This window comes from Epinephelus lanceolatus, chromosome 2 (genome assembly GCF_041903045.1).
Source record: "Epinephelus lanceolatus isolate andai-2023 chromosome 2, ASM4190304v1, whole genome shotgun sequence".
In the NCBI taxonomy this organism is placed as follows: domain Eukaryota; kingdom Metazoa; phylum Chordata; class Actinopteri; order Perciformes; family Serranidae; genus Epinephelus; species Epinephelus lanceolatus.
Window position 1 is genome coordinate 40,945,104 of NC_135735.1, and position 503,549 is coordinate 41,448,652.

Consider the following 503,549-nt stretch of genomic DNA (forward strand, 5'->3'; position numbering starts at 1 on the left):
TGACAAAAACAGACACATCGATACAAACAGTAATAAAAATGTATGATACCTATGATCTTTAAACTGCAGTTTTAATTGTTTGCCTGGAAACAGCAGTTAGAGGACTTGTGGGTAAACTGACCTCTACCCCTGAGATAACTTTAATTGTTGGTAGTGTCTTGTATAAAGCTACCTCAACAGTGCATCATGTTGTAGTATGTTTAGCTCATCGTCTGTTTGTTTCTGTTGTGAAACAAAAGGAGCCATCTGTTTGTGTGTGGCTGGTTTGGTCAGTTAGAATTAGGGTAAATTCCTGTTTGTGGAAGGGGTGGTTATTAATGTCATGAGAGGATTATTGATAACAATTAAACAGAGGCGATGCCAGGAGAGCAAGGGTGTTGCTGTGGCTGTAAACTAGGCCATGGCTGTCTTTGTCTGGGATATTTCTGCATCTGAAAGCCAGACGAAGGCTAATACGGAACATTTTTATTCCTAGCCTCGTTCAACATCTGTGTGGCAGAATCATTTTGTTTCCATCTGACTCATGAATGTTAGAACACGCTAAGAATTGCATACAGATTTTCTGTGTCCTGTGTCGTTTCCTCTTGGGCTTGTCAAGAACCATAATTAAAAATGGAAAGAATTAAGCTCATTAAAGAACTCATATCAGTTTGACCATATACCGCACAGTAAGTCAGTCCAGATGGAACCAACCTAGCTTGGTTCTGTCTGAGGTCTCTGCCTGTTATAAAGGAAAATTTTCCATGCCACCATCACCAAGTGCTCATGGGGAATTGTTTGGTCTCTGTAAATTAAAGACTGGTGCCTAGACCTGGTCTATATGGAAAGTGTCATGAGATAACTTTTGTTGTGACTTGGTGTTGTCAACAAAAAAACACTGAGGTGAATGGTAACTAATGTTTTCAACTAGTCTAAATGTTTTATAGCCTAATAAAGACATTCACATTTGTACAAATATGGGCTAATGCTCCTGTGCAGAGAACACTAATGCTTCACAGAAGAGGTTAAGACTGAAGATCAAAGTTCAAGTTGTAACTGTCTGACCATTCACTCTATTCAGGTCAGGTGTTGCACTTTCCCACAGCACTGATGGATGTCACAACCATGTGCAAACAAGTCTAGCTGGTTATGTTGGTGACCAGCTTACAGAGACCATCAACACAAGATTAGCTGCTTGTTATGTCTGACGGCGTTCAAATTGACATTGACATGATGGTCTGAAAAACTGTACATGAAGTGACAAAATAATTGCTGGTATCACTGCTTGCTTCTAAAGTCATTTAAGAGGTCTGGATTTTGGTTGCACAAAAATACTGCAACATTAGGTTTAATGTGTGCAGGAGCTTCTGTGCAGCCACACAAACAGAATGTAATTTTTAATAATGCTGTTAAGTATGTAAGTCTGATAAAATTACTACTATCATACTACAACAATGGAGTGACAGCAAATGAATTGTCAATATTTTTGACAACTGACTGGTTTAAGTAATTGGGGGAAATGCAAAACATTTGTTGTTTCAAGCTTTTGAACTGTGAGGATTTGTTAGATCACTGTTGTTGTACTAAACAATATCAGCCACTAGGTGGGGCTATAGGTTAAAGTTTAAGCATTAACATTGTCCATCATTTATTTTTCTGTCCTATTAATTCAGTGGGTGATCTGCTTTCCTTTACTTTTATTTTATGTTTGTTGTCTTCAAATAATTCAGTATAATTCCACCATACTGTAACCAGCACACATTATGTATTTGTCTGATAGGCTGACTCACTTTGTATGGCGCTTCTGTTGAATGGGGTGCTTCATTTCATGTTATCATTGTACTCCTAATCACATTTACACAGTCTTAATTTTAATAAATTATTAAGTAAATTATTTATCATTACGATAGCGTCCAGCTTCCTCTCCTCTCTCTGAAAATGTGACTGTATGTTTGTATCATTTACAGGCCCTCAGCGTGACTCTGCCAAAATGCTTGTTTCACTGATGGCAAAATTCCATTTAGGTGTGCCACAGACAATGCCAGTTCCTAGACCGACCACACCTAAATGAAATACAGCCATTATACAGGTTTGCTTTTTGTGTCACCATGTCTGCCAAGTCTGATTAAGAGAAATCTGTTGCTTCCCTGCCAGCCGTGGGACTTTCTCATGGCAGATATTGTGTTTGCAGGAAAAGTGTATGTCACTAGTAATCATGACTCTGTTCAATTTAAAGGTTAATTTAAAAGGGTTTAAACATTATTAGGCCAAAGTAGATTTCAGTTTTGTAATTCATGCTCCACACGCATGCACAAAAGGATGTCCATGTATGTATATGGTAATGTAAGTGCAAAGTGAAAGCCCACTATATGACTCATGTTTCACTATTCCACTGATCACAGGCTGCAATGCAGGTTACAAAATGCATAAAAATCTACCTTGCAAATGTGTTATGAGGAATGATAAATATCTTAAAGCGTCCCAGTAAGCAATGCCACTGCACCAGCATGCACAACACCAGGTCTCTGGAACGTTCACACCTACATGAAGAGAAGCCTTATAGATTAGCTTTTATTAATTATATACCTGTGCTTTTCCTGGTATGACATGTCTGCAGTGAAAAGGACCTACAAAGAGCTGATGTTGTGGTTTTGCAGCTCTTAATTTATTGGTAAATAAATTGGTATCAATATAGAGATTAGTTTTAAAGTGAACGCCACACTATCTCATATGGGGAAAAACATTGTTCCACTGACCTCTATGGGTCAAATGTATGGTAGATAGCCCATCTAATCACAGGAATAATAAATAGTTCACAACCAAAGGAACAGCATTAGATTCAGTTCCTGCAGTCTGCATATATACTTGGTTCCTAAATCAACTGGTTTCTTTTTGCACAAGTTTGCCTTCTGTCCTGCATCCAGCTATCACCTGGTCAACAGTGTTTTAAGACTTCTTGTACTTTGATTTATGCGTCCAGCTCAGTGTGAGTCTACATTTAAGTTTTGACAGAGCATATGTGCTCATATGACCATGGAAGCAACGATGAAAAAAAACAAGTTCCCTTTGACATTGCATGCAATGTCAAGAGGGCATGTCAAGTAAATGTCTGAACTTACTTAAGCTGCTTATATGAGTTAACCCAGCAGGCCCTGGCAGTTATGGCTGTAAAACCACTTTGAATGTCTTGCCTATAATCATAGAGCTTGAAAGGGGGGTTAAAAAGGGAGCATGTTTTTTATTTACAACACATTTTACAGTGTTTTGCCACTGAAAAAGGGCAGTCCACACTCTTCACCAGCACTGTTAACATGCTTTTAATATTTCAACCTGGAACCTGGAAAATTAAACTCACAATTAAAGGAATACTTTGAACAAATAATCCAAAAATGTAGAAAATTCTTGAAGTTAAAGAGGTCCACATTTAACAACAGCAACACTATATCCAAGCATCTGCTTGTAAACTCTCACACTTTTCGTGCAGCATAACCCCAGTCTCATCCATCCAGTTGTATGCTCAGTACTTTAAGAGCACATGCATTTTGACAGACATGCACCTGCAAGGTTTTTCTAAAAATACATGTTTTTGGAAGTACTGGGCATTCACCTTGATTAATGAGTCTTGGATCATACTGCACAACTCGTGTGAGAGTCTGTGAACAGATGTTTTAGTGTTGTCAAAATTGGACCCCTATAACTTCAATTCACCAAGAATTTTCTCAGTTTTTGGATTCTTTGTTCACCGTGGAGGCATGTGGGAAAAACAAAGTTTTCTCCCAGAATTCAATGTAACATCGGGTGAGTGATACACAAATGGTCATTTGGGTGTGAGGTGTTCCTTTAAAGATGTTGAATACTGACTGGAGTGCTCCGCTATCAGCACCATCATTACAAATATCTTACTGTCGGCCCTCAGAGACCCATATTAGTTAAACCATATAGAGGTCCCTGCCTGTTAAAGAGTGCAGTGAACTGAGGGTGCTTTGCCTTTCCGCTCATTTCTCTTCTCCTCACAACGAAGCACAAAGCCGATTGTAAGTGAACTGCTTCCCGGCTGCTTTTCAAAAGGCAGAGGGGGCACTGCAGTGAACAACGGGCACCGGCGTTCAACCCCCGGCCTGACAGGAAGTGCTAAGGGGTTGCTATGCTGCTCTGCTCCCCAACCGCAAGAACTCTGGGTTCCCTGTTAACAAATGATGTGTGGTGCGGGCAGTATGGCAAACCATTTGAGCAGGCACTCAAGAAGCTCTACAGTAAGAATAGATCAAGGCCAGGATGAAAGAGAGAATGAGAGAAAGTGATAGTTTATCCTTGGCTGCAAAGTGGTGTTGGTTTCATGGCCTCTTCTCCTTCCTTTGTGTCTTCATCCTTTTTTTGGTCCCTCTTTCCTCATTCTTCTATTTTGGTTTCCCTCCGCCACTACCTGTATCTGTCCCTCCTTTCCTGTCTCCTTGCTTCATCCTTTGCTAGTCTCTAGTCTCCCATATTCAACCCACTTTCCTTCCAACCACCTATCTCCCCTCCCATCACTGTTTTGTCATTTCCTCTTTCTCACCATTTCTGCTTCTGAAACTTGCTACATATTGATCGTTATGTCTAAATGCTGCACAAGAGATGATTCAGTAAATTACCAGCACCTCAGTATATCATATGATTAGACCATACCACAGTTGAGAAGAATATACATTAACCTTCCTACTCTATCTAACATCCACCTACAATTTAAACATATTAATATCACATCTGATTTTTTTCACAATTTTAAAACAGTAATTATAGACTTTGTTGCACCATGACAGAGATGGTTTAGTAGTTACTGAGCTCCCCTATATCGGTAAGACCATGTCTTGACGATATTAGTAGAATAACAGCAACTGAGATAGCTCCTGATTATAATTATTATTATGTTGTGCATCTTCTAAGTACTAATTTGTGCACTTAAGTAGTGTAAAGTTATGGTATGGGGATCGAGGTTGGCCGGTTTTGGCTGCTAGGTGCTCAGTCCGCTTTGTAATGTAGTACAAAATAAGTCAGAATTCTGGAGCACTTCATAGTGACGGATGGAAGCAAAATAAATCCAAACAAAGCTGAGGATCTACAGCCATGCTTGCAATGCTGTAAGGGCTGTTCTTGAGCTAAATGCTAACATGTGAGTCATACAAATTGCCAGTGCCTTTATTCATCAGCGTTGGAACGCTGCAGGTACATTTCACAAACCTAAAGGCATGACAGTGTCCAGCCAAGTTGGAATGTGTTGTAAGCATAATGATGTAATAAAGTGAATTCAAAGAAGCAATTTACAGTTTTATTACAGGTTTTTGGTATGGATACAGGCTGGCTGTCTTATCTTCCTTGCTTCCTTCACAGACAGAGTTTTCTCATTTATCTGTGTGAGAGCAGAAAGATAACAGCTTCTCACAGGAATAAAAGAGGATGCTTTTATTTCAGATCTCTGCACACCGAAGGTCAAACTGGCCTTCAAGCTGAGCAGCACACTTAAGTACACTTCATACTTCTGCGCCCACTTGTCAGCGCAGGTCTGCTTTGATCTGCATGGTGTAAATGTCGTCATCCACCCGTACCAGTACAGGTCCATGCAGACCTCTATGTGGACGTATGTGTGCAGCCCAAAATTTATGACCAAACAGATTGTATGCATAGCAAGCACACCAGCTGTGCACAAAATATAATCTCTTGTTCAAGGGATGCAAATTTTAAGCAGTTTCTTTAACTTTTCTTTAACTGATAGTGGGTCAGCTTAAAAAATAAATTATTGGTTGATCATCAATAATTTATGAAATACATCAACGTTTTTCCATTAGAAAACCATTTTAACCACTGACATGACTTGTGTTCATTGTAAAATTAGAGCAGGCTTCATTAGAAAATCTCTGTGTTGCTGTTTTCCTTTACTTTTTCCACAGACAACATTTACAAATAGTAAGCCCACAGAGGCTGTGTTATATCTGAGATTACAGTAAAGAGTAGAGTACACACCATGCACTAAACAAATGTCCTTCAAATGTAGACGAAAAAACTGCAGACCATCTTACAATGGGATCACTCCAGCCATGATAGAGCAATCTGTTATTTAAAGCAGATGTCGGCCAGGGGTGTAAAGAGGGGGAGCAAAAGGCCCCTTCCCTACTTTCTTCCCCCCTATTTCCCCTTAACGCTTGTACCACACTCATCTTTGAACTCAGCCTTCACTGTGATCTTGACAACACACCTCTACAGTTTCATGACTACATCTTGCACGGTTGGGCCATTATCCCATTTACAAAGTCTGTCCACAGACAGACAGACAGACAGACAGACAGACGTGCAGACATATAAACATCTGGCAAAGGACTCAAAATGGCTTCTGTGGTAGTTTCTGCTACAATGGTGTCACCAAGACCACATTTCGCCATGATGGAAACAATACCAGCCATCATGAAGCTGTCTCGGCTGGTAACAATTTCTTGGCTGCATTGAGACAGGTCTTTAAAACAGTACAGGCCTCTTCAGCCAAGTAGGATCCAGTCTCCTAACTGGGACACAAGGTTTATCAGATGGTGTCAAATATATCCAGGTCAATAGACAGCTCTCTTGTTTTGAGGTAAGAGAAAGCTTCTTACTGACACACAAATCTTTTGGTTCATCCTCCATTGCACTCTCCAAACCTCGCCTCTTCTTCCTCCCTCTCTCCCATTATTCTCCACTGATTTCTCCAACTCTTCTTCCTGTCCTCTAGCTCCTCTTCCCCCCCACTCCTCTTCCTCCGCCTGCGACTGTATTGGGATGCTGTGATGTATTTGTTTACAGCACAACTCCTCCCCTTATGCCACCACAGTATTTTGGCTATTTTCCCCTCCATCTCCTCCTTTTCCTCATCCCCTCCTGCCATCACACTGAAGCCAGTGTTTCAGCCTGCCTTCCTGTCGCCAACAAAGCATCTCCTCTCTTTGTTGGGGCCTCCTTTTGGAGGGGAGGCCGCCCTCCAAGTTAATTGTGCATTCGTTAGCATTCGCCTGCCGCAACTTAACAACTTCACTCCTTAAACTGTAGATGGAGTGGTGTGGTGTGAGTGTGTGTTTTCAGTATTTGTCATTCTTTTCTGTTTAAGGCTGCAGACACATTGCTAAATGCAACAGAAACGCTGATAACAATATCAATTTGCATATTAAATTTTACTGAAGAAACAATCTTAAACAGGTAGGATTCCTCACATTCACATATTGGATACTAGTGGCTGATGAGAATGTCAGTAGTTTTGCAGGTTATTTGGTAAGGGATCATCAAAGTTATTACAATGAATTCTACCAGGAACAATAATATGTGCCTCAAATGTTATCACTCCATTAAGCATCATAGGGGCCTATTACACCTATTGGTAGATTTAGAAGGCTGTTATCAGCCCATTCAATGGTCGTTACAAGTTTGTTAGGTTTCAGTTTCCTTAGGTTTAGGTGCCAAAACGACATGGTTAGGTTTCGAAAAGGTCACGGTTGGGCGCAAATAACGTAACGTAACCCCTCCTCTATATGAAAATTATGTATCTACAAATGTAACATGAGAGCGCATAGCATCAGTGTCGTTTCGTTCAACCTGCTGAGTGTAAGCAGCAAGTTCGCTACATGCCACGCGCTCTCTTAGATCTTCCAGAAATACATGAATAACCATGTTAAATGCGACAATCACATAAACACAAGCAAAACAGCCATCACTAACATACCTTTCAGTCTCTCTAGCCGAATCAGCTGCCTTGTCCACCGGCAGTTACTGCTCACTGCTGTGGGTGAGTGCTGTTAGCTGCTGAATGAGAGGCTATAGCCGCACTGGGGCAGTTGTTCCCTGGTTCAAAGGGTGTGTACTGTACAGATAGACTGTGTGCGTTACAGGGTTAGCTGCTAATGAGAATCTGTCGCCTTGGAGCAGCTGCGTTCTTTGGTTGAAAGGGTGTTTGCTATACTATAGACTGGCTTAGCTGCAAACCAAAGTCTGTGACTGCAAAGGGGCTCGTTCGTTAGTTTGGGGGATAGGGAGGAGGGGTTGGGAGTGTGCTTTGTGCTACTGATTTAGCTGCTAAAGAGAGTCAGTTGCTGCGTAGCGGGTCCTTCTTCGGCTCAGGATGTGTGTATGTTACTGTGATACTGGCTTAGCTGATGAGAGTGTCATTTTGTAGTGGCTTGATCTTCATATCAGCTCCTCCAGCAGATACGATTTACATTGAAAAACAGCACATAAAAGAAAATATGAGGACATAAATAGCATTAACATGTATAAGAATACAGTATGAGCATTAGTCATCAACAATCAAAGAATACAAATACATCAACACAATCAAGTACTATCAAATGAGTATATGAGTACCACCAACTGCGCTACATCCGCTGCCATGACAAGAGTTTATTAATCCAATAGTTGTTTTTAATCAAAACCACAAATGAGACCCTCATGGTGGCACTAGAGGAAAAGTCAGGGGTCACCAAATTTGATTTTCATCTCTGCTGTATCTGTATCTTAACAGTCTCTATAATCTGTTACCTCTCCTTCTATTTCTGATTTAACAAACAGTATGATATCAATGGGATGTCCTCCACCAACCGTCATCCCAAAGTATTACACCTGACAAGTCAGTTTTTCTACCTTTATCATGTGTATTGTTTTGACCATTGATCATCTCTATCTTCCTCTGCTTTGTCACCAGCTATATAGCTGCTGGGAAGGCAGGAGCAGGGAAGGAAGAAGAGTGAAGAGATTTCCAACTCACACACTCTCTCTCCAGGGAACTCAGAGGCAACTTGTTGCTATAAGACAGATTAAGGATTGTTATTTTAAACTGCAACACACCTTGTGACAGCAAGTCTACCAGAAAATATTTTATTTGTACAACTTAAACTTCAACAGCTTGGTGGCAGAAAATAAAGGCCACAGGTATTAAAAATCTAACTTACAGTAGCTGGATTGTTTGGATAATTAAACACCAGCAAAACCCGAGGGATAATCTCCTGAGCCAAGTTTAGAAAAACACCCAATAGATTGCTGGTCATGCAGGCTCATTGTTATGGTTTCCTTAAATCGACTATGAACCTATTTAAAATCTCCATCAGATTTTCCCTAATAGTGTATAGAAAAGAACTGATTATATCAAAGCTCTTTCATGTTTAACTTTCATTTAATTAAATTATTTGAATAGCATTGGTGGATTGTTGAAGAAAAATGAGAATGTCCCTGTAAAAATTAGGGGAATGGCACGGATCACAGTCCACCACATCGTCTTTTTTAATAGTGGAAGTGGCCATAGTAAGAAACGTTAAAATCTGACACATAGGGTCTTTAAAGAAAGTAATTGTTGAGGCTATAAAATGCAAGCCACATCTACCAGAAAACTTAGCTGATTGGTTAAACAAAAGTCAAGCTTTTTTTGCCAGTTAGAGAGGCAGAATAAAACATCACATTTGGCAAGAGAGTTTGATAACTCCACATGCTTTAGCTGTGAACTGACTGAGGCTGTGTCTTGACTGATTAAAAACAGCACTTTGGATGTTTTGTGTGTGCGTGTGAGTGTGTGTGTGTGTGTGTGTGTGTGTGTGTGCGTGTGTGTGTGCATGTGTGTGTGTGGCACAATTGCTTGTAGTGCCTAAAAACCACTGAGAATTAACAAACTTGTTATCAAGAGAGTGTCATGGAATAAATAAAGAATACCCATAAACAGTTACAGGTAGGAATAATGGCCAAAACTATGAAAATGAGACAAAAATGGTAAACAGGTTGGATAACAAATGTTTTTTTTACATTCTCAGCTTTCTTGATTGGCATGATTCATATATTACCCATAAACTGTATCAAATAATGGACGTATAGTTACCATGACATAACCCACTGGTTTGTGGACTTCCATTCCAAAGCCTTGAGTTCGGCATTTTGGCCATCACCATCGTGTTTTATCTAGAGCCAGAAACAGTGGTAGATGAAGAATTCAGATCTTCTATTTAAATCAATGTAGTGATGCAGTGCAAGTAAAAGTCCTGCAGTTAAATCTTTATTTAAGTAAAAGTACAAAAGTATTATCACCAAAATGTACTTACAGTACCATAAAAGTACTAAAAGTAAAGGTACTCTGCTTGCAGAATAATATATATCATATCATTGGATTATAATTATTGATGCATTAATATGTCATTACTTGAATGTCGCCACTAGTAATGGTGGTGGTCATTTTAATTAGTTTATATATTGCTGGGTAGCTTAATCTATATTATTACACTGTAATTTATTAGTTGATTATATTTTGTATTATTAATCAGAATCTGTAAAAATAATAAACGACTAATATAATTGTGGAGCAAAAGTACAATATTTGCCTCCAACAAGAAGAAGTAAAGAATGCCCAGAAATGCCCAACAGCACTCGCCCTAACTTTGTATGTGTATGTGTGTGTCCGTGTGCGCTGACATATAAAAAACCAAGGGGCTTTATTGAAAACCAACCCTAACCCTATCACCAATACACCGCAGGGGAAATAATTAATCATTCTGGGGTAATGTTTCATTCTCTCTGTCCCTCTGGCACATATATGCCTATTTGGCTAATTGGTATGAGTGTGAAGTTTTTCAACGGTCCTTCTGAGGAGGAGACCAGACGACCACCCCCGGCCTGCACACAAAGCAAGAGACTTGTCATGTGCTGCTGAATCCAAAAACACTACCCTACCATCCAGATTTGGTTGGGAGTCCAGGTAATTTTTTGTTAATTACTGAAGTCATTGTCAGCGTTTGAATAACTAATACATCATTTTCTAAACAGACTTCCTCACAGCAGGAGAAACACAGGTGCAGCTTACATTAACAATAGTTCTGTTCCATTTAGGTGTACCAGTAAGCCTTCCCAGTGAGCCAGCACAAACACCACCAAAATTGAATGCAGCTATTGTTAATATTCCTTGATTATACCTGCGCCCTTCCTTCTACCACATGTAAAACTATCTACCGTACAAAGGCTTATTGCACGATGAGGTCAGTAAACCCCGTCTTTTTATAAGAATCATAAAGGTGTAAAGAGTTTTATTTTAACAGATACAACAGCGTTTACGAGAGAATGAAGGAGATGTTGATTGAGCAGTTCACTCCGACCCAGTTCTGAAAAGAGATCAGAGGTGAGTCAAAACACCTGAGTGGGTGTGCAGGGCCTTTGTTAAGGTCTCCTCTAATTAAATGCTGTGAACTCTGTCCTTGCAAGTAGATGTGAACCACTGGCATACACGTGTTACAGCTGCCTTTTTCACAGAAGACATTTTGATTTGTCATACTAGAAAAAACACAGGTGTTACTAACATTAACAATGACTCTGCTCTATTTAAGTGTCCCAGTAAGTCATGGCAGTGTGACATTGAGCCAGCATACCAGGACCCTGAGATCAAAGTAGCTGAAAAGAATTCAGCCATTGTTCATGTTGCTGTTTACACCTGTGCTTATCCTACTTTGACATGTCAGAATGTCATCTGTGAAGAACGCCTCCAGATATGACTATGAGAATAAATTATCTTGTTCTCTTTTCTGTTCTTTCAGTTTCTGTTGCTGTTTCAAGCAAGCGACCTAAAAAGGCTACATGTAACTAATGATGACAAACTGATAAAAAAAGTATTATGTGTAGGGCAGATTGCTAGCCATCACTTGTTCACTAGGTGTGTTCATTTTCATTTGAGACTGCTTGTCTTCACACAAATATTGTTGATTGATTCTTGACAGCCAAATGAGAGCAAACAGTCATGTGTTTGTTCCCAGGTGTTGCGTCAATTTCAATTCAATCAATCAATTTTATTTACAAACCCAATATCACAAATCACAATTTGCCTCACAGGGCTTTACAGCATACAACATCCCTCTGTCCTTAGGACCCTCACAGCGGATAAGGAAAAACTCCCCAAAAAAAACCCTTTAATGGGGGCAAAAAATGGTAGAAACCTCAGGAAGAGCAACTGAGGAGGGATCCCTCTTCCAGGACAGACAGACGTGCAATAGATGTCGTACAGAACAGATCAACATAATACATTAACGATAATCTGTATGACACAATGAGACAGAAAGAGAGACATAGAGAGAGAGACAGAGACAGAGACAGAGAGAGATGCAGGACAGACGGTAATGACAGTAGCTTACAACAACGTTAATGAAAGTAATAATATTATAGTTATAGTTCTGGCTATTGTGGTACAATATGTTGAAAGTATATATTAATATCTGACAGTATACATATGTGACAATAACCATATGTACAGCCGAGTTAGCAAGATGCAGTAACACGACATGAGAGAGAGAGAGAGAGAGAGAGAGAGAGAGAGAGAGAGAGAGAGAGAGAGAGAGAGAGGGAGAAGGTGCCCGGTGTATTATAGGGGGTCCCCCTGGCAGACTAGGCCTAAGTCAGCCTAACTAGGGGCTGGTAGAAGGCAAGCCTGAGCCGGCCCTAACTATAAGCTTTATCAAAGAGTAAAGTCTTAAGTCTAGTCTTAAATGTGGAGACCGCAACAGGAAGATGATTCCACAGGAGAGGAGCCTGATAGGTGAAGGCTCTGGCTCCTGATCTACTTTTGCATGCCAGATTTCTGGCAAAGTTGAAGTGACAGACTGACTGAGGATGAATTCATGCTTCTCTGCTGACGCGTCTAACTCTTTCAGGCACCAAACAAAAAAAGACGTTCAAAAAACCCACTGACATAGACACACTCTATGTCCCTCAGTCTTTCCTTCAACAGTTGTTATCAAAATAATGTGCTTAACTAGGATGATGAGCATGGTTAACATTTTTCCTGCTACACATAAGCATGCCAGTATTGTCATTGTGTGCATGTTAGCATGACATTAGCATTCATCCATGCATTGCTGTGTTGACATACAGCCTCACAGAGCAGATAATGTGACTGTAAATTCATGGTCTTGTTTTTATCTAGTATTAAAATTACTCTAATCACTCTAATATTTATTTTTGTATTCATCACACGGCCTGCAAGTGACATTTGTGGTAACATCTGTCTTCAAGAGCATCTGACTGTTAACTAGCCTGATCTTAGAGTCTGGGTCTGCTGAGTGACAACAATGTGTAGAGCAGTGTTGTGTTGACACTCCTCCTCTTTCAAAAGAATGAGCAGAGGCTCATATTACAGTAGCCCAGAGGGAAAACACTCTCACCCGAATCCTGTCTGACTAACAATGACCAATTTCCAAGAAGGGGCAGCCTGAAATTGTTGTAATGTTTGCTTGTAAAGTTGGAGGAGTTTGCAAAAAAAGCAAGAAAATTAACACAATATATGGCTATTTGTTTGTTTGTTTGTTTTTTTAAAATCGTTTATTTAAAGTGGACCAAACAGCTTTATTATTTTATTCATTTATTAGACTATCTTTTGTTTTTAATTAGGCCAGTTGACACTTGTGGGTTTATCACAATATGGTAAAAATATATTCAAACTACACATTTAGGGTGTGCAGCATCAAACTGAGCTTGGTCATGAGGATACAGCATGTTTTCAGAGGTAAAAATCAAACAAGCCCACATTTATATTTTTATTTTGCTGGATGCTATCAAAATAAAGTAGAACATATACTGTAGGATTTTTAAAGGTTCTGTATGTAACTTTCCCAAAATCCTTGATTCTAGTGAGCCCTCTTTCCGAGGCTAAGTGAACTGCAGTCAGCATCCAGTTGCTCGCACACTGATGCACACACTCCAAAGCCATGCACAAGCAGCCAGAAATCAGCCAAAACAGTGACAAATACAAGACTGACCGTGACTGACCATCATCATGTTGATAGGGTCTGCAGTGTTTATCCATCCAAAAATGATTCGAATCATTGGGAAAATGCGCATTAAAAGAAATACGAATCCTGTGTGTTTCCATTAAATGTACGGACTTTGGCAGAACCAGAAGCAAAACAAGTCTCGCATTCTTCTTCTTCTATGTTTTCTGGCGGTTGGAAACCAGCTTGTAAATGCATTACCGCCTTCCCGACCCGGAGTGTGGATATCACCATGGAGAGAATCAACCAAAACCCGGCTAAAGCGAGCGTATTTTAGTTTGTGTGAATCAGGGGATTTTAATTCGAATTTTGGCGTTTCCATCATAATTTTCCGATGCGATACTTCTAGATGCGCATCTAAACAGGCTGATGGAAACATGGCTAATGACTCCATGATAATTTCTGTGCAACGTCATCAGTCAGTGCAATATGACATTAGAGAAAATTGATTTTTTGTGTTAGTCTGACTAAAACCAGACTTTTAAAATACATGTAAACATATTAATCCGACTGAATTCATACAAAATTGAATTTTTCAAAGTAAGGCTAACAAACACAGATAATGTGCATGGGAGTCGAATTCCTTCTGTATATAGTCAATGCGACCCCAATCTGGAAATCCATCTGTAAAAAAAAGAAAAAAAAAAAAGAATTTTTTTTTCCCTTTCCTCTACAATGTAAATTGCAGAATCTGTCTTGAGAGATTAATGCGACCCAAACTGGTTGAGGCCCTCGGCGCATACTCCACAGTTTCTGCCCCAGGCTTTCAACCATAAGTCGAAAGCATTAAATGTGTAACAAAAGAAGAAACTGGTAACAACATGGCAAAATCTACATCCAGAGCCATGCATTTTTTGGGAGGAGGAAATGTATAGAGCTGTAAAGTTTGCACCAGTTGTACCAGTTGTACTAGTTTACCTCTACCTAAGTGTAGCTAACTTGTTTGTTGAATGTCTGGTCTGTGACGTAATAGATCAGTGGGAAAAAAAAGTCCAGTACTAACAAGCTGAAAGGGAGCATATCGGGGACATATCGCCACCTATTGTAGCGGAGTCAGACATACTGCGGTCAATAAATTGTTTCCATTCCAGTGCTTGTATAGCTACTGGAACAAGGACAGTTGTCTAATTATGGTTATGTTTATTTTATTTAGAAAGGTATAAGGCTATAACCATAGCTTGACTTAACTGTGCCTGTAAACGTACTGACTGAGATGCACGCACAACTGGGGGGCAGAAAGCCGCACTCTTCACAGCATTTCTAGCAGAGCCAAGCTAAATATTGAGCAGTAAACTGCACCAAACACAGAAAAGATGGATGGATAAGATTTAATATTCTGAGGGGATCACACCCCCTGCTGGTCCCAGACCTAGCAAGCTAACGTTAGCTGTCACACACATCTCATGTCTTGTGCAGAATGTTTACGGTAGCTGCCAAAATTCTTTTAAATGCATCAGGTCATGAAGTAGTTTTATTGTGGACATTTTTACTTTGACATAGTGACACTAACATTGCAACCATGCTCCTGATATTGTCAGATTAGGAGAAGATATACAGGCTCAACAACCAACAAAACCAGAGGCTGGTACTACAAAGCTAGTTTGACAAAGCTAGCATATCTTTTGGTTATCTGGCTTCATTAACCCCATCATGAATCTGGTTATCAAGTAGTTCAGCCAACTCTGGGTTTTCCTACCCAGCCATGAGCTTGTTCATTTCAGAGAGGAGGGTTTTTTAATTATGAGCGACATTATCAGAACTACGAATGAAGTACTTCATACGTTAGAAAGCAAGAAAGCTAAGTTAGCCAGTTAGCTGTAACTAACCTCTGGTGTTTGTTGCTTCATAACGTTAGCTGATAAAGTAATTCGCAAATGGCAAGCTAACTAATTTACCAGCTAGATAAGCCCTGGAGACTGGATGAATTAGATGACGTTAACCATTCAAGACAGTATTATGCTGCGTTAACTAGCTAGCAATTTGTCCAAGTTATTAAGCAAGGTAAACTAAACATTGGCTAAACTGCTTATCAGAAAAAAAATGAGACAAACTAGCACTGCATCAAACCCCCAGGAACAGCCCTGGGCTCTGAAGCCAATTTAACATGGTAGTCAAAAGTGGAACTACATCGTCCGGTCCGTCGCATGATATGGGGCCCAATAAATTTTTCTGCCTAGACTTACACTGTGAAAGAGACTTATGTAAATCAGTGGATACATTTTTCTGAAGGTCAAAACTGCCACGAAATGACTCATTTTACTATCATGATTTGATCCAGTCAGTCTGAAAACATTTTGAAAGTCTTGTAGAGCTGCATGATTAACTTATTTTATCCCCATTCAAGGTAGTGGAGAGCTAAACCAGAATTTAGCTGTTTAGCTAGCAAAAGTTAGAGCTGCACTCAGCCATGCTCAGCTGCCATAAGGCTCTCGTGCGCTTGCTCGATGGGCCCCATAATGTGGAACATTCGGGTGATTTCATACTGTGGAATTAGAGCTTTTTTTGGCCTCATGTGCCACTGAGCAGCTTTCATAGGAAAGAACAGGCCCACTTCCAATGCTGTATCCAGGTCTCTTTCATTCCTGCCACCCATGGACCCTCCGCCTCACTCCCTGCTGCTAGGACCCTATTTACCCAGGAGAGGACAGCAGCTTGGACCTGCTATAGCCACTCAAATTCAGCCACCCCAAAAACCAGCCTGGGGACTAGTGGCCTGTGTGGCTTGGGTGTAATCCATGTAGCTACAGAGGTTTGCTGATCTGGACTCAGGGCTGCTGAGAGGGCAGTCCGGGGTCAGACCCCAGGTGCTCGGACCCTCAGTCTTGCACCGGCTGAATTCAAGTTGTTACAGGGCGCTAAGTGAAGGCCCATCTCTTCTAGGCTGCCACTGCAAAATAACTGAAACACAGCATGTGATGACCCATGTTGTGGTGGGTGACAGTCAGTGGTTGAGGTTAGCGGACTCCATTTCTTAGCCAACGTTAGCTAGTGTCACACACTGTTAGTGTTGTTGTACAGCTGAAGATATGCAAGGCACAGGTTTGCAAGACATCATACCAACTGCAGGTGTTTACTCTTATCCCAAAATCTTCACACACTTTTACATTAGTGACATTTGTTTAGAATATGTTTTCATATTTATCTTGTTCAGAAATACATTTAGTCAACAGAATGCAGCTGTACAACACCACAAGGGAAAAGTAGTAAATAAATCAAGAGCATCTGACTGTTAACTTAATTTTATACTCTGGGTCAACTGAGTGAAGACAGTGTGTAGAACAGTGTTGTATTAACCCTCCTGCACTTCCAAAGCTGACGCTCAAATTACAGCAGCCCCGAGGGAAAACCAAACTGACTCACCTGAATCCTGTCTGGCTATCAACAAGGAGGGTCGACCTGTTTGTTTGTAGGGCGTTGGAAACGTCCAAAAGCACGACAAATACAAAAAAGAATGGATTTGTATAGAAGTTTTAGTCTATTTTATTCATTTTGGACAGCTTGATTGTGTATTTATTCAGTCATCATCATTTTGTAATCTAGTCACACCTTTACATCAGCCCACCTGAGGCAAGGTGGTGCCTTCAGCGCTGAGTCGTGCGCATGCGCGTGTCCTCCTCATCACTAGGATATTATAAGGGCAGCCTGGGGAGCGGAGCGTGGTTCAGTCTATAGTATCTGGACCGGACCGAGGCGGGCAGGAAGCACACTCGCAAGGCGGAGGAGATGGAGGACAAAGAGAAAAAGAAGAAGGATAAAAACTCATCCAAGAGCGACAGAGTCACTCTGAAAAAAGAAATTGGACTTTTGAGCGCTTGCGCTATTATCATCGGTAAGTGTGTGACAGCTTTTGTCTTAAATCGTGTGTTCATGAAGAGCGGGGTCGATCCGGGAATCTGAGCTACGAGAGAAAACGTGTTTGAGCAGCCGGCTAGAAGAATTACTATTGTAACGTGGCGGGTGTGCAGTTGTACCTAGTTGTTAAAGTTACAATACCATGACACACAGCAGGAGACAGTAACAGAATGGGTCCGTTTTTATTGGGATCCTGATGTACAGTGAGGACACTGTAGGGAAATGAATGTGACTTGTCGTTTAGAGATTGTTTAACAGATATTGGCACAAACCGCCAAAATACGCACAGATAGAGTCGCTTTTACGCACGGATGCTCCACGTCTGATGTCTCGGTCCAGTTTTAGGTTTTGTATGGAAACTGTTGCATCAGTCGCGATGGTCTGAATATGGACATGCCTACGTGGCTGGATCTCTTCATGTTGAACTTGAAAGGCATGCAGAGGCAAAATACAGCCTCCATATGTTTCTGTGGGACTGTTGAGCATTAACACAGTTACACTGCCAGGATCAGGGGCTCCATTTCCCCTGTATTTAACTGAGTAAAGCAAGGCATTAATGTTGTTCAAACCAAAAAATGCACTCTTCCTGCACATTAGAGAAATGCAGCTTTAGAGAGAGAAGGTCTACATGTAGGAAGTTGCGTTGTTACAAACGGTTTCCTGTACATTACCATGTGCTGAGCAGTGATGGAGTGTTACAGAACCACCTCATGTGCAGTGGTAACTCAACAGGTTGCAGTGCTATAATAATCTGACAGTCATGCAGAGGGTTCCCCAAGCACCACATCCTGCTGATAACCAGCCTGTGGCCAGACTCATATCAAGCCTCTATGGGGGTGAAGGGAGGACAGGCTAATGACTTCATGGAAATGAATGTTGTAATGAGGTCATGACTTTATTTTTGTGTGACACATTGTGTTCTTGGATTTGGTTTATTAGAGATGATTTAACATACAGTACAGGCCAAAAGTTTGGACACACCTTCTCATTCAATGCGTTTTCTTTATTTTCATGACTATTTACATTGTAGATTCTCACTGAAGGCATCAAAACTATGAATGAACACATGTGGAGTTATGTACTTAACAAAAAAAGGTGAAATAACTGAAAACATGTTTTATATTCTAGTTTCTTCAAAATAGCCACCCTTTGCTCTGATTACTGCTTTGCACACTCTTGGCATTCTCTCCATGAGCTTCAAGAGGTAGTCACCTGAAATGGTTTCCACTTCACAGGTGTGCCTTATCAGGGTTAATTAGTGGAATTTCTTGCTTTATCAATGGGGTTGGGACCATCAGTTGTGTTGTGCAGAAGTCAGGTTAATACACAGCCGACAGCCCTATTGGACAACTGTTAAAATTAATATTATGGCAAGAACCAATCAGCTAACTAAAGAAAAACCAGTGGCCATCATTACTTTAAGAAATGAAGGTCAGTCAGTCTGGAAAATTGCAAAAACTTTAAATGTGTCCCCAAGTGGAGTCGCAAAAACCATCAAGCGCTACAACGAAACTGGCACACATGAGGACCGACCCAGGAAAGGAAGACCAAGAGTCACCTCTGCTTCTGAGGATAAGTTCATCCGAGTCACCAGCCTCAGAAATCGCAAGTTAACAGCAGCTCAGATCAGAGACCAGATGAATGCCACACAGAGTTCTAGCAGCAGACCCATCTCTAGAACAACTGTTAAGAGGAGACTGCGCCAATCAGGCCTTCATGGTCAAATAGCTGCTAGGAAACCACTGCTAAGGAGAGGCAACAAGCAGAAGAGATTTGTTTGGGCCAAGAAACACAAGGAATGGACATTAGACCAGTGGAAATCTGTGCTTTGGTCTGAGGAGTCCAAATTTGAGATCTTTGGTTCCAACCGCCGTGTCTTTGTGAGATGCAGAAAAGGTGAACGGATGGATTCCACATGCCTGGTTCCCACTGTGAAGCATGGAGAAGGAGGTGTGATGGTGTGGGAGTGTTTTGCTGGTGACACTGTTGGGGATTTATTCAAAATTGAAGGCACACTGAACCAGCATGGCTACCACAGCATCCTGCAGCGACATGCCATCCCATCCGGTTTGCGTTTAGTTGGACGATCATTTATTTTTCAACAGGACAATGACCCCAAACACACCTCCAGGCTGTGTAAGGGCTATTTGACCAAGAAGGAGAGTGATGGAGTGCTGCGGCAGATGACCTGGCCTCCACAGTCACCGGACCTGAACCCAATCCAGATGGTTTGGGGTGAGCTGGACCGCAGAGTGAAGGCAAAGGGGCCAACAAGTGCTAAACACCTCTGGGAACTCCTTCAAGACTGTTGGAAAACCATTTCAGGTGACTACCTCTTGAAGCTCATGGAGAGAATGCCAAGAGTGTGCAAAGCAGTAATCAGAGCAAAGGGTGGCTATTTTGAAGAAACTAGAATATAAAACATGTTTTCAGTTATTTCACCTTTTTTTGTTAAGTACATAACTCCACATGTGTTCATTCATAGTTTTGATGCCTTCAGTGAGAATCTACAATGTAAATAGTCATGAAAATAAAGAAAACGCATTGAATGAGAAGGTGTGTCCAAACTTTTGGCCTGTACTGTAACTATTTGTTATTGTACACTACAGATTGTTCTCTTGCATGTTTTAGAGTGCAGGCTAACACCTGTTTAGGGACTGAATTCAGCATTGTGCCATTTTCATTTCAGTTATTTTGCTTCCTCAAAACATTCTGGCTGGTTACTCAAAATATATATCCATATTCACTTTTTGGTCACATTATTATTTGAAGAATGAGCATGCAGGATGAAAGGACAGGACATATGGAATTTGGAGGACAGGATAAATGACAGAGTGTATGGGTTTGCCCTGAATCCTTACATTCCTCACTAATTGCTTTTAACTCTGAAGTTACAATTTAAGATCATCCTGGAGTACAGTATGCCTGTGGTTTTCCAGCTTTCATTTATCAGCCTCAGTGAATGACCTACTATATGTGTGGCTATACAACAGGGGTAGCAGAGTCATAAAACAGACGTTAACTGGCTGTCTTTGGTGCCAGCTACATGTCATAGGGCATGAGGAATGTGCCAGTGAAAACATACAGCACTGCCATGACTCCCATAACTCCCAAGTGTATGTCTGCCGGCGAGATCACCAAATGATAAGGTCCTACAGGACACCACGAGTAGGCGGACCCCTCATGGTAAAAGGGATTGCGGAATGAACCAAGATGACTGGAGGTTTTAGACAGATGTCAGACATTATAGCCTGTTTAACTGTAATTTCCACAGCAGTTTTTTTACAATGTAAATTACCCCCTGTGCCTGCAGCTCACAGATCCTTATGTTTTACAGTATAAATTTATGATATAAAAGTGGAAAAATGGAAAAGTATGTCACTGAGCAAACTAGTACGGACCACCCAGAACAAATAAGAGAGGCAATTTTATCATTAAAGCAACAAACTGGTGGAAAATGAAGAACAATCTGTGACGTGCGAAGAGTATTAAAAAAGGAAGTGCTGTTATCATTTTAAGAGCTTATCTTTACAACCACAGTCCCGCCTATGGCGCTTTGATAGAGACTGATATTGTCCCAGTTAATTCTTAATCTTTGGCTCGCCTGCCTCAAATTTTTGTTCATTTGGCAAGCAGTAGCTGCACAAATCCTTTGCTAAACTTTCAAAGTACACCCACAGTTCTGACTATGCTTTGCAGTATGTCAGAGAGCCTTAAGGGTTATACACTTGGTCTAATTTAATATTGCTGGTGTGAAATGAGTGCTCAGATCAGTCAGGTTGATACTGACCACTTGCCAAGTCTTTTCTGTGAAGCACAGATGGAGTGAAGCCTGTGCAGTCAGTACACACATACGACTTGAGTCATGCTACTACCCACCAGATACAGCCTACTCACTTATTCAACACCCCACTCCAGGGGGGGTGGACTATTGACTGCTGCCTATCTGCGTGCAACTACTACTGCTAACATGTAGGGCTAGAAAGTAAACCAGATTTATCAGGTGACAGATAATATTAATCTATGACCAAACTGAATATATCACATTTAAAAATGACAGTGACATCTAGGTTAATCAGTGTTCCCACATTTTACTAGCTCAGTCTCAATTCCAGCGAGCACCTGCACATTGTTTTCCCTCAGGACAAGTCTGTTAACGTCACTCTGTGTGTCGTGCTTGTCAATACTAGTGGGACAGATATGCCTGTTAGTACTGGTAGGACATATTTATGAAGAGAGAGAAAGACTGCATGACTGTCAGTACATTTTCCCACAGAAGCTTACAGATTGAAATTAGAGTGTTTTTTTTTTTGTTTCATACAGGAGGGTGTTCGGGGATTTCCTCAGTCTTTGCCATGATTTAAATAAATTGGAGGTTAATCTGAGGAGACATTTTCACAACAGCGCTCAGCTATAGTGCAGTGCGGGGAGGCTGAGAGGGTCAGTAGGACTCTGATTCACGCTTTCAGCCTGCAGTGCCAAACTTTATGACATAACAAACACAATGCAGGCATTATATAACGACTCTGCATCTCTCCACGGCCTCCACAATCAAATCTGACAGTGATAAATGCACCGTTCTGGCCTCTCTTTTCCCTTTGCATCATTAGGGAGCATTCAGAGCTGCTCTGACGGGGAAACTGCGATGGCGTGCCTCACTGGGTTTTCACAGTTAAAATGTTTACAGTGGAGTGGACAGAGTCATATTTTTTCCCAAAGTTCTCTAAAGAGAAGGAAAAACAAGGACAGCAGTGCAAAACATGCTTTGCTTGGACAGCTGCTGTTTGGTTACTTTCTTGTGCTTGTTAGTTCTAGTTTGTTTTTGTTTTTTCATTTCGTAGGGGGGTTATACTTGCCAGGCTGGATTTCAACTCATGACATGGTGGCGTATTAACATGTGCCTTAGCCATTTGAGCCACCAGGGACTTCTGTTTATCACTGTTTGTGGTGCAGCTGAGCCAGGACCTCAATGAGCCATGTTTCCACTACTCCATGAGGCCAAATCGGATTAACCAGTTCTTCTATCAGATATTAACTATTGTTGTGTCATTACATGTCTGGGACAGGTGTTGCCTCAATCTGCTCTGTTGTTTGCTATCGAAAATAAATGATACAAGCAGCCTAGCTAGTTAAACAAAAATAATTCTGCTGCAGCTGTACTGATGGGTTCCTTCCACAGCTAGGATTGCCCTCTGAAAGTCAGACATTTGAATCATCAGTCGGAGACCCCTCAGTCGACTGATTGCTGCAAGTCGAGCGGTCAGGTTTTTTTGGCCAGTCAGTGTGCATTGTAGTGGAGACCTTTTGGTCCCTGGATGTTGAACATTTCAGCGTAGTTAGCTTGTTTGGCAAATTCTGTGATTGTAACTGCCACACTGAACGCCCCACGAAACCCCATTCAAACTCTCAAACTTATGGAAAGAAAAGGACAGAATTGTTGAATATTGGTATTGAATAGCCAAATCTGATTCGACTGGCTTAATCCTGATTCGGGTACAGCCCTATCCACAACTGTTGCATATATGTCCAACACAGTCTTACAGAAATACGTGAAATACACACAACCTCTTGACAACACACAACTTGTTAGTTCAGAAAAGATGGTGGTTTTGGTTCAAATAACTACTGCTGATTGCATAACTAGGGTCACTTTTGGTTTCACACGGGACATGAACAATGGTCTCCTGGTTAAAAGTCCATGTTTTTTTGACCCATTCACCAAACCTCTTGCCTCCCCTATGCTGACTTTCCTCACTTTTTATACTTAGGTCCTGTATCCAACATGACAAAAGATCCCTGTTGACTTTTCTTTGAGATTGTTTTTGCTGCCAGCACATAATTTTAACACATTTCGTGCGAACCCCAACATACTGTTCATATCCATTTCACGTATTTCTAAGAGTTGGGGCTAATATTTCTTAGATCACTGTGCAGCTTTTTCCACTTTACCATTTGGGCTTTTTTCGCTGACGAAAATGTAGGCTACATTACAAAAGAAAAAAATCCAAAGCAGTGGACTTTAACCTTTTTTTTTTTACTAAAATTAGGACATTTATGCAGGTTGTTTAAATACAGAAAAACCTGCTAAAAATAGGCAACAGCTTTTCCCATTGCCAGTAGATGAGTATAATTTCCTGTTTTTTATCTGGTGTGTCATGTTTTACATTACGTACGCAATAGTAGGAAGCACCATGGAGTTCACCAAAAATGTTGTGGCGGCTATTTCTTTTTTCTTTGTTCTTTTTAATTTTTCAGTCTTTCTGACAAACATGGTGCTGACTAATTTGGAACAACTTCTGAGCACTGCTAGGATGGAGACAGATGGAATATATGACTGAGATGACAGAGTCCCAGAGGTTACCGGTGGTCATGCCAGAAAAGGGGAGAAAATTAGTGTGTGAAAATTAGTGGGGTGTCATGTTTCCATCACTGCTGATTGGAGCTGAAGCCGATAAAGACCTGTGGCTACTGAAGCGTCATTTCTCCTGGAAATGAATGCTGATTGTAACTTTACCCACTAAAGACAAAAGCCAGGTGTTAGTGGGTGTTAATGTTTATTGTTTTGTCCAGTGGGAATGGGGCTCTAGTGTATAACTGACAACACTGACAGACATGACGGTTTGTTAAAATTCAACTGCCCCTGTGATTTAAATGTAAAAACCTGATCACATGGCACTAGTTTTTATTATTAACCTGCATTTATATTTGTGCTGTCAGGCGACTAAACAAGCTTAAACAATGATTGATGGTTTCAGTGCAGCAGTCTAAGAATCATTAAATAATTAGACATAGATGTCTTTTTTTTTGTCTCTTTTTTTCTGGTCTGATTTACGAGATAATTCACTATTTAATAGTCATGCTATCATCTGACAGCAAAGAAAAAAATAAGTCAACACATCACTGAAGAGACAGAACAGAGCTTTGACCTGCTGAGACTATGTTGATGTCAAGGGCATAGGTTTGCGTATTGGCGGTAGGGACGTGTCCCTAACAATATTTTGCGAGGATAGAATTGTCACTACCAATATTTGGGTGAATTCATTTGCATTGTCTTCATTCTAACAGTTCTGTGCATGAAAATAGGGGGCAAATTGCATCTTGTATTGATCACTAAGGAACAGTGCATTATATTATTCAGTATGGGACGATCATGTATTTTGTCTGATCAAAAGAGCTGCACACTGTCGTTAAACTTTGTCTCCTTCAAAGAGAGCCCCACACAGTGTTCTGTGTCTGTCAGATGGTCTGAAGAGGATACTACCGTATCAGCAGAGCATAATGAGGCGTTATGATTCATTCTCATTCAATTACACAACTATTACAACTTTTTTCTCAAAATAGTATAAATGTATTCTCAACCTCTCAGGGAACACAGATATCTGGGATATGTTCTAAATGTGCAGAAAGTGTTGAACAAAAATAAACTAATGTCAACATGTGTGTTGAGTCTGCAGAGATAAGATTTAATGAGAAAAGCTGGTCTACAGGAGAATAAATATTTGAAAGCAATACACAATGCCTGAGAGCCTTGCTGCATTATATTCCATTACAGTCTGTTCTGAATTGTCACATATCGCCTGAACTTTGTCTTTTTCTTTACGTAAAAAAGGGACACATGAGCGGCTGTGGCTCGGGAGGTACAGTGGGGTCATCCACTAGTCGGAAGATCAGTGGCTCAATCCCCAGCTCCTCCAGCCACATGTCGAAGTATCCTTGGGCAAGATACTGAGCCCCAATTTGCTCCCAATGGCCATGAATGTCTAAAAACTGAGTAGCAGGTGGCACTTCGTACTGTAGCCTCAGCCACCAGTGTGTGACTGTGTTTGTGAATGGTGAATGTGACTCATGGTGTAAAAGTGTGTTGAGTGGTCGAAAGACTAGAAAGGCGCTATACAAGTGCAGGACCATTTACCATTTATCATAAATAAAGACATATACCTCCATAAACTGATGCCAAAACTTCCTCAGAAGTAGGAATTTAAGTGTTTTATGCTCAAAATTTGCATGAGGAGGTTCCCCGGATCCACCCCTCAACTGCCACCAGTGTTGAAATTAAACCTATGCCCTTGGCTGACATGTGCAGTTGTGAAGACATCTCCACATCCAACTACACTCATTTCCAAATGATGGCTACGACACCAAAGAGAGTGGAGACAAAGAGAATTTTGGGTCTTACTACCGTCCTTATACTTGCACTCTTTTTTTTTTCTTCTGTAATCCAAAATTTAGCATGAAATTTGCAATACCTACTGTTAGGGTGCTTTGACCTCTGACCCTGGACCTCTTGACTTGGTTGATACAAACCAACCAAACACTTCAAATACACAATGTAATAGTCCAAAAACTAAGCCAGATCAAAAACAGTTTCACAGCACACCAATAGACAGACACAATGTTAATGATGGAGGTGCAGTATTTTGTCATTTAATGACTCACAGGTCATTATATGAGACAACAGGCAGTTGAGACCTTCTCTGGTTGGACTGTTTAAACAAGGCTCTTGGGACTATTTGGCAGCTGTTTTGTTTTTTCTTTGTCAAACCAGGTTTTGTTTTCAGCCTTTGAGTTTGTTGTTTGTCAGCAGCTCATTCCTGCTGCTTTGCACTGTGCTCATATGGTGCACACTGCTGTTATTGGGATGGTGTTGTTGTGGAAGCATAGTGCTCACCCTCCAGTTCCCTCCGGTCAACACAGTTAGCTGTCAGTACTTTTGCCATTGTTTAACACGGCTTGCTCAGCAACCTCCATGTAGACAACTAGGTCCAGACAACTCCTGAGTGTCTCATGGAGAAACTGTAAATGTAATTTTAGGTCTATCTTACAAAAGAGGTTTTAATCCCAGTATGACTTCTGAGTTAATATACGTTGTTTGACAAGCCGCTGGCAAGTACCAATTGTAAATAACCTCCTTAATCTTTGTTTTTTTTTCTCTCAAGGTAACATCATTGGCTCTGGGATATTCATCTCACCTAAAGGAGTGTTGGAGCATGCAGGCTCAGTGGGGCTGTCACTCATCGTCTGGGTATGTGGAGGGGGGATCTGTGCCCTCGGGTCCATGTGCTATGCTGAACTGGGTGTCACCATCCCAAAGTCTGGAGGAGACTATTCATACGTGACGGAAATCTTTGGAGGGCTAGTTGGGTAAGTACTGTTGTTGTTTTTATCTGTTTATCCTTTTTTAAAACTCTGCTGTGTCTGAGCTACAACAGCAGTTTCTAATACAGCGAATTCTTATATCGACTGTGTTGGTCTCCAGCAGGCATACTCACTTGGTAAGGATTATACTGCAACAGTCCAGGATCTGTACACGAGGGTTGGTTTAGAAATACTGCCTGTCTGGAACCAATCACCTCTGAGAGTCTTGTGACTTTCATGATGTCATGTGACATGTCATCTGATCACAGAACAGTATTGTAAGACTGAGAAGGTCAAACATGTGTTGCAGTGTGAAGCGTGTGGAGGCATTAGTTAAGTTCTGTGTGGCTCGTTCATGTGAACATGATGAAAATAAAACAATGAAAAATCATATAAAATAAAGGTCAAAGCTCACAGTAAGATAAGGCATACTGTATTCTGGTTTCAGTGAGTTTCCACCTGCTAGTGCTTTTTTCACTGTCTCCTTCTCATGTCTGAGCACCAGTCTCTTGTAAGTGATGCCAATGCCTTGGAGCAAGTCACTACCAACCCCATCTGCTGCAGTAGAGCTGCATGGAAACCATCAGCAGAAAACTGTAGTTGAGCTGAGCAGCTCTTGGTATAAGAGAGACTGTGACATGAAAGACAGCAGGAGAGGGCTGTTTTACTCAAATATGAAAATCCTGTGTGTTTTGTCTCTTCGTCCTCTAGCTTCCTGTTGTTATGGAGTGCCGTCCTCATCATGTATCCAACCACGCTGGCTGTCATTGCTCTCACCTTCTCCAATTACGTCTTGCAGCCAGCCTTCCAGAACTGCCTGCCTCCTTACATCGCCACCAGACTCCTCGCCACCATCTGTATCTGTGAGTCACGCACACAGCCAAAAGCCTTCTGAAAGTCCAGTTGATTTTCAGTCATGATTCATGAGTTCTTCTTAGTCTATTTTTGGGTCTTTGCTGTGATGTTTCCAAACTGTGCCTCCCATAAATAATCTGTTAATCAGTGTATCCAAACTCTTAGGTCTGTGGCCTCTGATTTTCTATCGATGCGGCTTGGGTTTCTATAGGTAGGGCTTTTTTCTTTCTGATCAGCCAGGGTAACTACTGCTGCAAGTCTTAACCACACAGTTCCTCCACTGATCCCAGATAAACTGAAACATTAAGTCCTGTGCAGTGGAGCTTTCCAGGGCAAAGGCTGGACACTGGATACTTCTTTTCATTAAATTTAACGTCCGATGCCAGAGTCAGAATTTTAAGTAGCAAACCTTGGCAGGATTCCCTCCTTGTGAGGTTTCTGAAATGCAGTCAGTCATCTTGTGCCACATCAAAATAGCAGCACTCTCTGTAAACTACATGCAGCAATATATGTTAAATTCTTCAAAACACCCTTAGGTTTCATTTGAATTCTTCCATGTCAGGAAATTTTTGAAAGGAGAAGAGCTTTGCCACTGCAATGCACAGGGCATATACAGCCTGACAGCTAGGAATGTATGACCTTTCACTTCAGGAACACAGCAAACAGCAAATGTACAGGCACAACAAACAGTGTCAGAGATTATTTAATAACTCACTGATGTCTAAACAAAGATCAGTAAGGCTCTAATGAATTCTAAACTGTAAAGGGCAATCCACTTTATTTGGCCCAGACAGTACACGTAGTGACTCTGTTAGTATCTTCACATCTACATCATTGTTGTTAATGGGTAGGGCACTTTTGGTTGATATATGGGGAACTGCCCATTAGGTTCGACAGCCCATTGTTCCGACCATATTAAACTCATTGTTCTGAAGTCCGTTCTGAAATCATGATGATGCCTTGTGGTTAAGGTCTGGTTAGGTTTAGGCACAAAAACCACTTGGTTAGGGTCAGGAAAAGATCATGGTGTGGGTTAAAATGAAAAAGAAAGTGACAAACACATAAGCTGTGAGCCTGCTCTGCCTCAAGCCAGTCGCGGCCCACCATACGCCCGCCGCGAGCTGTTCAGCACCGCGGACAGTCGGACTAATGGGATGTCGAACCAATGACATGGACCCGATATATGTATGTTACATTTATATGGTACAGTTACATTTTGTGTGGTAGGACTTGAGTTTCAGCACACTGAAGAGCAAATAACCATGTCCTAAATAGCTGTCTTGCAGAAAAAGCTCAACATTTTTGGAAAAATCAGTACCATTTTTATGGTAACCCAGCTGTCCATCCAGGTAGCTCAACATAGCATAGTATTTTTGTGCACACCCTGCTCCAGTGCATGCACTACTTTTTCACATACTTGGAATGACATGAAAAATGATTAAACCAAAAAAGTTTTGAGGTGAGGAAGCTATAAATTACCATCAGTAGAAGAAAATAACACCTAGAATGACAGGTGTGGGTTTCCCTGTCTGAGGTCTTTCTCAACCCACATTAGAAAAATGTCTGTGAAACCATCATCAGACCTTGAGTTATGTGAGGGACCTATGACTTTAGTCATTGAGGCAAAGGAAGTGTTACTGATTTGCCGTACTTCTTCATATCATATAAATGAATGCCTAAAGTTATTTATTTTACAACCACTTGATATTACTTTTATTACAGAAGTCTGCTGCTAAATTTGGCATTATGTGTAACTGAACTCCAGTTTAATACATCAGCAGTTTAAAAAATGTGTAAACTACGTCGTTAAGGCAGACAAGCGGGGCAATAGTTGGAAAACAAATGGAGCTGTAATTAATACTGAAATTTGTTAGTCCTAAGAAATCATAAGTCATTTTTTAAAGGGGCAAATGTTCACCATAAGCTAGCTCTGGCTCCGTTAAATTTAACAATATGCTAACGGAGCAAGGCAAGCTAACTGCTATCGTGCTCAGGTTAAAAAGGAAAACAACAATGCTTTGAGACGGCTGTCAGAGATGGCAGAGGTATGATCACGTTACACTGTATGAGGTGGTGTGTTCCACGTTTTATTTCCCCGTCACTCTAGGAAAGAGGGTTAGTGTACGTTAGCTAACAATAACCTTTGGAAAATGCCAGTTCTGGTTCAGCACCGGAAGCAGCTCCTGTAATTCACACAAGGTATCATGGAGGCTAGGAGTAAGGTAGATACATACAGGATGTGGTTACGTATAGTATGGCCTGTTTGGGTATAAAGTGGTGAGTGAAATGTACTGCACATTTTGTATTTATTTTCTATTATATTATTAATATCATAATTTATGTTCATTACATGAAAGAGGACATGCATAAACACAGTTCTTGTAGGACCTCAGAGAGGACTTTGGAAACAGCAATATTTAGGATTTAAATGATAACCCAAAAACAACAACACAGATTTTTGATTGAATGTTGACTGATGAGTTCTTGTCAGAGGCTTTGCTCAGCCTCTCAAAACTGACAAGCTGGTTGTTGTTGTTGGCCAGGTTTGTCAGGTTGATTGGCTCAAGAAAGTTTGAGTAAACAGAGGAGGAGATGTGGATGACTTGTGGCTGATTTGACTGGAAAAAGTGCATTAGGCATCTTATAAATCAGTTTCAGAGGATCCCATTGGTGTATTGATACTGCGACTGGCTGCATTCCTGTTGGCTGCTTGCTGCCACCCAGGTCTTCTCTCTCTCTACCATCATAACATGTTGGTTCACAGTATCACACTTCAGTTGCTTTAGACATCCAAGTCATCTGACGGTGACAGTGACAGAGGTAAACGTCAGACCACCTTCCTTTCCTAGATTAACCCCATGAGCACCTGATCTTAGAGGAAAAGGTCAGAGCACATTGAAGAAATACTGAGTATTGAATGATGGTAGATTAAAAATAGGTGCTAGGAAAACAAACAACAAACAAGCAGTCCCTGTCCAGACGGACTGTCCATCCAGCAGGATAAACCTGAGCACTCAGTGACCAACATGTTGACCACTCACTGGTAACATGTTGGTCACCCAGTGACCAACATGTTAGCAGTGAGTGGTTAACTGGTGGGAATAGCTGTGTGAATGTAAAGCCATGGAAAAGAAAAATTACAAAGTAAAAAAAAAAAAACTCTGCAAACCAAGGCCAGCTACTTTGATCCCATGCCTTGAAGATATTTTGATACTGTGATAGTTCACAGTGTGCTGACGGCTGTCATTCTCATTTGATGATTCCTTATGAAGTGACGTGCTCTATTTTACAGCCTCTAATCTGAGCAGCGCCTTCCCTTGAAATGCTTTACAGTACAGCAATCTGTATTAAAATAGCCGGTGGCAAAAGCAGACTGTGCATGTATCTGGTCAACAAGCCAGCCAGTTTGGTCTTGTCTGAACTGGATGGAGAAACCGGGGAATGACGAGAGAGGGCTGTGCATCTGTGCCTGTGAGCGTGTGCACGTGTTGGACTGGAGTTAGCATTTACAGAGCACACCAGTGGATTGCCACTATTTTTGGCGACAGAATGCTACAACTGCAGTTAGGCCAGGGGCCCCCTCTGTGTGTGAGTGTTTTAATGTATTCTTCTTTTGAGTGTGGTACGAGTGTGTGTATGTGCGTGTGTGTCAGTATCAGTGTCAGACTATATAATGGTGCCAGCCTTTGTGGACGCCACTAATGAGAGGGTGTGGCTACGTCATTGTGCATTGTTTCACAGTGGTTACCGTGATGCTCCTGTCACTGAGCACCATGGAAACAGGAAATGGGCAGGACACCTTGCACATCAAGGAAGGGAGATCCCATTGGCCAGCTGACTTTCTGGATGGCCGTTTGATGTTCCTATTGGCTGCTTGACACTGTCTCTGTCCTCCTCTCTGGTCCTCAGTACAGATTATCATCTATCTGTAATCAGCAGTTATATAAGCGTCAATCCCTATGTCTGACACTTTATCAGCAACTTGTGAGCACGAAGAGTGACAACTCATAATAGATTGAGGATATTCATCTGAAGCCTACAAGAGTCTTGGATGAAAGAGAATTAATGAAACCAATTAATGGTTTGATAAGTATTTTCCCTACAGCTCCATCAGCCTCAAACACCAACAGCAGATGCGTGGAAGGACATATCACTCCTCTAAAACTGGTGGTTTAAATCTGTGATTTTCAGAGTAAGGTCTGTGGCACTCTGCCAGAGGGTCCCTTAAAAGTTTTCAGATTCATTAAGATAAAAAAATACATTTAGATTGTGTTATAAGATAATGAGACTTAACTCATATAAATTTACATCAAAAGTGTATATAACAAAGGTAAAGACAAAACAAGACAGAAAATTAAATAAAATTGAATTAAAATGTGGACAGGAGCAACGTCATCCTAGAAAGTGCACAGTCACAGTAGTTGGAGTGGCTCATAAATCCATCTATTTTTCTATTTTCTATTTATTTGTATATGTCTTCACACTGGCGAAAGCCATGGCCAGAGGCATTATCTTTTTGGGTTGTCCATACATATGTACGTCCCATTCTCGTGAGCATGATATCTCAAGAATACCCTCAGGGAATTTCTTCAAATGTGGCACAAATGTCCACTTGAGGCCCGTTTCCACTGAAGAAGTTCCTGGTACTATTTGGGGGGCAGGAACTACTACAGGAACGTCCTCTCGTTCGGCCCTCTCAACTGCCATGTCTCCACTGAGAGAGCGGAGTCGGAGGAAGGTTCCTGTAAAGTTACGGGCTGCCTCTGGATGTGACATAATCGTTGCGCGACCATTTTGACCGGAGCGACATAGGGACGCCGTTAGCCGATAGCGGTGTGTGTAATAACTCACTAAATGGCCCGTGAAAAAAATATTTTTTCCAGCGGATGTCTTAGTTACAACATGATTGAGCTAACTGGGGTAGGTTCATATCGTATCTGACAACGGGAGGCTTTTAACAGATGACGTCCTGATGTTAGCTTTGCTGCTGCTTTTAGCTGTCCCTGTCAGCTGATGCTTTCTAGACATCGTCATTTTCCAAAACTGAATAAATACCACACATAGCAACACAAAACTGCTTTGCTAGCTCAATCATGTTATAACTAAGATATCTGCTGGAAAGAATAATTTCTTCACGGGCCATTTATTGAGTTTTTTTTACATGGCGGCGAAAGCTATATGAACGAGCTAATCCTCGTCTGCTGAGTTTTTAAAATGCCTGCTATTTTGTTGCTTTCTGTTGACGTCACATCCCTCCTTGAGTATATCCAATCAGCAACAAGTAATCCCCAAGCCCCAGCCCGGAGTCTTTCGGGGCCGTTCTGAGTACCTACCCCGAGGTAGGGACTTGTTTAGCCCCCGTAAAAGTTCCGGAACTCTGTCCCTCGGGGGTGGTTCCTGCGGTGGAGACACACACCAACGGCCCCATCCCCGTAAAATTACCCTGAAGTTCCTGCGGTGGAAACGGGCCTTTGGACTCAACAATATACTGACTAGATTTTGGTAGTCATAGGTCAAAGGTCAAGGTCACTGAGAGCCAACAATATACTGTCTAGATTTTGGTAGTCAAAGGTCAAGGTCACTGAGAACTTGTCTGTCTCGTTCACATGAATGCGATATTTCAAAAACACCTTGAGGGAATTTTTTTTTTTTTTTTTTCAAATTTGGCACAAACGTCTACTTGGATTCAAGAATGAACTGATTATAATTTGGTCGAAGGTCAAAGATCAAGATCACTGTGACCTTACAAAACTTGTTTTTGGCCATAACTCAAGAATTCATGCACTACTTATGACAACATTTCACAAACAAGTTGATAACATTTTATATCTGAAAGGTCAAAGGTCAGCTTCACTGTGCCATCATAATGTTGTGCAAAAAAAACACTTATTATTATTCACCGTCATAACTCAGGACAGAGCTCAGACATTTGGTCGGCTACTGAATTAGTGACACTTATTATTGCCATCTACAGCTTTTACTGAGAGGAGAGGATGGGTTAGAGGACGGATCGCTATTTTCATTCAAAGGTCACACATTATTTTAGTCTTTGGCTTACACAGCTCTGTATACATTGAGTCACTTTGTAGTAGAGTTCATCATAAATGCACTTCTCATCAAGTTCAGGACCATAAACTGAACCACTGAGGGGAAAAACCTGTTAGGTTGCTCATAATCTGACCAAAGGAAATTAACAAATTGGATCTCAGTTTTAAATAACTTAAGGAAAGAAAAAGTGGAAGTATTGTCAGGGATAAATGCTAACATTTTCTAGCGTTTGGTGTACAGTATTTGTCTGAAGCACTCAGCGAGATCGACTGGATTAAATGTTGTTCTGCTCTGCTGAGTGTTACTGAGGTCCCTGTTATGTCAACTGAACTTTTCTTAGTGAAGGATTTATGATTGTGAATCAGCCAAGACATGTGTCCTCCCTCCTTCCTACCCTGCAGAGTGTACTGCATGAAAGGCACAGTTGACCCAGGTGTGTGTGTGAGTGTGTGTGTGTGTGTGTGTATGTGGGGGTGAAAACCAGACAGGTCCAGTTGGGGTTGGTAGTGTTCCTCTAAGAATAGGAGCACTGGGCAGCCAACAGGAGCACAGTCATGTGCCTAGCTCTCCCATTTCAGGCAGTTTACTTGTCACACCACTGTATTTTGTCAAATATTGATCACTTTTACTAGATAGAAATCCCCCTAGAAATCAAATGATATTTTTCTTTTGGAAACATTAAAGATACACCCTGATTCTCTCTTAGTTTTACTGAGGAGAAACAGCAATAGCAGAGTCTGTTGTTCATTCCAGCACAGCAGGGAGTCACTTGTCACCACTTGTGTGTGCCACATCAGTGTGGTGGTGCAGCAGCAGTAGAAACAGAAGGAGCAGTATGTTTCAGTCAATCAGATGTTGAATCCTGCCAACTGGTTATAATGGATAACTTTGACATACAGTACAGGCCAAAAGTTTGGACACACCTTCTCATTCAATGCGTTTTCTTTATTTTCATGACTATTTACATTGTAGATTCTCACTGAAGGCATCAAAACTATGAATGAACACATGTGGAGTTATGTACTTAACAAAAAAAGGTGAAATAACTGAAAACATGTTTTATATTCTAGTTTCTTCAAAATAGCCACCCTTTGCTCTGATTACTGCTTTGCACACTCTTGGCATTCTCTTGATGAGCTTCAAGAGGTAGTCACCTGAAATGGTTTTCCAACAGTCTTGAAGGAGTTCCCAGAGGTGTTTAGCACTTGTTGGCCCCTTTGCCTTCACTCTGCGGTCCAGCTCACCCCAAACCATCTGGATTGGGTTCAGGTCCGGTGACTGTGGAGGCCAGGTCATCTGCCGCAGCACTCCATCACTCTCCTTCTTGGTCAAATAGCCCTTACACAGCCTGGAGGTGTGTTTGGGGTCATTGTCCTGTTGAAAAATAAATGATCGTCCAACTAAACGCAAACCGGATGGGATGGCATGTCGCTGCAGGATGCTGTGGTAGCCATGCTGGTTCAGTGTGCCTTCAATTTTGAATAAATCCCCAACAGTGTCACCAGCAAAACACCCCCACACCATCACACCTCCTCCTCCATGCTTCACAGTGGGAACCAGGCATGTGGAATCCATCCGTTCACCTTTTCTGCGTCTCACAAAGACACAGCGGTTGGAACCAAAGATCTCAAATTTGGACTCATCAGACCAAAGCACAGATTTCCACTGGTCTAATGTCCATTCCTTGTGTTTCTTGGCCCAAACAAATCTCTTCTGCTTGTTGCCTCTCCTTAGCAGTGGTTTCCTAGCAGCTATTTGACCATGAAGGCCTGATTCGCGCAGTCTCCTCTTAACGGTTGTTCTAGAGATGGGTCTGCTGCTAGAACTCTGTGTGGCATTCATCTGGTCTCTGATCTGAGCTGCTGTTAACTTGCCATTTCTGAGGCTGGTGACTCGGATGAACTTATCCTCAGAAGCAGAGGTGACTCTTGGTCTTCCTTTCCTGGGTCGGTCCTCATGTGTGCCAGTTTCGTTGTAGCGCTTGATGGTTTTTGCGACTCCACTTGGGGACACATTTATAGTTTTTGCAATTTTCCGGACTGACTGACCTTCATTTCTTAAAGTAATGATGGCCACTCGTTTTTCTTTAGTTAGCTGATTGGTTCTTGCCATAATATGAATTTTAACAGTTGTCCAATAGGGCTGTCGGCTGTGTATTAACCTGACTTCTGCACAACACAACTGATGGTCCCAACCCCATTGATAAAGCAAGAAATTCCACTAATTAACCCTGATAAGGCACACCTGTGAAGTGGAAACCATTTCAGGTGACTACCTCTTGAAGCTCATGGAGAGAATGCCAAGAGTGTGCAAAGCAGTAATCAGAGCAAAGGGTGGCTATTTTGAAGAAACTAGAATATAAAACATGTTTTCAGTTATTTCACCTTTTTTTGTTAAGTACATAACTCCACATGTGTTCATTCATAGTTTTGATGCCTTCAGTGAGAATCTACAATGTAAATAGTCATGAAAATAAAGAAAACGCATTGAATGAGAAGGTGTGTCCAAACTTTTGGCCTGTAGTGTATGCCACAAAATATGCCTGAGAAATTACACCAGTGTTTAAATAAAAATACAAATTCATTCATTTCATTTCATTAGGAAAAAAAATGTTTAGAATTTTTACACTGAATTACCTTATGCTAAAAACTAAATGTTAACGCCTTTCAAAATCAGTTATAGGCCAAGTGTAGATACAAATGATTAAAGCAGTGCAGGCTAAGAATAAATACAGACATCATGCACAAATTACACTCAATGTGGTTGAGTGATTTCAATTTAATGATATCAGTTCCAGACTTCCACAGATTTACTGGCCATGCTGGAGTTGTTAGATTGAATGCAGCATGAAGCTACTTTAGAGTTGATTGGGGGATCATGGTTAGTCAGCAGACTACCAGCGACAAATGATCTACAGATGAACAAGTCACAAGGGTTCAAAGAAAAAGAAGAAAAATGAGTCTGAGGATAAAGAGATCTTCACATCATGCACACATTGGTCCTTCTCTCCCATCTCTGTTCTATTAAGAAAATAAAACATAAACGCTATCTGTTCACCTGTTATGAATAGAATCATTAGCCTAATGCATCAAATATGAACAGACGAAATAGTTGTCAGGGTCCCTTCTGCATTAATATGATCATATTTAAAACATTACATTTTTTTCTTATAATGACATTACATCTTGTCTGTTAAAGAGTGAATACAATGAAATGTAAATACACCATAGGAACAAGAAACGTACCAATAAAAACAAAGAATGTCATCATGAGAGCTACAGAGTAGAAACTAGAATTACTAAAATGTGGATGCTTCACAGATCTTCATGACAGTTTCAAGGTGGACACCCAAGATTAGTGTCACCAGTTCAGTGTCTGACCAAATGCCTCCCCTTCTGTCCTGAGTTTTTTTTTTTTTTTTTTTTTTTTTTTTTTTTTGCAGAACATGATGAGGTCACAATGAATCTGACCTTTGATCTTTCAGATATAAGATGTCATCATTTCATCCTTTGAGGCATTTGTGTACAATGATTTTGTTCAGTGAACATTAATTATACTGTACGTCTAGCTAGCGTCTAGAACGAAATTGTGTTTCCCTGGTCACAGTCTAAAACAAACAAAAGAACAAACAAATGATCTTGACCACCAAATTGGCCACCAAATTTTTGAGTCCCTTGAGTCCAAGTGGATGTTTGTACCAAATTTAAAGAAATTCCTTCCAGGCCTTCTTGAGATATTGCGTTCACGGGAATAAGACAACTGAAATATAATGCAGCATGTCTGTTCCTGCCATACAGGAAGGCTGGATTTAATTTTCCACTGTTGCAGCAACTGATTTTAATTCATGCCTGAGAGGAAAATTGCACAAATGAGCCAACAAATCAAAGGACTGTTAGTCCAACTAAGGTGTATTTGTTCAGTGTCTTCATGATGATTTTTTTCCCCTAAGGATGGATGAATGGAGATGAGAGGTAGAAGGTATGGTATAGGTGATTCATTTATTCATTCAAGAGTCTGTTATTTGCACTGTACATACGAGAGGGATTTTTGTGAAAAACAAACAAAAATAAACAAGAAAAAGAGTTTACTTCTGAATGGAAGCGAAATAAAGACAAATTAACAGCGATGGCTGGGTGCAGCCTCCCTTTATCTACCTCTACACTACATCACAGACTGCACTTTGTTGGTTGTCAGTGTGTCTCTGTGTGTATTTCATCCAGAGTTACTGCTGTAGATTTACTGTAGTCTGGAGGGATTCTGGTGTCAGATACCTTGCGGTGAACAGACAGGACTGCGGGGTTATTTCCAGTTCAGAGACTCCTGTGACCAGATCCTGGACCAAGAGGAGGCGTTCCTGAGGTTAAAGCCCCCTGATAAATCTGCACCAAGTTGGGATCAGAATCCATTAAGAGTAAAAGCAGTAATTACTTTAGTATTCTAGTGCTGAGGTCGCCTTCAATAGGAGCTGTGATGGCAGGACACAGATTTACCTGCGCTGTCGCATTCAAAGCCTGCTGGCACCTCCTTCCTGTCAAGGTTAACACAGAGGGAAGCAGGAGGAGGAGGTGGTGGTGGTAGTGGGGGGGGGGGGTTCACAGGAACACAGGAGCGGAAATGCATGCAACACCCTGAGGGTAACTGACTATAAAACACAGCGGTGTTGTAGGGGAGAGAAAGCTCTGCCCGGTGCCACCAAAACCTTCTGCCAAACATTCACACGTGTGTGTATGTGTGTGTGCCCGCGCCAGCGGAAGCAGTTTGTTCAGAATTCTGTGGTGGGAGGGGAACCTTGCCCTGGTGATGGATGACATGGTCGATAACACCCTTCACCCATATTTGCTCATGCGCACACTCACACACATACTTTTGTGCCACTCCTACAAGAGAGTGTGTTTGTGTATAAACACGAGGATTTAGCGACATTAAATTAAATAAATCGATGTAGGAAACGACAGGAGCAAAGATGCAGAAAAGAAAGATGGAGTGTCAATGTACACCCTGTCGCCTGAACCGCTTCATAGTCTCTAGCTCTCAATTTGATGTGCCACACTGTTCTGAGTGCACGTGAAACACAAGCAATGGTCAGTGAGTGGATGAAGGCTAAAGGCCTTCACATACTTTGCAAGAACAGAGAAATTTGTTCTCTCTCGAAAAGAATGATGTCTTTATTTTCTCACAGCCCTGGTTTGGGAGTTCTTGCAGCTTGTTCTCACCACATCATCTGGGAAGAACTTTTTCCTCGTGTGGTGTCCAAGAAATGTTGTGTGATTGGGCAGAAATTTGAAGTGGGCATGGTTGATGCGGAAAACCAAGACACTGTACTCGCCCTGCTCAACTCTGGTCATACTAAGTGGTCGAACATGCCATCTACGTTCACTCCTTTTTTCCACCTCCTCGGCAATGGCCAATAGTAACAAATCTTCCTCCTCCTCTGCTTCGAACATGTTGTTTTCCTCCTCCTCCTCCTCCGCCTCCTCCTCCTCCTCCATCAACTCAAAAACTGCCATCTCCGCCATTGTTGTTGTTCTGTCAGATTCCCCCAATGCTTAGCCCATGTGACGTATGCGGCATGGCCTATGAGGACTTCCCAGGAGTTCTGCACTGGAGTTTCTTGTGAAGTATGAAATGTCCTGGCCAGAACGAACTTTGTTCTTGTTCTTGCCACCTCGAGAAAAAGTATAAATTAGTATGAGTATGGAGTATGTACAGGGCTTAAGGTAGGGGGGCATACAAATTCTGCCACTGTTTCCTGTTGATATGGTACAGTACATCATTGAGAAGACAAATATAAAGTGTGTATATGCATATAGTGCAATGACAAACGTGCAATAATAGAAAAATATATTTAGGCTATTTATATTTATGTTTTATTGGACTACATGTGTGTCATTACTCTCTAAGTTTGTACCTTGTCTTGTTTTTTATTCTGTACCTGTTTTTATGCTTCCACTGCTGGTGATAGCCGTGGCCAGAGGCATTACGTTTTCAGGTTGTCCATCTGTACGACCGTATATCTCAAGAGCGCCTTGATGGAATTTCTTCAAATTTGGCACAAATGTCCTCTTGAACTCAAGGTTGAACTGACTACAATTTGGTGGTCAAAAGTCAAGGTCAGTATGACCTCACAAAACATGTTTTTGGCCACAATTCAAGAATTTGTATGCTAATTATGGCAAAATTTCACATAAATGCCTATTAGAATAAAATTATAAAGCCGTGACATTTTATATCCTTAAGGTCCAGAATCAGCTTCACTGTGGCATCATAATGTTCTTTTGTGGCCATTATTCAACACCAATACCTCAGGAACACATAGACAGACCAAGCGGCAAACTCCAAGGCTGAAAAATGAAGCCAATTGCAGAAGTGCCAAAAACTGCAGCTCATTGAATGGCCACTTGAGGCTGGCTCCAAAACAGAGTAAATCCACATACACTCTGGTGTTAAAATAGCCAACTTCACTGCAGAAATACACATTTACTGCCTGGTACAAAAACGTTTTTAGTCTCTATTGCTAATTTCCACAGTGGACAGGGGGGTTACATTTTGTCAAGGCCCAAAATTGAGCATATTTAAGGTCGGGGTTGCTTGAGTGACAGGCTGTCTCTGAGGTTTGTCACCATGTTGCTACAGTCTGGCTCAAAAAAATTGATGGTAACGGCCTTAATGCTAAAATCGGTGGCTGACATCACAGTAGCAGCGTCTCTTATTTTATTCAGTCTATGAGGGAGAGATTTGACCATACTGAATTGGTGACACCAATCTTGGGTGGCCATCTTGAAACTGTGGTGATTTCATAGCTCTTCTGTGCTGCTGGGTTTAAGATGTATGTAAAGCATCCATGTTTTAGACATGTAGCTTCTTTGCAGCAAGATTTGGAAGTACTGTCTACTGTCATGGCTACATATGACTCTGGACAGACATGGATGAGATCTGTAACTTGACTTTTTTTCACAGGTATACAACTGCAAGGTGGCAATTCTTGTTATAGCTTGTTGTTTGCACCTATGTCCATTTGTTCATTCTTTTGTTTTGCACCGTGACCAGGGAAACACAATTTTGTTCCTCTATGTACTGTTTATAGAACATAAACAGTATATACCTAGACGTACAGTATAATTAATGTTCACTGAACAAAGCCTTGTATGCATACACACACGGATCACTTTTAAATCAGGATTAATCAGAGAACTTTATCATCATGAGTACTTTCAGTTGGTTGTAGAAATGTTACATTTAGAAAGCCACGTGTTTTTAGACTGAGCTGACATAAGAAGAATCTTCTCTTCACAGTATTTCATGTTTATTATGCTGATACCTTGATGTGTAAACTAGAATTACCGCCTCACAGTTGAATGCCTCCATCCAACCAGTCAAGTTGCACATTACATCCATGTCTGTCCAGACTCATATGTGGCCATGACAGGAGACAATGCTTTGATAAAATCAGCACAGTTTCATGGTGAACACCCAAGATTAGTGTCACCAATTCAGCATCTGACCAAATGTCTCCCCTTCTGTTCCTGAGATATAGTGTTGAATAATACCCAAGAAGTGTTTTATTACAAAGCAGCTCAGGCAGCCTGACTCGAGTCTGCTGCTACCCTCATGATAACATATTCTTCTCACTGCAGCACATACCTTACATACCTAACTCTACCTAACACAGCATCCACCTACAGAATAGACTCTGCTGAGCTGAGCTTGATGTTTCCTTGTGGAAAGAGACGAGATCAGAGCCTAGACGGCAAACATTAATACTGTACATGCTCTATATTTATGCCTGAGTTGGCTGACTGAATTACAGTTATAGTACATTGTTTGTCAGACTCATGTGTGGTATGATGCGTACAGGATTGCACAACTTGAAACTTTAAAAAGAAAAGTACATCTACACAAAAGTCTTGTTTTCCCTCTCTGTCTTTCCCTCTCTGTACTGTCCACCCGACTCACACTTCCTACTGGGTCTACCTCTCACTTGCAAGCCTGCACTTGAGTTTGAGGGCAGCTGGAGAGCCACTTGCTCAAAGTGGCTCACTTGGAATGTGGCCAGCCCTTGTAATGGTGGCACTCACAAAAACACGTAAAACTGAGGGTCAGTGTGAAGGTCAATGGCTCGGGGAGTAAGGGCACACACACACAGTCAATGCCAGGAGGAAACGGGAAGTAGGAAGTGTTTTAATTCCATACACTGCTGTCTGTTTGTACCTCTGTGTGCTGACAAGAGGAATGTGGATTCATGGGGAGGGTGATTACGTACAGACCTTAAGCTTTAACCTAAATATGAAAGAGGCAGCAGAATACATACAGTCCAAGCATCCAGCTGGTGAATATCTATGCTGCTTTTCCATCAAGGTTATGATTTTATTTCCCAAGAGTATTTATTCCCTCTGATATTAGTGGAAGTCATTAATATACTGGGGAGGGATATTAATTCATTACACTGGGCTGTGTGAAACTCTGCATTTATGAGGCAAAGCCTGTCAGAAACATGACGCTTTTAAATCATTTTAAGTGTATTTGTGTGTTGTGTGTTTCCACAGTGTTCCTGACCTGGGTGAACTGCTCCAGTGTGCGCTGGGCAACAAGGATCCAGGATGTTTTCACTGTAGGAAAACTCCTCGCTTTGGTACTCATCATAGTGGTCGGACTCATCCAAATCTTTAGAGGTAAACATATACATATACTCTGTATATTTAGATCAATCACTGATTTTATCCTCAGTACGAAACAGAATAATTAAAATGACAAATACTGACAAAGCAAGGAAAAACTATTTAAAAAAAGAACAAGGCAAATTAAATATACCATCTACATTTTCAACAAAAGAAAAGGATAATGACAACTCATTTTTACGGTAATGTGTAAAATAACAGCAGGAGAGCTCACCGAGACAGAAAATGAGATATAACTTATGAAAAACAAACATCTTAAACAGATCGAACTATGATCATTTTAAACTCTGAGCAAGGCATAGCCTGAGTGGTGCTTATGAGAATATTTGAAATGAATTTGGGTGCAGAACGACACATTCAGATTGAAAAAAGCTAAACAAACAAAAAACAGTTAAAAGATAAATGAAGGAGTCAACTGTACAAACTGTGCTGGCAGAGAAGATGTCATGTTTTAAAATGATTATACTGTTGATTAACCTTTAAACACGTCTGTGTGGAACCATGAACCAACAGTATTTTGGTTTGATTGTTTCTAATAAGGTCATTTGGGAAGGAAGCTGCTGCCAGACTGTAAATTCTGTCACAGCAGATTATAATGTGTTGACACTGCTGACCCCTGGTGCACATAACTAGATATAACATGGACGTAGAAACAATAGTGAAAATTGAGGAAAAATACATTTAGAAAGTGACTTCACAGGTAAAAATAAGAAATAAAATTGTGACCAGTAAAAAACAATGAAGTTGTTTTCCAGTGAAAAGCATTAGGACGTCATTTAGTTCTTTAAACACTTTAAATATTTTAACTGTTAAAAAAATTTAACTATGGATTTTCTAATATGATCTTTTCCTCTCATCTTCTCCAGGTCACTATGACGCCCTGCGGCCCAGTGTGGCCTTTGAATTCAGCCAGGACCCCTCAGTGGGACAGATAGCGCTGGCCTTCCTTCAAGCCTCCTTTGCCTACAGCGGCTGGAATTTCCTCAACTATGTCACAGAGGAGGTCGTGGAGCCCCGAAAGTACGGCATGCACATGCACAGATAGTATTTCATATCTCTACATGTTTTCCTATAAACAATAGAAGACACACAATATTGATCTTAATGGTTACACTTGCACCTTTACAGTGGAATATAACATACAGCTCAGTCCCTTTGTTCAGAACTGCATTATAGAGTTATATTTTTACATAATGTGTGGACCAACATTTGATTGTTGGCCATTGCTTATATCATTATTTTTATTAGGAACCTGCCCCGTGCCATCTATATTTCCATCCCACTGGTGACCCTTGTCTACACTATGACCAACATTGCTTACTTCTCCTCCATGACCCCTGAGGAGTTGCTGGCCTCCAATGCTGTGGCAGTGGTGAGCATCTCTATTTCTCCATGATTGTGTGTTTCCTACAGCAACTAATTAGCCTGAGTGTCAGACTGAAGCTCCCAGAACCTTCAGTCTGACATGGCTTCCATTGAAGGCGATTTACAAGGGGGAGGGAATTTGATTTTTTCCCTAACCAATCAGTAGAGATCAACGACTCACCCAGAATCTGACGTCATTAGTATCCATGCCTCGGGGGTGCCGAAAACAAGCAAGCATTGCCCGTTTAAAATGTCTCCGTCGTCGTGCACGCCCAGCTGCATCGCCGTTAAATCCAGTTTAGCAGCTTCCTTAATTTGGTCCTCCATTAACGCGAGTAGTGGCGAAATACCTCGATAGCATCATTAATGTGGTCTGTAGGATCTGTAGCGGTCGCCATTGTTGCTATCCTCACCAGTTACCCACCGGCGTACAGCTTGACATCAGTGTGGTGCTTATTGGCTAATCGCTAGACCCCCGGCGTTCATTGGTCCGTCCAGCGTTTGGACGAGATAAATCGCAAATTCATTGAAGTATGCCAGACCAGAGATGCAAGCCTACTCAGTTGAGTGGGCGGGGTCTATGATCTGGAACCAGGCTAGCAACTAATAGGAGCTTATATACTGTTTAACGAGACAAAGGACTGAGTCTCAGTAGTCTTGAAACTGTAAGTCTGCTGAAGCTCAGAATCCTAACACGAGACAGACCTTAACCAACCAATTATTCAATCAGTCAACAAGATTAAAGTGTTTTTTTCATGATCTCTGAGGTGAAACTGGGAAACAGTCATGAGTTCAGTTTGAAACCAGTGTTCTTTAATCATCTTGAATTAAACGCTGTGTCCTAGGGTATTAAATTAAAAGGTTGTCATTATTAGAAGCTGTAAATAAAAAAATGACCTTAAGAGACTAAAAACAGCAGTTTCTGTCTTGTACATGCAAGCTTTATATATGTTGCCACACAGTCTGATAAACAAGAGCTATGCAAGGTGTTGCAAATTGCATCTTCCAATGAAATGAATCAATGAATGCATTGCTGTTCGGGACTAAATGAATAATGAATAAAAGTTAATAATGTGACCCATCACATGTTGTTCCAGACATTTGGGGAAAAGCTGCTGGGGATGTTTTCCTGGGTCATGCCGATCTCTGTAGCACTGTCCACCTTTGGAGGAATCAACGGATATCTGTTCACCTCCTCCAGGTAGAAAACATATCTTGCTTTGCTGCACACCACAAGCTGAAACTTCATTTTAATGTCCTTTTATGATTGGATAATATGTCATAAGAATAAGAACAATGGTGTCAAGAGTTACTTGTAACAAGTGTAGTAGACCTGAACATAAATGCAGACGCATAATGTCTGTCTCTATATTTGTAGGCTGTGTTTCTCAGGAGCCAGAGAGGGTCACCTGCCGTATCTGCTGGCAATGATCCACCTTAAGAACTGCACTCCAATCCCCGCCCTGCTGGTTTGCGTGAGTGCTCCTCTCATAGTTTTGTCTTCTTTGACTAGCTTCACAGGGATGCACAAACAAAGTGGTCATCCACAGAAATTATTTTTTAATATTAATATGAAGCAATTTGTCAATATTTTTAGCTGTTTTCATAGATTTGTGTCCCTTGACCTTATCTTCATCTCCCACAGTGCATTGCCACTATAGTCATCCTGTGCATTGGAGAGACACACAACCTGATCAACTATGTGTCCTTTATCAACTATCTGTCCTATGGTGTAACCATTGCTGGCCTCCTCTACCTCCGCAAGAAGAGACCCCACCTGGCCAGACCCATCAAGGTACAGAAACCTGAGAACCACACATTCACTGTGGGAACTCATTTTATTTCATGAATGGTCTTGGTGAACACATAACATAGCTCCCTGTTTGCTTTACATTACCTACCAGTGACCTCCGTGCCAAAACACTTTGGCTACTGCTCAAATATCAACTTTCCAGCTTATCATTTGAAACTGGGAAATGTTAGAAATATGAAAACTTTACAAAATAACAGCAGAACACAACGAGGAATTGAGGAAACTGGAAATGTCACAACAGTGTAAGCTAAAATGTTTATAGAGATTTTTTTAAAAGTTAGCCTATAAGTTATTGCAGTCAGAAAAAAATGAGGCCACAAAAACAAAGTGACAACAATTGCATATGTTCTCTATATTTTTCAAATGAGCGTTACGTACAGTAATTAAGCTATATAAATTACAGTACTACAGAGCTTGGGGCAGTTGTTGAATTATTAATAATTACTGAATTGGCAACGAACATGAAGCTTACCTTCACATTAATTTCATAATATTTAAAAAAAAAAATAGGTGTACGTGGAGGTTTTTTTGGCAGCATTTAATGTCATAGTTGATGCTAACAACTGACAAGGAAATCGTTAGCTTAATTTGGTTTCTCGTGAACTAGCTAGGAGACGTCACTGACAGGTGTTTCAGCTGTATCCAATAAACGTTGTTACAGCCCAGTATGTGTTTGGGGTAAGGGAAGCAACATAAAACCAAACAATGAAGTGAATATGGCAAGCTGCTGTTTATTCATACACAAAATAAACAATACAAGCTACGCTTTTGTAAAAAGCGGCACACAAAAAGAAAAACGCGCTCGCAGGCTCTGCAACACAACCCGGAAATCGGGCTTCACGAAAGGAGCCTCGGCGGTGAATTACATTTAAACAAACTCAGGGAAGGGCGGCGGGTGACGGCAAACCATAAAACAATTAAAACAAAACTCTGACCTATCACCAACAAAATAAATACCCCAACTAACTTAACTAACGGTGGTGGAAGGCCACCCAGAATAACAAAACATAAACAAATCTGTCTGTCTGCTCTATGACTTACCTCACAAACAAAACAACACTCAAACCGACACCCATAAAGCTAGTGTATTAACATCAAACAATCTACGTGTGAGTGTAAAGGATATGTGGCTAGGCTACAAAGCTAAATCCTAAAGCCCATAGATTCCCAAATACAACAACAACAACAACAACAACAACAACAACAACAACGAACAGATTATAGCCGCTGAACACACAAACGGAGCGAGGCGGACCGCTCAGGTTAAATCACAGCCGCCATTTCGCTTGACTTCGTGCAGCCTTTAAAGGTTCGGACGAGGGGCCGGTGACGCGATGATTGGCCGGAACCGATGACGACAGCGAGGGGGCCAGCCGACCAGCAAGCGAGGGAACACTGAACAGCAGCAAAGGAGAGTGGGCTGGAGGCGTGGTCCGCCGGGGATTCCCTCCAGAAGAGCAGACAATTAGACACACACGTAAATGATTGACAAGTGCTGGCCGAATAATTCCCAGAATGACATGCACAGCACATTAAACACAGAAAATAAATGTACTAAGGTCCGGAGACCGTAACAACGTTGATAATGTTTAACGTTACTGGCCAAACTAAACTAACTAATTAAACTTAGCAGTTGTTTGGAAATGTTCACTAATCTTGCTCTACTAGTCAGCAGCACCTGGCTCAAAAAGTAGCTGTTGCAACCTAGCTAACTACTAGCCGGTGCCTGTAACGATGTCACTGTGCATTTGAAGTTCTGTAGCTTCAAATGTTTTTTTGTTGTTGTTGTTGTCACAAATAAAAAGAAAGCACCACAGCTTCATTAGACTTCTTCTACTCATTACTAGTAGTAATACTTAATATTTTTAAGCTTCTCACTGTAGTTTAGCTGCGGTTTGTGTTGTCATGCTAACGTTACTTTAGCAGCCACATTGGGGAGATGTTAACAGGATAATTTATGGGACATAGAGTGCCCCAGGGATGATGTTTTTCGGTAGGCTGACGTGAAAGATAGCATTACACTGGTTCTCTCGTCAAAAAGCCATTGGATTTTGGATTATTGCTATAAATTTTGATTATTGAAGCCTAAATTCAATCGCCAGCTGTAAAAAGCTAACATAGGGCTGTAAACTAATGTTAACTATACTACGGACGCCTGACCTAATTTCACCACTATAACAAGACTGTAAAGCCATGTCGGCGTGATGATATGATATGTCTCATTTAGCCACTTGTTAGAAATTGTCTTTTTAAAGACACACAGAAGCTTCAAAGTTCATGAGCGGTGTATTAACTGAAATATTTTATGTTGTAGAACAAAATGTGAAAATCTCTTAAGCTTGTGTTAACCACAGACATTATTTCAGGCATCTAACCAAAAACCATTAAAAAAATCCATTGACTTGGAGCTGGGAGAACCAGGAGTGCAAAAAATGCTAGCTCATTTTCCAGTTTTAGGACTCATTCCTGGGGCACTCTTTTGGCTGGGGATGGGTATGAATCATATATGGGCGCCCCCTGGTGTTGGAAAGGTGAATTACATGATATGTGTTTGTCCTGAGGCCCTATGCTTGGATACAGTGTACTGTAATATGCTTGTTTCAGATGGAAGAAATTTAAAAATTCTCATCTCAAAGGATTAAATATAGCAGTTGCTGTACCATGGCAACAAAGGGAAGAGAAAGTCTTCAGGATTGTGTGTATTTTCATCCTGTGCAGGTAAGCTTGTTGATCCCCATCACCTACTTGATATTCTGGGCTGTGCTGCTGTGCTTCAGTCTGTACTCTGAACCAGTGGTTTGTGGTCTGGGAATGGTCATCATGCTGACTGGAGTCCCTGTATACTTTGTGGGTGTTCACTGGAAGGACAAACCCAAATGGGTCTACAGGGTAGTCGGTGAGTTGGTCCATGCCACTGTGCAGTACATATTCAATTTTTTTTTTAATGAATAGGTATGTTAGACATTCCTATAATTAAAACCCCTCCTGTTGTCTTTTTGCTTTGCAGAAAGAGTCACATACATGGGCCAGAAAGTGTGTTATGTGGTGTTTCCTCAGGAAGACCCTTCAGAGACTGAACCCCTCACTGCCTCCAAAGCCATTGACTGAGCAGTGCAGTCAAACCAGGAATTCCTTTTTTACATCAGCACCTGTACTTCCAGTTTTTGCATTACAGTTTTTTACATTGGTCAGTTTGTGGATGGTGAAGAGATGGTTTCGTCCATGCTCTTGCACAGGTGCTGCCTGAGTGGGGCTGCGATGAAGCTCCACAGTTAAAGATGCAGATGGTTACACTTAGGGCATTAGCATGTTAAACCCTAAAGCTGTTTTTATTTGTTGGGTGGTACTGTTCCTCCGTTCTCCTCACCAGTATACCAAGTTTCTTCTTTCATACCAATCTTTATCTCATCTTCTCTCCTCTACTCACTCAAACAACCTCCATCTGTCATCTTCTGCTTCACTTCCAAGATATTCTTCTTTTATGACTTAAACTAAATCCTTGAGCTAATGTGCCTTATGAAATCTATGTGTTGGTATAGTGTGTTGGTTTGTGCGGGTATTTTGATTGTGTGATAACTTTTTTGAGGTAAATATGCAAGCAGTTTCTGCATCCTAGCAATACTTCTCTATTACAGCTGCTACCCTCAGCTCCATTTTCACTAATTATTCACATGATGTTTACTGTTTATCAACTGGGGATGAGTATTTCTCTGTCTCTATCTGCCAAGCTACAGTATCCGGCCATTCTTTTAACTTTACACCCCCGTTCTGTTTTTATAATATCACTACTTTCTCCTGAGAGATACTCTTGGTGCCTTCATGTTATTACTGGAGAGATTATCTACACAGCACTCATCGTTCCCAGCAATATTTACAGCACAGGAGAAACAGGAGGATGATGGGAAGTTTGTGGCTGTCAGCTGGACAAATGGCCTCCTTGCTCAGAAATGAATAAGCTGCATCATTACAACACGTCGACAGGCTGTTTTACTTTTGAAATGTCCATATCTTTGGGAATGCCACTGTGAACTCTTTCAAGGTGCTTGACCTGCCAAGACAGTTATTAGATTTCAGATTTCTCACCTGATGTTATGATACAGTGCTTACCATTAACATGTTGGATAACATAACCAGAACCCATGTTGATGAATAGATGTTTACTTGTGCATGAGCCTGCTCCCACTTCCACAAAGACACATCATCACAACAATTACCACAGGCCCACTGACTTTCTAAAGATCGACTGACTTATTATGGTACTGTTGACATTCTATAGTTGAATTGACCTATGACCTTATGGACTTCCTGTGGTTCTTTTTACTCAAAATACTTATCTTGGTCACAATGACATACTAAGTTGCCCCCAAATTCTAATGGTCACAGCGATGTCTGTACTGGAGTTGTGATACCACCCGTGCTTCAGGTGGTATTGGTGTTTACATGTATTTAAATAATCTGTTATAGCACTTGTGTATGAGCTCTTTATGTTGTACATACAACAGGAACATATGAGAGTTTGGGCCAGAGGCCTTTTTAACATGATGTAAACCAGCAGGTTGGAACTTGAACTGAACATTCGGTCCTTTTCCAGGCCAGCCGATTTCCCCCTGCTTCAAATCCACTAGGAGACACACTTCAGACAACGTCTGCCGGCCACGTCCAGGCGCTGTTAGCTCAGTTGAGATCTGTAAATACTCTGTAAAGAAAAACAAACTGTTACAAGCGCCAGGGACTCTACAAAGATCACATTCCTCAGACATGTTGTGATACATTTGCATACTGTACAATTGATGGGTGCACCTATATGTTTTGTAAAAGAGTGTGAAGTTGTACAAGAATAACAATGTAATTACTTATTAAATATAGCAACTTCTAAAATGCATGTTTTTTTTTTCTTTTTTGATAATCCGAGTGGGTATTGTGTCAATAGCATACTCTGACTTTTTATCTAGCGCCATCATCAGGTTAGGTCTGCTGTACTTTGTGTTACATGCTAATTAGCAAAGCATGCTATCACATTATCATGGTAAACATGTCAGCTTTGCCACTGTGAGCATGTTAGCATTTTGACATTATTATGACAAATTAGCAATTAGCTAAAAAGTATTGCTGTGCCTGTACGTACGGCCTAAGAGATACAGTATAGAGGTGACTAATAACTCAGGGCGGGACAAGATGGAGAAAATAAGATATATTTTTACCAAATGCCTATATCGATATAACAATATTGTAGGGTAGATTTTTGTTAGGTAATCATGAGTAATGTGGATATAATGGCTAAATAATAGAACAGCTAGTCAAGTCTGGTAAGTTAAGAAAATTACATCACTTTACTGTAACGCAGCCTTTAAAACCAGGAAAAGACAACACTCAGGATATAACGATATCCAAGATGATATCTAGTCTCATATCACAATATTAATGTAATGTAGATGTACAGCCCAACCCTTTGATGACTACAAAACAAGCTCTGTCAACTTACTAACAAAATGTTATGAATAGATGTCAGGTAATAAACTACCAGTATTATGGTGGTAGTTGTACTGGCAGTAGTGTTTTGAGGCAAAAACAGAAATCATATTGAAAATATTTCACACACTGAAATAACTCAGTAAATGATAAAGAGCTTGAAGTTTATTAATTGCAGGCACAGGAAAACAATGACTAATAACCAGCAGAAGGCTGTACAGGGTTTTGATCAGCAAACCCCACAACGTCATGGTGGCATTTCTCTTTCAGCACAAAATATACAAATATAGTTCTCAAAATAAGAGAAGTGCTTTCATACAAACAGTTAACGCTGACGTCAGCCTTTGACAGGGAAGAAGCTTTAAAATCAAACAGCAAGGAGAGGGTAAGCCATTCTTAGAAAACCTGGTTCAGTAGCACTTTACTTTCCAGTGGCATGGATCCAGTGTATTTACCTGTGTGTTAACCCTTTGAAAAGTCCAGTTATTACTCAGCATATTGGAAAGGGTTTGATAAAGTGAATAAATGCAAAGGAGAAAAACTGACAAAACAGTTAAGAAGATCTTGACATGGCTTCTGCCAAAGCAGTAAAACCCAGAACAGAAACACTTGATCTTAGCTGACAGATAATAAAACATCACCTTAACCACATTAGCAGTCAATGTGTCAGTGCAGTCTGCAAAATATCAAAGCAATGAACTTCACCAAGACTTTCACAGATTTAAATAAACAGGTAAATACACTGAATTTATATAGTTACTTTTTCCTTAACTCCCCTGCCATAATAATCCCAGAGATTCCTGATGCAGTAGTGCATTTTAACTCCAGAGCAGTCGGTTGTATCAATCACATGTCATGTCATAAAGCTGTGTCCAGACACACAAACACATCCTATCTCTTCGAACATGTAAACCACAACTGTGGGCTGTGAAACTGTCCGTGATATTTACAACAGCAAGGAAAACCATTAAGGCAGTTTAACACACCTCTGTACATCACAAAGCAGGTAAGGAAATACATTCTGCAGATATGTGATTTTTCTTTCTAAACTAATAAACGTAAATCATTTAAGGACGGACAGGCTTTGAACTTAAATAACAAGGTACATGGGGGAAAAAGCACAAAATATATAAAGCTTGGAATGAGTAAACTGATGTGAAGTGGAATCAGAGCAAATTATTAGGCAGGAATTACTTGTGGAGACATCTCTAATGGCACATAACATGTAGCAGCCGTTCATGAGAAAACTTCTATAAGAAGGAAAAACAGCAGTAAAGACGATGCATTAAGTACAGAAACCTAACAAATCAACCAGCATCTGGCTTCTGCTCATTTCTCTTTCTGTTCAGTATTAATGTCCTGCAGTAAAAGAGGGAGAAATCCATTGATTTCAAGAAAAATGAAAGTGATACATTCTTCAGAGGTCCAACAGTTATTAGTAAAGGGTCACCAGGGTCACCTCAGAGAGACAAGCTTTACAAAAAACACCAGGCAATCAAGTTCAATCAAGTTCAGTGTTTGTCAAGGCAGAGAGAGAAATATAAAGTAGGACTCGTACAGGTCTCCGCTGAAGACTGAAAAATAGAGGCCTTTGATTTAACATCCTGTCGTAAAAATTCCACAGCATAGATATGAATTTCCAATGGAACAAACCAGCAGTCCAGGCGCCTGCAGTGACCAGTGTGCAGTCAGCAGTACTGCAGAGGTACAACTGCGATGAACAGGACTCAACAAGCAGTCGATATTCTGAAGTGAAACCTCTCTTCCGGACACTTCCTGGACATTCACATAAAATCTTCACTGCACTGAATGGAAATCAGAGCAGACACAGACACATGTCAAGTTCATTCAGGTGAGGAAAGGCTTCCTTTAGAGGACAGTTTGGGTTTGATTTGAGGAGGACGAGGAGCTGAGCAGAGTTATGGGCATTATACTTGGACGCACTGCCTCACTTTACATCCAAGTTTGGCTTTTTGAATCTGATGATATGTCAAGAGAAAAATGCTTAATTGAAAAACTAATTTCATACAACTTATGAAACATAAAGAAAAAGTTCTTCATGTTTAAAAGGGGTCACTGAAGTATCACTAAAGAGGAATAGCGCTGGAAACGTACAGTATATGTTGAATAAATACTGACAGAGGTTTAGCATGATTGAATGATTGAGTGATGCTGCACTGTTAAAGGAACAGTTCGACATTTTTGGGGCGATATGCTTATTTGCCTTTACCTAAGAGTTAGATGACAAGATTTTAACCACTCTCATATCACATATTCCTATAGGCAAGGCTGCAGCCAGCGACCAATTAGCATAGCTTAGCACAAAGATTGAAAACAACTGGAAAATGCTAGCCTGGCTCTACCTGAAGGTACAGAACCTGCTCACTCACTACCTTTAGACAAAGTCAGGCTGCTTTACCTTATCAGTCTTTGTGCTAAGCTAGGCTAAGCTAACTGATTGGTGGGCAGAGCCTTATATTTTATGGACGGTTCTGAGAGTGGCATTGATCTCCTCATCTAAAGGCCCAGACACACCAAACCGACATCAAAGAACTGGCGGTGACTGAAGCCAACTTTTGCATTGCCTCAAGTTGTCTGAATCTTGTCCAAAAATTTGCACTTGAATAAGCTGCAAAAACTACAGCCGATGGCCAACCAGCATGACGTTCTACGTTTGTGTGAAAGGAAATAACTCATCACACAAGCAGGAAGCGTTAGTCTGTATTTGTCATTCAAAAAGGGAAATCGGAGGACTGACAGGACTATTTCAAGATGCTAGTTAGCCAGTTAGCACATTAACAACACAACCCGATGTTAAAAAAATAACCAAAGCATATTACTGTGCCTTAGGGAACAGTGACACAAACAATGAACCATTTCTGCTTAGCCGTTTAGCCTGATGGCTAAAAAAAATATTTTGCCTAATATCTCGCCATCTTGACCTTAGTTGTTTGCTTTCCTCACTTTTATTTCTCTTCTCATGTGCTGAGCTGAACAACCAATCAGAGTGATCTCATTCATCAATGGGCTCCGCCATCTCCAATGCTGATTCAACATGCTGAATTGTCCAAAAAAGGCTGACTAGGGCCGACGAGGGCCAACAGTGAGAGACACACCACAAAAAGTAGGGCGACAGATGCTCACCGATGTCCCGACATTGATCAACAGCCGACCTTTGGCTTGGTGTGAGGGCCCTAACTCTCTACCAGAAAGCTAAAATTTATTGTATTTCCCAAAATGTCAAACTTTTGTGCATCAAATTTGTGTTTAAAAAGAAGGTCTGGTGATGTTTTATGTTTTCGTACTGATAGCAAATCCCATGAAAAAGGCCAAAACCAACAATGTATCAGTTCTGCTGACAAGTATTGTTTGTGTAGCCTGATATAGTTTATACCTCTGTGTTGTAGAGCTTCAGTGTTGTCTCAAAACTATTTAAAAAAAACCACATCAGTAGCCTCATTATCATGACCACACCCATCACACACACACACACACACACACACACATCGTCCTACTGCCGCAAATACTCACTAGAGCGCCACGTGTGTATTAATCCGCAGCTGAAAACAGCAATTGCCAACAATTGCACTACTTGCACTTACTCCTGTTTGAATAACGTTTCATGAAAACTCCATGTCATTTTAGGAAATTATTTTGTTTTTTTTAAAAGTTAAAGTATACACACAGACTGGTGAAGTCTGTATGCATTTGTTTTGGCCTTTTCATTTGATTTGGTAAAAACAAAAACATAAAATATCCCTATTGTTATCCTTCAATGCGACAGCCAACTGACTTTATAGAAGTCTCATACAATAATAAAAACACCACCTCCTACAGTAAAATAGGAATAAGTCAGATTATAGGATCATTAATCAGGTAAATTTATATTGGATCACTAAACAGGCTTTCATTGTTCACAGTATATAGCGGTGCATAATGGCTCTGGGTTAACGACACAAAGGCTGCTTTGGCGTAAGGACATGATGCCAATATTGTATTGGTACTGGTGGCCAGAATTGAGTTTGATTTTCTGGAACAGGCTCATGATGAGTTTGTGTCCAAACAGGTTAAAAAGGGGCATTTGTTTGCATTTAACTGTGGGAGTCAACATCAAGCTCCTGTTTGACAAAGAGATTTACTGTACAACACAGACCATAAGCACAACCAACGCTGGTTTTATTCATCTTAGCAAAACACTGCATGTGCATAATTTGGTGCATATGCAAATTTTTATGCACTCAAAGTGTTGAGTGGACATGAGCGAATTATATTACTTCTCTCACACCTCTGAATCTGGTTGGGACACATTCAAGGACACTTTAGCAGAGCGGATATTGCTGACGCCAGGTCTCAACAGAGTGAGGGGACGGAGAGTATTTTCCTAAAATGCTCTTCAGCATGGCGTTGTCTCCCTCCCTGAATCTCCTCCCTCATCACTGAGGGTCCTGCTGAACCTGCAGAGCTTGCTCTTGCCCTCTCTCCTCCTCTCATCCCTGCTTCTTATTTCCCTGCTTGGCACGTCCACAGTAAAGTGGCTGTTGCAGTCCTCTGCTTTCACAGAGGAGGACGAGGACTCAGAGGGCGTGGTCACCTCGAGCCCCTGGGAGTGAGGGTGGGTTGTGGGTGTCTGGGAGCTGCTGGAGAACACAGGAGGTGAGATAGGGGACAAGGGCCCCAAGGGGGAGTAACGTCTCAAGGAAACACCCTTTAGGTTGACAGCGAGCTCCAGAACTAGTTTCCTAGATGCCCTGGGGTGGCACGGGGGTACAGAGTCTTCCTGGGGAGTGAGAGGGGCTCCGCTATGGGCTGAGGACTCACTCTGAACAGGGGTGGAGGGCTCGGACTGTGGGGCCCTGCTGCTGTCCCTGCTGACAGGTGACAGTTCCTCCTCCTCTGGACTGTCCACTGACTGTGAAGAGAGAGGCGATGCAGGGCTCTCTGGTGTGCAGGGCTGTGAGTCCATGTTGGCTGAGCAGCAAGAGCCCGGCACTACATCAGCCTCATCACCGAGCCCAGCTCCAGACCTGGCCCTTGCCTGAGGCCCTTGCACACCCACAGTTCGGTAGTTGTGGAGCCCAAGTGTGATTTGTGTGGGTCCAGGGGAGTCAAGCAGGGGGGCATGACCTCTAGTTCGCCCTCCACTGCGGAACAGGCGACTCCACAGATGTCCCAGACGTCGACGAGAGGAGGAAGAGGAGGAGCGCCGAGTCGAGTGACGTCTGATCTGTCTGCGCATCGCCAGCCGCAGGTTCTGTAACACGGAGGCCTGGAGGAGGGGAAGGGCAAACAGAGAAGTAGAGACACAGAGAAACTATAACTCTGTTTCTATCTAACTGTCAAGTACAAACCAAGCAATAAACTCCAGGGCTGAAAAACAAGCAAGCGTCAAAAACTGCAGTTCCCTGACTGTCCACTTGAGGCTGGCTCTAAAAGCAAGTTAACCCCCCGTAAAGTGCCATGTTAAAATGCCCAAATTTACAACACAAATGAACATGTTTACAGCCTGGTGCAATGTGTCTTTAGCTAATTTTCCCATTCTTGACAACTGTACAGGGGCTGAATTTTTATATAACTCATCTGTATACATTTCATAAATGCTGTCCCCTACTAAGTTGCTACCGTAGCAACAACACTGATTAGGTCATGTAAACATGGCGTAACCCCAGTTTCTCAAAGTATATCAACGCATTTTCAGTTAAAGAAAGTTAACTGTAGGCCTACTGTTGTGGTCACCTTTTTCAGTGTTTGGTTGTACTAAAAGACCTTCTAAGGAGTTGAGTGTTCATTATTTCTGGTAAGTACATGTTTTAATGGTTTTAAGCCTGTTTTTCGACATCAAAAATTAGCATTAGCATTATCACAGTTAGCCACCGTTCTAACTAAGCTAGCAGCTACTGTTTGGGTTATTTCCACCCTCTTGCCCAAATATGGCACTAAAAATCCAAGATGGCGACCATTTTTTTATGCGGTCTATGGTACAAACAAGATATAATGCGTTAATGTGTGATCTTTAGATGTGCTGTAGGGCTGTGTATTGGCAAGAATCTGGCGATGTGATATGCACATCGGGCTCAATACAGGGCTCATGATTCAATATATTGCAATATATTGTGACTTTTAAATCTAATTTGTTGGGAAACTGTAAACACTAGCAGGGCACCCTTTATGATTCTGTCTGTTTCATAGGCTGGTGTTCTTTGTGTTTATGTTACTGACGCAACATTGGGGTGGAAGAGTCGAACAGCTGAAGACAGATTACAACACTAGACAATTACAAGAGATCCAGAGGTTGAGGGTTTAAACACAACACAAATGAACCACTGTCACAAACTTTTGTATATAAACTATTACTTACAAATTGATAAAAACAAAATGAAAACAAAATATTGCAAAACTCAAGTGTATTGATAGTTTTCAAACCCCTTATTTGCTGGTAGGCGGATTTTGTTTCCTCCACTCAGTGCCAGGCTATCTGTCTTCCTTTGCTTCCACACCTTATGTAAAGCTAAGCTAAATGGCTGCTGTAGCTTGATATTTACCATAAAGATATAAGAACTGAGTCAACATCTAACTCACGACAAGAAAGAAAACAAACTTATTTGTCAAAGTGTTAACTTTTCCTTTGTGTAAATAACACAATATTGGTTTTGCTCACACAGACATTACAGTGTTTACTGAAACAGAAATTGAATTCAAAGAGATACTGACTAATGTTGCCTGCGTCAGGATTGCACTGCTGCTCCTGGTTACCAAAATTGCAAAAAATTAGCTAGTCACACCAGTTATGCACAAATCCTGAGTTTGAAGGTCCAGGGTGCATTATTGTGTGTGAATGCAGTACCTGGGTGGGGTTGTACACTGGGAAATCCTCCACTGGAGGGATGAGCCCCTGGGCGATTAACTGACCATACGAAGGGGGTGCCTCTCTCTGGACAAACTCCGCCTCCATGCGAGTCATCTGAGTTTCAAAAGCTCTGTAAGGGGGAGATAAAGAGAGCAAGGTGAGCAGACAGACGGCAGGACAGAAGAAAAGAGAAAGAACTTAAGTGATGTAGTCAGAGAGTGAGTGAGTTTTAGGAGAACAGCATTAGTTCTGAAGAAACCTGTGGCCTCTGCACCATCAACAGCAATTAGATGCTGTAACAGTATCAATGTGCTCTTGGACCCACATGTCGGAGATATTATGGTGGTAGATTTATTCAGAAACAAAGCTTTGAATAATTCCAAGGGATGAAATAAACGAGTACACTACATGAGACAGTAGTGTAAGTGGGGGACCAGTAATACTGGATACAGAGACAGACAGAGGTGTCCCTACCTGTACTCTCTGCTTCTGAGGGAGTGGAGTTTGAGGGCACAGCCAAGGGCAATAACTAGCAGGAGACTGCAGACCAGACTGCCGATCAGGGCGGCCGTGATCACTTTCCTGGGCACCGCTGCCAGGCAGTCCCTCTCATCACTCCCATCTAAACAGTCCTCCTGGCCATCACACCGCCACGTCTCAAAAATGCACAGGTTCGTCCCACAGTGGAAGTTTCCAGGTTGGCAGTCATAACAGTTTTTCTCATCCGACCCATCCGGGCACCTCTTCTGGTTGTTGCAGCGCTCAGAGGCTGGGTAGCACACTCCAGTGCCACCCTCGCAGGGAAACTCACCCACTGGACACGTCGGGCAGGCCTCCTCGTCACGACCAGATGGACAGTGCCAGTAGCCGTCGCAATGCTGGCGTTCAGAGTAGCAGCCCTGATCGCTGCCACAGGGATGCTCGCCGGGAAAGCAGTAACCTTTGACCTGAGTGGGTGGAGGAGAAATACATCACCGTCTAGACACAGAGAGGACAACTTGTACTCTGCTTGATTGATGGCGTTCTCTGCAGAAACAGAACAGCTCCTCTATCTTCCAGCCATACTAATCAGAAAAGCGTTGATTCTAAATGTAGACAGAAATGGTGAAAAAAGGATGTTTCAAACATCCACTACTGACAGAGAGATGGAGAGGATGGAGAAGCATAAAGAAGAAGGTTTAAACTATAAGTCAGGAGAGACAGGTGGAGATGAATGAAGGGTTTAAATCTGAGGACAGTGGAACAAGTTTTCTGAAAAGTAGGATGCAGTATTCCCAGCTTGCAGTACCTGGTATGTGGCGTTGAAGCCATGTCCAGGGCTGTGAGGCTGAGCCATGTACAAAACACTCATCTGTCCCCGACTTGACTCCAACAGCGCAGGGCGCCGGTTGTTATGATATGACAACACCTGTAAGAGGTGCTCTGCACGCTGCAGCAGGCCATCGTAGACATGCAGCGAGTCTCCAGGTCCCAGCTGCAGGTCCAGCTGCAGCACGATGGGCTTGGGGTCCTGAGTATCCAGTGACCACGAACACCTCAGCTCTATGGCGGCGCTCCTGTTAGCCCGGAAAAAATCTGGGGAAGCAAAGGACCCATAGAAGTTCCCTAGATGTTTGCCACAGGTGGTGTCAGGGCAATTCAGCTCATCTGTGCCATCAGGACAGTCACGGGCTCCGTTGCAGCGCAGGGCAGCAGGTAGACAGCGGGTGGACTGAGCCTCAGTGCACGGGAGGGAGCCAAAGGGGCAGAGGCCAGGCCGGGCTTCAGTGGGAGGGGGGGAGCAGCTGCGTTCGTCTGTGGCATCGCCGCATTCATCCTGACCGTTGCACTTCCAGGAGCGAGGAAGACACTTTCCATTCCCACACAGGAATTCATCTGACTGACAGCTGCTCTGGCCCAGGTGACCTACAGAGGAGAGAAAATGACAGACTGCAACACAAACTGACATGCTTGCATTTAGCTGAGCGCAACAACACAATCAATAGTGATTTCCATTGTACACGATGTAATTAGTCTTTAGTGACATCCTTCCAAAACATATACAAACTGATGGATTTAATGTTCTTCAGCACAGTCTGGCAGCTAATCCCCACTTTTAATTTTAGTACTTTCTGTCCGACTTCATATAAATCCCGATCCAGTGTCCCAGCCCTCATAGTCATTTGCTGGGCCATACTGAAAGCTAAGACACATTTTGCTGTCATTTCTAGTCTAACTGAAAGTTCAGTGCTCTTTGAAAGGGTGTAGTTGCATTATTATGCTCTTCTCAGTATAAAATGGTGTTAAAATGACAATAATATTGTTTATTCCAGTTATTTCTGTGACAATATATCGTGTAATAAAAGTACTTATCGTGACAGGCCTAGCAAGCAGCCTAAGTAGAGCCAACAATGTCTAGTGATAATGTAACATATTTCTATACAAGCAATACAGGAATACAAAATACTGCCATAATGACACACAAGAGGGTATTAGTCAGTGTAGTAAATATCCTCCTTTGTCCTGCTTACCTCTGATGTAGGAGAGGCGAAACCCTTGTGCTTGCCCAGTACCGTTGGCCTGAGAGTGGAAATAGAGCCAAACGCGCCCCCTGGTAGAGATGAAGGGCGGAGGCAGCATGGAGCCACACAGCCTGGATTCCCCGTTCCTCGAAGGAGTCAGCAGGAGCCAGTCTCCCAAACAACTTCCTGACTCCGCCACATCAAAGTTCCGGAAGCTAGAGCAGAAGAAGGATGCTTTCAGATGCTTACTCCACAACAAAGGTCGTGTGTGTACTGTATGTGTGACAGGGTTCTACCTGATGGTGATGACCTCTCCTTGACCTCCCTGGATATGCCAGCTGCAGTTGGTTCCAGGCGGGTAGTTTAAAGGCCAGGAGGGGCTGTAGATCACACCCCTACGCTCTGTGTGGACCTCCACTCGCTCACTGCAGCCTGCTGGGTGACAAGGATGAGGAGATGGGAGCACACGCATTAGTGAGGCCAGTCTATGTTATCATTTAGTGGACGTTTACGTGTCGGAGTGGAATATGCTCAGAATGTATGGGCTGTTTGCTAGCTAATGTACGGATGGTATGCTAGGAAGTGTTCTCCTGAATTTAGCATGGAATTGCGAAAAGAAGACCATCCATAAAATGATCATTTTCATAACATTAAAAACTATCACAACTGACAGTGATATGGGCTACGTAACACTTGTATTACATTCTAGTTTTCCAGTTTCTAATAAATCTGACAGTAAAGACACACAGAGACAGTACAGTGTTTGACACTGATTGTACACCATAGATTTTAATAATAACTAGATACCAGACACCAAGATGGCACCTTTTTCATTCCAATGTAGGTGCTAATGTTAGCTTCTAGCTTCTGGGTTTTCTTCTGTGGTACGAGACCCACTGAATATGCGCAGTACGATCTGTCCAGCTGGCGAGTTTCCGCTTGACTCCCTAGACTTTATATTGTGATTACATCACAGATTTTTAAATCACTTTTCTTGGCTTTGGGAAAGTTTTACAAACATAAAACAACCATGGTAAATTAACCTTGTTTGCAGTTTGAGGTGTCAACAGTTTTACAGACGTCTCACTAGCCCCTTTTACACTGCCAGATTTTCAGCGAATGTTGGGCCATTTTGCCGGCAAGCTGCGAGTGTTTAGATACACAGAGCTGGATTGGCGAGTTGATCCGAGGTGCCCAATTTCCCGCTGTGTAGGGGTAAACATATTGGCAAAACCTTTTTGGTTTAAAAAGAACGAGGCGCCCTTCCACCACGGGAGGGGATGTTGATGACGCTGCACATGCGACCCACTGGCGGTGGACTAACAGGAAACAGCTGATAGCAGGAATGAGCAGCTAGTAGCAAGAGGGAAACGCAAATCTGAAAGACACTGTAAACATGAGCAACTGGGGAGACAGGAATTGCGCAGACTGACCAGCTGCGGCTTCCCTCGGAGCAAGGCACAAGTCATTAGTAAGTTAAGGAATGTGAAGACAAAGTTTCACGATGTGAACGACCACAACAGCAGGAGTGGCAGGGGACGGCTCGACTGGCTGTATTTCGATTTGTGTCAGAGCATTTGGGTGTCGAGCTCACGCCCCCCATTGCCCCGAAAAAGGCCCATTCTGTATTAACAAAAAAGGCAGGTGGCATTTCGCTGCACTCCCCGATTTTGTTTTTACACTGCCAATGCTGAACGAAGACTGATTGGGCTTTCCTGCAAATCTGCACAATTCCTATTTAAAAGGGGCTTTTTATTATGGTGGTCTTTGGGGAAAATGCTTTTTGGCCTGCAGGGGGATTTTTTTGCTGCAGTACTGAGAGTGGCCACTAGGAAAAATTGGCCGCCAGGCTGAGTGGCTATCCTGGGGACCTGGCTGTACCCACAGCAGTCATGCTATGGCTTCCACTGGGGTACAGCAACACCATAAACAACCCCCACACAGAACTGCAGTAACACTAACACCAGTAGTCATAATAATAATTTAAAGTCAAGGTCGCTGTGACCTTGTATCTGTCTCAGTCTTGTGAACACAATATCTCAAATTTGGCACAAACGTCCGCTTGGACTCAGCGATGAACTCAATAGATTTTGGTAGTCAAAGGTGAAAACACAAGGTCATTGTGACTTAACAAAACATGTTTTTGGCCATAACTCAAGAATTCATGTGCTAATCATTGCAAAAATGTTACATAAATGTCTAATAGGATAAAATGATGAAGTGATGATATTCTAGATCCAAAAGGTCAAAGGTCAACTTCTCTGTGACATCATAATGTTCTGCATAAAACACTTTTCTGGCCATTAATCAACACCATAACTCAGGAACAGATGGAGAGACATCTGGTCAGATACTGAATTGGTGACTCTAATCTTGGGCGCCCACGTTAAACCTGTGCTGATTGTATAGATCTTCTGTGCTGGCTGGTTGAAGATGTGTGTGAGCATCCATGTTTTAGAATTTGTAGCTGCTTTGCTGCATCATCCATATTTGAAGCATTGTCTTCAGCCATAACGACATATGAGTCTGGACAGACATGGATGTAAACTGCAGCTTGACTGGTTCACAGAGGCATGCAACCATGAAGTGGTAATTCTAGTTTAATTTATATTTTTCTATCAGTACACTGGGAGGCACTTTTTTAGCATGTTTAAATATTGAAGGAGGGGATTTGTCCCCTCCAGTACACATTATAATTACTGCCTTGCTCAAACTAGTGTATATAGAGCGTCTTATGTGGATGGTTTTCAGGTGCACTTTAATATATACTTGGTGGCGCGTGAGTAATTTCCAGCAGCACAATGGTGTATGAGGAAATGAGTCAAAATAAAAGACACCAGTGGGCAACAGTGTGGCCCACTGATGTGTTTTTAATAGTTTTTGGACAACAATGGAGCTCATATAAGGCTTTACTGTAGCTGCACGGAAAATACTTGTTACAAGAATTAATTCATTGTTGGTTTTGGTCTTTTCAAGGGATATGTTAACAGAAAGGGAAATACAGAACTCTGCATACATATCACACAGTATCTGTCAACGTGACCTTTCTCTTACCGAGCATTTTATGTAACCATGAGGCATCCTTATCATCTTGAATTCTTGAGAGGAAAACTACACTACCTTGCACGAGAGAGATATGGCCTTTATTCATGATGAACTGAGAATTATGCATGCTCAGCAGGAACCATACTGCTACTGCCAGAACACTGCACACACACTCCACTCACTCGCATTAGTACCTTGATTCAAACTCCTGAGCAGAATATATCATGACCTTAGCATGCCAGCACCAAGAACATTAACGCTTTAAAGGACGTTACCACATCGCTGCTGTATTATACAAACATGTGTACTGTTTAAATCGGTGCAAAAACCCTAAAACAATGCCTCGACAAGACAAATGACCTTAGTGCCTTTGAGGGAAGCTCTGTGCTGATCACATGGGGGCTAAAACAGAAGCAGCACCAAACTGGCAGCCAAGGCAACAACATCGCTGCTGCCATCGCACCATTGCTCCAGGGAACAACACACAGTGTGAGGTGGCAGAGGAGAGCAATAGGAATGACACAGACATCTACAGAGTGCAGGCAATGGGTGCTATTGTTTTGTAATAAATACAGGCATCAGGATCACAGTTAGATTTCTGAAGAGTTTGTGTTAAAACAAACAGTTAAACTGTGACGTAAATATAACATCAGTGGGATGGATTTCATTTTCCTTCTTATGCTGAGAACAAGAATATAAAGCTGCTCTTATTAATCATCTCATTACAGCTTAATGCCACAGTGGCCATGACACACGTGTAAGAAGAAGCTGTCTAACAAGCCTGTTAATTACGCAGACCCACAGAGACAGAGCATCAGCTGCACTGCTTAACAATGAGAGTCTGCTCACTTCTGCTGAGTGTGTGTGTTTGTTTCAGGCTTTATTGATGAATCAGTTAAGTCAGCAGAGTGAAAGAAGAGGGCGGGAGGAGGAATCATTTAGAGCTCAGTGATGGATATCGACTACGCAGACACAGCTACCTTAGCACACACACACACACACACACACACAAATACACAGACGTCAAACTGAACTGGACCGAGAAGTCTGTAAAGTAGAGCCGCACTATGTTGCTGTTTGGTGCGACGAGTTTCTGAGCACAGCTATGACTGTATTTCACAAATTATTATTTGTAATTGCTACTTCCTCTGCCTCCAAACTCAAAATCAAAGTTTGCCAAAGTAACCTGTTGGAGTTCAGCGGTGTTTAGTTTCATCTTTGTGATTAAATATAGCATCAGAGGTAAACAGGCTGGTATTGGTTTGTTGGCTGAACAAAATTCAACCATTTAACCATGGTCTGCTTTGCCACAGACCTGTCAAATGTTAAAAACTCTCATCACAGCAGCAAATATAATATATACTCTTTCTACCCATAGTTGCTCAAAGGACCAGAATGCGCTGCAGCTTTTTCCTTGACTGAAGTTTCTACATCTCGCTCTTATTATGGACTGTTTTACTCTTCCAGTAACCTAAAGCAATGAGTTACGCTGCCAACAAGTTCATGAAAATACTCAAAGGAGATTTAATATAAGTGAATCAGTTTTTCTGATTTCTCAAAAAGATTATTAATAAAAGTCTGCAGTAGAGGTATTCAGATCTTTTACTTAAGTAAAAGTAGGGCTGCAACCAATGATTATTTTCATTGTCGATGAATTTGTCGATTAGTTGTTTGGTCTATATTTCGTCACAATGATGTCCTCAAATGTCTTGTTTTCTCAACAAACCAAAGATATTGAGTTTACTTTTATACAGGAGTAAACAAACCAGAAATAGTCACATCTAAGAAGCTAGAGTCACAGAAGTTTTTTCTTTAAAAAATTCCTCAAACCGATAAATTGATTATTAAAGTATTTGCAATTAATCTAATAGTTGACAACTTATTGCAGTTCTACGTAAAAGTACCCATACAACAGCAACAACAACAACAACAACAACAACAACAACAACAACAAAACACTCCTTTCAAAGTAAAAGTCCTGAATTTAAAACCTTACTTAAGCAAAAGTGCATAACTAGGCTACCATAAGCAAAATGTACCCACAATATCAAAAATAAAAGTGCTCATGCAGAAAATGATCCTTGTGAGTAGTATATTTTTTAGGTAAAATCTTAAACCCCACAGAAACTAGTAAATATAGCTGTTAAATAAATATAGTGGACAAACAAGTAAAACATTCCGCTCTGAGACGAAGTGGCTAAAAAATATAAAATAACATCAACTAGAAAAACTTCAAACCTGAAATGAAGCAGAGTACACTGAGTAGGTGTTCCTCATTGCATCAGTTGGATAAAGTGTTGCAGTAATAATCCTTTCCAGTTTTTCATCTGTGTTGTTTTCAAAAACAATATTTAATCCCTTGAAGCTCTAGAAGAATGTCTACAAAATGAGTTTGAATTAAGAGTTTGCTTTGCTGTCACAGACACACAGGGTGTAGGGTATGCACATCCAAAATCCTGCAGATGCTGGATCAAAACTCAAACTGAAGAAGAATCAGTGATGTCTGACGAAGATCTCTGTCAGATCAAAATGCTGCACAGTAACAACTGCCTGGAGCTTTTAATGCATCGTGTGAATCTTGTGTGTGATTCTTCACTGACACAAACATGAGATGTTCTGCTATAGAGCCCTGCAGCTACACTGCTCTGTGTGTCAGAGACAGAGACTATACTTTGTGTATGAAAAGGTGCCAAAACAAGTACTGACACGTGTTTCGGATGGTGTGTGTTTGATGGGATGGTGTGTGTGGGTACCCACACACACACACACACACACACACACACACCTCTGAAATGTGAAACAGTTTGACCCCCGTTTGTCTGCTTGGCAGCCATCTGCTTTATCTTCATGCCAATAGAGTGCAGGATATGATAACAGAGGGGGTGGGGGTGGGGGGGGCTGACTGGCTGCAGAGAAGCAGTGATGTAATGCTGATAGCAGCATCACATTTGTGAAAGAGCATCCATGTTTCCACACTAACCCTGATCATTTACCCACCACAGATCGATACCCCCGCGGGTTTCTGCATAGCATGATAGCCTCAGATTCTCCCAACAATGAAAACACCTCAGTCTTCATCTGTCTCAACACTTTATCAGAGAGACACAGGACAGAGCAGAGCTAAATATCAGCCACAGCTACCCGGGTGTGAACATTAGGTTTATATGAGAGCTCTGCTGTGACAGTGATGTTAGAAGCTTTATAAACTACAAGACCTCAGATGATAATAAACAACCACCAACACATATAAAATCTACTCACTGGATGTTACTGCCTGTTTGAACATCCTGCACACAAACATGTCTCCATCAGGATGAACAGCACAGATAAATAAGTGCACAGCTGTCCATGTAAACATTAGAGCAGATGCATTGTTGTTCCTCACCTGCACAGAGCAGAGCCGAGTGGAACCACAGCAGTCCCAGCAGCAGCTCCCTCAGCACCATGGTCCGCCGGGGACTTCTGCTCTTATCTCGGACACTCTCTCCACGCTTTGTCGGACATCTGTGTCCTCCGGAGAAGCTCCCCGCATCTGTGTTCAGCTCCGACACACCGAAGGGTCCTCACCGTGGAGAAGCATTGTGTCCTTTGCAGCGGTGGCCAAGACACCAGAGTCAAGGTAGCCAAGGGAAACCACACTGTTTCCGGTCTACGTCTTCAAAATAAAAGCCATGTCTAATCATCAACCCTTAACCATGGTCTGCTTGTAACAACATTTTCAGGACGTACATGGATTAGGCTACTATTTACAAACCTTTATCCAAGTAATATGTCATTAACTAAACATCAGCAGTGTGTTATACTGTGTTATGCTCAGAAAAGGGCAATCTGCAGATGTGTTTATATCCTCTCTCCTCTCAAATGTTTGCAAAACATTCAATTAGAGTAGATGTCTGAATTTTCTAAAACTGAGCCAAAAAATATGTGATGTCAAAATTAATTATAAATATAAACCACAAAATAACGAGGCAAGTTTTTGTTGATCAGTGTAAATAAATAAAAGATTTAGATTTATTTATTCATAAGGAAAACACACAATAATCAACATTTTTGTAAATGTGACAGCGTTAGCCAGCTGGTTAGTTTTCAGCTGCAGTCCTTTGGCAAGATGCTTTGAAAACCAATAAAAGGATTAAAAAAGGAAATTTCACAGGACAAAGACAGCATAAAGACAGCATTAAGGGACAGAGCAGAGGCCATGCAAAGCAACAAGCAGCAGCAGAGCACCAGTACAATACAATAACACAACAACAAACAGCATGTTAGCACAAACAGACATGAAAGCAACATAAAGCACCAGCACACAGATTAGCATTACATTTAGACATACAGAGCAGCAATAGAAAGTAAAAATAGATTTTTAAAAAAAATCATTATGTACGGTCAAATGCACTAACACACAAGCAGTGCAACAGAAAGTTGGCTATGCTGTTAACAAAATAGAGAGTTGGCTGCTTGGCAGTGGGCAAGGGCATAAAGCAAGTTAGCAGCAGGTTAACCATAAATAACAATAGCAGTGTTACACTGAGCAATGTATTGTGTAAAACAAATGTTCACAGGTCTGATTGTCCAAAAAACAGGTCTTGAGCCTTTGTTTGAAGGTGTGATATGTGTTGCAGTTTCTTATCTCAGATGGGAGATCGTTATAGTTTAGAAGCTCTGACAGAAAAGTATAACTGGCTGAAGGAGCTGGACCTGGAAGTGCAGACCTGGTGGATCTGTTGTGGAGTTTTTCCTGTTATAACCTCACACTGCAATACCTGCACTGTCAACTCCCTGTGCGCTACCATCATAAGCATATCTACTGTCATAACAGCTCTCTGTGGTAGTTCTGGGGCTACATCATCATTTTACTCCTGTGTTTTTATTTTAATGCCTATATTTGTTATCCCTGTGTGTATCTGTGTTCATGTATGTGTTGTGTAATAAGATACAGGGTGCCTAAATTTCCCTCAGGATTTATAAAGTATCTATCTATCTATCTATCAATCTGAAAATGTCTTAGTAAAGGGAAGCTACACCCATTTTCTAAATTCATACATGTCTTTCCTATGGTCTAAAACAGTCCAAAAAATATTAGTTAACATGAACAACTCTCCCAAATCCAAAAGCAAGAGTGCTAAAACTCAAATCTGTGATGTCATAGGGTATAAAGTATGGAGCTGCTCCATGTAAAAAATGTTAGAGATGGCACTGAGATCACCCAGGAAAATGTGTATATAGGTACATTTTTGTTTCAGGACAGAGAACACTACAATAGGATAATGCTCATTTGGGTATAAAAAAGAAAAACCTTCGGTGGATGAATAAAATCAGTCTCCCATTTATTGTCTACGGAGCAGCTCCAGACTTTATACCCTATGACATCACAAGTTTGAGACTTACATCTCTAGTTTATAGCTTTTAGAGACAGTAGCTCATGTTCATAAATATTGATTGAACTTCCATGGACGAAGAATAAGATATTGTAATTCTTCATGTAGGTGGTGTTTCCCTTTCATTTTGGTTACCAACAATAGCTGGACAAGAACAGAAGGCTAAGACTGTGCTCAGCTGATGGCTGTACAGTTGTAAAAAATGCAATATCTTAGTTATAGTTAATTTGGTCCTCTAGCTTGATGTTAAAAAACCAAAAACCTACAGACTGCGGGTTATGCGGGTCTTATTTTGAAGAGAAAATTGTCTAACTTCCGGTCGATTGGTCGCCCTCTCTGTGTTCAGCTTGCTGCATCTAATAGGACAAAGTGGTCCTCGTTATTCATACGTCTTCTTCCATCCTCACACCCGGATTGACTGTAACAAACAGTTGGATATTAACTGTAGACATCGTCCTGAAGTATACATTACACCACGAACAGCGTTTGCTCGTTAAAATAAAGAGTACATCCAAGACACGGCTGGTTCATGATTTTCTTCACCCAGTCCCTCCATTGTGGTCTGACGGATTCTTGGTTCAGCAGGCCGTTTCAGTGCCGCCCCCATGTGGTCAGATGGGTGTATTACAATCTCCTCTGACAAAGTGAATATACAGTATAGTACATTTATATTAAATTTCTGCATTTTCACAGAAAACACTGGGACTGTTTCTAGAGAGAGAAAAAAGAAAGCAGCTATTTTATGTTCAGCTGTACATAACAGAGATATTACATCAGTGCTGAACAACAGTTGACAGGGTTTAGTGAAACTTTGTCCACTAGGGGGACAAAAGGCACCGCTGGGATTCGAACCCAGGATCTCCTGTTTACTAGACAGGCGCTTTAACCAACTAAGCCACGGCGCCGCTGTTTTAAACAGTGGAAATAGGCCTACATGAAGACACGACACACAACTATGATTTTTAATTGACGATATGGTTTTCTCAGGCTGGTACTCCTCGACAGATCAACATTGGCACAGGGCATAGGTGTGGAATAAGTTATGGACTCCTCTCTGAGCAGCCGAGTTGAATTATTAACATTCAAGTCAATATTATAAAAGGTTATTTCATTCAAGTTTAACAGGACTTTCACAATTGACAATTTTGTTTCAAAATGCTTTAATTTTATGACAATAGATTTCATAATACGATTTTTCATTAAGTGGTGTGGTCATCGGCCTTTCATCTCTCAGTAAGCAATACAAACATCATGTTGACATAGAAAAAGTAAACTTACATTAATCATTACAGAGACTTTGACTGCCATGGGGACATTGTGATTCTCTTCCTCTCGCTCTGACTTTTCAACACAAGCCATTACAGTGTATTGTTTGTCTGCAAGTCTTTGCAATTACTCAGACTGCAGCGAGGGTGGAGTGTGATCTCATTCATTTAACGGGCGAGTGACTGATGATGGAAACTTTGAATTGATCTAAAATGAGCATCAAGTCATTTTGGTCAGGTGGTATTTGCTGTCAACAGCTATTATTGAGAACAGCTGGCAATCAGCGCTGACGGTATCTGTGGATTAGCTGACACATAGTTTCTGGACTGGAACACTTGATTACTTTCCAGTGTAAAGTTTTGAGGCTCTGAGTCCCACAAAGCAAAGTCTGTGCATCCCTGTTGTGTTGGTGGTAGCACAAGTGTCAGCAGCGAAGATCTCATAACATCGAAGACCAATCTGCTCGGCTAGATACAAGCAGAGGTGGTTATATTTTTGTGATTATTAATGAGAACAAAGCAAGAACAAGGCACCACACACGGCACGTGATAATTCAACAATTTATTCAACAACTTCATAGACATTTCTTAAGAAGTGTGCTGCTTTATTTTGATGTTTGATAAGTGCGGGAACCAAAGCTTTTTACATGCACATGGTCTCAGCACGGACACAGGCTATACGTTTTTATCATTTCACTTGTCATTTTTTAAAAATCACACAGCTTTGAATACAGCAGCTGATGGAGCTACCAACAACCAGTTCAATGATATACACAATAACCAATTTTCTCTTTGAATTAAAATATAAAGAAGGGAAAAACAAGTAAAAACCTACAAAGAAAATAAAGCTGTAAAAATCAGACACAAACCCTACGAATGGCGCTGAGTGGATGAATCCATGAATACATGAGTCCAAGGATCTGCACGTCACATTGCTCAGCTGCTTTGTCTGTGTATGCACATTGGTTAGTTCTTAAATTAATTATTGTAAATACTATGAAAACAAAATGCAAGTCACACACTCAGCAAACAAGAAACATTCCTTTCTTCGACTGATCTGGAGTTCCCATGAGCGGAGGGGAATGGACTTTAACAGGGGTGACAGAGGAGTAGAGGGGTGAGGGGTTCACCTTGAACACCAGATCATAGTCCTACATGGCGTTCACTGGGGCATCCATTTCTTTAGATACATCTTAAATACATTATATGACTTCTACCTGAAGTTTAAAGTGTCTAAATCTGTTTCAGGTGCAGTGTAATAGGTCTTTGGCTGCCCCAGGGTCAGTTCTTAAGACACAGATCCAAATAATCCCAGCACACAAGTCAATAACATCAATCAACAATTCCAGTTGCCATGACTCAATATGTTTATTTGATCTGTGTCTGAGGAACTACCAAGCCTCGTCAGTCTGACCTACCTCCTTGTTTACTCTGTAACTCATACATTTTCTCCCCAAGTAGAACGTGGGTCATGTGTGTGTGTATGTGAGCAGGTATGGGACTACTGGTGGGCACACTGTACCCCCGGCCCATGGTGGCCGCCCTCTTCGTCGGAGCTGTCGTTGTAGGCCTCTCTGCGGCCGCCCGATGACGAGCTCTGGCTGACGTCGTAATCCTGCAGGTCCACCTCCTCTGTGTCTCCGGTGATGATGGGCGGCTCTGACCGCGAGGGCAGCATATCCTCCAGCTCCTACACATGGAAAATATTCATCACAACGCAGCTATAACAGACAGTCTCATGTTTCATAACCGCACAGTAGTGTCAAACTGTTGTTGGGCCAAGAGCGTAGAGCTACCGAGGGGATTCAGCTGCTACTGAGGACCAAAACTCGACTGTATTCAGAGTGCAACATCTTCAGGGAGAATATGAAGTGTTGCCATGTGAATACAAGCGCTAAATATGTAACCCAATTCTGACCAGAATAACTCTAATCCCTGAGTGGAATTACTGGTATGAATATAGTTGCAAATTCTTACTTGCTGAGGCCCAATCCTTCTCACTCAAATAAGGCATGTTTTCTTGCTTTAGTTGACCTACAGTGCAGCACAACTACATATACAGTACCAATCAATTTATGTCATTTGTCTAATAATAATAATAATAATAATAATTTGAAGTCCAACTGGAATTAATAACATCGTGTTGAAAATTAAAGGTTCTTTGTCCATGGTAAAAGAAGAGAATCCCTGTTCACTGTCCCATTACTTGCAATAAACTGTACTTATACACCTCTAAAAAAATATCTAATCTTATCCTCTTATCCATAAGCTATTTTCTCGGTTAAATCCAGTCTGAGGAATTTTAGCAAAACCTCAGTCCCGAGAGCCCATAGTGCATTTGTTTTGTTCTACTAACAGTCCCAAACCCAGACATGTGTCAACCATGTTTAAACCCTGACTCCAAGACTTGGACCATCATGGAAGTTTTCAGAAAACGTTAATATTTCGGCATTTTTTCACATCCATCGAAAAGCCTTCAGACCAAGAAGCACTAAAGACAATGTGGTGTTACCTATTGTACACATCCGCACACCGCAGAGAGGAATGGAGTGCACAGTATCATTTCATAACTCAGATAGCACTTCAGGTCGGATAGTAATATTGAGGTGGATGATGATGATGATGAGGGGGAGGATGTTGACCGCTCACAGTCAGAGAGACAGAAACAGAGCGGACACAGAGAGGGGGGACAGCTCAGCCCCTTCATGTAGCCACGTTGTCAAATGCAAGACACAGGGACAGTGGCAACAGCCAGGGATATACTCAACTCAACTCATAAGAATAAAAGTCGGTGTGCAAGGTTTCTGTGTGTAATGGGTTTGTCTGAGTCATGGATTAAAAAAAAGCATATGAAAAAAAATGGACTTTGTGTGCAAAGACCGTAAGAAAGCCAGAAATTATTCACATTTGAGAGGCTGAAACCACTTGATAATTGCAGTTTTTGCTTATAATCAACACTTAAATGATTAATAAAATAACTGCCTATTTATTTTCTGTCAGTCAACTAATTACTAATTCATAGTTGATATTTACTGGCCTCATGAAGGTGCATCTTGGGAGGAAAAGAGCTACGAAATGGGAAGCACAGCAAACACGTTTTCGTCGTTTTCTTTCTAGTTTCTCCTTGCTTGCATTACTTGTTTTTCAAACAAGTTGCTTAAAAAAGCCAGCAAAGAAGGATCCACTGGGGAAAGTGCACTTGTTAAACTAATAGTGGCCTGAGAGCTACTTTACTAAGATATTTTGGAAATTGTGGAGTAGTAGAAGTAGTGTGCTGCAGCTGTTTGAAAACCTTAAAAACCTAAACTTAAAGCATTGGTTATTGGGCTGAAGAATGGTTTGATCCTCTCTCTTCAATACCACTGCCAATAACACACCGTCTGTACCTCCTATTCAAAGCTACAATTATAAGAACAATTGTGTTTACATTGTGTCTATGTGCCACTGGCAGCTGTGATGCCTCCTACAAGGATTGAGGGCTGAAGAGCATTTCTGATCTCCAGCATTTCAACAATACTTTAAAAAGACCGCAGAGTGGTGAGATTTATTAGTTGTGTAATAAGGCTCACGGTGCACTTTTGAGGATTCCCCTGACACTAGTGCTAACTGTCTTTGTGATGATCAGCACACTGTATGTTCTCCCTTATTAAAATCTGAAAAGGAGTGTGAACGAAAAACCGAAACTCGACCCTAAATTTGTGTTTGTGATTTTATAGCTGCTGATGTTGCTAAATAACTCTGTAATTCTAACTTCTAAATTCTTAATCTGACACCTTAGGTCATGACAAATTCACATGGTCAATGTAATCAACACTGGTAGTATGAAGCAGTAGTTCTGGTCAACAGCCGTTCTGAGAGTTTGTATCTTCATTGTAATGTGCCATAGATTACCAGAAGATGACAGACAGCAAATAATTAAAGGAGAGACATGTCGTACCGCAAGTTTCTCGGGGCTGATCCAGTTGTTGTCTGGGAACTGGACATCAAACTTGACATACAGATCTCCCTTCTCAAAAGGGTTTCGGTATTGTGGCATGCCCTCTCCTCGCACCACCCTGACTGAGCCTGGAAAAGATGCAGCATGTTAAAAAACAAGGTTTATTCACAACAAGACTCTCTACACACCCCAATTTGTTCATGCAGCATACTTTATTATAGCCAATTCCACAACTCCCAAAGATGTGTAGTGTACAGGCATGTAAAGAAGCCTAAGGGTGTAGGAGGAACACGATAGACTAGTTTTTCCAGAGATTGCACCGAGGATGTGGATGATCCCACTCTTCCCTCATTTATCAAGCACTGTTGATGTGTCCTTGAACCACACACCAAAGTCACTGGAGCTCCCTCGTTTTTGTATTCAGCTCTCAGCGCTCTGCTCAGGATGCTATTACTCCACTTTATCTTTACATGGCAAATGTTTTCTTGCTCCCGTATAAATGTACTGACAGTTTATAGAGCTCCTTCAAATCATCTGCACAGTGCCATTAAATATTAACACTTGTCACAGGTGCAATAGGGGTGTAATGATCCATTGACCTGGATTGATCCTAATATTGTTTCATATCAGTCTCGGAATCGAATTGAAATCGTATTGTGACAGACTTTATATCAGCAAATATTGAATCATCGACTAGGAAATCTATACAACATTGTATCGTGATGAAACTAGTGATTTACACCCCTTATGTGCAAATAGCCACCAATCACTTCTTTGTAGTGATGCACAGAGACATTCTCTGCACAACTTTTAGGAAATACAGCCTGAAAGTTAGTCTGGATTGTGTTCAGGTGTGAGGGCATGTTAATGGAACCCATTCCTTTGTCCTGCAGCTAAATGACCACAGCCTTTTCCTTATTAATATACAATGTGTACATTTGATGGGTGAAATTTGTTAGACTGGAGAAGAGAAACAGATGAAGTATCAAGAGTGTTAACCTGGTTCAATGACTTTGCCAGCAGGGTACTTGACAACAATCTGTCTTCCGTCTAAGTGTTTCAGCATGAACTGGAAGCCGCACAGCGCCTCCACCAGCCCAAGCTTGTGGTTCATGAACAGGTCATTGCCATCTCGCTTGAATGTCTGAAAATATAGAGAAAGAGATTGTTAAAATATTGGTTGGTGAATGTTACTGTACAAACACCATGGCTCATTCTTCTTTTGTCAATGTCTTGAAAACATCCGTTGCATAGTTTTTTAGTTAGATGCAAAAATAATTAAATGACCCAATGACCACAGTCTTGACACAATCAACAGTCAGCAAACCCATAGCATTTGCTGGTGAATAGCAGTATACCAAGCACTAACTGTTGAATGTGAAAAAGCAACAGAATTAAACACTATCTGGATAGCTCATTACATTTGTGCAATTTACTCCAAGGAATCTTGATGTTCGTGTTAATTTAATTTTTTGCCAGCCAAAAATACTTCTTTGACTTATCTTAGGTTACTGAACACACAGAGAAGCAAATTAACCACCCCATTAACACAACAACTATTTGTTTGTTTGTTTCTACCTTATTTTCATGTATTAATCACAGGCGTGGCATGTCAGTTAATACCTGAAGTACCTGTCAGTGTTATCTGTGTTGCTATGGCCAACTGTAGCGACTCATTTTGCAAACACCATACACTAACATATTCTGACATCTGATCTGATAGATATCACCTGAAAGAAAGACCCAGAGGTATTGTTACAGCTCAGCCTGCTGTTCCAGTTAAACCAAACTCACTCTGTATTTTCAGACGCGACCTAACTTGTGCAAGCCGCCAGTTACTGCTGAGGAAACCCAATTAAGACCGGGAGGGACAGCCAGCTTAGTGTCAACCACTTATAATTAATCAGCTAAAACTTTAGTGGCAACTCCTGCTGTTATAGTGCAGAAGTGTTTTTCATTATTAGGCAGGATGTTAATAAGGCCCAAATCTGTGTTTTAGCATATCCAGATTGATTTTGTAAGTCTGGACCGCAAAAAAACACATGAAATAAAAATTTTTGCCAATCCGATCCAGACCACATTTGGTTTGAAATGCTACTCTAATTGGACTTCTACGCATGTGTCTCAGTCCGACGGCATATATCAGATTTCAAAATGTCTTTTCCACCACTCTTCACTGATCCCAAATGTCCTCCCACGCATTCTAAAACTAGCAAGCCACCTATAGTCATCAAAGTTCCCCTACATGTACAGTCAGTAACCTTACTTTGCAGATAATACCACACCTCTTGCTACACAGTGAAGCCCACCATGACTGCAGCACTGAACATCGCAATGTATACCAGCCCCCTCCGCCATGCAAATTTACTGCACGATTGTTTGAAAGACAAAATATGATGGACCTCAATTTTTTCATGCTTCTGTGTTGAAAAGCAACATCACCAGTGCAGCTAGATAATTAATGAGTTAATGATGCCTACTTTGTTTCCACAGCAACCCAAGCAGGTAAGATGGTGATGTCTGGATATCCATGAAAGAGGTTGTCATGGCCTAAGAGCCTGGTCGCCTGCAATTTTCTCAAGGAGCTGCTTTTCATGGATCCCTTAGAGTGGTAATGAAGGACGCAATACCACGGTCATGTGATGCCTACTGCAGGGTTTAGCCAAAAAAATTAATTAATTTAAAAATGCACTTCTGTGGCTCTGATGCAGCTGTTAGTCTCTGTTTGCAGACTAGTGTCTGGTCCAATAACAGCAAGAACATACCAAGAAATTCTCTGAATTTATGTCACATGTGAAATCAAGAGAACCTGGTTATTACAGGTTGGCAGGCATCCATTCAAGTAAGTCCATGTGCTAAGTTAATACGATGTACAACTCTGACAGCAAAGCAATGTCAAGACAATATGGTTCTAAGCACTCAGACAGTTGAGAGGTTTGAAGCACCACCAGCTGGACCTGACTGCTATGTGCTCACTGAACTCTGTAATCCTGTTGCAGAAATTGCATATCACTTATTTTCCTGTACAAGGAAAATGGAATTTATAATGGAACAGGTTCTACACTCTCTCACCACATATTTGAAAAACCAGTATGCATTCAGGCAATTCAACCCATGTAGGACTATGCATGACTTTTCGGTTAGCCCCAATGTATTGATATACAGCAATGCATTTGCCAGTAGTTGGCTGGTTCAGTATGTGATCATTCCCCTAAACACTGCAGGAAAAGAAACTATCAATTCATCCAGAGAGAGATGGAATACAGCCAAAACATAAGGCTGAAGGCAGGAAACCACAATGACAGGTCATCTATCTGCTGTACTGTCCTAGTCTAGCATACCTGAGAACACGTGTCTGCGCAGGCTGTGAAAACTAAGTGTTCTCCCATAACTGCTTCCAAATGTGTAACAACACAATATTTTACTAAACAAACGTACCCACACTCATCTTAATCATTTTTTTTATTTTATCAAGAGGCCAGGCATTCTTCACACACAAGTATTTTGACAGCTCTATTTGATTTAGGTGCAATTTTTCACAATGTGTCACACAAAACGCCAGATGCGTCCAATGCAGCTACATTGCACACGAGCAGTAGCAAAGGCAGGAGATCCCACCAATTAATGTTTTCCTAACCCAACTAAATCAAAGGCAGGCCATGAATGCATTTGATAAAACCGTCTTTCTAATGAGGATAAAAAACAATTAAAAACATTCAGCCAAAGTGCAATACATCAAAGTGGAAAAGCAAAGTGAAAGAACAACAACAGTTTACAACAGTTGTCAGAGAGCAAACAGAAACTATGGTATTTGGGATCTCAGTAAACTTTTTGAGTTTGGCTTTCACTATGATGCAGCAGTAAGATCTGTTGAGCTACTGTATATTCATTGATGATAATAAAGCTTTGACTAGTAAGGTTTTACACAAGGTCTGGATTTGCACATCTTTTGCTGCTTTTACAGTTTTACACAAAGCCAACTAGTTTAAACCAAAACTGACTTGGTAATCTCAATCCTACAGAAACATTAACGTTTTTGTAAATCTAAGATACTAATTTTTCTTTTTGTAAAAGTAGTCCATCAAGAAACATGATTAACCTATTCCAAGCAGTTCATAGAGATTTTTTACTGGATGTATAAAAAACAAACTCTACTCCTATACAGCTTCTTGAACAGCATATTAGTCACCTCTGCACCCACATGCCTGTGTCTGATGTAGCAGGTACCAAAATATATACGTGTTGCACACATGGTATATCTTTATGCATAAAGAGAATTTCACAGGAACAGTATAACAAAAAAAATTAACCTCAAAAGAATCCATCAGTAGGAAGTTGTGGCCAGGTGAGGGAAGTTGGCTTAGAACTGAGGTCACTTTTTTATAAGGAGGAAATAGTATCTGACATATAAAACTATGAACAGAGTCCTAAATACATTTACAAAAAAAGAGAAAAGATCACCCCTATGACAAAGAGTGCATATGGGAAATAGAGTTACAATACTAGGGAACTGTCCCACGTACCTCATGCTCCTTTTCCTGCAGGACAAGGACTATATCTCCAGGCTCGACGCCAGGTGCCTGGTCAGCCTCCCCTCCAAAGGTAATTTTCTGGCCGTGCTTCATGCCTTTGTCCACGTGGACCTCCAGAATCTTCACCTCCTTCACAACTTTCTTGCCCTCACATTTTTTACAGCGGTCTTTCTCACTGATAACTTCACCTGGAGTGGGTTAAAGGAGACAAGGAGAGGGATATGTGAAGGCGAAGTACCATAATACAGACCAAATGACTGATCACAGTTTAGATTATCGGCTCCTTACCTTCTCCATTACAATCAGTACACACAGACTGCATCTGTTGGACCATTCCAGGGGCCAGCTGTCTGATCATGATGCGCATGCCACGCCCCCTACATGTTGTACATTTTTGTACAGCGCCCGTCTTGCCTCCCTGCCTGCACACACACACACAATCAGAGATGGATTCATGATTAGAGACTTTGGAAACAAGACAAAATATCAACAAAGTAACATGCAGTGTGGATTTAAGCACTGTGTTTGTTTTACAACTTACCCATTACAAGTGCTACACAGTACATTCTTGCTAAGTTGTAGTTTAGTTGTTTTTCCATTGTAAACGTCCTCTAGTGACACCCTGTAGAAAAAGTTTCATGTTAAGATACAACAAAGAACCGATGGTATACCACATTGGCTTGTATTGAACACCAGAGACTTAAATCTTTTTCCCACCAAAATTAAAACGTGTATGCAGGATATTTTAAATACGGGAAAACTCACTAAAAATACCCTGTAGACTGCTTTCCCATTACCAAGCTTGGTCTTACTTGAGTGGATGGACCATGTCCTCTCCTCTCCTCCGACCTCCATTCCTGGAGCGACTACTCTGGCCACCCATGAATCCAAAAAGTCCACCGCCGAAGATGTGGGAGAAAATATCATCCATCCCAGGGCCACCCCCACCTCCTTCCCGCAAGCCTTGTTCTCCATAGCGATCATAAAGTTCCTTCTTTTCAGGGTTGGTCAGCACTTCATAGGCAAAACTGATTTCTTTGAACTATGTTTGGGGAGGACAGAAAACAACAACAAAAAATTGTAACAAGATGTAATTTCAACTGTCATAACAGTGGAGCCATTTTGACAGCAAATGAAAAGCTCAGGGCCTAGTGAAATTTCTATTAATCTTTCATCTCAGCTCTGGTGGGAACAACAATGACATCAGTCTAAGGCAAAGCATGCCTCAGGTTGCAGTATCCTTACATAAAGGTCATTCCACACCTAATCACATGCCCTGTCACTCAACATCCTATATAACCCTTAAAAAGTCCTAGAGTTAGAAACCAAAAAGACAAGAAAGTCTGTAAAATGAATACAAATTATCTGAATTTAAAAACTAAAATATTATCAGCACAAGAACAATCTGTGTATTTCACACCACCTAATTTGAGCCAGTCATTTCAAAAATGATTCAAGTTTGAAGCATTAACTTAGAATAGCCTTACACTATTAAATCTAAGACTTAAGATACTAAGACAGTTCAACAGGATGCCAAAGACTCCATTCAAAAAAGGTACTGCAGAGTTCAATCAACACCTCTCATTGACATTATCTCAACACAAACTCAACATCAGTTATGTGTCCGTAAAGGATGAACTAGGCACTTTATTTTCTTCAAAGCAAGTTTTTCCCTATTACAAAGACTGCCCTCAGGCTTAATTCTCTATAGCTGCCACATCCTTTTGCTAACAATGTGATCCCCTGCTGAGAAAATGGCATTCTGCCATATGGGAAGTGATGGAAGGGAGGCCCCTAGTTCTTAATGTTTCCACTGATTTTTCAAAAAATGCTACATTATAAGCTAATGACAATATCATGGAGCACTGTGGGAGGTATTTGGTGATGGGGCTGAGAAAATTCAATTGCATGTTCAAGAACAAATTGCAGTTGTAGAACTTAGTAAGACGGATTCAACATAATCAGAAAAGTAAAACTGAAATGGAAAGGTATTTTATACAACAGTAAAAGTACAGCAAATATCCACTGTTACAATAAAAACTTAGTTGTGTAGACGGTAACCTGGCCATCCCCCACTCACTCCAAATAGTGATTTATTTATTTATTTAAACCATACTGCACATCAATAACTATCTGTAACAACAAAAAAGACAGGCAAAAAGACAAACACTGATTGGGAAGTGACAAAGCTTTGGTTCCCCTCAAAAAGCCCCTTTTAAGCCCGATTTGTTGAGGCAGCAATAGTCGTAAATCAACATATTGTTCTTCTGATACATATTCTTGTTTGCTCCCCATTGTAATTTGAACAGAAACAAAATTTCCCATCCATAGTTACATCTGCCTATAATATAATACAAAAACTGTAAATGGACTGCATCTATATAATGTGTTTACACCTTACCAGACAAAGCCCTTTACAATGTACCTCTCATTTACACAATCATTCACTGATGGTGATGGAGCTGCCATGCAAGGTGTTGGCCAGCCCAGTGTCTTGCTCAAAGACACTTCAACGTGCTAACAGGAGGAGCTGGGGGCCAACCTTGTGAGTATGAGACCCTATCTATCTCTTGAGCCACAGCCACCCTTCAGTGAAAACCAGAGGTGACTGTCACAGATGCCTTACCTTGTCACCAGCATTTGGGTTCTTGTCAGGATGGTATTCTTTTGCCAATTTACGGTATGCCTATAAGTACACAGAAGAGGGAGTCTTTTTAGACATGTTTACTGGAATCACACACCGGCATGAGTCACTCTTATGACGGAACCTTATATACTGTTTACGCAATCTCACGTGTCCCCCTGACATACACCAGATGTTCCTGCCGGCAAAACACTACCTGTAACTGCATAAAGCACTTACATAAAGAAGTTTATACCCAACAGTTTAACTCTATGTCAGTTTCCTGTAATTACGACAGCGTTACTCACGACTTTTAACTACATTACACCCGTAACTTAATTACCATCTTGTCAAAAATGGCACTTCAAAATGTCTGACAATTTAATCACTAACGGTTGGATAAACGTAAAGATGCTAACTAGCACTTCTTGCTAACAGCAACCACAGGCGGCGTTAGGAGATACCGCCCTAGTTACCAAGCGTTACAAACGTTTGCCATCCCGTCTAATGTAGTTCAGTAAGATCTTAAACACTACATACTGGACACCAGCGTGTAACCTTTAAGTTAAACCTAGATTCGCTCACAAGGAAATGCTTAAAATGGCACACCATGTGTAATCGGCCAGCGTTAGCTGATGCTAGCCAAGGTTGGATCAGTTTAACTTCATTTTAGCATGTAACGTAAATGGCATAAACTGGTTGAAGGCGATAAAAATCACCCAGGCCCCACTGCGAGTGCCAAAAAAAGTTGTCCCTTCTTATTGTCAAACGTTAACAGTAGCGTTACTGTACGGTCAAACTGACGTTCCGTAATGGGAAGATCGATACTCGAGTCGGCTTCTTCTGATTAATTTGTCACACGACACAAATGTGTGCTTATCAGTCAGCTAACGTTAGCTGTTAGTAGTTTCAAGCCTTCGGGAAAATCAAACTTACGTTAGCTTACCTCTTTCTACAACCTTCGATGGGCTTAGCTAGCTAACTACATGACAAACACCTGAGCTAAAGCTAACGTGAGGTCAATCACTTGATTCGTAACGTCACAAGCTAGCTATATTAACTCAACCTCGCGTTTTATATAATTTCACCAACATGAACTGTCCTGTTTAAGACAATTGAAATTTTAGACTGACTGAAGCTAAAATTAAAAAATGACCTGTTCTCACAGAGCCCATAATCGTTAAACAATTCAGCCGCATCGTCACATGAGTATCCAGGCCGGTTAGCTTGTTAGCAGGCTAGCCCGTCTCACGGCTAACTAGCTAGCACCGCATAAAGACGCATTTCCTGATTGTAGCAATTTTAACCTTTTGAAACTCGAAACAGAAACGTGGTATAATTCCGTGGTTTGTTCAGCCGTTCTTGTTTAATTACCTTCTTCAGCTCATTTTCAGTTGCGGATGGAGACACTCCGAGAATGTCGTATAGTTTAGTATCTACAACAGTCGCCATGGTGTTGCTGTGGATGTTGCTTCAGCAGGGAGGTGGATGGACAAAGAGAAGGAGCCGGTGGAAAATGTTTTGCTCGCCTCGTGTCTCAGTTTCCGGAAAGTTACAGTAGACGCTCTGCGTGTCCGCTGCTGCCTCCAGGCTGCCGGTGTGCTAAATGACTGCTGATATCATCTACCACCACACAAACTGCAGCTCATGTCTTTAAATTATCATGAATAGAAAAAGTAATAAGCTAAATAAATAGTTCTAATGTATAGTCATCTGCCTGATAAAGTACATATCACATAATTTGACTGTAGTGAACTCAATTATTATTAACCATCCACATAACGTTTTTACTACTCTGTAAAATCAACCTGCCAAGGGACTACGGATGAAAATTAGCCTAGGGCTATAATCCGGCATATTTACATGCAAATGTTCATTAATGTGCACTGTCCCTTCAAACATAAATAAATAAATAATTAAATAAAATTAAACGTAAGATGTAGTGTGGGTTTGTTTTGTACATGTAGGTGTGGGGCCCTAAAGGGACTGTTCTTCACTTATCAGAGGAGGGGGGTAGCTGGGGTGTGACTTTATTTGTTACCCTCCCCAAAGTTACATTTTCTCTTGAGCCTCCCTGAGTAACTTGGGAAAATACAGTACATGACTCTCCATCCACCATAAATTAGTTGTTAGATTTTTAAAACTCTTTGATCTTTGATGTTTGAAAGTTAAAAGTTGAGGACAAAATCCTGGAGTTGAAAAAAGCCTTGGTTTTTCACGCTTGTCATGCATGCTGGTGAGTCAGCGGAAACAGCTTATTTTGGGCTAAATTTCAAATAAGATGTAGAATAAAGTAATTTTGATGAAATATAACTATTTTAAGCTTATATTTGGTTATGATGTTTCTGATGGAAGCGTTCATCCCACATAATGTTTTCATGGACTGTTGGAAATTTGAAAATCCAACAGTAATTGCTGTTTTTTTTTTCTTTCCCAGTTTCTGGCTATGGTAACTGTCTACTTACAGCGATTTTTAAAGAGAACATGCCCTCCAAAAGGGTTTAGAAGACATGTTCTCTTTAAAAATTGGTTGTAAAATAAATGCAAATTACAGCCATTTGAAGTTGTACTATTCTACTCTAAACCTAGTCTGAGTGGGCGGAAGTTCGCTGCATAGATCAGCCTCTCATTGGGCTGAACGAGCCACCCGCTGAAGTCCCGCCCTACCACCTTCGGTTGTGTAGCAGTTTTCAACTGTTTTCAACATGTCCTTTACTAACTTTTGCGGTGTTTGATCTTGCGGGGATGTAGCCATTTTTCTGCCATGGTTCGCGTCCTGTAGGTGTGTTGCAAGTGCACTGTTGCTGTGGCACCGCCCAGAACGATTGTGATTGGTTGAAAGAAGCACAAGCAGCTGGGGCGTTTTTTCCTCCAATCTCAAAGTGAGAGTCGGCCCAGCCAGACCTTTCTTTTCTTGAGAAAGGTCTGGTGAGCGAGACTACTCTAAGCCAAAATAAAAAACCTAAATCTCTCACCAGTGCTTAAAAAAAAAGTGACATGCATCCACCTTTTTGCACCTCACCGTTCCCTCTCATAAGTAACGAACAGTCCCTAAAGAGCTGTTTAATTTAGTAGGCTTATCCCTCAGTTTCTGTTTGTGCATCTGTGTTAAGTTTATATGATGTTTATGTTCTGTATTATTGCCCCCACTTATTATGAAATGCAGTGAGATATTTATTTTTGACAGCTGCATCCTCAGATAAATGTTATTGATCATCACACATTTGTTGTAACACTTAACATGTATGTTACAGAATACAGTAAGATGTATATTCATTAGCTTGACCAGATTAACACTTGTAGGTATTGAAAATATTTAGTCATACATAGTTATATTATTAGGCTTTAACTTGTCAAAACACTAGGCTTATTCACTATATCTGTCATTACATTCTGACACCTCAAAATGATACAATCAGTATTTACAATACTTTTACCATGACATATTATTGAGTCTCTAAATGAATATAAATTAAATTCAAACTGGTAATGACTGGCTCATAATAAATCAAGTTTAATATTTCTCCAGTTCCAACTTGTCCTAACTTTGTTAAGACGAGACAGACAAAACGAAGTTCTGAATGACATAATTTGAATTAGAAATGGTTCATTTAAAGATTTTTTACAAAGACGATTTTATATCTCAAGAGGAGTTTTGACACATCTTATATGTCGGATATTGTCATGTATCATTCTGACTAATGGGGAATTAATAATCTGTCTGGCTCATTCAAATGCTGCTGTACATATCACTGTTCATATTGTGTAGAGAAACAGTTCCTCATGTCCAGACTGTTGTTAAACTCTTCAGCAGGTTTACAACAGCAGATGTAAAGATGAGAACAGTCTGTCTACAGTTGGCTGCATGTTATTCTACTGCAGAACTTCTGAGTGATATTCATGTGTTTCTCCATGGTGTTAGAGCAACCCATGTGGGAGTATTGCTGTACAAATACCCAGCAAGGACAATGGTTTAATTTTGAGTATACCACATGGTATCTTATGATGAAATTGCAGCTAATCATGTGAATTGTGCAGATAAATAATGGCATAGTTCTAACAGGTATAAGTAGTTTTTGAGTAATGTGTAACCTTGTATATTCAAAAACCCAATTTCTTAATGCTCGGGTTACAATTATTCTAATTTCAAGTGATTTCTGACACTTTAACCAGTAGAATTTGATGCTCAGTAACATCTGATCAGATCCCAGCAGAAAATATTGCTGTATTAGTTATTATTATACATCGAGACCACCTTAAGCCTCCATTGGCTACATGCATCTGTGCCACAGACGACCCAGTCACCAGAGCCTGATGCATGTGGCAATGAGTATCTGAAGGTTAAATATTTTAAGTGTGCCTTAAGCATGAGACAGGACAAATGCATCATGACAGCAAAGGGTGAGTGGAGTGTGTGTGTGTGTGTGTGTGTGCGTGCGAGTGACAGACAAAAATCTGCCATCACGAGGAGCTGCGCTATCTTTATACATCTCTTCTCAATAATGATTGAAGCAGAGGTGTTCATCTTGCAACAATTGGACTTAATCAGCCTTAAATTTTAGATTCAGCCTGTAACTACATCTTAAGGTTCACACAATTCAGAAAATAATTCACGCTTAAAACATCTTTGCATGTAAATATCTTTCTCTGCAAAGTCAAACGCCTCTTTTATATCTGCGTTATGTGTGCCTTACCTTGCTGTGACATCTCCGGCCTATGGGTTGTGCCATCTGTCTTGGTTATAGTGAACAGAAAAGCTCACACGGGGAGGTGAGTAAGGTCTCATTTAATTCAACAGAATGAAATTATACAACCAGTGGTTAAATCATAAATGAGTCCCATATAGGCTACATGTCTGTCTCTTTAGGGAAACAGGTTGTGCTTGTTTTACACACTCAGTTCATGGGGGAATTGAGAAATTACATTTTCTCCTGGTAAGGGTGGGGTTTGGGAGTGGGATGGTTGCTATTTTGATTCAGTCCAGGTCTCACAATCATTTTATACTCCATAAATGATCACTCATAGCCTGAATGCCCATATCCTATAAAGCTCACAGAGCAGAAATAGACTTTGTTTTCTCTATTTCCTACCAAAATAAGACAGTCTCTTCATGTGCTCTTCCTGAGGAGAGACTGAGTGGAGCGTACCCTCTGTGTATGTGTGAGGTAACCATGAAAATTACAGAATTATTATAGTAATATCACATCATTAACATTTGTCATCGTCATCATTTTTCTGATCATCATCAACAGCAACTTAATCCTCATCATCATCAACACCATATGTCGTGGATAGGTCATCCTCGTAAAATCATCTGAGCAACATTTGAAAAAGATTAAAGAGTTAAAAGCCAAGCATCATCATGAGGCCGGATATATACTGGTTTTAACAGTACAGTACACTGACAAAAATAAAGACTCAAATTATTAGAAGACGCACTATATATCATATATCTGTGCATGGCAGGTGAATAAATGTAGAAACTCAGTCTCGGACATCTCTTCATCTTTTTCTCTCCTTGTCTCTGAGTGGTCACCTGATCTTCTAGGCTTCCAAACAGAATGAAGTCTGGGTCTGCATGCGAGAACCCGCTTCTCATATGTTTCTTATGAAAAGGAGAGATTAAATGAGTATCAGACTGGAGGAGAGACAAGGTGTCTCCACCTTCCCTTCATCCTACATCCTTCAGCACCCTGAAGAATAGATCCAACAGTTTCCTGTTTTTGACTCTTTTTGATCCTTTTTCTTGTCTGCCACTTCCCCAAACCTTCAGAAGAGACTCTGAGAGAAGATCCTTATGTGCAATACTTTTAATACTGCTTTGAAACAAAGGCAGAAGAGAGAGAGGAGTGATCAATTAAACATTATTGTGACTCTCCTGTCAGCTCTTCTTCCTTCTCTTCTTTCCATGAGTGAAATGCCGGCTCTTTCTGCATTTCCATTCTCCTTTCCTTCCCCCCTTCACCATCTAGAAGTCCATGGACATGGAGCGCTGTTGTGGGTCAACTATGGTGGTACTGTTACGAGCACTGTTGCCGCGGACACTCAGGGTCCCGCAGGCTCCTGCCATCCCACCACCGATACCTCCAGCGATGCCACTAGGCCCCGCCATGTTCACTCCTCCTGCCATACCCATTCCCCCACCCATTCCCCCTCCCATCGCCACTCCTCCAGTTATCCCCACTGCTCCTCCAATCCCCCCTCCTGCAATCCCTGATGCTCCTCCTCCTCCCATTGCTCCACCTGTGGCTCCTCCTCCTCCACCACGCCCATAGATCTCACATGGGATCTCCTCTGTGACGCGGTCCTCGATGACCTGCTGGTCGCAGTCGTGAGTCTGTGAATGCTGCTTGTAGCCATAGCAGCTCTTCTTGTAGCTGGACGTGGAGTTGAAAGTCTTCATGGGTGGTGGCTTGGAGAAGTCGTTGTGGTAGGACAGCTCCATGGAGCTCAGGGTGGTGCGGCTGTGCTTCATACTGCCACCGCCAGTAGCCACCGAGGCTTGTGAGCCGCAGTGGTGCTCGTGGACACAGCGGGACATGGTGGAGGAGCGCCGCAGCTTGTGGAAGCTGTCCAGCTCCTCAGACAGGTCAGCTAAATCTGACGATATCTCTTTGTCACGTAGAGAGAAGAGCTCGTAGTGGGGTGGGTCGAAGACCTCCTGGAAGCCTGCCTTGTTGAAAACACCGGGCCTGCGAGCTACAACCTTGAAAAGAAGAGGATCCATTCAGACAGTTCAACTTCAATGATTAGCAGGCCATGAGTTTTCATACTGATATGAGCATATATCAAGACAATAGTAAACAGAAAAACCCTTATTAGATTTGCAACTGAAACCCCATCTTCTCTGTTTCCTACTAGTAAAGGGGTCCAGCATAAAATGTTTTTTCCAAATTTCTGTAATTGTGTTTTTGTCTGGTTTTAGGTTTAAGTTTTAAATGGATGGGCTCAGCTAGAAAAAGAGACATTGAAAACTTCCAATCAGTGTAGCAACACTTGGGTCAGAATCTGATGACAGCTGGTGGATTGTTTCTTATGTTGCCAGACAACTGTCAAACACATCTGATCAACAAGAACACTTACAATACTTAAGATCTGAAATTTTTCAGGGGCTTTCAGGTGTAAAAAGGTGGTAAGAGGGTAAGGCATGAATTTTTTTCACCTATCTAAAACATGAAAAAAAAGAAGTCAGAAGTCATTTGTCATTTTACACTATGTCCAGTAGTGTCACAGAGTCAGAGACACACATTTCTTTACCGACAGAAGCCTCAACAGACAAGCTGTAAAAATGTTTTTCACAAACCCAAGTGAAAATAAATTTAACAGAAAGCAGTTTAAACCAAAAATAAAATCACATTGAAGCTTAACATCTCTCTTGATATACAGCACTGGATTTTATCTTTCTGCCCTGTCTCCAGAGCTTCGTGTCCCCCCCACCTGGTCTAGAGTCTCACCATCACTTTCAGTTACGTGTCTCTTCTTTTCTGGCTCAGTCTGCTTTCCTGCTGAACAAAAGGTCAGCCTCAAAGGATGAGTTACCTTTTTCCTTGGCTGCTTCATCTGAACCAGGATGGAGATGATAAGAAGAACCAGAACGATGCCTGATGAGACTCCAATTACAGTGCCATGGGTCTTAGTGATCTGATGAAAAAGCCCCTTCGATCTCTTCTCTGCAGTGGGAAAGGGTGATGAGAGAGGAAATAATAAAACACACACACACACACAAAAAACAAATGTACAGAAAGAAAATTAGAATATCAACCCTGAAAACCTGCAAAAATAAAACCTCATTAACCTTAATAACCTCATTTGGGAAAAGCTGGCAGAAAGAAGACAATTACCTTTGCAGTGGTTCTCATCCCATGGATAGACACAGTTCTGAACTCCATTGCACACCAGGGAGTTGTTAATACACATGTTGCTGTGGCAGAAAAATGTATTGGCTGAACATGGGGCTGCGGGCAAAAGACAATACACAGAGATGATAGAATTTAGAAAAAACAACTACAACAGGAAAACAGCTGTGTAACGGTGCTGAGTAAAAGATGACTGCACTGGAAAAGGACTGGAAGCTATTTTGACAGTAATAATGATAAAACAATAACAAAAACTGTAAAAATTGATAATTTGGATGTAGATATGTGTAGTCATGTAGCAAAAATATGTAATGTTCTTTTCTTTTATTTTTTTTAAACACTAGAGGTCTAATGGAGACCACAAGGCCATACATCATCATTTCCTGCAGACACAACATCAGGGGGTGATGAGGGGAGGAGATGGCAGCTTCACTGAACTGCAGCCTGTATGTCAGGGGAGTTTGAGAGGAGGGGGGAGGGTGGAAAAGTAGGAGCAGGCAGAGAGGAGAAATATGGAAAAAGATGAAAAGAAAAGCAGAGGGTGGGGTGGTGGTTGAAATGGCTTCATGTGGTGCAAATGGTCAGACAAGTGTCGTGAGACATCCCACATTAAAGTGACTGTTGGCGTATGAAGGCTTCGATGGCAGAGACGGAGATGACTGGTAATTGATGCTGGCTGCTGGGCTCAGGAGATCGATGCACTGCCAGTCAGAAGGAAGAGCTGCAAGGCTGAGGGAAGATGCAGATGTCTGGGTTTTGGTATAGACCATTTGGGGCTGCAGCAAAAGCTATGTGTGGTGTGGGGATAGAGATGGGTGAAGTGGAAGTCAGTTGAAAAGCAGTGGCATAACATTTCTTATGTGTCCTATAATGAGATTTTTTTCATCAGGCCTGAGGAATTGTGTAGCAGGCAGACACAAAATTTACGACTGATTATGTGTTGTGGTTGAGAGTTACTTTCCTGCTTTGATGTACTAGGTTGAACACAGATCTAACAGGTAAAAATGTATATCCACAAAGCTGTTGGCCATGTTTGTTGGCTGAAAAGAGTCTTGATTACACCTTGAATACAAAGTAAATTAGTCCTGGAGATAATACATGAGAACCAGATGCCTATCTGAAGTCCAACCCTTTAGGTTAGGTCTAACACATACAAAAAAATGTCCAAGACTAAAGACAAAATCTTTCTGAAATCATCCTCTGACTAAATGAAGAGCAGTAGAAGTAAAAGAGTAAAATGAATCTGTGTTGTCACATTTTCACTGTGTGCAACTATGGTAAGTGCATTTTGTGATCAAATGAAATCACAATTTTGCTATTTTGAGGTGTTAACAACAACAAAATGCTAATTTGAAATAAAAAAGCATAATCCTTTTTTTTTTTACTTTTGTTAACTCTCTTCTATTGAGTCAAGTCTGGCCAATCCTAAATCTAAACTTTACAAATTGGTCCCCCCAAAAAAAACTTTTAACAGGGAACAAAAAAGTGCAGAATTCTCAGAGGGAGCAGCAGAAGAAGGACATGCAACACCTGTCGTGTGTACAGAGTAGACAGTAATAATAACAGGAAAATTATAATATTAAAAATCAGGATGACAATATTTGGTGAATTGATTACAAACATGTACACAGAAAATGGATCCAGGGGTCACATTACAAAACATTCTGAGAATACTCAGATAGCTCCTAACTTAGCCTAAAATTTTATCAAGGAGCCTTTGCTTCAGAGCGATTTAGGAGAACTCTCAGAGTATCTTTGAGCAAGGAAGGGACAGAATCTTTAATTTAGTAAGGAGGTGTTGTTGACCCAGTTGCTAGGTATGATGCATTCATACAAAATGTGTGATTGATTGAGCCTGCAAGGTGTGGACACCCAGTGGAATCAAAATGAATTACATTACAGTATGAGGCTGAAAGTAATTGCATGATCACTCTCCTGATGGAAGGTTGTGACAGACCCAAGTCGTCTCCTCTGCACTGTTGCATTTTTCAAATTGCCAAATATCTTAGTGTTGTGATCACTTTAATTCCTGGTGTTATAACGTTATTATGTTGGGTGGAAGATGTGACTGAGATCAACCACAAACATTATTCCTGCATGATCTAATTTGTAGCATTTCATTAATTCACTGTCATTCAGCGTTTGGAGAATATTCCTCCTACCTCTTTGTCTTTCTGTATTTTCTCCTCTGCTTAAGAGACTCGTAAGCCTCTTAAAAGTCTTCTTCCCTGCTCCTGGCAGTTTTTCTCCTTAGGAGCTCTCCTACGGGCTAAGATGCTTTGTGAATAACTTTTATCTTTACCAGGATCAAGTCTTAACTATAAGGAGAAATTCTTAGAAAACGTCATAATTCTCAGAAGTTTCGATGGGAGCAATTCTTTGTACTAGGGAGCTTTATGAATACAGCCCCAGGATGTGATGCCAAAACAGGCAGGAACTGAGCCACACAATCTCATCTCTACCACAAAGACTGTGTAAAAAACAATAAGATATCTCACTATTGTCTTTATCAGTGTCAAAGAAAAAGCATTATGACAAGAAAATGCGTGTACAAACTATTCAACCTGTCTCATGGCTTGTGTCCTTTCCTGGACCCTTTGACAATGATTTTCCACCTCTCGATGTGCAGTCGCAGACACTCTCTCTGAGTCTTTATCACAGCTGAAACAGACTGTGGTCCACCCTGCCAGCTTCACCCACTGCTCAGAGGTCCACCATGATGAGAGCTCTGAGCCTCCACTTCCCTTTCCCTGTGTGCGTCCTCTGCCTCAGGGTTAAATCATTTTGACAAAGGGATATGTATATGTGTGTGTAAGGGTGTGTATGAACTAGTGTGTGTTAGAGTGTCCACCCCATCTATCTCCCAGTGAGCCTTCAGACGGGTTCGCTCCCCTGACACTGTGCTTGCTTCCAAACTCGTTATGTGTGTCCCGCCTTCAAAATGTAGCCTCTCACAGACTGTCAACAATGCTTCACCCTCCCTCCATACACACACACACACACACACACACACACACACACACACAAACATACACACACACAGACACAACTCATGTCTGAATGCATACACTATGTGCGCGTGGGTGTGAGTGTGTTAGGTAAAGTCTTAATATGTCTGGTTTACATGTCAGAGGGGGCTCTGCCGGAAGATTATAGCACATTAAGGATGATGGAGTGCGGAAGGCAAAACTCATCTTGTTCTCTGAGTGACAAAGATTAATGGTTCCCTCTGACCTCCAAGCAAACTTTGAGCCAGTCGCTGACTCTGACCAAATAAAGTTTGGGAGTTATTCAAGAGACTTCAGACTTCTCTGAGATGAACTGTGTGATCAGAATTAATGAGGATCCAAATGGTCTTAAGGACTCTCGGAGTAAAAAAAAAACCACCCTTGCTGAATTTAAAAGGCCATTAAGTTCTGACTGCAATGGTTATGGGTTTGCTGATGAAAACAACATTAGCATTCACCCAGGGTTTGGAGAGTGCGTAGGAGAATGTGGCAATTAATATCTCAGTCTATTCAGGCATTTAATGAAAATATTACGGTGTGCCAACAGAAAAACTGTTTCCTGCATGGCAATTTTTGCTACTTTGTGTGCAACCTTTAACAGCATCTGTTTGAAAGTTTCTTGTCCTTCAAAAATGATGAAGCTTAATGTATAATTACTTCCAGTAGATCCATTAACCCTACTCAGCTTTTCTTTTCACCAAAATAGATAAATTCCTATTTTCCTGTTGTAAGTGGCCTATAATTAGCACAGTATCATGCCGTGAAATGCATATCAGAAAATTATTTGATGCTTTCAGTTATTTAAAAATGCTGGAGTAAATAATTGGTTTTCTCATATCTATGCTCTAAACATGGCACAGTGTAATTAGCTTTCCACGCTGAAATGACACTTGACACAGTGTCTGTTAGTGACTACTGATGCAGACAGAATGCAGGACCTCATAAATCAACTGTTTTGTGTCTGTTTCTGTGTGTGGGTGGATAAAGTCGTGGCTGTTTTGGTAAAGTAATGACATACGGTGCTTTCAGTCCATAACAGAGAGTTACACAGTCAGAAGGGGCGAGGGAAACTGGGATGGAACTTTGTCTATTGGTGATCTCCACTCTTCTAAACACATTCAACCCAAAGTGCAACAAGGACATGGAATCAGATAAAACAGTCAATAAAACAGGATTTTCAATAAATGTAATTCACTGCAACCAGGAGAGGTCCTTGAGCACACAGTCATAAATGTGCACACAAAATATTAGGCTGATTGGTCCAGTAGTGTGTGAGATTAGTTGTGGACAAACAAATACACACACACACACACACACACACACACACACACACACACACACACACACACACACACGACCAAAAGCACAATCCCCTCCAGGCATATTGGTGGAACAAAGTAGAAAAACAGGGTCAAGGCTGAAGTATGATGTCAAGAAGACTTGTACTCACGGTCAACAAATGAAGTGAAGAGCATGCGGAATCGACTGAGTCGGCTCTTTTCATCAGCCCACATTCGCACGACTCCCACACCATTATCCAGCATCACATCATTGGCCACGGTGCTACAGAACTTGGCCTTGAGGTTCTCAATGGCGCTGCTGCCATCGTACACAGCCACAAAGTTCTTCTTGCACTCATTAGAGTGTTCCATCTGGTACTCCATGAAGCGCAGGTAGATCTGCAGATAGACAAAAGATGCAAATCAATGTGGAGGCGAATGAGCACCAGACCTCCACAGCAATACTTAGTTTCATCTCACAGCTGTCTTACCATAATCAGCAACTGAATTCTTAATGAAGGCAAATACATGAAAAAATATTACATTGCATTAAAGCAGTAAAGCAAAAATGCCCAGACACAGATAATAAATAGAAAAGATCAAGCATGTATCATTCATATATGAATAACTGGCTACTTAGAAAACGTCAGTCTTTGAAAATATGTGTTATGTTGCAGCCTGCTGTCCCCCTCACCCCCCTCTTTTCTCTCATGTGTCTCAATTCAGAGAATGCCTCTGGGACTAAAGGTCAGTGAGCTGAACCTGCATATCCTCCCCACATGAGAGAGTCTGGCCTCAAAGTGTTAAACTAGTGGTGTGCTCGGATGTTCCTCATAAAGTCAGAAGCTGTGGTCAAACAGCTAACAAAGCAGTAAATGCCAGTGGGAATGTCAGGTAAAATTTCATGATACTCAGGTTTACAGTGTGAGTGAACAGTTGGTGAACTTCTTACCTGTGATGATGACAACCCAAACACAACAGCCTGTTACTGTCTAATATGATATTCTTGGTTGGACTATCAAACAGCTGGCCAAAATACAGGAGAGTAGCTATGTTCCCAGGATCCCAGGATACCATGTTTTAATATTGTGGTAACACCCATTAACCCTCCTACTGTGTTCATGCCACTCTCTTGTCACTTTCTGTCCTGACAGTAGCTTTGGTTCACTCTGCATATCAATACATATGACGCGTTACATGAAGAGCCATAAAGAGTTAAAGAATTATGATTAAAAGTGATCAGAAAGAGTGTGTGTAAAGGTTTCGGACCACCTTTATTCATTCCTTAATTAGTTGCTATTCCCCCCCCCCAGTTAATTCATTCTTGTAATATATTCTATAATAGTTTTTTAATTTCTTGGGCTGCAATTAATTTTGGAACTGTTCTCTAAACAGAAAGAGTAACTATATTTAGATATAGATCTGTGCCAGTACAATGTCATCACTCTGAATCATGATTTAGTCCCCTTACCTCATCCATGTCTTATTAAGCAAATACAGAGCCAGGGAACATCTTTCTCAGTGAGCTGGAAAATGTAGGAATTACCCCCCAAAATACAACAGTGTGTCCTCCAAATTCAAGCAAAGAAAAAAACTCCTTCCTTTCTCACAGGTCCACGTAAAACATTAACAATAAGCCATTCCAGTCAGTGAGCATGTTCAATAGAACTCTGGAACTGGCTCACCTAAACCTACTGTGTTGTTATTAATGTTAGTAGTTACACCTCTGCTTTTCTCACCATCACAAGGTCTGCTGTAAAAAGGTCTATTCAAAATAACTTGAGTTTCTGCCTGAGTCATGTGTTTACACATACCTCTTTCTCAGCAGACATTTTGACTGTTCTTAGTATAGAAAAGGCACAGGTGGTACTAATAACATTAATGACAGCTCAGCTCTATTGTGTCCCAGTAAGTCGTGATGACAGTTTGACAGTGCACATTAACAAGACCCTGAAACTGACGCAGCTGAATGGAACCCGCCATTCGCCATCTTTCATTTTATTATTTAAACCTGTGCTTTTCCTGCTGTGACATGTAAAAGTGTCACCTGTTAAAAATGACAGAGCCTGTGGTTTGTCCACTTGTCCAGCCACCTGCTTCAACAGCAGCCTCTCATTTGCACATTAGTTAGCCTGAACATATCATAGTGTAACACTTCAACCTGCAAAGTTATTACAAAATAATGTCTTTAAATTGTTTGAATAAGTCAGCAGTAATTACATGATAACAGCTTGGCCACAGGGAGACAACTTAGATGAAACTTCGGCACATTTAGCACACACGCACCTGTAAACATGCAGCAGTTAAGTAGCTGCTCTTATACTGCTGCTGAGTGTGCTGCTCTGTTCCTTCTGCTTCGTTGGGCTAATATCTGACTAGGCAACTCAGTGCTGTTGCTAAATTCAGATCCTCTTCACCGCTGCCTCACACAGCACATGTAGAAATGAAAATGACCGTGGAGACTTATGTGTGTGTGAGAGAAGTTAGGTAGAGCATGTGTGTGAGCCATGCATGAATGTTTACTTGTGCATTTAATTTTACTTTGTAAACATATAAGTGTATAATGTGTTTGGGTAATTGCTTACAGTGCTCTATGTGACAGTATATTATGTAATTTGTGACTGCATGTGTACATCTGCAGTTTTATACCTAATTAGATGTGCATGAATTTTCTGTGTGTCAGTATATTGTGGCAAGTGAGTAGCATAGGAGCGTGCTGATGACTCATTTAGTCATGAGGGAGAAACAGAGCAGCAATGAATCAAGGCTAAGCAAATTATGGTTGTAATTTCAACAGGGTTTTGGATATCCACTCATAAATATCAGAACTTATGAGAACACAATTCTTGGCTTTCACTCTTGGCTTGAAAATGTGCTTATGAATCTCCAGGGCCATATTTTATAAATAAAATTTGCCTGCATTGCTTTTTTCCTATGCTGCCTCTCTGTGTATTTGCACTGCTCAAATACGCATTATGTATTAAATCAAGATCATAATACATACAAGACCACTGACAGATCTGCTCTCAGTGACAGAAGAACACAGCTGTATGCAGCTATATGCATTCATACAAAACATGTAAATCAGGAAAACCACTGACAACCAAATCCACTGCGTATGTTGATACTGGAATATTCCATTGAAACATACACTGACATTACATTTGCTATTACAGCAAGCAAGAAAAAAAAATAGAGAACACTCTCAAGGTGAAGTGCCAGAGCAAATCTACCAACAGAGAGGGGAACATGCTCAACAGAATGATAGTACATTGGGGGATTTTAGAGTTGACTCCAATGTACTATCATTCTGTTGAGCATGTTCAACAGAATGATAGTACATTGGGGGATTTTAGAGTTGACTCCACAACCCTTCAGAAGTTCTGAGTTGTTTCTGTTTATATTCAGAGCATCACCCCAATTCAACTGTGTTTACACTGCAAGACGTCATGGTAAATTTCTAAATGATTCCTCATCAGATTTCTTTTTTTGTCAACGACTATTCATATCTATTCTGGGATAAATTGCATGCGTCACCAGCCAGATGAGATTTTGTATTACTTGTAATGTGGTCCTGCTTAGTTTTTTTTTATTTAAAAAAGCAACTCCATGCCGTTTTTCACCATTTACACTGATTACAATAATTAGAAAACATTAGTGCTTTGACTGAAATAAACATTCAGCTTATCAAATGCAGTCAGAGGGATGTGCAGCAAAATAAGTCAGTGCCTTCAAGGGTAGTGAAATGGTAGGACATAACTCAGAGCAATGTTGCTGATGATTCAGATGTAAAATTTGCCTCTAATATTCTTCAGTCTTCCAGTGCAGCTAGTGTCTTAAACAAATATTCCAAAGAGATGAGATTAATAATACTTTGAATACTTCAATATGTTGTGAGATGTCAGGATGTTTACATATATAACTACTTTAAGTACATAAAGACGTGCATGTGGCAGATATTTTAAAATGGCTTTGAATACGATTCATTCAAACAGAAGCAGAGACTCAATGGTAGCTATTTTAAATCGTATAATTTTAAAGAAACCAAACGTGTTGAAAAATCCAATCAAAGCGATGCATCCCATGATTTCTGATGACTAATCTGGTCCCTTGTACTGACCTTGGACTGAGGAGGAGCTCTGATGGTCCAGATACAGTCCAGTGCATCACCTGGCTTCACTCTCTCTTCCTCCTCCACCTGACTGGAGCGAATAATCCCATCCCATCCGCCTATTTCAAACTGACAGTCTGTACAGAGACAGAGGAAATGTGCAGCAGAGGTAAGAAGAAAGGTAAAGAAAGAGAGAGGAAGGTAAAAGACAGGGAAGGTGAGAAAGGGGTCACATGGAGGCATGTGAGAGAAGCAAGACAGAGGGAAGAGTGGAGAAACAGAGAGGGAGAAGAAAGAACAGAAGATAAAGAGGAAGAGGGGTAGGATGAGAAGAAGATCGTGACAGACAGAAGGACAGATGAAGGATTTTATTTAAAGAAGTAAAGGATTTAAGGTGGAATTGAAGTGAGCACGGCGGATTAGGACAAAGGACAATAAGAGGGAACAAAGGCAGAAAGAGATGGAGGAGAGAGCAGGATAAAAGAGGTGTGCATTCCTTCATGTGTTTCAGTTTGTGCATGTGTGTGTCTGTACATCCTTTCACTTCATGTACAATTGTGTGCTTGTCAAGGTACATTTGCACGTTCAGCATTCACGTCAGAGGCAGAGATCGCCTCGGGTAAGCTTCTGAGCACCGAGGAGCTCTTCAAAAAGGATCGAACACAAATTGGCGAAATGCTGAAGAGCTTACCTGGGATGGGGTTTAGCAGTCCACCCACGTGCAGATGGAAATCAGGGTCTGAAATGATAAGATTTGGGAGGCACATTACTCTCAATCCACACAGCAGAAATGGGTAAGCAGAGAACACAAGATAAGATCCCATTAAGGCAGGCCAGATAAAGCAGAAAGGGGTCTGTTTGAAGCTAATATCTGTTGCCTGATGGGAGAAACTGATTTCTAGGTATATTGGGTTTAGATTCAGGAGGCTCTGATGTTGAGCGTGTCTGCTGTAGAGCAAGAAAAGTGAAGAGAGAAGGCTGTGATGTTGGATGGGCAACGTGTGGATGTCCAGCTAGCCTATGTTAAGTAATCTTTCATTGTTAATCAACACAAACAAGAAAAAATGTTTTAAAAAAGAATGTTTTTTCACAGTGAGATCACATTCTCTGAGGGTGCACTGTGGAATTGCATGAACTGCATATAGTTTGGGTGCCCTTACCTGCAATGAAGGTGTACTTAATGCGGAAGCCAAGGCCTTCCAGCTCCTCATCGCTGGTGAACTTGATCCACATGAAACGTCCTGTCGATGTAACCAGGCCTGGGTTCTTTCCCCCACAGAAGCGATCAATGAGCGGCGAGAACCCAAATGGCCCGTCACGGATTTCGATGTGATCGAAGCGGCACTCGAATGATGGCTCGATGTAGTAATTCTTATCAAAAGCCAGCTGAATCCTTTGTCTAGGCAGAGCTTTGGTGAAGGGAGTAGGGAGAGAAAGGAAACAAAAGGGGTAAATCCACAACAGGAATTAAATTAAATCTAGCTTTTGGGGGACAAAGGAAAATCTGGATGGTATTCTAAAGCACAAAGTAGAGTCAAATATGAGTTAATCTGGAGTTTGAAGTTGAGCACATCAACTGTTACTTCTAACCCCTCAGCCGACTGTGTGGAGTGCAAACTTTTTAGAAGTTGGCTAAGTCTGATTTGAAGGGTACTATAGGTAAGTAAAGCTCCCTTTCAGACATGAAATATGTAACATTGCTGGCCTTATCTATCTGTTAAAATCATGGCTTTTTGTCATTCAGACATAGCTGACTTTTACTATGTGTAAGTATTCCTTACAGCTATAATTAGACATGACAGGGCATTTATGGAAAAAGCCATAATGATAAAGGAATATTTGCTTATGAGGGAGTATGCACTGCTGAAGAAAAGCACTGAGTTAACAAGTATTAATATAAAGGAAGGAGAATGTTTTGTCTTTTCACAGGCTGTGACTAATGACCATTGTGAGCACAAGGGACACTTGCCCCACTTACATGTACTTCATATGTTCTGTGTGTTGGATAAACTGGATGAACCCAGTGAAGCACCTGTTCTGCTTTAAAGGGGAACACCACCTAATTCCAATATAATATTTCTATGGCCAGAAAAGTTCAACATTTGTGAACATGATCTGCTCTCTCTTAAAGCCAGAAACTGGAGAAGTGAGTCAAAAACTTGTGATGTAATCAAGAATAAAGTCTGGAGCTGCTCCATAGACGATGAATGGGAGCCTGCTTTTGTGGAGCCACAGGATATTTGTTTTCTTTTTTACCCAAATGCGCTTTATTCTATTGTAGTGTTCTCAGTCCTAAAACAGAAAATGTACCCATATACTCAGAGCATCCTCATGGGTACTCTCAGTGTCACCTAGAACATCTTTTCTAATTCATTGTCAGTGGAGCAGCTGCAGACTTTATACCTTATGACATCGCAAATTTGAGTTTTAGCACTCTAGCTTTTGGATTTGGGATAAAGATGTTCATGTTAACTAATATTTTTGGACTGCCTTAGACCATAGGAATAACATGTATGAATTTTAAAAATGGGCATTATTCCCTTTTAACTTCCGAGTAAGAATCTGCCTTGATGTTCCCTCAAAACAGCACAAATAACAATTACACATATTAACACAGATGTTAAACCTAATTAGATCACCCACACATGTTTATGCTTTGGTTTGTGCTTTCCAATTGTGGTTGACAGCATTTTAAGCACTGCATCTAGGAACTATGCATGCATAAAGTGTGAAAGAACAGAACATGCTAAACACTCACTCTCATTTTCTTTACAGATAACAAACACATATTCACACATACAAGCATGAATCACACAGCTGCATGCACAAAGCACACAGACATAGACACGGAAACAGAGACACAGTCTGACATGTGAGCATCGCTATCTCTGAGTCAGTGAATCCAGAACATTGCAACCACAGCATCAACTGTAGTTCACAAGTTCACCTGTCATGCAAATCCACAGTATGTCTATATACTGAATGGACAGAGCTCTCGAGCAACATTACCCCCCACATACACAGAGGAAGTATTCAACAAGGGCAATTCATGCCTGCCTTGGGAGATGAATCATACTAAATAAAGATGGTGAGGGTGGGAGGTGGGGCGCTGAATCATCTGTGGCATGGAGAAGGCAAGCATGCCTCATTAGAGAAAAAAGAGCCATGTCAAGGGCGGTACATGTGTATGGTACAGTGTGCAACTGAATTTGTGTCTCTCTTCTTGTCTTTGAATTTGAGCCTGAGCGTTCTCCCTCTCTGCTCGAATGAGCAGCTTGTATGCCTGCACTTCCTGCTATCTGTGTGTTCATTCCCTGGTGCGTTGAGTCTCATTCTCTCTATACGCACTGCCACACACATGACACAGCTTGATACAGAAAGACTACAGAAACTACAATCACTCCATCTATTGAGCTGATGAACTGGGGGACATGACATAATCAATGAGTCTCACTAACCACAAATTATGATTACAAAGCTATCTGATTAGCACTTGTGCCAAACACAAGCATCTCTCTGTTTCTATTCAAAGCAGAACACTAGAGCTTGAATATGAATATGACTAAAGCCATTCAAGAATATTATTACTATGGTTATTATAGATTATAATTTTACTGTACATACCATCTGTCATTGTCCATAAAAATCCTGCATGCTGCATGTACAGTATATAAACATGTATACATGCACATACCGTACCAAACGATCCAGTCCATGTATATCCTTTCAGTATTCATGTCTTTGCACTATTTGTATAGCTTACAACCTGCAGAACTTCACTTACATTCAATCAATCAATCAAACTTTATTTATATAGCGCCTTTCATACATCAAAAATGCAACCTCAAAGCGCATTGTGTATTGTATGTGTATTGTCAGTCATTGGTGCTTCCTATTTCTATACTGATATAAACACCTATTCTGTCACATACTTTGTACATAATAGTTATTATTTACCTTTGTTTGCCCAGCTTTATTGTCCTTGTACCTACATGTTATGCCTGTTTTTGTGTAAGTGCACAAAAGAAATGAAACAAACAAACAAGTCAACTTCCTTTAATGTGTACACACGCTTCACTGATAAAGGTGATTCTGAAGACCAAATAACATAAAATGATAGGTTCCATCTGTCTCTACTCAGGAGTGATGATGTACTACTGCACACACCAGTAGCCTGCCTGTGATAGAGCCTCAGCTTTTTCATCAACAATAGGTCTGGGCTTCACTTGTCCACAGGGGGAGCCCTTGAGCCATGTGAAAAGAAAAAATCTCTTCCCCACCACAGCAAGGAAAGTACCAGGCACACATCTCATGAAAGGCTGTACTTCAACTCAGTGGACAAACAGTTCATCAATTTAGTATGAAAACACATCAACTAACATCCCAGACCTTATCTCATATAGCGGCTAATGATGCTACTTCCATTATGCCTCCAGTGCGGCAGGCCACCAAATTACTGATGGATGTGATATTTCTGGTAAACACTAAAGTGTTGACAAGGACACTTGCAGTTCAGTGATATGCCACTGAAGGTAAGTTGCAGAGCAGATGTTCATGTTTTTAAATGTTCCATTCAATAGTGCAGTCTTCTGGCACACCCTGCCAATAGAGATGAACACAGCACTACTCTGATTAGGCCAAAAGTCAGGGGCTACCCACAATGCGCCACTCTCCATCATTTTCAAAGGGTTATATCTGTGGGGCGAAACAAACTCAGGATGTCTCATTCGAAAAATGTCAGGCTGACTGCCCGCCAGCGAAGGAACAGAAAATCAGATAGGGGCGAGGTTATATAAAACAATGTCAGTCAGACTAATGACATTCACTGAAGGAGGCAATATGCTGAAAGGCGGGAAACTGTGTCAGCTGTTCTGATGACAACAGCGACTGAGCACAAGATGAAGTGTTCCGATGGAAAAGGACCCTGCTTTACCTTCCAGGATATAAACACACTCCTTGTTGGGCGGGTAGGTGTTGGGGTAGTTTGGCGATGTGAACACCCCGCCATTGATGTTGCGGACCCACGTGCCACACTCGTTCTGGTTAGGGCTCTGGCCGCCATGATCGCTTGGGGAATCTTGAAGCAGAAAGGCAGAGAACAGACGAACAGATGGGTTATTGAGTCAGGGGATCAATGAGGGAACGATTGGAAGGCAGGGAGAGTGGAAGGATCGTTGGTGCGAGGAAAGGAAATAGCAGGCAGGGAATAAAGAGGGAGGAAAGGCAGGACAGAATTAAGAAAAGAACCATTTTGTCCTATGATACAAGACGAGATAATTCTGCTTATTTCAGACTAAAACAGTGCTGATGGATATCAGCGCAAGCTTACCTTTAGTCCTCTGTGCCAGAGCGAAACCCTCTTCTATTAGAAAGAAGAGTATCCACGCTGCAAAACAGAGATATGACACATTAGTGACATAATACTTAATTTATATCTGTGTTCTACAATGAAAACATGGAAACCCTTAAACACCCAGAGAACAAGTGCATGTGATAAGCTGCAGTATTAATTTACCCTGACCTTGATGAATAGCAAATAAAATATAGATCAATACAATTTTTTAAGTTAATCCCTGATTGGATTGTTAAATTTATAAGATGAATTGCTGAGAAAGGAAGAGGAGAGCTGTGAAGGAAAAGATAACCATGAAGTATATATCAGTGTAGACATGCTCTCATAATACTGGTGTAAGTTCAGGATATAATCACATCATTGTCAATACAAAGCTTTCATGAAAGGGCAATGCTTGGAAAATACCGCAGAGGCATTCAGTGATAAATCATCTTGTAAATGATGGCGCTACAAGGCTGCAGTTACTGAAGTGAACATTTTAACTTCAGACTGGGGATAGATGGGATGTCATACGCCTATATATATTATATGGTTCAGCTGTGTTAATGTAACCAGTGTTATTCATCCTCATTCTTCCACTGCTGTTTAAGAAGTAAATGCAAATGCATGTTCATCTCCATGACAATTTATGCATTTTTATCGGGGAAACAATTAACACTGAGGGCATACAAATTCAAATTTTTGTTAAAAGATAAATATAACAAGGCTATGACATAAAGATGACTTCCCCTTTCTTGGTCAGTAGCAGAGAACAGTAGAATAACTGTATTAATCATTAACAGTAATTAAAACTTTTTTACACTAATGAAAACGATAGTTTTTTGCAGTAGTGCACATGTTCAAAAGCCTCTGAGACTGTCACACATGCAAAAGGCAATAAAGTGCACGTTAACAAAACATGCTGCAAAAGAGGAGAGTGGCAAATGAGACAAGTGATGAGAAGACAGCAGTGTGAGGGAGTGAGAGGAGGTGGAGCTGTGGGGGCACTGCAGCGGTGTATTTGTCAATTCACTGTTGGAGAGAGGAGAGGGCGAGAAAGTTGTATCAGTAGTATGGATACTTAGGAAAATGAGTATTGACACCATTTCAGATACACAGAGTCGATAGTCCAGTACTTGTTACACTGAAACAAGTCTACGACTAATCATTATTTTCACTCTCGATTAAGCTGACTTTATTTTATTGGTTAATTAATTAATTGTTGTAGAAGTATGCTGATGCATACTGAGTAGGGTTAAAGTGTAGGGTCAGAGCGGTTTAAGGTAGCTTTGTTAACTTCAGCAGCAGCAATGATAAAATATTCTTGGATGAGCCATACAGTGTAATATAATAGTTGCTGTAAAATAATACATGTACAATGGTTACACCTGCAGAGACACTTGTAATATGTTAGTCACAACTGACACAATTACTACCTCTGGTACCTCTGGAGTTAGTCACACCATTAGAACAGCATCTGTGCCATGGGAAAAGGCTAGCAGTAATAATAGTTATGTCAGTAGTAGCAGGAGCAGCAAGTAGTAGTTCATTAAAGACAGTTTTAAACCATCAACTCTCATCCACTCCATGAGACTCTAACCTACTAATCTGCAGCCTCTAGGCACCAGGAACATAACGCATTAGCAGAAAAAACAGGATTACGGGCTGCGAGGCTTACAGCGCTGATGAGGAGAGAGTCATTTGGACAGAGGACGGCTACAGACAATAGGTGAAATATGTTTTATTACAATGATATCTGCACTGAGCGCGAGCATGTTACAGCTTCTGACACTGTCTTGCTCTGATAAGCCACTGTAGACCTGATCCCTACTGAGTTCATAATAGGTTGGCCCGCTCACATCGAATTAGAGAGCGGGCGTGAGCCTGGCACGTTGCATAATGGCACCCAGGAAGGAAGGATGGAAGAGGGAGATGGAGAGAGGAGGAAAGAGAGAGATGTAGGGGTGGGTGTTTGATGAAGAGGAGGAAGAGGAGTGCATGGTGAACCTCACCACACCAATGACCATGCATGTTTGAATGGACTGATTTTGATATGCAAAAACACACACACACACACACACACACACACATGGCCCCAAGGCTCCGGGCTCCTCATTACTTCTATCTCCATTATCTTGCATTAAAGAATTGTAGGTGGGAGTACAGAGAACAGACCACCCAAACTCAAGCACCACATAGCAGAGTGATGCTATAGGCTCTCATTGAGGCTTAAATATAAGCCAGTCATTAAATCTTATAGAAAGCAGGAACACGGAGCTATGATGTCTTCCTTTCAAATGCATTTGGTTGGAAATATTAACAAATCAAACTGTACAGGAAACATTGTTTTGGACAAAGGTTGTTGAGTTATAAACCAGCGAGCTGCCATGAGCTGCAGCGGCAAAAGTGTGTATCAAGCATATAAATATTTAAATTAACATATTAGGCAAAAATTGCATAATTTATGCAGGCGTTTATAACATCATTTGTATTGTTATAAATAAATCACATGCTAAATAGAGGCATTGTCACTTCAACACTAAGAGAACAACTTGTTAATGTGTATAAAAACGGATGATGAATGTTTCAAAGCAGAAACAAACACAAGTTTACAACGAATGTCATTCAATGGGCATCACTCTTTACTATCTGTTTTCCACTCCCTTGAAGTCCACTATAAAGAGGGTCAACATATACTGAAGGTTGGGTCATTCATGTGCAGCTATCTCTTAAAAAAAGCCCGACATTTGAAGGCACTGTAACATCCCACTGAGAGAAGTTTTGTCTGACCTCTGGACATTTTAAATAACGAGAGAGAAAAAAAATACCGCGGGTTGAACCCAGCGATTCTAGGTCATGTCATTTCATTTTTACATCACTTCTCACTTCGGCTTACAAGCCAAGTTAAGGCTGTAATCTGCTTTTACATTACAAAAAACAGAGGCCATCGCTGCCTTCTGTAACACAGGCCTAAAGATGGATTGGAAATAATATTAGAGCTGATAATGTGCGATTTGGCTGTAGGCTATCCTGTCCCACCAAGGAACCATGGCCTTAATTAGGCCTGTATGACGTCAATTACAAGGATGTACCACGCAGCTACAAATGGCTACCAGACAGTACACCTAAGTTAGCTAACACTTCAGGAGGCAAGGTAAGAGTACCAGTAACCTACAGCTACTGGGCTGGTAAAGCTTCAAATAAAGATGAAGTTATGTATCGTCATGTTCCCTTACAGTCAAAAAGAAGAATGACGCCATTGTGGTAGCCTCTCCAGCAGGTAGACTTAACCTGTGGCCACTTTACAGCTAATTATATTATATATAAAGCTATGAATTAAGCCATGTTGAATACACGTTAACATTTAACTCTGCCTTTGAACAGTAGCTAGTGGCCTACGACCACACCGTTTACAAATATTTACCTGTTCAATCACACAGCTCCGCACCGAGCCGCAGTAAACCGCCCGCACCAAAGCATCAGGAGCGCTTCACTGAACTCATCAAGAGGTGTTGCAGCCGTGTGCTGCGGCGCGTGCCTCAGGTGTTGATGGCGCGAGACAGTGGCTGGAGCGGGAGTCACTAGAGCAACAGCACGCGCACACACGACAACGGGCGTCAGCGTCTGGCTCTGAACTTGGGAGAGGAGAGCTTTACTCGCCATGGAGGGCGATTGTAGCACCATAGTTGTGAATAGTTTGGAGTAATACGAGCTGGGGACTATTTTATTTATAATAATAACTTAAAATGATGGCACCTACATTCCTAGGGACATTGTAGGCTATATGTGACAGACAAGATGTTTTAATGTCAGTGAGATACATGCAGACAGTCAAACTGTCCGCTTATTGGAGCAATGCTCCCTGATAGATTTCACATAGCATTTAACCTTTGCTGTCCGTTATAATTATGAATCACAATCAGATTGCACTCACGTAGGCTGTATGGAGAGAGGCACACCTCGCAGTGCCCAAACCGGCTGCTAAACCTCTGTTCCCTCTTTACATTACGCTCGGATGGTAAATGTGCATTACATTAAAAATAATGAATCATCTTAATTTGATGAAATATTAAAACCTACAAGGAGCATTAATGACACGTTTAGGAAACATTTGGTGTTTGCTGTTTTAATTTCTGTGCACACTGACCAGGCTCACACCAAACTCAGAAGAACCTGCGTGGCTTTTGCTGAATCTTAGAAAATGGGAAGCAGATCAACAGATGCTGGAACTTGCATAAAGCAGTCAGTGGTTAATGGCGATGTGTATAAGTGATATGGGCAATAAAACAATAAGATTTAAACAGTCACAGGAGGGCAAGTTGATGCACGAGACAAATAAACCAGACAGAAAGAGACGGTGTAGCAGAGAGCTGTGGAGAGATTGTGTGTCTGATTGCATTTTTTTTTTTACCTGTAATTTGCTTTAGCGATCTCATTTTAGAAGAAATGCATAACAATATGAGGTGGTTTTAATCTGTTCTGAAGCTGATGCATAGTGTTTTAGAATTTCATGCCACCCTAATTTCTGTGGAGGTGTTGAAATCTACCATCACCTGCAAATGAAACATCCACTGTGCTACACAATGAGAAAAGGTAACGAGGTAAATGCATTTTATCCGTGCTTAAAATAAACTGTCGATTCTTTCTGCCCAAGGCACTGGACCTTGACGCGCATCACGGATTCTCGGGCAGCTCGTATCCAACTCACCTCTGTGCATTTCCTCTCACGGTGTGATTCCAACCCAAAAGCACCTTTCTAAAAACGCCCTCCTATTCTGTCCATTTTAGGGCTCCACGGCGGCTCTTCACAAAATCCAACTTTTCTCTGTCAACCGTAAATCCATTACGCAGAGCCGCGCTCCAAGGAGGAAAGCAGCACCAAGCTCTTCTTCAGTGGGCGATCCCGCTGCGTTTGGCTGGAGGATGAACACACTGCTAAGAGCCTTTCAGCCAGGCATCATGAGGACAGCTTCCAGCGGGACTACAGTGGAGATGACATGTGAAGGGTTTGGATTGATCCAGGGAGGCTGACGCGCTCTAGGAGAGGTAGGTATCCAAAAGACGCATATGGATGGGTGATGGATGGAGAGAGAGAGAGAGAGAGAGATGGAGAGGGAGGGAGGGAGAGAGAGAGAGAGAGAGAGAGAGATGGAGAAAGAGTACGGAGGAGGAGAGTCCGTCTCTGTCTGTTCTCCGCCCGTGTCTGAACTAAGAAATGCTCCTGAACGAGGCTCATTTAAGCCGTGGGCGCTGCTTACATCAATGAGTGGCTTGTCATGAGCATCGTCAAGGTAGGCACAATGAAGAAAATAGGTTTCCGGTCGTGTCTTTCAAAATAAAACCACTGGCGAACTTGTTGCCACTAAGAAAATAAAATCTAACAAAAATAAATAAAATGTACCTGAACGTTGAGAACACGAATTATGGTCTGTTTTTTTTTTAAATAAACATGCCAGTTTCCCAAAATTATGAGAAGTTGTCATGGGTTCTTTTTTGCCGTTTTTTCTGAAATAACGCGATAATAATCTCTTAACTCAGGAAAAACGTAACGTAAATTTCAAATTCTTATCTCTTAAATAACAAAAAAACACCCAACTTTTCTCTTGATTCTGTGAAAAAAATGCGGTAATTCTAAAAAACAAGGCCTTTTCCTCAAATAAATGCACTACTACCCTTTTTTATGAACACTTGTCAGGGCTATAGGTTAATTATTAGGGGATGCATTATCTAAGTATGACTGGTTGGTAGTGCTGGGGAAAATGGTCAAGAAGCAAATAAAGAGATGTGTTTAATGTACAAAGGTAAAAGCTGAATATTCTTCATTGGAAAACAAAGAGTAGGCCTTTATGTGTGAGGTAAACACATGGTGCTTGATTATGTTAAAGGGAATATAAAAATCCATACAAATTACTTTTTGCCTGCATGGTTTTGAAATATTAGTAATGACTGTATTAATGACAACTCTTCGGGGCATCCCAACACTTTTCTGTCCATGCTTTTAATTTTGAGGCTGTCACCTTGTTTCCGGTTTTGTTCTGGCTCTCCTTGTAAAACTTAACACAGCATGTAGCGTGCACCACCTACTCCTTGCTCTCTCTCTCTGTCTCCCTCCCAGTGACACACACACACACACACACACACACACACACACACATATTGACTATCAGTACTGTTTGCATTAGTTGTGATCTGCTTAAAGGCTACCAAGCTTGAGACAATCTTACCCTCATTTGCCATGCAGGGAAGGTTTATTCTCTCCTTGCATTATTTAGCAGGGTGGCTCCTCAAGTGGGGTGCCGGGCCCAGAGGGGTGCTCAAAGAGGCCTCCAGGGGTCCTCAGGAAAATTAAAGGCAGTTTAATTTCACTGCTGCTTCAACTCACAACACATTCAGATAATGAGCACATGTAAAGATGATTATTTTCAGTGTAAATTTCCTCCTAGCTTCACAGCAACAAAATAAACAGCGGACGTTTCCTTAAATTATTTTCAGGGGAAGAATTCTTATAAGTGGTGAATAATTGGTTTGGGACCTAACGTCTATCTATTTATTTCACGAGCAGTTTAAAGCAGAATGCAACATTAAAAAGACATGAAGACTAATAATACACAAATTAAGCAACACAGAGTTGAATTTCGCAAGCACATCTTTATTCTCAACCTCGGTAAGTAAACACATTTAGTAGCTTGAACATTCATTTGCAAATCAAATTTACAAAACAAAATAAATTACACACGCCCAGAGTTAATCATGAGTTAAAAAGTGCAAACCCCTTGGAAAGGCATGAGCTCAGTTTTGTGAAATAAATACCTAAACACACCAAAGAGCTTGGCCGGATTAATTTTAAAAAGAAAACAAAAATTAAAACTACATATAGAAACAAGCTGGAGTAAACTGTGCCGTTATTCAGCGGTTCAAAATTAAAAGGTTATTAGACTATTTTGCTGAGCCAGTAGCATTCAAAATTTGCAGGATGCAACATAGAAACTCTTTTTTTTTTTTTTGGCACTCTCATGATGCACCGTGATACAATCAACTGGGAAAAAGATGAATTTGCACTCAGCCGGCCTGTAGGCAATTCATCATTTTTGGTGAGATTGGTAACAGAAAAATGATTCTCATGATGTTGCATGTGTCCGCTTTTGTTCACTTTGCACCAGCTCGTGCTACAGTTGCAAGACTGAGACTGATATCACAGAATACCATTCAGTTTCATTTCACAGGTGATAAAAGCTAAGGAATTTCTTTACTTTATCAGTCAAATAAAAAAGAGGTTATTCAGCCGGACGAAGACATTTGACAGTAACACACATGGATTTCAAGTAAAATGACACATTTAACACACGGAGTCAAAGGTGCTTCCCTTCCAGTGTAAAAACAAACAGCTTACGATATTGGAGTAACTTGTTGGTGATTCAACAGAAATCTGTGTCATTTTGTCAAAAATGATAACTCTCATAACACCACTGATGATCATGTAGCTGACTACAGCCACTCCAAAGAAATCCCTGCTTCAAACTTGTGAGTGATCTCCATTAGGATTTCTGTGTGTCTCCATGGCCTTGTTGCAGCTCCTGTACATCTATCACTGGAATGAATAAATGAAAAGGAACATAAATTTTTCACATCTGACTGAAGGACTGAAAAATATCAAAAAGAAACGTTTTAGGGCAAATGAGGATCCATTTATTGGCCCTTGAAATGAGACTGAGTGAAAGTGTGTGTGTGTGAAGGGGGAAGAAGGAGGGTAAGGAGGAGGAGCACAGGAAAGGATGTTTTCCCACGATGCAGTTTTCTTCCTTCACATGGCATCGAAATGGAAACGGTGGGCTTCCTGCCTCTTCTCTCGGTCGTCCGCTTTCTAAACAGACAAATAAACATAGAGCGAGATACATAGAGTTAAAGGTTTTTTGGTTTAACTTAATCTATCACAATCAGTAACATAATCCTTCGACGACTCCTGCAGTGATGGATACAGGGACATCAAACACAGTAGCTCCTAACTGGTACAACAGTATCCTCTTCAGAAGTTAGTTTACCTGCTTGATCTGTTGCACACTTAATAAGCAGCATCTTGCATTTCAGTAACATGACGTCTCTGCCTTTAATGTTGGATGACATTACCAGTTCTTGGGGGGAAACTTTAACAAATGAATGGGCTACATTTTTTCACAATCCCACTACAAGTCAAACAAAAACCAGCCAAACAGCTGGAAATAAGGAACATTAAAAGTAGGCTAATTATCAAGGACTGTGTATGTAAAGTTCACTTTACTTCCCACACACACAGACACACAGGCAGGTGTGATGGCTGCATGCGAGCTAAGCTGACAACAAGCTGACAGACAGACATGCAAGATGTCATTAAGACACCACTAGTCGTACAAGATACAATGCAATAAATAAAAAGCAGTAAAAAGAGACCAAACTTGGGCCAGCATTAGAAGCCAGCCTCAGTAATAGCTTTATGTCCACACACTCATATTTTCTTTATGGAGGACAGTGGTGAAAGAATGGTCACATATCGGTTGCTGCAATCATTCCTATTGTCCGTGAAGGCAGTAGGTGATGGAGCACAACAGCTACAGTCCTTGTTCTGTGTAAAAATGCATCTGAAAATCCACCTGTAGCTGATATGAGGCTCCTGCAGACTAAAACAAACCAAGTGGACTCCTTCCAACATTACAGTCTTTTTAGTACAATGTTCTCTTGTTGCCCCAGACAATAGGCGTTTTGGATTAAACAGTTCTGGGTACTCCCTGACAGGAACTGTCCACTGGAGAGCTCCCCCGAGAATTACATTCCTTCTAGGCTTTTTTTTCTGTTTGCATTTGCACCACTAATAGGAACACTGAAGTGATGCAAGCCAGTCAGTGGTTGGTATGGCAACATCACCTCTGTGTGACATACAGTAAAGCCGGTTGGTCCATCTGTCAGTTTTCTGCCATTTGATTGATTGTTCCTTGTTCTAATGGTGCGGACACAAAAAAAGTGGAGTTGTTTAAACTATGAAAAAGGTTCTCTAGGTCCGATAACGCCTAATGTTTCCTTGCTGAGCTGCAGTGGAGGGACAGTAACACATAGAGGAAATTTTGCACCAAGATCTTCACTTGATTTGACTGACTAACATTAGCTTTGCTGAACTTTTCATTTTTACACAGAGCGATGACTCAGTATTTTGTCCTTCATCTCTTACACTGGAATCACGGAGGGTCTTTTCACAACCTGTATGTACAGGAGGATCATCTGCAGTGACCAACAACTCTTTCTGCATACAGGCCCTGACACAACAAGCTGACTGTTGGCCGTTTGTCAAGGATGGGCAATAAGTAAGCATCTGCTGCCCTCGTCGGTGCGATGTATCCCGCACTATAGCCCCTCTTTGAGTCCGTCAGTGAATGAAATCACTCTGATTGAAAATTAAGCTCAGCACATGAGAAGAGAAATGGAAGTGAGGAAAGTAAACAAGAGCTAAAGTCAAGAAGGAGTGAGATCAAAATAAATTTGTTACGTGAGGTAAGATTATTTTTCTTTAGCCACTAAGCTCTTCAGCAGAAATGTTTATTGATGGTTTGTGTTATTGTTCACTTGTGCATGGTAAATATGCTCTGTTCTTTCAACACTGGATTTTGATGTTAATGTGCTAACTGGCTAAGTAGTGTCGAGACGGTCTTCTGGTTTCATTTTTGAATGAGGTTTATGGAAACCTCTGGCTGTAGTCTTTGCAGCATTGGGCCTTTGTCTCTGCTAGTTCTCTGAAGTCGGTTTGGTGTGTCTGGGGCTTGAGGGCACGTGAAGATTGTTTTAAGGAAAATTGCAAACCTATTTTTTAATGTTGTTGCTGGGCCAGGTGGAGCTCATTTTACAGACTATATATCCTTATTTTTGTCTATAACAACACGTCTTATAAGAGGTTAATATGTTTTGTAAGTAAAATCTTAATCTGCCAAATGACTTGTAACCATAGTTTTCAAACTTTCCTCGGAAGTGAGGTAGATGTAAAACCAGAGCATAAAATTAAATGTACAACTATCTGACAATTGTACTTAAAGGTCCAGTGTGTAAGATTTAGGGGGATTTAGTGGAATCAAGCAGTGAGGATTCCAGATTTTAACCATCTGAAATTGGTTAGATTGTCTTCAGTGTTCATTGTTCAGGAGGCTTTCCTGGGAGCCGAATTATCCGCAGATGTTTCCTCCTCTCCAAAACAAATGGACCAGATGATTAAAACCAGTAAAAAGATGGAATAAAGCAGTTTCATGTTACAAATCAGTGTTTCTCCTATGCTGTTTGGCCTGTCGGACATGGGCTGCTAACCTCCCACTTGTTAATGTGTGCTCACCTTTTTTCTCTGATAACTTTACATCCCGACGTTTAGGTGGTTTTTACCCGGAGTTAAATCATCCACAGATGTGTCCTCCTCTCCAAAACAAATGGACCCAGTGAGTTAAACCATTAAAAACAATGAATACAGCAGTTTCATATTAAAGACATTGCTGTTTTTCCAATGCTGCTCATCATGGAGCGGCTGCTAACTATGGTGGCTGACGTGAAAACATGAATGTCCCCTTTTTAGAGCCAGTATTTGGTTTGTCCGTTCTGGGCTACTGTAGAAATATGGCGGGGCAACATGGTGATCTCCATAGATGAGGACCTGCTCCCTACCCAGCAAGCAATAGTCGTGATTTAAACGTATTGGCTATATTTAGCTCCAATTTAGTCTAGCTACATGTAACCCAAATTTAGCCGATTTAATTTTGAAATTGATTAAATGTAATTTTCACCAATGCAGATGGCGTGCGGTATGATATTCAATCACGTATGGAGAGTCAACAGTAATTAAAATATGTCTATCTCCATTTTTTGGACATGGTCTCTACATAGCTGTATAATTGATGACGTCTACACTTTGACTATGGTTAGACGTCTACCAAATTTTCACTGACAGCCCAAATTCAGCCGTGATTTAGCCTAGACGTCAGGTCTTCATGTAGACGACTATTAGACGTTTTTTAAACCAAAAAAATGCTTGCTGGGTAGATATAAATGGCTCATTCTAAGGTATTGAATACTGGTGACTATACTCTAATAAAAACATACTTATTATATATATTTCTGCCAATATATCCCCCTAAATCCTACACACTGGACCCTTACATACAATATTTGAGTAATTTAAATTTCAAGCCTTCAGAAGGTTAGTGTGGCATACTCAAAAGATAGATTTTACATAAAATATCACTTAAAGGGTTAAATCTCGCAATAACTTTTAATTCCTTTATCCCATAATGACTCAGAAAAGATCGGACATCACTTGGCAGTAGACTGTAATGAGGTTTAATGGGGCCGAGGATTAAAGGAGTGAAGCGTGTCATACTGTTTTAGAGATCGCCATTTGACAGTAGTTGAGCACAAAAGAAAAAAAAAAGATCCCATATCATCTGGACTGGTGACAGTGCAGTCAATAATGCATTTAGATCTGTTATGTGAGACGGACGGGGAGAAAATGGGCATCAATTTTAAAACACCTGAATGAAACAATTCTTTTTTTCATTCCCTAAACACTTTGCCTAAATGTTGCAGTAGAACAGCTCATGTTTAAGTATAGAAACGACTGAACCCAGACTCAGGACATTAGAAAGACTTTTTGAGGAGACTGTCCCCTTTTAAAAGACAGCCAATGCTTCCCTGATGTTGACTAATTTGCTGCACCCCAAAAGATGGGCAGTAACACATTTAGTGCATTTTTTATCCCGTCAGTTCTGATTTGTAATAAAGCCTTCATCTATCTTCCAAGATACCAGCGCCTCATATTGATTGATGCTGTGCTTTTTTTTTTTTTTTTTTTTCATTTTTAGGGCAATATATTTTCTAAGGAGCAGATGGATTGATGTGATGTTCTTTCCTTTGGATATGCGAGCCACTGGGCTGTGCTGCTGTTGAAGCCTGGTCTAATTGACTATCCAGGGGATACCACCAAATTGTCATCCTGAGGCCTGATTCATCATTAAGCAGCAGAGCATTGATTTGTGTCCATCTAAAGGTTTTAATGACACACTGGTGCGTCAGTGTCTAAAAAGCAGGTGGAAAGCTACTGAGAGGTATGTTGTAGTCTCACTGGGCTCTGATGTCAACTAATTAAGTCTGGCCTACATGTCCTGCGTAAAGATGATGGATCTTAGGTGAGGACATTGATTACATTCTGCTTCATTACATGTTTTTCCCCATCTATTTTCCTTTCCAATTCATATTCATATGGGTATCTCTGTTTAATATCCCCTATTACCTCAGCTAATATTGCATTGCACAGACATTCACGAGAGTTGTGTTAAAGCCCTGTTAGCTTGTTAGGCAGGACAGCACGTCTTTGCCCCCTGTGCTTCTGCCCTCCACCTGACTTTGTTATTAGAAGACCAAATACCAGAGGCAGCAGCGCAAACACAGAGAAATGCCAAATGTCAATCAGCGGGCTCGCCCTGACCTTACTGGATGCCTCGCCGTAAAAGAGGTGAGAGAGGATGAGATATGAAAGACGATGTTGGCGACGGCTGTATGGGATTCACCCTCAATCATGATTCCCCGGATGGTGCAGAGGGTTACGCCACATTAGCCTGTCGGTCCTGATGCGTATCTTTTGGTTATTGAGGCTGGCCAGGTATTCCAAATTAAATCAAATGTGCTGTGTTTTCAAAAGCTGTCAGTTTGAGCAAAGTGCTACAATTCAGGGACACTAGAGGCCTGTTTGGAGACAAAACTGCTGCAGCACAGTTTTAGACTACCACTGTTCGACTGCTTAAATTAGGAATGGAAAAGTTTTGAGTCATGGTTAGAAATTGGTTAATAAGGTTAATAAAGTGTCAGCATATCACAAGTCTGTACCAAAGAGAAGAGCATCAGAATTTCACTACATGCTTAACTAAAAACATTGTTATTAAGATATAGTGTCCCACTAGTAAAATATGACTAGGTGAAACATTCTGATTGGATCACTGAGCTCAGGAGGAATGATTTAACTAATTCATCATTGTTTTTAAGGCATAAAAGTCATTAAACCCAGCTCAGAAAAAAGAGAGAAGCACTTTGGATGTTTGTTTTTTTTTTTTACTTCCGAAGTGCTTTTTTCCCCCAGGAATCATGAATAAGGATTTCTCAATTAAGTTCTTAAAACTGTATTTTATAAGTTCTCGAATATTTTCAATCCTTTATTTGTGTGCTTCCATAATGTATCTCACTGCTGGTTCTCTTTTTATCCTATACATAGATAGCACTTAATGGGGGGGGGGGGGGGGGGGTAAAGACCTCCCTTACAAGCCTGTGTGCCTCCCCCTGCACTTTGATGCACTGTAGATGGATTAAGTAGGATGTCACCATAGACTGTATAAATGATGGATGTAGCTTCAGTGAAGTCAACAATTGGTTTGTGGACTCCTCTTTCAAAGCCTTGAGTTCGGCATTCCAGTCATTGACATCGTGGTTTTTTGGAGACAGAAGGGACCATATTTGGACAAGAGGGTGGATCTGACTCTGGCTTCATTTTTCAGCCTCTGAGATTGCAGCTTGGATTTCGCCAATATCCATGGACACATTCCATGCCTCTGTACATGTTTATGTGATTGCCCTTAAACCACATGGCCACATAACAAACTCAGTTGGTTGTATTGCATGCATATGTACTATGTATGATAGGTCGCTTTATATATATTTTTTTCTAACAAAAGTTGGAGTTTGGACCTCTTCCTCTTCTAGGTTCATTTGAGGTGATGTGTGTAGAGAGTTACATGGAAGGATATTTTTCCAAAAAGCTCAAGGTTCATTGAATAAAAGTCCCATTCATATATGTGCACAGAGAATGAGAGCTGACTCACAGTTGGCAAACTTCCATGACTTGGATAGGCATGAGGCCCTCCTGGTTGAATCATGACAAGAAAATGAGGAATTCTCATTCTTTTATAAAAAGCCAAAAGCCTGTGTAGCTAAAATGTACAGAGCAAAGTCATTTGTAAAGTTGAAGGAGCGTTTCAGTTTGAAACATCTGAACACAACATGGAATTCTGTTGTGTGCACTTCTAACAGGAACAGAAGCAACACATTATGTTTTGTAGAAACCTGATAATACATTCAGCCGTTTAAAGTCAGCGTTAAATAAATGTATGTTCGGCAAAGGCAGCACATTTTTTCGTTGTGTGAATTGCACCAGCAAAGCATTCTGAAATATGCCTCTGACCAGCTTCTGCTCCACAGCAGCAGTGGTGACAGGGGCTCCTAAATGTTGAAAACGAAGTTGAAATCATTAATAGCCTTAAAGGGACAGTTCACTCTTAAATCAAAACTACACATTTCCCCCTTACCTTTAAGCTATTTATAAATCTAGATTGCTTTGCTGTGAGTTGCCAACTGCTGGAGATATCGGCCATAGAAATGCGTGCCTTTTCTTGAATATAATGGAACTAGACTGTACTCGAACTGAAGTGCTCAAAGCAGAAAAAGAAAAATGGAAAAATTCGGGGAAAAAACAGAAAAAACTTGTGAGCAGTTTCATGCAGGAACTATTTCTTTCTACTGGACTACACCCGCCCACCATATCAACACACAGAGGGAAGCGTGCATCTACTGCCAGCTCACCTAGCACCACTGAGCTAGCTAACATCAAAGCTCAGCTCAGCCGAGGAGAATGCTGTTAATGTTTCCATCTTGCACTGTCATGAGCAGAGTCTCTCTTCCACGAATAGGTCACCCTTCCTTCTGAAAATAATTCCTACATGAAACTGCTCACAATAAGGTCTGTGGGTTATCTTGAGTGACTGGGTCATGATTTCTGGAAAGAGACACTGTTCAAATGTATTTTATGGTGCTTTGAGCACCAAAAGCCAAGTAGCATCTAGATCCATTATATCTGAGAGAAGGCAGACATCTCTGCGGCCGATATCTCAAACACTCCAGCACTACAGGTAAGAGGAAAACTACATATTTTGATTTTGTAATGAAGATAGACCAACAGCATCATTAAATTATCCATTTGGCTCCTGTGTGTGTGTGTGTGTGTGTGTGTGTGTTTGAAGGACATTGAAGATAAAGCTAAAAGAATCATTTTAACTGGGTAATCAAAGTGGCAAAAATACTCCCAGAACCAGTGGCTCCTCGTGCTTTACATCTGTACTGGAGAAACAGTGAACAAGGCAGACATTTCTTGATTACTTTGACTGGTCAGCCTCAGCATATTACAGTGATCAAAGCCAAATACATTGCTTTTCTGTGGCTTCAAACCCATAATTCTGCCTGTGTGAGGACTTGATTTCATGTTAAATATACTGCCAGCCGCTGCAAGTGTGAGAACAGTTTTTCTAATGAACATTTTTCTCTTTCTTCCTCTCGCTCTCTTGTTCCTCAACCCTAACACGGCTCCGCATAGCCTTCACCACCTCCCTACACACACATTTGTCCTTCCATCCACCTGAGCCTGCTAGGTATATGAAGACGTTTGATTCAAGCACCAGCCATGTTTTTTTTTTTTTTTTTAATGCAGTGTCAGTTGAGATGAAGCTGATGCTCACGCCCACGTATCCCAAAAAGAGGGCAATTAGAGTGTGTCTGTGTGTGTAGCCATGCACACATGCCATCCTGTGTGTAGACAAACACACATACAGGCACACAATAAGCGCACACACTCGCACGGCAGATGGCTTGGAGAAGATGCCAGCAACTTACTGCACCGCTCAGCCCAGCAGACAGCATTACCACAGCGTGTAGATGAAAAAGGAAGCAATCCAAAGAATCTCCCCCAAAAAAGAAAATGTGCAAGGATGACTGTTAAATACTGTTTGTGTCTGTGTGTCCTTGACCATGCTATATCTGGTTACTTTTTGCTGTGACCGTACTGTGTGTATGTGTGTGTGAGTGACACAACAACTGGACCAGGAGAAAGCCCAAAACACACATGAAAACATGCATCAACTCCCTGGAGAGCGTATTTATGGCAATAACGAACAGCAGATCTGCCATGCTGAAAGGACAGAAGCAGGCAATTACAGCTGAATGTCCTTCCAGGTTGTGGCCCGGGGAGAGAGAGATAGCTAGATAGAGGAAGAGGAAGAGAGAGAAAAAGGGTGTGTATGTGTGTCTCAGTGGGAGGCTAGAGGACTACAGGACAGGGACAGTGAGACCCATCTGCTGCTGGTTGTGACCAATCTGCTCTCTCTCTCTAACACACACACACCCAGTCTAAAGCAGTAAATCACTGGGAAGAGGCCAGCGTTAACTACACCATTGTATGTGTGTGTGTGTGTGTGTGTGTGTGTGTGTGTGTCCTGACCTTCTCTTGCCAGTGGAGGATTCCAATAATGACGAGGATGAAGATGCACACTCCGATCAGTGCGATGGCCGTCAGCAACACGCTGTTGCTAGGAGTCAGGTACAACTTAGCGCTCCAACTAAAGAGACAAAGACAGACAAAAAACAGAGAGAATTTGCCATATGCTGTTTTATGTTTTATCTGACAGAAAAACAATGTAATTACCAAATGGCACACATTAGCAGGGATTGTGTCCTCATTAAGTTAAAATAAATAAATGAACATCTCTCTCACTTTCTTGTCACAGCTGAACAGAATGAAGCACTGCTCTCTTTTTGGTTTCCAAGAACATTTATGTATTTCCAGCAATCCAACCACTTTGATATATTAAATTCATCATCTCACAATCTGTTAGCTTAGACTGTATGTGAGAAGAATACCAAGGCACCTGTTTCTTTTTAGATCCCATCTCACTCATGGTGTGTATGTAGGTGTGTGTCTGTACTAGCAAGACCTGGCGAGGACATAAGTGTTATGTGGCTATATAGAGGAGTGTGTGTGTGTGTGTGTGTGTGTGTGTGTGTGTGTGTGTGTGTGTGTGTGTGTGTGTTAAACAGCCATCTGGAGCTCCTCCTGGGGTTTGAGCTACATGTGAACAACGTCATGATAACATGAGAGCTCATGCTGTGAGGTGTCTCTGTGTATAAGAGATTGTTTTGTACAGACAAACCACACAGACACTGTCTGTATTAAGTTGATGTAACAGTAAGTTGAATATGTTGTTAAGTGGCGTCAAGATGACGGGTAAACTGTTGAATGGTATCCTTAGCAACAAGCATCAATGGTGCTTACAGCAAATTACTCCGCTGTGAACAAGGAAAACTGGCATTTACAGTGTGAGGACTATCAGTGTTTATGTACCTGCGGGGCTTATTGTGGGGGAAGGGGATGACAATGAGCTGGGAGTTGGGAATGATGGCTGTCCACTCCTGCTTCCTTATTTCCTGAAAAGAAACAGAAAAAAAAACCATGAACTGGGTATGCACAAGGGCCGGGCGTTTAATTGAATTTTATTTGCAATTATGATAATGAAAACAAAATATTTCAGATAAAATAACTATTGAGCTGCAGTCTGTTTCCCAATAATGCTCTTGTTTTGTCTCGAGGTGTAAATCCAGCACACCCCTTGTGCATGGTGTTGCCAACTTAGCTACGTTCTCGCTAGAGTAAGTGACTTTTTAGAACCTCTTAGTGAGCCTTTTCTAGAAAGTGACTTGCGACAAATTTAGTGATTATTCAGACTATTTCGATTATTTCAGGCTGGGAAACCTTGGGTCCATCAATGTGGATGCCACTTGATGTGCTCCACCCACCCAAATATCAGTGAAGACCAAGTACACACCCTCATGGCAACAGCACTTCCCAATGGCAGTGGCATCCCAGCAGGACAATGCACCATGCCACACCTTAAAAACTGCTCAGGAATGGCCGGAGGTACATGACAAAGAGCCCCCCCAGAGGTACCTCCGATTCACGGTGAGGCATCCTTGGAGTTGGCTCTGACTTGTCAAGGCATGGACACAGGACCTCTGGGGGATGTCTTGTGGTTTCTGGCACTGGGGTGTTGGCGGCGGATCTTTTGAGTCCTGTAGGTTGCGAGGTGGGGTACTGGCAAGTCCCACAGACAATCAGATTGTGATCTGGGGAATTTAGAGGCCAGGTTGACACTTTGAGCTCCTTGTCACATTCCTCGGGCCATTCCTGAACAGTTTTTGTGGTGTGGCATGGTGCATTATTTTGCTGGGGAGGCATTGCCTTCAGAGAGTGCTGTAGCCATGAGTGGGATGGACTGTATCAGGTGGCATCCATGTGAATGTTAGGACCCAAGGTTTTCCCAGCCAAACACTGCATCCTAATGAGATGATCAATGTTATTCATATCATCTCTCTGTGGTTTTCTTGTCGTGGTTGATCGGTGTATATTATATTGTAATTCATTTTCATGCACACTGCCTAGAGTAATCACAGTCCATGGTTCTTCTGCCAACAGTTTAGGGTCTCTCCCTCTCCTCTTGCATCGTATTTATATTCATTAAGGTTCAAGGTTCACATTTAAGGTTCAAGAAAATATTTAAATTTCTTTGTTTCCAAAGTCATTGAGTTCAACATAATCATGATGTCAAAACTGACCAAACTAATCGTGATTATGTTTTTTGCATAACTGAGCAGCCCTTGTATGCACACATATGGTAATACATTATGTTAAAAATATAAGCAAGATTCCCATGGAGACACACACTTAGAATATGTGTTAAGTCCTCTGGGGCAGAATAATAGGGTCCCATGGTTTTCCTTAGCTACTGTGGCATGGCTATTTTAAGCTGTGCATTTAAGACACAGACAACCTGCTCCTTGAAATAAATGACTCCGACTGTGGGGAGCAACACAGTTTTTCTAGCGTGTGTATGACTGGGTGTGTACATCTGCATGTGTGATTAAGTATTTGTGTGGCTGTGTGTGAGAGAGTTCAGCCATCTGCAGAACAAGTCATAATCTCAGTCTCTGTTCTGCTAAAATATACATCGTCTTCTCTCGTCCTGTAACTCAGCTCGTCGTAGCAGCAGCAGCAGCAGCAGCAGCAGCAGCAGCAGCAGCACTGAGGTCTGCTTTGAAGATAGAATTCATGGGAGAAAAGTCGAACCACTGCCTGAGTGTTAGCACACAATAAAGTACATACGAACTCTGAGGTGACTTAAGGTGATTATTATCACGTTTTTTTCAAACTGTCCAGTGATGACTGACTGGATCTTTGGCAATAACAAGGATATTGAGGGAAATATAATCCAGTTGACTGTATGATTGTGTGTGACAGGAGAATATTGTGAGCAGCAAAGCAACCTTCAAACAAGATCTGAAGAAACAGGTTATAAGTAGTGAAAGACAACAGATTCTATGGCTAGAATGTGTCAAGTTCGGCAAAAGCCAAATTTAAAATCAAGATACGAGAACAGGAAGCTCTAAAACACAAAGTCATGCAACAGGGTTGTAGTACCGTACCTCACCATATTTTGACAAAAAAAATGTCACTTCCTGTTCAATTAATATTTGTTGCTTTGGTTTTGTCTCCTATGTCTTATTTCCCACTTACATAGATGAACGTACACTCATGATTTCTGGCTACTCACTTGTGTTCTCTGCTTCATCTGTCATATTAATGTTATACTGTACAAAACACAGTCATGACAGTGGAGAGGTGGTTTGAGAAGTTTCTGAAGACATATACTTATCTCCCACACTGTTACATTAAAGAACCTACACACCCACAGCTGACCCACAAAGGTGTTTTCACTTATGCTGTCTGATTAGATGACCGCCCCTCCAGATTGCATTGGTGTACACTGTGCATGATTGACAGCTGCCTCTGTCTCCCTTCATCCCGGCTTTACACCAAATGACTTTTCAAGCGATTTCACTACTGCAGACAAATTTCCAATGTTGGAATAAAATCATGACTTTCATCGAGGTTGGTGTGCGCTCCTGTAATCTCCATTGCTCAGTAAAAGGTGGTCATAAAAATCAGTCCTTTTTGTTGACAATCCAATAAAATCAAACATGTTTAAAAATGATCATACTTTTTTAGTCGCGGCTCACGCAAATACTGAAGTTCAATAATGTGAACATCATCAACAAACAATAGGTGCGCTCTTTCCAGCGCCAAACAAGAAGCAGCAAATTGGGTAGACAGTAAACATGGAGGGGACTCTGGGGAGGTGCAAGAACATGAACAAGTCTTGGTTCTCTTGGACTGGAAAAGGAGGAGAACCTGGTGGAGTTGTGGAGTGAACAACAGTTGCCGCATATCTGATCCACCAACCAGCACTTGTTTTAGTGAGAAATTTTAACTTTTGAAACAGTTTCCTACGTTCTCCTCCCACTAAAACAACATGGTTAACCAACAGAGGCTGGTATTAAGTTAAGGTGACTAAATAAAAAATGTAAAGTTCGTCCACAAATACAGTTAATGTTTAATGATTGTATTGATGCTGAATTCACAAGAATACTGTCGAAATATGATGCCTCTTATCTTGTGATCCTGGAGTAATGTGTTTTTGCTGACATGAAAGGAGTTGTTAATATGTTATATTTTTTTAAATGAGTTTGGTATGAAATTTTCCACCAAGAGCAGGATGGGAAATAATCTTAAAAGGAATTTAGTTGTAGACTTGCAGACAGTGTCCCTGCAAGATCCCCTGTCTTTGCAAAATCTTATAGTCTGTTAGTAAAATGTCTTTATGACAGTGCAAAATTTGAATAATATCAAGAATCACATGAAATTAAGGGAAAATCTTTAAAGACAGTTATATTATTCTTTATGTTTATATTTAGAAATCACTAGGACGTCATTGTTCAGCGGTGTATAATCAGACCCTTCACCCTGCATCCCTGAACAACCCTGTCACATAAATAGTTACAGTTTTCGCATGTCCTTTGGGAAGAGTTAAACATCAGAAGTGAAGTTGCAGTGATCTTTAAGACATTTGCTTGCAGCACTGTGTTTGACAGCAGTTTGACTTTGCACAAGTTCAAGTTTCATTTTTAGTAGTGTGCCGCCTTAAGGCTCAACACCCAATGATGGCATCTGACACAGACTGACATAGACTGTATTTAACTTTGCATACAAAGTACTTCTGGAAAAGCCCACTGTCATCGATACTCCCTGTTGCCTTTCTTCTTCACCTTCTTCTGAGTTGAATTCTTCCTTGTGACTTGATGTAGCCCCTGCTCAGGCTCAATGGGGGTGAAGAGTTCAGAGATATAAACAGGGGAGGGGGCATCATATAAATGATTTAAAAGCTGTAATCATGCTCGTAGCTGTGAGGAATTTCCAGTTCTACATTTGGCAAAATCTGAAAGTGCCACTGCTCTTTAATTGTAGCTCTCCGTTCTTCATCAATTGAGAGGAACCACATCTCGCAGCTATTTTGAATAAGCGTGCAACAACAGCATTGCTTTTTACATAACGAGCACATTCTCGCCGCCAGCCATTGTCGCTTAGCTCTTGGAAAGCGCTGCCGTCGGTGCGGCAACTGGCGGGGGAGCAGAGCTGGAGACAAGTCAGCCTCCACTACTGCTGCCTGGGAGCAGATCCGATCTGGCTGTTTGGAAGAGAAAAGTGTTCCCAAGTCTTCAGAGAGAAAGAGAGACACTCTGGTTCAAAGCCAGGGAAACTGGCACACTATGAGAGAGCGAGGGAGACAGACACAGAGATGGAGGGTGAGGGAGACAGAGAGAGAGAGAGAGTGAGAGTGACAAGTAGGGGACTGATTAGTGAAGTAAACCACTTTGAGCAGCAAAGGGAATCCCCTGGGTGGAAGATAAGTGAACAGGAGGAGAGAGACTCACAGAGAAATATGGGGAGGTGGGGGGGAGGGGATAAAAGAGAGGAATGATTGGACAGAAGATGGAAGATATCCAAGTAGATTTTACAAAACCTCTCCTTCTGTTAAACAGCAGGCAGAAACTCTCATTGTGGAGGAGAAAATTGTTAAGGGCACAGCAGGGGGGGGGGGATAGCGAGAGAATGGAAGCAGGACAGATATAAAGACTGACAGAAAGAAAACAAAAAACAAGAGAGGGATAGATAAAGAGAGTCCACAAATAGAAAGATCCAAACCTGCCGACTGAGCAGGGTGGTGTAGCGGTCAGGATTTCTCCTCTTTCCTAAAGAGCTTTCCAAAGCTTCTCCTCCTCATTACAGGTAGATTTGATGGAGTTACTCCACTCCCTAGTCCCCCTGGGTGAAAAATATCTACTCCGCATAATGGGCTGCATCTTTAGGCATTCATTAATTCACTCTGTAGAGAGAATGGGCGAGGAGGAGGGGAAAAAAGATCACATTTCTTTGCACAGGAAAAGGAGTGTGTGGAAAAGGGACAACAAAGCAGCTTGTTTGAGATGAGTGTTCTTGGTGCACTACAGCTTCTGAGTCGCGGATCGACCCATCTACAATTCTAATCAGCTGCTTGACGAAGATCTTGGTACCACACGGGAGGAGAAAAAAAGGGCCCTGTCTTGCCTAATATTGAGTGTGACAAGTGCAACGTGAGAGAGAGGGGGAGAGAGAGAGAAAGAGATGAGATGGATATGGAGATAGTGCAACTGAAGAACGCTGACATTTGAAGTAATGTAGTGTAGAAATGTGGCTGACGAATACATTAAAAACATAAACCTGATAAATTATTTACAATATCAGTTTAATGATGGCTTGTAGTATGACAGGCGGCACACACGGGCTGCATCCATAGAGTCATTCATACAGTACATCCTTTGCTCTCAGAGCTGTTAAATAGATGTTTAAATGGCAAAGCAAAGGTGGGGGCGTAGATTTTATTTCTGCTGAAGTGGGGAGGTCGCTGCACCTTTATCAATCCTGAGTGATGTCATCATTCATCCCATACATTATAAGTGGGGTGTGAAATCTATCTACTACAAAGAAACTGTTCATTCAACTCTTCAGTCTCAGCCATTTTACTGCCCAATGACGCCTCTGTAAACCAGTCAAGTTTCAATCACAGTTTACATCTATGTCTGTGAAAACATGGATGCTTTACCCACATCTTCCCCCAGCAGCACAGAGGATCCATACAATCAGTTTCAAGGTGGGCACCCAAGATTAGTGTCACCACTTATGTATCTGACCAAATGTCTCCCCTTCTGTTCCTGAGTTACGATGTTTAATAATGGCCAGAAAAGTGTTTTTGCATAACATTATGATGTAACAGTGAAGCTGACCTTTGACCTTTTGGATATAAAATATCATCACGACATCATTTTATCCTGTTACACATTTGTGTGAAATTTTGTCATAATTAGCACATGCATTCTTGAGTTGTGCCAAAAAAACATATTTTGTGAGGTCACAGTGACCTTGACCTTTGACCAGCAAATTCCAGTCAGTTCATTTTTGAGTCCTAGTGGACATTTGTGCCAAACTTAAGGGAATTCCCTCAAGGTGTTCTTTAAGGTATCGCATTCCAAAAAAAATGAGACAGATGCAAGGTCACAGTGACCTTGATGTATGACCACCAAAATCTAATCAGTTCATTGTTGAGTCCAAGTCGATGTTTGTGCCAAATTTAAAGAAATCCCCTCAAGGTGTTCTGGAGATATCATGTTCATGAGAATGGGACAAACAGATGGATGGACAACCCAAAAACGACGCCTCCAGTCACAGCTGTTGCTGGTGCGGAAGCATAAATATAAAATACTACTCACTTGTGTTTAAGAGAACTAACAGGATCCATAAAAACACAAGCGAATGAAACACTTCCAGGAGAAAATTGGAGAGAATGAAGAACTGTGTAGGTTTTAATTGTTTTTTTGTGTTAAGCTAATAACATATCGATCGTTTCAAAAGAATTCTGTGGACTACAGGATTCTCCCATACTCTTGTTCTGCACATTTGACCATTGATAGAAACATCGTTATCTTGTTAGCACATATTTTGTTGCATCAACTGCTGCTTAAATAAGAAAAAAACAAAAAAACAACAACCAAGCATTAAATGTTTTTGCAACAGTAGGGAGACAATGTTGTTCTTTTCAGCATTTCTAATTTGATAAGAAAATACATGGAGGGAAATCCCTCTTCTGCATCGTCACAAAATACCCTTCAAACAAGTCTCACAATCCTCAGAAGAAATGTGTTACATCTAGCCCACTGTGAAATAAAGCCTGAGCCGAAGGAGAAAAATAACTGTTTTACTCTACTTTTGACTTTGAAAGTGCTTGAATTATATTTACCCTAAATTAGCCCATCATTTGATATTTTTCTAGTTCTTAACACCATGATCCTGGGGCTATTTCCTCTCAATGCTCACTCTCTTTTTTTCCCTAGAATTATTGCATAGACATTAAATGTCTCAGCCACGCATGCCATTCATTGTTATATTCCAGACAAGTTAGGGTGCTCAAATGACTTAATTGGGCATGTGAGTGGTGTTGAACATATAAGATAGTTTGAAAAAAAAAGGATTTTGATGGAATTTTCACCCAGAGGGTTTAAGGGGTTTTTAAATCTTTGGTTGCTCAGCACACCTACCTCCTTTTCTCTATCTGCTGTAGGTCCTCGATGCACCTCTATAAATGCATTTCTCTCAGATATTCTGTGAGACTGCACAGCCTGTGGCTGTTCCTACAGGAGTGCTGTGAAGTGTCCAGGTAATATAACCATCTCATATTTCCTCACCGTCTCTCCAGGCTGCCGGGGGATGCCGACGAAAAGGTGGTCCAGGAAGTTGGCGCTGCGTCCGAGGCCCAGCACAGTGTAGGGCAACTGGAGGGAGAAGTGAGCCGACTGGCTCAGCTGACCAGCTGCAGAAAGGCAGAGAAAAGATGATTTTAAATGCCGAAAAAGCCTCATCTCAAAAGAGTATTAAGCCCCAGTGTTTTGTTTTTAAGACACATTTCATTCCTGTTACTAGTGGACAATTACGGTTGCCTCTGAGTTCCCCAGCAGGTCAAAGTTTTCATCTGACTACTGAAATATCTTTACATCTTTGGATTGGCACAGACTTGGGTGCACATATTCATGTTAACTATAACGATCCCTTCACTTTCATCTAACACCATCATCAAGTTAAGATAATGACAAAATCTTACTAATTTAACGATATTCCCAGCACACTCGCCAATACAAACATGCTATATATAGATGGTGACCACAGTAGACATACCAACCACACATCTACATCTGAACATGTTGGCATGCCAAGTGTAAAACTCAAGTGTAGCTCAAAGCATTGCTGTGCCTCAGTAAAGCCTCACAGACCTGCCAGTGTGGCTGTAGACTATCAGTCTTGTTTTGGACCAGTCAATACATTTGTATTTTGTATTGCACTTTAGCACAAAATGGATTGTTTTGACATTCTCGAAGACGCATTGCTTTGTGTACGGGTCAACATTTCCTGGCTGAGTGATGCCAATACTTTTTCATGCTTTTGGCAAGTTACTCTAGCAGTTTTCTGAGTAACTATTTTTGTTCTTTTTTTTCTCATCCTCAATTCATTTGGAAAAAAGCCTGTTGTAGCCTCCTGTGAATCATCCTTGATGGTCAACAGGGACACAAAACAAATTAATTTTTACCCATATTCCTGCTTGTGTCTGACCCCAGTCACTCTCTTGTACCTGGCCTTGCATATTTTTCACATGTAGGTTTAAAACAAAAATCATTTTAATTAATTTTCATAATGAACATGACTTATATCTCTGTCTCATAAATACTTTGTGTTTTGTGCCCCTTTTATACATTCTGTGACAAGGCAGTCCAAACGTTTTGCACTTTTTCATTCATGCTCAATACAACTGATTGAACTGTCAGCTGTGTGTGCAGACATAACCCCCATTTGCTTTAGTGATCTTATGATACTTAAGGTGCAATGGCCCTGCTTTTCCAAAGGAATTGTTAAGGTTTATATAATGTGAGCCACTCTAACCTAACCTATCCTGACCATGACTGTCAGTGATAAGAATAAAATGTAGAAGATAAGGTAATGAGAGGGATGAGGAAGAAACGCACAACGGGAGCCACCGAGCTTGGGGGACTGCAGCGTGAGACCTTGTGTTCTGTGTGTCTGTGTTCTGACATGGAGACGCATCATAAAAGATACAAATCAGAGTGAGACACCTGAGGCCAGTCCGACACCTCTTCCCGTCTCCTCACACAACCTTCCCCCTCTTCCTCCACCCTGTAATCTCTCCCTCCTTACTTACTATTCTCATCCAACCCTTAGTCTCTTGTTTCTCCTCTCCGCTCATGTCTCTCTCCTCTCCCCTGATACATCACTCCGTCTTGGCCTTACTCATTTCGCTTCCCCTTCTTCTCCTCCCTCCTGCTCGTCTCCCCTCTCTCTCCCCTTCAGCTGCTGTATCTCGCCCACGCCACCCAACTCTGCCAAGTGCAGCCGACATAAATCAACCTCTACGTGGTAAACAAAGAGAGGGAAAGAGAGAGAGAGAGAGAGAGAGAGAGAGAGAGAGAGAGAGAGAGAGAAAGCCTGGAGGCAGCCAGTGATCAGAACTAATGTGGATGGACTGCGTATTGCAGGCCGAGAGGAGCACAACAGCTTAGCTTCTCTCTTTAGTTTTTTTAATCCATGCCTAACCTCAGTTCAGTTAAAAAGAAAAAGATTTGTCCACCTAATTTTCAGTCATCTCAGGTGAACCTGGGTCAGGTCAGTCCAGGTCACTGCAGCTCAATATTTCTCTTCTGTACTTCTCTTTCATAATACACAAGTAACGCAGGCATTTTCACTTGGGAACATCACATATAGGGGTAAAAATTCATCAGCCAGTGGGTGAAAGTGAGAAATTTAAACAAGCAATGGCTGTTGTATAGACTGTATGTTACTGCAATAAAAGCTTGTCCATGATTCTGTAATGTACTACATGCTCTGGCCCCAGCCGGTCTGACCACTGAATAGACTCATCGACTTTTGCCACCTTCTACCCGAGAAAGCTTTTCATCAGTTGTCTCTCTTTATCTCTCGCTTGCTATCGCTCTACGTATTCTATTTTCCCAGCTTTTTTAGTGCAGGGTTGCTGGGTGTTGTGAAGAGGCAGCGTAATTGCCTTAATCGCACACCACAGAGAGCAAAAGAGAACGGGAGATGGACAGAAATATTGCCTGTTTCCAGGAAGAACAAAAAAACACAGAACACTGTCACTCGTAGTAGAATTCACTTATTCAATATGGACAAAAACAAATAGACATGGACGCATTTTAGCTAAAGACAGTCATGATGATGGCTCTTTAGCTGAAACACATCCGTGTCTATATGTTTTTGCCCATATTACATAAATGAATTCTACTATGAGTGCCAGTGTTCTGTCTGGTTTTGATGTTTGCCAGTACCATGCATGTTTTTAATATTGTCTTTTATTGGGAGTTTTGTGCATCACTATTTTTCATCACTGTTTCCAGGCAGAGCTGGGCACAGTTTCATGGACATTAACTTATTCAGGGTAGTAAAAAGCCCTGGCTTCTAACCATAGGTGTAGTAGTTAGGTAGGTAGTAGTTTTTTTCTCCAAATGACAAAAATAGAACATCTGCAGTTCCAGTAATCTGTTTTGACTATTTCTTTATTTGTGATGCATTTGCAAAGAAACATTACAAAGCCAACCTGTAAACTTAACCTTAACTTAACCTTGTGCTGCGTCCAAAACACCTGCAGGAAATAAAGGCTTGCTTGGTTATGTTTTCATGGTCTAGCCTATTAGATGAGACTTCTGCCAGCACTGGAACTTTTCCTCAGGATGGATGATTCAAATGTGACTTCACAGCATGTAAGTAAACGAAACCATTCAAAACCAAAATGTATTGCCTATATTGCTTGATGCCAAAATAATTATAACCCACTGCATCCTAGATGTTTGGCTGACTTAAGCATAATTTCTTATCCTGTTTAGGGTCTATCCCAGCTGACAATGGGCCAGCAGTGGGGTATGCCACATTATCACAGGGCTGGCTGACACACAGATACATTCACGCTCACATTCACACCTACAGACAATTTAGACTCACCAATTAACCAAACCTGCACGTCTTTGGACTTTGGGAGGAAGACAGAGATCCACACTGACATGGGGAGAACATGCAAACTCCACACATATCTATATAGACATACACAGAAGGGCCCCAGCTGGCCGGCAGGTTCAAACCCGGATGTGTTGCTGTGAGGCAACAGTTCTAACCACTGCACGGCCCTGCTGTCCCTGATTGGCTGACAGCGTAATTTTCCCAACATGATGAAACTATTCACAAAGTCTGTCTAACATTTGATCGTGTGATCAGTAATCGTTGGGTCATGTATGTTAACTTCCTACCACAGAGCGGTTACATAACTTTCAAAACTAGCCACAACTTAATGAAACATGTGCATGCATGCATGCGTGTCATAGGTGCACTTCAGTACTTAAACAAATAGTACCACATGCATGCTTCTAACATTTAAGAGGAATCCTGGGGTGTCTGACATTTACTCAGGTGTTTGTGTGTGTGTGTGTGTGTGTGTGTGTGTGAGCAAGTGTGTGTAGAATTGTACCAGATCAGTAAAGAGGAAAGCTGTGTTTCAGTGCTGTATGTGATGTTATACATAATTTTTAATTATGATCTAAAAAGATCACTGTAACAGAAGAAGAGTGAAAGGGGAGAGATATCAAAGCAGACTGACAACTATCTAAAATACCTTAACAACCACTGGATGGACTACTATGAAACATTTCCTCTAGCGCTTACATATACATTTTTAGTTTTCAATGAAATATCTCAACAACTTTTGGATGTACTGTTTTGAAATTTGGTGAACACATACCCAGAGGATGAATACTAACAACCATTCTGTATCTAACACACAAAATGTCTTTGGTTGTAACATAAATAACATTCCCATCAATACTTATTAGCAAATTTTAGCATGCTTAAACACTAAGTTAAGATTGCGGACATGGTAACCATTAAATCAGCATGTCAGCAATGATTATGTGAGCATGTTAACATGCTTATGTTAGCATCCATCTCAAAGCATTGTGCCACAGGACAGTTTCACAGAGCCGCCATGGCTGTAGACTTTTGTAAGATGTAAGCCTTTTTCCAAGGTGACTTGTAGCCTGATGAAGAAAAACAAAACTTACAAGAAGTGTGTGTATTTTAATATAATGTATGAACACACACACATCTTGCTGCTGAGAATCTGCGGGAGGTGACAAAAGTCATATCCTGGCCTGCGGCATGCGTAGCCTTACGTAATATATTCATTACTGAGGAGCAAACACACACATAACTGAACCGAGGAGGAAACTTCACAAAACTGAAAGCTGTGGAGGTCAAAACTTTTTATGGTTATTCAAGTCCAAGTTGGTTTTTCATATAGGCCTCACAAGTAGACCTTAATGAGTTTACATAGAACAATCCCACAACTATTTCCCCTTGCTATGCTTCCAGTTAAATAAGGTAAACAATGTATGTAAGAACATGAAACAGTCACAAGAAGCCCGACTAATGTAGGCTGTCATCCTACAACAACTGACCTCAGACCCTCACCATATGCAAAGAAACTATGAAGGAAAACCACCTACATCCTGATTAATGCTCTGGGTTTTTAGTTTTGCTGCTTATGCTGAGTAACTCCACAACAGCACCTGTCAGCTATGAACGCCCCTAATCCCTTCTTCTATTCTTGATTTTATTATGAACCATGAAGTGGCCCTTTTGGTAATACCATTCCTTGTTGTTGATATCCACCAATCAAATAACAGACAGACTGACGGGGCACTGACTGTCCCACAGAAGAAAGAGCAGGAGTGATACAGAGTGTTACTTTGAGATGGATCCAGCAGGGGAAGCCATTTTAAACCAGCCCACGGCCGCTTACTACTTCACACTGAACACCGTCCATCGGGTTGGACAGAACAGGATTTTTGAGGGGATTGGACCTTTAAGCCAGTCTTGGTTTGATGTTTTTTGATAGACTGCTGCTCTCTGTCTGTAGGCAAGAGGTGGATGGCTTGCACTCGGCCACTCAGCAGGGTGGAGTGTGTCTGTGTGTCTGATGGAGGATCAAGGAGGGTTACGTTGCAGGCAGGGAGCCTGGCTTAGCATCCACTGAGTGCTGTGTGTGTGTGTGTGTGAGTAGACTGGCTAGGAAATGTGGCCATGGCTGGAGCAAAGCCATTTCACAACATGGGAAGGCTGGCAAAGGGGTATTATGCAGAGCAGTGTATCAGAGTGTCCCTGTTTTGTGTTTGTCTGTGTAAAAGTGTGTGTTAGTGTGTTTTTGTCCTATCTCCCTGTGGCAGAGCCGGTGGAGGCCTTGGCAGGGAAATCCACCCTGTACACATGACTGACAACCGACAATCCATCTCTTAGAACACAAAGCGGATTCGAATTAGCACAAGCAGACGGCTTTTGGTGTGTGTGTTTGTGTGTGTGCATATCTCATTTTCACAAAGTTCTAAACACACACACACATTAAGGTGGGCACGATATGCATCACATTCAGTGAGTTAGTGTTCTAAAGCCTGGCCAACAATACTAACAAGGGAACACACACCCACACCCACACCCACACACACACACAGACACTCAGGACCTCACACACACATGAAAGTAAATACACAGATTCTAAAGGTTATAGCCCAATTTACACTGACAAAAAGGGGAAGAAAGAAAACTAAAATACACAGAAGGAAGTAGAAGAAACTGCTCTTCTCCATCTGAGTGATTCATTTATATATTCATCTATTTTTGGTATTTATGTCCCTCAAAAGCATTGCCCCAATCTCTAGTCTCCAGTGGACTGAACTTGGTCATTCATGTACCCATTCAAAACCTTCACTGCTGGAATACACCACAGATGACATGAGTTTGAAAAGTGCCCTAAATATATAAGTAATTATACTTCTGACAAAAGTTTCAATGCCAGTGAGAACAAACTACAAAGACCTTAGATTATAACAAAATGCAGCTAACTGCAAAGGTAAGTTGAATACAGTAGGTGAATTATTCTGATCCTAAATGATGTGTTTAACTAGCTCTGGACCATACAGACTGCATAAAAATAATCGTCATGGGGCGTCGGTGGCTTAGTGGTAGAGCAGGTGCCCCATGTACAAGGCTGTTGCCGCAGCGGCCCGGGTTCGACTCCAGCCTGTGGCCCTTTGCTGCATGTCTCTCCCTCTCTCTCTCCCCCTTCACACTTAACTATCCTATCAATTAAAGGCAACAAAATGCCCTAAAAAATATCTTAAAAAAAAAAAAATAAAATAAAATAAAATAAAAAAATCGTAGTGGCCACCATGACATCAACCAGTGGTTTGTGGAGTTGCCTCGAGTTTGGCATGTTGGCCATTGCCATCTTAGATTTTTGGTGGAGTTGACCTCCCCGTTACTACGTCTTCCTACTGGAAATCTTTACAATACTAAAAACAAGCTAATGTAACGTACATTTCTGCATCAGTAAATTTAATTATTATCCTTTTAAGGAACGAGGCCAGAGTCCATGCAAAAAGCTAGTCAGCCAATTAATGTACAGAGCATGCTAAAAGCAGGAACTGGGGAAGGGTGTACCTAACTAGTCAAAAGTTTCAGTCAACAATAACTGAGGTGATGGTGGAGAAGGTCATCATAATGTACCTTTTAACAGGTGGTGTGTGAGGTCATTAAATACATCACGACATGTGGATGGTGATGTCTTTTCAATATTTTACCAATTTGTTGTTCTGCCATTTTTTAAATGTCTGTCATCTCCTACAGTCATATCTTGCGTAAACTACACCTCACTACCCCTATGATCTGTGGTGATACTGCTTTGTCTGGGCGTATCGTAAAGCTTTTAGAAAACGTGCACGAATATGGCCAAAATGGATGCAGAGTGCGGATAGAGGACTCCATCTGTGTCCCTATATGTTTTCCAATGTTGAGCATAAATGAGCCCTTAGCACACTGACCAGCTACGCTCAAAAAGTGCTGGGTTGTTTCTGTAAACACACTCTTGGGTGGTTTTTATTTTGTGACAGTTATTATATTGCTACCGAACAAGGTTGCATAACTCTTTGCAGCCCGTTTAGAATTCTACAATTTTGTGTGTGGCGGTCTCCTGGTTTGTTCATTTAGCTGCTCGGTCCTCCATCTTACCTACTTCAGCAGATGTCTTTGATTCTTAAATCCATTGTTCCAAATAACATGATAGCAGCAAGTGCAGCGTTAACTAACAAATGGCGGCTGGCTCCTGTAGCTTCTTCACAATAAAAGCCACCTCATTGTAGCATGTACAGTAGCACATTGATAATTATATGATACCAAAATATGTAATGATAACCAAGAACTCAAAATTTTGCTTCATAAACACATAAATTAGTACCAAAAGTGAAGTAAGAGTGATGGCACTCAAACTTAGCTATCAGAGACAGTTAGTTAATATTAAATAACAGCATTTAACCTCAGGGCTGCTACAAGTGAGTTATTGGCTTGTGAGCAGTGACTCGACATTTGTACATGCACAAATTGGTTACAGAGGCATGGGTGTGTGTGTGTGTGTGTGTGTGTGTGTGTGTGTGCATATCTGTTAGTATGTTTTGTCTGTTTAAATTTAGGCTGGACATGGTGTCTGCGACCTATAATGGGAACTGAACTGAAACACTCAAAGACCTACCTACCTGTTACCTGTTACCTACCATGGCCAATGGACTCAATTAATCCTGTAATCCCAGCTTTATTACCACTACTTTTTGTCTGTGTATGATCTGTTCTGCCGTCATCCTTGGGTTCCTTGAAAGGTGCTTTAAAATTTTCAGTTATTATTAGTATTATTGTTATTATTTTAATTATTTATCCTCAAACTATCCTGCTGGTTTAGACAAACCAATGTATTATGAGAGGCCTGGCAAGTTTACAGATGAATGGAATATTGAGTTTAACAGAGCAATACATGAGCTTTGAGTGGCTTTAAACTCTTAATAAATAATAGCTACTGTTTGATTTTACTCTGTTGCTTATTTATTCAGTTAGTGGAAGAGATACACTTAAGATTTGAAGCTGAAGGTTGCAGGGGCTTTGAAGAATAATTTTGGTTTATTGCAGCCTACAAATTCCACAGTTTAGCAAGAGTGGGCCTCATTCAACAACTGCTCTTAAAAAGAAATTTCTTAAAACCCACTTATGCAGTTTTCAAGAAGATTCTGACATTCACCAATGTTTTTTATCTGGGATTTGCTCTTAGGTAAGAACAGAATCTACACACACTCATGAGCACTCTGCAGATTTTGAGCTGACATGTTTGAACAGAATAAATGGTTAATGGGTTTCCTTTAATTCTATAATATTATCTGATTTATATCACAACTATATTTTATAATTCATCCTATGTTTTAGTAAATATTTAGATTATTTCACAAAAAGATTATGGCCATTAATAATAAACACCACACTAACTCTTTGATTGACAGCAGTTATGTTAATGGGAACCACACAATCTAATAATTAGTGATTGATCACTCTAGAAAATATCCCTGGTGGATCGGGTGGGCGGGACAAAAAAGTGACAAAGAAGCATTCTGAGTAAGTTATTATATTAATGGCATAATTTACAGAAACATTGCATGAGTCCACCTTCACCTGCTCTCCCCCTCTGTCTGTCACTCTTCCCTTCTCTCTGTCTCTCTTATGACACACATATGTGTGGGTTGAACAGCACAGTAACGCTCATCCATGTCCTCAGTCGTTATACGTCATACAGTTTGCAGTTTGCGGTTCAGGCGGTTGATTTACATGTATTCTTAGCATCAAATAAATGTTTTGGTATTTTATAGTCACTCCTTACGCCACTATAACAACTGGAGTTTATTTTTTTACGTTTGGATTTCAGGTCCTCTACCCTCTTTAGACTTTCAGTTTCTCTCCACTTTCCTTCTTCTTGAGTCTCCCTGTGTGCACACAGCCCTGCAGTCTCATGTCCTTTTATGGGGATCTGCGGGGCTTTTACTAATTAGGATCAACTGGCATGTGATAAGAAAACAGGTGCAAACACTTCTGCCGTTTACACGTGAACACGTAAATCTGACATAGACTTTTTTAAAGGACTTCTCTTCGGGAACTAATGTAAGAGAAAACTTAGGAAGATATTGGTGAATGAGGCCCAATATCATAACTGCTATATTTTAGGGTAAAACTAAAACTGAGCACAACCAAAATATAACTGATACACCATTTTGCACAGGAAAATATTCCGTGCACACAGTCAGTACGGCAGGTCAAAGCTGAACCAAGGAAACGATAAAAGAGGGAAAGGACATGACCTCATTGACTGCATTTGATGAGCCAGATTTTGGTGCCACTTCTGTTGAGGTCAATGGGGTGGGCATGTCAAGTCACTCTATAACCCATCGTATCTTTGTTATTAACCTCTGACTGAAAAATCCCTCCACCAAATTAAAAAACACTCATTACATGATACTGACCGGCCTTTTTTTTCCTTCTAAATGTACACGTTTTTCTTGTTATTAGTCTCCAAACAGATCATGTTCTGCTCTGTCCAGCAGCTGCACATAGCTCGACTCAATGCCCCTGTTTAATCTAAGATAGCTAACGTTACATCATGAAGAAAGGGGGCAGGTCCAAACTATTATCGCTAACCAGACTGCAATAATAACCAGATCAGTTATTAATGGCTTGGATTATTATTCTGGCTGGACTTAATAACATGGCCTGTCTGTTAGGTAAATATCTGCCAAACTAGGACTAACAATCTAAGGAGGTCTAACAATCTAATGTTAGACCTCCTGAATATTATCAAATATTTTTAACAGTTTAAAGTTTGGTTAGCTATTGAAAAAAACTGTAACTGCTAACAGAAGGTACCATTTGCTATCTTGGATCCAACAGGTGTCTAACATGCAGCTGCTAGACACATCTGTGATCTGTTTGAAGACCAATAACAAAGAAAACAAAGTTGCACATTCAGATAAGAAAAATCAGTAAGCATCTCATAATGTGTGTTTTTACATTTGGTGGAAGCATTTTTCAGTTAAAAGTGAAACAACAAAGATATGATGGATTATAGTCTGATGGCAAAAGGAGGCTACAATGATAATATACTTCATCAGAGGGTAACATTTAAATAACTAACAAAAGATTAAATCCCACTGTGATGTGTGCATGGTGGGGTGGGGGGGTGTTAGGCATAATAGTGATGATACATTGTATAATCACTGCCTTGAAACATTTATGAATGGTCATTTAATTGACCAAAAATACAAATACTGATTTCAATATTATCATTATTTGAATCACCCACACAGCAGGCACCAGTGCAGCCATGATATCATAGAGTGTTTTTTAATGCTTTGATTTTTACTGTGCAAATTCAATAGCCAACAGAATGGAAGAACTGGCAACCCAAAATCTGAGCTCAGTAATATCTACAAGGGTGAGGTCAGGATCCTTTCCACAGTCATCGAGGCCCTTCAGCTTGAGAATCAGGACCTAAAATGCCACTGCAATGCTCTGATCTTAGCTGAGAGGAAGGACCAGGACTCCATGCTCCTGAAATGGAGGAACTGAAGAATGAGCTTCAGAGAGCTGAAGCCATCAACAGCCAGATGAGGAGAGAGAAGGTGGCCTGGGCCTTAACAGTGGAGAAACTTCTCCAACAGCTTGAGGAGGAAAATGACAGCATGCAGCTGAAAAATAGATGCTTGTCACTGAGCTCTCCCTGGCCAAAGAGCAACTCAAGACAGAAAAAGACTCGAAGATCCAGGTTGAGGCCGAAAAACTGGAGGCAGTCAACATTGCAGAGACTCTTTTCCAGGAACTGGAAGAAATCAGAGGGTCTCAGAGGAGCGTTCAGCTGAGAGCCGGCTGCTTTCAGCTGAGCTCAATTTAGAAAAAAACAGACTTAACCAGGAGATCCTGGAGCTGCAGCAAATGCTCCATAATGAACAGGACTTGAGGAACAAGGCAGAGACTGAATACCTTAAGGACTTTGAGATCAAGGAGACAGTTTGTGAAGAGATCAACCAACGGCTCCAGAAAAAGTAGGAACCAGTTGAAATCGGGGAGGCCCTTTTCCAAAGAGTGGAGGAGGCCCAAACAATTACAGAGAAGTTTTCTGCTGAAAGCCATACACTTAAGCTTACTTTACACTACATGGTTCAAGTGACCCAATTCCGATTTTTTCCTCTCAAGTGGCACAGATCGGATCTGCAACATGAACGCGTAAACAGGAAAAAAACGCATGATATCGGATATTGTCAGATCAGATTCAGGCCTCCTTCATATGTGGAAATATATCGGATATGAATCAGATGTCTGCCAATAGGTCTGTAATCTAAACAGACCGATCGGATATTTCCTGGCAATCCACGTCGTACGTCATGAATAATGGCTCATACCCTCGGCACACAGACACACAGACTGTGCTTCCTCATGCCAGCCAAACGTGTGTGCAACTGTGAGAAATAAATATGTGAGGTGTACACTGCTTTTCTATCTTTTTTTATTTTTTCTTTCTTTTTTCTGTCAGCAACATACACTCCTAACATAGGACGGGTTGTTTTTATTGAGTTAATTATTAAGCCATAGTGATGCGCGGATCGGCTCTGATAGCACCCGAATCAGCATGTACCTATCAATCATCCAGCTGCACCCGTCTGCAGCTGCACGGACATTCCCACCGCTCTGTGTAGGCTAAGTTACCTTTTAAATTATGTGGAGCAGCACCATCTTTCCAGGTGATTTATTCTTTAACGATGAACTTCAAATATTTAAAGTTAGTCCTTAAAATTGCTTTCAGTAAACATTTCCATGCGTGCAGTAATGTCACTGTAGCAAATACCATGGGACATTTACACAGTGGTCAAGAGTGCTGGACCAGAAGTGTCGCACAAAAAAAACAGAAGCTGGCTGCGCTCTGTTTTGCCTCCGTGTCTCTGTGAAAAATAAGGTGAATAGAACATGTAAACAGCAGTCAGGAAAAATCAGATATAGGCAACAAATCGGAATTGGGCATCAAGACATGGTAGTGTAAAGGTAGCCTTACTGACAAGCTGAAGGAGACAGAAAAGAAGCAGGAAGGTCTCGGTCAAGAAACCGTGGAGCTCACTGAGATGCTTCATGAAGAAAAGGCTTTGAGGGTCCAGGCAGAAAACTACCTACCCAAAGCTATTGAGATTGTGGTTGCTCTTGAAAAGAGAACTGAGTTGTATAGAAGGAGGTTCCCTGACAGGACGAGGAGTTCCTGCTGCAAAAGAAGGAGCTTTTCAAGTCATGTCAGAAGCACAGGGAGGAGACGAGATGCCACCTGAGCACCAATCAGCCCTATCTTAGAGAAAAGAATGTTGACTTTTGTGATATAAAAAAAATGACATGCAACTATGCAGTGGGTGTACAGTCTTGTTTTTTTCAAGAATCATATTATAATAAGTTTTTACCTAGCAAAATGAATACAGGCTGTTGGAGACAAACTACACACAATGTGATTGATCCACAGTGTTTTTATATCATACGTCTATGTATGCATGGTTTCATCACTGAAACCAGTTCATCATGCTTTTGTTTAAAAATTTACCTTTCTTTCTTCAAATGAACTCAGAAATTACAACGAAATCTACTCTGTTTCTCATTGAATTTGACTCACATCATAAAGTGGTTCATCGGTATGGTTCATCTGACGTCTTTTATTTTCATATTTAAACACTATCTCTGGATTGAACCAAAGACTGTAAAACACTAGACAAAGCCAATGTCACATCACGCACTGGATTGTGGACTCCCATTCTGAAGCCTTGAGTTTGGCATTTTGGTCGTCCACATAATGCTTTCTGGAGCCAGATGTGACCATATTTTAAGCCTGTCGTCTGAAGAGGACACGCCCTTAATTATGTGTAATATTAAGCCTCAAATGAATATAAATGGGTGAGTTGTATAATAATTCTGGCTCTCAAAGTTGTCATGAAAGGGAAAATTAGCTATAGAGACCAAAACCATTTTTGGTACCAGGCTGTAAACATACTTATTTCTGCTATTAAGTTGGTGTCTGTGGGGATTGACTGGGTCTTGGAGCCAGCCTCAAGTGGCCATTAGAGGAACTGCAGTTTATGGCACTTCCTCTTTGGCTTATATTTTCAGCCCCGCAGGCTGCCTCTTGGTCTGGACTGAGGTTCCAGAATCAAATCTAAGACTTTAGGACATAACATAGAGTAAAACATTACCTATAAACTTTTTATAAATTCAACATTTAATAGATTATAGGCTAATAGATAATAGATACTCTGCCTTTTCTTTTGGGTCTAAAGGCAGCCTGCATTGGTTCATAAGCCTCTACTCAATGTGTCTAATACACATGTGGATTAAGCCTTATAAACACTGAAAAGATCATACAGTGTATGCTTCATTTTCTTTGATACACACACTTAAATTCCTCTCTAAGGAAACACTAATTAGGAGGCAACAAATATTTCAGCAGTTGTGGTGCTGCAAGTGGCACTGACAGAGAGGCAAAAGCAACGCAACATTTTTTGAGGTTCAAACCGTGTTTATCTTTGCCACTTGTGAATGAAGAGAAGTTCTGTGTCATCGTCATTATGACATGGCAACATAAAAACTGGTCTGGAGTGATACACTATTATGTATACTCCACGTCCCCTTAAATGCTTTGAGTCAAGTTTGATTTTAAATAGTTTCTGACTCCTGCATGCTAGTTACTCAGCACCTGAGTACCGAACATTTGCATTCACACTTTAAATGATTTTAGATGTGGCAGTGTGGAATCTGGATTTTGGATATGTTTATTCAATTTTACCTGCAGTGGTGTATTGTGTTTGTTTTTTGCATGGCGAAAGTTATTTTGATTGTCCTCTAGTTATTGTTCCTCGCTTTTCTCTTAGCAGAATGCCAGATAGCAAGGACAATGACTACGATTTTGGGATACAAGCTCTGCCCCTAATGCTGAAACTTACAACCTTAACTTCCTTGTGGGCATAATAAAGCAAAATGAAAAAAAAAAAGTGAGAAACAGAGAGAAAAAGACAGACAGACACACAGAGGACATGGATGCCTCTGAGGGAGCTACAAGATGTTAATGTGTGTGTGTGTGTGTGTGTGTGTGTGTGTGTGTGTGTGTCCATCTGCCGAGGTCTTAGGACACATATCCTGATGAAAAACCTCGTCCTGTCTGGAAGTTTTACCACTTCTGGGCAGACATGCAGAGTGACAATGTGACATCTAACATCAGTCTGAAACTACGTGTGTGTGTGTGTGTGTGTGTGTGTGTGCGCATGGGCACAGAGGGGAATATGGATTTTCAGACAACCCCCCCCCCCCCCCCCCAAAAAAAAACAAAAATGAACAATAAACAATAAATGGGGAATCTAAACATAAAAATCTAAACATAAAACATATGTAACACAGATGACATGTGCAAATCCTAGCATCATGATCCCACAGAGAAAGGAAAAAGGGTCATAAACATAATTGGCTTTCAGCGCAGACACACATACACATACACACACACACACACACACACTCACTCTTTCTCTCTCTCTCTCTTTCTCACTCCCCAGGGCTTCAAAACCGAAAGCAAAAAACTGTTTTCAGAGAAATTCCTAGTGCCTGTCGCTATAGAAACCATTTGCTCCCCTGATGGCGATAAAAGGAGCAAATTGCAGAGATGGAGGGTGGAGCCATGAGGCATAGAATGAATACGCACACAGTCCACACACAGTCTGCCTCGCCTGGAGAGTCCCCTTCAGTGTCCATACAATGGTGTCAAGATCTGGACATTGATTTGTGAGGATAAATGTGTGTATATGTGTGTGTGTGACTGTGGTAATACGCTGAAGGACCCGGAGGGCTTTATAGTTGTTCTGTCCTTATCACCACCCAGCTTTGCACTGCTTCTCAAACACTACGGCACTGAAGCATGTTGACACTTGCGCCCAGACGCCGATGACTGAAATGATACTATGTGTGTGTGTGTGTGAGAGAGAGAGAGAACAGACCTAAAGACAGCCGTCATCACCCTAGTTTGACCTACTGAGAACAGATGGAAATAGAAGGTCCACTACAAATTCTGCAAGTCTACAAAGTGTCTATTCAATGATGTCAACCATCACTTTAGTTTTCACATATGTTTCAGAGATAAAAGACTAAAAAGCAATAGAAGACTAGAGCACTCGCAGACCTCCGCCAAGCAGCTCGGATTTCCCGCCATTTTATTATTTTATCCACTTTGCTTCAACCGATCACCACCAAAATTATCATCTCTTCCTTGTCCCATTATCAACCCTTCCTTAAAATTTCATCAAAATCCGTTCAGAACTTTTTGAGTTATTTTGCAGACAAACAGACAAACAGACCAATACAGGCGAAAACATAACCTCCTTAGCGGAGGTAATAACGAGAATCGGATGAGGAAGTCTGACAAATTATTATCATCATAGAACTTTTAGGGCCCGTTACACACCCACCATGTTTGGTCCAGACTAATGGACTGTTCAGTCTGATCCGAACCAAAATTACAGGTGTTAAACCTCTCCTGGACAAAAGAGCCAAACTTTGACGGAAAAAAAGGTGGTCTCAAACTGGATCAAACTGAACCATGATTTGTTTTGTTTCTGGTGTGAAAACATTTCATAGATGGTTTTGATTTTCAGACCAATTACAGATAGTTTTACTAGGCTATCGTTAAGTGATGAGTGCAGTGCCTAAGTGTGTGTGTTGTAGTGACAAACAGAGTGATGGTGGTTGTGCTCAGATGACTGCGATCGGTGCAGTGAAGTGGTAGTTAATGCAAAGTGAAGGTTTCAGTTTGTCTCTGAAGAACACAACATAACAAAATAAGTCACAGTAGCACTTGAGGAGAGGAGATGATTCAATAAAGAGTCAGGTGGAAAAACTCAAAAAATGTCTTTTTCAATTATTCTCCCAGAGGATGAGAGTGAGAGGATATGAGAGGATGGGAGAGCCCATCTACAAACAAATCAGTGTCAAATATTTGGAGATGCAGTTCTTGTAGGTGATGATGAAAGGATATAGATATGTCATGTATAGTTCTTTAGTGCACTTGCATAATTTGCAATGTGAAACCTATACTTAAAGGATTAAATGTAGACAATGTAAACAAATGGGAACCTTGGTTTAGACGTTCAGGTGTAAAAAGGTGTAACAGCATAATGAGCTGCACACTGTCTCATATAAGAGATGACCTCATCTTTGTGCATTTACAAGAATAGACGCATTTATAAATACTTCTATTCTGAGAAACTCTGGAGACAAGACACAACCCAGTGGAACCAACAGTACTAACCAAGTGAGTTTCAGCGCAGTGCAGTGTCATCTGGAATGACACCTGGCCACTGCAAGACTGGCAGAATGAATAGAAACTTGACAGTGTGCCAAAAAATATTCCCTCAGCTAGTGCTGGATGTATTTGCTTCTATAACTGCAGGTGCACTCAAGATTTTAAAACTTGCATTAGTGGTGGAAAGTTGGCTTCATGACATTAAGTTCATCTTGAGAGATTTTTAAATGCATTTAGAAAAGCCATTCATTTTCTCCATTACACTGGAAAACAGGTGCCTTTGCCTGTGTCCGCCCTGCTATTACAGATCTCTGCACTGGTTTATCAACAGTCAGCAAACAGGAGTAAAACTCTTCAGCTATGGTATAGCTGCTCTGTGAGGCTGTACCTAGACATAGTGATGCTTTGAGCCAAATGCTAATGCTAGCATGGCAATATGATCACACTGACAATGCTAATATGTTGATGCAACTGCTTATATGGATCAAACAGCTTGAGACGGAATCATTCCTATATAAATACTGTTTAAATCATTTGCTTATAGAAATCAAGCAGCCCGCTTACAATGTTTATTTTAGGACTTCTCATACACAACAACTGTAATTATGTAGGGTTTTTTTTTTTTTTTTCACTTTTATTTCCATTATAGTCTATTGTGTCTCACGGTAACCTGTCTGCTTCCAGCTGGCTACCTGAGGCTGGTGCTGCCTGCACACTGAAATCATTACGGGAAAAAGAGTCTTTGTTTCTCAATGAAAAATGTAATCTCCTCGAAGCTTATGACAAAATGCCAAAAATGAGACAAAGAGATGTAGCAGTGAAACTTGGTGTTCTTCAGGCTACATTACGTATTCTACTTCAACAACAAGAAAGAGTCATGGCTGCCAGTGAGAGAGACAGAAACTGTATGCACACGGGAAAAACACCTGTGGCTGAGGCTGCTCTCGGCTTGTGGATTGATGCCTGGTCACGTAAAAGAGCCATAATGTATTTTGAAACTGTTAATTAAATTCAGTAAAAAGCAAAGCTGTATTTTTATTACTTTATATTCATGTAATAAATATACAAATGTCAATTAGGTGGTAATCTGCCTGAGAAATTAAAAAAATTATAAAAAAAATTGCTTCCAATAATCATAAGCTTATGGCTATCAATTTGAACCGGACAGAGGTGATCACTGTAACAGTTTCCACTGTATTATGTTTTCCATATTCATCATCTTAGTTTCGTGTGTTAACATGCTGACTCTTGCTGATTAGAATTAAACACAGAGTACAGCTGAGCTAAGTACAAATGTCATCAGTTTTGCAGGTATTTGGTCATAAACCAAAGTATACAATAGAAAGCAGTGATACTCAACTTGCATTTCTCGGGGGCCACTTTTGCAAAATGACAGGGGGTCAGGGGCCAGTCAGCAGCCCCGCACATGTATGCAATGGCATTTCTAGGATTTGAGGACATTTGGGGCTTAGCCCGGACATTTGTCAGGGGACCCAGGCATTTTTTGATGAACAAGCTCTATTGTGGTGCTTTTTTAATGCACTCTGGCATCTTAAGATGCTTTCACACCACGTGCCATAACTAGCAGCCTCCACTTATTTCAATGAGGGAAAGGTAGCAGAGGGGAAGTGGTTTTAAATGCGGCAGTAGGGGTTTGAAGCAGTTGCCACCCACGTAGGTGGTTGTTAGGGTGGCTGCAGCACAGCAGTGTAAAGGCAGCTCAATGTGTATAAAGCACAAAAAAAACCCCAAATAATTTTTCCTGTGTATTAGAAAATGGTGTGTGTGTGTGTGTGTGTGTGGGGGGGGGGGGGGGGGGGGGGGGGAATCCAGCACCCTATCAGGGGCCAGATTTGGCCTGCGGGCTGTAAGTTAAACATCACTGCTATAGAGAATAAAATTTTTACCTCGATGAAAACACTAGATGAAAAGCCAGTGGATAACCAAAGTTGTCAAAATTCACGACATGAGTGTGTGTACCAGATGTCATGACAATCCATCTCGTTGTTGAGATAATTCAGTCCGGACCGAAGTGGTGGACCAGCAGACACAGACGTTACCATCTGAAGACAGTAAAGTTAAATACTTCGTCAAACCGATAATGGCAGCCTCTGTCAAAACTTGAGATACATGTCAGCTTCATTTGGTTAGCATTACTCTCTGTGATAGAGTACATATCATACAAACATTTCAATTATTGAAAGCAAAGGGTGTGTGGAGACCAACAGATCAACAACCGGGCCGACAACAATGGTGACAAATTAAAATGTAAACAGTCCCTTGACAGTTTATGGTATCTATGTACTGGCTGCAGAGAGGAGAGGTTACAGGGTTAGAGGAGGGGGAGAAAAGAGAGATGAAAGTCAGAGGGCTGGAAGAGGGATGCGGAGGAGAGAAATAGATGAGGGAAGAGAGGACGTGGGAGGGAGGCAAAGGAGTGAAAAACAGGGAAGAGAAAAAGCATGCTAAGCCCGATCAATAGTAATTCTCCATGTCTCTGTGGAGGGTTACCTCTCCACTCATTTTTTTTTCCTCTCCACACCAATATTTCCTTCTTCTCTACCCTCCTCTGTTCTGATCTCTGTGTGCTCTTCTCCTCCCATCTCCTATCTTTCTCTTTTGTTCCATCCTTATTTTCACTCCTCTCCCTCTCTCTCTGCAACTCTACTGTATGCTCTCAGCTCGGTCCTCTGCACCCTCTCATTTTCTCCCCTTCCAACCTTTTTCATTTCTCTCAACCACCTACTCTCCTATCTTGTCCCATCTCCCCATATTGTGAATTCTCCCTGTGTGTTTCAAGCCTATATTCCAAATGCTGTGCAATAAAATGGTTTGAGAATAGGGTAAAGCACACTGCTGAACGGACAAGGTCTTTGAGAACAGGGGTGTGCTGTGGCCATGGATCAGTATTATGTCAAACGCAATAGGCTGGCTATGTTTTACGACACTGCTTGAGGCATCAGCATGATGTAGCAAAAAGCAACATGAATGGCTTCGAGTGAATGCGCGGGTCAACACAACTCAGTACACACCGTTTGAATTTGCATCCAAGTTGTTTTGGATCTTCTAAATGTCTAAAAGGTTAAGATACGATAAATATGTTTGTGGACGAGTTGCAGTGGGTGAACATGTGATTTTTTAAAGGTTGTGCATGTACAATGAGTGTGTGAGCTGTGTGTGCGTGTGTGTGAGTGAGCCACTGCTAATCCCCTGAACTCATTAGCCTAATTGGACAGTCTGCAGAGAGCTCCACATTGATCTGGGCCTGTTATGATTCTCCTCCTTATGAGCACTCACTCTTTTCTGTTTCTGTCCTCCCTCTTTCTGTCACTTCTCTCTCAGATGTCCTCCCTCTCCTCTGTTCCTCCTGCGTGCATAATAATCTTTGGCACTATGGACACACTTGTCCCGTCTGGACACAGTAAACTACCCTTGTTACTGTTCTTTCCTTATGCCTGTTAGTGTTACAACATTAATTGTTTTATTTCCATTTGCAGCTCGGTGGCACAAACAGCCTGACAATCGCTGGATTTCCATCCAAGCATATTTATGGGAGTGATGCTGCGTCAAATAAAAAAACAAACTTAAATGGTATCTTCTGACAAACCACACTTCATTTCACAAGAGAAAAAGACTTATAAGCTTTAAGGAAATTCTGACAGAGCGTACGCACTGTTTTATCTCACTGCACAACAACTGACACATTTATGAGTGGCTTTCAATACATTCAAAAGTTGTAAAATAAGTGGACTCCACAACTTCTCAGAAAAACTGGAACATAAACAGATACATTTCTTTGTTGTCAGCTAGCATAAATGGCCGTATCAGTTAAAATATAAAACATTTAAACTGAACTGCACCAGCAGGCAGGTTTACTGGAGTTCAGTCAGCTGAGACACACAAATCCAATGCAATGTGTACAATAAAATATGTGGACAAATTGGAAATGCATGAAAAAAAGGTTTCCCAAATGACACTGTACAAAACATAAGCTAGTCAAATGGCAAACTTCCTGGGCAAATTTCCAATGAATGGATTGCAGCTGCTAACAGCACCATGAACTACACACCACTCACAACTGGTATCTGGCCTGTCTCAAGGTCCCAATTCACAAAAGATATTGTGCTAATGATATTACATCGCAAACACGCCCATAGAGTCTTGCAGCTCCAATTTGCCCTGCTTTTGTTGTGATTGACTGAAATAATCCATGTGGGAAAGTATAATGTTGCCTTTGTATCAAGTGGAAGAATAACGGCAGAGAGAAAGAAAAAACTGAAATTGTCAGACAGCGAGCTAAAGGTCCCGCCATATAAGGAGCAGAGGCATTCCTCAAAATTTCAGGCAAGGAATTTAAATGTGATAGAGAAGTGAAGCTGTAATTGGGATTTAACATTTAACAAGTTTTCAAAAGCACAAACTGTCAAAGACGATGGCGTGATTTGAAGTCACATCCTTTATAAATGCATTTCACTTACCACCAACTTTCTGAAGACACCAATACTTTCAATGTAACTGCGTGTGGCTGCTGGTTCTGATATATGTGAACTGACCCCCTTTTCTGCAGCCTGTTCAAGGTGGGAATGTTGCGCTGTTATTCCACCTCACTGTTTTGTATAAATGGTACAAACACGGAATGGGGAGACAGAGTTTTCTTGCCTTTATTCCGGCAGTGGAGGTAGTAACAAAGCCGAATCGATGTAGAAAGTGTGACACAGAGGGATGTAATGGGTGTATAGTTGTAACAACATGTTACAGTTTGTGTGCGACCCACTGCCAGGACATTTAAAAGGTAGCTACAAGTGGTGACAGGAGCAGCTAACTCAAAACAGAACAGCAATATAAAATATCTCCAAATTAGAAAGACCATGAGGTCCAGGAGCTCCTTACTGTCCAAGCAAAAGATGAACCACCACATAACAGGGATGGTAACTGATTGTTATTGTTTAGAAAGCGCTGCCGACCTGTATGTTATGTGTCACACTAGATAAAGATGCTGTCGTGCTACATGTCATAGTTGTCACAAAAGTTGCACAATTCTTTTGTGAATTCATCGTTCTATGTACCAAACTTCTGGTTCATAAAATAATAATTAATATTCACACTCTAGGTCTTTTGATGCCTTTAATGCCTCGCTAAACTGAAAGCAGAAAGATACCCAAAAGTATTTAAAAAAGTATGATGGTGTCTCTAGTTTTTGGATTTGTACCAACTTAGATGTGGATATACAGGATTGTGGAAGGTTTAACAAGTATTACACCGAGAATTATGTTATTACTCTGCTTTGTCGTCGCGCCTGATAGTGGCTTAGAGACCAGAAATTGTTTTCTCTTCTGTTACCTTTAAAATGAGGCTAATTTGTTTCTCTGTCCTGTGAGTCATAAGACAACCACATTAAAGGTTATAGCACACACTCTGCCATCAATCTGCCTGATAAAATCAAAGCAGTGGGACCACTTTCAACAGAAGGAAGTCAGCTTTACTCGCTGAGTCGATGACAACCGCTGAGAAATGAATCTGTAAATAAAGGGGGGGGGGGGGGGGATCAAATCAAAATCTTATATCTGTTGCAATGATTTGTTGACTCTAATCTTCATATTGACTGTCCCCCTGAAAGTTACATGTTCCTGAGTCACCTAAAGATAAATGGATGACCCTGTGTGACCTGAAGCCCAGTGGGAAACACAGTGCATTTTTTCTTGTGCAGTGTCTTTGAGTGTCCACATTGGGGGAGAGAGAGAGAAAGAGAGAGAGAGAGAGAAAGAGAGAGAGAGAGAGAGAGAGAGAGAGAGGAATAAATAGGTTGTTAATGAAGAACTTGCAACTATTCATCTCTGCCATCCCACCTGTCTTTCCCCCCTCTCTCTCCCTGTCTCAGCAGGAGTTACTTGATAATGAGGTGTGGTGTTGTCAGAATCACAGCCCATGCTCATCCATCCAACCTGCTTAGTAAGGGGCATGGCACACCACTGTCTGGTATGTACACACACACGCATATACACATATACGCACACATATGCATACACTCAAGGTCAAGAGACAGATGTCAGGGTATGCACGCGGGCACACATGCTGACACACGCGCAGAACACATGGACAAAAAGTACACACAGACTGGAGATCATGTGCGAGCTTAGAAAAGACACACACACACATTCTGGACACACACCTGCACAGGTACACACACTGCCCTGCACAAACCACACACATAGAAAGAGTTAGAGAAAAACCTTGTCAGTGTTGCTTTTGACCTTTTCATGTCAGATAAGAGGCTGGAATTATCACTGTAATATGGCTGAGTGTGCATGCAGTATGTACTGTCGGTACTGTATGTGTGTATGTGTTTTAGCAGTGAGTCTCTCAGGTGTCTCACCAAAATATGATTGCTCTACTTCTGCTCTCTCTCTCATCGTACCAGCTCCTGATGTCCTCTGACCCATTTCCCTCCTTTCTTTTTTTTTACAACTTTCTTTCTCTCCTTTCCCTCCTTCCCTCCCTTCTCTTGTTCTACAGTAACTCCATTCACACACTCTGCCTTCTTGGCCCTTGTCTCTATCTCTCAGCATATTATAATCTCTCCTTTCCTCTCCGTGCTCTCTCCCTTTCAGGAGGGTGAAGGGTAAGTGAAGATCGTTGGGCCCCAGTGGAGAGGCCCAGACATTGTGTGTGTCTATGTGTGTGTGTTTGTGCGCACCCCATCATTGCTCATCTCTGGCAGCTGCGCTGGCTGTTCCCCGAGCTACAAGCTACAGAATAAATACACTTTAAATCACCACACACACGCACACACACACACACACACACACAAGCAGCCTACTCCCTGGCAGCACTTTGCTGCTGTTAAATGAGGGGTCTGGGGAGTTGTGCCGGCAAAGCCTTTGGCTACTCTCACTCTCCTCCTCTCTCCGTGCACTCCAGTCAAACACACAGTGAAAAAATAAGCCATAGTTATGATGGGCAGGCTGTTATACGCCAGGATATTCTGATATTAAATAAATGGGATTCTGCTTACCGAGCATACCAAACCGGGAACATGAAGACACAGTCTTGGGAGACACTGGGAGAATTTTTCCAGAAAGAGCTGTACTGGCTGAGTGGACAAAATGTCAAGACTGTCTGCTCTTGCCATGAACTAGATAAAGAAATAGAATACCTTAATTGATAACTTCGTTTTCTCTGTGTGTGTGTGTGTGTAATCTTTTGAGTTACACGAAACATGATGCATGGGGTGAATCGAACCAGGGGCATCACGGTTAAATGGTGCGAGTCATGACCACTAGTATGTCACATCCTGCTCCAGTTCACCTCAGAATAACTGGGAGGGAACTTCCCTATGTTAGTGCCAAATATTGAATTTTGCCAATCACCAGTAATTTGGTTTCCAGAGTTACACGTCCACATTCACAGTTAGTTTGATTCATGTAATAACTATGTAGGTTCACCAGTACCAGCGACCCCTTTCACACTGTCATATTGTTTTCACATTGTGATTCGATACAAAAAGCCTCATGCAAAGGCATTGTCTTAAATTTCTCTTATATCTTCTCTTAATTATGTGTTAAGGCAAAAAATGAAACAAGTCAGCTGCAGATGCATCAAATGTTCATTACAATCCAAATTTGCTCTCACCCACATGTGCTGAATGATAAATCCTACTTGATCATAAGTCACCTATTAGCATCTGTAACATCCCCTAAACAATAGAGATGCCACCAAGTAAAAGCCGTAAGAAGAAGACTCAGCGTTGGTAAAATTGTTGAATAAAACTTAAACAATATAACGTGATTTTCCAGAGTGCCAGTGCAGTGCTACGGGAGGATCTAAAACTCAACAATGGTAAAACATTTGCTGTGTCAGCAGCAGTAGTGGAAGTATTCAGATCTTTTACTTTTGTAAAAATACTAATACGTGTTAAAAGTTCTGCATTGAAATGTTACTTAAGTGTAAGTATGTAAGCACAATCTGGAAAATGTCCTTAATTATTAACAGTAAAAAAAAACTCAATGCAGAAAAATTTAAATCAATTTAATAAATAAATAAATTAAAATTTGAGACTCATAAAATGTTTTTCTCATGAAAAATGACAAACAATTATCAAAACAGTTGCCAATTATTTTTCTAATCAATCGACTAATCGTTTCAGCTGCACTTGTATATATTCATATGGTGTGTTTGCAAACATCTTAATTTGTAAAGTAACTAAAGTTATCAAATAATTGTAGTGGAGTAAAAAGCACATAATTTCCCTCTGAGGTGTAGTGGAGAAGAAGTGAAGTAGCATGAGATTAAAATACTTGAGTAAAGTAAAAGTTCATTAAATTTGTACTTGAGAACAGCACTTGGGTCAAGGTGTACTTAGTTACCACTGGTCAGCAGAGGGATGCACAGCACCTACAATTACAGTGCTTGGGATCAATGCACCAAATATAGTAGTGAGTCTTTAGGCCACAAGCTACACTAAAACATATAATTCAATTTGATAATACAGTATCAATGCATTTTTTAAATATGTCTCAAATGTAAAACTTATGTTTTCCCCATGTTGAACATCAATTTCTCTTGGAAAGAGAGCTCTCAATCACTTGTAAAATGTTCTCTTGCTTTCTTTCCTAAAAGAGCAAAAATAAAAAAACAGGTGAATCCCTGAAATCAATGGGTACTATTAAAATAAGAACAAATCATGGATATGAATAAAAATAAGAGAAAATTTGTTTGTTTATTGCTTCCTGTATGAGGCCCATTGTCATAATAAAAACAGCAATTAACATGACTGGCCTGCACAAAGCCCTGACCGAAGCCACATCCAACATCTTTGGGATGAATTGGAACACTGTCTGCAAGGCTGTCGGCCAATTTCTGCCAACTGCTCTTGTGGCTGCAGCTTGGTTTAAAAAAAAATCTTGTTTAAAGCGTTCCCAGAAGAGTGAAGGCTGCATAGTTACACCCATGGTCTTATAGTTAGACAAGTTTAATGGTCAAGTGTCCACATACTTTTGGCCATCTAGGACTGCAGAGCCTTCAGTATTTGTTCACTATTTCTCTACATGTACATAAATAACTGCCTTTTCTAACTGCCAACGTTTTAGGTCATTTTTTTTTTTTTTTTTTTATAAATTCTTATAAATTTCAGACTGAAAATGAAAAACGGACCAACACCACTGAATCTTTTTCAGCATCTCACCTTAGTATGATTTTAAAACTGTCACTGCCTCCACATTCAGTGGGATTCTGTATCACTCTCCATCTTCTCTGCGGTGGGCGTGGGTGCAGGTGGTGATAGCTCCCCCCTCCCCCACTCTCCCAGCCTCTCCACTGTTGCTCTTTTTGCTCATTTGACTGCACATTTTAAACCAGCTGTGTGTGTGTGTGTGTGTGTGTGTGTGTGTGGGGGGGGGGGGGGAAGGGAGTGAAACTGTGAGTTATCTCACGCTTAAAGACGACTAAATACAGGACAGCTAGTGTTAACGGGGACCTAGAATGCTTTTCCTACATTTTCTGTAATTTCTGTGGGGTCACAGTATTAGACGTTCAAACTAAACGTAGCCAAAGTTTTGAATAATGAGATAAACATACGTATAAGTGATCCCTGTGAGCAAAAACCTCAAGCTTCAATATGCTCTGAATACTTTTTTTCTATTTTCGAGACAAGCCAACGTTCGCTTGTGATTAATTTCTTTAAATGGTCATCTGTTCCAGTCACGCTATTATAAGTGTTTACATTACATACACTGCTACATTAAGCGTCAGGGAAACATGTAATCTCAGTTGCAGATGTTGTCAATTTCTTCTTGATTTCATATAATTTTTCGTCTCGAAAACTTCTGCTTGTGAAGATTTTGGTTTGGACGTTTTTATTGGTGATTTTTCATAGTAGAAAGTGCAGCTATAGTCCGTTACAGTCATTTCCTGGCTGCAGAGGCAACAAGAGCACATATACGCTGACCAGTCAGAGGAGACTGGGCTTTTTTTTTTAGGAGGCAGGTTAATGAGACAGATTAAAATGGAGTGTCTCAGACAGACATTAAAACATACAAAAATGTTCAAGTAAAGACCCAACATAAAAATATGAACGTGAAAATGAGAATGATGGGTCCCCTGTAATATTTTGTCCACTCTGTGTTTTGGGCTTGGACACAGAACACGTAATTGAAAAGCCCGCAGCCATAGGAAGATTAGTTTCAGTAGTGTTTTGTCTCCAAGAGCTTATACCTGTCTAATCGTGGTGAAATAATAATGATGTTAGACTGTGATCTGTCTACTCTTTCTTTAAATATGTATATACTCCAACTGTGCCAACAGATAAATGAAACAGTGAAATCTGACAAAGTGGGATTACGCTACACACACACACACACACACACACACGGACTATATATATATCCCTGACCCCAGGCTGTCAGTGCATCTTGTCCTCATCCAGCTCTGTGTCCTTCCCACAATGTAACATCAACTAGGTTAACTGTGGCTAATACGGCACAGCATTGCTGTCCACAATGTCTCGGCCTATCTTCGTATGCATCTATCTCTCTCTACCTATGTATCCTTCCATCCTTATTAGACTGAAGTGGAAGAGTGGTGTATTAAGTGCAGGAATGTCTCATCCTGTGAAGATCCAGTGTCTCTACAGGTTAAAATATAGCAATCAATAAAGCTGAAGTCACAGGGCTTTCGATTGACATTAAGGAAATACTTGTCTTACAATGTGTGAGAGGGTGCACTGTGACCAAAACCTCCTACTGACAGCATAGTATCTTGTGTATTCCAGTACACAACACAGCCAGATGTTGACAGGACAGCTTAACAACAACAGAAGGGAGTAGCCCTTTGAGAATACATGAAGTGGAGCTGTCTGAGACTGAAAATTCATGATAAAACACTGACAAGTCAATGGGCAACATAAATTCACTTCCAAAACTCTTAATCACTCTGTCCTATCTAGTTCTGTGCACAGTCATCATCATCCGTTGTGAATGTTACTAAAAGAAGTAACAAATATGAGTGCCTAAGCGCTGCAAATGAAACTTTACACATCCACAAGTCGCAACTGTAACGAAAACACTGGTCCTTTCTGGAAAGATATGGACCTTGGACTTTAATGAGAAGCAAAAATGAGGAAGCTACAGCTTATTGGATGTTGCTTCACTGTGGAAGAAACTTCGGGGGGGAAAGGCCTCCAGTGTTTTACCAGCTTTCACAGTATTTTTCTATAATAGTCTTGCAGAATCTATGAGAAAATGGTATCCCATGGACAATGCCACTGCAGTAACTCCAGGCTGAATATTTGATTGATAGTGCAGAAGACTTGGATTCATCTTTTAAAAATGAATCTGAACAAGCAACAGTAGAATATCAATTTTCATGTAATAATCTAACATTTAGATTCATAGCAGCATTTTAGGAACTACAAATTGAAGTGAGACCTGCATTTATATGGGTATATAATTGCTTCAACATGAAGATATTATAAGTATGAACTACTGCCAACACACACACCAACACACACTTCGGATGCATCATGGAACAGGCATTACAGCCTTATCAAACTGATTAATTCTCCCCTCAGTTACAACAATCTCTGAGCATTTCTTTAGCTGCCCTTTCTGCTTCAGCCTTTGTCTTAGAGGCATAGAGGCTATTTTCTCTCTTTCTTTTTGATGAAAACAACCAAATAAAATCAATACGTCCCTCTTCTTCACATTCTATGTTTTCTTAAAATCCTCCAAAACAAACGCCGTGGTGCTGCGCCAGACTAAGGACAGCTGTCACTGGTTAAGTTATTAATAAATCTAAGGTGGCTGTATGAAAGCCCAGACGGTGACATTTTCTGGCTATTCTTTGTCACTGAAGTGGGTAGTTTGGCACAAGAAGTGAAAGCTTCCATGGAAAGACATTAAAAAGAGTCCTTACCTGAGGCGTTTTTCAGGTAGCCATTGGAGTCTGTTGTGGTGTACATGACATAGGGCCCTGGCTGGTTAACACCAAAAGGCTGCAAAAACACAAATACAAATTAAAGAAAAGTGAGATTTTGACATTTTGCAAGGATCCTTTCACATCAGTTTTCTGTCGGTGAGGGTGAAAGAGGAAAGGGAGCAACAAGCAGGGGAGGGGTAGAAGAGAAATACAGAAAGATGAGAGCGAGAGTGGGCAGGAAGACAGGCAGGCATGTTGTCACCACAGTAACCTTGAGCAGTTTTTTTTTGTTTGTTTTATTTTGACAAGGTGACATGTCTGACCTAGCTGGCTTGAATCTGACTGAGCGTAAATGAGTGTGACGGCTGCGTGTTTTTGCGCCTGTGTGGGCGGATTCAGAGAGGTTGTCTTATCTCTTCATTACCAAAGGATGACAACTAATGAAGAGATCTGTCGAGCCATCCTTCGTTCTACATCAGCTAATCATGAGCTTGTTACACACGTACACATGCACGCTGCAAGAGAGACTTGGCCCTTTATGCTGTGACACTCAGCAGTCGGGTGAGGACGGAATAGAAATGAGGTCAAAAAAGAGAGAGAGAGAAAGATGAGAAAGCCACAGAGGAGCAGATTAGTGGGCTCAAAGAAAGACGAAGAGGAAGAGGAAGAGAGGTGTGACTAAGAAGAAGAGGAGCAGGAGAGTGAAATGAAAAGATAGAGGGGGTGATGGATGGGAGAGGAGAAGAGTAGAAACAGCCGCAAGCTCCACTCGTCTACTGCATTCATCATACCTTTCAGTTAGACAACAAGCGGGTGGAAGAGTAGACAGACAGAAAACCAAAACAACTCTAATACCTGCACCCTCTTGTTGATGTCAAACCTAATGTGCTTTCCACTGGTGAAAGGTTACATAAGGAGAGATGCTATTGGCTGCTGTAGTTGTGTCACATTTCTCTGTCCACCTACACATGATCATTAGACATTAGCTCTTTGGGGGGAAATAAAAGAAACTAAAAGCTAACTGCTCCATAAATTGGTGGCTACATTTAAAAATGTATTTCACTGCTGGAATGATGCTCTTTTCATAAAACTGGCCTTCTATGCAGTAGAGAGACACAAATATTTCTAAAATTGGTACATTACCAGAGAAGACAGAGAAAAAGGGCTGTGGCATTCACTTTTGCTTAAGAGAAAGAAAACCTACTACTATCAGAATGTACTGCATTGGTGGGTGTGGGTGTAGTGATTCGAGCCTGGCTTTTTTGATACAGGAAACAGTTTAATGGCTGGCTGGTAACAAACAAATTACACTTAAATGGTAAGCTTAAATATGTTTCTGAAAACATTTGAGGTGAGAAATAGGCAATGCAGTAATGAAATCTTGGTTCATATTTGATCAGCAATGCTTAGTTTTATAGTTTGATCAGAGCTTGAGAGAGAAAGGGAGCGGGGAGGCTTTAACTCTCAATCCACTTCTCTTTGTGTCCGTGGTGGCCGGCATACGAAAACGAAGAAGTGCAATCTGCAGTTTGAAGAACAGCCCTTGAGCTGGTGACAATCTGGTGGATTTGAGCTGAGAGCTGAGCAAGGAGATCTGGGTGCTAGTAAGATGGAGGGAAGTTTACCATAGTTAATTTACACATACTACATAAAGTCATGACACAGAGCTGGTTGAAAATCTACAAAGTATCCCTCTAACTCCAAAAGAGCTCATTGTATGCTTTACATGCAAAACCTTATGTCACCTTTAAACCAAGACAATGATGCGAGTTGTGAGTCATCATGACTCTATCTGTATGAGTGACCCTGGGATACAGTTCAGAGGCTGTCTGGTTTTGGTGAACTGGCACTGCTACCAGGAACGAAAATTAACTCAAAGACACCAACATTTAAATGTCTTTTAACCCACTCCCCACAAAGACAGAGCAAAAGAGAAAGAAGAGCGAGACTGACAAATAGAAAGTGTGCATGTGTAGACTATTAAGAGTCAGGAAAAGTGCACAAGGACAGACAGAGAGATGAAACTGGTTATTAGCTCAGTGTAATTCTCAGGTTTATCAGTAAAATGTCTGAACTGCAATGCAGACAAGTCTTTGCTGACAGTAACAAGCAGGGGGGCAGCTGTCTCATGAATGGGTCCAATGCATGTCCAACAGACCTGTGACACATGCGCATCTGCTGTCTGAAAGAGGTCTTATTCTGCAATTTAACTAATAGCTACAGCCATCAGATAATGCTATAGAGTAGAACACTGTTTATGGTGCTTGGCTAATTTCAACTTTGGGTTGTTTATTCTTATGAGGGACCTAGTAGTGAGGCTGTGTCTCAACCAACATTAGCACTCTAAGAAAAACATTTCAAGGAGGCTGTGTTGAATAAAAGGAAAGGTGCTGACACAGAGCAATCCTACAAAAACAAAACAAACAAAAGATGCAGGGTCATCTGACAAAACAGTTGAACCTAGCTTTATTTTTGCAGCAATGCAAAAACATGCAAGGGCACATTCAATGAGGATCACTTTATAACCTGAATGGCATGTTTTTGCTGTTTACTTTGTGATTGTTGAGATGGAGGATAAAATAATTGCTGCTGTGGTTTATAAAATGAAAATGAAATGAAATGTTTTGGCATCTCTGATGAAGCCCTCAAACTTAAGATCTATTAATCAAACTGGCCTTCCTGGACTGCGTCTTCTCTCCAGAATCTGAAGCAACACGTACCCATCAGCAGTTTTATGCAAAGCTGTTTTCAGTCTGAACAGCTGGTGAGGTGGTGTAATTGCTTTGTCTGATCACAATTTCAACAGCCTTCAATCTGCTGATTTGATGTCTTTTAAAGGAGTAATTCAAAAGATCATCCTTTGCTGTTACCTCTGTTTCTGTGTATTTTTTGTCGTTGTTTGTTCTGAGTTTGTACATTTAAGTATCTGTATCTTTCAAACATGTATGGATACTGTTTTCTTGACCAAGCTTTTGTTAAAAAACAAATTCTAACATCACAAATGGAACTTAAGACCACGGAGGGAGCGCTTTGAAATGCCCTAGTGAACTTTGTTAAAGCTTTTCTAAATCAAACTGATAGGCACTGTCTGGCCTTGTCATGTGGACGTGAAGCCTTGGATACCTCATCAACTTCCCGAATGTGAGCAGATGGTAACAATACAAACAGATACTTGTTATAAAAGTATGAGTACAAACCCAGTCTCAGTAGAGGCCATTACTGTCAAAGTGTCCCTGAGAAAACAACAAGCAACCAACCCCAAAATATTTCTACAAGGACAGGAGCTGGAAAACAGATATACCTGGCATTTATTTGCCCTTGTATTAAAAAAAAATCTTACACTGATATTTTATTGGAAAATGCCAAGTAAAATGAATGGCATGAGATACAACACAGTAAATATGGCGACAGACTTGTATTATGAGGTCTGTTATTTGTTTCCATTGAGAAAAAGCAGAGGGATATGGACAGGTAGATATTATACGCCATTTATCGCATAAAAACAAAATTCATTTATTTTGTGCTTTCCTTTTTTGTACTTTTTTTGGCTGCACTATAGGCACTTTACATATAAAGAGGAGCTTGAACTGCCTTAGAGCTTAAAAAACACATCACCCATTCAAATCCCCTTCCCTAATTTCCTGAATATAAAGTTGACCCTCCCTATAGACGTAAAGTTTGGCCAGCAGTCAGGATATTCTAATCTCTCTCTTCCTGCTGAAAAAAAAAATGCTGAGTACAGACTCTGGAGGAAGATAAAGATGTATGCATGCATGGGAAGATAAGTGCAATAGGTACGAGACAGTACACCCAGACAAACACACCTGGTCAGACTGGTCAGTGGGCAGACAGATAAGAAACAGTTTTACTTTCTGATGCTGTCATTACAAAAGCAGAAAAACAAAGACAGATTTCTTACCTTGACATCGTCTGAGAGGCCGCTGAGCACTGAGGAAGACAGAAATGCCAGAGTTAGATCATGTTGCTCAGCATGTGTTACATGTCCAACAAACACACTTTGTTGCAGAACAAGCATCATCGGCGATGGTGCTGTTGCTGTACCCTAAGGGCCACCCTATCAACATGTATCAAGCGGGTCACAGTCGAAAAGAAAATAAACTTTTGTTACACAATGACTCAAGTTCGACTGTGAGCTGCGAGCTGAAATAAAAACAATCAAACTCGTATTAACTGTACTTAAGCGTTCCTCACGTTCACAGTATATTTCATGTAATTGAATGATCTTTTCTGTGTGCTAGTTGAATGTGGACAAGACAAACAACCAAAGAAAGGAGAGAGGGAGGCTTAGAAATAAATTGCCAATGATGAGAAACATAAAAAATAAATGTGCATGCTATTAACGTTGCGTGTGCACGTATATGTGCACGCTAAGGAAGCATTTCACTTATTTGTGTGTACAAGTGGAGTGAGGACAAAATCCGCTGAATTGCTAATCAGTCATTAGAGAAGTGACTTTATTAGCATACTAATGGGGTCCTGGGTCTAGGTTGCCTTGATTTGCCTGATGGAGTCATGCTGAAGCCCAATACTCTGTTAATAAGGTCTGCACCCAGCGCTGTACTAAACAGCAGCCAAACTCAATGCACCTATTCAAAGGGAACATCACAGTACCCCTGGCTCCATCATGCAGGCAGTGGGTGGATGAAGCCTCCATATTGGATTGTTCAGCACTAATTTGCAACAAAAATGTTAATCACAAACATTTACTGTACACATAGCCTCAATAACCCATCTGAACAAAAGTGAGCACTGTAATTATTTTGTGAAGGGTTTGCTGTTATATAAAGGCTCTTTATAATGGGTTGCTAGAATACAATATGTGGAGCTTCGGCAGGTGACAGGGGACCCTGATGTTACTCTGATATTCACAATAAACTGTGGAATGTCCCCTGTTGCATGATCTCCATTCATCCATTCATTCAATCACAATTCATTCTTGTCCGTAGCTCCAGATTCACTCATCACCGTGGTCTGTCTATTCATACTTCAACACTGTTTAGAATATTTATAGACCTGTGCAGCACACCATCAAGAATTAGTGAAAAATACCTACAGTGGCTTACATACAGCATCAACAGTGTTTTATGAAACACTTCTGGAGTGTTTTCTAACGGACAAATACGTTTCTGTTTCTACAAATGTGTCATTTCACAACATCTCAGAGATGCTTGTGTCAATACACAACCCACGCAAGTCCATTTGTTTATCCACTTGCACACCTGTGAAGTGAAGGGAGCCATTCACATCACACAAATCTCATCCTTCTCTACGTTGTTCACTTGTGAAGGATATCTACAATGGACAATTAAAACATTTGGATTAGCAAGGACAATAAAAGTAATAAATCAAATGAATGTTAGATAAGAACCTTCCTTTTCTTCCTGCGTACTTTTCATGTTGCACACTTGTTAATTATTTTTAGGATTTAGGATGCCTGTCTGCCGGCTCATTGGTCTGTCCACCACATATGTCCTGACTGATACCACAACAACTGTTTGATTAATTGCCATAAAATCTGGTCCTGTAAGGTTGAACCCCACTGACATTGGTGATAATTAGACCTCTTCTTTAGTATGACCATAAGGTTTACTTTTGTAGTTCTGGACACATTATCATTTAGGAATTTCGTACAGACGTTAATGTTGCCCCTATGGAATAATAACTTTAATGATCCCTTACTTTTCATCTGGCATCATCATCATGCCAAAAAGTTAAGTACAATACTTGACTGAGACCAAATAACTGCAAAAGTAAAGACACTCCCATCAGCATCAGCTGTACTTGTGCTAATTAGGGGTGTCCCCCATAATTAACATGGCAGAACCTGATTGATCAAGTCATGCCTATCATGTTTTCTTTTGCTCACTGATCAAACATTAGTTTCCATTTCCACACCTGAAAAAAGCGCTGAAACACCCAATTAAAACAATTTGTCGACTTATTTTATAACAAAGAGTATCCACCCAGCACTGTTTTTTGTGTGTGTAGGTGTGTTTGTAGGTGCAGCAGCAGTGCTGTCCACAGTACTGGAAGGGAGTAGAAGAGATCGATAGACAGACAGACAGAACACATCACTTAGTTTGGTTCCTGCTTGCTTTCTGTCACTGTAAACAGAACTTTCAACTTTCTCATAGGGAGAGAATGAGAGGGGCAATGCAGACAGTTGTTTCTACATGCCTCCCCAGCTGATTTTGACAAAGAACCGTTCATAAGTTTACAAGAGCATCACGTGCCTACTGCCTAATTTACACCCAAATAGGTTATATATCATGATTTATTTGGACAAACCACACAGTTCTATGTAAAATCAGACATTCAACACCGCTATATAGCCCAGATGGATTCATCCCTTCTTTTGGCTGTGGCTCAGAGGTAGAGCGGGTCATCCACCAATCAGAAGATCAGCGGTCTGATCCCCGGCTCCTCCAGTCTGCATGTTGAGGTATACTTGAGCAAGATACTGAACCCCGAATTGCTCCAGATGATGCTTCCATCGGTGTGTGAGTGTGTTTAAAAAAAAAACTGAGTAGCAGGTGGTAGCCTTGGCCACCAGTTTATGAATGTGTGTGTGAATGGGGGGATGTGAATCATAGTGTCAAAAGCGTTTTGAGTGGTCGGATGACTAGAAAGGCGCTATACAAATGCAGGTCCATTTACCATTTCGTAACAACAATTTCCCACAACTGCGATCATTGGCAAATAAGGCTCCTTAAACCTAACTAGGGATGCACCAAAATGAAAATTTGTGGCCGAAGCCGAATAAAATTAAACGCTTGGCCAAATACCGAATGCCGTTGTTTAGTTTTTCATTAGTTTTTGCAGATGAACCCCCTCCAGATTAGTGTTGTCACGGTACCAAAATTGGAACGTATCACGGTTCTGAGTAGTACCACGATACCACAGCGAAAATAAGGCAGATGTGTCTTTTGTCATTTATAAAAAGATAAATCACTTTTCTATAATACATCAATGATATTTCAATAGAATAAATTACTTACTGACTTATTCATACTTCAAAAACAGCATCAATAAGTGATTAACATAGGGGGGATCAAAATAAAATAAATAAATAAAATAAAAATCAACTAAAAATCAACCAGCTACTTCTGGGCAGTCATGACACCAAGAAGAGGAAATTATTGGACCTGGAGCCAGACTTCTCCGTCGCCGGTAAGCCGTTATCTTGCGCCGCGGAGCACTCTGGCCGCCGTATTTGACAGGAATACATTCCTGTCTGTGTCTGTGACCCCCGTTCAACCCACAACCGGCAGGATTCGCCTTTCGTTTCTGCTGCTGGTTGAAATCTGTACTCACACAGCGTGCTCCTGAATGACTTCTTTTGCTCGCACAAAACTATTTTTAGTCGCAAATGCGAGTAAAATGCTCGCACCGTAGAGCTCTGTGGAAAACAAATCACTGTAGCGTATATAAACAAATCTAACCTACAAGTAAAAATAAATCAATAATAACTTTCACTGCTTAAAGACACTCAATAGCTCAGCTAATACCTGAAATGTCACTGGAAAACAAACCACTGCAGCAGCATGTTGAGTGCCAGGTGGCCAGCGCGCGCCGTTATTGGACGGTGCATGGACACTCACCCTCTTGTGATTGGACTTTGAACTTATCCCACAGTAGTGGTACCTGAGGTACCGTAGTACTACGGTACTCCAACATTATGGTATCATATGTACGGTGTTGTTTTGGTACCATGGTCTACGGTTGGTACCAGTATACCCTGCAACACTACTCTAGATAGTTCAGTATTACATTCTTTGCAAACCACTTTTCTTCTATCACTCTCCAACACTTTGAAATATTGCCACACTGCCGACATTTTACTCAGTCCGTCACCGCACGCTGTTTGATTGTGTCATCAAAACACGCCGCTATTATTCGGCCTTGCTTTTCACTTACCGTATTTTTCCAAATACTAGCCCGGGCGTTTATTTCACAAAATCGATTTTGACCCCAGGTGTTTAAAAGAACCAGGGGCAATTTGCTCAAGGCTTTTATTTTTTTTTTTGCACCGACCTGCACCAGGCTGTTACTTGGTTACAGTTCCTGTCCAGTATGTTTTTAGTGCAAAAATACTGTATAATGTAGGGGTGAGTTTGTGTACAAAAATCTCTAAACATTTAGAGTTGGTCATTTTTTTCGTGTATATGTGTATACGGGTTTCACCGCTGGATGGTGCTATTGCATTATACCAGTAAAGTCCCAGTTATCTGAATACCAACCGAACGGGCCATTTAACCAACAGTTACAGGCCGCCACACTGAAATATTGCCATCCCGACAGTCCGCCATCCCAAATTCTGGTCCCTGAGTCCTGACAGTAAGCTATGGCGAGCCTGTAGAAGCTGTATTCCCCTTGCACGTCAGGGATTTTCACCGGGGACGCACGTGAGTAATTCAGGCTGACATTACCTTTTTTTCAGCGAACTCTTCTGGTAATTTTATTAAAAGGCATTACATATAGGTCCACAGTAACTTATTATTATTATTATTATTATTATTATTGGGTCTTATAAGAGTGAGCTACAATGAGTACCGGTCCATCAAATCACAGCATCCGCGGTGAGAGGACATGGAATTGTGTGCGCTTTTACGCACGCGGGTAAAGGCGATCACGGATATTTGATGTGGGAAAGATGTAGCCAGATGTATTACCTGTTTTAGATACATGGCTGTCTGTCCGTCCGTCTGTAGCACGAGTCATGTGCACCACTTCACCACCGACCCGTGCGTAAAAGCGCAAACAGTCCCTCAAGGAGGGACAGCCATGAGGCAATGAATGAGGAAATAATCGCCCGGGCGTTTAATCGGACCGGCGTTTAATACGCAAAACGGGGTCAAACCCCCGGCGGCTATTAGGTGCCTGGCGGCTATTTGCCACCGGGCGACTATTTGGAAATATACGGTATTCCACCGAATACCGAATGTGTGTTTTTTTGCAATATTCGGCCGAATATATTCGGTTACTGAATATTCGGTGCATCACTAAATCTAACTGTTATAGTCGACTATAAGGGGTCCCCCTTAGGGTAAATTGGCAAATGTTAACCTGCTAACACGATAAACTAACCTGGCAAACATCAACATGCTGAAAGCAATGTGCTCATGTGCAGCATCACTGTAGCACTGGATTATCCAAAGAAAGTGTGACCAGTGATGCCAATGTGGAATGCAAACGCAGTGATGGTCCGGGGTTAAGGACTGCATTGCATCATTTTCTTGTACTCTGAGCCCTGTACTTGGTAACCCTTCTGCCATCACTTTGTGTGAATAAACACGATGATTTTTTTTCTTTTAAAGCTTGGATTTAAAAAGAAATGGCGTATGTGTGGCAAGGGCAAATTTGTTTCTTTGAAGTTCACAAGCCTATTAATTATATGCCTGAAGCGGAATTCAAATGGAGCTCCCATCAAAGACAAACATGTGTTCCTTGACCCTGACTGACCACACTGCATTTATGCTGCTACTTAACCTTCTTGATAAACAGGTTTCAGTTTAATTTCATCAGGGAAAAACACTTTCATTTCTTATCAAGGCTCTTGTTGTTGAAATTTAACATTGCTTTTCAAAGCGTGTTCCAAAATCACTTAGGTATTCTAGAAAACTGTAAACAACAAGGCTACAAAATGTTTTCAAGTCAAGGATATCAAAACAGGCCTGCAGTGACCACAGATCATTGATCATCTAATGAGACTGTAAAAACTACAGTGATGGCTTTGTACTGTATATTTACTCACTGTGAGTATAATGTATGTGAGAGAGAAATCAGAAACTCTAAAATGACTGCAGTTAGTGCCCAAAGCCCAAGGCTGTTTCTGGCTGTTCGAGTACCCCAGAAGTTGAGTTAAACTGAATAAAACTAAAAAAAAAAAAAAAAAAAAATCACCAGGTTATTTTACTATTTATGAGATCAAAGCCTTTAGTACTGTCAGTGAAAGTCTGACCCTAATGCACCAAAGTGGTCAGACACAGCCCTGCATGTAATTATACTGCTCATCAACTCTGAGCAAACACCACATCAACACATCACAGACTTTGGGCTAAAGTCATCTATGAAGGACACAGATGATCAATACATCTAAGGGATGAGATTATTCATTGCTTGTTTGAATTTCATACTGTTTGGGGTCAGGCTACAGGCATCACTGTCACTGACACTGTAAATCAATAATGCAGAGGGATTAGACTGTCATTTGTCTGAAGTCAGCCTCATTTGGGGTAATAGGGAAAGAGAACATAGGACATAAAACATAAGACCCTAGCAGAGCAAAAACCTATAGCAAAATCAGCACAAACCCCAAACTATAGAACCTCATCCATTAAAGGCACGCTTCACTCATCCCCAAAGGACCATTAGTATATAAATTACTCACCCGCGTTATAGTGAATTTATTAAAGGGGAACTAACGTTTTTTTCAACCTGGGCCCTATTTTCCAATCAACTTTTATCTAAATGAGTGATAGGATGTTCAGTATTTGACATTACTCCAGTACGAAGCTAGGGCTGACTTGCCTGCAGCTTGTGAACGCACGCTGTATTAAATAATAGGGCACTCAGACCGCGTCAAACAACATCAAAATACGTCCACTAAAAGTGCATTTTTTTTCACACAGATAGGCTCGGATTGTTAGTATAATTATCCGACAATATAACAGAAAGGAGAAATGAACGTCTGTGTTTACCTTTAGCTGGAATTGGACATATTTGTTGTGGCACGTCAAAACACTTCCTCTGCCTGCTCCCTCTCTCTCTCCTCGTCCCTCTTCAATGAGCTCTGCATCTGTGTATGTCCGTGTACTCCGTGTGCAAATAAATACAAATTAATGCGGTCATCAAATTCAAATGGCTCATCCAGATCCAGTTGGTCAAAATCGGGTAAAAATTCAGCCATGACTACTCCAAACAGTTGTATTTGTAAGCTTGCTCCAGCAGTAACTTCCTGCAACAACTTGTGAGACCAACTGCTGTAAAACACCATAGACTGTATAGTAAAACACCAAAGAAGAAGAAGAATCTCGCGAGACGTGAGATTTCAGAGCCAGACTTTCAGTCTCTGAGTGAGTGTTTTGACTTGCCACAACAAACATGTCTGAATTTTTACCTGATTTTGACCAACTGGATCTGGATGAGCCATTTGAAATGACCGCCCGTATTTATTTGAACACGTAGTACACGGACGTACACGGAGGCAGAGCTCATTGAAACTGAAGAGTGGACGAGGAGAGAGAGGGAGCAGCAACAGGCAGAGGAACATGTCCGAATCCAGCTAAAGGTAAAGACAGACGTTCATTTCTCCTTTCTGTTATGTTGTTGGATAAATATACTAACAATCCGAGCCTATCTGTGTGGAAAAAATGCACTTTTAGTGGACGTATTTTGACGTTGTTTGACGCTGTCTGAGTGCCCTATTATTTAATATAGCGCATGTTCACGGGCTGCAGGCAGGTCAGCCCTAGCTTCGTACTGGAGAAAGGTCACATATTGAACATCCTATCACTCATTTAGACAAAGGTAATGTTAGTTACCCTTGTTTTTCTCGCATACCTTCGGTGAAAAAAGAATCCAAAAATTGAAAAAAATCTTGATACAGTAAAATCAGTCCACATTTAAAAACAGCAAAACTATACCAATACATTGATTAACAAAATCTCACAACTTGTGCAGTATAACTGAAGTCTCATTTATCCAGTGGTATGCTCAGTACTTCCCAGACTGTCCTTTCTGACGAACTCAACTCAACATGAAACTTCTATGCTTGCTTCAAAGCCAGACTCCATTGACAAAAACAGTAATTTTACCTCAACGAACACAGGAGCTGCTGGTCTACAGCTGCCTCAATCAGTAGTTTGTTTGTTTATTGTTTGACTTAACTGAATCCAAACTAAACCTTTAAAACACCAAAGTCACACAATAACACAAATAACTGATTAAGGCAGTGGTAGATCGGCAGCTCTGGTGTTTAGTGAGGTAAATTAACTGTTTCTGTCTGTTTTTAAAGAGAACTACTCCTTTGAGAGAGCCTATTTAGTGCATTACATTCTGTTCTCACAAATTAGAGAATACTCAATTTCACTTCCACAGTTTTTTTCTCTTGTACCTGTGTGGTTAACAGGTAAGCTAAAAAATATGACACAAGTAAAATTACACTACCACAGTCTCTACAGCCCTTGGTGGCCTGTGGGCAATAGCACAAACTGTGAACGTCTGTCATTGTTAATGTTAATCTGGCAGGAACTTTTATAATACATCTTGTGTAAGACTGATGTGAAATGTATCCCCAAATGGGAAAGAGAGAGAGATGTCAGTGTATGAAAGAACCATGAGGACCAAATAATGTCACGTAGCTTAAATATGAAAATACTGTACGTTTGAAATTGATTGTCAGGATACTCTCTTGGTGGGAAACAAGTGAGAAGTGGTGTTAAGTGTCAATTACACTGACATACTTCAGAGAAATTAATTTGAATGGCAATCTGTGATTAGGTGATTGAAAACAAAATGTCACATTTTAGAAACATTTTAATTTCCAGTGTGAATGTAATAAAGCTAAATCACACTTGGCACCCCATGGCAATAACACTGTCAGAGCGCCCTAGCCTCATGTCAAACTTTCTCTCTCCTTTTTATTTCCTGCCAAACGTTAAACACCCAATAAAGCCTGAGTCAAAACCAAAAAGGAGGCACTTTTAGTCTTAACACAGCCACTGAACTCTCTTAAATGCAAGGTATGTGTGTCAATGGAAAAAATAATAAATGTTATCAGTGAGAGGGGACACACACGCATGCTACATTAGGAATTCCATGACATGAACTCACTGATGCATAAAGAGAAGGAAGAGAGAAAAAGACAGACATAAACTGCATGAATGCAGAAGTCCTTCACAACTCAGTGGGCACGCCGTCGCTCCAGGAAGTGGATGAGTTGGGGTGGGCATTCGTGTGTGAGTGTGTGAGTGTGTGTGTAGGCAAGTCAGTAACTACACTCAAGAGAGAGGAGGAAACTCAAATCGAGTGTTTCTTCTGTGAGGCCGCTTTGTTCTCCATACTTCAATCCTTGGTTGACATGTAACAAGCACATAACAGCTCCTCCATGGCCAAAACAAGATCCCTGGAATAGCTTTCGCACATCCAGTGGGGAACTGATTTTGTCTCTTGCCAATATAGCAGTCCCCCACCCCCCCCTCACACACACACACACACACACACACACACACACACACACACACACACACACACACACACACACACACACGGTACAGCCCATACACCCTCTGTGGGACCAGGCTAGCCTATTTTCTAGTGTAATATTAAGACTGATGGCAGCCCCTTCACAGGACTAACCTAATAAAGTGGAGGATGAACTGCTCTGTGTAGTCTGTGTGGGACCGTATGTGTTTTTCCATCATTGTGACAATGAACCAGCCACTGAGCAGCATTTCTTGAGCAGTGGTTTTAGGTGTGTTACTGAAAAATGGCCAGTCTCTGTGAGCAAAATAACCCACGTGTGACTGTGGCCATGGAATAGAGAAAAATACTGACAGTATATTTATATGAAAAAATACATGAGAAAATATAAATTGCGTACACACAATGTTGCAACAAAAATAGGAAAGTAAAGGCAGTTATCTGGCCCTCCAGAAAGATCAGGAAGCTTGATCGCATTAGAGATTAGGGCTTTGATTTAGTTTCCAAACATCTAAAATGGACTCTAAGATTTACGATTTAGTTTAGTGGTAGAACTAGAGTTAAACCTAGTTTTAAGTCTGAAATAATAATAATAAATCACAGCAGTGATGGGTGGAAAATGTTTAATATCTCATAAAGGACACATCTATTTAATATCTCAAGGACATATCCTTTCCAGCACAGAGTTGATAGATATGCACATCAAGTGATTCATAAGCATTGAAACCCTTAGGTATGCACAGTGGGATTCTTGATCAAATATATAAATATATATGTATGTGTCAGGATGTTTTGACAGTTTTGTGCCGATTCACAAGCAGGGATTTTAAACTGGACAAATGAGGCCAGTTGCCATGGGAATCCAGCTGTGTGGTTCTCAAACACTGCTGAATACACAGGCAGAGCGCTGGCCTCCTGCTAAGAGACTAACATCCTCAGAGGAGTGATTAACTGGCCTGTGCGAGATTAACCAGTGCATCCCAATTAGCTACTTACTTCTAATCCAGCCAGTTTAAATAATGCACTGGCCATTCTCAAACTGTGTGGGAGAATACTTGTTTTCTAAAAAAAAAACAAACAAAAAAAAACCTAACAAACAACCAAGATGTTTCTGCAATGTCTCAGCATCTTGTTCTGAGGCAATTAAAGCAGATGTGGTCAGGATAAAACTCTGGATAACGTGGTGGACGCTTTTCCTGGTGAGGAGGAAATATCTGGTTAACAGAAGCACAGTTTACAGTGTGGGTTTTTTGGCTAGTTTAATGAAAAGCAAAAGTAAAGTTTCATGATCAAACGACAGCGGGATCAGTATGTTGGGCCTTGTTGAGTTTCAGTGACAGCTTGGTGACAGCTGCCATAACTCAGATTTAACAGATGAGACACGCTGATGGGTTTGGATGAAAATGCATCACTTAGTAATATACAGTAGTCTGCCATTATTGGGAAGGAGGGGGCTGTGCTCTTAATCCCTGCTGCCAGTTTGTGGTCTGGGACACTAAAAATCTGATCATTTCTCACCATTAAAATCTCATGGGCGTAGTATGCTTTAGTGTTATTACTGATACTAGCCAGACATGCTGTATACAAGTTTCAGAAATGTGGGAACAAGAGTTAATATTTCGTATATTCTGTAAAATAAATGTTTCCTGTTAAAGCCTGCCAAGTTTGAAATGAATTTACTTACATTTTAGGTGTTGACATCAAATATTAATGAGTTACTTTAAGCAATCACTGACATGCCCAAGCAATTATTTGACGTGTCTTTCTACTGAATAGCAGGCAAAAGCATGAAACCTGGCAGAAAATAAAACCTGAATTAGGTTTGTGCTTTCATCAGCTGGGTTGTAAATGCCTGCTTTTTTAATCACTATATCCCTATCGTGTTAAATATTTAAAGACTAATTTAGAAAACTAATCTAAATTTAAAATACTACCTAACTTCCGGTATTGTAGTTTATGTGAGAGTAGGATTTTTTTTACAGACACCCTAAAATTTCTATTTTGAAACTGAATGTTCTGAATTAAAAATGCACAGCCATGATGCAAACATTTCATACACATAACAAATCTAAACACTTACTTAAAGTTCTTCTTATGCCAGCTACAAACATTGCACCCTTATAGCAGGACCATGCACTTACAAAGTCAGCTGGTCCAGATTTGGTCCGTACTAAGTGGCAATAACAGTAACCAGTAACACTCTCTATCTCTCTCTTTCAGGATCTCTCTCCCTCTCACACACCTCACCACATGATAGTTTCCATTAAGGTCAAGGAAAAGTGTTAAGGAAAAGAAAAAGGGTGTATTTTTAACCATTTGACTGGAGCCCAGAGGTTTTGATAAGCTACTGAGTGTGGTCTGAACTGCATCACATGAGAAAGTGTTGATTTGTGAAAGACAAGATTGCTGGTGTCACTACACAGAACCATACATCATGCACTGTGCATGTGTAACTCAACAGAGATGAGAGCTAGCTTGATGGCTCACTCGTAAGCTTCCTCATGAAACTGTATGCAGTTTACATATTTTGTAATACCAGTATATCAGATATATGCATGTTGGGCCATTCAGAAGTTGCTTCTGAGCTGGGTGTGGCCCACGGGCAGCCAGCTGAATAGGTCTGCCTCATAATTTGCTACAGATATGGAGGTAATTTCATGGGAAATTAATTTCTGTAACTGCACTCAAAAGTTATTGCTTCTGTTTGTGTAATAATAGACGCTGAAATGTCATTTTCAGCATTATATTGTTTATAACCTCAGCTTCAGATCCCTACACTATCTAACATGTATGCCTGATGTGTGAGAGAGAGATTGGATTTATCTAGTTGGAGCCTCACCTGTAATTGCGTCGCCATTGCCACTCTATAAAAAGAAACTACAGGGAGCCATGGTAACCACATGCACACGTCACAACACAGTCCTGAGCTGTTGGGTCAGCTGACGTCACATACAGGCCCACACATACATCAAGAGCAAAATGCGATGAACAGACCTTGACGGGAAAACATGGCGTGCCATGTCAGCGCTAGTGGCTATGAGTGCGAGTCAACGAGAGTTAAGCAGACCCACGCTATACATGCAAACACACAAACACAACAATCTGACAACTGAGCAGCATTTGCTCCGAGATGCTCATCACTTCTCATTGTCCTCAGGCTGCTTTTGCTGACTCCAAGGCTGCTTACAGACATGCACAGGCACAACACAGCCCCTCTCCATACACACCATCAGACACAAACACTGTGAGTGACAGTGAGCTGACATCTGGTCTTAACATAGCAACTCCATAAATGACCACCTGCTAATGGCTTTGTTATCTGTGTTACAAGGATAATACACAGTATTGTTACTTATGGTGTGTACAGCATGTACTGCACAGATTCTACTTTTCTGTCTGGTAAATAAAAGCCTACGTAGCATTAGACAGTTGGATCTTACAATGAAAGCTTTGCAATAAAAAAAGGACATTTAATCATTACTTAACAAAATGTCTCCTGCAAAACTGCTCTCCTCATGTGTGCCTGACTGAAAACTAAAAAAAATATCCCTATCCGCCCTCATTAGACATACTTTAACGGCTATTGTCTTGTCTAGTCCAAGTGTAAGTAAGACAAGGCACTGCACCACTGTGGGGATTCAATTCCCTGAGGAAGCCCTGCCTGCTCAGCGCTCACTTTGGGTCACATCATTATAGCATTGTTGTATGCCCACTACCCCTGAACAGCTGGCAGTGGCTTCCACAGTTTTTCACTTTCGGATGAACGCTACAAATGCAATATGACCACCATGTTAATTATCTATATCAATTAGAATAAAGTTTAACATCCTCACAGAGGCTAGCTGTCTAGAGAGAACATGTTCTCTTCATCCAAAGTGGTGTTTGGCTGGCAGCACATTACAGCAAAATTACAGCAGTGCAATCTCTTTTTTTGTTCGATGATCAAATGTGCTTTCTCAAAACCTGCACAGGAAAATTGCACATCAGATATACTACATTTAAAAACAAACAACATAATCTAAATCCTAATTATCCAAGACTCAAACGGGAGAATGTCCCTCCTTTTTTTGAATATATGAATGACAAAAATGTTGTACACATAGAAGTTTGTGTACTTCTGACAACATGGTCAGTTTCCAGTCAGCTGTAGAAGACAGCTGACTGGCCTGCAGCTCTGGGTCATGAAGGCTAATGTTACAGACAGCACTTTCCCTCCACTTGTTGTGGCCTGCTACACTCAATGGGACTTTGCTTTAGTTAGAGGTATTGCCAATGGATGCACAGCAACATTATTTTGAGGAGATTTAATCAGCTTTCAGAGTCATTAATCAAATAATATAATTCAAAATTGGGTGCTCGTGGTTGTTTTCATCTTTGAATCCACTACCCATAATTTGCTAATTGGCCTGTCCTACTGCTTTTTCAATTCTCAGTGGATGAGGTCCACACTAATAATATTGAACTTGATAAAACTTAAAATTGATTTAGGTTGGCTTCTCTATCACAGTATTCTCCCAGCTGCTGCCTGTAAGATGGGTGGTAAAGTTTATAGCTTTTTTACACTTAAAACAATAGGGGTATGACAAGAGGGCATCTTTATGCCATACTGAAGTGTCATTATCCAAAAATCTACCAGCCATTGAGTAATTATTCTTACTTTTGGTCAAGACCTGCATAAACTAATGTGATTTGCAAAAAAGCACCTGGGTTGATGCCTTCCTGCTGTTTGGCTTTGGGCAAGAAGTGGTAACATCACAAATGTTTTAGAAGAGGGCCGAGAAGATACTGTACTAAAACAAGAAATATGAATTACTGCTCCATGTAGGTGATGAATAAATGTCTGTAACATGTCGTATAATGCGCTGTATAGCTTGCTTGTTGTCATATTTGCAGGCAGAGCAATGACGGCTTCAACTGTCAACATAAGCTGGTGCAGGATGCTATTTTGACAAACATGGGAGCGGGCGCTCCCACTCAGCCGTCTTTGTGTATTGCAGGAGACACTGGAAAAGTATTCACACCAATCTGAATATACAGCCTCCAGTCAAATCCTCCTCCGGACGACAGAGCCACACTGAATGACTTCATGTAAATCTCCTCGTTCTCATTTGAATGAAATGAAAAGAGGGAATAAAAGACAGCTCTGACTGACAGACTGAGAGAGGCGGAGAGGAAGCGGGAGGACAGGAAACGAGACATTTTCCGAAGAGAAACAAGAGAGGAGTGAAGGCAGGGTGAGGGCAGGAGGAGAGGTGAGAGCAAGATAAAAACAGGTGCTGGAGAGGGTTAGAGGGGAGGAAATGAGAGAGTCAGCAATGAGAAAAGATGGGAGAAAAGGAGAGGGGAAGGGAGGAAAGCAGAGGAGCGGAGGAAATGTGGAAGGAGGAAAGAAGAGAGCTGAATTCGGTAGAGGAGAAGAGATGAAAGGAGAGGTGAGGAGTGAAGAGAGGAGAAGGCAGTATGTGGGCCTGAGAAAAGCTCCCAGATGTTTCTCAATGCAGCTAATCTGCATCCTAATAAGTGAGCAGGAAACTAATCAACTCATACAGTTCTGCCTGCCACTCTCTCTCATCACCCCCCCCCCCCCACCAACACACACACACTTTGAGATGCTCATGCAGCGATACCCCGTCCCTCTCTCTTCCCCGTCACCCATCATTTTATCTTTCTTTCTAATTTGGGAGTTTATGATTTCTCCCATCTCCTCGCTCCTCAGCAGTAATAATCCATCCATCTGTCCACCCTGCAACCAATTTGTGCTTCATTGTGTCTTACAGCTAAAGTGGAACCACTTTGCTTTGTGTAAGACTTAACAGCTCCATGCATGTCCTCTCTATGTTCCTGGAAAACCCAAAATGCCACATGAATAAACAAAATATAAATGTAAACAAAATGTATATGTCTCTTCAATGATGGGGTTCAGTGATCGGGTCCAAAACGGACCGGGGAAAGACCAACCTACACATGAGCCAGAATTTTCAAAAGAGACTCAATTCTAATTCACACCCAGTCCAGACAGACCTGATGATAATTAGATCTGATCCCAATGTGGCTGACCCAAACAAACCCTAATGGAGAGTGATCGCCTGCACTGGCTGTATATTAACCGATTTGTATCTGTGTTCAAAAACAGTCGCAAAATATTTTCTCTGCAATTTAGAATTCAAACTCTGCTTATAAAAAAACAAACAAACAAACAAACAAAAAACACATTTTACTGCTGATGATTATGGCGCAACACATGATCACAGCTTATTTCGAGTTTGCTAGGACTCACTTACGTATTAGACACAACAGACTCAATACCTGCAACACTGCAGCAAGACCCAACGTGATCTGATTAGAATTAATATAATTTGTACTTGGCCTGGCTCAAGTTGTGGGAGGGGTCTTGGTTGCCGTTGTCACAATCACATGGTGGTCATTCACCCATCAGGAGCTGCCAAATATCAAGAGGGCTGATCTAATCTAACACGAGCCCGTCAGAGACAAAGGCTACAGAGGAGGGACGAAACACAAATGCAAGAACATTAGTGTCCTGCAGGATGGTTACGTCCAATGATTAATAACCTCAACAACTGATTTAAAACAAATGGTGACCTGCGAAAAGTCTTGAGTTGGTGATGCAACAGAGGATACCAGACACGGCTTCCACCACCCAGCTTGAATTAAGTGGCACTGCATGAGATGAGTCAAACTCATCTGGTGTGGTGTTGATTTAAGTGCACCGTTGTTGTTGCCAACAGCACTTAGCATACAGTATGCTGCTGCATGTCAGAAGCTGGAACAGCTGCAAGGTTAGCATTAGTAACCTTTAACAAGTATGAGTGTAAATTTACATGAAATTTACACTTCAAAACGTACCTTGGTTTAGCGATGATGCACTGGTACAGTACATCTTTTTTGTTTTTAAAGATTATTTTTTCTGTCTTTTTGCCTTTTATGTATAGGACAGAGTGAACTTGCAACCACTGCAGTGCCGGCACTATCCACTACGCTATCGATGCCCCCAGTACATCTTTTAAAACAGCAAAAACTAAGAAATGCAAAACACAAAATTTCCTGTATTCAATTCAAATACGAGTGTACAGCCATGCTAGCTCTGTGAGGCTGAACTTAAGCCAAATGCTCACTTCAGCATGGTAACATGCTAACAATGACAATGCTAGCAAATTGATGGCATTTATGTTTATTGTTTATCATGTCCACTGTGTTAAATGCTAACATTTGCTAACTATCACTAAACTGAAGATACTGCTGAGGTTGATGGGAATGTCATGAGTTTTGTGGCTATTTGGTCATAAACCAAAGTAACAAACAAAATGAAATGGACCAGATGGTGGTGCTAGATTAAAGGACAGGAAATCAAAGTTTTAACAAATTGTCTTCTGGGGACCATGAACGGGTACACCAAATTTCACAAAAATCCATCCAATAGTTGCTGAGCTACTTTAATAAAAGGCAAAGATGTCACCCTCATGATGGTGCTAGAGGTGAGATCAGAGGATCACCAAAGTCAGAGGGATGCATCCTCTGGGGAGCATGGTTGGCTAAAATTTCATGGCAATCCACTGAATAGTTTTTGAAATGTTTCAGTCTGGACCACAGTGGAGGCACAGGCCGGCATTGCCATCCCTATATATACAGTATGTATACTATATATACATTGTTTGTACATCTTTTGTTATTTTTACAGAATGGCATCCTAGCTGCCAATCTGTTGGTCTGCAGCTGTATTAAAAACCCTCTAGCCAGCTCCTAAATAATATATGCACCTATGGCAACAGAGGTACGAGTCTTGATGGAATGTGCTAGTGAGTGAACTATTGCATGTTGGATGCACGGGAGGAGGAGATGTCAGACCGGTACAGGTTCAGGTCATCTCAGTGTGAAAAGCCCAGCAAGAGTCCAGGCCTCTGGCAGGCTGAGAGGCAAGGCTGCTGTCCGGGGCCAGCCTGTGATGGATTTATCCCGGGAAGTCCGTGTGCATCATGGGATCTTACCTTTCACTCACAAACTGCACACACACACACCAAAGCAGACACAAAGTCAATCCATCAGCGGGTGTTGTTCAATAATGCTCTGGGGAGGGTTGAGGGATGTCATCTTGAGAAAATAGGATTCCATCTTACAGATCGGAGGACTGGATCAGGCTGTCTACACAGACACATCACTGGCTGACATAATGTGCCACGTCTGAATATGAAGTTCGCATACTCAGTCTCACTTATTACAGTGTAATGCTATCAGCCATGCTCTCAGAGACGCCTGAAAAGAATGGTAAATAAACAATTTGCCCTCAGGGGGGTTTCACGGGAGGTGCGAGACTATTAAGCTGCATTTGAGCTCCCGTTCACAGGGGAGAGGAATGAAATGTCGACAGGGTGTAACACTTGACAGATACATTTTTATTTTGGTTGCTTGTTGTTTGCTCGCTAGTCTGTCGTCTGCTAGACGTAGAAAACGCAACACTGAACATGTATGAAATATTCACAACCAAATGTGTAATAACTGAAGTCAAATAAAGAGGAGAAGTGGGGGAGCTGACAGTGTTTGCATCGGTCGGGGGGAAGACAGGCATTTTGGTGCGGGTGTATCAGTGTGTGTTTTGTTTGATGTGCTGCAGTGAGACAAGACATGGATAACGAAAAGAACAGCAGTGTTTAGAGAGGCAGCACAAAAGGAATTCATGTTACAGCAGGAGGAAGGGGGACGAGTCAAGGTCACACAAACATGCTGTACACACAGAGGCTGTCAGGCTAACTGAAAATACACAACTCTTCCTTTTACATTTTTTTCTCTCTTGACATACGAAATAATATCTAATATTTGTGGCATTTTCTGCCAAACACAGGCATTACTACTTCCCAATGTGTTCCACGGAGTTTATTGCTGTTGAGCCCCCTGCTCCTGGAGAAAATCTAGACTACAGTGAGCCTCTATGTATCAGAATCCACATAAACGAGATGGACTATATTTGGAATACAGATCTTATTGTCTATAGATAAGTAATATAATCTGGAGATGATCTGATCATTACTGTAAATGTGATTTAAGTTACTGTCTAAAAACTAAAGGCTCTGCACACCTCTGGTACACCTACAGAGGGGATTTTACAAATTATACCTTTATTACTTTTATTACATTAGTGACCTTATGAACATCTATGCATGCATGGATAGCTCTGCCCATTTTCAACTTGAGCAAAGGTATAATCAGTCATTAACTAAGAACACCTGTGATGGTGTGCAAGGCCTTAATCTTTTTAAACTAATAAGTCTCCACTGAGCCAATCTCAGTACCCATCGGCCATCGTCTGATGACAATGAAGCCTCTGAGGGCAATGGCCAATATTTCAGGAGATCCGGTGAACCCAGTGGATATCTGGGCCAAGACTTCATCTTCTGTGCTCCACTCATTGTTTACAGTTTGATTAGTAACTTGAAACAGGTCCAGACAACATTTCAGCTAATCTCTATAAACAGACACCTGCGTATGAATGCAGACAAATTAGAAAAAGCTAATAAAAACATAAATCGTCGTCAGATGATAGCCGATGGGTTCCGAGATTGTGTTGACCTAAAGCGAGCATTCAAACCAAATCTTCTGAGATGCAACTGGCAGGACACAGGACATCATGGGTGTCATTTAGCTCTTCTTTCTGTACGCTGGACACAATGGCATCAAGCTCAGTGGCTCTACCTTATCTCTGGCGAAAAAGTCTAACCTTGTCATGAAACTGCAGGTGCTCCTCCTGGAACTAACTTGAACAATGCAAAGTCGAGCCGGAAACTACTTGAAGTGGGCTAAAAGCAGTGCTATAATCAATAGACCAAACAGAGGATGTTCTTGTGTCAATTTTAGCAGCTCAGTATGACACAGCTAATCCTCGTCTAAGTCTCCAGTCTCATCATTAAAAGCAGTGTAGCATCATCCATCAAAGTTCAGCAAACAAAATCTTGGAATTACTAAATGCTACTAAAATTCACATGAAACATAGATATTGTGACTGATCAGGCTGCCAATCTCTTTTGCCAGTTTGACATTTATTTAAATATTTGTAACTTCCAAATATGACTTCATTTTACTGCTGATGATTATGGCGCAACACATGATCACAGCTTATTTCGAGTTTGCTAGGACTCACTTACGTATTAGACACAACAGACTCACTTCAGGTTTTTGTCATTTTGTTTTGTAGCCTATTATGAATCTATTTAGTTTAATTTACATCATTGTAACACTGTAGTATTGTGAGTATTTACTACAAACAGTTTGAGTTTCATGTTTTTGTTTAGCTGTTTAACAGAGATCCTGATGTGTTTTTAATAAACGAAGAGCATCATTACCATTCAGTGTATCTCAGGCAGTGCGTACAAGAAAGGTCGAATTTGTATGTATATGTAGTTCTTGGCAAAAAACTACATATACATACTGTAAGAATGTTAAGTGTGTATGCTAGCGTGTTTACAAGGGCACGGTGATGATTTATGTGTGTAAGTTGTAGCCCCTCCCTTCAATACAAGACAAAACAACAACTGTTCACCAACTGTTCTGAAACAGAGAGGGATGAACAACACTCTTTCTCCTACTAATGAGCAGAGTGGAGTGACAGATTAAACTGTGCAAAGGCCCACCCTAGAGTGGAACTATTTTTGCATTCCTCAAATGTCACTAGGTACTGACGCTGTACCAACATTTTGACTTCAAAAGACAGCGTCTTGATTTTTACTCAAACGCTGTTACAATAAAAGAAATAAAATCTATTACCGGTAACTGAAAGGAAAATGCAGTGAGCCAAAAATATAAAAACTATTTCTGAGCATCGCAAGCAAATACTGAAGCTACAGTTGCTTCTAGTCAGACATCATTTGTGAATATCAGGTTTAAAGTGTGACTGAAATACAGCGTATTGCACAAACGGTGGGTGCCATTCCTTCTGAATTAATGTTTAGTCATCTTCGTTGCACAGACAGAATAAAGGTTATTTTTCTGGCATTTCTGACACCTTCATCAGGCAGTCAAAAGTGGAAAGTGACAGGTTACATGAGGAGAGAGGAAGACGGCTGACATGCAATAAAGGTGCCAGTCTGGCTTCAAATCCAGGATTTCATGGTTACATGGTGTGTGCACCACAGGCATTTGTGTTCTGTAGCAACACAGGAAATCATTAATTCAATTACAAGTTTTACATTCAGCTTTGAACTTTACGACTAATGATGCTAGATTTCTATATTGAGAAAATCTGGTGTGAAATATGTAATAGTTTACAATCTCACACAGCCAAAAGTTAGAATAATTTGATCACTTTACAATAACATGGAACACAGAGATCAAACAAAAATCCAAGTGAAATATCAGACTGACTGCAAACAGAAAAAAGCTTAATAGTATCTGCCTCTTAAGGCTGGGGTTGGTAGTTTCTTTCCTGTGTCACAGAAGTCCTTGAAGAACTTCAAGCAAATTGTAATTTAGGTGGTGTGAAAGAAAACTAGACTTCTGCACCTCCTCTTGGCTTTGTTTACAGGCTTTAGAAATTCTAGGGTGTGACAGGAGACTTTGGTCAATCACAGGTCATTTCAGTGCCAATATCCGCAAAGTGTTTCACAGATGGAGAGACCATGTTAGCTAGAGCCTCAAATCACAGTGTGTCTCCCCTCACTCATCGCTGCTACAGACCACCTCCCTACAGGAGACAACTGCTACAGCAACTGGAATCTAGCCAGCGCAAACCCCTACTCCAGAGGACCGGACAGCCCAGACTCCATGTCGGATCAGCAAACTTTCTGTTGCTGCTGTTACACAGGTTACACCTAGTGGTGCTGCTGGCCACCAGCCTGTGGTGACACCTGGTGCTGGGGGGGGGGGGTTTGTGCTGGCTGAATTCAAGCTGCTACAGGTGCCGAAGAAAGGTCTGTGTCCCAAGCTGCTCTTTGCTCTCCCCTGGCAAAGCAGCCCACAGCAGCAAGGAGTGAGGCAGAGGGATGGTAGCAGTGGCAAGAGTAGAGCAAGAAGGGGCTGAGCAAATTTGCTGTGTGTAGCTCCACGATGAAATAGGACGAAATAAATCATTGTACAGGGAACACTAAGTTACTGTATGAAGCATGAGTGTATGCACATGGTTATCTGGTGGGAGGGGCTTATGGCAGAGAGGAAAAAGGGAAGAGCTGCAGGAGGAGGGTGTATTAAATTCTGCCGTGCCTTTTTCATATTTCTGCCTTCACCAGCTTTAACAAAATTTACATTACAATATGTAGTAATTCTACTGTAGCTTTTCCAACAAGTAAAACATTATCAACTTTAAATTGTAGTCCATTATTCTGATTCCACTCCTTGTGTCAGTGGCACAAACTAGACTGGGAGCTATGTGCCTTACTTTGCTGTATTTACAGTATATCATTGCTGTTTTCTCCACCAACTGAGTAGCTTGAGGCTAAAAAATCTTATTAATATGACAGATAATAGTCATGACCATCTGGTTTCTGGTTTGGGAAAAGAGCTGCTCATGTTCAATGATTCTAATTGGTCTGGGGTGGTTGTGGTAAAAAGTAAAAAAAAATACACAAAGCCATAAAATATCAAAATTTCAGTTGCATTTCGCTCTATGCAATTAAAAAAAAAGACAAAAAAAAATGGTGTCTTTCTCTTTCTTCATGTACCCCAACCAATAAACTGGTTTAGGCATGTGGAGAGGAGACGGAACAGAGCTCCTACTACTTGGAAAATCAGTCACTTACCCATCACTTTAACGAAGTAGGCATCAGCTTCAAAATTGTTCTTCAAAGCGTGGATGATCAAGTCATTTTTGCCCTCTGCCTGGCTTAGAACCAGCATGTCTAATATACCCTGCAAATGAAGACAGGCATATAGATAAGGGACAATGGGAGCATGGTGTGTGTGTCTTCTGATGTACATTTTTATCCCTCTAACATACTGGGTGACTGATCCAGCATTATCTTATCTCTATTCTTCCCCCTTTCTTCTCCTCACTACGTCTCTCTTCCCCATTTATAAATTCTCTCTCAAGTGAGTGAGAGAGTGAGAGACAAAGAGCGGGGAGAGCAGAGTTAAACAGACAGGCTGCATTAGCAGTAATAATTAATTCTGATAAGACAGGAACAAAGAGCAGATTGCAATACAGCTTCTGCACTCTTTGCAGTTGCACATTCTGAGTGGGAGTGGGAGTGTGTGTATTGTATGTATGTAACAAGTGTGTATGACAGTGTCTGTGTTTTGTAGTATGTATGCACCTCTGCAGGGGTGCATTATTTTTTAAAATGAACACGCCATTGTCATCACGGATAGAAATCCAGGTTGACATAAATGAAAAAAACTGTGTAAAAACAACAGCATATATAAGAGGTGTAAAAAGAAAAGAGATAAATATAATGCTTTGTCTAGTAAACACAAAGCTGGCAAAAATGGAGAAAATCAGGCTTGCACACAAGCCACTGTATGCACTTTAAATGGCATTACTGATTAGAAACAAGCACTAAAATGAACACGACATTGTTCTGTCCTCAGTCCAATTCTAGAATATTACTTCTGAGCATGAAAGGAAAAGCATAAACTTAAATCATTTTATTGACGTCAGTGGAGAAAAAAGCTTTACACATAATCCACTTTTCTGCATTAGAGAAATCAAATATTCTTGTGTGCTCTGTGAGATTTATTCATTTTCTTCTCCATTTGCCATCAAATTCTTTAATACTGTAGAAATTCTCAACAAGGGGATGTCACATTAGTACCATTTCAAACTATCTGATACCAGTATCATTGTAAATGCCAGTGCATTACTTAGACAGACAAAAGGGGACGGACAAAGGAGGTGGACATATAGAGGAGGAGATATGGAAGGAAAAAGAATAGGAGAAAGGATGGTGCCGTATGCTGTATGTCTGACCAAAACAAGCTCTGAACAACATTATTTCAAAACAAATTACTCACGTCCTCATAGATGTCAAAGAATGTTGCCATGATGGCATTTTGGATGGCTCCCAAATCTGACTGGTCCCAGTGGATGTGAAACATCCTTCCTACACTATGGCAACTGGGGTTGTTACAGGGCACGTTCTCCAACAGAAAGGCCCGCTGACCACTGGGAAGCAGAGAGATAGAGAGAGAAAGAAAGAAGGAGGGAAAATGCATGTTATCATTTGCATCTATCATTTGCATCTAAGATGGTGACAATGAAGCATCTTGATAAACAGAAAAGGAAAGTGGTTTGTGTCACCAGCAGATCAGTCTGACACTTTCTCGGCTGAATCATACCATCTGACTCTTAAAATCACCAAGACAACAAACACAGATGTGATGATATTTATAATGTGATAATAAACTCTGTGGTGACTCATCATGGACCATTTGTGATGCTGACCATGCTGACCTCTGCAAACTCCCCCCACCAGCTCCAACTTCATCTTGCTCTCAGTTGGACCAAAGAGTCTTAGCAGGACATTTCTCCATTAAGTCAGTTGCAGTGTTTTTGTTTCATATCACAATAATAGTATGTCTGAACTTATGCATTCAAACCTTTATTTAGAGGGACAGCACACCCCAAAATTAACAATACATATTTTCCTCTTACCTGTAGTGCTATTTATCAATCTGAATTGTTTGGTGTGAGTTTTTGAGCACTGGACATGTCAGCTGTAAGATGTCTGCCTTCTCCCCAGTATAATAGAACTACTGGGCTTGTGGTGCTCAATGCGCCAAAAAAAGGTAAACCTAAAAACTCAACAGCAATGTCTCTTTCCAGAAATCATGACCCGGTTACTCAAGATAATCCACAGACCTTGTTGTGAGAAGTTTTATGTAGGAACTATTTTCTTTCAACAACCGTACAATAGCCAACCATATCACCGGGGAATCAATAAAGACAAAAATCCTCATTTTCAATTATGCCCAGCAACACAGACATCAATCAATCAAAATCAAACCAAGACAGAACTACAATCTTACAAAACAACACTTGAAACAGTTACAGGTCTATAGTGGACAGTTGTTAGGTGAAATCCTCAAGTGGCTAGGTGATATACGAGTCTTCAGTTTTAGGTTGTTTTGCAAGAGATTCTATGAATCTGCTGCACTAATACTAAAAGCAGTCTTTCCAAAATCAGTCCTGGCACGAAGTGTATAAACCATCTTGTCACTGGAGCGAGTTAAAAGTGGACTAGGGTTCCAATGTAACATGGATATAATACATGATTATAATTCTCTGATCAGGCCTTTAAAGATACACAGATATCAATGATTATTGTGCCTCTCAGTCAGAGAAGGCCAACTGTCTTTATCATAGAGGATACAGTGATGAGTATTGTAGGTATTACCGGCGATAAACCTCAGGGCTCAGTGGTAAACACAATCTAAGGGCCTAAGTGTGGAGGCAGCAGCGTATCTGTAAATTACATCCCCATAATCCAAAATTTTGAGGGAAGTTGATTCAACAATCCTCTTCCCACAGATCAAAGGATATCTGGATTAATTTCTAAATGAAAGCCAATCTTTAGTTGTGATTTGCCAACAAGATTTCTGATGTGGTATTTAAATGTGAATTTGTCATCGAGTCCGATGCCAAGATACTTTATTCTGTAACTCTTTCAATACTTCATACATTGACAGTAGAGATAGGTAGATCACAGGAGTCAATGCTTTTGGATCCTGAGAAAACCATACATTTTGTTTTATTTGCATTAACCTATCTTAACATAAATAAGAACTTCCTGGAGAAAAGAAAGTTGCAGGTTTTCCACAACCAGTTGTACTGAATCAGCAAAACAATACACAATAGCGTCATCAGTATAAAGGTGGGCTTGACAACCATAAGCTGAGGGTCTGATGCCAAACATTATAGTGCTCTATTTGTCACAATAAATAGTGAGCTACAGCTTTGAAACACTGACTCTGACCATAACTCCTACTTACTTTGCCTTCAATGTACTGCTATCACTGCGAGGCAACACTTTTGTTGGAGCTACATTACGTAATAGATGTCATGTGATTTTGCCCTCTTAAATGTACAACTGTCAAACCATTATTAAAGAAGATTAACCTAGACCCCTCTACAACCCGTAATTATCAGCAATATGCAATCTATGATTCCTCAGCACAGTCATTGGGCAGACTGTCCGTAAGCTGTTGATTTACTACCTAGCTGACAATCACATAAATTAAATTTGTCAATCAGGGTTTGTGCGAGAGGCAGCACTGAAACAGCTCTTCTCAACATACAGCGATCAGTGATTCCAGAGTATATAGTGACTCTCTGGGGATTGGTTTCTACCTTTGACAGAGATTTGGTTATGGTCACAAATTCACCTTCTACAACTTCTTAAGATTTGAGATGGATTTTTTGTTTTCAAAATAAGAGCATGGGTGTTTAAAGAGAATGAGAGCTGCCTCAGGCTGGAGCCCCGAGCACCTGTGATAGTACAACAGCCACAGACGCTGCTCTCTAGCTCTGCTGCACATATGTTTACCACCAATTAGAAAAAATGACCTTGCTACACATACTGCAGAACTCTCAATCTCCCATGCACACATTTATAGCAAGAAACACAAATATGTACTTCTTGTCTACCAACAACTTACATCATTTTTATGTGTGATCATTTTCTGCCTGACTGGATATAGAGCAAACTTTGCTTTGCTGTGGCCACACCTTGTATTTGGCCTGTTTCTGCAGCTGTGGACAAGTAGCAAGTGAGTTACTAGGGCTGAAATAAAACCTAGCCTTCTGGGACTCAATCTAATTTTTTTCCCCCCACCTCTCTACCTGCACTTTGTGTGCTCAGTATTTGTCACCATCTCTCTTTGATTCTGGGGAGATTGTATCTCCCTCTTTCTCTATCTCTGCATCTTTCTGTCTTTGGAGATGGCTCCCTGTACCTGTTCTTAGATCTCTGTGGGAGTGGCGACAGGAAAAAAGGGCTCTAAAAATAGACCAATCATGAAAGCCTCCCTCTCTCAGGATTTTAGATGACTCCCTACCCCTTCACTCTATCCCAATGCAAGATTCTTGGGAGTGGGGGTGAAGGCAGACTACAAGCTAAGAGCCTGATGGGACATCTGTCGTCTAGGATGCTTTTAAAAACTTGAAAGACTGTGTGAAGCAGTGTTGGAAAAACATAAAATGTGCCACACTTGCAGAAAAAAAATTCTCTGTCACAATGTTAGAAAAGGATGGGCATTAGGCATAAAAAGAAAAAAATACTGCAATGTACAGACTGTGCTACTGGATAAAATGTTGACTGATTGCTGTCGTTAATATGATGCCGTGTTGAGTTTGCTTGGGGGATATGGACATTTGTGGGGAGTTTAAATTGAAAAGATGACAAACAGCATGACAGAGACAGATAAAGACAAATAAATGTGTTTTTTTGTCTTTACATGTCCCTACCGTACACTGTGCCAGCACAAGCTTATCTTTATTATCATGACTTCCACAAAAAGAGATAGAGACAAAAAGAGAACAGCATAAAAACAGCAAACTACAATGGAGATGCTGATAATGACAAGTCTCTTTCTCTCTCTCAACACACACACACACACACACACACACACACACACACAGTATGTACTATATAAAGTGCAGGCTGGCATCAACCTAGCAATCCAAGTGGTCAGATTGGTACTTGAAATGTGCTCTGTATGCCTCTCCAGCGCACTTAGCCTGGTGTAAAAAAAAGCGTGGAAAAATGGCTGAAGTACTGCAGTGAAGCAGTAGCAGAGTGCTGGTTAATTAGCTTTGTTGCTATTGTATTGTGTTATTGTAGTTTTTTCATAAAGTATCTAATGGCTGCTTTGATTGCTGTTTTTTAAACAGTATGTAAGCTCTGGTAATCAGGAGCTGGCACAGTTTGTCAGTTCAGCTGAATTCTGGCAGTGCGAGATGGTTTGTTGTAAGACCTTGTACTTCTCTGCATCAACCTCTGGGTTTTCATCAAAAATGTTCTTTATTCAAATGATGACGCATGGCAGTAAGAAAGCTTCACAAAGAAGGCAAAGTTCAATGAAACTTCTAAAATATTACACACTTTGACTTAGGATACTATTAATTCTAATAAACACAGCATAAACAGCAATGGAAATTCAAAAAGTGAAATAAGCATGACATTACTGGACTGACCAAAACTGGATATAAAACATATTTTTACCTGCCAGAATGCCATTCATTCTGTCTCTCCCATATACAGTACAAGTACTTGCCATGGTAGTCTAGCCTGTGCATTATAATCAATCTAATTTATATCCTCAGACAGCACCATACATTGCCATAAAAAGATCAACCTAAAACAACAATCAAGCCTCAAACGATTTTTCATTTGCTATGGGAAGCTGATTTATTATCTGCACTCAACTGAGGGGATTAAATTCACTTTTGAATTTTTGGTCCCAACATTTCAAACAGTCCCTTAAATTTTGTCTGACACTAAGCTGGAATCAGTAGCTGGCATTGCAATATAAAGAGTAAGTGCAATACTCTGGGTATAGTACAGGAATCACAAATGCTTATTTAGTACGCAAGGTCTGGATTTAGCTGCCAAAAAGACAAGCATCTGTATTTAAAACAGCGTAAAGTACAGGAAAGAGGAAGAACTTAATTAATTCCTAAAGCGGGCACATAATGCCTCAAGCACACAGATTAAAATAGCGTCAGTTCCAGTGACAGACATGCTGGTGTTTCAGGGTGTCTGCATCTTTATGTGTGCTGGGAGGAGGGTGTATGTGGGGCTGGGGGCTTGTGTTGGATTAACTGACTTTGGCTGTGATTATACATATACTAGCTGGAGGTTTGGTTTAAGGTCATTCTATGTAATCCATCAATACAGCATATGCACTAGACCCTTCCTCCCGTCTCATTAGGCTTAAAGTTAACAGCACAGCACCTTCAGAATTTGACCAGCTGTCACTAAGGACCTGCCACTGCAGCACCTATTGGTCAAGAGGCACTCCTAATGGTGAGCACTGATTGGCTCATCGGCAGATAATCAGGTCTCCAGCTGCAGGAAATTGTCGCAATTTTTCAGGGATAGCTAGTGTGTGTGTGCGTGTGTGTGTGAGTGAGTGAGTGTGTGTGTGTGTGTGCAGATAGAAATGTAGCCATTTCAAAGTTTCAGGCTGAACTTTAGGAGGCTTTTGATTGTTATTCACCAATGTGTGTGTGTGTCCTTTCTGAGATTTTTGTACTTCAAAAGAACCTCTCTTCAGCACTGCAGGGGAGGTGATGGTGGTGATGGTGGTGATGAACTCAAGGTCATCAGGTGGATCAGACACACACACACGCACACACTTACAGAGAAAGCAAACACAACTTCCCCCTTACATCTGTAAAATCTGTATCAATCTTGGAACCCATTGACTATCGGTCTAACAACGCTAAGCCTCTGGGGGCAACAGCCAGTATCAGGGGTTCTGGTGTAGCCAGTTGATATCTGGGCCAAGAGTAGCTCTTCCATGCGCTGCATATGAATGCAGATACATTTTGAAAAAGCTAATGAAGAGATAAATCATTATCAGATGATATTCAATGGGTTCCCAGATTGCATTTCGGACAATTAGTTCTGCCTCTCCACACGGACTGTTTAGGTGCCACTCAAGCGTGATTGGTCAATATTGCTCAGACTACAAACGGACACAAAACTCTTCTGATGACTTGCCCCAGTGCCTTCAGATTCTGCATACATACGGAGATATCTGTTTATAGAGACAAGTTTTGTATTGACTGCTGCAGGTTTGACAGCAAACCTACTGCTATTTTTTTAGTGCGTTTAAAAACACAAATCTATATCAACAACTATGATAAATCATCATAAAATGATGTCCTAAGCCAATCCTGAAGATCAGTACCAGTGCCTATCTGGACATATTTAATACATCATATTGGCTAAAATAAACCTGATCAAAAGCTGTTAGTTTTGTAAAGCTGCTCTCCTTAAGACAGTCCGACACTAACAACATCTCACTCGCATATGTAAGTGAGAATTAAGAGTGCTGTCAGTGTGAGAAACTATGCGGTCGCTCTAGTGTGAATGACTGACAATGGTAAAATACACAATACACAAACTGATTAAACTCAAGGCACTGACTAATCTGTTGTTAAATCTTTTATTCCTTCTCTTTCTTTCTTATGCACAAAAAAGCAATGGACCAAGGTTCAGGTAACAGCTATCTTATTATTACCTGGAGCTAACCAGCTAATCATATCAGCCGCTGCTGTTCCCTGAGTAGCTTTATGACTGGTAAAAATAAAACTACCCTCCATAACACCACAATACAATGGCATGGTTTTGTATTTCCAACAAAACCAAAAGAGTGAGGCATCTCCTCTCCAGCTAATTGTGTCACAGCAATTTCAGAAGTAGCATTCTCCCAGTGAAACTTTGCTTCATATATCAATATTTTACAGTTATCAACTTAATAGTTATGGTGTGACACATTTAGCTGGTGACAGCTGTTATTTGGTGTATGTATATGATATGTACATATCAGTCTAAACTAAGTGTACAGAGCATCTTTGATACAAAAATGACAATCTCTATTATCTCACTAGGCAACTGTGTCATTTAGCTTACATGTAAGTACTGGAGCAGACTTGGTATCAGCAGATACCCACAATCAAAGGACTGAGATTGGGATCAGGCAAAAAAAAGTATCTGATCTTGCTAAATAAGAAATGACTTAACAAACAAACCTCTAGATTAAATAATAAAAATTAAGATGGGGGCAGCAGTAGCTCAGTCCATAGGGACTTGGGTTGGGAACCGGAGGGTTGCCTGTTTGAGTCCCCGTCCAGACCAAAATATGGAGTGTGGACTGGTGGCTGGAGAGGTGCCAGTTCACCTCTTGGGCACTGCCGAGGTGCCCTTGAGCAAGACACTGAACCCCCCCAACCACTCGGGGCGCCTCACCAAGGGCAGCCCCCTCACTCTGACATCTCTCCAATTTGTGCATGTATAGGTCCTGTTTGTGCATGTGTGTGTCTTTCGGACCTGTGTGTAACATGCAAGAGTGAAAACATTGAATTTCTCCTCAGGGGGATTAATAAAGGAAATAAACTTAAACTTAAACTTGAATAACTGAGTAGTCTTCTAATCAAAATCTCTCATTAAACTTCATGCTGAACCATTATGTTTATTAGCCTACTGGTTGAACAAGTTCAAGCTCTCCATTTTGAGACAAGTTGAGAGCATGGTAGAAAGTTTAAGGCAACTCAAAATGTTTTCATTTTGTTTTGTGACAAATTCTCCTGCAATTACACAACAGTAAGTAAGGTTAGTTAACCTCGTAATTGTAACAATGTCAGCTTGAAAAACAAAATCTTGGATAAATAATATAATGAAAAACAACACTGAAATGTGACTTGCAAAAGTAACAGAAATGTGCACTTTCAGCCTGTGTCTGCAGCAATGTCAGCGTGTGTGTGTGTGGGTCTGAGGGTGTGTGCCTGGGGGCTTCGATTATTGTATGAACCCAGTGTCAGCACTGATGTGTGAATCTGTGTGTGTGTGCCTGCAGGGAGTCTTCCACTGTTCCTAGCTCTACTCGCCCGCTCTCTAATTGGCCTCCAGAGGGGCAGTCGGCTGGCAGAAGGCTGACCACTGATCACAACTATGACCGTTCTCACCCTGCGCCTCAGACGCTCTGAGAGGCCACTGTTACCTGCTCATCCTCACCCTTTCCCCTATCCATCCACTCATCTCCCCATCTAACTATTAATCTCCCTCAAGCTGAGAAGCTACACCTCCTTGTTGATGTCCCTCTTTTCCTCTTCTCTCTAATTTCCTCTTATCCCACACTGACTACCTGCTCTGCCTCCATCCACCAATAAGTTCAGTTTGAGTTCATTCAAATAACAGTTAAAATGCAAGTGCAATCATAATACATGATAGAGATGTGAAATGGAACACTCTGGTAAGCTATCTGAAGCTTGAGAACAGGCGCTCAATCACTTAGCATAAAGTATTTAAAATGTTTATCAACACATTGTCCAGATTTGAAAAAGTGCATGTATTATACAGTAACATTTACAACCTACAAAACACCCAAGACCCAAAGAGCTAACTACCCTGACCCTAACTACTAAATGGTGCCAAGACATTTATTTTATCAGTCGAAACACTGATTAAATAGGTACGATACTAAAAGACATATGGCAAGTGGAAATAGCAGTACAATTTAAATGGATTTAAGAGTAGAGTAATTAGTTAAGAAGTCTTCAGCCGTTTAGGTTATTCAGCTTTAACATATTTTAGTAATAACTGCTACCTTGAGCTAGGACACAGATAATGACATATGACTGCCATCTACTGGCCATAGTAATTACTACAGGATCAGGGGACAAAGTAAGAAAGGTGGGCGGGGCAAGTGGTGGATGGGTCAAACAAACACTGGACTCTTACCCAGGAGACCAGTGTTCACGCCCTGATTTCAACATTGACTTTTTTTTAGTAACAACGTGCCTAATGCTATAATTTGTGTAGCATGTTACGGTAGTGATGTATGTGATGTATCATATGTGACATATATCATGTGACATACATCACCTTAAATTAGTGACAAAAGTGCTCATTTACTGCCAAACTATGATTATTTTTCAAACCCAAACCATGCAGTTTGATGCTTGGTTGCAATTGTTTCATAACATTACAGACTGTGTTTAAATCTGTGATCGTTACAATGGTATTATACAGGGCCAGATCATATACTCTGAGGCATTTGAGGGAGTGTTGCCTTCTCCTGTAAAATTTCACAAGATAACTATCAAATGTATAACACTACAGTAGTTTATATGAGGTTAACATAAAAACTTGTATAAGGTAAAAACCTACACTTAACTTGAACCTCAAAGTCTCATAAATGATCGATATGTACCCCCATGAATTTGGTGCACTTCACATCTTATGTTATTACTTCACACTATTTTGATTTCTGTTGGAGGCAAAAATGAGATTTGTCTTGCTTATGTCTCATGATAATTTACTGCATTTAAACCATGCATCCACCTTAATCAGTTCCTCATTTGGATTATTTTGCAGATAATTTAGAAATATGTGACATAATACATTTTTATCACCAGAAAGTAATACCTAATAACTAGGGTTGGGAACGATTAACTGATACGACCGGATATCTGGTTTGACAAACGAGAGATACAGCTACGTCGGTAGCAGCCTCCTCAATTGATACAAATCAGCCACGAATCCTTAGATGAATCGATTGTAGAGTCATGGATTCGGGTATCGCGAGACTAGCAATTGGTTGACTGACTTTAACAGTTTGCATCTCGAAAACAACGCGAGAGCTGGCGGCATGCTCCGTAGCAGGCATTACTGACAATGATAATGGATGTAAACATCAGCGCCAGCTTGACCGGTGGAGCTGAGGAACAGAAGCTAATGCTGGTTGGATAAACCAGGGAGCAGCCAAGCCGCAGCAGAAACTAAAGGCGAATCCTGCCGGTTGTGGGTTGAACGCGGGGGTCACAGACACAGACAGAAATACGTATTCCTTTCAAATACGGCGGCGCATGATAACGGCTTACCGGCGACCGACAAGCCCGGCTCCAGGTCCAAGAAGTCTTCGTCGGTGTCATGACTGCCCAGAAATACCAGGCGAGCCCTGGCAGCACACAGGTATGTGACGTATCAGAGGAGAAATGAGCAGTTCACATTTCCACAAACCTCACCGCACTTTAGGGACTGTTCTTTACTTGTCAGGGGAGGAAGGTGGCTGGTTGATTATTTTATTTATTTATTTTATTTTGATCCCCCCTTATGTTAATCACTTATTCATGCTGTTTTTGAAGTATGAATAAGTCAATAAGTAATTTATTCCATTGAAATATCATTGATGTATTATAGAAAAGTGATTTATCTTTTTATAAATGACAAACAGAGTGTAGCAAACACAGAGAAATAGTCTGACATGCTGTCAGTGATAAGCTGCTAGTCATCACAGTCCATGATATCAACTAATAACAGATGTCAGATTCTGCCCCTACATTGCATGTTATTATTTTATTCTGCCTTATGTTTATATTGTACAGTGTTATAATAAACTTTATTCCAGACTCAAGTCCATATAAGATACATACAAAAACACAGACAATACCATAAAAACAACACAACAAGTAGGTTTAAAACACTTAAATTTTACTTAAAGTTCACTTCACTTAAAGTTTAAAACTTCTTCTCATTTTTATATTGATCCCATCCAACAAAATGATGTTCATTCAGCAAGTCTTTTTTGGTCCATGTCTAAAAATAAATACATTTGACATGTGATTTTGTTGTTGTTTGACTTTTTATTTTATTTCTGCCAGTGCCATACAGCAACAATGCTTGGGGATATGGTCTTTTACAAATTTGAAAATACTGTAAGAATGTCACTTTTATAGAATTGGCTACTTTATTTTATAACGTATGATTAATGTCTACATCAACAAATGTTAACCATAGAATCGTATTGAATCGTTCTGTATTAAAAATATATCGTTTCTGAATCTTATCGTAACCCGTGTATCTAGATACGTATCGAATCGTCTATCACAGAGAGATTCCCAACCCTACTAATAACTATGTAGAATGCAAGAGGACTTCAAAAATATTAACATACAGTATAGGGGGGAGAAGCCCTAAAATGGATCCCTGGGGAACCCCATATTTGATGATTTTTAAGATTAAGATTTGTGACTGTAGACATATCCATATTGTTGCCTCCTATACATATGACTTCTGAACCAACAGAGTGCTGTGCTTGTGACACCATAATGTTGAATTTGGCTTAGAGGAATTTAAAACTAAATAGTGTCAAATGCTTTTAGTAAATTAGGGAAAACTACAGCGCTGTAGTCATCTTCATTAATAGCATTATTGATTTTTACTTTTTTTTTTTTTGGATCAGATCACAAATTGCCATACAAGTCATGCTTTTTTCTAAAACCATATTGTGATGAGACAAGAATATTTGATTAATCTGAGTAATCACTAAAGCACTATTCGGATGGGATTAGTTTTACATGGGCACGTGGGGTAATGTCACTTTACCACAGGACGTCAGTAATATTAATGGCCAATTCGCATGGGATAAGAAATATCAGTAAAACTACCACAAGTGGGAGGGGTAAATCCATTCACGCACCGCCGTCCCCTCCTGCCGTCATGTGCGTATGATAGGACTGTCAAAAGCATCATGAAATTGAGGTTGAATATTTTCGAATTAATTTAGTAGAGTTCAAATAATATTAGAATTTATTATTATTAGTATTAGTAGGCCTATTAGTATTAGTATTATTTTATTTTATTTTTTTTTACAAAAAACCCCCACAAAAAATAAGATGCTTATTGCAATATGAACGTGACATTTGGATGAAAACACCCCTCCTGCCGTCACTGAAGTGCCAGGTATGATCAACTTCTGCCTCGCCATCTGAGCAATGTTTGGATACTTCAGTGCGTAGTTTTCCACCACAAGAGTGGTGGCTGGTCGGCTTGTAGTGGTGTCTCATTCTGGTAACGTTTCATCTCTTCTTCAAAAAGGGTAGGCAGGGAGGCAGCAGGTGCAACACTCTCCCTGTATGTCTCCCTGAACAGGTAACACATCGCGGACAGCGCAGTGGGTGGTGTCGGCGCAGCGGGCGTCAGCACCTCTCCCTCCGTCGCTGCGTCCCGAATGGGATTCGCCATGATATACAACATTATTGATAGTATCAATTAATTATTAATGATATTCTAATTATCAAATTTAGGTTCGGACTTATAAAAATATATATATATTCGAATATATTTCTAACTTCGATTTTTTTTTGACAGCCCTAACACTCATATTTACTGCTGGTGTATTCACACGGGATTAGTATTACCTGAGGTAATTGTCCGGGACCCTTTTACAGAAGGTAAAAGTCGCGGTAATCTTTACTGACATCGTGCAGTAATGATTACTGGCATGGCACATTTGGACGGGACTAAAATCTCTGGTAATTTTTACTTTACCCCAAGTACCTATGTAAAACTAATCCCGTCCGAATAGGGCTTAAGTCAGTTATACACAATTCTCTCCGATACTTTGGAGAGACTAGGCAATACTGATAAAGGTCTGTAGTTGTGTATATCATTTGTATCACCAGACTTGGTACAATTACAATTCACACTAATTTATCATTTCTGGTAAAGTCCCACACAGTAAAGACAGAGAGAGATTGATAGAGTAAACAAGAAGCTCCACGATTTCATTCACAATAGCTTTAAGAATTTTGCAACAGATTTCATCTTTGCCAGCTGTATGGGAGCTTCTCATATTCCTAATAATTTTCATTTCATTTCTGTCAGTTGGCGTCAAAAAGAATGAATTCAAATAATCGCCTTGAAGATATTGTCTGCCTTTGCTCCACATTTTCCTCCTTTTTGCCCACCAATCACAACACCAAGGACTCGGTTAAAATGCCTTCTAGCTGTGTGTTATTTTTATAAAGTGTGATGTGGGTGCATTTGATAAAGCTCTTTTCAGTTTTGATGATGGAAGCAACACAGCGGCAGACTCGTCTCTGTTTTCCTTGACAAAATGACCTACTGTCCCTCTTTTAACTCTCTCCTCTATCCTCCTACACCACTTCACAAACCCCACCGTCTTTTGATGATAATGTTTTTCAGGTTGGCCAGCCTTAGTCATGCACCATTTATTTGATTTAGTCAATTAGTCACCTATTAAAATTACTAGAATATTTGATCAAAATAACTAAAACTAAAAAGCTGACACTTCTGTCTTTCATTAATTGTTTCCTCGTATTCATATTATCATTAGGACACCATTTTCTAACTTTTTTCAGAAGAATGGAATTTAACTACAGAAAATAAGGTTTTAAAGGTAAAAGAGTTCAAAGGAAAGATCTGTTGCACTAGCTTTGTGTGAAGATATCCTGCCTCATGACAATCAGTTATGATTACTTGTCTTTTAGGACTTATATAAGGCTCGAGTCAGTACAGAAATTATAGTTCTTGTCAGTTTTAAATCACTGTAATCCACTCTTTAGTGCTTTTATAATTTCCACTCTCTCAGTTTCATTTATCATCTTGAGGAATTTTCATCTCTTCAACTGATGTACTCCTTCACCACTTAGGGAATGTAGAGATAAAATAAAGTTGGCTTCACCTTGATTTACTGTGTTTTGGATTGTCTTGTCAATTGTATGTTGCTTTGGACAAAAGGATCTGCGAAATTCACAAACTTACATTGCATTTAGCCAAGAAAAGTGTAAGCTGTACAGACTGTTTATTACATCCATAGCTCCAAACATTGCTTTAATGTGACCCCTAAATACAAACAAATTTCAACTTGTGACCCCTTGTAAGATGGTGCATGTCTGTGAGTTGTGAGTTCAAGTGAGAATGACTTTACTCTCAGAGATGGTTTAGCCATTTTACAAATATAGGTCAGTCATGACAAGTACTCAAACTGTACTTCTCAAACCAGTCACAGTCTGGGTTATTTTCTAAGACGTTATCTCATTTATCTGTCTTTGTCAAGTCTTGAAGCGGGTGTTGAGAACAGAAAGCCTGAGTTACTAACTGGGGGAGTGAAGTTTGACAGACATATAGGATCAAATTGTTTTAGAGCTTGACCCATTCTAGAGATAAAAAAGTCAGGATATCTCAACCTCTGCTTCTTCTATTTACCTTTCTTTTTTAAAATCTACCTCTTGCAAGTCTCCCAAGTTAAAATAAAGGAAACAGTTGCATTCTTTTAACAGTTCAATTGCGACCATTAAATTAGATTATTACCTAGGGTTGATGTAGAAGTTTTAAGGACATGAACATTCCCTGTCAATACACACACACAAACAAACACACACTCTCTACAGTTATCCCCCTGCTGGAATGACTCAGATTTAACAATTCACCAAACTATTGACAGATTGACAGTGAGAGAGACAGGCTGACAGGTACAGAAAGAGAAAAAGGAATGCGAACGAAAGGTGACTGAAGGGAGGTAGTGGGCAGGTCCACAGAGATGAAGTGACAGCGAGACAGCTATACATTGTCAAGGCCCTAAAACACTGTGGTTTCTCATTCTGCTGGCCACTGTGCTGACGAACACAGGCAGTGACTCGTGGCAACACACAATCAAAGTCAAAGTACATTCTTTGGTAGTGTCACTCCTCTACACGAGCCGCCTGCCACAACTCACACTTTCATCCTCCCCGTCTCTCCCTGGCTGTTTCCTCGCCTCTCACTCTGTTGTGTTACAAAGTCAGCTATCTTTTGAGCCTGTCCTTATTTGTCTTTTTGTTCACAAGATCACAAAACAACAACCTACAAATGAGTTTCTCAATGATGTAAAACAAGAATTTCATTAGAAAAGAAAATGCAAGAAAATGCAAGTATCACATCCATTCCCCTTCCATCACTTTCCTTAAGTGTCAAAAAAGACTAAAGAATTGCCACCAGTTGCAAATCCACATGTATTGTGATTCATATTAAGACTGGATTAGTGTTATTAGCTTGCCAATATACCCAGCTGGGAAGCAATAAAATCTTGCATAACTCTGAATACTTGGGTAGCTGAGTTTGTGGGTGGAAGTGAGAGACGGATCAATGCTAAAGCCTGGGTGTGAATTTGGGCACTGGGCTTGAAGTCCCCATCTGTCACTGCAGTACTGCAACCCCTGTGGCCCAAACACTGGCTTTGTTAATGTTTGCACAGGAATAATATCCCAAAATGACTGACTGAGCTTCTGATACAGTAACAGACAGCACATAAACACAACATTCAACTAAATTAAATCATGGGAATAAAATAAAAAAAGGAGACATGTTTTCAGCTCTGTCAGATTATGATGGATAATCCATCTTTTTGCTGGATGGCTCTGCTTTTAAGGAATCCAAGAAAAATGCACATTTAGTCACTGTTGTCAACTGTATATACACAGTGATACCAGACAGAGGACAAATGTGACACATGTAGAACTAAGTGATTCATCACCTAGGTCCACACTGAAATATCTCAATATTGGATGGATTTTCATGGAACTGTGTAAAGACATTCTTGACATTCAAGACATTCTCCTTGGTTAATGAATTATTACTTTAACAATTTCCCAACTTTTCTTCTTGTGCCACATCAACATTTTAATATGTAAACTGTTTTTTTTTTGTGACCAAATAGCAGCACAACTAATGTCATTCCCATTGACTTCAGATGCACTTAGTGTTTAGTCCAGTCACATAAGAGCAAATTCAGACAACCAACTTTTGCTTGCCGAAGCGATATTCATGTTGAATCAAAGCTCTATTGAGCCTTGTATTCCTTTAGCCCTTAGCAGTAATGATTTTATGAGCTTTTTTAATGACAAAATTCTAACTATTAGAGGCAAAATTCATGACCTCCTGTCCTCAGATAGTACCTATCTAACCTCAAACACAGCTGTAAGACCTAATATATATTTAGATTGCTTCTCCCCAATTTCTCTTCAAGAATTGACAGCAGTGATTTCTTCATCTAAATCATCAACGTGTCTCTTAGACCCCATCCCAACTAGGCTACTTAAGGAGGTCTTTCCTTTAGTTAACACTCATATATTAGATATGATCAATATATCCTTATTAACAGGCTATGTACCACAGTCTTTTAAGGTAGCTGTAATTAAACCTCTCCTAAAAAAGCCCACCCTGGATCCAGAGGTATTAGCCAACTATAGACCAATATCTAATCTTCCCTTTATGTCAAAGATCCTTGAGAAAGTAGTCGCAGACCAGCTGTGTGATTTTCTCCATGATAATAATTTATTTGAGGAATTTCAGTCAGGATTTAGAGTGCATCATAGCACTGAGACAGCACTAGTTAAAATTACAAATGACCTTCTGATTGCTTCAGACAAAGGACTTGTCTCTGTACTTGTTTTATTAGATCTTAGTGCGGCGTTTGACACAATTGACCATCAAATTCTACTGCAGAGACTGGATCACTTAATTGGCCTAAAAGGTTCTGCACTGAGCTGGTTTAAATCTTATTTATCTGATCGTTTTCAGTTTGTTGATGTTCATAATGAATCATCCTTACATACCAAAGTTTGTTTTGGAGTTCTGCAAGGTTCTGTGCTCGGACCAATCCTATTTACTCTATATATGCTTCCTTTAGGTAACATCATTAGAACAATTAGAACATCACTCTATAAATTTCCATTGTTATGCGGATGATACTCAGTTGTATTTATCGATGAAGCCAGAAGAAAGTAATCAATTAACTAAACTCCATAACTGCCTTAAAGACATAAAAACTTGGATGAGCACCAATTTCCTGATGTTAAATTCAGACAAAACTGAAGTTATTGTTCTTGGCCCCAAACAACTCAGAGACTCTTTATCTGATGACATAGTTTCTCTAGATGGCATTGCTCTGGCCTCTAGCACTACCGTAGGCAACCTCGGAGTAATATTTGATCAAGATTTGTCTTTTAATTCTCATTTAAAACAAACCTCACGGACCGCATTTTTTCAGCTGCGTAATATTAATACATACTTTCAACATATTGTACCACAGTAGCCAGAACTATAACTATAATATTATTACTTTCAATAATGTTGTTGTAAGCTACTGTTATTACCTGCATCTCTCTCTCTGTCTCTCTCTCTCTCTCTCTCTCTGTCTCATTGTGTCATGCGGATTACTGTTAATTTATTATGCTGATCTGTTCTGTACGACATCTATTGCACGTCTGTCTGTCCTGGAAGAGGGATCCCTCCTCAGTTGTTCTTCCTGAGGTTTCTACCGGTTTTTTTCCCCGTTAAAGGGGTTTTTTTGGGGAGTTTTTCCTTATCCGCTGCGAGGGTCATAAGGATAGAGGGATGTCGTATGCTGTAAAGCCCTGTGAGGCAAATTGTGATTTGTGATATTGGGCTTTATAAATAAAATTGATTGATTGATTGATTGATTGATTGAATGTGGGCAGTGGTCGATGTTACAGACACACAAAGCTAGCTTGCTGGCTAATTTTACCTAACTTGCTAAGGAATATAGCAATATATGACATTATTGGTGCATTTTCCATTTTCTTACACTCCATGCCCTTTTCCCATCTCAGTGCCAGCCAGGCAGCATCTCTCATGTGGGGCAGTTTTTTCATGGCCAGTATCATACAATATGGGTCTGTTAAACATGACAACAATCACTGTCTCCTACACACATATGCCCACCTCTTTACTACTGGTCAAGCATGCGACTGTACCAGTCAAGGCTTACCAAAACTGAACTCCACATGATGCAAAGATTTCAATTTGCTTTGCTTTCCGAGTGAAGGTTTTATTCACCCCGGTGCTTGCACTGAATAGAAGTGAACGGCAGGCAAACATTCAGCAGTGTTCATTTTGCTCATGTGTGACTATACACTAAACCTGCTAAAAATCTTCTTGTTAGCATTGTCATTGTAAGCATACAAAGCACCGCTCTGCCTCAATACAACCTCACAGTGAGATGTGTGTGGCTGTCGACTAAGCACTTTACTCCTCACAGATCACCTATCAATCAAACTTCTATACTGTGTGTGTAGGTGTTGCTTTGTTCTTTGTATATCACAGCTTAAGCTAACTAGCTGGTTAAATCCATTCTAAACAAAATGGAAAAAGTAAAACCACTTGGCTTTCTATGCAGCACAGGATTAATTCGCAGACCTATCAGAAATTGGGTGCTATTGAAAACATTACATAACCTGGATAGGTTGCATTACTACTGTGTCATATCAACCCATGACAGAGAATAGCAAACCAGAGATGTATTTATGTGCCCACACTGAAGATTATAACTTCAAAGAAAAAGATGTGCTTGCTGTTAAATGAAGCACACATACACACACCTCCGCAGATTTTGCTGCAATAGCACTGCCGCCTTCCACACTTGAATGTGACATAATGACATTCTTTAAAACTATTCATCAAATGGCAAACACCCTCTTTCATTATGCTATTACTGAATAGCTCCCTAGAAAGCTGCTTAATTTTCTTTGTTTAGGAAGTCATCTGAGGCCAAACTAGCCACCCACCAACAAAGCTGCACTTTGGAAAGAAAATATTGTGCAGGACTATCGTGCCAAATGCCTCATGCTACTCCGGTTTCCACCCTGGTATTAGCAATAAAACCGAGAGACAAACACAGCTAACCTGCTTCCAACATACAGAGAAGGATGGATTTTAAATGGCATTGCCTAGCAACAGACTGCTAAGCTCTTGGCAGCTGCTTGGTCGGGTTGCATACTGATAGATGGAGACACACAGACACACACACACACACACAGACACACAGAGACACACACACACACACGCACACACACACACACACACGCATATACACTGAGAGCAACACTAAAACTTAATGTGATGGAACTCATCCAGACATCAGAAAGGTGAAGAGCAGTGAGCTTTACATAACCAAGAACATTAATTGTTGCTCTGCTACACGTGAGTGGGCACAGAATGAGGTGTTGTCTTGACTTTAACTTCCGAGTTTATAACATTTTATCTGAATTCAGCACAGATGTAGACATTACAACAATGCCAAGTTTACTGCTATATTTCCACAACCAGATCTACAGTTCATTACAAAGATACTAAGAAGGAATTATAAAGTACTTAAGTTTTCTTTCGGTCAAGCTCACTGATGCAGACCACTGCTCATAAAACAGCACAAACATTCGTTTAATTCTAAGTACAAGTGTCTTACAAATGTTTATGACTATAGTTTTATTAGAGGTTGTTGATTTCAATAAATGGAAGTCTCAGAAATGTTATTAGGAAGTTCCCATCGAGGAATACAAGGCAAAGGCAACCCAGTGGTAGTGCAATACAGATTCACTGAGTCATGAATGACTGATGATAGCCATGCGCTTGCCATTGTTACGCACAATGACTTTGACCTTAAGGACATATAGCATAGTCTCTGCAATACTTTGTGTGGCATCTCTTCTGCAGCAATGTGCAAACTGTCTGTAACCATGTGCATGTGCTCTAGTCCATTTAGGAGTTGCCGATGCAATTCAGCAATGTACTGTGCTGTGGAAAAATTTAAATAACCAGAAAGCAACCTGGAGGGTTGACGCCAGACGAGGTGTATTGAGGAGGCGAACGTTTTAGCCGATGACCAGCAAAACTGTCGGCTGAGTGACAGCCATTGCAGGCAAAACTGTTCATCAGTGGCTCATTAACACTCATGAGTTGAGCTTACTACACACAGTGTTTGCAGTTGGTGAAAGATGGTGTCCTTAAAGCAGAATCAAATAACCAGCAGAGTAGTTAGTTTTTATTTTAGTTAAATGATCTAAATGATCTTGCTGAGAACATTCTGTTATTTTCAGATACATACTTAGCAGCTGGCTACTGTAGCTAGCCATTGTAGTTGTAGCATATAAATGGCTGACAGCTAGGAGACACAAATACCATTTGGAATCTGTCTGTTAAAATGTTAAGTTTATCATGTTAACTATGTTTACATGCTCACTCATATTCCCCTACTATATGGATTATGACAATATTCCAAAGTTGACAAGGGTCATGAAAACAGCATTTTCTGTTTGGATATTTCTGAGTTAGACCTTTTTCAGGTCAACCCAACAGGTTTTTGGATGTGTGCAAATATCACAACTCGGACCTTTTCAAGAAGGTGGTTGAGGGAATAAAAGATGGAGGCTGTGTTTGCACAATTGAACAAGTTTGCTACTGCTGGAAAACAAAAAAATATCATGATGCAAAGAAGCCGAACGGCCAAAAAAGCTTCAGCAGTTCACTTTTCTGTATTCTGACTTGATAAACGACATGTTAGGACACATAAATGGAGTATGCATGGCTGCATGTAAACGGGCATATTAATTTTCATTAGCTATGCAAGGAATATTGTGTTTTTCGGAATGAGTATTTTGTCCGTAAATGTAGTTACTTTTTAAGTTTATCATTTTAAAGCTTTGAAACCAGACCTGTGACAAAAGTCTGTGATGCTAGAGCTAGTGTAGAGTGTAGAGCTGTCAACAGTATAATTGGAAGTAAACTGTGAAATATCATTAAGCTTGCTTTTACACTGCCAGATGTGACTCACCACTGCTTTGTCATTATTACCATAAGTGGTCAACTTTTTTTTACAATCATAAAAATAGCAATATAAATCCCAGCCCAATTATTGGTGAGAAAGATTACAATTAGATATTTTGCCAAAAAAATATTCGGCTGTGTGTATCCACTCAACGGCATAGACAAAAGTGTTTAGTTTGAAACCTCCCTTGTACTGTACTGTACTCTGTGTATTTTGGTGAGAGAGGACACATACTGTAATGACAGAGGCAGAACATTAAGAGTGAGACAGATTGACAGACAGGCAGACAGACAGCCTAGTAGAACTTTTCTGAACAAACCTATCTCCTGCTGTAAAATACATGTTTATCGCATGACATGAGACGGACAGGAGAGATGAGGGCAGAGATGTTTGCTGTGATTTCACTGTGCAACAACCTCAAGCAGAGGTTAACTACATTATTCTGTTACTGTCAGACACTCACTGACCTACAGCCTGAGGAGCTCTACACATAAATGTGTGCTATGTTTGTGTGTGTTGTGCGGATGTGCTACATCTCCCGAAGGCTTTTCCAATCTAGGTGCTGATTCACACTCTTTTGCAAAGACACTCGTGACATCTGAAGGTGCCTCTTGATGGACAATTACATTTCCAGTCAGTGGTATCTGTAATAACCAGTAATAAATACTGAGGACATTGTGGTGTGCTGTCATGTAGTGGTGTGATATCAACAGAACAGAAATCACTTAAGTTCAGCTGTTTCCATCTGTGACCTCATTTTGTATTCCAGAAATAGCTCCCTCTCAACACATACTGCCACATGCATGGCTACACGTTACATGTACACTCTTGCTTACACACACACACACACACACACACACACACACACACACACGTGTGCAGAGCAGCCCAGTGGAGGATGGAGTGTGACATTTAGACCATTTCTCCTGCAATGGGGGGCTCTTATGAAGCTGGGGTGGACCATTTCGACATCAAACACTCACAGCCAGCAGGACGCTCTGTCTCCCTGAGGGCAGCGGATGAATGGAGAGTGTGTGTGTGTGTGTGTGTGTGTGTACCTTCCTGTGAATGTGAAGCTTACCTGAGTTAAGAGAGTGGCTGGGCTGCTGGCTGATCTGACAGACAACCATAGTGCCTATAGTGCCTATAGTGCCTATAAAAATAGTCAGGTAGTCTAACCACATCTGTGTAGCAGCATTTGATACAAGGAAACAACACTTTTGTCAGTGTCATCACAGCAGACAGCTGTAAAAAGCTGCGGGAACTTTGTTTTAGATCTACATCATTACATTACTAAATCTAATAAGGATGGGAAATAGGAAGTTCTGCAAGGGCACTTTCATACTATGCTGCCTTCTTTGAGGAGAAAGGGCACTGCCAAGACCACATTTTGTGTTGATATGGAAATCAAGCTGCTGTGTGCTTTGTTTACCTAATGATTAGTTGCAGTAGCTGCATGCAGTATCCCCTCAGCACTTCCTGGAAGACTTTGTACAAACCCAAAAATTCAGCTGAGGTGCTTCCACTCTGACTCTGTATGATGAGCACCAACTGCTAAAATTACTACTGCTACGGCTGAGAAAGCTAAACCATCCCATTTGTTTCACTGTTACAAATTAAAAGCCTACTTCTTATCATCTCTGTGATTGGCTAGCTCACAAACACAGTGCATGTCACATTACCTCATACAACTTATTTACATTTGACAGAGTATAAAAACCAGAAATATTGTCAAACTTCTTCTAAACTCAACTTGCATAAAAAATCAGCTTCTGAGTAAATGTAGGGTCCAATGGGGAATTTGCATTTGCAGAATTATGCTTCATTTTTATCTACAATGCCTAGTTTTAATGGTTGTTACTGACATTGAGTAGTTTGGAGAGGCAGCGGGTGAAATAACAGTATTTAGATCTTAATATTCACTTACTTGTCTAGTGTGTATCTGTCTGCATAAATAAAATTACTGAGTGGGTGTTTTCAGAATTAAAACTCCTTGTTCTGGGCTAAAATTATGTGAAACTTTGAGGAAAACTTGAAGTGTGCTTAATATGTAAGAGAGTACCCAGAGCTGCCCCTGACAAATCTAAATGCTTTGGAAATTCAAATAATCATGGGTTTGCCAAGTTGTTCATCTGTACTGGCATAATACAAACACAGTATGGACACAGGTCTTGCAATACAAGAATACGAAGCATCTTCACACACCTGTTGTTGAATTATTTACACTCCTGGTTTGTGTGCTCATAGCACTGTCAGTATCCTGTCCCAACTAAAAAAACATCTACTTTGTTACAGCAATAAAGAAAAGACAACATTAAGCTTTACAAAGGAGAAAATCGTACATTCTTCTCGAAACAGAAAAGCTGCAATGCACTGAACAACAGCAGAGGTGGAAGTTAGTGAAAGTCATCTCTCATGTTTACAGTGAGTTCTTCCCCACTGGAACCACATTAACTATGGGTTTCACTGTACTCTCAAAAAGTGGAAAGAAAGGAAAAGGAAAAGCAATTATGAGAGAAACACAAGAACACAGCCAAATTGCAGTAATACCTGAGGATTTTTAAGTATATAATCATTCTTCACAATTAAGACCGCAGTTGAATAAGTGGCCACCAAAACAGTAGGATGACTGATTCCTCCAAACAAAATCACTACAGGCAGATTACAGCAGTTCAGGACCTGAGGTTTTCATACATTAAGGGAGCTTACCTCCCTGTTTCCCTGTCTTCATGCAGCATCCTCCACAGACATTACACTATTTCACACACATTTGCCAACACATGTTGTCCCCATCTCTCTCTAGCAGGCATATACTATACAATCCTCTCATGCTCAGTCCCTTAGAGAGCCCTAAAACCTTAACAAGGGAGATTTAATTAATTTTCAAAGTAAACTGGTGAGCCAAGAAGGAGCCATTATCTTTATGTTGAATGGCGGCAGTTGTGTGTTCCCATGGAGAGAGCATTTTTGGTGGCATTCAGGAAAACATTATGGCTTTGATGTACAAAAATGAGGGAGAAAGAAAGAGTCTGATTGCTGTCCTTTGTGTTTCTGTGCTTACAAGGCGAGAGCAGGCACATGGTCAATATTTTCCGCAAAGCCTTCCATATTCTTGGTTACAAGACTTTTTCCACTGTGTCTCTGTATAGTATACATCAATCCTAGACATTAGGATCACATGTGTCCGTGTGTTTAAAAATAATATCATAGGAAGGTTTAAACAAAGAGCTTTTGCTGGGGCATTCTGTGTTTTTGGGCTCAATGTGTGACTTGATGTGGTATTTAACAGAGAAAAGTGTTTTCAGTTCAGCAGATACACAATACACCAGCAGTATACCTGTCATGAAAAAAGTCAAGTTCTATCACAATTAAACAGCAAAAGCGTCCGTCTAGAGCTGCAATTTTGCATGGAGATATCACAAGAGAAAGTAATATCAATTTCTCATCCAACATAGCCTCATATACTCAAACCAGAAACTCGATTTTCCTTATTGCGGTTGCCATCTCCAACAACAGTTAAGATCTGTCCTGTGTGCGTGTGTGTGTGTGTGTGTGCGCAATAGGTAGCGTCTAGCTCTAAAAGCCTAGAGGAGGTTTTAAAGCCTGATCGGTATTTTTTTCTCTGACATCAGCTGGTCAGAGCTAAAAGAGCAGAGGAAAGCAGTGCTGCCAACTGCTGCCCACGCCATGCTCTTCACGTTAATACAAACACCAAACAAAAACACTCCACATACCTCATTATTGGAGGAGAGTTTAACACTTCAGCAAATGAAACAACACAGCACATGGGGAGAAGTGACTCGTGTAAACATGTCCACACAGCGGCGCATATGAATACCCTTTGTATACTGACATGAGCAAACAGAAGATGCTGTAAATTGTTGTGGGCCTCACCACCTCCACACATGATGTGGGTGGTGAGGTGCATAAATTGCTAAAGAAAAAAAAAAAAAAAAAAAAGGATTTGTTCTAAAGCATATTCATTTTAGTGTCATTGTTAAGTGGTTACAGTGCCACAATGAACATTATGTTTATGTAAATTATTGTTGATCTCTGGAAAGACCCTACAGAGTCAATATCCTTTAATCTATCAAGACACTGTATTATTAAGAGCTTTGGTATATTATGATAGTATTTAAGCAGGTAGGAAAATGCGTGTATTTGTTTAATATATGTGAGGCAAAGTGTCCTAAAATCACCCCAAAGTCAGGTTTATGTTAGTGTTAATCAGCAGCAGAGGTGAAGCAGCTTTATCAGGAGATACTGCCTCTCTAACCTATTTAACATTTCTGCCACTTTTGGGGGAAAAGAATAATCAATCCTGGTCTAAACAGAAATATGTTTGTCTTGTTTTTGAACAGGTCTTTTTTCCAAATTTATTTGGGGAATTTACCAATCTGTTAACTTAAAGGAACAGTTCACCCCAGAATAAAAAAAGAAGTTCATACTCTTACCTGTAGTGCTACTGATCAATCTAGACTGTTTTGGTGTGAGCTGCAGAGTGCTGAAAGTATCAGCAGTAGAGATGTCTGCCTTCTCTCCAATTAAAATGTAACTAGATGGCACTCAGCTTGTGGTGCTAAAAGTGCCAAAATACAGACAGACCTTATTATGAGCAGATTCAGTTAAGAAATTTTTGATTTCGAATAAACTATGCCCCAAAACCATATCACAGCGCAGTAGGAAGCATGCATCTACTGCAGCTCAGCTAGCACCACTGAATTAGCTTACGTTACAGCTCAACCAAGGCCGCAGCATTAATGTTTACATCTTGCCTCTCATCCATGAGTAGATGCATGCTTCCTTTTGTGCAGTGATACGGTTGGTGGGTGTAGTTTGGTAGAAAGAAAATAGTTCCTATGTGAAACTGCACGACAAGGTTTGTACTCAAGTTACTGGGACATGATTTCTGGAGAGAGACACTGCTGTTGAGTTTTTCAAATGTATTTTTTGGTGCTTTGAGTACCACAAGCCGAGTGCCATCTAGTTCCATTTTATACGAGAGAAGGCAGACATCTCTATGGCTGATGTCTCTAACACTCGGTGACACACACCAAAACAATCTAGATTGATGAATAGCACTACAGGTGAGTGGGGAAAAATGGACCTTTGACCTTGGAGTGAACTGCCCCTTTAAGACTGGTTGCCATTACACACTGTAGATTGCATAAACCACATGAAAACAAAGACAGATAGGAAAACCGCCCCCTGTTAGTCTGGAAATTATTTGGGTCCATAAGTATTATCCAAATAAACCAGCTGCATGGTTTATATATACAGTATATGCAGCACATATAGTGATATGCATTTGTGCATTACATTGTCAGGCCTAGGCACTGTGGCAGTGATACACAAACAACTACATATGTGTTTCCATAGCTACATGAATGTCTGTGATAAACAGACTGAAAACACAATGAAGTTTCTAAAAATATCACAAATACTCAACTTCATCTATGGTCCATATGGGCAAAATATTCCCCACCCTTGGCAATCAAGATGGGTTTTTTTCTGGCAATATTAGAGTGGGAAAATATGTTACAAAAAACCTTCACTACAGCAAGTTATACATTATTGATTACTCTTAATTATTCAGCCCTCATGAGACAACAAGGCAGTCCTGGAAAATAAGTAAGACAAGCATTAAATCAATGAATTATTCGTTCCACAATGGAATTTGCAAGTGACAAAAATCTATTGTAGCTGCCAGGAAGCCTTCTGAATAAAAAATACAGATACATTTTATATCAGTATTCTAGCTGCTTGATTTATAGCCATGAGGAAACAACATATACAAATCCCAAGATTCTTAAACAGAGCAGTTCCAGCTGTGGTGAGATGACCGTCATGTCTCTGAAGAAGGGTGGGAGCTTGTCATTGCAATGCCATCTTTATGCTTACTGACTCGTACACCTTGAAAATTGTCAGTTTGATGGTTTCATATGGTGGGAGTGACAGAGGAATGAAATACTGCTCAGAGGCTGGTTGCCACATGCTGGTTATACCCTGAGGCAAAAGCAACAAATGCACCTTTTACAGGAAGAGAAAATTATTCTATTTAAACCTAAAAGTAAGGAAAATATATGTTGTATTTATTGTAAAGCAGAATGTGGTATGAAGAATATGTTTGCAGAGTCTCATTTACACTGACCATGAGTCTTTTTTTTTCACTGTGAGAGTAAATATGTTGCAGATTTCCTCTGAAATCAACAGTAGTCTCCATGGGCTCAACGTGTGCACGCAGACAAGAAGGGTGTTAAACCATCGTCTTTGTGTGAATGTGCCTGAGTGGGCAATGATGTATCTATGGCCCATTGTAATCTGTCGCTCTCATCTCACCCGTGGTCATCTGCTGAGGTTAAAAGTCACTGTGGATGATGACGGCTTTAAAAAGCCTTGGATCTGGTGTAGTGCTGATCTGGCTGAAAGGGAGGCTGCCTGGAAGGTGATCTGGCTGTTGTTTTCGATTGCTTGAGAAACACATGCTGATGTGCACATCACACACATGCACGCGCACATGTAATTATATTTGAGTCGCTTGAAGCAGATCGCACATTAAAGCTGACCCATGTGCCTTTTAATCAGTGTATGGATGCGTTATAGTGAAGTGGATAAAACATGATTACTGCTGAGGATAACACCATTCTATAAGGCCTGGTGGCTAACACATACAATCCTTAACCACACACATACATACACACACACACAAGCAGTGTGAGAGTGAACTGTGGTTGATGTTATTTCTCGACTGCACTGATGCAGCAGCAGGTGGTAAATTCTCTATAACTACAGTTATGCCATTGTAAGCTGTGACACTTGTTAAGGCATCTTACTGATAATTTGCATTCTGATGATGGTAACATGACAAGTATTGTTGAAGCTGCAGAAGTAAGTAGTAAAAAAGGAGGGAGTGATAAGTATGATGGGGGAAATCCAACTTCACTTTGCATGCTGTTGTACTTTGCTTGTCTACAAGACACTGTGCACTGCTGCAACATTTATCAAATAAAGAGTTTCGCAAAACACTTACTATGGATTTGTTGCTGCTACAGGTTAGCTGAAGGTGATGCAATGCCAAAATTACTTGCTTAGTAGCTGACACAAATCAAAAAGATGAAATGGTAAAAACACTGCATGCAAATATGGCATGTATCTCGTCATTGTAACCACAGAAATATTACTAAATGTGCCCCCTGGGCACAGGCCCAGGCACCCGAGGTGTCAGGCACCCTCTTGGCTTTTCCCTGCAAATTGTCGCTCAAATTAACATGCAGTGACTGGGGACAGACTCAAAATGACCACAAAGAGGCACAAAAAGATGCAAAGGAACTGCAAAGAGACAAAATATAAGTACAAGAACTGGCAAAACAACTACAAAGAGACACAAAATGACCCCTCATCCAAAAAAAAACCATTATCACACATGTAACTTGAACTTTTTATCCATCACTTTAGTGGTATTAGTAAATTAAAAACTTTCCATCAGTTTTTTTAAATGTTCAAATTAATTCCTCAATGAAATCCAACTCTGTATATTATAACTGATAAAAAGGACTACAAAATTGAAATCTATCTTAATAATTAATTCAGTATTGCTGTTACTGTACTTATTGTGCTGAGAGAATTCAGCCGGCCCACTCAGCTGCACTACAGCTATACATACAGACACCCGTTGTTAAATGCAAAAAAAAAAAAATAAATAAAAAAAAAATACTGCTGGGCAAAATTGTTTGTTGTGATATCATGCCATTAATATGAGTTGAAGTTGCACCTTGTTCTGTTCTATGACTCTCCATTGCTTGTGGGCTGCAACTCATCAGCCAGTGGAGACTAGAGGATGAGGAGATCATGTGGGTGATTCATATACGGTTTCTTTCTAAACAATCATTTCACAAATTGTTTTCTGTAATTCAGCAAAGCAGTAATGCTACTAATCCAATTATCCAAAATAAAAAAAAACTTATCCATTATTCATTTTATTTAAATCATAATGTTAATTGTAATGTGATGTAGCTGTAATGTCTTCTTGGGTAGCAATATCAATAACTATATAAAAATGGCTTGAATGGCAACAGCAATGCATGATGTTATTGTTAGACAATTAGAGGTAATTAAATGAATAGGGGTATGTTCAAAAGTAACTGCCATTCATGACCAAGAACACAATACTGGTATTTAGCAAAAATAATTGTGATTAAAACTGTTGCAGAAATGCAGCTTTCCAGGATGAAGATTTCAGGAGCTTTCTTGGTGTCAAATGTGTGTGTGTGCGTGTGTGTGTGTGTGTGTGTGTGTGTCTGTGTGTGAGACAAACTTCGACTTAGTACATGTCATAAGAAACTGTTTTACTTAGCACAAGCCAGTAGGGAAAATAGGCCTAGCAAAAAAGTACATGAATAGTCAGAAAGCTGTGCAGTCTGTGTCTTGCCTGGAGAGAGTTGAGAAACTGGATCATAAGTGGTATATGTTGTGCAGAGCCATGCTGTGTCATCTGCACCTAAAAGAACTACACTTCATCATCAGGCTTCCTGCAGAAAGTTTCTCACACTGATATAAGCAATAACAAAAAGGGAAGAGAAAAAAAAAACTCCCCTTCTTAAGTTTCATACCACTCTTCTTTTTCAGAGTCTGTATCTCTGTCTCTTTCATTGTGTCGCCTCTTGTCTCCTCAACATCCCAAATGCTTGCTTTTCTGCAAACACTGAAACACCTATAGGATCTCCTTTCAGCTGGGAACAAGAGCCTTGTATTCTTTGCTGTGATTTAACAATGTTCGTCTGAGTGAGTGTGTGTGTGTGCGAGACAGAGTGAGAGAGAGAGAGTCTGGAGGCACCGTCTGTCCTGTGACCTGGGTATAATGTGGACCCTGAGGAGTGTAGTTTTTAGGAGCTGCCGATGGACATTACACACTACGCAGACATGGAAACATCAACACACAAGGACACATATACAGGCCGACCCCTCATGTTATGGTATATATCACAATACAACCTGTAAATTCAATTAAAAAAAAGTTCAAATAACCATACCGTAATTGATCACATTTGATCATTTTCTTCATTTATTTGGAACTGCTGGAGTTAAAAACAAAAGACTCAAAAGAGTAAAACAAGAATTCTGCCCAAATCACGACACCTTGTTAGGCAGTTGGATCTGTGGAATCAAAAGGTAACGTGATAATCCAGCCCTGATTTGATACAAAACCTGCCCTGAACAGCTCCTGCCGCAGAAACTAGAGGTCGATCGATGTTGGATTTTTAAACACTGATTTAATAACGATCGTCTGGAACAGGAAAAAGCTGATAGCTGATTAAATGCCCAAACTGATAAACTGGTTGACCTCTAGTAGAGGCCCTACTACAATTTCTCTTGGTGGACATATGTCTATTGTCGCTTGGTATATACCATAATATTGCCCAACCTTAATCTATCCCCCTACTGTGACAGTAATGCAGACCTGTGTGTTTATTTGGTTACAAGAACAAGGTAATAACTTGATAGTTTATGTCAATGAGATAATCAGTGACTTCAAATAATTAAAAAAATGTTTGTTTTGCTACTGCCTATTTCTGACTCATAGCATTCAACAGTAAGTCAGCCCTCTCTGCAGTTACACTAAAACACTCAGTGATGTGTTAGACGGCAACAACAGCAAGTAGCTGGTATTAATGGTAGCAACAAACTCTACAGAAAATTAGACTTTAAATTTAATCAGTACTAAATCAGTACCAAATTCTAAGATGGAGCATCACTGACAGGTGGTGAAGACAAAAGGCTTCCAATTTACAATGTTACTGCTTTCCATTGTTCACCTATGGCTCGGAGTAGTGACAGAAAAGAATGGGTTTACAAAGCCAAAATAATTTCCCTTTGCAGTGTGTCTAGGCCACGATAAGGGATAGGGTGAACTCTGATTATTGGTATGGGAGGAGACCCTGGGCAGACCAAGAACACCCTGGAAGAATTTTGTGCCGCATGTGGTCTTTAAACGCTTTGGTAGCACCCAAGAAGAAAAGCTGGAGGTCATAGCTGTGAAGAGGGATGTCTGGACTAGGTGTAGTTTGCTGCCTCCACCCCCAGATTCAAATGACAAAAACTGAATGAATGGGCCAAAGAACAGTGTCACATCATCAAATACAGAAACTTCATAGACATACCATACCTCGTAAGGCTTGCTACAAATCGGGAGGTCTTATAAATAGAACAATAAGCCCAGCACGCTTAAACAAACAAACAAAAAAAAAAAAGCACTGAGAAGACAAATATTTCCTTGGAAGGTAATATAAGCAAATCAATGGTTTTGTCAAAGCCATACCTAAAAAACTTGAGCTATATCACAGAATGACCTCATGCATTCATAAACGACCTCCCATCTCTCTGTTTATTCCTTTTGCTTATTGTTCTATTCATTCCACTCGATTCCACTCGATTTCTCTCATCTTACACCCTCTACTCCTTCAGTGTTGCTATTTTGAACATATAAATCGGCATTCATTTTGCTAGGAGGAGGAGTGACACGGACTGGCAGGACTTTTATCTGAAAAGCAGCTATAAATAACCACTTGGATGGAAGAAGGAGTGGAGATGGAGAGGAAGGAGAGAATAAGAAAGAGAAGGATGGAGCGGGAGGGGGAGTTAAAATAGATCAGATGTGGGCTGTAGCAAATATTTGGTAAGCAGTGAGCATTGGTTAGAAGCGCAGAGTGCGGCTGAATCCAAAGCAGGGAGAGTAGACAGGATGCATTTGATAAAATGTCTGGGAAAAAACAAAAACAAGCACACCCCATCGCTCAAAGAGGACCCGTGAAACCTTGTGCCTTTACTCAAAAGAAGCAACGCAGATCAGAACTACTGTGACTTCACGCACTGACTTGAACACTACTAAATTCCATGCTGCCTGCGCACACACAGAGAACTTCCAAGTAAAACCACCGACACCAATTGGGGCACATTAGTGATGGTTCTTAAAGGTCTTGTTTTTAGAGGCTCAGGGATTCAAACCAGGAAAGATCCAAAGACTTCTCTAACCTTTAAACCATTCATCTTTCTTACCACCCTGCACTCTCTTCATCTCTTCATCCACACCCGGTCCCTCCTTTGTATGCTGATGATGTGCTTTTAAATGTTACTGCTTGGGTCAGATTGTATTGGAAGATCTGTAATAACGTCCACCGCCCAGTGCGGAATTACACTGTTCAGGCTTAAAATGAGAAGAAAATGGAGGAAGGGAGGGAAAAACAGAGAAGCCATAGCTTGTGTGATTAGAGCTGGTGAGACAGAAGTCATTCCTAGATGAGGGTGACTGCAAAGAGTTAAGCCCGACGGGATTTACTGGTGATTATATAGAGCCTAGACAAGAAAGTAGGGTTCACATGTACATGTGTGTGTAAGTCTTTTGAAGCTTTTACCCAACATCTTACTATTTCTGACACAAGCTTTCAAACACACATATACACACCCCTAGAACAATCAGTATGCACAGAAAATCACAGCCTTGACCCCTTCAGCTATCTTATCTTCATCTCTGAGGCCAGATAATCCACATAGGTTCTTCAGCACACACACATTGACAGCCTAGTGTCCATGGTGCTTTCGTCCTAGCACATGCCGTAGTGATTTTTAAAAAGACTGGCTTATCAGTCGCCATGTCCGTAAGATGAAGAACACACTCACCTTAGCTGTCTCTCCCAGTTCATGCTCTAGTAAACTGGATGGTAATCACTTCTTCACTACAATGTCATAGATTCCTATTACTCCATGCAAAATATTTCACAGCTCCATATCCTGCAGCAAGAGACTGTTTTGCACTGTAATAAATGTCATGGTGTCACTTTAATTTATGCCTAATTTATGCTTCATCTGATATCTTATGATTTATTAATGAGAAGATTTAATTATTCTAATTTTGGAAACTTCTGTACTTTGAAAATATTGCTATTGTGGGTACAAGGATTGGAGTTGTTCTTCAAAGATTGTAATGTTAAATGGGTAAAGACTGCAGAAACAATTTCTAAAGGTTAATAACCTAACCTCACACCCTCTTGCCCTCAGCACAGGAGCTCATCAGGGCTGTGCTCTCTCTCCCTGTTTATTCTCACTGTACACTACTCCACTCACTTTACATCCAAGGACAGTTCTGTGGAAAGACTTAAATACGCAGATGACACAACCATTACAGGCCTCATCTCCGATAATGATGAGACCAAGTACCGCAGTGAGGTGGCCCATGCTGTCACTTGGTACGCAATCGATGACCTCAAGCCTGACACAGCTAAAATCCAGGAACTCATTACTGACTTGAAGGTACCAAAACACTTAATCCACAGTGAAATGCACACAGTCTATATTCATAAAGTGTGCCTTTAAACAAACCGTCAGGACTTTAATGAAGTTGTGATGTCACAACTACAATATATAGACTGTTTCAAACTTGAAGCTAGTTGTGTTTTCTGTTTGTTCATGTCATGTGATTTTGTGGTTGTTTGCAATTGTGAAGCGACCTTGGTTTCTTGAAAGGCGCTATATAAAATTGATTTATTATTATTATTTTATTATTTTTGAAACATAAACATTTTAAATGGTCCCTTTGTATTTCCTGTTTGAATTTTTTGCAATGTATGCGAATGACATCAGCTGACAGGAAGTTGACAGGGACCCGAGGTGTTAGCAATGCAATTACAGAAAAACAGTCCATAAAGGTAGAAAGTGCAGCTACAGTGCCTTTACAGAGACGCAGAGTGTGCGGAACAGAAAGACCCGGAAAAACTGACCAATCAGAGTGGAGTAGGCTTTTTTGGGAGGTAGGCTTAAAGAGACTGGTGCTAGAACGGAGCGTTTCAGACAGAGGGCGAACACAGTTACATTCAGACAGACGGTATGAAAAAAAAAACAGTTTTTTGAACATTAAAGCATTTAAATATGCTCGGGTGGAAACCGAAAACACAAGCATGAACCTGAAAATGAGCACAATATGGGACCTTTAAATTCCATGGAACACAACCATTAGCAAACACCTGAAGTGACACTGAACTAAAACAAAAGCCCAGCAATGGCTGTACTTTCTCACACAGCCTCATAAAAAACAGATCAAGCAACAACTTCTCGCTGTGTTCTGTTCAGCCATCACTGAGTCCATCATCACATCCTCTATTTCAGTATTGTGGGACAGAACTCTAAAGCAAGCAAAGAAGATCATCTCCAACCCCTCACATCCTGCTCATCGCCTCTTCCAGCTCCTTCCCTCAGGGAGGTGCTACAGGTCACCGTCCATTAAGATAAAACGCTTCACAAACAGCTTGTTTCCCTTAGCCACAAGGACTCTGAAGTCCTCCCTCTAGCCACCTTCTCACATACCACTGACATGTATCACCATGACAAGGTGATGTTGTCCATTTATGTTTTTGTGCTGCAGACAATAACCTACTGTACCAAAAACCAATTCCACTGGCTTTGGATACACAATCTATCTATGTATTATATAAATCAAATTAGCCTATGTGGATCAGCATTAGCACATATATCCCAAATTAGTTGTATTTATTCAAATCATTATATTTCATTATCCCTGCTCTACTTTGTTTGATATTTCATATCAATGCGGCAATATTTTTTTTTCCCCAGCATGAGAACAATTCATTGCGAGCACAGTCATTTCACAGGAATTTAATGAGTAAATCCATCTATGTGGTGTCTTTGGAAAAAAAATAGTTTTGAAGCTGAACAGATTTACATAATCCATTTAAGTATGCATCTTGAGTTATTATTAGGTTCCAATCAATTTCACTTTGTGTTCCACTGGAATACTATAGTTAGTATAATCTCATCAAAATGTGGACTGTTACATGACATATTCGAATGTGGGTAACAAATGAAGTGAGTGTTCATAAGACTTAAGAGGGTATGGATTAGAATGAAATACATGATTCTCATGACAAGGATTTCCTGAGACCGCAGTAATAATAATACAAACGCCATTTACATATTTACATGTAAGTGTGTGCTACGTGTGCAACCCCTGGTCACAATGAATCAGTTTGCCTCTGCACTGATGGCTCATGAAGTGAGGCATAGTACTGAAATGATTATTTGGAATGGGGTTCAGGGACCTACTTGACAGTATTCCAAGGGATCCCCTGCCAAGCAAGGATTAGTTTAATTTCAGAAATATCTCATTCATTTAATAGACATTATCTTAAATAAGGTCCTGGAGGCACGACAACTTGCGCTTCCTTGTTTTGTGTATAATCCAAATTGAAATGATAATAACAAAAACATTATGTACATATCTCATCCAAACACACACACACACACACACACACAAGTATTTTTTCTCCAGATCACCACACCATCAAACATTTCTCCTACCTGCCGCTGGTGTTGCGGAGGACCACCAGGGCATCGGGGAAGCCATCCAGGTTGTAGTCCCCGAAGTGCAGGGCCAGGGGTTGGTTGGGATTCCCTGGCACAAAGCTCCAAACTGTCTCCTTCCACTTGAAATCCGACAGTACTGTCACCCACTGCAACAACATCCGAAACAAATTACACATCAGTCAGAATTTCAGATAAAAAACTGAACACAGTCATAATGAAAATAAGGGACAGGAGGAGGGTAAATAATTAGAAGAAACTGTAGATGAGCAGTACAAAAACTAAGTCCTTGTCATTTTTAATTTTAAATCATATTCTACTGAATTGTAAAACCTTTTTGTAAAAAGTAGTATCAATATTGTGAAAGCGAATGCAGTGAAAAAATGGTGCATTGCTCCATCAGTAAGCAGAAAAAGTCAGTTGAATAAATTACTTTTTTAGTAGATTTCAAGCAAACTGAATCAATTTGAAATTAAGGCCATTAAACAGTTATCTTGTGTTTCCACTTGATCATACTGTTTGCTACAGTGTTGTTTTCACACTGGCATAGTAATGCATGTTTTTTCCATCTGGTATGTCTGGGCAGGCAGACAAGTACTCCAAAATACAATAGATAATGAGCGTAATGTACACTGGTCTACATCTAGATTTGGTATTTCTTGTACTTCTTGTCAGGGGGTTGAGGAAGGGAGTGGACGCAAATAGGAAGCCAAAAGTGAATTTCGCAGATGAAGACTTGCAGGACGACAGTGCAGTTTGGGTGGAGCTAAAACCTTCAATATGTTTTCCAGATTTTTCCATGCCATGTCTATCTACCATTTTTTCAGATTTTTTTTGAGGGAGTCTATACATTGTTTTTTTTTTTTTTTTTTTTTTTTAGGAAAATCTTGCACAGTATACCTTGAATTTATGGCAATCTAAAAAAACCCCCAAACAATTTCAAACTAATAGCAAATGCATGCCTCTGTGGATGAGAGCAATGGTTCCGGGGACTGGCATTACCAACAATATCCCCAATAATCCTTTTAAGTGCAGTTAGAGCACTCAATTTAACTCCTCCCTTATTGTCTCAAGCCGGCTAGTTTCAGGAGCACTTTAACAACTAAAAATGTTCCAAAATGACTTTATGTGAAACATTTAACGCTTAAGTCAAATAATAATATGACTGAAGTTCATTCCTAATTTGCCCAACTAAAAGAAATCTCTAGCTGAATTAATCTAAAGTACCCTGAGTGCAAACTGAGACTGTGGCAATGCTTTTCACAAGTACTTTAAGAAATGCATTTACTTGAGAAGTAAAAAGCAAATCACATTATTTGCTAAAACTGACTTATGATTGAGTGCTCAAATCAATTTAGCAGCTCCTCTCCTTGGTGTGGGGATAATGTCCTGAAACAAAGTCTAGCAGAAAGAGAATCAACTTACCAAAATATGACTGAACTAAATGGAACTAAGCAAAAGATAATCAAAGAAACCAGAATAAATTTGATTTATATAATTAACAAAATTCATATGGTGAGAGCTGGGTTTTAGAATCAGGTGCTTTGTGTGTGTGCTCATAGCCTGCAGTCTTACCTTTAATGCCATTCTCTTTACACATCAGACACAGATACTGAAGAAGCCCTCCTACCATTTTAACCAAACACAAGTGAGACACCTTTCCCTCATCTTGACAATTCAATGCCAACGTAATAGGGCCCCCAAGGGGGACTTGCTGTAATACTGCTACTGACTGATTCATGTGGAAGGAAACAGTCAAACTAAAGAGGTACACATAGTAAACTGCATAACAACAAACAGCACGCCAGAGACAGCGATTTAAAAGGCCTTGCTGAGGCCATTATCACCTCTCACTTAATATGAATGCTATTTCACTTAGCAGCTGCATCAACACACTAGCATGGTTAAAGCCTTGACTCTCCATTTATGTCACAACATTGTTCTCTTTTTTCTGGATGCATTAGCATCCCTACTCATTTTCCAAACACTATCCATGAGTGGCAATTCATGAGTACCAAGTATCACTATTCAGACCATGAATTGTTTCTGACTGGTGCACCCAATTGACCAGATAATTTCAGTTTTTATTAGACTAATACTGTCTAATTATTTTTCCGGTCTTGCCACGTCTGGGATATGCACTTCATTGCTAGTTTATTGGGTACACACAGCTAAAGCTAATGCAGTCTAATGACAACTGCTCTGCAATAAATTCTATCCTTATGAAGGTTATTTGGTTCAATTCTTGTTAAAACTTTTTCATAGAGGTGTTGATTCAACTGAATGACCATTTTGGAGGCTGCATGTAGTTTGTGGTGGTGCTGAATTTTAATGCATTATAAAGAGAGGTGTTTCTATTAGTCTTCCCTCATTGATATAAAAGGGGTGGAGACAATAATGGAGATACCAGTCAGTATCACACAATACAGTTATACAGCATCACAAACTGCAGCATCCAAAATGACCATAGAGTTGAATCAACATTTCTCTGAAACAAAGAAAACAGAACATTAGAGCACATTTCCGACAAAGTACCTGCAAAATTCTTGCTGCCCTCGCTCAAACACAATTGCAATTTCCATAACCAAAAGGCTGTCTCTTATAGTATATGTATGTAAAATATTTCAACACTGTCTCAAGGGGAAGCAAATGTGGAAAACATAAATAAAGAAGAGGCTGTTATGAAAAATTCCTATGCCAATTAGAGCTCGATGGATTAAAGCAGTCAGGCAAGATACTGCAGGACAGAAATGTCATAGTTTGTTCACCCAATAGAGCTGCTAGGGGTGTGTATTCAACTGTAAAATATCCCACTTTGCATGCATCTTGGTCACAATTCTTGTCAGGGATCCATATCAAAATTGCTGTTTATGTGATAGGTTAATGTTAAAAAATATTTACTATTGACTATTAACTAATTTTTTCAGACTCCCAAATATCAATATCAGCATTGGCTTCAAAAATCCAATATCAGTCAGGCTATAATTCCTTCAATATTATCACAGTAACATTTAATTTGAAGAAATTTAGTTGATTTTCATTGCATACATGTGAAAAAGTATCAAACTCTAATGGAACTTTTCTTGTTGCTCTCTGGTTTTCTAGATATAAAGAAAAATACATTTTGAGACTCACAACTATGCCAAATGACCAGTTTATATTCCTTTGTGTGTGTGAGAGAGAGTTTGTGAGTGTGGATCCTAGAAAGGCGTGGGGCCAGATGCTGGAGGTTTAAACTATTCATGAATGTTAAACAGAGAGAGCAGGTGCAGGGGGGAGTCACCAGAGAGACACTCACACTCACCAGGACTGCCTCTAATTGCTCTTAATACGACCAGCATGTCTGAAAAAGACAACCAGGGCCTAATACCAATTAGTTTGAAATTTATCACACAAGCCGTGATGTCACTGATGTGAGTTTCCAACAAACCAGCTGTGCACACTATGTGAACACAGGTACTGATGTAGAGGTAACATTCTGTAGGGGTAGCAGGCAGCGGTAGCAGTGGGTGTAGGTCATGATAATGATGTGGATAAAGAATGGCAAGGAATAGGTGTCTTGTACAATTTCCATGGGGACTAGCATTGATTTCTTCACTCCAAAGCAATAATGATAAGGTAAGTAAGACTTATTCCAGCTTAAATACACTTAAGACATCTGATTAACCATTGCTAACCCAAGCCACCCAAGCATCTTTCATTCAGCCTCATGTAGTTCAAAGTGTGATTAATAGAATAAAATAAAATGTATGAAACAGAGCAGCATAACTCCTGCCTTTCCTATTCATTCCAATTAAGAACATTTGTCTCATTTAATTTGCTTAATCACTTTTTGTTTTATTGAATGGAAAAGAGCTTTTTGTTATGACTTTAAATTGCACCAGTTACACAAGCAGTAAAACATGGTGTACCACATATCTAGCCATTGGCAGACACAAAAACCTTTCCTGCTGTTTTATTTTGTAAGGCAGCACATTTTAATATAACACTAAATTGGTTGAAAAATCAAATTAAATTCGAACCTTTTATTTTAGGGCCTCATAGGCAAACTTCACTCCCTAAATGACCATATGTGTATGGGTCATTTGGCGATGTTGAATTTGTAAAAAAAAAAAAAAAAAAAAAAAAAAAAAAAAGGGTGTGTAACTGAAACACAAATGGTAATTTTAGGGGTTAAGTATTCCTTTAAGTAGAAATAGTGTAGTTCAGGTCATTACATTTCGACACTAACTCTAGTGAGCAGTAGTGAGTTGCAGACAACAGTGATTATGCTCATCTACATACAGATGGTGTCATAAAAGCAGGGGAGTTATAAACCCAGGTTGAATATTTTTCAGAGGATAAGAGTGAGCTTGTAGCTTTAATGCAACGCTGCCCAGTCAAGCTCTCATTAAATGACCGTTGAGTGATGTTGCAATGCGGTTTAAGAGGCTGACTGCCTGCCATATGGGCGTAAAGCTTGGCTTTGATTACTGCCGTCCAGAGTGGATGGGAGTGCTGGAAATGACCACTGTGTGGTGGCTGGCAGAGAGAAGTGAAGAGAGAGAGCAAGACCAGAGAGGCTGCTGCCAGTAAACACAATGCTTGACATAGGCACACATAATGGTATACTGTCCCGCTCACAATCATGTACATTTGGACACATTTCAAGAGGTGGAACCACTAGACCCCTGGTAAAAATGCCATGGGCACACATGTTAGTGTCAAAAGATGAGCGGACTCTGAAAGTGGCCAATCAGAAGAAGAGGAGTAAGAAATGGTTGGTATGAGAGAAAGGAGATAAAATAAGGGAGAGAAAACAGAAGACGTGTAAGTATGAATGAATTTGTCTACTGTAGGTCTTCATCTAAAATGACTGATAGGTCATGAAATAATAACTCATAGCCTAAAGAGAGGGCACTGCTTTATAATCCAAATGATACTTCCCTTAAATCCAAAGTCCATTATCCATTGAAAGTAAAAAACAATAATGCATAACAATACGCATTCAGGATGAGCTTGAGATGGGAAAACATGTTGATTTAATAAGTATCAAATACACATAAGTTCCCATGTCAGCAGTTATTCTCAGAGCAGGTGGCCATGTTTTCAAATGGCAGCTACATCCTCAATCTTTTTTGGCATATAGTCCACCAGGCAAATGAATTCACTGGTGAGTTATCTTTACGCTGGAGTCCTTTGGTCTGTGCTCAGCACTACCATGGTGTTCTCTCTCAGGACAGAGTGAGGCCTTTGCTGGCCAGCGGGCTTATCAGCAGACCACTGTGCTGGTGTTGGCCCTGAGGTAATCAGTGTACTGTCTGTTGCCTCTTTCTAACGCTGATTAGAGGAGGAGGGAGGAACAGCACGGAGAATACCAACAGCATCTAGTCAACACTGCAAAAATGCAGACGCACAAACACGCAGAATGTCTCTCATGCACTGGGTTAAACAGAGTCATCTGTAGGCTCTGTGATGGCATGATTACTGCTGACTAAACTGGAAATGACATTTTAACCTATAAATAAATGTTAATATCCTAAAGCCAGCCCAGAAGGGGAGCAGAGCAGGCTGGTAAATAAAATAAAATAAAATAAAATAAAATAAAGAAAGCCTTTTAAGAAAAAAAAGAAGAAGAAGGAAACAGACACTAAAATGATGAGACAAAAACTATACATATGCGTGCATTACTTGTATGCATGCAATCCCTCACACATATGATCGAGAGATGCTTAATCATGCAGGATTCATCAGGCCAAGATTAAGCCTGCAATATTAGTAACTAATCAAACTCTGTCAAATCAAACACAACTGTTGCATTGTCATGGTTGCCTTGCTATAATTTATACATGATGTTGTTTCCTGCCAAGACGCTTGATTGTGTCTCTCAAACATTACCTAATGACACCGATATGTGATGATCATATTGTGCGAACATATGGCAGAACAAAAGCAGCTGATGAAAGATTTACAGTAATTGTGGTATAGATGATATCGCAAAGCTCGACAGCAAAAGTGAAAGTGATAAAATTGGCCTTTTTCAATGGAGCTGAGCAGAAAAACAATAATGTACGTCATTTTTCCTCAGCAAGATGAGACAGTGTTTCCCCTGTGTTTGTTTTTATTGCTCAGCGGTATTGTGTGGCGAACTTGCAAGAAATCATATGGGCCTTCGTGAGGATATTAAAGGTTCTAATCTAATCAAATCATTTTTTATTTGAGAAGCTACCGCTACAATGAATAGCCAAACTGACAGAGGAGCATCTTAAATAAATCATGAAGCAGTTACTCCTTCCTCGTGGCTGTGGAAGTTTTGACATTTAATCACTAAATATAACAGAGTATTTGAATAATGTCAAGTGCGTGTCTATAGATTAATCAGTGGCCTAATGTCCTCCCAGTCAAACAGAGCGCTCCTAAGTCTAAATAACCCCGTACTGACATTCGCTGGTTAAAATGTCAACATATTAACACCGAATTGAGTTTGAGCGCGTGGAAGTGTGTTAGCGCAGGGATCCAAATGACCTAGTTAATGGAGATGAAGACGATGATGGGATTTGTGCTTGCGAGGTAATCTGATACCTTTAATGGTAGTGAGAGGAAGGATCCCGCATACAAATAGCTTTTTATCAAACAGCGAGAAACACAGCCTGTGCACAGATAGCTTATTGTGGTGTTCTGCATGCACGCACATGCACACGCCCGTATGCACACACAACCACACACACACACAAAGTACGGGAGCACGCTTATAGAAACGAGCATAAAAACCAGAAGCGGCACAGACACAGACCCCCGACATTAAATCGTTCTCCCGGCTTTGCTGATGACTAAAGTGAAAAAGCGACGGCATGCTTGCAGACTCCCATTGATTCAACTTGGCGGAGAGAGCTCCCGCTTCATTAGGCCAAGAAATTAAAATGTGGGCGGCCTGTGGTGGAGGTGGGAGGTGGTGGGGTTTACAGGGGGATGCGGGGAGGTGCTGTAACATCGACAGACAACAAGGCTGTCCAAGGCAATAAAATGTACCCCCCCCACCCAAAAAAAAAACAGGCGTGTAATGAAGCAATGGCTTTTATGATGCCAGCGATATAATGACTGTAATGCTTATCACATTAGAACTGCCACTGAAAGACAGCATGGGTCTCAACAGTGGAGGAGTGGGCGGGAAGAGCACATGGATACCACACTGCAAAATACAAGTTAGGTCAGTATTGCTTTAGTCTGCCTGGGCAATTGTGTGATTGTAGCTTTGCGTATGGTCTACATGTATGTTCCGATAGTATATTTAGGTGATGAAATGTCTGAAATATTCCACCCATTTACACTTTTTCTGTTCCAAAAAAATACTGGAAATGAAATATGATTATATCTGAGAAAAACTGCACCCTCATAATTGTTTGTATTTTGGCAAACTGGCACTCTTAAGTATGCCGAAGTAGCAGCCCTGTCTCCCAGAAATTACGTTTATATAAAACTAACTTGAACTTAACAGCAAATACATAAAGACGACCAAATTTTGCTTTCTATTATACATAATAAGGAAATTGTTGCTGATTAATCTGCTGATCAATAAAAATGTTGACACTGAACGAATCAGCAAAATGTCCACTAACAACATATTTCAGTTATTTTCAGCCAAAATAGGCCATCTTGCAATGCAGTATCCACTCGTAATGGCTGCAGTTTTTTATTTATTATTATCATTATTTATTACCTTTTTTTTTTTTTTTAATTAATATTCAACCAAAATCACGATCTTTCCCTAACTTTAACTAAAGTGCTTTTGTTGCCTTCACCTAAGACAGAAGTCTGGAGGTAAATCCAGGGTTCTGGTGTCAAGTTTCTGCACTTTGTACGCCCGCCATCCACCCCAACCACCTTCTTTGTTACTTGAAAGAAACATTGCCTTCTGCAGCATTTGGAATTAGGTATTAGTAGCTCCTATTTGGGATGCACCTATGGGTGTTTCTATGCTTTCTGAGCAGCTTCATGGATGTTTACTCTCAATAAACGATGCAACCATTTTTGATACAAATTACAGCAATCTGGCACACAGTGCTACACTACAAACTGACTTCCTGTTGCTTTCAGAACACCAGCATGCACCTGTCCCTTTTACCTCATGCAGTGCCGCCCTCTGCATCCCACCTTCAACTCTCCAACACCACCCTGGGGAGGCACACCTCAGTCTGAAAGCCTCTGCACCATCTTAGTGACTGAGGCAAGGGAGCGAATAAGCTATTTCCCAAAATGTTGAACTGCTCCTGCAAGTAGTGTCTTTACTCTAGCTATCTAATGAGTAGGGCTGTCAAAATTGCTCAAAAATGACATTCGAATATTCCTTCTAAAAATAACTCATAGGTTCGAACCATTCGAATTTTTTTTATGTCCACAAGAGGGCAAACTAATACAAGGAAACATACTTGTATATGTATTAATACAAGGAAACATAACTAGCCTACTTGTAGGTATTTTTAGTTCAACAGAAACGTCTTTGAAAACATTTACATACCTACACATTAAAACACATAAAACAATTATCTATAACATTACGTTATATTACGACCGCGGACCTCTTGCTCGCCCCCCCTCTCTCTGACCCGTCAGGCCACACCGCTGGCGGAAGCGCTGCGAATAGCCTCGAAGCGCCGAGAAGTGAAGCCAGTTTCCTTTCGGCGCCCATGTTAACTGATTGTGTCATCCACACCGGCTGTGCCGCGCCGCGCCGCGCGGCTCCGTGGCCGGCTCTGGTCTATTTTCTGCGCGAGCGAATGTGTCAAGCCGGGTGACGGAGACAACAGCTGGGAGCAGAGCCGCTTGTCGACCAGCATGGAGAAATGCGCGTCTGATGTGAACGGAAATGCTCCGGCTCGTGCGCTGTGCTTCGCAGCAACTCCGCGGGCGGTGTGGCCTTATGCAGTGCGTTTGGTGCAGCGGCCCAGGTCAACACCCACTCGCAAAGAGGACAGCTGCGGTGGTGTTTTTTTTTTCTCCACAATCGAATATCAATTTTCACCTTCAAAGGTCCATTTTTTTTCAAATTCGAATTTAAATTCGAATTTAGAATATTCGTTGACAGCCCTAGTATGAATCCAGTAAGCCTCACGTTGCTTTAGTAGCTTGTCGTGGTCACCTCCCCTAGGTGGAAGGTTTACCTGTTCAATGCCACAGAAACGTAAAGAGGAGATATCATGGTGAGCATCATTAAAATGCACAGCCACGGGATTACCCGATGATGATTTTGTCCCTCTGTGTTTACGCGTGGGAATGGGATTGGTCGAAGAGAAACAACCACTCCCTATTTAAGATGGCTACTCATGAACAAAAAACTGTTTGCCTGATGAAGGTCTAGTACCGAAACGTCGCAAATAAATGATTTATTGCAAGTTGGACAGTGTGCAGGAGTCCTTTTGCTACTTTTTGGTCTTTTTTCTCCAACGCACCTGTCTCGTTTTATAGATGTGCGAAGTGCTTCCTTTGTTCGAAATCACGGCAACCCTGCTGTTTTTCCTCAGCGCTCTATTGCTTGCAAAAACGAGTTTTTCTTAAGCTTCACCATGAGCTCTTTTCAAGATATCAACGCTCTGACCCACAACTGTGCAGCCATGTTTGAATTCTCCAGCGAAGACGCACAAAGAATTTTATTCCCTGCCGTCCGCATGGAGGGCATGGGGTCCTCCGATGATCTTAAACTAAGGCTGGAAAGACTGTATTTAAAGGAGGCACGCCTAGTCATGCATGGCTCAACTTTGAGCGAATATTGGAGAAATAAGAAAATCCCTAGGGGCTTACACATTCAAAAGGCTCCAACAATAGGGAAATCTGATGAGAACTTAGTCAAACGATGGGGAGAGATTTTAAATAAATGCTCTCTCGATTTAATGTTACTTATAATCGACCAAGTCTCTACTGAAGCAAGCACAGTAAAAACTGAGATTGAAAAACAAGAAGATAATCTCAGAAAAACCTATGGGTCCACCTTCCCCTCCATTGAGAGCTCTATAAAAGACACTGTTAGTAAATACAAGGAGAAGCTGCTCAGCATTAAGCTGAAAAAGCACAAACGCGACACTGAAGATTACCTGAGAAACGAGATTTATCATTGGGAATTGAAGGAACAGGTGTCGTCTTCCCAGACACCCGTTCAATTACGCACGGGTGCGCACAAAACTAGGGGGGCGCACCGACAAGCATCCAGCCACCGGAGAGAATTTGACAACCACACAGACTCTTCCATGGATAGTGACTTCACTTTCGACAGCGACTCTGGATTCCCACCGAGCAACCCCTCTTTTTTATACAACCCCAAGAAACCAGGCCTAAGAGGACGAAGAAATGCAGACGGGGCAAACGCGCATCCAAACACCGGGCGCAGGCCGTGGACACGCAGCAACTCAAGGACACGGTAATTAATATTTCATCTAAGGAATTCTCTGATGACCAGATATCCCTCCTGTCCAAAGGACTGTCCTTTGTTCCCAGCAGTGGGCTTAATGTCTTTGGTTTAAAAGTGGATCTCTTCGAGTGCTTCAGACAGATTAAATTACGTCACTTCTTTTCTAAAAACACAGACTCGGCTAGTGCCACCCATGTTCCTGTCTTTAAAGCCAAAAGCACTTTCTGCCCCAACACTAACAATGAGTCCATAAACACATTTTGTCGCATTGTGGAGCAGGATATTTTGCAGATGACTGTTAAGCCACACACCAGCCCTCCCAATTTGACTAAAAGTGAAAGAATGGCTTTGAATGAACTGATGAATGACAAGGATATTGTCATCAAGCCGGCGGATAAGGGAGGGGGTATCTGTATTCAAGATTCTGAAAAGTATAAACATGAAATTCTTTCTCAATTGTTGAATACCAGATTCTACAAAAAATTAAATCATGACCCTACCATCTCCTTTCAAAATGAATTGCATTCATATCTTGAAGATGCCAAAAAGAGAGGCTGGATCACCAAATAAGAATATGAGTTCTTATATTGCAAGCACCCAATACGGCCTGTGATATATACTTTGCCTAAAGTGCATAAATCACTCACCAATCCTCCGGGTCGTCCCATTGTGGCGCAAACAGATTCATTATGGTCTCCTTTGTCTGAGTTTGTCGATTATTTTATTAAACCTTTCGTCCAGACTCTGCCAGCTTACATCAAGGATTCCACTGATTTCATTGATAAAATTTCAGACCGTAGGGATTTGCCAGATGATGCCCTCTTGTTAACCCTTGACATCACAAGCCTTTACACAAACATACCCCACGAGGGGGGCTTGGAGGCGTTAAGTTTTTATTACCAAGACCGAGACAGTACATCGAACCCTCCTAATCAGTTCATTATTGATTTGGCCAGTTTTGTGATGAAATACAATTATTTCAGTTTTGAAAATGATTTCTATCTACAAGTCTCAGGTACAAGCATGGGCACCATTTGTACACCCAATCATGCAAATTTATTTGTTGGATTTTTTGAAAAGTTTTTCGTTTTTAATCCAGACAAAAACACACATTTGCTCAAGATTATAAAATGGTACAGGTTCATTGATGACATCTTTTGTGTATACAATGGAAATCCTGATGAACTGGCAGATTTCATTACTTTGCTAAACAGTTTCGACAGTAATTTACATTTCACGTCAAACTACAGTGATGAAAAAGTCAGTTTTTTAGACATGTGGGTTATTAAAAACAGTGGCTCTCTCATCACCACTATCTATCGTAAGGACACAGATAAAAACACCTTACTGTTGGCCACCAGTTGTCATCCCACACCCCTAAAGAAGGGTCTTCTTATCAGTCAGTTTTTCCGATTGAGAAGAATCTGTCATTCCACAGAGGACTTCATTGAGAAGGCAGCGGATATGAAGAACAGATTTGCGCAGCGAGGGTACCCATCCTTGTGGATTAATCAAGCATATGAATTGGCTCTCAAAAAGACGCGCTCCGAGTTGCTAAAAAAGAGCACTATAAAACAAAAGAAATTCTCCGTTATGTGTACCACTCAGTATTCTGCCCACTCCGCCGCAATAAGATCTGTTTTTCAAAAACACTGGCATATTCTAAAGTCTGATCCGGAACTTGCCTCCTTGTTCAAGGATCCTCCTCTCTTTGTAAATAAAAGGGGGAGAAATATAAGGGACCATCTGGTCCGCGCCAACTTTGATGATAAAATGAAAACCAGTCAAGTAACGCAGACACGTTTGCATCCCCTCCCCAACGGCAACTACCGTTGCGGTAGTTGCGCGCAGTGCAATAACACGATGAAAACAAGCCATTTTGCCCATCCCCACACAGGCAAATTATTTTCCATCAACAGTGTGATCACTTGTGCATCCACACATGTGATTTATTTGATACGCTGTCCTTGTGGCCTTGCTTATGTGGGAAAAACAACTAGGAAACTTAAACAGAGGATGAGTGAACATAAAAGCTCTATACGTAGAAATGACCGGGATTATCCCATGGCTGTGCATTTTAATGATGCTCACCATGATATCTCCTCTTTACGTTTCTGTGGCATTGAACAGGTAAACCTGCCACCTAGGGGAGGTGACCACGACAAGCTACTAAAGCAACGTGAGGCTTACTGGATTCATACCCTCCAAACATTGGCTCCCAAGGGTTTGAACGATGAGTGATCACAGCCATAATGTGTTGGTTTTGTCATTTATTGTCATTCTAAGTGTGTGTAGTTCAAAATGAACAAAATGAACTTTGGATCATTGTTATTATATGTATATTTCGATGATGTGCCTTTTTGTACTAGATATGGAGATTTGTTCATTAAATATGTCTGTTTTTAACTTAGAATGTAAACCTATCTGCTAAAAAATATTTTGAAATACTGATTTATTTATTATTGATTCACATATTATGTATTTCTCTTCTGGACATGTGGGGATTACTTTAGACTGATGTCACACAAAGCGTTTTGTTGTTTATTTACTGTCTCTTTGTGTTGTGTGGTTTAATTACCCGATGATGATTTTGTCCCTCTGTGTTTACGCGTGGGAATGGGATTGGTCGTGAAGAAACGACCACTCCCTATTTAAGATGGCTTCTCATGAACAAAAAACTGTTTGCCTGATGAAGATCTAGTACCGAAACGTCGCAAATAAATGATTTATTGCAAGTTGGACAGTGTGCGGGAGTCCTTTTGCTACATTTGCACGTTTCAAAAGTATCACATCAACATTTCTTAAGTGACGTAGAAGATAATCTGACTTTGTCACTGAGAAGTGGAGAGAATGGTGCCTGTGCACCATCATATCATCTCAGCGAGACGCCTGCAAAGCTGCAGACCACTTTTTGTCATTGCTGTAGGTGCAGGTCTATTGTAGTAGCCAGTGGTGTGTTTCCATCAACATTTCAGGCTTTAGACGTGGGTGTCTTGTGGCTGCCCATTGGCAGAAATAGTGCAAAGAAAAGCAGTTGTTTTACCATGACATCGCTGCTTTTCCTGCCACAATTTGTGCCCCCAAAACTGGGTGTTTAAGCCAAAACGTGATCTTTTCCTAACCATAACCAAGTACATTTTGTGTGTAAACCTAACAACATGTTAACAACAGTGTTGTTGAACCGTAAAGTTTCAACATATCTGCTACATAATAACGTGCAAATATAACGAATCAGTGGTTTGCTGAAACATACAATGACAACATTTTGTCTAGCAACTGGGATGAAATATATTTTAAATCCATGTTGTATGCAATACAGCTGGGGAGGTGGTAGTTTACTGACACACTGACACAGTGTTAGGGTCAAAAGATGTGCTGGTAGAGTGAGGATGTAACAGCTCACTGTGATGACTTTTTTTTTTTTTTTTTTACAGGTAGTGATGTTGTTCCACATATTATAATGACATTTCTAACCATGTTTTTATCCATCCTATGCTGCCTTTATGTGTGGTTAATGGCATCTGTAACTATGTACCAATACACCTTGCACTGACATGTAGTTATCCAAAATACCCAGATACAGATTGTTTTTCATCAGCAGGTGTAAATGAGGTCATGGTTTGCTCCCGGAAAGAGGCAGTCAGAGTCAGAGCCAGAGCCAGAGATGGAGTGAGACCATATGTCTTTGTGTCTGCTGGGCAGGGCGGGGACACTGCTACCTGCTGTCACTGTCACCTCTTTGACCACTGACTGACCGGCTGACTGGGATAACTGGGGGGAAGCTGTCTGGCTCACACTGGCTGTCCTTACACTGTCTGGGCAGCAACAGTAGGCAGGTGGTTTGGTCTTTGTGGGGGTGGTATGTGTGTTTTGCATTTGTGCATGTGTATAAATGGGGCATGTCAACAAGAGACCAAAATACACACAGACGTGCAGAGATAAAACATATATACATATATACAGTACATGTACACTGAGAAAGGCTAAGGGGGTGGTAAGTTTGTCAACACTGAAGGATATTTTAAAAAGTAAAACAAAACAATGTTAGCATAGTACAGTGCCAAATGAAAATGGTTATGCAGCATGTGTTGTTGATCCAATGTAACAGCTCCTGCAGTGATTGTGTGGGCATTAGTCACTGTTTAGGAATTTCTTTGTTTTCGTCTTCAGACACCATAGTTAACATTAGGTAGCACAAAAGAACAGTACCAACAGACCCAACGCTAATCAACTGTTGCCACCCACACAGCCAGGGGATTTGCCCTGTGGCCACACTGTGGCTACTTGGGGTCACTCACACACTGATGGACTGTGTGTGAGAAAGCTGCGTCCCACCATCGTTCTTTCACTACAAACAGACAGACTCAACTACTCCTGATTTCATTCACAGTACATAAACTACACCTGATATTGACATGTCCTCTGTATCTGGATGCATAATAGAAACAGCTGTTATTAATAAAGATTTAAACCGCATTGTGATCTGATCTCAATATGCAAATTATGTAAGTGGGGCTGGTGAACTTGTAAACAAACGTTACACTCCAGTTCAAAGGAAAGAAATGCCATAGATGGCCGTCATTCATTTTCAAATCACTTTTTTGTGAGGGAAAACTTACAAGCTACTGCTGATACTTCTAACCTTAGCTGGACAGGTTAAAAGGATATTGATTTTCAACCAGCTTTGTATCATAACCATGTGGGTAGTATGTATAAATGAACTTTATCTTGCCAGGGCCCAGAACTTCCTTGTCATTTTCCAGTGAAAAATGTTCGCTGGCTCTCGGGCTGTTGCTTGAACTACATATAATACTTCCACACTTTTGTATGCCTGCCACCACCACAGGGGTCAGCTTGTCCTGAGGCTCACCTCCTCTAACAGCACAAGGCCTCAGGACAACCCTCACACAATCCAGCTCGACCAAATTATAGCTAAAGAAAAAGTAAACTACATCAACTATTGGCCATCTACGACAAAAACCCTAACACAAACTTCAATGCCATTTGGCCCAAACAGACAATACAAGATGGCTATCTGACTGCTGTGACAGATCATAAACTGAGAAAGATACTATGACTATGTACAGACTCAGTGATCACAGCCTAGCCATAGACACTGGTAGACACAGGCAGACCTGGCTGCCTACATAAGACCGGCTGTGTCAGCTCTGTCCTCAGAGATAGGTGGAGACAGAGCAAGATTTCCTGCTACAATGTTGCACACATGAAGACATCGGAACAAAATTCTTCACAAAAATGAAATATAAACTCCAGGATTTTGACACACTCTCTGACCAGACTAAAATGCAACATGTGCTTGGAGAAAACAGTGTCAGCACCATAGATGCAGCAAGATATGTCAGCACCTGTCACAGCCTAAGAGACAACCAACACAACAACATATAGTTCCTCTCATCACAGATTGCACTCTGCCTTTTTTATTTACTTCTTCATTTCATAACATTTTTTCTCTTTCAAAATGTATGTCTATGCAGTTGTAATAATACATTGTTGTTAACTGTTTTTGAATTGTCACTGTCTTAAATTGTAATGGTGCTTTGGCAACACACAAGAAATGTCATGCCAATAAAGCTCTTTGAATTGAACTGAGAGAAAGAGACAGAGAGAGATAGAGAGTAATACGAGAGTTTGTGAACCCACCAGCGGGAATGTTTATGGGTCTGGTGTGGCGCAGTGCATTCTGGTAGTTGTAAGTTTTCAACCTCTTGAGCAAAAGCAAATGCCACAGCCCCTTTCTCTGTTTTCTCAGGTTATGTAGCACCAATTTCGAAAGAATTTGCTTCTTTGTATTGATAAGACAGACCAGTTTTGTGAAAAGATCATCTTTCCAGCAGTGATATACTTCTTTTAACTAGCAGACGGAGGCAAAGTTAGATAACCTTTTAAACTGCTGGGCAAAGTTTGTTTTAAGAATGTGGTCACACTGTTCAGACTACATTTAAAGTTGGCTGAGACAGCAATATGGTTTATCACAATGTAAATTTGAGCATTCCAATCACAATGCGTTCAGTGTATTTACTTACATTTGTATTTGCTTTCCTAGACAGGATATTAGATACAGATCATCTAATGATGCCAGAAGTATCACTAACATGGTGATATGCCATAACCTCCCCAGTATATGTGATACGAGAGATAAAAGTGAATACTTGAATAGTGTAGTAGTGAATAGTATATTCTTGATATTGATATACATTACTGTAAATAATTTAATGATTGTAAAGATCTGGTAGAGCAGACCTCAAAGACCAGTTAGACATTACATTGATTCACAGTGCTGATACAGGCAAGAGGAGATGACCTCTTGCTTTATTTATTCACATGAAATATGGATTTTCTACATAATGATGGATACATTTTTTCCATCAAAACAAACAAACAAAAAAATCCCATGCGACTATAAAGTGTGGCTGTGACTTTGCTGGTGGTGTGTGAGTGTGAGAAAGAGCAGATAAGGTGCCCTTGATTGATTGTTCCCTCTCTGCCAGATTTTATGGCCTGACAATGAACTTCGTAGTTGACCAAAGACACTAACTACAGTATATGGGAATGTAGGGAAATGAAAGCAAGTCAGCAACTCCTAATGCATACATGTGCTTCATGTACAAATTGTTGAACACTTACTTTGATGAATTTTGTCATTAGCGTATTTAGGAGTATACTGCAGTGTAATGCAAGCACTTAGCGGGAACCCAATTATTATTACTCTCTATTATATCAAGAAAATGATTCGAAGTCTGAAAGACATTCAGTATTAGAATGTTTGTAATGGTCTGTGTAAATCTGATGCTGTTTATTGAGGGATGGTACGTCTTAATTATTGTTCTGATTAGAGAAGTCCATTTGTAAAGCCATTTCATCAGTGCTTAAACACACTGAGATGTTATTCAGCAATACTGCTCGGCTCTGCATTTTGCTGTATCGAACTGGAAATGAGCCATGCTCTTAAAAATGCAGTACGCTTTCGGCTTGTTCTTGTGAATGTGTTCTCTGATGTTCAGGAGGTCTTTCCTTCTAGCTAACATAATATATAAGTCACATTTTTGTTTGCTTTCTTTTGCTTCAATGTCCTTGACAAGTGTAACACCCACAGGCACTCAATTACATTATTCTCTGCAGTAATGTCCGATTGTGTTAGAGAATGTGGGTGAGGAAGAGGGGAGGTACAAAGTAGAATAAATGTGATCAGTGTGTGTCTGTTAGGACAGAGAATGAAGCAGAGAGATTGTTGGAAGCCCCCTGCGGTTTCTTTCAATATGGTGATCTAAAGGCCTGAAGCTGCTGCAGAGGTAGAGGCAGAGCTGTGGCTGAGACCACAGGAAGGAAGGAATGAATTGCTGTTTGGAGATGAACTATAGACACACACTAGTTTTTACTCAGCAGGACTTCCAAGCACACCCAAAGGCATCTCATCATGTCTCGGTACAGAATACATGTAACTATCACTCGCCATTCCTCTTTTCTTCTTTTCCCACCCTCATTCCTTCTGATGGGATGTTCCTCTCAAAGTGGCAATGAAGGGCCAACAGAAAGAGCATTTTTGGCCTATCTTCCTTCCTCCCCTTCATATATTTTTCTATTCTCATCAGGCCATCTTTTCTTTCCACTTCTCTCCCTTTATTCCCCTATCCCTCTTGAGTTTTCTCCATCTCTTACTCTTTACTTTCCTCAGTCTCTCCCTCCATTTCCTCTGTAATTGTCAGTGGGCAGATACCTCAAAGGGAGATATCTGCTGACTAGCTGCTCCACTGTAATGGACCAACACACACCTACAGTACACACACACGTGGTGTGACATAAAGCATAATTATCGACTCATACAGTGTTTATATCACGAATAATGATGAACAGATGAGTATTGTGATGTTAATAAACATGTATGTGTTGGCTTCTGCTGGTGAAGGTTATGATTGTACATTATTATCACTACTCCATGAAAACGTAGTAGCATAGAGAGAGCCTGTTTTTTTATCCCACACTGTGTTCACCCTTCCCTCTCTGCCTGTCTCTTTCTGTGACAGTGATGACTGTCTCTCAAACACATAGCGACACAGAACACAACATGTGTTCACTTCATCCATCAGTGCGGATAAGTCCTCCTCTCTCTGCCTCCCCTCCCCTCCCTTCAACACTCCTCCTTTCACTTTTTCCTTAAATCTTTTTTTTTGTTGCTGACAGGCAAACAAAAGAAGGCATGTCCACAGGGAGTGCGTGTTTGTGTGTCTCCATGTGTGTGTCTTTTGTGCGCATATGTGTGCGTGGGGGCGGACATGCAGATAAGCCTGTAGTATTTCTATTTTGGACTGGGAAAAAAAAAAGAAGTGGAAGCTAGTTTTCTGGTGGCTGAAGAAGGAAGAAAAAGGAGTGGGGGCTTCTGCCAACTGGTAGGATGCAACTGAAAAGAAACACACAAGATGCTACGTAGGTGGTGGCGGAGATAGTGTGTGTGTGTGTGTGTTCATGAGAGTATAAGAACTGTGTGTGAGCGTGTTCGTGGACATACATTTGCTTCTGCATGTGCACATTGTTCGGATGGGATTGCATGTGTGTGTGCTTATCTGTTACTTCTATCTTGCATGGCTCTGCAAACAAAGTGACACCCGCTGAATCAGCCCTGATGTCTTCCTAAGCAGTGAGCCGCATGTTTAATGCCTTCCTAAAATAGATAGCCATTGTATGTAGGAATTGGAGCGCTGGCACCGCATTGGAGCCACTGGTGAGGTGGGCTTCCTGAGAGAAGAGACCTGATAAAGGCTCAGACATACTTTTCTCATTGAACATCCGCAGACAGCTGCAGTCATGCGGTAACACACACGGTTCCATTCATAGTACAACTGAGGGTCCCGTCAGCCCCCAGCGGTAAACAGGAGGGCTGGGAGGTGAGCTTGCTGTTCTCGAGTGAAATGGAAACTAAAAGAAGACGCTAATGGGTTCGGAATGAATGTCTGCCAAATATCCAACTTAAAACTAATTTCACTGTGGCGTGGCCGCTGTGACCGGCTTGACCGCAGCAAAAACACCTTTCTATATATGGCTACAATTGAATATAATAAAATTCCAGTGTCTCTGAAACTGAGTGAAGCAGAGAGAAATTTCAAGCAAGCTTTGAAGAACTGGTTAGCAAACAGTCTCTTATAATAGGGACCTTGCAAAAACTAATACAGTGTTGTCCTTTTATGTCTCTTTTATTTTTGTCAGTAAATATATGGATATTGTATTTGCGCCTATTGGCCTTGCCAGACCTGGCATTTTGCCCTCCCAGAGGATCACAAAGGAAATAAGCCTGCGGCGTTCTTGTGTAATTAAATCCTTGACAGTTGTAGATGTATGTGGAAACTGTCTTCAGGTGAAGCAGTATTTAATGATTGTCAGATCTATGTATGTATGTATCCATCTATCTATCTAGGTATCTTGCAGATGTGTGCTAATGGCGACACTTAGATCACCTACAAGTGACCTCTTTCAGACATGATAGAGATTACCAACCTCTCCAAGTAGAAAAGGCCAGAGTTGCGTAACGTTTTTAAACTGCTGCAAAAAAACAAAAAACAAACTAACAAAAAAGAAAATGTCGGAGGAGGTCATGGTGGGTGGTGGGGTCAAATAATAGCTCTCCTAGCAGCAGTGGACTGTGGTCCCTATGCATCCACTGAGCATGTAATAAGAACTAGCAGAGAAGAGGACAGTTGAACAAAGCAGTGTTGTACAAATCAGAGAAGTGTAACAAAGAACAGACTGGTGCCTCACTGTCTGACAGATTTAAGCAGAAGGTAAGAACAGAAAGCAGAGTAGTACCAAGTGGTGTTTTAAAGAATGGAACAGTAAAGAGCAGCTCATAGAAGAGTGCTAAATACAAAAAATAAAGTGGTTTACCGTGTAGAAACCAAGCTAATCCATTAGAATGACTTTTAACACAGCTGTCAGTGTGGTCGTGTGTGTGTTACGTACCTCTTTTGAGCCTGACTTGGCCAGGTAGATGGCACTGCTTTGACAGGCAACATCTAAACACACGGGGAGGAGGTGGTCCTGGTAGCCATCACCATCTGTCAGAAACAGACACAGAGAATTAGATTGAGCGGCAGCAGTGTTGGATTGAACCAGTGGGAAGTGTGATCCTTTTGTTTTCTAAAACTGTGCTATTTTAATATTTTCACTCCGTCAGAACGCCATGGATTTGTTCTGGAGCTGACTTTGAGCGCAGCGCAGTTTCTGGCAACAAAGAAATTGTTTCTGTTTTTTTGGGGGGTTTTTTTAATGTGTGAGCTGGATCACAGGAACACCTGCTTGTTTCCTACGAGCAAACACACATCCAAGCAGCACTTGTCTCTTTGATGCCTTTAAATAATGTCAGTTGACTTGAAGAAATCATTTTCTCCACTGATTTTCATCGCTATTAATTATTATTATTATCATAATGCCATGCAGGCTTCATCTAATGCACAAACAGTGACAGAGCCTCCCGAATCAAAACAACAGCTCTTCAAAGCAAAAACACTTCAGCGCACCAGGTTCAGTTTAAAATTTCACACCACACGTACACTTACCATGACAAAATAATCCTTCATTACATGATGTCAACTGAATAATAAATCATGTTTCACCACATTTACATCTGCAAAAACAGACATCATTATGATCTACTTGTTGGTTTCCAATGTCTTCAGGTCTTCGACTCTGTGAAGCCTGAAACAAAACATTGTGGTGCTGAAGGAAAGCAGAAACTGCATAAATTCCTTTAAGGCTTCCAAATTATGTAGTTCAAATTACAGATTTCAGCTGCAGAGTAGTGCACACATCCACTACAGTATAAACATGAATAAAGTGAGGCCTCAGTAAAGCCTGTACTAGACATAATTAAAATCCCTCTTTTTGTGGTGGTGTGTTACTACAGATGGTGTAGTGAGTGCAATTGTTCGGGCTGAAATACACTCAGAAATAATCAGAGGTTTTGCCAAAATTCAGCGTGAAACCAGGGCTTGGAAATACAACCCAAAACCACAATAAATTATTACATTTACCTCGATCATCATGATTGTTACTTGAGCCAAATGATAATCGAGCAATCAAGCCTCAGAAATTGAACTGGCAACCACTGTCCTGATGGCCCGGGGCCAGTAAAAGATTTTGCAGGGCAAGTTGACTGGCCAGTCACTGGCCTGGGCAGCAAGTCAGAGTCTGAGACATGAGCGCATTTTAGAAGATGTCGTTATTTTCAAAACAAATGACAGAGTAAATGCATTATGGGATGCATTCGGTATCTCACTTGTACTCAAAAAGAAACTTATGAGGGTACATTAAGAAAGAGGACTTGTCTACTTTCGTGGAAGCAACAATACTTCTGGGCAGATAACAGCGACTGTGGTATGTTTGGTACAGTTTTGTATATCAATATTACATATCAATAACTAAAGGAAAACATCCAAATCTAAAGGGAATGTCACTGTTATATGTATCATGTCAATCAAAATATGGAAAAAAGGTTATTTTTATAATTTGGCTATGAAGAATATGGATCTAGACGGGCGTCATGAGCGGATGTTATTTTCTCTATGATATGTTTCTCTTCTTTATTAATTTATGTCAGTCTTTCTTTTAATCGAATGTTTTTTCTAAACACCAGTTGTTATTCTCAGTTTTATCACATGGGGTTGAGACATTATTGGAAATTGCACAAAATTTAGGTCTGTAAAGGATAATATCAATCATTAGATACTGTCTGAAGTCATTGTTTACTCACAAAATGGTTATAGTTGTTTGACAGGAACTTCTTTAATGAGCTGCAGACTTTTTTCACTTTTGATATTTAGACATCACATATGTGTATTTAATAATGTTAATAGGCACTGCATACCATTTAAGAGTTCAAGTTCCAGGGCCCTGGTGTGATGCCTCCATGCCTATTTTTTTTTTTTTTTTCCCTATGACAGGTCTGTGAGAAAGGTCTATTAATGTGCAAAAAACACCCTGATAATTAAAAGAACATACAAACATTTAAGTAAACAAGTTTTCTGATCAATTTATTGCTGTATTATGAAAAACGCGAATTAATAAAAACCTCTGAATGTCTGATATTTGGTGTGCTGCACAGCTTCTGAGATTTGGCTATTTCATAAAGACGCTGCACACACACTGTGTTCAGAGGCTGGCATATAAATTGACACCAGACATAGAGAGGTGAAACTGCTTCCAGGCTTCTCATTGCACGGTTTGTCTGAATCCTTTTCAACGGGGCAAGTGCAACACTCCCAAGCAGATGTTGTGCCATGTGGAAGGGGAAAACTGAATGACACTGATGATGAATGACAGTACAAAGCAGAGGAGGAGGAGAAACTGAATGTGGCTGTCAGGGGCAACTGAGCGAGAGGCAGAAAGGAGGAGAAAATGTGAGATAGATGAGGAGATACACTATTTAGGATAATAAGTCAACAAATCCACGTTGTAAAATTATAAAAAAAAAAAAAAAATGTCTAACTGCGATTGACATTGGTAATTGTATTTGTTTCCAAAGTTAGATTTGTTTTCCCATACTTTCATGTCATTACAGCAGTCATTACTACTAACAATGAAAAATGCTGAATTCAAAGGTGAAACTACATATAGGTATCTGTGGGAAGTGAGAAGAGACTATAAAGCAGATAGTTTGTTTGCGCTTTTTTTCTAGTCAGTTTCCTTTAAATCACTGTAAAGGAAAAAAGTATTTCTCTGCCGTGTGGACAGAGAAAAAAAAGAAAAAGAAATGGTAATGACAGGATATAAAATGAGGAAATCTCTGGAAGGTGCCCTGCAGTTCATTCATTTTTAATTTTGACCATTTTCAAGGTAGTGACTCATAATCCACTTTTGCACTTGGGCTGTGACTAACAGTCATTTTTGTTATGCATTACATCTACTAATTTTTAAACATTTCAAACTTCTGGAGCCTGAGGTGATGTTTTGAAATTGCTTGCACCGTCTGGTCAACAATCAAAAATCTTGTAAAAAGCAATGCTATGAAATAAAAGAACACCTGCAAATACCTATGCTTAGAAAGCTGTGACCACTTCATCTGTAGGGACCCCCGCCCCAAAAAAGATTAATTGATTATTAAAATGGATTGATTTCATGTCGATTGACTCATCAGTTTAGGAGCACTCAAGGTTATCTTGGCTTGGTCAATCCTGAAGCCCATCACCTCATCATCATCATCATCATCATCATCAATGGTCAGCCTCTCTGGGCAACATCCAATGTTGTGGGAGATCCGCTATAGCAAGCAGATATCCAGGCCAAGACTTCCTCTTCCTTATGCCGGTTATTTTGGCTAATCTTAAATCATTGTCAGATGACAGCTGATGGCTTCCAAGATTACATTTTGGCCAATACGTTCTGCCTCTCCACACAGACTACCTGCTGCTAAAACGTAATTGGTCACTCGGACTAGAAATGGAAACCAAAATGCTTCTGATACCAAATCCTGTTGCCTACAGATTATTTATTTAGCGTATAGGGGCTAACAACTAGAAACATGCTATGAAGTAGCATTATGGGAAATGTGCTTCAACTATGCCAGGGACTAAAAGTTAGGATATCTCTTTTGTACATATTATAACCATTTGTTTGTTTTTAATCTGTTTCTATCAGGGCCCCCAGCTTTGTGGAAGTGCAACACTATTTGTTCAGCACAGTTTTGCAAACTCCCAATCTGTCTAAATTCTAAATGAAGGATGAGTTAGCAAACAAAAAAAAACATCCAGGCAGAGGCGGCAGAGGTGCTGCAAATATCTAGTGCAGTCATGGTTGGAACCATAACAGTGATTTTTATTTCCAAAAACATTTAGATATGGGCATTGGTGTCTAATTAGTTGCACTGCTGTAACTGTAATAAAAAAACAAACTGAAATACTCAGTACTTCGTGTTTTGCAGTGTGGATATATGTGAAGATGGTGAGGTACTGTATGCAGAGAAACAAAGAAACAGGCAGAGACAGAGACAGAATGAGTGCTAATTCAGTCCTACAGAGGTTTTAACTCGCCATTCTGTCTCCGATGTTTACTGTCAGTTCTGCTACACAAACACACACACACAGTAATGCTCCTTCCCTCGGTCCCACCTGTCCTTACCTCAATGAATACCCTCTTTCATCTATCTATTCATCTGTCTCTCTTTTATTCCCGTTATGCTCTCCCTCACTCGATTCCTCTCCCATCCTCCTCCCCTCTCTTCTTCCTCTTCTAGCTCACTTCTCTGTCAGTCACTCTGTCTCCCTCCTATTACTCTCTCCTCAGTCTTAATGCCTCTGTTTCTCTGTCCATCTCTCCTGCTCTTTATTCACCATCGCTCCCTCCCTCCCTCCTGCTTTTCATCTCTCAGTCCCGCTGACAGTGCGTGGTGTGATGGAGATTGGCTGAGAGACTTGCAGAGGGAGGAAACTGCAGGTGTGGGTTGAAACGAAGAGGGCGCCAAGGAGAGGGAGGCCCGGGAAGGACGGGGTCAAGGAATGGAGAAAAAACAGAGGAGAAAATAGGTAAAGACTACAAGATGAAAGAGAGAGAGAGAGGGAGACTACAAGACAATACCCAGAAACTGCGCAGATATGCAATGACACATTGGCATTCATAGAGTACCACACAACACCAATAACAATGCAAATCACAATATGCACACGCACAGATGCACAGAGCAGGATGCAGCCAGAAGCCTGTGTCTCATTACCAACCCTATGATCTGATAAAGATCTGTGTGTTTACTGCAGCTGTGTGTGCTAAAGGTGTAAAAGAAGGGGAGAAATGTGAGTTATAAAAATACATAAATGCTTACATAAACACACAAAACACAGTTTCCAACTCTGGAAGTCTTTCACCAGACATATTATTCTGTATACCTCCATAAGCCCAAGGCAATTAAGAAAAAGAGCTCCTTGTTTCTAAAATACCTCTCTCCCACATCTCTCTCCCGTGTCACCTGGTCCGGAGCCAAAGGAGTGCATCTACAATCATTCCACATTCATTTCTGCAGAAAAGGTTCACTCTGCATGCGTCACAAATCAAAAGTCAAAACTGTCACATGGCATGATACTCTACATGTTGAGTTTGATTTCATCTGCCAGTTTTGAACGAAAGCCCCACATCTTACAAAATGGGCACATGTACACAAAGTCATCAAACATGCTCATTTTGGGTTTAAATCAAATTTAGTCCTTCTCCAGTCTCCAATCTTAAAGGGACAGTTTGGATGTTCTGAAGTCAGGTTGTATGAGGTACTTTTCCATATTCAGTGAATTACATGCAGTTGATGGCGGTCGACACCTCCCTAGTTTGGAGAAGCAGACAGGAGTATGGACATGAGCCAAGCAATGTACTGGTGCGGACGAGGGCTGCAGCAAAATGTATCAAATAATAACATATCAGTTCTGTGTGACTTTAAAAGGGTTCAGATTCTCCAAAGTCACACAAGACCACAAGCCACCTAACCGATCGAGATGGTGGCAGACCAGCAACTCCTTTGTGCTACAAAGTAAAGTTACTGTTTTTGTCAGTGGAGTCTGGTGGCTTGGGAGAGTTCATAGATGGTTTTAACAGCTTCAGTTTCCCATCGGAGAGGGCTGTCTGACGGGAAGGTGAAATGGTGTAAATATTCTAAATATAGTTTACACTTAAACTGATATTAACTTTTTGAGTTGGGCCTTATTTAGGTGGTTAAAATATGTTTTGCTGCTGCCCCTGTCTACAGCAGTAAATTGCCTTTCTTCTGTGGTGGTACCCCTGTCTGTTTCTCATGGATGTACAGACAACTGTCACTGAATTACTGAGGAAAGCTTGAAAACGTGATAATTCTCAGGCAAGTTCTGGAATTATAGTGTCTTTTTCCTATGACTTCTAAACACATTTCTGGACATTCATTCACAATGGATGGAGATAAGAATATCCCCAGGAAATATAAGTCACACTGACTCTAATAATATGTGTATCGGCGTTGTGCCACAGACATTGCTGTAGCTCACATCAGTGAGCCAAACTACAATAACTAAGTTCTTGTTGTTTTCAGAAGATTGGCATGCACCTGTCCCTTTCACCTCGTGCAGTATCTTTGCCTCACGTCTCTCCCTCCATGCCCCCTCCTTCAACTCTCTCGTGCCTCCCTGGGGAGGCGTGCCTCACAGTTTGAAAACCGCTAGTATATTATAATAGTGGATGAAAACACAAATGGAAGTTGTGGATTTTCCTTCTAATACACAACACTTGCAACATGCGCAACATTTTTAAATGTATTCAAAAATAAAGTGCTAATTAGTGTGTAGATCACTGTGGGTGGGTCCTTCTAATTGACAGTGCTACTTATGCATAATTACCGCGCAGCAGATATTGGAATAAGAAAGAGGGTGACGCAGGTTTTACCTTCAATGAAGGACACTTTTGTGTTGGATGTACTTTGTAATTTGCATTAAATTGCATATTAAAATGTGCAAATTAATATCTGAACTTGAAACTGAAACCATAAACCCGGGAGACTCTATCATTTGCATACGGATTAGGATATTGATAAATGCCAGGGATATCACAAAATGGTGCTTGATTAGGAGATTTTATTTATCCCATTGCCGCATTTTTATTTCATTAATGTGGTCTGAAGGGATGTCTTTCACATAAACGTAGCTGCATGTTGTTATGTGATACTGTTCACACAACTGACTGATCTCAATTAGCCGGGCAGCACTCCAGTACCTCCGTTTTACAGGTACACATTTCTGCAGGAGTCTGAGAGAAAGCGACGAAGAATGTGAAACTGAAAAAGCAAAACGAGTCAGAAAGCGGAGCAGACTGGTTGAAAACATGACAAGACAGCTAGTGAAAGGAGAGGAAAAAAAACAAAGGGAAATGAAGGTAAAAAAAAAAATAATAGTGTGAAAGGTATGCAGTGGTTGAGGAGAGAATGAAGCAGACAGAAAAAAGGGAGAGGAGGAGAGGTTGGATGTAACACAATATAATAAGATGAGTGGAGAGAGAACGCCTGAGGGGAGAGCAGAGAGAAATAGGCTGTCCTGTTAACATGCTGACTTACCTGCACGCACGCACACACACACACACTCATGCATGCAGACATACACACACAGCATGATGACAGCCTTTCCAATTTTAAATATCACCTCCAAACACATTCCTGTCTCGCTGTCTGAAAAAATCTCCCTATCTTAGCTGCTGGTCGCAGCGCAGCCTCCCTCCATCCTACCTGCAGTGAAGCTAGCTGACATACTTGGTTGTGGGACTTCGTTGTGCTTTACCTAATGATGAATTATGCATTGGCCGCTGTCACTTTGAAAAATGCAATTACCTCAGTGATAAGGCAGATGGGCCTGTTTTGTCTGGCATATGCTGTGCATCTATTAAGAGTCTAGTCCTGGAAACAGAACTGCCAGCACACAAACATGGGCCTGCTGACAGATTCCCATATGCATCCAGGAACATACACGTGCACATGAACATGCATGCATACACCTCAAGTTCACCAAATGTGTGTTGCCTGTGGAAGCTACTCAGACATACGGCATTCAGCTAAAAGGTACAACAAATACAGCAGATGGATCCAAATTGATTGTTCTTGGTTGGTGTTCACAGCATTGATCATGTTGGGCATGTGTGGGAAGGTCAGTCATGTATCTGAGATGATGCTGTGGCACAATGAGGACGGACAAGAGATTTTTTATGTAATTCTAAAAAAAGGTACAATTCACTTCCAATTTGCAAACATATCCTTTTCAATCATGTGAAAGTGGTACTTAACATTAAATCTTAAATCTCTGTATGTTCGATGAAAGGCCAGGTTTGGCCGTAAAACTAGATTAATGACATACGAGATTGGTCCATTTATCAGCAAATGGGGGTGACTTTTTTAAAGATTTTTTCAGGGCTTTATTGCCTTTAATATAGAGCAGCTGGAGAGTGACAGGAAATGGGGGATAGAGAGAGAAAGGAGATGATATGCAGCAAAGGGTCAGAATCGAGCCGGGGCCACTGCAGGGACTAAGCCTACATGGGGCGCACACTCTACCAGGTGAGCTGGAGGTCACCCTCAGAGTGGCTGTTGAAGTCTTTTTTTTTGATGTCCACTAAACAGTGAGAAGAAAGTGAACCTATTAGTAGCAACAATCGAAAAGCAAATGCAAAACAAGCCTGTTTCTGGCCACGCCCCGCTTCTCTCTGGTGGTAAGCTTATGGGTGAGTCCTCAGATTTATTCTATTTGCAGAGTGAGGCAGCAGCTTTTTACAAAGTAGACAAACAGTTTTATCTTTGGTGGTAATTTTGCCCTCTACAGGGTGGAACCCAAAATACTTCCACAAATGGCTTCTAAGCTACTTTGGTGTAGTGATTATCTAATCAGCATGGCTTTGCCTCCTACTGCCTTTCATTATTATTTATACATTCATCCACTCAATGTCCTCTGCTGGACCACAAAGCAAACTACTTCAAACTGTCCACTGAGCTTATAGACTGTACAATTTGAATTTGAACACGTCATTACAGTTGTAACATTTCATTTGTTCAAACAAGTGTTTAAATTTCTAATTAAAAGGGGAGAGCCCACTTAAGGGTCCTGAAACACCAAGCCAGCGGCTTACCGTCTGTCAATGTCAGGCCATCACTGAGCATCTTTTCACTAGTATTTGTGATGTGTCCCACACCACTGGCGCTAGTTGGCCCTTGTTGAGCAATGAAATCACTCTGTTTAGGAGTTCAGTTCAGTGCATGAGAAGAAAAACAGAAGTGAGGAAAGTAAACAAATGGCTAAAGTCAAAAGGACGCGGGATCGAAACAAACATTCTATACTAAGCATGTTTTTTGTTGTTTTGTTTTTTTATCCACTCAGCTCTTGAGCCAAAACAGTTTGTAAATGTATGTATTTTTGCTCACTGGCGCACAGTTATCATTTATTCTTTTAAACATCGGGTCGTGTTGTTAATGTGCTAACTGACCTCTTGAATATTTCCTGCCTCCTGTTTTCTTTTTCTGAGTTACATATAAGCCCTAACGGCACCTGCTGGTGGTTATTATTATTTCCTCTCACGTAGGGGAAGAACGTACATGCTAGATGGCCATTGGTTGTAGTCTTTGTAGTATGTACAAATGCAGCTTCTTGGCCAAGGCACAAGTGAAGAGAGGCGATGCAACATTCAGCCTTTGTCGCCATTGGTTATTTGATGTCGATTTGGTGTGTCTGGGCCTTAGGAACACCCTCCTGCCATTGAAGACCCCAGGACAAACCAAAATCACTCCAAAAATCTTAAGACTATGATTAAATTTTTTTTTTGAGAGTCGATAATGGCAGAATGTCTGATCTCATGAACACAGTAACACTCACCAGGTATTTAACTTTGATCGTGTTAGATTACAATTAGGATTTTATAAAAAAAAAAAAAAAAAAAAAAGGCAGGCATTTCTAAATATAGTTCCATGAAGAGGACAAGTTGAGGTTTAGAACATATTCTTAAAACTGAATTTCCTAAATACATAACGAGAACTATATGGATAGAAATTTTGTACATCTGAAGCTGCCACAGCTTACTAAATGAGCTTTCTCAGATGAATTCCTAGATAAAGCTAAACATTATATTTTTGTAGGAGATAGCAGGCAGAGCTGCAGCACTGTATCCAACAGCTTGAAAAACATAATAACGACAAAAGCTGACTTTTACCGCGTATACTCAGAAGCTGCTGTGTGTCATCTTTTTTAAATCATGTTTTATCATTACCGTTGCTGATGTCCTCATATACAATTAGACATTTAAAAAACACAGAGACAGACAGACACATAGAAGGAAAATGTAGAGGAAGCTCGACACAGCGTAGAAAGAATAGAAAAATGTAGTTAGGGAAAGGTGGAGGTAGAGGGATAGAGGGAGAATTGACAGTGTGATGGAAATAATTCCTACTTCAGATCACACAGGGATGCAATGCTGCTCTCCTCTCTATCTCATCCTCTCCTCTCCTCTCTCCCTTCATTCCTTCATTATCCTCCCTGCCATCTCCTCCACCCTCTCTACATCATCCACCTCGGCTTACGTTTACTTTTCTATCCTCTTTTCTATCTCACTTCGTATCATGTTTGAAGTGTGCCATTCCCCCTCACTCTTTCATTTGCCTCACTCTCATCCTGCCCCCCTGCAGTCATTTATTCAAGTCTTTTGGGTAAAGCCAAAATGTGCCCTTTAATAAGCCTGGGAAATACTGTAGCTGGTCTAAAAGGCTCATGAGATGGCCACACACAGAAGAAAACATTGATTGATAATAATATTGACAGAGTTAAGCTGGTGGACAGAGATAATGCTGATGCAGTGTGAGGACAATTTAAGTAGGTAAGTAGATAATGCGTAGAATCATGGGAAAAGGGGACAGACACAAATATAGCAACACATGTACAATTTAATGCAAAAGTGATAAATTAAATTGCATTTTTTTTGTATCTGCATCAGAGAGGTTTTGATCCAACAGGCTGAATTTTGTGATGTTGTATTGAACTACATTGTATACTCTCAGGTATTCTTGTTATTTTCTCCACCCTTCATGCATGCACTACCAAGGGAGTGGGGTAGCGACAACTCAAAATAACCGAAATATCTGAGACTGAATGTGAACTGCTGTGACTTCATCTGGTGAATCCATCACATTAGATGTGGGCTACACAACATTTTTATGTTCCCCTAAGAATGCGCTTGATTGGTTCACTGGACTAGAGCCAGTAAAACGTAACATATTTATCAGGGGCTCAGGGGGTGACTTGGCTTACAAGTTTCACTTAAATCCCTCCAATAGCTGTCGAGACATTTCACTAAATACCAAAAAGGTTAGCTTCATGGTGGTGACACAACAGAGATCAAGAGGAGTCAGGAGCATCCATCCTCTGGGGACCATAAATGTCTATATGAAAAATTTCACGGCATCCACTTAAATGATATTTTTGGACCAAAGTGTTGGAGCAAGCCTTGCTGTTCGTATGGCTAAAAATGTAAATGCCATCACCAATTGTTACCACCTCTCACATGAATTATATTATATGCTGACAATCTTCTGATTCAAAGCTAATTGTTCATGTAAGAGGTTTATTTTGATAAAATGACTCACAACTCCACCATTCACCATTATAACTACAACTTTAGCTTTTAATGGTAATGACAATAATTAACTTCACATGATCTTAGCAACATCTGCAGTAATAAGAACTTAGGAGAAAGGATCATTGCATCTGTTCTGTATTCTTGTATCACACTGTAGCTGTGTGTGTGCATCTGTCTTACAACTATAGTAGAATATAAAAGAAAGAACACTGCTTGCTTCAGGCTGAAATGCACCAATTTTGGACTATGGCATTAAAATATTTAAAGAGGTTTTACCTAAGGGTGCAGGATATCTTTCAGTTTTGTGTGCAATTCTTGTCAGAGCCAATCTCCTCTGACTCAAATGAGTCTCCTATTCAGCCCCATTGATTTTTATAACAAACACTGACTCCACTCACGTTGAAAGGAAGTATCTCTTCCTGGGCTAAGGTTCAGACTGCAGGTGATTCAGAGTTGTTTCTCAAATCATATCTTTATGACAGATTATACACACTGTCATATGCAATTGATCAAATTGGATTTGTGTTTCATTATCAATCTATTTGCATCGGTTGCTGTGGTAACGATGTAGCCATCAGTAACTACAGATGCACTGGTGAAGTGGCTTTCCAACATGGAAGCATGAGAAATTGAGGTCTTTGCTACGTCCAGTTTTACCAGTACAGAAGTGTCCCCCAGCCACTCTCCATAACTTCCAGCAGCCATTTAGTTTACATGGTTTTTGCTCAGTGCCTCTGTCACTCTAGATTTGATGTCGGAGTTGTGTGTCACATTGTGAATGATGCAAAAGACACTGAAATCTGATTAGAGCGTCCAGAGTGTCCGGACTGAGACGCATCGGTAATAATCTGGTTGGAATCGTATCTCCAGCCACCTCCATATTTGGTTTGGATCAGGGCTGAAAAGTGAAGCCAACATTTAAGTGCCAAAAACTGCAGTTCCTATAATGTCCACTTGAGGCTGGCTCCAAAAGTGAGTCAATTCCCATAGACCCCCATGTTAAAATGCCAAACCTTACCACAGAAGTAAACATGTTTACATCCTGATACAGTTTTGGTGTCTATAGCTAATTTCCACATTCATGACAACTGCATGGGGGCTGAATTTCGATGTAATTCACCTTTAAATATTATTAAGGCTTAGATTTATGCATAATTAAAGGGGTGGCAGCTTATAGTGACAGTCTGTTAACAGGTTTCCACAGCAACATTGGCTAGGTGACGTAACCATGGCATAACCCCAGATTCACAGAGTATGGGCGTAGCCATTGCTGCTGCTATTTTGGTAGTTTTCAGTTCATTAATGTTAATTGTAAGGTTTTGATGACTTAAAAAGGGTCTTGTTCAGCATTTGGTTGTACTGAAAAACCCTCTAAGGAGTTACATGTTCAGTTCTTAAGTACATATTGTTTTAATGGTTTTCAAGCCTGTTTTTGGCTAGCTAAAATTAGCATTGGCATTATCAGAGTTAAAGCCCAACTTGCAGGTTGGAGACCATGGTGAATAAATGTGTAGGAAAATGATGTAGAAACTCAATTTTGGGAGAGAATTTTGCTTCCGCATCTAAAAACCCACTAACCGGAAGTGACGTAGTGTAAGGGAGTCCGGCCGAGTTTGATTGAGTGTAACATTAATAAACATGGATCCCAGTACTAGTTTTGAGACTGAAGAGGTTGAAAATGTACATTCATATGCATATGACAGCCCACAGGCTTATAATTATGAGCCTGCTAGGCGTCCAAGAGACCAGGAACAGATCAGCGTTGGGAGAAATAACGGCCACAGGAGAGAAATAGAGCTGTGGTGTGAGGAGAACCAGTGGAGAACTGGGCAGGTGTCTTGGTGAACGACCAGCGTTAGCTAACGACAGCTAACGATGTCTAACGCTGTGTTCACATCACAACATTACGTTTGCCATCACATATTAAGTTATAACAAAGCTACCAATAGTTCTGCCAGTATTAACTAATGCTACTTACCCATAACAGAAACTAATGCGCAAATATCAGCTTGTATCAGACGTGTCTTGCTATGCGTGTTATAACTCTGCATTACGGTGTATTGACGTCCCCAGGGGAGAGAGGGAGAGAGAGAGAGAGATACAAAGATTTCCTGATAATTTTTTGTATGATAGGTGCTTGTGTAGGAACTGCCAGCCCATGCCCTCAGCTGTGGAGAGTATGTGCTGCAGGGAGGTGGATGCCTTCAGGGCTCTGGTGGAGAATCTGACCCCCAAACCAGACATAACATGCCTCACACTGCCCATCAACCCTCACGCCACCCGCTCCCGTCTCAAACACGGAGGCCTCCCTCTCCGCGGAGCCTGACCACCCTCGCACATACCCCCGAGGCTCGGGTCTCCCTCTCCGCGCCTCGGGGGTATGTGCGAGGGCGGGCGGGCTCCGCCAGGAACATAATCCTCCTGTCCAAAATGAGTGCTGCACATGACCACATTTTTGGTCACAGATGAAGCCGTGAAATCGCACCTCTTCACCTGCACAGAACGCATCCAGGCACGAAAACTAACTCCACTCCTTTTTCTGTCCGGAAAACAGTGGACTCGATGTCCTGACAGGCTCCAGTTTGTGCAACCTGCACAAACACAATAATTCGGCATAATCACAAATGGTGAAATGCACTGTTAACAACCGAAAAAATACTAACTCACAAGTTTACTACCGCTCAGACTCACTACCACCTACTACTGTGCATTGGACAGAGGCAGGGTCAAGGACGCAGAGTCCCTCTTGTGACGTAGTATCAGGCGATGTTGAAAAAAAAAAGCGTTTTTAGAAGAGGAGCTAAAAAGAGCCACTTTTTCCTCTGAATTTGTGCCCTCATGTCGTGTAAACCATAATAAATTGTGAATTAACTTCTCATATGGTAATTTTCAGACAAGGTTATGTATATATTTTTAAAAACATTTAACCCGCAAGTTGCACTTTAAGCACAGCTGTTAATGCACTGTGATAACCAAGTGACCAGCTAGTGTTAGGGCTATCTCTACCCTCTCGTCACTAAATAAGGTCACTCCAAGCTCCAAAAATCCAAGATGGCTACACTGACTATTTAGACAGTCTGTGTTTGGATCCGCTTTGCAAATATCACATTTCACGTGGGTTTTTTTTTCTGCTAAAGACTTTCTAAAATCAGTATGGACACAATCTGGATATGCCAAAAAAAGGATTTGGGCTAGCATTGTGCACAAAGCCATAGAGATACGGAAAAACAGATTAAAAAAAAGAAGAAACAGCTTTACACTTTACCACAGGACGTCAGTAATATTAATGGCCAATTTGCACGGGATAAGAAATGTCAGTAAAACTATCACAAGTGGGAGGGGTAAATCCATTCACGCACCGCCGTCCCCTCCTGCCGTCACTGAAGTGCCAGGTATGACCAACTTCTGCCTCGCTATCTGAGCAATGTTTGGATACTTCAGTGCGTAGTTTTCCACCACAAGACTGGATCCTGGTTGGCTCGTAGTGGTGTCTCATTCTGGTAACGTTTCATCTCTTCTTCAGAAAGGGTAGGCAGGGAGGCAGCAGGTGCAACACTCTCCCTGTATGTCTCCCCGAACAGGTAACACATCGCGGACAGCGCAGTGGGTGGTGTTGGTGCAGCGGGCTCCTCCGTCGGCGCCTCTCCCTCCGTCGCTGCGTCCCTCTCTGGCCTGGCTTGTGCGCGAGCCATCTCCGCCCGAACGGGATTCGCCGTGATATACAACATTATTGATAGTATTAATTAATTATTAATGATATTCGAATTATCAAATTTAGGTTCAAACTTATAAAAAAATATATATATATTCGAATATATTTCTAACTTCGATTTTTTTTTGACAGCCCTATCACACCTATTTACTTCTGGTCTATTTGCACGGGATTAGTATTACCTGAGGTAATTGTCCGGGACCTTTTTACAGAAGGTGAAAGTCGCGGTAATCTTTACTGACAACGTGCGGTAATGATTACTGACATGGCACATTCAGACGGGACTAAAATCTCTTGTAATTATTACTTTACCCCACGTACCTATGTAAAACTAATCCCGTCCGAATAGGGCTTAAGACATATGTGTTTCAGATTAACACTAACTGATACAGTGTGTCTGATGATAACTGGCCTCAACTGTAATCACCTAATCAACTTTTGCTTATCACACCATATTATAATTTCTCTACACAGTGTTGGATAACATTGTTCTATATATTGTAAAACAATAATCTCTCTATCTCTTAAACAAATTTGATAGAGAAGCTTTTATGAAAAAGACAGGGGCTTAAGAGGATATAGGGGTTGATAGTGGGTCACTACAGAGCCTTTCTCCGACAATATAATGAGAGTGACACCAAAAACTGTTTCAATAAAGAATAGAGGGAGGAGAAAGAGAAGAGCATGAAAGCAAGTAAGCCATAGATAGCAGATATACAGTAGATCAAGAGAAATAAAGATAGACAGTGACAGCCGAGGAGGGGCTGAGTGGAGAAGACAAAACGGGACAAAAATAAGAGACGTTATATTCTGCAAGGCATCTCTCTCCCGGAATTTGGCAGATTATTAGAAGCGTGACCCTCAAAGGCTTCAATCCCCAGCTAACGAGGGCAACGTCTTGAAGTGACATTTCCGAGCCGAAGGAGGAAGAGGAAAAAAAAGAGAAAAAGATTAAAGAAATGAAAAAGTTTTGTCGAGATAAGCTCAAGATTTAAACAAAAAAAGGTCGCCGCCCCCAGAGATGATGAATTAAACACACACACACTCGCCAGCAAATTACACAAACACACGCTGTGAGACAGATTCCCTCATGACACACACATACACACACACCCACAGCATATAGGTCATTTCCCCTCTGGCTCATACATTATTGCCAATTTAGGAAAGGGAAGTTTGTTCACTAAATATTTGATGGACACCCCTATCTGCAATGAGATTAACAGATTAATCTTGCCAATAAGGATGTGTTTATCAGTGTGAAGCTCTGTGTGCACGCTTGTGTGTGTCTTTGTGTGTTTGCTCATGTGTACGGGTGCCACACGAGCCCAAAAGTTAATTAAAAATGCATCAAACATTACACAGCTAATGACAGCGCATAGCTCAAACTAAGTGATAAGGTCACACTGACAAAATGAAAAAAGGGTCTTTTTGCTACAAGAGAAAACAACTGAAAAAGGCAACAAAAAAAAACACACAAATGCAACAAAACAGACAAGACTGAAAGGTTGTTAGGATACTACATCTGATTTTTATCATACTTTTCAGACATAATCAAAGTAATACCATTTTTATACAGTGATTCTGAATTGCTTATTGATTAAGTATTCACTGTTTGGTCTTCCCTGGTAAAAAACTTTTGGTACACTGGAAACGACACATTTTCCATGTGGGTTTGGTTGTCCAGAATCGATACAGCAGAAGAAATGTGTGGTCACACAAGTGGAAGCACTGCAGTGTTCCCCCCCAGACATTAAGCATTCCCATGTTGCTCCTCCTGAATTACTGAGAACACTGTTTTGAAAATGTGCATATTTTAAACTATTTAGCCTCCCTCTCTCAAGGACCACTGCTGCAAGAAAGAATATGATATGATACTGACTAAGGCTGCCTCCTGAAAGTCGTAAATTTGAATCATCAGTCGGAGACCTCTCGGTTGACTGATACTCTTCAGGTTGAGCAGTCGTTCCTTTTTTTGTTTTTGTCAAGTCAGTGTGCAGTGTACTTCTTGGGATGTTTTGGTCCCAAGGTGTAGCTGCAGGGTGAGTCTTCCTGAGGAGCGGTAACATTACTTTCTCACAGCGACTTAAAACGATACAGTCTCTGACTTTTGTTTGATATCTTGTGTCGGCACAAGGTGTTATTGCAAATTCCTTCAAAGTCTGAAACTCTATAGACACTAAAATTACCGCCCCATGGTTGCATGCCCCCATGAACCAGTTCATACACATACACATTGTCCACCCTGCAGCACAGAAGACCTATACAACCAGCAACAGTTTTAAAATGGCTACTTAAGACTAGTGTCACCAGCTCAGCATCCGACCAAATGTCTCCCCTTCTGTTCCTGGGTTTTGACGTTGAGTAATGGCCAGAATAGTGGTTTTGCAGAGCATTACGATGTCACAGTTAAGTTGACTTTTGACCTCTTGATAAAAAATGTCATCCTTTCGTCATTTTTGTATCTTATCTTATCTTATTTTACCCTTTTAGACGTTTGTGCGAAATTTTGTCATGATTAGCATATGAATTCTTGAATTATGTCCAAAAACATGTCTTATGAAGTCACAGTGACCTTGACCCTTAACCACCAAATTCTATACAGTTCATTCTTGAATCCAAGTGGACATTTTTGCCAAATAAATAAATTGAATTTCCTCAAGGTGTTCTTGAGATATCACGTTCACAAGAATGACACATACAAGGTCAAGGTCACCTTGACCTTTACCTATGACCACCAAAACTTAATAAGTTCGTTTTTGAGTCCAAGTGGACATTTTAGCCGAATTTGAAGAAACTCCCTCACGGTGTTCCTGAGATATCACATTCACGAGAAGAAACAGATAAAACAAAATGCCACCAGCCATGGCTATTGTCAGAGCAGATAAAAAAGTAAAAAATAGTTGAATAATCATTGCAGCTAAGTCCAATTTGATGGACATAATTTTGCAGGTACAGCCCTGGACATCACAGAGAGTATTTCTTTGCATGAAAAATGTTGGCAATTGTAGTTTGCCACCTAGCCTTCCAAGTAGCCTCTATGTTCTCACGCTTCTATAGCCACAGATTTTGTAGTTAAGGATGAATTTTGCTGTGCCACTTTTTGCTGTGACCAGGCCCTTACTTGGATGGTGAAATGACCGTTAGATGATGTTGGCTGATGTTAGCAAAATTTAGATACACATTGTAATGTCACCTCTGTGTTATTGCTGTGACATTACTGAGCCATTCTGCAGACTCTGACTTTTCCTCACACTACTGTTTCTACATTGTAGTAGGTCACAGATGAACATTTCAGTTAAACTGTAGGGAAATTCAACTATCCAAGAATTGCCATTTCTGATGACTGTGGGCGCTGTTGATCAAAAGTTACACAGTCTCACTATAAAGCTAAGAATAGCTTACCTCTGGCTTTAGGCCCTGGAACACTATTTACTCGTCTCAAGCAGCCAATAGTATGTGCTCAGAGTTACTCACAATGCCACAGGAAGGTGCTCAGTACAACTAGTTTTCTACTTCTGGCACCTGACCAGCTTCATTTTAGCGGCCTGAGGTACAGCGCATTGTTCAGGGCAATCGCCACAGCAGAACCCGAGGGAAGGGGGAATATTACTCATTCAGATTTTTATACAGAAATTACTCATTTTACTTGACTGTTGTACACCATCAGACTGTTAATCCAAATGGTATTTAGCTTCTAAAACAAGCCTAAAAAGCCGCCACAACTCCCCCCCTCCCTGACTGAGGTGGTAGCTCTGACAAGAGCGACCAGGGGCCACTTTGTGGTGCACGGGCTGCAGCCTGGAGATTAGAGAGCCAGTGGAGATTTGCTGAGGATGAATGTAAAACTGAGCTGAACAATGAATACTACTGGCCAAGATTGTTTAAGGGGATAAGATGTTCACAAAAAATCTGGCTCTATGTGGGATTGAGTGTGTGTATCAGAATGCGTTGTGTGGGAGTGTATGTTTGTGACAGTATGTGCACGCGTGAGATTAGCCTGCCTGGTAAGGGGTGAGCATTTAGTGCTTGTGTGTGTGTGTGTGTGTGTGTGTGTGTGAAGGGAAAGAAAGTTATGTGATGAGAGAGCTGTAGTGAAAATGCCAAAGCCAAAAAGACCAGACAGTCCTATTTGGAAGCCTTTGAAGCAACACAGCTTCAAATGCAGAGGGAGCTTAAAGGACTTAGGAGAGGAATGGATCTGACACACACACACACACACACACACACACACACACACACACACCCCACACACACACACACACACACACACACACACGAGGGGCCAGACACTTTTGAGTATAATCTGGCCCAGTACAACTCAGACTACTTTCAGAGGTTTTCTAAGCATCTTGAGATCGTGAGAGTGTTCACACACCGTCTTCCTGTGTTTTCTTTCTTTTTACAATATGAGTCCTTCCAACTACAATCAAAATCCCCATGGTGAATTCAAGTGTCAAGTTTAAAATAGATCTCTCTGTTAATCTGCCATAATCACACACGAACATACAAGGTTAGTCAAAAATTACAGCAAATGACAAGTCATTCTCACCAAAGTCGACAAAGGAGGACTGCCCGACAGTCTTGGCAGGTGGATCTGCTAGCATGATATTCTCAACTTTGGTGAAGTTCCCGTCCTGACAGAATCACCATTATGCAGACAGAGAGAGAGAGAGAGAGAGAAGGGAGAGGAATGTGAGGCATAAAGATATACAGAATTGATGAATAATGGTTAGCATAATGGTTCGGTTCTTTTCCAATGCAGGACCAAGGTTCATTGGGCCTGAAATTCACTATAAAAGAGCAGTAACAAAGGATGGCTTTTGTGTGCGTCTATGCTTGTGCAAAAACATGACAAGTACATGCATGTGCAAACACTTAACGCATAAATGCATATATTTTCTAGCAGATGCTTCAAGCTGCCAGAAACATTTACAGCAGCAGACTGTATGAACACTTTCCACAGTCAAATAATGTATAATAAATGGCAGCATTCAGCGATAGCATTTGTCCTACAAAAATCTGAAAACCAGATGATGACACAGTGTTTTTAAAATTCTGAATTCTGTTTTTAACTACAAAAAACATTTTACTCATGCAACACACTGGAAATTGAAAACATAATATATGTTTAAAACCAGTTTATTTGGTGTTTTACAACAGTTTTACAATAGTTTGAGTACAATTTTCAGTGTCATTCATTTATATTAGGGCTGCATAGTCTATAATTATTTCCATTATGGATTATTAATTGTTTGTTGGTTAATCATTTCATCTATAAAGTCTAAGAAACATTACCACATGTCCTCAAAGCCCAAGGTAACATTGTACTATTACGAACTTGTATATTTAACCAACAGTTAAAGTAAAAAAGTAAGTAAAAGAGTATTTCACCACTGGATAGATGGCCTTTTAATAAAACCAGGATGTCTACGCAGAAGACAGATGCACATACTTTTGCGATTGGTGTTACAGAACCAGAGAAAACAGAAAAAAAGGATACATCTGCTCAAGAGGGAGAAAACCTAGACCTACCAGAATGCACAGTACGGCACCAGACCAATAAACACTCCCACTGGTGGGTGACTTAATGCAAACATGTTTGTTTGAAAATATGGTGGCCGGCTGGCAAGGAATGATCTTGATCTCTTACAGTTAAACAGTAGGCTAAGGCATGTTTATAAAAACATTTGAGAAAAGAAATAGGCAACTCAGTGACAGAATCTTGGCTTATATTTGATCAGCGCTGCCTAGTTTTACCGTTGGAAACAGTATAGGGCACACTTCCTGTTCACAATCTCTTGCTATTACAGCTAAACAAACATGGCATGAAAATATGTTTCTGAAAACACTGTAGGCAAGAAATAGACAATACAGTAACATAATCTTGACGTATATTTGATCAGCGCTGCCTAGTTGTACCCTTTGATTGGAATTACAGTTTGAGAAAGCGAGAGAAAGGGGTTGGTCTGCCTCTTGATCTGCTTCTACATTCTTTGTGTCCGGGGTTGTGGCATGGGTGGTGGGCAACATGAAAATGCAGAAGTTTGAACAACAGCCACCCTGATGATATAATTCACGTCATCCGGCGGAGTTTTGCTGGTGGGCAAGGTTGGGTATCTATGCACTGGTTAGATGGAGGGGAAGTTTACCAGAGTTCATTTACTCATGGTACCCACACTTTTTTGTTAAAAAGCTGGTTGAAAATTGGTGAAGTACCCTTTTAAGAACAACAACAAATCCTCCCATTTGAAAATCAACCAAGAAACCAGCAACTATTTTCCTTTTTTGCTTAAAAATGCACTTCATTTAGTGACTGTTAAAACTGTTGTCTAATATTTTTCAATTAGTAAAGTGTATACACAGACAAATCCTTCAACGCAAATTAATTTTAGTGCTTCAACAAGTTATTCTTATATTGATTCATTTATCAAGTATTTTCTCAATTAACCAAATAATTGTTTGGTTCATATAACATCAGACAATTGTGAAAGATGCCCCATTTTCCAGAACACAAGGTAATGTCTTCAAATTGCTTTGTCTTTTCGATAGTCCAATACCCAAAGATATTAAAATGACTATAATGTCAGGTAAGGACAAACAGCAGATCCTCACATTTAAGAAGCTGGATAAGACCTAAATGACTTCAGCTGCTAAATGAGTTCCAAGTTGCAGATTAATTGCCGACTGATTAATCACTTAATTATCTACTCATTTCAGATGCAATTGTTTTAATTTTTTAGTTGTCTTGTAAATCTTTAATGAACTCAGGCCATGTCAGTCAATGGTCTGAGCACACACCGGACGCACTGATTTAACAGGAAGCTGTCAAGGGACTTCTGCGTTTGAGATAGTGCTGCAGTATATCCTGACATAAGACGACAACTCAGGTTTACTTGTGTCTTGATGTCGATATACAGTATTGGCTTATAAAGAAAACAATGGGCGTGAGTGTTTCAACACACTGAATGCCACCGATGTGTGTGCCCTTTACAGAGGGCAAGGAAGAATGAGAGGAGATAAGCATATTAGTGGGGGAAAAGAGGGTGTGTTTGACATATGTGTGTGTGTTTGTGTGTGTGTGTGTGTGTGTGTGTGTGTGAGAGCAGATGTGATTCTGTGCAGTGGGGAACTGTTGCCTGCTGATACCCACATTAGTGATTCATGAGAAAGAGAGGGACAGAGAGAGAGTAGGAAAGACAGGGAGAGAGAGAGAGGGTGAGACAGATGCAAGGACTGAGTCAGAGAGAGCAACATATACATTATGTATAAGTACTGTATGGGTTGGGGGCTGTGTGTGAATATGTGGTTAAATGCTGTGGTTGCTATTGTGTGCAAGCCAATTACTGTTTAAATGTAAAACCGGTTCAACATGCACATGATGATTTTGATATATATCTACAGTACAGGCCAAAAGTTTGGACACACCTTCTCATTCAATGCGTTTTCTTTATTTTCATGACTATTTACATTGTAGATTCTCACTGAAGGCATCAAAACTATGAATGAACACATGTGGAGTTATGTACTTAACAAAAAAAGGTGAAATAACTGAAAACATGTTTTATATTCTAGTTTCTTCAAAATAGCCACCCTTTGCTCTGATTACTGCTTTGCACACTCTTGGCATTCTCTCCATGAGCTTCAAGAGGTAGTCACCTGAAATGGTTTCCACTTCACAGGTGTGCCTTATCAGGGTTAATTAGTGGAATTTCTTGCTTTATCAATGGGGTTGGGACCATCAGTTGTGTTGTGCAGAAGTCAGGTTAATACACAGCCGACAGCCCTATTGGACAACTGTTAAAATTCATATTATGGCAAGAACCAATCAGCTAACTAAAGAAAAACGAGTGGCCATCATTACTTTAAGAAATGAAGGTCAGTCAGTCCGGAAAATTGCAAAAACTTTAAATGTGTCCCCAAGTGGAGTCGCAAAAACCATCAAGCGCTACAACGAAACTGGCACACATGAGGACCGACCCAGGAAAGGAAGACCAAGAGTCACCTCTGCTTCTGAGGATAAGTTCATCCGAGTCACCAGCCTCAGAAATCGCAAGTTAACAGCAGCTCAGATCAGAGACCAGATGAATGCCACACAGAGTTCTAGCAGCAGACCCATCTCTAGAACAACTGTTAAGAGGAGACTGCGCCAATCAGGCCTTCATGGTCAAATAGCTGCTAGGAAACCACTGCTAAGGAGAGGCAACAAGCAGAAGAGATTTGTTTGGGCCAAGAAACACAAGGAATGAACATTAGACCAGTGGAAATCTGTGCTTTGGTCTGATGAGTCCAAATTTGAGATCTTTGGTTCCAACCGCCGTGTCTTTGTGAGACGCAGAAAAGGTGAACGGATGGATTCCACATGCCTGGTTCCCACTGTGAAGCATGGAGGAGGAGGTGTGATGGTGTGGGGGTGTTTTGCTGGTGACACTGTTGGGGATTTATTCAAAATTGAAGGCACACTGAACCAGCATGGCTACCACAGCATCCTGCAGCGACATGCCATCCCATCCGGTTTGCGTTTAGTTGGACGATCATTTATTTTTCAACAGGACAATGACCCCAAACACACCTCCAGGCTGTGTAAGGGCTTTTTGACCAAGAAGGAGAGTGATGGAGTGCTGCGGCAGATGACCTGGCCTCCACAGTCACCGGACCTGAACCCAATCGAGGTGGTTTGGGGTGAGCTGGACCGCAGAGTGAAGGCAAAGGGGCCAACAAGTGCTAAACACCTCTGGGAACTCCTTCAAGACTGTTGGAAAACCATTTCAGGTGACTACCTCTTGAAGCTCATGGAGAGAATGCCAAGAGTGTGCAAAGCAGTAATCAGAGCAAAGGGTGGCTATTTTGAAGAAACTAGAATATAAAACATGTTTTCAGTTATTTCACCTTTTTTTGTTAAGTACATAACTCCACATGTGTTCATTCATAGTTTTGATGCCTTCAGTGAGAATCTACAATGTAAATAGTCATGAAAATAAAGAAAACGCATTGAATGAGAAGGTGTGTCCAAACTTTTGGCCTGTACTGTACACTCCAATTTAATGGCAGAGGGAAGTCCTTGTATAAACATAACTTATCAAAAGTGAACATGTGACTGTACAAAATGACATCTAACACTTTCTCGCCAGGAAACTCATCATCATCTTATTTTGGCACAATCAGTAGTTCCCAGAATGAAAACCAAATAACTTTAACTGACTGGTCAGTGAGTCCAAGTGCAACTGGCAATATCACTATTCAGAGTGCATTGCATACAAGGTCAAAAGCTTGTCTTTCACACTAGGCTTGGGTGGTATCACCGTATTATGGTATAGGGTATTTAGAAATCCCAACAGTTTGATTTCCAATACTGTAAAAATACAGAAGCTCCTCTTTCTATTAAACTCATTGGATGTAGTGCACAACACACGCCATAAGAGGTTAGTCTTAAGTGGTGGAACAAACAGCTGAACGGATGACATGGTGACTGTGAGGGGTGGGGATGACGTCATAGGACTGTAAACAGTAACAATGGCACAGAGAAATGACAAGGAAAAGCAGCATTTTTTTACATCTAACTTGGTGAATTAAGAGTTAATTTCAACAGCTGGTGATTGTTTTAAAAGTTTGAATGAAGTGTGCTTTACGATGAGTTAATGAAGCAATTAGACTAGTCTTGGTTCAGAGAAAAAGAGAAACTTGAATTCAGAGAGAAAAACATTTCTCTGTTTAATCAGGGAAATAGGTGTCAACATTCTACCTTTCTTGACATTTTGTAGAGGGGGTGACACTAATACGGTCATATACTGTATACCTTGCTGAAATTTGAGGACAGTATGAAAAAAAAAGGAAACCATCCATGCCTATTTCACACTATCCTCCATATCAGTTTAATCAAAGTTACAAGCTGTTTTACATTGGCCACTGACAGAAATGTGTACTATGTAGGAGAAAGCAAAAGCAATGTACAGACTAGTACAAACATAATCTCTTTTCAATCATCATTCAAATGCAAATATTTAGACCAACCGCCAAGCGGACAAAAATTGTTTCAAAATTTCACTTTGGCGAATACTAAAGGACATGATGGGGATAACGAGCAACAAAGAGTTGGACTGTTTTCTGTTGGACAGGTGCTGGAGGTTGGCTGTTAGTTTGCTAAAGCATTGACTTTTCTACTGTAACAAATGCAATGTTCCTGCAATAGTAGCTTGCAGTGTACATATAAGCAGTGTAGGGAGGAGGGGGCTGAATTTGAATGCTGTGTTTACAAAAAGAAACCGACAAATCTTGCATAGTATGTCTTTTTGTGTGGTTAAATGAAACACAAATGACTAGACTATTAGCTCTTGAGGTTCTTAGTCCATAAAAAAGAACACATGCATTTAGTGCTCAAACATAGACTTTTTGTGACAGTGAGCCAGCATGCACAATACCACTGTGACATCTCAACATGTCTTCCGTCAAAAAGGCCTATTGCACCATTTGTGGGCTGATATTGTGTAGGCATAGGCCCCAGGCACAGGTAAAGTCAGCTGGCAGTTGAGAATGTTGTTTGAGAGGAGTTCTGAAATGTTGTTTAGCCCTCTGGACATGTTGTAGGTCTAACTCTTCCAGACAACTGTCAGAGAAAGTGCCCACTTGATCATCCTAATGACAGCCTCATACTCAAAGGCCCCGACTCCACCCTGAGACATTTAGATTAGGAGACTAATGAATAGTGCTGCCAGTGTGATGGTCCAGTAGATTTATGATGGTGTGGCCTGAAGTTCCCTTTAGGTCAGTTAGTACATCAATATTTTGACATCTGAATGGGGCTTCTGCAGGACTGCTTAATCCTGATTGTGGCAGAGGGACTGGAACATCTTATCCTGACTATTGGTAAATGTTATAGTCTGGAGCCAGGCAGGTTTTTCCTTAGGAGAAAATGTCTTTTCCAAAAGATGGGTTTTATGTTTCTGGAGGACAAAAATCTATTTGTTTAGGAAGTGGATAGTTAGTATGAGCGGCAACAGCCATTGTGAGTAAACGGCAAAGAAAATATCATCACACACTCACTATTAAATTTGTGGTTTATGTGTGTGTGAGAGAGGGCAAGTGAGCAGAATAAGGAAATAAACTGACTGAAAAATAAACTGCACGATTATTACTTCAAGGCTTCAACAGTTATCTTGATTTTCCAGATAAGTTTATGCACTTTTACAGTAAAGTCACTGCAAGGGTTGCATTTAAAGCAATTCTGAGGGTAAATGTAGTCATTATTTCTGAATGTCATAAGGCTTTATTTTTTATTTTCATTGTCTGCTAATCATACTCTGCCTAAATAGTGCTGACTGTGACTGAATGCCTAAAAATCATAATGAGGTTATTGCAGTAGTTATTTGCTGTGAATTGGCACCAGAAAACTGATTGCCCACTGGATATGTGGACAAATCATAGAAAACATTTAATAGCATTTAAAGTCCATTTGTTTGTTTTAACAAGCGCTGCATGTACAAAACTGCAGTCTACCACTAGGTTAAGACTTAAGACGTCAAACTGAACACATTATTTCACCTGAGAAGCTACAGCAGTTGTTTTATGCTGTGCAGGGCACTGTGCAGATTCAGGCTAAATGAAGCCCAATATTAGAGCACATTTAATTTCAATTATTTACGGCACACAAATTGTGCTTTTAGAGGTTAATCATTTGCATCATGTTTGACGCATGGAATGCTGATGAGGCAGAAATTTAGAGGCACTTATTTTGGTGATTTAATTGGGCCAAGTCCATCAGCCAAAGATTCAGGGTACTGCTGGCAGTGGATTAATGTGTTTGTAACCCAAACCTATTTGTTTCAATTTGGAAAGAATTATTGGTTCTGTAAACATGTGTATTGAATGCACAAACAAATCTTCCAAGAAGGAGTGCAACACACACACACACACACACACACACACACACAGTGTACATATGTGGTAGAAAAGAACTAATGTTCTGAATATATAGGATTCAGAGATTGTCCACACACAGCTCTCAACATGGAGGTGGCTGTGCGGGCAGTTAGCAGCTAATAGTGCCAACAGTACAAACAGTACTAACAACGGCAACAATGCTGACAGAGCTAATGTAGGGGTAACTGGAGGTTGGGTGTTCAGCTTCTGCAACAATGCCGCTCCACCACTTTGGGTCGGGCCAGCATTATCAGCAGTGACCACAGCATGAGTGGATCGCAGAGCAGGTGGGTGACTGGTTAGCATGTAGGATACACACACAGGGACTCACATGCACAACATGCACGCATGGCTAGACCTGCTAACATAACAAAGAACAAAGAAGCTTGGATTACAACATAAAGAGGAAGCACGACTTTGTTCTCTGCTCAGGACACCATTACTCCACTTTATCATTAAACAGCTAGTGGTTTTCTGCTATATTAACATTCTGAATGTCAAATGGAGAGCCTTTAAAATAAATAGATTCTTAAATATTTCCTTAGATGCTTTGAAGTTACTTATCTTATAATTTATGAATAATTTATGTAAATAAAAAAAAATGTTTAGTCAACCAAATGACAACATTTATGTAATACCTTTCTGCTTTCTTAAATGCATGCGTGCATGTTCATCTGACCTATGCAAAAGAAAATGACACTTTGAAGCTGATCTCTTCTAAAGCAGGGAGAATCAACTCGAGTCAATTAGATCAAAAGCTTCCAATCGCACACACACATATGCAGACGCACCCACAGATGTGGCAACGGGGTGTTAACTCTCTATGCATCGAGGATGAGATCTTAGCCAGTTTGATTGACTGCTGCTGGTTGCCTGATTGCAAGATGTCATGATTAAAACAGTGTCTGTGTGTGACAGCTGATTGATGTGTGAAGACGAAAGGATTACAGGTCTTGTTATTATCCTTCCCTTCTGTTCACATCATTCCCAACACACACAACCACACCAAACACTGCAGTGAAATGACATACTGGTATGCACGGTCGTGGCAGTAGAAGACATTTTCACAAAAATTGCAGGGGACTGAGTCTATCCTGGAGCAACTGGCAGATTTTTAACATGGCTAACAACAACAAAGCGAACCAGCCTGCCGCAGATTGACGCTAATGCTGGTGTCAAACGTGTATGGTGTATGAAGTTCTGTGCAGTGGTGCATGATATTTGGGATAAATTGTTTTTTTTTTGTGCTGGGAACAGTGGGATTAAGGGTCTGATCTACTCAGTAGTGCGTGAGACTGCAGACATACAGTGTATTAATATTTCATATTTCATTTCCATGTGTGTTTTCAGATGAAAACACACATGGAATATAGTAAAGTATTATAAAAACAGGCTGTATGAGACACAAATCCTATGAAATGATCCTGATGAATCCAGAGACATAAGCCTTAGTGTCATAATCAATGCACAACTTTAATAATAATAATAATGAAAAGGAAAAAAATGTCTGGATGTAAATATTTTTTCATGCAAAGTCATGATATTTTGTTGCCCTCTATGAGGTAAGACCTACATGAGCTCATATAACCACTCTATTATGTGCATATTATGCTTGGAAGGCCAAAGGGAACATTTGTAATAGTTATGACATTGCCAAATTAGCATGAAATGAGCTATTTTGCAGGTGGCCATTTCATTGTTTTATTTTGCAAAACAGAAAAACACCCCACGGTCCAGGGAAGCAACATTTCAAAAAGACACTTTAAATTATTCTTATTCTTCCATGTAATTTGACATCAAGTCCCTGTATGTTTGTATGGTTAGCCCTGTTTCTGTGATATGGTGCTAAAGCATGTGGGTTGATGTGACAGTGTATATTTCTTTGTATGAAAGATCATAAAAAGAGAGACCGAATATCAAAATCCTGATGTGTTGATGTAACACACTGCAGTATATTTATATGCATGTGTATATGACCAGAGGCATCAGTTTATCCTTTACAAATAAACTAAATTATTATATTATCAGCCTTTGTTGAATTGACCTTTAAAACCCCTTGGCTCTACTTGACGGCCAATGAAAACACCTCTTTTCACTCATCTCTGCAGCTTGTTGTCTCAACCTGCCCCCCCTTTGGGACTGCCTTCTCCTGTGTAATCGCACGAAAACAGAGGAGCAGGGAGGGATGGAAGGAGACTTAGGGGGAGAGAAAACAGAGAAAAGTAATTAAAACAGAGTGCTAGAGAAAGAGGAGTGTGCTGGCCTGTGACCGAGTGATGCAGCTGCATTGAACCGAATACCGTAGCGGGATTAACAGGGGTCTAATGCTCTGAGGATGCTGGAAAACCTGTTTGTGTATATATGCGTGAGTATGTGCGTGTGCAGCCATGGCCATGTATATGTCATGTGACTTTGGATGAACAACATTTTGGAATTTATTCAAGTGTGTTTGGATGTTAGCACTTGTATGTGCATGTAAGGAAAGAGGGGAAAAAGAACAGTGAAATTTGGCAGAATGACGGGAAGGGATTGGGTTTCTTCATGAGCCAAAGGACAGAATGAGACAGAGTGATAAAAGTAAACTGCAGGGGACCTGGTTTTTACTGACATGGCAAAAACTCATTCGGTCTGTCACCAAGTATGTGTTCACTTTGTCTTGCTCCTAGAATCTCTGCTCTACACTCTGCTCCAGTAGGATTTAAAAGATCCACTTCATCAAACAATGAAACTTTATCAATCAATGGTGGTTGGCACACTGCACTAAATGTCAAATGACACTGAATAAGATATTGACCCATCCTACAAAGAGAAGAAGTAATAAAACATTGAATGATAAATTCATTACTATGAATAAATACAAAAACACAATAAACACAAAGCAAACAAAAGATCACTCCACATAGAGTCAGGGGTGAAACATATCTAGATCTGCTATTGAAACAATTACACACTTTGTATCAGGCCTGTTGTGAGTTTAAGGAGATAACCTCTGTTTCCTTACACACATAAAACAAACCTTTGATGTCAAATGCCTTCCTATTTCTACCAATCTAATTGTCATCTACATGCTAATTCCACATTTTGTACTTTGTTTTACAGCAGATAAACAGAGGCTCACAGTTCAAACAATAAGCATTCTGCATTCTGCAAGTGGAGACTTTTGCCAACGCTGCACAACCCTAAAAACTCGTTATTTCAATAATATAAAATGTTAAGAAAATTTTAGTTTGCATATACATCCAGATCCAGATCATTTTACACAGTCAGTCATCATGTACATGTGTCATAATTTTTTATTTTTTAAATCAATGTATCAAATGTCACCAGGCTAACGTGCTCTTGTGATAATGCTAACATATTGATGTTTGGCAGGTATATTTTTAGCATCATAGTTTATGGTGTTAGCATGCTAATATTTGTGTATTAGCAATAACACTAATACAGCTGAGGTTGATGTAATGTCATAAACCAAAGTTTTTGATAAACAGAAGTTTTGAGCTGAACATGGCGCTACACAAAAGATCAGTGGATAAAAGTTAGAAATAATTCATCTTTTGGGGACCATGCTTTTCCTATCACATTTCAATGGAATTCATCTTGTAGTTGTCGAGGTATTTTAATAAAAACTTAAGTCAACCACATGGCTTTGCTAGAAGAAAAGTCAGGGGATCACCAAAGTCAGTAGGATTCATCCTCTGAGAATCATGAATGTCTGTACAAAACGTTATGGCAATCCATCAAATAGTTGTCGAGAGATTTTAGCCCAGAGAGAAGTGGTCGACCAACTGACCCGCAGACTGACGCATCACTTTTTGCTTGGCCAAACTTTCCACCAAATGTTTTTGATAAAATCATTCTATCAAACAGACAGACAACAAAAAGGGCTGAAAACACATCCTTGGCAGAGGTTAAACTAAATGATCCTCATGTTTACCTCTGAAAAGTCCCTTTCATCATGCTCTCACCTGATCAATATTCCTGCCACCCGTCACCCATCCTACTAGTGTTTTTTTTTTTTTTTTTTTTGGGTAAGGCAGTTTATTTGCTGTTTTGCTTCTGCTTGGTCTCTCTCTAGTCTCTACCCTCACACACATTCTGTCTCTGCCAAATCCTTCAATCTCTCTCTGTTTCTCTCTTCTTCCTTACCTCCTCCCCTTCCTTTCTCCTATTCCCCTCTCTGTGATAAGATAGACGACTGTTCGGCTTGTGCCTCGACCTGCTGAATTTCAAATAGGCCCCTTCGACAAAAATCCAGAGCCGCGGCCTCCCCTCTCTGCTCTCTCAGAATATTAACTAGTCCTGCAGCAGTGCTAAAATTCCTACACCCCCAAGCCCACCAAAGCTTTGCAGATCTATGTGTTGCATTAAGGAAATGAAGAGAAGGGTGGTGTGTGGATCATCACTGTCTGATCACTACTTCAGTTGTACTTGCACATATAACCTTCCTATTGGTGGACATATTGGACTTAGTTCATATGTGGGATACACACAACATACCTGTTATGGACCATATTGTAGGCCCATAGTTAATGGCTAACATTGGCTGAGACCAGGTGACTCTACACATGCACTTTAAAAGTAAAGAAAATTGTTAGTTTAGGCAAGAAACATCATTCATTTTATTATTATTTTATGTTATTAAGTTCAGGCCACAGCAATTAATTTTGGTTCTAACTTATTCTGTTATCAAGTAGCAGTAATGTTCTCTTAGACATTACGTCCCAGTCCACACATAGACCAACTACACCCATTCAGTTTGTTTGGACTGTCTTGCTGTGAGGAGAAAGTAGTCTCCACCATACTACACCCTCAATATTAATTTACAAATCCCAATAAGGGCTTTAACATCAAAGTTAAAAAAAAAAAGAAAATCAAAAGCAGTTAAACAGCGGTTACAGCAAAGTCAGGCTTGTTCAGGCTGCTAAGACTATTTAAGTAGTACTAAATGTGTAGAGGACTGATAAAATAATTTAAAAAAAAAACATTACAACACATACTAGGTCCTTAAAATTATTTAGAGAAGAATTGCTTTTTCTTTTTTGTTCAGTGCAACCAAGTTTGATATCTTGTGTCATTTTGTTCTCTGCTAACTTCTCCTCAGTGGCTGCTACGGGCAGCAGAGACTCAGGTAAGAATGCTACAGTCCCCTGACCAACAGAGCCCACTCAGAATGGTGCCACAGCCCACTGTTGGACCATGACCCACCAGCTGGGAACCATCTAACTACATCAGTGACAACTATCACTGACAGTTTTTAGAGTCTACACTGTTTAACTCACACACACATCCAAACACCTAAAAAGAATGGACACATCTGCTTATATATTTTCTGTTCTCGTGCTGCAGAAATGATCAACTGCAGAATACAGAAACATTTGCAAATACAAAGTTCACACCCTGTGTTATAATTACTTGGTTTATCGAGTCTCAGTAGTTGAGCAAAGAAATTCTGTAAATGTTTCTGTAACCGATTAGCTTTTTCTGCATTGAAGAGTAACTAAACCCCAGAATTTGGCTTAAATGCCTCTAACATTTAATGTGAAAATTGTAGTATCTTTTGATGAGTTTGACTGTTGTTCAAACAAAATAAGCCATTTTTAACATCACTAGGAGCTGTGGTAACTTGTGAAGTAGACTTGTAAAATCAAAGTTAAGTGTTGTATTTGTCCTTAAAGACTATAAATCAGTCAATATGAAATTAATTGTTGCAGCCATATATCTACAATATATACTTTACACAGGAGTGTATAACAGGAAGGTTATACGTCATTACAAAAGAGAGTATATGAAAGAGAGTATATGAGAACTGACAGTCATAAAAACAACGACTTGGTGTGTACAACATTACGTTTATTACACAGTCATCATGTCTTACTGCACGGCTATAGGGCCGCTGTGACTCAGTCGTGGCTGCCCTCACTGAACTGGACTCAAGAAAGGAAAATTGGGACAGAAAAAACAAAGTTGAAAAAAGCTCATTACCTTGCTAATCCAGGTCTCAAACTTAGGCCCATCGGTGGTCTCAGTTGTAAGGAACAAATCTGGAGTAGGGAGGAGAGAGAAACAGAGGGGAGGGAGCAAGTCATTATGTGATACATCGGTTCATCTGGCAATCATAATCAAACATGGAGCGGGAACTATTGATCTGTAATGAAGAAAATGATGTAGATTAGTGGGAATGACAATGAAAATGAACACTGCGCTCGAGCTGTGGACATTTGTACCTTCACAGACTTGATGAACTGATCATAAAAAAAGAACAACGGATCGATAAACTGTCAGTACTTGCTCGGATTGCTAATGTTGCCTTGTTTACTCAGGAGAGGTCTTAAAGGTCCTATAGCATAGCCAATAGTACAACATGTCATTCCCATTTATTTTTTGATGATAAAGCAGGTCTAGGTGCTGTATCCACAGAAATGCACACAGCCTGTACTCAGAAAGTGTGCCTTTAAACAAGCCACCAGGACTACCATAAACATGTGGTGTCACAACTATACAGACCATGCTCGCAGCCATATCCCCAGCAGGACAACCACACCCAACATCCAACCATTTGTATTTTGTATTAACTTTATTAACAACACACCAAGCGGTCATGCTGTTGCTACAAAAAAAAAAAAAAGCAACAAGACAGCTTAACAATGTTGAGGTAACACTGCAACATACTACTTGTAAATAATAAAAAAAAAAGAAAAACATCTGTGTGGAAAAATCAACATTTCCAAGCTTGGTTTAGTGATAAAAAGGACGGATTTGTCCTGAGCATTCTTTTTAACTCTGGCACAGACAGGCAGCGACTGTTCAATATACAGGTGGCATTGAATTGGCCTCTTAAAGCAGTAGCAGAAAAACAGGTGAAGAGGAGGAAAAAGGATAGTGGGGGGATCTCCCGCTGAAAGCAACAGGATTTCGCTCAGCTTTCTGGAGGCTTCACCCCCTGGTAATGCCTGTAGCTTGCTCTATTGGAATCCTATAACCTGCGCTTGTACTCATATTCCTTGCTCTTGAAGCTTAGGCTGCAGGCTGCACTTCTCATGCGGTATCTGTGTGCCTCTCTCTGCGAGAGGACGTTTATTTTCATCGCTGCCTTCTCCGGACTGTGGTTCTGCCCCAGTAATTGGACATGAAATAAATATTGGCATTGATCTGCCTTAGGGCCCCGCTATACTCCATGTGTTGCCGTGCTCTGCATGGGAAAATATCAATGATAATGGAATGGGGAATGAATGGGAAGACAGTGAAGGCTGTGTGTAATGACAGAGGCTACTGTGGAAATCCTATATGTAACCAGTGTTAACACAAAAGTGGCCGCTGCAGCCAACAGCAAGTTCAAAATGCCGCAGCATGAGAAAAAGTGAAAAAAAAAAAAAAAAAAAAAGAATTTTTTTAAAATCACTAAATTACTGTTTTTTATTAGCTTAATGTCAAACACTGTCAACTGAGATGCGTTCTTCCTTACGCATACCAGTCTGGGCCCTGCTTGTACTCTAATATTATCCCGGGATATCACTGCAGTCATCCCCAGCCAGAACCGAGGGAATAAAATCAACAGAGTGAAAGAGCTTTCTTTAGGAGAGCTCTACTCTCCAGGAACACCCTGCCACCTCATGCAGGGCTGCTTCAGGTAGGTATCAAATTCAAATGTAGGTTTTCCAACATTTCCATCCATTCATGTTGTGTTGCAATGTACAGTAAAGAAATACTGGTTTCTATGATACAGAATATTACTAAATACAGATTACATTGTATATTCATTAGTGGTTCAATTGCTAGCTATTATGATAAGTGTAATATTATATACTGTATAAATCATTAGATACCCATTTTGAGGCTATGTGCCTTCATGTTTACTCACAGGAAAAGATGGTGGTTATTTACATACCTAAAGATGTTGGGCAATTTGTGTAAAAGAAGTTTGTAATTCTCTCTCTGACAACGACCCCCACCCACCCACAATCACCCCCACAAAAACACACACAGCCCTATAAATAATACTTGAATAAGACTCAAATGCCAAATTAAGCCACTTTTAATGTGCTTTAGGCGGTAAAGTGGTTTCACTTCAACTTCTTATGTTTAAAACTTTGTGGACTTGCAGACATTTTGCCCACACAGACTCACAAATGCAAAGAAGATAACAAATGGATGCATATATTATGCACACACACACACACACACACACACACACACATACAGGATATGCTCAGTAATTTGCACACTGTGTATGTGCTTACTCGTGTTACTGTGCGTGTGTTTGAAGTCACACTGGGTGGTGTGTTGATGAGCTTGGTTAATCAGCCAATCAGGCCTCTTAGAGAGAATCCAGCCGTGATTGGCTGATTAGGTGCGATGGCGCTGTGTCAGCGAGGGAGGCATGGGGTAGACAGGGGAGCAGAGGGATGCATGAAGAGATCTTCATCTTGTAAACACTTAACATTCTCGCTGTGGGGGCACTTCCTCTCTTCGCTCCTCATCTCACCACTTGCCGTTTTTTTTTTTTTTTTTTTTTTACCCAAGTTCACTGCCAAACTGTTTTCTCCACTAATTTCTCTTCCTCTAGTCTAAATGCCAGTCCAACTTGAAACGGCCCTTTAAACTTCCCTTTGCTGGTTTGATTCTTGCCTCTGTCAGGCAGTGTATTGAGGGTGCAAATTGATGACTTAAAAGTGGAAAGCACCCTTGAGCAGGACACTAAACGTCAAGCTGCTTTCTCCTTGGACACTGCACCACAAGTGACCCTGCTCTGTGATCTCTCCTGAGAGGGAATGCATTTGTAAGAGTGTGTCAAGGGGAATATGCACACACAGAAAAGCCAATTCCCTTTGGTAAACCGAGCAATAAGGTAATCTTAATGGGATCCTTGTGACATATCCTCTTCAGTGCATTGTCCTTATCCACTCTGCCCTCCCTTCCTCACAGCCTCTGCCAGAAAGTATTCTACACAGTCTCATAAAGAGCTGCTAGCTAGCAATATAAACCTAACTGCTGCCACCATCACTCACTTTAACACAGTTTTACTGTTCCAGGGACTTTTACTGGGCCGCCAAGGGCCTTTTAGGGACTCATTTAAGTTAAAAGAGATATTATAAAGAGGAACAGAACAAAGCAGAGCAGAGAGGAATCAAACAGAACAGAAACAGAGTGGATGCTAAGTGAAAGTCCTTTGTGTAATTAAGTAGTGCCTTTGTATTACCAGGCTTTCCCCCGATTTAATTTTTGCAACTCAGTTTTTGCTTTAAATTAATGTGCTCCCCCCAGCAAAGCACTATTACACTCATATTTATATCTATATTATTATTCCCAGTTCTTTTGGAGACTCTTTCAATCATCTAGAAAATCCTCATACATAAACATATACAAATATTCAACTATTTTCCTATTTCTCTTAATATGGGTATAAGTTCCTAACCTTTCATTTTTTTCAAACTAACTACTTCTTGATCATTCAAGTTAAACAATTAATTTGTATTCAATCCCTTGGATAATTTTAGAGAAATCTTGTTTTTCTGTTGACTTGGTAGAGAGGTTAGCTCTCACCTCTACAACACCCCTGAGTCTGAGCTGCTGTTGCCGAGGAGAAGAAGCCAGATTAGATTTTTTTCTAAATTCAGAAAGCTTCGTTGTTGCAATTGGGAACAAAAACACAAATTATCTAAACCTAACCTAGCACCTTAACGTTAACTATTTAAAGAGTACTAATGCATATGTGAAATATGTCGTATTAAGCTATTTGTAGCTCAAGCGGACTCAACTGATGTCACTTGAGGTGAATACTACAAGTCTAAAACAAGTTTGATGGAAAAAAAAAAAAATCTGAGGCTTTGGAGTGAGTCTACAAGATCTCCCACAGAACTGTTGGTCAGGTGTTGCATTGTGGGTAATGTAGGTACGTGTGGAGTAATAAAATAAAGGCAATGGCTGTGTCTGAAATCCGTCATTAATCACTATATAGCGAGTTTACCATTTTGTAGTGCTGTCCGAGTGTATAATGGGCATTATTATACCCCATGTATTGGACTCAACATATCCCACAATGCATCGTGAAAAGTAGTGTACAAACAATGGTCACTAACCAAGCACTGTATCCCACCATGCATTGTACTGAAGGAACAGACAGACTGTAAGAGACAGATGCAGAGACAGACCAGAGGAGAGAAAGCAGCTTGACTGGAACCTGTTGTACATGTTTAACTTTCATTGACATGTCAAAGTTTGTTATACCATTTTCTTAGCCGTGTAATTGTTGATTTAATGTGTAGTCGTTGGTCCAAAAGAGATTAAAATAAATTGGCAATTGATATTTCTCTAGTGCTTCATGTTTCTGTACGGAGCAGGGCTAATGCTTGCTAACGTTAGTAAGCTGGGTTGCTGCTAGCCATGATTTGTCCTGTAATGGCTTAATGCATAACGTAACACTTTAAATTCACAAGTTATTACAGACTAGCTGATTAAACATTTGCAGGACAAGTTGCAATTGCTCTGTTCTCTCTTCTGTCTGTCTGCCACTATAACGTTAATAATGTTTAATGTGAGCAGAGCAGTGCATCACAACACAGCACAATAGGCCACAACGTTTTTTGTAATGTTGTTAATAATTTGGGAAAATAAGCTCAGTCTAATACATAGACTGTATTAATAATATACGTCGCTACTAATATCACACATTGGTTTGTGGACTGCCATTTTGAAGCTTTGAGTTTGGCACTTCAGCTGTTGCCACCTTGGTTTTTGGAGCCAGAAATGACTGTTCTGGGATAAGAGGTTGTTGCTGTGGAGGAGCCACGGGTGGATCTGACTGAGTAGCTGATGACATTTCGGCAGACAGCCTGTGACTCAAGTGGCCTCTCTCTTAAATATGCGGAACTGGGGCCTTAATAAAATGTAAACGGGTGACTTATTTAAAAATTATCCCCCAAAAATGTTTCTTTGGTACCAGGCTGTAAACATATTTACTGCTGTAAAGTTGGGACTACGTAGAGCTCCCTAAACACTGAGAAGGGAATTTCGGACACACACATTTCAGACACGACCAATATGTTTCTCCATTTTTGAAAAACTGTCCATTTTAAGTCTGACAATGTTACAGGGGTGTAGTGCTATATTGGTAGAGTGCTCTTTCAAGAAACTGGAGGCAAGGTCACATAGCCTTTAAATACATCATCTAGGTGGGTGTGGACGCATAACTAACGCAGGTTAATGGACATGTCTAGAGGCACAAGATATAATCTTACTTTCTGATCATCCATCACATTTTGCGAATACTTCAATTTATTGAGGAGATGCTTCAAACCCAGGCCACCCCGTCCCCAAGCAGAGGTTTTTACTCCTACTTCCTCCACACTCTCCCACTGGAACAAAATGATGAATCTCTCTACATTTTTTCCTGCCTGTAACAAGACAAGGTTTGACAATTACAGAGCTGCCAGCAGGTCTGAATGACACCGACAGGACCTTTGTTCAAGAGGTGATGATGAGGTCACACTGGTGACATCAAACAGGCACTGTGGCTGTCCCAGTTCATGACAAGCTACTAGTAATCCTGTTAGACCTGTATGATTGGAAATGACCAACACGACCATCAAAGCCTGCTAATCACATCAAACCATGGCTCAGCAGAAAAAGAAGAGCAGGAACACTGCTGTAGTGTTGCGAACAGACAGTAGGGCTTAAAACATGAGCCTTATTGCCTTGATTATTCCTTCCAAAATATTCCTTTGATATGATTTAATTGGCATTATTTTAGGACTGCATTCACACTGCCATTAGTCCAAAATTCGGTGCCCAGCCTCTTGACAGCAGTCTGCAATACTTGCCCAATTTAGGCTTAATTTCTTTCACCACCACTGTGAGTTTAGTTTGAACTGAGAGCTGTATTTTAATATGTATTACATGTCAGCACAATGTCTTCATACTAACAGATTATTAGATTATTATTAGATTTATAAGACACAATTTAAATCAATTTTTTATTGTAAATAAATATTCCATGGATTTTTCTGTGCAAAATGATTTAGTCTTAGTTGCTTCATTTTCACATTTACAGTTAAGCTTATTATCTTAAGTTTACATTTTTGGTATCTTTTGCTGTTTTATGTAATTGTGTTTTGATTGTTGGTCTATATTGGTGGAGTTACAGTGTTGCTAATGATGTCATCAACTGTTCTCCCAGAGAATCACATACATATTTAAAAGCATAATATCAAGTATGTGAGCATGTTCTACTTTGCACAGCTATTAAATTTGTTCTGAATGCTGTGTCACACACTGAAATTTATTTATCACCTTTGGGTTACCAGCAAGTAAACTACAGACGTCAAAACCTAAAACGATTCAACAGCGCCACCGATTCTGGCACTCTGTACTATGGGTGCATACACACATTCAAAGCATAAGCTAATAGAACTGTCATACTCCACCACTTGGGAAAGATGCATACATAATTGAGGTATATAAATGTGTTTGTGTGTGGGAGGTTGGGGTTGCGTAACAGCAACAGGGATTCAGAGCTCTAAGTGGTATGTCATGTCGCCGGATAATTAAAGACATGCGAACTGTGAAGGCTGGAGCAACGGCTACGCTAGGCATAAAAAAATAAAAATAAAAAAAAAATGGCAGAGGGAGACTGAGAGAAAGAGAGAGACTGATACCAGATGCTTAGTCCACCCCATTTTCGAGGTGTGTCTGTATACAAAAATACAGGCATACAAAGGAAATCACTACAAGGCAAAAGCATACTAATCCTTTAATTGCAAGAGAGGCAATCTATAATCACTTGATTATTCCTTCTGCGTTCCTTCGCTCTCGCACACTCTCTCAGATTTTTGTGTTTGGTTGAATTGTCTCTTCCCTACAAATGACACTTCAAGAAGCACACTGTCACACCCACATAAGCAAGTACATGATGAGCAGGCTGCATAAACACGCATACACCCGCCCCCACACTGCATGGCTGATTTCAGCACATTATTTAAATATCTGTGTGTGCATCTGTGTGTGAATTTCTTTGTCACTGGGTTGTGATCCAGCCCATTGTCTACAATCAGACAGTCCCTTCACACCAACAGAATAATTGCAAGTGCGTTTGTTGCCAATAACAGGGTGTTAAGAGCAATGACAGTCATAGCTCAAGTACCGTATATTAAAACAAACAGTGCAACCAAGTAAACTGTGGGACAGACCAGCATGCTGTAGGTTTCAGTGCTGTTTGTGTTGGGACAAATATCAGCATGCTGCACAAAGGTTTGATTGGCTCTATGCTGTTTTGAGTACAGCAGGACACAGATGAGCTTAAACAAGTAAGGGCAGGTGTTTACTGTTTGTTGGACACATGTTGGCAACAAAATGTGCAATGCACCACATGTGGATTAAAACATCTGTAATCATAAGAGAAAGTGAGCAATTCAATAATAGCTTAAGTCTAAACAACAAATACAGTAGAAGTTATTCTTCATTTATACATTCTAGAGATCTGCAGCCTGTTGCACTGCTTTAAACGATGATCATAGGTATAAGTGTAAAGTCTACACAACAGCTGTTATATTGTACCTAGTTAGTTTTACAGAAAGTGATGGAAAATAAAAGCGCAAGAGATTTGTCCAAAGTTAAGACGTCACAATAAGTCATCACACTTGTGCCCTCATCTGATGCAAGTAATGGTAACTATGAAGCACAACACTGAGTGTGTCTCAGCGTCATCATAATAATCACAGTGATGGTGTCTGTCACAGACAAAGTGCTCTCGATGTAGCCTAAAGCTGCCCACATGTGATCAGTGGTAAAACCACTCTGCCCTGGCTTTGCCATTGTTTTCCTATGGGAAGAGCAGTGCTGTAACAGATCATATAAAACAAAGGACCTAGCCACCATGATGTCACCCATTGGCTTGTGGACCCCTGTTTTGAAGCCTTGAGTTTGGCATTTTGGCCATTGCCATCTTAGATTTTTGGGGCAAGCAGTGAATATCTCTAGGCGAGAGGCTGGCGCTGTGGAGGGCGAGGGATGGATCTGATCTGATATCAATATTTTTCAAGGTATTGTGTCTAAGTTAAAAACTCCACTAATGTCACAACTCTAGAAGGCAGCTTATGTTTAAAGAAAAAAAAACAACAACAACCTTTTTCTCTTGCTTGGATTTAGTCTCTCCCATCTTTCTAACTGTTCCAGCATGACAACAGTTGACACAGAATGACTTCCACCTGCTCAGGGGAAGTGTACATTTAATTTCACTCTCCACTCTACATTGGAACTAAGCTGTGATACAACCTGGTTTTACTAAATTATATGGTAATTCCTGCTAACCTACGTTCAAAGTTACACATTGATGATGCAATGGGCTGCAAATGTGCAGTGAGATTTTAACTTCTACAAAACTTGCTGAATTCTACCATAACACAGATTAAATGTTTTCAGTTGTGCAGGGGTAAATGTTTTTTCTGCTCTTTGCACTGAGGGCTTTCAATGTAAAACAAAACATCAGACCTCGACATCTTAAACACTTAGCACAACCCCATTTCAATGGACTGTTGGGACATAATTTAAATGACCTGATAGAGGGAAGAGCATGAAAGAAAGACACACCACCCTCAATAAATAAAGAGGAAATGAAACGTGAAGGGTGCTCTTCATCAGACCCAAGTCATTTCAACAAGTCATCTCACCACATGAGACTGCAGTAAATTCTCACATTTCAAACTATGTTCTCTGTATTCATTCAGGAAGAAAATTAAAAATCCAGAGGAAACTTTTTTACATTTTCTATCACAACACTGCTGCAAGCATGTGATGTCTGCTTGGGATCTGCAAACTGAAATGTGAAATGGACTTGCAATAGATCAGTTTGGTAATATGAGCTGATACTTGCTAATTAAAAAAGTGAAGTAAAGTGAGTTAATCCAAGTTGATACTCAGGTTTAGACCGAGCAGAGGAGAGGAGCAGAGAAGCAGAGCGTGGGGAGATGAGCAGTCCTTGAGTTATTCATAGCCTCTCCATCAGATTTGTTAAGGGGATTGGAAGCAATTTAAAGGCCTCCGCTGACTGTTTGACTCGAGCAGCATTATGTCTCTCTATTCCATTATGTTGAGCCGCAGTGTGGGGATAAAGACCAGGCTTCCTATTAGCCTCTGTATAAACAGATAGGGCGATGCTAGGCGGGTGCTAAGCCTCGGCAGAGAAGGAGAACTCTGACACTGAGGAGAATAGACAGCAGCAGGCGGGAGCCTATACTATCTCCTTGCTTTGTCTCACTATCACCTTCCTTCTATCTGTTTCTCTCAGCACACACATACCCCCTTATCTGCCACACTCCGTAGCCCAAGACAGGAGCACCGTTGCTGTGGATCAAGAGGTGTTATGACTCAGTGAACAGTGAGCCGAGAACAGTCACAGGTCTGTAACTCGAAACAAATGGATGAGCACATTAAAGGCAAAATTTGTGACCCAAATGCAATCAAAAGGGCAGCCAACAAAATTCAGACCACAGGAGTGGAACCTGCCCAGTAGACTACTAAACTACTAAACATTTACATCAGTAAATCAACACAGAGGAAAACCAGGCCTATATACAACAGAGACCTCTTACTGAGCATTACTTCAGTGTCTTAGTGGTGTGCCAAAAACATGAACAATGTTCATAAAATGTGACAAATCATTTTTCCATTAATTCTCAATACGTTAAATGGATAATGTTACTAAATTGGCTTGATTTTTACCTCACTAAGGGGATTAACTAACTCAAAAGGGCCTCTCCTCTGCAGTGTCCTGTTATTCTCCTCCATATAGAAAGAGATTATTAAAGAACAATAATGCTGCAACTCAAATTGGCTAAAAGAGCAGAACAGCAAGGGAGGAAAGGGAAGAGAGTTGGTTCGTAGAGTTGTAGCTAATTACTCTGTTCACACCAGTCCCCTGTTACTTTCATGCCTGCCACTACAGCAATGGCACATGGAAGCACACACACCCACGCACAAACACACACACACACACATAAGTATACACTGTACTAATCCAACATCGCTATCCTTTCCATGTGTCCCTTAGCCTTTCAGCACTGTGGCAACCGCGAGCTTCATCAATGTTCACTAAAATGAGCAGTTGTTTTATTCTGCCAGCCTGTGCTTGCAAGCTTCCAATTAGCAGCCTATTAAAAGTGGTGCTGTGCTTTTATGGAGCTGTCAAGCCTCGGTTAGGCCTCGGTACTGACTCACAAGAAAAGTCAGGTCACTGAGTCTTCCAAAGCCTTAATACTGTACACATACATGCAGTGTATATCCACTTTCCCTTTACAAGATCCAGTGCACATGGTGTATGGCTCTGGAGTGGTTGCATGGCAGCATAAGAGTGGAGATAGTTGCTGAGGTGAGGGAGGACATGACCGCTAGTGGAGAAAGCCAGGATTATTGATTCCGCTGTGCTGGATAGTGCCGGGACTATATATTGGAATCGGATGACTGCATGACTCCTTTCACTTCTGAACTTGTCTCTCTTCTTTGCTTCTCTGTTGTCCATCCCTTTACTTGCTTTCTTTCTAACAGTATGTCATACACAGGTAAAGGCAGCCAAGTGATACCATAGGTGAATATTTCTGATCATTTGTTCAGAGAGACAAAAGCTGAATTTTGGTCAATAAAGTTGGAAACATTGCATGCATGTCTAACTGCTGTTGTAAATCTGTGCCTCTCTATGTAATTTGCAAAAACACAGCAGTGAGCTGAATTGCTCCCCTGGATTCCTGCAAAGTTTGAAAATCCAATCAGCAATGTCTTGGACATTGTATATGATATATAAGCTAACAAACTAACAATGCACCCCCGTGTTTATTCATTTATAAATGTAGAGCATGATGACATTCATTACTTCAATTGAGGATATAAAAACTGATGAGGGAAACTCAGTGACTCATTCCAGTATCAGAAAAAAACTCATGTTTCCCTTTCAAACTTCCTCTTTCCTTTTCTCTTCCCTGAAACTTTTTTACTCCCAATCCTCCACCATACTGCAATATCCAGTCCCTGTCTGTGCTTTCTTTACTCTAGAGGGGCAATCTAAGGCCAACAACAACAGCGACGGCAGTATTACATCCCCCTCCTTGTACCTGTAAAAGGCCTTGCAGCAGCAGTAGCGGTGGTTTATCCAGGTTGCAGTGCAGAGTGGATGTGACAGCCAGCACCGCTGCTGCTGCATTAGTGTCTGATATGCTGTGTGTGTTTAGGCATGTGTACTGTCACCTCGCTCATCACCACGCTCCAAGCCATTAGGGTTATGTGCGTTTGTGCGTGTGATGGTGGGGCAACAGAAAGTGAAATTTGTGGGAGAAAATGTAGGAGTGCAAGAAAAGAGGATGAGGGCAAAGCAGCGGAGGACAGAGGAACCAACAGAGATGAAGGAAAAGAGAAAGACAGAGAGTCAGCACGGTAAGGTGATAGAAAGAAAAAGAGAAAGACAAACGGAGCTGATCCTCTCTTTTCGTCATGTCTCTAATGCCCCTGAGCAGGTTATTTGTTGGCCTGTTACTCAGTAAACAAGCTGTGACTCCTATCCCCCACTCACTGTCAAAAGGACGCACACACACATACAAATGCATTAACACGCACACACGTGCAGACGCACAGTTGTGTGCTCTATCCCCTCTAGGCTGCTGGGGAGATGGGCTCAAGGAAGGCTGCCATGCTGACTGATCTCATTGCTCTGTTTATGGGGGGTGGGGGGACAAATGTCCACTTTGTGTGCATTTGTGTGTGTGTGTGTGTGTGGTTGTGTGTGATGGATTTTGAATGAGGCTGACAGTAATGAGGCAAAATGAGAAGGATGAAAGCACAAAGTGTGTGCGCCTGCACTTGTTTGTTGTTAAGTTTGTGTGTCTTGTTTGTATTTGTCTGTAGTCTTGCTGTAAGCCATCCTGCAGCCTATCAGTCGAGCTCTCTGTGTTCGTCTGTTTGCATCGATTTGTTCCCTCTGTCTTTAACCCTCGGACTGATCCATGCCTCAGCTGGACAGAGAGAGGGCCTTTGGTATTCTGAAGGAAATGTCACAGCCGTCACCAGTGAAACACATACAGACATTGGGAGGCAATGCTCCCTCCTCGCTGAGAGTGAGACGAAAGGCGAGAAGGTTAGTCTGAAAATATGCAGACCTTCAAGTCCAATCTATTGACATCCGGTGCTTGCTGAAATGCTCGGATAAGCAAAAATACACACAGTGTGTGCAAACCTATACAGGCTGAACACAGAGCCACATAATTGGCCAAAATCTCCTGATTACCCAAACAAGCAAAACCAAATCTTTAAAGACCCCTCCACTCAAACATGTATTTTCCCGTGTTTATGTCGCCAACAATGTCTTACAGGGCAGACGAGAGCAAACTTATTACAAGTGACATAAAAATCTCAGCCAGACAGCATACATCTTTCTGAAAACTTTGATTGGACAGTGGATCCTGCAGAATCAGAATCTATGTGTGGTGGAAGCTGATAATGAGGGGGGTGGGGAGGACCCAGTGCAATAAATGGCTAAGTTTCAATTTCACTGCACCCGGCATTCTGCTGCTCTGTCTGTGCCCAGAGTACGCTCTGTACTGCTATATATTCCAACAGCACTCCTCATGAAAGGTCCAGCTCCAAAAATAAAGAATCAAAACATGGCAGCTGATGTTTTAATCGTGGCGGGCCACCACTGATAAAAGAATGTTTGGGAAACCCATTGGATCTCTAGTATATTTATGTAATAACTATGAGACAATTTGAATACACTGTCACATTGTAGCAGATATAATAATGTGTTTCGTAACCACTTGTATGCCTCCGCAAACCACTAAAGTTGCAGTTACAATTGACATCCATGTCAGTACAGACACATATGTAGCCATGACAGACTCTTTGTTTACTTTTCATGTGGGAAAACTATGTAAACAAATGTAGCAGTGTATTTAAAATGTGTCTGGAAGGGAACTCTAAAAATACTTCCAGTGATCACAACAGTTCATACAAAATACAACTTATCTGACATTTGGTCTACATAATAGGCCCTGTGAAATAATGTCTCTCCCACACCAACTCTGTTATCCTCCTGTACTGCCTACAGACACAATCTTTTTCTCAAAGACAGCATGCACAGGAGTTTTGACCTGCTCTTGCAGTTAGAATTATAGCTGGTCACTTGCCAGACCATGAGAAAAAGCTGGAAGGTTTTAAGACAGTTCTTAGCCTTGTGCAAACTTGGTAAAATAGAACTGTGAACGATGCTAACAAAGGAACATTTGAGAACAAACCTTTGTGTAATTTCTGCAGCACTTATTATAAGTGCTACAGACGACAAAAGATTCAACATTATGTCATTACACCAAAAAGGAACAAATGAGCTACAGCATATGAACAGGGGGCTGTCAAGCCTGCACCCCAACCTTGCAGCATTTCAGCCACTAGGCCTCCTGCAGCCTTGAAAATCAAACTCACATTACCAGCATTTGCTGTGGGTCTTTGGTACCTGCAGGCTAAACCGCCATATGCAGACCCCTATATTAATGCATGTTTCAAGAAGACTCTTAAAATATGATACTGTAAGGCTGAGATCCTCAGGAAGGTCATCCCAAAGCTGTGGGGCCCTGACACCAAAAGCCTGCTTACATTTAACCTTTTGCAGTGACACAGGAATAGCCAGAAGGGTCTACCCAAAGACCTCGGGCTGTAAAGACCACATACTTACTTACATACTACAAGATAATAAATTATGGAATATTAGTCAATGCAAAGTCTAAACGTAATGAGCAAAACCATTAACCAAGCAATGACAAGATGCTAAAATGGGTGAAATTCCAACTAATATGGTCTTACTTAGCATTCTAAAGAATCCACTCTCCCTTAGAAAGGTAAAAAAGGCCCTAACAGCAGTGAGGTGCATTTACAATCTTTATATCCATATAATTTAGCATTGATTTAATGCTTTTAGCTCTTTTAGGCTTTTCAGTATGTTTCTCAAATAGTGTAGCTAAATGCACAATGTCACAGTGTCCCTTTTAGAGGTGTGAGAGGGAACTGTGTGGAGTTGGAGCCAAATCTTCACTGGCCACCTCCATTGATATGTGGCCCTGTCCCTCTGCTAGCAAGGAACCACCGGACTGTGAAACGAGCTTTTCCAAACTTGCCCAAAGCCCACAAAGACGATTTACTATAGTGTCGAAAGAAGGAGCAGAAGAAAACCTTAAAAAAAATACATTTGTACTGCTACCTTGTCCGCGGAGAGAGAACAGTCAGGGTAAGCTGTGCCATCACACACACTTCACTTGTTAATGCAGTGAAATATGACAGTCAATTTTTCCCCCTCAGTTAAAATGTCTTACGGAGGCTGAGAGGGTTGAAAGATTCTCTTTAAAGATGCTTTTCTCTTTCAGGGATTTTTTTTTCCCAGAGGCTACAACATGGTAAGTTTGTCACAACATTTTCAATAAAGAATGAATAATGTCTATCAGTGTCATGGCAACCACACTGATTTATATGAATATACACACTTGGTACCACAAAGATACACACACAAATGTGCACCATTGAATACTGCTGTATAGTACCCAAACATACACGTACAGGAACATCAATAAACTGTACCTCATACCCTGATGCTAGTTCTGATGTGCGCACAGTCACATTAACAAACCCACCACCCTCCCTCATATCACCACCCCACACACACACACACACACACACACACACACACACACACACACACACACACACACACACACAGATAAAATGCAGAATCCAGGCCAGGAACAAAGTGAAAAGCTCTGAAGAATAAATCCGTCTCTAAGCCAATATGTAGCCCGAACTCCACACTGTGTGACTTCCACCCCGATCTATCAAAACGGCTCATTCACAAACATGGCAAAACACACCAGCATAGAATGGAGCAATGCTATTCCCGGAGGAAATAATCTCCTAAAACCATTACAGGGAACAACGTAGGTGCAGTAGCTATGGGGAGGATTATGGCCAAACCCTCTCGTACACACACACTTTCCATCCTATTTTGCTTTCCTTCTTTATGCTGCACATGTGCGTGTGTGTCAACAGAAGCTGCTTGCGGAACTACTGTAACAAGCATAAGAAAGCTCATTCCACAGACTGGAACCGTGTGTGTGTGTATATATACAGGACGTGCATCAGTGTAGTGTGCCAACATCAAGAGCGATGAGCATTGTCATTGTATTGAATACAGTGATAACTCTGTGTATGTATTTGTGCAAACTAATTAAATTTATTGAGGGCAAATTACACATTAAGATTGTTTTAAAAACACTCAGTACTAGAATGTACAGATACAAACCTAAAATCCTGCAGACTGGAATGACAGTGCTTATCAAGCCAACCATGTTTGTGCTTTTGGTAAAAACATAAAAATGGCACATCCTGGTGCTCTGGAGGTCTGAGGGTTGGTGCTAGAATGGATGGTCCACAGGGACAGGGGAGGAACACTCTGCTGTGCGCTCTGTTGTGATTGGTTATGTCATAAATTGTCCATGCTCATGCAAGGCAATGCAAGTGTTGATTTTGACCACAGCCACAAAGCTTTTACTGCTGTCATGGTGAGTAGTTCAATTTATTCCAAAGCATCATATTTTATAATATCTGCATACATGTTTTGTTCTGGAGGACAGCCGACAGCAGGCACTTGGCCGTGGTCTCGGACCCCACAGACTTCCCGCCCTCTCTGATTCTCCAACATGCTCTGCTGGCCCTGGCTCTCCTCACACCCACTATGGCTGCCTCTCCAGCATGCAACGGGGGGCCCTGGCTTGACTGTCAGCTGCCTGGCTCTATCCCACAGCCCATAAGCAGCCCCCATCGAGCCCCACTGACCCAAACTTTTTGCCAGAAAACCAGAGGGAGGACAAACAATGTTTTATGCTCCAGCCAGTGACAAGGGATCTGAAAGAATGTATCAATCCCCCGTCCCTCCAGACCATCCGTTCTAGTATCAACCAGGTCTTAGGTGCATCTCTTCCTAACTTCCCACACTGTTTCACTCATATTCTATTGTGCTTTAACTAGCTAGTAAAGGCAAACAATGCCATAACAAGATCAAGGGCTCTATTTTCCTGAACCCTGTGGAGTGGAGCAGATGGCAGTCAAGTACGCCCTGCCCACTGCATCAGGGGCACTGCAAATGCATGTGCCAAACAGACCAGTCAGATTTTCCATGCAAAATTGTGCCTTGACATTGTGCTTTTTCACTCCATTTACAAACTGCATATGGAACAGACACATGCTGCCTTGTGGTGGCTTTAAGAAGAATAGCATGGGAAAAGGAAAGGCCTCTCGGTTGACTGAGATTCTTCAAGTCAGTTCTTTTTGGGGGTTTTTGTCATTCAGTGTGCAGTGTACTTCTGGGACACTGTCTACAGATGTGGCTGCAGAGTAAGCGCCCCTCACTTTCAAGCTGCTCTCTGGAACAGGCAGCTGCAGAAACACACCTAGGGCGAGTCTGAGTGAGAAAGAAGGATCTACCTGAAGGAAAAGAGGCTTTGCCCGGTAAGGCTCCAAGAAAACACTATCTTCTGCCTTCTGCTTAGAAGTGGTGAATTTAAAGCTCACAGCAACTAAATACGATACAGTCTCTGCCTTTTGTTTGATATCCAGTGTCGGCAAAAAATCTTGTTGCACATTTCTGATCCATCATCAGTGCAGTTAGCACACATTACCTTCGAGGGCTGGCTGGCTTGGCTTGTTTACTATATTATGTGAACATCACTGTCACCCTGAATGTCCTGCCGAACCCCGTTCAAGGTCTCAGACTCTAAACTCTATACTAAATTAATAGCTGATTATTCATATCAAAAAGCCAAATCCAATTTGACTGACATAATTCTGAGTTGGGTAAACCCCATCATTGCTTACTGAGGTGGAATAATTCATTCATTTTGATTCTGTCACCCTCAATGGCCTATCTCCCACCAGGAAAGTACCACTTTGCCAGTGTGACACTGCATCTGGAGTCCTGCGCTGACATGACAGTAGAGGCCTAAAAGGTCTTCAGCCTCACTAACGGCTCTGTAGGTCCGTACTTATGCAAAGCAGTGCTTTAAAGTAGATGCTTAGGTCAACACGTCAACATGCACACAATTACAATGCAACAGGCTGATGCTTAGCAGGTACAGTATAATGTTACCATCATTTTACAGGTATTTGGACATAAACAGAAGTGTTAGGATACATCCTCTAGGAACCATGAATGTTGGTACCAAGTTTTCAGCCAACCTATCTTTTAGGTGATGAGATATTTTACTTGATATGTAAAAAATGTGACCTGCTGATGGTGCTGGAGAAAATGTAAGATCAGCACTGTACAGTCAGTCCACTAGGGTGGCTTTTTTTGGCAAAATCAGATTTGATATATATATTTACAAATACCTCAATGTAGGTTGTTCAAACAGAAGTGACTCACATCAATATTCAAAATTGCCCTTTATGCCTACCCGTGTACAGTTTTCTTCTTGACAAGGGAATTTATTTTGGGACAGAACATGGGTAGACAGTATAACCTCAGGCTACGGTCACAGTGCTGTGCAAATCAGAGAGGACATGTTCTGCCTCATTTATTTCTACTATTCATTTATCTGCAAAAGCCCCCGTGCTCACCAAAATAAACACAACGTCTCTTTTGCCCGTTTGACGCTACGCCAGCTTTCCTGGAGGCGGAAATGCTACAAACGACACACCTCAAAGGGCTGGCGCATTGCACCAGGCGCTCCTAACATGCCTGTGAGCTCACTCCAAATCTCTATGAAATGGGGAAATTAGAATGTGTGGAACAGCAGTGAATGCAACTGATGTGTTAATGAAGATGTAGGCTACACGTGGCTGTGAGAGCTGAGGGTTTGCACTGGGATATGTTCCTCTCTGTTTTGAAAGGAAGGAATGGGTAGACTGGAAAGACAGTTGTTTAGATATCTGAATGAGCCCAAATCAATTATATTTTGTTTTGGCCTTCAATCCACACTAGACCAGGTTTTCCCCCACTGAAAACAGAGCTCTTCAAATGCTCGCCTAAGTGGCTTAATGTGTGGAGATGGGAGAACTTTACTTTTCACTTGCCCATTATTGTCAGTTTGTCTAAGTACTTCAACAAACCTGACCTGCCAACAGTTAATCACCTAAGATTTTCTCAACGATCTTTTACTTTGGGTCAATATAGTTAATCACACAACACAGACGTTATCATTGACATAGCTTTGTTTTTTTTTATAAGACAGCTTCACAAGTATGTAATGAAGCTATTTGATCAAGAGCCTCAGTACATCAATCCATGAATGTTCTGGGGCAATGATTCATGCTGCCTGTCTGATGGGGCTTTATCTATGAGCCTGTTTGCTGTAGTACTTATTTTGACAGTAGCATATCATTCAGTTTAACTCTGTAGTAGGCTTATATATGAGCCTTTATGGATAAAAGGATCAGAAAATTTGCAGTAAACTCGGTTTACCTAGAGAGAAGGGCAGTAGGATAGTAATACAACATAATTATTATTATTACTTTTCTTATCAGAAAAAAAATGCCATTACTATTATTTGAAATTCTTACAATATCCTTCCTCTCTGTGTGCATGTCTCTCTCTGTGATAGTACCCTGATTACCAAAATGACTATTAACAGTGCCTTCCTCTGCAATCCAAATGTAAACTTAATGCTTCTATAATCAATTCTTCTTCTTGGCCACCCTTATTAGTTGGCAAATCTGTTCTCTTCCCCCCACTGCCACCACATTATTAGTCAGACAATCAACAAGCCACTTCGACACAGAGCTAGTTTAATTGGATGCTGCACAGAGCATTACCATGCCCGTTGCCTAGCAATGGATCCTTATGCCAGCATTGCTGTCTTTTTGCATTTTTTTTCCCAAAATGGCATCTACAGTATAATTACTTTGCAATTACTTCCTTTGCCTCAAACAAGTTCCTAACATATCCCGATAGCTTCATGCCCAATGGTGCTCTTTCTGATTTGGCATGATGTAATAAAGCCCCTGAACGGTTACCGTGATCCTGTACTGGAGACAGATCTGTATACCATTCAAATGATAAGGACATCCCCTGTGGTCATTTGGCTTTGATGATTACAGACGCTTTGAGGAATATTGAAGCAGCTGCTCACATCAGTGGTGTATTGTAGAGATCTGAATCTCCTGGCTGTCCTGCAAAAGCCGTTTTCCTGCTAATTAGGTGTCACTGTGGTGAGAGGTAACCACAACAGAACAACTACTTCTACAAAGTCAGCTTGGTGCTTAATGATATCTTTGCTTTTGTGGTGCAAAGAAAAGGTAGTAAGATGCTGTATATACAACCTTTTCCATGGCAACACTGTTTCTAGATGCTAACCATTAGAGCAGCTTGAGGTAACTGGGCCAAAATGTTGAAGACATGGTTTACTCTCTCCCATGAGATCTGTGAAAAGGGCTGCAAGCCACGTAAACTTCTCTTAAGTGATATGTCATCCACTCCATTGTCCTGTCTTTCCTTACATCATTTAGTCCACACACTGCATATTGGTGGTTTAACAGTGTACAAACCTCATGGTTTAGTGTGCCTCTGTTTTGAGGTCAAGGAGTGTTACATTTTGGGTAAAGGTGGAAAAAAAAAAAAAAGGACAATTGAAAATGTAAACATTCAACATTGGTTCACTGGCCAAAATCCTTACTGTAACTGTTAAGGCACAGTAAGGACTGACATGTATTCAGTAAGGAAGAAAATATAACAAAAAACAAACAAACAAAAAACACAAAATGCTTGTGCTTTTTTTCACAGAGCAGGCACAATGGACGACTAAACAATGCACATGTAAATGCATATCGTAGTGGGGCTCAAGTCAGTCGGGGCTCAGTCTGACTAGTTAATTTGGTATTCCCTGTGATGGAGTGCCATTACATTTTTGTAGCAATAAACACTCCTATAGCAATCCTTATTGCTTTTGCACGGACCAAATCTGCAGTGAGAAGATGCCTGAACCCTATGGGGAAAAGGACTCGCCTTCCAGTGTGTTTCTTGTTGTGTTTGTTAATCGACACATTCAGGTGATGCTGTTGTAAACAAAATTTTCCAAGTATATCGACAGATGTATAAATGAATTCAGCTGAACAATGTTGGCATACAGTTTGACAAAAATTGTTGAGCTTGACTAACCTAACTAATCCCAATATCATTGACCTGCAGAGCCAAAAAGCCACCATAGATCCACAGTTCTAGATGTATGCACAGAGATTGAAAATCTCTATCATGGCTGCCAATATTCTTGAAATAATAGTCCACATTTGCAGTCTTTTTATAAAAAACAGTTTGAACAGTTGGTTGCCAACACAATAAACATTTCTTAATTTAAAACAACTGCACAGTGTGGTTTTATGTTTTGTTTTACCATCTGCTGTTGTGCTATTTTCATGTGTTGTCATTTAAACTTGCACATGCGTATGTCTAAAAACACTGGGTCTGAAGCTTGTGCATGTGTCCGTCTGAAACCATGGGCCAGCAGGGGCTCACAAGCTTGCCAATTTATTTTTCCTATGGTGAAGGCATGACGCGCCCCATGCCTTAGTCTACCTTTGATTGGCACACCTTGACATTCTCACCCTAAACCCACCCAATCTCACTACTCTTGCCTTAATGTAACCAACCTAACCAACAAAGGTAATGATTACTAACCAATCAGAGGGACAGTAGGGCGGGTCATGCTTTTGTCATTAACAAAAAAAAAAAAAATCTTTGCCTCCAGCTCTGCGTGATGATGCTTCTCTAACTGAGCTAAGCCACCTCGCATGCTATATGTACAGCTGGTAGACAGCAACTGCTGCATTGCCAATACTTCCCAGGTAAAATTCATGCCCCAGAATTTCTGTTCCAGCAGTGAGAAGTACATAATAGACTATTTTGACAGTAATTGTTTGGGTGACAGGGTGTACCAAAGTGGGATGTAGAATACTGAACCGAATGTCCTGTAGTGTACAGTAACACTTCGATACGAATACACGTACAAATGTATAAAAGTGCAAAAGTCATACAATGAGCTGGAAAAAAAGCAACTTCCTTAAATAGACCTGAAATCCCTCAATGTGTGAGGACAGAGACAAAATAACTGGGAAACAAAAGAACATCAACACAAAGCTGTTATGAATGCATTGCTGTTACAGACACTGGCTGGAAGAGGACGATAGTAACAAAAGAGATTACGAGCCATATGCAGTATGTCGCCACCAGGTTGGTTGGCTGGAGAGTCCAATAAGCAGGCTAAATGAGGCCTTGACACCGGCCAGGAAACAATTCCAGACTTTTTTTTTTCTCTGGCAGTGCTGATGTAGTGAGGCCAGCCAATATACTACCATGGGACTGTTTACAGCTATGACATTGGACTGAGATTGGAGTCGTGACACAGCCCTGAAACAGCCCTCATCCTCTTTGGACCGCACTAACAAAATACCTCACTGTATTACTGTACCAATAGGTGAGAGAGGGGACACTTAGGGCTTCCCAACATGAAAAGCTGGCTGAAAATGATAAGAGGAGAGGTGTCTCACTTCCACTATAAAGACTCATTATGAGTTTTCATTTGTTTTGCTACCTTGTGTTTTCATGTGTTTCTTTATTTTGTCCGGTGATTGCCTGTTTCTGTAGATGTAGTTAAATCCCTTTCCTGCACAATGATTTTAGACACACTCATTAAGATGCTACACTTATACTATAATTCCACATAAACCAAAGGACCACAAAAAAAATTAAACTGAATCGTATAATTACATCGAAACTTCGCCCCCACCAATATCTGCCAGATCCTTTATAAGGCCTCTGTGCAATTCAAATACCTTTTTTAAACTTTTTCATTTTCCCCCGTTTATGCAATTTGCATATTCAAGAGTTTTACACTTATTCCCCACAGTAACTCAACTCTGCATGTCTTAATATGGATAAATTAAGATTAATGTGCATCCATACCCTCTTTTTATGCTCATTAATATTAAACAATTTTAAGGCATCTTTAATCACTCTGAGCTATAAATTTATTGGGCTAGAGATGCCTGGAATAATGTTTGGCAAATTCGGGCCAAAACATTAACACCAGAAGACTAGATATCCAGAGGGACAATGAAAGAAGCAAATACATATGATGCGACATGTATCCTAGACACAACACTGCTGATGTTGGTTGCCAACAGTTACAAGTGATATACAGGGCGTTCTTTCTGAGTAAAATATTCTGGGTGGGCAAATTATTAGACATTCCAAGATACATCCAATGCAATATGTACAACAGTCCTGCAATGAGCTGTTGGCTACAATGGGCTTGTTTGAGATGAACCAGGCCTGCATAGAAGTGATCACCGCCAAGTCCCACACAATGCATTCCAGTTAGATCTGTATCACTGTAACCTCCAGCATGCACTGGGGCGGTCTGTAGCCATGTGTGAGGCAGTCAGGATGATAGTCAGCACCTCAAAGTCTGAGGTTATGGTTCTCTGCCAGAAAACGGTAGACTGCCCCCTCTGGGTCAGGAGAGTTACTGCCCCAAGTGAAGGAGTTCAATATCCCAGGGTCTTGTTCATGAGTGAGGGTATAATGGAGCGTGAGATAGACATATACACATCGGAATCAGAACTAACAGGATGTGAGTGTTTCTCTGACTTCCTGTGCATACTAAATACTGCTGGAAACTGGCTGACTTGACCACGGCTTTTTCTCACAGCCCCCAGCTGTTGCTTCCTAATCTTGACCACGTTCCAGGCAAAGCGCAGTTCATCTCAAACAAGCCTAATATGAATCTTTAAAAATATCAATGGCAGTTGAAAAGCTTCCAACTCTAATTGATCTTAAACTGGCTAAATGAAACCCAGATTGTCTTTAAAACTCACACTCTCCCTACTTAAGCCACACGGTGATGCTCCAGCCGGTGCCGCTTAGAGGAGCAGGTGGTCACAGCAGACAGTGAGCTGAGCCATGCTGAAGAGTCACCCACCGCCTTGCTCATCCCCCTCCCACCCTTCCTCTGCCCTTTATCTCTCCTACCATCCTTTTCTTTCAAACTATTTATCCAACCATTCATCCTCTCCGACTCGGCTTTATTTCTCCATTCCTTTCCTGCCTGCCTTGCTCCTCTCTCTCTCTCGCCCTCCATCTGCATGCTCCCACAGACAGAGGCAGCCAAAGCGTCTGACATCCACAAGATGTGCAGTAGGCTTTTTTTCCACTGGCTGTCCCCCTCCCGCTCTGTTGTTCCAGCAGCACATTCACCCACGGCAAACTGAACGCAGCTGAACACACTTAAGAGGTCACAAGGATTTAATGATCACTGTCCTTGTGCGTGTGTGTGCGTGTGTGTGTGTGTGTGTGTGTGATGGTCACATGGGTGGTGGAAAGGAAGTGATAGGTGACTTACAAACAGATAGGATGTGCAGGGCCTATCAAAAAGAGCGAAAGATAGGCTGACATCCAGGCTATCACTCTGACTGAACTGCAGAATACTTCATGAAGCCGTAAAAAACCAACGATGCCCCAACACAATCCAATCTGTATTAAAATAAACCCCAAAACACCAAATATTGCTACTAGGATTTATTCAAGTCTGCCACAAAAAACAGTGGAAGTTTGTTGACTTTCTGTTAATCCCTAAACAGACTAAATATGAATCAAAACCTGCTCTCTGGTTAAACTGTGACAGCCCTGGGAATAAAACCACACAGCACAAAAAGATACCTGCAGTGAGTATGACATGACTAAATCCTCTCTGATTACCTTAAACACAAGGATTAGTTTCCAGAGGGGGAAAAAAATCCTCCCATAAGTCTAAGTGACAGCGCTACACTTAGTGGGCAGAAGGACAGCAGTGAGATGCTGTAAAACAAGAACGAGGTGATTTCTCCATTCACTGGTGAAGAAAATGGCTATTCCGTTCTCTCTCAGTCAACTTGAAAATTGGCGGCATTAAATGCATGTTTTGGTCTCTTGTCTGGTTCCTGGAGTTCCTCAGGGGAAACTTTGTGGAATGCGATTTCTGTGGTTATCAGCTTTAATACTGAACGTATAAATCCTGAGCCCCCAGCGAATACCACTGTTCATCAGGATGGAGATACTATATTTGTAGATAAAACTACAAATTGATGTCCTACATTCAAATTCCGTAGTAAGTAAAAGAAAATAAGTATTATTAGCAAAACATGCTGAAAGTATCAAAAATTAATAGTGCTCCTTCTTAGCTGTATATATATGACATGATTCGTAAGTAAGTAATAATAAGTAAGTAAATGGCTAATGGACTGCATTTTTATAGCACTTTTCTTGTCTAGCGACCAATCAAAGCACTTTACAACACAGGCAATTTGGAGTTCTGTAACTTGCCCAAGGGCACTTCGACATGTAGACTGCAAGGGTCAGGGATCGAACCACTGATGACCGCTCTACCTCCTGAGCCACAGTCGGCAATGTACACTGCTCAAAAAAATAAAGGGAACACTTAAACAACACAATGTAACTCCAAGTCAATCACACTTCTGTGAAATCAAACTGTCCATTTAAGAAGCAACACTCATTGACAATCAATTTCACATGCTGTTGTGCAAATGGAATAGACAACAGGTGGAAATTATAGGCAATTAGCAAGACACCCCCAATAAAGGAGTGGTTCTGCAGGTGGTGACCACAGACCACTTCTCAGTTCCTATGCTTTCTGGCTGATGTTTTGGTCACTTTTGAATGCTGGCGGTGCTTTCACTCTAGTGGTAGCATGAGACGGAGTCTACAACCCACACAAGTGGCTCAGGTAGCGCAGCTCTTCCAGGATGGCACATCAATGCGAGCTGTGGCAAGAAGGTTTGCTGTGTCTGTCAGTGTAGTGTCCAGAGCATGGAGGCGCTACCAGGAGACAGGCCAGTACATCAGGAGACGTGGAGGAGGCCGTAGGAGGGCAACAACCCAGCAGCAGGACCGCTACCTCCGCCTTTGTGCAAGGAGGAACAGGAGGAGCACTGCCAGAGCCCTGCAAAATGACCTCCAGCAGGCCACAAATGTGCATGTGTCTGCTCAAACGGTCAGAAACAGACTCCATGAGGGTGGTATGAGGGCCCGACGTCCACAGGTGGGGGTTGTGCTTACAGCCCAACACTGTGCAGGACGTTTGGCATTTGCCAGAGAACACCAAGATTGGCAAATTCGCCACTGGCGCCCTGTGCTCTTCACAGATGAAAGCAGGTTCACACTGAGCACATGTGACAGACGTGACAGAGTCTGGAGACGCCGCGGAGAACGTTCTGCTGCCTGCAACATCCTCCAGCATAACCGGTTTGGCAGTGGGTCAGTAATGGTGTGGGGTGGTATTTCTTTGGGGGGCCGCACAGCCCTCCATGTGCTCGCCAGAGGTAGCCTGACTGCCATTAGGTACCGAGATGAGATCCTCAGACCCATTGTGAGACCATATGCTGGTGTGGTTGGCCCTGGGTTCCTCCTAATGCAAGACAATGCTAGACCTCATGTGGCTGGAGTGTGTCAGCAGTTCCTGCAAGACGAAGGCATTGATGCTATGGACTGGCCCGCCCGTTCCCCAGACCTGAATCCAATTGAGTACATCTGGGACATCATGTCTCACTCCATCCACCAACGCCACGTTGCACCACAGACTGTCCAGGAGTTGGCGGATGCTTTAGTCCAGGTCTGGGAGGAGATCCCTCAGGAGACCATCCGCCACCTCATCAGGAGCATGCCCAGGCGTTGTAGGGAGGTCATACAGGCACGTGGAGGCCACACACACTACTGAGCCTCATTTTGACTTGTTTTAAGGACGTTACATCAAAGTTGGATCAGCCTGTAGTGTGTTTTTCCACTTTAATTTTGAGTGTGACTCCAAATCCAGACCTCCATGGGTTAATAAATTTGATTTCTATTGATAATTTTTGTGTGATTTTGTTGTCAGCACATTCAACTATGTAAAGAACAAAGTATTTAATAAGAATTTTTCATTCATTCAGATCTGGGATGTGTTATTTTAGTGTTCCCTTTATTTTTTTGAGCAGTGTATTTTACTGTTAGGTAATTTAGTCTCGCAGCTACCAGCCTAGGGGTTGGGGCCCACCAAATGCTCAGAAGTCACAAGAAATCTGAGGGGTCGTGATTTGATTGATGGGAGAGGAAAGAAAAAAAATGTATGGGAAAGTCTCTGTGGTAAAACCAAAAAACTCATAGACATATGAAAGATGATAAGGGGCACCAGCTGTACGCTGCTTTTTTTTTGTAAGGGGACACAAGCGAAATAAGGTGTGTTCTCCTAAAACATTACTAACATCTATTGATCTGTGTAGGGAAACACTGCAGGACCACAGAGGAGGAATAAGACACAAAATAAAGGAATGTGGTAGGTCTGAGTTGTAATGAATCAATGAAGCAGTGGGGTCTGGGGGGGGGTTGAATATAGTTTTATAACTATGTTCACTTAAATGCTCAAAGTTAGCCATCCTCATTTCATTATCCTGTGGCATCATTACAAAAAACCCTTTATTCTGGAAGAGTTTTGGCCAGTCCGCGATGTGAGAAATTTTTACGGCTAAACAAAGAGCTGGATTTGCAATGATCAATTTCGGAGTTGTTTTCCTGAGTTCAGAGAATGGTCTACCTGAGGTACTGAAAGGAAACACTTCAAATACTTACAAGGATTTCTGGTTTGTTTTTTAGAGTTTTTGAGGGTAATGCCATATAAATAAGTGAAAAAATGCCATTTTAGACTAACAGTGAGAAACAGACGATTAGAAATGACAAACTACCTTGCTCTAGAATAAAACCTTGATGTCCTAGTGTCACATGATCTCCAGTTTAAACCTCTAAAATGAATGCATCCTATTAAGTAATTCTATATATATATATATATATATATATATATATATATACACACATATATATATATATATTTTTTTTTTTCATTTATAGACTATGACAGATATGAGATAAGTGTTAAGCACATCTTCCCTGAAGAGTATGCTGTGTGCTCTGAAAATAAATCCAAAGCATTTTACATTTGTTTATCACCGTTAGACACTGCTTTAACATCATTGACTCACCAGCAGTGAAGTCCTTGTTGAGGTCAATGAAAGCATTAGAGTGAGGGGTGCGCATTTTGACAGATGAACTTAGTGCAGTCCTCCAATCTGGAATCCTTAACGGGAGAAAAAATGCAAGGTAATGGCAGGATTTAAAAGCCGCACATTTTTGAAAGTAGTTCAAGGCATGAGAAAATTACAAACAAACAAACATAACATATTCAGTGAGGTTAAGAATGATCTCATTACCTGGTGGTGAGATAGCACACTTCAGTCATGGGGGAGTTGGTGACTCCAAAGATGTCTGGGACCATATCCCCATTGAAACTGTGGAAAGAGTTTCACTTTTTTTAAAAACAGGTTATTAGGTACATACTGTACAAACTTGTTGACACTGTCAGCGAGGCATAAATCCATGGTCAATTTTGAGGTCACAGTCAAGTGATGGTGTTGTATTGTAAAGCATTATACTTAAGTCTTTCAAATATTTTGTCCACAACAATTTGTATAATTGCAGGGGGCAGAATTTAAGATATGCTACTGGTTTTCATTTTATTGCATAGGGGTATCTAATAAACTTCAAACTCAGTGTACAATTCAGTACAGTATGCTGGCATCTTGAATCTCAACGCTGAGATATAGAATAACAACAACAACAATTAAAAAAAGTAAATCAAACATATATTTTGAATTGGAAAAACACTGTAAACACCATTCAGACTGATACTTACTCCATAACAAGAGGTTGATCTGTAAAGGTCTTGTTCAGCATGAGCCACCCACTCTTATCTGTAGAAAATGAACAGTTTCAAAAGGCCATGAGAAATGGTTGGTCTGACAAAAAGACAGCAGTGGTCTAAACAGGCTAAACAGATTATGATGTCGACAGGTCTGAACCAAGCTGAATTAAATATTGAGATGGGCACAAAAAAAAAATTAAAAAAATGGGCCTTAAATGGTAAAGTTCAAATTTAATTACAAATTTTACATAAAACACAGGCTGGTGAGTTCATACTTAGTTACTGTATTTTTTTTCCTTGTCTTTTTTATAGCACACATTTAGCCTGCTTGTTAGGGTTAGGGTTACACTACATTGGTACTTTGCCCTATCTGCCAACGTTTTCCCACACAGATGGCAAAAGGTGCTCTAACTTTACTGACAGTGCACTTGAGGGCAAAATGGGCATCCTGGATTTGACTGGCATGTCTACTCAATGAGAATCACCAGACTTTCACTGAGGCTGTACCTAATGTCTGGTTGTTCCCCCAAAAGATGAAAACCGTCGTCGCACTGGAGCGCTGGATCTGGGTTGTAAGAAGGACGTCCATCTGAGAGTCTCCATCATAGTCCCCAGGAACCACGCCGGTGATGACGGTTTCACTGAACAGAAATATTGTCCATTAAAATCAGAACAAGTAATGGTGCCCTTATGTATAACTATTCCCTCCTAAAAACTAAACACAACCACCCTAAAACTATTATTATTATTATTATTATAAATTAGGACATGTTACATGTGATGTGTAAATGGAAAGTATTAAAACTTAAAAAGCACTTAAAGTCGCATGTACCTTGGGAAAATGTCCTTTGTGAGATTAAGTTTGGGCTTGAAGTAAGGTGTTTTCGAGTCAGCCAAGAATATCACCAGTTCAGACTCTGAAAAAGTAAGAAGTCAACATGAGCATGTATACTAATTAAAGCTAATTTAATCTCCACCACGACAGTTTAGTTGTTTTCAAATAGGTAAAGCAAATAATGTATAGTCACGACAGGACCATATGTTAAATAGCCTGAGTATAGCGTTATGTGGCAATTTACGGAAATATTTACGGCTATTAGGTGCATTTTTATAATATCTATCGCCTACATTAAAACATACAATACATATCTGTAAAACGCTAAACATAATTTGTGACGTATAATACAACTGGAAGCACAGTAACGTTACTGAGACTTTAACATACGCTCTCTGATAATGAAGATGTCTGTCTGCTTATCCGCGTAGAAATCTCCAAACGCCGCCACCTTCCCAAAATTTTCGGCACCGAAAAGGTCGCCCGTTACATCCTGAAGCGCAAATGCCTTATACTGTCCCACAAAAAGTAATAAAAAGGCGAAAATATTGAACTTGAATATCCACATCCTTGTTTCAGTGCAGCTCCCCACAACAACACCGACTGTAATACGGCACACGGCTTTGCGGCAGCGTGAAATAGCAGCTTCGTTATCAAAATGACGTATTATATTAAATACATACTTTAAAGTTAGACGTCTGCACTGTTTTTTTTCAATGTTTTAGGAAGAGGGGAAAGCAATGCACTGAAATAAGCGTTAGCAATGAGATATTGGGATTTCCTCGTTTACGTCAGTGTCGTGCTGCGGGTAGTTTGACAGTTAATAGCTGTATGAAGCTAAAATAAGATAGCAAGCGCTATACCGGAAGTTAAGGAAGTTTGTCTTCAGAATAAATAAATTTTTCAGGATGAAAAGAGTAATTTAACGGAATGTGTGATAGTAAGTACACTACGTTGATACTAGTTTATATGAATTGACACTTTTTGCTATAAGTTCTTATCTAAAATGCCACGTAAACGTTTTACATTTCTGTTGTGTAACGGGGTTTACCGACTCTGTTTTATTTTGAAGGACAATATCGGAAATACTTAAACTTTTGTAGCGAATTTGACTATTCTGAAACCATGGTGTAAACATGGCGAACTTGGCAGATGTCGGCTGGAAACTCCTGGAATTCAAAGCCCGATCAAAACGATCAGGTCAGACTTCTTACTTTGCATGACACCGTGCAGTGTGACGCGCCCGATTGCTACTGTTGTGACGGTGCTTGTGTGAGACTGTCTGTTTGTAAATCCACCGAAACACGGGGGTTACACTTGTCTTTAGCTTCCCATTTAATTTGTCCACTGCAGTGACGGTACAAGCCTGAAAGGTCAGAGGTGTAAATGTGCAGCACTCGGGGGCTATTTTAAGACCTTCTCAGCAGGTCTCATTTCGCTGTTATATCCCACTCACAGTAGACTGTACTGTGTGCGCTGCATGAGGTGTGAGTCGAGGGCCTGTGGAAATCTGGCAGGCTGTGTTATCCCTGCACCGGGAGTCAGTCTGGCACTGGCAAAAGTGATCCCATCATGATACTTTGAAGATTGTACTACAATGTAAATATAAAAACACCACATTAAGTGTTATTTATCACCACACATATGATCACTATTTGTAGTGATGAAACTGAGAAAAACACCACCAGTTATAATCAGATCTTGACTTACATCCACATTATAAATCCACAACAGAATGACTGCTGTGATTGTAAACGTACTGTACTGCTTGGCTGTGGTGATACATCGTTGGGTGTGCTAAATAAAAATTCCATAACATTACTTTCATAAATCATAAAGTGGTGTCACAATAACTGCTGTAGTTTGGAAATCTGTATCTGCAATCATAGTCATGCATATGAAAACATATCCTGATCATAGAGCAAATAGTATGACTTTTCTGTTAATTATAACATGTAATAAGGTGCATCCATTCTCCCAGGTTTCATTTGACAGCAGCATTAACACAGCAGTGCAGCATTCTGGGATCATAGCATTTTGAAGTAAATGTTATGGAGCATAAAGTGCAATAATCAATCATGTGCTGTCCTTTTGTAGTGATGTAGTTATTCTGCTGAAGCCCTTCTCATGATTGCATTGCCATCATATAGTAATTCATCATCTGTATCTCTAAAGGATTAAAATTACCTGCATTCCTAAACAAATACAATGCACTGTAATTCCTTGCATGTTGTTCATGATCATGTTAATTCATTGTTGATTCATGCATGTCTAAAATCTAACTCTGTGCTATTAACTCCTTCCTGTGAATTGCTGTAGATTTGTGATTTAGCTGAGAGAGACCATTGGCCTTAATTTCACCTTTTGAGAATGGCCGCCTCAGTGGCTGCGAATGCCCGGCCCCGTCGGAAAGTTCAAAGACTTGGTAAGTAGTGGCAGCATATCTGAGGAAAACAATGCAGTCTGCCACACACAGAAGGCCAGAGACGACACGGGGGAAAGATCACAAGAAAACCATTTTGTTATCTGGACATGAGAAGGTTATAATAAGTCCCAACATAATTGTTCCACCATCACAGAAACAATGTTTGCCTTCATGTGTTTTAAATTGGAAATCACAAATAAGCAATTACTATATCTCCCTTTCCTCATCCTCTTGAAGTTACTATTGATGTAAGTATTTTCATATTTTGTTTCATATTGGTTACTTTGTTTCGCTTTTATGAGGTAACCAGCTATGTTGAGATTAAACCATAATTATTTTTTGATCTTTGATAAAACAAAACAGAAGACAGTCACATGCTCAAGCTCTGTTGGGCTGTTCGCAAACCTGATGGACAAATAGTGTTATATTACCCATAATCTTCGTACTGTTGACAGTGTGTCTTGTGTTGCTTGAGCTACATGAATAATCTTTTTGTTCCTCCACAGTAAACATGACAAACCCAGAAGTGACACTTAATAAATGTACAGTGTTAATAAAGCCATATAGTATACTGCATCCATAACAGTGTTAGAGGCCGGCACCAGTGAAGTTAGTCATGGATTGTTTAAACCCAGTTAAACACCGACTTGCCACATTTGTCTGATCTCACGTTAGAAATTAAAATTGCAATATTGGACTTCCTCTATGCTCTTTTAAAGTGTTATCTTTAAAGAGATGGATTGGCTTTGTCCCCTGCAACTTTTAAGCTGATGGAAATTATGCTAATTTCAGCCAGAATGTGAATTTTTCAGTACCTGTGGTATTGACCCAAGGTCGAACCTATTAAAATGCAAATCTCAGCAAAGGGAAAAGTGTCTGAAAATAGAGAAAGTCTAACAGATGGGGGTTTCCCTCAAACTCCGGCTCTCTCTCAGCTCAGAGGAAAATGTTCAGAAATATCTGGTGGTGAGCCACATTACCATTTGAATTTGTAGCTCCGGGCCTGAATATTGTTTTGTGTGCTGAGCCCTTTGTGGTGTGTGTTGCAGTGAAAAACAGAATTTACTGATGGCATGTGTCTATTGTTTGTTTTTTATTATTTCCTCTGCTTCATAATTTTCTCTTAAATTAATTGGGAACAAGAGAGTTAGATGGGTAAATGGGGTATTCACAAGCTGCTCCTAACTGCAGACCTTTTTCACATCCAGGCTACATATTGGAATAAAGGAAATAGAACCATTGTTAAGAATGAAAAAAATGAGCAATCACTTTGTAACTCTCACATGAACCATGAAAACCATGATACTTTATCCATTTTACCTAAGTCCAGACAAGTCATTAAGTCACAGTGTTAAAGGGATAGTTTGGATCCTTTTAAGTGGGGCTGTATGAGGTACTTAACCATAGTCAGTGTATTACACACAGTCGATGTCAGTCAGCACGCCCTCAGTTTGAAGAAGCAGGCAGTAGTCCAACATTGAAGCTAAGCAATCTACTGCTGTGGAAGGGCCAGCAACAGAATGTATTTTAGCCACCTAGAAAAGTCCAGCCCTAAAAAATCAGTATCATTTTAAGCTTTATATTGCTCTCTTTAAAGCCAGACTCCATTGAGAAAAACAATGATTTAATATTGCTGAACACAGGAGCTGCTGGTCTACCGCTGACTCAATCAGATAGTTAGTTTGTGTTGTTGTGTGACTTTGGCATCTAAAACGGTTAGTTTGGATTCACCAAAGTCACACAATAACACAAACTAACTATCTGATTGAGGCAGTGGTAGAGCAGCAGCTCCTGTGTTCAGCTATGTTAAATCACTGTTTTTGTCAGTGGAGTCTGCTGTATTTGACGAGAACATAGATGGGGAACTGACTCCCCGTCAGAACAGGCTGTGTGACGGAGAGGTAAAGCTGTGAAAATGCTCTCAATATAGCTGCCCCCATCCACAGCAGTGCATTGCCTAGCTTCCATGTCGGCACTCCTGCTGCTTCTCCAAACTGGGGGTGTGCTGACAGACATCTACTGTATGTAACACACTGGTACAGTTAGGAACCTCATACAACCCCACTTCAATAAATCCAAACTACCCCTTTAATAAAGATAGATAGACATGATTCAGACTCAGGATCCATCAGACAACCTTTAGAAAAGGATGTTGTAGGCAGATATTTTGAACACTTGTGAAGTTTGTGCATAACAAATGTGTCCTTCTTCAGGTTCCATCTATGAACCTCTCAAGCTGTCTCATCTCCAGCGTGAGGATGAGCCCCTATGGGAGAAACTGGACCGCTACTACAATGCTGGTAAGTACATGTATTCACTACTGACAACCTATCAATAGTGTGAGGCCAGGGTCACCCAAAATTTAGAGCTGTAGGTGTCTGAAACAAATGGCACTGCTGAGAACAATTTGGCAAGTGCAATATGCGTGATTGGCCACACAGTTTGTTCCTGATAGCGTGTTCCAGGAATTGATTATTTTTCTCTCCTACAGGAGGCCCACTCAAAGCATTGCCATGCTGTTGAGTTAATTTATGCGACTGTAAAGCCTGCAGTTGTTCTGTCATTGCCAATATGCTAAAATGGCAGCCTTGGGTATTGTGATTTCATCTTGCAGATATACAGTTTTGTTTGGAGAGAAATTGTTCTCGGCTGGCAAGACAAAAGCGAGGCATGGGGGTCCCGGGTGTTACAGAAGCAAAAGCATTCACCCAGCAAGCACTGACCTGAATTTAATTCCACACAAAGGTGTCCTGACTTGGCTTGGCACTGCACTCAGCCGGTAGTATTTGTTAGTGGGGAGTCGGTGAAGAATCATGTGGGAGTTACTGCACTAGATAATGTTACTGTTTGGTCAGGGGGTTTCAACAAGAGTAGGAGGACAGAGACCAGATATTGACAAGAATAAAGAGTGGCTGCACTTCTTCATTACAGCACCTTTTTAACCTTTTCTCTAACCTTAACAATAACAATACAGAACAACTGATAAATTGCATAATTAACCTAAACAGTGAACACAATAATTGCAGGAAATTTGAGTAAAACAAGTGATTAGGATGAATTTTAGCAGATTATTTTTTGTCAATATTGCCTCAGATGTTTTTCTGATATTTTTAAGTATTTTTATTTATTTATTTTACATTTTTCTCCATCTGTGTTGTTTTTTATTTCTTGTTGGGGTTTTTTCCAACCATAAATAGCCTACTTGTCCTTAAAAGACTTCTTTTTTGACAAATTCAGCATTTTCCTCTTGATGCCTGGCCATTAGTCTATTAGCACTTTGGCTGTTTTAACTACATGATTTACTAATGCAGGATGAGGCTGTTTAGCAGAGTGAATGCTCTGAGAGTATAGCTTGTGTTTAGGTCATCCCCATGCCCTTATCCTGAGAGTTCCTTTTTAATGTTGTTGCTTGAATAATAATCTAAATCTTAAAATAACAATTGCACTTAGTTTTCTTTATAGAAATGAATGAAATGCTGAGATATAGGCCAACTGTATCTTTTTAAAAAGTTTTCTTTCAGGACTCACGACCTGTGTGAAGCTTTGTAAACTTTGTAACACCATTTGTTACCAGCCAGCAGCCATATTGTTTTCGGACAGGCAACTCGCATTACGTCACCCACTAGCAAACGCTTTTATTGTTCCTATGTGGTGCAGTGCACTCTGATAGCTGTAGGTTTTTAACCTCTTGAGCAAAAGCAAATGCCACCTCCTTTTCCTCTGTTTTTTTATTGTCATGTAGCACCAGATTCAAAAGTTTTGTGTCATTCTTCCACAAAGGCAGCCCAGTTTTTTTTCAATGACCATCTTTCCAAGATTAATACATCTTCAACATCTTAAGTTTCAAAATAATTTTATAAAGGTTTTCAAAAAGAAAAAAATGTCAGGGTTGGGCAGGCACATTCCACATTGCCACATAGAATACTTCAGTGTGCAGAACAAACAAAAGTAAACATAACCCTGAGGTGATTACAGTAATATCTTATATGATACAACAGCCCTTTCACTTTCACCCCTCCCCCACCCATCCCCCTGTCCCCAGTTTTTTGCCTCCATTTAAAAACGTGAGGGCACAGCCAGTACATATGGATCAGGGTGGCATCATTGTTTTTGCATTTGTCACACGTGGGGGTTGTATCAGGGTAGATGCTAGATATCTTAATCTTAGACGTGGACATTTTGGACCTTAAATTACCTTAAAGACCTTAAATTGTAATAAGCAATGTCTTGTGCAGAGAGAGGATTTATGCGTATCGAACTGCAAACTAAACATCATGATCGATGGCGTCAGGCTATAGTTCCAGCCCTTCCCCACATATCTGGGTGTAAAGCTTGACAGAACAGTCATTTAAACAACACCTGGTCAGTGTCCAGGCAAAGCCAACATCTTATGCTGCACTGATAAGCCATCTAGCTGTTACCTCATGGGAAGCCATGACGAAGACACTGCGAATTTCCACCAAGGCCTTGGTGTTTTCAGCCGCCGAGGTCTGTGCTCCAGTGTGGATCTGTAGCCCCCATGCAAAGAAGCTGGACACTGCACTCTATGCCGCCCTATGGACTTTCTGCAGATGCCTACAAGCCACCCCAACAAACCAACTGCCTGTCCTCGCTGGTATTGCTCCAGCAGAGGTCAGACAAGAAGCAGCCATGCTGGCCCTCCCTCAAAGGGCACAGACGAGTGAATCCCACCTCCTCCACAAGATCGCTATGGAGACACCACTGTGCTTGTGTCTCAAGTCCTGGCACCCCTTTGCCACACATGCCTAAGAACTGCTCTATACAACACCATCTGATACCTCCAAGGCTGTCTGGGTCAAGGCAAGATGGAGGGACCAATGGAAGTCAGCAGAACCATCAAGGCTCCACCACTACACTGAAGACCCCACAGATGTTCCCGGCCAGAACCTGCCCCGAAAACAATGGACAATCCTTAACCACCTAAGGACAGGCGTAGGATGTTTGGGGTTAGCAATGCAAAAATGGGGTCTCTCGGACAGAGCCCACTGCAAATGTGGGGATCCACTACAAACTGTGAAGAACCAGCTGCCCCAAACACCAGCCACCAAATGGCAATCATGGACCATGGTCTAACTGACTTGGACGATGCAACACTGGACTGGCTTGCCTCAACAGAGCTGAAGGTCTAAGGACATATGCCAGAAGAAGAAGAAGAAGAAGAAGAAGGATTTATGTATTGTTGAAAGAACAGAGACCCATTGGTCTGAAGATGTAAGTCCCAGATGTTGTTCCCAGGCTGCCTTATCCTGTCTGGGGGTGAACATGTAAGCATTGAGATGTTTCTATATAATTTAGAGAGTGCACCTCTGTACAGTGGATTGAATGAAAGAAACATGTCGAATGGGTTGGTATCAGGTTCTGCAGGAAAGCAAGGTATATTTGAGCGAACATATTGTCTGATCTGTAAATATACACTGCCTGGCCAAAAAAAAAGTCGCCACCTGGAATTTAACTAAGCAAATAGGTACGAGCCTCCTATTGGATAATTACTGCATGGGCGATTACCTTTCAGCTGGCAACAAGTTATTTAACCCCAACTGGTGCAATGAGTTGCTTCTCATTTCCTAAACAACCATGTCGAAAGACACATCCCGTGGTCATGGAAAAGATGTTAGTCTGTTTGAGAAGGGTCAAATCATTGGCATGCATCAAGCAGAGAAAACATCTAAGGAGATTGCAGAAACTACTAAAATTGGGTTAAGAACTGTCCAACACATTATTAAAAACTGGAAGGATAGTGGGGACCCATCGTCTTCGAGGAAGAAATGTGGCCGGAAAAAAATCCTCAATGATCGTGATCGGCGATCACTTAAACGTTTGGTGAGATCAAATCGAAGAAAAACAACAGTAGAACTCAGGGCTATGTTTAATAGTGAAAGTAAGAGCATTTCCACACGCACAATGCGAAGGGAACTCAAGGGAGTGGGACTGAACAGCTGTGTAGCCTTAAGAAAACCACTAATCAGTGAGGCTAACCGGAAAAAAAGGCTTCAATTTGCTAGGGAGCATAAAGATTGGACTCTGGAGCAATGGAAGAAGGTCATGTGGTCTAATGAGTCTAGATTTACCCTGTTCCAGAGTGATGGGCGCATCAGGGTAAGAAGAGAGGCAGATGAAGTGATGCACCCATCATGCCTAGTGCCTACTGTACAAGCCTGTGGGGGCAGTATTATGATCTGGGGTTGCTGCAGTTGGTCAGGTCTAGGTTCAGCAACAGTATGTGCTCAAAGAATGAGGTCAGCTGACTACCTGAATATACTGAATGACCAGGTTATTCCATCAATGGATTTTTTCTTCCCTGATGGCACGGGCATATTCCAAGATGACAATGCCAGGATTCATCGGGCTCAAATTGTGAAAGACTGGTTCAGGGAGCATGAGACATCATTTTCACACATGGATTGGCCACCACAGAGTCCAGACCTTAACCCCATTGAGAATCTTTGGGATGTGCTGGAGAAGGCTTTGCGCAGCGGTCAGACTCTACCATCATCAATGCAAGATCTTGGTGAAAAATTAATGCAACACTGGATGGAAATAAATCTTGTGACATTGCAGAAGCTTATCGAAACAATGCCACAGCGAATGCGTGCCGTAATCAAAGCTAAAGGCGGTCCAACGAAATATTAGAGTGTATGACCTTTTTTTTTGGTGGTGACTTTTTTTTTGGCCAGGCAGTGTAAATATCGGAAAAAATGTGTCTTGGGTAGGTTGTATACTGAACAAAAATATAAACGCAACACTTTTGTTTTTGCTCCCATTTTTCATGAGCTGAACTCAAAGATCTAAAACATTTTCTATATACACAAAAGACCATTTCCTCACAAATATTGTTCACAAATCTGTCTAAATCTGTGTTAGTGAGCACTTCTCCTTTGCCGAGATAATCCATCCCACCTCACAGGTGTGGCATATCAAGATGCTGATTAGACAGCATGATTATTGCACAGGTGTGCCTTAGGCTGGCCACGATAAAAGGCCACTCTAAAATGTTCAGTTTTATCACACAGCAGAATGCCACAGATGTCGCAAGTTTTGAGGGAGTGTGCAATTGGCATGCTGACTGCAGGAATGTCCACCAGAGCTGTTGCCCGCGAATTGAATGTTCATTTCTCTACCATAAGCCGTCTCCAAAGGTGTTTCAGACAGTTTGGCAGTACATCCAACCGGCCTCACAACCACAGACCACGTGTAACCACACCAGCCCAGGACCTCCACATTCAGCATGTTCACCTCCAAGATCGGACGACGAGCATGCAGATGAGCTTCCCTGAGACGGTTTCTGACAGTTTGTGCAGAAATTCTTTGGTTATGCAAACCAATTGTTGCAGCAGCTGTCCGGGTGGCTGGTCTCAGACGATCTTGGAGGTGAACATGCTGGATGTGGAGGTCCTGGGCTGGTGTGGTTACACGTGGTCTGCGGTTGTGAGGCCGGTTGGATGTACTGTCAAATTGTCTGAAATGCCTTTGGAGATGGTTTATGGTAGAGAAATGAACATTCAATTCATGGGCAACAGCTCTGGTGGACATTCCTGCAGTCAGCGTGCCAATTGCACGCTCCCTCAAAACTTGCAACATCTGTGGCATTCTGCTGTGTGATAAAACTGAACATTTTAGAGAGGCCTTTTATTGTGGCCAGCCTAAGGCACACCTGTGCAATATTCATGCTGTCTAATCAGCATCTTGATATGCCACACCTGTGAGGTGGGATGGATTATCTCAGTAAAGGAGAAGTGCTCACTAACACAGATTTAGACAGATTTGTGACCAGTATTTGTGAGGAAATGGTCTTTTGTGTGTATAGAAAATGTTTTAGATCTTTGAGTTCAGCTCATGAAAAATGGGAGCAAAAACAAAAGTGTTTATATTTTTGTTCAGTGTACTTTGCAGATAGTTTATTGAAAGAGAAAAAGCAAATAAAGTGAAATACATCTTAAGGTTAGTTAGAATGGTAACATTTACTAAGCAGAGATTTCAGCATCACTAAAATAAGTGCCAACAAAAATGCTGGCCTGGATAGCATATTTTTTTTATATTTCACACTCATTTCAAACTACATGAGTATGGCAAACTCAAAACTAAATAAAAATGAGTCATGCTTACATTTACAAAAGGCTGTCTCAAATCACTAGTTTGAAACTAGGCAGTTGTTGCAAAGAACTAAAAAAGGAGACAAACAGAATGGATGGATGGATGGATGAATGGATGGATAGTGATGGATTTACAACTAGCCGCTGTAGCCCAGTCCAGGTGATGGTTCTGGCATGTGTAATCAGTGGAGGAGTCTCCAGCCTCACTGCAGGAGAGATAAATACACATTAGTACTGATTACTAAATTACCTGCAGCTGTGACTGCAGCGCTGTGCCAGCCACTGCTACCTCCCAGTACACACAAAGAGATCACACTCAACTGCCTGCATGCATGTTTAACTGCTAAAGTGAAACCAGCTCTAATACAGAAGTGAAGATTTCACTCCAGAAAGATGAATTTGGTATGAAATATTGCTGTAATAAACGCCCGTGTGACTGGGCCACTGTGCTGGCAGAGGGTTAAACACCAAATTTAAAATGTTATCACACTGCTGTCAAATTTGGTGCTGCAATTATGCCAGTATACCCACCGCAAATGGAGATCTGTTTGTTTAATGATACAGCTTTCTCGTGCCAGAGGTTTGACTTGTCATTTTATAAAAAGCACAGGTGTCGCTAATAGCATTAATGATGGTTCCATTCCACTTAGGTTTGCCAGAAAGTAATGCCAGTGAGCCAGCATGCACAATGGAAAAGCCCTGGCACTGCAACACCTAAACTGAATGCGGCCGTTAATAATCGTATTAGTTACACCTGTGTTTGGACAAATCAAAATGTTTGCTGTGAGAAGGGTCTGTGTCCTGGCCAGATTAAGCCTCGGCGAGAGGAGATGTGGTGGGAGGCAAAGAGGGAGTAAATCAGAGATGTGTGGACCAAAAGACATAGCAAAACAAAACAACTAATAACTTGTCTTTGTTTAAAAGTTGTAGGTGGTGTTACATTGACAGATCGTATTAATTAATTTAAGTAGATAGGATGTGCATTTGGCCATAAACCAAATGTGGAAGTGTTTGTCTCAAATAAGCAGCAACCTCCAGGGCCAAGGTGGTAGAATTAGGAAGGGTAGGAACATGGTCCCCAGAAATAACTTTGATGAAAAAATCAGAATATAACCACTGTTGTCCAATAGTCTCTAGTCAGTTGCTCACAAACTGTTAATAGATCTAGTTCTGCCTCCCTAACCCAGTATTGCTAATAGGATTGGCTTCACTGTTTCTTTGTAACATCTGAGAGGTTCTAGCAACAACTGGTAGTGTCAGCTAGATGTGCATCCTCTGACCGGTAGCTCTGTCTGTGTTACTGCATGTGCCTCCCGCTGCAAAACCAAGGGAAGTGGCTGTGGGCTGCACATTTTCAGAGGTGGTGAAGCTAATATTTTTGTGGACAATAAGCCACACAATGATAAGATTTATGCCTGATCTCAAGTGTTTTCTATTTGTTTCGGTTTTCCACCTTTGATATATAAGCAGTGCACAGCCACTTATACTTCATCTCATTCAGAGAGTCCCAGATACGGTTCTGTGTCACATGGTCTGAGGGGGATACTGCCATAACAGCAGAGCAGTCATGTAATGCACAGCAGACAACAGGGCACCAGGGAAGTATTCTGATTTTACTCTAGACAGATTACGAATTTATTCTCATTATATTACAAGTTTTTTTTCCTCAAAATATTACAACTTAAAATCTCAGAGGATACGTGGGATATATTTCAAATGCTCATAAAGTTTTAAACTTGAGTAGAAATCATGCTGCAACAAGTAGAATCTATCAGAGTTCACAAGTTTGTCAATGCATTAAATTATAATTTATGTGAAGAGGTGCCACATTCACATATAAAGAGGTTACTTCCCCAAACAAAACACACAAAATGGAGGGAAGAGTAAATCATGCCTACATGTGTGTTGACTCGGCACAGATAACATGAAATTTAAAAAGTTGATACACAGGAAAATAAATACTTTAAAGCAACACAGAATGCTGAAGAGCTTCACTGCATTATATTCCATTTTATTTTGATATTTTAAATTGTCACCTGCTGCCTGAATTTTGTTTTTCCTTTAAAGAAATAAAGACATTTCCACCATAATTTAGTGCTCTTGAGGGTCGCGGGGGGGCTGGAGCCTATCCCAGCTGACATTGGGCGAGAGGCAGGGTACACCCTGGACAGGGTATCGCAGGGCTGACACATAGAGACAGACAACCATTCACGCTCACATTCACACCTACGGACAATTTAGAGTCACCAATTAACCTATCCCCAATCTGCATGTCTTTGGACTGTGGGAGGAAGCCACAGGAAGAACATGCAAACTCCGTACAGAAGGGCTCCCACACCCGGGATCGAACCGGCAACCCTCTTGCTGTGAGGCAACAGTGCTAACCACCACACCACCGTGCCGTCCCCCAAATTGTTAAACTTGCGGATTCAAAGTCCACAAACCAGTGGGTGACGTTACACTAACTACATCCATATTTTATACAGTCCATGGTTGCAAACCAAAAACAAAACAAACAAACAAACAAATTTATAGTGTATGAGTGTATCTTTTGTGTTTGTTTGCCCTATAAGGACAAACTAGATTCCCCCTCCTTGATTTTTTTCAAAGTAAAATCAATACAAGCAAAGCCGGATAGCAACAGAAGGGAAAGGCCAAACCAACCACTTTTTCTAAGCAGATAGAGTTGGGTTTAGTGTGCAGAAGGCAGGATCATGTGTTGCCTCTGGCTGTGTGTGGCTGTTAGATTCTGGTAATACAGCTCAGGATGCTGTCCCTAAGGATCAGTGCTGATTTTGCCGCTGTGGACATAAGCTTGGCTTTTCTCAGTTGCTCTTGTTGAAATAACAAAAGTGTACTATAGAGTACAGTGGAAAAAATCTGGAGAAGCTCTTAGGAGGATTTTCTGACCTTTCAGTGCATTAAGATTTGCCCACAATTGTGTACTGTGTGTAGCTGAAAAACTCTGAAGAAACATACCTTTATTTATAATTACTGGTGTGCCATTTACTGTGAAGAAGACACATAACAAATGTCAAGCCTGCTTGGAGCTTTCTGGTGCTTCTCTACCTGTGACATTTAAGGGATCACAGAACATACAGAAAGCATGGTTCAGTGTCCTTGAACTAAGAGCTATTTAAAAGTGACCTAAATTGACATTTTTCCAGATGGAATTTGGCAGAAGTGCACCTAAAAGTGCCTTCAAACTAGGCTACAGGGTCGCGCAGCGTTTTACAGCAAAGGCCACCATAGACCATCATCTAGTGACTAAATTGCTCAGGAGAAGAGATGCTTCAGAGTCTGATTCACCTCAGCAGGGGACACTCTATCGACACATAACATTGTATGTTCACTTAGTGGTAATCATGTAGAGCGTGTCCCAATGTTTTTACAAGGGGGAAAAGTCGAGGCAAATGTGTCACAGCCAGGTGGTAATGTGAGAGGAAAGAAATCATTGCTGTGCTGTCAGCTGGACACCAGGCTGAAGTTGGTTTGACAATCACCAGCTGGACACCTTTTTACCTTCAGCATCAAGTTGAAGTTGAAGCTGGATCAATACTTGTTGTACATTGTTTGCATCAACTGCTGTGACCAGACAGAGTTAATTTAAAGATGGGCTCTGCCTCATCATTTGGATACTGGTGTAACAGAGTAGTTCACACCATGTTGCAGTTTCAAAGCTTGTGATTTCGTGTGTTTAAAATGTTCAGCAGACAGTTGTTCTCTGCCTGTAATCCCATGCCAGCCTCACATAAAAACCCTGCAACACTTGGTAATTAAAAGTTAAAACTTCATACAGAATGTAGTAACACAACATGAAGTAACAAAAGCAGCGCTCTATGAGTTGACCTCCAGCCCTGGCAAGCTTGGCGAATGGCATTTTGTTGTATATCCAAATCACATACTTTTACAAGTTTAGTATGGCCCAGTAGGATGCATCCTCTGTGCAACAGTATGTACTTTGAAAGGGCAGCTGCAGTACATACCAAAAGTGAAAAGAAAAAGTATGCCATCATTTTGACTTGTTGCCCTGCCAACTTTGTATATCCAGCAGCCAGTCACCACCATTCCAGTCAATTGAGGTTGGACTAAGCAAAGTAGCTTTTTTAATTATGACTGCATACACTGTAGACCCTAACATGCAGTATTATATTCATCCATCCATCCATTTTCAACCGCTTATCTGAAGCCGGGTCGCAGGGGCAGCAAGCTGAGCTAAGTGTTCCAGACGTCCCTCTCCCCAGCAACACTTTCCAGCTCATCCTGGGGGAGGAGGAGGAGGTGGTGCAGGCCAAATGAATTATGTACTCTCTCCAGCATGTTTTGGGCCTGCCAAGAGCCTCCTACCAGTCGAACATTACCCAAATACCTCTGACGGGAGGTGCCCAGGAGGCAACCTGATCAGATGCCCGAACCGCCTCAACTGTTCCCTTTCAGCATCACTGCATCGATAGCCCCTGCATCACTGCATGCCTGATGCCACGCCAAACAGCCAGTTCATCTCTTGCTCCATTCTACCATCACTCGTGAACAAGACCCCATGATACCTGAACTCCCTCACTTGAGGCAGTAACTCTCCCCCTACCCGGAGGGGGCAATCCCCTGTTTTCAGGCAGAGAATCATGGCCTCAGATTTTGAGGTGCTGACTCTCATCCCAGCCGCTTCACACTCAGCTGCAAACCGCCCCAGTCCAGGCTGGAGGTCACGGTGTGATGAAGTCAACAGAACCACATTATCTGCAAAAAGCAGAGATACAATTCTGAGGTCATCACACCGGATCCCTTCCTGCCCACGACTGTGCCTTGAGATCCTCAGGGATCTCAAGGTAATATATCCACTACAATTAAAATACAAATGCATTTCTCTGTCATTTTATGTTTATGGTTATGTCTTTTTGTTGTTATTGGCTATCTTTATGATTATGTTTGCAGCTTCTGTCAGTCGTCAGTGAGCTGTCATTTATCTGCGGCTCAGTCAATGTGACGCATCTTCCGCTCTGCAGAGGATTGTGGGTCAGAATAACCAGAAAAGCATGCTGGCTTGCATACTGCAAAATGCAAGTAGGACATCTAGTATATTTGGCATACTTCATTTGACATGCTATGTATTGGGACATACTAATGCTGCGTCCGCAAATTTCATGCCATAATCTACCTACCCATTATGTGCACAATCATTCAACATACTTTCATGCACATAAACAGCAGTGTGTATCTTTTTAGACCCACTGAACTGTAATTACCACATCACTTTCTGAGAGCCTCCTTGCTAGTTGGAGAAGCGTAACCATGGAAACCTATGCCAACCTGAGCGCTATCAGTAATTTGAAAGTAATTTTAAAACTATGTTATGCCTATCAATCAATGAAATCTTCCTCTTCTTGGGTACACTTGAAATAAAGCATTACAGAGCTGTCGGTTGTTGTCCTCCATTGCATTGCATTGTGGGACATTTATGCAGGCATAGTATCCAGTATTTGTATACTGTAATATGTCACCAAAAATAGTGCGCGATTCGCATTTTCTTGGTTTCATACTAAGGTTTAGGACTTACCAAAAGAAATCTCTTAATAGCATTTAAGTATGGAATTTTGGATACAGCCCAAATATGGCCTTTTCTGCCATACTAAATAGTGTGATAGTATGGGTATTAGAACGCATTGTATGTCAGGTCACTCACAGAGAAGCTCAGAGCTACAGACTGTGTAGAAGTGAATCAGAGCAGGAAGGTGGGAACAAGTCTGTGCTCACTAGAAGCACCTAATATGAAGGTGGCATTGCCTAATTAGAGGTACACAGCCTTGTTGCCAAATAAAAAATATTTTATTTCTTCATTCCCTCAGAATATACTTATAATATCTACTGAACAGCAGGCTCTCAATATACCCACCTTCATATTGCAGAAACCCATTTTTATGCTGACTGATGTTTATGTTATTAGAGTCACAGTATCTGTAATACATAGACAATGATGTCAAACTGATATAATTTCATAGGGACTATAAACTGTGGATGAGAAAAAATAATATTTACTGAGACAAACAACAGATAAATCTCAGCTCTGGGTCAGGATTCATCTCAGGCAGCAGATTTACTTTAGACTTTATAAAGTACAGCTTCTTCCAGCAGTACACAGTGAAGTAGATGGTTACTGCTTGTAACCCAGGTGTGAATTGAGGGATTGTTAATGCGTCCTGTGTCGAAGCGTCTGTTCCGGGCTGGATGCACCGTTTTCTCACATGAACACACTTCTGGCAGATATGACACAGCCCATTGGTCTGCCCTGATGAAGACAGGGCAGCTTGTGTGTGCTGCTCTGATGGTTGATGTGTGTGTGTGTTATGTGCCATCTGTGTATAGTTGCTGGGTATTCATTAGGCTGCATGTGTATGTGAGCTTAGAAAATGACAGAAGACAATAAACAGGAGCTTAGTGTGCAACAGGTGTAGCTCTCAGTTGGAACTGATTTGCTGCTATCAGCGAGCACAGCGTAGCCTCCAGCATCAGCTGCGTTGAAACCCCATAGATTTACGGAGAAAAGCCTCAGCCAGATTGCAGTATGTCGAAAATGCGACGTTGAACACTGGGCTTGTTTAATTGTTGTGTTGGGTGGGGGCTGGAAGCGCTTGTCCAATTCTAGCGGGGAACAAAGCCAGCATTGTTATCGCCGGCACCCAGACCTGCCTGCCAATATACCTGCTTTCTTTCAGTTTCAGGGAGGGGAAGAGGTGGAGAGGGGTGAGGTTGGGGTGACAATGACAAATCAAACCAGTTACATTTTTCCTCCTTTCTCTTCCTTTGTTGTTTTGTTGCAAAGCCGCCCCCAGCTGTATTAAGCATGCTACGATGCTGTTGTGATAGGGGACTTGTTTTCTGTTATCCAAAAAATGAAGGAAAGTTTACCTCCATCTCTTATAGTCCATCACTCCATCATCTCTCTTTTTTTTTCTCCCCTCTCCTTTCATTTCCTCACCTCTCTGTGGTTTCTTATTTATGTGGCAATGTGGCCACACTCCATTGACTCCTTCCTGATAATACTGGAGGCAGAAGGCACTATCGCTCTGCCGTCTGGCTCACACCGATTAAGAAATGGAGAAAACATGCTTTTTTTCTTCCTCTTATAGTCATTATGAGCTCATTGCAAAAACATAAGGTTGCCTGGGCTGTTTTTCCTTCACTTCATTTTGTTTTTTTATTTTTGCTACCCTTTCTTTCTATCTGTCTCTTGATTTTCGCACTTCCTTGCCTCATCTGTGGCAGAGTTTAGCCAGTTCAGGTCAAATCGAATCAAATCACTCTGTTATTTTTTCCTCAAAATTTTTTCCTTCGTTCCTCAAAATACAAAACCAAAATACAATACCCGAGAAAACAAGTTTCTGCAAATACCATGTCAGGAATCAAACAGTAATGAGAGAATAAAAGATGCTTTAATAAGTGTAATGTAGCTATGGATTAAAAACAGACCTTGTGGATTTCAAGAGGAACTACAATCATTTTCAAGATTCACATATTATTTCTATGATCTAAGACAATCCAAAAAATAGTAAACATGGACAACCCTCTCCCAAATCCAAAAAACTAGAGTGCTAAAACTCAAATTTGTGATGTCATAGGGTATAAAGTGTGCTCCATAGACAGTGAACTGAGCAAGATATTCTCGATAACACTGAGAGCACCCAGGGGAATGTTCTGAGTATATGGGTACATTTTCTGTTTATGAACTGAGAACACTACACTACAATAAAGCTCATTTGGCTATAAAAAAAAGACAACAAACATTCTATGGGTCGACAAAATTAGGCTCCCATTCATTGTCTATGGAGCAGCTCCAGACTCCAGACTTCTCTGCTTTCTGGCTTTGAGAGAGAGTAGCTCATGTTCACAAAAATTGATTAAACTTTCCCTGACCATGTAAATAATATATTGGAATTCTAAGTTTTGGTGGCGTTCCCCTTTAGATAGTTATGGATTTTGTTCTGAAACAAAAGATATCCAAATAAAAATACCACCATCACCATAGTAAACAGCAAAAGGTGTGACACTGAAAGACAGAAGCAGTTCAATTAAAATGTTAGATTCAAACATTACTCATAGCCCGCTGCACATGAAGATGTGTTTGAGAGACCAAAAGTTCTTTTGAAAATTTTGCCATCACAAGGAACATAATTATTCCATAACTTTATTTAATTTATTTTTTATTTTCATTTGAGAGAATTTACACGTTAAAATACACATTTCAATAGTAAGTGTCTTTAATCGCACATTTGCAAAAATGCTAAAAATGAGCTGTATTTAAAGTTAATGTAAAAGGGTTAATACAAGTGGACTGTAAAATTACTCATCTTTCTTTTTTTATTTTCTTGAATAAAAAAGAATAAAAGCCATTAAATTAATTTTAGCACTTGAAAGCTCTTTTCAAATGTTTGACAAAAAGTCTCCTGCACCACTCAACACTAGAAAAACTTTTAACAGACAGTACATTTGGAAAATAGGGTTATAACGGAGTTGAGTAGTTAGCTTAGCTTATCGTAGCATTAAGGCTTAAGGCGAGGGAAGCAACTAGCTAAAAACACCTGTAAAGCCATTTTGGCTTCAAACAAGCACTACTTTTTGCTCCAATCACTTCAAACCGTTTTTTTAACCCCAGCCCTGATGGACCCAGCATTCAAATTATGGCACAGATAGGATGTCGTTTTTAAGGACCTGTTTTAAAACTTTGACATTCCTAGATCTCATTTTTTCAGATATTCACAGGCTCGTAGTTTCACCATGAAACAGTATACAACATTCCCCCTCCTCCCATCAAGCTGCCCCCTTGAGGAATGTTTACGGTCTGAGTCAAACCTTGAAGGACAGATTTCAAGAGTATATGATCTAATCTATAGCACATAAATCCTCCGTCACTGATCAGGACCAAAGATGCCTGGGAAAAAGACCTGATGACTGTCCCCAACAACTTCTGCGATCTTAGCATTAGTCACATTTATTCCTCGTCCATTTGCGTCTGCCACTGCCTACTGCAGTTCAAGCTATATCACCCTCACTTAAGCTAAACTTAAAAACGTTCTCCATCTCTGATGACAGTTGTCCAAGATGCAAACAATCTCCTGCAACAGTGAGCCACATGCTCTGGTCATGTAACTCATCACAGAACTTTTGGACCTCTCTGTTTGAGGTATACTCATATATTTGCAAGAAAACAATAGATGAACTATTGATAGCATAGTTTGGCGTACCTCTCACCAGGCAGGGCATTACTTCATACCAGTTGAATGCGATTGCATTTACCTTACTCAAAGGCTTATCCTTATTAGATGGAAGGCTACCTGTCCCCCTTCCTTTATACAGTGGGTCAAGGAAGTCATGGTGTGTCTTCAATCGAGAAGCCAAGATTTACTCTGAAGGGTTTGCTTTTATTGAATATGTTGCGAAACTGTCCTCCCGAGCAGACCACATCAGGATCACAATTTTTTTTAAATTTTGTTTTAGGGTGAGCTGAGGGCTCTGGCTGTCTTACTGTTTTAAAAAGTATAAATATAGTGTTTAAAAAAACCTGTAGAATTCAGCAATAAGTAGCTATGTTTTGCCTTGTTTAATCCATACACAAATAAAAAGATATAATTTGTGGTTTTAGGAGGAGTTATATGCTGTAACTCTTCCTTCATGATAAGCTAAATTAAACATAATTTCTTGACTTTAGCTCTCTACTTGACATTGATATTGATCTTCACATCTCACTCTCAGAAAGAAAGCAAATCAGCATATTTCCCCAAATGATTAACTAGGCTAGTCTTTTATTAAATTACAATGCTTTGTTAGCTGTCGCTCCTCTGTCAGCATTTTTGTTGTTGGGTTTTTATAGCCGCTGCATTTGTTTTTCATTCAATAGTACCTCATGTCAAGGATGTTATATTGCAGGAAACATTATGACAGCGTCAGCAGGAGTAGACAGAAGTTATTGTTGAGACTGTACGAGTGGTGAATATCACAGATTGTGTAGCCTATTTCCATTTTCTCCTGTAGCATCTGCTGTGGTAGTGTACAGCTATCATCCTACTCTTTCTATCTTTTGTCTTTTCAATCTATCTCAGTATTTTTTTTCCCCCCTTTCTCATCATCTTCTCTCATTTTCTCCACCCTGTCGGTGCAGTGAAATGGCCCATTGTAAAAGAGCAGACTGTGTGCGTCTGAGACATTAGCTGCTGATTTAGTGGGACATTAGGTTGATGGATGGCTTGGCAGAAAACTCCCAACAACAGTTGATTTGCATCCAGAGAAACTTGCAGTCTGTGACTGAACAACGTTAAGCACTCTCATCGTTTATGTGCTGCGTCTAATGATGACTTCCGCAGTGCTGTTTTGCAAAATCTGGAGTCTTTTACAGTCCCAAATTGAGTCATATACGAGCTCCGCAACTCATTTTATCCTGTTGTGAAATACATTTGACATAAATATTAGATAAACTACTGATATTATATTACTAATATAACTTTTTTAAAAACGTATGTAACTTATTTGGCCTATAAACATAATGTATGCACATTTTTTGGACTTTTGAACATCACTTTTTTTTTCTTTCTCGAAGGCGTACTATGCAGGACTATCAGTTACTGTTTGTAAACATGGTGAACAGCGAAATTGAAAGTAAAAGTCAACCCCAGATTCACTCTCATTGGTGTTTTGCCCCACTATATTTGTATTTTATGTGGATACCTGCTAGCACCTAGCACCTGGTCGCTACTCTTTCACAAAGCCCTGACAACACGCCCATAAACTTCCGGAACACAGGAAATAAGGAGAAAATAAAGCCCCTTTTACACTGCCAGATTTTCTGCGAATGTTGGGCCGTTTTGCCGGCAAGCTGCGAGCATTTAGACACACAGAGCTGGATTGGCGAGTTGATCCGAGGTGCCCAATTTTCCGCCTCGTAGGGTAGTCATATTGGCGGAACCCTTTTAGTTTAAACAGACCTTCCGCAACGGGAGGGGCTGTTGAAGACTTGTGGGAGGAGCTGTTGATGACGCCGCACAATTCACAATCTGACTCACAATTCCTATCTAAAAAGGGCTTATGAAAATAAAGTCTTTGTAGAAGAGTACATCGCCATCCATGGTGCTTTGATACTCTACAGGAGTTTATCACGCAGGCCCGGATGTCATTATTGCAGATTTTAGTTAACATTTATAATCCTTGACAGAAAAGTTTAAAATACGAGTCTATGACCAATGACTGTATAGGACAGTGAATAATGGATCTCCGTTTCCTTTCATTGTACAAAAATGAAGCCAAAATATCCCTAACACAGCCAGTACCATCTTGCTCTGGTGACATCATTTGGAGCCAGAGTCTGCGCAGATCTCCATGGTATTGGGATCCCACCCAAACACCTGTCCAACCGATCACAAGCAGTGCCAGTAATTGTGAACATACTGATTGGCACGTCTCTCAATAATGACATCAGATCCCCTTTTTATTACATCAAATAACTAATTACAAGCAAACTTCTCAGAAAAATGAACTCTCGAATATGCATCTGTGTAATAACAACTGAAAATGACAGAACCTATCTTTCAGAAAAAATGTATACGTGTACTTTGATCTTATAGTGTGGCCCATGTCCCTTCCGCAATCATGGAAGGAGTGGGGTTTATGACGTATACTGCAGCCAGCCACCAGGGGGTGATCGAGATGTTTTGGCTTCACTTTTGAGGAGCTGTCATGTCATCCATCTTTACATACCGTCTATAATCGTGACAAATTTGGCTCTTAGCTAATGACCGTATTGACTACAGCCCCTTGAGGTTCATGGGACAGGCAGCACTTTGAGATTAACCTGTGTGTGATACCGTTGTTTCTGGTGAGTGCAGTGACCAGTACATTCTACCACTAATGTAGCTCCAATCAAAATTAGCCTCTACCTAAAGGCACTATCCTATTACTGGTTAGCAATCCACATGAATATGTAGTGGATTGTAGTGTTAGTGTGTGTGTGTGTGTGTGTGTGTGTTAGTATGCCTAAGCATGTGTGCTGACACTTCATTTACTATACTGAGATCAAGTGTCCTTACAAGGGCACAAAAACGAATAAATCAGTCAAGATGCTTGTATTTGCACATGGTCTCCTTTATAGTCAGGATTCATCTTTACAAATGCAGTTACTTTAATAAGTATAGGGTAACATATAAAAGCCAGTAGAATGTCCAGAGAGATTTAAGTCTGTGTTTTCACATGTGGATGCATGTTAGAGTGCACTTAATTAACGTGATGCTTGGAAGTTGAGTGCCTGAGAGGTTTATTAATATTCTGCTTAATTCACCCCATCAGCCTCTATATCACACTGCCAACTGGACTGTCGCCTTCAATTGACCAGACACATTTAAACATGCACCCATAAACACACATATACGTGCACAGATCAACTGACATTCCCACCCCTGTTTCTCTCCCAGAGCACATTACTTTCACTCTTTTTACTCAGAGATGCTAATACATCCTCTTTTTTCCCCTCTCCCCACACACATACACACACACATCCTCTCGATCTCTCCCTCATTTCAGTCTCCTTCCGTCTCTCTTTCCATCAGTCTCCTTCTCGCTGTCTCTCTTTTGCTCTGTAACAAACGACAGTGCAGAATGGATGTCCCCGTCATTTGCACCGGCATAATGTTCTGATGAAAAATGAAGTGATCCCTCCAGACAGATTAGTCATCAGTGAGGGGACCTCTGCAGGAGAGCAGGATGTGTGTGTGTGTGTGTGTGTGTGTGTGTGTGTGTGTGTGCGCATGTGTGTGTTTGTGCATGTGTGTTTGAAACGGATAAATTACTTTCCCGGAGGCTTTCTGTTTGACTATGTAATATTTCAGCATATATTATTGGAGGGCTCCGATCTGTTCATATTAAGAGCTTCCATCCGTTGTTCTATCTTCAGTAACTTATACTGAGCATGAACTTCGGTGAACTCCAACCATCTTAGTTTATCTTTGCTCATCCATTCAGTGCAATCAGACATTTGCAGCCCCCGCTGAAAAATGTCTCTCTTATTTCCAAAGAAATTACCTTGGTCATTACCTACTGTAGAGTTCCCCAATCATTCCGGTAACTCGAAAATAATGAATAGATGTTGGTACTTCCCCTTCGCACTACCTGATGCTGTTGCTGTACGGCAGGGATTCAAACTAATGTTGCTGTCAAACTCACATATCAGTAACCATTGAAGCATTGATTCATGTATTCCAATGGCTATATAGGAAGTGCCTGATGCAATACAGTCATTTGTGTGGCCTGATTTTATCCTAGACGTCATCACCAATTTGGTATGGCACAGTTTATAAAGGTAAAAGTTGTGTTGTTTCTAGTGTTAACTATGAATTTCATATCAACCAACAATCAGGTGTTTGACATTTAAAGGACGAATGTGTAGAATTTAACATCCAGCGATGAGGTTGCAGATTGTAACCAACTGAATACCCTTTCCCTCACCCCTCTCTTGCCAAGCTTGTAGTATAGGAGTCACTTCCTATGTACAGTAGTACTCAAATGCGTCAACTTTCTTTTTTCCTCCAACATATTTCCAATGCAACTATTCACATGAAATTTACACTAGACATTGATAAAGAAATTGTTGTTCTATGGTTGTAGTATTTGCAGAAAAGTTAGATGTTTGTCTCATCTGATCACACTTTGTTCTACTTGTAATCTATAGGCTTCTCCAAATGTGTAGAAAACTTATAAACAAGCTCGTAGGCAACAATACAAAGTGCCATGTTTGGCGGAGAAATGGCTCTGCATATGACGTTAATAAATACCACACCTACAGTGTAGTTTGGAGGTTGAAGCATCATGGTATGGGGCTGTGTCACTTCTCATAGTACCAGCAGAATCCCAGTTATTAAAGGGAAGGTGATTGGAGCCATGTACCATCCACCAAGATGGTGAGGATGAGACACATGTGGACCTTCAGCAGGATAACAACCCAAAACATACTGCAAAGCAGACTCTCAACTGGTCCCAGAGAAGGAAAATAAAGGTGTTTGAATGGCTCAGTCAACTTAAACCTGATAGAACATCAGATTTTGTGGAAGGAACTAAAGATGAAGATTCGAAAGCGGTCCCACCAGAATCTTTAAGATTTAAAGACTGTTTTGTCTCTGAAAGTAACAAAGAAAAAAAAACAATTCTCAGGTGTTTATATGCAAATGAAAACATAATTGTGAATATTATATTCCATTTCTGCTAATAGATGCTCCTAAATCCTACACACTTACCCTGTAATCCTACTTTCGCAATTAGTAAAATCTGTATACATCAGGGGATAGCAACTAGATTTGTCCAAGAGCCAGAATTCTTCTAAGCTGACACTGTGGTGGCCAGACATTCAAATTTATATATATATATATATATATGATTGGGTGGTGTGGATTGGATAAGTGAAGCTTATGTATAACAAGCAAAATATGGGTTAATCAACCACCTGCACCCAACCCGACCTGCAAACTTCCTGCATTATAGTAGCACAGCTGTCAGGACTAAGGACAGAGAAATGGACAGAGACAGATTGAGCACCGTGTTGTGTGACAGAAAGAGAGATACAAGGAAAGAGAAAGAGAAGGTGGAAGGTGAACTACTGCATGCAATCTTTCCGTAAGTTTCCTTACTCAGGACACTGCTTTGTCAGTTCTTGACATTTGATATTGTTCTAGTAGCTTACCGTACTCGCTGCATCTCTACTGCACATAATAGGCTGACAGATGGATTTATCATATCTTTAGTACCAATGGGTCAAAGCACATATTTAAGGTTGGTAAATCATTTCTAATTAAATTATTTCCATCTCAATTGTTGTCGGGTTTCATCAATATTGGAAGAAAAAAATACCAGATACTGTATCCTAAATACTCAAATGCATTTTTATCCTCCTCACATTTTCTTAATTAATTGATATTCTGTGGGCCAGTTGGAAGGCTTTGGCAGGCCGGCTGTGGCAAGTGGGCAGCCAGCTGATAATAGCTGGTATACATAATAGAAATGATAGGAGAAGGTTTAGCTAAAATGATAAGCAGCTTATTTATTAACAACACCAAGAGTCTACAGCCATGCTAATGGCTCAGTGAGGCTGTACTTAGGTGCAGCGGCGCTTTGAGCCAAATGCTAATGTCAGCATGCTCGAATGCTAACAATGACGATGCTCCAGTAGGCAGATTTGGTCATGGAATAGTCAAAAGTTTGATTGGAGAAATCAAAGCTTTGGCCTGACGATGGCGCTCGATGAAAGGTCAGGTCATATTTCCTTAAAAAATAAAAACGTGAACCCCGTTGTGGCGTCAGAGGTAAAGACACAGGATCACCTAAGTGGAGTACATAGACATGCACCTAGTTAACCAAGTTACACCCAGCTCTTTCCAGTGAGATGATTTCTTAACTGTCTTGTAAAAGAGAATGCTGGTTTCTATAATAGATTTCTCCTGTATTTCTTGGTCATCTGTATGGTAACTGGATTTCTAATCTGCTTTTTACAACTACTTATGTGTATAACAAAGACTTTGGACGAGGAGAGTAACAGCAGGGCAGGTCAATGAAAGGTGAGATAATTACACGAAGCGACGTGTTCTACTATTTGAAATTATTCTGTCCAAGTTGGACTAAAACTAACACAGTAGCCTGTACAAGTCGGAATAAATTGGTTTGCACCACAGACCATTTGATGAACTGTTAAATTCAGAGACACTGATGCTGTGAGGAAAAGCTGTGCTCCATCTATCTGCTCTGATTTACAGTACTATAGTGCATATAAATGTATTCTGGTTACCCTGGTTACTTAAATGCATGTAAAAGTACTGAATAAATTTTATCCTTTTTGGACCATGGATGTCTGTTTGACATGTAGGAATAATTGCTTAACAGGATTAAATGTGCAAGAAATGTCTACACATATTTTAGTCAAATATATATAAAATGTCACATAACAAGCAATTGGTGTGAGTAGATTTTCCTGGGGTAACGTTTCAGAAGCAAGATGTAGGTTTAAAGTACATGTTTGAGGCACAGACATGTAACACATGAGGAACTTTCCTTGGGTGATTTCCTCATTTCCACTGTGATGCTGGTGCAGCAGTAGTACAGAAACGTAACAGGTCATGCAGTGTTGTATTTTGTAACTGTTTTAACACATGTGAGTCAAGGTCAGAGTACGAGTTCACGTAAATCCCAGTTCTCTACCTGAAATACCTAAAGACCTGATCTCACTCCATTGAATTAGGCTTTTGAAATGTAGTTAATGCCCATATAGAAATGATGCTTGTATCTCCTCATGGGAGGCTGAGATAAGGTTTGTAACTGGTGGTGAAGTATGTTCACATAACACAGAGCAGGTCAGCTTGCACAACTCCATGTCTGTCTTGTCAATGCCTTGCAAAACGCTGACATGAACATGAACTAAGTCTTGTCAGCTTGTGCAGCACAATAAGTATTCTGAACACTACAAAAGCACTCTGAGTCTAAGTGCTATTCTGCCAGGAATTATTCCTTTTCTTTACTGTCACAGCCATTCACACGTTTCATGTCACTGTTCACACTGTGTTCGACATCTGTTATCACACTCTTACAGTGTTTACTGTAAATGTGTACATAAACACAGACTGAGCTTTTCAAGTGACTTTATTAAATGAACTTTTGCATACTTTCATCATAAAAGAAAAATTATTAGCCGAATGCCTTTGTGCAGTGTTTTCTAAATTGAATTAACTGAATTGAATTGAATTTGTTTGAGCTGCTATATGCATGTGAGGAACTTAGAGAGAGGGATGAAGCAGAGGCAACAGCTGCACAGCCTGAATAAAGGTCACATGTCAGGGAGTAAGCTGTAACCCCGTTCGAGGAGCTGACTTCACAAATGCAGACTAGTCTGGGGAAAATGAAAAGACCAGGAGTAGAAGAAATACACACTGGCAGTACATTACTGTGCTCTGTCTGACACAGGGACTGCTTCTTGTCCAGCTGACACGGCATAGCAGAATAAAATGGCTCCACACATCTGCTCTGACACACAAGCATCTAAAACTGGACCAAAAAGGCACCTGGTAGAGATGATCATAAATAAATGTTTGATTCTGTGTCTCTTAAGAATGTTTAATTTTTGCATTGACATGAAGTTGACCTGCGATGCATCAGTGTCCTTGGCACTTAGCAAGTTTTATGTTGAGAGGCTCCTGCCTGTCTGGAAGACAAGAGGTCAGCGTTATTGATGCTCCTAAGTAACACACCCACACTTTGTCTGATTCTTGTCTGGAGACGTGAAGATACAAGGACCTGACTTACGTGACACAGACACTGTATGAGGCACAACAGATTGTTCTGTATTTCAATTTTTTGGTATGTCTCTGTCTATGCACACATGCTGTGCCAAAGGCTTTTCTTGTAATAAAACCTCTGTATTCAAGTTAGACCAGCTCAGGCTCAATGGATTTATTTTATTATTCATCAATATGAAGATTGTCCTCATTAGTGATGGCAGTGATGCTGCCTAAGAGCATTAAGTGGAGGAGTGAAGTAGAGTAGGAGTGAAAACAGACCAACTAAGGTCATGTAAAGTGTGTGGGTGTATGAAGGTGTATACAATCTCAAAAACAACATTCTCAGTGAAGGCTGGTAATGAATAATAGTGTAAATGATCAGACTTGTTTGTCTTCAGAGCATTAGCTACAATAAGCTGCAATGGCTGCATGAAGAGTCATTTTAGAGTGTTAGAGAGTTTCAAGTGTTTTATAAAAGGCTAATGGAGCAGTGTTAGCTAGTTTGTTGTGTGATACAGTTTTTTTTTCTTCACTGGTGTTTCAGCTTATATGGGTGTGAGTAAATATCACTTTTGCAAGAGTTATTGTGTCACCACTTCCTCTGTCTCTTTCTCTCTCCATCTAGTTAAGACAACCATTCTGAACTACCAGAGTCCCACCACTGGCCTTTTCCCGGTCAAAACATGCCCCACCTGCAAGGAGGCCAAGGTCCGGGACTCCCTGTACTGTGCTGCTGGTGCCTGGGCCCTGGCTATGGCGTACCGGTTAGTACACAAAAGACACTCTCACAGATTAACCATGCAGGATGTGTTTCATGTGTGCAAAACTGAATGTATCTTTAACTGAAATGTGTGTCGCCTTAAGGGGCACTTCATTTGTGTTAATTAATGCAGGTAAAATGGGACTTAGAGTCCCTACTTGGTACCTAGTTTAATGACATGACACACTGATTGAAACACACTGTATCTCTGGACCCTGGCTCATCCCAGGGTCAGCTCCAGTATGCCAAACTAAACTTTGTGCTACAATTCACGGGGTAGAGGCTGGGAAGGGGGTGTGGGTTTACCTAGCAACACATTCTCACTCCGACCTTGTCGCATATTGAGGTTTTGATCATGGACTTTCCACGTCCACATATGACCTGCAAGGTACCCTGGGTGCGTTGGTTGTTGACGTTCTGGGACACTGTGTCAAGTTCTGCCTGTTACATGCATTGTCTTCTTTTGAGATACACTTTTGTTTTTACAGGAAATTTGGTTTAGGCAACAAAAACACATGGTAGGGTTTAGGAAAAAAGAACAGGGTTTAGCTTTAGAATCTTATGGGACGGGAACACCGCTGTCTCGGGTGAAAGTCGGTGTTTGTTGGACCCATTCACCACCACCCCCGCCTGCCCCACACAGACTTTTGCCACCCTAGCTTTTGTCCTTGTCCCGCTGCACATCCCCCTGGCGCTGCCGAGTGCCATTAAACTATAACGGCTGCGCATCATGCCAATGTTAAAGGATGCCTTTTTCCATTGGTTTCTGATGCCACAATTCACTGCCCAAACACCGGATTTCGACAACTTCTGAGTGAGACCGGGCTCTGCCTGGAGATTATGTACTTTGGGGCCAATGAACCACTGGCATCATATAACTTTAATTCTTGTGCTACATCCACACTGATATGTTTTTCATTTAAACACATCACTATGGCTACATTTCCGTCTAGCATCCACACTACTCTGGCATTTTGGAATCCCTAAAGTAGAGACTTTTGAAAATGCTGCTGACCCCGTTTTAGTTTTAAAACGTACGGTTTGTGTTTTAGTATGGACCAGTGTTAATTTTAAGTGGTTTTAAATTTAGTCTTAGTCTTGAGACAGAAATGCTTATTAGTTTTAGTCACATTTTAGTCATTTTAAGTTTTAGTCGAGGAAAATTGACAACGTTTTGGTCGATGAAAATTCATGACCTTTCAGTCAACTTTTAGTCATTATGTTTTTTATCTTTAAACTAATCCAGTTAGGCTAATTCATGTATCAGAAATCAGAATCAAGGTGACAGGTTGTATAAAATTTTATTAAGGCAATTTTTTCTACAACTACAAATAATTTCTACACACGTACATACTTGCAACCTTTGACACCACAGATAACTAATTTGAGACAACTATGATTTGTATCCAGGTTCATTGTAAACTCTGACTCATTGATCTCACTGTTAAGAAGCAGAGAAATAACTTATTTAAAGCCAAAATTCTGTCTCAATCTGCAACATGTTCATCTGGAGATTTAGATTTGTGTCCTCTCAGTGTTGGTGATTGAAACTAAACTTTCATCTCTGTCAGAGAAAACTGATCTGAGTTCAGACTGTTTACGTACAGCACAGCTACACTCACAGATAACTTAGCCTCCTACCTGCCTGTCAAACAGCATCAACCCATAAAGCTTTTCCAGTCTGGACTGAGTGGAGTCCTATGGAGATCAGCTGTGAAATCTGGCGGCCGGTGGCTTGCTTGCTCCACTGCTCTTCAGCGGCTAACAAGTGGAGCTAACTGCTAATAGCCTCTGCTGCAATTAACAAACTCCACAAATCCATTCAGCAGCTCCACCATCCACAGTCAGACACACACGGCTGAATATCTACTGCTGAATTACAGCTCACGACATGCACCAACAACTGACGCTGCTCCGGTGTGTGAGTTTTTGCTGGCTAGTGAAACGGCCGCATGCACAGCTTTCATTGTCTGATAGTCCACCTAACATTTTTGTCATGTCTTGCTAAAGAAAATGAAATGTATATTTTGTCTCAGTTTTTATTGTCAAGATCTATTCTTAACTTGTCATTGTCTCCTTTTTATCATGCAAAATAGGTAATTGATGAAAAATTTTCATCACAGTTTTCCTGTGATGAAAACTGGTCTTGATGGGTGGAAATGGAGGCTTGATGATGTAGAAATACACGTTCACTTCCCAATAGGGTCTTTTCAGTCATGACTTGTCAAATGAAAAACATTCTAATTAGGCCTAGATACCTTTAATCAATAGCAATGCTTAGCCTTCTTGTGCGGGTACTCCTTTCTCATTGCCATGGCTTCCTTTGGTGATGGATAAGGTAAATGCTCCTGATACCGCTCTAACATGTCGCCATATGTGCTTCGCAACTTTACCGCCTTACAGACATGATTACAGTAACCGTCCCACTTCTCCATCGGTCCAAGCAAAGAAATCTCTTGTTACTTCTTGCCATCTCCGTAGTATTTACTGTAACTAAGCAGCTACCTGCAGAGTAGACAATCTGCTACCTGTTTACATCAGCACACGCATGCCAAGTGTACGTGAATGGTCATCAAATATGCGTTCTCAGGCATGTTAATATGGACGGAGATTATTTCTGTGTGTAAGGTGATTGTTATCATTTTAAAACACTGTTTAAAAATGAAACTATTAGTGTGATTAGTAGTATAGCTGGAGGTGGTGATTATGGGCAGAGTACTTACCTGTTGCTATATACAGTAAAGGATAGTGGTATTGTTTTGTGTGCATGTGAATATGCACCATACCTGACCAGTGAAGTTATTCACTTATTGTGTCTTTATAGAGCATTAAGTGCAGAACAGACTAAAAGTCTTTAGTTACATAGGTTTATGGGTCTGCCCTCCCCCATCCCTTCTTCTTCGACTTTTGGTTTTGTTCCGCTCTCTTCTATTTCATGCTTACTGACCCTGATCTCTAATCTGCCTCTGCCATTTGAAGCCTTTGCTTTTTAAACACATCGGGATTGTTAGTTCAAGGAGAACACTTTAGAATTTCACTGAGAACCGTCTGAAGGCCCCAAACTCCTTTATCAGCCATCCCTGCACTTGATGCCTGCATTCCTCGGTGATTATGTTTCAAGGGAAAAGAGCACTTCCGCGAAATGAGCCTGTAATAGGACAGAGGAGAAAGGATGGAGAGAAAGGTGTGAAGAGGGAGAGAGGGAGAGAGAGAGAGATTGGGAGGAGGGAGACAGAGAGGACATGGAGAGAAGGAGATGCTAAAGGTAGAGGTACAAGGAGTGGGTTAGAGAGTGAGTTGGCAGAAGGGGAGATCAAGCAAATGGAGAGATAAGAGCCAGGGAGAAAAATTGGGAGATGGAGAAAGAGAGACTGGGTGGAGAAATGAGATGGAGGGGAAAGACAGAGGGAAAGAAAGGGGTAAAAATAGAGTGTACTGCAGTGATGTGACCAGCGGCAGATCTCAGTCATCAGTCATGGCTGCCTCCTATTAGAATTGTCACTGGGATTTAATTAAGATGATTCTCATCTGACAGGCTTGGCTAGTGCCATTACTTACTTCACGCCCAGCTGCTGGGTGTGTGTGTGTGTGTGTGTGTTTGAGTGTGTGGCAGTTGGATTCGACAAACTCCTATTCTAAGTAGACATGAGAAGTTCAGTCCACTACCTTGCCCAGTCACATTTTATTCTTTATTTTGCTACACTTTATTTGTTATAATAATTCATTTTTATAATGGGGGGGAGGTTCATGAGTGGGTGAGTCCCTAATATTTTCTTGTAGTTGTCTAACCTTCCTGACACCCATTGTATTTTCCTGATTAATTATAATTAAATTTGAAGAGCTGGGTTTGTTACTGTAACCCCTGGCCAGTGTTGGATCAACTCATGCATATTACAGTGTTGAATACTTGTAGTCCGGTAATGAAGTACTTTAAAACAGGACGTTGGGAGATGAAAAGCTGTCTGCTGTATTCTCTGCCTGCAATCACTTTTGATGTGGAGGGTCACATCCAAAAGACAGTGTGATTAATGTGCCGTTTACCACTGGAGTTTCACCTCAGCGGCTCGGCTTTCCTCTGTCGATATCCAAAGTCATTATTAGCGTGACCTTTGTAATGTGCATCTGAGATCTGCCAGCCCCACCAGGAATGTGCTGACTAGCAGTGTGGTCACTGCAGCTGTAATTGATTGTCTTCTGAGTGGTATCTTAGCAAGATCACTTCCTTAAAAACAACACAGTGAATGCTAAGCTTAAAGGGAGGTGTTTCAAATGAGAAAAACTAGTGATACTGCATGTTCAAAAAACAATGACATTATTTTTGACTACATTTTTGTCACTTATATAATATTTATTAGCTATGCTGGCAGCCGTTCCACCACTTTGGTCTAGACTGAAATATCCCAGCAACTGTTGTATGGATTGCCATGACGACATTTATGGTTCCAATAGGGTGAATCCTACTGGTTTTGATCATCTCCAGACTTTAAATCTAGCACCAACAGCAGGTCAACATTTTAATTTGTCCAATGCTTTGTCTTATTACCAAATACCTGAAAAACTAATGACATTCCCATTAGCCTCCACTGCTCTTAAACGGACGGTTCACACCACAATCAGAAATACATTTTGTCTGTCGTGCTATTTATCAGCTTAGATTGTATTGCTGTAAGTTGGAGAGTGTAGGAGATATTGGCTGTAAAGATGTTTACCTTCTCTGCAGCATAATGAAACTAGATGGCACTCGACTTGTGGTGGCAAAAGAACCAAAAACTACGTTTGAAAAACTGAAGAGCAATTTCTCTTTCCAGAAACCATGACCCGGTTAGTCAAGATAATCCACAGACCTTGTTGTGAGCAGTTTCATATAGGAACTATTTTTTCCTTCTGAATTACACCCGCCAATTGTTTCACCGCGCAGAAGGAAGCATGCATCTTTTCATGGATGAGAGGCTCATGCTCGTGACAGCGCAAGATGTAGACAATATGGACGTCTCCCTCGGTTGAGCTGTAATGTTAGCTAGCTCAGTGGTGCGAGGTGAACCAGCAGTAGATGCACACTTCTTTCTGTGCAGTGATACGGTGGCTTACTGTCCTAAATCATTATTTAGGTTTAGAACAGTTTGTACAGTTGTAGAAACATTGAACTCATAATAGCTGAAGTCTAATTAGTTTCATGTATTCATCCACTCATTGTTTGTTTTCCCCTCATGTGTTCTCCCTGCTCCCCCCGGTATGCAGACGCATTGATGACGATATGGGGCGGACCCATGAATTGGAGCATTCTGCCATCAAGTGCATGAGAGGGATCCTCTACTGCTACATGCGACAGGCTGATAAGGTGAGTTTTTTAGTCAGCCCCCACTCAGCTCCCGCTTTTACTCTGCGTGTTTGCATAAAAGCACTCTGCAATTACACACTGTATTGCAGATCAAAGGTGTATTTCTGAGCTGCTATTCATCAAAGCCTCTCAGAGCTGGAGCACTGGACACATCTGGTTCCTCTTTAATATCATAACAAATGACAATGGGAGCAGGTTGCTTTAGTCCTGAGGGCTTAATAACCGACAATCTGTTAATTGCCAAAGACTTTTGCTCCACAGGGGGAAATTTCATGCCACGTCTGCAGGAAACCCGATGCATGCACAAGACTAGGCTGTGAACGAACCAGACTGGGTGAAAACCTTGTATATGGCTGAACCATGTATGTTCAATGAGCAAAATTTTGGCCAAGTCAGTGCAGTAGTCAGTGCTAGTGTCTATAAGGTGATTTCCTGGATATTAAATGTTCATTTGCAGTTGTCTGTAGCTGTTCCAGTAATATTTGTTTTCAAAGTGCACTAATGTAGCATATCACATGACGTTGTTAAAATACAAGACATTGTTAAAATACGAGACAAATAACTGAGGACTGCTTTACTTTAATAAATACAATAATATAATCATGCTTTTTTGTAGTGTTATTACAGGAATTATGTTACTTTGTTAATTAGACTAGACCTAGGCTGCATCCCATGACAATGCTGAATATGCCCACAGCCTCAAATGTTGGTATTACGGAAAACAGAGCAAGATAACTTTCCTGCTTCAGCTTCCAGACCGTGGTCGGGAAGCACAGGGGAGGCTTTGTTTTGCCTCCAGGGCCGAAGTTGATGCTCACTTTGCTGAGCTGCTGCAGCATTTATTCACAGACAAATTAAAACCTACACTGTTCATTTACAACCACTTGACAGTTATCCTGTTAATTTCTTCTCAGTTCAGATCGGCAACACCTGTCTGCTCGTATAGCGCATCCACCATCTCCCTTTCTCTCTCTCTACCACCCTACTGACAGCGTGTATCTGCGTAATGGCAAATTAAATTTAAGTTAAATTTGTCGCCACATGCTCTATAGAAATAAAGTCGCTAAGACGGTCTGAGAAGTTGCTAAATCTAGTGAGAAAGTTGCCAGATTGGCAGCTCTGTACACACACTGTTATGCCCACACAACTTCATTCTTATAACGTATGCATCAAACTGTGTCAACACCCTACAAACATAGAATTGAAACACCATGTTTGAAACACATGTATCGGAAAATATACATTCTCCAGAAAAAAGTTGCACCCAAAATTACAATATTTTAGAGTTTGCCCTAAAGTTCTCAATTGAGGCTCTCTCCCAAACTTTGCGGGTAGCGAACACATTGTGCAGCAACAATAACCACATGTATCGAGGAAGTGGATCAGATGATTGATAGCGGAGGCAAAGTTGATACCAGTGGAAATACTGTCGTGACTCACTCAGTGATCCACTTCATGTCATTCGCCTACCACTCGAGAACCAACTCATGACCGACTCTTGGTTATTATCACTTCAGCAAACAGCAAACACTGACAGCCAACAGTAATTTGGCATGATAGCGTATCATATTGCGAAGACAGCCATTGCTCCTATGCTACATAAAAGAATAATCTTCAGGCCTGGCAAAAAGTTACTGCTCACTTCCAACTCAGATAGTTCCAACAACATGACACCAAAGTCTGACGCACTCTGTCTTCGGCTCAGGAGGTTTGTGAATGACTTGTACTGTGACTCAGGGTTAACTTGTTCCCTTCTAAGAGTCGTTAAAAAAAAACAATCCGTTCACCAATCTAACATCACAACTGAGCGACAGACTTCTGTGTTTATTAGGCCTGACCCCTGCTTTGCTGCAGTCCAGCCAAATATGGCAAAACACACCATTTTACACAACCAGATATGTCCTTTGTATGCTGATTTTTTTCCATTCCTCACAAACAACATTTTTAAGCAGAGCAGCTGGCTGTGTCACTGTGTACGTGCATGTGTACAGTGTGTGCCTTTGAAAGCCATTCTGTTTCATCTTGCCTTGACCTTGACGACCTAATTTAGGGGAGAGCTTTCCTGTGTCTTAATTACAAAGCTGCGTTTACACAGTTAATTACACAGAGCAGCGTTCGTTACAGCCCCGTCTCCAACACTTACCAAGAACATGGCATTTTTAATGGAGACGTGACACAGGTCCACTGCTGGGCAAATATCACAGAGCAAATACAGCAGCTGGGCCCCACTGTCTGTCTACAGCCTGGTGCACAGGGATAATTTTCTGGAGTGATTTTTTTTTTTTTTTTTTTTTTACTTGGGCTAAACAAATAGTTAAAGTCACTGTGTCAGTTGATAGGGTGAATTTTTGTCTGGGAACCTACAAAGCATTTAGAGCCAGAAGGTGCCGGGGTATAATGCTGTTATTTTCTTAGGCAGCCAGAAGCATTGGACTTTGACACTAGAGAGAGGATACATGTTGTAGGTTTATCTTACTAAAACACTTGGTTATGGTCAGGAAAGTCAGACATTAGAAATTAGATTGTGTATGAACATTATTTTAAGGCGACAGGGTTGCTAGTCAGGCAGATAGAAACTCACAAGCCAGATAACATTAAGGTTACAAACAACAATCTTCATGTCAATAACTAATAACACAAGAGTTGCTTCATTATGTGACTCATTTAAAGAAAATGCCTTTTCTAAAAACATACATATCTATACCTCAAATATAATGACACCCACCCCCCTCCCCTGCTCCAGCAGTACAGTAAAACTTATAGTATCGCCCTCTTGCTTAAAGTTTTTCCAACTGCTTTGCAGCATCCACACATCTTTCCCAACCATCATTTCACGTACCTCTTCACTGCTGGAGCCTCAAAGTTGCTGGACTGAAAGCTGCCCTAATTTATATGTTTATATTAACAAAAGATTAAATAGCTGCATGTAATGTGAAAGGTGACACCCGTTGTGGAAAAAAAAACAGAGAAAATTATCACCCAACTCTGCAGAATGTCTCAGCTGTATGGAGCATTTAAGCACAGTTTAATGTTAACTTGTACAGCTGTTGGTTCATTTTCAGTGCTCTGATAGTGTCATTTTGGGCCGCAGCAGGCAGCTGTTTTCAGCAAAAAAGCTCAACTTCCAACTTTTATTATTGTTCCCCAAAGGGCAATCGGTCTTTGCAGCAAGGCACAGACACAAGACGATAAAATACGAATATCAAAAAGTCCACGTGGGGCACTGAATGTTGCAGACTTGGGGAAAACAGCAGTAGTCTTAGGATGACCTTCACATCATCTTTCAATTTCATGTAATAAGAATAAAGGTCCACATTTTTGGACATCAGTTACAAGCTCAGTATCTCTAATATAAATAAATGAATTACTGATTTGAATACGACATGGATATGCTCTAAAAACACTTAAAAAACACTGCATGCTACCTGCCCAACACCAAGTGGCAAAGCTGGCATTAAGCTGCTGAACATAATGGAGCATTTAGCTGCTAAACAACCAGGATATGGATTGCCTGCAGGAGTTGGTAGAGACCAAAAAAGAGCTAAAAGGAAAGAGAATATTGGACTTACATTCGTGACGTGTACACAAACACAAACACATGTCACTCTGTGGCTGCTGGCTGTGTATTAAAAGAGCCCGGTCTCACTTAGAAGTTGTCGAAATCCATATGCATACTGTAAGATTCTAAAGGCAAACCCTGTTCTTTTTTCCTAAACCTAACCATGTGCTTTTGTTGCCTAAACCCATCCATGTGTGTTTGTTGTTGAAGGAAAAAAATGTCAATTTGCAGTGTTGTACCAAGGTAGTGCTTTTATTTTGAAAGAGACCTTCAATTTCCTATGAAAACGGAAGTGTATCTTGAAAGAAGACAGTGCATGTAACAGGCATAACTTGACACGGTGTCCCAGAACGTCAACAACCAACGCACCCAGGGTACCTTACACCTTGTATGTAGATGTGGAAAGTCCATGATCAAACTTAAATACGTGACGAGGTCAGAGTGAGTACGTGTTGATTAAGGCCACTGTTTGCTAACAAGTTTGCCATATTACTTTATTAGGTGATAATATGTCATGTTTTACAGTGTCATTGTAATATGTCAGCTTGTTGCACCACCCCCGTGAGAACAACATATCAATCCATGCAGGTTTAAAGTAACAGAGTTTAACTTTAGGTGTAAAAATGTGTCTTGATGTCTCATCTTGCCTGCCTGCTTTCTAAACAACTGCTATACACTGGCTTTATCTCTTCACCATGAGTTGTTTTGAAAAATCAAATGGATCTCATTTCTGCAACCAGAAATGAAAAGGAATGGCCTGGTTACTGATTTGTTGAGGTGCAAGAGTTTGTATTTTGCAACTTGAATTAAACGCACATACAATTTCCTTTTACTGGATGGGGCAGCAGACATTGAAGTGTTTCACTAATGACGCTGGCGCATTGCAGCACTTGAAACAATAAGCTAGATCTGGGGCCTCTCAGAATATCCCGAGAGTGGAGCCACTTGACACTATGGCTCTGCTGGAGCGAGAATCAGAGAGACCTCTGAACAGAAGTAGGTTTTATCGTAACATAAACAGCAGTACCTATTGTTAGCTGCTTACAGAGGTAGCTCTTTTTACTAGCCAGCCCACCGCCCCTTCAAGTACTAGCCGCTGTGGGATGGCAGGAAGTGGAGCAGTTTGAGTAAAAGTGGGACAGAGGGTCTCCACTATGACCTGACTAAGAGAGAAAGAGAGCGAAAGCAAGAGACAAAGGTGGGCAGAGGGAGTGTGCCAGAGGAAAGAACAAGCAGGAAAAAAAAGGGGGAGCCTGAGAAAAGAGATAAAGACACAAAGAGCAAGGGGGACAACAAAGAAAAAGGAGGGTGAATAATAGAAAGTACTGGAAGAAGAGAGGTAGAAGTGAGGCGAGGGAGGGTGGGAGGGAGAAAGAGAAAAATGGAGACAGCGAGGGAGGGCTTGATGATGGAGAGAGCAGCAAAAGAGGTGGAGAGAAAAGAAACAAACGAGGTAAAAATGGGACAAAGGGCCAATTATTTATAACTCTGTGCGATGGGGCTGGCGGCCCAGCCGTAATTTGGAGTGTAGTCGAGTCAATGCAGCAAACACACACACACACACACACACACACAGACAACAACCAACAACTCACAGAACACAAAACACGACTAATATGTTGTTCAGGGTTTCTTTATGTGTTTGCTGTAAAACAAGTCATCGTTCGGTTGCCCTAAATCTGACCCTTATCTGTTTCAGGGCAGACTACGTTATGTCGTACAGTATATCTCCCGGGGTTATTGCTCATAGGACAGATATACTGGCTGTTCCAGTTTACTGTTTTTGGGAAACAACAGATTATATAAGGTATTTGTCACTAGAGTGTTTATGGATTCATGTAATCCTACATTTCGGGAAGTTGAACACTGCTTTAATGTCAGGATTAGCATTTACAGTCCCATTGGAAGCACCTGTGCTGAAAGTTAGTACAGTAGCATCCCCAGTAGCAGAAGTGCCAAAAACTGTTGTTCCTAGCTTGAGGTCGGCTCTAACAGCAAGTCAGTCCCCACAGACCCAAATGTTAAAATGCCCAAATGTACAGTGGAAATAAACATGTTCACAGCCTGGTACAAAAGGTCAGTTTTGGTCTCTGTAACTAATTTCCCAGTTCCTGATAACTGTACGGGGTGATTTGTTTTATATAACTCAACTGTTACATTTTATTTAATCTTAAAGTTATGGCAGGGAGGCAGACTCACAAAACAACCAAAACAGTACAGCAAATTGAGCATAACAGACATTACAGTAGAGAGAGTCCATTACCATATATTAACTGGATACCCAAGGTTCCCAGTTATGTGTTTTTGAATGTGTCCAAGGCTGCTACTGTGGGGTACTGTACCTTTCATGAGGGAATGAATGCTTCTCGGTCACTCTTTCACTGCTCCCTGCTTACCCTTGACCTCTCTCTTTCATCCTGTCCTCTCTGTGTCCGTGTGTCTCTCTGCCAGGTGGAGCAGTTTAAACAGGATCCCAGCCCCACCAAGTGTCTGCACTCAGTGTTTCACGTCGACACCGGTGACGAGGTTCACACCTACAGCGAGTACCACCACCTGCAGGTCAGCCAGCGAGCAGACAAGTGCAGAAATGAGACAACCCTCAGTTGCAAAAATCAATTGAAAATTATATTTTTACATAAATGCAAATACACAGTGTGTCTTGGTATGTTTTGGATATGTGTCTGTCCACCTCAGTGAAGTATCCAGATGGAATGAACATGTCTACAAGGGCTAGAATCTTCTCAAGGCTAAAGAGACAGGTTTCACACGTGTTAAAAAACAAATCCCGCACACTACTTTGCCATTATATCTCTGCTCACATATCTTATGTACCAATATTGAAAATGATTTCACTGGCTGTGGTCCGGGAAGAAACTCGATGAGAAGCAAACCTTTTTAAAACTGAATGAACAACAGGATGTACTAATTAGCCAAACAATCTCATGAGGTTTTGTTTTTTAGTGTAAAAAATGCCCATAAAAATGTTTTATTTCTCCATCCCTCTACTTGGCATTCATGTATGGTTGGAAAATTACTTGTCCTCAGAGGTGGATGTGCATTAAATTGGCAATAAAACAGCTTATTCTTCTGTCAATGGTATTGACAGAGGTCAATTTGCTGTGTAACGTTTGGATGGAGATTGCACTTAAAATGAACGGTGGCTAATACATCAAGAGAGCCAGATAGAAAATCAAAATTATCATGCTGTGACAAAGAAAGCCTCATAAATCATCAAAGCTGTATAGATGTTAAACACTTACTGTATATACATTCAGTCCTTGGCTGTGATTCCTCCTCCAACAGCTTTGCCATGAAGTAAATTGTGTTATTGATGATGCCAGTCCAATGCCAAAGGCCTAATAGCTAATACAAGGCTCACCCCTCAGCCTCTGCACCACGTAGGAAACCGAAGACAGCTGTATTGACAAATCTGAAAATATCTCACAGTGTACAAATGACAGTAATTTTTTTTAATGGTATCTAATCCACTCTGTCCTTCCCTCTGTCACTGCTGCAGATCGATGCCGTTTCTCTGTTTCTGCTGTACCTGGTGGAGATGATCTGCTCTGGTCTGCAGATCATTTACAACACTGATGAGGTAAACAAGACACGAAAATGACTGCTGAGGTGATCAATTGTGGACACAAGGGATTTACGCCCTGTCCTGTTTATTGGTTTGATATTTTCTGGCGAATCCACTAGCAGCATTCAGTATCTGTCGTAAGCCACAGACAGTTACACGTCTTTTCTTATATAGGTCATAAACATTGAACAAAAATACATTTCCCCATGCAGAACATTGTTTCCCATGCAGAATGCTGCTGCCAGTTTTAAAATTACTGTACATATGTCAGAATGTTGGGAGATTTTTCAAATAAGTAAAAAACAGTTACACTGCTTGTAAAATAACCAGACATGATTATCATTATTTATTTATTTTAACCTAATTTCAGTCAATTGAAGTATTTGTAGTCATGCTCCAGATCTAGACTGAAATATTTCAACAACTGTTGCACAGATTGTCATAAAGACATTTGTGGTCCCAACATGGTGAGTCCTACCGACTTTGGTGAACCCCTGACTTTTTATCAAGGGCCACAACCTGGTCAGCTTATTAATATATGTCTAGTGCTTTGGCTAATGACCAAAGTCCATTGATATATTATTGGAACTAGATACTGGACCCGCAAGATGACGGCAAAAAAGTTTATAGCGTCTGCTTTCATGTACAGGTTATCACCACTGAATATGTGCAGTAGTGTTTTTCCCGCTGACTGGTCTGGTCACAGAAATGGCTGGACTTTGTTTTTTTGTTTTTTGTTTTGGTCTGTTTGGTTTTAGGCAAGTGTTGCGTTAAAAAAAAAAGACAAAAAAAAAAGACCTTAGGAGAGAGGGTTTTAGTTACGCAACAGGCAACATTTTGCTGAAGAAATAATAAATACCATGTTTATTTTTGTTGTTTTAGATAGTAATGGTGATGTTTCAGTTAAAAGTAACATTTGTTTACCAGTAACCTATGTGGAAATATTGGTATGAGTGCCTTTTTTAAATCTATCTATGTGTATGTCTTTTAAATGGACCTTGAGTCTATGAAATAAAAGTTGATTGATTAATTGCTCATGTTTAGGATAAACGTGATTATTGCTTGCCCCCATGCGTCCTCCAAGTGGCTAGGCCCTAAAAAAGTTTTCCCTTTTTTACTTCCCTGTGAGCAGCCCTGTCTGCTGACCCCGTCCTGTTAGGTCCTGTTCAGCCCCTAGACTTTACATTGTGAAAAGGTCACAGATTTTTAAATTGCTTTTCTCGGCTTGAGGAAAGGTTTTACAAATATAAAGTGTTCATGGATCAAAAATTCATCACGGAAAGATTCATAATTTAACTCTTTTGCAATTTGAGCGGTCCTGTCAAGACTAGAAACATCTCCTTTTTAATGGTTGTCTATGGGGAAAGGTTGTTCTCAATGTCAGTGCCACATAGCAGGTGTTTGCATTAAGATGATGAAAATAGATTGCCATTAGAATGCTGATAACAGCATCTACTAGCTATGGCTGGTTTCAAGTACAGCGTGACTGTGACTGTTAGCATAGCTGTAGGCTTTTAGTCCTTTTATGTGTACGTGACTGACAGCGTATACATACTTTGAAGCGTCTCTAAACTAAATTCTTATGTCTGTGAGAAGCATTTTTTACTTTTTATGGGTCGGCATGCATGCACATAAAATTCCTGATGTGAAAATGTATCACAGAAAATCTGTTTATTCTAAAGCATATTGTCGGACCTAATGAGATTCCCAAGTCTTAAATTATTTGATGCTACCTTCTGAAGATCCAAGCAGATGCTATAAAGTAAGAGCATGGGATTTCTAAAGGCAGTTAGATGTATCCTAAATCCCCTACAGATATCCTAGAGCCGACACAACTGCAGGATCAGGGGACAGTAGCTCACTTTTATAGCTCGGCTCACATTTATATTTTTGCTGAGCCGCTCAATTGACTTTCAACAGGGAAACGTTTAGATGATTTCATTGTGGAGGCTTTAATGTCCTCCTGGGAATTGAACTGCTAACGTCTTATTTGGCAGCACACCAGCCCAGACTATTACGGGAAAGCTGCTTTGAATGGTTTCCTTCAGAGTGTGATGTATCTGTCCGGTGTCATTTTCTTTATGTTTGACTCTTAATAAAACAACAAAGCAACTTGGCTGTTAAGTTTACACAGTGTGCTGTTTATTATGTGGGCCCCGAGGAGCAGTTGGAACTTCATTAATTCTGTTAGTTTTTATAGTCTGCTCATTCACAGCTTTACTTACTGCCACAGAGCGGTGAAATCTGTGCCGCTGGTAAAGGAATCCATTTGTTTACTAGATTGGGCTTATCTTAACAAAGTAAGGGCATGGTAAAACATTTTGCCACTAACCAATTAGTGCGTGCAGTCTTCACTTTGTTTACAGAAAACCTTCCCTAATAATTTCTCATTTTCCCCTATTTTTTACTCCTGATGGCAAACAAATTGACAATGCAACTTTTTTTATGAGGGCAGTCCTGTTTGCATAGCAGCCTTAATATGCATGCTTAAACACTGTTTATTAGGTTGCATAATTCAAACTAAGACACCCCATCATCCTTCTGTTTCATATCATCAGATCCATTGAGCAAAAAGGACTTTGTTTTCTCACTGAACGCTGGATGAAAAGCGTTTTTTTTGGACTGATCACATTGTTACAGTATCATTTATTAGTTTGTTGTTAGCTGTCACTGCTTGTGAAGTCCGTTGGCGTTTACTTGACTGAGCTGGAAGCTGCATTGCAGTATTTTTTTTTTTTTCTTCACAAGGTAGGTGGTATAGAAAGGCTGCTGCTTGTCCTCTGAGAAGATGCACTATCGACCTCCTTCCAGATGCCATTTTCAGTCTCATGCAGCATGAAATGGAGCGTCTCATTAGCCCCTGTGCGTTTTTTTTCCCCACACGATACAGGTGTGTGAATTTTGTCACTGTGTGAGTGCTGCAGGCACATGGGGTAAAAGCAAATGTGTCCATGTGCACAATATCCACCTCCATAGATAAAGAAAAAAACACAGAACTGGCAGGGACTGTCGTCTGGCGGCCAGGAGACAGAGAGGCTTGTTTGGCCGGTGGGCAGTAACATTCATTAAGATACCATTAAGATACTAAAAAGTTCCCCTCATTAATCACTTCACTCATAAAACCCCAAATAAGAGGACCTGAGAACCTTTCTGTCTTTACCAGCCTCGTCTGCTTTCCTCCCTCTCTCCCTGCCCTCCCTCACAGACTGGCCTATTTAAGTCCTACACAGGTTGTATCTGCTTCTCTCTATCTTTCTCTTTCACTCCCTCATCTCTCTCTTTTTCTCCCCCCCACTTTGTCATTTTAGATTAAATCTCCCATCAGTCAAGCTCACACACGCACACACATGCACACACACATGCACACACTGCGACTTTCAGGTCTTTTTAATGATTCAAGGCCTTTAAGTCATCAAACAATTTATGTCTCTCCCTTTTAGTTTTTTTTCTAGATGTGCCTATTGATTTTGACATGTCTCTCACATACGCAGGGTCTTTCTCCACAGTCGGTGTGGGGCAGATCACAGATACGCATAACCCCCTGCTAATTACAACTTTAAAGCCACAAGGCCAGCGTTTTGTTTGGCAAGCAAGGACACTGCGGATGAGTTTTTATCAGGCCGATGCGCTGATAATTAAAATTGTGCTATAAATGGATGTTGTGATATTTGTCCATTCAGTGGCGTGTCATGGGCAGTTGACAAGCCAATGAAGCTATAGCATCACATACGGCCACACTTTACTACTTAATTACACCTCATCTGGAGCTACAGGGACAGTCTGACCTTGAGCATTGATGAAGAATCAACTTTCTCGTCCACATTACTGACCCGTATAATTAGGGGTAGAGTTACACACCTCACCCCAGATCAATATCAAAGGTCACGCATTACTGTATACGTATGTAAGTGTGTTCTATAGGCTGTGTGCGCATGTGTAGCTGCAGCTGAGGTTATGTGTGAATGTGTGTCTCATTATGGAAACATGTCGACTACCTGCAGCCCTGGATCTATGAGTGCATGTGTGTGTATGTGTAAGATACTGTGAATATGTATTGCATCAATTCTCAATGTCCCATGCCTTCCTGTGTTTGATGGTTTTGTGTGTGTGTGTGTGTGTGTGTGTGTGTGTAGGTTTCCTTCATCCAGAACCTGGTGTTCTGTGTGGAAAGAGCCTACAGAGTGCCTGACTACGGCATGTGGGAGAGAGGCAGCAAATACAACAACGGCAGCACCGAGCTGCATTCCAGGTCAGTCAGAAGCTTAGCAGCACGCACGCAACATGAATGTACATAGTTCAGAGTTCAACTGGAGGTTTTTACAGGTTGTATCCAAGGGAAACTGGCAAATGCTGATATCCAGTCTTGTCAGATTTTTACGACACTTCACCAATGTTCTCTGTGTCACTGTCACCAGTTGTATCAGTGTAGTTTACCATCCAGCAATGTGTACAGACGTCAATAGATAAAACCACACCACAGGGAGAGTTTGACTGACATGAGTTGTATTTTTTGCTCAGTGCCCCTGGGAAGCACAGTGCAGCATAAAAATGATTCCAAATATATTTACGTGCAGAGCTTTATAGATCACACAGAGGCATGAGCCACTGTAATGCTTTAAATTGCATGTTAGCTTAACAGGTGGAAAATCATGTGTTATTACACTTCCTTATAAATAAATAACATTTACATGCCACAGTATTATATAGCATATTGGGTAAGTGTATTGTTATATTGCAGTCCTACTCAGTGTATATTTAATACATTGTATCACGTCTAGTAATCCTATCATAAAATAACATTTTGTTATGTATTTATTGTTTCTCGACCTTATCATTAACAAATAATTGTATTATATGTTTAAATGCTACTGTATATTTTATGTTCAGAAGACAATAATCAGGAAACTAAAGCATGTCTTCATTAGTTTAAATAAATCACACAGCCTCCACCAATAACACTAATTTAGAAAATACAACCAAATATTCTTAATATAACTATAACTAATGACGTAAGATAATGAAACATTAAGCACTAGATACCTTGTACTAACATTATGAGTTTGCGAACGTTAGCTAGCAATGCTAATACAGTTAGCAAACTAATGTCCTTCCAGCTAATGCTAACGTTAGTTTGCTTACAACGTTAGCAAAGATAGCTAGCAATCACAAACTCATAATGTTAGTACAAGGCATTCACTGTTTAACGTTCACAGATTATATAAAATAATAGACGTAGCCACTGTGACTTCACCCATTGGTTTGTGGACTGCCAGTCTGAAGCCTCAGTTTGGCATTTCAACTGTCGCCATCTTGGACTTTTTGAGCCAGTATATGGATGAGAGGGTGGATCTGCGAGGGAGCAAGGAATGGCTCTGACTCATAGACTGTGGTTACACCTCGCAGACAGTTCACACAAAGCGGCCCTGCCCTTAATTATGTATAACTTTAAGCTTTAATAAAATGTAAGTAACTGAGTTAAATAACAGTTTGTCCCCCATACAGTTGTTATGAATGGGGAAATTAGGTATAGAAACCAAAACTGTTTTTTGTATCAGGCTGTGAACATGTTTATTTCTGCTGTAAAGGTGGGCATTTTAACATGGGGGTCTGAGTGGATTGACTCTCTTCTGGAGCCAGCCTCAGGTGGCCATTCAAGGAGCTAAAGTTTTTGGCACTACCATGTTGGCTTCACTTCTCAGCCCCAGAGGTTGCTGCTTGATGATGTTATGTTACCCAACTTCATAAGTTACAGTTTTATCAAAGTATTGCTGGTTCTGTTAACCTTGGTGTTATTGGTAGAGGGCATGTGGCTTATTCTAGCTAATTAATGCATCCGATCGTATCCTGATGATTGTGTCTGGCAGGCATACATAATTTCAGACTTCCTTGTCTACGCTCAGGACTGGAAATGGTCCAAAGGCGGAGGTGGGCCTGAGCCTTAAGCTCTGCAGCTAGACCCTTGACAACGCTGTTGCCCAGGCCAGAGTCTGTGTGTGTGTGTGTGTTAACAGAAGGGTTGAAACTTTCTTCAAAAATAAACTGAATTAAACAATCCAGCAACAAGAAGAAAACAGTGGACTACTAAATGCCTCTATGACCTAACAGACTGTCTGTGTATGAGCAGTGAATCAGGTAGAAACAGAGGCCGTTATTGACAGAATTAAAGTGTGGGAGATGCCAGCAGTGATAGTGTTGAAGTCTTCTGGCCTTAAAGCAGTTATGATAGAGCGGTAATGAGATTTTTTTCCATTCCACTCTTGTTTGCCATGTCTGAACATTTCCAGCAGGCTTGTGTTTGAGGGACCATAGAAAACACAACAGTAAAAGAGCGTTTGCCTTTTTGTCTTTATTAATTGAACTTTTATTGAACTCAGACAATTAAGCATTTACAAAACCAGAACATAGACGTACCATTCACATTTAAATTATTGACGATATCAGAAGGGAGAAAATCTGCTTTGAAGTGTGAGTCATTTTAATTTTGAATGCCTGCTTTAAAACGAGGATTATATGAATGAAATATTTGTTAAATACCAAACTGCCTTTTTTTCTTTGGCCTTCATTTTAACTGGTGGATGCCTCCAACTTATTATTATTATTTTAGCACTATCTTTTGTGTCTTTATTAAAGCTGACTTCTTTAGATGTAATCAGTAAAGCAAATTGGAAGGGAGGAAGCAATTTGAGGTTGCGAGTCACTCAGGAGAGATTTCATTCAGAGCCTCATGGCTTCCAGTTTTCCTTCTACCTCTGACAACCACTTTTGTACAGGCAGAACAGAAAGTCCACGCCTCCTGCTTGTCGCTTGCTTGCTGGGGTGTCCAGATGGCAGACAACAGAGGTGTTTAGCCAGGGCTCTGTGAAATCACAGGCAGTCGCACCTTAACTAGAGGTTGTCAGTCCTGCTGTCAGTTGTCAGTCTGACGAGACCCTGCTGATTAATTAAAGGTCAAATAAATAAATATGAACTTACAACTTATAAAGAAAGTGACTTGAACACAGTTACACATGTCCAACATTGTATTTCATATCAAGGTTAGCTTACTAAATGGGAATGTTACTTTTCTTGCCCCTCCAACAAAGAGACCAACACCAGGTGTGAGAGGGGGCAAGTAAAAGCAGCCGTTTTTACAACAGGAAGCAACAGGAGTTATGAGAAGTATGTTTTCATTTACAGAAGGAGTTATCAGTCCATTTCATCTGATAAGGTGTATTTAGGGTCAGCGTGTCCATTTTAAAGCATATTTACTGATGAACTGTCAAATCAACACAACTTTGCAGTGACACAACCTCCATCAGTGAGCAAATCACTTTTATTGAGGAAGATATAATGGATCAACAGTCTGAACTATTAACTGCTATGAAGATAAGAATTTTGGACCACATGTTTAAACACCAGCGTTGTCCTTGGCCAGTGAACTCAGATTGCAGTGAGTTTTTGTTAGGTGCACTTAACTGATTTATCATCCAAGGTCGAACGGGCCTCCCTCTCCTCCCTCACTGTCTCGATAATGATCCTCAATTTCTGCCATTGCTTATCTCTGGGAAGCATGTTTTTTTTTTTTTCTTTCTCCAACAATCCAAGGCTATTGGCAGCAGCTTGCCAAGATATCCTCAAGAAAAGATAACAAATTCGATGTAGTGAAGAAGCCCTGTGTGTCGTACGTCTTGTATTTTCCTCCCCTCGAGTTCATGCTTTGGATTTCCACAATTAGTGAGCGAGCGTATACATGTAGTTGCGTAATACCAATTAACATGCTGTGTGCAAACAGTGAACTGTGGCAGGGGCGGATTCAAAATGGTTCTGTGTAAACAAGATCTGTGTAAATGATCAAATTGAGCAGTCATTTCTAGTCCTGGAGTGCCAGTGGGCAGAGAGAGGGGCTCAGTGGAAATGAACAGCAAAGGATGTGTTCATTTTGGCAGAGTACTCATTTGTCCATATCAAATCAAATGATTGCTTCTGCCTCATGTTTATCATCACACCCAGTCAAATGGTTAGACTGGAGTGTTTCATTTAAAGTGGCATATCTAATCTTGTAAGCAGCTGGTTTACTTGAAATATCTCAACTTTTGAGTTAAACATATTTTTGTGGATATATAAAAACAGGACTGTGCCCATAGTTCATGAATATTTCAACATATTCATGATTCTCATATTTTAATCCATTTTACAACAGCGAAAATTTAAATCATCTGCATGTGCTCTAATCTGTCTGTAATTATTGTCATTTTTAAAACCTTAAAGCTGCTCTAATGAATATTTTTACAGTGAACCAGTGGACAGTGCAGACAGTACAGTGGATCAAATGAGTTTGTGTAATGTGAAATGGGTCACAAACAGTGATGTGTCCAGAAGTCATTGTCACCTGACTGCAGCTCCCCTGAGCTTTATGGAGTGTTTTAGTGTCTTTCAGTTAATTGTTTTGCCCGCAGCTTAAATGTTCGGTTCAGTCTCACTGCTGTTGCCAGCCTCAGCAGGCAGCTGTTTTCAGTGAAAAGGTGCTGATGAACCCAATGTATGCTACCTTCACAGCACCAAATAGCTGGGGGAAAAAAAGGACAACCAGCCGGTGAACATGGTGGAGCATTAACAACCATAAAGCCAGATATATCCCTCAGGAGGTGGTGGAGACCAAAACAGATCTAAAAGAAGAGTGAATATTGGACTACCACTGATTGGGTTGCCTAAAATATGACTCCAAATAAGTGCTCTTCTTCTTTGTATCTGCTTGATATGTAAACCGAGCCCCGGAAACAGTGCCGGGCTTGGGAAGGAGACATCTGTAAATCAGCGGATACAATTTTCTGAACATCACAACCCCTGCAAAATTCCTCATTTCACTTTCAAAATTTGATCCGTTCAGTGTGACAAACTTTCGAAAGTCTATTAGAGCTGCAAGATTAAATCATTTTGTCCTTATTAAAAAGTTAAACCCAAAGTTAGCCAGCTCGTGCAGTGCAAATCTCTAGTGAGCTTCCTCTATTGGTCCATGGATGTGGAAGATCAGGGTAATTTAATCCTCGTCAGCATCATCAAAATATTTTGGCTTCATGTTCGACTAGGTAACTTTGATGGGAATAAATGGGCCCACACTTAGAATACTGCACGCAGGTCTGTGGTGTAAACAGGTAATTGTTTACTCATTACACATGCTTACACATTTACCATGTCAAATTTTTGAGGTATTAATATGTCATTGCAATGTTTTGCTGCCACCAAGTGGTAAAAAAAATTCAAATAATGCGGATACAATTTTCTGATTTGAATTATAATCCACTTACTAGCTTTTTCTAGCACTGAAAACCATATTTCATTTTGCTTTTAGCTGCAGTTTTCTCAGTTGTCATCACATATGGAACTTTGGACTCAAGGTGGTCGTATTTTGATGTGAGTGGCCACAGCTGTCCATCGTTGATGACTTTGATTCTTTTATTGTCAATGCTGTAATTACCTTAGTTTTTATTTTTCCTTCCATGGTCCATAATTCCAAAACAAATCCAGTATATGAAATATGAAGAAGTATATGAAGCCACTAACCCATTATAACCCAAACTGGGAATTGAGCTCAGAGTAACAGAATATTGTTGTACAGTTTACAATATGAGCTCATGGACTAACAGTCTACAGCAACATTTTCATCATGTGAATCTTTATCTCCAGCTGTCAACTGAATCTGTTGCATCATGATGCTGTTTTGAGCCTGTTTCCTGGAATCTGTTTTTTAACCTCCTGTTTCCCCACCAAGCATCATATCTCCTCTACCTCTGTGTGAAGTGCTGACAGCCTTGCTGACCGGGACTGGACTTTTTCGTGTGTGTGTGTGCATGTGTGTCTTTCACAGAACTAGTTTCAGCAGGGCTCTTTTCCAAGCTGATTAGCCAGCCATCCTTTGTATTTTAAGCATTGATTCAGGCTTCACTAATGGTATTGAATGCATTTTGATATGTCAGCAGATCTACTGCCAGTCATCGCCAGGTTCCCTGCAATTTTTTCCCCCGCTCCTTTTCTTTTCTTGGGAAATCTTGGCTGGGTAGAAAGGGAAACAAAATCACAGTGAAATTGATTCACATTAAGTCTGCATAGCAATCACAGTAGCTACCCAGTGTGAAATTTAGTGTAATGTTTTTATTAAAGAGATCCATTATCTACAGTAGACCACAATCTTTGGACCCTTCGACTTTATTGAATCCCAAGAGATAGCTGTTTAATATTCAAGTGCAATTCTGAATGAATTGGGGGGGTCTCAGAAAATTGAAAGACGTTTATGGTTTCAATTATAGTGTTTATTTTCACTTTTATGAAATGCAAGATATCTTTACACATTGGCCCGATAGTGCATCACTGTTAGTGACAGCTGCTTTTTTTGTGTCGTGTAATTTTCAGTGTCTCTTTTCTTTGCAGCTCTGTGGGCCTGGCTAAAGCTGCTCTGGAGGCCATCAATGGATTCAACCTTTTTGGAAACCAGGTACCGTAACTTGAATAATTTACCTGCTCTTTGCACATGTCCTCCTCCTCACTAGTCCCAAGAAACATGTGTATTTGTCACTTGTCTAATCTTGTCACATGGCATGAGATCGTATTATAGATAGAAAGCCCATTTTCCATTACAGCTCCATACATCAGTGAGATATGCTTGATGTTTGCATCCTGAGCAGAGAATAATCTGAGTCAGTGACTTAATTTATGGAAAGCCACTGCTGTTTCAACAAGGACACGTCATCGGCATAATTGGTACTGTTGTCATCGATGCCCAGCTATTTCTTTAAGTGGATGTTTGACCATCAGGAGATTCATTTACCGTATTTGCGTTTGTCTCTGCAGGACTTTGATCAATTGCCACAGTTGATGTTTGTTCCTGGTTTCTCTGTGAATCTCCCTTACAATGTCCATTAGTGGATGTGTTTGTTTTTTCTTGCCGTATGGTGGAAAGGAAAAACAGGGACATTCATTACATCTGCTAATGGACTGGAAAATGAAGTCCTGCACTTAGCAAGCCTTTCTTTCTTCTTCTTTTCTCCACCTGGGTTTTAGCCACCGATGGCTTCTCTGGCCATCTCCTATATCTGAACATGGATTATTTTTCTGATCACTGCATGAGGCTTTCATGATCGTATATTAAAGTCTCTGTTTTTCTCTCCTGATCAGCTGCAAAATGAGGGGTTTAACTGTGCCTGAAAATGGATTTTGTCATCAAGCTCAGCTTGTTGAAAGAATCAATTTATAGAGGTAGCTGCTTTATGGCCCATGCTGTGTGGGGCCTTTGTAAGTGTGAGTGTGAGTGTCTCATCCAGTCTCTTGTCCCTCTGGAAGTGAAAGTGCTACAAGCCAGCCAGTTGGGTATTAATGATCTCTATCAATCTTGATTTCCCAATTGACTCTCTTCCTTCCAACACCAAATGCAACTCTCCCAACCCCTCTAACCGTAACATTCACTACGTTCTGAACTGGGCTATCACATTTTACACTGGCTGCAGTCTCCTGTGGGTGTGTGTCACATTTAGCCTTTGTACTAGATGAACGGACTCAACCTTCAGTATGGTGAAGTTTTGATTTTTTTTTATGATCCCTCCGAGTCACACGACGGATGCAAAGATAGCGGCTCCTCTGTGTGACAAATTGAACTCTGTGGATAAAATTGATCTCGCCTAGAGGAGGATCCTTCAACTTTAAAGCCAGTCATTAAATTCACAGAGCTGTGTACACACGGCTGGACAATCAAATCCTAACAGGTTCCACTTTCTATCTCGGGATTGTCACCTACAGTAATTCACAGCCAGTCAAGAGCAGGGATGTAGTGGAGTGGACACACGCCGGCCTGACTCAATCCAGCAATCTTCTTTTTCTCTTTTTTCTGTGTGTGTGGAGGAGAGGCTACTTTTCTATGCTGATATAAATCTTTGAATTTAATTCATGCACATCGATGCACAGAAAGCGATGTCAAGTTGATGTACATTATGCTCTTTGGAAGGGGTATTATATAATCTACACCCTGTCAACATTTATTAGCAACCCATAATAATGGTGGTGACATTGATGGCCTGCTGGCATAGATTATGGTGGCCTGTAATTGACTCGTATTATACAGTCACATTTTCATTATAGAGGGATGTGGCTAACTCTGCAGAGGTAGAACGGATAAGTGGGTTTGCATGGAAAAGTAGGGATAGACAAGAAAAATGCATAGTTAAAAATATGACTGATTTTTTACACCAGCAGTTGTTGGCACGTGATTAACAAAGGCTCAGTTACAATTTCATTTCATTTAATACTTTATTTGCTTTCTACATCTTTTGCTAGAGCATATTTAGATTTCTTATATTTTTTATCTCCCCGTGCATGTCTAGCACCCAGTCGAAATATGTCTGAGGCCCAAAACAACCCCACAGTGCACTGCAGTTTGCAGAAGCTTTTCAAACAAGACACTTGGCATGGGGCCTATTTAAAATGCTCACTGAACAGCATAATGTAAATGCATATAAAAAAACTTGAAAGACTATTGTTTTCATTGTAATACTTGCTTGATATTTTTCACAGTGCATTTCAAAGGACATGATTTGTATTTATTTATTTATTTACTTATTATATTTAACTAAACTGAAAATTGCCATAAAATAATAAAAAATTGAATTTTTAACAAAGTTTTAATGAAATTTGAAACTGTTAACAGTGTGATACATTTCATATTATTCCATTGTATATTTGATAGAATTATATCAGTTTGATTTGACATTTTCTTTAAGTGAAAATCCATTGATTGGGAAAATCCCGCATGATACTGCTAATACAGGTAATAATGATTTAGAAAATACCCTAAGCATTTGAGAATTAAAGCACAACTCTGATTGCTGGAGGTTTAAGGAGGAAAGTCTAGATTGAAGTGAATGACAAATACTCACTTTTCCTGTATTTGAATGTTAGCAGCAGGTTGTAGAAAACAAAATCCAAATTTTTGTTATTTTATTTCTTTTTTTCTTAATTATGTGATATTTCATACATAGATTTTCACATATTTGTGTTATTTGTGAAACATTTTATTTCTCTGGTGGCGACGATGAAAATTCTTCCATAGCTTTTTTTCTGAATGAACTATTAAAGGGTTAACATACTGCGTGCCCTCGCCGCTCACCTGGCAGAGTGCGTACCATTAAGGTCCTCACTGCAGTGGCCAGGGTTTGTGTTGTGTCTGGCCTGGGACCCATGTTGCTGTCAAGCAGCAAACTCCAGGACTCAAAAATTAAAACCAATATGGAGCTGCCAAAAACTGCAGTTCTTTGAATGGCTACTTGAGGCTGGCCCAAGAAGCCAGTCAATCCCCATAGACCCCCATGTCAAAATGTCCAGATTTACAGCAGGAAAAAAAAAACATGTTTACAGCCTGGTACAGAAATTGATTTTGGTCTCCATAGCTAGTTTTCTCCTTCATGACAACTGTGTGGGGGGCTTTTATTTTTGAGGCATCCTTTTACATTTTATTAGAGCTTAAAGTTACGCATAACTAAGGGCTGGCTGTTGTGAGTGACAAGCTGTCTGCTGATAATGTCCTCCGCTTCCGCTCCTCACTCCTCCACAGCGCCAGCCTATGGCGCAAATGTGGTCACTTCTGGCTCCAAAAAACCAAGATGGCAACGACCGAAATGCTGAACTGGAGGCTTCAAAACAAGCATTCTCAGAACCCATCGGCTGTATTTGGCGTCTGACTTCCGGCAGATGGCGATACAGCCTCTGGGGGCAGACCCCCGATTTTTTGGCATTCCAGTTTGATTTGGGCAGAGGAGGCGAATTTCCGTTTCCGACTTCAGTTAAATATGCTGAACCATTGCGATGGATTCAGAGTTTGCAGTGACGCCAGTTATGTTCCGCCTCATTAGTTCACCGCACCGACCGTTTAACCTGGCAACAACTGCAGCCGGGTGAAACGTGATTGGTCAATATCACGCGGACTACAAGCAGCCTACAACCGGAAACCAGGGCTCTTCCACTCTTCTTCCGGATGCAAGATCTCCGGGGTTTGCCTACAGACTCTACATTCACTGAATGTAGAGTCTGTATATAGAGACTACAAAACAAGAGTCCACAAACTGATGGGTGATGTCACAGTAGCTACTGTCATTATTTTTACAGTCTATGGTCGCTGCATATCATCCCCTCTCTCCCTCCCTCTCTCTCTCTCTCTCTCTCTCTCTCTCTCTCTCTCTCTCTCTCTCTCGCCTTTCCTGACTATCTCTGTCACTGTCAAATAAAGCAGAAATACTAAAAAAAACCTACCTAAAAACATAAATAAAATATAGTTTGGACTGTTCACTTTTATTAAAACGAAAATGTCAGCCCACTGAAGGAAACCACAGTCATTAGCATGCATCCACAGCAAAATCACTCATCTTACATGCTCTGTTTTCTTACACTCTGCTGCTAGAACACCGGAAAAGCTCTCCCTGAGAGGGCCATTTCACTGACTTGTCACACAGCTGCCTACACCAGTGACCAGCAATCCACTGCACTATGCAAATTGCGACAGGAAAGCTTGCTGATTTGACTAAAAGCCCTGGCTGGATCTGTTTTTTGAAGGGAAAAAAGTCGACTCTGGCAATCTTCATACATAATGCATTTGACTTACATTAGAAACTGCTTAGCAGGTTGCAGGAGTGACTCAGTTGGTTTTATGTAAGCGCTGCTGATGGATGGATGAAGTGGACTGAACCAGCCTTTTAGAACCAGAAAGGTTTGATCACTTCGCTCACTGAGTAAAAGCATAAACTGCCCCACCTCTCTCTCTCCCAGAGGTGTTTAAGTGCACTGGACGGACAGACTGCATTGTAGTAGCAGCACTTCGTTTTTGTACATGGGGACTTTTGAAGTGATAGTTTGACTCTCGACTCGCTGTTGTTCAAGCACTCCCACGCTGTACTTCAAAAATGTGTTCAACCCAAAAATATCAGCCTGGTGTTACAGCGAAAGAGTGTGTTTTGATGTGCGGAGGTGTAAGGTGTGATGGAGGGGGCTTTAAAGTGGTCCTTAAGTCATTTTAGCCATTTTGCTGTCACTTTTTTTTCTCTGCTAAATGGTAGAGGACTTGCGCATCTCTTCTCTGCATTTTTGTGGGTGTCCACATGCAGAACATGAGACTGTGCTGTTTTTTTTTTTACCTGTAACGGGTGAATAGTTCAGCTGTGACTGGCATGCTTTCTGCTTATGTGTTTTGCTCTGCAGGGCTGTTCCTGGTCGGTGATATTTGTGGATCTGGACGCCCACAACAGGAACAGGCAAACCCTGTGCTCCTTACTGCCCCGAGAGTCTCGCTCACACGTAAGTCCATCTAGCTATCTACCTGCGCAGCAACTAAAACCACCCTACAAATGACTAAAACCTACAAATAAAGCACAAGATGATGTAAAAAGGATGTTTAAATGCAAATTTTCGCTCAGAACTATTTAATCTGTTGTAGGTTTTGAAAAATGTCCACAGGTGCACATGTTGATGCAGCCTGCTGCCTCTTTCCCCCCTTTCTTTGACTCAGCGGAGCAGCTGTGTGCATAATCTCTACCAATCAAAGACCAAAATAGATGCCTGCCACGCATATGCCAGAAACCTGAAAGGTTAATTGTACACATCAAAGAAACTCTGTACTTATGTCAATATGTCAAGGAATATCTGTAAATCAGAAAGTGCATTTCCCTCCTGGTGCAGTCATTACACTGCCCATACTCATGCTATTGATGGTTCAGCCTTGACAAGAAATGGGGAAAGTGAGAGGTGGCTGCAGAGCTGGAGGGAGGTGAAGCTGCAAAAGGAAGTGGCAAAAGAATATAAGTGGTACACTGAGGAAAAGCAAGAGCAAAACCATTTCTGTCTCTCCACTCCACTGCTTGCAGACACTTAAATGATCACATCTCTCGCTCTCTGTCTGTGCTGAATGTGTCAAGCAGAATAGCCGCAGTCAGCTTGCGAGGAAGTGAGTGTAATTAGACGATTAGAGTGGCATTATAGCTGTATGAGATTAATGTTAAGGAGCTGGAAGGATGGAGTGCAGTAGGGTGGCAAGAGACCAACATACTGCAGGATAATATTGAGCTAACCATAATATCAATGTAATATCAGTATCTTGTACACTATGGCAAAAGATTGGGATTCAATATTCAATTCCAGACACATTCAATACCTGCACTGAATGCGTTCTGCAAGCTGATATCCCATTTCAGCTGCAGCTGCCGAGGATGTTAACATGTAAATTGGAGTTGTAACAAGGAGTTGAAGAGTAGGAGAGGATTGGACCAGACAGTAGCCATCACCTCCGCTGTGAACTGTAGAGATGTGTTGGATATTAAAAAGATTGCAATACAAAACGTAACAGCAACATCAAACAGTCGACCGCATCTTTCTGTAAAATCTAGTCCTTGAGCTGGTTGACAAACTGCTTCACACCTGTCTGTAAGAAAGCACGTCTCTGCAGTTATCAGGCATTTCAACAACAGAATCCATGCAGAATATGGAGAGCAAGTCTTTTTATTTTTGGAAGCTCTGCCGTCTATTAATAACCCTTAAATATTCATAGTTGTTTGCAGTGAGGCTAGTGCCCTAATAGCTTTCATTTTCACTGCTTAATATAGCCTAGTAAACCAAACAAAAATGAAATGAGAAAATTAAATGTCCAGTCATAATGGTTTGTCAACCGTATTAACAATATTCATTCCTAATGATTGCTGTCATTAAAATTTAGTCAGACAGTCCTTGGTTTGGAAGAAATGCTGTAGTGTGATGTTGATTAAAAGGAGCTTTCAATCTTAAAGGGACAGTTCACCCCCAAAACAAAAATACATAGTTTTCTTCTTACCTGTAGTGCAGTTCATCAGTCTAGATTGTTTTGGTGTGAGTGTTGGAGATATCGGCCATAGAGATGTCTGCCCTCTCTCTAATATAATGGAACTAGATGGCACTCAGCTTGTGGTGCTCAAAGGTACTATTTTCTCTCTACTGAACTCCCAACTGCTAACTGTATCACCAGGCAGAAGGAAGCATGCATCTTGTCGTGGATGAGAGGCTTGTGCTTGTGACAGCATGGAATGTAAACATAAATGGCGTCCTAACATTAGTTGGCTTGATGGTGCTGGGTAAGCCTTCTCAAACCAAAACAATTTAGATTGTTAAATACCACTACAGGTAAGGTAAGAAGAAACATTCATATTTTTAATTTTGGGTTGAATTGTCCCTTTAAGCTGGTAAAAGGCATCTACAGCTGTGCAGTATGCAATTGCTGTTTTTTAGGATAACAAAGGCATTATCTACCCTACTCTCCCTGTGACTGGCTAGTAGGGCTGGGCGGTATACCGGTTTGTACCGAAAACCGGTATTTATTTTCGTTATGATATGAATTTTTCATATACCACAATACCGGTGAATAGCCCAAACAACGCCCGGAACGTGCGCGGCAGGAAAGTGTTTCAGCGGGGACCCATTTCATTGTTGCTCACCACAGGCACACTTGAGCGGGTGAGAGTGAGAGCATAGAAAAGTTTAGAGGTGAGAATGGCTGCCGGAGAGAGTCCTGAAAGCAAAGCAACTGTTCACAATGACCCAGAAGAACTCATACCAAAAAGAGCAGTGTTTCCCCTATATGCAACTAGCAGCGGCGCACTGCTGTTTACAATTCTCCTCTGTCCTCTGTATCGCGCACGGCGGAGTTTCGCCCCGATGCGCACACACCCACACACACACACACACACACACACACAAAGCGCACACACAGGTAAGCACACGGCTCGGGCCGCATTTTCCTGACCGAAGACGACCCGTCCCGAGTCCGAGACAGTTACGGCCGGGCTCCACCGGGCACGTCAGCGGCGCGACACGTCCGCAGCGTGAGTCCCGTAGCAGCTCGCCCCCCTGTTAATCAGCGGCTCCACCGACAACGGGAGCGGCGCGACAACCCCCGTCTGTCGCGCGACACCTCTCTATTTTACGCGGCTCTTCTATTTTTGTTGCGCTACGTTCCCCTACGCGACCCTCCAGCAGATAAAAACTACATGCAATAGTGTGCTAAACGAGCACAATGTGTTTTTAAATGAATAAACCATTATCAGAGGTGATATGTGATGATTTTTTTCTCATGCATTTACCCATGTTTACCGTGACATTGTGTAAATGTCTGTGGCGGACATTTGAAAGCGAGTAGATGACAAACAGTACAGTAAACTTGTAGATAACTCAAATATATGTAATAACTTAGGTGGAAAACGCTTTAACATTTCATGCAGCCTCTCGGCTCGGCAAACGGTAAACAACCCCGCTGGCTTCTCTACGTGTCGCTTCCGTACGCAGTCAGTGGAGCCCAAATGAATGGAGCGGAGCGTGTGTTATGTTCAGGCGTTGTCAGGTAAATAACAAATTCCAGCACTTGAATAGGCCATAGCACAACACTGCAGCGTGTCAAGTTGGCCGAACCTGAGCAAAATACCATGAAATACCGTGAAACCGATATGATTTTTTCTTAAAACCGTGATATGAAAATTTTGTCATACCGCCCTACTGGCTAGTACTCGTTGCCTGGTTGGATTGGTTAGGTTTTGGCGAGAGCAGATGGATTGGTTAAAGTTATTGTAAGAATGTCAGGGTAAGCATTACATTACATTACAGTATATGACCATTTAGCGCATGAAGATTTATGTGCTACATGGAATTAGCTACCCTCTGTTATGGCTCATAGCTAAGTATAGGATATCATTTTGATTCCTCAGTTATTTTTCATTATGACCCTGGCAAATGCAATTTAAGTTTAGTTATTGTCATGTAAATTTGTCCTATAAATAGTTTCTCTTGAAGTAACTCAAAAACACCAAGCTAAAACTTTTCTCTCTGGCAGAACACGGACGCAGCCTTGCTACCAACCATCAGCTATCCTGCTTTTGCAGTAGATGATGACGCCCTCTACAGTCAGACATTGGACAAGATTGTCCGCAAGCTGCGGGGCAAATACGGATTCAAACGTTTCCTCCGTGATGGCTACCGCACCGCTAACGAAGACAAGAATCGCCGCTATTACAAACCTGCTGAAATGAAGGTGGGTGCTGGTGGTTTTGTTTATATGTGTTATATTTAACTGATTTTTATTCTTCATTGCTCATTGAATTCCTTGAACTTTTTTTCTTTGACAGTGGGTGTCCACAATAACACCTGAGTTGTTGAGAGCCTTTCAACAAAAGCAGTTCTTACACACTGAGATTTTATATTTATTATGTCAGACATTAATGAAAAAGTACAGAAAATATCGCTCATTCTTCCAAGTTTTAGCAAAATGTAAAGCTGAGTTTCATTATCATCGCAGTTGAAATAAAACATACTCTGTGGATAATATGCCTCAAAAATAGCATATAGATATAAAACTGTAAAGGATCCAGGATATATCCCTGGGGAACCCCACTAGAGAAGAAAGGAAGCATTCTCTTCTTCCATTACAGAGAATAACCTGTTAGAAAGGTGTGAGCAAAAACAATTTACAACTACACCTCCAAGTTTTACAGACAGCTGTTTGAAATATTGTGGTCACTGTGAAAAGTGCTGAACCTTAGTTCATGGAGACTAAAAAACAAAATGCTGCATGCGTTAAAGAATGTAAAGTTTTAAAATGTATCAAGAGGGTATTTAAGGCTACCACTTGTTCACGCAGAGTAAAAGGCAGAGCGCCAGTGGTTGGCAATGCATAAAACCTGAAAAAGTTCAACTTGAAAGTGCTTGAGTGTGACATTTGAAAAGTTTTTGAAATGTTTAAGCCTGCAAAGGTAGGTCTTATCCTTGTATGATAGTACTCAGAAATCTGTCTGTGTGACTTAGCCTCTCCCATTTCAAGTGTTTTAATCCTCCAGGTATTTCACCCCCAATCTTAGTGTGTTTGTGTGTGTGAGTGAGCCCCTGCCAGTGGGTGTGCTCATGCATATATATGTATGTGAATGACAGTGCATTCATTGTCCTTTTCTGAATCCCCTGTGATCCTGGCAAAATGGCAGCGCGCTCACTTCAGAGTCAGCTCAGTGAGCGTACAATGAGTGAATCAGAGGCAGGACTGTTAATGCTAAACAAATCATTGCACAGAACAGAACTAACCTCCCAGAATTAATGAACTCAAAGAGGCAGATGGAGAGTATAAAAGTTGATCTGCAAGTAGAAGGCAACTGGAATTTCTGTTTGGTCTCGAGGATGTTTCACATCCATTCCATGAGGTCCCATCAGTTCTACTAAGTGATAGGTTATTCATTCCTTGATGTCATGGGTCATTTAGGTCGCCTGACACAAAGGTTTGGATTGTTGTACTACAGATTCATGGAGGAGTAGCAGCGACTTTCCTCATGGCAGAACTTCTAATGTCTGTACAGAAAATTTATAGATTTAAAGTTTGACTTTTAAAAAATAAGGTTGCCAATAGAGGTTAAGTCACAAATGAGCTCTGAAGTGCCCTGGAGCATCGACAAGTTAGACTATATTCCAATAAATCAACCCCTCCTCCTGTCCAATACTACAGTATGAAGGAGGCTGAGAGGCCACTGAGTTCGAGGCTTGGCTTATCACACAATAACTGAAAGCTGACAACCAACAAAACCAAATGTAATCCCACTTTATTACAACCAGCAATTATTACTAGAATTGTCTTTCCTATTCAAAATATAAATTGGTCAAAGCTCTTTGATAAAAGATGTGGAAAAAAGCTTACATCTTGATTTAAAAACTTTTATGTAACATTATCAAAAAGACTTGGCAGAGATATAATTTTTCATTTCATCCCTGATTTAATGATATAAGCAGCCAAAATGAGTTCCCTCTGAAGGGTGGCTGGGCTCAGCCTTGGAGATAGTGGGAGAAGCTTGAACATCCGGAGGGAGCCAGTCGAGGTGGTTTGGGCATCTGATCAGGATGCCTCCTGGGCACCTCCTGTGAGAGGTATTCTGGGCACGTCCAATTGGTAAGAGGCCACGGGGTGGACCCAGAACATGCTGGAGGGATTATATATCTCATCTGGTCTGGGAACGCCTTGGGATCCCCCACGAGGAGCTGGAAAGCGTTGTTGGGGAGAGGGATGTCTGGAGTGCCTTGCTCAGCCTGCTGCCTCTGCAACCCGGCCCCAGATAAGTGGATGAAAATAAATGGATGGAGAATGCTTTTATTGCTCAGAATCAGTTAAGGCTGGGTATTGTTTAAAACAGAGGTTTTCAGCGTTTTTCAGGCCAATGACCCCTTATCAGAAAGTGGGACGAAGCATATATAAAATTAAGTTGCCCAAAGGCCAATACTTGCAAATAATACACTGGATCAGTGTATTTCCAGTCATATTTTATTTTTTTCTAAAAAAAAAAAGAACCCTAAATTAATTCAAATTACCAAGCAGTGGTTTTACAGCCCCCCTGCAGTAACTCTGAGAACCCCCTGGGGATTGTGGACTCGCTGTTGAAGACCCAAGGTTTAAAAAATTATGATACTAGTACCAATACCAGCACCCTTAAAGTGATACCAATAACAAAAAAGTACTTAATTTGACACCTTTTTTCCCCACTTCATTCCATATCACTATCATGAGAATGGAAGCATTCGATTGTGAAAATGCCACCAGGCACCACAGTCGTGAAGTATAGCACTACCTTTTCACATTTTTCTGGCATCTGGGCACACTGAACTGCCAGCTGCGTCAAATACACTACGCTTGACTTTACCACACCACAGTCTGTATGGGTTGTAGCTGCTGTGGTAGTGGGTCAGTAATGTTGTTTGGAGAAGCTTGCCTTCAGGGCTTTCTGCCAGAAAGGGATTTCATGGTGAAGGTTAAGGCAGGTATTCTAAATCTTAATGATAATAATAATAAAAAAAAAAGAATGCAGGTATGTTTGACAGGAGAAGTGTTGATGCTACTTGGTATTGGGTTATTCTGACTGATACCTGAAGGTAGTAAGTACCAATACTGAGCCCTAATATCCACTTAATATGAAAATAGGCAGCTTGTATTTGCCATATCTACTTTGTGATATGTCAGTGTTTTGTTTTCAGCTTGTTGTGCTGTTTCCAGATAGCCCAAAATATTGCTGGCATCTATATTTTGTTATTTTGAAATACAGTCACCAGGTGACATTTTTACTTGGCAGAGAAAATACTGCCATATAATTACTTACAAAAGACATTGCTTGAAATATGTATTTGTTTCTCAAAAAGCTATAATCATAAAATATAGTTTGGCTGTTGCAGGCGGCAAGTGACCTGTTTTTTAATGTACCTCAGCAGGACTCGACAGATTCATAGACCCATAGCTCTCACAGCTGCTATGTGGCCCTAAAAAATGTTTGAAACAGTATCCCCTCTACAAAATTAGATTGCTTTTTTTTTTGCTATTCTTTTATTTGCAGAAAGGTGGATCCTTGGTGGTGAAAACAGAACCAAAAAAGGCATAGACAGTGGAAGTGCTTGCTTGATCTGTCACAGAGGGCACTCGTGGGGCACCAACTCTCAACCACTTAGAATGCTTTGAAATTAGCTTTCTTTAATCCTGCAGCTAATACGGTACAAAAACTCTAAGGCTAAGAATTAGCAAACAGTATTTAATGCCTCGGTTCCTTCAGGCCCCATCCCGCCCTCAGTTCTACCGGCAGGCAGGCAGATTTATTGTGGAAGGTGATGCCAGTTAAGTTTCAAAACTTAAACTCCTGATCGCTCCTGCTGCTATTTGCCTTCTATCTACCAACAGTAATATATTTGCTGCTACATCAGCAAATACTGCAAGTAATCCAGTCATATAAGGGGAAACTGTGCCAGGTGGTAATACGAAACAATGCAGTAAATATTAACACAAGATTACCATTTTCCAGTAATGAATATTGAAACAAACAGATTTTTTAAAACGTTAGAAATGCCAATGCCAGTTTTAGAGGTGTAACAACATTACAAACGTAGCACATAGCAAAAAAAGTACAATCTTACTTCCTTTGAGTGATGCACGTACACAGAGTAATGAAATGCCGAGCGAGTGTTTGACACAGTATGAGCTCTGTCTGGTGAAGAAGAAGTCACAGGTAGACCAGGTCTCCCCGCAGAAGACACGGAGTGAAGTTGTTGTTGGTTGTTTAAGAGAGAATTCACAGCAGGGCAGACGTCTGTGCTCTCTGTCTGTTTACCATTGACAGAGAGCAGCAGCCTGTGTGATAGACAGTTTTACCAATCAGTCGAGCTGCTCAAGCACAAAACACCAGGGATCCCTGCCTGTTTACAGCCTCAACGGGCCAAAAAGCACAGGCCTCACTGGGTGACTGACTTAGCTCTGCCTTTCTCACTCCCTCCTCCCTCTAAATAAACACTCCTCTGCTTCTGTATCTCTTTACGCACCTTTGTATCTTCTCATTTTTCTCCTTCTCATCCCCCTCTCACCCCCTGATAGCTATCTGTTCTGCCCTACTAAGGCAGTAATTGGAGCAGCAGTGAAGTTGAGGCAAACTGTAAAACTGTTGAATGCCTTTTTAGGCAAATTATTTTACTCCAAAAAAAAATCATTGCCACTGGACACACACAGTACTTAAAATATGCAGATACTGCACTCTGCCTTTGGATGATCTTTACAGAGCCAACAAAATGTGTTCTCTCAGCCTTCTTATCCATTTTACTTAAGAAAATTAACTTTTTATTTAGTCTATAACTTAAAGGAATCAAGCATTTCTATCTGCCGAAGTGCTATTAATATTTAAAACAAAATCAATATGGTACATTAATTTAATACATCTTGATATGTGATTTAAAGGTAGCTTGACCACATCAACTCTTTTTTTTTACATAAATTACACATTTTTATAACATTTTATTTATTTTTATACAGTAAAACAGGTGTTAGAAAGTCAGGAACAGGTTGTAACTGAAGTTTTACCAAAAATAAATGTGTTTTGCCTGTGTAGGGTGTCTTAGTGTATCATCTCTGCGGAAACACACAGTTTTACGCCATGTATACCTAATTTACAGTGGCCCTGAAGGGTCAAAACAAAACAACATTTTGGAAAACACAACATTTCAGAAAACAAAACAACATTTCACAAAATGTTGTAAAATGCTTTTGTATTTGTTGAAATGTTGTAGTGTTTTGACCCTCAGGGCCACCGTACTAATCACCGAGTGCAGACATAAACCATTTAAAGGAGCACATTTTAAAGCACACAGGCTGTAGTATCTGCTTGGTGATGGTGAATGCAGCTCCCACATATATTTGTGTTTGCCAGCTCTACCAGTCATTTGTCATTGCATTAGGATGTAATCTCTTTTATCTTCCATCAGTGTGGAGATTATTTAAGAAGATGAGGGACAAAGATTGTGAGGAATATGGGCATTTATAGTTAGATGGGCACACAGGCATGCAGACAGACAGACAGACAGACAGACAGACAGACCTTTTGTAATGATGAATTGCAGAGAGGCTGATTAAAATCTGCAGCTTGTTTGATCTCTTTTTGAAGTTGACCTTGATGATTTGTTGTGTTTATACAAATGTGGTGACTAAGAAAAGAGTTATTCTGCAAATATGAAGCTGCTAACATTCCTACTGTGTGTTCATGCTGATCCTCTTTAGTCAAGCACAAATACGATGGGATTGAATTACTGGAATTAATAAGACTGTGATTCACTTGACTGTCCCCTCTACATGTGACTTGTAACCAAATGAAGGTTTGTGTGTTTGTGTATACGTGTGACACGAAACACATGTGATGTGTGATGTATAATAGGATTTCTGGCTGAGTAAGATTCAGAGAATAATCCAACAAATGATGGTGTTCATGTCAATTCAAGTGTTTGTTCCAGAAAATTCACTCCAGATGCTGCCACATGCTGGCTTTTATTTCTCTGAGTTCTGTCGACTGAAAACAAGCAGACAGTCACACAGTCAGGCATATACTCATCAGTTACTCATTCATATTGATCAGTCAGTCAATCATAGCTTGAAAAGTGTTTATGTGGGAGAGGTTTAATTAAATCAAAAACCTGAAACTAAAATCAGTGGAGAAACATAGCAGATGCGCATGCTTCTATATAAGGGTCAGTGATTAGTTTGATGAGAATGAAAATGATGTAAATCATATGCTTTGGTCGTCACAGTCACCAATCCAACCAAGTGCCCATTGGAGATTTTGCAGCATTTACAGGGAATATCTTTTCAGCCAATTTGGCAGTATCAGGCCATTAAATGGTTCTAATCAGCAGAGATGAGCATTACAGATATGGGTTAAAAAGGCAACTTTATGCCAGAAAGGACTTTCATGGGTACTTTTTTCACATCTGTGGGAAATTCTGCATATAGAGCAGGTGGGTCAAACATAGAACAGTCACCCAGGAGATGAGAGTTCAAGTCCCCACTTCGTTTTGGTGCCTAAATCTAAAGAAAGTGAAACCTAAAAAACAGGTAACTGCCATTGAATGGGCTGAAGACATCCTGATTGGGTAAGCTTTTGGAAGAATATTGTTCAACACCCCCACTGGAGTACCACAGACTTGTATATACTGACAGATCACTCGCTGAAGCACTGCTCTTTTCATATGCATTTACTTATCTGAACCTCGTGCCACAAAGAGCTCACCAAGAACTAAGAAGAAATGACTATTACTTTGAGTTGCTTTGTGTTTGCTATGTTGCCAAAATACATGCAGTGGGACATAAGCACAGCACACCCCTTCTTTAACCTCTTGCACTTTCTAATGCATCAGGGAAAATGCTAATGTGTGTATGTTACAATGATTAACGGAAGATTTGCATTAATAGACTCTTAACCGTCATAAAATCTAACTTGTGTCCTACTGTCTGTATATAAGCCATTCCTTATTTATAAAAACCTAGTGAAACCTAGCAATCACATAGCAACTACTCCCATAAATTTTACCAACCTGTTCTAATTTGGAAGTTGTCATATACTGCAGCTTGGTCACTGATTATCGCATCAGACACTGACGAAAAATAGACATCCTTTTGCTGCAATATGATACACCGTTTGACAGCATCAGTCAGTAAAGCCACCAGAGAGTGTCAGTTTGATATGCCACCAGACAACAATGTAATTTAAGGAGCAGGAAAGTCTCTACAGGGCAGACGGAAGGGGTGGTGGATAGGTCCAACAACACCGGACTTTCACCCAGCAGTACGAATGTAGAGCCAAACCATGATGTTTTTTTCAAACCTAACCACATGCATTTGTTGCAGAATGAAATAAATGTGAATACACTGTGCTTTACAAGTTTTTAAAAAAGACTGTTTGCATGTAATGAGCAGAAACTGTACATTTCCTGTGAGAACAGAAGTGTATTGTGAAAAGACACACTGCATGCAACAGGCGTAAATTAGCACGGGGTCCCAGAACATCAACACCAGATGCACCCAGGATACCTAGCACGTAATATGTAGATTTGAAGTCCGCTTATCGAGCGGCAGTATGTGAGGAGTTGAGAGTGAGAATGTGTTGATTTCACAGTTCAGAATAATTTTCTCCTGTTTTCACCTGTGTGTTAGCATTTATGATATACCTATAACCAGTTCTTCCTTGGTTAGCTCTTTGTGACACTAGAGATGATAAACAGATCAGACGCAGTAGCATGAACTGCTGTCAGTCACCAGAATTTGATTTCCCCACACGGGTCCATGTGGTGTCGCTAATGATGCAGGCTGACATCAGTGAAACTGTCTGATGAATGAGTCAGTCCATGTGACTTCACGCCTACAGCTCTTGGTTCATTTGGAATAACCCAGGTGTTTGATTTGTGTACATTCAATTAAATGGTTTACATATCTTCTACTTTCAAGTCTCGCAACAACAGAATTTTTAATTGAAGTGGTGGAAGTGTGGGCCCAAAGCCAAACTGTTGAAAAGTCCACTGATCTAACTTTTAGCTCACTCGTATTTCACTCACTTCATATTTGTCTCCTTGTGGTAAACTTTCTGACATCTCAGACCTTGAAATGTCCTCCTCAAAACAAACAGCACAACTTTGAATTAAAGAAAGTGACCTTGCAAGGGAGCATTATTATTCCTCTGTGTTCTGTCAGTTTTCATTCACAATGTCACGTCTTCTATATACCTTCCCTGTGCCGTGCTGTTCCATATTCAGCGCTACTAAAGTTCAGCCATCCGCTGCTTTAAAGTCCCTGCGCCTCTCTCCCCTTTCTGAAATGGAAAAGCAATAATTCCTCCTCTCTCTGTCTCTCTCCAGCTTTTTGATGGAATCGAGTGCGAGTTTCCCATATTTTTCATCTACATGATGATTGATGGTAAGCCTTGTTCTACCCATAGCTGCTGTTATGATGCCTCAAGTGGGTCACTGGGAAGATAGAAGACAGACTTGAAGCATTTGACAGGAAATTACATTTTGGTGTTTGTCAGGTTTTAGAGGACTTAGAAACACTTTTCAAAAATATGTGATGTGTGAAATTTGTGTGTGAACCTTAGGGAATGGTCAGGCATAAAATAAGGAGTATACTGTAGTTTCTCCACATAATGTGAATTCAAGCATCATTTAATCCACCTCATGCTGCTTTATACCCCACTGACATTTGTAGGACAAACAAACAATCTGATTTATGGCCTGTTGTCCCATCTCAGATGTCTCAGTCTTTATGGGACCATCTCAAAAATCCATGAATTGTTTTTCAAACTGTTTCAAACAGCTAAAACTAATGGTTAAAAGATCAGTTCAGTTTATACATTCATTTATAAAGCACGCAAAGGCATTAAAGGAATACTTCAGCCCCCAAATGCCCATTTGTATATCAGTTACTCACCCTGTATTACACTGAATGTGTGAAGAAAACTTTTCTTACATGCCTCCAGGAAACAAAGATTCCGAAATGGAGAAAACTTTAGTTAATTGAAGTAAAGGGCACCGCATTTAACAACACCAAAATTATATCAAAACATCAATGTGCAACTTCTCACGCAGTTCATGCAGGGTAATCCAACGGGGAGCTCAATTAAAAGTGAAACTTATCTTTGCTCTCTCTAAAGCCAGACTCCATTAACAAAAACAGTAATTTTACCTCGCTGAACACTTGAGCTGCTGCTCTACCATTACCTCACTTAGTTAGTTTGTTTGTGTCATTGTGTGACTAGTCTTTTAAAGGGTTAGTTCAGATTCACCAAAAGTCACACAATAACACAAACAAACTACTGATCACTGTTCCTGTTAGACCAGCAGCTCCTTTGATAAGTGAGTTAAAATAACAGTTTTTTCCCAGTGGAGTCTGGCTTCAAAGAAAGCATAGATAAGTTTTACTTGCCGATCAGTTCTCTGTCGGAAAGAGTTGTCTGTTTAGGAAGCACTGACCATACGACAGAGGCTTGGATTATACTGCATGAATTCTGTAAAAGCTTGTAAACAGATGTTTTGGTATAGTTTTTTTGTTGTTAAACATGGTCGCCTATGACTTTTGATTCTTTGCTCTCCAAATTTTCTCCACAAATTCAGCGTATCACGAGGTGAGTAATTGATATACAAATGGTCACGTTGGGGGTGAAGTACTCCTGTAAAGCTGCAATAATCCACAGATAATTCCCACCCGACTCTCCAGTTCCCCTCAGCTTTACTGAGCATTTTAGCCTCATTGTTGTGGTGTAATCGCCCAAACGTGCAGCTTTTTGTCCACTCATTCAGCTCTCGTGGGCAGGGTTTCCAGCCACAACATGCAGCTTTTTACACCAAAAAAAGCTCTGATAAATCCACTGCACACTACCTGCACAGCACCAAACAGCAGACAGACGAAGGTAGGAAATAACTGGTGAACATATTGGATCATTTAGCAGCTAAAGCCCCAGATATTTCCCTCAGGAGTTGGTGGAGAGAAATATTGGACTTACATTCATCAGGTGGCCATAAACATGCTTCCATGGGAATGCTAATCCTGCTCTGTGTCTGCTGTTTAAATAGGCAACTGATGTTGTGTGTGTTGCAAAAAGTTTCATCCAAAAGTTTGAATAAGTATCATTAACGTGTGTGTGCGTGCATGTGTGTGTATTTGTGTCTGCGTGTTTGTGTTGCAGGGGTGTTCAGAGGAAATAAAGCTCAGGTCAAAGAATACCAGGACCTCCTTGAACCCATTATCTTCCAGTCTTATGAGGGTGAGCAATCATGTGAATACACACACACACACACACACACACACAAATGCAGTGACCAGTGGATGGAGGAAAATTACAAATGCGCAATCACACTCACACGCATGTGTAAATTTATCTGATTTGGTACATTAGTATGGTTGGTATTGGAGCTGCTGCCTCTGTTCTCTCTCCCTCTAGCTATGAAAAACTTTCTCTTGTTAAATCACGTCATCCATATTCATGCACCACATGCTGCGACTAAGGCTCACAGGGGCGTTACATTCAAGTGAACTCAGCCTTTCTTCATGAGTAGCAAGCCGGGCTTCTATATTCACCTGCACCCATTGCTGTGAGGGGAGACAGTCAAATGATAGGGATGTCAAGAGCTTTGAGTTCCTATTGGTCCGATCATAATAGAACAGGAATAATTGGAGTGTAGAAAGGATAATGATGTGGGACAGAGCTGGCTTGCTCCACATGTCTCCACAGTGCCTTTGTACTGGTTATGTATGGATTAACAAAACTCCTGAAGTTAATTGGCTGGATTTTAAAGGATAACTCAAGTGTACTTTTTTTTTCGTTCACCATTAATGCCCATGAAAAGTCTTAATCCACAGATGTATTTGCTGTTGTCAGAAGCTGCTATTGTGTGTTCTGCTGCAGGTTAACCAGACCTCCCGGGAGTCACGGTCTCCCATTGTTTTGATGATGCACACACATGCAGGATGCAGCTCTGGGAGACATGCTGCTGTACTGTGGTGAATGGGCAATATTTACTACCGTTGTGCCATCCTTTGAGTCAGTGTTTTGTCTTTGGAGAGGGTTTGTTTCATATTGAAACAAACTTTCAAGAAAATGTAGAGGAGAATTTTTTGTTTTGGGGCACACCGATTGCAGCTGTTTCACATACAGGCAAATAGGTCTTTTTTTGTATCCCTATTATTTGAACCTTCACAGGTATAACTGTACATGTGACGTGACCAAAATGTAGCCTGATAGACTGAATTATCATTTGATTTCACTTCATTACTCATCCTTACATCACACTCATATCAGCCAATCTCTGTGTTAAAGGGTGAGCAATTTCATTTTGTTTTTCCCCTTTAGCTTTGAGTGAAATATATTAACAACTGTAGGGGTGAATTGTAATATCTTTGGTGATGCCTTCACTTTTCCTCTGGTGCCACCATCAAATCCAGATTTCAGTGTGTCTGATACTTGGTTTTCTAACAAAACACTTGCAAAACTGATGGCATTTCCATCAGCCACGGGGTACTGTGTGTTAAGTGCCAATTAAGTAGCTGTAGACTCTTAGAGCCTGTTGGCACCTGGTATTAACATTGGTTTCGGTGATCCGAAAGCAACAGACACATTGCCATTGACACCTGTGTCTATCATGTGTCTCCAGCTAACCATGTTCAGATTTCATTGCTGCCTACGTCACTTACTCTTGAAGGTCAAAGAGCCCCTGACACAGTTATAACATCCATACTCTTTGCTTCCTCGCATGCTCAATAGTTACATACAGTAAGTGCTGGTGTTGGCACAGCCTTCTTCCATAGGACAAAATTACTGACAGTCATGCAGTACTTCGTCCAAGTTGTTGTAAAAGGGGCAATATTGCTTGCACCAAGACAACCACCATGGCCTGCACTGATGACATAGTCCTTGTTGGAGACACTTCAGGACGAATTAAGTGGCAACATCTGGGACTGAAAAAATAAAGCCAACATGAAAGTGCCAAAAACTGCAGTTCCTCTAATGACCACTTTAGGCTGTCTCCAGAAACCAGTCAGTCCCCATAAACCCCCATGTTAAAAGGCCCGACTTTACAGCAGAAATACAGCCTGGTACTAAAAACGGTTTGGGTCTTTATAGCTCATTTCCCCCTTCATGATGACTGTACAGAAGTAAAGAATTTATATGATTCACCAGTTTTCATTTTATTGGGCTTAAAGTTATGCATAATCAAGGTCGGCCCGCTTTGAGTCACAGGCCGTCTGCTGATAGTGTCCTCGGCTTCTTAGTCAGATCCACCCCTCGCTCCTTCACAGCACCAGCCTCTTGCCCAAATATGGTCACTTCTTGCTCCTAAAAAGCAAAGATGGTGAAGACCATAATGCCAAACTTGAGGCTTCAAAATGGCAGTCCACAAACAAATGGGTGATGTCACAGTAGCTACGTTCATTATTTTTACATTCTATGGGAAGTGTTGGTGTTTACACTGCAAAGATATGTGGTCAAATGCTTCCCAGACCACCTCAGCAAGTGGTTTGAGTGATTGGTTCACAATGTGTCTTGGTGGTCATTTGCACATTTATTTAGCACTGTTTACTTGTGATCTGATCACCCAGGACACATGTTAAGGCAAGGTATAAACATGGCCGTAGTTGTGCTCTTGTTTAATCTGTTTGTTTCACAGGCAATGGCCAGTTGCCCCCTCACTGCAGTCCGTATTGCTGCTAGTTTTACTTAGTAAAGGAGACAGTGTGCACAGACCAAACACTAAGAGTGGTTAGTGTTGTGACAAGGGCATGATTCCTCACCAGCTTCCCACCCATAAACACTCCCAGTCGCCTCAGCCAGAATGTTGAACTCATGTCTCTGCACTGGTGGGTGAACACTTTTTTCCACTGCACTACCTAGGCGCACTAATAAGTGTGCTGCTTTCACTGACTTAAATGACCGTATCTTTAAATTCAGACTGAATTGGCACAATTTTTACCCTCAGCAATTAGGAGCTACTTTGTTCCACTATGGTGGTTTAGCAGCTGGCGCCCATTATGTTCCTGTTATAGTAGATCTGTGAAAATGCACTTTTAGTACAAAAATGTACTGTTCCTTCTTGTACTTCTGTGCGAACTCTTTTTTTTTCTGAACAAACTCTTTTTTTTCTTTTTAAAAATATGCAGGTTAGTAATAATAAGTATCTGTGTTGCTTTTAATAGCGTTTTGAAGCTTTCAATGAAAAATGTCAGAGGTAATTTTTGTAAAGCATGAACAGATTGGGGCCATAAATGCAGCGACTGAGAAGAGCCCATTTTAATGGTTGACTTGTGTGTGTGTGTGTACAGTACATACTGAACATAAAGATGTTCCTCTTAAGTACAAAATTGGTCTAAAAACACGTTCTTTGTACCACTGTGCAAAATTATTGCTACATACTGTGTTGTGTGCATCTCCACCAGAGTGTTACTTAAGTATGTTTTCTATAACTACAGGAGTGAAGTGCAGATTGATCTCCCTCAAGCACATATATAACACGTGTCCACAGAAGGTACTGTCTACATGCACATACACACACAGTCCTCTCACTGCCCTTCTCTCATACCAGGCCATGCTGTGGTCCCCAAATACTACTACGTACCAGCTGACTTTGTAGAGGGGGAGCAGCTCAAACATGGAAGCCAGAAGCGTTTCCCTAGCAACTCTGGCCGTGATGGGATGTTCTTCCTGTGTGGTCAAGCCCTTTACAACATCGCCAAGCTGCTGGGTATGCCTCTGTGTGTTTGTGTGTGCTTGGTATGACGCTCTGAACCCACACATTCATTCTCTTCATTTTAATGTCAACTTCATTAATAATGCAAAACTGTGTATGTAGTATGACAAAAAAAACTCCCTTTGTTTTTTATTATTCATGATTACCTAATGATTGTAAATAATGCTTAATTCTTCACTGACATGAATCAGAGGATGCAGTTTGACTCATCCATTGTGTGTGTGTGCATTTCTGTATTTGTGCAAACGGTGGGAAATTGATTTTTTTTTTTTTTTTACATTTGTCTTCTTGCCTGTGTGGGAGTGTTTTTTGTATGCATGTTAATGTATCTGTCTTTCTCTCTCTCTCTCTGTGTATGCTCATAATTCAGTGGATGAGCTGATCAGCCCTAAAGATATTGATCCCATCCATCGCTACGTGCCCCACCAGGACCAGCGCAATGTCAGCATGCGATACTCCAATCAGGTAAGCTCTAATGCAACTGTGATTGCATATCATCACTTGGCTCTCATCTGGTCTCTTACTGAACACTTATTTCACAACTTATCACCTTGAATGCTCATATACACAAGTCAGCTTTGGATTCAGGTGCCCCCTACTCAGCTGTACTTGTCCTTGTTGATATGACTTATGAGGGCATTTAAGCACTTAAATTAATAGCTGTATCCGCACTATTAAAACATGCTCTTTGTTGTAATTCATATGGTCTATCCAGGAGGAACAACATAGAAGTATAGATAAGGGACAATAATATTTAAGTTGTACATTCACAATAGCAATGGATATTCACGAGCCTGAGCAAGGAGTTTTAAATCCTGTCTGATTGAAATTTGAGTTTTTGAATGCTTCACACCCATTAAAAGAAATTTCAGTTATTTTTTTTTCATATTCAGAACTAGGGGTGGGAATCTTTGGGCACCTCACGATTCGATAACGATTACGATTCAGGGGCTACGATTCGATTATAAAACGATTATTGATGCATCTTTAATTTATGTATATTGATGCACTTTTTCACAACACACATTTTTTTTTGTCTCACTGAATAAGCATTCAACACTTGCAATTTTTAAAAACAGTGCATTTGTAATAAGAAACAGTTGAATTCATTTCCATTATATTTTATTAAACATATAAATGGAAATGCGTGCAAACTGGAAAGTTACAACTTCATTGTATGGAACCAAAGGTAACAACAGGTATCTTAAATCACAAGATAAAATGCGCAGTTAGAGTAACAAATGATTTGGTGGCGACAGATGTCCACGCATCACATGTAACTGTGATCCTACCTGCCTTCAACAGTGAGGCCATGACTTCTGTTTTGGTTTGGTTGTAGAGTGTCGGTGAAATAGCGTCAGGATGGGATGGTGTATCTGGGCTCCAGTGTATGCAGCAGTCCTCGAAATCCCTGATTTTCCACGATGGAAGAAGGACGCAAATCCTTGGCAATAAATGCCGCGATGGCCTTCGTAATTCGCTTCGCCTTTTCCAATGAAGGTGGCAGCTTTCTAATTGCTTCCTCGATTGTTCTCTGGTCGGTAGCGCCACTAGTTGCCGCAGCAACAACAGCCTGCCGTCTCCCTGACTCCTCCGTCAGGTGGAATCGAGTTACATGGCTTCTCATGCTTGTTGTGTTGCCAAAGTATTTTATTTTAGCACGACACAGCTTACATATAACGTGGCTCTTGTCCAGTTCGCTTCCGCCATCAACGTTGTAGAAGGAGCTGTTAAATTAGAAGGAACTGTTCGGACCTCACGGCGAGGTGGGTGGCGGTCAGCCATGTTTGTTTTCCTCTGTGCATGTGTCGGTGAGTCTGCTCCAGGTGCGCATCCCAAAGTGTCCCGGAGATGACGCGTACCGCGCTTCTTAGTTCCGCATTATTTAGAACCTTCTGTATTACTCTAATTAACAGATTTAAATAATCGAAATTTGGACGTTTGTGAATCGATTCAGATTCGTCCACGTCCGAATCGCGATGCATCTAAGAATCGGAAATTTCCCCCACCCCTATTCAGAACTGCTGTTGCAAAAATCTTTTTCAAGGTGGGAACTTGAAAGTCAGAGATTTGAATCATCAGTCAGAGACCCCTCATTTGACTCAGATTTTTTTTAATGCATAATTGTAACCACCTTTAAATAGAATTAAAAAATTTAACATTGTATTAAAGTTATATTAAACATCATTCAGTCATTTTCTGTAACCGCTTATCCTGTTGGGGGTCACCTGGAGTAAACTTTGCAAACTCCAAACTGCAAAGCATACTATAAGACCTCGTTTTGCTTTTGTACGTTTATTTTCCCCAAAACAAGTTCACCATTTAAAGGTCTATTTTTTATGTTGAACTGTGTAAAAAGTTTTATTTTTCCAAAATTTCAGAGTTAAACTGTGGGAAATGTACCTACCCTTTGCAGCTCTTTTCTAAACACCCTTAGTCTAAAGAACAGCCCTGCATTTTTGCACTATGCTAACCAATTAGGACTATCTTACCAGCACTGATATGTATCACCTAGTTCTCTGTCTACCAGCTTTGCTACGGCTGTTCCAAAAATCCTCTTCCCTTGCCATAGTAGTACTTGATTTGAAAATCTGCAAACAGGTTTAGAGCTACATTGCTGCATTGTTCTCATCAGGCTTTTTCAGCGTTCTTTAACTTAGCCTCACTTGAGTTAATCCTTGTAAAGTAATTTATGACAAAAAAAACACCTCCATCAGATGTAACAGTAAAATGTTCAGCAGTACTAGTTACTCCTATAAATGGCAAGCACCAATACATATATGAAATATAACACTCTTGTTATATGTCGACTTAGTTGAGCTGGATTTATACTGGATCCAAGGTGTTAACAGAGTCCAACCTTAGATAATGATGTTTTGATTTATTGTTCAGTGTCAGATGTCACCCACTGCTAGCACCCACACAACACTAGACAAATGTATCATTCTTTCATTTGCTGTGTGATATAAAGTGACAGTGAGCACTGCATGTACTTGAATTGGAGTAACATCAAGGTGACTTCTACTTTGCCTCATCTCATTACTGAACAGGAGACTACTGCAAATACCACTGTGCCCTCTTTCAGTCACTGTGATGAAGCGGCTTTCATGGCGAGCATAAGGATTGGAGTGGAGATGACTTTGCTAGATGTGCTTTACTGAAAAAGACAAGATTACTGAGCCGTACTTAAACTTCCTCAGTGTTGTCTTCACTATCGACAGCCACAGAAATCATCAGAGGCTTGTAGGATAAAACCCAACCTGTTTCATCTGTAGTATTGCTGTAGCCACAGTAGCTACAGCATCCCAAATGTGTAGTTACATATTTGAGGAGGCACACGTCAACTATGGCGTAACTACAGCAGCTTTGTGTGTAGGCTTCAAAGCAATGCAGTAACCCCTCAACACACAACTGTAAATCCACCTTTACTCCTGCTCTTCTCGCCCACAAACTCCACCTCAGGCATTCCCATATCACATCTAAAAAAATCCCACTACTCAGTCGTGCTGACTTTGTGATGTTATTCATGTGCGCAAAAGTTTTAATTACAATTCATCCACTAAACAGCAGAAACCATCCTTTCTCACCTTGCCAAAGGCCAGTCTTGCAGATAAGGATAAAACCCAGTCCATTTGCTCTACAAACCGCCTCTCTGAATGGCGATCATGTCTGAGGTTTAATCCATATCAGAGACGGCCGGCAGCTCTGAGGATCACACAGATGAAGGGTAGAGATACGTATACAGCGGCCTGATGTTCATTCTCTTTGCTGTACAGTGTGGAATGATAAGTTCCATTCTGCTCCTGTACGTTGAGTTTTGTTGTTGTAGCTCGGCTGATAAGATGGTGCCGGAACAAGGAGCACAAGAGAGGAGGTCCGGACAGGTGTTATGAACACCAGACTGAATCAAATAGGGTGCAGGGAGAAAGACCAACAGGAAGAGCAAAGACAGAGGAAAACACACCGACATAGAAAAGAGCATGTCAACCAGTAGGAAAACTGTGTAGACAGACAGAACCATAGAAATGAACATTTGCCTTTAAGAGGTACAAATGTCATTATCTAACTCTAGAGAATACTCATACTATTTCATACGAGGCTAGACTCGTGATGTTTTTCACTTAAAGGTTTTGACATTTACCAACTCTGTAAAGACATTTCTCTTGAAAAGGTGGTTTTAAAATTTCAAATTTAGACAAGGAAAAGGTGATTTTATCTCCATTTCACCACGCAGCTGTCAAATAACAACTGTCTTGCAACACTTGCTATGTAAATTGAGAAACTATAAATGTTTATGGGTGCATTTTACTCACAGACTGTTTGTTTGTGATCATGTTCCTATAAGTGATTACCAACCTTTTTTTGTCAGATGTACCACAGCCCTGATAGATAAAACTTCAGCACCCTTTGATACTACCCTACTACATGTTCCACATCTGTTCATTTGCATTGATTTTAAACTGGATATTATAGTTAATAGTTATAATCAAATTACAGTACAGGCCAAAAGTTTGGACACACCTTCTCATTTAATGCGTTTTCTTTATTTTCATGACTATTTACATTGTAGATTCTCACTGAAGGCATCAAAACTATGAATGAACACATGTGGAGTTATGTACTTAACAAAAAAAGGTGAAATAACTGAAAACATGTTTTATATTCTAGTTTCTTCAAAATAGCCACCCTTTGCTCTGATTACTGCTTTGCACACTCTTGGCATTCTCTCCATGAGCTTCAAGAGGTAGTCACCTGAAATGGTTTTCCAACAGTCTTGAAGGAGTTCCCAGAGGTGTTTAGCACTTGTTGGCCCCTTTGCCTTCACTCTGCGGTCCAGCTCACCCCAAACCATCTGGATTGGGTTCAGGTCCGGTGACTGTGGAGGCCAGGTCATCTGCCGCAGCACTCCATCACTCTCCTTCTTGGTCAAATAGCCCTTACACAGCCTGGAGGTGTGTTTGGGGTCATTGTCCTGTTGAAAAATAAATGATCGTCCAACTAAACGCAAACCGGATGGGATGGCATGTCGCTGCAGGATGCTGTGGTAGCCATGCTGGTTCAGTGTGCCTTCAATTTTGAATAAATCCCCAACAGTGTCACCAGCAAAACACCCCCACACCATCACACCTCCTCCTCCATGCTTCACAGTGGGAACCAGGCATGTGGAATCCATCCGTTCACCTTTTCTGCGTCTCACAAAGACACGGCGGTTGGAACCAAAGATCTCAAATTTGGACTCATCAGACCAAAGCACAGATTTCCACTGGTCTAATGTCCATTCCTTGTGTTTCTTGGCCCAAACAAATCTCTTCTGCTTGTTGCCTCTCCTTAGCAGTGGTTTCCTAGCAGCTATTTGACCATGAAGGCCTGATTGGCGCAGTCTCCTCTTAACAGTTGTTCTAGAGATGGGTCTGCTGCTAGAACTCTGTGTGGCATTCATCTGGTCTCTGATCTGAGCTGCTGTTAACTTGCGATTTCTGAGGCTGGTGACTCGGATGAACTTATCCTCAGAAGCAGAGGTGACTCTTGGTCTTCCTTTCCTGGGTCGGTCCTCATGTGTGCCAGTTTCGTTGTAGCGCTTGATGGTTTTTGCGACTCCACTTGGGGACACATTTAAAGTTTTTGCAATTTTCCGGACTGACTGACCTTCATTTCTTAAAGTAATGATGGCCACTTGTTTTTCTTTAGTTAGCTGATTGGTTCTTGCCATAATATGAATTTTAACAGTTGTCCAATAGGGCTGTCGGCTGTGTATTAACCTGACTTCTGCACAACACAACTGATGGTCCCAACCCCATTGATAAAGCAAGAAATTCCACTAATTAACCCTGATAAGGCACACCTGTGAAGTGGAAACCATTTCAGGTGACTACCTCTTGAAGCTCATGGAGAGAATGCCAAGAGTGTGCAAAGCAGTAATCAGAGCAAAGGGTGGCTATTTTGAAGAAACTAGAATATAAAACATGTTTTCAGTTATTTCACCTTTTTTTGTTAAGTACATAACTCCACATGTGTTCATTCATAGTTTTGATGCCTTCAGTGAGAATCTACAATGTAAATAGTCATGAAAATAAAGAAAACGCATTGAATGAGAAGGTGTGTCCAAACTTTTGGCCTGTACTGTACATAAAAGTGGATATATGTAGAGTACAGTACTGTACATAAAAGTGGATATAATAGTGGATGTTACAATATTTTTTTTCATACAACTAAACTGTCAATGTGAGTGTCTGTTTGTAGTTTGTGTACTTCTACCACTAGTGACAGAAGCTGCATGTGTCAGTGGCTAACTATTTCAACCATTTATCCATGGCTGTGTTCGGAATGGCATACTAACGTACCATCACATTCTCACTCCCAACATCACACATCCCTGCTTACGCACTGGACATTCATGTCTAAATATTATGCGCCAGGTATCCTTGGTGCATCTGCTGTTGACGTTCTGAGACACCATGTCAGTTTACAGCTGTTGCATGCATCGTGTCTTTTCAAAATACACCTCTGTTTACACAAGAAAGGTACAGTTTCTGCAGTCTTTTTCAAAAACTTAAAATGCTGGTAAAACACAGCGTATTTATGTTTATTTCATTCTGCAACAAACACACACACAAAAAACATCATGGTTTGGCAACTTCGGAATGAGAATGCTGCATACTGACGATTAAAAGAACGAATGTAATTGAATTACCGACAGACAAAATTCCAAATTGCGTTATTTGGATAAACTGATTGGGAATCTAAATGGTTACATTCTCGCCGGTTACGTCATACTTAGGGTGCATTCGCAAATCTAATCTGACACTGTACACTTAAATAAGAGTGCTGTTGTTTGAGGAAACAGTGTTCTACGTCTACATGAATTATCAAACGGTTAATTTATCACATTTGCACTCTGGGTGGTGCTCTATTGCTCTGTCTCGCCAGATGGAGCAGTGCGGATGAGTGCCAAGAGTACACTCTGCTGCCTCAAGAGTGCGGTGTTCTGAGCAACTAAACGTTAGATTCCAACAGTACTCCAAATTTACCAACAGTCCAGTATTTACCAGAGTGGCACTCAGAGTGAATGCAGCCTTAGTATGAATGCTATGTTAATATATGATTTCGAATACAGCCTATTTTAGCTTTTGGCTAAGTCTTACTTGATTTTCTCTTGCGTTAAGCCATTTTCTAGAACTTATCCATTTTTCTATCCATCCTTTTACTGTTCCAGCTGTTCAACCAATACTTGCGCAAACTATTTCAGCCTTTTATGTATTACTTTCAGCTAATTATTACAACTGTGGATCTGTAGATTTTAGCTAATAATTTCAACTTTTTGCCCATTAGCCTAAATTTAACTTTTAGCTAACCAGTCCAACTGTATTTGTTTTTTTTTAACTACTGTAACTGTTAATTTATTACTCTTAACTAACCATTTAAACATCACTGCTCTCTTGTTAAATAGGTTTTACACACTCTAATTTGCAACATGTGGCGTTCAGGTATTGTAGCAGACTCAATGCATGGATATATTTTTCAATAACATATTTGCACCATTTCTGTTGGATCAACTAAGTTGAGCAAGTCCACAGTCTTTCTACATAACCACTGGCAACTGCAGAAGTGTCCCCTGGGAACAAGCACCCCTCATATAGTACTCACTGATCTAAATCATTTGGGTTGCTGAAGGGCTGAGAAGCAGATTAAGAATTTATCAAAATATGCTCTGTGCATTTTAGATTGCAAATTGTGTACATTGTTAATTGGGATCAGACAGAGCAATTTAGATTTAGTCATAGTAAATATATAGTTAATAGCAGCATATTGGCATCATCTTTCTTGTATCCGCAGATGTGGTGTGATATTTCTCTGTAGGAAAACAGGATAAATATATGCAGCTCCATTGTGCTGGCAGCATTGCTTTTATGAATTCAACTTCTAAACTAGTATGCAGTGTGAGCAAAGCTTGACTCCCCTCAGGTAGGCTGCATATTTTGTTGAGATTACTTTTATCACAATAACACTTTGTTGAAACTGGATTTGTAGGCAGCGTGACAGCTGCTGCGAGCCCGGCCTCTGATAGTAGCAGGCACCGCTCTGTGTGCAGCCCATCAACAAAAGCCTTTCACATTAGTTTGATGTTTTCAGCCACATGCGGTCCAAATAAATGCGAATGTGAGTGAATGGTTTTGCTTCAAATTCTTCTCTGAAAGTATCGAAAGCCCCGTTGTTTGCTGTCACAGTGATGAGACAGTATCTTTTCATGGCCATTTGAAATGTAATTTAGGGTCTGAACAGCTTGTTAATGTGGTTATTGAAGAACTGACAACTCGGGACTGAAGTTAATGCAAACTGTGAAGGCTAACTGGGTGTGCTCAGTTTCACCCGTGGACAGACTGTGTAGGCGGAAAAGAGATGATGAATCCAGCCCACCCATGGGGGCATCAAGAAAAAATGCTACCATAACTGGTTCACACCCACCAATTTACTGGCACCAATTTAGCAGTGGGCCACACATTACAGAAGCAACCTGGAAGCTAGAAAACCTTTTTGGGGCTCACACGCTCAGCAAGTAATTTTCACTCATTTGGGTGAGTGGGTGCCATCTTTGAGTGTGGAATCCAGTTCTCATTTTTCATCCTTGGGCTGCAGCTAGTTCATCTCAATGGCAACATTATGCTTTCTGTTTACATCTCCCAATAGCACAATGGTGCACAACCTCTGAGTTAGACTTTGCCTGGGGCACCAAAATATCCACTGCTGCAAAGTAGACCTCGTCACAACTTCCTGCACACCCACATTATTAAAACATTTAAAGGAGTTTTTTTTTGTTTGTTTTTTTTTTCCAGTTTATTTTTATTTGGTCAACTCTTGGTTTTTTTTTTGGTATCACCAAAAAATGCCTTTTTATATCCAGTCCAAACTAAAACAGAATGAATGGCCCCTTTTCTACTTCCTACCCTCCTTCTTCTGGTGTCCTTGCTCCTCAAACTTAACCGCCATTATGATCCTGAACTGCTCTAAAGTGTTTTGACTGCATCTCACACAGTTGCGACATTATCGCGCCTTTAGAATTCACTGTCTTTAGAATTCACTGAATCAGAGAATTTTTCAACTAATACGAGTTTTCTACCAGTACCACCTGAAAGCTGATGTGAAGCACATTTTATTTCCCTGTAAGACGTGAATGCAGTACATCAACAGACTTTCTCGTTCAGAGTGTACAGGCATCTTGCCCTCAGCCCAGAGAAATTAGATGTGGTTGTTTATTCATGTGGCTGGTGCTAAGCTGAGCGCCTTGCAGGGTCAAACAGCCACACAAATTGCAGACTTAATTCTTTATTTTCGCTATTCTGTGCTGCTTCTCTCACCTCTGTCCTTTTTTCTTTCTCATTACTTTATACCATCACTCCCTGGCTCTGAGTCTTTTTGCTTCCTTCTTGTTGTCTCTATTTTTACCTCTGTTTCTCTTTCACTCACAACTTTTCTATCTCAGCTAGATGGTTAATGTAGCTTACACGTTGTGTCAGCAAAGAGGCTTGAGATGAGCAGAGAAAAAATTAGAGGGAGATGAGAGAAAAGAAAAGGGGAGAACAGAATGAGGTATATTGACTTTCTTAGTTTACAGTTTTGTGTTTCAAGCAAGAAATTGTGTGTGTGTGTGTGTGTGTGTGTGTGTGTGTGTGTGTGTGTGTAGCAGCTGTCTTGTTGCCTCTGCATCACTGACGTGCAGTGTTTGGTCTGCGGGCAGGAAAGGCACATGGGCATGCTGGGCTTTCACATGCAGTTAAAGCTTGATCTGTACGCGCCCCTTTCTTCCTTTTTGTATGTGTGTAATTTGCTTTCCACTTTGTGTATCCAAGAAAAAAAGAAGGTGTGTTATGAGAGCGCATGCGTCCATCTTTGCATATCATTCTCTCTGCTTTTAAGTGTATACAAGAGAGGTTTGTGTGGGTGCGCTCTTATGCAGTGCTTGTGTGTTTGTGTGCGTGTGTATTATTCATAGTTCCATTCCTTCCGAATGTTATGCTGCCACTTAAAGTCCCTGCATCAATTCATTCCACAGCTTGAGACAATAAGATGCTCTGCAATATTAAACCCGTAAATAGCCTGCAATATTGTGCTGTTCAGTTCCACCTATGAGCTTTTCTAAGGTCGTGGTTATTTGACATCAGCTCTTTCATACAGTAGAGAAATGTGTTTTTCAAAAGAGCTGACGAGGGTGCGCTCCCTCAAATAACCAGCAAAGCCTGTTTTAATAGTTAATGCATGACGTTTGAGTCATCCACCAAAAATGTCTAAAATACTCCATTTCGACAGATCCATTTTCAAAACTATTTCAAACAGCAGTTATGCCACTACATTGAGTATTAGTTGCAACAAGAGTTTTGTTTTATTTTTTTTTTTTTGTATATGCATCATTTATATACATCTGTGCAACATTCACAGTGTACGAGTTGTCTGGACACACTTCTTAACATGGAGGTGACTGAGCCACTGGCTAGCAGCTAACGGTGCTAACTCCATAAACAGCACTAAAAAATGGCAACAGTGCTGACAGAGCTAACAATGTTAACCAGGGGGAACCAGAGGGTGGGTGCTATGGTTATGCTACGACTTCATACCACCATATGCAATGCTCTCTCATACCTTAACAGTAGAATCGGTTGATTGCCACTGACTTCTAAAGCGACGTATATGACTGACCTCAAACCTACATATATTACTGCTGTTCAGCTCCAAAACCACCTGGTTAGGTTTAGGCAACATAACTATGTGGCTGGTTTAGAAAAGTGGTTTGGTATTAAATAAGTAATTTTGTCACTCACATCACGTGACGAATATCACATACAACACATCAGATGGTGGATAGCTTAGCATGTTAGTCATACTAGCATACTAGGCTATGCTGTTATTAAAAGAAGGCAATGTTGACCTCGGGATGCGAACACCGGTTTCCTGGGTGAAAGTCCTGTGCTTGTGTGACTCATCTACCACCCTTCCCGCCCACCTCTATTGGGGCTTCCTCCATATTTGTGCAACATGACATGGACTTTGTTGCTTTTTATGCTATGTCACATCACTTCCTCCTCTGCTCCTGTCACAATTACTACCACCACTAGAGGGCGCCGCCTCTCAATAAACGTAGGTATGGGTCATAATAAGCTGCTTGCATAGTCAGCCTCTATGGTCCATTTTTTTGATGAGAATGGGCTGGCCGTGCTATGGGACTGTAAAGCGGCAGTGATGAGCAAGCCAGTGGGACAACCATGGCCGGAATGGCTTGCCGCAACGAACCAAAGAGAAGCTTGGATTACAACATACACCAATTCACTATATCTTTACAAAGCAAATAGTGGTTTGCTGCTATGTTAAACCTCTGAATGTTTCATGCAGAACCTTTAAGCCTTTTATTGTATCATTTTAGTCCCATATATAAAACCCCACTGCAATGCCCTACAGAAAAGGTGACTCCGACATGCTGGCGCTGACCTGGAAACGCTATATTCTTGTACATGCCAGAGATTTATGTATTAAGAATGTGCACGTTACAGCATCAATTTAACATAGCCAGTCTAAATTTAAAAATGATTATACAGCACATATCTCTATATTGTACATCGGTAATGCCCCATGCATTAAATTTGCATCATGTGTGCTTCTCAGCGGGAAGGAAATGTGGCTTTGCCTCAAACAACTAGCATATGGAGGGGGGGGGGGGGGGAGTTGTGATTTAGTTGGTGAATGGGGCGTTAATGCAACTTCAATGCATAGTGGAGCTTGATGTACAGAAACCTTTTACTACCCTAATGAACTGCAAGCCTGTTAAATAGAATATGAGGCTATAAAATAAGGCTACACAGCTTAAATATGTATGCAAGCCACAAGGCAAATGATGAAAAATCAGCAAAAGTGTATTGCCACGGTGCTGCCGGCACCACAGTGCTCTCATAATAGCTGCAAATGGATCATTTTTTAAGCTTGACCCTGTGGAAAAGGGCAGCTTCCCTTGATATTTAGCAGCTCCCAAAGTGCAGTGGTTGACTGTGTTGGGTTTTTCTGCATGAGAGACGACACGCTCCCAGGGCTGTGAGGGTGAGTCAGATCAAATGCACCCTGGGGAGCGTGGCGTGACATCCCACTGACAAACATGCAATAATACGCAGCGGGCGTAGCAACTGGGGGATCTGAGAAGTCATGAATGGCTGTAAAAGTAAATTAGTTGGTTATGTTGCTTATGTCACACACTTGCTTTTAATGTTATACCCTTAATCTACTCAGCTGTTCAGGCATGCTCACAGTGTCACATTCTCACAGTCTGTCTCCTCTCGCTCTCTATCTTTTTCTCCATCTGTCTCTTAGAATTCTGCTCTATTTTTTTTGTGAATTCAACAACCCACATACACCCACAAACAGCGCTCAAGCGCATGCAAGAATAGCACTTGTGTGCATTAAAAACGTAACAACCTACCACTCAACTCCGTCATTGTGAAACTCTGTAAGAACCTTTGGCTTCCGTGAGATTTCTCACACTATGTTAGAGGAAGGTTAATGGAAAAGTTGCATTGTGGTCCAAACTGCAGGAGCTGTCAGTCATCAATCTGAGATAAGGCGTGGGTCACAAGAGGCCCCCGATTTGATGGTGCAGCGTGGGGAACAAACACACCTCCCTAGAGGCGGGATGGAAGGTGGGAGAAAAGAGTGGAACCAGGGAGGCTGGGAGAGCGAGAGATGAGAGGGAGGGAGGCTGAAATATACAGAGGCAGGGGCTGGAAGAAGAGAGACAGAGAGAGATGAACCCTTTTTATTCTGTATACTTATGAGGAGATTTCTCTGAAACATAGTCTTCTTTAGCTTCTCACTAGTTTGACGTAGGTGGGTTAGAAAACTGCAATTTCATGTTCTTCTGTGCACAAATTAGGATTTAAAAACTATTGAATCATAGTCTGACAACAGTTGGTTGTTTGGTCACTGTCAATCAAATTTGTTCAACCAACAGAGTCCTGCTGAGTTTCTGAGTGTTTTTTTTTTTTTTTTACAGTTTGATTGTTGCTTATTTATTTGTGTGTTTAATGTTATAGAGAAATACTTGATGTTTGAAGAACACAGATTTTCAGGGGCTTTGAGAACACATCTCTAGTGGTCAGACATTGCTTCATGCAGGTTTGAGTTAAAACATTGATGAGCAACCCTGTTCATTTTTGGCTCTTTGTAGTAAATTGGTGGGTGAAAGTTTTAGTCACATTCTTTTTTACTTTGGAAAACAATCTACCTTTGTTCCTTACTACGTGTGTATTATGAACATTATAAAGCCTAAAATTTAATCTGGTATTTTGTGTACAGTTTGAGAGCACATAATAGTTGCAGAATAACCACATGGAAATTCTAGATAAAACTTGAACACACACTAAAATAAAATTTATGTGCCATAAGTGGCAATTTTTGGCACTATTTGCTCACTATCCACTTCTTCTATTTCTCCTTATAAACCAGAAATATAAAGCATGTAATTTCCCTTTAAGCAGAGCATTGTTCAGGGGAAATGATTATCAGACCCCCTGTGTAAAAAACAACTAATGAATGATATAATGACAGACTGTTGATTAGTGATTGATGTGATATCAAAAATAGCACACACAGTATATTTAGACTCAGTCCTTAAGCATCATTTCAGAGTCAAATGTTTGAATTTGGATGATTATCATGTGAGTACAGCTGGGGATGGGGAGGGGACCTAGCATCCTCCTGATGTGTCCAATGTTTTCCAGTTGGTTAGCTTTATGTTTATAGAGTGGTATGTACGGGCAGTTGTACATTTAGAATGACAGGAGGGTTTCGATGGGCAGTGTGGCGGTGGAGTAGTTAGCACTGTTGCCTGTCAGCAAGAGGATTTCAAATCCACCAGCCAGCTGGGACCCTTCTTTGTGGAATTTGCATGTCAAGCGTAGGTTTTCTCTGGGTTCTCTGGCTTCCTCCCACAGTCCAAAGACATGCAGGTTAATTGGTGACTCTAATTTGCCCATAGGTGTGAATGCAAGTGTGAATAGTTGTCTGTCTCTATGTGTCAGCCCTGTGATAGTGTGGTAACCTGACCAGGGTGTACCCTGCCTCTCGCCCAGTGCCATCTAGGACAGGTTCCAGGCCTTATATGACAATATTCTGAATTTGATACAGGTCATGTAAATGGCATAAAAAGCCCATATTTCAAGTTGGAGGGTGAAACATCTACTATTAAAGAATATGAAAGACTTGACAATCAACAGGTTTTTGGATATGCTCATATTACAGTGCTGACCTTTTCAAGAAGGTGGTTGAAGTAATGAAAGAGGGAGGCTGTGTTCACCACTGGTGGAGAATTTGAAACTTGAAAAAATCCTGTTTTGTAGCAAAGAAACAAAATGGCATCATTAGCTCTAGTCTCGCGTGACCAGCCTCCCTTACTTCGGAATGGCAGTCTGGGGACATTCATCTTTCATTTTGTAATAGAAATGGGCGGGGATATCCAGACCACGTGACGGCATTGCCATAGGTGCAGCACGTGTGTTACAGGCTTACAGTGGGCCAGGCTTGATAAATCAAACTTTTATCGTTACCTGTCAGTAAACAGGCCAAAACATCTCTCTTCTCCTGCAAAAGGAATTTTAGACAGAGTCGTTGTAAATCCTTAATTTCTCCAGTCTTGTGGACGTTGCAGCTCTGCAATATAGCTGGATCAAATGAAATCTTATCTATTTTGATCTCTTCTTGCGATGCACTGAACACTTCGTTTTCTGTTGTACTACGGACAACAACTGGGGGAACAGCAATTCCGGTGTAGGCGGGTGTAAGGCAAAGCTAATCAGCCGTTGGTTGAGGAAGTATGGAAGTACACAGATTTGGATCCAATCACATCACTGCCGCTGGGAGCCAGCACTAGTTCTATTACAACTTTCCTATGGGAATGTCCACAGACAACAGAGTCAGCCAGCGTGCTGACGAAATCGGCATCTGTGTAAGAGACTACATTAGCTCCAGCCCCTCCACATTTCCATAGCTTTAATAAGATAATTAACATGCTAGGGCACGTTAATCGCAGGATGCACAGCTGCATGTAAACAGGAATATTAGTGGAATGTTCATTTTCATTAGCCATGTAAACAGTTTCATACTGTAGGAATATTGTCTTTTTTTTGGATAAGGGCAAAAAACAGAATATTTCATGCAAGAAACCTTAGTGTCATCATCTCCCTGTATCTCTTTGCCAAATAGACGTGTCACTGTAGAAGCCTTTTCAGTGGCTGTGTGATGAGATCATACTAAACAGACACCTGTTAAGATAAGTGAAATGTGGATGTGACTCTAGGTTTAAAAAGAAGAACACAGATTAGAGGTCAGTGGTAGGACACCATTTAATGATCTGCAGACTGTCCCTTTCTGAAGAGCAAAGTGACACCCTGAGCAGCAATGACCAGATTGAGGATAGGATCCCTGTGACCCAAACACACACACACACACACACACACACACACACGCACACACTCACACACACTCACACACACTCACAAATGTACAATAACACTGCATTTTCAAACATGTCCTCCATAAACCCTATGAAGAAAATCACACATATTCACCCCAACATGCACTACTTCTAATTTTCCCTCTGTATCCTTTGCTTCACTTTTACACACACACACACACACACACACACACACACACAAAGATTGAGAGTGTGCTCGACCCTGCTGTTTGCCAAATGGCCTGGTAGTGCGCAGGAAATGTCGAGCCCAGCGGTCTGTGACAGTAAAAGCCCTAGAGAGATGGCTACTGACCTTAACCTGCAGGGAAATGGACATCACTCACACACAATCCCACACTTTGCATGCATTGACTCTTGACACACTCATAACAACACATGCACATACTGCTTTTATGTATTCTCAGAAGTTGTGTGTGTGTTTCTGTCCATCTCAGACACACCTTTGCTTCTTCGTCTGTGTTACAAGCTGTTCTCTGTGCCAGGGGCCCCATTAAGCAATGTCTGATAGGTTTGGCCCTTCCTGTTTTTTTTTTTTTGCCTCTCTGTCAGCGTTATTGGCCAGCTCTGGCATACAGTGTCTTCTTATTTACAGCTAATGTATTGCACAGAAACAAAAGGAAAGCAAGCTGGCAGGATACACAACCTCAGGGAGGATGACAACAAACACCTGAGTAGAGATCAAATATTTGAACCTGCTGTGCTCAATTCATCCCAACCCTCACTTGAACAAAAGGCTGTCACATCCCTCGTACATTAAGGTACATCAGCCCCTCCTGCTGTTAGATGTGGAGTGTTAGATGAGTATGGGATTTGGGTTGGGAGCCAGGTGTGCTGAGAGGGAGGCATCTTGGCTTCTATTAGCTGCTTGTTGATGGTTACTGCTGACAGTGTACAAGCAAAAGCTTCTCAGTTGGGGCAGCTGTTCACAGTTCTCACACCTGTACTCAGTAACTCTGCTTTAACCCCAGAATTGGTACAGCAAGCAAGAGATTAAGATTCTTATTTGTTAGATAGGGGCTGTGTTGTTTTTTTCAAGCCTGGTCTTCTGGTATTTCACCCTGAAAATGCAAATGATAATTTACATGAGTTAACTAAACTGGAGACTTGATTTGCCACCAATATTCTGAGTTGTCTGCCTCTTCCAAACAAATGCAGAGGCCAAAAACTTAGTCAGTTTCACAGTCATGTGCCTGTTCTTAAAGATTAAAAAACTTGCCTCTAGAGAGATCCAGTCACACAACGCTAATATAGAGTACAGCATGATTATATATGAGGCCTGCATGCATCCTTATAGCCATTATTTTTAAAGGGCAGGTCCATCTGCGTTCCTTTCTGTATTTTTCAAATAGAAACTCCCATTCAGCCAAAAAGCAGTAATATAGGTTCTTCTTAATGCCTTCTTTGCATTTTTACACAGAACAAACAACGGCCGGGTCATTCTGCTCCAGTTTGTGATAATACACTGCATTACAACATTATGGAATCAAAAGAAGCGCGACGGGCATGACATCTAACACAACAGCAGCATCCAGTGTGTATAAAACAATGGCATTGACATGGCAATAACAATCATTTACCTTCTCTTTTATGTGGTGGCTGATCTCATCCTCTGCTGGGAGGGTAAGGACCTCACAGTCTCATCATTTTCCCAATCTGCGGTCATTTACGGCCACTGTTCTTCTTTGAGTTAGCTGCTAACTGCTATCAGTTACTTTTTAAATCTCCTTCAGTGGGTCGCAAGTAAAACAAGCCATCAAAACATCACACCACCATGTGGTTCATGATGCCATCTTGCAGGCTGTCCTGTTTGTACACCATTTCAGCATTGGCCCATAGCAGCTTAAAGGCAAGACTGTTCCGTCCCCCTATTCCGTGACTGTACTTTATATACAGAACAGCAAGGCAACATCACGGCGCGATATTCCTGCCCTGAACAGGCAGTGTAAAAGGGGCTACTGACAGTGTAAGCATGGAGAGTGTGAAAAGTGTTAGTTCTGAAGTGTTGCTTGGTGGTGGAAGATTTTGCTTTTTTTTTTTATTAATATTAAGCCTTTATTTAAGCAGGTGAAGACATTTTCTAGATCAATAGTAAATGTATGTATTACCTACATTAGATCTCAGTTAACATGCTCCCACTTTGGAAAAGCAGCCAAGAGTACCGGGCACAGAAGCTAAGCAATGTAATGCTGTGGATGCAAACTACACAAACTAACTACCGAATCAGAGACAGCAGTAGACTAGTGACTCCTTGTGTTCAAGGAGGTAAAATTACTGTTTCTGTCAAATAAATGTGGTGGCTGTGGACGGGCGCAGCACCAAAGCTTATTTTAGCCTCCTATATAAATTACCCCCAAAAAATAATATAATATATATCAGTTTTTACACTATTTAGATTATTTTATGGCTTTGTTGTTAGACAGCTCTTTCAGACGGGGAACTAAAACTTATCACTCTTCAAAGCCACCAGGCTCCATTGGCAGAAACAGTCATTTTACCTCGCAATGACATCATGCAGAAACCTATGTCAGGTTGAGAGGGAATTTTTTTTTTCTAGTAAGGCTTTGGAAAATAGCATTATATCGCTAAAACACACATACTGAGATCAAAATTTGAATTTTTGGATTTATACATAATGAACACAATTGGGAAGCTACAGAATGACATAAAAATCTATAAATAATGGATCTGCATTTTAATATCTTGATAAGTTTTAATGTGTTATTTTGTATCTGTAGCCATTTCATGACGTGATGTTTACAGTGTATTGTACCAGGTGTAATCTATCTCCATCCTCTCTGTGAGGCCATAACCAGTTAGTGATTTAAAGCATTAATATGCCTGACTAAATAGCTTTTAATACTTTTCTCTTTAGAGTGCCTTTTTACAGCCTGTTCAATGCTCGCCCTACTGCTTTATTTCCCTTGTTGTCACGTACTGTATACAAATGCTCAATACTGTATATAAATCTTGTATGCAAGCAAGTAGCTAGAGAAAGAGAGAAAGAGACAGAGAATGTAGGAGGGAGACAGAAAGATGTTTTCCCTGCTACACCGTTCAGGAAATGCAGATATAAGATGTGTCAGTACAGTCATTCAAAGGAGTAAACAGCAGCCCCAAAACATCTGTTACTACATCTAAATGAACTCCTCCATCTCGACTTCAATATGCTTGTTAAACACTGGGAAATGTTGGCACAACAACTCCTAACTATTTAGGAAATGCTGCTTCTGACGAACAGACCTGAATTCAACTTTTACCACCATCCAGAGCGTCAAACATCCTTATGTGCTCTGTATAATTAAAATTGTTGTCACATAATCCTATCGTGATGGAGGAATGGATTCTGAAACCCAATGATGATGTGAGCAGTCACGCAGCACAACCGCAGCACAGTTGGGAATGTAAAGTTCTGACAAATCAAATTGTCTTTTGTCCTTACCTGTGAGTTCATATGGGTTAACTTCAAAAGCTTCTCCCAAGAGGACACATGATGCAGCATCAGTTCTTCACTACTTTACCAAGGCTCTCAGAGGTTGTGCCGATATCACAAGAAGTTAGGAGACTGACTGAAGGTATACACTTAGTTTTTATTTCAATGTTATTCCTGTCGAAGCATATAGAAAAATGCAGCTCATATTGGCCTCACTGTGGACAAATGGACGACATTTACCGCATGTAATAACAGCTGTGCACTCTTTCTAACCATTAGAAATACATTTTGACTACACCTTCGCTGTCAGTGTGTGTCCTCTATGACCAAAAGAAAGTGTCAGGGCCAGTTTATAACTGCTCTGGCAGCAAGTGTAAGAGTGCAGTCTGTTTATTTATCGAGCAGTTTTGGAGCATGTGTGAGTATGTGTGAGAGAGAGTAAGATAGAGAACACATTTCAACCATAATGCCCATCTGTTCCCAAAGTTTATAATTATGTGTGTATGGGTGTTGTGCGTCTTTCTGTGTGTACCTCTGAGTGTATATGAGTGGAGCCTGGCACGGAGACTTAGAACTTATTTCTGTTCCAGGGTCATTGTCAGGCTGCATGTGCCCATTAGAACTCATTCAGAATAACTCACACACACACAAAAACACAGTTAATGCAAGTTTTGCCATTTGCCAGCCTGTGTTTCTGGCTTTAAAATGACTTGTATAGGGATGGAAAGTTAAAGCTGGGGTTGGCAGAAATCTGGGAAAGGCAAAACAAAACAGAAAAAGGCTGAATCTGATAGTACGCTCTCCCTTGTGTCCTAGGCCCCTCCCACCACATAACCACAAACATATGCACACATTTCATACAGTAACCTAGTGTTTCCCCATACACTGATTTATTTCATCTTAGTTAATTGTAGTTGCACAAGGCCCATTTGCTTAGCCCCTCCTGCCCCACTCTCTCTGTTTATCGGACCTTAAATGAGACAAGAATTAGCCAGCTAGCCACTCCACAGTCCCCCCACCTTGCTCCCAGCTTCTGTTGACTGCTTCCCCAGGAGAAGAGTGGGCGGCAGCTCCAGAGAAGGACCTTCAGTCAGCCACTTTACCAGTGGTGGTGCCGGGGTTTGCGCTGGCTGAATTGAAGTTGATATAGCCACAGACTCAGGGTCTGTGCCTGTAAAGCTCTTTGAGATTACTTATCCTTATGCGATTTGAGGCTTTAGCTAACTTCCTAGAGATAGACCTTTGGTTAGTGGCTATAGCAGCTTGAATTTGGCAAGTACAAACACCCAAACAGTGGTTGTCACAGTGGGCTATTGGCCACCGGGTCTGATAAACATCAGTAACACAGAGTTTGCTGAATCAGCCAGGAATCAAGGCTCACTGGTCACCTAGAGCCAGGGTTAGCACTGACTGAATTCAGGTTACTGCGGAAGCTGACTTGGGGTGTGTCAGTGGACCTGCTGCCAGCTGTCCTTCTTGCAAGGTGGTCTGTAGCGGCACGGAGTGAGGCACAGGCAACACTGCGATTTGAGGCTCTAACTAACATTAACTACGTAAATGTGAACATGAAGTACCGGCTGTGAGCCTTTGGCTGTGGTTAGCAGAAGGCTAAACTATAAGCAACAAACTCTCTGTTCATATTGTTAGATCCTGTTTTAGACTCTTTTTTCTTATAAGTCTGCCTTTTTTGGGGGTTGCTTTGTAGTATAGGCAGTTGTTGCCTATGCTGGAATAGCAAATTTCTCTGCAGGATTGTCTGCAGATGAATCAGGCTCTCACCAAAGGGACGTGCACACGCACCTGCATTTGTAGAACAGCCAATAGGAACCGCCAGTCAAAGTCTCCCGACATGGCCTAGACATTCTTAAAGATAGTGTACCCAAACATGAAAATTCAGCCATTATCTACTCACCCTCATGCAGATGGAGGATCAGGTGAAGTTTTAGAGTCCTCACAACACTTGTGGAGATCCAAGGGGAGAGGGGGTAGCAACAAAACTCCAGCTAATGGAGGCTTACGGTGCCCCAGATTAGGCCTGTCGCGATATGCGATAAGTCAGTAAGCAAATTAAAAGGGAGACGGTAACTTTTCTGGCTGCGATTAATTGCCATATTCATGTGTGTTTGTTTTCCTCGTCTCTCTCCACCAAAGAGACTGGACGACAAGAGTGTTCACTGCCGTGCATCGTCAGCCAGGTGAGTTGGTTATTTAGCGTAATGAACAGAGGGAAAGCTCTTGTCATCGAGTGTCTTTGTCTCTGTGGGGGAGGCGGGGCTATGGGACACACACATACACACACACACACACACACACACACACACACACAGTGCGATCTTCGTGAGGGGGAGACGAGGCGGTGAAAAAAAAAACAGTTGAGCGTAAGAGAAAGACAGGGAACTTGTTCCTAAACCAAATGCCACAGCACCTGTGTGGAAGTGTTTTGGATTTAAACCAAATGACAGAGGGGAGCCCAGTAATTTGGATGAGCCGGTATGCCTGGTTTGTTCTAAAACCATCTCAACAAAAAGAGCGAATACGACCAAATTAACTGCACACCTGAGAGTGAGAGACTGACAGTCTATTTTTTTGTATTTATAAGGTCTTTATTTATTTATTTTGGTATATTTTACGTGTTTTTTGCATTCGTAAATATTCTTGTTAAATAAATGTTTATTTCTCTTTAAAAGGGTGTACTTGCATCAATTGTCATTATATAAGTTTAAAAAATGGTCTAAAAACAGCAAAATTACAACAATAATAAAAATGGTCTTAAAAGCACAATATTACGCAATATTATCGCTTACCACAATAATTTCTGACGCAATTAATCGCCCAGCAAAATTTGTTAGCGTGACAGGCCTACCCCAGATTCAAACATCCAAAAACACATAATTGAAACCACAAAATATCTCCATATTGCTCGTCAGTAGTGATCCAAGTGTCCTGAACCCCTGACATAAAAAGAAAAACGTCTTTTGAACTCTGTTTTTAGCCTCATTGTAGCCTGTAGCTCCGACTGCCTCTCTGTACACCACGTTCACGTGTGCGTGCTTGCGTGAGAGATCAGCAAAGGCACGTGAACACATGAACGCGGTGCCCATGTCTCACGGTCTCGCGTAAGTGCACAGACTGAAAACAGATCCAAGAAGCGGTGCTGAAGTTTAGTTTCCTCTCATTCCCCTTTCCACCATCATGGCACCAGTTCCGTTCCAGTTCCCGCCCCTAATTTTGAACCGTTCAGAGCATTTGGCCCAAAAATAAATTGGTCAGGACCACCACCAGTTGGTTCCCAGCTGGAACAAAAAAAAAATAGGTTGTCCTTGACCAAAAGTGGGAACTGTGACAACATCACTGGGCTGTCATATTCTACAGTTTGGAAAGAAAGGATGGAGGGGCAACAATGGAGTCAAGTGAGAAATTGTCAAACAAAAAATACTGTGCAATTGTCTAATTAATAGTTGCTTGTCTTCTGGGTAAAACAAATATCTGTTATAACAGAACAAAAGCTCACAGGTAATCAATTTGTTCTGCAGTTTTGCTTCTGCTGTTTAATTCTGTTGTGCATTGTGCAACACCCTCCATTGATCACACTTTGTTGGTTATAATGGTTCCACACAAAACAGGTGGAAAGGTGGGCTGGTTTGTGAGATAGTGCCAAGGTTCCCAGAATCCTGAATGGAATCCGTTCAGGAACCAAAGCTAATTTGGTGGAGAAGGGGTATCTGTCCACTTGAATTACAATATAGTCAAAGTTTATCATGGAAAATTGTCTAAAGGTTTTATTCAGAATGAGACACACACAAAGCAAAAACATCACCTGTACAGTTCATTTTCCTATGTGCATGCAGGTATATTGATTTTTCGCTGCAGTAGTCAGATCATTATGTACACACATCACATGCCCCCACACACACACACACAGCAGTAGTTATCAGGCCACTTATCTTCCCCAGCCTTCCCAGCTCCCTGAGCATGATATCAAACAGGGCTGCTCTGACCAGCCCAGGCTCCTGTAGCTCACACCGTGGCTCGCCTTTAATATCAATTACTTTTTTTTTCTTCTGCTGCTTCACTCATAAAAATTCTCAGACGGAGGATAATATTTCTGAGCTGAGTCCTGGGAGCAATGTATCGCTTTCTCAGTCAGAGCGCTTTTACAATTACACCGGCCAGCGGCATACAATCCAATTCTTCACTCAGTTCTTCTCTGCTGAGGTGATTCCACCCTCCTTCACCCTCCATCTGTCTCCCTCACTCTGTGTTGCTCTTTCCATCTCCAGCTCTGCCAGTTTCTTTTTCCTCCATGTTGTCACACTGGAAGCATTTCCCTAAATCAAACTCCCGCCTCATCCCCTCCCCCTCTTCCAATTGTGTTCGGCTCATAACTGCGACTGATTCCTGTCATGGTCTCCGCGTTATTACCACCAGATAACCTTTTGAAAAGATCCAACTTTAAAAACGTACACAAGAGACATTTTCCTCTCCCACAGCCCGGATTGAAAATGACTTAGCATTTCTTTCATGTTCCCCCCCCCCCCCCCCTTCCAAACGTATTTCTGCTAAACCCCTGACACTTTGAAATACCCCCATCAAAATACGAATCTCTGAGCTGCACAGAGACCAACTTCCCGAGGACGATACAGAGCCCGGAGTCATTCGTCTGTGCAGGGGCATGAAAAGAAGGGATTATATTTCATTCAAATAGTTTTCTCTTTTTTTTTGTGGTGGCAGATAAATTCCCTCACTTGCTTTTTAACTTTATGAAAGTCTTTGAATGTTTTATTCCTTTGTGGTGTGATGCTCGCTTGAGGCTGCCTCCCTCGTGCTGCGCTTTGCCAGCCGACACACTGGGAGGGATCTGACCTTGAAAGAGTGTCACAGTCTCACTGAGTTCAGCTGAAGTTTTTTTTCCCCACCATAAGTTTTATTTAAACGGTTAAATATTGAGCTAGAGGAGAAAACAGGACTACTGCTTTCCATGGAAATAGTGTCAGTCAGGGTATACATATATATCACTGTACGGTGGTTTCAGGCACAGGGAACATTTGTCTGGAGGATAAGAACAAGACATTTGGCTCTAATATGAATGACTGAAATTCTGTTTATGTGAGTGTGTGTGTGGCCTTCAGGCTGTTATCAGAAGACTGTCATTCAGTTTCAAGGCTATGCAAGCACTTAGACACATCCATACTTTTCTCTTCTCCCCCTCAAGACATAAGCACTGATCCCAGCTGAACTTTCTGCATTTTCCATTACCTTTTCAATTCTCATATCCTTCAATCCATACTTACAAATATATATGTATATATTTTTATTGTAATGTATACTCTGTTTCCAAGGCAAATCGTTGCATTTATTGAATTCAAGGATAAACCCTTATAACTAGCTAGACTTTCTCTAAAAAAGAAAGAAGGAAACCGAGAGAAAAGAGAACACCAGCCGTTGGATGAAATAAATTCATGAGGTCTTCGTTCAGTACACAACATTAATCACATGTGGTGAGGCTTTGTCAGTCTGATTTGCAGACTCACAGCTGTGTACATAAATCTGCTGCTGGTTCAAGTCACTTTCACCCTGTGTTGGAGTTTTGATTGTGTTACTGGCGGAGGCGTTTTGACAAAAACGTCTAAGATTCAACTCTGAGAAATGCTTTTTTTTTTCTTCTTCGTAGACGATTTACTCCTGACCTGTGAGACACACGATTGACAGTGAGAGTGCGAGAGTGAGAGGAATGAAGACAGGTAGTGACGGAATAAGTCAGAGAGAGGTAGTAAAAGAGAGAAATAGGGGAGGAAAGGAGGGGACAAAGTATGGACATTAAATAAAGCAAAGAGAGAAGGGGAAGGACAGTGGGACAGAAATATGGAAGGAAAGAAGATGGTAGGGCTGGATGGAAAGACAGAGAGATGGCAAGAAGGAAAAGAAAGAAAGAAAGAAGTAAGAAAGGAAAGAGGAGAAGGAAGGAAGGATGGAAGAAAAGACAGAAATAAGGAAGGAATGAAAGAAGGAAGAAAGGATGGAAGAAAAGACAGAAGGGTGGTAGAATGGAAGTAAAGACAGAAATAAGTAAGGACGGAAAGAGAGCGAGTAAAGGAAGGAAGGAAAGACAGAAGAATGGTAGGATGGAAGGAAAGAGAAATAAGTAAGGAAAGAGAAAGAAGGAAGGAAGGATGGAAGTAAAGACAGAGGGATGGTAGAATGGAAGTAAAGACAGAAATAAATAAGGATGGAAAGAGAGAGAATGAAAGAAGGATGGAAGAAAAGAGAAGGATGTAGGATGGAAGGAAAGACAGAAAGGAAGCTAGGAATAAGGGTGGGACCGAGGGAAGAAAGAAAGAACAGAATAAAGGAAAAAAGGGAAGAAGAAAACAATGGAAGGATGAATGGTAAAAAGACCGGGAGGAAAGAAGATGGATCAACTGATAGAAAGATGGATGGATGGAAAGAACAGAAAACGAAGAAAGGACAAGAACAGGAAGAAGGAAAATACAGCAGGGTTGAAGGAAGGAAGGGAGGGTGAGGGGAAGGATGATGAAAGGAAAGGAGGAAAATGAGGAATGAAAGAAGACAGGAAAGAGAAAAAGAGAAAGCAAGATCTCACACGCTTCTCATCTCATGTCACAACTCAGTGCTTTTAATTTTGGGGGAAAAGTCAAATGAAGCGGAGCTGAAAATTCATTTCTGGGGACTCACAGCAGCGTTCTCTGGCAAATGGCTTTTTCACTTTGTCAAATTTAGCGCGGCCGTATCTCTGAGGGGCAGGACGCAGCAGCCAGGCCTGCTGTGAACCACCGCCAGCTCGTCCTGAAATGTTGTATAGCACTTGTCAACAGCATGTCTCAATTTGTCCCTTCTCAACACTTCCTTTATTCCCTTTTTCCATCGTCTTGTCTGTGTGGATTTGGATTTCTTGCTGTTTTTCCAGGACGGTGGCTACATTATTCATTTTTCTGGAATCCATTTCCAGGTTGTAATCTGCAGCTTTTTCATACAATATCAAAATCTTATTCGCAGAGTAGAGTCTGTCGGCCATTCTGAGAAGTGTAGTGTAATATTTACTATAGTGTTCGTACTGTACCTTTTAGCTGACCTTTAAAAGATATGTGTTGAAGCAATATAATCTGTGCAACTGACAAATTACACACTGGTTTAATATTTCATGTATTCTTATGACACACACACACACTCATTGAGCACTTAAGCATTGTGGTGGAGAAGTACCTAGGACTCACTGTGAATCATTTCTAAAAATAGCATGAGGATCGGTTCAGAAAACACTAGTGGAAAATTAGGGGAATTACAGCTTGTCCTGAGAATGACCCTAGAGGGGGAAGGACTAAAAAGTGCTGAGTCAGCAGAAATATGACACCATTATGGTGGAGAAAAAGTGACTCAGCAGAGGTGGGATATGTTACGATCAGAGCCAAGTGAGAAGGATTAAGGGAAAGAGATGACTCAGCAGAAATTCTACGATAAAAGAGCGAGCGCAAACAAAGAAATTCCAGCCTTGCTCCGGAGCTTGGCTCATTTGGGTTGTGATGTGTTTGTTGCCTGCGAGCACATTAAACTCAGTTGCATCTGATTCTACGTGTCTCCAGTGATTTTTTTTTTACCTCTGAGTATTTGAGTTTTTGATATCTAATGGAAGATAAAGAAAGTCCGTTTGAGAGGGGAAGAGCGAGGTCGCGAGCTAACTGGCCCGGCTCGGGACCTTGACTTTTTTGCTTCTACAGAAGCTTATATATTTACTGTCCCAAACAATACACAACACTTCCTGGGGGTTTACTAGATAGCAGAGGCAACAGCTGTCATGAAATTTGTGGTTGAACTACAGATCTGTGTCTTTCTTTCCAGGAGAGTGTGTGTCTACTCTCTCCTTGTGCAGAGATGAAGAATCGAGGAGTTATGGAGTTATTTATTCTAATTTGTTTGGTTTTCGTGACAGATGTGTGCCATCTCAATTTATTAATGTGTTTCTTTCATTAATCATCCTGTGTGTTTGTTCGTGCATGCGTAGGTAAACAGTAGTGTTTGTACTTCCTGTTACAGAGGAGTGCCTGAGGTTGGTACACACATGCACACACAGTGGAAACACACAGTGTTATTAGACTGAGGCAAAACAAATAAGAACACAGCTCCCTGCCTCTGTCCCTGCCCACCGCGAGTCATTCTCATCTGCTTTGTAGCTCTGTCCCCCATTTGTCTCATTTGATCATTTTATACAGTTTTCTAGCTTTCTCCTACTCTCGCTCCCACACAAACACACATTCTCACCCCCTCACACACAAGCATTTCCCTTTGTAATCAGTGTCTCTCTTTGTTGGAAATCAAATTTGACTGTATTGGTTTTTTGGCACTTAACTGTCCTACGTACCTCAGGAGTCAAATCCAGCAGGGCAAAAGCGGGAGACTTCAGGACAGCAACACTCATTTGTAACACTGGACTTTTTGCCCAATTAACTAGAATTACAAATTAAAACTACCTCTCACCTAACAGTTAGACAGACAATAGAGTGCTGCAGAAATAATGTTTTCTTTTATAGTCCGACCTGGAAGTCAGTGTCACCTTGGCTCCCTTGACAAAAAGTCAATGGAATTTTTCCATTGGATTTTGCAGAAAATGAGCTGTGTAGTAAACAACAGTTCATGATACTTGCACATTTTGTCTAGTGAGATAATCTTCACAAATGCACATCTCTTTTATGAATTTTGACATATAAATATAAGTCATATAAGTGAAAACCTGATGACTGTAAACCAACTACACTATGGTCGCATGACTACAGTGTCACTATGACAGCAAGGCTTTAAAGTTGTGTTCGGCGTGATGTCGTTATGTAGTCCCACTTGTTAACAACTGCCTTTTTCAGTGCACATAACAGCTACAAATTCAGGTTATTTACTGACTTGTCTTATGCAGTAGAACAAAACATTAAAGTCTCTTATGCTTGTGTTAACCACAGACCTTATTTCAGGCATCTAACCAAAAATCTGTTAAAAACAAAACAAAACAAAACATTGACTTTGAGCACAGTTCTAAAACGCTAACTCATTTAGGCATTATAGGACTAATTTCTGCAGCACTCTATTAAGGGAACAATAGAAAGTTTTTTTTGCTTTCTTGTCAAGAGTTAGATTAGAATACCATTCTGGTATCTGTGCACACTATAACCTAGAGCTAGGAGATGGTTAGCTTAGCTTAGCATAAAGACTGGAGACAAACAAACCCTCCCTCTAGCCTGGCTTTTCCAGTTTCCGTTTTTTTTCAAGTTTATACAAATACACTTTCCAGACCCTCTAAAGCTCAATAATTAACACATTATATCTTGTTTGTTAAATTGATAGAACAACAGAAGTGTAAAAACATCAACTTCAGGATTGGAAATTAGCCTTTTTGTTGACTTGCCGATGTCGCTGGTGGACTCCAAAGTCTACTAGCCACTCAGTAGATTACCATTGTGGGGTTTTTTGGCTGGGAAACGAAGCAGCAGCCACTTGCCTATTTTACCAGCATTTGGCTAATGGCTGGTGCTAATTTCCAACCCTGATTGTGGTTTTACAAGGGATTCCGAGTGGACTATTTCTTGGCCAGGTGCAGTGACTTTTCATGTTAAAGACCAGATATCAGGAAGTCACTGTAGGCTAGCTGCTTCCCCTGCTTCCAGGCTTTGTGCTAAGCTAAGATAACTCTCTCACAGTGGTAGTTTCATGTTTAGCATATGGGCATGAAACTCCTAAAGAAAGCAAATAAGCATATTTCCCAAAATACTGACATGTTCCTTTAATGGCAGAGAAAGTTATTGTAATACTTTAGGTGAAGCATTTTACATTCAGCAGCTCTAGCAATAGCAGGAGGCCCATGCAGGGAAGCTAAGAGTGGAGTTGGTCCAAATGACAAGCTCAGAGTAAATGACACACAGTAGTCAAATCTATGAGGTATCAGTGCATGTGCTTAAGTCTTCCTGTTTTACAGGAGTGAAAAGTAGTGAGGATTAGGGGTACATGATATCGGATTTTTTGCCGATATCCAATATGCAGATAATTAACAACTCATCTGCGGCAGTAGCTCAGTCCATAGGGACTTGGGTTGGGAACCGGAGGGTCGTTTGTTCAAGTCCCCGTCCGGACCAAAATATGGAGCGTGGACTGGTGGCTGGAGAGGTGCCAGTTCACCTCCTGGGCACTGCCGAGGTACCCCTGAGCAAGGCACTGAACCCCCCCAACCACTCAGAGCGCCTGTCATGGGCAGCCCACTCTGACATCTCTCGTATTAGTGCATGTATAGGTCCAGTTTGTGCATGTGTGTGTTCGGACCTGTGTGTAATTGACAACAGAGTGAAAAATTGAATTAATAAAGTATATAAAATAAAAAATAAATAAATTTGACCGATATCGATATATCCACTTTTTTCCCTACCTGATTTCAATGATCTTTACCTTCCTTCTGTAGTAGAATTAACATCATATTATGCATGCATACTCTCACTGTGATGGCCCACCAGCAGATGGAGACATGAAATACAATACTCTTCAATGTATGTAATATTCATTGTGCAAAATAAGAAAAAAAAACATGTTGGCTGATACAGATGATGTGCCAATATTATTGTGCATACCTAATAAGTATACCAGACTACAGGCTTCACCCTGGCAGACTGTGAGCGTAGCGGGCAGACCTTACAATGACTAGGTAGAAATGTGTAAATATGAAACCATGAAGGATGTGGCATTGGCAAAACAAATAGCTCTTCACAGTGTGTTTAATTCATTGTTCAGTTTGGTTTTTCGTTGTATTTTTATGATAATAAAAAGATAAAATAACAGCAGTTTTATCATCTTAGAATAAACATATTTTAAACTGGCCCAGACAACCTTTGCTCAGCATAGGGCTGTGACTGCAGGAGTGCTGAGTGGTTGTTTTCCAGGTGTAGACAAATGTCTTTTTGCTGCTGCAGCCCTTTGTGTTGGCTGCACAAAGATTCCACTTAATGCATCTTGGCAAAGACTTATGCAATTTGTTTTTGTGAGTTCAGTGTCACAGTGTATCGTTTTGAGTGTTGATTAAGGCTCTGTCTACATTAAGTCCTGTGATGGTAAAATGATTTAAAAGTAAACTTTACTTGGTTGGACCAGACCAGACTTTGTAGGATCCTCCATATGGGACCAAAAGGAACCAGTGAACCTTTTTAAATCTGTCTTGCCCAGATTCTGTTGTTTTCATTTCCATTTTAAAGCCCTTGGCCCAACTTCATTGTGTGTAATAATCATCCAACCACTTGCCAATTCCTGCTATAGCCACGTATTTCACTGATGGCCTAAACTGCATCTGTTTTTTCAAACACTCCTCCTACAAAGGGTCTCAAGTTGATATTAAATACTTCATTGGATTGTTTTAGCTTTGTTCTGCTTAATTCATGAATAAATGAATCGTATTTCCATATCAAGTCAGTGGAGAAACATGGAGGCAAAACTCAGTGGTATTCAGTGATTTAATTAATGGTTGGTGCAGTTGTACGGGTTGGTAGCAGGATAACTGCGCTGATGATATGATTTTTTTTCTACCTCACCCCTAACCTCAGGCTAAGAGAGCAGAGGTTCTGCTCAGTGGCAGCTCTGAGGTCTCGGCTCCTGCCCGTGCCCTCTTGTGTACACTGTTTAGGTATTCAATATTCTGGCCTGGTGAGCTGGGTTTCCTTCCGGCACACACATCTTTAATATTCTGTGTTGTGTATTTGCAAGAATAGTTCAGAAGAGCATTCAAATTTGGAAGCCGAAACATATGACTCAGAGAGTATCTTCAGGTCCTACTGATCCATAAAACAAAGCCTGACAAAATCATGGAAATTCAAAACCTCATCGTATTAAAACCATCAATAATTTCTATAGTTATGCCTGCCTTAACAGATTTGTTGGGGCTACGTAAGGGCAGTGGAAACTGGAATCTGTAACCACAAGACTGTCATCACCTTTTATGTTGATTTAGTAAACTTATGAGCAAAGTGTGGCTGATTTACACAACCAGCAGTTAAAGATTAATTTGGCGTGTTTGTGTACACCCCATGAACTTAAATCCAATTTTCACTCTCTTATTAGCTCTGTTTTTGTTTCACCAACCCCTGGGGGAAGTATCTGGCTCTTTAGCTGGTAAATGCTCCTCTACAGCATATACACTAGCTAATAAAACCATTAGTGAAATAACTTTGTTAGTCAGTTTTCTGGAGGTGGCAGGTAGCATGTAGTGGGTTTTGCAGCTTGAAAGTATGCTGATGAGTGTGAACCAAAACAGTAAAGGCCAGTTAGCTTAGCTTAGCTTAGCTTAACTTAGTGTAAAGACTGGGGAAACCACTATCTTCGCTTTGTCCAGAGGAAAGTAAATCTGCCTACAGCACCTTAGAGAAGTTTTGAACTATTTTCTTTCTAACGCACTACACCTGCCGACAGTATCACTGCAAAAAAGAAGTCTGCATCTTTTTTATCATTATCATTATTATTATTATTATTATATTTTAGCGTGCATCTACTCATGGATGAAAGGCTTGTACTTATGACAGCGCAAGATGTAAACATTAATGACGTCCTCCTCAGCTTAGCTGTAATGATAGGTGGCTCAGTGTTGCTATGTGAGCTGGCAGTAGATGCACACTTCATTCTGTGTGGTTATACAGTTGGTGGGACAGAGACATTACTGTTGAGTTTTCTGAATGTATTATTATTACTATGCCAATTTGAGCACTCCAATTTCCATCTAGATCATATTATATATGATGAAGGCAGACATCTCTATAGCCGATATCTCTAACACTTCCATCTCACACCAAAACAATCTAGATAGATAAAAAGCACTGTAAGTACTAGAGATCAGAGTCCTGCACGGGTCCAGTTTTCAAGATCCGCCCCGACCCGACCCGGCGACGTACAAACCCACACTCGAACCACAAACCCGCACATCAGGCCAATTAGTACCGCAACCCGGTCCGACCCGTTGAAACACGACCCGCAGCCCGACCCGTAACCCGGATTTAAAGTAATCATGTTGGGTCATATTGGCTGAATATTGAACAGCATATCGCCACAGTTAAGGTGCCAGTAAGTAAACAACGACCTGAATGAAGCAGCTCTCACAATAAAAACCTGACTTCAGCTCCATCATCAACCCTCTGTGTTCTTCTCCCATACGAGTGTAAAAGCACTCGTTTGTTACGTTTAATGCTTTTAAACTTTTAATCTATGTAAAGGAACTTTACATGTGTAATAATAGACTTACTTTCTGTCCAGAGCGACGTTCAGCAGTTACGAGCCGTCACGTGTTTTTAGAATCCATCAAGGAGAGAAGTAATCCATCAGGCAAACACTTCAGAAACATTATAAAGTGATAGTTGTACGTTTTATCCACTTATTTCTCAAATACCTAAATAATTATTTACTGTTTTGGAAGCGTCGCTTGTTAGACGGTGGCAGCCATGTTGATTCTGTCGTCCAATCACAAATTGTGTTATTAGATGGTGAAATGCGTGTAAACAGCTGAACCAATAACCGTTGCGAAATAGTAGAGGCAATCCTCAGGGAGTAAATAATGACCAATAGTTATCTGTAGTTGACCAAACTAATGACTGATGTGTTTATCTAAAACCCGCGATCTGACCCGCATGTTATTTTTTTCCACCCAGAGCCCGAATCCAGGAAAAAATGTTTTTTTTTAAAAAAACCACCCGCAAATCAGCTACCCGCGGGTACCCGACCCAGTGCAGGACTCTGCTAGAGATGCACCGATCCAGCTTTTTCAGTTTCAAAACCGATACCGATGCTGTGGTTTTGAGTATCAGCCAATACCCGATACGGATCCAATACCATGGTTGACCTAAAAAGCTATATAGCTTTACATGTAGAACAGACTAGGGGCATCAGGTGTTGATGACTACACCGTTCTTTTCTAAGATAAAATGAAACAGATGAAACAGATTAATGTAATGATGAACTATTTATTTTTAACAAAAATAAACAATTGTGCAACAGCAGTTGAAATAGTGTGAAATACCTCCACCCAGCAGATTCTCTCCTTCGCTCCATGACGTGTGACGTAGCTTGCGTCGCAATAGATTTAAAGGGAAAGGATCGCCTCAGGTATTGGTTGCATTTTCCAATACTTGATCCATCTATTTTGATGATATTGGGGCCGATATTGGATCCAGATATCGGATCGGTGCATCCCTAATAAGTATGAGGAATTGTCCTGGAAATGTATTTCAGATTTGGTGGTAAAATGTTCCTTTAGGGGCAGATTATGTAAAAATACCTAAACTCCACCTTTAAGTGTGTTTTCTAAGCTCCTGAGTGATAGGTACCTGGAGAGTTGTTGGTTTTATGGTCCTATGTACGGTATATTTTTCTGGTTTGGCCATGTCACAGTATATTTACCTCCTCAGTCAGATCAATGATATGCTGCCCTTCAGCTGTCAACCCCACTGTTTGCCCAGCAGCCAAGTTCCCCCCTGGATACACAGCGTACACTGTTAGATATCATCAACCTGTGATATTGAATGCATTCCAGGAGTTATTTCATGTTGAAGTGATGCAATCCATTTTTGTGGCTGACTCAACCTCCCTGAGCCTGCCTTGTCTCCTTCGACTGCAGTTAGTAGTTTGTAGTAGAATCCCTCAAGAGATGCTGACAGAACTTACAGCGTTCATAGGTTCGCATGTAGGTTTAATGTGTAGGTGGAGACAGCATAGCAAGAGCCAGAGAGCATGTTTGTCCAGGCAAGAAACATTTTATTCACATGCATATCTGCATTAAGAACCATGTAAGACAGGGTCAAAACAGCATGTCTGTTTTCACTAAATCTGCTTCTCTGTTTGGACGTCATCTCCCTGAACAGTCCATTTCCTGTTGAGCTGTGTATTATAATGCTTACAGGAGTTAAAGTTTCAGAACTTTAATTACCTGTGTTCAATTGCAACTCATTTGCTCTACCAGCTTTCTTCCAATTCATTAATTAGTCTGAAATCCAATTCCAGGGAGTGCTACAGAGCTCTTTAAACTGTTGGATTTGGCCTGAGCTGTGCTGACATCAGACCAGTAGCTGCATCATCGTGTACACCCAGGGTCCAACATGATTTGTTAACTACCTTTTAGCAGTCTGCAGCAGAGCCCCTGTGGTGAAACAACACATTTTTTTATTTTCCCGCTTTCCTCTCAGAATCTGCACCATTCTGGTCACACTACGTCGATGTCTTTTTTCTTTTGAGTGCCTCTGAAAAGGTAGTTAAAAGAAGCATTTCATCTCATTTTCCTCCTCTGTCGCCGAGGTTCGACTGCGGTTCACGGAGGAGGGAGTGAGAGTGAGAGGGAGTGCATTTACAGTACTCCATTATGCATTTCCATATCTTCTCCTTCGCCAAATGAGTTCTTTGTCTGCTCAGAGACCAGCGCTAATGAGAGAGTTGCATTGCAGCATTTTAGAAGCCATTGCTCCCCCATTCATCAGGAGAGATTTGTGCTTGGCCGCCTGTTTTTTTTTCTACTCAGCCACCCCTTACTCTCTGCTCTCTCTCTACTCTCTGATTGATGATAACAAGGTTGTTGGCAAAAACCAGCTCTTATTGACCAAACAAAATGGCTCCCAGAATTCTGTGTGTGTGTGTATGCATCCACAGACCTGCTTATCTCTGTGTGTTGTTCCTTGGCTCTGTGTTCCGTCACTAACTATGAATCTGAGCATCTGTGCATGCTCGTATTAGTGCGTTTGTGCCCTCATTTGCAGGATTGTTGTGTGCATGTATGTATCAGAACATGAGTGTGTCTATGTGTGTGTGTGTGTGTGTGTGTGTGTGTGCATGCATCCCCACATTCAGAATGAGATGAAAGGCCGCTGCTCCTGTGAGTCACATGCTGCTGCCTGCTTTCTAAATGGCCCTGAATAGACCGTCACTCAATGCAATGAAGATGATCGTCTCGGCTTACAATGCACTTACACACACATACGTAAAAATTACACATGGTACTTCTACAAATATAGAACGAGAAGATGAAAGGCACCAAAGGATATGCACGGAGAGACATTTACATGCGCATAGATATAACAGTACGCATAACTCTTGGAAAGAAAATAGCAAAAGAGAAAGAAAGCTGCATACTTGTTAACCTGTCATGAATAAAAGCTGTAGGAAAAAGACATAAAATTGAATTTATGTAAATAAAAGTGTCTTTGCTGAAGATAATAGTGATTGGGCACAGATATTTTTTCCTTTTTTTTTTAGTTAAAAAACACAGCAGCAGCTTTTGTATGAGAAATTTAAAACGCCAAGTTGTTTGTTTTCCAACACATTCGCTTCATTTGCATGCAATTTATTCCATCTGATATATTCAGGTGCTCCACTACAAGACAAACAACTGTGATGTCTCTTGTCTGTGTTTTCCTTGATTGTCCACAAGTCCAAAAGGTCTATGATTACTGCAGAGAACACCTTTGAAATGACTGCCTTTTCCCTCTTTTCTCTGTTTCTTCTCTGTATTTTCTCACTGCCTTTCATGTTGTTTCACACCCTGCATTCTCACATCAGGCAATATGACTGATGTGTTGCTCCATTCTGGCCAATTGTGACTGTGTGTTATTGTTGTAGTGCGATAAAGTGTTGCCTTGATGGACTCCATCTGAGGCCTAGTTCTAGTTCTAGTTCTGTCTGTTTTTAGTCATTGTGCGGTTTTATTGCGACGTATCTTGCGGTTATTCTCCAACTACATAGTTACAATGTTAAGAAAGCATAAGAGAGAAATTAACAACAGCTGCAACCAAGTTCACATGTTTCCCTGACGTTAGCGTGTAGCTACACTTGCAGTAACATGCCTGGAGCAGATGACCATATTAAGAAATCTGTCACAAGATGATGTCAGCTTGTCTTGAAAGTACAAAAAAAATTGTTGGAAACAGAGTATTCAGAATGGTCTGAAGCCCTAGGTTTTGCTCAAATGGTCAGTATTTTAAATGACAATACTATGTAATACTATGGTCATGCCAACAAAGCCTCTTTGAATTTAAACTTTGGCCATGTTTACTATGAATATCTTACATTGTAACATTATATATATAACAGAAAATAAGGAAAAGCACAATAGATTAAGGCTGCTGTTTGTCTGCTTTTTCTTATTTTCAACAAATTCCATGAAAAGACCAAAACAACAACATTTAAGTCCATGTCTCAACATTTTTCATTCCCTACTTTGTCCGTGGCACTCAGCCCAAAGCCCATTTGTTCCTGCTGAGGATTTAAATCTTAACAACTGGTTACAAATACATTTTTGAAAAAGCCTTAACAATTTTATAAAACAGCTTGGCACTGTAGTTTTCAGCAAACATTACTCAAATAGGAGTAAATAGCGTGTTTGTTTGGGACTATTCTCAGCTGTGGATTGATACACATTCGGTGCCCTAGGGCCTATTCACTACAGTAGGACAGTGTGTATGTAATAAACTCAACATAACTACAGTGTGGATATGGTAATGAAAGAACGGGTCACCCAGTGCAACAATCCAGTGCTCACTGATTTTTGGACAAAGGTGGCGCACAGAGGAATGAGATATATCAGGCTGGATACAAAGACGATACCTGTTAGTAGGATCAGTTTATTGTTGTCAGTTCTTGGGGTTTGCTTACAGCAAGACAAATATAGAATATAATCAGCCTCATCCTGTAGACCTATGTCTGTGGTGTGTTGTCATAGTGAATGATAACAGAAACTTGTCAGTCAGTAAGAAATAACTGTTTTTGTATCACATGGCAAATTGCTGATATTTATGTAATAACTGGGAAATTTGAATTGCTGAGATCAACTCCATGACACAAAACCTCAACCAAAATTATGCTTGGGTAGTGTGGAAATCTGATGATGGCTTATAGGGAATCAAGTAATGATTTATTGATTATTCTTTTATTAATTTAACCCATAATAGGCCAAAATGAATACCAAATGCACACCACAATTGACCATAGCCCAGTGATTTATTCATATTTTCACTTTGTCTGACCATTAGTCATAGTCACTTTCCCTAAGGTAATCTTCACATTAGAGAAGCTGCAACCAGCAAATGCGCAGGATTTCTACTTAACAAAATTATTATCCAAATATTCTTGGAATAGTTTTGTGTTTTTTTTTGATATGGAAAAAAATCATCATAAATGTCATGCATCTCTGCCTCTTCTTGCCTTTATTTGACTTCTCCATTTCATGTTATTTCAACTCATCTCTCTGTGTGGGCGCCAAAGTGGAGAAAACGTCAGTGTACCAGCCTCATGTTTCTCTCCATCTCTGCTCTTCCTTCCCTTTTACATCTCCCCCATCCTTCTTAATTCCCAGCTCCTTCCCTCCCAGCCGAGCGCTCTCGCATCTCTCATCAACCTTTGTTGGTTATTCAGAGTTTTACTTTCATTTAAATTGGGTGAGAGAGTGGGTAGCAATAACACAGGGTAATGCCATTTTACAAGAGAGTGAGTGGAATTTTGATTCTAACCACTGTTTTCTCCTTTCTCTCTATAAATCTCTTTGTCACATATGCACAAATCAGATCTTTTGTGGTTTCCTTTATTGGCATGGATGTTAGATGTTAGATATACAGCAAAATAAGGAAATTTGTTAATTAAATTAATTATTAAAGCAAAAATGTAAAAAAAAATATATATATATAGAAAAAGCTAATAAACTAATAGTTAACATGTAAAACTAATCATAGTAAACAAAATCGCAGCAAATCTACGAGACGTGAGCAGAATGGATTGAGAAATAACAGAAGAGCACGTGCATCTAATTGTTTGTAATCCATCCGTGCAGATTCAGCAGATTCATTAGTTCCAGTGTACATTTAAAGTGTTGCCAAAGGAGGAATGTTCTCAGGAGAGAAAACACACACGCCAATGTAACATACACACTGATGCAACAGCAACATGTAGAAGAGATGTGGTCCATGTGTTAATCTCTCTGTTCCCCATCTCTTTGACAGGGTCCCATAGAGAATGATGTTGTGATTCACGTGTCCCTGATAGCAGAGAGCCAGAGGTAATGTGTGTGTGTTTATATGTGTATATGTGTGTCTCTTAATGTGTTGCAGGCCAAGTCTTTCAGTGCTGTAATTGTGTTGAGCTCATGAAGCTGGAGCTCAGCCTGACCTCTGCCATCATCTGTCACTCTCCTCATTGCACATGTGTGTGTGTGTGTGTGTGTGTGTGTGTGTGTCTGTGTCTAACAAGGTCACACGACTGTCTTAAGCTTGTTAACCTGTAGCTTTAATTACTTTTGCTTGCGAGTCCCCATCAGGCGTCAACTTTTCCACTTCAGTTCATTTATGCTCTCCGATAAACACAGCCGTTCAATAACAGCTATCGCTTCATGATAGATTTACAATAGACCTGATTTACATGAGTTTTATATTTACAAGAACACATGACCAATAGATTTAATAGCTGTCTATTGACAAAGCCATAGCTTCAAGGACTAACAGACTCATAAAGCTGCATATTTACAAAAGATAAATCTGTACAGGTAGATTTAAAGGCCACCAGCTGCTGTAGAATCATAGCTAAGTAGATTTTAAATGGGATAATTAGTTTAAGTAATTCAAGTGTTTCTTTTTATATATTAAGAAACATAAAGTGACAAACAATGAAATAAATATCTTTGTATGTTCATTTGGGACTGGTAGATGTGTAGGGAAGGCTTTATCAGCTCCAGTGCTGAAACTAAGCCAAAAGCTACATGTAAAATGCATAAAAATTATAAACGTGACATTGTAATTTTGTGTCTGTGTGTTTGTGTAGACTTCAGGTGTTTTTGAACACCTATGGCATTCAGACCCAGACGCCCCAGCAGGTGGAACCCATCCAGATCTGGCCTCAGAAGGAGCTGGTCAAGGTAACACAGGCACACATTTGTCACACATTTGTCACCAATTTCACAAGCAGTTAACAAGGCCTTATCCCACTTAGGTTCTGTTGCTACATATGGCTTTCCATTTTTGCATGGCACACATGCAGTTTCAAGTGATGTACAGTTGTTCATAATCTTTTTGAAACAATGGGTGCTTGACTTCAGCTACAAGTAGACGAAAGAAGCCTTTTCATTATACTGTATGACAACCACTGATTTTGCCTCAGTTGTCGCAGAGCTGTACCAAAATGAAAAACTCCTGAAAGGATTTTAAATATGCATTCATTGGCTACAAACATAGCGCTATGTTTATTCAGTACTGTGTTAAGACTAAAGCTAAAGCTGCTTAGTTCTTACTAGTTGATGATCCACATACTGTAGGAGTCTTGGGAATGAATAAGCAGCAGTCTTGTACTGCAGGGTAGAGCTAGTTTGCCCCAGTGCTACAGTACAATATGAGAGAGAATGTAATATAAGACTGACATTTCATCCTAACATAACACAGTTCAGATACTAGGCTGTAAAATGATACTAGACTATAGAGATACAAAATAAGTTACTTTGACGAACAACACGAAAGTTAGAGTTGTGCTTTATGGTGTGGTTCTTCAAACAGTTTCACTTACAGGCAGTGATGTAAGAGAGGGTATATGCAGGTGTATGGGGTATACCCACCCCTTTTCTGGCCATTCACAGTATGCAAACCTATCAGCCAAAAAGCCATGGAATATACAGGAGAGTATACCCACCCCCTCCTGGTAACCTACCTATCTGCCTAGCAGTACACAAACCTCTTCAACTACAACTACACCACTATGTACATGGGAAAAAAAAATGAGGACAAACAGATGAGTTTGGCAAAGACACCTCAGGTAAACTTCCTTAAATCCAATACAGAGCAGGCAGTGCTGCCGATGTTACCCTCAACTCAGATAAGGCAGTTAATAGCATCTGGGACCAGTGTTACACCAGCTGTCATGCTGTGGATGTGTCATTCGTGAACGAAGCTTTTTGTAATGTAAAGTGTAACTCCAGATAATGATGTAGTTAGCTAATGATATGCTAAGTATTGGCCTTGGAAATACCGAAAAGTTAAGCTACTACAGCAGGTAACTGATCCACACCATACACTTGTTGTGTTCTTGGTTATGGAAAGGTTAAATAATACAGTGCAGCACTCTTACTACAGCCCCAAGGACATCACTGTAGCATGTGGAGAAACATCTAGTTACAGTTGCCAAGATAGAATTGGTCAATCACTGTTTGAGGCATTGCCAACGGTCAATTGAAAGGTTGCTGATTGCAGAAATTTTGCAGTGCATAATTAGCTGCAGTGCTTTGTTGCTTGGTTAATGGCTTATCTTTAACCGAACCATCAAAAGAAAATTTGTAGTCATTCCAGTTTTCTGTGAATGATTGGATGGAAATTTGAGGGGAGGAAACTGTGAAAGACTATTGATGCCTCTCCACCACCACCACCACCACAACTACACAAATCAATCTCACAGTCAGCAAGATTACATTTCAGCAGTTAGCTGTCAATATAGCAGCAGAACTTGGCCCAGTCAGTCTATCTGCTTGTCACTCCAAGATTTCCTGCTCTTAAGATTTTCCTCTTGATTGTCCCATCAATCACAGCAAGGCCACCGATTGGTTGAAGTGATTGATCAGTCGAACAGTAATTGTTAATGGTGATTGATCAGCATAATGGTGGAGCCATCACTGTGACACTCAGGCAAACTGGAGACATATGGAGCTGAGCAGCTGCCACATTTGATTTCAGAAGGGTACATTAGACAGGTCTATAAGAGATGAAATTCCAGGAGGGAAATCCCAGAAGCATGTGGCAAGGTGTAAGAGCCATGACAGAAGCAGGTTAATGGATAGGTGGGTTCACCTTTCACACCTATCACCCTTTCTGAGCAAGATGTCAGGAGGGCTTTCAAGCATGGAAACAGCAGGAAAGCAGCAGACCAGATTGTATCAGTGGGCGGGTTCTCAAACCATGTGCTGACCAAGTAGCGCTAGTGTGCACAGTGATATTTTACTTGTCCTTGGCTCAGTTCTTCATGCCCACATTCTTCAAGAAGTCCTCCATCATTCCTGTGCCAAAGAAAACAAGACCAACCTGCCTGAATGACTACCACCCAGTGGCACTGATGTCTGTAGTGATGAAAAGCTTTGAACAGCTGGTTAAGGATTACATCTGCTCCTCACAACGAAGCACACTGGACCCACTACAGTTTGCCTACCTTCCCAACCAATCTACAGACGATGCCATAGCACACATTCTCCACACCACTCTGTCTCATCTGGACAAAAAAGGGAGCTATACGAGATTGCTGTTCATTGACTACAGTTCATCATTTAACACCGTAGTTCCCGACAGGCTCATCACAAAGCTCAGGCAGCTGGGATTAAACACTTCTCTGTGTATATGGATCCTTGACTTCCTGACAGGCAGACAACAGGCAGTGAGAGTGGGTGGTAGAGATGTTCCACTACCATTTTTTCCCTTCTAATAACGATTCTGATAGCTGAACTTGTGTATCAGCCAGTACAGAGTACCAATCCAATTCCATTGTGCTAAAAGAGGCCAAACAAAAACAGTAAAAAAAAAAGGAGGAAATTTATAGTAAGTTTGTAGGACAAAGGGTAAACAGAGTACTCTGACGTCATGTACAACATAGACAATCTCATTAAATTTTATCAATAAATTATGAGGTATTGGATCTGTGCATAGACCTGTCCAGTCGCTGATACCTGATCCGAATTTAGACAGTATCTGAGGCAATTCCGTCACTCGTATCAGTATCAGAACAACTCTAGTGAGCAAACAGGTCCTCGGTGGAGAGAGTGAACAGCTTAAATACCTTGGTGTCCACATAAACGTGGGCCTGACTTGAGTGCTGCATACTGACTCAGTGGTAAGAAAGGCAAGGCAGAGACTGTTTAACCTCAGTGACTTAAAGAAATTCTTGGTATCCCCTCAAATACTGAGGAATTTCTACTCCTACACCATCGAGAGCATCCTGGCGGGGAACATTACTGCCTGGTATGAAAACAGCACTTAACAATACTGCAAGGCCCTGCAAAGATTGGTTCGTTCAGCTGAACGTAGTATAGGTGGTGCTCTCATGCCCAAAGGATTTTTATATCAGGTGCTGCAAGAATAAGGCCAGGAGAATCATTAAAGATCCTAACCACCTGGATAACTAACTAAATCCCTGTTGAGGATTGAAAGAAGGTATCGGATACACCAGGCCAGCACTGAGAGGCTCAGGAGGAGCTTCTGCTGTCAGGCCAGTAGGATCCTAAGACTTCCTATTCATGCACATACATTTATTACTATTTCTATTTAACCTTTTTAATGCTCAAATTGAGGGAACTGGCATGATCACATTTAATGTGACAAATACATTGATTGATTGAAACTGATTAAAGACAGAGATATTTTGAATGGTTTATTTGAAATCACTCCCATAGTTACCTTAACAACTGTTTCAGTCCTCCATACTTGGAGGTCAAAACAAGCAGTTAAGTTGTTGTTGGTATTGAGGGGTTTCTAAAGAGAATATAAAAGAGATGCATGCTGCAGTTGGATGAAATCCCAGTAACTTTGAAAACTGTGAAGAATTCAGAGAAACAGCTGATTGTATGTTTCTGAGAATACATGATGGATTTTTCAGTTAGTCTAACCATGGTACTTACTCGACCTATGAAAGATATACATAAAAGAAAGATCTATGTTTTGTTCAACAAACATTTCCTACTTTTTTTGTTGTGTTGCTTATCAGTCACTCAAGCTTTACCTTGGCGGCTTTCTTTTGTAAACTCCACTCATCATGGTCATCACAAGAGTTAAGTGTCTACTGCAGTGAAATTACTCCTTCTGTGAGAACTGGAACAAAAGGTACATTTTCATTTGAGCAGTAATACCACTCTTACAAGTCAGACATGACAGTTTTGTGGCAGCCCAGTTGCATCAGTAAACTAAAATTCGCTATCCAAAACCTGTAATTCATAAAAATCCCTGTTGACACGTTCATTATAAGTCAGCGTTCTGAACTAAAGGGATGGGATTCAATAGAATTTCATCAAATCTGAATCCACCAGCAGATCTGCTCGTCAAAATCTAAATCCTTTTAAAATCCCTTATTGAGGTTGTTCAGGTTTAACCTGAAGTAGCAAAAGTCATAGGTAACTTGATATATAAGAGCAAAAACTCAAGGACTGGATGGAAGTACTGCCAATTATTATGTCTGGTTACTTATTATCAACAATGGAGGTGCTCAGTGTCAGTAACTTACATCTATTAAACATTTTATGAGTAACAAGTTCAGCACTAGCTGCTATTTCCACCCTGTCCACTCTGCTCCTTTCATCTGCAGCAGATTACACCATTTGTACTGTCATATCTGTGACACCACCCACCACCTCCCTTCCAACTTCTGTTTCACTCCCATCACATCCGTCACTCAAACCCTGGTCTCTCCTCTAGATACTGTCCTTCATCTGCATGTGTGTTGTTTGAAGTCTACTATCTCCCTATCTTCTGTCTATACTCTCTCTGTCATACCTGTCACTCAAACCCTGGTCTCCTCCCAAGTCTCTGTCCCTCATCTGTCATGTCTGCTATGTAGCGTCTATTCTCCACGCCACCTTCTATAAACAAACAATTTCTCCTCTCATGTCATCTATCTGGGCTCTGTTCTTTCCTCTAGGCCTTTCTGCCTCCTGTCCCTTTCCTTCTCTATCCATCACATCCACTTCTTCTAACCCCATTCTCCCCTCTAGGCCCTACATCCTGCCCCGCCCCCATTATGTCCGTTACACCAAAACAACTCTCCCCTCCAGGTCTATCATCTGCCTTTGAACTGTCATACCTGTTACTTTTTCCTTCTCTCCCCTCTGCCTCTTTCTGCTGCGTGGTGCTCAGCCTCTCAGATGGATATGCAATTGTGAGTCAGAGCGGGCGCTGTGCTGAATATTAAATCCCAAGCCCAGACAGACGTTTCTTCCTCGACAGAATCTGTTTATCTCGGAGTCACCACCATCTCCAGTGCTGCGGGCTGCATTTGCTCACCTCACCTCGTCCCTCGCAGCCATTTGATTGTGTTGACAACAGCTGCCTGACGATGGGAAAGTGGCAATTACATTTTGCATTGTGTTATTCCCACCCGTACACCCTAAAGCTTATCCCTTTGCAAATCACGGCTTTGCCCAAACATAGCCTTCCTTTTAGCTCTTTCTCTCCTGGTTTCATATCTGTCAGTCAGGTCTTTGTGGACAATGTTTTGTTTGTTGAAGACACTCACACATGTTGCAGTTATAAGCAACAGCTGGAGTCATCCAAGTAAGGTTCTAAAGAGACACTCTGGTCTTACAAGACTATAAATAGAAATTCCAGTATTTTCTAACCTGGGTCTTATTCTAATTTTTTTTTTTGGTTTGTTTCAGGGATTTCCCAGGGACTACTGTCTGTGTTTTGGGCTGACACAAAGGGCCCTATGTTAACGGTCTATAGCAGATGGTGTAAAGTGCATTCCGCAAGTGCATTTGGGGCATGTTCAACTCCACTTTTGCGAGTTAAACGGTGCATGATCTGGGCGCAAAGTAAGGTACAAGGGGCAAAGGGGTTGTACCTAACCCTTAATAAATCATAAGTGGGTTTTAGGTATAAGATGGATTCAACCAACCAGAGTGTCATCTTTCATTCCCTTTAAAAGCTGGGTGCACTTGCACTTTGCGTACTGCAATTCACATGACAGATGCACCAAATTGGAGAAGCAAGGAGTAAGAGCATTAAGCAGGATTTATACTTGTGCGGCAGACACTACGCCATGGCCTACACGCATCACCTATGTACGTCACCAACTCCAAAACACTAGTTGGTGACGGAGGTTTCTGTGAAGTGCTGCAAAGTCTAGTTGATTCAAAACAATGTCACTGCAGCAAATATTGTGGCTCATTTAAGCAGCAAAACCAAAAACTGTTATAAACTTGACAGAGGAAACAGCACTAAATGTTTAGCTTCTGGAATAATCAATGAAGTTACACTGCCTCTTGTTTGTTAAAGTGAGCAGCATCTCTTCAATGGGGAGTCGGACAGCGTCTCTGCAGCTCTGCTCTGCTCTCTGCTGCGTTTACATTTTAAAGAATGCAATTAATCACTCCCTCCTCTATGTATAATGTTTTCACATGGATTACCATAATTTTATTTAGTTGTTTTGTACTGTACACACAACATCTATTGCACGTCTGTCCGTCCTGGAAGAGAGATCCCTCCCCAGTTGTTCTTTTTGAAGTTTCAACCATTTTTTTCCTGCCGTTAAAGGGTTTTCATGTAAACATTTTTCTTTATCTGCTGTGAGGGTCCAAGGACAGAGGGACGTTGTATGCTGTAAAGCAAATTGTGATTTGTGATATTGGGCTTTATGAATAAAACTGATTTATATTAATATTATTTTCTTTATTAATGGTATGTTATTTCACCAACCCACAACCCATCCTTGTGTCCTTTTGTGTATACTAAGCAGAGTTTAAGGGCGCTGTGAACTTGCTTGTGTAGGCGCATCTTAATATCTGACTAATGCGCCCTCTACATGTAAGTAGCAGGAAAACGCTCCACTATTCTGACTGTAGAGCAGGTTTTGTTGGTCATTGGCGCAGTTGCCTTCTGTTGCTTTGAAATAGCAATCCGCCAGCAATGCCGCTGACCACTCCTTTTAAGACCTATATGCCCATGGATGCACAGACGGGTACATAAAACGTGGGCACTGGCCGTGAAAATGACAACTGTGTAGGTCTGAAACTAGCAATGACAGTTGTGCTGCCCTGCGTATTTGAGATCATTTCTGTTGAACTGAAGTTTTTTGGTAAGCCGTAAATTGTCCCTATGCCACTCTTGCATTTCCCAAATCTTTACCACAGAGGCAGTGAGTAAAATATCATGACCTATAGTACTGGTCACTGTAATTATTTCTACTATTCATACTAACTGTGAAGTGATCCCTTCCTAATGTGAGTACAAAGAGGAGGGTCAAAATCAGCAGTCCTTGTATTGTGCATAAGTCCAGACTGAAGTTGAGCAGAGGCTAAAATGTGGCTTTAGTAGGCGGCTAGTTAAATAAGGTGGGTGTCTTCCAAAGGAAAAGCCTTTTTTGTACAAAATTCCTTTGTTGTATTATGATTCCTTCATCACAGCTCAGTCAACTGCGACTTCAGAAGCCATTAGCCTTGCCTGAAGTTGAGATTGCATTTTTACTCGGGAGGATAACACTGGATTTTGAAACCTATTCCATACATAGTAGAAGAAGTCATTATGGTATGGGATTGCTTCACTGGAAGGACAATAAAAGCAATCAGCAACACTTTCAGTTTACGTATGAGGATGTATTGTTTTGACAGAAATGTGAAAAAGTACGACCCTAAGACATTTTGTGGGGCAACCCAGTGGTTAAAGAACCCCTTTCAGAGCCAGAAGGTTAAATCCCAGATTCAATACGCACATGCAGTATCATTCTGAGCCGTGAAGCAAGCTGCTGAACCCCTACCTGCACGCTAAGTCCCTCTGGATGACAGCATCTGCTGTAAAAGTAAATCTGTTATGCACATTTTGTGACACCAACAGCTCCATTTACACTATTTGGGGCACCAACTTAGCAGCGATAAACATGTGCAGGAATCTACTCCTCTGTGAGCTCCTATCAAATTGAGGATTCTCCCTACGGTGCATTAAAAAGTTTGTCAGTAAATAGTTGTACATTCTCACACGCAGTAGCCACTGCAGACATGTAAAATACAGCTTTTAGAAACAGCCCTTTATTATCTCTCCCACCTGTCAGGCTCTGTGTTTGTGCTGCGGTCAGTGGAAATGTGAGGGAATGAAAGGATGCTTTGATAGGCTGCCTGCGTGTTGTCCTTTCTTCATTGGTATTCTGCACGCAGGAAGTGTTGGGTGCAGAGGTTCCTCCAACCTCCCATGGCTTTTCTCCCCCAGGTCTCATCCTTGCCTGTTAGGGCACAATTTGCAACGCCACTTAATCCGCAATTAAAATTTCTCTTTCTTTTGTATAAAGACTGTATTTTTTCCCCTTTTAGTATAATTTCTTTTAATTGGTCCAACTCTTGCTTCCTCCTGTTGTGTTCAGCTCAGCCTTTTCGAGACAGTTAAGGAAGTGCACTGGAGTAGCAGAGCACCACCTTTTGGCTGATGTTGTGAATTGCACCTGGTTTGACATGGAAGAATGCGGCATGCAGGGCTTGATAGGCAGATTTCCTGCAGTGCCACTTGGGTGTGTGGGTGTACTGATGCTGTTTCATGATAGGACAGATTGGGAGGTATTTAAATTTAGAATTTATAGGCCTGCACAAAGGGAATAAGTACTCTGGTTTCACACTCAGTCAGACACATCAGAAATGGAATTCACCCACGTACACAACAGTGCAAATGCCTCAGCTCACACACACACACACACACACACAGATACAAACAGTAACTTGTGGTGAGAGTGTCACACCACTGTGCTCCGAGCAAGCAGAGCCAAGAAATCAATGTCCATCTTCTTTCTCTTTGCATCTTTGAGTCAATGCATTTGACAGCAGGCGACACAGCAGTAAGAAGCTTTTATCTGAAGTACCAAAGAAATACTCCAGAATCTGATGGGTTGGAGCTCGTGTGTTCTCCTCGCTGCCATCTCTAAATGCATCTTAGAGATGGCTGAGGGAGAAGGCCATAACCTTTTTCTCTGCTTTGTTTTGACAAACCAGGGAGCCTTTTGATGAAACAACTGCGTAATTATACAGCAGCACCTGCGAAAACAGTCAAGGATTTCTATTTATCTGTCTTGCTCTTTGTAACTAGGTAATTGTGCACCTGTATAAATAATATCACTTTTAGTGCTTAAGACTTCAAGTAAAACAATGCTGTTGATAAGAGCCTGTGTTTGGGTTTGAGCTAAGTCAGCCTTGAAAATAAAAATCGAACATGTAGGGGAATTATACTTTTTCTGCCTTGACTGACACCACAGAGTTTCAGTCCACTAATTAAGTGCGAGACTTGACCTCAGTTACTTTGAGCCCATCTTTCTTGTCCAAACCCTGTTGGAGAGAGCATTAATGTTGAGCTCTCTCCTAGCCTCTGCTGATGTTAACATTTTTCGTCTCCGAGATTTGCTTTGTACTTGGCTTAAGACTAAGGTGGAGTCTTGAGACATGACTTCTGACTTGATTAAACTTACAGTCCTTCTACCATAGAGCCGAAGGGTATAGAATTATAATGTGTGGACAGCATTGACCAGGTAGAAACCACCTACTCCCATGGCAAAATCATAGCAACCCTGGTGGAAAGGGTGAGGGGAAAGCGTGGTGCTGTATCCAAGGCAAAAATAAATTAAACATCAATGTGAGTCGTGTTAAATATATTGAATAAGTAATTTCACCAATGTCCAATTTACTTTCATTTGTCTAGAAACAAGGTTGTATCATGAAGGCCAATTCCAAGCAAGAAAACACTCTGTCGAAGAGCTACTCCAGTAATTTACTGTTGCATTACATTTCCATAAAGCTGGCTGACTCACAAGAGACAGATGGAAGCAGCAGAGACAGATGTACTCACTTTTAGTACATATAATAGTATGGGTGAAGTTCCCAAAATGCTGGTTGCTACATTTCCCATAATGCATCCACAAGTGTCTTTTTAGACCCTCCCACTCATGTTTTTAAACTGCATGCCCTCGGTTTGAAACACAGTCTTACTGTTACTAATGTGTGGTCTTTGAGCCCTATCCAAGATGACTATGATGACATCATCAGGGTTATTTTCTGAGACCAAATAAAGATCCTCCAGAGCCACAAAAGACATTATACAACTATTTTCATAGGTTGAGTAATACTTTACATCACTGGACAGACTTTTATTTGTAGTTGTGTTTTTCTTTGAGACAGTTCTTACCATGATTTTCCAGAAATCATGACAAGTTTAATTAAGATAATCCACAGTTCCAAGCAGGAACTGTTTTTTTCCTCTGAACTTCATCCACCAACTGTATCACTGTGCAGAGGGAGGCATGCATCTATTACTAGCTCATGTAGCACCACTGAGCTAGCCAATGTTACAGCACAGCAACAAGCATGACCCTCTCATCCATGAATAGATGCACATTTCCTTCTGCCCAGTGACATGGTTGGCAGGTGTAGTTCGGAAGAAAAAAAATAGTTCCTACATGAAACTGCTCACAACAAGGTGTGAGGATTATCCTGTGCAACCAGGTCTAGTTCCGTTACATTTGAGAGACATCTCTATGGCTGATATCTCCAACACTTGGCAACTCACACCTGAACAGTCTAAACTGATACATAGCACTACAGGTAAGAGGAAACATATGCATTTTTCATTTGAGGGTGAACTGCCCCTTTAAAGAAAATAAGGCTAGAGAATATCATTATCAGGAATTCTTTATTTGGTTTGGGGAAGTTTACACTCCAGCCAAGCTCGTTACCTCAGATAGCGTCGTACATTTGCGAAACTCATGGGTAAGTCCTCATCCTCATAAAGCTTTTTCTCTTGGAGGAAAAAAAATGAAAATACAAACAACAAAGCATACATTTAACCCTTGTGCTGCTTTTCCAAGCATGAGTTTATATAGTAAGCATCCAAACAGGCCAAGTCTGTGTTAGTTAAAGATGCCAGTTCAGCTGACAAAATCAACTGGCGTCAGCTAGAATTGAGAGACCGGCTTTTGTCTATCTTCGAGTGAAACTGAAGACCCATTGTTTTAAAAAATGTAAATTTGAGTGCCATCATTATCACTGTAAACGGCATATGTGCCATGTTAGAGTGGACAGCATGACCGGTAACACTGACTAAGGGGCATAGGGCCTAGTCAAGGGTCAGTTACCACCAACTAGTTTTTAAGATGGATTAGGCTTTCTTTTTGCCTTTATTGACTGTATAGCTGAGGATAGACCGGAAAGGGCAGGAGAGGAGGGAGGTCATGTAGCAAAGGGCTGTGGGTCAGAAACAGACCCTGGGCCGCTGTTAAGGACTCAGCCTACATGGCATTTTGAACAGTGTATGATATGCTAAGTAGCTCACGTGGTATCAGACAGCATGCCGTTGTTTATTTATTCTAATAAGTGCTCAGCTAGGTCTCAGTGTCTCTTCTTATGGGCCTCTGCATCTCAGCACAACAGTGTTATCAGCTCTGGTGCCCCTGGGTGTGCTTGGGTCCACTAAGCACGCTGCTGATGGCAGCACAGGGACCTTTCATTATCGCCACGTCTCATAACTTTACACAGAGCTAATATCAGTAGGTGGTTCTGCCATATGGTGGTAATTTCAGCTTATGAGTTGCAACAACAGAAATGTCTCAGTGGAACAGACAGATGATGCACTTTCATAACGATATGGACTGGCACTGTACAGCATGACATTTCCAGTAAAAATATGCTTTTTTAAATCTCACACAGGAATGTTCTCTCTGAAATCAGAAAGGCCAGCAGTGATATCAAGTGAATTGTGTTTACTAACAAGGTATTTGTTCACGTCTGTATGTAAATATATGTGTGTCTCTCTGCAGGCATACCGCTTCCTTGCCATCAATAAGAAGCTGGGGTTGAGTGGGCGTCCAGAGAGGCCAGTGGGCTGTATTGGGACTTGCAAGGTATATAGATCTTCCAGCACACCTACACACATGTGCATACTGTACATGCACACACACATTTGCACCTCAAGTTGCACTGCTGCAAAGGTCATGGGTGACCACTAAACACACCTCCCACATTTTGATCTGCATACATTTCCCAGAGCTCCGAGGAGTCGACTACAGCTCACAGACTGAATACAGAGACAGAAAATATTCAGTTCCAAGACTTGTGCTTTTCGTCAGACATACAGTATGCATCAGTGAATGCTGAATAGATTTTGCTTATTCTCGGGACTTATTGCATTTTAATATGCTAAGCTGCTGTCAGGCAGTCTGTGCGTGTGTGTCCGTGTGTGCATATTATGTGGCTGTGGAAGTGTGTTTGCACAGTTTGTGTGTGTGTCTGTGCTAATGTCTCTTGCGGATGTTGTTTGCAGTTTTTCCGAAATGAAGGTCACCAAAAGTTGAGCCATAGCAGCTTTCTCAAACAAAGACATTGCCAAACAAATGAATCATGGCTCCCAACGCATTGCTAAGACAATATTATAATGGAACATTTATGGGGAAGATGGCAGACTGCCAGAGGGCGTTATCATCATCAGTGAGTTTGTATGGGGGTGTGTGTGTGTGTGTGCTCCTGTGACAATTTGTATGTGTGAAAGAGGGGGGGCTTTGCACCAGTTTTGTACTGTATGTGTGTGTTATCAGTGTGTGGTTGTGTAGCTTCTGTGTGTCCCCTCTATCTTGGGATTGATGGCTTGTTTTATACGCCGCCCAGAATAATGTATACGTCGCTACTTGTCGTCCATCTTCTAATGCAGTAGTGTGTGTTCATCTCCTTCCAGATTTATCGTATCCTGGGGAAGACGGTGGTGTGCTACCCAATAGTATTTGATCTAAGTGACTTTTACCTGTCCCAAGATGTTATGCTGCTGATTGATGACATTAAGGTAAGTCGGGGTCACACTTACTGAGCTTACTGTTGCCATGACTTCACAGCTAACCACTTATTATGTGCTGGAAAACCTTAAAGGGCCAGTGTGTAAAATGGGTTGAAAACAGTGACATCAGTGGTCAAATTCTAGATTGCAGGGCTCACTCGCTCACCCCTCCCATTGGGTAAATGACGGTGGCCTCGTAGGGACAAAAAGCCTTGCGCACGAGTTTTTCAGGAGTAGGTCTATCTAGCGATGAGGTGAATGTTTATTTAGAAATCTAAACCATGTTACGATATTGTAATGAATCCCTCACGAGCAGGAGACCAGAGGAGCGTTCGGGAAAAAGGCCAGTTTATTTGAGCACTCCAAAAACTCCGGTAACACTCCAGGGGGTAAAAGACTCCGTCCCAAACTCTGACTCTTCTAGCGTAACAGACACACTTCATACACACATACTCGTTTACCATACCGAGTGGGGACCCCCTCCCCTCTCTGCTCCGCCAATCTCCAGCCCGCACACTGACTGACAGCGTAGCCGGTAAACAGAGCTCAGCTGTTTATTTAGCCTAGCGATATCTCCGGACTATAGTAGCTGCAGTGGACGACTTTGAACGCGATTTTGAAGAGTTTCTTGTAGCGGACACAGAGCCAGAGCCATACCTGTTTGAGCCGGAGCATAAAGATGAGGAACTCCATGTGTTTGATGCTGAGCGGGCGAGAAGAGAGGCTGAATGCACAGAATGGGATTCAGTGCTACTGCTACCATCGTTGGGGAGATATATCATCAGGAGGAAAAGCGCCGCAGAGAGTGCATCACAAGGAGTGAAGTTGCGTCATCTTTTCCTCGCAGATGACGGTTCGGGTTCATTCTCTCCTGTTGCGTGGTAAGTGTGGTCCATTTGCAAACTTTATAACTAAAAAATGTTTCACTACTCTCTATCGACGAACTACTAACACTCTCTGCTGTTTCCTCCTCCTCCTTCTTCCTTCCTTCCGCTGTCTTCATTGGTTCATTTATACACGTGAAACACGTTCTCTGGCTGGCTGGATTGTCCACTCGGTCTGCCGTACATACATGGCGGCGCAAGATGGCGACCTCTCTAAAGCAAGGCCCTTGCTATATATATATATATATATAAAAGCATAATTATAAGGCTACAAAAACCAAACAAATTTTATTTTATAGCGATTATACACATATATAAACATATTAATGGGTAGAATATTCAGATTCAGATTCAGATTGACAATAAACCATGCCAAATATTACACACTGGCCCTTTAAATAACTGAGATATTTTCAGTTTGTGTGGTCTAAAGAACTGCAGCCTAATGTTTTTGGACAAGACAGGACATCACCTCATTTGGTTTGATTGCATATGTCCCGACAGAAAGGGCACATAGAGTCATAGCCTGCCTGATGGCAGAAATCTAAGCTCTCAACCAGCAGCTTTCCAATGAATTAGACCACTTATTGTACTCTGCATCACCCCATTCATGAACAGTTTTGCCTCCTCTTGCAGCTTGTTTGAGCAGGAAAATGTCCTGTTCTTCCCTACACATATAATAACTACATCATATTTACCCTCAGTACATTCAGTAAAAGGGGCAGTACAGGTGCCTGGAGGTTCCTTTGAGCACTTGTCCAGTTCAAAAACTAAATTTATTGATTGATGATTGAGTTTGCTTGTATATTTTTTAATTTTGTCACTAACAGATATCATGCAATAGTGGAACAGCTTCCGGTTGGTTAATAGGGGTTGTTTTTACATTAAAAAAACTTATGAAGAGGTTCTGGAAACAAACCTTTAGCTGTTGAGCATCCTTATGACCTAGAGGTCTAAACTGCATGCCATATTATCCCGATCCTCCCAGTTCATTCCTTCCAGGGACCATTTATAGTTATATCATGAGGTCAAGTCAGTTTATTTATTTAGTACACTCTAAAAACAGCCAGCATTTGACTTTGGCTTTGCACAATAAAAACGAAAAAGTACGGAAAACTGACAAATGACAACCCCGTCTAATTCCAAAGTTGTCAAATACCGGTGTTTGGGCAGTGACTTCTGCATCAGACACGGATGAAAAAAGCTGTCCTTTCACGTCAGCATGATACATGGCCAGACGCTGTCAGTGTGTAACACCGCTTGATGGCGTCGGGGAAACGCAGCAGGACACTTCCCATATGAATGTCTAGCCGCACCCTGCGATTTTTTTGTTAAACTCTGACCACATGCTTTTGTTGCCTAATCCTAACCACATGCATGTGTTGGCTAACTGTAATCACCTGCACTAGTTGTTGGAGGAAAAAAACTTAAATTCCCAGTGTACGCTTATTTCAAGAGACTGTATGCCAACTGTACATTTCCTGTGAAAGTGGAAGTGTATTTTGAAAAGACACAATTTATGTAACAGGCTTAAGTTGACAGGGCGTCCCAGAACATCAGCAACAGATCCACACATAACAGACTACCTTGCGCATCATATGTAGATGTGGTAAGTCCACAATCAAGCAGCGATATGTGACAAGGTCAGAGTGAGAATGTGTTGCAAATAGGGCAAAGACACAAACACATACTGACATACCTAAAATTTTATTTAACATACGTACATAGAAAGCCAAACAAAACCTGGACTTAAAACATACGCTGGTGGGGACTGATCGAACACCTGGACGGTGGCAGGTCCAAAACTTGGACCTGGCCACAGAAAAAGTACAGTCACCTTTACACCTTAAACGATTATCTGGGATAGAAAGCAGCAGCTTATCAGATGACCTCAGTGTTGTAGGAGGACTGTGGGGACGAAAAGATCACTGAGATATGCTGCATCTAGCCCAATCAAAGCTTTAAAAACCTTGTAGTCAACATTAAATTTCACTGGTAACCAGTTCAATTATGTCAGAATTGAATAATATGGCACAATGTTTTAGATTTTGTTAGCAGATGTGCAGCTGCATTTTGCACCAGCTTAAGGCGTGACAGATTCTGACTGACTCTGAAATATCATGCGTACTATAGTCCAGGTGTGAAGAAATAACGAATGCATTATTGTCTCCAAATCTCTAAAAGAAAACATAATCTTGCTTAAAACTTTAGGAAGGTAGAAAGACGACTTGACAACAGCATTTGTTTATCAAATTTAAGATCGGGTCAAAGAAAATGCCAAGATTTTTACCGTGGGGTTTGACATCACCAGGGAGTGGTCCTATAGGTCGCAAGCTTCATTTTAGCAGCAACAGGATATCTCAAAATTGAAATTCTATCTTATTCTCTAGTTTATTTTTAAGAGTTATTAGCTATCCAATGCTTGATATCACTTAGGCAGTCAAGCAGGCATTTTAGAGCATCAGGGCCACCAGGTCAGAAATGGAGATACCACTGTGTGTCGTCAGCGTAACAGTGATACGAAACACTGTGCCCTTTTCATGATGTGGCTTAGTGGTAACATGTACAAAGAAAATACATAACAACTAAGCTATGAATAGTTATAATGAATGAGCCAGTGCCTTATTTTCAGACTATGTTGGGTCAGATCACCTATGTACTACATATAGTGTGCTTATTATTGATCCCTGTGGAACACTGACACTGCTGCCGCAACGGTAATACAATATGGAGGGGAAAAAAGAAACAAAACACAGAATTGATTTAGACACATTCAAAATTCAAAATACTGGATTTTGAATGATGCCAGGTTAAAAATCAAGTATTTGTTTATAAGCAGTATTTGTATTCCACATGTAACGCCATTAAATGTCAGTTTAGTTTATATTTTCAACATAAATAAATCTCCATAATCAAAAACTTTACAGTTCAAACTTTGATCAGTTTGACAGATGAGGGGGTTAGACTTGGCGCTGATTCAGTCTCTGCTCAGAAACACTGGAAGCTAAAACCATTGAAGCGGCACCACCCATGCCAGTCTGACACAGTGTCTGTGTGTGTCTGTGTGTGCAGAACGCCCTGCAGTTCATCAAACAGTGCTGGAAGATGCAGGGACGTCCTCTCTTCCTGGTTCTCATCCGCGAGGATAACATCAAGTAATATACACACTCAATAATAGCTCTTTTATCTTTTTTTCCCTGTCTTCCTGTCCTCCTGATAGTTTTCTCACAGCATTCTTCCTCCTCCTATCTCCTCATACATCACCCTCTATCTCTCTGTTTCTGTCTGATGCTGGCTCAAGCTCGCAGCAAAATTTCTTGACAGTCCCAACGCAGTTTAGTTCATTTTTTCAAATCCAACATTTCTCTCTCCCTCCCTCTCTACCTCTCTTCCCTCCTATGTGTACTATTTATCTTAATAGCAGCAAGGTGCAACTGTATTTGCCTGCTGATTGGGTGATAATGTTTTATCATTTGTATCACTATAGCCTGGCTGGTGGGCTGATTACAGCACTATTGACTATTATCCGGAAAGCCATATGTTAAATGTGCTACAAACGCTTAAACAGGCACATTGCAGCATCTGGAATGAGTCAATGGGCTCTCAGAGAAACAACTCAATAGTCATTAGTTTGCTATTGATCAGAATGATGACCTGTATAGAAGGCAACAGCAGACTGAATAAAGCAGCGAGGGTCTGGGTGAAATGTGCCAATTCATTGAGAAAAATTTGAGCTGTGATGTTTCATACTAATGATATGAAATATGATCTGTTTGGAATATAATGTTAACGCAAAATGTTTTTACTGAGATTGGGACAGTTTCTCTCTACTGCTCACTGCAGCAAAAGAAAAGTGAAGTCATTCTAACCTCTGTCTCACTAGGGGGAGCCGCTTCAACCCAGTCCTGGACATGCTGGCCTCGTTCAAGAAAGGCAACCTTGGAGGGGTCAAAGTTCATGTCGATAGACTTCAGGTTTGTGAATCCAGCTGAAACATTCTTTTTTTGATTCTTTCATTTGGTCCTTTAACCGTTCTTTATTTTAGGGATGCAAATTTCAGGATTTTTTTTTAATGGATTTTTGGACATGTTAACAATCAATATTTAGTCAATCATTAAAAAGTGACTCAACAAGAAATGCAAGTTTTCAATAACAACATATTGTTTTAAATATTAGTGTGGCCAATAAGATCCAAAAAATCAAAGTGAATTGAGCATTAAAATAAACATACTTTATGTTAGGGCTGGGTTAAAATAATCGATTTATGCGATTCAAATCGATTTTCACTGCAATGACCCGATATTGATTCGTAAAATCCAAGATCGATCTTTTGATATATGCTTTTTCCCACGGATGTGTGAAGCTTTAACGCTGTTTATCTTGCCGGTTAAAAGTTAAAAATGACCGTGGTATTGAAAAGCTCCGACGTTACCGTCTCTTTTATCTGTAACTGTTAGCTTACTGTTTTACATTTGGGTGTAATTTATTATCATGCTGCAGTGTCTCCTGAGAATCTCTTTCACATACTAGCAAAAATTGGTATTGTAACTAAAAAATCTCCAGTTAAATCGATATCGTAAATCGAATCAAATCGGAAATCAGTGGCAATACCCAGCCCTACTTTCTATTGATGTTAAATAATGCCTTGTTCGAAATCTCTTTTAAATTTATTTAACAAATTGTGAGACAAGTTATCAAAATACTAGGTATGGCAAATAATGCTGCATAACTTTTAAGACAGAAATAAGATGGGACTGAACATCATAGGCAGTCCTAGCACTGTAAAACTAAATCCAAGCCATTGTTTTGTATCAGCAAAAAGAGCCATAGTCATAAATATTACCAAGTACACATGAAATAAGTTACACCGATCTCTTGACAACATGTTTTGATTTTATTCAAGATAGTAAACATACCTTAGCTGCTTGATAGTCATGAGCAGGGAATTGTTTGTTCACTTCAGTAGTAGCCCAACAGCTGAAAATACCGGCTCAGGAGAAACAGATTTAATGAGGAGGCACAAATATTGTCATGTCACCTTTACCAACTTAGTGAATCCTTAAACACTTCATTTCCACCGGTACATCTGAAAAAAATATTTCATATATTGTACATTTGGCCATCAGAATTACTCGCAGACACTGGTTTCTGCTTTTATGTCCATCATCTTTGATGTATATTTCATATCCACTGCCGGTATCTTTCTTCTGTGATTTAGAGAGCAGGGTTCAGTTATACATTTAACTGGGAGGAACAGAATCAATGTTACCATCACTATTACTACACTTTTGATTGCTTGCATATTGTGGGGTTTTCGCAAAGGCAGCTGTCAGGGGAAAATATGCCACCTGCTCTCTCCTGCTGGCTCAGTTACGACAGATATTACTGTCATCTCTGAAATAAATAATGGCTTAATATTTCAAGTGTTTCAATAAATTTGTCGCAAGGCTTCAGGTTTTCTTCGGGAAAAAGCATCCCAGCCCTTAATCTGAGGTCGCTTCTTATTTCAATAGCAGTACCAATGTTTATCTGTGTTTTGACCTTGGTCTGTCAGATTCCATTTAGGAGGCTAACTGTTTTGGTGAGCTGGGGAAAGGCGAAACTGAATTGAGCCTGGACAGTTTAAAAAAGCAGACGGAAACTATTGGGTTGAAGCTTTTTGTAGCTTGTACATAATACATTAGAATGACTTTAGGTGACAAAAACAAATTAAATATTGAATTAATGGATTAAAGGTTTATCCCGTCAATGTGTCCTCCAGCCAGCCTAGTGGACTGCAGACGAACCTGAATCCATTTGCATTACTGGGTGATATTGTATTTGTGGCATAAGGTCATGAGTGAAACCTAGCGTGTCACAGACGCTATAATACCAGCCTACGGTTCAGCAGTATTGCTGGGAAGGAGTGCAGGGTAGGAAGAATGGGCAACTGTAAATCAATGATGAATCACATCTAAAGACGAAGAACCACAAACACATGAAAGAAAAATGTATGTTATAATGGATCTTATTTGATATATTACGAACGCATTACTGTTAACTAAGTTAAGCTGTTGCTCTGTTGTAGCTTCATTTAGCTGCATCAGGATCATTGCTCTCCAAGCCTGTGGAAGGACCGTAAAAACATAGCACCAGATCTATTTAAATCTGCAATAATTATCACCTGACCATCCACCTCCTTTCCAGCAGCAGTAAGCAGCTGTTTTCAGCAGAAAGCTCTAGAGATGAATAACCTACTCAGCACCAAAAGGCAGAGACACAAAGTGAGTGACTAGCTGGTGAATGCAGTAGAGCGTTTAGTAGCTAAAAGTATTTCACCCAGGAGTTGGTGGAGATCAAAAATAGATTCAAAAACAGAGTGAATATTAGACTAACATTTATCATATGGATACAAACAAGACTAAAATGAATGTTTCTCTGTATCTGCCAGATGAGCAATTAAGCAAATGTTTGCTAACAAGACCCTGATATCCACTTACAACTTGTATCCACTTACGTACATGTACAGAGATGAGTCAACTCGAAGTCCATTCATTCCTATGGGAATCTCTGTGATATCTGATGTGCCTGCAAAATTCCTCTGCTCTGTAATATTTCGGTCTGGAATTTGCCTCAAGTACGTTAAAAATATTGAACTTTTGTGGTGGATTTCGGAGAGACCATATGAGAGTGTACTAGCTTAACTAAAAGGCTGCTAACTAGCTAAGGGGCTACTTCCTTCAATTCAGTTGCCTGTGCTGATTGTTACGTGAATTTGTATGATGATTAAAAAGAACTTGTTTATCTAGTTTTAACACATTGTGAGTAATGTTATTCTGCTAAAATATGGTTCGTTATATACAGTCAGATTGTCATTATGACTCATTCAGCAGTTCATACGTCTTTTTAATCAAATATTTCACAAAACATATCATATATCTGGCAGATCTTGTTTTTGTCCCGGTAATGTTTCAAGTGAATATTATACTAGAATAATATACAAAATGAGTTTCTATCAGGTTTCTCTCCTTCCGTAAAGAAATGCACTTCCTTGCGTTGGACACTAGAGGCATCATCCATATATTTATAGATCTAGTGGAAATGAGGCCTTAAAGAAGGGGTGTCAAACTCATTTTGGTTTATGGGACACATACAGTCCATTTTGATCCCAGGTGGGCGGGACCTGTCAAACCGTTGCATAATATCTTATGAATAACAAACACCAAATTTTTCCCTTTTTTTGTTTAAAGAAGTACATTTTAAAAATGCTAATCCATTTACAAAACAGCCGGTGATGTTGTCAGAGGAATAAATGCAATTTCAACAGTATTTCTCAGTTGTTCCACATTCAGTCAGTCTTCTACTCACTGTAATTACATGTGCATTTTTCCTCCTAGCCTTCACAAGTGCATCACTATTAGGTGTCCAAGGTCATCCAGTGGGCCAATTTGGACCCTTTGGCGGGCCAGTTCTGGCCCTCGGGCTGTATGTTTGACACCCCTGCATTAGCGGGTGATAATAAAGAGGCAAAGTCCTCTCCTTTTGTTATCCCCCACTGAGCCTTTTTTTTTTTTTTTTCCTCAGAAAAAATATGTACAGTTTTAAACCGTGAGAGACAAATCATTTTTTTTAATCTTGTCTGAATTGTGCCATGATGTAAACAGAAGTCGCAGTGTGTCATAATACCATAAAGTTTTGTAAAATTGCTCAGTGAACTCTCATTTTGCAATACGTCACTAACGTCATCTAGCTAGCTTTCTAGGTAACTCAGCTATGTTCCAAGCACAAATGTATGTTATCTTACCTGGTGTGTTTTATCCAGCAACTCCTGGTCTTTTTATCAGCTAAGAAGTGAAATTATGAGCACAAATGGGGTTTTTACTAACGTATTTTATGTTGTCAAATAAAATGTAAAAGACTCTTAAGCTTGTATGAAACCTATTGACTTCAAGACAAGGGAACCGGGAGTGCAAAAATGCCAGTTCGTTTCTGGGTTTTAGGACTCTAAATGTCAGTGTCATAGCAGAGCATAGCATTCTTCATTCATAGCAGACTGTATAAATTTAAGTTGCAGGGTTTTGAACACAGGCGAGCAAATAAATAAATACAATAAAACGAGGCCAAGGTAGAACTAGAAATATTTTCACACTGGTAACTTTAACCAATTGCTTTGTCAGACTTATGACAGGTTTTCCAACCCTAACTTCTCTCCCACTCTGTCTGTGGTGTTCAGCAGAGACTTCCTCATGCGATCCTTTTTTTTTTTGCTCTAAAGTTCTTCCTTCCCCTTGCCTATTTGCTATTCACTTCACAGCTAACTCCTCCAGCTTTGAAACACTTCTCCTCTTCATCACCTCATTGTTATGGGGAGCAGGATTGCTCCTCTCCTACGCCTCTTATTTTTGTTTTGGAGTTGACTTCAGTTGGAATGGCTAATATCACATTTAGACCACAGGAGCAAGACGTTTTGAACTGCGCTCTTTGCTTCCACTCTGCTGTGCTTTTAAAACACTCAGCAATAAAACTTTTACTTTTACTCTGTTAGACACTCACTTGTTGCTCTTCCCATACACATTTGTAAAATTTGAAACAGTAAAATGAGTTCACACCGTACTACTTACTCCATGTGTTCTTTGTTATTCAAACAGTTGTTTTGTATACTGACTCCTCCGACAAACCTCCTCTCGGGGACTTATAGAGCTGTGTTTCCTCACCTTCTGTATTTTTGTGCTCCAGAATGTGCCTTTAGAGTGTGATTTCCTGGTACATTTCTTCACGTGTTTTCCACTGTTACTGTAGAATATTATGTATATAATGTAGAAACGATTATCAATCTTAAAATCATTAAGTGGGTCCATTTTTTCACCAACCTTTCAGACCCTGATATCTGGAGCCGTGGTGGAGCAGCTGGACTTCCTGCGTGTCAACGAGGCAGAGTAAGAGCTTCCTCTTTCTTTATGCTTGATATGTCAGAGGTCAGACTGTTTTGCTGGCAGCATATTTCAAAAGGCCCTTCAAGGATTGCAATGATGTAGTGGACAAATTGAACAACTCATCCGTGTTGCTGATCTGATTGGTATAAAATCTGATAATTTTAACATAAAGACATACAGACTTGATTTTAAAGGTTTTCAGGATCAATGAATCAGTTTAGTGTCATGAACAAAATGTCAGAGGAATGATGCCAGCATTGTTTTATTCTTTGCTTCAATTGTAAAAATGCTTCACATGAGAAAAAAGCAGTTCAACAGCTGCATACAGATCTGCTGTCTACATACAAATATTGTGTGCACATGTGCGTAGGATCCCAGAGTTTAAGAGCTTTGAGGAGCTGGAGCTGCCTAAGCACTCCAAGGTGAAGAGACAGACGAGCACACCCAACGCCTCAGACCTGGAGCAGCAGCCGGAGATCAATGTGGAGGAGTGGTTGCAGAAGCCCACCCACGAGATCATCCAGAAGTTCCATGTGAGTTGATCGACTTTAGAGGGAAAGGGCCGACGAATATATTACTTCCGTTAAAATGTAAATAAAAGGAATAAATTAGAAAAGTAAAAAAAGGTTTCATTCCAAACAGAGCTAATATTCTGTTATCATTGTATAAAACTACTATACTGATCAGAACCATTGATCACATACATTAAAGACGCAAAGGCTCCAACAACAACCAAAAACATTTCAATGTGTAACTGTTGCAGTATTTAGCAGTATTTAACTAATTGCTATCATATTACATGCCACTTCCATAATTAAACCTGGCAGAAGCAGTAAGAAAAACATGCATGTGCAAATCTTGAGCACTTCCCTAGGCTTGGCACTGCACGTATAATTCATTACCATAAATACATAGTTAGTAGTGTTTGCATGGGTAAGCTGGTGATTAATTATGTCACTGCACTAGCCAGAGTGGCAGGTGAAAAGATGCATCTGGCAACTCAGTGTTTATTAGAGGAGACACTTGACTGTCTGTAGCCAGCTCCAGGTAAACAGTGGGAGTAAGCTGTGGTGGGACTGCAGCCTAAAAAATTCTGCTCACAGTCAAACATGTACATGTAGCGGTCCTTCCATAGAACAGAAAAATCTAAAATTCAGTCACTTTTTACTTATACCTTTGTAAACCATTTAAATGTGACAGTTAAATATTAAATACCTTTATATTATTTAAAACGTATCCTTATGAATCAACACAACCCCATGTTTCTTTTCAGCTGAGGTAAACAACCCTCAAACCCTCCATGTAGTCCACCTGCCTCCTCCTCAGAGAATTGCAAAAGGTCTGCCTCATTATTTGTGTGAAAGATACCCCATGTGCTCTCAGTGTCCCCCCTTGTTAACTCGTTGACATACCTCACTCTTGCCGAGGCTCATTTGGCCAACTATCCCGTTTCTTTCTAGCATCTTATAAATATGTTCAAACATGCTGTCTCAAGGCCAGGTTTTTGGGTACCACCAGTCCAGGTCTACTCACAATTAACAGCTCTTCGATCTGGCTCTGTGCCTGCATATTTTAAGCTTTCATGTTCGGTTGTGTTTTTAAAAAAAATCCAAATCTCAGCCCACGCCCTCTGCAATTCTGATTTCACCTTTCACCTTTCCTACCAACATGGAACAGGTGCTGTTCCAGTAACAGCACCTAATTTTGGTTTGGAGCATTTTGACCAAAAATAAATTGGTTCACATACCCAAAATTCAGGTCCCAGCTGGAACCAAAGAGAAAATAGCAGGTTTTCTTCTGACCTGAAGTGTGAATCAGACGACAACCATGGATGTGTGGCATTCCTCAGGTTAGAAAGAGAGGATGGAGAATAGTTTTCTACGTCTCCTTGGTCCATGCTTGTTTTGAATTAAAACAAATATCTGCATTAACAGAACAAAACCTTGTAGGTAATCAGTGTGGTCCGCCATCTTGCTACTACTATTTACTTGTGTTGTGCATTGTGCAGTGCCCTCCGTTGATGACAAGTCCTTGATTACAATGGTTCTGCTCAAAACTGGTGGATTTGCCAGTTGCTTTGCTAGATAGCACCAAAGTTGCGTTCAAGAACAAGAGCTGATTTGGTTGAAAAGGGGTGTATGAGGAAGTCAGGTAAAAGTCAGAGTGAAAGTCAGATTGTATTGTGCTTCCAGTGATCTATCGCATGAAACAGACTTTTAATTTTTTTGTAACACACATCCCATATTTTCTTTGTCACTCAAGTCTGTTTTTAATTGATTTAAGCATGTTAGCAGCCATATCAAAGCTACCAAACACAGTCACTACTTAATGTGATTTCAAGCAGTCAATAAAAATGTTATCCCAGTCGTCCTTTGACAAGCTGAAAGATGCTTTCTTTTTCATATTCTAGTCACAATAATGCTGTTATCACATTTAAAAGAGGCTGTACTTTAAAAACACATCTATTATTACCACAATTGCAGGATTGCAGAAAATGGTCCAACAATAATAGTTTCAATCTGGCTTGTTAGTGCTTAGTGTGAGCAGATAATATTGCAGCCGTGTATAGAGTGTGCAATAAAGATAATTGCCTAATTGTTAAAGGCTAATGTGTTTGTATGCATAACCAAGCTCATCTTCCCGTTTGTGAGTGTGTGTGTATATGTGTGTCATTGCTCAGGACTCTGACTGCTTGGCCAGTCAGGCTCAGCTTGCCTGCATCCTTCTTAGGAGAGAAGGACCAGACTTCCTTGTGAAAGATGGTAAGCATGCACACACTCATGCACGCACACACATACACACTTGTGACTAGTTCTTTAGTCACAGGTTTAACTGAAACAGAGCAGCAGATATTCAGTTTCCTCATTAAATACAAAGGAAATGTGATCATGCTGGAATCATGATCTGTCCTTTCTGTTCCAGTAAAACCCTTTTTTACTGAATTCATCAGTCATGTAATCAAGTACATGTCATTAGGATGCTGTTGAATGTGTAGTAACTGCTTAATTTGGCATTTCTAATTAAAAGTGGATAGAGGATGAATTTGGATGACTGTATATATCTTTAGGATGTGTTTTTAATGTCTGAACACAAACATATTTGTGATTCCAGAGAACATGATGGATGAGCTGGAGAGAATCTACAGAAGAGCTGGCAGCAGAAAGCTTTGGTCTGATATAAACACACACAAACACAAATACTTTAAAGTTCATTTACTGTTTGCAGCCTTCCAGTCTGTTACTTCAGTTGTTGAGGGTATACTGTCATTAGTCCAGTCCTTATGGAGTCCAACTATAAAGACGATTACCAAAACTGTCCAGATCTGAAACCATAAACTCTAATGATGCATCCAGGACCAGTGATTTTCTCTAAAATAGTGACATTCAGACTTTTTAATGGGTGATTTAGTGTGGATTTCAAGGGGTTGGGAATTTGTGTTGGAAAACTGTATGACATGTATTGCCCCATGTTTTTTATTGCATCCACTTAACCAAATGACCTGTCTCCACACCTGTTATGTCCAAGCTTGTCGTCACACTCATGTTGACACTTTAAAATAATTGTTATTTAATTTGGCTGAACTGTAGGCTGGCAGTACGCCAAGCTGCTGCCATTATCAAGAAGTTCGCCAGCTCTATAGCTCCTCACATCACCACAATGCTGGTGCATGGGAAACAGGTAATGTTCAGGCAGAGATGGACTGAAGACTCTGCATGTTGACTCCCAGTTAGCTGGCTAGCTATCTGTCTAGCTTGAGAGCTGTGTGAGGGTCAGCCAGTCCTATTCTGTGATTCCTCATCATAACCAGCCAAACAACAGGGCTTTTTAAAAGACAGTTCTCTATAGTCAAGATTTGGAAATAGAGACATAAGCTATGTATATAGCCTGCATTTCCTGAAAGGGCTAAATAAAAGGAAATAAGTGAATAATAATAATGTGTACCTTTCTAAAAAATCATATGGATACCTTCAAAAGAAAAGTATCATTTGGGTTATTTTTGTACTAAACAAATGCTAATCCCTTTAAAAGGTAAATTTAACCTCTCACAGTGATATATAATCAACCAGTTGTCACCCTGGTAACAGATGCCGTAATAGAGTAGTAGGCTTAGCATCTTGCTAAAACGTTAACCAGCTTAAAACCTAAAACATAACGTAAGCTAGCACTCACACAGTCATGAGTTTGGCCAAGCTAGCAGGCACACTGGCTCAGATGTCTACAGGAGCTTGTTTGCTTTGCCTCCATTAACCATCACGGAGGTTGGACCCTTGTTTCAGCTCTCATGTCCTACTAGAGCATCACTCGCTGCAGTAAGGCCGGCTGTATACTCCAAATGAAATAGAATTTGGCTTTTGTTACTCAAGGTCTGTTTCACCAAGGGCATCCATGCTGAACAGAGCAGCTTGATAGTTGACACCACTCACAAATTCATCATAACAAAGTAATATAAGAGCAAGTGTATGCCTGTGGAGGCAAACTGAAACACTATAGATTCAAATGATTTAGTAAACCATTTAGACCATGCTTTAAGACTGTCACCTTTTTCATCTTAAAGGGTAACTTCAGTATTTCTATCCAGGATCACTTTTTCCCCATATTTTGTGTCAAAGTGAAAAATGGGAAAAACAATTTTTGAAGTTGGTTCAATATTGAGTGAGACCACTGCAGCCAGCACTGACTAAACTGACTGCAATGTACCCTGCGGGCAATTGAGCACCGCCAATTTACATCCACTAAAAGTGCTTGTTTTTAACCAGAGACTGCCCCAAAATTGCCATCACCAAACACACCAGATTTTATTTTGTTTGTGGTATACTGCTGGCCTGACTCATCTAGAATTCACCAACAACTGTAGATGGTTGTCGCAATTTCTCGTGTGAGCTCCTCATTAATATACAGTGATTTCTGTTTACATGGTTTGATTTGAATTTGTGTCAGGTTACATTACATTATATTACATTATTTAAGTGACGCATTTATCCAAAGCATCCATCCATGCATGCATCCATCCATACATCAAGCAATTATCTTCCGCTCATCTGGGGCTGGGTCGCAGGGGGTAGCGGGATGGGCAAGGTGCTCCAGACGTCCCTCTCCCCAGCAACATTTTCCAGTTCCTCCTGGGGGATCCCGAGGTATTCCCAGGCCAGATGAGGTATATAGTCCCTCCAGCGTGTTCTGGGTCTACCCCCAGGCCACCTACCAGGTAGATGTGCTCTGAAAACCTCCAACGGGAGGTGCCCAGGAGGCATCCTGATCAAATACCACCTCAACTGGCCCCTCTCGATGGGGAAGGCGCTACGGCCCTACTCTGAGCTCCCTACGCTGACATGACAACTTTTATTATATGCTGTTTTATTAATTAATACTATTCTAGCATAGAGAAATTGTATTATGCCATATAGTAGAAAAAAGCCTGGAGGCTGGTTTCCAACTTGCTGGGAAATAGCATCAATACTCAGTTCAATTTACTTTCTCATTTACCTAACACGGGCCGGGAAGTGAAGCTTGAAATAGGTTCCCCAACAAAGCATCAGTGGATTGACACCACATCATGCCTTCTAAACATTAAGGCTTTGTTACCTTTTTATTCATCGTGCTCAAGATGTGCTTTCGAATTTCCGCAGGTTTAAGCACTGAATAACTACACACACACTCACAGAAATACATAAACATGAGTTGAATATGATAGCATATAATAAGAGGAGGTTGTGTTTCAGCTGATTGTATTCATGACCCCATTAATGAAATTGTTTAATTTGTTCATTGCATTTGTGAGGATGGCTTCAACACTGTGTGTGTGTATCTGTAGCAACCCTGTCTGTGAGCTACCATGTGAAGATTATGTGTGTTTATGTGCTGCTTTTCCCTCATAGGATTCCTGCAGGCCAGAGGAGGCAGTCTGAAGGCTGTAGTGACTCGTGTGAATTATGAACTGGGAAATTAGTGAACATTAAAATATTTTCTGGGAAGCCAACTTTGTATTTTTCATTTGATAACCAACTCAAATTCACAACTTAGGACTGGGGTGCGCACATTTATTTTGCTATTTCTCACAGTGTTGAAATCTTCGTTTTGGTTTAATTCAAAAATCGTTGGAATTATTGGTGGGAGCTGTTTTCATATTCACTCTGATGTTGGATAGTTTGTAAATTTGGGGGCATTAAAGTGCTATAATAAGAAAAGGAAGCAACTGGCAATCATGCCATGGAAGAAATTCTCGCCTTTTCATCTTGTGAAATTTGTATGTTTTTCTAATAATGCCGATCAAATGTTTGAGTCACCGTGCCTTGTTTGGCCCCTGCACTCTCTCCACATATTCCATATTCAATAGGGCAATTAATTTAATTTGATTACAAGTTGGACATCACATAAAGTACACTGGACAAAAATGTAAATGCAAGACGTTTGTTTTTGCTCCCATTTTTCACAGGTTTAAGTTTAAGACTTTTTTTTAGCACTCAGTAGATAAATTTCTCTCAAATTTTAGTTGCAAATTGGTAAAAATCCGTGTTGGTGAACACCTCTTCTTTTCCAAGATAATCCATCCAACTAGCATGTGGCATATCAAGAAGCTGATTAAACAGCATGATCACTCCACGTGTGCTCTGGGATGGTCACAATAAAAGACCATTCTAAAATGTGCAGTTTGATCACATGACACAATGTCACAGATGTCACAAGTTCTGAGGGAGCATGTCATTAGCATGCTGACTGCAGGAATGTCCACCAGTGAACTCATAGTAGTCATTTGACTACTATAAGACATCTCTAATGTTGTTTCCCTGAATTTGGCAGTACATCCAACCATCACAACCACACGTAACCAAGTCGGTTACAATGAAGAACTGCAGTCAGGTTAAGACCCTGCATCAGCTGTTTATGGCTGATCTCCGACAATCTTGCAGGTGAAGACATGGATGTGGAGGTTCAGAGCTGGTGTGGCTACATGTGGTTTGCTGTTGTAAGGCTGGTTGGATGTACTGCCAAATTAATGAAAACGACTTAAAGACATCTTATGGAAGCGACATGAACATTCAGATAATGGGCAACAGCTCTGGAGGTCCCTCACATATATTAGATTGGCCAGTGTTCAGCCCAGGGCACACTTGTGTATTAATGATGCAGTTTAATCAGCATCTTGATATGCCACGCCTGTCAGGTGGATGCATTATCGTGAACACTTCTTCTTTTCCAAGATAATGCATCCACCTGACAGGCGTGGCATATCATGATGCAGTTTAATCAGCATCTTGATATGCCACGCCTGTCAGGTGGATGCATTATCTTGGAAAAGAAGAAGTGTTCACTGACACAGATTTATATCTAAATGTATATCTATTGAGTGCATGAAAAAGGTCTTAGATCTTTGACTTAAACCTGTGAAAAATGGAAGCAAAAACAAAGGTGTTGCATTTACATTTTTGTTCAGTACATAATATGACTGAAGCTGCAGTAAAAAAAGGAAATTGGATCCTTAGCCTTTTAGTAAAAATGACCAAAAAGATGTAGTTTGCTCAAGTCCTAGCTGTTAGATGTTATCTGTCATGATGTCAAGAATGTTCTTGTGTCTTTTCGCCCACTAGGTCTGTTGTCCGCCTTGCTGCCAGTCTCTTAACTAAGCTAGTGGACAGCCTTGCCCCCAGTATTACTAGTGTTTTAGTGCATGGCAAGCAGGTAAGTGGACACACAGACCACAGGGCCACAGTAGTAAATAATTGGGGGTTATGTTGGGACAATGGCATGGCGGGACAATGATTTTAATGTTCACTGATTAAAAGAAATTAAATTGTAAATATATGGTTATAAGCTTCTCATACTGTCATCCTATGGGAATTACTTGCATGCTCATATTCCTCATCACAGCTCACTTCCGTTGTGCGTGTATCTAAGCTGTAGTTGTAACAAGGCTGCCAGTGTGACCAGCGTACAATCCTAATATGCACCGTGTCCACGTGTCTAGACACACTCCCATGTGCCAATTGATAAAATGTGACCCGGGAATTTGTCTGATGCTGCTCCCTCGTGCTGAATGAGATTCGGTGCATCATTTCCTGTCAAGTGTTACTCAGAGATTAGCCTCCTCTCGAGAGTGTCAGTTATCTCGCCTCATTTTTACCCCTCTGAACAGTTTTAGGCATTTCATTATGCTGAAGTAGCTCAAGGTGTGAATCTGCATATAGATTGCTTACCGGAGGGAATGCTCCTCTCGACATGATTGGAAAAGCTGACTTAAGATTTGAGACGGCTGTGTTCCTGTGCTTACAATAGCAGCCCAGTTGGAAGAAATAAGAGGCAGCACCCCATTTAAGTCAATTCTGACTCCAGTTTTGATTATATTTCTCATCAATATTAAAATTCAACAATGTATTTCCCCCTCGGTCATTTCCAGCTCCAGGTTGTTCTTTGCTCAGTTAGAATCAGTTCAGATGTAAAGATGAATGATACATCTTCAAAGTACTGGGTTTCATCAGCTGAAGGCAAGGATAAAAGTGTGTCCTCCCATCAGAGAGATTGGTTAGGTGTAATTTTCATGAGATGGCTTTCAGAAGACACGAAATACAAAAGAGTAATCTTGAGATCTGTAATTTTTTTTTTTTTTCCCTTCTCACTTTTATGTGACTCTGGGAGAGGAGGCCAATTTTAGAGTGATGGAACAAAGATACTTGTAGGAATTGCACCTGGGAGGAAGTACTGTGTGCACATGCCAGTCTACACATGAACACTTTCCACACAGATGAACCTGTAAAGGCACACATGCTCCCAAAAGCTTAGATATACTAGGCACAGCAATCCTTCTGCACAGCAACGAACTTTCTAAATCTATAAAGGTTTGGGGTATGCTCCTTTTCCCTGTGTTTGCTAATGTCTGTGATTACCAGGTGACTCTCGGCCTATTCGGGCAAGAGGAGGAGGTGATCTCCAACCCACTGTCGCCAGGGGTGATCCAGGGCATCATCTACAGCAAGTGCTCCCCTCACGGTGGGGAACGGGAGGCTGTTCTTCAGCAGGAGCTGGTCATCCATATCGGATGGATTATCTCCAACAACCCAGAGCTGTTCAGCGGCATGCTGAAGATCAGAGTCGGGTAGGACAAATTTGGGTTCAGGGTGGCTGCAGTGGGGCCCTAACAACTCTTGTACATTCAGTCGATCAAGATGGCCTCGTGCAGAATGTACTCTTTGCTGTAATTCACCTACTGTAGTTTTCAGACCACTCAAGGAAATATGAAAAATTCAAGGAATATTGGCATCAGTTTAGACTGCAGATTTCCTTCATTTTATGTTAGCCGATCAAAACATCAGTAACTCAGAGCTTTCCAGTGTCTGTGTCCATACATTACAGGCTGTTTTTCTGAAGTTCTTTTTTACACTCCAAATAAACCACATGGCAGTTTTCTCAGAAGTGGACTGAGACTCAATTTATAGGTGTGCTCTACACTTATTGAATAAAAGCACCTGGGATTGAACAAATTTCTCCAGACAAGTTTGGTCCGAAAATACTGTCAAGAAAATCAAAACTCAATGTTGGAAGAAGTGTTGTGAGGTTAGGTACAATGTGCCATTTTAAAATTCTGTTCTATCAGCTTAGAGAAACAAGTTAGCTGTTTTTATCTGTCTGTTTTTGACTTTTTTACAGAAGCCCTCAGAGGCAAGGAAGAAAATTTTTGGAGGGTCAAAGAGTGAAACGCTTTGTCCACAAAATACAAAAGGCATTGAAAGTTCAGCCAAGTGTAGCTTAAATGAAAGTTCTCCCTTCACAATTAACTAACCGCAAATGTCCACTGTTACACACACGTATAATTCAATTCAATTCTATGGTGGTATACTGTGAATTTCCAGATGGATTGTCCAGGCCATGAAACACGAGCTGAAGATCAGGGCGGGAGACATGCCACCCCAGGACATCTACCAGCTCTCCCCCAGCGACATCAAGCAGCTCCTGCTGGACGTCCTGCAGCCACAACACACCGGCAGGTACTCAAAGACACTCACACTATAGAGAACATTACCTGTGTTTTCTTCTCCCTGTCTGCTCACAGATCTGCCTTTGAAGATGCAGTGTCGTTATCTTAACACATTCGCTTGTATAATCTTTTTAGTTTTAATTATTTCATCCTCTGTCTTGCCTACATCCATATCGTTTAATCTGCTGCTGCCGCAACCCAATTTCCCTGTGGGAATTATTACATTTTTATCTTATCTCATCTAATCTAATACACACTGACTCATAGACAATTTCCTCTAGCACATCGGCTATCATCATTATATTTCCCCAGTCTCTGAAATGTGGTTCAACAGTTTCACCCTTGTTTTCGCCTCAGGTCTTGGCTGAACAGGCGTCAGATCGATGGCTCTCTGAACAGAACCCCTCTGGGCTTTTATGATCGTGTGTGGCAGATCCTGGAGAGGACCCCCAACGGCTTTACAGTGGCTGGGGCTCACCTCCCACAGGTACCTGCCTCCCCTGGCTCTGCTGTAGGATAAATACTCAATGACCACTGCTGTTTGAAGGGGACACTGTGCTGCTATACAAACAGCTACAGGTTACAGAGACCATTTATTGTGTAACAGGCACATCTAAGGCTTACAGGCACAGATCTTTATGCTGTTTTTAAGAATACCTAACAAATTCTATTGCTCAAAGGAGTGTTGTTCACATTTATTGGTTCAAATACTTGTGATAGTGTCCGCCCCAAATAATTTTTCCTAAGAATGATAATCAATACATTTAAAATTTGGCCACAATCAAGGGTGAAAAAAGATGACAAACACAGATTGTTTAATTATGTTGGAGTTATGACAGTATTAGCCTGGCCAATTCTTATCTTGGCATTAAGAGGATTGAACCATCGGGGCTAACGTTAACATTAAGTGAATTGGCACTTTGGCTGAAGAGCTAAATTTATGTGGTAAATCATTGGCAAAATGGTAATGTTAATAATGCTTAATGAGTAGTCCCAGAGCACTAACGTCAGCAATGTCATACTAGTATGCTAGTATGCTAACATTAGACTCTAACACTACAACCAAATCGTAATAGCTTGTATTCGCTAAAAACAACCCAACCTTATCAGGCTAATTAATGCTTATATAAGCAAGTCATATGCCAAATTAGTGATAATGTAAGAGATTCTTAAAGGCATTTTTTGCCAAAAGGGGACCATCGACCACACAATGGAACCTGTGCTGATGAACACTGATTGATTTTTGTTATAATACAAAGTACCTAATCAATTTCAAGGTGTCTCCATTGATCGTGAAAATGTATTTTGTTTGTCTGTGAGTAGTATAAGTGGATCTTTTACTCTGTTGGTCTAATTAAAGGCATTCAGCAAAATTGCTATTTTCAATCACTTTTCATCATCACAGCTATTATTCATTAAGAGACTCAACAGTCAGTGATGTCATTAACAGTGTTTCACTTGTCTGATTGGCCTTTTTCGTGGAAGGTATTTTGACATTCCACAGTAGGAAAATCACAACTCTAAATAAGGAAGATTAATGATGACAGAAAACCATTTAGCTGCTTCGGTTTCAGGGTCCCGGTATTATGCATGCTGTCTCACTGTCACCTTGTCATAGTTTACTGGCACAGTGTTTGAAATCGCTCGTTCATTCACCACACCCTGTTTAACAGACACTCAAAAATTTGCTCTATGGGTATAACAGTAAATTTCAGACACTTAAAATCAGTGTATACACTGTTAATGTCATTACTAACACCTGTTCTTTCCTACCATGACAAGTCAAAATGTTTGCAGTGAATGCTTATTGGCTGGTTGTTCAGTGCAGAACTCCACCGATACACAGCAAAATAGATGATGTGAGTAGAGCGCCTTAAGCACTGTCTGTGTTTGGTGTCATGCAGGCCTACAGGTTGAGTTTGTATACCTATTCACCAAAAATCCTGTTGACACTACATTGAATGATGGCTTATAAAGACTAATGTTTACTTTAATTTTTCAAATACATAGACAGTTAATCGATATCATAGTTAGAATTTCATTTCAAAGTTAGAATCGCTCCTTTTATAGCCATGGTAGAAAGACAGTTGGCAGTTGACAGCTATACAAAAAGTTACACTGACATCACTGGTATTTTGTTGCCTCAAAGCACAGTTTGTTAATGTATTGGCAAGTTTGAGTTGCCAAACACTCGGGGACCAGATCCAGTTCCACTCTAAGCTTTCACAACTTATATTTACTTTCTCTACATCTCCCATAATCTGTTTTGGAAGGGAGAGTGTTTAGTTAACAGCACAGTGATTGACTTGTTTTTACACCTACTGTCGGCACCATGATGGACAGGTTGTTAGTGCACAGGAGGAGGGAGATCCCACAACCCTCTGCCTCTTCTGTGCTCACAGTGATGGAGTGAGATGATTCAGTATGACATTTTAATCAGGACAAAATAATTGAAAAGAATAATTATAACAGCCCTGTGATCATTTTGTAGTGGTCACAAACACACAGGATATACACAATGATCATCAATTACAGCATCCAGCAGCTGACATGCATGTTCATGCTCACATGAACCACTTTTTTTTATTTTACTATCTCTCCGCAGCAACCGACACTGTCTGACATGACCATGTATGAGATGAATTTCTCCCTGCTGGTGGAGGAAACGCTGACGAACATTGTCCTGCCTGAGTACAGACAAATTATAGTAGAGGTAACCACCGAACGCCCACACAACCAGAGTGCACAGATATAACAGAGTCAGAATAAATGAAACTAACAAATTAAATGTGTATGGATTTGTACTCAACATGACATTGACTTTGCTCTCTTTATTCTGGAATTGATATCATACTCTGTCTCAGCACTGCAGCTTGTCCACAGTCAAGCAGCGAGGGAATTTAGGGACTCCAGTTCTTCACTCAATATCCATTTTGTTTAGGGACTGATTTTGATATTCCTTGTGATAACAGTTAAGTGTGGTTTACTCTTTTTAAAAGAGGATGCTGTGTTTTTAGTTTCTGACAGCCTCGTCCTATCTCCTGTGTGTGACTAGTTGCTGATGGTGGTGTCCATAGTGCTGGAGAGAAACCCGGAGCTTGAGTTCGGCGACAAGATGGATCTGGACCATCTGGTGAAGGAAGCCTTTAATGATTTCCAGAAGGATCGCAGCCGCTTTGAAGGCATGGAGAAACAGGTAGAGCGCCTTTCCTCTAGGCCGTAACTGATATTAACTGGTATTATAACATGTTCTCATTTGAATGTGACCGGAGTGTCAGCCACAAAATTATCTCATCACCTTTCTAAATTGATGTGCTTCCAAACTTTGAGCCTCTGTACCAGCCATACACTGATAATCTAACTAAAGGGGTAGCTTGATTTAATAGTGCTAAAAAGCCTGACAGAAACAGTCTGTGACTTTCCAAGTTTTTTAATGAATGTTTGAAATATAATCCTGCTAGGATCTCGTTTTTTTCACATATAGCATATCATTCTAAACTTTTATGAGCACTTTTTTGTTAAGTCTTGAAATTCTTGTGCCTGCCAGGATGACATGGAGGCATTTTACAACACACCACCAGTGGGAAAGAGAGGCACCTCCAGCTACCTGACCAAGGCCGTTATGATCCTGTTGCTGCAGGGGGATGTCAAGCCCTGCAAGGACGACCCCTGTTCCGTTAGCTAGATTTACAACGCTTCGACCTCTCATCCCAGCCTGCTGCAGTGTAGTCATCAAATGGTCTACTGAGTATCCATCACGTATATTCAGAAGATAACCTCTAACCTCTCCAATCCTCTCTTCGGCAGCACTCTGCCCGCTCCTGCAAGCTACAGTTTTCCTGGACTTTTGCCTCTACAGCAATAGAAGGTGTGAGCAGAAGCCTCAGTTGGCATAGATTAGCATGTTTGCAGTTTGCTCCAGGCGTTAAAATACATCCACCAGTCATGTTTCATATAAAAACAGAAATGTTGATATTTATGGGAAATACTCACAGTATCACCAGGGCCTTGTTTCTTTTACCTCCACACGTTTTTGTTCAGTATCCCAACTGTGCTGTGTAAGATTTTAATAGAGTTACCTTGAATTGCTCTAGTTATTTATTAACATTGGTAGCTAGTCATGTGAAATGCCACATAACTAGCTAATGTTGCCACATACTGTGCCCTAACTGGGTAACTGTTTTGTTATTCTTTATCTGGATGTCGTAGATTAGCATATCTGCACTTTGCTCAAAGGGTTAATATCCTATACAGCCACCAGCTGTACTAAACTTACTAGCACCTAGAACCTTCCTTAACCTGTCTACATCTTTTTGTCACCAGAGTTCACTCTTGTATTCTACTCTGTGTATTCAGTTAAGATTTTAATAGTGTTAATCACCGTAGGTGGTTAGCTATGTCAGAATGGCACCTAGCCACCAAACTTGTGTTCTCTTGCCCTGTCTCCAATAATACGTATTGTCATTAAAATAAAAACTTACTGAAGGAGAAATTACACAAGTGGTAATTGTTTTGGCTTAGCTTAGCTTAGCTGAGCATAAAAACTGAAAATGGGGAAAAAGCTTGCCTAGCTATGTCCAAAAGTTAAAGGAATGCTAAGCTAGGCTAGCAGGCTGTTGGCTGTAGCTTAATTTTCATCATACAGACATGAGACTGGTTTAAATCTTCATATCTAATTCTCTGTAATAAAGCAAATCAGCTTATTTTAAAAAAAAAACCTATTTCTTTAATTTTTGTTTTTCCCTTCAAAAATCTAATATAAATGTGTTTGTATTCTGGCTTTCAGATATGTAAGAATGATGCCACTGTGAACCCTGATACAGGAACCATGAGCTCAGATGTAAGCTTTACCTCACCAGCAATAACCTGTAGCTGTTACACTGCAGTCAGTCAGTATAAGGTCATGTTGTATCATGAGAGGTGTGGTTGTTAAATTGATCTATTTGGCTCCCAGGGGCCTTGAAAATGCAGCTAATAATCACATTAAGTCTGCCATTATGTCATGTATTATTCGTCATCAAATTGCTTCCTGATGTGGTTATCATCATCATCTAAACTATCAGTGGGTCTTTGGCTTTAGAAGGTTTATAAATTTAAGATTTTATAGTGAATCACACAGTATATTCAGCTAAAGTTTGGTGTTTGTTGTACTATGTTAAGTTTCTTTTAGTGGAATGCTGTGCCCTCTTACCTTTATGCATGCACAGTCTGCCGCATGACAATAGGGGCTGTTTGCCATTTGCAATGGGATGGTTTCTCTGAATGTTTTAGGCTACAAAATAGTTTCTGAGAGGCCCATTTTGAGCAGTTGGGCTCTGCATGACAATGACTACTGCTCATCTGTAGTTCTGGGACTGAAGACCCTTTAGAAAATTCTGTTTTGTTGAATGTGGGCAACAGTAAAGACTGCTGTCATCCTTAGGTAGAAATGATAAAAGATTCACTTTGACTTATTTTAAAGCGTGCCTCTGAATATCATCACTGTGATGAATCCACCCAACCTTGTCACTGTGTGTGTGTGTGTGTGTGTGTGTGTGTGTGTGCGCGTGTGTGTTGTTTACCGTTGTTGTTCAGTATTTTTAACTCAAACTGTAGTTTCAAAGAATAAAGTTATGATGGAAACTATAAACATTTCCTGTGTGTCACTTTACTATCACCCTTTTTAACTGTATCTGAATGTGTAAATAAGTGCAGGTTTGCATTATGCAGCTGCCTCTGGAACATCTCCCCTCTTCTTCCACAGTTATGTGAATATGAAATACCGACATGTAATTGCTTTGCGTGACTCAAAAATCTCTTGTTCCTTGGCTAAAACTGCAGCAGAAATGGAGCGTGACTGCTACAGCCCTGAGCGCTGCGTTTTGGCATTGTATCGGATCCTACTAGTTACACCCACTTATATTGCCCGAACCCCTTATCAATCTGCATCTCGCCACTGACGCTGTGTGTGCTGTCTGCAACACTGACTAACTGACTGGCAGAGAAAGGTGGGCGAGCGAGAGCCAGAGGAGAAGATAAATGAGCTCTGCCTCACACTCAATATATTCAAATCAACTTGCATGCTGGTGAGAGGAGATCTTGCCTGTCTTGTTAAATAAATCACTGCTTCACCAAGAAGAATTGAAAAGAAATTAGTTTCTTTCGTTATGAAGTGAGGGATCTCAAAAAGGTTCTGGTCTTTTCTTTTTTCATATCTATTTTATAATTTACTTTGTACAGTATTTCCTACTCCGCTAAACACCATAATTGTAAGATAACGGAACATGTTTTAATGTTATAGAGAAAAGACATCTTCCTTTAACCACTAAGGAACCTTAAAAGGAAACTCTAGAATCAGATATCACTCTAATGGGTAGATTACTATTTCTACTATTCTTCAATATCTTCTTCAGCTCTCGAGAAAGTGGCCCTGGTGATGTTTTCAACGAGAGCACCTCAAAAAGATGGTATTAGTCACATTATTTGAAGCTTGATTAACAGTGGGCCTTTCTCCACACTGGACCCACCCCACCCCCACCCTCTGTCATGGAGTGTTACACTTTGTAGTTGTCATCACAACTGAATGAAGCACCCTTCATTAAGGTGTAGGGCAGAAATACAGGCTTTGGGGGAAGTTCCCTTTGTCCAGTGGGAAAAGTAACTGTCATGACTTTATTTTTACTCCCAGTTTATGTTCTTCATATGTACTGTATCTGTATGTGCTGCTTTTGTTTGCCTATTTTTTGTATATTGTCCTTTTGTCTTTAAATTTAAATAAATCAGTTAATCAACCAGTCAATAGAAATAAATCTTACCCTTCATTTGTTCAGCGGCAGTACTTTTATTTGTAATCATCTTCTCAATTTTCACTCTGTTTGTAAGCTAACTGGTTTTTACAACAGCCTCTGGAAGTAAACTTTACTACACCATTTTCCAGACTAGAGACTTTGCTCCTAAATACAATGTGACCTTTAAGTTGTGAACGTCTATATGACGTCTATATTAAATGCCTATCTTGGTCTGAGCTATTTACATTTGTAAGGATAGTCACATGGACCTTACATGAGTATGAAGTGTCTTCCATAATGAACATACAGCATTGCATGGGGTCTGTATATCGGCACTGAGGCAGTCTCACTGTTGGAGGGTTTTATAACCCACTCTCAATACCCGCTAATTGGAATGGGATGGTACTTCTTGTGGTGGACTGTCAGTGTGAACGCTGAAAGGCTGATGATTATTTTTTTAAATCTCTTCATGACCCATTGCCCATGTTTATGAAAACAGCAATACTAAATCACATAAAAAGATGCCCTTTAATGGAAACTCAGATGGGTGATATTTGCCTTGGTGTAACGTAATTGTACTGCTGACATTTGTATGCTGCACTACAGGAGTTTATGCCTCATCAGTCCACTAGGATGCAGCAGAGTTCAAGAAATGAAATATATATCATCTGTGCTGGGTTTTTTTAAATCAAAAATCTTTTCATGTTCTTTTTTTTTTTGTCTCCAGAAAGTAAAAATGTATGGAAAGGCAAATGATGTGGATTCATATCTATGACCTGTGTGATAATGTGAATATCCAGATCAATTTACACTATATTATTTCTACATTACTTCCTCAGAATTAACTATTGATGTATTTTAAATATACAATATATGTTTAAAATATGTGGTGACTGCTGCTGCACAAAACATCAGCAGTTATCTTACACAGATGCAGGGCAATGAATCCTCAAACAATGATACATTTTCACGTAGCATACATAAATCAACTCAGAAAACAGGTCAGGTCCCACCTCTGCTTCAAGTTGCATTGTTATTCTCTGACCAAAGGGCACACAAGGTGAGTGGCCAGAGTGGTTTTGTCTTGTCAGTCAGGAGAAAAACAAACAGGTGGGAGCTGGCAAGAAGCCCTGCTGTTAGGCTGAATGGAGAGAAACAAGGAGGGACACTGGTAATCAACAGCAAGCAGCACAAAGATCAGGGGCCTCAGAGGCCTCACGGTGTTTTATTCCATGACTGTAAAATAAAATCAAAATGCACTGATAGTTACAGATACTGATAGTTAATCTAATTAGATTAGATTAGATCACACATGTACAGAAGTGTGAGTGAAGAGAGGATAAGATGACATGAGTTGCGTCCTTAAAACCAAAGTGTGTTTAGTCAGTCATCTTGTGAAATAGGAGGGGGAAGTATTATGATGATAGATAAATTAACTGCAAATGTGGGAAAGCACTTCTAATATGTGCCTATCCATCCACTCTTTTTCTTTTCTTTTCTTTTCTTTTCTTTTCTTTTCTTTTCTTACACACCTCACGTTGCCCAATATTCACACTTCCCACAGCACTAAGACTGTACATTTCCCTGAAAGCATGCTGTCAACATGGAGATAACCGATGGGGAGCATAATCACAGGTGACACACTCATACGGTGTGCCCTGATTGACTGTTGAGCAGAGGAGGTTTCTCCCATGGCAGTGAGCGCAGCCTTCCCTCGTCTGCATTACTATCACACCTCCTGCTATAATACAGCAGGACATCCTCCGCCTCCTCCCTTGGTGTTATCTGGGTTTGAGATGTGAGTGACTGCCAGACTGCAGATAAAACACCTTTATAATGTGTTTAGTCTGCAGGCAGCCAACCACTGGGGAATTATACGGCAGATCCACATGTGGATGTCATATATCATATACATCAGTCACTGGTGGGTGGTCTCACTGACAAATCCTATGGGTGTAGGAACGACAGTGTTGGTCAGTCGGTCCAGACTGAAACATCTTAACATGTATTAGTTGCTTATGAAATGAAACACTCTTGTTACTGTGGCAATGTAGTCGTGTGTGTGTGTGTACTTGTACTTTTTTCAGTATTTTTACTATCTGTAATTTTACATTTACTGAAGTACTTTTTTGTCACAAGTATCACACTTTGCTACATTTCAAACTGCATCCATTACACAGTAAAAGGAAAACTCACATGGTAAAGTCATGGTAAACTGTGTGAGAATGGAACATAGAAAAGGAGAAATCAGCAGCTGCAGCAGAGATGAAGCTGCTGGTGTATCTGTGGCTGCCGGAGAGCAGAGCTGACACACCGGAAGAGATACATGTTGTAAGTGTTCGGGTCACTGCAAGGCTCTGACCCCATGGGAGCTATGGGGTATGACATGTAACTAGAGCTGCAGTGTTGGAGTGTGTGGACACCTCTGTAAAAAGAATGAATCAATCTCATGTTCTATGATCATATGCCAACTACTGAGCCTTTAGGCAAGCTCAGACCAGATTTTACTGCATGTGTTGTACCCTCATGATATGATGCACTATGATCCTGTAACTACTCTTCTTTTTGACCTCCTTGGTTCACTGGCTAAGTGTTGGGGGGGGGGGGCAGGGTACAGAACAGTTGTCGCACCTGGGTCAGTACAAAAATTAACAACAGCGCAATCAAATTAAGGCCTAATGATTGTCGTTAACATTTTATACCTTGGCATGATTAAATATAAGGATGGCATCTGCATTAAAGTGAGCGCACTCACTGATTCAAATCAAACTCACCCACAGTGTTGCATCACTAACTGGTGACTGGCTCATTCTCATGGTGGATCCTCCAGTGGCGACTTTTATCCTTAGTGAGGTGTATGAGACCTGTCTGCTGTTTGTGATAATAATCTCAGGTGTGACTGCAGAGCCTCATTCAGCTCAAAAGTTTTTGAATGTCAGGAGCACAGTGGAACTGGTCATACCAGGACAGAGAGGCTGAGTGGACTGGTTATACTGGGATAGAGAGGCTGAGTGAACTGGTTGTAGTGTGCTCAAGACTCAGAGAATGCCTTCAGACAGGTGAGTAGAGTAACAAATTCACTGAACTTCCCCTCTCCAGATGAGAATGTCAACAACCACTGCCTTGCCTACCAACCACTGTTATGTGGTGTGTAAAAGCAGTCTCTCCTTTGCTTTAAAATGTGTATTTGCAATTGCAGTTGTTGTGAAGTTTATCTTGTTTATACATGTTTGTGTTGGCTATGTTGATTGTTTTATTGTTTTAAGTGGCTCAACAGCGCTTGTTGCACCTGCTGCAGTGTCCATAGAGTTTTAATTTAGTCTTTTATTGGTCTGTGTTGTTTAATTGTCTTGTTTGCATCTTTCCTGATGATTTCAAGTGAGGCCACACCGAGGAAGGCTGTTGTATATTTATGACTAATAATCAATGGTACACACAGGCCCATGTGCTGAATTTATTGGAATTTATTGTTGGTGTGGACATCAGGGCTCATGTGCTGGATGTTGTTCCAGTAGTGTATACATTGACATTTACATATACATTTATTTTGTAGCCTAAAGGTGTTATTTAATTTAACATTTGCATCATATATCACCATAACCTCCCAACTCCTTTTTAAAGGGAATGCAGTAATGTTTACTCAGTGTACATTTTAATTTTCATTTGAACTACTTTTCAATTTTATCTAAGTTTATTTTTACACATGTACTTTAACTTTTACCTGAGTAAAATGTCTTTAAAATAACAGTGCTCACTTGAGTACAATATGCCAGCACTCTTTCCACTTCGGGTTAATATGTGCAATTAAGGAGCAGATTGTCTTCTGAAGGGCAGCAGAACAGCAGTGCACTGTGGTTCTCTGCAACACTTTGCTTGTGTTATGACACACTGGTGCTGCTGTGCTCCCATAACTCACATCTGTCATCAAGACAGCCAAGGTGACACACATCTATCAACATCTCATATTACAGATGGCAGCAAGCCCAGGCACACACACACACACAAACACAGACCTTGAGTGGTAAGCAATATCGTCCCTGTCTTTAATCATGGCTGAATTAATGTACAACATGAGACTATAAAAGTGGTTCACTTTGCAGCGCTACATGTAGCAGAGAGGTTACAGACTGATTTTAAGGAGCTCAAGACATAGAGCTGATGGTCATATTGAGCCAATTGTAATTAATTGACACATTATCCAGTCATAGAGGGAACATTCAGATGTAATGGTAACATGGTGGGATACATAGTGGGGTGTATTTATGATTTCAGCCAATATTAAAAAACGGTCCGTGACAGATCTTATTGTCCTCACATAGATACACAGATGTAGAAACTTACTTCAAATACAGAACTGTATGCCAGTCATTACAGTTTGGCTGATTTTAAATTTATATCATTAGGCAAATGTGAATAAATGTGCTCGGGCATCATACTCCATACAAACACTTCTGTGTTTTGGGACTCCATAACAAACATGCTCGGCAGCATTTTTGGGCATCACTCCATTGCTTAATTAAAAGGAAACAAGCTCGGTGCCACTTTCCAGCTCGCCACCCATTTTTTTGCAAAGATACTGAAAATAAAGTACAGCCACATGTACTGAATGCACTTTAACAACTGCCAGTAATTCCCAACATGCAGGCTAAGCTTGACACTTCACAAATAACAGCACAGTCTAATAGGTTTTATTTTCTTACATTTAAACACAAACAGTTCTCATTGATTGTCTCCCCACAATTATTTCAAACATCACTGTCAGTAGTATAAGCAGCTTATTTATGGATGTTTTGTGGACAGTAACACATGCATACCTTTCTATTAGTGGTGGTGATGATGAATAGGAGGATAATGATTACAGTGATGATGAACACATGACACAGCCTTGCACAGCATCATACTGAAAAAGCGTTCAGGAAGGCCAATACAGTTATCAGTGACCCCACAGATATTCTTTGTGACCTCTTATACCACCAGAAATGCATTTTTTGCCTGCAAACAGAAGGAAGTTTGGTTTCATTCAGAAGCTGTATAATGATTAATTACTGCAAATCTTGAGACATGAGAAATGATTTTAAAGCCAAAGTGTGCAGGAATATCTCCCATCTGAGAAATCATATATTGCATTCAAACGGATAGTGCACTCTAGCGCCTCACTGTTTCAAACTTGTATTGCAACTACGGCAGCCACTGTGTACCAAAAAGCTATGATAACAGATGAAACCATGTCATCCGATACTACATGGAGTATTCATTCAGGCTCCTACACAGACACACGTGACGCGAGTGATTGCATTACCTTTCTCCTTCAGCAGCTCTCTCCACCTGGGAAAGGCTACCCCAATGTTGACCCTCGTTTTTTGAATTCGCCGGTCACGTTGCCTTTTGGATTCCCTTTTGCGCTTTCTTGGCGACGAGGATTCCGTCTCTTGTGATGCTGCATATGCATGATCCTGCATTATGCTCAAAGAGTGGGACTTTGTTAGCTGCAGTGGTGCCGGGGTAGTAGCGAAGCGCCTCTTGCTCCTCTCCTTCGGCTCCTCAGTCACGCAGCGCTGGCCTGGCTCTCAACAAAATGCCGAAGGCGGTGCTGTATGTCCCTTGCTGGCGGATGTATACTCAAGATGGCGAAATGTTATGGAACCCCCCAGACGACTTACCCGCACAATTTACAAACAAATCGGAAATTCTCCTTTTATGAGAATAAGTCAGATTATTGGTGGAGGTAATAGTACACCAGTGATGACATATTTATGAATGCAGACATCGATTTTTGGCAGTAAAACTGAAAATGTTACACAATGTCCCTTTAAGAACAAACGCTATGTGATGATTACGTGTATTCTTATTGTGCTCATGTTGGATGTACAAGGGATTATACAAAAGTGTGGGTAAAAAGATGAAGAATCGCCTTCTTGAGCTCCAGTTCACTTTGTTTATAGATTGTTCGCATGTGTGTGAGTTGTTTGTATGATGTTAGCAATCTGGTTTTCCTTAAGAACATAAAGAATCTGCTTTATTGGCAAAGTTTGTTTAGACATACAAAGACTGTGACACTCATTTCTAGTGGCTGTCACTGTTTATACACACAGTGACTTCAATTGAGGGACAATAGTAATAGTCTGTGCTTAAAACTGTCAATAATGCATCAATGAATGCTCTAAATAAAAGGCTCAAAGTACTCCATTAATAGAAAAATCTCTGAAACAGGATATGCCTTTAATGGGGACACATAGTATGAACACGTAAATAAATATAGAGCTATATGACCCTGTTATCCCCAAACAGCTTGAAATTTTAAAGAGAGCATAGAAAATGTTATAGAATAAATTTCAAGAGTAAATGCTATACAAAATATAAGGAATCCAAAGACAGCAAGGATAAATATTATGTCAAATTTCGACCCAATTGCCAGAAAAAAAATGTTGGCATTGTACGTTTCTGCAAACAGCAGATAAGTTTGTGTGTTATCATATCGTGGATACATTGAAACTTTACATTTCAACAAGGCTGTGGTGAACATGTGGTCGGGTTTAGGGACAGAAAAACCAGTAGTTTGAAGGTACAATCCCCCCTTGAAAAGCAGTGACACCTTGGTAAAAAACAATGGCTTTTTGTGGCACTGTTCCAGCTGGGAAAACAGTGGCGGGTTGCTACAAAATGTGTTAAAGGACAGGTCAAGATAAGATAGCCTGAACAGCTCTGTTGTCTTTCTGAGGACTGTTTTTACCTTAATGTGTAACTCAACCTCCCTCCAATTTTCAGTATCGTCTCCTGTGTTCTGCGCGAATTTTCTAAGCTCATTCACTTGACTGTGTTGTGAGTTCATCTGCAGATGCTGAATTAAAATTACAGACAACACAAGATGTGACTTCATGTACTTTGTTTCAACAAAACTGCCACCACACACCCACATTTGGTGCCTTACAAGCTGCTGGAAAAACATCAACGGGTCGCTAAATAACAACTTGTTTTGGTGTTTGTTGGTCTCGAACAGGTCTGCAATGGTTTGCAGCTTTGCAGGTGTCTCGCCCATGTGACACCCATCTGTCATCCCCTCTGCCTCCCAGTGAGAAAGTCAGTTCATACAGTATATTATGTCTTTTTAGAAATGCTGACATAATACTTATGTGCAAATGTAGCGTATTTGCGGTTTGCCAACACTTTCCTCTGGGTACTGGGATAATAATTTAATTAAGAGCTATATGACTCTTTTAGATAGTTTCAACAGTGTCATATTGCCCAAAATAAATACAAAGACTCTTTATCTGTGAGTGCTGGTGTTCTGTTTGTTTGCCACAATATTGCTCCAATGATTTGGAGCTGTGAGCATCACCATTTTACGCTTAATCCTTAGATTTGGAACCATTTTCCCTTAAACAAGCATTACATGTCAAATTATACTTTTTAATCATTCATTTATATTTAATCATGTACAGGGGAGTGTGTGAGATTAATGACAGGGTGAACAAATCCTTCCATTCACATACTCCTCTTTCTGTCTGTCTGTATGTAGGGAGACAACTGTGGGCAGATGTAAGGGAGATTAATATGAATATCCGAGCATGTCTGGACACTTCCCAGACAACTGTTACCCTTCCTGGGGTAATTTAATCTTCTCCACCACCCAGGGCAGGACCTGAGCGAGGGTTAATGCTTTCTGCACATTGACAGAGGAGGACAGGAGGAGATGAGGAGGGAAGGTGGAGAGAGATCGGGAGGAGGACATAGGGGAAGAGATTCAAAAGTAGGAAATGTAAGAAAAGGTGGCAGACGTGCAGTGTGACAGAAAGATGATGCAAGCTGACAGAACATTTGAAGGAGTGGGAGCAGGAAATGAGAAAAGAAAGAGGAGGAGGATGTGAAGGACGTTCATGTCCAGCCTCCTACGGTGTGTGTACCTCAGCAGCAGCAGTGGGTCCAGACTGGAGACGATGGGAAATCTGCAAGGAGACTGGGGGAAGCACCACAGCCCCTGACCTTGTCAGAGAGAAACCTCTCGCAGCAGGAGGCTGACAGAGAGGAAAAAAGAGTGCGGGACAAGAGTGAATTCAAGCCAGACAGAATCCTGGAAAGAAACCTGGCCCGATCAGGGATGATGTGGTTTACACGCAGTAAATTTTACAATTAATAGAAGCCCTGAGACATGGAGGAGGAGTGTACAGACTTTGTTTGATGTTAAATTACTATCACAATGGAGTGCATCAAAAACTGCTGCCATGTGCTATGGCTTTGTTGGAGGATTACTTCATTGGCTTATTTTGCACAAACTAAATTTGTCTTTTCTGTATTCCTCCAAATAAAAGTCGAGCTACATAAACAGCTCATGTCTTCTGGAATATTTACAATAGATGTAATGCTTCTGAAACCACTCTTGGTACAGTGCTGTGCTTAAGCAGCTTTTGGCAGTGGTGGTAGGCACCATTAAAGTAATTATAGCTAAGCAAATATCAGTCTATTAGCTGCCTTCTGTACCTCTTTTTCTCTAATTAGTTTTTTAAATTCTGCAGAGTTTATCAAAGAAGTATCAGATCAAACTCCTTTTCTGAAATCATGTATTTTTGCAACTTCAGTTATATTCAAGATCAGTCAGTCTGGGAATATCAGCCCTTCTTAATTGTCATTTTCTCTCTTTAAAGGGACATGTTGGCTCCAAACATACTGTCAGATTCAGTGTAAGAAAAGTCATACATGGAGTCTTAGATGTGAATTTCAAAACACATGCTTTTTGGACACATAAAGGTTTTCAACATATGAGCACCAAATGACAGAAAGATAAAGTTAGCAAGTCACTAGTGAACAAAATACAGCATTTGGCAGCAAAAGAGATAGATACTTCCCCCAGGAGTTGGTGGAGACCAAAATAGAGCTAAATGGAGAGTGAGGTCCCGTTTATTCGTCAACGATTTCAACTGAAAATGGTAAACTTTAGTTGCGTTTTGGCCGATTGTTTACACAACAGTGGCATTTTGGGTGCCTGAAAATGCAACATTTTGAAAACGGGTTCCAGAGTGCAATTTTTTGGAAATGGCACTGTCTCCATTGTGATGTAAACTTGCAATATGCAGTTCCTCTGAAAATGGAGAGTTTTCGCACATGCGTATTTCACTTGCAGTCACTAGGCATGCACGAGAAAGTCTACCATCACAACAACAACAGCGGACTCTGCTTGTGCTGCTCACTCTATTGAATTTATCAGTGCTTCCCCATCATAGTGTAGATTTATCGTAGCAACTCCACCTCGTCGTCTGTCTAGACAAACGTTCATGTGGTTGCCATTTTGTTTGTCTATACATTGCCGCTTTGTAGAAGGAAATGTAAGCGTCACACTGCCATCTACTGGCCTGACATGTATACTGCAGCGTTTTTTGGTCATTTTTGCGAATCCGTGTGCATGTGATTGTTATCAAAACATTGTCATCTAAATGCAGAACAAAACGAAAATGAGAAACAATTCTGTTTTTGTGTAAACATGGCCTGAGAATTGGACTTAAGTCAGTTGGGGGGCCACAAACGTGACTCCAAACAAATGGTAATGTGTTGCTGTGTAATGGATGTGCAAATCAACAACTCTCTGATAACATGTTTGTCATATCAACTTTGTAAGGTAGTAGTCTGTCAATGTCGTGTGTCAGCTTGTTACACTGTGGCTATAAAAACCAAATGATGCAGCTTACAGTCAATCACACACTATGTCAGTCTCATACAGAGGAGGCATTTGCTTTCCTACTTATAGAGTGCATACTGTAAACACACATAACATAATGTAAAAAGCAAACATTAAATGAGAACAACAATTTTTGAAATTGGTCCATTATTGAGGCAGAGCACTGCAGCCGACAGCCATGGAACAAGCTGCAATTCAACCACTTGGGTGTGTTCACACCTTTAATTTACATCCACTAAAATCGGTTGATTTTGCCACTGACAGGGTCAGATTATTATTCTAAGTGTATGACAGAAAGGATCCTAACAGATGTCTACCTATTTTTTTTTAAAGTGTAAGATCCTTTTTGTTCAACAAGGAGACAGACCCAATATCATTATCACCAAACGCAACTGACTTTAAATAAATAGTAATTTTAGTGTGAATAGAGCCAGCACACTTTCACATCTAACAGGTGATGACAAACAGAATGAATTAAGATTTAATTTTAAACAAACACAGTTCATGATTGTTGGAACAGTGGAAAAACAAACTAAGATTTTTTTTGTGAGGTTTAATTTGTTTCTGTCAACTTCAACTGAAGTGTGTTTTACAATGATAAAATGACTATTTATTTAAATGGAGTCTGGTGGGTTTGGCTATAGCAATTTTGGAGCTGTCTTTAGTTAAACAAAAAAGATCTTATTTTTTAACATTAAGGTCTGTCACTAGTGTGATCCTTTCTACGAGCTGTCAGACACTTAAAAAAACATAATCTGAGCCTGTAAAAGGCAAAACCAAGTATTTTTAGTGGACATACATTGATTGTGCAGACATGCCCTGAGTGTTTACATTACTGCCTTTTACACCATAGCGACTTACCCTTACCTTACCCTTTGACATAGACTTTGCCCTTTTCTTCTCAATGCTGTATATTCTACTTCCAGACCTTATACTATAGCAGCTGTTTTACTTGCTGTGGAAAATGGCTGGAAAAGGGCAGCTGAACGTCCACCTTTTCCAGAGGTAAAATAGCTGAGCTTGCCCTCTGAACTATGTGGTCAAACACAGGGTTACACATACAGTATGCCTTCTGAGGAATAGTGGAAAAACAAAATGGCAACATCAGGTCAAAGTCCAAGCCTTGTACACTGCAAATCTTTCATTTTGTGTTATTATTACATTTTGTTTTTAAAATCCTTGCAAAGACCCACTATGAAACATACTCACTAATGTTAAAGTTTAGTAGTAGCAAGTAAACTACAAAGGGGAGGATTGTTAGTCTGGACAAGATAAAAACAATTGTAAAGATGATATTTTTTTCTAGCAGAGTCTGGAGTCCACTTCAGTGTGTACAGTCTCACCCTGGGGCAGGACGGGCTGTCTGCTAAGCTATCTGTCTTCCACAACACCCACCAGGAGGGCGACGTGCCGCTTCAAACGGCTTTACATCTGCTGGTGTCATGTTGGTGCTTGACCAACACTGTCAGCTGATCATAGCTCTCTTACCTTCACTTCCTTTCTTATCCACATCATCTTTATCTCTGCCTGTCAGTTCATCCATCTGTCTGGACCTTACTGACTGTCTATCTGCTTCACTGTCTGCCTTCTTCTCTATCCTATATATTTAAGATGAGATGAGATAACATTGTACTAATCCCCATGGAGAAATTGAGTCAAGCTGTGGCAAAAGTAACAGCAGGAAAAAAGGGATAGTAGGAGCAAAAATAGGACACAGAAATAAGTCAGATACAGGGGCTGCACAAAAAATGCTATTTAATACAGTACCCTGCCACAAATACCATTTTTGATTCTTTGTATACATATATGGATATTTGAACATTGAACATATTCTGTCATACACAAACATTCCTAGATCACATGCATATTATACCTGTACTTAGACTCTGCCCTTTGAATTCCTTATTCCTGTACTTGATGAGATCTTGGATCTTTAAAATGTATTCTCACAGTACTTGAGACCATCAGCCAAATAAATTAACCTCTTATGTGTTGTGTGTGCTTTTCTGCAGCAGACCTGACCAAAGATATAGACAGAAACATCTAACTGATCAATAAAGTAGCACTTAAATGTCCTTATCTATTCATGGTGCACCTCCCAGTAGTACCAAAGTAGGCCACAAGATGGGGATAGACAGCAACAAATTGAACAGACGCATTTTGCCTGTACTAGTTCATGGTTCTGAATATTGTATGTTCTCCCATACAATTACATGGTAAAGCAAGTGATGATCACTTTAACATCAAAGACATAAGTAAAACTAGATAAAGACCTAAAATATATGAATAACAAAATCATGTAACTCTGAAATATAGTCAATAGTGGGGCTAGTTACATGTTAATGTGTGTAAAGTTACATGTGAATATGATTGCTGTAAGCAAAGAGTCAAAGCTCAAGTAAGTGACTTCTAAGTAATGACCTCACCTGTGAATACAAACTAGACATCACATTTTTACAGAGACCTGGTGAGGACTTGCTGCACACTGAGGCCTCTACCTCCAACAATAATCTCTCCTTTCTTGTGCTACAAGCTTTTCTCTCTCATCAGTACCACTCTGTGTCAATATGTGCACAGATTATGTTATCTAACACATAAACACAACTGTGTCTTTATAAACATATCCATCAACTATTTATGCCGAGTGCACAGTTAAAGTTTATCTTAAATTGCATGGAAACCAGCTCACAGTGTCTATCAACATTTTATACTCACTGCACCCGTTCACTAAAATGGGCCCATGATAAATAGCTATCATTTATGGACTCTCACACTAAAACATCTGCTGATTTTGAATTTCTTCATGAACTTGTTTGTAAATGTATGTCCTAAATGTTTGCCCTTCAGCCCATCTCCACCACCTTTTCAAGACAATTTATCATTTCTTTTTATAATCAGTTGAATGACACAATTAGCAACTATTTGTACACTGGCATTTGCCCCACCATATTTTATACTACACTTTGATTCTTCTTTATGATATTTAAAATGCTTTGTATGTACTACTTATAACACATACAAGGGGAACAATGGGTGGTCTCTAAGGCAAGGCTCCAAACTGACAACAAGATTATTTTGTCTAAAACGACTAAAATGACTACCAGTGTTGCAGGTGGTGTACCCCAGGGCTCACTCCTTGGCCTCCTGCTATTTAATTTGTAAACACTGTCAGTAAAGTCTATCATGCTCAGTTCTGGCATTTGTTAGCTCCCAGTGTTTTACAGATGATATCTAACTTTCAGAATCAAAATGTAAGTGTAAACTTTAACTCTGGCGTCTACACATGGATGGCAAATCACTTCGCCTAAATGATAAATCAAATTTACAGTGGTTGAGACAAATCAAATACATCTTCATACTTTATCATTTGACATAGTGTTTTAGAGTCAAAGTATATTTGATATTTTTTGTAGCAAGATAATAAATATCTCATTACTTGAAGAATGTTGTTAAGGTTAGATTTCTTCTTAAGGACACTGCAAAATCAACATGTATTAATCGATAGTCTACTTCAATCACATTAGGCTAATTGTGTCCTTTCTGGCTGCTGGTGAAAAAAGGATATGCACTGCAATTATTAGCCCTTTTTACACAGACATTGTGCTACAGGACAGCTACGAAGTCCCTTATTTATGCCACCTTTGCATTTTTACACAGAGCCAAACAGCGGCAGCAAAATGCCAAGCCTGTGTGTGTGTGTGTGTTCAAACAGCATGTCATCATTGCGGAAGCAAAGGAGGAGTGATGGACGCGCACACAACAGCATCGGCCTCTCATGTTATATATAACATAAGTATTGGCTGCACTTTCTAAACAATATCAATGGTAAACATAGCAATAGTAATCATTTACTGTCCCTGTTATATGGCGGCTGATCTTGTCCTGGGCTCAGCAGGTAAGGAGCTTCTGGACCTCACTGTCACCCCAATTTGTGCACATTTTTGGCTGCTGTTACTCTTCTTTGAGTACCTCTGCCTCTACCTCTACCTCTGCTGCCGGCTTAAAGGCAAAACCACTGTATCCCCCATTCCACGATTGTACCTTTTATATAGAATGGTAAGGCAGAAAAATGTTTTTTTATTCCCATCTTGAATAGGCAGTTTAAAAGGGGCTATAGTCACTTCAGCTACAACAGGCTAACCCTGTCCTCTTGGGCAGATGGTGGGTAACTTTAACTGCACTTCAATTAGTACATCATACTGCTGCCAGGAGGGTACTAAGATGGAGAAAACAGATTTCAAAAGTGCTTTTTCTCTTATAAATAAAATGTTCGAAAGTGGTAAAATGCACAATAGTGGTACTGTTCATCAAATGAAAGGCCTCAGTAGACTGAGAGGCTCACAGCTTTTTAATTTGCCTTCAGATACTTTCTTTAGATAATACTGTTCACCCTCTAATCTGTTGTTTAATTAGTCAGACACCACATCCCCCATGTGTATGTGTGTTTTTTGTTGGTGTGTGCCCACTGTGACATTTATTGTGGACAGGCAAATGTAGAGTAGACAGGGGAAACCCAGTGTAAGATTACATTAGCTGATCTGTCTGGCTCTTTAACAAATGTACAATGAATTCCCGACCAACCTCATAGTGTTGTATTGAAGGAGCTCTATATGATATTCAGAGCATATCAATGATTCAGAGGTTGTCTGCACACAGCTCTGCAACTGGTGCTAACAGCAAATGGTGCAAAAGGCGCCAACGGTGCTAAACAATGGCAAAAGTTAAAAAGCTAACAGTGTTAACTGAGGGTTGGGGCTATGCTTCCACAGCGCTGCTGTCCCAGTATCAGCAGTAATGGCCGTATGAGCGCAGTGCACAGTGCCAGCAATATTTAGCAGATTGAAATTTTTATATCTTAAAAATGATTCTAGATATATCTTTTTGTCAGTGGACTTATACATATTATCCCTTTCTCTGGCAGAGAAGTGTGTAGAGCGTGTAGAGTTAAGAAATAAACTCCAAGGCAAAACCAAACTGATGTTTTCTTCATTAAAACGTGTGATAAGTGACTAATAAAGCCCTGCTTCTCCCCGTAGTGAATACCCAGGAATGAGAAAATAAGCCACATTTGCATCTCTTGCTCGCCTGAATGTTTTAAGTGCTTTAATTTCCTGGTCCTGTGCACTCTGAGAATTGTCTGCCGCTAATTGGTTCTTTAGTGTGTATCAAAAGCGTAGCTGCTGTATGCATGCTCTAATAACAGCTTCATTATACACTGGTTCTTTGCAGTGCACTTTTGTTGGTTTACAAAGCACTGTTTGCCAACAAGGGTGGCCTTGAGGCAGCAGGAATGCTATGAATAACTGATTAAAGAGCCATGTTTACACTCAGGTTCTACAGCTGCCTGTGCATTGCCAACACTGTGCAGCTTTTGAAAGAAACAAAAGTACAAATATTTTAATAATATGCAGGAAAATTATCATTTGCTACTGTCCCCATCTGCCAATCACAATTCATTTGATCTAATGAAGGTTGTTATATTTGGTTCACACACAGAATTCCTCTGAAATAAGGCCCTGAAATAATTTGTCCTTGTTGCTTGTTCAGTGTTGAGTAACATAACATTGGTGCAGGGAAAAAGTCCCATCTTTAAAGCGATGGACTGACTCGGGTAAATTGAAAAATTTTGCCTTCTCTGTGAACCCACTTTGACCAAATCATAGTTGTCATCAAGAGCTGCAACTGTCTTTTTTAAATATATGTGCTTGTGCATACATTGATTAAAATGCTGGCATGACTCATCCTTATAAATCTACACTTTTGAGTGAGTGATCAGCATATGCAGCAGAGTATGAAACACAATTCAAGCATACAGTACATACAAATTTCAATTCATCAGTTGGTTTTACATACTATTCAAGCTGTAGCCTACTAACAGTATGCATGAGCTGTAATGAGAATAACAAACAGGCAGTATTTCAGCGTAGAGTGTCTCCCTAAGCCAGCCATCTGCATGCACACATTAATGCCAAAACAAAATATGATTTTTTATGCAAATAACTTTTTGTCATATGTACTAAAACTGTAACTATATCTAAAAATGAGACAGATAATCTGTGAAAAAATCATGTTCTTCTCATGTTCCACTGAATCTGAATGAAAACAACCAATCAGAGCCAAGGATTCTCTAACGCAGCTGTCAATCATGTCAATCTTTGCTTGTGAACTGTGGTCAAACTGTCAATTTAGGCAGTGCTGATCAAATATGAATCAAGATTCAAGAAAATTAGCAAGTTTGCTCCAGCTGGTGGGCAGTGCTTGGTTTTGTCTTGACTGTTTTCAGTGGGTCAGTTTCTCATTTTACAGCTAAACAGTACACTAAAATGTGTTTCTGAAAACATTTGAGGTGAGACATGAGCAATGCAGTAAAATAATTTTGATTCATATTTGATCAGTACTGCCTAGACTGACAGCTGTTGTCAGTTCATGAGCAGAGAATGACATGATTGACAGCTGCATTAGGGGCGTCGGTGGCTTAGTGGTAGAGCAGGCGCCCCATGTACAAGGCTGTTGCCGCAGCGGCCTGGGTTCAAATCCAGCCTGTGGCCCTTTGCTGCATGTCATCCCCCCTCTCTCTCTCTCTCTCCCCCCCTCACACTTACCTGTCCTGTCCAATAAAGGCAAAAATGCCCTAAAAAATATATTTGGAAAAAAAAAAAAAGTTACTGACTGTAGCCTTAATGAGCAGCTTGTTTTTGTTGACCTCCAGTGGTTTATATTTTTACCTTGCTGCAGTGACGTAGAATTGTATTCCAGGACATGTCAGTTCATTAAGATATCACTGTTGGGTTTTGTCAGAGGTGCAACAGTCTTAAAACTACTGGGGCAGTGAAACACTTCTTTTTAAGACAGTAAATAATTACCTAATGGCTAAAATGGTGATCCATTGAAGACTAATTTTAAAAAGTGTATGTGATGCTCTGTTCTTCTTTGTGGATGATGTGCAACTTTAACTTTAGCCATTATGCATCATCACCACACAGTCCAGTGCTCATCCTGGTGTCCTGGAAAAGATACACACACATTGTTATAAACTGAGTGGCTGGTGGAAAATCTTACAGGATCTGCACAAGTTACACAGTTTAATGTGTTTCTTCCCACTCATGTTTTTCGTGTTTCTTTGTCAGTCAGTGCGCAGAAAGACTTGTGTTTTGTTCTTTTGAGGATTTGGCACCTTCTCTGATTTGTAATCCAAGATGAGAAGTTTCAGAAACTGGTTGTCTTGTGTTTGGTATGATTGTCTTTAAACGGCTGGCTCTGACAGCAGCTAATGGTCCCTTTGTCTGTGTAGGAAACATGTCAGTGCAGACACTTGGGGGCAGATGAGGGGATTTCTCTTATCAAAGAGGGTATGGACAGCTTCACAGTTAAATTCTGATCATGTTTCTCATTCGTAAAACAGCAGCCTGTGGTAGATATTCTATTTTATACATGCTGCTTGGAAAGGAAATCGAAATCACAGCCCCTAGCACAATTGAGAACAATGTATTAATAATTAACTGATAAAAAAATTAAATACAACATAATATAATGAAAAAATGGTATTATAAAGAATATATTCAGTATGTTTCCTCATGTCTAAGGAGGCTTTCACATCTGAGACCATGGCCCTGATACATGTACACTTGACCCCAAAGTCCAGTTTGTCCACTGCAACTTACCGGGGCACAGTTTGCTGATCCAGGCACAGATGTAGATTTTGGGGGGGACACAAGGGGCATGTCCCCCTCAGTATTTAGAGGATGTGCATTTGCCCCCTCACCCCCAATAAAAACATGAAAGTAAGAGAGCACCTTTATTTTGACAAAATAAAACTATAAATTTGACATTTACACTGTAAATTAATGCAGAAAAGGCACAAATTAGTGCATCAAAATTTACCAGAATACAGGAAATTAAGGGTTTGATGCTCAAAATTTTCTGGCAGAGGACTTCCAACCCCTCCCGTTTCATATGTGTCCCTGCCAAATGCAACCTACGCCCTTCCAGGGGTGGTTTAACTACAGTTCATGTGTACTTGGATATAGTTTGCATCAGGTGTGAAAACCAAAACATGGAAGTGTGCTGTTTAATGTGAGTAGCAGTCAGCGTGTAGAGTTGTAAAGGCTTTTCTAAATGCCGCAGGCTTCCTTTGCAATCTGCATATGGGCACAGTGCCTGCAAATCTCATCCTCTGTGGGCAAATGGTGATAAAGTAGGAAGGCAGTCGAAAAGGTCGTTCTTGACATTGTCTACAAAAGTTAACAATAGTAGGCATAATGCAAAGTCAACTCAATTGTATGGGCTTGGGATCTTGCAATTAGTGCGCTTTTCTACACTGTAGTGACAACATTAACAAATGTCACGTAGATGATGACGCAAGTGTACTCAAATATGGAACAGCATTACTAATGTGAAAGCTGAGTGGAGGGGGGGCAATCATACTTAGGCACAGTACGAATCCGTCATACCTTTTGCTGTATGGAAATGCCCAAAATGAAGTTATGTTGCTCCTGCTTTTGCTCTGATGTTTGCATTTCTACACAACAATGAATACTATATGTTTACTCATATATATGTGTGTGCCAGAAATATGCAGTACAAATCAGACTGAGTGGTACAGCAGGGTAAATGCCGGAGACTGCATGTGTGTGTTTCTTTGTCTGAGATGATGTAAATTGCATGGTTTGATGCTTGGCACTGGTGTGTGGGAGGATATGAGCAGACACGCTTGCCAGAGCACCCTCAATCCATGTAACCTCTCACTGTTGGCCCTCCCCCTTCAGCAGAACTTTTACATCGAATATCTGTTCCACGTTTTCCGGCCAAGGACTTTTGCAAAGGCTCATTATCGTATCCGTTCTCCGGTAAAGAAAATTAGTAAAAGACCCGGGGCAAGGGATACAAGTCTGGGCGTTAACACTCCCACTGAACAGATTGATCGTTAAAAAACCAGGCTGTAAAACAGAGTGTAAACAGTCATTACCTCTGGCGATGATTGAGTCATAATTTTCACAAGGATTTGAGGAGATATTAGGTGGAAGTCTGGCATATCTAAAGTCAATCCCTGGTTACAGTGAAAACAAATCTGTAAAAATTTGTAAACTCTGCGCTGCACACACACAAACACACACACTACAAAGTGCTCACCATCAAGACCCCACATGTCCTGATGTATACAGTAATTTAATATGGGTTGCTGCAGGCGGCAGCTTAGTTGAAAGGAAGAGCACTGATTTGAGAGGAAAGTTCCCGTCCTCTTAGATGTTATGTATAAGTGAGTGTCGTGAGATACATGGTAAACTTGAAACCTGAGCTTATAAATTACACAAACACGGGCTGCTTTATGGGAGGGAGTCACAGGCTGAGCTCACTTTCTTCTCCTTACATTTAAAACTGTGAAGTTAAAGATTAAGGGTAACAGATGTTGCTGCTCACATCACTGCTGCTACATAACAAAACAGAGAATGATCCATCATGACTTTAAACTCTAAACTTTTTGGGTAAAAATCTGACTGAAGACTTTTTCCTGTCAAGTCACACACCATTATTATGATGTCATATCAATTACAGAATTTAATTATGTAGAAAAACAACATATTACACACAAATGTATCTATTTATAATATGAGAAATTAATAGTTATATGATTATTCACAATTAGAGTATTATTTTATGACTGAAAGACTGAGACTGTGGATACAAGTTGCCGAAATGAGCATCTTCTGTAGGGAGGCTGGGTTTGGCCTTAGAGATAGGGTGAGGAGCTCAGACATCCTGAGGGAACTCACAGTAGAGCTGTGGGGTCAGTTGAGGTGGTCTGGTCATCTGACCAGGATGCCTCTTGGGCGCTTCCCATCAGAGGTTTTCCAGGCACGTCCAACTGGTAGGAGGCCTCGGGGCAGACCCAGAACACGCTGGAGGGATTATATATCTCATCTGGCCTGAGAACACTTGAGTATCCCCCAGGAGGAGCTGGAAAGCTTTGATTGTGAGAAGGACGTCTGAAGCACCTTGCTCAACCTGCTGCCCCCGTTACCTGACCCCAGATAGGTGGATGTATGATGTATTATATCATTATATATAATTGTGATGAAAAATCGTTATTTTGCTGGTTAATGCTTTGTTAATCCTTGCAGATGCATCAACTATCTGACAGATATTGTTCTATTTTATATCAATAAACCTGAATTTTTGGAGTCCCCTACAGCCCTGAGAAGTGTCTGCAGGTATTACAATCAGCCCAACAACAAAAGCCCCAACAACCTTCACCAATAAGGTAGCCTGTATGTAGCCTCAGAGACTATATGGTGGCTGGAAAGTAAGAGGACGGCGTTTAAAAAGAGTCCAGTGAAAAATAACAACATCTGAAACAATTAAAGTGAGGATTGAAAGTAATATTTGAGCTGTTTTGGATGTTCTGGAAGAGTGCCAATTTATGGAAATGAGTTATGATTTGCAAATAGCCAGTGAAAACAAAAATATAGCCCATAAAATAAGTAGCAACCTAGAATTACCACCTTACGGCTGTATGTCTCTACAAACCAGTCAAGTTGCTGTTTACATCCATATCTGTCAACACTCAAATGTAGCCATGACAGTAGACAATCCTTCCATTATAGATGTTGCTGCAAAGAAGGGACAAATTCTAAAACATGGATGCGTCACACAGAACTTGGTAGCAACGAAGATCTATGCAACCATCACAGTTTCAAGGTGTACACCCAAGATTAGTGTCACCAATTCAGTATTAGTATTCTGTCTCCCTTACTGTTCATTGAAGAATGACCAGTAATGTGTTTTTGTAGAACATTATACTGTCACAGTGAAGATGACCTTTGACCTTTTGGATAATGCCATCACTTCATCATTGTATCCTACTAGACAGTTGTGAGAAATTTTGTCGTAATTAGTGTATGAATTCTTGAGTTATGGCCAAAAACATGTTTTGTGAGGTCACAGTGGCCTTGACCATTGATCACTAAAACCTAATCAGTTCATCCTTGAGTCCATGTTTGTGCCAAATTTGAGGAAATTCACTCAAGGTGTTCCTGAGATATCACATTCACAAGAATGGGATGTATGTTTATACAGATAACCCCAAAAACCTAATGCCTCCGACCGCTGCTGTTGCTGGTGTGGAGACATTAAAATGTGGCAGTTTTTAAAAAGCACAGGTGTAATAAATAACTGAAATTAATGTCTGCCATTGTTAATATAATTAATTACAACTGTGCCTTGAAAAAGCTCACTGGCCTATTGCCTGTTGACATCAAAAAATCCATTAGAAGTGATTGGGTGGAAAAGCAGAAGATAATATTCCCTGTCTCAGTGTAACCTTTATGACTATACAGCATTCAATTTATAAAAAAGCTTTTTAAAGGCTAATAGTCTGCAGTGGTGTGCATCCTTGACATGTAAACAAGCAGCAGGCCTGGGATGATGTCACGTCTAGAGCTGTAAGAGTGTGTCATTTTGCCTCCACACTGTGAACTCAAACAAAACGAGAGATGGAGAGATTCAGCTGGGCAACAGAATGGCCACTCATTCACTTCAATCAGGGCGGAAAATCAAGAGACAAGAGACCCCTTCCCTGCTGGACATACACACACACACACACATGCACGAATGCCCCCTTCTACCCACACACATACACTTGCACAGCGAGGATGACTGGCTTCCTGTGGCCCTGGCAGCAGTTGAAAGTGGTCGGTGGGATCAGACGAAACGAGTCGGGCCTCTATTGTAACAGATGACTAGAAGAGCCGTGTCACCACTCTGAATCTCCCCGCCACTCTGCTGAAGGGTGGGTGGGGCTTGTCAAAGGATGAGCTCATGTGCGTGGTGGTTGCTCTTGTTGTCATTATTTACCGCTGGTGTTTGGTTGCGCTGACATGCAGCTTCTTTGTGGACAGGAGTACAGATCAGAAACCATGAAAAGTCTGTAAAGCCACCAATGTATCTGTCACAGTCAGAGGCTATTACTGTCAAGTTTGCCTCATCCTTCAGACTCTCCCGTTGTTCTAAGCTTGGAGGTACATATTGCTGCTTTGAATAATGGAATACATCATGTTCAGACGCTGCAGTTTTTAGCTCTGAGTATGTCAGTCCCAGAAAAATTGAAAACTAACTTTGCTGTGCCTGAGCTGAACAGATATACAGTTTATGTCTAATCCACATGAGTTGGTTAACCGCCAAATTAAACAGAACTAAAAAGCTGCTATATTGAATATTCTTGTATTAACAATGGATACCAGCTATTGCCTTCCTGTAATGGGAAAAGTGGCACCCAAAGTGAAGAATCCATGAGGAGTTATCATTCGGCTGTAGTTCCTACAGAACGTTTCACAACTTTACTGTTTTGGTTCATTCTCACCGCTTTCATCAGTGCTGTTCCCAGACCCAGGCAGCTGTTGACAGCAAAAAAAAAAAGCTCTGATAAACCCACTGTACACTACCTACCCAGCACTGAACAGCAGACAGACAAAATTAGGGAATAGCTGGTTAACACAGTGGAGCATTCAGCAGCTAAAATGCCGGAGTTGATGGAGACCAAAGCAGAGCTACAAGAAGACTGAATATCGGCCTTGCATTGGACTCAAAATGAATGTCAGTCTTGTTTGTTATTTTCAGTGTTAAACTTTTGCCAACATATTCAATATGTACCATCTCAAAAGGTGGTCTAATGTAGATGTTGTGTTTGTAGCTTGTTGCACTGCCCCCCAGTGGCCAAAAACTCAATTATTACAGGTTTGCTTCACATTACATTGCGCAGAAAGGAGCTTCTGAGGCCCTGTTTAGATGACAACGGTTTCTCTAAAAACGGAAAAGTCTGTCCTTTGTGTTTTAAAAACCTTCTGCGTTTATATGACGACGTTATTGAAATGATCCCCGTTCACACGGAGCCACAAAATCTACTGGAAAAGCTGTAGTATGCACGCCAGGCCAATGGGTGGCAGTGTAAATTTGCAAAGCAACACCATGGCATGACGCCATGTGCCTGCGCTGAAGCGCCTTCCTCTACAACACAGTGATTACAAACCAAAACAAAGAAGACACAATGGCGAAAGCATGCACAGATAACTTTGTCTGGATGGACGACGAGGTGGAGTTGCTACAGTAACAGATCTACACTTCACTTCAAATCAACAGGGTGAGCAGCACAAACAGAGCTCGGCATTGTTGTTGTGACGGTCGACTTTCTCACGCATGCCTAGTGACTGGAACCGTAATGCGCATGTGTGAAAAGTCTCCGTTTTCAGAGGAACTGCATATTGCAAGTTTACATGACAATGGAGACGCTGCCATTTCCAAAAAATTGCACTCTGGAACCCGTTTACAAAACGTTGCGTTTTCAGGCACCCATAACGCCGCTGTCGTGTAAACGATCGGCCAAAACGCAACTAAAGTTTACCATTTTCAGTTGAAATCATTGTCGTATAAACGGGACCTTATTATATGGTTGCGGCTGCAGCTATTCTTGTATTATTAAATCAGATCGGGACAAAAACTAAAATATACAGAATGTGATATTTAAAGGGACAGTTCACCACAAAATCAAAACCACATATTTTTTTCTCTTACCTGTAGTGCTATTGATCAGTCTAGCTTGTTTTGGTGTGAGTTGCAAGTGTTGAAGATATCAGCTGTAGAGATGTCTTCCTTCTAATTTGCACTCAGCTTGTGGTGCTCAACCCCCCAAAAATAATTTTAAAAAACTTAACAGCAATGTCCTTTCCAGAAATCATGACTCAGTTACTCAAGATAATCCACAGACCTTGTTTGTGAGTGTTTTCATTCAGGAACTATTTACTTTCTACCGAATCTGGAAATCCATCGGTTAAAAAAAAAAAAAAAAAAATTTCTTCCTTTACCTCTGGAGGCACAGCCCGGAGTTTTTTGACTAACGGAAGCGCAGGGGCCTCGGGGATTGCTCACGCCCTTCACTTCCGGCGGTGCCCCCAGGGAATATCCATGTTGTTTACAAATACTTCGGGTAGAAAACCAGCAGAGTTTAGCTATATATCACATTTTTCACGTTACTATATCACCATTTAGACTAATCTGATGTTTGTTAAGTCTATAAACACAACAAACTGAACAAACATTACTTTTTCTGTGTGCACGATTTGTAATTAATTGGTAATATGGTTATTGTAGATTAGCTGGGATAACCGTTAGCTGTTAACGTTAGCCGTTAGCGGTGTCTGTAATAACCATAGACTGTATAAAAATAAGGTAATAACTCAATAAACGGTCTGTGAATAAAATATTTTTTCCAGCGGATATCTTAGTTACAACACAATTGAGCTAGCAAAGCAGTTTTGTGTTGCTATGTGTGGTATTTATTAAGTTTTGGGAAATCACGATGTCTAGAAAGCATCAGTGGCTGCAGCTGACAGGGACAGCTAACACTAGCAGCAAAGCTAACATCAGGACGTCATCTGTTAAAAGCCTCCCGTTGTTGGATACGACATGAAACTACTCCAGTTAGCTCAATCATGTTGTAACTCAGACATCCGCTGGAAAAAGTATTTTTTTTTCATGTTAACGAGACTGCGTTTTGGGTGGAGCGGTCGCTATGGACGCGGAGCTTGCTGTTTCTGTAGGTACACATTTCCTGGGGACACCTGCACGTCTCGGCCACGCCCCCTCCGTTGTGACTGGCTAAAGCGCAGCATCGTTCAAACTCAAAGCCCTGCCCCCCCAGTCGTCTTTCACACAGGGCTGCCGACAGATTCTACAATGTAAATTGCAGAATCTGTCTTGAGAGATTACTTTCTACCAAACTACACCCACCAACTGTATCGCTGTACTGAAGTGAACGTGCACCTACTCATGAACGAGAGGCTTGTGCTTGTTACAGCATGAGATGTAAACATTAAGGGAGTCCTCCTTGGTTGAGCTGTAACTTTAGTGGTGCTAGGTGAGATAGAAAAAGATGTTTGTGAGGTTTGTGGATTATCTTGAGTACCGGGTTGTGATTTTTGGAAGGAGACATTGCTGTTGAGTTTTTCAGATGTATTTTATTGGTACTTTGAGCACCACAAGTCAAGTGCCATCTAGTTCCATTATACTGGAGAAAAGGCAGACATCTCTATGGCCAATTTCTCCAATACTCTGCAACTCACAACAAAACAATCCAAATTAATAAATGGTACTACAGGTAAGGAGAAAAATATGTATTTTGATTTTGTGGTGAACTGTTCCTTTAATGTTCTCAAAGCAGCAGTTCTATGTGAGCTGTTGAAAACAATGGGAGCCTATGACTTCTGGAAGGTGAGAGCAGACAACACCTGAATGCATCATTAATGAGTTTAGATGCTTGATACGGTGATGAAGAATATAAAATCACAGATTTTCTTTCTCTATGTCACAGATACAGTAGCTTGCAGCTATTCCTGCTCTGTCTGTGGTCACAGGGCTCTTATAGCAACAGCAATAATGAGCCATTGTTACACTGATAACTATATTACCTCCATAAGTCAACCTCATGAAAGACTATGAAGAGAAGACCTCTGCTTTCTGTAGTTGGCTTGGCTGTAGTGCGTATGAATGAGCCTCAGTTCTGTGTCTCTTTGACACTGATATTAAATCACTTTCAGCTCAAACTACCTGAGGGATGAAACCTCCCACAATGTAGGAAACCTTGAAATCCTCAACATTTCTCTTCAACAATAACTCACTGAACATCCTCTGAATTCCCCTTAAATCTGAATTAAAATGTGTCAGGTTTTATGTTCATGTACTTTACACTGACAAGGGCAAATGACAAAGTAATGACTGGATGAAAAAGGGTCAACATCATGTTTTAACACAGTATTTAAATGTTCATGAGTCTTTTGGTGTCTCAGTGCTGGTATTAAACTGGGAGTGAATTGGCTGTGGAATCTTAAGTGAGAACTCATCTGTTAAGTGTGCCTTTACAGTTGCCTTGGTTCAGTGCATTACAGTGATTTACAGAAGAGAAAAAGACACAGTTCTCTTGTTCTGAAACATGACTTTCAGATGTGCTCTCCAGCTGAGACACAAACTGCTTAAAACATATGGGACAGAATATCTTCTCTAACAGTGAAAAACACTTATCTATGATTATGTGTTATAAATACAATGATGAACAGACGACCCTGTGTTTTTCTCCCTTTGTCATGTGGTGTTTTCATTTAGTTTAAAGGCTTATCAGATGCTATAACATTGCCTGGTTGTTAAGATTACTATGAGGAGATTGGTACAAGTCAAATGTTTTGCAATTAACTGGCAAACATATTAGGGGCCGTCAAGCAGCAACCTCCGAGGGTGAAAAATAAAGCCAATGTGGAAGTACCAAAAACTGCAGTTCCTTGAATGGCCACTTGAGGCTGGCTCCAAAACAGAGTCAATCCCCAAAGACTCCCATGTTAAAATGCCCAGCTTTACAGCAGAAATAAACCTGTTTACAGCCTGGTGCATGAAACAGTTTTGGTCTCGATGGCTAATTTCAACATTCATGATGATGTACAGGGGATGAATTTCTTTACACAGTCAGATCCACCCCTTGCTCCTTCTCAACTAAAGCCTCAAATATGATCACTTCTGACCATCTGACCAAGTTAGGGTTAGATGACCAAGATGGTGACGGTCAAAATGCCAAACTTAAGGCAGCCCACAGACCAATGGGTAATGTCACAGTAGCTACGCTACATTATTTAGACAGTCTATGAGGCCCTGACACACCAAGCTGGTGGTTGGCCATTGGTCAATTTCAGGCCATCAGTGAACGTCTGTCTCCCAAGTTTTGGGGTGAGTCCCGCACTGTTGGCAATAGTTGGCCCTCGTCAGCTCTTTTTCAGCCGATTCAGCATGTTCGGCGTCTAAGATGGTGTTGCCTGTTGGTAAATAAAATCACTCTGATTTGCAGTTCAGCTCTGTGCACAAGAAGAGAAGGCAAACAAATATCTAAAGTTGAGGGGGAGTGAGATCCAAACAAACGTGTTATATGGGATAAGTTTTTTTGTTTAGCCATTGAGCTCTTTAGCAGAATGGCTTGTAATTGTTTGTGTTGTTGTTAGGTTTTGCTGTTAATGTGCTAACTGGCTAACTAGCATTCATCTGAATCCACCCTGTCGGCCTTCGGGTTTCCATTTTTAAATGATGAATACAGACCACCACCTGCTGGTATGGAGAGTTATTTCCTCTCACATGGGTGCAGAATGTACACACTGCTTGGTTGGCTGTTGGCTATAGTCTTTGTGGTGTGTTAAAGTGCAACTTTTTTCTGTTGTGATACAGGTGACATAAGGTGACACTACAGTTGCGCTTCATGGCCACTAGTTCTTTGATGTTGGTTTAGTGGGCCTTAAAACCCTTTGGCCAGGACATAATACAACTACGACCTTGGAGGGGAATAGAGGAATATGTTTTCAGATTTGTTGACAATGGTGTGAACATGAACTTGAGTTGTTCATGGACACTTTTCTGACTATTGCACCCACTATAATAGCTCAGTGTTCAAATTTTTCATGCATTGAGCACATTGACGCCATAATTAGGATTCAAAGATAGGTATGTTATTTATGGGGAGAGAGACTGTTATTTATTTTGGACCTTTTAATTCTATCATCATTAATGTACTCAGGAAGTAAAAATCCACTGCCATCCTTTGCACCCAAGCATTTTAAACAAAGCCTTTATCAAGTAGGCTAGGGCTTGATTTGACAGCGGTTTATTACGCTGTTTTGAGCACCTCTAGGTGTTTTCTCTGGCCGCACTCCATTCGGTCTTGCTGGCACGCCACATGTATCACCGAGAGTGGAAAACTGCTGAATCTCTATCAGCCCATGATCAAAGAGTGGCAGGTAATGTGGCTGAAGCTGTGGGAACACAGTCTGCTCAGAATGACTTGAACAAAGGTGTGCTAGGAACAGCGACTACATAAGAAGTCGCTCACCGCCACTTCTAAATGGCAAAGTCAGCACAGTAATCTTTCCATTTGGATCCAGCCATGCAGAGCCAAATGGAAAATATACCAGTTCTCATTGTTTATCGTACCGTTGGTAAGCTAACAGTTGCCGCTTTGTTTTCTTGCCGCACAAGCCTTCAATTCAGGTTGGTAATTTGTGAACATCATGTCCATCCTGCACAAGTCAGCTCTGTACCGCTGCGTGTTTGAAGTCTTTCTCACTGTCACCGCCAAGTTCCATCAGCATACTGTCCTACCACAGGAGCTTCAAGTGTCAGCGCAACTGCCTGCCAACTTCGCCCTTCATGTCACGTGATGGTACACATGGTAAATGATGCATCACGCAACCATGCTACTTGCACGACCTAGAAGAGCATTTATTATCAAATGTGAAAAATGGTGAGAAACTTCCCTTGGATGCAAAACAATTATATCACGTGGCTGTCCCATGATTCATGTTTTGATATTGTTTTATTCATATATGTTGGAACACAGCATCTCATTGTCTCATCGACACAAAAAGCAAACTCCTCAGATTTATGGCCCGCAGGATCGACTCTGCCCACAAAACAGACAGAAGAAGGGAGAGGAGGAGGAGGGGGTTTCCCTACACCAGGGAGATGAAGATGAAGAACACTTGTTGCCTGTTGCTGCTCAGACTGTTTTGATCTGCTGCTTGATTCATTATGCTAAGCCTGGGGCTACATGCACATCATGAGGAATGTATGTGCTGCATTTCATTCTAGAAATCTCACATGCACCTGTAGATTGTTTTATTTACCTCTAATGATTCCATAAATGCACAAATACACTCTATTGTCTTCTTTTGATTCACTTTGCTTCATCACTGACTTTAAGAGAGCTTTCTGTGCCTGCCGACCCTAAAAAACCCTTGAGCTTTAGCTTTTGTTAACTCAGCAGGCATGAGACCACATAGTGAAAAGACTGCATGGTGCAGCAATATCCTGCTCTGTATTGTGTAGTTTGAGTAGGGTCACGGACAATGAAGCCGGTGTGTGTGTGTATGTTTGTGTGTGTGTGTATGTGTGTGTATAATCCCATTTGAAATGATCTCACCTCTCTTCAGGTCACTTCATCATTGAGGCCCTCCATCTTTTGTCCTCTCCTCTCTCGCTGTATTTCCTTCTGTGTTTTCCTTTCATTGAAAAAGCAAATTGGCTTAACCTCACACGCACATACACACCAGTACACACACATACACACACACACACAGAGTGAGAAGAGAGAAGATAGAAAAGTCAACATCGGCAGCAATAAGCCCAGTGCTGTCCCCTTGGAGGACGGGGTGTCAGGGGTTTGTCTTTGCCCATTGTCCAGCCGTGGAGGCCAGAGACAGGGGAGGCTTTCCAGCTTCTGCCCCCAGACAATGGGGCCCTTGGAGGGGGCCAGGACTGACAAAGTACAACAAGCTCCCTGGTTCAGATAGAAAGGGTCAGAGGGGTCATTTAACTTCACACCTCAATTTGTTTGACTTTTTGTTTTGGCTGTCAGAAAGTGATCACTTTTCATGGAATCCAGTCTGAAGTTGTTTCTCCACAGTGCCCCAGTATAACTCGTTTAGACTAGCTTCCCAAAGACGTTTCACAAAGGTTTTGCCTAATACAGCACTTTCTCAATTCTCAAATTATGTTCGTCTTGCCAGCGAGACACCATTTAACATAAAATAAATGACCTCCTTGTGGTTGAAAGTTCTCTTATGCTCTCTGCCTCCTTTCTACTTTGTGGCGCATTTTACAAACAAGCAATACATATTTATAAATACATCAAAGGGTGGCCCTTCCACCCTCGGTCCGTCAGAGAAGCCACAAATTGAGATCCATGTGCAGAAGTCAGAGGATGAGATTATCCCCAGAAAGACAAGTTCTAAATACAGCAGGCCGACGTGCCTTCCCCCCGTCGCGCCCTGGTGAACCTGCTGGTTTTTCTGCTCCTGGCCGCTTGGTGTATTTTTACAAGGGATGTTTATCCTCAAAATGCCGGTTGAGCTGTAATTTTGGGTCGTCCATCCGTCTCTGTGTCTGTCTCTTGCTCTCTGGGGGAGGAAAGAGGTTGTGGCTGCTGACCACTAGCACAAACTGGGGCGAGCTGCTTGTACAGCTTCTTCTCTCTGATACAGTAACACTCATGCAACATGCATCACCTCTGACGTGGTTTGGAAACTGCGTCTGTTCGCTGGCTAATGAAGAACAACTGCTGATTGTTTCTGTTTCATTTCAAATTCAGTTTTAAAGGCTACAAATTCTGAAAATTTGAATTTCAGTCCTTTAACACACAGTTTCCATATTACACATGGAGCATGAGTCACCTGCAGTGCCTTCAAACAACTTTTGAAGTCCAGCAGAAGCTCAGTTGGTAACCACAGTCAATACAGACAACAGAAATAACAAAAAAATTACACATTTTCATCAATTTTAGGGCACATTGATCCTTTCTGGGGCAAAACTATTAGGTTTTGATAAAATGTATTTGCAGTGCTGACTGGCAAATCAAGACTCAACTTATGCGAGAGCCAGTTTACTTCCTCACCACTGCTGCAGTCTGGAAACAGGCCTTGTTACCAGCTCAGTCACCATAAAAGATGTTGGCATTGTACATTTCTGCAAACAAAGATTTGTAACATGTGTATGTTATGATGAAGTGGATCTTAAACATTACATTTCAACAACCCTGTGGTTAACATGTGGTTAGGTTCAGGCACGAAAAACCACTTGGTTATGGTTAGGAAAAGATCATTTTGAGGCTTAAAAAACTGGTTTTGGTGGCACAATCACAGCTGGAGAAGCCATCACTGTCTTGGTAAAAAACAACTTATTTTCATGGCACAGTGCCGGCAGGAAATGCGGCGATGTCTTGATAAAGAACAACCACTCTGCGTGGAACTATCCCTAATGGAAAAAAAGCAACAGGTCACTGAAAAACACGGAAGTTTGGTGTCTAAAAAGCTACTGGAAACACAGCGATGACTGGCTGAAACAAAACCAATTTTGCTGTTTGTTTGTCTCTAACAGTAGTCTGCAGATTGGCAAGCATCTCGCCTAGATTTCACACCATTCAACATCCTCTTAACCTCCTGATGACAAATTCAGCTCATATATTACATCACTTGAGAAATGTTAATATGATATGTATGTAATATACAGATGTAACATATCTGTGGTTTGCATAAACGTACGATGCCAACATTTTCCTGGCAATTTGATTGTATATTATATAAAAAGATGGTGCCATTTTCCAGTCCATCCCCCAATAAGTCCATTTTGACACCTCATTTCCTTTTTGAGGCAGCAGTTTTGTAGTGACACTGTTTGTTTGTGATTAAAAAAAAGAAAAGAAAATCATGCTTAATTGTTCTCCCTCCGAATGGACAGAAAGATGACCTACATAGCTAACATGGGAACTCCAATTTGAGTTCATTAGTATCACTAATCTATCAGTCCATCCATCAAGTCATTTTCTAAACCACTTATCCTATTCAGGGTTGTGAGAGGCTGGATCCTATCCCAGCATGGACTGGGTGTGATGTGGAGTACACCCTGAGCAGTGTCTATCACTGGGCTGACATACACTGCCAGCCCAGTGATAGACACTGTGTGGAGTTTGCATGTTTCCCCATGCATCTCCTTTGGGTGCTCCAGTTTACTTCCACAGTCCTTGTCAGCATTCTCATTACAGATAATTTCATCTAAAACTTCACAGGACCTCCAGATGCATCATGGAATCAAGTCAGCTATTCATTTCTGACACTGCAACAGATTACAGTGCACATTTGCAAGAGCAGATTTCAAAGTGTTCTCCAGATACTATATGGGGAACCAGTCACACATGTTGCCTTTGTTTGTGCACATGAAAAATTGGATTTAGAAACTGGAGCTAGCCTCTGGGTTTATAGCCCCAATGTATTACAGCTCATGAAACATTTGGACAATGATTATCAAAACCAAGAAATCAAATCAGGTCTTTTTTGAGCCAAGATCTCAGTAGCAATCATATCAATAAGTTTCTATTGTGTAAAAAACAGCAATTAGCCCATTTTACTGTGTCATGACAGCACAGCCAAGGACCTGCTCTCTGTCACGTCCCCTCGGGAAGAGAGTGGGCCTAACTTGGCCTGCAGGAGGAAGGTGGGGTAAGGGGGCATTGGGGGTAAGGAGGACACTAAGGCTGACATGGGAAATCCCAGAAGCAGGGCCAAGCCATTGGTCCTGCACTGATGGCGAGCCAACAGACAGTGGGCCATGTGTTGACTGAGATGGGTTTGGGGCGGAGGTGGGTGTGGAGGGGGGAGGGCAGACAGGAGAGACATTGGCAGGCGGCACATCCCAGATGGAGAGAGATGAGTGCTGCCAGTTGTCACGTTGTGTTTGTAGCACGGTGGAAAACACAGAACCGCAAGTCTGGGGCTCCTGGCCGGACCTCATTATCCCATCAGCTCTGAAGTGACTCACTGAGGCAGGCTTTCTGTGTTGCTGCTGTCACCGCCGGCCTCACTCTCACTCTCTGTGCCTACTCTCTGTTTAGCTGCTGCATCTTCATCCCCTTCCTTTTATAGATTCTCAAAGTGTCCTGTATTAGCTCCAACTGTTTGCTAAAATGGCAAGGCAGTACTCCTCCTTAGAGTGCATGGGAGCACTACTCCACAAATTTGTTGTAGCAGATTAACAGCTAAGGAGCAGCTTTTAGGGGATACTATGGATGTGCTACGCTGTGGGAAGGAGGACTTGAGGCAATCCAGATATTACATGTTGTTTTCTTAAAGGTTTTGAAATGGCTTTAAGTGTGTCTGTACATCTGACACCTGAAACTGATATAAGTCTGATGTATGGTCAACCCTATCTGCAAAATAAATGGTGGCATTGTACGTTTCTGCAGACCATGAATATGTAACATTTTACCTTAGTATGCTGCCCATATGATGAAACTTTACATTTCAACAACACTGCGGTTAATACGTGGTTTGGTTTGTAGTTAGAAAAAGATTGTGTTTTGGCTTAAAATACCTGCACAATTGCTGCTGGAAATGCTGCAATGTGTGGCTAAAAACATCCAGGTTTGGTGGCACGGTTGCTGTGATGTGTTGCAAAAAACACCCAAGTTTGGTCGCAAAAATGCTGCTGGAAATTGCAGCAATGTCTTGCAAATGAACAGCCAGTGTTGGCTGTTTTTGAACAGTGGTCTGCAGGTTGCCTGTAGGTGTTATGCCTTCTACCATGCCCTCCACCGTGCCATGTCAAAGTCAACTCGAATACATATAATTAGAACTACATCTCATTGGAAGCACTGAAATTACACTTCTGAAACATTCAAATTTAAAGTACATACTGTATGGTTTGCAGAAACCTACAATGCCAACATTTTCTTCAGGGGACTGGGCCGATGTGGTTTTAAGAAATTCAAATATATGACAGGTCCTGCAGACGCCTTTGATTTTCTCTTATAAGGAAGAACTCCAGAGTCATCTTTTTTATTCCCATCACATATTTTGCCTCTACATAACCGCTGTTATCAAAGCACAACTGTCTGTTTGATGTTTCACCATGCCTAAACAATATGAGGTGAAATAAGAGTCAGCGAGGAAAGTGGAGTTACAGAGTTCAGATTTATTCATTTATTCTTAAAGGACTGGGCTGTACACTACAATTTATATTTTAAATGAAACAATACAAAGGAAGAGGGAGAGAGGTCCCATTGTTCCACCTGAATTGCACCAGACATTAAACTGCCCATGCATGATTCATATTTCAGTTCATGTTTCTCTAATCGATGCAACACTTGTCACTTTTTCATTTAAAGGTGTGTGACACACCAGTATCCTGTTACTGTATGTTACTGAACTGTCAGATGTCCATATGATTGATGTGTTTCCAGTTGGAGCTGACCACATTTAAAAATATCCTTTGGAGCTGTAAACAAATACAGTTTTGTTTACAGACAATGATCCCCACAAAACTAATACAAAATACTTTGTATGTCTCCTGAAGGTCTAACAAAAATGTTGTATACATTTCCCACCTCATACATTTTAATTCCTGTACCGCTCACATCCTGCAGTGGTTTGTCTTCTTCTATTTTTTTTTTATTTCTTCTATTTTTGGAAAATAAAAATGTAGGATACATTGAAAATATCTGCAATGTACTACAAATATATGTAAATACAAGAGAGCTGATTTAAGTAACTTGGCCAGTAAAAAAAATGGCACCTCTATGGTGGTATAAAAACTCTCTTGAGCCTTGTGTACTGAGGAAGAGCTCCACCAGTTTTGCATGTTTTGGTCTCGGTTTTTTCTTTTGCCACAACAGGAGCTGCTGTGCTACTCTAAACTACTGTGCAACTCAACACCTCCTGACCAAACAATGGAAAATATTCTGCTGCCGCTTTCTCAACCATCAACCAATGCATTTCACAAACAGAGCTGTCAGGAGCACAGCATGAGCAAATCCAGAATGAGGATCTGCAGGATTATAACCAACAATTCTGTATTCTCTTTAACACTGTAATCATCCCTGAGATTTCCATTTGACAGCTGTGAAATGTTACAAAAGACACTACAAGTCTTGCATTCATCGTGACATTTAGGAGGAATTACCCACTGCAGCTGACAAAAATGTATGTAATGTAATGTAATTATTGTAATTGTAGTGTGTATCATTGAAAACAAACAAGTAGTACGGTAATTTCTTCAAGAAAACATAGGGTGGTCAAAAAATTCACATAGCATAAGTAGCAGGTACAGTCTACTTTTATTGTATCCAGTCACTGTCTGGAAGAACAGCAATGTGGGTTCACAGGCCAGGAAACTGACTGGAAAGTTTAACAATTAAAAATAATGTATTGTGCCAGTGGTGCTTTGAGCTAAATGCTAACATGAGCATGCTAACAGCCTCACAATGATAATGCTAACATGCTGATGTTTAGCAGGCATAATGGTTACCATGTTTCCCATCTAAGTTAAGTGTGTTAGCATGCTAACATCTGCCAATCAGCAGTAAATATAAAGAACCCCTGAGGCTGAGGAGAATGGACTTTGTTAACCCAGTGGGTTCTAAAGAACCCTCCAGTGTCAGTTTTTGATGTTCAGGGACTGCATGTTACTGTACGCATTGTGTCTTTTCAAAATACATATCCGTTTTCACAGGAAATGTTCAGTGTCTGCTCATTACATGCACATTATCTTTTTCAAAATAAAACTACAACATATGTAAAACACTTTGTTTTTAGGTTTAGGAAACAAAAGTCTGTGTTAGATTTGAGTGCAGTTGTTGTTGTCATGTAACATAATGTGACATACGTCACTACCATAGCATGCTACACATAGGTACTAGCACACAACATTGTTATTAAAATAACTCCACAGACTTTTGGTTTTGGTTGACTGTTAACATTTAGTAGACTTTGTCTCCACAGATGACACCAGCTGTGGTCAGCTTGAAGTCTAGAAACTGTAAAATCCCTCCACTTTCCACTTAGATGCTCACTATGTTCTAAACACCATTTGGAGAGAATATCAATGCTAGATAGATCCTCACTGTTCAAAACACACCTCCTTAAGATGAGTAGAAAGTGTTGGAGCAAAAACTTCCCAGATTGAAAGACTAATAACACACTTTCCTGACTCAAGGCAAGAGGTTTGATTTCATATCCTCTTTAGTGGATGTCAGTGTCTATGTGTTTCCCCACAAGCTGAGCTGTCGTAAGCGATGCTCAGGTAGATACTGTGTTGCTCTGTGACCTGAAGGCTTCAACTGTCAGCTGTCCCCGGTGCCATTAACAGGAGGCAGGAAAAAAAAAAGAAGGAAAGTAGTCTCCTGAAAAGAACCTAGATATGAATGGAATAGTGCTGACTGGGAGGTTTTGCAAAACATTAGCTCTTTTTATCACCTGTCACCTGACGCCTGCAACTCTGTCTGTGTAAAGCCATTAAGCAGGTATCTGAGGCTGCCAGGGCGCCGTGTGACACAAAACAAACGCCCTCTGTTATTCTTTACCTGCAGTTCCTGGGGGAAATGGAGTGAGGTAATGCTGCTCGGCTTACATGATATGTGCACATGCAGATAACCACTTTCTGTCTTACACACACACACACACGCACGCACGCACGCATGCACACACACACACACACACACACACAGACACAGACACACACACACACACACACAAACATGTACACACACATGAATACAAGCATGCACTCACAGGTCTTAATCCTCTATTGTCTGGCGGATAAACAGACTGGGTCGACTGTCCAATCTCAACTTTTTCTTTCTAGGACAAACTTCCACCAAATCTGCCTCCTCTTACCTCGAGCTCAGGCTTGCCCTCTTCTTGAAGAGCATTAAGATATCAAAAGATTACCCCTATAGTCAGCCTTGTAAATATTTTGGTCCAATGAGGGTTTATTAAGGGCTTCCTATTTTCATTGGAGAGCGGATGAGGGGAGCGGTTGACAGATGCTTGGACCTTCTTTCATTGGCACAGTTTATACCTTTCAGCCTCGCCGTCATCCTATTCATTACTGACATAATATTTGGCCAAATTCGCTATTGAGTCATCTCTTGACAGAGTTTCTACCTCTGTCAGCTCCCTGTTCGAGTAGATATCTGTGTGTGTGTGTTTGTCTCTGTGTGATCTACTGGAGGCAAAGCTAAAAATCAGAGTGTGGCTTTATTGCAAGGAGCACCTTGTTTAGAATGAAATGTTTGAAGCTAGGAAGTATTTTGCAGTTTTCTGTTTATGTCATCCAAAAAAAGCTAAAACAAAAACTGTGTTCGTGCAGATACTGTGGATCAAATTCAACCAAAGGTTAAATATCAGCATGATACACATGAAATGATTTTATAAACAAGATTCCTGGAATGCTTTTTTCTCCAGAGGAAAACAGTGAGTCACTCAGTGGTTTTGTGGCTGAACAAAATCTCACAAACCTTTTAAATCTGATATATACTTTGTGCACTGAACACCATATTAATGACAGTGGGGTGTAACTGGAGCATGGATTAAAAACATGGTGTCTAAGAAGGTATTTCTAAAACAAACTTGCTTTAATCCTGGGTGAGCGGGTGAAAGAGTTTAACCAGGAGCCTCAAGCTGCCTTTCAAAGTCAAGGTTAAAAAGAAGCTGACATCACTGCAGCGCTGAAATGATGCCTTTACCATACTTCTATATTTCTGTGTCACTGACTGTGTTCAGTTGACGCTTTATTGGTTGAGACATTAAGACAGTGAACTTGAACCTGTACTTCAAGCTTTAATAAAATGTAAACAGATGAGCTTTATAAAAACTCACCCATTCCTACAGTTGTCATGAAGGGGGAAATTAGCTATAGAGACATAACCAGGCTGTAATCATATTTATTTCTGCTGTAAAGTTGGGCATTTTAACAAAGGGGTCTATGGGGATTGACTTTTGGAGCCAGCCTCAAGTGGCCATTAGAGGAACTACAGTTTTTGGCACTTTAGTCCTAATTAAATCTTCCAGCCACAAAGGTTGCTGCTTGTTCTTCAACCGTGTTGTCCAGCCATGTCTGATGGGGAAAGTATTTATAGAAGTTTTAAATGGTTAACCTAGAAGTAGATTTGTGGCATCCTCCTGGCTGCACCTCATTGCCTCCCCAGTCTCACTTCAAGAGCTCTGTGTCTTTTTCATGCTTTGTTGTCTCCTGTGGTCCTTACTAGCCTAGATTAAGGCACACACCCTTGAGAGACTCTTTTCTGAAAAATTTCATGTGGTTTTGCTCAGCTCTACACACAAATGCGAAGCCCGAGAGAGGCCATACAGAGAAAGATAAATGTCTCAAGGCCAGTTTTTTTTTGTTTTTACTGTGCTCTCACAAGGTATAATTTGTTCACCCAATTTAATTAAATCTTGTCCATGTTTTGGTTAATTTGTGTGCACAACAAAACTTAACTTTATTTATGTGCACATGATAAGTGTATCATCAGTTCAGTTTATTTAGAGTGTAAAATCACCATGGTAGAAACATGGTCTCAATACACTTAACAGAATAAATATATATCAGGCTGTTCTCACAAAATGTTTGTATTTTTTCCTACGAAAAGTAATGCACCCAAATTTGTACATACCCCACATATTTATAAGGGGGCAATCACATGACTATTGGGCTGATGGGAGTAAATAAGGGAGCAGTCCCAAGCAATCTTGTAAGGTGGCAGGTTGGAGTGATGGATGGGTCACAAAAACCCAGACTTTTCTCTGGGACTTTCCCCTGGAGTTACGTGTTCAGAACTGTGTGACCTTTGAGTAAACTTTTATTTTAAGGTACGTCCTCGCCAAGTTTATTTACCTAAACCTGACCTCTGTAACTTAACTTGCCTAAACGTGAGGACACCCAACCATGTCTCTTTTCCTAAACCTATGTTAATTACGTACGTACTGTACGTTAAGGACGTAATGTCATTTGTGGGGCGCTAATTCAGAGGATATCCTATGAACTGTTGTGCATGCATTTTTTTGTAGGACATCATACGAACCGTTCTATGTTATGTATATAGACATCCCTCCGCCTCACTCCCTGCCACTGGGAGACCATGGCGCTGACATGGGTTAAATATTAGAAGGGCAAAAATGTAGGCAACATCTGATGACATCATGTCACAAGGAGACTGCAGGCTTCAGCCAAGTTTGGGCTCTTTTTATGAGCTTGCAGATACTGCTAAGGATTCTTTGGGCTGCTGTGGCTCAGTAGGTAGGGTGGATTGTCCTAGGTGTTCGATCCCCAGCCCCTCCAGTCTGCATGTCCAAGCATCCATGGGCAAAATACTGAACCCCAGTGTCCCAATGACTATGAGGTATGTTATGGATCTGAATGTCAAACTGATGAGCAGGTGGCCTCTTGTATTGTAGCCTCGGCCACCAGTGTATGACTGCATGAGAGAATGGGTGAATGTAGCATGTAGTTTCAGCCCTTTGAGTCGATGAAGTCAATTTAAATTTTGTGCAACCAGCATCAGACTGTTGTAAAATAACCACCGAACCCCCGTGCTTATGTGCATACCAAATGTGTGTACATACATTTTAATACTGTGTAGTATGTATTGTCCACTAATAATCATAGTAAAATATTTTTGTATCTTGCATACAAATGAATGTACTTTGCTGTAAACAGGGAGGACAAATTGTGACAAAGAATATACTGGAGATTTAAGCAAACAAAGGGAACTGTTTCCTCTAAGATTTAATGCTTTATTTTTCACATTACAGTCCTGGCACTCTCAGCACTGACAAAAGTATATTTTAATTTCTTTCAGCTGAGAATTATTGTTGTACATTGCATTGTAGGACAATAGTGTCTATCAGCACACATTAACACGCTCAAAACTTTACTTAGTGTATTGTGATGGCATAAGAAAAACAAGTCATTGGTCTTTGTTGTTGTTTGTTTGCTGTAGGCTGATTTACTGGGCTGCTGCCTCATCACAACAACTTTGCAAGAAGGAACCCCTTTGATACAGATCAGGGAGATTTCTCTCAATAACATGGCATCAGATCTCTAAAAGGGGGCAATGGACAGTGTAGTATGCGTGTTTGTGTGTGTAGTGTGGTATGGTGTGTGTGTGTGTGTGTGTGTGTGTGGGAAGCCTGCCACATACAGTAAAACCCCAGGGCAGCACCAGACCGTATCTAATGGGAATTAAACAGCGTATTAAAACATCGCCATCATCTTTCTGTCCAGCCTCGTCACAACAGTTGGAAACTTCCTATGCTTGGCAACTGGACAAGATCAAGCTTCAGGCTACATCTAATCCAGTGATGAAGGACTATAAACTTCAAGCAGTGCATGGTGTTTGAAATGTCTTTTTTTGAATTAATATCACTTAATTTAAAGTCCAGGTGAGACAATTCAACATTTCCCTATGACCATCTTCTAAGAAAGCACCATAATGTTCAGTTCAAAGTGTATTCTTCTCGGAACAGGCAATGAGCGCAAGCACTAAACTCAGATTGTTAAACAGTATAAGATTTGTTTAAATTTGTTTTGTAGTGCAGCTAAAGCTGATAATTTAATTGAATTCACTGAGTAAAATATGACATCCTCATCTGATTGTTTTGACTGAATATAGCCATGTATAACCTGTTCTTATTCCCAAAGCGTCAAATACGGCAGCCTGATCAGTGGCCCCTGGCTTCTGATAATGACCCATAAGGCACCCTAAAGTGTCCGTATGAGACCTGCCTTTCAACTAACTCCAAAGCAAACCCTTCCACAGCAATGATGTAGTACAAAGAGCGAGAAAATACAAATCGGGCAGGAGGTAAGGGTGGTGGACGGGTCAAACAAATACAGGACTTTCACCCAGGAGAAACCAAAGGTCAACTCTGAGTTTTTTTAACAACCTTACATAGTTTACTTACTGTTATGTAACAAATATAGTTATTTTAACTTAGCCCTGATCTTGCTCTAAAAATAACCAAGTAGTTTTCTAAACCTAACATAGTTTTGAAACCTACTTTTGCTGCAGAGATGGAAGTTCATTTTGAAAGTTAGTAGTGCATGTAACAAGGAGAAATTAACACAGATTTGATATCTGAATTGTTATCTGTGTAAAAGAGACAGCTGGCAGTACGGGACCATGAACGGGACTGGTGTGGTGTTTTGACAACGTGTTATGTGTGAGAAGAAGAAGATGAAAAGCAGTTGAAAATGTCCACAAATTGGGAAAACAACAAGGTCCAGGCCCTCCTTACCCTCCAAGCAGAGGGTGAGATCAGCTGCCATAAACAGGGATGGTAAACGATTGTTATTGACATGTTATGCCATTGTTATTGTTTATAAATGCTGCTGATGTGTATGTTTTATGTCACATTAGAGGCCGCCGCTGTTGTGTCAAACATCACACCTGTCATCCCTTAAACTGTTCTGAGATTACTCATGCCAGCACACTGCTGACATGATCAATGAAGCACATATCCTTCTTTCCAGGGTGCAGTGTACCACCCAGACTTTCTTTTCTTCTCACTGGATCAAATTTGACATACTGAATGACAGCCTCAGATCCCTAATTTAAATACAGTATAATACTCAACATTGTTACCATTTTGATAAATGGAATTAGAAAGCTACGTTCACTCAATAATAATAATAGTGGATGCATAAAAAAGGAGAAACGTTCCAATTAGGATTATAAAAACAAAACTGTCATTCTCAGGTTTGAAAATAATAAATGGACCCCCTCTCCTTGACTTCTAATGGAGTTAACAGTTAACAGTAATTTTGTACACCAACCTGGTCATTGATTTACTCCTCTTACTTTTATTACATTCACCTTTATTTACTGAGCACTTGTCAAAACATTGTTATAAAGTGCTTTACGAGACAAATAAATGGACACAGCCAGATGGGAGGGTCAGAAATGTGTGCTCCACCAACTTTCCTCATTAGCTGAGTAATAGAAACTGGCTGGATCAATACTGGAGCAGCAGTGCCATTAGAGAATGGGAGATCGGTATTTATTCTTGTTGGTTTCAATCTGCCATGGGCCTGACTTTAGTACTAAGGAGTGTTTTTACACTTTCATTCTCAGAAACCAGCTTTCGGTCAAACAGAGGCTCATCTCTTGGGTTTTCTGTTGATGAAGTTTGAGTTTCTGTCGGCAGCAGTAGTTTTGTTTTCCTGTTTTGCTCTTTAATTTTGGTTCTTTTTTTGCAGCTATGGTGGCTTGTTCTAACTACCCACTTCTTCTTATGTTTAGTCCAAACAAACCACAGACATAAAATGCATTTCTTCCTGTGTGCAAGCTCGTATTTTCCTGAAGAAAATACCTTCAAGACACAAAGAGCAACTCTGTTTAACACTGTGCAAAGGTGACAGTCATTCAGAGAATGTATGTTGAATAAATACAGCACCTACAATCATTTTCATTCAGGTTTGTTGCTTCACAAAAAGTGATTATTTTAGATTCTGTGCACTGGGCAAAGAAAGTGTTTGCATGCATGTGGGTCTGTGTGTGTGTGTGTGTGTGTGTATGACAGAAACTTCACAAACATTTCACAACGAATTTTAAGCACAGAGGTTAATCTTAAAATAGTCTGGCCTGGTGCCACAGGAGCAGCAGGCTTTTATTCTACCTGGCAACAAACACAGAGACACATCAAACACACACACACACACCGGGCAGTTAGCACCTTCACTGGCGTGAGCCCATGTGATGTCATCAAAGACAGAAATCCCAGGTGCTGATGGGATAGGAAATGGTCTCTCTGGCTCTCCCCCACCTCCTGGCACCTGGCTGACAACTGATGACATCTCCCTTTTCATGTAATGATCCCCTTGACTTCAAAGTGAAAGTAGGGGAATCCCACCTCACACACATCCACTAACACACACATACACAAAGCATAAGGACAGGCATTCATCTTGTGTTTCTTCCCATTGGTAAGGTGTGACATGATTATAGCTGTCCCTTCCTTTTGGTAACTATTCTTCAGATGTCAAAATCTCAAATACACACCCTTAAGAAATGTGTCTTATGTCAAAATGGCCACTGATACATTTAACAACAAACCAGGACACAACTGGATAAATTAATGCACTCATGTAAAACACATCTGGTTAATTTCCCAGATTTGAATATGTAATCACTTCATAGCTACATACATGATATCATGCTATGAGACTGGAGCTAAAGATGCATGTCCCAGGCAAAAAATCAGCATCCTCACTGGTTGATGACACAGAAATAAAGAAACAACATTGTTCTTATGGTGTAGAGCTAGTTTTAACGTTACAAAAAAGGCTTTTAGGATGACTAACCGATGTGTTGAGGAAACATGATACTATCAATGCTAAATGGTAATGCTGGAGTCGCTATGTGGAAGATTCCCGAAATATACATTCTCACTCTGACCTTGTCACATATTGACGTTCTGAGACACCGTGTCAAGTTCTCTTCTTTCAAGATACACTTCCATTTTCACAGGAAATTTAACGTTTACGCACAGTCTCTTTCAAAATAAACAAACTACGTTGGTACCCATCCACCACCCCTCCTGTCCGCCCCACTCGGATTTTCGCCTTCTTAACTTTCGTCCTTGTCCCGCCACGTTTCCCCTTGATGTCGCTGGGTGCAGTTAAACTATGACAGCAATTGGCTACGTATCATGCTGATGTTAAATGGGGAACTGCCCACTGGTTCGACTGCCCATTGGTTCGACATCCCATTGTTCCGACCATATTAAACCCATTGTTCCAAAGTCCGTTCCGAAATCATCATGATGCCCTGTGGTTAAGGTCTGGTTAGGTTTAGGCACAAAAAACACTTGGTTAGGGTCAGGAAAGGATCATGGTGTGGGTTAAAATGAAAAAGAAAGTGACAAACACATAAGCTGTGAGCCTGCTCCGCCTCAAGCTGGTCGCGGCGCACCATACGCCCGCCGCGAGCCGTTCAACACCGCGGACAGTCGGACTAATGGGATGTCGAACCAATGGGCTGTCGAACCAATGACATGGACTCTGTTAAATGACGCCTTTTTTCGTTGGTTTCTGATGAGGCAAGTTACTGTCCAAATGCTGGATTTCGTCTGCTGATGTGCTACATGTCACATCTGTCACACCTTTTTTGATTCCGCAAAGCTGTGAGGCAGTGTGTAATCACACATTGGAGTGGAATGATGCCGCCATCATTTGGTTCTGTGTAAAAATGCAACAGAGGCATAAAGACAGGACTTTGTAGTGGCCCTATAGCACGATCACCACGTAGCATGGGCTATAGTCAGCAAGTGATGTGCTCTACGGCTTTGAAGTACACTCGGTTACTACTGTAGACACTGCAATAGATATAGGGCATGCTAAGCATTGCAGCTTACATTAGAGCAGATAAACACATTGTAAATCCAATCCACACACTTTTGCTCATGTGTTTTTGGTTTTGGCAAAGGCCACAAAAAAGACGTGAGCCATCAAACTCTTTGAATACAGAGTATCGCCGCTACAACAGCCCTGTGCACTGCTTTGTATGTGGAGACATCTAAAGTTTGACAGGCCTGCTGTGCAAGTTATGATTAGTCAGTCTCTGTTTGGGGGAGGGGTTTAGGAAATGGTCAGTAGGCATGCTTCACAGTTTATCTCTAAAGGATACACTTCAGGAGAATTGTCATGTTCCTCTTGACAAGCAACAGACAAGTCTAAGATCCTTTTCACGAGCCCGAGGTCAGACATCCACTGTAAACCCATATAACCTCAACTGTACTGTTGTCTTAAATTCTAGAGATGACCGATATCACAGATGCTGTTTTAGAAATCTAGATGGACCATCTGTGAGCTTAACTATAGTATTTCATGTCTTTGATGCTGGTGGGGGGTAGAGAGAGAGATGCCAGAAGGTCTGACTGCAGAAGAGCTACCCAGAAAAAGATGAGGCTATCAGTGACACTGACTAATACTGGAAACACACACTAACAGAGACATACAGTATAATCATACACATTCATCAGGGGCTTGGCTCTCTAAAACTAATATGTTAAAATAAAATTGTATTCCCATCCCTTTCCTGTAGACATTTTCAAAATCTGAGTTATTCATCCTATTTGATGGAATTTCATATTGTGACTCCAAGCTATCACATTGTTACACACACTGCATGTGGTCGGCCCACACTCGATCTATTTCTATCCGCATGCAGAGGGAGATCACACAGGGCCACAAAGGACAAGACGTGAGTGACAGGCGAACAGATGCCTGCCACTGTGGCAACCGCTGACACAACCAAAAATAACCCTGGAAGAACAGACAGAAATTCACCCCAAAAAGTTCCACAGATACAAGCTGCGGGGAAATTATAAGGTCTGAAATGAGGACCAGATACAGGACGAGAGCACAGGACAGGAGAGAGGAGCAATGTCTGGAGCTGGAGTTGAACATTCTGGAGCCCATGCTGGAAAAAGCAGTGACAGGCAAAACAAACAAACAAAAGTAAAGTGAGAGGGAGAGAAATCAGGGAATAGGCTGACATATCCCTGAGGTAACAGCTTGCTCCTCTTAAGGCTTCAGTGAAGTGTTTGACTGTTCAGTAAATAGGCCCTACGTCTGATTAGAAACAGAGTGCATCCACTTTCTCAGCGCTACACCCAACCTTGAAGGAAAAGGGTCTCCCATGGGTAACTCTGTGCCACAGTGTATTAGCAAATGTGTAAAGGGTGATGAGTGATGCCAGTGTTTTTGAGCCAATGCAGCCCAGCCTGTGCCCTAAACCAGGGACTTACTCATAGAGAGGCAACTGGGGTCAACCTGGAGTTCTTAAGACAACGTTAAGGGGCCTTCAGCCAGTGCTATCAAAAATATTGATAAATATCAATCCTGATAATTTGAAACTGTTTTAGTGCTCGTTCTCTCCAGACATACTTTCTTGTTCTCTCTTCTATCCTACAGCAAGTTGACACACACACACACACACACACCCACACACACACACACACACACACACACACACACACACACACACACACACACTACTGCAGTCACCTCTAAATCCTTGTCTCCTCTCACTCACTCTTTCTTCTCAGTTTAATTCAGTTTAATTCAAAGAGGCTTTATTGGCATGGGAAACATATATTGACATTGCCAAAGCAAGGGTGAAATAAAAAAAATGTATGTACAATAAGTAAAGATTTACTAGAAGAAAGAAATGTTACATTTCATTTCTTACTTGCTCTTTATTGTCTTTTGAATGTGTGACAATCTCAAAGGCTTTTATTAATGCAAAAAACTTTTACTGTTCATGTTTACTACAGTCATTCTGCTGTTTTCTGCTACTAACCAAGAAAAGAAAAAATGTCTTTGTCATATTATAGCCTTGTTTTATTTATCTTTAAAAAAAAAAAAAAAAAAAGACAAGTTATATTCTCAATGTCAGTTTCTCCTCAAGGTATCGAAAATGGTATCGAACACTAATATTTTTCAGGGTAGTCATATATTCAAGTCATAAATTCCAATATTGTGTTCCTCCAGCAAAATAGAAACACTAAAGGTGCTGCATTTAGCACTTTGCCATTAGTTAAATTGTTCAAATATTCTTTTAAGAAATGGAATTTGGCTTCTTCAACCTTCCTAACCTATAGGCTGGAATACAGTGGTGGCTATAGAAGTAAAATGCCAAAGGAAATGTTACTTCAAACATGACACAAAATAGAGCTTATAATATTTATATGTAGAACCTTAGGTATTATTATTCCAGCTGATGTATACTGATTATTGTTTTGTCCTATATTTCATTGTCGCCAACAAAACAACTTATATTCTAATGAGAAGGGTTGACATGGGGTCTATGGTCTGCTGCGTATCTATAAATCAACAGCCTTAAAGGATAGCTTCTGACTGTTTCAAGTCAACACTTGAATGCCACATGTAGGCTATGTTCCAAAGTTATGGTCTCATTTGTCCAAAATTCCTGAGCAGAGGCTGAGTGACCCTTCCTAGTAATGACGTGTCACAACTACTGACAAAACAGTGACAGTATATAGAATAGCGACTGCAGCAACTTTCAAGTTCTTAATTATAATATGCACAAGAATTACAGAGATGCTTGCTGAAGTTGTTGGCAATGAAAATCTTGGATATCAGGCTCCTTCCTGCAGTGCTCTTTAGAGAACAAGAAAATCACACAAGTACAAGTTAAATGAGAATCTACGACATAACATAGAGCAAGGCAAAATATAGGGCTAAAATATAAACATAAATAAAATCTAAAATAAAGTAATACGAATTTGTGTAGACAGTATTAACAAAAGAATACATTGAGCGGAAATAAGAATGTACAGAAAACAAAGTATGCAAAGTATACACACAGCGGTGTAAACAGTTTGTAAAACAGTAGGTAGAGTACATGAGGGTAAAGTGACAGTATGGTAAGGTTAATGTAGAATTTTAGAGATTGTTTTGTTGTAGTATTGTGTGTTATTGTGTTCTGTATACTTGTACTTTGTACTTGTGTTTTTTATCTTCGACACCTCACAGCAAATCAAGTTTCCCATCCGGGATAATAAAGTGACTGAACAGAACACGTGATGAGCTCAGGAGCTCAGGAGTTCAAGAGTCTTATGGCCTGTGGGTTGAAGATGTCCCTGGTGGTGCGGTACTGTCTGGCGGACGGCAGCAGACAGACAGTTTGTGGCTGTAGCGGTTGGGGTCTCTGATCATCCTGTTGGCCTTCTTTCTACACTGCTGGGTGTAGAAGTCCTTAATGGATGGCAGCTCCGTCCTGGTGATGTGCTGTGCAGTATTCATCATCCTCAGTGTGGCCTTATGGTTGAGAGAGGTACAACTGTCATACCAAGTGGTAATGGAGCCGGCCAAGATCGGGAATGATCACAGTGACCACTACCCCTTTCAATAATGGCATGTGAGTATTGTATTGAGATAGACAACAGGACTATGAGTATACAGCAGGCACAGTGGTAGCTACATATGATTTAAAAAGTAGCTTGAGATTGAAAATGTTTTATAATAGATCAGACTACGCTTCTGCATGTACAGTAGCAAAGCACCATGCATCATATACCATGCAGATGTTCACCACCACAGAGCTTTGACAGCCACCTTGAAATACGTATTTGTGTCATGTTACTGAGTTAAAATATGTCAGTGTGAGTATATTTTTGCAGTCTACTACTTCGATACCATAAACTTGTCAGAGGGGATCTTTGCTCTGGTTCCTCTCACGTCTTGTTCCCAGGACAGAAGGCTCTGGGGATTGATCTGGTCTTAGTGTGGTCTCTAAATCTTACAATCTATTTCCATCCCATGGCCAGAAAACCCAACTGCTTATATTTCCCGCTGCAACCAGATATGTTGTATTGCTTTTGGGAAACAAACAACAGACTGGCCTGACAGGCCCTGGTAACTCAACAACCCATCTGGGGGAGAGACATTATGAGAAAGGGAGAGAGGGAGGGAGAGACTGCTAAGGGTTTCAGACAGTTGGTTTACCATGCCGTAAATAAGCACATCGTCTGTCAACACAGTGGCACGATGCAACGAGCTGTGGTGCGCTGGGGTGTAACACTGCTCGGATTTAAAAACATCTGTAGACACCACCAACAATGCAAACTACATTTTAAGAGGGGGAGAAAGAGAATTATCTACGCTGAGAGAAACACATCAACAGAGGAGAAGAAACAACAAGAAAAGGAAGGACAGGAACCACATCAACCACATTAGAAAAAGCCTCTCAGCCCACAGATCTTTCCACTTTCCTGTCTCAGGGTTGTGTGGTGTCTGCTCTGCACATGGATACAAATAGGTGGGTGTGTACAGAGTAATCAGGTAGTCAGCGGGAGTGTCAAACACGAGCGGCTTTATATACAACAACTCAGGGACCTTCAGTGAGAACTTGCGGAAACAGTGTGGTTGCGTTTCCTCACTCTAACTCTACATCACACCGAGCAGATGACAGTGCAATTACCCTCCAAAGTACAGTGCAGGAAATTTCCCAGCAACCTCAAATCACTGGCATTCACACTTAGGCCAAGTACAGGGCCACCACAATAACATCTTACGTCTTAATGAAAAGTAGACGCTGTAATGAACCGGTGAGGTAAAATATCATCATGAAGGTGTCTGTTCCCATGAAGAGATTGGTTCCACAATGAGACATCTTCTGTCAGAGGGCGGTGAAACTGTTTTAAAGTTCTTGAAAGCACAATATTCAGAAGCTCATTATATATCACAAAGGATAGCAAATTTATTCACACACTGAATTCATCCAGTCATAGGCTCCAAAGGGCTCACTCACCCCTGCTTAGCAGCACACTCAAGGTAATGCTGCATTTCTATCTTCCCTGCATGCTCACTGCTATTGTACATGCTTAACAGTGGACTGAAGAGAAAGTGCCATTTTTACAAGCTTACTGTGTTCAGCTTTCACTAGTTTTTCAGGATGGAGGAACACACCAATCCCATCTGGTTCAGACTGTAGAATTCGCCCCCAATGACTGAGAGAGAGTCACCACAGTGAAACATGACTTTGGCGTTGTTGGTAGGTCCCTTTGACGTAATGGGGCTGAGTAACATCAAGAAATGTAACAAATGACTTCTGCTGCAGATTCACCAGTCAGCAAAATGTTATGAATAATTGATGCATTTTTTCAAGCAACTTGCCCAACACTGCTGCCAAAAAATGTTCCTCTGATTATGTCTATTGCATGCTTTGGCATGCTGTGAGGAATGCAAAGCTTTTTTGAGACGCTTACAGCAACTGTATGCCTGTTACTACAATGAGATGTACTGCAGGTCTTTTCAGAGGAGGAGGGGATCCCACTTTCAGGAGTTAGACATGCAGAGTGGCCCGTCTCAAGTGGGAAAAGGTTGCTGGGGTGGTGATAAAACCTCTTATCTGAGTAGAGCTATGATCAGGCCCAAAAAGTGACTGCAGTTATGGGCCTGAGCCTGACTTTAACATGAATTTCCACTGTAAAAAACTAAATGAAAACAGGCTAAAGTCAACTTAAGTCTTTCAGTACAATAACAGACATTTGCGAGACAATCTGTGATATGCGCCTTCTCCTACTTAATGTTCAACACAGCCCAAAAACTGTCACATGCCACATATATTAAATGGAAATTGTGTATCATTTCTCCTTGTTAATAAAAGATGGGAGTTGGGATGGGCTGATGGCAACACAGGCCATACATTATTCATGACATTACACAGACTATAAGTTCTGAATTAAAAAAATGCTGGGAAATTGGAGCAAACCTGATCCTATTCAAGCCTGGGGGGATTGGGAATTTTGAGAAATTACAGCCTGGCTGGGCCCAAACGCAGCAGGTCAGGTCGTGCCCAATCGGGTTGGGACAGAGAATAAAAGCTCCATATCTGACACAGCTCCAAACCAATAAAAATACAAGACTTATCACTGAAAATATCATGCATTTCTTCACTTACAGCACCCACATGCACAGATATATCTGTTACTTGGTGCACTTGGCAGCATCCTGCTCCAATATTTTAAAGCATATTTTCTACCATTTCTTCTCATTCTGATCATTACTGTATAATTTGACAGCATGTACTGCGGACTGTGGACTTGGTTGTGATGTAACTATGAGTCTTTAACCAGCTTGAATTTGGTAACACTGATGTACGAGTGCAAGCAAACTTGCCTGTCAGCCCAGCCTGAAACAAGACTCAACACTGTTAGCTCACAGTATCTGGCAGAGCTATTGTTCCAGACTGTTGTCAAAGTCTGGGCTGTGTTGAATGTCACTATTCCCACTAGGGTCTGTGGGTGCAGATTGGGTACATTGGATCCCACAGTGTGGGATGCTCTCTAAGTCTGTGTTTCATACCTCAAAGAGGCATGTGTTGGGTGATCATCTCATCTATGGTTAATGGGGCTTCCATTAGAAAAAAAAAAAAAACACAACTCATCAGGATCAATAATTAGCATGCGATAAACATTTTAGCAAGATACTATACAAGTGCACTGTTCCTGTTCTAATATTGTAGAACTAATACCATGAATATTTAAAAAAAATGCCATGAAGGGTGATTCGGTCACTCTAAACGCACATATAAGACATTCATAAGCCCCATGAGAATATGGTGGGGTTATTAAGGTGATGTTTTATTCGGGCTGCGCTTTGTGCCCTGCCAGAAAAGCTGGCAAGAGCTGTGAGAAGCCTTATTATGCTCGGCGGGGTGTGAATATATGTGTAGTGAGCTGGCTCTACTCTTCAGCTGTGTGTCTGTCGGTGCATTCCAGCAACCTATCCAGGTGTTTGCCAGCCACCGGAATGGAAAAGGCCACTCCAGGACCACCTGTTCACAACAGGATTACACACATGCTTTAACAATACGAGGCACTGAAGTGTGTGCAACCTGTCGCTTCAACATGACAGATTTAACTGTATGACTCGTAAACACTTAAACAATGTGCCTCCATTTTGGTTAGTTTAATTGACGATATTAAAATGGCTTCAAGTGGAAAGAAATGTGTAAATGCTGCCTTGAAATATAGTCAATATCAGGAGAATTTTAAGGTGAGTGACCCAGGAAAGTCCCCGCATACAAAAACATTAGCCCAAAAGTCAGACTTTATTTAAGGCCTCACATACATTTTAGAAAACACACACAGACTGCATTTTACTGGCCCCACATAAAAGATCTTTAATCCTTGTTTTTATTAAGCCAGGGTCTGTATTTGTTTTCGATCCTGCACATTTGTCCTCAGTTGTTCATGTTTTAGCACATGTTTTACTCACATGGTTTATTATATTGTCTTTGTTGGTATATTGATACAATGTGATGAATGTTATTTGTAACACTAAGATGAAACATTTCTTTGACAGCTCCACATTTGCAGATGAAACAGTGCCTAATGTGGCCTGACATACTTTAGAGAATCCTGCAAATGATCTCGTTCTGCTAGAATGGGTTAGTATTGAGCCTGAAGCAGCATTCAAAAAAAAAAAAAAATCTACTTCCTTTCTTGTTTGTGCATCTGAGCTGCCAGTTGTTTATGTGCAGCCCAGCCAAAACAAGTAAAAATGGTGCAGAACAAAGAAGAGGTAGGAAATGAAATATCTTCTATTCTTTTGTGGAGACTGAGGCAGAGCTGTAGGACAATAAATATCAAAAGTTGCCATTGCACATGGACTGTGACCAAATGTGTGGGTGTGACACATCCTGATGGAGACTAGTGTTGAAGTTGATTCAGGATTCAGTCTTTCAGTTCTGACCAGTGATTACACCGATGAGCACCTGGACTGGCAATATCTAGTCTCATATGAAGATATCAATATAATATTGATGTATTGCCCAGCCATTTGTATTTGCAGTGGGACAATATTAAGTCTGATGGTGAGAGCCATTTCTTTGAATTTATTAAGTCATTCTGCTTTCACTTTATATTAATGCAATAAAAAATAAAAAGATGAAATGTGGGCACAACACGTATAAAACTATGTCATATACTTAAATTGATTCCTCCCTAACAATTTCTTTATACACAAATCAATCAATCAATCAATCAATCAATCAATCATTTATTTCTATAGCCCTTTACAAAACCCAAAGGTACCCAAAGTGCTTAACAACAGTGTCAAATAACAATGAAACTACATGAAGTACCAAACACAAAAAACAAACAATAAGACAATACAGAAAAGAAAAACAATGGAAAGTGCAACAGTGCTACAGGGCATTAAAAGCCTTTCAACATAGATAAAATACATTAAAACAGAATAAATCAACATTAAAAAAGGATAGCCCTAGTCGGAATTGAAAGCCAGTCTAAAAAGGTAGGTCTTCAGCTTAGATTTTTAAAAAGGCAGAAATCAGTAGTGGTGCGAATGTCAGGGGGGAGCTTGTTCCACAATCTTGGAGCAGCAACAGCGAAAGAACGGACACCCCATTGTTTGTATCTCGACCTTGGGACTTCTAACAGAAGCTGACCAGATGAGTGCAGGGCCCTGGCACTATCGCGGATAGATAAAATCTCTAACAAGTAGAAAAGAGCAAGGCCATTAATGGCATTAAAAACAAACAACAAAAGTTAAAAATCTATCCTAAAACGAACTGGAAGCCAAATAAACATTAATATACAAGCAGAAACTTTGGTAATGCATTTTGTGACTATTACTTTAAGACTGCATCAAACAATTTGTAATACACACATTTAAATATGATGTGTAAGTAGCAAAGTAGGCTACCCATTACTGTAGCAGTAAGAAAGGAATAAGCTGTATATATATTTTGAAACAAATTTGAAACCAGATCAAGTTTGCAGAAGGTGAGCAAACAGTGTGTGCTAAAAATAATTGTGTTGTATTTGCATTGAACTAAGTAAGTCAATTTGATTTATATAGCCAAATATCACAAATCACATTGCAAGCATAGTCAAGAGTTGTGCTTCTGGACTTCTGGGCCAAAACACAACATTGCCCTATAATAGGACCATCATCTGTATATTTCTGTTGCCCAATGGGGGGATATGAAAGCTATGCAAATTTTACTAAAATCAAATTTCAAGTATTTACAGCAGTGGCGGAGGAAGTATTAAGACCCTTAACCCAAGCTAAAGTGCTAATAAACAACGTAAAAATACTCTACAACAAGTAGAAGTGACAAAAGTGCATGGAGCCCCAAGTGAATAATCCTTGTTTACTAGTCAAAAAGGCTTGGAATCCCCTTCATTTTTAACAGTAGGCCTACATTGTATTTATAAGCACTTTTTAATGTAAAATCTTAGAGCGACCAATAATGACAGCTGTCAGATAA

General features: G+C 40.8%; 6 protein-coding genes and 1 non-coding gene across 10 annotated transcripts; 2 read left to right on the top strand and 5 right to left on the bottom strand.

The window, feature by feature from the left end:
- The first annotated feature begins 17,382 nt into the window (after positions 1 to 17,382).
- slc7a10a (solute carrier family 7 member 10a) lies at positions 17,383 to 50,376 on the top strand. The gene is made up of 11 exons (XM_033630618.2): positions 17,383 to 17,583; positions 26,543 to 26,747; positions 27,453 to 27,604; positions 42,188 to 42,313; positions 43,186 to 43,339; positions 43,568 to 43,691; positions 44,782 to 44,885; positions 45,063 to 45,159; positions 45,330 to 45,479; positions 48,216 to 48,393; positions 48,505 to 50,376. The coding sequence occupies exons 1-11, from the start codon at positions 17,478 to 17,480 to the stop codon at positions 48,603 to 48,605; spliced, it is 1,497 nt and encodes a 498-aa protein (XP_033486509.1). The 5' UTR covers positions 17,383 to 17,477; the 3' UTR covers positions 48,606 to 50,376.
- A 2,098-nt stretch (positions 50,377 to 52,474) lies between these two features.
- lrp3 (low density lipoprotein receptor-related protein 3) lies at positions 52,475 to 66,944 on the bottom strand. 2 transcript variants are annotated; one of them, XM_078161771.1, is made up of 7 exons: positions 66,742 to 66,944; positions 60,608 to 60,743; positions 60,321 to 60,526; positions 59,099 to 59,715; positions 58,285 to 58,757; positions 57,808 to 57,940; positions 52,475 to 56,232 (listed from the first exon to the last, which is right to left on the bottom strand). In XM_078161771.1, the coding sequence occupies exons 1-7, from the start codon at positions 66,800 to 66,802 to the stop codon at positions 55,360 to 55,362; spliced, it is 2,499 nt and encodes an 832-aa protein (XP_078017897.1). In that variant the 5' UTR covers positions 66,803 to 66,944; the 3' UTR covers positions 52,475 to 55,359. The 2 variants fall into 2 exon arrangements, with proteins under 2 accessions (XP_078017897.1, XP_033485247.2); XM_033629356.2 differs by having other exon boundaries at positions 60,608 to 60,746.
- Positions 66,945 to 69,562: 2,618 nt separating this feature from the next.
- On the bottom strand, positions 69,563 to 69,636 carry trnat-agu (transfer RNA threonine (anticodon AGU)). The gene has a single exon. It is a non-coding gene; the product is annotated as a tRNA-Thr (tRNA).
- A 907-nt stretch (positions 69,637 to 70,543) lies between these two features.
- On the bottom strand, positions 70,544 to 82,621 carry dnaja2a (DnaJ heat shock protein family (Hsp40) member A2a). Its single transcript, XM_033627644.2, has 9 exons — positions 82,463 to 82,621; positions 81,092 to 81,151; positions 79,278 to 79,507; positions 79,007 to 79,087; positions 78,754 to 78,887; positions 78,457 to 78,653; positions 74,933 to 75,077; positions 73,934 to 74,061; positions 70,544 to 71,686 (listed from the first exon to the last, which is right to left on the bottom strand). Exons 1-9 carry the CDS (start codon positions 82,538 to 82,540, stop codon positions 71,498 to 71,500), a joined length of 1,242 nt encoding a protein of 413 aa, XP_033483535.1. The 5' UTR covers positions 82,541 to 82,621; the 3' UTR covers positions 70,544 to 71,497.
- Positions 82,622 to 85,857: 3,236 nt separating this feature from the next.
- neto2a (neuropilin (NRP) and tolloid (TLL)-like 2a) lies at positions 85,858 to 107,902 on the bottom strand. Its single transcript, XM_033626361.2, has 10 exons — positions 107,384 to 107,902; positions 102,673 to 102,729; positions 102,277 to 102,420; positions 98,504 to 98,752; positions 98,035 to 98,082; positions 97,353 to 97,480; positions 93,403 to 93,631; positions 88,930 to 89,043; positions 88,628 to 88,758; positions 85,858 to 87,794 (listed from the first exon to the last, which is right to left on the bottom strand). The coding sequence occupies exons 1-10, from the start codon at positions 107,391 to 107,393 to the stop codon at positions 87,057 to 87,059; spliced, it is 1,848 nt and encodes a 615-aa protein (XP_033482252.1). The 5' UTR covers positions 107,394 to 107,902; the 3' UTR covers positions 85,858 to 87,056.
- A 1,401-nt stretch (positions 107,903 to 109,303) lies between these two features.
- itfg1 (integrin alpha FG-GAP repeat containing 1) lies at positions 109,304 to 299,750 on the bottom strand. Its single transcript, XM_033622339.2, has 18 exons — positions 299,501 to 299,750; positions 299,108 to 299,192; positions 298,783 to 298,916; positions 298,267 to 298,324; positions 297,785 to 297,862; positions 297,557 to 297,651; positions 270,476 to 270,534; positions 257,130 to 257,214; positions 237,727 to 237,821; positions 217,377 to 217,528; positions 182,895 to 183,045; positions 181,685 to 181,793; positions 159,643 to 159,671; positions 155,721 to 155,799; positions 127,210 to 127,334; positions 119,885 to 119,967; positions 118,985 to 119,102; positions 109,304 to 110,536 (listed from the first exon to the last, which is right to left on the bottom strand). Exons 1-18 carry the CDS (start codon positions 299,676 to 299,678, stop codon positions 110,477 to 110,479), a joined length of 1,773 nt encoding a protein of 590 aa, XP_033478230.1. The 5' UTR covers positions 299,679 to 299,750; the 3' UTR covers positions 109,304 to 110,476.
- Positions 299,751 to 300,190: 440 nt separating this feature from the next.
- Positions 300,191 to 449,579, top strand: phkb (phosphorylase kinase, beta). 3 transcript variants are annotated; one of them, XM_033632936.2, is made up of 32 exons: positions 300,191 to 300,310; positions 301,430 to 301,535; positions 303,749 to 303,835; positions 327,560 to 327,698; positions 332,933 to 333,032; positions 339,043 to 339,150; positions 340,109 to 340,189; positions 344,308 to 344,423; positions 350,579 to 350,642; positions 355,385 to 355,480; positions 359,031 to 359,228; positions 367,373 to 367,430; positions 369,196 to 369,273; positions 372,587 to 372,745; positions 373,122 to 373,216; positions 410,676 to 410,731; positions 411,490 to 411,583; positions 423,181 to 423,264; positions 424,092 to 424,196; positions 428,144 to 428,226; positions 428,955 to 429,045; positions 433,928 to 433,986; positions 434,354 to 434,516; positions 436,664 to 436,745; positions 437,095 to 437,152; positions 441,570 to 441,660; positions 442,866 to 443,071; positions 443,826 to 443,960; positions 444,308 to 444,437; positions 446,556 to 446,663; positions 447,006 to 447,146; positions 447,498 to 449,579. In XM_033632936.2, the coding sequence occupies exons 2-32, from the start codon at positions 301,481 to 301,483 to the stop codon at positions 447,633 to 447,635; spliced, it is 3,258 nt and encodes a 1,085-aa protein (XP_033488827.1). In that variant the 5' UTR covers positions 300,191 to 300,310; positions 301,430 to 301,480; the 3' UTR covers positions 447,636 to 449,579. The 3 variants fall into 3 exon arrangements, with proteins under 3 accessions (XP_033488827.1, XP_033488822.1, XP_033488814.1); XM_033632931.2 differs by lacking the exons at positions 301,430 to 301,535; positions 441,570 to 441,660 and adding an exon at positions 437,571 to 437,661 and having other exon boundaries at positions 300,203 to 300,310; XM_033632923.2 differs by lacking the exon at positions 301,430 to 301,535 and having other exon boundaries at positions 300,203 to 300,310.
- Positions 449,580 to 503,549: the final 53,970 nt, after the last annotated feature.

What these genes read in the sequence shown, in the direction of transcription:
- lrp3 (XM_033629356.2), bottom strand. Translation starts at nt 66,802, where the DNA reads ATGGTGCTGAGGGAGCTGCTGCTGGGACTGCTGTGGTTCCACTCGGCT. An exon ending in CTCGGCTCTGCTCTGTGCAG is followed by an intron (nt 60,747 to 66,741) that starts GTGAGGAACAAC and finishes CTTGTCACCCAG; the next exon opens with CAGGCTGCAGTGAGCGAGTG. An exon ending in CTCAGAAGCAGAGAGTACAG is followed by an intron (nt 57,941 to 58,284) that starts GTAGGGACACCT and finishes TCCCCCTTACAG; the next exon opens with AGCTTTTGAAACTCAGATGA.
- slc7a10a (XM_033630618.2), top strand. Translation starts at nt 17,478, where the DNA reads ATGGAGGACAAAGAGAAAAAGAAGAAGGATAAAAACTCATCCAAGAGC. An exon ending in GAGGTCGTGGAGCCCCGAAA is followed by an intron (nt 43,340 to 43,567) that starts GTACGGCATGCA and finishes TATTTTTATTAG; the next exon opens with GAACCTGCCCCGTGCCATCT. An exon ending in TATCTGTTCACCTCCTCCAG is followed by an intron (nt 44,886 to 45,062) that starts GTAGAAAACATA and finishes CTATATTTGTAG; the next exon opens with GCTGTGTTTCTCAGGAGCCA.
- phkb (XM_033632931.2), top strand. Translation starts at nt 300,247, where the DNA reads ATGGCGAACTTGGCAGATGTCGGCTGGAAACTCCTGGAATTCAAAGCC. An exon ending in GGACCGCTACTACAATGCTG is followed by an intron (nt 303,836 to 327,559) that starts GTAAGTACATGT and finishes CTCTCCATCTAG; the next exon opens with TTAAGACAACCATTCTGAAC. An exon ending in TATCTTCCAGTCTTATGAGG is followed by an intron (nt 369,274 to 372,586) that starts GTGAGCAATCAT and finishes CTCTCATACCAG; the next exon opens with GCCATGCTGTGGTCCCCAAA.
- itfg1 (XM_033622339.2), bottom strand. Translation starts at nt 299,678, where the DNA reads ATGTGGATATTCAAGTTCAATATTTTCGCCTTTTTATTACTTTTTGTG. An exon ending in CCAAGTCAGGCTCAAAAGAG is followed by an intron (nt 217,529 to 237,726) that starts GTACGTAACACA and finishes ATGTTGTTGCAG; the next exon opens with TGGGTGACAGTACTGTCGGA. An exon ending in TCCTCCACTGGCAAGAGAAG is followed by an intron (nt 110,537 to 118,984) that starts GTCAGGACACAC and finishes TTGTCTGTTTAG; the next exon opens with AAAGCGGACGACCGAGAGAA.
- dnaja2a (XM_033627644.2), bottom strand. Translation starts at nt 82,540, where the DNA reads ATGGCGACTGTTGTAGATACTAAACTATACGACATTCTCGGAGTGTCT. An exon ending in ACCCAAATGCTGGTGACAAG is followed by an intron (nt 79,508 to 81,091) that starts GTAAGGCATCTG and finishes CCCCAAACATAG; the next exon opens with TTCAAAGAAATCAGTTTTGC. An exon ending in TCAGCCCCGAGAAACTTGCG is followed by an intron (nt 71,687 to 73,933) that starts GTACGACATGTC and finishes TTCCATGTGTAG; the next exon opens with GAGCTGGAGGATATGCTGCC.
- neto2a (XM_033626361.2), bottom strand. An exon ending in CTTCACTTCATTTGTTGACC is followed by an intron (nt 89,044 to 93,402) that starts GTGAGTACAAGT and finishes TTTTGCCCGCAG; the next exon opens with CCCCATGTTCAGCCAATACA. An exon ending in TGAAGCAGCCAAGGAAAAAG is followed by an intron (nt 87,795 to 88,627) that starts GTAACTCATCCT and finishes CTTCTTTTCAAG; the next exon opens with GTTGTAGCTCGCAGGCCCGG.